At 30.3% G+C, this 506,967-nt stretch overlaps 1 protein-coding gene and 1 long non-coding RNA gene across 2 annotated transcripts; both read left to right on the plus strand.

Annotated features, from left to right (window-relative positions):
• The first annotated feature begins 98,986 nt into the window (after positions 1-98,986).
• On the plus strand, positions 98,987-439,914 carry Dop2R (dopamine D2-like receptor). The gene is made up of 7 exons (XM_075377078.1): positions 98,987-99,077; positions 342,534-342,786; positions 394,974-395,168; positions 422,522-422,628; positions 426,081-426,234; positions 436,720-436,993; positions 439,542-439,914. Exons 1-7 carry the CDS (start codon positions 99,019-99,021, stop codon positions 439,754-439,756), a joined length of 1,257 nt encoding a protein of 418 aa, XP_075233193.1. The 5' UTR covers positions 98,987-99,018; the 3' UTR covers positions 439,757-439,914.
• Positions 439,915-454,462: 14,548 nt separating this feature from the next.
• On the plus strand, positions 454,463-463,974 carry LOC142331159 (uncharacterized). The gene is made up of 3 exons (XR_012757903.1): positions 454,463-454,707; positions 461,153-461,256; positions 463,274-463,974. It is a non-coding gene; the product is annotated as an uncharacterized LOC142331159 (long non-coding RNA).
• Positions 463,975-506,967: the final 42,993 nt, after the last annotated feature.

The following is a 506,967-nucleotide window of genomic DNA, read 5'->3' on the forward strand; positions in this document are numbered from 1 at the left end:
ATATATTACTACAACTTTTTTATTTATTTTTTATTAACTTGTAAATAATTATGGAATTTTTATTTTTTTATTAATCAATTTTTTATATCAATTTATTTAATTTTATATATATAATAAATGAATATTTGTTTATCCCGTATGCGTTCCTATGCCTTTCATCCGATTGCGATGACACTGGTGAGTTGTAGGCACGCCCGCGAAGGTTACTGAATTATTTTGAACCCGCCGCTGGGTGGCGGTGGGGTTGAGATATTTCGAAAAACTGTATTTATGGTCAGATTTGGCTCATATTAAGAATATATATTAGTTACGTGAAAATAAATATTTTGCAGAAAATGGACCGGATAGATGGCACTGGGATCAAGATATTTTGAAAAATTATATTTATAATCCTATTTAGCTCATATTCAGAATATGTATTGCATGGAGAAAAATACCTCTGCAAAAAATTGACCCGCTAGATGGCGCTGGCGTTGAGATATTTGGAAAAAAAGCATTTATGGTCCGCGTAGGATAATGAGAAAAATCGAAAGGGGGTAAAGGATAAAGTGGAAAGAGGAAATATAAAAGGGTAAAGGGGAAGGAAAAGAGGAAAGAGGAAAATTGAAAGAGGAAAAGGGAAAGGGGAAAATTTGGAAAGTAGTAGGGAAATAGGGAACAGGTAAACAGAGAATCAGGGGAATAGGAAAAAAAAGTAAAAGCGTAAGGTTGAATTTTGTGAAGTCCCATAATGTTCAGTTTTTTAATGTTTTATCAAACTTTCAATTGTGTTAATTTAATCTATATATATATATATATTCAAATCTAGCAATAGCGAAGCATTGCCGGGTCAACTAGTATATTACATATTTTATCTCGTATCAAAGAAGAGTGCTAAACACATAGATTATAACCGGGTATATCTGAATATCTAGTCGTGGAAAAGGTATTGCTTAAATCGTTAGTATGATTAAAGTATAAAAAAAATAATTGACAACAAAATTGTAATACTTTCTTAGAATTGGTTATTTTTATATAGTGGAAAAATAACTACATAATAGATACATGAAAAAAGTTACTCAAGATTTCTTTTTTGCGGTAGGGGTAATTTATGAAATTTTATTTTAAAATTATCATGATACGTTTAAGTAAACGAAAAACGGTTTAAAAAAATCAAAAATTAGTATTATTTACTTTTTTTGTTCCCTCTACCTTGGAAGGGGATAAAATTCTTCCAAGAATTTTTTTTGATATCCCGGGTTCGAATTTCGGTCAAGCATTGCATTTTCACACGCTAAAAAACTTATCCTTCATCTCATTCTCTGAAGCAATACCTAACGATATTCCCGGAGGTAAAAAAAAAAATTATTTTTTTGAATTTTCTACTTTTATTCTGTTTTATTTTAAAATAAAAATTTTTTAAATTTTAATTAACCAAAAATGTTAAATTTTATTTTTTTTTAATTTAAATATTTTAACGATTATGTTTTTTTGAAATATTTTAAACTTTAATTGACTCCGCCATTCTCAATATTGTTCCCAAAGTATTGTTTTAGTGTCACTTGCATTATTACTAAGTTTTTTCTTTTGTTTTTAGTCTTGGAACAACTGTTAGGTATTGCTTCAGAGGATAGAATAAAATATAAAATTTTTTATAGCGTTTTAAAATGCCATGTCTGACGGGAATTTGAACCCCGGACCTCAGTTTGAAAGGCCGAGACGCTACCATTCGCGACATAGAAGCCGACAGTACTACTTTGCCTAAGAAAACATAAAAAAGATAGTTTAAAAAATATGCAATAAATAAAAAGATAGCGTTTCGATTTTTTGGGAAAAGGAGAATTTTGGAGAAATTCTTTTTAATAGTAAGATAAGCATCCACGTATGTACAATGTAAAATGGGTTTATGTTTGCAAAATTTTTAGAAAATTGATCCCAAAACAGTTTCTATCCCTTGGAAATCTTGATTACACATTTTAGTTTTATATTGATTTTATAAATTATAAAACTGCTACAAATTCGTTTCGTTCAGTTCAATTTTTTATCTAAAGTAAGCGTGTAATGTATTTCATTACTTTCATTACTAATTTCTCTCAGTTTCATATATATACATCTAACTGCTACCAGTACTCCAGCACGTAGCTTCATTACTTTGTCTATTTTTATTAATCAGATAAATGGAAAATGAATCAAATGGAATTTTTTGCTACCTTGTTATTTACTTACTTGCAAAATTAAAAAAGCTGATTTCTGGAAAATTTTTATAGATTTACCAAAGTAAAATGTACAAAAATATCTACGTTATAATAAAAAGGATTAATTAAAAATTTAATATAATTTAATTTTTTGCAAAAAAAAAATGTTTCTTTGTCAACTTACTTTGAAATTCTATTTTTAAAGAAATAGGAAAAACATCTGAAGTACAAATGATTTTATTCAGCTTCAGAGCTTTCTCTGAAAGTATCAATGTTATTTATGAGCTAATCCTTATGAATAAGGGTGTAATTTTTCTTTCATCTATCAACGATTCCATTTTTTTTTTTTTTTTAACTTAGTAGTATCAATTGAACTGATATTTCTGCCATGTTATTATACAGAGAGATTCTAAAAGAATCTAATGAACTTTCAAAACATGTTTTGCTGGTGAAAATAAAGAAAAAAGTTCATATAAAGATAGGTTCCGAAATCCTTGCAAGCAAGTGTCGACAGGCAATTATTTCACCCTGATTTCGGCGCCTTCGGTAAAATTAAGTCAGTTGTAATTCTTGTAACCTAAATTAAGAGGTAAATTTAGTGGTTTTACATGAAATATAACCTGAAAATTGAATCTAATCTAAAAAAAAAAAATAGGTCCCAGAACTCTAATTTCAATAGTTGTTGAGAAATCTGGTATAAAAGACAAAAGATTTGGTCAAAAAAATATTATTTTATAGTTTACGTAAAATAATATACAATCTACAATAATAATATGTTATAATAATAATATAATCTTTTCATTTTTCAACAGATTGATTTTAATATGAAATTCTTATGCGTAATTAGTTTCTAGGCTTAATTCATACAGTTTTACTCATGAATAAAGCTTGAATAAAATTCTCTACAACTTTTGTGTTTATTACGTATGTAACAAAGTGTGTTCTTCGATCCTAATGATTTGTCTTTTACCACAGATTTCTTGAAAACTTCTTATAACATGGATAAATACTAAAACTTTTCAGGTCAGATTTCACGTAGAACCAAATTTTTTTTTTAATGAGTCTTGCATTATATACTTTATTTACTAGAAAATAATTCACATCATATATAAAAATAGAGCGATCTGATTATATACGATCTGATCTGAAATATACGCAGACATTTCATTGAAATACAAAGAACAGATTTATTTTTTCTTTCTTTTCTTTTTGTTTCACCCTTCTTGGAAGTTCGTTAGATCAATAATTTTTTTGTGTTTTGTGCCTTTCTTTTAGCCCAGTTTTGTTTCATCCTTTCCGATCTTACTTTCCTTTGTTCTTTGAAAAATTGGATCTTACGTTTAGCTTTGGCTTGGAACCTCGTTGTCTTGTACTTTGTGATTGTTTTGGCGGTTTTATGCAGAAGCATGCTGTCTGTGATTTGGAATGCTATTAGATCTTTTCCTGTTTGGTTGAAACAATATGATTGTGTTTTTTACTGTGGAAATAATCTGAGATTTGTTTGGGTAGTCTGCCCTCATTCTTCGTATATGTTCGTAGAAGTCGATTTTTTTTCTCATTATGTCTGACAATTTTTCTGTTTTTTGGCGTAGGGTTTCGTTTTTGATGTGGATTAGTTTGTTGTTTTGGAATTTGGAGCTTAGGATTTTTCTTTATTTGATCTCCAATCTTTCGATTGGATCGTAGTTGATAATGGATTTCAGTTTAATTATCTTGATGTAATCCTGTATTTTTGCGTTCCAGAATAGACATTTTTTGTTTTAGGTGTTTTTTGTGAGTTGAAAAGTTAGTTCGAGTTTGTTTTTAATAGTTTCCATGGCCTTTTTCTCGAGAACATTCCACCTGATCCGTTCTCCAGATATTTAAATTATTCAATTATTTCTGCAATTTTTTTTAAGGTGCCGTGGTGGGTTATTTATGTTTGTTATTATTTTGGTCTTTTCGAAGGAGATTTTGAGATCTGTTTTCGCTGTTTATTTTTCAAGTTCTAGAACCTATTCATTGGCTTCATCCCATTCTCAGCTAATAGGGCTATGTCGTCTGGGAAGGCTAATCAGTTGATTTTTGTACCTTTGTTTTTTATTTCTAGTCGGATTTCACTTTGGATTTTTTTGATTTCATTCTCCTTTTTTATGGCGGAGTTGAATAGTATTGGAGAACCACCTCCTTGTGGAGGTGAATCCAAGGAGAATCCACATCCTTGTCGTAAACAGGTTTATTTATAAGTTTATTTTTATTTATTTAAAAGCAATTTTTTTTTTTAATCTTAAATTTAAAAAAATTTAATCACACGTGTGTAAAGCTCAAAGAAAATTTATATAAATCTTAGATAATTTATGATAATTTTTATAAAATATTATTCACATATTTTATGTTAGAATGTATAATATTTAATTTTCCCCTATTTAATATTACTGGTTTATTTGTTCCGAGCAGCTATAAAACTTCCCTCTTGTATGTAAAGTACTTTAGGCTAAATAAATTTAAGAGATTTTCGTTGAATTATAATATTTATATGCATTTGATTGAATACGGAAGTAAATTGTGATTACTATATCCTTTCTTGTGTATTGAAAGAAATAATACTAATATTTGTTTTAAATTTTATTAAATCTGTTTTAATTTAATAATCATTTAGAATAATAGAACAAGAGAACTCGTTTTTCAAACTGAAAATAATAATATATATTTTTCTTTTAATCTTTATGCGGAAGGAATTTAAGAAGCATTCTTTTTTATTTGCATATGTTTTTACATTTATATTTTCGTGTTTTTCTAAATGAAAAGAATGCGTATACATCCTTGTTTTTCTAATTGTGTAATCTTTTTAACTGACCGCATTTTATCATATGAGTTTAAACAAAGTAACCACATTGGCTTGAAATTAAATTTTTGTGTTAATGTTTTTGAAGCTTGTAGGCTACATCTCTTTTCATATTGTTCTACTCGTTATGCGTTTACATATCTTATAATTAGTACGGTTATTTTATTTAAAATAAAATATCCAAGATATAAAATGAAGCTAAATTACTTTATTGTAGGTTACATACATATTTCTTTAATTTTAAATGAACTATAATAAATAAGGTTATGGAAACAATAATATTATTAGGTCTTGTCATCTTGTCTGTCCGTAAAAGATAAAAGGTTCCGCAATAGCATGTTACTATTAATCGCACTGAAAACATTAACAAAAATGTTAAATTTTCACTAAGAAAACTGTCTGGTAACTTAGAAACTACCATTGACTGCCGTTAAGAAAGAAACATTAGTTGACCACGACAAAAATTAATTCTAAATACTATTACAGCTTGTTCGGTGGGCCCTATTTCCACGGTATAACTAGGGAAAACAAAAGATTAATGAAGTTACAATAGTAATAATAAATAATTAATTAGTAAAGAAACACATGATGAAATAAAAAAGAAACACATAAAAAATGAATGTTTTAAACGGTGTATAAAAGTAAAAGATAAATAAAACTTGTGAAAATAAATATTAAAAAGGATCGTTTTAGGCAACCCCAATCGAAAGTGTAAAGTTAGCTTAAAAAAAACATTCTAAATTCATTGAAACCTCTAACTTAGATTGTCTACCACGACCCTAATAAAGAAATACCTCAGGTCTACCACGACCCGCTTAATAAAGAAACTTTATTAATCCCTTTGGATAAATAAAGTTTATTTTTTTTAAAATGAGACCATTAAACCAATCAGAAAGATATTCCCTCCTATGATCAAAAAAAGAGGGGTTAATTGGTTTATTGTACAAAAAATGTTTAACCAACGATTTTTAATGAATATAAAATTCTAAAATGCTATTAGATATTGGTTCCCTATCATTATTCTTGAATGAAATTTCGTCATAATTTTTGATAGAGTACCCAATTATTTAATTCTTACGTTTATTACGGACAATTTTTTAAAGCTTGGTTTCTAAATTAAGAAATTAATTTTTTAATCAGTTTCCTGACAACATTGGGCATTGGCCGATTTTGCTTGACTTTTCCACTTATAATGAGCTAAACAATTTTTTATTCTAGTTTAAATCTTTCTTTCAGTTTACTATTACTTCTTTTTATCAAAAATTAATTTAAACATCAGGAAAGCTTTTTTTATAGTATGTGTTTGGAACGTAAATTTATATGGAAGTGAAACTTGGATGGTACGAGCACCAGAGAAGATAATATTAGAAGCATTTGTAAAATGGTGCTAAAGGAAAATGTTAAAACTTAGATGAGTAGATAAAGTGACAAATGCAGAGGTGTTGCGGCAAATTTATAAAGAAAGAAGCACTTGGAAAATGTAGCTAAAAGAAGAGACAGATATATAGGCCATATCTTAAGGTGTCCTGGAATAGTCGCTTTGATATTGGAGGAACAAGTAGAAGGGAAAAATTGTACAGGTAGGCAACGTTTGGAATATGTAAAACAAATTGCTAGGAATGTAGGATGTAGGGAGTGTACAGAAATGAAACAATGGCACTGGATAGGGAACAAAGCTCCTTACGACAAAAGAGCTTATTATGCTTCCATTGCCATTTTTAATAAATTGCCGAACCAGTTAAAAATTCTTCTCACCAATTTATTTGAATTGAAATTAAAGTTTTTTTTTTTTTATAGAAATAATATTATTACTCTATTAATAGGTTTTTAAATAATGCTAATTAAAAAATTATAAAAAAAACTCTTATGCAAGAAGACGGACTTTAATTACGGGGAGCTGCATCAAACCAGTCAAATGACTGAAGACAACAAAAAGTTATTTCTTTAAGTAATCCTAAACTGAAGTTATTAGCTTGGGTCAGTGGCGGGAGTGGTAGCTTCTCGGCCTTTCATTCGAAGGTCCCGTGTTTGAATCCTAGTCAGGGATGGCATTTTCATACGTTAAAAAAATTGTGATTCATCTCATCCTTTAAGGAATATTTTAACGATGGTCCCGGAGGTTAAAAAAATGCAATTATTATTTCTATAAATCAGTTTATAAATGCCAGATTTTTCGAGCAGTTTAGATTTATTTTTAGGTTTATCAAGAATGGAGACTTTTTCTTAGATATGGCCATGGTAATATTAGTTGTGATTTTTTAAATACGTTTTACCTTGCTTCCATATGGAGATAAATATGCACTTAACTTTATTTTATCTGATTCTTCATCTCTGTTATTCTGAGATAAGTTTCTTTTGCTATATTTTTTTAAAATTATTGTTTGTCGATACTCTTCTATTTGCTGCCAATATTTTTTATACTTTTCTTTCTTTCTTTTTCATGTTTAGCCTCCGGTAACTACCGTTTAGATAATTCTTCAGAGGATGAATGAGGATGATATATATGAGTGTGAATGAAGTGTAGTCTTGTATAGTCTCAGTTCGACCATTCCTGAGATGTGTGGTTAATTGAAACTCAACCACCAAAGAACACCGGTATCTACGATCTAGTATTCAAATTCCTGTAAAAATAACTGACATTACTAGGATTTGAACTTTATTGACAATTTACTTTATTAGGCAGAACCGTGACTAATTTGCAGACGATCTGCTACTTCATCAATAGTTACTCTCTGTCTAAGAAAACCATGTCACCTGCACGCTCAATGTTTTCCTCATTTGTGGCGGTAAACGGTTGTCGGCTCCTTCGTCGTGCGTAACACTTGTGCGACCATTTTTGAATTTTCAATCCATTCGTAGACACTCCGTTGCGGCAACACACTGTTCTCGTATTGTACCGAAAGTCTTCGATGAATTTCAGCCCCTGATACACCTTCCGACCACAAAAAAACAGATCACTAAACGTTGCTCTTCTTTGGTGCAAACAGAAAGCGGAGCAGCCATGGTTAACGACAGGGCAGCGAGAATGGAACTAGCCTAGCAGCATCAAACCTGAACAGACATAACAACAATTAAACCACGCATGCGTCATCTACGCAACACAACAGTACTACCAACATAAAGAAAAATATAACTAAATTGCGGATAATAATTGATTTACCCTCCTGTATATAAAAGGATATTATATTTTAAGTGAATGTTATTTTTGTTTCCCCTTATCTCGAAACGTAAAGAAAATTAATTTTCATCTCCCAATCCCACTGTGCGACCGAAAGTAATACCGTACTTTTCTTCGAAAAGTTGGTAATACACCCCTGAATTTTTTTCATATCATTCAACCAGTATTTACATATATGCTAAAAATGATTTTCAATAACACCACCTGGATTGTGAGTTATTTATTACTCACAATACTTACTGTATTGATAATTATACTTAATTTTTTATACCTAAATTTGTATTTAATGTATTTATATGATATCATGTGTCTATCTTTTAAATAATTAATATCGATTTCAATTACATCTATTATTACGCGCCGATCGGAATAATTGATGAAGCTACTAGAGTAGCTTTGACGTTTATTCGTAGGAATATGGAAATGACATTTTTTAACAAATGAAAAATTCCATGCCGACCGGGATTCGAACCCGGGACCATGGATGAAATGCAGAGACGCTACCAATCAGCCAAGGAGATAGATTTTTATTTATTTATAAATTATAAATATTTTCTGTAATTATCAGTTGTGTACATTACTCTTTTTCTTAAAAAAAGTTAAAAATTTACTTTTTAATAAAATTAAAAATATTACAATCAAAGGTTACCTACTTCTCACAACTCTTCCCATTCGTAACCATTGAATGTATATTCAAAATGAAAGTTAGGTTAAGGTATATTTCAAGATATATTTGTTAAGTGAATCAAATGACAGTTTGCTTAGCCAAAACTGCGTAAGACGGTATATATTTATTTTTAATAGAATATATCTATAATGATATTTACTTTTACCTGTCAAACCCACACTTGTTATACTTTATATGTTCATTCTTAGAGCAAGCTATCGATATATTTATACAAATATATATATATATCGATATTTATTGATATAGAATCTAATATACTCTTGAATTTATCACTTAATATTTTGAGATATTATAAATATTAAAATACGTTTTGGCTTCCTAAATAATTAATTTCTCAGTTTTGTTTATAGCTCTACCGTTATTGATTGCATTTAGATACATTTTTGGTTGAATAATTTATTTTATAACTAATCTTTTGTGAAGTGAGGCAATAATTTATTATATGAAACTATTATTTGAATTTTTTTTAATATCATGACAAACATATTTAAATTAATGCACTAGAGTTAATTTTCGAATTAATCGTTAATTTATTTTAAGAAATAAACATTTGAAGTAAGGTGAAAACGATGTAATATTTAAAACAATAAAATATTAACTGATAATATAATGTGTATTTATGTTTTTATTTTAACGATTGAATATATACCGTATTTATAGTAGATAAGAAATACAATTTTAGTTAAATTTTAGCTGTGTCAAAGGAGTTAAGCAGAAACGATCAAATTAGCATTTTATTCGGAAAGTATATTTATAAATACATTCAAATATATCTTCATTTACAGTAAGTATCGTTTATAGTGAAATAAGATATAATGACGTATCGGATATATTGGCCAAAAACTTTCTCGTGTTGGTTTGGTATGCTGTTAAACATAAATACATATACACATTCATATGCTGTTAAACATAAATATATATAGGTATATTGTTTTAATGACATCGGTTGTAGTGACATATCGGTTATTATGACTCATTTTTTCTACTGCAATGCAACATTTTATCGCTTATAATGATGGAAGTGACTCATCATTATCTATATTGTAGCTACACAAATATATTGACGTTTAGAACGAGTCACTTTTCCTTTTTATCTGCGTATGTACTATAGTTCTTGTTTTTTTATTCTCTTCCTGAACGAGATTATTGTAAACTGAAGCAGACACATTCAATTGTTATTAATCTTTTGCTGTGAGCGTATCATATCGTACAGGTACAGTTTTGTATTCTACGTATCCTGTGTAATTCATTTAATAATGGTTTAATTGTGACTACGCGTAAAACATTCATGATAGAGGATAACTCGTACATTATCTTGCGATTAGAGAATGGGGAAACTAATGAAATTGCGCAAGAATTAGGTGTAAATCTTTCGACAATATCGCATTGTTTGTAGATTATCAAGAGGTTGACAGAGGTCTAGAAATACATAAAACTGTAACAGATGACGTAGTGGCTTCAGTACTAGCAACAAAAATAGACGGGGACTTAGGTAATGACAATGACGGTAGCAATGAAGTCGTCAACCCGGCAAACCTTCAAGAAGTTTTAGCGGCAATGAAAACCGTTTGACGTTTTCACAGTTTTGTAGAAATTGTTAATGAAGAAACAAATAGTGTTTGTTTTGATTTAGAACAGAACCTTCGAAAACTGTTTGCAACACGAAATGTTCGAAACAAAACAAAGACGAAAAAAGCGACTTTTTGCGGAAAAAGTAATTTTTACAATTTTTCTCCATCTTCTTTTACTCTACCGTATTTGTATTTAGCATTAATGATTTTGTTTTTTTTATATTATTTTATCACGGAAATAAATTATTATTATTTTACTGTATTACAATACAGTAAAATTAAATTTGTTATTTTTTAAATGCCATATAGATGGCATATTAAAGTAGTACTACTAAGGTATATAAACATCGATTATTGTGTGAGTATCAGTTATAATGTCCTAAAATCGTCTCTTCTTTGAAGGTCACTATAAACGATATTTGCTGTATATATAACCTTTAAACATAAATGATTCAGTTCATTTTTTGCAAAAATTCTAAAAAAAGGCTTCTTGTAAAGAATTTACATGATCACTGTTGAAATGTTATTACAGTTTTTATTCGATGTTGCAAATGTATAAACTCGTTCGTACTGAAACTAGCTGTGAATTGAATTTAAATTAAAACGTCCCCTGATCTTTTGTTAAACTTTAGCTGAAATGGATAATAGTGCTCTTCTACTGGCAGAAAAACTATCCTGCAGTTTTTCCGTAGATCGTCCTTTTACATCATTCATCATTTTCATCATGCCTTAAAACCGTCTTTCACACTTTTGTTTTTGCAGAAGTTTTTTCTTGTTAAATCCATGCTAAAGATGCCAGAACCTTTAGACAAATTCGTTCGTTCTTCTTGTGATCTAAAATAGATTTCTGTAAACCTGTCTAGGAGTTTTATTGCTCCTTTTCGGTTCAAAACTGCATACCCTTCTAGTGTACGGTCATATCGGAACCTCCCTTATAAAATCTAAGACAAAAGATAGATTAGGATGAAAAGTAGGTAATCCTCTTTTCCGAAAATCACTCTCTCATTAGCCGCAATTTGATTCGCTTTTTCTGATAATGAAAACTAAATTATTTTGATAATATTAAATCGTATGTTCTGACATATAATCGCATTTGAAAGTATAAAAATCCCTTTCGGCACGCTGGAAAGTGGAGGTAGATTTCATCGGTGTTAAGTAGGAGATAAAAAAGATTTCCACCTTAAACTTAAGAAAAATTTCTAATTTACTCAATACTACAATGGTTACATGTGAAAAATGTTTCCCATGTTTAGCATATCACAAGCCCCATCTTCTTACAATTCCAGCAATAGTTTTATCATCCCTTGCCGTAAGAGTTGGTCATATCAAAAATTGTTTCCGATAAAAGTTTTAGGTAATGTTTAGAGGACTAACGACCGCTAAACCGGTTCGATACTGTGCCTATTAAGGGAGTTAGATTTTTTTTTGTCTTGCGAATCCTATTTTTTCCACTTCCTGGGTCAATGGTTGGTGATATCAAAAGTCTTTATGTAGATAAGTTTTAGGTCCTTATCCAAATATTAGCAGGAACATAACATTAAACGAATTCGATATTTAACTTAATAAGAAAGTTATGTGATATTTTATTTTCTCGAAAACGTTCCCCCATGGTCCGGTTTTACCCATTAACGAACTTGACCGAGATTTTGGTCGTTATATTTTATGTATCAATTTGAAAGTGATTGGGGCAAAATTACGGCAGTTATCCTGTCCACAAGAAAGTGAAATATATATATATATATATATATATATATATATATATAAATGTATAAAGAAACTTTTGGACTGACGATGGTTTTGGGTTCTAGGGGATGTGAAACGCGAAGATATGTCGAAATTTTCCGGAAGTACTCATTACAATATGTAACTTTCTTATGAAATCTACCTAAAAATCAATGGTAGTGTATATATGAATAAACTGTGGTTTCATTTTTTTAATTATTATAGGGTAGGAAAATTTACCGTTAATTTTTATGAAATTTAGTTTTCATTTTTTTTTAGAATTGTGGATGTGATAGTTCATCATTCATAACGAATATTTATATGTAATATTAATGATCAAACGAAGCAATATTCTATTTTAACAAGACCTTTGGTATTTTATGTGTTTTCCCTCCAAACGCTTTTTTCGATTTTTATGAAATTTAGTTAGTAAATTTCCTTACTATTAAGCAAAATAAAATATTTATAAAAATCGAAAAATAAATTCGTTTTATACATGATGGTATCTAAAATGTATAAATTGACAAAGAAATTGTTTTTTTTTTGCATCTGGCAGATTGAACTTGTGGTCATTCCTCAATTCCTATCGTTATTCATCAATTCAAGACAATGGTTACTATATACTCTTTCACTATTTAGTCTTTATAAATTCTACAATTGTACAGTTTCGTAACTATTAGTACACAACCAAATACTTAATCCTACTTCAAATATTGATAAACTTATTTTTATAGTTTTTTAACTCGAATATTTTATTTTTACAAAAAAGGAAAAAAATTAAAAATATAAAAACATTATTGTCATGGAAATATTTTTTTCAATGGTCATTATTAAGTGATGTTTTTTGGAAACAATATCTCAGACATAACCCACTTGGTTGGTCTAGTGGTTAACGCGTCTTCCCAAATCAGCTGATTTGGAAGTCGAGAGTTACAGCGTTCAAGTCCTAGTAAAGCCAGCTATTTTTACAAGGACTTGAATACTAGATCGTGGATACCGGTGTTCTTTGGTGGTTGGGTTTCAATTAGCCACACATCTCAGGTATGGTCGAACTGAGAATGTACAAGACTGACTACACTTCATTCACACTCATACATATCATTCTCATTCATCCTCTGAAGTATTATCTAAACGGTAGTTACCGGAGGCTAAACAGGAAAAAAGAAAGAAAAGAATATCTCAGACATGGAATTTTTACATACGCTACAAATCATTCATCTCATCCTCTGAAGCAATACCTAACGGTGGTCCCGGAGGATAAACAAAAAAAATTATTTTATTATTATTATTAATATTTACAGATTATTTTGGCATTGGTTAAATCTTTCAAAATGACGTAAGATGGACAACTTCTGTTGTACTTTATTTCAATTTTCCTATTATTAATTCAGTTAATAAAGCGAATTCTACTGTTTGCTGAACAACAAGTTATTGTTATATTGTGTATAGTTAGAAGACAAAGTGCATTTGAGTATAATAACTCATTGATGTAGTCAATATTGGTGCAGCAGGATATGTGGAGTAGAGAATAGAGTGTACGGTAAATAGGATGGTTAGACCTAAATCATATCCGTAGTTTCTGAGGTAAACTACAGTATAATTCAAATGCCCAGAAAATTAAGGTTAATTTAAGCCTAACACAAATGCACTCCATTAACACAAAGTTTATGCTAATTACAATGTTACGAAAGCATTTGAATGGTTGTTACTCAGTACCACCACTCTATAAACCAATCTACCACTGTCTGAAACTCACCTACGAAACAAATATTCTGTTCTATTATCACACATACTCACTCGTAAACTATCGTATTACGTAACCTACTTCCAATGTATTTTGAATTAAACTGAATATAGGTTGCTTAATTCGTTCAAAGAGAAGGTATAATAGTAAAGCTCGTACGTTTCTAAACTAATTGTCTCTTTGTACATAAGTTTTTTTTACTTTTTACTTATCTCATAACAAAATGTAACTTGGACAACAAAAAAACTCTCTTAAAGATTTTTTTTTATAAATCGTCATTTATATTTCTGAGAAAAGTTTACCAGAAATTTTTCTTGAACGAGATGAAAATACCATTTGTTCGAGTACCCCCCGTACTTTTTTCTTCGAATTGGAGTGAAAAAATAAGGATGCACGGCTTACTTGAAACATAGCCTTTAGCCAGGATAATTTAGGTAAAGTAAACGTTTTCTTAGAAGTACCTAAATTCAGTCACATAAATATAGTTACATTAGGCTTTCGTACATCAATACCGGATGACGCTTATACAGAATACATCCGTAATTATTACATCCTGTTCATATTATCGATAGGAACGAAGTTACGGTATTTTTGTAAAACTGATTCTTTCTGGGTAGGTTGCATCCGGTTCTAATGACACTAAAGTTACAGTATCAGTTACCCATCGTCGTCTTGTCTATTCGCCATAGTCATTGTACTGTTTGTATGTGTGGACGGTTATGTGCATTTTATCTTGTACAGTTTAATACGGTGATTTATTTTAATTATGGCATTAAAATGAGTTCAAAAGGACAGACTCTACGATCTTTTACAGTAAATGAAAAACTGCGCGTTATAGAAGAGGCTGAAAAAGTTGGAAATCAAGCGACAGGAAGAAAATTTGACGTAGATGAAAGCTGCATTCGAGACTGGCGTAAGAAGAAACAGCTTCTGGTGAAAGCACTGGTAATAAAATGGCTTTTCGTGGCTTAAAACCAAAATACACAGACAGAAAAAAAATTGTATGATTTTGTTATGGAAAACAGGAAATGCGGTTATCCTGTCACGTAACTATATCTTTTCTGTTAGTGCTGCAGTTGCTATAACAGCATCGCTATAGTACAATTAACCACGCGTTTCAGGAATGGTCGGCCAGAGTCTGCGTAAGAGTATACCTCTTTTGCGTGTCATACATATCAATCTCATCTCATTGGTCCATGGGGTTGTTTATTGTTCACTAGTTGAACAAATTGAAATGTAAACATTAACCAATTCGAGCCAGGCGAAGATTTTTCTTTTTAATCATCAGTTGTATTACTGGATTTATTCCCTCCTGCAATCCTTTCTATGGTGCTTTAATTTTAGGTAGATTTCGTAAAAAAAGCTACCTATTATAATGGGTACCATGATTCGATTTCCGGAAAATTTCGACATATCTTCGCGTTTCACGTTCGCCAGACCCTAAAACCACCGTCAGCTCAAAAGTTTATTTATATATATATTTTACTTTCTTGTGGACACGATAACTGCCGTAATCTTCTGCCAAACACTTTTAAATTGTTCCTTTCTTAACAGAGTTTCATTATCTTACATCTTTATTATTTATTTATTTTTTATTTTTATATATTCCAGTTTTTGTTTTTTTCAAACATCCTTTATTACCAACTTAATCAAATTTTATTGTAGTATATATATATATGACATATCAGTTAGATTCGTCTCTTTATGATATTCTGTCACAGATTTCTTTTTTATCCTTTCATTTTGAGCCTACATCTTATTTTTACGTTCTGATATTTTCAAGGAAAACTTTGAATACTAGACAGTGGATACCGATGTACTTTGATGGTTGGTGTTCAATAAACCACACCTGTCGGGAATGGTTGGTCGGAGTCTACAAGACTACACGTCATTTACATGTCATGCATCTCATTCTCATCTCATTGGTCCGTGAAGGGGGAGTTGCTTATTGTTCATTAGTTGAACAGATTGTTACGTATACATGAGGAAAATACAGAAATATAAAAAATAAATAAAACTTTTGAAATTTATATATCAACTGTAAAAAAATCACAATTTTGGTTTTTCAATAAAACGGAATTATTTTATTATAAAAACTGAAATATAGCTTTAAATTACTGAATTGCCTAACTTGCCCGGCGGCAAAAGTTATGAAATACATTGCCGGCACTTTTCTTTCTCTTCCCTCCGAAATATATTTTAGATTCGAACCATGAAAATTCTGTTTTTTTTTTATTTAGTGAAAAGTATTACTATTTTTTAATAAAATACATTATAAAATAAATTATTTTATAAAGCAAGAAAACTTCGTATTACGTGTAGTAATAAACTACTACATTGTTTTAATATTTATTTTAATTTAAAATTATCTTATTTTTTTATTAATATTAATATTATTTTTCTATTCATATTACTTTCTCTTTGATTTATTATTTTTAAATGGATTGACTTATTTATTTATCTATTACATTGCATGCTGGAAATTACAAGGTACTTAGAAAAATGATTTGGTGAATTGATTGCTTGGCTTGCCACCTGTAGAATCTAAAGTTACTTGCTATGTTATACCTTTAATTTAATTCTACTTTCTACCTCTATTTTTACCAATAAATCATAACACATAAATAATATTTATTTACTTTTATACTGTGATGTTATTTCATAAGAGAAGTCAAAAGTATGGAAATCCCTCTATAATTTTAAAACCCTTCCAGATAGAATACTAGAATACTGTAAATTTCAGGTTAAGATATCGGTCAACTATTTTACCTTTTGACGAGAAATAAAATTTCAAACCCTTCTTGGGGAGTGGCCCCAGGGGTTACAACTCAAATATTTTAAATGGTAACATCCTTTGTGTGATACATCAATTTAAAGGTCTTACAGGACATCTGTATAAACTTTTGATTGAATTCAAGTTCAGTAAGAAAATTAATTGCGCTATGGTAGTGAATGACTACTACGTGCGAGATTTCTGTCAGTACATAGCTTACCTTTTTTATTAAACCATAACTTTTTGTTTTTTAAAAATACCGAGAAAATAACAAAACTAATTTTTATTATGTGAAGTTTGTTAAGATTCTTTCGGCTCTAAATTACAGAAAAAGTTACAATCAAAAGTTATTTTAAATTATAAAATTCTTAATAGAATCTGAGCCAAGTTTAGTAATGTACCTGAAAAATAAAAACGTTTTAAAATATGACTAAGCCGTTTATGTACTATTAAATAAAGATTTCCGATCTCCACAACGGCTCCACCTTTCAATCGGAAGGTCTCGGATTCGAATCCCGGTAGGACATGAAATAATTCCCATTCTATATTCCCATGAACAAGCTTCAAGTTTACGTGATGAATTAAAATTCATTATTCAGTCATTCTACAGTCGATCAAATCAACATATCTAAACTTAAATCTGATTTACGTTTATTACAATATTTCATCAATGTTGTTAGTTTTTACTCCGACTGATTCTTTATTTTTTTCACTGTTTTTTGTTCGACGATCATTTTTATCTTCACTGTTCGTTGAAGTGACGATTGAACAAAAGGAACATACAACCCAAATTTTATTCTATCTTGAGAGCATTCTAGTTAAACATCTCTTACTTTGACGTCATTGGTAAGTTAATTGAGAAGGAATACAGTATGGTATTTGCTATGTTTACATTATGTTCACTAATTAACTATGTAAACCAATCAATCAATCAAGCGATCACTTCTACGCTTCTTTATTACTGTTTTTCAACTTCGTTATAAATAATTGAATATTTTCAATGTTCAAACTGTTTCAATACATTTTAGGAAAAAAGGTTGATATATATATATATATATATATATATATATATATAATATATATTTAATATTCTATATTTATACATCGGTGAACAGTACAGTATAACATTATTTTGGTTAAACAATTTTGTATGTGATTGCCATTATAAGTTATTTTAAATTTAATTGTATGCTTCGCTATTTGCTTCTAATTAATTTTAATAATTGCAAAATGTTTTTTTTATATTTATAAAATCTAGTATTCAGTTATTTGAATAATTGACATTGTTTTTCTTTTTTTTTGGTAAAGTATAATTAGGTAATTATGCATATTATTACCAGTTCATCTCTTCATGATAGTAAAGAACCATCATTTAAAAAGTATTAAATTTTATTTTAACATTGCCCTAATTTTTTTATTTGGAATTTCTTTCTAGCAAGGGTACATTTGATAATAAGCCGAGAGTGTACCAAAATATCAGCGACGAAATTTTTTTTAAACTACTTGTATTTTACGTATTTTTATTTTTATTTAAATCTTACATGAAACTTAGAAAAAAGTGTTAGTTTGACACTTTTTCCCTGTTCCTTTAAAAAAATTCCTAAGGCTTTTATATAATTTTCTAAATCTTTCACGCGCTTTCCAGATAAAGGCATATATAGATTTCTAAGCGCCTTTAAAGTACATGCACTTGTATTAATAAAAATATATCGGTAATATTACGTGAAGTAAGTACAAATCTGTTGAGTTAAATATTAGTTTTTATATTTAAGTAATAAAAATATTATATATATTATATATATTAAGTAAAAAAAATATAACCCTTCCCAACCCGAAGGGTTGGGAAGGGTTATATTTTTTTTGTTAAAGTTGTCTTTTCGGCAGTAGTCTATTCGTGGAGTAAATGATTTACATATTGAAGGAGAAATTTAAACCACAATTTCTGTAAGATTTTTTTATTAATATTCTATCCATTAGCCATGAATATAATCAAATTACTTAAAACTTGTTTTGGCTTATATACATCTCGTAGCCCTGAATATTGACCCTTCAAAATGTGGATTTTAGATGTTAAGTAATGCGATGACGAACATATAGGTGGTAATTTATATATGAGGTATATATATATATCGATGTTGCAATGTGTTGAAAAACGGGGCATTTTTTGACCTTTTTTAATTGTAAATTTTGAATTTTTGTTTTAAAACGAACGTTTTAAAAGTCTCAGATCGAAATGGTCGACCTGAGACTGCAAAAGACTACACTTCATTTACACTCATATATATCATCCTCATATATTCTCAGAAGTAATCCTGATGGTGGTTCCGGAGGCTAAACAGAAAAAAAAAGATCCGAAATGAGAAGCCAATTTTTCATTACTTTCTATAAAGTATTATTAATTTATATTTTTAATATTTTTAAACGATTTTTTTTTTAATTAATTTTTCTGTTAGGGATCACTTCTTTATAATTAATTTTTCTTAAATTTTCCTCACCGAAAGGAAGCATCTAAAATAAAATAAAAATTAATTCTTAATTTGGTAATTTTTATTCGTAAATCTTATTTTGGTAACCATGGCAAACCATAAATTGCTGGGTAAGTCATGCGATACTTAGCCAACGTTTTTTGTTTTGAAATATATTTTCCATATCAGTGAAATAGATGTTATTAGGAATACGATGAATAAATAAAAAACTTGACTTAATAAAGTCAAAATCGAAAAAAATTGGTGTGAATAATTATAAATTAAATAGTTCGACATATATTGGAGGGTTTCTTTTTTGATCATGTTCACGTATACAAAAATATTTTATCTTGAAAATTAATAAAGAAACGTAGATTCCTTAAATTATTTCAATTTAAACAAAAAAAAAATAGTAATACACGTAAAATTAAATTTTATATTTCACCAGAAAAAAATTAATGTGAATTAAGATCCAACCATGCTTGATTTTTTAACGTTATTGTGAATTTTATAGTTATCTAGAGATATTTATCATGATTAATGTAATTGCAATAATATTGACAAACGCTACTGTTAATTAGAGTTAATAGTTAATTATACTCGCTCAATACTCTGAGTGATTCACTTTCCATTCCCAGAAGATACGTAAACTACTGCTAGATATTTATGATGGAAAAGTAAGAATGAATAATTCCTAAATCTTCTAAACTTTTTTATTTTAACTTTTTCCTATTTTGATTTCTACTATTTCTTTTTCTTATAGGTAACTTTATTTTTATTTCGTTGTACGACGTAAAGGAAGTATTGCGATCTTGAAAAATTTCGGTTTTCATATTTCAACGGAAATATTCATTTTAAACATCCCTGAATCCATTTTGACTAGTTACGGCGTGATGTCTATACGTACTTACGTATGTATCTCACATAACTCAAAACCGATTAGCTGTAAGATGTCGAAATTTTGGATTTAGGACTGGTGTAACATCTAGTTGTGCACCTTCCTTTTTGATTGCCCTTGACTGAACCAAAAGTATCCAAAAAAGTCAAAATTCCCAAAAAATTGTATATTGACTTTTTCTTAAATGCAGTAATAAGCCCTAATTGAGATCTTTTTAACGATATATCATAAGTGATACTTATTTTTATTTGTTCCAATGTTATAGCCAAATCAAATTTATAGATAAAATAAATATTTGGATCTTAGAAGGGGGAAGCACATCGGTTCGAATTATACTTACATCTCCTTTTTCTTTTAACTTGTTTTTTTTAATTTAAATATATTGATTTATTAATAACTATTAACCTCTGATAATTTTGAAGAAAATTTTACGATAAATAATAATTCAATAATAACAATTAAAAAAGTCAGAAGTTATTAATGAAATAAAATTTTATGTACTTTTCATTTTAAAAAAATGTGTATATTTAATCTAATAAGTGTACAAGGAAGTCATGAAGTACGCACATCAGATTTTTTTATTTTACGATGCGTGTAATATTAAATTTGTATAACATATTTATCTTTATACCTGCTGTTTTTTGCAGGGTGATAAGTTTTAAGACAAATATTTATATAAAATTTAAGCTTGATTTATATAAGACGTTTTGGTTAATTAGTCTTTTCTCTGGATACGAATTTCCTAGGTAAAACAAATAAATTAATTTGTTTATATAACTTGTTACATTTACATAGCATTTATAAAATAGTAATTTTATGTTACAAATAATGACATTTCCTTCTGTTCTATCCTTCTGCATTAGAACGTATAATGTTTAAGTTGTACCTAAGAAAGTTATTCAAATATTTGTTAAATGTATATTCCGAGTAAAAAATACATATGTATATAAAAATATACGGGGTAAAAATATACATATACATAATGTTTTATATATATTTGGAACACGATAATTTGTGTTTAAAACTCAACGAGTTCCTTAAACTTTATCTGTAAAATTAAATTCGTTACAATTATTATACATGTAATTGTTTAGAATTAATTATTAGTGTCATTACGCGTACATGCAAATGACTTTAATATAATAGGACGATATAATATTAAACGAGTTTACAGAGACTTAAGTGTGCATGTTGACTGTATGAGTTCCTGACTGAGATTAACTAGTCGTTCTCACACTTGACAAAAGACTTGAAAAAATGCAGCTGCACTGTATTCTTTCACACGGTGGATTTTCTTGGAAACCAGCGATAGGCAACACACGTGACTTATGGAATGTAATGCATCATCTATTCTCAGTAATGTAACTTATATTTATATATAATATAAATATATTTCACTTTCATAATCGATTTTACTTTAAACTCTTTATAGAAAAAGTTTATATAAACATCATCCTAAAATGCTTCTTTTGCGAGTTACGGCTGGTGAAATATTTCGCTCGGATTTCAAATACTTCGGTGAAATGAGGTAGTATTGTAATTTATAGGACGTTAATTATGAGGGAAATTAGTGGTTTCTTATGGGTTTTTGACATGAAAAATCAAATAAAATAGGTTTCATAACTCTACCTGCAGTTTTTGAGAAACAAACACCTGCAGTTTCTGGGGTGAAAAATAATAAATTAGGGGTATAAAACCCTGTTATTTATGTTTGACATAAAGTAACCTTGTTAACCTTCAACTGGTGAGGTGACGACAAAATGATGGCGCGCATCCGGTCGCTACGTGATTACCCTCTCCATTAATCACATAATGAAACGTGCTTTGAAGTAGCTGCTTATTTTTTAGTTTGTCACCGAATACCTTCGACAGCACGTGGCACTTACTAACTTCATGGTGGCCCTGAAAAGGGTCATTTTTGTCGTCGGATGGCTTCGACGGTTTGTATTTCATAATTTTGTGGTGGTTCTGAAAAGGGCCGTTTTTGTCGTCAAATGGCTTCGACGCTTCATATTTCATAACCTTGTGGTGGCCTTGAAAAGGGCTGTTTTTTGCGTTAGCTCTGAGAAGAGCTGTTGGGTCCGGAAGCTTATTGCCGGCGAAATCAGGGAGTTGCGGCTCGTCCATTGAAGTCAGACCGGGCTTTACCTCAGCGGCAGTTGGGTCCCCATTACAGCGTGGCAGTGGTGACCTCCAGAGCTCCGCAGTGTCCGGTCGGCGTCGGTCGTCCTTCACCGGCGCAGCCGAGGCGGTTCTCCCTAAGCGATCCCACGCTGGGCCCTCTACTGGTGTCGAGTCCGGCAGCCAGAGCGATTGAAGCCCGGAGAGCTGGAGCTGGAGTGGGAAGGTAATATACGCGTCCAGCGACTCTCTCGGCAGGCTGGTCAGACCTGCTGCTCCGGCGGGTATGCTGGAATTCGCCGGGAAGTCCCACGTTGAGCCGGCCAGGGAACTTCTGTCATCTTCTTCTTTTTCTTGGTCTTCTCCAGATGGTGGTCGACGATGAATTGCGGTCACTCTCGTGGTGAACGCTCTTTTATTGTTTCCTGAGTGGTGGGGCTGCAGCGCAGCTATGGTGGGAGGACTGCGCGGTGGGAGTGTTGCTTGTATCAACGCGTCCGTATACTGTGCTCCCCGCTCGCATGGTTGCTACCGTTATCGCTCGCCGATATTAAATTAAGCATATATTTGGTAACAACCGATTGCCGTGCTCACCATTTATTTAAGTACAATCTCCTTTCGTAAAATGATCAAATAATGCGGATATTGGCTTAAACATTCATTTCTTTGCATCTAGTTTTTTCAATTTTATTAGCAAATCTTATTAACTTTTCCCAGTGTAAACATAAAAGTGAATGATCAAAATTTCAAAGAAGCAATTCTTCGTGAACTGGATGGATGTGAAAGCGAGGATTCGGATATTGATGAACCAATTATGGGTCAAAATAGGGAACAAGGTGCACATGGTAATCAAGAATGGACTAGAGATAGAAATCGAGAGGTGGTTGTTGTAGGAATTGAGGGACAGGTTGTCGATCGGAATGACTGTATTGCCAGCGACATGACAGATTCTGAGGTCGACGTTTCAGCAAGTGGTGAAAATTTAGGAGTTGATAAACGTGGGGAAATAAATGAAAACGTTTATCTGAGTAAATCCAAGTTTAGATGATCTAAAGTAGAACCGAGATTTTATGTGTAAAATATTACACATAATATTTTACGAATTGGTAACATGCGCAATATTCGAAATGAAACTGAAATTGAAGTATGGAATAAACTATTTTCCTATTTCCTATGTTAAAAGATGTTTTAAAAACCTTTATTTACGTAACAATAACTAAAATTAAAAATTTACTTAAAAATGAGGTAAAAAGTAACAAAAAACTAAGGGGGTGTCAAAATGACGTCAACTCACCGTATGTGTCGTGATACGTCACCTGAACAACTGAAGATTAAATTAGTAACAAAAATATAAAACTGTTTCAATAAACTCGTAGAAAATTTCATTCTGACCAATATGGTGAAAGATGAGTTGAATAAAAAAAGTAAGAAAAATTCGAATTTTATTTAGAAAGAGTATATTAGACCAAAGTTAATTATACGTACAAGTTTATAATAAATGTTCAAAAATGAGCCCGCCATTTTCAGCACATGTTTTTGGCACGCTTCTTTTTTTAATTTTTTTTTCCTGTTTAGCCTCCGGTAACTACCGTTTAGATAATACTTCAGAGGATGAATGAGGATGATATGTATGAGTGTAAATGAAGTGTAGTCTGGTACATTGTCAGTTCGACTATTCCTGAGATGTGTGGTTAATTGAAACCCAACCACCAAAGAACACTGGTATCCACGATCTAGTATTAAAGTCCGTGTAAAAATAGCTGGCTTTACTAGGACTTGAACGCTGGAACTCTCGACTTCCAAATCAGTTGATTTGGGAAGATGCGTTCACCACTAGACCAACCCGGTAGGTCTGGCACGCTTCTGTATTGCTTTTGTTGCACTTTTAGTTCTCCAGTGGTGAACTACAATGGTGGTCTTCTCAACAATGTATTTTTGTTTTGCATACAATATTTTTCATCCATCCCCAGACGCAAAAATTTTAATGTGATATATCAGGCAATCTTAGTGGCCAGGAATGTTGACCTCCCCAATCGATCCATTTCTCAGGGAAATGATGATTTAAGAGCGTGGACTTTTTTATCCTTAACAATTTTTCTCTAAATGTAACCCTTCATGAGCTATATGCTTTCATAGGTAAAAAGTAACATTGCAGCTGAAATAATTTATAGACTTTTTCTCTTATGTATACCTTCTATATCTTCTTTAAGTTATTTTTCTTGGATTTATATAAAATTATGATTTAATATCATTTAGCCATCTTTATAAATAAAAATGTAAATTTTCGTTTGTTCAAAATCGTAAATCTCCGAAAGTTCTTCGCCGATTGCTTTGAAATTTTTACACAACGTTGCATTCGAATACGCGCATGTTTTTATATACATACTATTTATATACCTAAGATGTCACACCTGTGATAGGTAAAAACTTGCTTTTTTTTTAATCATCAGATCATTTAGCATCCAAACGTCAAGATTCTTTTTGTAGCCAGCTTTCTCCAAATCATCTAACACTGTTTGGTGATGGATCATAGATCATTGGCGATGTAATTATTGCTTACATGCTGATCTTTCTCGACTTTTCCTAGAATACGCTTCGCTATCTCGTGTCCACAAAGTTCAATATATTTTTAATTATTTATTACTATTAGTATGTGTTTTAATAGAAATTTATAGTGTTTCACGTTTAAAAGTTTAATTTAAAAGTCAATTGAAAAAGAATTGATTTTAAATTAAAATCGATCGTCGTTCTTACAGCTGTATGTTGTATTATATAAAAATATTATAACTTTACTAGCTCCCCGACGCAGCTTCACCGGCGCTATATATCTGCTTGCGATTTCCCTAGCAGTGAACCTTTTTATTTTATGTTTTTTAATCAAGTAACCGGAGGCAAGTGCAGGTAGTCACAGGTACAATAACAGCGTCAGTATCTATATTGGTTGAACCAAAGCGTCGTATACATTCGCACGCATTAATAAAATGGAAATTTAAAAAACCCGGAAATGGTGTTTAAGTATTTATATGAACAGTAATTACAAGCCCAAATCTACTGAATATATCGTTTAGTATAGTCGGTATTGGGAAAATTTGCAATCATTGTTCAAAATTGTTTTTACCTTTCTTCACACAGTCTCAACGTCGAATTTCAAAAATCTAGAAATTAGTTACTCACATGAACATCTAAATAAAATCAAATCAAGTTGTTCTCTTTATTTTTTACCGAGACATTATGAAGAATATGTATACAAATTTTCAACTATTTATCTTCTGTAGGTTTTTCTTGCCATTAATTAAGAATCACTCAGGATATGTTGTCTTTAATTTCAATAAGACCTCTATTGAAAACATTCCTACTGAAAAATATCTTGGGAGCGGTTCGCTGTAAGAAAAAACATGAGTATTTAGCAGCTCGTCACCTAAGGCCCGAATGTGAAGTACAGTACCGTAACGGATTATTTATTATTTACATGTTTTAATAAATAATTTTTCAGTTTTAGAACATTTCCGAATAACCGCGATTTGTTAGATCGAGAGTATGCCTGTTGTATGCATAAGTTAGCCTTCAACCTACTAACAAATACCCGTTTGAATTTTGAAAATTGGACAATTTTTTGCAGAGATATTAAGAACGCCAAATTGCACCTTCCAAAACAGCGCACCCAGGGGTCAATTGATGGGCCACCTAGGGGTTACCAATTGATAATGATGATTGGTCTAGCCTTCCACAAGGGGGCTCGCATTCCTCATCACTCTAGGATCACACGTAGTCCCCACGGAAGCCCATTATCGTTAAACATAATTTTTTTAAGTTTATTTAATGTAAATTTAAATCTATTATTTTTGTAATATTATTCGTTCGATTGATTCAAATTCAGTACACAGTTCATTAATTGAATTCATTAAAGTTTGGACTTCAACCGGTAAATCTCCACTACTATATATATATATACATTTTATTTCGAGATGAAATATATCTAAAAATGTTCTCAGCTATGCCAAGAAACATGGGTAAAACTGTCGTTGCGATTGAGAAATTTTTTTATCCCAAACAAACAAAAATTCTCTTCCTCCTTATATAATAGTATAGATTACCATAATTATATTTACACAATATTTTGGTTAAAATATTCGAATATTTTTAGGAGAGAAATGTAGTTTCTACATGCAAGACAAAGATAAATGTGATAGAAAGGTAAAAATTACAAATAAATAATTAAAAGCGAGACCACAATATACCAGAAATTGCGAAGTTTTTCTATTCAGTAATAAAATTACAGACAGGATGGATTTAAGTAAAGCAGCTAGGAGAGTTTTTGTACAAAAAAGAATTATGCTAACAAGAAATATATGTATATATTATAAAAATATTTGTGTGGCATGTTGCCTAGGCAACACGTTGCCAATTAGAAAGGTAGAAAGGAATCTTCACAGCGTCACTTAATGTAGCGTTATACAGGAAAATTAGGTGGGTTGATAAATACGAAATAAGAGCCTTATTGCTCTTGTTACAACAAATAAAGATAAGATTTATGGCAATATCTTGTTAAGATGCAATTTACATTGGTGATTATAAATTAAAGACATCTAAAATCTTTCTGAGAAAAAACAGCAGACAAAAATAAAGAATGAATTTTGTAAAACAGGTAGCTGAAATACGATACTATTTTGAAATTAAAAAATCAAAACAGAATGTAAAGTAATGAAAAGTTTAATTTGTCAAATCACAGATGATTTTTAAAAAATGCCGTATTGGTGAAAAATAGTTTTTCAATATTTCACAAAAATCTGACAGGAATTTGAACCCAGAATCATCCGGATGAAAAAGGAATAATAGTAACACTCCACTAGAGCGATTAATATGCTAACTGCATTATTTTGAAGATCTACCAAGCGAAATAATGTAATGCAATTAAAAAATTACTGAATGTTACAGTTAAAAATGAGAATCATATGGGAGAAAATGAAATGTAGAAAAATAAGAATACAGTACAACGTATGTATTGTGGAATTTATTTTTTACATTTTTAAAACGATAAACTACGATAAATGTACAGTCTTTTAGCACTAATCCCGTATAACTTAATTGAAATTACAGTACTATAGTAACTGATTTTAGTTCAAAGTACTCTAAAGTACAACTACTATTATTTTTACTTCTCAGTACGAAGTAAAGGAAGTATTGTGATTCAAATTTCACTGGAAATATCTATTTTGACCATCCCTGAATCCATTTTGACTAGTTTCAGCGTGACGTCTTTACGTACGTATGTATCTCGCATAACTCAAAAACGATTAGCCGTAGATGTTTAAATTTTGGATTTACAACTGTTGTAACATCTGGTTGTTCATTTTCCCTTTTGATTGCAATAGCCAGGACCAAAAGTGTTCAAAAATGTGTTCAATATCCCCAAAAAATTGATTTTGAGCTTTATCTTAACTGCAGTAGTCAGCCCTAATGAGAGATTATCAACGATATATCATACGTGGTACTTATTTTCATTGGTTCCAGGGTTATAGCCTAATAAAATTTTAATAAATGAAATATTTTGTTCTTGCAAGGAGAAGGCCCATAGGTTAAAATCCAAGTTCATTTCCCTTTTTATTTTACTTTTTTTTTAATTTAAATATTTTGATATATTAATAATTATTAACTTCTGATTATAAAAAAAAATCCAATAAATAATAATTCAATAACAACAATAAATAAAACAAACAAAAAAAAAAATCAGAAGTTATTTGTGAAAGAAAATTCTATGTACTTTTAAAAATGTGTATATGTAATTTAATAGGCGTACAAGGAAGTCATGTAGTGTCCACATCAGATTTTTACTATTTAAATTATTTTTATATTTTTCTTCATCAATTAAAGGGTTATTAAAATTAAAGTAGCATTGGCACTTATATTCTGTTTCCAAAATGAGGAGCAATCTTTTTCAATTACTTTTATTAAATTTATTTTTTCAATATTTTAAAATAATTTCCTTTTTTTTACAAATAAATTTTTCCTAAATTTTTACCCCAAAAAGTAGCCCTCCCAAAATCAAGCATTTTGTTATTCGAAATTTGGGATTTTTAATGATTAAATCTTATTTTGGTAATCTTCATTGGATCAGCATAGCCGAAATAGTCATACAATACTTTGACAGCTTTATTTGTTTAACGTGAGATAGAGAGTTAAAAAAAAGTTTTTATATTCAACTCTTTAAAGTTCTCCGAAATTCAGTAAATACGCCATTGTTAATTATGAAACAAATAATCAAGGAGGCAGTTTTTATACAAGATTTAATTAAAATTTCGCCATGGTATAAAAATGTACTGCCATGTAAAAGAACAAATATATCTATATAAAGAAAATAAATTAAAAAAGGATATAATTATGAGGAGCTGCATAATTAAAATCAATTTAAAAAAAATATATAACATTAGTAACTCTTGTGTGCAAAGGTATTCATTATATGAATACAATTTATTACAAAGGAAAAAAAAGAAAATCTTTGTTGGTGTGTGTGTGTGTGTGTGTGTGTGTGTGTGTGTGTGTGTGTGTGTGTGTGTGTGTGTGTGTGTGTGTGTGTGTGTGTGTGTGTGTGTGTGTGTGTGTGTGTGTGTGTGTGTGTGATCTTTATAATTCTAGATATTGAAATAAAAAATATTTTACATACTTTTTCTTTTCATATATTTCCCTATCATTTTTTTTTTACCCTTTTACCGTATTTTATAATTTTTGAAAAAAAAAAGGTTGTATTAATTTTAACTTCGTATGATTGCACGTTATTATTAGATTTTTTCAATCTTCCTCTGATATCTGTAGGATTGCTTTAAAGAAAAAAACTCTGTAGTACATAAAAAAAAAATCTGATAAAATCTAATTAATTCAAGTATTATTATCTGTTTTTTAATTATTACTTTTTTATTAACATATTTACTGTAAGATATAACAACGATTTATTTTTTTATTTCAAATGGCTTTTGTTGAAAACATTTTCACCTCATTCATAAAATAAAAAAAAACATATTCAAACGATTTATCATATGTATGAATTTTTTTTATAAGTTAATTTTTAACGGTGTTATGAATAATTTTGAAATTATCCTGTGTAAACTGCTATATTTTATTAAATTTCAGTTAATTCAAGAGTATATGTGGAAAAACTATTTTAATTTTAAATTCATTAAATAATATTATACATAAACAATTTTCGGTTTTTTCTGTATTTTAAATTTTATGCTTTAAAACATTTTTACGTATTAATTATTTTTTTTTTTTAAAGCGATTAGCGTAGATTAAAATTAAGAAAATTTGCCTTTTTTTCCTGGGCGCACAACCAAGTGTTATTATCAGCGCCCGGATACGATATCTACATTTTAAATAAATAAATATTAAAAATTAACATTGGTACAATCAGCTGAAAGATACTACAGAAAATTCAAATAATTGAATGTAAACGGACGACCCTAAGATATCTTAAAACGTAAGATTTCATTATCTCCTAGCATATTTCGCATGTCAGCTCCTAGTTTATACTTGCGACGCAATGCCGCACAACAGACACAAATCCACAAGGATGTGGTGTACAGTTAGTTGACAGTCGCAGAAAACAAAATACTGGTACATAAGTCATCAGATATCCATGAGTGAGCCTAGTGTATCCTATTCGCAAACGGAAAATAATAACCTCCTCTAGACGGTTATTCCTGCATGAAGAGCTCTCGGATGATCCAGTGTCCTTAATTAGTTTAATTTTGATGTTGCATTCCATTCACTTTGCCACTCCTCTCGAACCACCCTCTTCAGAAAACAGACAAGATCATTCAAAACAACGCGATTAGTGAAAGGAGACTGAAAACAAGCCTCTCTTGCTGTACGATCAGCGCGCTAATTTCTTGAAATTCCAATATGGCTGGGAATCAAACAGATGCCCGCAGTTGTATTACGTTGAATCATTTCAGATGACAGACTGTATATTACAGATAACAGGGTGTCTAGAGTACATATCACTGCTCTCAAGTTATTTCAGCCATCGGACCGTTTCCCTGCGTAACGGCGGCTCGGAGGTTCTAAGACTTTACTAAAAGATACCCTCAAGGCAGTGTCCTAAATTCCCTTTTTTGGATCGTAGAATTCGATTCGATGTTGCGTTTAAGGTTGTCATGTGGTTGTCGTATCGTCACTTATGCTGACCACGCGCTGCTACTAATTGAAGAGGATTCGCGTAACGAGATAGAGTTCCAAGCTTCTCGTGCTTGTGAGACATTCCGACTGGAGTCTCCAACTAAGGTGATTTTCAGCTCAAACCGAAATGATGTTGCGCAAGGGCCGATTGGCCGCTACCCGACGAATCCGGGTCCGGATGGTTGGTCTCAGTACATATCACTGTATGTCAGTACATATCTAAGAAGCAGCAGCGGTATGTTGCTAAGAAGTCCGATGAGTTGACTTCGGATAAAGTTCGAGAAATTGAACAACATAGCAATGCCTTGTGGCAGGCCAGATGGGATGAGACAGATGGTGGGCATTATACGCATGATCTCTCTCCAAATTTTGTAGGTTTGCGGGAACGCCTTTTGGGTGCACCCTAATAAATATGTGACGCAATTCCTTTCCGGCCGTGGTGATTTTAGGGAGAGACTGCAGAAATTGGGCCTTGTAGATTCTGGGGTGTGTCCTCAGTGTGGACAATTGGACGACACCTACCATGTTCTTTAAGAGTGCTCGAAATACGAATTAATGCATACGGAGACCATCTGTCGGCTTGATGTTATTAGCGCTGGATCTTCGTGTAAACTGGAGGAGCCAGGCTGACTGGGCAATAGTGGGTAGTTTGTCGTGTACTTAGCAAAGCAAAGGATTGCTGAAGAGATCTAGAGCTCTGGTTGCATTTCTCTTTTATTCTACTTTTGTTAATGTTTTATTTAATAAATTGTTTTTGTTGTCTTGTCCTTGTTTTGTTTTGTTTCAATGCAACTGTGTTGTTATTGTTCCATGTGATATTTTTATGTTTCGTGTTGTGTGTTGAACACACTTTTACCTTCTACGGGTAGGTAGTTCAATTCCTTTGTTAGTAAGGTATTTTCAGTCTTGCTTAAGACTCGGTGAGATGTGTTCTATTTTGAGGTCATTAATTAGTAGAACATCTTTGAGAATGTCACTCGTGGCATTCGCATCGGTGGCATCCTGACCGAAGCGGATTGGAATATGTCAAAAGCTGAGGTTTCGAAGATGACCTCCGGTAAAGCCCATAAGGGCTCTGATTGGAGGGGATGAGGGAGGGTATCTTCCCCTACGGGGTGAGTACATATCACTAATAGCTTTCAAGACACTCATGAAATGTGAACCGACAAGTACATGTCGGAGTGTTGGGTTAATTATATTTAAGATCTGTTAATAGCATACATATTTGCAGCGAAAACGCTGATGATGGTGGGTAGGCCAAACATTTGTATGTTCTATTTGTCAACTACAAAAGTACAACTAAGAGAATTAACGGTTTTAGAGCCGTCCGCATAAACCGTAGTATCAGTATTCACGCTATTTTTATACACAATTGATTTTCGTAATATTACCGGATTTGTGTTCTTCTTATGTTACCGATAAAGATTAAAGTAAAGGTTAACGAGAAAAGGCCGCCAAAGCAGGTAGAACATGGAACAATAACATACTTTTTTTTTAAATGCCCCAAAATTTTTGATTAAATTTTTTTTGTTATTATTATTTTCAGGTTTAGGTGTTTAATTTTTTATGTAAAATTTATTAAAGTATTTTTCTATTGATTTTATATAATATTAATATAGTTCCTTTAATGTAAGTAATTATAGAAATAATAAACAAAATCAGTAATATAAATTAAAATTAAACTCCAGGTTAAAACAATTTGGATTATACTTTAAACAGCTGAATACTAAAATTAATCAAATAATATTAAGTTAAAAATAGATAAAAATCAATAAAACAATTAAAATAAGAGCAATTAAATGAACTTGAAACTTAAATAATAAAGAGAATTTACAACAAACAAAAGATTGTTCAAATAATTAAAAAGCATATAACAGACATCCAATAAAATTATAATGAAAATAGGTGCTAAGAAATGCGGATGAAACTTTATAATAATTTTTATTAAAAGTTATAAAATAATTCTAATTATGGGTACAATTTTTAAACAAAACGTTTAATAATTGTATGAACAGTTTTACTAGTATTATTAACCGATCACTTAACATAAATATTTTAATAAAATAAGAGACGTTTACAAAAAATAAATATTAACAAGCAGCAAGTTTAACGTATTTCTTATAAACTGATACCAGTAGGAATTGTGTGAGCGAACTACACCCAGTAATTGTGTACTTGAAGTAATCTCATATGGATTGCTTTTGCCTAGTTATTTCTACCATTACTGTAACAGAATCGCATACTGTAAAAAGAAATGATAATAATTTTACGTTGTGTTCATACTTTAGGGCTAGAAATGACTACGTATTCGTTTGTATTATAAGGTTTAAATTTAACTACAGACAATTCAAAATTTAGATATTTTATTAGTTTTATTTCAATTCATGAGTATAAAATTATACGTACTATAAATATATGTATAAATATACGGAGTGTTTCTAAAATGGTGGGCTGGCTATACTTTTTCGGATTCTACTATTAAAACTAAACAAAAAATATCCTTAGAAAAATGGCAATTTCTTTTTCGTTCTCCCCCTGTCCACCATTTTGTAATTTTTATATAAAAATGTATATCTCAAGTTCGGATAGATGAATCGCATTAATATTTGGTAAGCGTCTTGTTAATAAAGTTTTAAAATTAGCAAAAATTCAGGATTTAAATACCTTCGCAAATTACAAAATGGCGGCCATGTTAATTTTTCAGTTTTTATATCTCCATAGACGTTACTTTTATCAAAATTTATGCTATTTTCTAAAATATTAAGCCTTTTACTTTTGAACAAAATCACATTTTATTTTTTTAAATCGGTTAAGAAAAATAGTCGAGTTATGGGAAAAAATTTATTTTGTAATTTTGTGTCATAATTATTAGGTCTGTGATTGTGAGAAAATTATTACTCAATTTGTTAATAATTTACAATATTAGAATTATTGGAATTCATGGAGGACGTGAAAACAGTCACATAATTACCACTACCACATCAATTTAATGCCACAACTCGGCTAACCGATTTTCAAAAATAAAAGATCATATGTGATTTATCTGTCTGAACTGGAGATATAAATTTTTATATAAAAATAACAAAATGGCGAACGGGGAAGAACGAAGGAGAAATTGTCATTTTTCCTAAGGATATTCTTTATTTAGTTCAAGTAGAATCCAAAAAAGTATAGCCAGCTCACCATTTTAGTAACATTCTGTATAACAAATAAATCGGAATTTTATATCAATAAAATAAATTTTGTGTGTGTGTGTGTGTGTGTGTGTGTGTGTGTGTGTGTGTGTGTGTGTGTGTGTGTGTGTGTGCGTATGATAATTAACTTAAATGTAATTTATTTTCCTCTTGATTGGATAGAATTGAATATAATGACAAGACATATTTTATTTAAACATATTCTGTTTATTAATCTCTTGGGTTAACCAAACTGTACAAACTTATAAATTAAATTCACTACTTTTCATTTAGAATTCTCTAAGCTTCCTCAGGTGACAGTGCACATTCATGCACACATCAGACAAAATTCTCTTAGATACTGCGAAATTTACTGGTCTACCCATCCTAGATAACAATATTTTATCCCCACCCTTCTATTTATTACAAGTGTGGGGATAAAATATTCTTATCTAGGATGGGTATTCTAAGTGAAACTTAATGAATTTAATTTATAACTTTGTATAGTAGATTGATTAACCCAAGAAATTAATAAAGATAATATTTTTAAGTAAAATATATCTTGTTATATACTTATGAAATATATAATAAAATAAAATAAAAATATAATATATAAAATATATATATATATATATATATATATATATATAGAGAGAGAGAGAGAGGATGATTTTTAATTTCAATTTTAATATGTAATTTGATACGAATGATTTGAAAAAAAAAAATTATACGTAGTAACTGATGATGCGAGTGACTCGTGAAAGCGCTGTTACATGAAGTGGAATAACTAGGTGTCGTACTATTATATTTTATTTATTAATTGTGTACACTTAGGTTGATCGGATTAATATTAATATATATAAATAAAAATAAAATTAATAAATAAAACAAAATAGGATGACACCTATTTATTCCATACTTCATGTAAGAGTGCTTTTGCGAGGTACTCGCATCATCAGTTACTCCGTATAATTTTTTTTTCAAATCATTCCGATCAATTTACTAATGAAAATTGAAATTAATAATTAAAAAATTGAAAATATAGGGCACCGTACATCATACCAGCGCCCACATCAGAACACCACGTGTTCCGGGGAGTCGACGTCTGCACAGTACCTACGTGGGGGGGTAACTCTTTTCCCAATCCTGTGCAGGTAAGCGGGAAAGTTAATCTATGATACCTAATCAAGAAACTGCTGTAATTTTATCGTAGAATTTTTTCCCCTCTTCTTGGACAGTAAATCTTACCTTTCTCACAACAGTAAATCAATTAATAAAATAATTTGTCAGTTTGGTAATGAATTTTCTACAATCTAATTTCATATTCAAACGTTTGTTGGTCAAATATTGTCACTGATGGGCATTAGCCGGAGGTTTTATATGTGGTGAACAGAGGCAATGATAAATGTCAACGCGCCATATTGCCTACAGACATTTTATTTATGACAGCGCATAAGTGGTGGAGGGAGAAGCCTGCGAAATATCTAATACCATTATCTGTGAGACAATACACAACGATTTTGTTGTAGCAGTTTTTATCGGCCTGATTTGATAATTTTTATTTTAATTCATTAATGAACGTATATAAAGATATTAATATCTGGGTTATAATGTTTTAATTTTACTATAAGATTTTTCATATTTAATCCACTTTTTTAAAGCTATGTAGATACTTTTGCAGTAAATCTAAATTTCTTTTTTATTGGAATTATGATTTTCGATATGAAGTACATGAAAGAATGTTTAAATAACTTATGTATGGTTATTATTCCAAAAAACCCGGTTAGGAATTTTATATAAATAAGCCGAAATCTATGGGTTTTTTCAGATTAATAAATAAAAACGATACGAGTGTGGAATGATTCTAAAGAAAACATAAAAATTACTTTCTAATAATGATAAAATACAAAGTACACTTACAAGCAGTAATTTACATTGTTTAACCGTAAAATTTATATTAATTTTGTGTTGTTTTTTTTCTGTTTCAGGTACGTTTCACTTCTATAAAATCTATTTTTATTGATTTAAAATTAAAATTATATACGTAGGTGAGTTTAAAAATAATTATTGTTAGAGTATAAAATCAATTTTTTATTAATTTGTTTATGAATTCCATATCAACTCAAAATATATTTAACATCATCTTTTTCTTAGGAAACCACCGTAGACAAAATGGTAGGGATTAGGTATTGTTTAATTTAAGCTTTATGTTAAAATTCTAACGCAATTAATATATTGAAGTTAAAAGTGAGAATAATATAGAATAATATAAAATTAAAAAAAAAATTACCATATGAAGCATGTATTGTACAGTACTTTTAAAAGTGTACATTTCATATCGAATGTTGTTTTTTGTATAAAAAAATAGTTTAATAGCAATTTAAAATCTATTCACTATAATTATTTTCAGCTGTAACCTTTTTGCGAAATTTCGGATATTACAATGCTGCTGGTGGCATCTGCTGAACGAGATTTTCCATCGCAGTAATCATCCACTAGAAGCACTTTAGTCATCCCCACTGATAATTTGTGGGGCTTAAATAACTGGACCTGATGATAAAGGTATGCCTTGGCTACGCTTTTGCAGAAATAAAACATAAGAAGTTTCATCAACAGCGATAATATCACTAAGGCGAATTTTTTTGTCCTATCAAGTCCTACTCTTTCCTGCGCAGTATCAAAAAAAGGAGTTTATCTTCCTCCTTCATCCAGCCACAAATAGTTCCTTCAGATACACAGAATTCCCGTGACAACTAGCTTCAAACTGGACCGGCATTAAATCCTTACAAAAGGATATTAAAAAAGATATGAGAAACAGAAAATTAAAATTGAGCGAGAAAAAATCTAAACATAAGATAACCGTTTTTTTTTAACCTCTGGGTCCACTGTTAGGTATTGATTCAGAAGATGAGATGAATGATTTGTAGCGTATGTGAAAAATGCCATGTCTGAACGGAATTTGGAACCCGTGACCTCCGGATGAAAGGCCGAGACGCTACCACCTAAACGTTGGAAAAACTATACTGTACGTGATATTGTCACTTATTTTGCTTACTAAATTAATTTAACGTAAAAAAAAACATTAACTTCAAAAACGAAACTTTAATAAAAAAAAGTAAAAAGATTGGCTGCAAATGTAAACGATTCGCAAATTTTACAAAATCTCACATGTGGTAGTTTAATAAGACTGTTGAATATGACACGGTTTTTAATTACGTGGGCACAGTGCATCCTGTATTTTTACCGGATATGAATCACACGTAAAACATTTCTAAAAGGGTAAAATCATTTTATAAAACTTGTACTATATTGAACTCTGTCGTGCGGTAACGTAATTTAAAATGGAAATGCAGGTAAGGGTAAAGGTTAAGTGAACATTAATTTTTGATCTCATTATTTTATGTGTACGTCTTCCTGTTTATAAAATACAACTGCGTGTAATTTCACAGAACTAATTATATTAGCACAGTGGTTCCCAAACTTTTCCGAGTCGCGATGTCCTTTTCCAATTAAAAGTTTTCTATGGTGACCTATCCTAAGTTAAAGTATGACTACTCGTAAGTAAGAGATAAAAATAAATAAGACTTGTGTATCTTCATTATTTTTTTTTACTTTATTAACTTTACATTAATAGTTATAAATGTCGCGGTTCAATTAATTATGAAGCTTTTACAATATTTGGCGGCGCCCGTGGTGAAGAGGCCGCAGCTCCCCGGGGCGCCGCGGCGCACAGTTTGGGAATCAATGTATTAGCATATTTAGTTATTCCTATCAATTTATTACTAAATACGTATACATAATTAAAGTGGGTTTCTGTAAACCTATTAAAAAATAGGATATCTTTTTATATCTGATAACTGTCCTTTTTTTTTGGGGACATCCGTCTTTCTATATTCGTCATATTGAACGGGTTCATATTGAATTTTTATCGTTGTCTTCGTTGAAGACCCAAGTTGTGAAAATGGTGCCATTGGTAACACTCTCATGGGAAAGCTCCACCAATTTTTCAGTTCTAATACAGAACTTTTTACTTTTGTTCGCCTAACTTTTCTTTATAACTATGATGTACTGTTATTCGTAATTAAAATAGTAATGTAAAAAACAATAAATAAAAAAATAAATATTAAGTAAACATAATGGGGAAAATGTTACATATTAAATTAGAAAAATATTGTAATTTTATTGCAGTTTTGCTAAAAAAAGATTAAAGAGAATTTTTTTCGATATAAAAAATTACCACCACATTAGTTAGCATTTGATTTGTGTGTTATTTTCTGCTCTTCCTAGCATTGACACTTTAACATTCGTAGTTGACGCGTTTCGGAGTACTAACATTCTTAAAACTACGTTTACCACTTCTGAAGAAGTTCTCGAGTGCTAAAGGTAGTTTTGAGAATGAAGATACCCCGAAATGCGTCAACTACGAATATTAGAGTGACAGTGCTTGGAAGGGCAAAAAATAACTCTCAAATCAGTTATGATAATCCTAGCGGAAAAAAAAAATATTGTAAAAATTTTAGAACATCTTATATAAATAAGAATACTTAAAAGAAGAAAAAAAATAAATAAATAAAATCAGGGAAAATATGTTTCATAGTAAATTACTAAATGGTTTTTAATTTTATTGTAGTTTTGCTAAAAAAAAATATGATAATAATAAACGAGAAATATTTACTTCCGTGTATATTGTAAAGGAAGTATTGTGATCGAAAAAAATTTCGGTTTTCAGATTTCAATGGAAATATCCAATTTGGTTCCTGAATCCATCTTGATTAGTTTCGGCGTGACGTCTGTACGTATGTATCTCGCATAACTCAAGAACGATTGGCCGTAGGATGTTGAAATTTTGGATTTAGGAATGTTGTAATATCTAGTTGTGCACCTTCCTTTTTGATTAAAATCCTAATCTTACATGATGAATTAATTAGTAATGTGCTGCAAAGTTGAAGTTACTTGGACTGCTTGTAACCACATAATCACTCTAGGTGTTACTGTTGTGTATTTTGTATTAATGAAAAGTTGTATTGCCTATGGAAAACAGAAATGGACATAAGAAAATTGTACGTATAATTTAAAAAAAATAAATTTACTAAATAGCCGTCTATATGATATTAGTAGGTAACAAAAAATGATCTGACCCCATTACTATATGTTTGAAAATTATTTTATATTTAAAATAAATAAATGATAAATTGTAATAAAACCTTATTACTAAGTAAATAATAGTTATATTTATTATGGGGAAAACTTATTACCATATTTCTATTATAAATGTTTGAAAAATATCCAAACTTTATTTTGGTTGTTATCGGGATTGAATCCCGTTAGTAAATAAACTTTTATCACAAATAAAATAATTTCTTTACATAATTCCTTTAGTCCAGTTAAAAAAAAAAACGACAACACAGTTGTAGGACTTTCCCATCACGCGGCTATGATATTTTTATAATATAACATTTTTATGTTTATTTAATTTATTGATTCTAACTCAAGCGAGCGCGCATACCGTATTTAATTCGCACGGGTGTGGCGGTACTAGCGGCGACGGTCGGCAGTAACTACACTAATGTACTTCACAATTTACTTAACACAAATTCCGCTTTTACTCTCGGCAGAACTGGTGTAGCCACGAGACTTAACGCACGAGGTACTAATTCAACCGGGAGATCGGGTTCGAAACCCAGCTAGATCGAGTTACTTTTTATACTTTAATATTACTTATTTATTTAATTCTACCGCTCATCTGTGACGTCAAAACGTAGCAGACAACAGAATATTTTGGAGTGGGGTAAAATTTTGTAAAAAGTTTTCTTTGAAAATATTGTTATTTTTTAATCTTTAACAAATGTGGTTAAGAAAAATATGAACTTAAAGGTGAAATCTCGAAATACTGAGGGTGACCTTGCCCTACAGCTTCACCACCTTGACCTTTTAAGTTGAAAATTTAATGGCATCAATGCCCCATATATAGAAGAAATCGAACTGAGTTTGGCAAAATCGGTCCAGTAGTTCTGGAGATAACCCACCGGGTTGGTCTAGTGGTTAACGTGTGTTCCCAAATCAGCTGATTTGGGAGTCGAGAGTTACAGCGTTCAAATCCTAGTAAAGCCAGTTATTTTTACACGGATTTGAATACTAGATCGTGGATATCGGTGTTCTTTGGTGGTTGGGTTTCAATTAACCACACATCTCAGGAATGGTCGAACTGAGAATGTACAAGACTACACTTCATTTACACTTATACATATCATCCTCATTCATCCTCTGAAGAATTATCTAAACGGTAGTTACCGGAAGCTAAACAGGAAAAAGAAAAGTAGTTCTGGAGATATAAGATGATTTACAGGCCATCACCGAACACACGTACATACTAACATTAACATCCGGAAAATTTCCATCCGATTTTTTGGGTTCCTTAGTTATCAAAATGTTAAGATCCGGTGAAAACCGTAGATGCACAATTTGGATCGATTACCCTTCTAGAGCTATAGTTCTGATATAGAGCTATCTTTCTTTATAGACGTGGGGAAACCCCATTTACGGGTGTTTAGACAGTGTCGTGCTGCTAACAGGTTCCTCAAGATATTATTAGGTGCGTATATGTTCCTGCGCACTACCGACTTAACGTTCACCCCTCGCTATACACTCCTCCTGGAAACCGCTAAAGCAGTATTACTTCAGAAATGGGGAAACGCCCGCTCACATAATCGGACACCGCAATCAAGGATCACCAATACAATCACACACTCAACACAAAGATACAAAACAGAAGCAACACTAAACACTAAAGCACAATTGCGCCCACACACACAGTCGGCCCTCACAGGCAAACACCAAACACACACAACAGTCAAACAAATTATAGCGCTATCTAAACTGGAAATTATAAATCGAAAATGTGTTACAGTTTTAAAATTAATTACATATCAGTGAAATCATTTGGCAGTAAAGTATAATATTTTTCATTAAGAAGAAAACTGATTTAAAATATTTTGTGTTTCTCATGTTATAATTAATTACTTACCAACTAATATTAAAAAAGATTCTTTAATTTATTTATTTTATATTTAATTTTTTCTTTTATGTTACAAAAAGTTCATTTTCATTTTTAAAATTAAAAAATTAATTTATTTTTCCAATTCATCATACTTTTATTATTAATATTCGATCATAAAATTTTTATCAGTACTATAATATTCTTTTGGGCCTAATATTTAGTATTTTAATTACTTAGTATTTTAATTAAAATACAGTTCAACATATTTACTTTGAATACATCTTTTATTTTTTATTTTTTTGGTTTTTCATTTCTTTGGTAAATATTTTCACACTTCTTTTGAATTACACTTAATATATATTTCTTATACATCAGCATTTTCAGATCATTAGTGGAATATTTGAAAAATTAATTTTTCTCTTTACCACTGTTTTGGTTATTCATCTTTTCTTTCATCATACCCCTTAACGTCAATTATTATTTTGCGATTATCTTCTTTTCTTTTTTTTTAACTTCTCTGGAAAAGTAATTTTCATTTCATCTCTTTTTTGTTATAAGCGTTAAACTTTTTTTTTTCATCTCTTCCATTTTATCATTAATTTTTTACCTCCTTTATTCTATCATTTTTCATCCTTCTACAATATTTTCATTACTTTTTATTTTAATATGAAATTCATCTGTAACCTATATAAATTTTTTTTCTATGAATTAGAATTCATTGGAGAGTTCATATCGCCATATGTCACTAAGAATTTTGTATGATTCTTTATACTGGCACTAATTGGTTTCATTTTTTTCTAAAATAATATCAACCGAATATATATATATATATATATATATATATATATTCGTATTTGTATAATGATAGTTATACTTTTGAATTACTCAGGTTCAAGGACTTCTTCAACTAGATTTATAGTTTTAACTGAAGCAATTGGAGTTAAGTTAATTTAAAAAATAAAATTAATGTACTGTAAGTTTTATATATATTGGAAATAACCTAAAATACCTTTATTTTTATTATAATAATTGTTTAATAAAACGTTATATTATTACATTTACAGTCGATGTCAATGTAGATGATACAATTTTTAGTTCATGCTAACTTTGACTTACGCTTTAAAGAAATGATTATTTAATTTTAAATGATAGAAAAAGATTATGATTTTTACTTTCCTGGTTATATACTTATACTGTACAGGTATACAGTACACTGTATAAAGGAAAATATGTGCCGGCATAGTGGTAGCTTCTCAACTTTTCATAAGAAGGTCCCAAATTCGAATCCCGGTCAGGCGTGGCCTATTAACACGCTAACAATCATTTATCTCATCCTCTAAAGCAACACCTAACAGTCGTCCCAGAGGTTAAAAAAAAAGAAAAAAGGGAAGTATGCTAATTGAGATAGTTTGCTTATCAGGATATTTGCAGATCATCTTATCTGATGACAAAAAAAAAACAGAAAAAATCCCTTTCGGCACGCCGGAAGGTAGAGGTAGATTTAACCGGTGCTAAGTAGGGGATAAAAAAGATTTCCACCTTAAAGTTAAGAAAAATTTCAAATGTACTCAATACATTTCCAGATACTTCAGTTGCAGCATTCCCGACACAAACCCCGTCGCAGCGTCGAAGTCCACCGGACTTCGAATCATCGTTCCAACGATGGACCCCACCTCGAGATGCCAGTTACTGCAGTTACGGCAGTACAGTCGCGGCGTTCCTCGTCCCACCACGGGCACTGGAATATCACGTATTCCGGCGTGTCTAACTCCCGACAGTAGGGGCAGAAAGGGTCTTCAGCTCTTGCAGAAGGGACAGATGGGGGGAAAGACCCCCTGGCCGGTCAGGAATTATGTCAACGATAATCCCAGTTCGTCAAACTTCCTCTCGGCCTGTGGCTCAATGTGTGCGATCAAACGATGCGTCCACTTCTCTTTCGTGGATGCATCCCACCTGGCTTCCCAATCCCTGTAGACAGTTGTGTTGGCATCGTTCTTAAACACCCTGATAAATTTGCGCACGAACCGCCACCATCTGCTAAAGTGGCGGCATCCCAGTTACCACCAGCACCGTCTCAGTCGAGACAGAGGCGTATCCCGACGCCACCTTAAGAGCCATACGGCGCTGTACTCTCTCCAACAGTCTTCTGTTACGCCCTACCGCCATAGCTCTCTTCCACACTGGCGCGCCAAAAAGAAGAATTGAGTTTGCCACATGCGCGTACAGCCTCCTCCTCTTCGTGGTACGAGGCCCTCCAACGTTCGATAGTAACTTAGCCAAGTTCTTGACAGTCGGCCCAGCTTTCTCAGTCACCGCCTGTACGTGACGAGTGAATGACCGCCTATGGTCCAACCACACTCCAAGATATTTAGCTGCCTCTCGTGATTGGACTATCATTTCCTCCATCGAAATCGGGAAAGTCAACAGTCGCCGGCTTCCCGCCATTGAGACAAATAGAGATTTATCGCAGGATAGATGGATTTTCTAGTTTAATTTTATCTAATTATTCTGAAATTTCTGTTTAATTTTATCTACATTAAGGTTAACTACAGACTGACTGAAAAATAGATCCTCACAAGATCAACATATACAGTGACGCATATATGCATGATATTTGATAAATTGAAAAAAATTGAATTCTTACCTTTTAGTCCATTATTCCTCTGACATTGTCGGACAATATTCTCCCTAAAACGGAGTTGATCACCATTTCGTTTATTTTTATTTTATTTATTCTGTATTTTGTAATTTAATTTCTTTTTCAGTTTTCTATAAAACTTATACGCTTTAATTGTTATTAATTAGTATTTTTGTCTCAAATATGACGGTAACGAACACTGCGGAGGGTCCAGGGTGTGGAGCTCTCTGGTTATATGGTTATGGCCCCGGAACGGTGAGTTAATTTACAAAAATCTGATCTAATATATGTGTATATGTAATAATATAGTGGTTTCTGTGAATCTGTCACTCTTTCACGGAAAAACTATTCAACTGGTGGCACTGATATTTTGTGTAAACAAAGTTTTTATACCTAGAAAGAACTTCGGACTATTACCGTTACGATATGTTTTACCGGTTCAAAATGGTGATGTGGAAGTCCAGAGTTTCAGCGTTCAAGTCCTAGTAAAGTGAGTTATTTTTAACCGGATTTGAATACTAGATCGTGGATACCGGTGTTCTTTGGTGATTGGGTTTCAATTAATCACACATCTCAGGAATGTCGAACTGAGACTGTACAAGACTGCAGTTCATTTACACTCGTACATATCATCCTCATTCATCCTCTGAAGTATTATCTGAAAGGTAATTACCGGAGGCTAAGCAGGAAAAAAAGAGGTTAAAAATGGTGGCATTTTAATCGTTTGCGGTGAAAAATAGATTATGTTCCTTATCGATATCTAATTTTACTTTGGTCAAATCGTATTTGAAGGTCTTCTGTATTTTAAATTAATTTTTTTACAAAAAAGCATTGTCTTTTTCGGTTATTGATAAAAATAACTTTAAAGGTGAATCCCGGGGTTCGCTCGGGTTGACCTGGTCTCTGACCGGTTAATATATATTTGTTTTTCTTGAATTACTTTTGTTATAATGGGTTGAAATACCTGTATTATAAGATTTCGTATCACTTGGGTTGAAAGAAATTGCCGACATCATTGGTGGAGTTTTAGCGTCTTAGTCTTTCATCCAGAAGAATCCGGTTTCAAATCCCATCAACCGCAGAATTGTTTAAACTGTACAACATTTTTACTCCATATTCCCGCGTACTAGCGCCTGGCTTTCATGTTGAATTAATCCAAAAAAGAACAATTTTTCTGTTACTTGTTTTTGGTTCATTTTACCCATCATAGTTTCACAAATTTTAAATTCATAATTGAATCACATTTCAGATTCAGTATTACAAACAATATATTTCCTTTACTAAATCGTTTAGCTGCCTATTCAAACCATCACCAAGGAAAATTATGTATAACAATTAACTTTATCGGTTTAATTAATTAATTAGAAAAATACAATATTACAAAACCATTCTCAAAGTTTAACATCGTTGTTAAAGTACTCATTCAAATCGGAACAGCACTTTATGAGGTTTATGTAAACGCCATTATAAACATTTAATTGTACATATATAGATAGATAAATATTTATTTAGCTTTTAATTTATAAATTATTAAAAGAGCATTACAAGATTATACATGTAGCAGTTTTTACAACAAGTATATTTAATCATTCTCTCTCCACCTATATAACCTTTTGTGTTAAATTTATCTTTTCTTCTTAAAATAATTTACCGCAGTAATAAATTAAATATAACGTAATTTTACAAGATATAAACTGTGTTTACGTTACGAATTAGAGATTTTAACCTAGCTTATTAAACGAACAGAAAGGAGAACCTTTAAAACAAGTGTTCATCTGCCTTTTGAAATGTCTTATTAAGTTAATTAGAAACCTTGTATTTTCTGTTGATTGTGTTTGTTTAAATACACGAAAGAGCGCGTAAAAGCACGCGTTGAGATAGCATACACTTTCATTACGTATCAAGTCTCTTTGCTATTAATTAATTAATAACGAAATATTGTACCAATTAGAGAGATAAAATATATATTAAATAATTAATTAATTTAATAAAGCTTATATAATATTTTTGTTAAATAATAATATAATATGTTTTTTTTTTAATTTCAGTTTGATGTAGGTTACGTTGTAAAGTAATTTAAAAACAAATACTTACTTCTGAAAAAACCAAATCCTCACTGAGGATTAGGATTCAGCGCCTATTTGATACCCTGGTTGAGAAAAAAAAATTCAAATAATATTTCCTAAATATTTTTTAAAAAAATGTTATTAGTTTAATTCGTTATCCTTCAATTATTCTTTCGAAAAACTGAATCTTCATCGTGTAAATTATAAAAAATTATTTAGCCAGAATAGGATTCCAGCGATTAAAATTAAATAAATTTTTCTATGAGAATTTAATAATTTCTTTAATAATTTTATTAAAATTAGTTTTATTTTTTTATTATTGGTTCAAATCATTTATTAATCTATGAAATTCTTAGTCAATTCTTAATACGGTTTGATGATATATTTCTTAAGCAAATTGTACGTTTATAATTGAAGATAACTTGTTAACGAGTTTGCAGAACTATCAAACATTTTATATATTTTGTCGTTTTCTCCAATCTGTTTTCCAGCCACTTCTAGGTCTGGGTTTGTATGTGTAAAGACAAATGCAATTACTGTCATCGGTCTTACCACGTCTGACGTAGTGTAAGTATAAGTGTATTAGTAAACATGTAGTCTTGAACAGACTCAGGTCAATCACTTCTGAAACGTTTGGTTAATTGAAACCCAACCATCAAGGAATACAGGTATTCATAGTCTAGCAATTAAATCCTTATAAAAGGACTCGAACCTTAGAACTCTTTGATTCGAAAATCAGCTGATTTCGCGATGATGTGTTCATATATATTTTGGAAAGACCTCTCCTTAATTTAATTTAAATTATTTTAATTTAGAAACGTACTTTGCCTTCATTGATTCTAAGAAAACTTTAGGTAGAGTCAAGAGTCGTTTCTGTAGGATATTATGAATAAATGATGTTACACCAATCACCTTAGTGAGGTTATTGCAGACCATAACCCAAACAAGTTCCTTTCAATATGTGGAACAATCCGTGAACATTGGAAAATAGAGTAGAAAAGAGACCAGACTAAAATCTTATAAAACGATGGCCGTACTGTCTTTATTACATAGTTCTGTGACGTGGTTGCCTTATAAGAGTGTGACGTGGTACAAAGTATAAGAGATTAAATCAAGCATTGGAAATCTTGCTTTAAATAAACATTGGTTTCTGAGATCTGTGAAACGTTTTACGAGCTGGATAGGTTCTACAATGATGTTATTCGGAAGGTGTTAAATATATTTAAGATAAAGGATAGAATTTTAAAGAATAAACAAACAAGGTTAGCGCACCTTTAGAGGATTCCGGATGAAAGGTTACCCAAGAAGATATGGAGATACAAACAAACAGGACGAAGAAAGGTAGAAACACCAAAGAAAACATATTGAGGAACTCTTTTTAGATCGGAACAGTCGATTCGCATATGCCCTGAAGGATAAAGAAGATTAATATACAAATCTGAAAGTTTGTGCATGTGTTTGTTTCTTACTCAGTCGCGCAGAAACCACTGCACTGAGATTTCGATGAATCTTTTTTTAATTTTATAGAAAAAATTATTTAAAAAATTAGGGTTCAAATACAGAGATAGAAGAACAATTGCTAACATGTACAGGAACCAAACAGCAACAATAACAATTGAAGAACATAAGAAAGAAGCCCTAATAAGAAAGGGAGTCCGACAAGGATGTTCCCTATCTCCGTTACTTTTTAATCTTTACATGGAACTAGCAGTTAATGATGTTAAAGAACAATTTAGATTCGGAGTAACAGTACAAGGTGAAAAGATAAAGATGCTACGATTTGCTGATGATATAGTAATTCTAGCCGAGAGTAAAAAGGATTTAGAAGAAACAATGAACGGCATAGATGTAGTCCTACGCAAGAACTATCGCATGAAAATAAACAAGAACAAAACAAAAGTAATGAAATGTAGTAGAAATAACAAAGATGGACCGCTGAATGTGAAAATAGGAGGAGAAAAGATTATGGAGGTAGAAGAATTTTGTTATTTGGGAAGTAAAATTACTAAAGATGGACGAAGCAGGAGCGATATAAAATGCCGAATAGCACAAGCTAAACGAGCCTTCAGTAAGAAATGTAATTTGTTTACATCAAAAATGAATTTAAATGTCAGGAAAAGATTTTTGAAAGTGTATGTTTGGAGTGTCGCTTTATATGGAAGTGAAACTTGGACAATCGAAGTATCTGAGAAGAAAAGATTAGAAGCTTTTGAAATGTGGTGCTATAGGAGAATGTTAAAAATCAGATGGGTGGATAAAGTGACAAATGAAGAGGTATTGCGGCAAATAGATGAAGAAAGAAGCATTTGGAAAAATATAGTTAAAAGAAGAGACAGACTTATAGGCCACATACTAAGGCATCCTGGAATAGTCGCCTTAATATTGGAAGGACAGGTAGAAGGGAAAAATTGTGTAGGCAGGCCACGTTTGGAGTATGTAAAACAAATTGTTGGGGATGTAGGATGTAGAGGGTATACTGAAATGAAACGACTAGCACTAGATAGGGAATCTTGGAGAGCTGCATCAAACCAGTCAAATGACTGAAGACAAAAAAAAAAAAAAAAAAAAGAAAAAATATAGTTAAAAAAAACCTGCAAGCTGAACTTAAAGCAGCATCGAGTGCTGCCAAAACTGAAGATCAAATAAAAAAGCGTCAATGAGTTAAAGCAACACATCAAATAGCATGTGAAGTCGTGAGTAGCCGCTAGTATATTGTTACTAAACATTACAAAACAGTATTTTACGTAAATTTACACATTAATTAATCTACAATTATTATGTCCTTCATAGATTTCCTTCTTAAACATCAATTCTTTGATGGTATGACAATCTATATAATGTCAAATTCTAAATCGTTTACCAGAATGTATAAGTTATCAAAATTATTCCTGAGTTAGTTCATGAATCATAACAGTTAACATTGATTCTTACAAAACAGCGTTTTAAAATGTTCTGTTATTGATGTCAAGTGAGTTCTGATCATTCCTATATTAAATACAATTTCAGTTTGATAACGAAAAATGTGATACTTAGTTCACTTTTAAAACAAAGTTCTTTGGTATTAATAGAGACGACATACATTATTTACATCAATGTGTTGTTTTGGTCTCATAGAAATTCTAATGTGAACACCACATTACTTCCTTGTACGCCTATAAATTACGTATATTTATATTTTTTATTATTATTTTTTTTTATTGAATTTTTTCTACAATCATACATAAATAATTATTAATAAATCAATATATTTAAATTAAAAAAAAAGTTAACAAAGAAAAGGAAATGAAGTCGGTTTCTCGTCTTTGTACCTTCCTCTTATAAGATACAAATATTTCGTTAATTAAACTTTTATTGGGATATAACTCTGGAACCAATGAAAATAAGTACCACTTATGATATATCGTTGAAATGCTCTCAATAAGAGCTTATTACTGCAGTTGGTAATGTCCAAAATCCAAATTTTTTGGATTACGTGCTTTTTTGGACACGTTTGGTCTAGTCGATTGCAATCAAAAGGGAAAGAATTGAGTTATGGGAGGTACATACATATATATGTACAGACGTCACGCCAAAACTAGTCAAAATGTATTCATGCATAGTCAAAATGATATTTCAGTTTAAATCTGAAAACCGAAATCTTTCGGGATTGCAATATTTCGTACGAGGAAGTAAAAATCTAACGTGGACACCACATGACTTCCTCGTAAGCCTATTAAATTAGATGTAAACATTTTAAAAAAATGAAAAGTACATAAAATTTTATTTCATTATAAGTTCTGATATTTTTCAATTTTTTTTTATATTGTTATTATTGAATTATTATTTATTATAATTATTTTTTTGCAATCAGAGGTTAATAATTATTAATAAATCAATATATTTAAACTAAAAAAAGTTAAAAAAAAGGAGATTAAGACGGATTTGAACCGATGTGCCACCCCGGATGTTTTTGAAGTGGGTTTTACTCGGGGGTTCGCTGGTTACACCAGCCACGTGCCCACGTGGCTGGTGTCTGACGTTTCCTTTGTTCATAGCATTTGCATTTTAGTCGTTGAGATGGAGCCGTGGACGCTAGACCAACGCCTGTACGCGTATGACAGTTTTGTGTGAAATGACGAATCCGTAACTGCTGTTAAGCGAGATTTCCGCCGTCAGTTTAATATCCATCGTAATGCAAGTGTCCCTTCTCGTAACACAATATTGTGATGGGTAAACAACCTTCGAACAAGTGGTTCAATATTGAAGACAAAAACCACCGGGTCCCTGACGAACTGCTAGCACTCCGGAGAACATCGAACGAGTAAGGGAAGCCATTGTCAGAAACCCACGCCGCTCTATTCAGAGGCATTCAGCAGCGCTTCAAATGAGCAAAAGTACGGTAAGACGAATTCTGCATACAGACCTGCATTTCCATCCTTACAAGATAGCCGTCGTGCAGCAGTTAAACGAGCAAGATTTCACACAGCGATTACAATTTTGTCGACAAATGCTTACCATTTTTGAAGAAAATGAAAGTTTGTTATTGTTAATGAGTGACGAAGCCCATTTTCATCTGAATGGCTTCGTCAACAAACAGAATTGCCGTTATTGGGCTGAAAGAAACCCACATCATCTTCACGAGAGACCACTTCATAGCCCAAAGGTGACTGTCTGGTGTGCAATAGGAAAGGTCGGTGTTATTGGACCATATTTTTTTGAAGAAAATGACGCTGCCGTAACTGTAACAGCTGATCGTTACATTGCGATGTTGAATACGTTTTTCATCCCTGAGTTACCAAACCGGGGAATCGATTTTCAAAATGTGTTTATTCCAGCAGGATGGAGCTACAGCACACACAGCGAGGGCAACGATGGCTGTTCTCCGTAACTTGTTTCCGGAACGGATCGTTTCCAGATTTGGCGACATTCCTTGGCCCCCTCGATCCCCCGACTTGAGTAGTTGTGATATTTTTCTGTGGGGGTTTCTGAAATCGCGTGTGTATGGCAATAAGCCGCGTACATTGGAGGACCTAAAGATCGCAATTCGTCATCACGTCAACCAGATTGATGTAGACATGCTGCAAAGAGTTGAGACCAGTTACCGTGAAAGGCCCAAAATGGACATCACTTGCCGGACATAATTTTTCGTTCAAGAGTAACAAATTCTTTGATTTAACAAGCGTTTCAGTACCAATAAAACTTTTTTAAAGTAAATATTCAATTTTTTTATGATTATTTTAAAAACATCCGGTTCCCGTGAATGACCCTGTATTTCATTACTTAATAAAATATGTACCACATGATAATATATCGTTGAAAGGCTCTCAATGATGGCTTATTACTACAGTTAAGAAAAAGAGATGGACAACTAGATGTTGCAAAATTTCTACGTCCAAAATTTTAACATCCTACGGCAATTCGTTTTTGAGTTGTGCGAGATAAATACGTGTATACGTACGTACAGACGTCACGCCGAAACCAGTCAAAATGTAATCAGGGATGGTCAAAATGGATATTTCCGTTGAAATCTGAAAACCGAAATTTTTCGCGATCACAGTACTTCCTTTACTTCGTAGAAGGAATTAAAAAGGTAAAGTCGTTATTAATTGAACCAATGCCTCTGATTCATTTTCTTTAACATGCTATTGTTTGTTAATTAATTTTATTATTTGCATAAAACTGTTAATCTGAAGAAAAGATAAATATATTGAAGTCAAGTTATTTTGGACATTTCATGAACTCTTTATACAGAGTGTATCACGAAGTTCTCCCCTGGACTTTCATAGCCTATTCTTGTTGTGAAAATAGCGGTACAAGTTAATATGTTATATAAATATACGTTCTAAAATGCTTTGTTTGCGAATTTCAGCTAGTGAAAGATTTCGTTGAGATTTTAGCTACCCTGGTGAAACGAGATCGCAATGAAATTTTTGGACGTTAAATAAATGGCAAAATTAATGATGTTCTTATGTTTTTGACCTGAAAATCGAATAAAATAGGTCTCAGAACCGTCGCATAGTTTTTTTTAGAAAATTGGGGTAAAACAAAGTAGGGGAAAAACCCATTCTTTTTATGGTTGACGTAAAAATCACTTTTTTAAATGTTTTTAACGCATAAAACTTAAAAAAAAACTTGTAGAAAATTTAATTCTGAACAAATTATTGTACTGTAAGTTAAGTAAAACAAAGAAAAGGTAAAAAAAATCTAGTAGGTTCTGGAACATTCAATTTTTCATCTAAAAATAATATATCGAGTAACACTAATTCTGTCCTTTAACTAATGTCCTAAAAATTTCAGTACTACCTGGGATAGTTGAATCCGAGCGAAATATTTTGCCCGCTGTAACTAGCAAATGAAGCATTTTAGGAAAGATTTATATAAACTTTTTCTATTATTTTCACGAGTTGAATAGGTTAAGAAAGTCCCAGAAGAATTTCGAGATACACTGTGTTGTAATATCAGATAACTCTGAAGTTTTTGGATAAGAGATAGGTATAAGTGAATATTTTGTTATTTTCTATACTAAAGAGATTTAGGAAATAATTTTTTTACAACTTGTATACTTTTTGTGAAGTTTTAATTAAGATTATCTGTATAAACTGAAAAAAGTTTGTAAAGTATAGCATGAATTTCTCGTCTATAAATAATAAAAAATTAAAAGAGATAGCGCCAAAAAACAGAAATCAGAATATATATTTTTTAAAGGCGGAAATGAATTTTAAGAAAGGTTTTTCTAAACATATTCATATATTAGTTAAACTTAACAAATTTCCTTAAATAAAGTTTTCTCTATAAGTTTTATAACGCCCCTTTCAATAAAGGCAGAAACAAGAAAAATGATTTTAAAAAAATTTCAGCATTTTAGGTCCGGGTATATATAATTTTAATAATTGTAGACATTTTTGAAAGCTCTATATATGAAGTACAAACTTTTAAAACATTTTTTGAAAATTATCTTAGAAAGGCATTTCAATTTTAAAACGTGGCGATTGATTATTAGAAAAAATTAATTTTTTTGATTATTTACATATGCACTGTAGGTAAAGAATTTTCTTTAATAAATTTTCTCTAAAATGCCTCAGAAGAAAATTAATTTTTTTTTTCGCGATATTCTTCCACTCCTTAAGGAATTTTGAAAAAATTATCAATGCTATATATACGCTATATATGCTATTATATACGTATATAATGACAAACCAGGCTTAGGAGCCTCTATATCGCGTAACCTATAGATGGAAACCGCGCGAAAATTCCGGCCGCGAAAGTGACCGTTTTCACAATTAAATTTTGTTAAAACTATAAAAAGCTAGACAACACCCTACACCGACCCACGAAGAAATCACAATTTCATTTAGTCAGCGTATGCGACTCCCTCCGGAGAACGGGGCGCATTTCTCCCTCCAAATAACTAGGCACTAGGCTCCGATAAGCACATTCCTGCTAGCCCATAGGTGCTGGTTCCGAAAGGACTTCAGCGGATGGACTGAAGGGAATCACGCCGGGATTACTTGGCTCAAAAGCTTAGTCTCTCACGGTCAAAACCAGTAAATAAATTTCACGATGTTCCATACAGATAGGAATGTAAATTACCAAATCCGTCCATAAATAAAACTTTAAATTAATAACCGCCATTAAATAACCGATGAAACCCGCCCGATATTAGAAAGATACAGCAGCAAGGAACATTGTCCAGGCTCTACAATCTGTAAAGAGAAATATTGAAACTCCCGCCATTCTTGCATTCCGTTCCATATATATATATATATATATATATATATATATATATATATTATTGGCTCAAATATATATATATATATATATATATATATATATATTTGAGCCAAAATTGAGGAAAATCGGTTTGGTCAATCCTGAGATATAAAAACAAAAGCAGGTCGAGACACGCACGTAAGGGTATTATTTTTTTGCGTAGATTATTTAGTTCTATCTTAAAATGAAAAAATCGATTCCCCATGTTTGACATTATTCATTATCAGCATTATTTATATATTATCAGCATAGTCTCTCCTTTAATAGCTATATTCGATGAGAAAGTAAAATAAAATGTAATATTAATATTTAGCTATTTAAAGAAATATTTTATTTGACGATAATTTCTGAGACATACTGGTACGTAATTGTCAGATCCTAAAAATAACTAACCTCTAAGTTATACAATTTACATTAGATAACGTGTTTGATAAAATTACGACAGAAATTGTAAGAATCCCATTTACCCTTTTCATTCAATTATATATTTATATCTGACAGCATGTGTACTTATCATTATTATTAAATCGAAAAGTTATATGTATTTTATACAACATTTTTTTGTAATTTTGTATGCAATTTTCCACCGCTTTATTAAATATATTATTATTGTATAACTGAAAATTAATAATAGCATTACCTATAAAATATGACATGGAATAATAAATTCAGTCGTGCAATTTATGGGCGAGCGAGCTACGTTTACATTATGAGGAGAGAACAATTGTCACGTTGTACGTGACTGAGTTACATGATGCTTTTATTTATTAGGAATAAAACGCATCTTGGAACTAGGATGGAAATAAAATAGTGAAAAATTTATCATTTCATTTCCCAGAGTTACCTACCGCACCACGTTTTCATATATATAAAACTATATTTATACGCTTTATTAATTATACACTACTGTTATTAATAAAATTGGCTGTTCATGTTTTATATAAAGATTATATTTGTATAACATTTATATAAAATTATTTATGAGTTAATATAAAATTCCATTTGGAAGTGGTGAATTTATAATTATCACCTTCATTTATTCAAACTCTTAACAAAAAAAAAAAAAATTCTTGAGCAGTTCGTTTGAAAATATGTAATACGAAGTTAGATATTTTTTAACTTGCTTCGCTCAAATTATTTCGACATTAAATTGAGCGTAACTCAAGAAAGACTCAATCAACCTTTATCAAATTTTCACATGCACAGCTTTAGATACAGTACTAAAGGATATTAAAATTTCAGTAAAATTTATATAGTAATTTTGGAGATTTTTGAGCCACAAAAAGTTTATACACAAGTCTATAAATAAATAAATATTTAAGGAAATCCCAATTTAAGTAAATAGTATCTTCGTACACTTCATACTTCAGAACCTAATTAGAATTTATTTTCAACCCCCAGCACTCAAACCATGCGACTGAAAATAATACCGTACTTTTCTTCGAAAAGTGGTAAAAAGGGTGATCCTTGGAAGATCTGACTTGAATATACCAAGGATGTTTTCTTCATGCTGAAGAAAACATTCAGTCGTAGTTGATTAATATGAAAGAAAACAATATTCATAATATATATTCCAATACCTTTAAAACCTTAATGATCAATTTTCAGTTAAATGTAATCAAAATGCTATATCTAGTCTTAAATTAAAAAAAGAACAAAATAAAAATAATTATTTTATTTCTGCATTTTTATTTTTTTTCAAACCTGTTGCCGATTGCCTCTTCTTCGGATAAATGTATAATTTTATAAATCTGAATATTTTTTATTTCAAGAAGCGTTACAGGTGTGTACAAAATTAGTCAATTGGTTTTTACCGACTTTTAAGAACGGTACGGCATTACATTCGATTGCACGGTAGGATTTAGGTGTAAAACTGAATTTTTTATGTTTTGAGGAATGAGGAGTACGAAAATACCATTCCCTTAAATTGTGGTTTCCTTATATCTTTATTTATTTATTCAAATTTTCTATGTATAAAATTTTGTGGTTTAAATATTTCCAGTACTACCCGATCAGTTTCATTGAGATTTAGATATTCTACAATTTAGATATATCTGAAATTGTGCATGTAAAAATTTGATGAAGATTGGTTGAGTCGTTCTTTAGTTAACACTCAATTTAACGTCAACAGCAGACAATGTAACTTCAATTTGATATATTGACTTGTATTTTTTCATACGCGCTTATGCACTGAGTCACAGTGGCGAATAATTTTAAACTTGATGCTTGTGTTTTTTTGGGTCTACTAATAATTTATTATTTTATAAACAAAAAATATATTTTAGTATTAAATAATAAAAAAATTATATCTCTTAGTTTTATATTTTAAATTATGTTTTGAATATTTCTTACGCAAAAATTATACGAAATAAAATAACAAAAAGTCTAAGTGAAAATTTATTTAGGCTTGCCTCGCAGTTTCTGATGGGTATTGAAAACGTCTGATCCGTTGTGCTTTGAAGTATGATCTGTATGTAAGTCTGTTTTTGTTACGCTCATTCGGATAAAGTCGGGGAAGCCGAATTTGTCCGAGCGAGAGAACAGTCAGTTGTACGTGGCAGTGTTTCGTTTGTACATTAAATAGATGCATTTAAATTTGTTGTTCGGTGTGCGTTTAATGATTCGTTTAATTACTATATCTATTTTACAGTTTATAAGTTTATTGCATCTTCGTCCTAATGATGAAAAATATTATTGAAGAATAATTACCAATGCAATTGTAAGTAAATTAATATATATCTAATATATATGGAGTGTGGCAGTATACATATATTTTTTTTAACTCTTATACCTGTCTTTCATTGTATACATTTAGTGAATCACCGTTTTAATACTGAAAAATATTATTGAAGAGTAATTTGTTCATTGCTTCCGTTCAGCTAAATTTTTAAGGTACATTATAATAGAAGAATTTTAGCAAAAATTCTTAGACCGTAGCATATTTTCTTTTAATACCGGCTATTATACTGTACCATGGAGAGTATTTTGAAGTGGACTGAAGGTTTTTATGTAACAAAAAAATGTATAAAAAAGTAACTAATTAAAAATAAAAGAATTTCGGTTATTTTTGGGTATCCCTCTTACGTATGTACAACTATGGGCACTTATGCACGTTAGGTGGTACCATAGTGGCTTACATAAATTACCTGTCCAACAATAAATTGCAAACTTTTGGGTTATTGTTAATATCACTTGATTTAAATATTATGTTACCATTTTTATAACCATTTATAATTAATTATTTATTTCATAAATATAATTTAACCAAACTTAACCACGATCGCTTCGCTTGTTGACATTGACTAATTAACACAGTAATATTTTGAGTATTTAAACAATAAATTTGCCGACCTCCGTGTCACGATTGGTAGCGTCTCGGCCTTTCATTTGGAGGTCCCGGATTTGATTCCCGGTCACGCATGGCATTTTCACACACGTTACAAAATATTTATTTCATCTTCTGAAGCAATACCCAACACTGGTCCCAGAGGTTAAAAAAAAAACAAAAAATCAATAATTATTTATTTTTTAATTAATCAAAACACTACTGTTTAATTAGTCGATGTTATCGAGCGTAGGTTAAGTTTGGTTAATTTAGATCTACAATTATAAGCAGCAAACTTTTAGGTTATTGTTAATATCATCCGATATAAACATTATATAACCACTTTATTTATTTTATAAATTTAATTTAATCAAACTTAACCTACTCTCGCTTTGTTCGCTAACCTTGAAGTATGGGTTATTGGTTTTTAACATCTGAAAATCGGTTTAGATGTGAAAACAGGTGTAGGATCGATCATTTTTAGAGAAAAATCTTTTTCAAACTGCGGTACAACCTAAACTGTACAAGTCCCCAACTATGTAGGTATGTGTGTCGCACTGCTTTTATCCTTTTATCTCAAAATTTACCTAACCGATTTTTTAAAATTTGGCTTATATATTTCTATATATGGGGCATTGATTAAATTCACTTTTTTTTTCAAAATTCGTAGTGTGTGGGGTATATCGCGACAAACCAATACAGATTTTCTTCAGAGGGACTTTAGAAAAAACTTTTCTTTGGCAAAAGTGTTACCTATAATGAACATGTAAATAATTCAAAAATATTTTTTTCATAAAATCAGCCCAAATCCTTTTAAAATTAAAATATGTGTTTTTTGTTCGTTTGCTATATCTCCCTTCGGTTTAAATATTTTTTTTAATTCTTTGAAATGTAATTTAGGTATTTATGGATATTACTGGATTAATTAGTTTTTTCATGAATTAAATTTAAACTGCCTTAACTTAAAGTATTAATTTGCTTTCTCCTGTTTAATACAACAGAAAAATTATTAAAAAATAAACAATACTGTCCAGTTATTTTTCTTCTTTTTTTTTGAAAAAATTATATCTGGGTACTTGATTTATTGATATTTATTCATTTATAATGCATTTAACAAATAATTCCCTAATCAAAATAAAAAATTTGCACGAAAAATTAATTTTAAATATTATAGAACTTTCCTTGAGTAATCCATTATTATTTATTCGGATAACAATTTTTTTAGACAGATTCCTATATCTTTTTTTTTTTTGCTGTAGAAGTTTGTCATTTGATTAATATTAATAACTAGGATTAATATTTCAAAAATTTTAAAAGAAAATTGAGTTAATAGTAATTTTATAATCATCATACAAGAATTATTTAAACTATTTTTAATATGCTCAGCAGATTACTATTCTATAAAAAATTATTGTATTTAATATTTATGGAAATCATAACACTGTGGTCGAGAAATTCACGTTTGAAATTTTCAAATATATTTAACATTTATGCTTCTAACATAAAAAGATAGCAGAATTTTCATTCCTAATGAAGCATATTCTAATATAAAATTTTTAATTGATTTTTTCTTCCCGTAATAAATAACACCTGATTATTTAAGAATCTTAATCTTCTTCGCTATTACTAGATATGGGTGTATAAAAATAAATATATATATATATAAATGAACACATTTGAAAGTTTAATAAAATATTATCAAAAACAAATTACGGAACTTCGCAAAATTTAACCAGTCCCTTTTTTCCCTTTTAACCTTTCTCCTTTTCACCCTTTTCTCTTATCCTCCTTTCCCCTTCCCCTTTCTCCTTTTACTTTCCCCCTACCACCATTTCCTTTTCCAATTTTCATTTTTACCATATTCCTTTTTTTCACCCCAATTTCCCCCTTTTCCTTACCCCCATTTTCTCATATACCCTTTCCTTCCCCCATTTGTCTTTCTCTTACTGCCCTTTCCCTTTTCCATTTTCTTTTCGAGTTTTTCCTTTTCCCCGTTCTCCCTTATTTTATTTTTCCCGTTTTCACCTTCTTCCCTTTTACCTTTTCCGATTTTTCCCTTTCTCCCTTTTTTATCCGCGCGTAAATTGGTCCAGTAGTTTTTTTATCTTTAGCTGACACGTATCTGAAACATTGAAATGGAATCGTAAAATATTTAGTATAGCGTTTGCTGAGTTTACGTCCAACAGATAGCGATGTTTTTAAAAAAAAAACATGTTTATATCTGTCACAAGTGTGATATCTCGGCTAAATAAAAACACGCGCGTATTCGAATGCAACGTTGTGTCAATATTTCAAAGCAATCGGTGAAGAACTTCGGAGATTTAATATTTTGAACAAACGAACATTTACAGTTTTATTTATATAGATGGGAAAAAAATTAAAACCATAGTATTTATTAATAATAAATTCCATCGTTATAATCCCCTTATTTGCTAAAAATACTCCAAGATATACCAGATCTTTTCAAATAACGTATTTATTTTAGTTACTGAATCATGTTTAATTATTTTTTTATTCTTTTTCGAAGAAAAGTTCGGTATTTATTTCGTCGCATGGTTGACTGAGAGTGAAAGTGATTTCTCATTACCTTCTCAGGTATGAGTGTACGAAAATTGCATTCGCTTAAATTTTAGTCTCCTTATATAGTTATTTATTTGTAGGGCTATGTATAAAATTTTTTAGGTAAAAAATCTCCAAAACTACTAGATAAATTTCATTTCAATTTATATATGCTGTAGTAGTGTATCTGAAGTTGTGCATGTGAAAATTTGATGGAGCTTGGTAGAGTTCCCTCTTGAGTTTGCCGTCAAAATCGTTATATGCCCAAAACGCTTCCGTTAGTTAGTTAGTTCTTACATAGCGCCACTGAAACGCTCTATTGAAATAAGAAAATGAATAATAAAATTATAAATGTAATCTACCCAAACTGAACCTACGCTCGCTAACTTAGCTTGCGAGTGAACGGTGAACGAGCGTAGAAGTTTGGTTAGTTTATTTTTATAATTTTATTTATTAATTTTATTATCTTATGTCAATATAGCGTTTCAGTGGCGTCATCTAAGAACTAACTAACTTCAGGAGCGTAATGGGCATATAACGAATTTTGACCGAGTTAGCTCAATTTAATATCGACAACAAACGACATAACCTCAAATTGAGGTTATGTTGAGTTTGTAATCGTGTATTTTTCATATACGCTATTGTAGTGAGTATTGTAACTATGTAGGTGAGTGAGTTTAACCTTTATGCTTGTGTGTAGGGTCTACTAGTTATTTTTAATTATTTAATCAAATTATAATAATCTAATAATAATAACTTAATTTTTATAAACTAAAAATTTGTATTAAAATTAAATTAAAAAATTTATACCTCTTAACTAAAAGAGGTATATATTATATAGTATGTATAGAATACATACTATATATACATACATATAGTAGACTATATATATAGTAGACTATACATACATATAGTATGTATGGTATGTATTCTGTATTCTATACTCTACAGGTAGAATCTACAGTTTTTTGACTCTTTTTTGTGTTTCCTGGGATTACGCAAGAGTTTGATGATAATTCTCTGACATTATTTACCCAGCGATCGCTCACCAGAATATTTAAGCATCCATGGTATAAATTAATATTGTCATTCACCTACCTATTAAAGATTTCTAATTTAACTTATTAATATATATATATATATATATATAAGTATTATGAAGTTCAGATTTTTTCAATGGATATTTCAATATTTGGACTTATTTATGTAAAATAAACTACAAATTTATTTCTACGATGGCCAGCCTTCTTGGTTAAATAGATAGCATCTCAGCGTTTCATGCGGAGGTCCCGAGTTTGAGTCCCGGTTAGGCATGATATCTTATCATACACTACCAATTTTCATCGGGCTAATGACCATAGCCAATGACCTTTAAGTCTGTTCAGGGTATAAAGTTATTGGGTGAAAGGAAAACGCCTATCCTCTTGTATTGTGCTGCTGTGAAGAGTACATTACTGATTATTTATTTTACGTTGACCAATTATACACTATAACAAATATTGTTTTACCTTCAGAGATTTTTGATCTACCAGATTATTGCTATGAAGTTCCTAAAAGAATAAACATGCCCATCCCCAATATTGTGTTAATTTCCCAAGAATTGCAAATATCCAATTATAGACTTATAGTTAAACATCCATAGCTGCAAACATTTAGTCGATATTTCATTGAAAGTATAGCGTTATTTAATTTCGATTTTCTTAATAGAAGAGTAAATTAAAGTTGCGATCCCAAATTCTTTTAACAATTTCTTGGTACAGTACATCCGATTGTTAAACTGTTGTATTATTTATATCGATGAAAAAAGAAACTAAAACTTTAAAACTTATAATAAATGAATTTTTTATTTCATTTATACTTTATGAAATATTTTGTTCTACCTGTTTAAAAAAGAAGATTTTTGATAAATAAAGTTAAAATTATTGTTAGTTTAACCGTGAAATATATTTTTCACAATTACAAATACAATAAATTAGAAAACCCTCAACAGAATTTCATTAAAGGAAAAAAAAAAGATTGTATATAGAAGTGAACTGGTTTGAAAATTTCGGGATAGTTTCCTTAGAAACGGTGCAATACTGTTAGTAGCAATCAAAGTCGAACCTTTCTCATAATAGGTTTACCGATTATTCCTATGTTGACAATACTTCTATTCAACTAAAAGGAACAAATTCTAAAACTTGTAGCCAAAAAAAGTTTCGTTTCCAAGTAAGGTATTATTAGGCCTACTAAATATAAAATATAAACGAATCTTTTTACTACAACATTTTTGTAAATATAGCCTGTGTGATTAAATTAAAATGTCTGTTTCTTTCAATTCTTTCTAGGTAAATACACAGAAAATATCTAGAAGTATTTTTATCGTTATACTCGAAGGATAACTAGCAAAGTATTTTAATGGAGGAATTATTTTAATTTCGCCATTTTTTTTTAAGTGGTAAATCCAAATAATTTGGTTTGTTTAGTAAACTAAACTATATGCAGCTTACGAAATTAGTGCAATATATTTTATTTTGATAAATAAACCATTCAAAAATTATTTGTTCCTGATATCTCTAAATAATTTACTAATATTCTAACATTTCTCTTATTTAGAGGTTTAAACAACTTTTTAATATTAAAATAGCTGGCAAAGTATTAACTAAATATGATTTTTATGAAAATAATGGAAAAAAATTGCTTCTTATTTTGGGTCCGAAATATAACATATGTGCCAAAGTTACTTTAATGTTACTAACCATTTAAGTGATGAATAAAAATGCCCAAACTTGTTTCTTTAAATAATAAAATTTAAAAAAGTAAGAGCCAAAACAAAAAACTAATTATTTATATATATATATATATATATATATATATATATATATATATATATATATATATATATACATTTTAGAGGTGGGAATAGATTTTAGCAAAATTTTTTTCTAAAAATATTCATTATAGATTAAACTTAACAAATTTGCTTAAGTAAAGTTTTTTCTATATCTAACATCCCTTTCAATAAAGAATAAAATAAGAAAAAAATCTCAAAGATTTTTTTACATTTTAGGTTAGGGGGAGTCTCTAATCAGTAATATCTCAGTAGTTCAATATATGAAGTATAAACTTTTGAAACTAATATTTTAAAAAATATTTAAATCAAAGGGAAATAGAGAAAACGAAGAAGAGAGATAAAGCAGAAGAACAAATTTTAAGAAATCTGAGTTGAATTTTTGAAAAAAAAATATATTATTTATATATGCATTGTAATTAACAAATTTTTTTTAATAAAGTTTTCTCTAAAATGTGTTGAAGGAAATCGAAATTGGTTTTATCACGATATATATTCCCCATCATCCTCTAAAGGAATTTAAAAAAAAAAATTAATATGATCAATGCTCTAATCTATATAAAGAGAAATTTGAGCAAAATGTGAAGAAAATCGATTTCGTTTATCCTAAGATATAAAGCCAAAAGCAGTTTGACACACGTTCTTACGTATGCACATACATACATATTTGTGTTCTTTTGGTTTGAATAAACTAGATTGATATCACAACGTAATGATTTCCTAAAAAAAAAGATACTCTATATATGACATAATTATTTTATTTTTCTCGTATTTAGCTATATTCGTCGGTAAAAATCAAATTTTCGTGAAAAAGAACGGCTTACTAATATATTTCAAATGAAGAAATATCAGATATGTTAAGATTTCAATCGTACAAAATTTATATATTTAATTAAAATAACGTTATTTTTCATGTTTCGTTCAAACATCGTCGTTTATACGTAACACCATACAAACAGTAATATAGATAAAAGACGAAGTGATTACAAAAATAGAAAAAAAAATCAATGATACAAAATTCCGTTTACTTAAAGTCTAATTTAGAACATAAATATAACAACATGAAAGTAAAAGAATTTTTTTCAATTACTAATTGTAAAGATTAGATATACACGGACACTCATAAGTTTCCATACATAGAATACATACAAATAAATAAAAATTGGTTTCATAAAAGATATGTTTATTTCAGACACACGTGTATGGAAATATATAATCTATGTGTGGAAACATGGGTCACTATTTAATATATAAATACATAAATAACGCTTATTTCGGAAAATTATGTTGTTTGCGTACTATAAAAATCGAAATAAAATACCATTTTTTACACGATTTCCCAAAAAAGGAGTGTAATGTATTTAAGGTGTATATATATATATATATATATATATATATATATATATATATGTTGGTTCCACCAGCAGCTGAACGGTTAAACCGATTTAGATGTATGGCTCCGCGTTGGAATCCTTATGTTACCGGCTATATTTCATATGTCATAAGCTATATATATTATAGGATATATATATATATATATATATATGTCACAGGCTATATAAATATTTATATATGTTCAAACAAATTTAAAAAAATTGATAAAGATTATACTATTACAAAATTGTTGTTACCATCATGCTCTTTAATTAACCTATATTCAAGTGCAATATTTACCAGTAATGTTTTTTTAAATTTTTAATATTTAGCTCTTGAAATTAAATAGGTGATATTTCGAAAACTATTCTCTCGATTTTTAATAGATGAAATAACAAACAAGAATCAGTCCTTTGTAAATGTAATTTATATAATTTATAAAATCATGATACTACATCTTACAGAACATGATTTATTAAGAAAAGTAAATAATATTACATCACGAAACACGAAGCGATCTCTGTTTAAAGATTTAGTACTCATCCGGCAACAGCATCTGGATTCATTTTCCACCTAAATGAATCTCAATAAAAAAAGTTGTAAACGAATCATTCAGATCGATTAAATAGTTCTTCAATTTTAAACGAACATATATATATGTAATATATGTACGAACATTTTGATTTATGTATAAAAATACATAAATTATATATAAGTGTAAGTTTTAAAACAATTTTTTTTTCATTTAATTTATTATTTAATTATAATGTTTTTACTTTATTAATTTACTTTACTTTTGCTTACTTTAATTTACAACAATTTTATAAATCTTCATAGCATTACAAGTCAAGAAGTTGAAGTGAGTGAAATCAACGACTGCTAAAGCTTAAAATGTAATTTGAAATTCAAATTAAGGGACGGATGGTCTAACATATTCCTCTCTTAAGAGAGGGATTCCGTACACTGTACTGTATATAAATTTGTGTATAAAGCGTGTATTAACGGCTACCATTTGAAGAGAAATCTCAGTCAGCTGAAGCAGTAAAAGCAGCTAACAAATTTATTTAGATTTAACATATCCTTAGATATTTCTCGCTGTTCTTTCGCACGTGCTCTTACCCTTAAACCCTCCCCTCGCACTTACAACCGACATTCACTCACTATCTATCTCATTTTTATGTATCACTATTTCTTTTTATGAATCTTTTTTTTATCTTTATTTCTTATACTTTACTTATCTTAATTTATACTACTTTAAGCTAATTTTAATATATAGAAAGAAACTTTATACAGTCTCTGATCCATCCATGACTGATCTAGTACTTATTATAATGAAAGGGATGTATTTTTACCAGGATTTTTTTTAATATCCTTTTAATAAAAAAACAAAAAAAAAACTAAATCTGTTTTAAATAATTTATATAATGTTTTATTTTTATTAATATATTGGAATTTTTTAATCATAAAATTTGGCGGTTAATATTTTTGTCTGGAAAAATTTGACTGTATTAATTGGAAACCAAATAAAGATTAGTAAAATCATTTGAAGATAAATCTTGTAATGCGTAGACTGTTTCAAAAAGTTTTTGAAAATAAAATATTTTTACACTTTTTAATATGTTTTTTAAGTTGAAATATGTTGTCTTTTTAAGTTGGTCTGGTCATGTATTTACATTATATATTAATTATAATTTTAAATAAAGTACTTTATAAATATTTAAATATCGTAGTTCTGGTTTGCATATGTCGTTTCTATTATACAGAATGTATCACTAAGTTCTCCCGGGACTTCGATAATGTATTCCACTCGTGGAGATAATAAAAAAAGTTCATTATTAAAACGCTAATACAGTATTGTGTATTTTTGATTAACTGTTGTTATTTTATTGGCAACTTTGAAATATAATTTTTAAAATAAATTATTGCACTTTTGTCATTAATAAAAAAGTTATTATCTAAGTAATTTTTATATATATTTTTTTATTTTACAGTTTCCAGTTTTTATTTTAATTTTTTTACAGTAAATTCTATTTTTACAAATTTTTCCCATACCAAAAAAAAAGCAATTTGGTTTTTGTTTACATCAAATAAGTATCTTTTTGACAAATGTAGTAATTTAGTTTTTTGAACATGGCACCGTTTGGTATAACAACTATTATATATAAAAAACAACTTACCGAATTCCAGTTTAATTTCCTCGAGCGCTTTCAGTAATTGAATTTATAGAGCTCATAACAACAATTGAGAAACTATTACAATACGGACATAGTCACTTAGACTTAAACTTTAACTTTAACTTTTGACAAATAATAAAATGAATCTGCTAGAATTTTTCTTGTGGAATTTTATTAAAAATCAGGTTTATGTAACACCTTTGCCTGCTTATCTTTTTGAGCTAAGATTTCGAATTAAAGCCGGAGCTGCAAAGACAGCTGTAGTTGTTGGCTACAGTCTAGAATGAAATCGACTTCAGGTGGGATGTTTGTTGATTACAAATGGAAGCCCTATCGAACCAAAGTGATTGTGGGATGACAGACTTGTATTTTTCTATGAAATGAGACCTCCGCCGAATCTGTATGTTATCTCAATAAATTTCTATATAATTTTAAAGTTGTGAAGTCCTTTTTGAATCAGCTGGTAGTTCCAAGCTCTACACCTTCATGTATGTGGTATGACGCTGTAAATTATGTGAATGGAATCATTTACCACCAGTTCTCGCCAATGAACTGTGCGCCAGTTCTCGTTGTAAGCTGTATCACAGCTCCCAGGCATTCTCGGGAGACAGTCTTCATTTTTTTTTTTTTTTTTTAATTATGAAATAAATAAAAATCTTATGTTATTAAGGTTAGATTTAATGATTTTCTGTTTGTTATTAAAATGTTAATTTCTTGAATGTCAACAATATCTTTGCCAGTTTTATAGAATGACAATTTGTATTTTTTTTTTTTTTAACTCCATAATTATAGTTTATTACAGTAATTATTAATGAATTTAATTTTCATAGAAGCTAATAAATTGTTCTCTTTGTATTGATAGAGAGAAGGAAAACAGGCAATTTATTATAGCTATATTGTAATGACTCCGTGATGTGAGTTAAGAAAAAAAGGAATGAGAAGTCATAATGGAGAAGTGCGCAAAGTAAAAGAGTTAGGCTGAATTGAAATTTTTAATTATCCGGTCTTCTTTCTATCTTTTTGTTTCTTGTTCGTAACGAAATTATCGTAGCTAGAGTTTTTTTTATATATTTCTTTTTTTTTACATTGTCTTTATGTATTTATTATCTTCTCCATCATTTATAATTGTAAGATATAGTACAATTAATTGTTTGCTAACCTACGCTTTAATTCTTTTAAAAACCTTTGTTTAATTATCCTTTCTTTTCAGTTTTTCTATTTAAGCGTGAAATATATTGTTTTGGTGAAAACGTTCGTTGTTGAATTTTTGAGAAATTTATTGCATTTTAGCGTACCTGAATCTATTTCAACCAGTTACATAAACAAAAAAAATATATATATATTGTGTGTTTGTGTGCGCGCGTGTGAGAGAGAGTGCAAAATTAGCTTGAGAATCGAGAAATTGGTTTAGATAAAATCTACAATCTGCATACATATTAATGGAAATATATTAATATGTAGTTTGCATAGAATATTAAAACGGATTTTAATATGCTGTATTTGTAAGGCAGACTTTTAGAATAAGGCGCTCCTCTCATTATCAATTCTTTCCATCCCAGAAAATAGTTTTCTAAATGAATATTCTTATTTAGACTTAAAAATACAAAAATATTCATGTATTTCCTTAACTATTATCATTTATGAAAGCAATTTAGGCTTTGAAATCATGCACTATAAACATTAAAATAGTATTTATTTAGGAAACCAGCTCTTCTTTGGACGCCCCTCTGGTTTTCTTCCATTTTTTTTATAATTCAGTAAAACTTTTGGTTTTATTAGCCTCCATTCGGATCTTCGTGCTTCTTCCACTCTACTTCACTTAACTGTAATTTTATGTTAAATACCACATGACGAATTCTCAAGTACTCTTTTATTTTATGAAAATAAAAGAGTATAAATACAATATTAATATTGTAGTAATAATTATAATTATTATTATAATTTGTTTTATGAAAATCTTACAGTTTACATGAAAATCTCCTCTCCATTAATTCTAGTTTGTGGTAATGATGAAAAGTAAGTTCCAATTTTCTGAACCATACTGTAACACCATAGAGTTTGGTATAACTTGACAATAGGTAATATCTGTTCTTTTCAAATTCATTTTTAACGTTCCAAACAATTTTTTAAATCTATGTCATTTATATACAATATCATACGATTTAAACACAAAGAAGTAGTAAAACGAGTGAATTGTTATGAGTGCTGATCTTAGCATGTCCAGCCCGTTTCTCTCGAACTTTTAACTACAAAACATAACGTTATATATTACTAATGATGTCGTTCGTTACTAATGATATAAAAAACTTAATACCTTTTTATTATTTAGTCATTATTTTATTTATTTTTTTTTTATTATAAGAACTATATACAAACAGCTTAATTATAGTTATTAATCAAAGATGAATTATGAAAAAATAGACATGCAAGTCTTGATTTACATTCAAATTCAGAACTCTTAGAATGAAAGACAGAAGTGCTAAAATTCTGCCACGAAGATCGGTAGAAATAATAATAGGATTAGTTTGAGTAAATTCCTTGGAGTAAAACGATATTCAAAAAAATTATTATAAAAAATTAATGATTATGTATTGCGTAATGATGAGTAGATGTTTTGCTCACACATAATTTCTACGTTTTGGATAAAATGGTTTTTAATTATAGAAAAAAAATATTTTTTATAATCAGTAAAGTAAAATTAAGATAGTTTCTTTTTAATTAAAATTCAATGTACTTATTCGTTTGTTTATATAAAATATAATACATATTTAAAATTTTATGAAATACAGAATGTATCCCGCGACATTAGAGTAATTTACTGTTTGTAAATAAATCTAGAATTTTTCTAACCTTTCTTTGTTTTATTCACCTTATCTTAAAAAAATTTGTTTAGAACTAAACTTTCTATAAGTTTTGTTTAATTTTTTTATGTATTTATAAGTTATTTATATATATATAAGTCAATCATAAAAAAACAGAGTTTTTATCCCTGTCTTTTATATTGGTTTATAACCCATATTTCTCAAAAACTACTGCTGATACGTTTCAGGGACATATTTTATTCCTTTTTTCAGGCCAAATATCATAATATACCACTAATATTTCTCCTTAATTAACGTTATAAAACCTTCAATACGACCTCATTTCACCAAGATAGCTGAAACACGATCGAAATCTTTTATTAGTCGTAATTCACAAACGAAGCATTTTAAGACATATGAATATGTGGCCTTTTCCAATTATTTTTACGAGTAGAATAAGTTATGAATAAGTTTTATATATATATATATATATATATATATATATATAAATTAAGAAAATATACGATTTCCATTTTAAAGACTAGTTGCGTCGGTACAAAATTGTAAGTAATTATTCTTCTGTCTTGTAGACCAGCGTTCTACGACGTAGAACGCTTTCTCTCTTTCTTTCTTTTTTTCTGTTTAGCCTCGGGAACCACGGTAAGATATTACTTCAGAGGATGAATAAGGATGATATGTATGAGTAGAAATGAAGTCTTGTCCAGTCTCAGACCGACCATTTCATTCTTGCTAAGAGGGATTCCTCTGACTGTAGGTACTGTAGTATGTTAGACACACCTGAACATACTATTTTTCGGTGTAATAGGTGAAACGTTGTCCGACAGGGTTTGGGGCTGAGTTATGAATACATGTTAACTGGAAGGAGACAGTGAGAATCGGTTGTGAAGTTGACTACGCAATTACGGATTCTTATGACCAAAGATGGGTATGCAAGGGAGTGGGATGGTGTTTGGTAGGTAGGGACTTGCTGGGATGAAGGCGGCTCGCTGAGGTGGGCCGTGTTTGATGAGCAACCGAAGACACTTATTGATGGGAAAAAAAGACCGTAGTGCCAGCTGGAGCCTCCCACATGGGAGGTCACTGATTAGAGGCGAGGCAACATAAAAAGGATTCCCCCGGCCAGCGGGGAGATCCTCTCTGAAGCACGACGTAGCCGTATCTCATGGAGTCCCCTGGGAGTAAGAGACCAAGGCACTCACTGTGGCTGCGCAATGCTTTGACGCCATACCAGTGGTTAGGGAAATAAGTTTTAAAAAAGTCGACCCTTCCAGAGATGAGTGATTAATTGAAAACACATGTAAGGTTCAAATCCTAGTAAAGGCAGTTACTTTTATACGGATTTGAATACTAAATCGTGGATACCGGTGTTCTTTGGTGGTTGAATTTCAGTTTACCACACATCTTAGGAAAGATCGATCTGAGACTGTACAAGACTACTCTTAATTTACATTCATACATATCATCCTCTTCTGAAGTAATAACTTACGGTGGTTCCGGAGGTTATAAAGAAAAAGAAAAAAGAAAGAAGGTGGACCATTACTGAGATGTCTCGTTAATTGAAATCACACATTAAACCTTACATTATAATTAAAAAAGCTTATGTGTGAAACAGTTAATAATTATTTTTATTTTCAGTTCATTTTCTTATCAAATTATTTTCTTTTGTTTATTCCTAATTGTAATTCAAATAATTTTTTTCTAATTCGTTGTAATTCTTTCTAATCTGTTTTATATGTATTCTATAATTGACGATTAACTCTGTATTTATTTTTCCCCTTTCCTTTTATTCTTCGCATTCTTTGCGGACAATTCGCTAAAATAATATTTGAACAAGATAAATGCAGGGTATGACAATCATTTTAATAATGGTGACCAGAATCTTAAATACCAAGGAATTTTTTTTTTCGAAAAAAAATTTTCATTTTTACATCATTGATAGAAGGATTAAATTTTAATTTTTAATAAAATGTGATGGAAAATTTCTACATTGTAACAAAAATATTTTTAGTTTTGTTTTTGTTTTGTTTTAGTTTTTAGTTTAGTTTTGTTTATTTTTTTACGTTATAGTAGAAATAGGTATTAAATATATTTTAAAATATTCATAAATTCCGAAGTGTTATTTTCCTTATTTTTATTTAATTGAATACTTTCATATACCCGTAAATCAAACATTTACATTTACATTTTACGATTTTATTTTAAATATGTGTTCTACTCTTTGCATTTGTTTTCCCTTCCCCGATACTACCCGTCACATTATTCGATTGATAAAGTAATTTATTAATCACCAATTACAGTAATCCAAAAATAATTTTACAGGGAATTAGAAATGGCATTACTAAAGTTGGGCTCTTTTTTTAATAGATAATAGTACTAAACTTGTTTTTCGTTATAATCTTTATTTTATTGTTATTATTATTCTTTAGAGATAGAATTCCTATAATATGTAAAAAAAAATATAATTAATGTGAAAATTCTATTAAAAAAGGAATTTTATTAAAAAGAATTTTTTTTACAGAGTAGTTCCTAAGTACAAATTAGTACTATGTAAAATATATGTATGTAACGTTAATTAGAGAAAAAGAATGAATTCTGATGTAGAATTTTATTTCTACAGAGGATTACTTTGAATTTACATAAGGATTCTACATTTAACAAAAAAAAAGAAAGAGGGTTACTATTATTTTAAGATTAATTATAGCAGGAATAAAAGTACGTTCAAAAGCACATTTGAATTATTTAGAACAAAGTATATATTTGCATACCTTTTTTTATGAGTTCTCTGTTCATTACGGTTTAAATTTAGGTCTTTCTTTTTACTTTTGATGTGGGTAAAACTTTTTCATGAAGACATTTTTATGTGTTTTCATTAGCTAGTAGTCCTTCGTAATAGTTACATTAGATTTTTATCATGTTAAATTCATGGTATATGTTTCAGGATGAAAGGGAAATAATTTTGGATTCTTGAGATTAGTATAAGGGAAAAAGTTTATACAAACATATGTTCGAAAACGCTTTGTTATCGAGATACGGCTAGTGAAAATTTTCACCCGAATTTCAGTTTTCCCGGTGAAATGTGGTCATAATGAAATTTTTAAGGGGATACATAAGGGATTAATTAAGGAATTTCATATAAGGGATTATTTAAGGGATTTATTATATCTTTTGATCTGAAAAAATGTAATTAAACAGATTTTAGAACTATATCTATTTTAGTTTTTAAGATATAAAACGTAAAACAGAAAGATTCGGTAATGAAAGACACGGTTTTTTTTTTAGGTTTGAAGTAAATAATTTTCTTAAATGAATGATAAATTCGTAAATTTTCTAATCAAAACTTTTAGAGAATTAAATTCTGAGAAAATTAATACAATAAAGTTTATGAAAAACAAAAAACTCAACTTTTATTATTAAAAACAAAACTTGAACAGGAAAAGGTTATGAACAGGTAACAACTAAAAACAGCCGTTTTAATACAATAAATTTACACCTTCGAAAAACTAGGTTGGCAACACTAACTGTATTCCTTGAAATTAATCTGAATACTACTCATTTACTTTTGTCATGAAATTGTGGTTACGTGTTAATAATTAACGTTAGGCCGTTTAGATGTTTTTGACATAATTTTAATGGCGTTTAATTATGTTTGAGAATCAAGTTATAAAGTGATTTTTTGTTGATTGTTCTCTAAGCTATGCTTCCTATATTCTTCCAGTTGAATCTCAGTTTAAAAAAAATTAAATTTAATATGAATTTTTGGTAAGAAAAATTTCGTATATCTTCACTGATGCAGAATATGCTAATATGATTTTTGTGTACAAGAGAAAAGTAATCGTACGTGATTAACTGATCTCTCGCATTTTCAATGATGCTGCCCTCGTCAAGGAACATAAAAATAGCAACAGAAAATGTAAGGAAACATGTTGAAAAGTGCATCGATTCGAACATTTATTGTAAATTAATACAGTATAAACCACACGGAGTATATTTTTAATGTAAATTAAAAGTATTTCAATTTCAAAAATAACTAAATTTATTGTACAAAAAAAAAATTGTTTTAATTTTTTCAAATTCATAGCCCTTTTTTTAATTAAATTTTATTTTTAATAATAAAAATTGACTTCATTTCACCGGGAGAACTGAAATCTGTGCCAAATATTTCGCTGTTGTCAATAACAAAGCGTTTTTGAACATATGATTATACGAATTTTTTTCCATATTTCAAGATCTAGAATCAATTCCTAAATTTCCGTAATTATACAGCACCATAAAAATTATATTTACGTAGTCAGTAATTCTTGTCAAAGATCTTTCTTTATATTTGTTATTTACAGCAGATATTATTAAATAAAATAGAACCCCAATTTACTTCATTTCATCAGAACATCTTGAATGTTATATGTTGTAGTCTCGGAATTTATTGAAATTTATCTATTAAGTTTATAATAATAAAAAATAAAATCAATAGATATAACTCTTAACACTATAATTGCCATAATTTTTTTTCTGCGTCTCTACCTTAAAGTTTAAAGCGATTCTCAATTTTTAACAAATTCAAAAATATAAGAAACATAGGTTACCCACAGCTGTTGTCTTCGCAATTAATGCAGAATTTACTTCCAATATTTACTTCCAATAATTTACTTCCAATATACGGTACTTTTCAAGAAAACGCCCGCAGTCGATCTGTAGTTATTCAGTTATGGTTGTAGTAAGTTAGTTGTTAGATGGAGCTACTGAAAGAAGAAAATAAATAAATTAAAATTATAATCTAACTATTTATTATATAAGGCATAAATATAATCTAGCAAAACTTAACCTACGCTCGCTTTGCTCGCTAACCTTGACTAGTGAGCGAAGCAAGCGTAGGTTAAGTTTGGTTTGATTATACTTTTAGATTTAAAATATATATATATTTATTTATTTATTTATATAAAATTAATATACAGTGCATCTTCAGGTTAGGTTCTTGTTAACTTATACAGTAAATAACTGTACTCAGAAAATACTGTATTTTATTTTACTACTTTATTATGACAGTATCATCGTATTATTTTAACGATATTCCTGTACCAACGTATGTATTTAAAAAGAAAAAAATATGTACTATTTATTTTCTCCTTTCAGTGGCGCCATCTAAACTAACTGACTTAACTACAAATCGGCTGCAGGTGTCTTCTTGAAAAGTGCCCAAAATAGATAGGATATTATGAGCCAATAGTAGTTATGTTTTCTGGAGCAAGTGAAGCGAATAATGGCCTACTCAAAATTATCATTTGTAGAAAGTTTAAAGAATTAATTTTTTTTTTTTCATTTGAGATTACATATAAAATAAAATAGTACAAAAAAATACTTTTAATTATTAAATATTAAAATTAACTATCCTCTCAATTAATTATTTCTATACGTTCAACTTGGACTCTGACAATCTGATTGATAATTCGGTTGGCGTTTCAGTAAACCACAAAGTTCCTGGGATGATAGAGGTTAATCCTTTAGAAAAACCTCTTTTTTGTTTCCTTCTCTGTTTAGCCTCCGGAACCACAGTAAGGTATAAATTCAGAGGATGAATAAGAATGATATGATAAATATAAATGAAGTATAGTTTTGTACTGTCTCGTCGATCATTTCTGAGATGTGTGGTTAATTGAAACCCAACCACCAAAGAATACCGGTATCCACAATCTAGTATTTAAATTCGTATATAAGTAACTTGCTTTTATTAGGATTTGAACATTGGAACTCTCGACTTCAAATCAACTGGTTTGTAATGACAAGTGCACCACTAGACCAACCCGGTGGATTAAAGCTAAAGCTCATTTCACGTGACTCTTTAATTCTTTGTAGAAAAATAATTTTAAAGTAGCATGTAAAGTTTTTTCAACTCTGAATCGTTAATCATTAATGTACTATTTACATCTTGAGTTAAAGTTCTCTATTATTCCGAGAGATTTTGTCTTTGATTGTTTAATCTCCATTTTGGGTTCTTTGGGTGTAGATTAGACCCTAGCAGATATTGAATTAAAAATTCAACACCCGTAGAACCATACATTCATAGCTTACATAGCATACATAGCTTAATAAATGTACAAAATTTAAAATTTTAAAAGACCACCGACGTTAAAAAATGAAGTAAAATAATTAAATAAAATGATAAAAAATAAAATTAAAATATTTAAAAAGTTTTACATTTATGGGTTAAAATCTTCGGTGGAACTTGATAGATAATTCTGTGAATGAACCACGTCGATAGCTACAATATTTACCGAGAAAATCGTGAACATACACCGCACCGGTGAAACACTTAACCCACCTTTTCGTTAAAAATTTCGTTAAAACAAAACTTTGTTATCTAAAGCATTAATTAAAAATTCGATACAATGTGAAATTCACTAAACGTATTATCTTGCGAGATGCTGATCGACGTGAAATTGAGGTTTATGCAAAATAGCTTAAATATTTAATGTATTACATGATTATCAGTAAGTTTATTCATTAGTTTTTTTTTGTTATAAAATTAATATTTCAATTAAAAAAAAAATCGTGTTATTTAAAGCATCTCTTAGTTATATTGTGATTTGCATATTCACCCATTAATATTTCTTTAGATATATTAATGTTTTCCCCAAATATTGGGCCGATCCGGAATCAAATCTATTAAAATAAATTATACATTAACAAAGGAAAGTTTAAAAAATGAAAGCACATTATTGGTCTGCCTTACTGATCGTTTATATATAATGTTTGGTCTTGTATGAAAATAAATATTTGTGAAGGATTCTGTAAATTAATATTTCCTGACTTGTCACATTTTCATAAAACGTATATAAGATTGTATACATTTCGTTAAAATCCATTTTCAATTTTTTTTTAATAAATAGTTTATTGGTATGTGTATTAAATGCAAAAACAATAGTAATGATTAGGAGTTTATAATAAAAATCCAATTCCAGAATTATAAAGGAAAATAGTTAGTTAATTGGTTTTCCATTGTTTTCTTTACTTAGCCAAATATCTACGTAATCAGCATGTCAAGCTCAATGAAATTTTATGAATTTAGTGAAGGTCTTCCCTACAAGTAACATTTTCACATCTTGTACTCCAAGAAAACAACTTTCAGATATTTTATATTCAATACAGCCATAAGAAAGATTGGGACACATAGTGTTAAGTAGTAAATTAATATATGACTTTCTGTAGTGAAAAAATTCATTGTAATGAAATATGGCTTCAATTGAGATGCTAAATAATCTACACAAATAAAAATGTAAATGTTTGTTTGTTCAAAATCTTAATTCTCCGAAAGTTCTTCACCGATCGTTTTGAAATGTTGACACGATACATTCGAATAAGCGTGTGTTTTTATATACCTACTATTTATATACCTAAGATGTCACACCTGTGACAGGTAGAAATATGTTTTTTTTTAAAAAACAGGACTATTTGTTGGAAATAAAAACAACACACGCTCTACTAAATATTTTACGATTCCATTTCAGTGTTTCCGATATGTGTCCGCTATAGACTAAAAAACTAATGGACCGATTTACGCGCGGGATAAAAGGGAGAAAGGGAAAAATCGAAAAAGGTAAGAAGGTAAAATAGAAAGAAAGAGAAAATAGGGAAAATTAAACAGAAAGGGGAAAGTAGAAAACGAAGAGGGGAAAGGTAGGAAAGAGGAAGGGAGAAGGTAAATAAGAGAAAAATAAATGGCGGAAAGAAATTGAAAGGGGGCAAAGGGAAAATGGGGGAAAATATGGTAAATGTATGTGGGAAAGTGGAAAACGGGAAAAGTAAAATGGGGAAAGAGGGAAACATAAATTGAAAAGGAAAGGGTGCAGAGAAACGGGGGAAAAGAGAAAGATTAAATTTTGTCAAGTTCCGTAATGTTAATTTTGTTAATGTTTTATCAAAGGTTCAATTGTGTTCATTTAATCTATATAATTGTAATATATATATATATATATATATATATATACTCCTAAAATCTAGCAATAGCGAAACATTGCCTGGTCTGCTAGTTTGTTAATTGAATCATAACTAAATGAGATCAGATTTAAATACCAAATTATATACTTTTCTATAGAGAAACAATTTGTTGTTATGAAATATTGCTTCATCTGAGTTTGGAAATCTTTACTAATAAAATTTTTATTATTATATTTTAAGGATTTTTGTTTTTAGGTTATAAATTACACTAATATAATTTATATTAATCCTTCACCATTAGAAAGTTTTTTTATGATAAAATTTTATTTTAAAAACATATACGGGGCCATCAATTTTTTGCTCAAAACAAATTCTCATATATTTTTGATTTTTTTATATAATAGAATTAATTATAACAATAATTGTTCTGTTGTACTTACAAAAAAAATTAGACCACATTTAGTCTCTCGCCGGGTGACAAAGAATAATTTTTCCTTTCCTTCTTTATTATTATATATTTTGTTAACTATTATATAGGAACAGAAAATAATCCTTATACGTTTTTTTTAGCTAGTTTACATCCCGTTTATTGTTTTTTTTTCTTTTTACTGGATTAACATCTTTGGAAAAATTAATTTCTATCTAATTTTTTAAGAAAATAATTTGCTTATTAAGAAAATGTTCTAAAATTCTTTTGTCAAAAATATTTGCCTTTCCTAATCCAGTTATAAATTGTTAAATATCTTGTTTATATATTCAATAGAGAAGAGACGAGTTTTATCTTTAAGATAAAAATAAAACTTAATTTCTTTTTCATTATATTTAAAAACTAAATTTGAAAAAAAAAGTATTGAAAGTAGATTTAATATTTTAATAGTAAGGTAAGATATATTTAATAATAAAACTCTTAATAATTTTAATATATATTTAAATTATTAATTTGAGATGAAAGATTCGATAAATTTAGCCCTAAATAAAGTCAATGGAAGTAAAGTCAATAGAATAGTGTTGCATAGCCCAACTGCCCGACAGCGTAATTAAAGTTAGTTTGCTTACAGACCACTATTACAAGAGAGAATGGGGCGTACCTTGTTTCGCAACCCATTCCCATCATGAGACAAAGTATTCGAACTTTAGGAGCAGGCATTACTAATTGCTTATTCAGAAAGTTGTATGCAACCAAAATATATATATTGAATGTCACAGAATTGACCTATGTCATCTTCAGTTTAAATGTTATTTAATAGAATTATATTCCAGTAATTGATTTTTTAAAAATAAAATTGTATAATTTATTTATATACACTATTATCTCGGTTACTCGGCGTTGCCCGGGGGCTTTTTGCACAGTGTAATAAGGCTTTATTTAAATATTTGTATTTCTTGTGTGAATATAAGAGGTGACCGTGTTTAGGCAGGGGGAGCGGTTAATAGATGGCATACCAACGTTTTATTTATCTCATAGCTTTACTGTAAAGTTTGACGGTATACAACGTTTTTTGTTTGTCCGTTCCGAACACAAATAATAAACTTTTGGCGGGCCATCTCTTTAGCAATCTACATATTCTCGTGTGAAAAAACATGGGCTGTCTAAATAAATGCCTGCTACACAAAGTGATTCTCCCTGTGCTTTGTTGATACTGATAGCGAATGCAAGTCGGATGATTAACTGCAATCGTTTATACTGAAAAGGAATATTTGTGTCATAGGTACAACGGAATGTGAGGAATAAATACGTCTTCTCCTATGACATTCCCTGCGATGATTGTGGCTTACATTACGTAGGGCAGCAGATTGTTTACGATGAGTCTTATTCCATTGATTAGTCTTGGAGGGTAAATTTTACGTAATAGAATGGACAAAGCTCCGTTGTTCAGGTGTTTCAGACGTACGGATGTTTTCTTTTTTTGCTTCTGGTGGCATTTAGTAAGGTTTAAAGGATAAGGAGTCAAATGTTGGAATAAAAGATTTCTCATTAAATTATATTTATAAAATAAATAAATATAAATGGTTATATCTGGTTATTGGGTTATTTCTCCAACCTGGTTATTGTTGATATAAATATGTCTTGCTACTTTCTGTTATCTCCAGGTGAAAACCTTGCAAACTTTTTGAGGGAGGACAAACGAAAAAGTACCAATTTTTATTTTTTTTATTTTGAAACATGCATATTCCCACCTAATTCTTATTGGATTTTAAAAATACATCTCTTTTTTGGAATTGTTAATGTGCAAAATTTTCTCACGATCGGAATAAGACTGTAAATCTGTGTATTACCAACATCCCGTCGCGGCTTTGCTCACCCTATATGTTTTATTGCGTTTCCCGTCACAGTCAGGGGATATTAAGTTGGTCATGGCTTGTTTCGCTCTGTCCCTGAGACAGACATCCATGCCGCCGAGAGTTGCCAACATTCCTCGGCGGGCCGCGTCCAGCGGGCCTCCGAGCCGCTGGACGTGGACGTGGACGTTACCTTCCAGCTCCAGCTCCCGCCGGCCAAGCAGCAGACGCCGGCCAAGCATGGAATCGTTCGGGAAATACCGCCTCGGCCGCGCAGGCGAAGGACGACCGACGCCGACCCGACACAACGGGGCTCTGGGGGCCGCCCGGTCTGACTTCAATGGGCGAGCTGCAACTCCTCGACTTCGCCCGAGACCAGCTTCCGGACCCAACAACTCTTCTCAGAGCTAATTCAAAAAACGGCCCTTTTCTGGCCACCATAAGGTTATGAATTATGCCGTCGAAGCCATTCGGCGACAAGATATACATAAACCTGTTTAACGTATGATATTTTGTAAAGTTTCCGTTTCAATGTACAATTATAATCTTGAATAGTTAAAAAAAAACCTGTAGTGATATATTTTCCTGATAAATTAAACTTTATTTTGTTATTAAATACTTTATTACTCAAATTTCAACTATTAATATATATAAATTTATTTCCTCTGGATCTAGCCGAAAATATTGTAATTAAGGATGATTTTTCATATGATTTATCTTTATTTAAAAAAAAATACACATCTTCAGTTTTTATAGTTTTAAGTCTTTTTTAAACAGTTTTTTTACATGTTTTAATTAAATGAATAAGGCTAAAAAATAATTATAATGTATAATTTTATAATTATGAAAAGGATTAAATTTTTAGTAAATCTTTAGCTCTATGTAAATCCTAGAAAAAATTGTCATTTTTTTCCTTTTCATTCAAGATGTTCTAATGCTTATTATTTTTGAATTTTCATATGTGTATAAAAAAACTAAATTTTTATTCTTTCTGTTTATTATAAAGACTAAAATGTTTAGATTTTTCTTAATAATTGAATGAGATAATAAGAAATCTGAGTAAAATTAATACTTTAATGTTAAATTTCGTATTTTGTAATTATTTTTCATCAGTAATTAAAAAAAAAAATATCTTACGTTAATGTGCACGTATGTTATTCGCCTTAAGGAAAATATGTATATGTATACAGTATATATATATATATATATATATATACACACACACACACACACACATATACATTTCCTTTTAAGGATAAAACGTGATAAAGGAAAAGTGTGTTTGATGGAATACTAAAGGGTGGTTGAATATAATGCCAGAGGTTACAGGGTGCTTAACGATCCACGAAATTGAAGTTTGAAACAAGTGAGATATACTATAAATATAAGTAATCTGAAACAAAATTAAATTTAACCTAAAACTTATTTTTAACTAACACGTAAACACGCTTACGCAAGCACACTCGAATGCATTAAATATATCTTAATTAATTTTAAACGTGTATTATATAAAAATGGCGACATTTACTGATGTTTTCGATTCTTTAGTCATTGTATTATAATTTATTAGATGATATTAATTGATATTTAATTTAAAAATTATATATCTTTTATTTTAGATGAAATTAATTGTTTTATTTTTAATTTATTTAATAACTATAAATAAAACGAATAGACAATTAAACGTTAAGTTTCCTATATTAAAGATAAAAACGCAGCCGCTTCTTAATTTACATGGAAGGACTACAAAAAACTGTGATCATCAATATACAAAATACATAATTTATGTAGAAAATATGACGTGTAGTATAGTGGATATTAATATATAAATTATTGATTAGATGTTAATGTTGAACATTAAAAATAAATAAAGTCGAAATAAAATTATGGTGATTACTAATACTTATCTATGCAGTCTAAGGGTCACGCACGACGGTCAATCAAAATCGAATAGGAAGTGTATTAATGCAGAGTTCTATCCTGATGATGGATTGTGTTTTTCCCCAGATTTCTTGGATTATTCCTGTTAATCAGATTATTATGTTATTTCTAGAGTTTTTTTCCGTAATTCTATAACTATATTTTCTTCTTCAGTGCTTTTGTTATTTTTAAATAGTTTTTTTTTTGTCAAAAGTTTGTAACTTTAAGTCTGGTTGTCTTCGTGATTTAAAATATAAAATTTTCTAGTGGTTGGTTGCAGTTGCGTAATTTTTTAAAAAGGTATTCCGAAAAAATTCTGCAATTTCGGTATTATTATGTAACTGTTTTGTTGTTTGTTCTGTTTAAACTCAACATAAATTAATACATCTTCCAGTCTTAGTGGCTGTTTAATAAATTTCAGTCTTTTTTTCTCCAGTTTCTACTCTATACACATTCCTCTATCGTCAAATTAACTAAACCTTAATGTAGTTGAACCTACAACCCCTAATACCTATCTTTAATTCTTCTTGTATCTTGTTATTTTTATTAAGACCTCTTAATTTCGTATTTTATCAACATCTAGTTTTCAACATTTTCCTATAATATAACATTTAGAAGGCCGTTTTTTATTTTTACTCTATTAATTGTTCAAGTTAAACTAAGCACGACTCACCATATACTTTCTTTTCTCAATGAAAGCTTTTCTTCCTTGTGCTAGTCTGATTTTATTCTCTGCTTTATATTTGGTCCTTGCAACTGATCCTTTACAATTTTATTATCTTTATTAATAAAAATACTAGCATGTGGTATAATATGTTTCCTTATTTTAACATTTAATAATTCATTATCCCCCTTTTAATCATAGTTCTTTTTTTAAATTTATTTTCTACGTAAATCTCTTTTCTAATACTGAATAATACTAGGATTATTATTCCTTTTGGCAGAAACAGACTAGTTGTCCGTTTCATAAAAGAAAAAAAGCGATGCGGGTCAGCTGCATGCTCGTCTTATGGCATGGCTTTATTCGTGTACTCTAATTACTCCTACGTAATTCTTGTTCAGACTATATATGAATTAATGAATAAACCTTTATTTTCCTAGTACAAAATGACATAAAAAAAGAATTGCAATATATAATTAGCAAAATAATACCTGCAATGAATAACCTGTGTGCAAGCATGAGCCACTTTATATAATATTTTTAAAAAGGGATTATTAAAATTAAAACTATTTTTTAAAAAAAATAGTAGTACTAACTAAAAGTTCCTACGTAAATAAATAAAAGTTCTTATAAAAAAATATTTTTTTAAGATTAACATCAATTAAAATTTTAAATTATTTTTTTTAGAAAAACGACGAAAGAATTTAAAAAAAAATTGAACATAATAAATACTATAACAAATGAACACCCGCAGCCATGCATTAAAATTCAACATTCTAGATTTAGTAAAATTAAGAAGATATAACAATACGAAGATGATGCAAATAATATTTATATTTTTGTTCACTTTTATGCTTAGTATTTTGTATAAATTGGAGGAGTAAAATGAATATTTATTCATTAAATGAATATAATATTTATTTATAATATCATATTTAATTATTAAATGAATATAAATCTACTTTCTATATATTTCATCCAATTTTCCTTAAAATTTTAATGATTTTGTTCCATTTTTATCATTATAAGATTTAAAAATAATGCAATCTGGATGGCTTTTTTCTTGTACAAAGTACAAGGAAGTATTCTAATCACGAAAAATGTCTGTTTTCATATTTGAAAGGAAATTTGACCATCACTGAATCCATTTTGACTAGTTTCGGCTTGAAGTCTGTATGTACGTATGTACCTCGCATAACTCAAAAACATTTAGCCGTAGGATGTTGAAATTTTAGATTTAGGACTGTTGTAACGTCTAGTTGTCCACCTCTCCTTTTGATTGCAATCGACTGGACCATAAGTGTCCAAAAAAGCCCAATATCCCCAAAAAATTGATTTTGGGATTTTTCTTAACTGCAGTAATAAGCCTTCATTGAGTGCTTTTCAACGATATATCATAAGTAGTACTTCTTTTCATTGGTTCCAGAGTTATAGCCAAATTAAATTTTAATTAATGAAATATTTGGATCTGATAAAGGGATGGCACATCGATTCGAATCAGACTTCATCTCCTTTTTTTTAACTTTTTTTTTTAAATTAAATTATTGATTTAACAAAAAAAAAAAAAAATACTTATAATTTAATAGGTATACAAGGAAGTCATGTGTTGTCAACATCAGATTTTTTAATCTATCATTCTGTATTATACTGACTCTCGAGTTCCCATTCTTTTGAAATCGACCTAGTCTTCATCTATTTAATTTCCCACCAACTTTCTTTTCCACTGTAAATTACGTTACTCTTATTTTTTATTTATTTATGAGTTGTGTTGATAACAAAGAATTAAATATTTTTTTCTTTTTTTTTGAGAAGAGTTTTATTTAACATGAAGGTTTTTTTAATTGAACAAACTTGTGATAAAATTTAAAATAGCTTATATTTTGACAAAGATTATGTGAACATACTGTTGTACGCATGTTGCTCTTTTTTTTGGCACCAGTATATTTAGAACGTAGTTATTTTATATTGTAAATTATGTACTAAAAATCATTCAGCTGTACACAACTGATAACTTTTGAGTAACGAAACGTGAATTTTTCTTATAATATTGTTATAATAAAAATATGTACAACATCAAATCAAGATATCCAGAGTTTAAAATATTTGAATTAAGCTATCCACTTTATTATTTTTACGTTATTATTATTATTATTTATTAAATAAATAAACAAACTCTTTGCGTAGTTATAATGCATTATATAATTTATTTCACACATGTTTTGAAATTCCATGAACAACCTGTTCTAGCACATAATCGGACTAGTAAATTGAGTTCAAGTTTTACGAATAAACTTCTACATTTATCGTCTGTTTTTCCGTATTCCACACATTAACAGAAGTAACAGCGATAATAAATAAACGACTAAATATTTTGTCCCGCTAATCATTTTTACTTCCTTGTACAAAGAAAGGAAGTATTATGATGGCGAAATATTTCGGTTATCAGATATCAACGGATATATCCCTTTTGACTATTCCTGGATCTATTTTGACTAGCTTCGGCGTGACGTCTGTACATACGTAGATATGTACGTATTGAGCATAACTCAAAAATGATTAGCCGTAGGATGTTGAAATTATGGATTTAGGACTATTGTAACATCTCATTGTGCACCTCCTCTTTTGGTTGCAATCGACTGGACCAAAATCCAAAAGATTTGGATTTTGGACTTTTTCTTAATTGCTGTAATAAGCCTTCATTGAGAGCTTTTCAACGATATATCATAAATGGTAGTTATTTTCATTGATTACAGAGTTATAGCCAAATAAATTTTTAAATAATGAAATATTTGTATCTTACAGGGGGAAAGCAAAGTCGCTTTGAATCCGACTTCCTATATTTAAATTTTTTTTTTAATTTAAATATATTGATTTAATAATTATTATCTTATGAGTGTAAAAAACTTTTACAATAAATAATTCAATAAAAAAAAAATCAGAAGTTATTAGTGAAATACTATTATATTTTATGTACTGTTCATTTTAATTCAAATATTTTTACAGAGGTTAATAAATCAATATATTAAAATTAAAAAAAATAGTTAAAAAAAGATATATGTATATGAAGAGGGATTCGAACCTATATGTGCGTGGTTACGTATCCGTCACGTTCTAACTTACACCACATAACTACGTGAGCGACATGAATCAAAATTAATATATAAACTAAAATAAAATTCTGATACGGACACCACAATAAAATGTGGTGCAATGTGGTATCTCATTTTCAAATGAAATAAGTTTAATTGAAGTGCAGCAAAAAATGTGTATATGTGATTTAATAGGCGTACAAGGAAGTCATATGATGTCCACATCAGATTATTTTACTAAGCTTAAGAACACCGTCCGAAAAAAACCAGTACAATATTTTTTTTTTTTTTTTTGTTAAGAGAAACTTCTTGACGGAGGTTCAAATTGGGGATTCAACTGAGAAAAAACGAGTGTCATGAAAAAGTGTCACGCGCCAGTTGGTTCCACCTATATGCCTACCACGTGCTATATATTGATACTAATACGCGTGTTCGGTAAGCGCGCGCGTTCTTTCTCTCTTACAATTTCATATTCCTTATTAATGAAAAAAATTATCATTTGTATACAAATTGTATACGTTATTTCGCACTAATAATTATTCATATAAAATTATTTAAGAAGCTTCGCTTCCGACGTGTACCCACGCACCAACACACTTAGTTAATTTTTTTTACATTGATTTTTACGTCAGATATATATTAATTATATGAAGTGTGTAAATGAACGAACGAAGCAAGTTATTGTTTTATGTTAACATCTCGTTATTTCATCTGTTTATGTGTTTATTATGCAGTAGCAGCCAAAGATTTTCTGATTTTTATGAAGTTTTGCTGTAGAGTTTCTTAGTGTTAAATTAAAAAGACATATATTTGATACGAATTTTCATAATATTTTCCGTCTTAAATTGGAAAATTCTGATTTTCTTTGATAGGTGTGATTTAGAGGGTAGATTCCAATCTCTAGCCCCTCACTCAATACGTGGTCATTCCTTCACTCATTAAATCACCAATTATTAAATGTCTACCTGTTAGAGGCTACGATTTAGATACATCACTAATGAGTGTTACATCTTATTTAAATTTATCGTTTTTGTCTAAACCGTTCTTCCTGTTATTGTACAGCATCGTGATTTTCTTACTACATTATTTAATCCTATATTTTCAAAATTAATTAGATTACAAAATAATAATTTTTAATACAATATAATGGTGGTATATTGTAAGTTTTCTATGACAGTCATCATCAGTCAGTTCCTGAAAGTAGTAGTTGCGATAAGATTATTTTATGGAAGTGCTTATGGTTTCATCGAAAATTATGATCGATAACTGCGTTTTGTACTTTTAATTATCAATTAATTAATTAAATTTCATTGTTGAGGTAATTTTGCTCTATTTACTGGTCAAACGTATTTATATGATAAAGAGACCACATGATAAAACCACGTGGACGCTCTACCATAAAAATGTAAATAAATTTTTTAACCAAATGTAAATTACCTTCACAATGTAAATTTAATTATTAATTAATATATGTGTACAATAATTAATAAATGTTAGTAATTACAATTTATTAACAAAGGATGTTTCCTTTGTGTTACAGAGTGTTCTCTGTACATAAATAAGAACCCTCAAAACAGTTTTAAATTATTTAAATGTAGCCTTATTTAGTTGCTTAATTTGATCTACATTTATTAACTACATATAATCAATGTATTCCTACTGAATACCGTGGGAAGATAAAGATATCTATCTATCTAACCTGATTCAGTTTCACAAACTTACTCAAAATACATTCTTATGTATTAAAATTAATATCCACGTTAAGTTATACTGTCATATAATTAATCATTCAGTAGGTATATAACACCTAGCAACAATTCATTCATTGTAGTTCATTGTATATTTGAAACGTTGCAAATACTGCAACTGATTATAGTACATAGAACATGCTAAACCAGCAGTTTATCAGGGAATCGGCCAAATTTACTAGCTCACCATTTCAAACTCGACACACTTCTCTCTCTTCCTCTCTCTCTCTCTAGTCCTTAGTTAATTACTAGACTGATATATATATATATATATATATATACTGTATGTTACAACCAAACCTATTTCGACCCCCCTCCCATTCCCTTTGTTGTCTCTTCTAACCCGTACTTAACCTCTCACTCTTCTCTCTTCCACTATATTTCCATTGTATACGTAAATTCTCTTCTCTATCTGTCTGTATAAAGTGATGAATTAAGTGTTGGTACGTTATAATAACGACAGTGAATGAGTCTACTTTTAACATCCCATTACAAGTATCTCTAGATTTTACTTAATTTTACGTAAATTCTCTATCGTTCCCTATTTATCGAATGTAATTTTATAATATGTATTGATAAGGTATACTTGTATATGAGTTTGGTACAAGGGTCGTCCACCGGAAAGAGAAATAGGCAAGAAGGTAAAATATGGTATAGATTGTGCATACACGTATGCATGTTGTGTTTTAAACAGTGGTCTATGAAAATAAAAATGAAAAATTTCTGTTACATACATTCAAGTTTTAAAATATATTTTACCCTGATTTCATCTCTCCAAACCAAAACTGAATGGTGATCAGGGTTTTTTAGTAACACAGATTTAAAGCAAATCTATTTTCTTAAAAGAATTATATAGCCTGTAATATAAAATTAGATAAGATTACGTAATATCGGATATTCTTTACTTTTCACCTGTATTTTGCTTCTGGAATGTCCCATTTCAATCTCCAACAGTAATGGAAACAAATATTCAGTTTTCACTTTCCCCTGGTAGTGAGTTTCCATCATTAACATATTCTGGTAAAAGCATTTATCGAGTGGTCCTTTGGCTTTCTCCATATCACAGGTGCACTAAAAGACATATGTCGCAGCTTACCAATTGTAGCTAGCTACTTATAAAACTTAAATTGCTACTTAATAAAGTTACACAAGAATTTCTACAGGTATGAGTTTGCAGATTTTTTACAGTTACAGTGACATTTATTTACAGTTAGGAGTACATTTTTCTTTTTTTTGCGATTTAAAAGTTATTTCGTCATATATACACGGAAAAAAAGTGTTACGATAAATTTTTATACATAAATTACTATGAATACATCTTGACCCGCGTAAGGTTAGATCCGCCTTGTAATGATCCTCTCCGTTCCAAGCCTTGACGGGCTAGGAACGGTGGTGTGGGTGTGGGAAGGTGGTATGTTATACGGGTGATAATGTTATACGGAGGCAGTGTTGAAGGTCATACAGTATTCCTGGGATATTTATATTTCAGGCCATTTATCTCGCAAACTATAGGAAACAGCATAAAAATAACTATATCGTATACTATATGCGTTGGTTAGTTTTTTTTTTTTTTTTTTTGTTAAAGAGGTGGAAGAACCCCATTTACGTACGGGCGCCTAAACAGTGTCGGGCTCGTTAACAGATTCCGTCAGTTATAACCAAGGGCGTATGTATTCCTGCGCACTACTGACTAAATCTCCACCCCTGACTTCCCCCTTCCTGGAACTGCTTATAAAAACATTTCATCAGAAGAAGGGGGAATCGCCTACACACACAGTCATAACAAACCAACAAATGTCCCACACCACACTAACAAACCACCGGAAGCAATACATACAGTACGTCAAATACAAACATCGACAACATCACTAAAGAACACTGCAGAAAACAGGACAAAGCTTTTAACATCCACAATACCCACGCGTTACACACCAACACAGCAGTCAAGACAAAAATCTAAAACATTCACACCACTTTCCAGTTGCCATCATCAGACACACGACCAGAGTTTCCCCGGGCTCAACGCACCCAGGCGACCCCCACACGTACGGGGGATCCGCTAGGTACTCAGCCGAGAACCTGTCCGCCCCCACGCTCTCCGGCGCCATTCTTCTCTGCGGAACTCTTCATATAATTGCAGCTTCTTCATGACCGTCCTGACGAATCTTATGATCTTGGATCTTGAATCTTATGATCTTAGATCGGTTATGATCTTTAAAACAGATCCAAGATTATTTGTGTGACTACATAGCCAATGCAAAACTTTCCCCTCTTTCATTTGTTGGAGTAAAAAATAGGTCATTCCATTTGGAAAAATCGTGTAATCTTGAAATAAGGTCAAGATCAAAGTCAAATAAAAGGCCACAACATAGTGTCCCTATCCAATCTGGATAATTTATATTTAGATAATTTTTTTGGGGTGTTTTGCATAGTTTACGATAAAATTGCTTGGAAGAGATTAAAATGAAACATCCTGATAAAAGGTGCAAGGTTATATTGTGACCATATCTTCCAATGTAAACTTTACTTCTTTTTTCATTGGTGGGATCAAAAATAGGTCATTCCATTTGAAAAAAGTCGTGTTATCCATGAAATAAGGTCAAGGTGAAGTTGAAGGTCACCACGAAATGTCTCCCTCCAATCTGAGCAGTTTTTGTTTGGGCTTTTTTTTTGTTTTGTGCGTATTTTACGAGAAAATCGCGTAGGGTGATTAAAATGAAACAGTCTGCATATATATATATATCTTTTTTCAATATTTCATCTTAATTTCTGAATCCATTTTTAATACAGTCAGCTTTCTCTTTTATAAATGTTGCCAATCTGCTTCTAATGTATTTCTTACTTCAACATTTCAATTGTATATCTAATTTAAAAATCTGCAAATTCCAACTTCTATTATATTTTAATCTGTTGTAATTTTTTTAATTTGTAATTATTATTTTTATTTTTACTTCTTTTTTTATTATTTTTATTTTTATTATGTACACAGTTTTTACTCTTGTTCGTTTACATCCTAATTTACATTCCCCCCTCCCCATCATAACCAGGAATTTATAATTTTACAATTTTTTTCTAAATTTCTATTTTAAGTTATATCAGTATTAATTGTACAATTTGATTTTTGTTTCAATATTCAATCAAATATTGAAACATTGAATATATAAATAATTGTTTCAATATGTATTTAATATTAAATATTATTTTTATTATTAATATGTAATTAATATAATTTTCAATATTATTCTATATTTACATCTAATTAAAAAACGTTTTTTACTAGTTTATTACATACACCAACATTTAAACAAATTATATTAATTTAAAAATAATATTCTCTTTTGAAAAAGAAAAAAATATTATAATTGTAGAATAAATTTAATCAAATAATCTGTTCGGCGTTTGTTTATTTCATCAACCTTTTTTTTATTGTTACTGCTTTATTTGATATTGTTTCATGCCGGATGATAAAAGTCATTAAATGTTTTCAAATTGTTACGGATAGTATAAAAAAAAGAAAATTAACAACGGAAATCGAATCGAAATGAAAACGGTCTCTCGTAACCGGAAACAAGGGTACGTGTTTTTGTTTTATTTGTGGTAGTTTATTTTTAAACGCCATCGGCAATTATTTTATTTTGAATAATTTATTTGGTACTGAGATAGACAAATGTTTGGTTACGGAAGCAATGTATTTTATTATATACAACTAAACTTTCATAGCCTAATAGTAGCTGTGCGTAAAGATTTATATTTTTATATTTCAATCGATTATTTATCTTTTTGCTTTAGTAAAGAATGGAGATTAATGTATTAGTTAATATTATTATTATTACTATTATTATATATTTGTCATAATTTTTATTAATCGATCGAAATTCAATACGTTTCTGTTTATGTATGATTTACCTCTTCATTCAAAATAACACTATTCTTAATATTGATATATTATTTGTTTCCCTCACATTAAATATTAACTCGAAATATGTTCATTAAACCAGTTATGAATTCTCTGAATAGGTATTCCAAACTTTAAAAATTGTTCAACCATTAAACTTAGAAAAAAGTAATAACGTAGTTGTAGGACTTTCCCGTCACTTTGCTAAAGCCGCTTTCCGGGAAAGTACTACAACTGTGGGTTGTTTGTGATGCGCGGCTTAGACACCCAACTTAATTCAAAATATTTATCATTTTATTTAAATATAAAATTTTTTGTTTATTTAATCGATGATTGTAACTAAAATGCGCGCGCATACCGTATTTAATTCGCGCGAATGTAGCAGTACTAGCGGTTACGGTCGGCACTAGCTAACCTAATGTAATTTCACAACTTATTTAGAACAAATTTCGTTAGTATGTCGACAGCTGGAGTAGCCGCAAAGCTTAACGCACAAGGTACCGAGTCAACGAAGCGATCGATTTTGAGTCCCAGCCAGACCTAATTACTTTTTTACACTTTAAATATTGTTAATTTATTCAATTTTACCACTATCTGTGACATCGCAACATACCACACGACTAAAACTGCATTTTTGGGGTGGGGGTACAATTTTGGAAAACGTTTTATATGCAAATATTGTTATTTTTTAATTGTTAAGAAATGTACCTAAGAAAAATCTCGAGATACTGAGGGTGACCTTATTCTACAGCCTCCCCTTGATATTTTAAATTGAAAATTTAATGCCCCATATACAGAAGTAATTTGATCAAGTTTTGCCAAAATCGGTCCAGTAGTTCTGGAGAAATATGGTTATTCAGAGGCCAACGCCGAAAACACACACACGTACATACGACCATTAACAATTGGAAACTTTCCATCCGGTTTTCTGGGTTCCTTAGGTGTCAAAACATCAAGATCCTATGAAAACCACATATTCCCAAATTGGACTGATTACAGTACTTCCCTTCTACAGCTATATCGCCATCTAGACGGAATATTAAAATTAAATTTTGTAAAAGTACCTTTTCTTTCTTTTTCCTGTTTAGCCTCCGGTAACTACCGTTCAGATAATACTTCAGAGGATGATATGTATGAGTGTAGTAAATGATGTGTAAGTCTTGTACATTCTCAGTTCGACCATTCCTGAGATGTGTGATTAATTGAAACCCAACCACCACAGAACACCGGTATCCACGATTTAATATTCAAATCCGTATAAAAATAACAGGCTTTACTAGGACTTGAACGCTGGAACTCTCGACTTCCAAATCAGCTGATTTGGAAGTAAGACGCGTTCACCACTAGACCAACCCGGTGGGTTTGTCCCTGGAAAGAATTACCAACCCTGGAAAGAATTAATTTTTTTCGATATTAAATCAAAACACCCTATGTATTTAGGATGTCCCTATAGGTGGTAACTCAAAAATTGTGTACAGGAATGGTATTATTGTGATACATAATTTAAAAATTTTTACATAAATCTATGTTGCAAATTTAAAAAAAAAGTAACGTTAAAAAATTTACGCTAGAAAAATCCTCAAAAAAATTGAAGTCATTTAATATCTTTCTTTCACCGTTAGTTTCCAAAATATTTTACGTCACACATAAATTAGTGCTCTCGTCCTGATAAGTAGATGCTTTGATACATGAGCATTTTTACTTTCTTGTGTATAGTAAAGAAAATATTGTAATCAGAAAAATTTCGGTTTTCAGATTTCAACGGAAATATCCATTTCGACCATCCCTGAATTCATTTTGACTAGTTTTGGCGTGACGTCTGTATGTACGTACGTATGTATATATCTAGCACAACTCAAAAACGATTAGACGTAGGGTGTTGAAATTTTTGATTTAGGAGTATTGTAATATCTGGTTGTGCACCTCTCATTAATTGCAATTGACTGAACCAAAAATGCCCAACATCCAAAAAAATAATGGATTTTGGATTTTCTCTTAACTACAGTAATAAGCCCTCATTAAGAGCTTTTCAACGATGTACATAAGTGATATGATAAGTACATAAATGATACTTATTTTAATTGGCTCCAGAGTTGTAGCCAAATAAAATTTTAATTAATGAAATATTTGGATCTTATAATGAAAGGCACATCGGTTTGAATCGGACGTCATATATATTTTTTTTAACTTTTTTTTAATTTATATATAATGATTTATTAATAATTATTAACCTGTGATAGTAAAAAAGTTTTGCAATGAATAATAATTCAATATGATAATAAAAATAAAAGTATGAAAAAAATCAAAAGTTATTAGTGAAATAAAATTTTATGTACTTTTCATTTTAATTCAAAAATTTGTACAAAGGTTAGTAATTATTAATAAATCAATATATTTAAATTTAAAAAAAAAGTTAAAAAATATGTATGTATATGATTTCAGATTCGAACCGATGAGTCCATGGTTACGGATCCGACATGTTCTCACTTACACCACATGAGCGAATATTACTGGTTTTATCACTGTATATAATATTTCAGTTTCACACTGATTTAACGATTCTTTTTGTTATTATTTTTATAAAGAAATCTCTCGTATAAAGAAAGAAATGAGACTGAAGAAGCGATTCTAAATTGTACTTAATTGGAACATTAACGTACGTATGAAAACATATGTCCGAAAACGTTCTATTTTCGAGTAACGGCTAGCGAAATATTTCGATCTGATTTATGCTGCCAGGATAAAATGAAGTTACATTAAAATTACTGAGACCCAATTTATGAGTGAATTTTGTAATTTTTGCTTGAAAAATTGAACAAAATATATCTTTAGAGCGTCATCTTTTCTATTTTTAATTTTTTTCAACTACATTTCGAAGAAAAGTACGTTATTACTTTCAGTTATATGGTTTGAGGGGGGGGGGATGAAATTGTTTCTTTTACGTTTTGAGGTATTAAAAGTACGAAATTATAATTCACTTAAATTTTGGTAAATATTTATTTATTTTGTAAATATTTATTTACAAGCCTATGAATAAAATTTTATAGCTCAAAAATCTACAAAACTATAGGATCAGTTTCATTGAATTTTGTCTATTCTATAGAAGCGTACCTGAAATTTTGCATGTGAGAATTTGATGAATATCACATGAATCGTTCTTGAGGTACGCTCAATTTATGGTAGAAAAACATCTGAGTGGGTTAAGTTAAAACCATGGTCGTTATGATGCAGCATCTGTTATCAGTACTGTTGTTAGCAATATTTTTTGGCGTATTCACATAGCAATACTTACTCTGTGACGGTCATGATGACTAGTTATGTGTTTGAGCAGGGCAATAGTAAATAATAAAATAACGAAAAGTCAGTCTTCCTTTTCTTTTTCTTTTTTTTTTTATTAAATCTTCTTTGAGAACTTATGATTAATTTTAAATTTAATTTATTTTCTATCAATAAGCTTTTACCAATCATTATTTCTTATTATTATTTTTTTTAAATCCTAAAAACTAATAAATTTCTAAATAAACGAAAATACATTTTCGCTAGATCTTTTTAACCCACCGGGTCGGTCTAGTGTTGAACGCGTCTTCGCATATCAGCTGATTTGGAAGTCGAGAGTTCCGGCGGTCTGTTTCCAAAATTAAAGTTTATTATTATTATTGCTTATTTAATTGTATTTTGTTGTAGTTTTACTACATAGTTTGTAAAAAATATATTTAGTTTCTGTGAGGTAATTGAGATAGATTGATTATGTTGTTTTAAGCAGTGTTGATATGTATTCTTTTTATTTGTCGATAAATATTCGTCCTGTTTGCCCAGTTTAATAATTGAGGATTTTTTCTGGTATCTCAGCATCTACTTTGCTATATTTGTACGTACCTTGTTAGTAATTCTGAAAGCAATATAATAACCTTAAATTACCTTTTTAGGTTGATATTCGAGTATGTTGCCCTTATTTGTTTTTTTCATTTTTGTATTTTATTAATTTTTTAATTTAGTTGCCAGTTTATGTAATACAGTCTTTTTAACTTATTTTTCACTTAATATTAAATGAAAAGTGCTTTTGTTTTCGTTACTTTTGATCTTGCCTATCATCTATCTGGTCTTCATTTCTTATTATTAGCAATCAGTATGCTTTAAAATAAATATAACGTAATGCAAAAAAAAAAAAAATATCATTATAAATTTAATCCGAGTGTTATATGAATACGAAAATTTTTCTTTGATTATTATTAGACTTTTCTATTTTATTATTTTTAAAAGTAAAACTTGTTTTATAATAATACATTTTTTTTTTTTTTAATAAAAAAGCATGTTGTTAAATTTGCATATGCAAATAACGTATCTGTACAGTACATATTTGTTATTGCATGCAGATTTTGTGTAAAATATTTAAAAAAAAAAAAACAAGAAAAGAGAATAATAACAAAACCCAACCTGACCTGTTGCAATATGTTTCATTTAATAAACAACTTAAGCTAATTTAAATGCAAAATAAATAAATTTATTTTATCTACCTAAATTTAATGTGTAATACGTTGTTATTACATTGTTATTTATTATTGTTATTATTATATACGAGTTGCGTGTTTAAAATTTCTAATAATACTTGTATACCTGCAGTGAATAGCGCACATTTCCATTTAGGTTAAACAATTTTAATATATTTTTAAAGAAAATGTTATTAGTTAGAATGCATTAGAAAAAACTTAAATTAGAAAAGTAACTGGAATAAATGTTTTAAATAGTTTATACAACCTATAAAATATATTTCTTTTTATTATTATTTATTTCAATATTTAATTTTTTATCTTCTAAATTAAATTTCTAAGGAACTTGTCATTCCTGAACATGTTATTTTCCAGTGCTCGAGGTGGCAGAAAGATCATGGCCGCTCCGTTGCAATTACGGGGCAGATTACGGTAAATGACATAATAAACATCATGTTGAAAAGCCTGTACCACTTTGAAACAGTCAGACGATTCATGGCAGTGGTCCTGTAAACCAAAGTCCGGGAAGAGAGAAACTGATGAATGCTTCCAGATGGATCTTCTACACAGTACCACAATACAAAGCCCTCAGATTGAGGCGGAAGAACATGACCGGAGGGTCAGAGAGACAGCTCTCTGCGGAGCCGTCGTTGATCCAGGCTTGTGTGAATGGGCGTCGGTGATGAAGAACGGAGACTCTGGATTAGTGATGGGATGAATCGTGACGAGTCGTTCCTTCGATTCGATTCTTTATACTGAACGAAAGAATCAAGATTTGGTTTGCGGAGAAAACCGATTCTGTTTACGATTCTCAACAATGAATTGAATAGGCGATAGGAAACCAAGTCTTTCTCAGTTACGATTCGATTCATAGCAATCTTTCTTAAGGAGTCGAATAAGAGTTGAAAAGAGAAGAATCGAGGAGATTTAGTGGGTATGCATTAGTTGAGTCGAACAGCAGTATGAGGAGAGATGAACCGCTAAACATGGGTGAAGAAAAGAAAGAGAGCATGCGCATTAGAGTTTAAATTACTGGTAGTGTTGGGAAGGAGAAGAATCATTGAATCGGACGAACGATTCTTTTTTACCAATCCTTTCTGAGAATCGAATCGAAAGAATCGATTCCTGAAAAATAATCGTTTATCCCACCACTACTTTGGATTCCTCTGGATTCCTCACGTCCCCACCTCCCGGGGACGTGCAATGCTTAATTGTAAACCTGACCCCGGAAGTGGCGGATCGGTGAGATATGAAATTTGATTGGCGGGGCGCAGGCACATATACCCTCTCTTAATAACATCTAGCGGAACCTGTTAGCGAGTCCGATACTCCACTCCGCCCGTAAATGAGGTTCCTCACGCTCATCGTAAACAAAAAAAAAAGAGCTAAATTTTATATTCTTTGAAAGAAGAGTATTTTTTGGTGTAGTTGAGAAAAAATTCGACTTATGAAAGAACATAATAGAATGACGTTGCTAACGTCACGCCTAATAAACTTAAATTTATTTAATTTAAATATATTTGTTGAATTATTATTATTATTTTTTTTAAATTACGCGTTTTTCATTGAAATCTTTAAAACTAAATCATACTGCTTAGATGTTGTATATAATAAAATTTCAGTGTTCGTTTTGATAAAATTAAAAAAAAAAAGTGATTAAAACTAAAGTAACTGATTATGCTTTATGCAAAGAAAACATTTTTCTACATTTTTTAATAGAAAGCTATTATTTTCATATAGAAGCGCAGTAATTCTGTATAGGTTGTCTGAAGTAGTGGTTGACATTAATAATTGCACAGTGAAGAGAATAGTGTATTATGATAGGACTTCGTAGGAACCAAAATGCCAGTCAACACAACAAGCAATCCATCCTCACTTTACCTGTTAACTGAGTTTTCTGAACATTTACGAATAATATGTATATTTTTTACATTTATTTAATCTTAAGGTAAGATATGAAAACCTCTGGAAATCTTTTTAACTCACAATAAGTTTCTTATTGTTTTTATATTCTGTTGTTTAATTTGTTCTCTATAATTATTTTTTGTATTCAATTATTTTTTACATAATCCACTGGGTCGGTGTAGTGGTGAACTCGTCATCACTAATCAGCTGATTTTGAAGTCTTCTAAGGTTAAAATCGTACTTTTATATCGATGTTCCTGGGTGGTTGAGTTTCAATTAATTACACATCTCAAGAATGGTAGACCTGATACTGTACAAGATTACACTTCACTTATACAAATCATCCTCATTCATCATATGGAAGTAATACCTTACGGTGGTTTCGGAGGCTAAAAAGAAAAAAGAAAACTTATTTTGTACAAATTTTAATAAATAAGATTGATGAATTCCAACTGAAATATATGAATTACATTGTAGTATTCTACGTACCACAAGAACTAACCAGAATTAATTTCTCTGAAAGTAATGATGTGATGGACTGAGTAAAGGTGTCACTTGTTTATTAAAAAACACCTATACCTCCTTATGTTTCGCATGCCGGTGTACAATAGCCTGTATGACACATTAAAGAAAAAAAAGCCTGTAATTCAAAAAAAAGAAGGCAGTATGAAATGGGATCATTCCCTTTTTTGTAAGCATGATGTGAGATGCTTTTTATCTTTATTCGCTTTAGATGCTTTTTGACGGCCTTATCGGTTTCAAGAGTGACTTGTACCATGTAACATCGCTTCTAAACCTTTTAGTTGTTGTACCTAACACACCTAACAGTAAATGAGTTTATCCTTTCCTAAATAAATGCCTATTGTTATAATCTTATGTATGAAAAATATTGAAACAGTATAAGATGTTAATTTGAAAAAAAATTACCATTCCTGTAATTATATGCTGTAACTTAAATGTATCTTAAACATTAATTTTTTTCCTTTCTTATATTTCTTTAAGACTCTTTTTTTCCAATAATTAAAGAGATCGAACAAAATCTAACTAAAGTTCTTATCTATGCACGAAATTTCCCCTTAATATATAGAGATGGGGAAGAAAATGAAGAATCCTTTGATAATATCTAATGAGCATATAAATACTGTGAGCGCGTGCACACACACACACACACACTTGGGGTATTGGGCAAATGTAAGGGATTGATTCCAAATATCAAAATAAACAAAAAACTACATGTGACAAACACCCTTTTCGCTTAATATTCCCTCTGTATTTTGTGTTTCATACTTCTTTGTACGAAGTAAAGAAAGTATTGTGATCGCGAATAATTTCGATTTTAAGATTTCAAATGAAATATCCATTTTGACCATTCCTGAATCCATTTTGATAGTTTCGGCGTGACGTCTGTAAGTATGTCGCATAGCTAAAATATGATTAGCTGTAGAATGTTAAAATGTTTAATTTAGGACTGTTGTACAATTTAATTGTGCACCTTCCTTTTTGATTGCAATCGACTCTACCAAAAATGTTCTAAAAGCCCAAAATCCAAAAATTTTGATTTTGGACTTTCTCTTAACATCATTAATAAATCCTCTTTGAGAGATTTTCAACGATATATCGTAAGTGGCAGTTATTTTCGTTAGTTCCAGAGTTATAGTCAAATAAAATTTTAATTAATAAAGTATTTGGATCTTACAAGGGGAAGACACATTGGTTCAAATCCCGACATCATTTCTTTATTTTTTTTATTTTAATTAAAATATAGATTTTTTAATAATTATTAAGCTGTGATTGTAAAAAATGTTTTACAATAAATAATAATTCAATAATAACAATAAAAAAATCAGAAATTCTTATTGAAATAAAATTTTATGTACTTTTAATTTAAAAAAAAAAGTTTATATGTAATTTAATAGGCGTACAAGGATGTCATGTGGTGTCCACATCAGATCTTGTAAATAAAAGTTTATATGTTAAGAACTGACTGAGTTATTTTAATGAAATGCACATATACTATAAAAAAATCTACAAAATAAACAAATTTGAAAATTTTAACTTTCCAAATTCCAAAATGCTCGCCATTTTAATCTATTAATTCATTAATAGCTCCGAAAATATTTGTTTTATTGAATTATGTTTTATTAGATGAAATATGTTAATCTTTTTTTCTAAAAAAAATGACGCTTTTCTTGTTCAAATCATTGATGAACAGCTGAGATTTGACTAGAAATTTTAAACGGGATCCCAAAAATTATACTGAAAATAAACACAAAAATGTCAATCAAATTTACTCTACTAGTCGACGTGTGTCAGCTAATACCATTCCGGACAAAAAAATATATGTATATATTCAATTTAAGTAGAATTATTTACCAAAATTTGAAATTATCTTCGTAAACTCCTATATATAGAACATTCTAACACTTACATCCATAAATATACACAATTTTATTACTAAGATTTTAATTATATTTGGACTCGAGCATTTTAAAAATAAATTTAAACATTTTCTTTAGCGTTGATTTATCTTCTTGTTTTGTACAACTGTCAGAATTATAGGTTTTCATTAAAAAGGATTTACAGCGGGTAAATTTTCCAAACAATACGTTTATTTTTAGGTGACACCAATATTTCTTTAATAAAATGTCATGATGTTTTTTTTAAAAATCTGACTTCAGTTACAGTTATGTTATATGAACTTCTATATGATCTTCTAATTAATTATTTTCCTCTGAATTTTCAATGTAGAAACTATATATGTATTGTTTATTATAGATATTTTGGAACTGACCATCTGTGATTGACATGCAGAATGATTGATCGATTAATAAAAAAAAGTGAAGGAGTGATGAAAAGAAATGAATTAAATAAGAAAAGAAAACCTTTAGAAAAAATGTAGACAGGCAGAAAGAAAGATAAAAACAGTATTGTGTATACGTATAACACAATAGATTGTATGTTACATACATTTTGTTAATCTGTGTGAGTTGAACTGATTGATTGTCAATTGTTTCAGGTCAATGGCTCTTGGAGTCTTCCACCGTTTGTCTGCGACTTTTACATTGCAATGGACGTTACATGTAGCACATCATCTATATTTAATTTAGTAGCCATCAGCATTGATCGGTAAGTGAAATGTAATGTATAAATTTGTGTAATTAAATCCAAATAACATGATAGCATTTTGTAATAACTTTGTTATTTATACGAAGTGTGTTTTGAATTAATTGGACTGTAAAATAATATTTTTTTTTTTTAATAATCAGAAAATATATTGTAATAGATGTGGAAAATACGAGTATGTGGAGTAATGAATCGTTCTTAGTTTCTTACTACAACTATCTTTTTATAAATTTATTAAAATACGGAGTGTACTGCCTTCACGCTATTTGGATGACATTGTAAAAGAGTTGAAATATATTGTTTTTAATCCTAGATATTCTGCACATTTTAACATGATAAATCACCCTCACCCTCACAGCTAATAGTGCGTCATTTGGCTGTGCGTGTATATATGTCTCCATACAATATATCTTCTACGTTCGATGCTTTAAGCAAAGTAATATAAAAATCATTACCAGATAAAAAAGGATTTTTTTAATTTCTTCCGTTTTTTATATGTAGAACTACACACAAATAAAACAGTATTGTTGTATAATTATTATTATTATGAATAACCTGATGTTTAATTATTAAAAAAAAACTATATACCTTCTTGTCATCTCATAAATAATAATATATACGTACAATAATTATATAATTTTTTTTATCTTATATTTAAGAAAAGGAATTTTTGTTTATTATAGAAGATACAAATTTGATTAAAATGAAAAAAAAACTAGAAATTGTGTAAAAATTAAAATCTAATTCATTAGTTGATGTATAAAATTAAAAAAAAAGCTGGTTTCCGTGGCTGAGTGTGTAGTATCTCGGCATTTCATATGGAGGTCACTGGTTCGATTCCTGGTCAGCCTTGGCATCTTTACAAGCGCTACCAACTTCCACCGGGCTAATGGAGTTAGGTGTTGATGTCCACTCTTTCTTAAAGAAAAAAAACGAGAAATGAGTTGTATAACTCCATCAACATTCTTTTTTTAGAAACAAAATTAAATGAAATAATAAAAGTACCAGGTGATTCAAAATGACCTTCATAACTTTAAAAGCATAAAAAATTTATTTAGATAACTTACAAATTCATTTGAGGCCTTATTTCATAGAAACTCATCAAAGTTTTCACCCAATATTCACTTTGGTTTGGTATGGCTTCCATTTTTTATGCGACATACATACCACCTGAATTCGATTTTATTCCAGACTGTAACCGGAAAGTCGGGCGTTATCTCTGAAGCTGCAGCGTTGATTCGAAATCTCATTCAACAAGATCAGAAGGCGAGGGAGGGCAATAAACCCGATCTTTAGTGAAACTCTACAAGAAAAAATCTAGCGGGGTGCTTTAGGGAGTACGTTCCGCACCAATAAACGTATACATTTTTAACAACACCGGTAACAACGCTGATGGCCAAATTCGGTACTAATTAACTACGTGATTCAAAAATTGATGTGTTTTGCTATGAGATGATACCTCAACCGAATCTGGAAGTTATCTAAATAAATTTTTATATGCTTTTAAAATTCGTTTGAAAGTCCTTTTTGAATCACCCGGTATTTAAGTATGAAAGTAATGAATTACTTAAAAATATTATTTTGCACTGAGAAAATACTTTTTGACTCTGGGATCGCTGGTTGTCAAGGATAACAAAAGAAAACCAGTTACCAAAATTTTTTTTCTATTACGATATATTACCAAATTTAGATTATCGTTTATCATTATTTTCATTAAATTTCTTAATTTGTTTTATTTGTAAACAAATTAATCAATTATTTTATTTGGATCGGGTTTAATTTCAATAACGATCAAAAAACGGTACAAGTATTGGTAGTGAAGGAGTGCTAATGATAGCATTTTATTATACGGGTCAGAAATTTGGGAAATTAGAAAAAGAGATGAGATAACGTTGTTGGCTATAGAGATGAATGTGTTGCGCTGGAGTTGCGGAGTTTCTAGAATGCATTGCGTGAGAAATGAAGATATCTGAAGAAGAATTGGGGCAACCGGTACAATGATTGATGTTTTGGAGGGAAGAAGACTACAATGGTACGGGCATGTTCGGAGAGTATGGTCGAGTACAGTTGGCCTACGAGGATGTTGGAATGGACTCCAGAAGAGAGGAGGAAACGGGGACAAATTTGTGGGTTTCTGGAGTAATGGCGGCGATGAAGAGAAGGAAATTGGAGAAGCAAAGTTGGCGGGATAGAGGAGTTAGGCAGTTGGGATGTGAGAGACGGCCTTTATAGCTAAACCGTTCGCCTAGAAGAAGATCAGAAACAAATTTAAATATAATCAACCCTAAAATTAAACACGGGAAGAATATTGTAACTTATCAATAAAAAAAAAAAAAATTACGTGTGATTTTTACTGAAATAAAGTAAAGTAAATTAGTTTCATTGTAAAAGGAGAAATAAAATTAAAAAAATCCTATGCCTTTTATTAAAGTATTCTTTAGTTCAGGAATGACCTAAGAATAAAAAAAAATGCTTAATATTTTTGGAATTGTAACGAAATATTCATTTTAAATTGACATAAATCAAACACTCTTGGAAACGGTACCTTCCGCTCATATCTGCTTGGAAGTAGAAGAGCAGAGGATCCTCTTTGCTCATACTGCCAAGAACTTGACACTCCTGAACATCTCATTTTTCAGTGCTGGAGGTGGGAGAAGGAACGTCGCCTCTGCGTTGCAGTCACGAGGCAGATGGCAGATTATGGTAAATGACATAACAGACACCATATTGAAAAGCCAGTACCACTTTGAAACAGTTGCAGGATTCGTGGCTGTGGTCCTGCAAACCAAAGTAAGTGTGGAGAGGAATTGATGGATGCTTCCAGTTGGATCTTCTACAGAGTACCACAATACAAAGTCCTTAGATTGAGGCGGAAGAATATGACCGGAGGGTCGGAGGGTGAAAAACAGCTGTTTGCGGAGCTGTCGTTCGTCCACGCTTGCTTAGATGGGCGTAGGTGATAAAGCATGAAGACTCTGGATCCCTCTGGCCCAAAGGCATCTCCCGGGTACGTGCACTGCTTAATTATGAACCAGATCCCGGGAGGGGTGAATCGGTGAGATACGAGGTTTGGTCGGTAGTACGCAGGCACATATAGGCTCCGTTAATAACATCTAGCGGAACCTATTAGCGAGTCTGACACTCCGCCCGTAAATGGGATTCCTCAAAATCATCGGAAAAAAATTTATTTCCAAATTTTTCGGTAATAGAAAGGCTTTTTATTTTAAAACAATTAATTTACTAAAAACAATCTTCCAGATAATGGTAGTTTAAATTTTGTTTAATAAAATTCCCATTAGTATGCCTCATACCAGATTAATTTAACAAAAATTTTATGGTAAATTGGTTATTTTCATACAATTTATTTGGGTAAAATTGTTACTATGATAATAATTACTATTTTCTTTTCTGCTAAGATTACCATTGGATTAATGTTTAAAACAATTCTGTATATATGTGGTAGTAGTTCGTATTCACGTTTAAAAAATCTCCGTAAAATTGGAATCTCAAATCAATGTTCACGATTAATTTTAAAACAGAATGGGCATTGTTTAGAAAAATATAACGAGCAACTAATTAAAATTGTACAGAACCCTTGATTAAATCAGGATCCTTTGTGAAAAAGAATTTAATTGCAGAATACCATGTTTATGTGAGCTGTTAACAATAATAGATTCATTTTTCTGTTTTAAATTGCTATTAGAGACATGTTTATTAAAAAAAAAAAAAAAATTATTTATTTCTTTAATTCTTGAAGTTTAATTATGCATTGTCAATAATAAATTTTTCTTCTACAAAGAAAAATCTTTTTTTCAAATTAATTAAACTTCTCTGCAATTTTTTTTCAATAACGAACTTGAAGGTATTTAATTTTAAATAATATATTCCTTTTTTCTAGATTTTAAACTTCTTTTTTGACATTTTAAATAATTAATTATTTTACAACAAAGGAAATATTAGATAGATTAATCTCTTTTTTCTAGGGAGAAAAAAGTCTTTTTTTCGTACTCCGTACTGTGTTCAGGGTGGTTAGGTTGGCGGATAAATGAAAAAGAAGCGAATTCAGTTAAGATTTGTAATTGTTAATTAAAAACTAATTTAGTAGTTAATTTTTTCATACAAATTTAAAGAACTAAAACAGTCGTTCTGGATTTAACAAAAAAAAAAATTAAAAGGGTTTTAACATATTTAGTAGAATTCTATAATTAGTAGTAGTAAATTTGATATATCGAATTTGTTTACAAAGTATATGTTTGTAGAATTTTAGTCTGCATTGTATCTTAATTTATGCTATTTCTAATATTTGCTACGTAATTCACTTTATTTTTAACCTGCTGTGCTTTTTCGTTGGGTTAATGCAGATAAAACGACGCCATTTTGTAATTTTTGAAGGTATTTAAGTCCTGATTTATGCTAATTTTAAAACTTTATTACCAAAACGCTTACCAAATACTAATGTGATTAGTCTATCCGAACCTGAGATATAAATTTTTATATAAAAATAACAAATATTGGACACCGGGAGAACAAATGAGAAATTACTATTTTTCCTAAGAATATTTTTTGTTTAGTTTTACATATAGAATCCGAAAATGTATAGTCAGTCCGCCACTTTAGAAACACTCTGTACACACACACACACACACACACACACACACACACACACACACACACACACACACACACACATATATATATATATATATATATATATATATATAGTTTTTTTTTTATATGAATTAGATAAGATAGAATGGTCGAAATGTTTTACAACTTAATTTGAAACATGCACTTTATTCTTTCATGACGTTTATTTTGTTAAAAGTTTAAGAAAATTGGTGTTAAAAAGTTTGCTATGATGAAAGGTCATCCTCTTAAAACTGCACCACTATCAAGCTTTCAACGTAACAACCGGTAATCCGTAAAGTTTTACAAGTTAATACTACGTAATTATGTTGTTACCAGAAACTCTTAACTTAATCATGTTTAAGTTTTTTACCCTTTTTTCTGCAGTTAACAAGATTATTCGTTGTCTAGATGAAAATAAAATTCAAATGCTTTAATTTAATGTAGTAACTTATTGTATTTTCATACTATTATTTTTAACTTTAATTGTTGAATTAATTATTCAATTTAATTACGTTTATTAACCGTTTAAAAAAGTCAGTTCCGTATTTTATTTATTATATTATTATTTATTTATTTTATTTTTATTTTTAAAAGTACTACAAATTAAACATTGAAAATATATTGGGGTAATAAAAGTTAAAAAAAAAAATAATAATAATTATTAATAACGTTGTTCATTTTTAGGCAAAGGTGATAATTTTAGAAAATTCTAAATTCTCAATTATATATGTTTTAAATTCAGATAAATTTCATGTTCGTTATGTATTTCCCATTGTGTTAGTGAAGTTGGTAGAAAGATCCATTCTTTTTTCTTTTTTTTAACAGACTTAAAAAAATGCGGGGATTCAGATTTGACCCATTTTAGTCTTTGTTTTCAACCCTATTATTTTTTTAATGTTTGTTTAAGTTTTAATATTCACCTAATGGATTGATTTCAACGAATTTTTTTTGTATAATTTTATAAAGAGCTCACCGGGTTGTCTAGTATTTAACTCGTCAACGTAAATCAGTCGTTTAACAGCAGATCTTCGAAGTCGAAAGTTCTGGGATTTAAATCCAAGTAAAGTTTATTGCTTTTGTACGGATTTAAATAATACAGTGGATCTGTAATACAGTGGATCAGTGAGTCTGTACAAGACTAGCCCTCATTTACATGTCAATCATATCATCATCTCATTGGGCCGTGGAGATTTCTCATTGTTCACTAGTTGAACAGATTGCAACGTATAAATTAAGAAAAAAAATTCTTGCAATAAAAGTTACTTAGGTGGTTAATTATAAGTGTATTTTTTAATAGGTTAAGTATAAGATTTTTTTGCTGAACCTTGTCTGCATAAACGATTTGAAATATTTTTCTTTTTACCACCTGTCGAAGAAACGTACGTTATTACTTTTAGTTCTATGCGAGATTTGGAGTGAAATTGAAGTTTCTTTCCGTTTTCAGGTATGAGGAGTACAAAAAAACCATTCTCTTAAAATGTAATTTCGTTTGCATGCCTACGTATGAAATTTGTGGCTCAAAAATCTCCCAAACTATTTGATTAGTTTCATTGAAATTTATATATAATGTAATAGTGTATCTGAAGTTGTGTCTGTGACAATTTGATTAAGGTTGGTGGAATCATTCTTAAGTTATTGTCAATCTAATGTCGACAACAAACACCGAGTTTATCTCGACTGTGTTGTGGTGTATTTTTCATACGCGTTTATGCAGTGAGTGGATTGAGACATACGCTCATGGGTATGGTCTACTCGTTAATCGAACGTATGTAATGTATTGTACTCTAAAAATCATTGCGTTTCTGATTGCGAAATAGTGAGCGTTGGAAGTAATAAATCGGTCTTTTCATGCAGAACTGCACAAGAGTTTTTTTATCTTCATTATTTTTCATGAGAAAAATTTATCTTCATTATTTTTCATGAGAAAAATTTATCTTCATTATTTTTCATGAAAAAAAGTATTTTAATAATGTGCTAGAGAGCCTACTCGAGCTGGATAGCAGTTTTTTACTTCATTCCTTATTTTACAAATGTTCTTACCTTACGTTTTGTTTAATAAAAGGATGTTCATAAGAGCAGCAGTTCTTGTTAGATGAATCCATATTTTAAATAAAAAATCTGAAGAATTATTAAAATTTGCTAAAAAAAATTTATTTTTTTCAACAAATAACAAAAACACAGCAAAACCTAATAAAAAAAAGGTTTTTTTAACTTTTTCAATTCGGCATTAAAAAAACAATTAGTATTTTTACTTTTTATTACAGTGTTTTTGAACTGGGGTTTACGAATATATTTTTTTATGTAAATTGAAGTATTTCTCTTCTACAATTAAACCGATTTTTTACCAATTACTATTTTTCCATTTTGTAAAAGAGTACTTGCGGTTCCTGTTAGTCGCTAAGTTTTTATTTCCTTGTACGAAGTAAAAGAAATATTGTGATCGCAAAAAAATTCAGTTTTCAGATCTCAACAAAAATATCCATTTTGAACATCCCTAAATCCATTTTGACTAGTTTCGGCTTGCCGTCTGTACGTATGTATGTACGTACTAGCATAACTCAAAAACGATTAGCCGTAAGATGTTGAAATTTTGGGTTTAGGACTATTATAACATCTAGTTGTGCACCTCCCCTTTTGATTGCAATCGACTGAACCAAAAATGTCCAAAAAAGTTTGGATTTTGGACTATTTTTAACTGCAGTATTAAGCCCTCATTGATAGCTTTTAACGATATATCATAAGTGGTACTAATTTTCACTGGTTTAGAGTTATAGCCAAATTAAATTTTAATTAATGATATATTTCGATCTTACAAGGGGAACGCTCATCGGTTCAAATCCGACTTCATCCTTTTTTTTTCATTTAAATATATTAATTTATTAATAATTATTAACCTCTGATTGTAAAAAAATGTTTACAATAAATATTAATTCAATAATAACAATAAAAAAAAATTATGAATAAATATTAGATGCTATTAGTTAAATAAAATTTTATGTATTTTTCATTTAAAAAAAAAAATGGTATATGTAAGGCGTACACAGGAAGTTATGTGGTGTCCACATCAATTTTTTTTACAAAAATTCAAAATAATTTGAGTGGAAAGGGTGAAATAAAAAGGTAATACTTATTCTTGCATTTCAGCGAAGCTTTTCTCGGCACGGTAATAGTTATATCATTTCTCTGCTTTCTTGTTCTTACATTTATCATGATTTCTCTTTTCTTATATTTCTTACAAACGTCTTGTTTTTCATAGTTTTTTTCATTGTTTAAACAGACTCTATCATAAATTTATTAATATTTTTTTTTAAATAAAAATTATACGAAAAAATAAAATTAACTTTAATAAAATAATAAAGCATACTTCAAAATAAGCTGACAAAAAAGTTGTTATACTTCCCTGGCATTGGTTATTTATTGTTAAACAGTGGAAAAATAATTATATGAAAAAAGTTTAAAAAATATAAAAAATCTATATATTTTTTACTTTTTTCTACTCCAGGATCACTTTTCAAAATTGCGTTTCATTTACCAAGATTTTACGTTATTTGATTACGTTAACTATGTTAATAGAAAGAAAAAAAATTCCACTGATAAATGTATTGTTATTAAAAAGTTACCTAAGATTTTTATTTTTTTGTGGTTGGGGTGAATTATGATGAGATTTTATGGTAATATTATTATTAAAAAATTAAACAAACCAAAAAAAGTTGAAAAAAATTCCAAATATTGATATTTATAAACTTTGATCGGCGCCAAAGTATTTTTTATTTTTTTTTTGGGGGGGTAATTTTCACTACTATTAAGCTATCAGTGCCGGCCTTTGTGGCGCGAGTGGTAGCGTCTCGGCCTTTCATCCGGAGGTCCCAGCTTCAAATCCCGGTCAGGTATGGCATTTTCACACCTACAATGTCATCCATCTCATCTTCTGAAGCAATACGGTTAAACAAACAAAAAACCTAGAGAGATATAAAAAAAAATCGGTTAAAAAATGTAGTAAATAAAAAGATAGCTTTTTCGATTTTTGGAAAAGGGGAGAATGTTGGGACAATTTTTTTTTTAAATGTTAAGTTAAGCATATACGAATGTACTGAACTTAATGTTAAGTGGGGTTATGTTTGTAAAACTTTGAAAATATTAACCCAGAGAAACTATCTACTTCTCCTTTGGAGATATTGACCTCAAACTTTTACCAACAATTTGTCCCATATACACAAGTCGCTGTACCACATTTTATCAAAATCGGTTTATCCAGTCAAAAGTTATTAAGGTTTAAATAAGTGAACACAAGTAAGTACGTACATTACCCCCACTGTTTTTTTTTTGAGATCCCTGAGTCATAAAACGGGGGAAAATGCAAATAAAAAGCTTTATCCCATTTTTTTTCTGATTATTATATTTTCCTTCTTAAATCTAGAGCTATGATGAGCTAGGAAAGTAACTGTACTGGTTTTTTTTTTGTTTTCATTAAATTACGACTCTTTGTTGTCTGTACTAGATTAAATCCTATTAATAATTGTTATAATGACTCCTTCTTCTAAACTCAAAATTTAAAGAAAAGTTGAAAAAAAGTATTTTTTTTTTTTTAGAGCCGTTTTATTTTAAAATCATGTTTTGCTTTAGAAAAAAAAAACTAGAACTTTTCTAAAATGTGAAACTGGCCGTAATTTAGAACACTTTTTTAATTAAAACTTTTCCTATTACACTTGAATATATTATAAATTATCATCTGATAATTAACTATTTACTAATCATACTAGGTGTTACTTAACTTTGCTGTTCAATTAATGTGGTTTATCCGTGTTAATACACAGTGAATACATAATGTTTAGCTGTGAATAACAAATGACATTTGGTTGCTAAGCAACTATTGAACCTTTTATACGTCGTTATTAAACTGCGTTATTAATAATTTTGGGGTTTTTTTTTTAATATGTTATCTTCTATTTTTATTATTTATTTTCAGTTTAGATTCTCTAATTATATTGATAAGAAGATCAAAAAATATTTTCTAAGATTTCTACTTAAGACTTATTTAAAATTAATTATAATTTCAGTAATAATAAAAATGAATCACTTAAATTGATAATTAAGCCGTTTTTTGGGCCAGTCATTTGACTGGTTTGATGCAGCTCTCCAAGATTCCCTATCTAGTGCTAGTCGTTTCATTTCGGTATACCCCCTACAACCTACATCCCTAACAATTTGTTTTACATTTCCAAACGTGGCCTGCCTACACAATTTTTTCCTTCTACTTGTCCTTCCAATATTAAAGCAACTATTTCAGGATGCCTTAATATGTGGCCTATAAGTCTGTCTCTTCTTTTAACTATATTTTTCCAAATGTTTCTTCCTTCATCTATTTGCCGCAAACCTCTTTATTTGTCACTTTATCCACCCATCTGATCTTTAACATTCTCCTATAGCACCATATTTCAAAAGCTTCTAATCTTTTCCTCTCAGATACTCCGATTATCCAAGTTTCACTTCCATATAAAGCGACACTCCAAACATATACTTTCAAAACTCTTTGTCTGACATTTAAATTAAGCCTAACAAAATTATTTATAAACCAATTATTATTAATTATAAAAATTCAAATTTGTAGTAAAACCCTGTTAGATAAAATACTAATATAATGTGGGATTTTCTTTTAATTCTAATATTGAATAAGATTACATAAAAATATACAGAATGTATCATGAACTACTCCCGAGATTTTTATAACCTATTCTACTCGTTAAAAGAATGGAATAAGTTCACATAAACATATGTTCTAAAATGCTTCGTTTGCGAATTAACGACTAGTGGAAGTTTTCGTTCAGATTTGAGCTCCCCCGATGAAATATGATCGTACCGAAAATTTAGTTAACAAGCAGAATTGGCGATTTATTATGGTTTTTGACCAGAAAAATGGAATAATATAGATCCAAGAACCGTATCATCAGTAGCGTTTGTGAAATCTGTCGTGAAAGATAAAAAACCCTGTTTTTTATTTTATATTTTAACTTTGTTAAATGGATAATTAACACATAGAACTTGTAGGAAATTTAATTTTGAACAAAATGGTGTAAGAACAGAATGATTTAAACACAATGATCTCTATATAACTGGGTAAAAGATCCATACGGCGTAAAATACAATTAACTGTTCAATATTGAAGCGCACTCCAACGCCGCAGAATGAGCGGCTGGGAACTAAATAAAACCATTGAACGCTTGCGCGACTATAATCATTGTGGTAGGGATGTTTATTTTACTCAAGTCAGATAACCAACAGAGATTCACTGGGTTGGACTACTGGTGAACGCGTCTTCCAATATCAGCTGATTTGGTAATCAAGAGTTCCAGCATTCAAGTCCTAGTAAAGGCAGTTACTTTTATACGGATTTGAATACTAGATCGTGGATACCGGTGTTCTTTGGTGGTTGGATTTCAATTAACCACACATCTCGGTAATGGTTGAACTGAGACTGTAGAAAACTACACTTCATACTTATCATTTTCTGAAGTAATACCTGAACGGTGATTCGCGGAGGCTAAACAGAAAAAAGAAAGAAAACATAACCAAAAGAACGGTCATTTTCGCAACACAAGCAAAAATTTACGGACAGTTGTAGGAAATTTATATAGAGTTCAGAAATATAGTTATATAAAGATCAGTGTTAAAAATACAAAATCAAACATCGGTTTCAAACGTGGTTTCATCCCTACTCTTACACTTATCTCTGCGCATGCGTTGTTTCATTTTATTTAGTTCTGCCATTCATTTAATGGCGCTAGTTTATGCTACAAATTTTATCAATTTCAATACATGCGATCATCCCCTACGCAGTTATTCAGTGAACAGTGGTTAAACACTAATACAGTATTGCGTATTTTTGATCAGCTGTTGTTATTTTATTGTCAACTGTAAAATAATTATATTTCAAATTTCTTGTATTCTGTGATTAATTGTAAAATTATTAATTAATTTTTATTTTACATTTTTTGTGTAATTTCCAGTTTTTTTTTTTTAATTTTTAACAGTATATTTTGTTTTTACAATTTTTTCTCATCACTCAAAACGAGTTTTATTCTCGTTTACATTAAATAAGTAGTCACAAATGTATTAATGCACTGTTTCAAAATAAAATTCTTTTTTTCTAACATTTCTTGGTTCTATTAAACTTATCTTATACCATTTTGTTCAGATTTAAATTCTCTTCAAGTGTTACGTATTTAATACCCATTAAACAAAGCTATTGTACGTCAAACATAAGGAACAAGGTTTTGTATCCCAATTTATTTGTTTTCACCTCAGATTTATCAAAAACAACTACAGATACGGTTTTGCGATCTATTTTATTCGATTTTCAGGTCAAAAATCATAAGAAACCACTAAAACTTATAGAAATTGTTTATGACGTTTATTAAAGGATAGAATTATTCCTTAATTAACGTCCTAAAAAGTTTCAATACAACCTCATTTCACCGGGGTAGCTGAAATCCGAGCGAATTCTTTTACTAGCCATAGCTCGTAACGAAGCATTTTAGGACATATGTTTATCTGAAGTTTTTCCATTATTTTCACGAGTGTAAAAGGTTATGAAAGTGACACTTTTTTGACTTTTGTTTTAATAAATTTTTATTTTATGATTTATATTATTATAAATCATTTAACTTATAAGTTTTATTATTTTAGAGTTGTTTTCCTCTTTTATTAATAAAAATTCCGGGCAATGATAACGCACAGGCGTTTTTCGCCTACAAACAAAAAAAAATAAAAATAAAAAAAAAATTTATGAAAGTCACGGGTGAACTTCATGATACAATCTATATATATATGTATCACACAATGTTGCATTCGAATACGCGCGTTTTTATATACCTAAGATGTCACACCTGTGACAGGTAAAAACATGCTTTTTTTGAAAAACAACGCTTCTGTTGGACGTAAAAGCAACACACGATATACTAAATATTTTACGATTCAATTTCAATGTTTCCGATATGTGTGTCCTCTATAGACTAAAAAACTAGTGGACCGATTTACGCGCGGGTAAAAAGGGAAAAATTGAAATAGGTATAAGGTGAAAATGGGAAAAAGAAAAAAAGGGGAAAACGGTAAAAGGAAATGTAAAGGGGAAAGGGCAAAAAGAAAAAGGTAATGGGGGATAGAGGGAAGATGAAGGAGAAAAGGAAATAAGGGAAAGATAAAAGGTGGAATGTAAAGGGAAGGGGTGGAAAAGGGAAAACAGGGGAAGGGGAATGGGAAAAGGAAAAAGGGTAAAATAGGAAAAAGGAAAAGTGAAAAGGAAAGATGGAAAGGAAAAACGGGAACGGAGAAAGGGTAAAAGGGAAAGATTAAATTTTGTGAAGCTCCGTAATGTTCATTTTGTTAATATTTTATCAAACTTTCAATTATTTTCATTTAATCTATACATATATACTCAAATCTAGCAATAGCATTGCCGGGTCTGCTAGTATATATATATATATATATATATATTGCTGAATTTAAAATCAAGTGGCATAAGAAATATGCTACATTAGTTGTAGGTATTTCGATATATATTAAAAACTATAAATTTTTAAATCTTTTTTCAAAATTTTCGTTTTTTAAATTTATATAATGAACCGATTTCTATAAAATTGAAAATTATAATATCAAAAAAAAGTGAATTTTTTGTATCGATGGGTTTGTTGGTATCGATTTATATGTTTACTAATCTATTTAAGGTATTTCACTTGAACGACGTAACCTATTTAATAGAAAATTAAATAATGAACTTGTTAATTGCACATAAAATTTATATTATTGAAACGTAACATCACTTTTTTTTTACTTGAAAAGTTTACAGTTAGACCCACCCTTCTTGATAAAATAATAAAAAAATAGGGTTTTTAATTTTTGGCACATTAAAATGTTATTTATGATAAAATTGACCTAAAAAAAAATATTGGAACTGAATTTTCCTATTTGTAAAATTTAGATGCATTTCAGGAGAATTTATGTTACATTATTATTACATTTTTGTAGAAAAGTTTACGCTACTTTCGTTTACATAATTTTGAATTTCAAACAGGTTTATTTATCTCATATTGTGGGAATTTTTTTTAGTGGTTTGCGTGCAATGGATAAGATTTATTTACATGCGTGCTGTAAAAGAATTTAGTCGAGGAAACATCAAATAAATAAAATTTTGAACAATTTTATATGAACATTTTCTTTTTTAATTTTGAGGGAGAATTTCCTTTCTACTAACAAATACAGTCTGATATCTGTAGGAACATATTGTATTTTAACCGGTGTGTACATTTATGTAGTATTCATTTTTATTCTTTTGTCTATCCCGAAAAACGAAATATTTTTCCTGTGTTACAGCGAATCATTTTTTTTTTTTTTCACTTTACTAAAATAGATGACTCGAAGGTACTTTGTTAATTATATTTATTAAGCGAAAAATAATTTTGGAAAATTTACGTCCTTATGTTCTCAGCAATTTCAATATACAAGCGTCTGTTTCTATCGGGCTCCTAACCGCTAAAGAAGCTTACAATCAATCTACCTACGTGGAGCATCTGATCGATTACGACTGTACGTGCTTTGTGAAACTTCGGTTAAAAGCAGTGTGGCGGAGTGAATGATTGGCCTTTGTCGACGATTAACTGCGACACATTAACTAGTAGTTCTGTGGACAGTAAACCTTCCTCATTTACAAATGAATTTAACTAATTTAGCTCTACATACAATTAATCAATAAAATGATAATTATAATAAAATACAAAATTCTTAGTAGATTTTGGATGATTTAGCTAATGCCAAAAATAGTTTATTCAAGGACAACAAATAACACAGGCTTATGATTGTAGAGAAAGAGCTTTTAATAAATCACCGTGATTATTTTGGACAATACATATGTAAATATAATTTTTAAATATGAAATAGGGAAGGAAAATGATGAAAAATAAGTTTAACAAAGTAAGATGGAGTATTTAACAATACCGTGTGTTTCGAAATGAATATCGAAAATTCGAAATGAATATTAAAGTTATGTGATTTTTCCTAAATTTTAATTGTTCAGAGTGTACATCCCAACCCCGTAGTGAAAGATACCCTTGTGGCGATTCCTGTCGCCACATCACCCTTCCGAGCCCTGATGGGCTTTACCGGAGGTCGTCTTCAGACCCTGTAACATCCAATTACATCTCACAGTCATCAGTCAAGCCTCAGTAGAGGTACCACCGATCCGAATGCCTCGGCAGACATTTATATCAATAAAAATTATTATCTCAGCTTACGCCTTCATTTTAGGCTTCTTTCATTCATCTTCACTCTTCTTTTCCTACAATATCACCCACTGAATTAGTTAACCGAATCCGCGGAAGCGCGAACAACGCGCCTAGTACAATTTTAATACCAGTGTGTACACAATTATAAATAGAAGAGTTCATCCCATACTTTAATCAACAAGTATGGAGTAATTGATGCGACAGCTGCTTCGCTCAGTATGGGATCTCGCTTCGCTCAGAAAAATATACTACATTTTCATGTAAATCATCAGAGCTAGAAATTGTTATATTTTACAATCTACAGTTTGGGTTACGTCAGATTAGTCTATGAGATTTTCATTACTTTTGATGATTCGTTTACATATGTCACTTAACTACCATGTAAAACTTTTCATGAAATTCACCTTGAGATGATTATATGTTAATCGGTAAAAATTGTTTTTCTGCTTTCATTTTCTTGTTTTTATCTAAATGCAGATTTATTTATTTACTTATTTTTTTTTTTTTTACTTTTCTTGTGAAGGGCTTTATTTCATATGGATGGTGGTTTTTTGTTAAGCTACATATATTTTAAATTATATAAACTTAAATAAGATCTTAAAATAATCATTAAAAATAAAATAATAATGTTTTAATTCTTTAAGTTTTAATAAGCCGATGCTAAATTAAAAATTTGTAAAAGATTGTTGTCAGATTAATTTTTTTTTAATATCGATTTTGATATTTTTATCAGAGAAAAAACATTAGCCAATAACAATTATACTCCCTGACACTGAAATAATTTATAAACTTAGCTCCTATTCTTCTGCGTTCTTTTGCGAGTCCTACGCAATTTACTCCACCTTGAGAGTTATTGAGACCCGTAGCGACGGCAGCTTCCTGGTATTACCGCCTCTATGAGTGTACTTGAGAACTTGAGCTGCAAACGATCTGAATCCATCATCCAAATAATTTATGATACCCTCTCAAGAATAAATAAAACTGTGGTACTGGTACGGGTTCCTGTCCACTGTGGTATCCTCTGTAACGAACGGGCTGATGAGGCTGCCAAGAGAGCAGCAGTAAATGGCCTCCGAGTAGATTTAACATGTAAGAGCGACTTCATGAAAACAGTCCGTGTTAAACTGTTTGTAAGTGGAATAATTTCTGACCGTTAAGTTCTTCCGCGGCCTTACACAGCATCCAGGAGAAAATTTTCGAAAAAACTTTTATCTCAAGCAACAGAAGAGAACCAAGTCATCCTAACTCGGCTGAGAATTGGGGCTTACCCACTTATTTGGCTATCCTTAGCAGAACTTTGAGGCGTACAATTTAAAATGGTCCGTTCACCGTCTGCTCATAGATTGCCCAGTCTTCGGATCTATTCGAAAAAAATTTAAACCTGGGTTCAGATGTGAAGTGTTTACTAAACCGGAAGGAAAACACAAAAAGATTATTACGGTTTCTCTCTGATAGTGGGATAAAGAACGTAATTTATCAGTTTTGCTTAGCTTGTGTTTATTGTTTTTTGGTGTTTATTATTTACGATCATGTAGTTACATTTAAGTCTCTAATGACTATAATTGTTGATGTAACTATGAATAATAATATAAATTTTAATTGAAAATACTAACGAATTTTTTGAATTCAGTAAAATGTAGGTTTTTACAATTTTATTAACTCAGCAAAAATTTATTTTTGTGGTCTATCAGTAATTTGCTTTACTACAAGGGTCATTCGGAAAGATCTTGGCGTGACAAAAAGCACAAGATTTTTCAGAATGTTTTAGTGTTATCTTACAATAAATATGGTTATCTTGCAATTAATATATGTTTTGTTAAAGTCTTAATCAAATACTAAAGCCTTTACCAAAAGTATAATCCCCTCTTCACCAAATAGATCGATTCCAACTTGTTTTTGTTGTCATTATTATATTTTATTGAATTATTGAAACATAGGTGATATATAACCTTTAATATTTTTACGTGAAAATTAACAGGATATTTGTTTAAATTTTAAATAAAAATAAAAAATAATAAAATAGGCTCATAGATGTACACATTTCATAGTGACCTATACGCTATTGGTACCTAATTTTGCTGTCCGATTTTCGTTTTTTTCCCATTTTCGTTTCTTTCAGTTTGATTTTTATTCATAAAAACTGATTTCCATGCCGCCTAATTGAGATTAAATAAAAAAAATCTGATGTGAACATCACATGACACTTCCGTGTACGCCTATTAAATACATATACACATTTTTTGCTGCACTTTATTTAAAATTATTTAATTTGGAATTGAGATACAATCCTAAAATTCTTTAATAAAGTGGACAGTTACACAACTGCGTTGTGGTGGAGACCACATTGCATCAAATTTTTTTGTGGGTTCGTATCAGCATTTTATATTATTAGTTTATATATTAATTTTTTTCTCGTCGCTGAAGTCGTTACGTGCTGTGAGAACGTGTCGGATTCGTAACCATGGACCCGTTGGATCGAATTCGACTTCATATACATATATATTTTTTTAACTTCTTTTTTTTAATTTAAATATATTGATTTATTAATAATTACTAACCTTGTAAAATTTTTGAATTAAAATGAAAAGAACATAAAAATTTTATTTCACTAACAACTTTTGATTTTTTAATTTTTTTTTTTTCTATTGTTATTGACTTTTATTTATGTAACTTTTTTTTACAATTTGTTAGTGATATGTATTAGAGTGTCTTGGTGGGGAGTATTTTACGTTCCGCGCGGCTAGTAACTAGTGCGGGCGAGACGGCCGTACTAGAAGATGCATTAAACGTTCGGTGATATACTGTTATAAAAACTATCTGTTTAAAACTGTCCGTCTAACTATTACTAAAACTATAATACCTTAAACGTATTTCTCTTTTTTTTTTAATTATCGCATCTTACGATTCATGATTAATATTGTTAAACTCATTAAACATTCTATGTATCATATATTAAATTTAAACGTGTTAAGTTTTGAAGAATCTTTATAATAAATTTTAAACTTATTAAACGATATTTGAACGTAAGTGGAAACTTATTTTCACCTGTTAATTCAACAAACACAATCAGAGGATAATAAATTATTAATAAACCAATATATTTAATAAAGAAAAAAAAAATAATATAAAAATATATATATATATATATATATATATATATATATATATATATATGAAGTCCGATTCGAACCGATGTGCCTTCCCCTTGTAAGATACAAATATTTCATATATTAAAATTTATTTTACTATAATAGAACCAGTGAAGTGAATATAAGTATCACGTATGATATATCGTTGAAAAGCTCTCAGTGAGAGCTTATTACTGCAATTAAGAAAAATTCCAAAATCCAATTTTTTTGGATTTTGGGCATTTTTGACACTTTTGGTCCAGTAGATTGCAATCAAATGGGGAGGTGCACAATTAGATGTTACAACAGCTCTAAATCCAAAATTTCAACATTCTACGGCTAATCGTTTTTGAGTTATGCGAGATCCGTACGTATGTACGTACAGACGTCACGCCGAAACTAGTCAAAATGGATTCAGGGGTGGTCGAAATGATTATTTCCGTTGAAATTGGACAAATTCGTACAAGGAAGTAATAAAAAGTTTAAAATAAGTTTTTTTTTATAATTCCTACTTCTAATTCTGTGTTAATAAGTCAAAAAAATATTAATTTTGCTGTTTCAGTTCTTTTTAAAATTTCCTTTTTTTTAATTTCAAAAATCTTCAAATTAAAGAGTATTATTACGTTTACGGTGGGATATTTTTTTCTCCACCTTATGAAAACGTTAAATTAACTATTTCTTATACGTTTTGGTTCTTTCCTTTTTTCTCCAGTATGTTTTCATTCTTCCGGATTTGGTTTCCTATTGCTGTTTTGGTATTTGTCAACATTTTGATTTCGGTCTCTCCGGGAATCTTAAATTTCATGTTTTAATATTTTCATAGTCTGTTTCTGTTTTTAATGCTTCTGTTATGCTTAATACTATAAGATATTCTTAATACAGTTCGAATTATTTGTTCTTTGTTTTTCTTGAATTAGGAATTCAACGATTTATTTATTTTGTGAATCTGTTATTATTCATTCTATAGGTAAATCTTTTTCTCATGGAGTTTTTTTATTATTATTTTTTTAATTTACTTTATTCTAAAATTTAAGGGGCATAAAATAAGAATTAATTTATTTATTATCCTAATGATTTTATTTCTACTTCCGAGAAATATAATTATAATAAAAATAATAATAGTAATTCTAATAATAATAGTAATATATTTATACACACATACAGTATGTATCTTGCAGATATTTTCCATAATTAATCCCACTAATTGGTTACAGGATATTTGAAATTCAGAGGTTTATACCATATTGGAAGAGTACAGTCTGTTTTTATGTAAATTTACAATATCCTACTAAAAGTAGATTTAGCTGGTTGACCTGTAATTGAAAATACCTTCCGGTAACTCTGATTAATCAAAACCTCAAATTATTCTATTTCTGATTTATATGTTTTAGTTCTGATAAATCGGTCCAATCATATATTGGTAGTTAATATATTCTTCTATTAAGTTTTTAATTATCAATTTTGACTACTTATTCAATTTACTTAGATTTACGTGTTATAAAAGCAATTTTTTATCAGAATTTCCTATTGCGTACTATGAAATTATAAAACGAGAACAGAATCACTAAAAACGTTGATATTAGCTGAACTTATACATTTTTAAGCGAAACCGTCATTACATGTTTAGTTGAGAGTTTTAAATTTTAAAGATCGATCAGTCATTAAAATGACAGTAATAATAATAATAATAATAATTATTATTAGTATTATTATTATTACATCTGCAATAAAATTAATCCAATCCAATTATTTAACCATCCAATCAAAATAAATTTCTAGGGAATTATATGAACAGGTAGAAAGAGCATCAGAACAGTATAAACCCTAATATGTTGCACTGATAAAATATATACGAGTATACATACATCTAATATATATATATATATATATATATATATGTCGCAGGGAAATGATGAAAACAGAGATTTGATCAGATCCCTAAGGTACATGATCAATTCACGGAAGATGTTAAAACTACAACTCTGTGGGTTAATTCCCTAAGAAAGTAAGTTATTTTGAACAAGCGGCATGATAAAAAACTTCGTTAATCAGACGAGGTTAGCGAGCGAAACAAGCGTACTTTATGTTTGAATTAGATTATGCTAACTTCGTCTAATTAACGTTAAATATTCAACTTATATTATATTTTAACTATTTAGTTGGCCAGTAATATCCTGACTTATATAATTTTAACATCTTCCGTGAATTGATCATCTACCTCTGGGATTTGATCAAATCTCCGTTTTAATCATCCCCCTGCGATATATATATATATATATATAATATAAAGAATTAATCGATGGGGAAAATATTATTTATGCAGAAACTTCGGCTCCTTGGAATTCCGATGTGCCAAACATTGTAGCGGTAAATTTTAAAAAAATTAAAGACAGTGGCTGTAAACAAGGTAAAATAAAATTTCATCGTCTTGTAAAATATATTTATTATTTTGTAAATTTATTGTATATTGAGTCGAGAAAAACTGCGAAATAATCTGTTTTATTGTGAAATATTTTGGTGGTTGGAATTCCATCCACCAAATGATTCGGTTTCTTCCTAGTTAAAAACCGCAGAATCAGTAATTTATTTAAATTGAAATATATAGACATGAACAAGAAAAAAGGTCGTGGTATTATTGGTTCTTTGGTGAAGAAAGCTGTAGATTTATTACCAGTTGAAGCACAACTAGTATTTTAAAATGTAATGAAAAAAATTTATTCTCACAATATTTTTGTATTTGATGATGAAATAAAATGAAAATGTGTTTTAACCACTCGTTTAACAGTTTTGATTACTTTTAAATTTATTTTAAAATCGGGAATCATTACTTTCAGCAAAAGCAGATGATGGGTGATGGAGGTGTTAGATTGTTTATTTTGTTTATTTTTTAAATGGTTAATGACACTATGATCGTGTAAATTTTATTATGATCTTTGGTCATCACTACTTTCAGCGAAATCTAGAGTTTAAACAATTGTATTATAAATTGACAGATTCGCCATATACGTTTTCAGACTATAAAAACAAATATCCCTTGTACGTGATTGATTGTTCGCGACAGTATGAATCAATAAAAATGGGTGTTATTGATTTGAAAATTAATATTGAAGTTGAAGAGAATTTTAAACCAAATACAATCTGATATTGTTTATTAATAAATGAAAATGTATTAGCTTACTCGCTGTTAACCGGCAAAGTAATTAAACAACCTTCATAAGTAGAAATTTTAATTATTTTTTATTTGCTTTCGCTGAAAGTAATGATATCCGATTTTAAAATTAATCTAAAAGTGATTAAAACTGTTAAGCGAGTGGTAAAAAACACATTTTCATTTTATTTCATCATCAATTTCAAAAAAATGTTGTGAAAAGGGCGTATCTCGAGAACGGCTGAACTTAGACGAATGAAACTAGTGGCAATCGATTCAAAAAAATTGGCATTTGCCCTTTGGTTAACCCTTTCAAAATCGTGTTAGAATTGGCCTAGGACGCACTGTTTTCGAGTTATACTAGATCAATCTTCTTTAATATATTTGAATAAGTTACTCAATTTCTGGATCAATATTTTAATGGGTCGATCCCGCTTTTGCTGAAAGTAATGATGTCCTATTTTATAATTAATTGATTAATTAAAGTGATTAAAACTGTTAACCGACTGGTAAAAAACAGATTTTCATTTTAATTAAGCACCAATTTCAAAAAATGTTGTGAAAAGGGTGTATCTTGATAACGGGTGGACTTGGGCGGATGAAATTACCGCCCATCGAGTCAAAAAATTGCAAAATACCCTTCGGTTTTGAACTTTCTAAATCGCGTTAGAATTGGGCTAGGACGCACGGTTTTCGAGTTACGCCCTATTTTAAAAAATTTTTAATTTTTTTGATATTTGTAGTAAATAGTCGCTTTGTTTGAATTCAACTGGAAAGTGGCGGTCGATCTCGTGAAAAGAGGCCTGAGGTTCTCGACCAATCAGCGCATGTGAAAAAGATGTTTATATTCAGCTGTAATTGCCCCCCACCACTTTACAGCTGAATGTAAAAAAATCATACTAGCAAAGATATAAAAAATGTAATTTAATAGAACGTAATAATATTAAAATGCCTATCTTACAAAACAAAATTTATAAAAAAAAAATACAAATAATACACGTGTAATGACACGCTTATAATAAATTATAATATGAAAACAAGTTTAAATTTAATATTATATTTTATTATCATATAATTAGAATAGGACAGAGTAGCATACACTTTAATATCAACACATCACTTTATATTTAAATGATCTGGAAATATTAATGTGGTATTTAATAATTAAAGGTCCGATGTTTATTCATATAAACGAGGTCATGATTTTAAATGGACTTTTATTCAAAATCGGTAAAAAGCTTTAATAATTAAAGAAAAGTTAATCATTTTATTTTTATGTAAAACATCTCTTTTTCAAACCGAATGAATTATCCGCTATTAAAGGGTTGTAAATGGGTAAAATCTCGACGTTACAAAATAGTTTATTTCATTATATTTTTGGACTATCTAATTAGGTAGATTTCATAAGAAAGCTATTGTAATGGGCACCGTAATTCGACTTCTGGAAAATTTCAACATATCTTTGCGTTTCACATCCCCCAGACCCCAAAACTACCGTCAGTGCAACGGTTTATATATATATATTTTTTTTTATTTATTTTTTTTTCACTTTCTTGTGAACCCGATAACTGCCGTAACTTTGCGCCAATCACTTTCAAATTGTTCCTTAAAAATTACTCGTCGAAAATCTCGGTTAAGTTCGTTAACGGTGAAAATCGGACCATGGAAACGGAGGGTTTTTTCGAAAAAAAACAAAATATCGCTATAACTTTCTTATTAAGTAAAATAATGAATTCGTTTAAAGTTCTTTCTGATTTTGTGATAAGAGCGTAAAACTTACGTAAGTAAAGTTTTTTTATATCACCAAGCATTGGCCCAGTGGATGGAAAAAGTTGGGTTTTGAAGACAAAAAAAAAACATCTTCCTTAATAGGTAAAGTATTGAATCGGTTTAAAGTGGTCGTTAGTCCTCTAAACATTACATAAAACGTTTTTCTGAAACAAGTTTATATATGACCAACCCTTACGGTAAGAGATGAAGAAAACAAAAAAAAAACTGTACAAATAAAATATCGCTATAAGTTACTTATTAAATAAAATATCGAATTTGTTTATAGTTCCTACTATTCTTTGGATAAGGACATAAAACTTATGTAAGTAAAGCTTTTTTATATCAACAACCATTGGTCCAGGGGGTGGAAAAAATGGTGTTTTCAAGACAAAAAACGTCATACATCCATTAATATGCACAGTATGAAATCGGTTTAAAGTGGTCGTTATTCCTCAAAATATTACCCAAATCGTTTGTCTGAAACAAATTTTGATATGACCAACCCTTACGACGGCAAGGGATGATTAAAATTGACTATAATAATTTTAACTGGACCACACAAAGAAGACGCACTTCACCATATTAACGTTATCGCAGTACTGGCAAGCTGTATGCTTCTGTTTCCAATACTATAGAAGATTTACATAACACATTCATTCGATATTTTCAGTTAATAATATTTACGATATTTACAGCTGCGAATTTACACTACCATCTTTATCTGCTTCCAGCATAATTTCTGCCATATTTGTCTTAACCGTTGTTGGTATACATTGTCATCAAATAAAAACAGAGCCACAGTTTTAGGAACCAATTACCGGAGATGACTGGAAAACCTTTTTGCACCAGCCTTACCGATTTTTTTTATCAGTATCCTGATAATTTATCAATTGACGCACGAATAGGAAACCATGATAAACTTTAAATGCTTATGGTAATGAAACCAGACTCGAACGTAAACTCGATCGAGTAAAATACATATGCTTCTTAAAACATTCTTCTCCCTATGAGAAAACACTTTCACTACCTCAATTTGCTCCAAGTTAGGTCAATCACTTCTCATATCTGGTCGGTCTTTCAAGACTTTTTTAATTCTATTATTTTTGATATTGTTAAATTAACTTGTGGATTACAATTGTGGAAATATTTTTCAACCAAAATAATCCTTGTCTATATCGTATGGCTTATCAAAAATTTTTTTTTTTTCTTCAGTCATTTGACTGGGTTGATGCAGCTCTCCAAGATTCCCTATCTAGTGCTAGTCGTTTCATTTCAGTATACCCTCTACATCCTACATCCCTAACAATTTGTTTTACATATTCCAAACGTGGCTTGCCTACACAATTTTTTCCTTCTACCTGTCCTTCCAATATTAAAGCGACTATTCCAGGATGCCTTAGTATGTGGCCTATAAGTCTGTCTCTTCTTTTAACTATATTTTTCCAAATGCTTCTTTCTTCATCTATTTGTCGCAATACCTCTTCATTTGTCACTTTATCCACCCATCTGATTTTTAACATTCTCCTATAGCACCACATTTCGAAAGCTTCTAATCTTTTCTTCTCAGATACTCCGATTGTCCAAGTTTCACTTCCATATAAAGCGACACTCCAGACATATACTTTCAAAAATCTTTTCCTGACATTTAAATTAATTTTTGACGTAAACAAATTATATTTCTTACTGAAGGCTCGTTTCGCTTGTGCTATTCGGCATTTTATATCGCTCCTGCTTCGTCCATCTTTAGTAATTCTACTTCCCAAATAACAAAATTCTTCTACCTCCATAATCTTTTCTCCTCCTATTTTCACATTCAGTGGTCCATCTTTGTTATTTCTACTACATTTCATTACTTTTGTTTTGTTCTTGTTTATCAAAATTTAGGATTGCAATAATATCAGCAGGCAAGAATAGCTTTATGATTAGACCATCAATATTTATACATCATCCTGCAAACAAAGGTCAAGGAACAATGCCAGCACCACATCAGATCCTATAAACCCCTTAGGGGTTAATACATAACCGTGTTTAATATCCGTATATATTCCATAATCCTCAGACGAGTTGTAAACAACTGTAAAATTATAGTAATACATATTACCCGACGCTTCTAACATTCTAGAATCTATTTAATATTTGGTAAATCCATAAAATAACGCTTATTGATTGGTATAAACTAACTTAAAAAAGGTTTACTACCATATTTTCTAAAAAGTAGGATTCATGAATTTTAAAATTATGCTGGTGGATTTATTTTTCTTATAATTATCAGAATATTGGATTAATTAAATTATTTTTAACTTTATCCTTTTAAAATTTATTTTTAGCCTCGTAATCTTTAAAATTTTAGCTATTCGTTTAAACATATCTTTACTTTTGTGTTAGTTTTAAGCAGATTGTATTTAAAACTTTTTTTTTAAAGTCAGTTTATTACCATATTCTTTTCAGAGCTGTTGAATTTTTAAATTTATTAACTTTTTTTTCTTGTTAAGAAAGGTTTTATTTTTTTCTTGAGTGGCACAACCATTTTCATATTTATATTTTAAAAGAATGTTTTATTAAAGTTTATCTAGTTAAAAGTTTTTTTTTTTAATTTGAAAGGGTACAGTATTAAAAAATCCGTAGTATTTTTTTCTTTTAATCATAAATTAAATTGAATATTATCTTTAATTTTAATTGATCTTCTAATTTTTCATTAGTAACCATGATGTATAAATAATATGAATTCTGATTTCTTTTCAAATAAATGGAGATTTCAGTGCCATTAATTGTGGGGTAATTTTTTCAAAAAACCAAATTTTATTTCTCAACACTTGTAACTACTTTTCAATATACTTTTTCTTCCACTTTTTTAGTCGAATCTTATAGAAGCATTAGCTACTCATTAGTTTATTTACAAATAAAGGAATTTTAGAAAAGGATAAAAGCAAGTAGGTCAACGTAAAACCTCTAGTCATACGAAAATCTATTTTGCTTACATCTTGTTTTATTTCTCTTATATTCTATCCCAACTAATTTTTTTCATTATCATTGTTACAAATTTGATTTGATATTCTATTATGTTGTAGTTGTTCATTAATATTACGAAACTGTTCTCATATAACTCAACATAATATTGGGCTTACGTCAAAATAAAATTTATTTACCATTTTAAATCAATTTTCCCCTGCATCAAAAATCTATAAATCTATTTTTTTTATTTATCGCACATTTTTTATCTGAATTCTCTTTTCTTCTTATGAATTATAATAGTGCAACTGGCCCAAAAAAATACTTTGGGGGCAATATTGGGATGTGGGAGAGCCGATAAAAGATAAAAAAATATTTATTTTTTGAATCTTTAATTAAAAATGTTTTCAATATATTAAACATTTAATAATAATATGACAATCGAATTTCATCATAATTCACCCCACCACTAAAAAAGAAATCTTAGGGAACTTTTTATTTATTTTATGTTTTGAGCGGAATTATTTTTAGTTTCTTCTATTTAACATAGTAAACATAGAAATATCAAAACAATTTCTTAGAAGGTGATTTTAGGTAGGTGAGCTGAAAAACTTAATAAATACCGATTTTTTTTTGATTTTTTGGTTTATTTTTAAATATTTAATAAAATTTTACCATAAACGATTATCATAAATAACCCCCATCCAAAAAAGGAATCTAAGGTAATTTTTTTCATGTATCATTTTAACTATATAAGAATAAATAACAACTGCTAGGAAAATACTTTTTTTTTTAAATGTATTAGGGGTTATAATATAATATTTTATACTTTATCCGTCATTTGTAGTCTAAACCAGAAACAAAAAAATATAATTTTTAAAAATGTCCATTTTAAACCACAAAATCGTGTAAATTTATGGGGCTTTATTATAGTAATATTCTAAATATTGTTACAATAAAATAAATATAATATATAGAAAAAAAATCCCTTTCGTCGGAAGGCGGTAAAAGATTTCACCGGTGCTAAGTAGGGAATAAAAATATTTCCACTTTACAGTTCAGAAAAACTTCAAATTTACTCAATACGAAAATGATTGCATATGAAGAAAGTTTCACATGTTTAGCATACAACAAGCCCCTTTTTTCACAATTCCAGCAATATTTTGGTCATCTCTTTCCGTAAGGGTTGGTCATATCAAAAATTGTTTCAGGCAAAGGTTTTAGGTAATGTTAAGTGGACTAATGACCACTTTAAACCGATTCGATACTGTGCCTATTATGATGTTTATGTCTTCCAAACCCAATTTTTTCCACCCCCTTTTTCAATGGTTGGTGATATCAAAAAACTTTTCTTACTTAAGTTTTAGGCTCTTATCCAAAGAATAGTAGGAACTTTAAACGAATTCGATATGTTACTTAATAAGAAAGTTACAGCGATATATTTTTTCGAAGAAGCCCCCTTTTTATCCACATGGTCCGATTTTCCCCATTAACGAACTCGACCGAGATTTCGTGTTGTTATGTTTTATGTATCAACTTGAAATTTATTGGCGCAAAATTACGGCAGTTATCGTGTCCACAAGAAAGTGAAATATACACATAAACTTTTGAACTGACGGTAGTTTTTGGTTCTGGAGGGTGTGAAACGCGAAGCTGTGTCATAATTTTTCGGAAGTTGAATCATATTACCCGTTACAATAGGTAGCTTTCTTATGAAATCTACCTAATAACGCAAAATATTCAGATGACAACTAAATCTCTACGTAGGTGATGAAAATAAATACAAATACACCCATAAAATATTTGGATCTCAAACATACTTTTTTCATAAATCTTCAGGTAAAATATTTTTTTACAATATTGCAATTATTACTTATATATTACGTATTATATGTAATTATATATTATTATGTAATATTACATATTACGAAGCGTCGTGTCGTTTGTTAACACAAACAAATGATACGACGTTTCGCTTCAAATGTGAAGCTTTATCAATGGTTTTTGACCTGAAAAATTGAATAAAATAGATTCCAGAAAGGTATCTGCAGTGATGTTTGAGTAATTTTGGGTGAAAACCAATAAAATGGGGTGGGTATAAACCCTGTTTTTGATGTTTGACGTACAATAACTTTGTTGAATGAGTAATAAACGCATAAAACTTTAAATAAAACCTGTAGAGAATCTAATTATCGACAAAATGGTGTAAGATAAGTTGAGTAAAACAAAAAAAAAGATTAGAAAAACTCGAATTTTATTTAGCGTGCGTGTGTGTAATTATCTATAGATAAATATAGATATATCTGTATAATGATAAATATAATATATTATCTGTAATGTTGATAACATAATATATCTACTGATAATATCAGTTTAAATTAGAAGAGATAAAAATTTTCAGAAAAAGAATTGTAATTACATACATGTTTGTAAAAAAAAATAATCCATATACAGGAAAAGGAAAGCTCGTTTAATTTCAAATTAAAGGTCAGTGTACGTAAGGTGTTCTATAATTTTCATGATAATTGACGTCTATTATGTAAAAGTCTCTAATGGTTACAAACAGCAGGTTGATGAACAGAAACAAATAGAATAATATTTAAGTAAAAAAATAAGAAATAAAATTACTATGGAATTTAATTACTATGGAATTAAATTTAACATAATCTCTCATGTAATTCCTTCTCTTATTTTCTAAATTTATTCCCTGTTCATCCAAAATATATATATATATATATATAAATAATTTCAACCATTTTTTTTTTTATTGTTGTCTAATACTTCCTTATTTTCTTTCGTTTGTTCTTACTCTGTTTTTTTTTTTTTTTTTTTCAGTTACTCACAATATATATATATATATATATATATATATATATATAAAGTTTTTGTACGGTCAATTGAATACAATTTCTACTTTCATTTATTTAGACGATGGGACTTAATCCTATAATTCGTTTCTTCTGCTACATTTCATGGCATTTAATTTTATCAATAAAATTACCTTCCATAAAATATAAAAATAGTATTTCACTTTTTTTATTTAATATATTTTTTAAGTGCTAAAAAAAAAATAAATCCTAACATTTATCGGCGTAAAAAATCTTTTTATTTATTTTCATGGCCGATATTATATTTAGTCTGCTTTTCTAACTTCAGTTTCTCATATATATATATATATATATATATATATATATATATATATATAAAACTTATTTGTGAATTTTTAATACAGTTATGCATATAATAATTAATAAATATTATTTTTTTAAATTATTATTTATAACTTCTGAGTTCAAAGAACCTTCTGTTCTTTTTTTTAAGTAATAGATAAAAACCATAATTTTGAAAAATGTTATAAATGCAGTTTTTTTAGAAATTCTATGTAGAGAAAAAATTTAAATTGTAAAAAGAAAACGTTTAAAAATCTTTGACAAAACACCTAAAACATTTAGATTATTAAAAAATCAGGGAATTTTGACAATAAAAGATAAGAAAACTATTATTATTACTTTTGATATATTAAATGAAGTATTTATCCATATAAAAAAACTATAAATGATCGTTTGTTCAAAATCGTAAACCTCCGAAAGTTCTTCTCCGATTCCTTTGAAATTTTGACAACGTTGCATTCGAATACGCGCGTGTATTTATATACCTAAGATATCACACCAGTGATAGGTAAAATCACTTTTTTTTAAAAAAAACATCGCTATCTGTTGGACGTAAACGGAACATATGCTATATTAAATATTTCACGATTCCATTTCATTGTTTCCGATATGAGTGTCTGCTACAGACTAAAAATACTGGTCCGATTTACGCGCAGGGAAAAAGGGAGAAAGGGAAAAATTGAAAAAGTAAAAGGGAAGAAGGGGAAAATGTAAAAAAGAAAAAAGGGAAAACGGGGAAAAGGAAAAACGGGAAAATGAAATGGAAAGGGGAAAAAATAAAAAAGGTAGTGAAAAAAAGGAAAAATAAGAGGGAAATAAGGGAAAGATAAATGGAGAATAAAGTGGAAGGGGGGTGTAAAAGGGGAAAGGGGTAAAGGGAAAGGTTAAATTTTTTGAAGTTCCGTAATGTTAATTTTCTTAATGTTTTATCTAACTTTCATTTGTGACTCAGGATTAATTAAAGGAAACGTTGATTTTTTCAGGAAATTTAAGACATTTGAATTAATAATAAACGTTCATCTTGCGAAAAGCAAAAAATCAATCAAAGTAATGGTTGATAACACAATCATATTCGGTTTATCTTATCTTAGAATTATTACTTTAATTATTTATAATCCTGATTCATCCTCAAAAAATTGTTTAATGCACAGAAATATCAACTGAAGTATTAAATAATCAGTCAGATCGCCATTTCAAAATATAAGAAGTATATAGACCGATAATTTTAAGTAGAATTAATTAAATATTGAGATCAGGTGATAATCGTTTAATTTAACTTCCAGATAAAAAAATTCGATGACACCGATCTCAAAAAAAAAAGAATAAAAAAACAGAAGTTACAGTAATTAATTGTTTACTCTTGGAAAAAGTTGATTGCTCGTCAGGATTTCAACTAAGTTCGGCTGAACTAAAACATACGGCCAATGTTTAACAGTGTACGATATACATTAAGAGACTGTTCATCTCCTTTTGTTTCTGACCACTATGCTTACTTAGTTAATTAGTTTCCTACTTACGCTTGTTTGTGTGTGTTTGTGTAGTTTGTTGCAAGTTAGTTTGACAGCGTTGGTTTGGTAGTTTATTTCTTCTTATATTAATTTATGAAGAAAAGGATTAAGACTGACATTATATACCGTACTAGAATTAATTATCATGCTAATTATTATTGGATAGTTTAAGACACACGTTTATGATGAATGTTCGTTATTTTATCCGTTAAAAACAAAAAAAAAAGTTGGTTTTCTTGTGAACTAGCAGAATAGGCATAATAATATTTTGTTCAAGTAACATTAAGTACTCGATAAAAGTACTCGATTTTACCGTTTTTGTTAGATCAGTGTCACCATTGTCATTGAATTCGTTTTTTTAATTTTCTCAGGTTCATTCACTTAGAATTTTTTTTCTGTTTGAACCCAAGAATCAATTTTCATTTAACGCTGTCGTTCTGTTCTATCATTTCACCCATTATCTTTTATTTTACTGATGTTTTTCTCATTTTTTTCATTTATTTGTACCATTTTCTTTAGTAAAACTTCTTCGTTTGTAATCACATGTCCGAATTATTGCACTATTAACTTGCTATTTTCTAACCCATATGATTTTCAACTGTAGTGAGAAAAACAGTTATTACTACTTCTTTTCAAAATACTCCTTTTATTAATCAGAATGCATTTAAATCCTTACGTTTTTAACCCCAATACATATTTTTCATTAACTTAAACTTCAAAATAGAAAGATAACATAAAAAGAAAAAACTGTTTCATCAGTCTTCTTTCAAATTAACAAACAATTATTTCTATTTAAAGGTATTTTGACAGAATTTCAAGTTTTAATAATTATATGATTAAGTAGTAATTACGAAGATATAGTTGTTGTACGTTATGTAATAATTTCCTTTGTATTATTTTAAAAAGTAAGAATGTTATCTACTGTTACAAGGATTTTTCAGCCAGTTAGGATACTATTATAATAATAATGCAAGTCTCAGGTCCTTTAGTATTATTGTTATTATTATTTAACACCAGTATAATAATAATAATCTTTATTCCACAAAATAAACAGATTACGAATGAAAATAAAATTATTTACAGTTATAAATTCTTAATACATAAGCTTAGTAGACATACAACCAAACAATATAAAATAATAAAAGTAAACAATTATTACATAATCTTGTAGAACTAGGTACCTCCTATACTAATAACTGTATTGGAGATTACCATCAATTATTTTTCAATGAGCAAAATAATAAACTAACCATTTATTGAATAATGGTCAAGTGTGGATTTCCAAGTGGATATAAAAAATAACTACACGATACAAGTCTTGCAGTACTAAAATTTCAGGTAGAAAAGATTATATATACATATATACAGATTAAATAAATCAGAACCATAAATACAATACAAGAATACAGTGATAAAAATGAAAAAAATTAATCCTAGATAAAAAATTTAAAGAAAAATAATGATAACAAAAATAAAAATATATTTAATACCTACTAATTGATCTGTAACCCGCCGTTTAAACCCCCATCATTATTGTGTAACTAATCTTAATTTTTTATTTCAGTTACTTCCAGTTTGTACTATGTTACGTATTTCGTTGATGAAACGTTTATTGTGTCTTTCTTATATATACAAAGCCGAAATTGTATCTGTTTCATTATTCTCACGTCACGCGAGAACCAAAGGACCGATTGCTTTCAAATTTGCAAGATTCATTTGTGTTATCCCAGGGAAGGTTTTAAGCCATAAACCGAAACCCTGCCTCTTTGGAGGTGAAGTAAAGGTATTAATTAAAGAAAGAAAAGATTAATCCTTTTATTTCGTTATTATATTTCCGTCACCTTGGCAACAGAAATAAGTTATACATTTTTTATCAAACATGTGTTTTACTTTAGTAACCATAATTACTAACCTCCGGGACCACCGTTAGGTATTACTTCAGAGGATGTTGCGATGAATGATAATTTTTTTAGCGTGTGAAAATGCCATGCCTGACTAGGATCCGAACCCGGGACTTCCGAATGAAAGGCCGAGACGCTACCACTCGCGCCACGGAGGACGGCGTCTTTTGTAATTTAGTTTGTTTTCACGTTTCTATAAAGCCTGAATACTTTTTAATTGTTATTTATTAGTATTATTCTCACAACCATGAGGGTAACGAATATTGCGGGGGTCCAGGGGGTGAAGCCCGATGGCTAGTTAATATATATTATTATCTCCCAAGACTTTTTTTTTAACAAAAAAGATTATTATACTGAATTAATGCATTATTAATTAAAATTTTTTTTTTCTTCTTGACAAATTGTCATTTTTATTTAGAAGTTAAAAATAAAATGTTTAGAATTGGATATTAGAATTTTTTATTAATTCCATTGAAAAAAAGTTAATAATAATCTTCCTAATAATATTGTTATTTTAATAGAAAAATTAAAACGATTTGAATAAATATTGTTCAAAAAAATTTATTGTGAAATAAAATATTAAAATCAAATAAAAAAAATATATATACGAACAGAGTAAGATGTCAAAGATACGACACGTAGCTCGTAGATTGACACATTCAAAACATTTCATGTATAAAAGGTTTTCTTATAGATTGATTCATTAGAAACTTTTTTAGGACACTTTCTATTGATGAAAATAAAGAAGAAAGTTATATAAACTACATAGATTCGAAAACGCTTCGTTAGCGAGTGACGGCTGGCAAAAGAATTCATCCTGATTTTCTGAGCCTTCGATAAATTAAGCAAATTTGCAATTCTTAGGGCCTAAATTAATTGGAGAAAATGTAGTGCTTTTATTGAAAATCTAACCTTAAAAATTGAAAAAAATAAAATCGGTCCCAGAACTGTATTTTTAATAATTTTTTTTTTTTTGAGAAATCTCGGATAAAAATTTTTGAAAAAGATTAAGATCTCTTAATAAAGTAAAGAATATTTAACAGATAATTTCAAAATTAGAAGATATGGCAAAGTATTGAATAAAAATTATGAATCTAAAAAAAATGAAAATAATAATGATAGAAGACAAAAAGCCAGTAAATATATCTTCAAAAAAAAAACTGCCCACTTAAATTGTATAGACCCTTAGGTATCATGTTAAAAATAAATTGCAAAAGGTAAGCCAAGAAAAGCAATGGCTAAAGAAGATAATAAGTAAAAATTGAGATCTTTATTAAGAGATTAAGATTAAGATTTGATTATTGTCGAAAAATATACAATTATATTTGTCGAAAAAATTTTAACATTTAAATGGTTAACAAATTCATAAAATTTTAAAACAAAACGTGTAGAAAATTTGATTTTGAGTAAACTGGTATAAATTATGTCCTTAGAAACAAAATACAAACGTTAAAATTTCGTAGTATATTAAAAACAAACCATATCAAAATGTGGCAGATTTTATAAAATAAAATCTCCAACATTTCTAAAAAGAATACGTAAATATTTTAGAAAAATAACAAACACAAACAAATAAACCAACCTATGTAAAATTAAACAAAGTACGGAAAATATCCTGCATTACACTGAATACAGCATTCTGGCATATGGAATTGAAAAATTAACTATAAGGAAACTAACAATAAAAATAGTAGAATTTAATATTTGATATTAAAGGAGAATGTTGAAAATTAGATTGTTGATAAAATAAGAAACAAGGAAAATTTGAGAAGAAAGAAAAATATTTGTTGCGGAAAAAAGTAATAGATTGATAAAAGCTCATACAATTTAGGAGCAGCATGTGGAGTAATTTAGTAATTAAGGGATGTGTTAAAGGTAAAACCTATTAAAGAAAGAGAAAAATTACAATACATGAAGCAGAGAAAACAGGATGTCTTCACCATGATTACCTATCCTGAGGCAGATCTCTTGCACTATGTTCATTCTACTTTCTCATCTATTCTTAATTAAAGTTTTAAAATCCTAATAGCTTCCATTTCCGTTTAGATACTCTATAATTGTTATTCTTTTCTGCACCTTTCATTGATCTTTATTTCCTGTTTTAACTAACCCTTTTACTATCATATTATGTTCTAGTAAATAAACTTTTCGATTCCGAATTGCTCTCATTAAGTTTTTCTCGTTTACTCTATTCATTAATTCTTATTTTTCATTCACTTTACCCATTTAATCTTCTATTATTCTTCCATGTCCTTTTTTTTTCAAATGCCTCCAGTTTTCCTTCTTTCATATCTATACAACATACACTCTAACTTACAATATTTTTAACATGATATCTAAGTGTCTATGCAATTTAAGTGGTCAGTTTTTTGAACATATATTTACTGGCTTATTGGCTTCTATGATTATTATTTTCATTTCTTTTTTAGATTCATAAATTATATTAAACAAACAAAATTATATTAAATAATATTTGGTGGTATAAAGCATCCTTGCTTTTATTCTCTTCATAAGTCAAATGATTTTAAACATCTTTTATTTTCATAAAATAAAATAATGTCTCGGTTTAGGTACAGTTTTCTGGTTTAAGGACAATTCTTAATATGATTTAATGGTATTTATTATTTTCATTAATTTATCATATTTGATATTATCAAATGCTATTTCCATAAATAAAAAAGCTGGTAAATACTGCGTGCCTTTCTCAGCGACACCTGTTCAGTCATACATAACCTTGCACAGCTTTTTCATTGCAAAGTCTTTGTAATTTAATCATTGAAACTCCAATATTTATTTTCATAATAAACGTTTAAATATAATTAACAAAAAAAAGGTTTTCCGAAGTTATTGAAATTTTGGGGATCCCAATTTTTTATTTTTTATTTTTATTAATTGTAATGGTTATCAAAATACGATTTAGGCATCAAATATTCCAAATTTGAAATAATTGTTTTTTATTTTGGGGGCTTTTACTCTGTGGAAGACAGATCTATCTAATCTAAAAATATTTTAAAAATAAACTATAACTTTTATAATAGTAATTGATTCTTATTTTGGATCAGAGGTATAGTACACCTCGGACCCAAAATATGCATACGTCATACTTTTAGCGATTTTTTTCATCTCGAAGTAGCTCACCTTTTGAATTGTCTTAATCTCTTGGATTGCTACCTCCTCTTTATATACTGGACAGTTTCTAGATTTTGCTGAACGATTCCCGACACAATTGACGCAGACACGTGGATCCCTTCACGAGTCATCCGAATGACGCGTATCACCACAAACAAATCTGTTTCCTTGTGCAATTTGTCGCTGTATATCCAAATCTCTGACATCTCAAGCATCGCAATGGAGTCGGGATAAACAGAGAGGTACGTTTAATCTATGAAAGCCGGTCTTAATCTTTTCTGGGCACTTTGACTTGTTAAATGTCAATACATGCGACGCGAAGGATAGAACTTCTCCATTGGTGGAGGTGTTCAATCCTCGATACGTTTTAACTCATTCAGTAATTGTTGTTCATTCAGTTCCTCGACGATTTCTACATTTGTATAGTTTAGAAGGTCCCTCCACACAACTATCCTCTTCGAGGTATTTAGAGTCCAGTATGGTGAAACTTTAATGTCTAACAGTCCAATCTTCTTTCTTCAGCAGCCGTGACGATTGTAAATCGTTGATAGTTTCAACGAACAATCCTACTTCAATACAACCATTCTTATATCGTATACCGGTCCTCCAGCAGCTTTCGTGATGCCCCGGGTTATCACAAAAGGACTTATCTTGATAAAATCTTCTCCACTACTCTTGATAACCTAATATTTTGGTATCACTACGCTGCTTTTTGGTCGAAACTTGATCCGATCTGTTTTCTCAATATTCGTGAATTCTACACTCTTCCTCCTTTTCGCCTGTGAAGATATAGGCGTTCCAAGAAGAGGGGTTTTGCGTAAAGCCTTATGCCACAGAAGGTGTGCAGGTATTCTTAACCTATAGTGTCGTCGGCCAATATGTCATAAGGTGCGAGCGGAGAGACGGTTGGGCGTGCCTCAGATCATAGATCCTATCTGGTTTCCCCCATTCAGTCGCCTCCCACAAATTTAACTCGTGCTGGGATGTCAGTTATTGCTTGACCCAGGATACCGATATCCCAGGGCTTGCACATAGCAGTAAGAGCTCCGATATCCTTACCGATAGGACAATCCGTGACAAGGGCCTAAGCGACTGACTCATGCTGAGTGGAGCAAGACTTCGGCAGAGCTAAGCTCAGAGCAGCCCACCCACAACCCGGCTGCAATGCCGGCACGAGGGATGGCCACTCCTCGTCTGCAGTCTGCACACCGCACAGTTTCGGCAAACAGATGACAGACAAGCCTCGTACCCCCGCTGCAAAAATTAGCAATAATAATGATAATATTTGCAGCGGTAGTGCAAAAATTAATTTTTAATAAATTACCAACTTCAATAATTTTGCCTTGAAAAATTATTATTATAAATTTATGGGTTTTGAAAAATGTAAAACCCGTGTAATTATAATTTAATTAATAAATTGTAAATTAAATTATTATTGTTATTATTATATAAATTATATATTATTGTTAAAGAAAGATTAATTATTCAAAAAGGGAATCATTTTATTCAATTCTTCAATTAGAAATATAAAGAATTAAGTAAAACTGGAAATGTTGGCACAAGATAATGTTTGTAGAAATAAAAAACAAAACTACTACCGTTATTTTTTTTATCATTTTTTATAAAATAAGTTGAGCTTTAAGACAGAAAAGAGATTCAGAATATTATAAAATTTAAATTATTTTAATTTTTTCCTAAAACTAGAAAGATCTGGTCACTTGTTGCAAACACTGGTAAAAATCCCTGGAATTCTGGTAATGTATATTTTTTTAATATATTTTTTTATTTATGAATACAATGTAATTATTTTATCTTTTTCTTTGCTAATGAATTAATGAATTACGTTTGGCTCAACTATGGATCGCATTAAAAAACAACTTAATTTGAATTTTGTTCTCTTTTCTCCAAGTGCTCTTTCATTCTTTAACTTCTTCTCTAATTCTTTTTCGCCTTTCTATTCTTTTTAAGATCCGTATAATGTTTTTCTTACGATTTTTTATTTTTTAACTCTGGAACCAATGAAGATAAGTACCACGTTTGATAAATCGTTGGAAAACTCTGAATAAGAGCTTATTACTGCAGTTAACAAAAAGTCCAAAATCCATTTTTTGGGGGATTTTGGGCTTTTTTGGACACTTGTAATCCAATCGATTTTAATTGAAAAGAGAGGTGCACAACTAGATGTTACAACAGTCCTAAATCTAAAATTTCAACATTCTACGGCTAATCGTTTTTGAGTTATGCAAGACACATACGTACGTTCAGACATCACACTGAAACTAGTCAAAATTGATTCAGGGATGGTCAAAATGGATATTTCCGTTGGAATCTAAAAATCAAAATTTTTCGCGATCGCAATACTTCCTTTAGTTAGTATAAGGAAGTAAAGAGATTATATTTTTTTTCATCACATAATATTACATTAGCTTTAGCAGCTATATTTTGGATCCAAAATAAGAAGCATTTGTTATATTACTTTCATAAAACTCGTAGTTAATTTCACAAAATTTATAATTAAACGGCGTAGCTGGGAAAGTCATAAAGTTATTTGCCAGCTTTTCCTCTTTAATATAAACATCGTATTTTTTCAGTAATATTCATGAAACTACTTGTTTTGATATTATCTTTTAACATTATGACTGTGATGTTAATTTTTTTTATTTTAGATTTATTACTTTTTATTATGTTCTTTTCATAATACTTATTACTTATAGGTTTTTGTTATTTTTTTTTTCATATCTTTTAAATTAATATCTTGATAGCTGAAGTGGAAGTGATTTCGTTGATAAGAAGTGAATATATAAGTATTTTTTTCCGTAATTGTGAAGTTGTGGAACAAATATCCAGATGATGTTCGTGCTAGTTCTGTTAATTCTTTTAAATTCTGTTAGACAATATTATGTGTACAATTGTACCTAACTAACTATTATTATTCTATATAGCACATTTTTTTTTTACTAGTTTTGAAAGACTTATTTACCGGTAATTTTTTTTTTTTGTGGATATTCTTAGCAATTTATATATTTTATGTGTATGAGATACTTTACTTTATCAAACATTATGTTATAGTTTTTTTTAATAATAATAATAATAATAATAATTAATTTTTTTTGTCTTCCATCATTTGACTGATTTGATGCAAGTCTCCAAGATTTCCTATCTAGTACCAATCGTTTCATTTCTTTATACGCCCTACATCCTACATCTCTAACAATTTTTTTTCTATATTCCAATCATTGCCTGCCTGCAAAATGTTTACCATCTACATGTCCCTCTAGTATTAAAGCGACTATTCCAGGATGCCTTAATATGTGGCTATAAGTCTGACCCTTTTTTTTAACTATATTTTTCCAAATGCTTCTTTCTTCATCTATTTGCCGCAACACCTCTTTATTTGTCACTTTATCCAACCATCTTATTTTTAACATACTCCTATAGCACCATATTTCAAAAGCTTCCAATCTTTTCTTCTCAGGCACTCCGATCGTCCAAGTTTCACTTCCATATAAAGCTATGCTCCAAAAATATAGTTTCAAAAATGTTTTCTGAAGATTAAATTAATTTTTGATGTAAGAAAATTATATTTCTGACTGAAAGCTCGTTTCGTCTGTGCTACCCGGCATTTTATATCGCTCCTGCTTCTTTCATCTTTAGTAACTCTACTTTCAAAATAACAAAATTCATCTACCTCCGTTATCTATTCTCTTCCTATTTTTTATATTCACTGGTCTATCTACATTATTTCTACTACGTTTCATTACTTTCATTTTGTTCTTGCTTATTTTCATGTGGTAGTTATTGCGTAGGACTTCATTCATGCCATTCATTCTTTCTTCAAAATCTTTTTTACTCTCGGCAAGAGTTACTATATATTAGCAATTCATAGCATCTTTATCTTTTCACCTTGCACTGTTACTTCGGATCTAAATAGTTCTTTAAAATCATTAACTGCTAGTTCCACGTAAAGGTTAAAAAGTAACGGAGATAGGGAACATCCTTGTCGAACTCCGTTTTCTATTATGTCTTCTTTCTTATGATCTTCGATTATTACTGTTGCAGTTTGATTTCCTTGAATTCTAATTTTTTTTTTAAAATACTGAACATTTTATTTCAGTTTACTTTTCGAATGCTTTTACTAATTCTATAAGTGCCAAGTATGTTGGTTTGTTTTTCTTTAATCTTCCTTCTAATATTAATCCGAGTGCTAAAATTCCTTCCGTTGTTCCTATACTTGGTCTTCTGTACAATCCTTGGTCTTTGTACAAATTGGTCTTTCTGTACAATTTGGAAACCAAATTGGTATTCTAATACTTCTTCCACCCTCCTCACAATTCTTCTGTACAGAGTGCTAGTTAAGATTTTTGATGCATAAATAGTTAAGCCAGTTGTTCTGTATTCTTCACATTTATCTGCTCTTGCTTTCTTTGGTATCATAACAATAACACTGTTTTTGAAGTCTCACGGAACTTCCTCGTTTTCGTAAATATTACACACACCAGTTTTTATATTCTATCTATCGTTTCCTCACCTGCACTGCGCAGTAATTCTGCAGGTATCCCGTCTTTCCCAGGAGCCTGTGTGTCATTCAGATCTTTTAATACACTCTTAAATTCAGATCTAAGTATTGTATCTCCGTTTTTATTCTCTTCGACTTACTCTTTTTCTTCTACAACACCAGTTTCTAATTCATTTCCTTCGTATAAGGTTTCAATATTTTTACCTACCTATCAACCTTCTCTTTCGTATTATAAATCGGTTTAACATCTTTATTTAACACATTATTAAATTTTAACTTATGTACCACAAAATTCTCCTTACCTTTCCTGAATCTTCCGTTTATTTTACCAACAATCATTACTCTTTCCACTTCTGAACACTTTTCTTTCGTTAATTTTCACTTCCTGTTTATAGTATTTCTTAATTGTCGATAGTTCCTTTTACCTGCTTCATCAATAGCATTCTTATAGTTTCTACTTTCATCTATCAGCTACAATATATCCGTTAATATCCAAGGTTTTCTACTAGTTCTCTTTGTTCCGTCTACGTTCGCTACTGATAGTTTAAGAATTTCCTTTTTAACCTTCTCCCATTCTTCTTCTATATTTTCTGCCTTACCTTTTTTACTCAGACCTCTCGCGATGTCCTCCTCAAAAATCTTCTTTACCTTCTCTTCCTCAGGCTTCTCTAAATTCCACCGATTCATATGACACCTTTTCTTTAGGTTTTTAAATCCGAATCAACATTTCATTATCACTAAATTATGGTCGCCATAAATGTTTGCTCCAGGATAGGTTTTGCAGTCGACGAGTTGATTTCTAAATCTTTGTTTAACCATGATATAACTTATTTGATACCTTGCAGTATCACCTGGCTTTTTTCCCTGTGTATATTCTTGTATTATGATTTTTAAACTGAGTGTTGGCAATTACTAAATTATACTTCGTGCAAAACTCAATGATTCTATCGCTGTGCATTTTGAAATACTCTACTCTCTTTCCCATCTTCTTGTTCATTACGAAACCAACTCCTGCCTGCTCTTTATTTGAAGCTGAGTTAATCATTCTAAAATCACCTGGCCAAAAGTCGCTTTCCTCTTCCCACCGAACCTCGCTAATTCTTACTACTACTACTAATACTACTATTACTATTCCTCGCTAACTCCTTACCTACTACGTGGTAGGTAATAGTTAATAGATCATTTAACTATGTATTAAATGATAGGTTAAAAAATAAACCTACTATCATTTAATGTAATGATAGGTTTTCATTTACCCTATCCATTTCTCTCTTTAAATTTTCTAACCTATCAACCTTTATTAGACTTCTAAAATTCTACGTTCCGACTCGTATAATGTTATTTTTTAATTTTCTGGTGATCCTTTCCTTAGTAGTCCCCATCCGGAAATCCGAACGGGGGACTAGTTTACCTCCGGAATATTTTACCAAGGAAGGCGTCTCCATCTTTATTACATGAAAATGCAGAGAGCTACATTTTCTTGGAAAAAAACAGCTGTAGTTTTTCATTGCTTTCAGCTGCGCACTACTCGGGGATTGAGCGATGTTGATATGTCTGTTTAGGCCCTCCTGTTCTATGCCCTTAATAACTACTGAAAGAGATGCTGCTCTCTTTCAGGAATCATTCCTTAATCTGGTTCTCTACAATACCTCTCCAATATGATTGCACCTTCGGTTCAGCTACTCTTTATCACTGAGCACTCAAGCCCCCTCACCATCGGCAAAGTCTCATGATTCATAGAAGAAGAAGAATTATTATTATTAATTATTTTTAATAATAGTAATAATTATTATTATTACAGCTAAATTAAGAGAGGGGTTAAAATAAATAGGAATCTTGTGATGAGGTAGCAATGGCAATGATTTTAAAACTCATAGAGGTTACATTTAAGAAATCGGTATTTAATTTTACTACTCCGGACTGATTAATATTAAAACATTATCGATTTATATGAGGCTCACTTTATAAAAAAAAACATTATTTAATGCTCTTGGAACTTTAAAACTGATATAAAATTAATTTTTGACAAATTTGTTTTTTTACTTAATCGTTTAATGACTATGATTTACCCTATCAGATGTCTACCCATAAAATTGGGAGATCTATCGTTGATATTACCGTAAAATTGGGAAAATATGTATAAAATTGAAATTAATATCGTTGATATACTTGAGTTATTCATTTGAGAGATATACTGTTGCATAAAACCAAATGACTAATGTACATTAAAAAACTCAGTTATATTTTTCTTTAAACAATTTTAGTTGAGTATCAATTTTGACAAAAGTTGAATATTTCAATTTCACATATATGCACATACAAAAGCTTACTATATTTTTCTCAAGCTCTGACTTATGGAAACCAACATTTCCGACTTGAAGTTTTAACAATTTATAAACTTTGAAGTTATACTGCTTTTCCTTTTTAGACAAGTTAGAACAATTTCCTTTGTAGAGAAGATTGATTGTATGCCAGTGCCTTTTTCTACTTATAGACGTCAGATCCTCCCTGGAGGTTAGGGAAAATAAAGTGTTAACATTTAAAAAGTCCCTCTTGTATATAGAATCATTGTTACATTTCCTGAACTTTTTTTTTCTTCTGTTACTGTATTATTAATGAAATCATTATAATTTTTTTTCATTTACCTTTTTTTGTAATTTAAAATAGTAGTTTTAAATGTTAAATAATTTTTAATTTATTTAGATTTAGCATTTTAAACTTGTTTTGGGGTTCTTTAATTTTTAATGGAAAATTTTAAAATCTACTAAAACACGATTAGTTAATACCTAATTACTATCTACAATTTAACTGTTTTTTTTTTTTTTTTGCCTATTTCATATGTTGTATAGCTTAAATTCACTTATAATTTTGACGTATAACATAAACTTTTAACCAATAATGTATTTATTAGCATTCGGATTTTATATTTTCATCGATTCCAGTTATTTAATTTATGATACTTAAACGAGGATACGATAAATCAAACCATAATTTTATCAAGTATTTAGTGGGCTTTAGCAAAAAAATGTAATGAAGTTTATAATAGAAAATTTTAGTTTATATTGATAAGAGATAACACTATTGCGTTATAGAATGTACAACATGATTATAGTTTATTATTGAAGGTTTATAACCTTTACTTAGGGTTATTTACTATATAACATATGAGATTGGCTGAATAAATGGGCTGTAAAATTAAACCAACAAAAGTATCTACTTACCAACTTTACATTTAATAAAGAAACACGTATTTATAATCAATACAAAGATTCCCTTATCTAACTCAGTTAAAGACATACACATTTAATAAGTTTTTTTTCATACAAACGGAAGCAATTAAACTTCGAATATCAAAACTGTTACGGAATAATCTAAATGGTAGTTGAAATACTAATTACTTTTATAGGAATAATCATTAAACCCGTTTGAATATAGGTTTGCTACAATTGTAACTATTTCAAATCTACCAACATTGAAATTACTACTTGAGTATTTTCGATCAAACATATTTCATCATAAATTAATCCTAGTATGTACATCTAAATAGTATTCACAGATATATGAACACTCCCACAAATATTGCTAGTTCCACGTATTTGTTGATTGCGGTGTGAAGAAAGAGGAGATAGACAAGATAAACACGTTTGTAGTGTGTTACCAACATTGTCACTATTCATTCGTACTACAAAAATTAGTCAAATTTTATTAAAAATATACAGCAGTACATGTTAGCCATTGTACATTTTATTTTATTATAAAGACAGCTTTACTAAGACATTATCAACACAAAAACACTAGGTCATTACTTCAGTGATTTTTACTCCATTCCTTCCAAATTTATTCATCTTTAATATTGCCAGATAAAAAATAAATTAATATTTTATTTTAATCGGTACATAATAATCAGTTATTTATACATAAATAATAGCCGGCCCGTTTAGCCAGAACCTGGACCCACAGTACCGTCCTTTTTTCCTGTTTAGCCTCCGTCAAATCCCCCGTCATTCCCTGTTTCGTCGTCAAATATTACTGCAGAGGATGTGAATGTGAACTGTAGTCTTGTAGTCTCAGGTCGACCATTTCTGAAATGTGTAGTTAATTGAAACCCAACGATCTGGTAATTAAATCCGTAAAAACCTAACTGCCTTTAGTAGGATTTGAACGCTGGAAATCTCGACTTCAAAATCAACTGATTTGCGAGAAGACGCGTTCACCACTAGACCAACAAGGTGGGTGGGTCACCTCAGCATCCAGGTTGGCCCAAGCGAACCCAGAGCCAACTTTACGACTCCTTGGGGGCCTTTCGAGGGCACGGGGCCTATTCGTTTATGACGTACGCTTCTCGGTCCTTAAATCATAATATTTCGTGGACCAAAATTTAATTGTATTGATTGCCTCGTCCGGCTTAAGCATTATTTTGATAATAATGCTAATGTCTAAGGCCACGTAATTCTATACAAGTGCTGTCTTTCGGCTTCCCATATGGAACAGTCGAACCTAACATGTGTTGGAGAATCCACCAGCAGGCAATAGGGATACCTATCCTCTTCTACTCGTCTCCTCCAATGTAGGTATGTCTTGAAACAGCCATGGACCGTAAGGAATTGCGAGAACCAAAAGCTCAGTTTCCCAGTCTTCCTCCCAAACCACGGCTTGATATCCCTTATTAACTCGTAATCTTCCCTTTCAGAGGCAATCTACGTTACCATTCGGTCAGCATTCTATTGTATGTGATATCCCTATTGCAGCCTTCATAAATCCCTGTTCTCATTTTTGCCAGCAATGATGCGCGAGGCATCCTAGCGATGACTTGTAATGCATCGATCAATATAGGTCATCGGTATCCTTAACACCATCTTACGTTGTAATGTTCCAGCAATTGTCTGTTTCTGGCTGACTGCAATGCTCTTCCCCACGCCGGTACGGCGTACAACAAAAAAGTCACTTGAATATATAACTCTCTCTTCTTAGAGCGAGGCACTCCGACATTACGGAGTCAAGTCGGTTTGTTCATCAGCGTTTTAGTTTTATATTAAATAAGGAGATTTCCTATAAAACGGGTAAGACGGGTAAATGCCCTTCTCCTACCCAAACAGACCCCGAGATATAAGGCCTAGTCCTACGTCTATACCTCTTTATCTTCTACCTTGATGCTCACTGGTTGTTTCCTTCTACTCTCGGTCATTAGAATATCCTGAGTTTTCCGCTATGAAAGTCATAATCCGGCCGCGCCCAACCAGATCTCAATCTGACTGATGACTTCTTCGGCTTTACTACTGAACCACCTTCGCCTCCGATTTCGCCGACACAACCAATGCCAGTTCGTCGCCGAAGGCATACATATTGACACCTTCTGGGAGGGCCATTCTCATTAGTCCATCAAACGCGATGTTCCATAATAGGGCACCTAATATAGATCCCCGAGGAACTCCACAGGTCATCCTGAAACGTAGGCCATCCGCAACTTGTTATATTAACCATCGGTCACTGAAGTACTCCTGCATCATGCGTCTCAAATATAGACTAATGTTCCAATCATCCAGTGATTTAAGTATGAATTCCCGTTTCACGGAATTGAAAGCATTCAAGATATCTGAGAGGACCACTAACGGTATCTTTCTAGTCTTCCTTCTCTCCTGGGCTGCGATATCCACTCTTTCCATTAAGGCTGTCAGCATCTACTGTGGATTGCCTGGGTCGGAATTGCCGCTCATTAAACCCTCTCGCCTTTTTTAGTACATCTTAATAAATTTGTATCGGAAACTCTTCTCAAACATTTTTTTTTAATTCAATAATTTCCAAATAGTGAAATTTTGAAATGTCGGTGCTTTTTTTGTAATTTTTTATTAGTTAAATAAAAGTGTATTTAATTTTTATTTTATTTTATACTTTTTAGTCTCAGTTAGACTAAAAATATCTACTACTGTCACAATTAGACAATATATAATTACGAAACTTCTCGGATACAATCTCAGGAAAATGTTTTAATTTGACACTTTTAAACATATTGTAAGAGTATAAATTATTACGTACCTCTACATAATTGTATACCATTCTAGATGAATTTCTTCTGAAATATAATGATGTAGCAAAATGAATAATCGATTAAAACACATTTGTGCTTAAATCTCACTGACACTGCTTGACAGATGTCCACATACCAAACCCTCTTCACATTGTACTTTCTTGCGTAGCAGAAAGTACAGCTGACTGGCACTTTGCATCGAAGTCTTTCTTTCATATGCATGCGCGGTTGTTTGGATTTCCGTTATTTACAAACAACATATTTCCTATGAAAATAGAATTTTTTATAAAATTTTTTGTTATGCCAATACATTGACATCAACAACAAGCACGTGTGCAAAATTTTATCTTTCTATCTCATGTGGAAGTAGATGAAATATTACTGACAAAAATCTGATCATCGTTGACATGTGACCATGCATCGTGCAGTGCACATAGCAAATTAAATAAAAGCGTATAATAAAAAAGATATGTATTCGTGTGATGTCTTACAGTTGTATGGTAAGACGATAATTAAAATTACATTTTTTTTTTTTTTTAGTAAACAATAAAAAAAATATATATATATATATACACCATACGATAAAGAATGCTAATCAAAAACTTAATATATACAATTTAACTTAAATATATTCATGTTGCTGTTTCAAGTCAAGATAAAATGAAAGTTATTTTTTTGGAACCTAGAAGGTTTCTCTTTTTAAACTCTTAAAAAATGTCCTCCCTTAAAAGAAGTTGATCGGAGAGGAGTTCCAATAATAATTTTCATTACTCTTAACTGGTTAATTGTCAATAAGCTCATGTGGTACAATTTTACTAAATGGCAGATTTTGCCGGCCAGACATTGCATTTTCACACGCTACAAATATTATCATTCATCTCATCCTCTGAAGTAATACCTAATGGTGGTACCGTAGGTTAAAAAAAAAGAAAGAAATCAGAGAGCAAAATACACCTCCGCTACTGAATACACCAAGGAAAGTGTGAAATTCTTAATTTGCAGTACTCCCTCTCTCTTAGTTGTTTCTAATGTTTTTTTTTTAAAGTATTGACTCAGAATTTACTTTGACAGCTGTAGTTTCCAGATGTTTCATTTAGGTCAAATAAAGAACGAAAATTACGCCAAAACATTTAAGAGAAATATTGTATTATCACGAAATGTATTTTTTTTAAATAAAATAACGTTTATTTTATTAATACTTTTACAGTTGCACTTGTCACTTTTCATTTTATTTATAAAAAAAAAACAAATTCAATTTAGAACAACTGTGTTTTTTTTTCATTTATTTGTTGTTACCTATAACAAAACTCTTTACAAAATATTTTTTATCGTTTTCAACATTTTTATGTTTTTCTTATTTAAGAATATTTAATTTTACTTCCCCGGTTATAGCACTATTGCTGCTATATAGCAGATAATGCTATAAAGGGAAAGTAAGAAGATCGATTTAAAATTTCTATGTCCAAATGTTTTTTTCCAATTTCGACCTTTCGCAATCCTATGAATCCATAAAGCATAAAAGAACCATAGAAATTATCGAATGATATACGTACGTGTATTTTTTTTAAATATTTTATGTTTGTTATATTTTTTTTAACCTCCAGCACTGTTAGCTATTTCTTCAGAGGATGAGATGAATGATTTTTAGCGTGTGTAAAAATGCCATGTCTGACCGGGATTCAAACCCGGGACCTCCGGATGAAAGGCTAACAGTCGCAACACGGAGGCCTACTTGATTGATATCTCTAGACTGGGTCTACGTAAATTCTTCGAAAATTATTCATAAAATTTCTATATACGGAACATAAAGGTATTAATTTTCCCTAAAAATAAAAAAAATGAGGGGTACTTTTCACTATTTTGATTTTTTTATATATTGTTCAGTGGTCGTGGAAAATTGAGCTTTACACGATGAAAGTATTTAAATTTTTTTTAAATTTCAATATTTTAAGACATTCAGGATTAGTGGTGGGAGGGGATATTTAATATTATTTGTTAATAGTTTTCATGTCATCTTGAATGCCCATCCACTATAAATTTTTAACTTTGGTACAAATATTTAGCTGTATATATACCCAGTTTTGACCTATCTTCGACCCAATCGAAAAAGGGACATCATGAAACTCATTTTTTTATTAAATTTTTGTTTTATTCCCCCCCCCCCGAGTATTTCCTGGAAGGTGTTGGACAAACTTAAGGGACTGATTTAGAATATAAAAATAAACAAGAAAATCTATGTAGAAAAATTGCCCTACCAGGCTTCATTTTCCCTCTTGTCCTCTATTTTGTGATTTTTCAATAACACTTTATAATTTTTTAAACAGGAATGAAATATTTTAATGAGATTTGGAATATGTGTATCCAACAACATCTTCTACAAAATAAATACGTTTGAAAAAAATTTTACCTTTGAAAATTCTAAACTGGCTGTCATTTAATGTATTAATGATTAACAGTTCCATAAATATTAGTTTTATTGAGTAAATTTTTATGGCATACATTTTTAAGCCTTTATATATATATATATATATATATATAAATATATATATATAAAGGCTTGTATAATTTATATATATATATATATATATATATATATATATATATAGTGTATCCCACAAAGAGTATACGATTTTTATTTACTCGCCCATTTCCCCATAAATTCCGTTCAAACTTTACAGACCTTTTAACGAAGGTTCTAAAAATGTCAATTGAAAATTTCAACCTTCTAGAATTTATAGAAACAAAATGGCAGTTTTCAAATAAAATCATCAATTGTAGATAAAACACATTGTTATTCATTATAAAATAGATGGTAAAAGTTATTAAAAGCACATAATTAGAACTGGAATAATTAATAATAGTTAGATAATTAATTATTCATAATTATATATAATAATTATTAACCTTGTTTTATTCAATATCAACAGCTGTTTAACAATATATCATCTGTTTTTTAATAATTTTTACCTGCTGTTTTGTAATAAATAAAAAACGTGGTTTAACTGAAATTTATATTTTTATTTGAAAGTCGCCATTTTTTGTTTTTATAAATCCTAGAAGGTTGAAATTTTCACAAAATATTCTTAGAGCCTTTGTTGAAAGGCCTGTAAAGTTTCAGAATCGGTTGGGGAAAGCGCGAGTGATACTGAATCAAAACCTTGTACTTCGTGGAACACGTTGTATAAATATATATAAACAATATATATATATATATATATATATTACAGGCCAAAACTGGGATATATTGAGCAAGGGGACATTATAGTACCTATTATGTATTTTGTTCTGTTGTTTTCCTTGACAGAATATTCCAGGAAATGTTGACCAAATTTAAAGGATAAATGAATAAATACAAATAAACGAGTTTGAAAATTTTACCTTTGAATATTCCAAGACAGTGGAGATTTAAATTTTGTAAACATTTAAAAATGTTAGTTTTATTGAATAATTTTTTATTAGATAAATTAAAACATCATAAGCCTTTTACTGTGAAAAATGTAAACCTGATTTATTCAAATCCTTTGATAAAAGTGCTACAATATGACTGAAATTTTTAAATGAAGCTATTATTAAAATTTTCATACTGTATAATTTTCAGTTTGCACTCCTACAGAAAAGAGGATAAGATAATACCCGATCTAACATTTTTTAGTTTTCTTCTAATATCATTAAACCGCCGGTCTCTGTGGCGCGAGTGGTAGCGTCTCGGCCTTAAATCCGGAGGTCCGGGGTTCGAATCCCGGTCAGGTATGGTATTTTCACACGCTACAAAAATTGTCATTCATCTCATCCTCTTAAGCAATACCTAACTGTGGTCCCGGAGGTTTAAAAAAAAAATCATTAAACCAAACCGAATTTATATTAACGCGGGAGAGTTAATTCACGTGTTTCCTTATAAAGAAAATATATAGGGGGTTATTGATTTTTGCATGAGGTAACATTGCTAGATTCAGAACAACTTGTAAAATATTGCCAGAATCTCTTGGAACACTCGTAGAAATCATATTTCTAATATTATTTACCAATTATTTTATCTAAAATCGTTTACCATTTGTACTTCATAATTTTTTTCATCGTTTGTTTGTATGTAAAATAAAATAAAAATGTTTGTACGCAAAACATTTTAATGTCATTACTATTTAAAAACACAAAGGTGTATTTGAAATAAAGATCTGTCATGTACGACGCCGGGAAAGTTATGCAACCTTTTGCGGCTTTGTATTGGGGTTTGTGAATAAAAAAGTTTTTTTTTTACAGGAATAAATTTTTAAAGATTTATGTTGATGTTTTTTGGTATTCTTGTCTACAATAATCCTTGTTTTTGGTTTTTTTTAAAACAAAAAACCAATATAGTTTGGGTTAGCATTATTTGTTATTCACTCTTGGTAAACGCTATTGGTTGTCTTTGTTAGAAACGCATTGACAAAATTCCAAATGTAAATATGCCAGCTGAAATGAAATTTTTCTGCTTAAAAAAAAAGAAACAAATAACATGTCCTCCTCTTTCAATGTTTCACGTACTATTATAAAAAATGTTTTAAATGTTATTCTCCGAGTTTAAATAATTACAATTTTTTTTTTTTTTGTATTTACCAATATTAACTTTTGTATTATCTAAGTAAAGCGACACTTAACAGCTAACAAATACTGTTATATATGTGTATATATTTTTAGAGTGGAAATATTTGGACTTATCTCAATCCTTTCTTTTCTCACATACTATTTTCTTTTCATGTTTGTATTTCTTTTATCTTTCACAAATTCTTAATACAAACAAAAGCAACAGTTCTACCGTTTATTTTGTTGAAGAAAATAATTGAACTTTATGTTCTTTCGAGAAAGTAGAAAATCAAGAAGTAGGAAAAAAGTATGCAATGGTTTCTACAATTTTTATAAATAAAAATCTATTAATACATTTTTTTATATATGTAATAATAAATTTATAATTAAATAATTTTTTATTTAGTTCTTTCTTTTTTAATTTTTATTTTTCAATAACTTTTCTGTTATTTAAAATCTTTTCTTTTTTTCTAAATTGATTAATCACGTACTTAGTATTGCGTTTAAGTATTTATTACTTTTTCTAAGTATTTATGATAAGAATTTTTGGTGATATACAAATAAATTGATTTTTTTTAATATCGGGATTTTTTCTCAAAAAATTATGTAAATAACGATTTCATATGGTTTTATAAATAATTTTATTAAGCACAGCCCGTTGGTATTTATATAAATTATTTATGTTATAGTTTCCACTTACCAATAATTTTTAATAGGAATGTTCAAGCGCTTTCGGATTATTAATCCATCCTCAGGAACAACGATGTTATATATTATAATTATTTACTTCACGTATCATTATTTATATACTAAATTGAAGTTTTATAAAAATATGAATATAACAATTGATCGTTAAAAGGTAAAATAAAGAAAACTGTATCCGTCATGTTAGTATGAAGGTCTCAATTCTTATGTTTATTATTAAATTAACTTTATAAAAAAATCTCTCTTGATAGTGCGATTCCAAACACATGTACACAACTGATTATCTGGAAGCCGGGTTAACTGTAGGATTCTGTTTGATAGATAGAACTCGTTAGAAGACCTGTGTGTTCTGTTTGTCAGTTTATGCAGCCGATAATTCTCTAACATAATAACCCTCGGACTCAAACAACGCGTCAACTCCTGGATATTTAGTGCCCTGGGATTTTCACTTTTTTCCCCAATTAAAGAGGAATATTCATTTCACTTGGATGATGAACTGAAGGACGCATTGAGGTTATGAACCAGGAAAAGACCGCAAGAATTTTTGATTGACGGATTGAGAAAACTTGTTCATTTTTGGAAGAAATGTGACTAAGTTTAAAAATAAATGTAAGTTTTTGGTGACAAATAAAATTTATTTTTATACCACATTTTTTTCATTTGATTATCTCTTTTCATTTGTGAGCTGTGAGCGACTGTGGTTTACATTTCAGCCCTCTTATACTTTTTCGTTATGTTACTTCGTTTTTATGATCACGGATTTTTACGGTAGCATATCTAGAATGGATTAGAATTGTTAAATTTTAGACGGTTAGATCATATGTACCGTTATATTAATTTGTCTCTTTGTGTGTATGTATGTGTGTGTGAGTTTTTGAGATGAAGACAATGAGAAAGATAAAGAGCTATTGTTTGAGAAAGATAGCGTAAGTGAGAAAGAGGAGAACGACATCTGTTAGAAGGATAAGATCCTTTGAGTGTCTGTGTGAAATGGACTACGGTTGGTAATACCGTACAGTGGGTAAGCTTAACGAAGCGATGTAGTAGTATGCCAGACGGAGGCTTGATACTGAATGAGTTAGTTCACGGGGAATGGTGGACGAGGAAAACGAGGATTTAAGAGGATAGGAATTGCTGGTAAATATGTGGGAAGAGAGGACAGGTTAAAGGAGGAAAAGGATCTTCCCACCTCTCTTCATCATTATTAACTCCTTCGTCACCACGTTGAGTACAACTTTCCCCGACCCTACTTACCCATCCTTTCGCACTGCCAGCCAACCTCCCGCCATATTCCTTGAATTCTCTACTTTCCTTTCACATCCCCCTCACATCTCAAAGCTAGACCTATATTTCGACCCTGGAGTCAGAGACCCCTTTCCAACAACCTTGTGTAGTAACCGGCTCGAAGCAACAGTGTGACTTTACTTCTCTTCTTAAGTCACTCAGTTATTCCCAGTCCTTCTTCTCCTTTTCATGCCCAGTCTTATCCTTTTTGTAACCATTCTTGAACTTGTTTTACTATCAGTATTTTTTTTTTTTTTCACCTAAGATAACTGCTCGATTAATTTGTTTGTTATTTCTTTAATAAATTATTATTATTATTATTATTATTTGAATAATAAAAAAAAACAATATTTTTTTATATTCTAAGCTCTTTTGTATTGGGATATTTATTAATTAAAGTTTATTTGTTCAGAACGAATTCCATGGTGAAAATTTTAAAGATTATTTAAAAAACTAAAAGAACCATACCATAAATGAAAAAGAGGTTTTGTAATTCTAAAAAAATGAATTTTTTAATACGATTCTGAATAAATGGAAATTAATTAATTACTCTTTAATTGTTTTTCTGTAAAAGATGGCTGTAAAATAAAAGCAATAACAATAATTCCAGAAAGTATATCATTCTTATCTTAATTTATGTATTTTTTGTTGTTACTAATTGTTTAAACATTTCCATTACAAAGGTAAAAGATATTAGTTGTTCAACTGATTTTTTTTTTTTACTCACTTTAACCTAGATATTTCTTTGACAGCTCTGGAAAACAGAAAAGTAAAGGATTTAAAAAAAGACTTACAAGAATTTCAAAATAACGCCATAAAACGGTTTTAAGGTTGGTTTAAATATTTTTAATAGCTTGTATAATTCCAAGAAACTTTTCTGCAACAGTTTTTACTTCGTTGTACGAAGTAAAGTATTGTGATCGCGAAAAATTTCGGTTTCCAGATTTCAACAGAAATATCCATTTTGACCATCCCTGAATCCATTTTAACTAGTTTCAGCATAATATCTGTATGTACGTACGTTTGTATAATGTATAGCCGTAGGATTTTGAAATTTTGGATTTTGAAAAGTATTGTAACATCTCCCACTTTGATTGCAATCGATTGAACCAAAAGTGTGCAAAAAATCCAAAATATTTGGATTTTGGACTTTTTCGTAACTGCAGTAATAAGCCCTCATTTCGAGCTTAACAATATGTGGTACTTATTTTCATTAGTTTCAAAGTTATAACCAAATAAAATTTTAATTAATGAAATTTGGATCTTAGGAGAAGGGACATTGGTTCGAATCTGTCTTCATCTCTTTTTTTTAACTTTTTTTAAAATTATATATATTGATTTATTATTAATTATTAACCTCTCATTATAAACAGATAATTACGATGAATAATAATTCAATAACACAAAAAAAAATGAAAAATATCAGAAGTTTTTAATGAAATAAAATTTTATGTTCTTTTCATTTTAAAAGAGTTCATTTAATTTAATAGGCGTACAAGGAAGTTATGTGTTGTCCATATCAGATATTTTTATTACTTCTTATGTAGCATGCATATTGTTGTAGTAAAGTTTGGGTGAGACATAGTTACATTAATATTGCACAGAACAAATAATGAAGTATTTTGAATTCTAAATTTAATAAAGCTATAAGATACATCCCGAGAACGTGGATTATCATAAAAGGGCATTCTTTATCCTAATTCACCATGGTGGATGGATTTGGATGGACTCTCTCTCAATCTCTCTCTTTCTTTCTCACCCTCTCTCACCCCTATCACCTACATGAAGATTGTAAAAACAGGTTACTATATAATCATAGTTGAAGTCGGGTAAAATCCGGCTATTATCCAATTCGACGCGGCCATGGGAGGAGCCTTCCCTTCCATATATCCATTGTTCATACGCCTTAGAATATTTTATAGGCTTAGTGTAATAGTGAATTTTTATCTAACCAATGATCAATCAATTTATCTTTTTGAACTTCTTCCCATTTAAGTCCCTGATAAAACGGTTTATAAGATTAAAAATGAGTAGTAGTTCATTAACGAACTCGACCGAGCTTTTGGGTCGTTATAATTTATGTATTAATTTGAAAATGATTGGGGCAAAATTACGACAGTTATCGTGTCCGCAAGAAAGTGAAATATATATGTATATGTACAAATAAACTTTTGAATTGACGATAGTTTTGGTGTCTGGGTGATGTGAAATGCAAACCTATGTCGAAATTTTCCGGAAGTCGTATCACGATACCCTAAAATAGGTACCTTTCTTATGAAATCTACCTAATATTTCTTTACTTGGAAAAATGTCATGTTTAACTCAACAATAGATACTACAAATAAGTAAAGTTAATCGTCCAACTTACAGCATCATATTGAACCATAAGTTTATAAGTTGCCCCGCTCAGATTTTTCGATCTTAAAGTTAGGGTAACTTAAAAACTACTTAGCTAATCTTCATTCGGTATTTTCATACCCCTCATATCTCAAAATGCAATCAAAGTTCATTTTCACCTTCCCATTCACACCAAGTGACCGTACTTTTATTAGAAAAATCCGTAAAAAAGTATAAAAATTTTAAATTATTAATTTAACTGATTTTTTTTCCTTAAATAAAAATAAATAAAATTGTACTATACCTACCAGTATCATTAAAAATACATCTATAAACAATTGTATTGATTTCGGTTACGTATTTTTATCGTTTCATTGCATTTTATGAATATTTTTTATTTTATTATATGTTGAAGATTAGTTGAGTCGTGCTTGAGTTGCGTGCACAACTACAGAAAAAGAAAGTTAATTTTCATCCACCTGTGATAGAAAATAATACTATTCTTTTATTCGAAAATTCAAAACAATAGTTAAAATTTAAAGAACTGTAAATTATTTAATTTAACTGATCTTTTTCCGTTCGTCGATTAAATAAAAAAAAAAAAAAAAATGCCTACCCCAGTATCATTGTAAATGCGTTTAAAAACAATTTTATTGATTTCCTTTAGTAAGTATTTTTTATCGTTTCATTTCATTTTACGTGTACTTTTTATTTTATTATATTTCCTGTTTTTTATAACCTTTGTATTATTAACAATACAGTAGTAGGTATACTATAACGATTTCAGTCGTTCTTTAGTTAGGTTCATTTACTCTTCTTCTTATATGTAGTTTTAAAAGAATTTTCTGAAATTGGATCTCTGATTTCATGATACCTTTTAGAAGAAATTCATTCGAAAGATGTTTTATCTTTCTTTTTATTTTTTTTTTTTTTTATTGGAAAAAAATGGAATTTCTTCCTAACTTCTTCAATAAAAACAGATTTTTAAAAAAGTCCTTTAATAGAGCTCTACAGATACCTTTCTAACTTTTTATCACTCTACATGTCCTTTTGACTCCATTGATTTTTTTTTTCTTTTATTGAAACTTTTCATTCTACTTTTGAAAAGACTGCATAGTTTTTTTACTTTCTAATATTTACAGAAAATATCATTTATAAAAACAATAAAATGTGTAAAATAACAGAAGTTTATTACTTCATTATCTAATTTTCTGCCTTTTGTGATGTTAGGTTAGTTAATACTAAATTTTGATAATAAACAAATACTGATCAAACATTTTTTTTTAATCACATGGAATGTGATATACTAATTCGTTTTTAAATATACAATAATATTTAAGCATTTTGTTTTTCATTTGAGATAATCATCACATCTGCCCTTAGGCAGGTCCCTTGTACCATGTTCATTTTTTTTTTATTCACAGCTAAAATTTTCAAATCCTGATAATCCTCCTTTCCTTTCAGATGATACGTAAGTGTACTCTTTCCCCCTTTCATTTCTTGATTTTTTTATCATTGCTTTAATGAATCCTCTTCTGGTGATATTATCCAGCCAGTTAACTTCTTTTCTTATTCTGTTCCGATTACGCTTCAATTTCCATACACTCTCCTCATTACTTCTTCATTATTTACTCTGTCCATTCAATCTTTTTCATTCTCCACCATATTCACATTTAAAAGTACTTCCAATCTTCGTTTTTACGTTTACTTAGTTTCCATATTTCACGTTTATAAAGAAATATACTCGTAATACTCTATTTCAATAATTCTTCAACTCCATTTTACTACATATTAATTGTTTCTTGCTGGTAAATTCTTTCCTTTCTATTGCTGATCTTATTTCGTTTTCACTTTTACAATTTCTTGTTAACATGGTATTTAAGTATCTATTCTGTTTTACTTGTCCAATTCTTCTTTTTTTCTACATATTTATTGGTTGTTTGTTTCTCACCTTCGTTTCATTTGTTTTCCTTATAATCTTCATTTTCCAAATTCTGTTTTTTTTTAACTATATTAATTTTATTTAATACTTTCCTTCTTTCGATGATAATGCCTTCATCCTCTTTTACATCATTTTTTATTATATCTTCAACACACACGTGCGTGCGCGTGTGTGCAACACACACACACACACACACACACACACACACATTAAAGGTGAATCACAAAGAATGTAACAAACATTCAAGTTATATTTTACAGGTGAAAATAAATAAGAAAGTTCAAACATAAGTTCAGAAACGCTTCGTTAGCGAGTGGGGCTGGTGAAAGATCTACGGTTGTTGATTTTAAATATTTTCCGTATTTTGATTTTTCATGATTAATTTATTAATCCCTTCGCCTAACTTCTTTGTGTGTGTGTGTGTGTGTGTACGAGTCCATACACCTGATGCATTCACTTTAAACTCATTTAAACTCAAAAACTGATCGGCTAATTTAAATAATTCTTCTAGCATCGATGCAAACATAAATTTAACGAAATAATTTTCTTATTATTCGAGAAAGTATGACTTAAACAGATGTTTAAGCTAAACAGTAAGCGTGCAGTTTTTTATAGCTTAATTTATTGTTCCTAATTTGTACGTTGCAATTTTTTCAGCTAATAAATAATAAGCAACACCTTCCCACCATGGCCTAATGAGATGAGGATGATACGTATGACCTGTAAATGATATTTAGTCTTGTACTGATGGTCTCAGGCTTACCATTCTTAAGACGTGTGGTTAATTGAACCCCAACCAACAAAAAAACACCGGTATCCATTGTCTAATTATTAAATCCGTATAAAAGCAACTAACGTTTACTAAGATTTAAACATGAGAACCTTCGACTTTAAAAGTTAGCTGTTCAAAATCTGATTTAGTTTATAAAAAACATAAATTAATAGACCTTAAGATAATATGAAGATTTTTTTTTTTGTCCTGATGAATTAATTCACCACAGAGATTAAAAAGAAGCTCGTTCGTAGAGATACTGAAACGTGGAAATTTTTTAGTCTATAAAAATGCCATATTTGACCGGGATTGAACCCGGAACCTCCAGGTGATAGACTGATGTGCTACTCCTCCACCGAAATTGGCAGTATCTAAAAAACACTTTTTTCAGTTTTTTATTGCTAAAAATCTGGAATTTTTTCTGAGATATCAGATTTTTAATAGAAAGATTTTTTTATATCACACTTTTCATAAGTAGAAGACTAACGTAAATTTTTGTTACGAGCGCTTTTTATGTACTGTGTAACTATGTCCGTAAATCTTCATTCATACACATATTACTAAGATGCGTTTCATTTTTATTTTCATATTCAAAAAACTAAAGCAAAAATTCCTTTATTTCAATTTATATTCATTATTGCAAACTGTTTGTTTTTTCCTAATACAAAAATAAGCATAAATGTCCAAACATAATTTAATGAAACAAATAGAATTACCAACCATTTTAACCGAACATACTACGGCAATTTAAATAGCATGCATTATTATTATTTTTTTTAATCTGTTCCAAAATCTTTTGAAATATTTACAAATGAACGAATCTCTCTTCATAAAAATGGATTTTAGTAAAATATGTACATTTATTCACTAACATGAACTGAACCAGAAGAAATGTAATAAGAAAAAAATTAAACCCTCTTTTAAATGAGATATAAGTGCTTTTAAATCCCCATTTTAATAAAAACGTTGTGGTTTTTTTTTTATTTCCATTTTCAAGATGCATTAAATCGAGGTTTCAAATGAAAAAATTAAAATTGAATGAAATTTTTTTTTTTACTAAACGTTTTTCTTTTTTGTATGATTTAGTAGCTAGGGATATAATTTATCAAAATATTCTTTAAACTATAAATATTAACAAATAGAAATTTTAAAAATATTATTTTGATGGAATGGAATGGAATGCAAAGTTGGCGGGAGTTTATTACTCCCTACTTTATCGCAGAACCTGGACAGAGTCCCTTGCTGCTGGGTGATTCTATCGGGCGTGTTTTTGAGGTTTATTTTTAGTTAGCGGGTCTAATTTTTTCAAGTTTTCTTTATTATTATTTAGTATTTTAAGACGGATTTAATTGCATTCCAATCCGTTGTTGAACCAGCGTTATCGAACCCATTTCATGGGCCGACCGCGGAAGGCTAGGCTTGTGAAGCCTGTCCTCCCGACGTAATTCCCCTTCAGACCGTCCACTGAAGTCCTTTCGGTGCTAACGCTTAATAGGCTAGCAGGAATACGCCACAACGGGGCACTAGCTATAAGGAAAGAGCAATGCGTCCCCTTTTCCGGAAGAGTCGCAATTGCTGGGTTATTTTATCTTTCTTGTAAGTATTGAAAAGGAGAGGTTGTGTACTCTTCATCCGCTTCTGGTATGGCTGCCCTTCAGGACGCATCTCTGCTGGGCTCTGTTCCGGACTCCAGTCCGTGATTATTTTGATATTTTGGAATTTTAAACGGGGTTTTGTTCTCCTATTGCATGGGAACGGTTTTTCTTTTTTTCAAATTTTCTCATTAGGGATGTATTTTTGTAAACAATTTCAGAGTAAAAAAAGGTTTTTAAAATAATACAATTTCTGTTAAAAATCATTCAATGATTTTTTTTTAAATTTCAGCTGAGGGTTTCTTCTAATATAATACTCGTGCATAAAAACTGGTTACCGGAAAAACAACAGGTAATCATCATGTTGTGTTATGTGTGACACTGGTTGTAACTAATTGGAAAAAAAGAATTGAATAAATAATTGTTTTTGTATTTGTAATTTTTTGCATTTGTAATTGGTTTTGTATTTGGTGAAAACAAATTTAATTTGCACTTTGTATAAATGTGTTGACATATTTTTGTAAAAATTAACTGTTAGTTGTGTAGTATCGCTTTTTATTAACTTTGTACACTTGTTGCAATACTGATGCATTTTCGTATAGCTCCTGCAGAGCACATATAATGTATATTTATGTAGTGATCTGAATAAAATATTTATTTTTACGGTATTTTTCTCTGTACAAGGTACTCTTTGAAGATATTTTTTACGTTATTGTCTATTCTTTGTACTTTTATTTAATAATAAAAAAGAATTCTGCAACATCTGTTACATTATATTTTTCATACGTTTCATATCAAAAAAACTGTCTATTTTATATTTACTTTTTTAATATTTAATTTCTGTATTAGTTTTGAGTACCGTTCCATTCTTCATCAGTTCTTATAGATTCTCTGTTTAACGTAGCACTGTTCATCATGAAATAAATCTTAAAAGTTCAAATATTTTTATCCTTAAAATATTAAAAATATTTATACTTCAAAATTTCAGCAATGATTTCTTTATTATAAATAATTAACATTCTGCCAAGTTCTTTACTTACACAAATATGTACATGATAGATAACGTTGTTCAATGTTTTATTAATATAAAAATAAGGGAAAACGTTGTATTATTATTTTGAATAATTTTTTTTACAGCTGCTTATCTTTGAAATGTGTTTCTCTATATGCAAGTGCGAGCGAGCGTGCGCGTGTGTATGAGTATTCACACATACTCAACCGCTTTCGAAACTACAATAGTCGTAGAAAATACTTCTTTCATATTATTCAAAGAAAAGAAATCCTGAAAGACATCGATTTATTTCTAGAATAAAGATTCAATGTTAAAATTAATAACAGAAGAAAAATGAGATGTAACTGAAAGGAAAATAATGAATTAAACAATAAGATAATGACCATAATAAAGAGTGTATCACGGAGTTCTCCCGGGACATTCATAATCCATTCTACTCGAGAAAATAATGGAAAAATATATATAAACATATATCCTAAAATGCTTCGTTTGCGAGTTACGCTTAGCAAAAGATTTCGCTCAGATATAAGTTACCCCGGAGAAATACGGTCATGCTGAAATTTTTAGAACGTTAATTAAGGGGCAGAATTAGTGATTTCTTATGTATATTGACCTGAAAAATCGAATAAAATAATCCCTAGAACCGTATTAGGTAGATTTCATAAGAAATCTTGTATTGAGTACCATGATTCGCGACACCCGGAAACGTTTGATATATGTTCGCGTTTCACATCCCCCAATCCCAAAATCACCGTCAATATATATATATATATATATATATATATATATATATATATATATATATATGTTTGAGTTTCTTGTGGGCACGATAACTGCTGTAATTTTGTCGCATACACTTTCAAATTTATATATAAAATATAACGACCCAAAATCTCGGACAATTTCGTTAATGGGCAAAATCCGACCATGAAAGTAGAAATGGGGGGCTTTTTCGAAAAAATAAAATATCGCTACAAACTTCTTATTAAGTAAAATACAGAATTCGTTTAAAGTTCTTACTATTCTTTGGATAAGGGCCTAAAATTTACCTAAGCTAAAGTTTTTTGATATCACCAACCATAGGCTCAGATGGTGGTAAAATCAGGTTTCGAAGACAAAAAATCATACCTCCCTTAATAGGCACAGTATCAAATCGGTCGTACAGTAATGTGGTCGTTAGTCCCTTTAAACATTACCTAAAATGTTTGGCGGAAACAATTTTTTATATAACCAACCTTTACGGCAAGGGATGACCAAAATCTTGCTGGAATTGTAAGAAGAAGTGGGCTTGTCGTATGTTAAACATGTGAAACTTTTTTCCCGTGCCACATTTGTCGTATGGCGAAATTTGAAGTTTTTCTTAACTTTAAAGTGAAAATTTTTTGACGTGACAACGTCTTATAAATCGATGAACGCCGGCAGCACGCACGAAAAATTGTCCCGTTCCGCCTGAGCCGAGCCGAGCCGAACCGTCGTGCAATGGAATATACTATCATGTCAAGCAGGTTTTGGCGGGCTTTTCAAAAACAGCAATTTCATGAATTTGATTTATGATTTCAATTTCATCGTTTTAAATTGACACTTTATCAACATTGATTTGATTAAAGTTTATTTCTATAAAAAATTATTCATAATTATTTTTGAACAAATCATTTAATTTAAACTTGCAAAAATTATTAATATTAATTATTATTATTAAATGAAATGAAAAATGGAATATTAACGTGTTTCATTAGCTAATTAAACAGTCACTTCGATTCGATTTGTTTGTTTAAACAAGTAATTTTTTAAACATACAAATCATATTTTCATCTAGCCCAACACCAGTTTCTCAAAAAACATGTGTTTACTTCATAAGGATAACAATTTTTTTTTGCGACATTACAATCAAAGGTCGACGAATATCGCCGGCGCTTCGCGCCCTCGATTCTTTTTTAATTATTTATTCACTTTCTTTAAAAATTTCACATGTAATCTGTCATAAGGACAATGGACAATATTAAAAAAAAAACTGAGTTTTACTTAAAATTGCATTTAAGTCTTACCCTACTAAAGGCACTTGTTTGTGTATCTGTCTGTGTATGCGTTCCTCTTAGCTGAGAACATACTTTCATTATCGAACATGCTGACGGTCAAAAAATCATGTTTTTTCTTAAATGTTTATAAACAATTAGTAAGAAGCAAATAAGAGAACAACACCAGCAAATAAGAGAAAAAAGAAAGAACATGGTTGAACATACTGCCTGTCAAAAAATCATAAAAGTTTTTCTTCAATATTTATAAACAATAAATAATAATTGCAAGATAAATTAATAAATGTTACTATCGTAATTCATTCATTCAATATCGTAGCAGATCTTAAAATAATTATTCTCGATACAAATAAATCGATACTGAAAATACTATGGATTCACCAATACCCTAATAATAATAATAAATAAAACACAATAGAAAATAACAAAAGTATAAATAATGAGGGTTTAAAATCCTCATTATTTATACTTTTCATTATTCAATTACTTTACTTTTATATTTTTTCATTATTTATTCTTTTGAAGCTTAAAAATAATGAGGGCTTGCTTTCATTTAAAATCGTAAACATAATTTTTTTCGACCTTGACAACTAAGCATACATATAGGCAAAACACGTGAGTCAAATCAAATGGTAAACAATAAAGGTCAAAATTAGAAGAAACAATAATGGTCAAAATTAGAAGAATTTTGAATCCTGTATTTCCTCCTTAGCGATTTATTGATTTTGAAGCTAACTTCTCTTTTGTTATGGTGTCAAGGAAGGTTAGTTTCATATTACGATAATTTGTTTCGTAAACTGGATATAATATATAACTAATAAATAAATTAATTCAATTTATATATAAGCTTCCAGCTCTCATATTGAGTGAATTTACATATGGATATTGTAGATCTTAATGAAAATGTTGAGAGTGCAATCTTTAAAAGATGCCTAAACCGATCTAAACCAAATTTAATTGGAAAGATTTACTGCTATTTTTTCGCTTTTCCTTGATAAAGTTTCATCATTCCATTACCATCTGTTTTTTTAAATCATTATTTTTAATAGTTTAATTTAAAATCTGTCAGCGTTAGTTTTAGAAATAATAATAACTTTGATTAAAAAACATAATATGAACATTTTTTTGTAAATAAGAATGATAAATTTATGATTTCGCTATTGTGTATTTTATCCAACTCCTTAAGTTTGCTATAAGGTTCTGTTTATGACGAAGTTTATTGATAATCGTCTAGTATGCCTTCAGCTCTTTGGGGTCGATTTACATTGTAGGTCTTTGCAATACGTTGTCACGCTCAAATCTCGTGCGAAACGTAGTTCTACACAAACCAATGTTTTTTTATCCCCTACTTAGCACCGGTGAAATTTACCTCCGACTTCTGATGTACCAAATGGGATTTTTTTTTATAATTTTGAGAAATATGGGATGAAAACAAATAAATTGGGGCAAAACCTTGTTTTTCATGTTTTACGTACAATAAATTTGTTAAATGGGTAATATAAACGTAAAAACTTTAAGACAAAACTAATAGAAAATTTAATTCCGAACAAAATGTTGTAAGGTAAGTTGAACAAAACAAAGAAAAGATAGAAAAATTCGAATTTTTGTAGTAAATATGTGCCCCACATTACGAGTATTTAAAAAAGAAATTGTAGCCGTGATCTTTTCCTGCAGATGAAACTGTTTTCACCTGCTTCCACCCTTCTGTTTAGACTCTTGTTTGACCTCTAGCGTATAATTGTGAATCCTTGTTACATCTACTGTTGTAAAACATTGAAGAAACCCGGCGAAATCGTTTAAATGTCTAAACATCTTGGAAAAGTTTGCAGTTGAATAAGTTTTTTTTTTTTTTCTCTCAGCTCCCCTGGGCCGGACCGACTTGTTGGTATTACGCCGCCCAGGGGAGTGTCTTTAAACTCAAATAGGCCTCCCCACCTACCGGCTATATACCGGCAAGGCAGGTCGGCCTACCGGTTAGCTCTTTTTGAGAGTTCTTTATCAATATTGCCCCCTTGGGGACCCAAAAGGGCAATACTAATACACCACGCCAGACCCAGTTCGCCGCGACGCGGTACCGGGTCCCTTCAGTATTCAGTGTGCTGTTGCCTGACTGTTACCCGTGGAGTCCTTGGTGGCTCATCAGTGCCAACACACCGCAGCATGCTGGACCTCACCAGCAAGGCTGTCCACCCAGTCTTATTCTAGCCAACACCTTGTCTTCTCTCATCGGAGTATTTCTGTAGAACAACTTGTCTAACAAAACTAGCAAAATTATTCCAGTTTGACTCGCTTCTTAGCGTGTAGTCTATTGTTGTCTCTGGAGTTATACCTGTGAGTGCCTTACTATGTCTAAGTGTGTCCCACCTATTGCACTCAAAAAAGGTGTGCTCAGCATCATCTATCTCGTTGCAGTAGTTGCAAATTGGCTCTTCTCTCTTGCCTATTTTGTGCATGTAGTTATTGAAGGAACCATGTCCTGTAAAAAACTGCGATAGGTGATGATCAACCTCACCAAATCTTCTCGACAACCATGGCTTGATGTTGGGGATGAGGGTTCTCGTCCATCGACCCACAGCTTCCTGCGACCATCTTTCCTGCCAGATATCATAAACGGCATCTCTGACCTCTTGTTCTGGCTTGCCTTGTGCCCTCTCCACCCTCTTTTTTGCGATTAGGTCAATAGGAGGTGTACCCGATAACACGCACAGGGTGGCATAGGACACTGTCCTGTATGCGGACACAACACCTAGGAGCACACACCTGTGCGTCCTCGCCAGTCTCTCTTTGTTGCGCCTGATGGCGATAGAGCGCCACCAGGCTGGAACGGCATACATAAGCGAAGACACGACGGTGGTCGCCAGTAAACGGCGCTTTGAGGCCCGAGGGCCATTCTGCGATGACATAATGATGTTTAGACTTTTTATCATCCTTTCTGCCTTGTTGCATACATTGACTACGTGCTCGGTGTATCTACCGTTTTTCTGGAGGATAACTCCTAAGTACTTGATGTTATTCGCTTCTTCTATAGCATGACCGTTGATGGAAATATTGAACGGTTCTAGCACTCTTCTACCCGTAAAGGCAATACACCGGCATTTTTCCGTAGACAGTTGCAGACCCTTGGACCTCAACCACTCCTGTATAGTGTCGATGGCCGCATACACCCTCTCCCGCACCTCCAAGACCAGTTGAATAAGTTTGCTAGACTATTAACAAACGTGACAACCATCAAGCATAAATTTTTTTGTATCCAAAATATTGTGTAAAGTATCGTGGTCACGATCTTTCGAAATTTTTTTTGATCTCAGCAAGCTCCTTCACCTTCAATTTGGCGGCATGTAATACGGTATTTTGTTTGAATTTTTGTGACAATTTGTGTCGGACGTAGTGGTATTTGGGCGTCCTAAGTGTTTATCATCTTCATTGGATGATACGACCACGCTTAAATTCAGAAGTTCACTTTTTAAGAGTCAAAAACGAAGAGGAATAATCCTTAAAATCTAATCTAACACTTTTTCTATATCTGTCCGCGTTAACCTTTTAAAACAAAATAGTTTATAACAACTCAAATTTAAATTTTATTCATTTTCCAGAAAATCTCTAAACTTTCTTAATTTATTGATCGTTACAAACCAGTAACTATAAAAATGTGAATTTAAAAATTCGCAGCATGCTATCTAAAGGATCATACTTGACAAATATCATAGTCTAGATTTAATTTTCTTATCATTTGGCACCGTTGGTATTAATACAATTGTATAAATTAAAGTTCCACTTATCAACAATTTTAAACTATATTTCTATGTACTTTCGGTGTTGCTACGCCATCATCAGATTTCTTACAAGATGTTAATTGAAAATTTGTATTTCTTATGTATAGTTATACTTAAATTACAATTTTTACGTTCATAATATTCGGTTGTCAAGAAATAAAAGATAATTTATACATCAATAAAACAGTTACGTCATTGACCATAAGATTGACTATTATGAGATAAGTTGTAAACATCGTACGGATATGACGTTACAGTCTTATTGACGTATAAATTATCTTTTATTTCTTGACGAAAGACTATTATGAACATAACAGCTCTAATTTAAATATAATTATACATATGACATGTGATTTTGAATTAATATCTTATGATGATGGAGTAGCAACTCCGAAAGTACTTGGAAATACATTTTAAAATCGTTGGTAAGTGGAACTTTATACAATATCATAGTCATTTATTCCGAGAACTTTCCAAACAGCCCTGATAAGGAGAGCTTTTTATACCGAAAAAAATCTTGTTAGAAATATCTTCTGTAGAATTTTTTAAAAAAACTTTTAAAAATAAGATGGGTTAGTAAAATATGAAAAGAAAACACAAGTAAGAGAAGAGAAAATTTTGTAAACAAACGAATTAGGTAATACGTTAAAATCTTTGGGTTTAGTTAATTTGTTAAAAGAGATATGTTTAGAGAGTAAGAACTATAAACAAAGGATTACAATTGGTAAAACAGATAACTGTTGATATAGCAAATAATTTTACGTTAAAAGATTAACACAAAACAGGAAGGAAAAAAGTAACATCAAACCTGTACAATGATTAATAACTGACTAATGAGAGTAGTTAATTACATTTAATGGATTAGAGAACGGTAAAATACATTATTATAGAATTACGTTTATGATTATTGATTTCCCTTATAGAGTATTTTAAACTTAAATATTGCTTTGTCATTTGATAGGAGATTTTATTTATTTTGTGATTTCAAACGATTTAATTCGTTAATTTTATTTAATTAATGATGAAAACAAAAGTCCTTGTAAAGTTGTATTTATTTATTTTTTATTATAAAGAAATGATAAGTGCTTTTATTATTTGCCTTTTATTATTATTATTTTTTTTATTGTTAACCTTTCTTTCTTTTGAATAAAATTATATTCACCTTATGAATCAGTTACTAGCTAATTATAAAATTAAGGAAATAAAAGTTTTTTTACCCTTTATTTTTTAAATGTTTAATTCTTTATAATTAGATTAATTGTCCTTTAAATTCTATAGAAATGTTCGTTATAAATTATTCTTTTTTATATTAAAAAAAAAGTTTTTTCATTAAGTAAACTTACATGAAAGAGATTATATAATATAATAGATTAGATTAATATACAAATAATTAGCAGTGATTTTAAATTTCAGTTGTATAGAACTGTTTTTTTTTATCATTAATATACATATTTTTATTTTTTTATTTTAAAGTTTAATAAATGGTTAGATACTTAAAAACTTAATAAAAGATGGATTAATGTTTTCTTGTAGCTATTTTACATAAATATATATAAAAATGAATGTTTCTCTGTTTGTATGTCTCTTATGCCTTCCTTATCCGTTCAACCGATAGCGATAAAACGTTGGGGAATGGTTGTCTCATGCCAGGGAAGGTTTCTGAATTAGTTTGGACCCGCTAGGTGGCGCTGGCGTCCAGATATTTCGAAAAATTGTATTTATTGTCCGATTTTCCTCATATTCAGAATACATTTTACTTACATGGAAAGAATTATCTCTGCAAAAAATCAACCCCCTAGATGGTGCTGAGGTTGAGATATTTAGAAAAATCATATTTATAGACCGATTTGGTTCACATTCAGAATATGAATATTAGTTACGTGAAAAGAAATATTTTTGCAAAAACTATACCCGCTAGGTGGGGCCGGTGTCGAGATTTTTTCGAAACAAACAAACAAATATACAAACAGATTTTTTTATTCTATATATATAAAAATACATGCCTTTTATATATATATATATATATATATATATATATATATATATATAAAAGGCATGTTCGTATGTGTGTCATGTGTGTCCGCTAAATGCCAAAAAACTAATGGACCGTTTTACGCGCTGGAAAAAGGGGAAAAGGAAAACAGGCAAAATGTGGAAACGGTGGAAAGAGAAAAGGGGAAAACGGGAAAGGGTAAAATAAGTTGGAAAGGGAAAAGGGGAAGGAGAATAAGTGAAAGGTAAAATTTGTGAAGTTTTTAATTTTTTTTAAATTGTGTTCATTTAAACTCTATCTCCCACTATCTCCCCATTTAAACTCTAAAATATATCCCTTTCGACACGGCGGAAGGTGGAGATAAATTTCACCAGTGCTAAGTAGTGGATAAAAAAAGATTTCCACCTTAAACTTAAGAAAAACTTCAATTTTTTTTGAATATAACAAAGGTTGCATGTGAAAAAAGTTCCACATATTTAGCATACAACAAGTCCCATCTTCTTGCAATTTCAGCAAAAATTTCGTCATCCCTTACCGTAAGTGTTGATCGTATCAAAAATTATTACAAACAAAAGTTTTAGGTAATATTTAGAGGACTAAGGACTACCTTAAACCGATTCGATAATGTGCCTATTAAGGGAGGTATGGTTTTTTTGTCTTCGAAACCCCATTTTCCACTCCCTTGGCCAATGGTTGGTGATATAAAAAAATTTACTTAATAGGAAAGTTAAAGCGATGTTCTTTTTTTTCGAAAAAGCCCTCCTATTTCTACTCCCATGGTCCGATTTTGCCTATTAACGAACTCGACTGAGATTTTGGGTCGTTATATTTTACGTATAAATTTGAAAGTGATTGGTGGAAAATTACGGCAGTTATTGTGTCCACAAGAAAGTGTATGTAATATATATATATTTATAAACGTTTGAACTGACGGTGGTTTTGGGGTCTGGGAGATATAAAACGAGATGTGTTGAAATTTTCCGGAAGTCGAATATGGTACCCATTACAAAAGGTAACTTAATTATGAAATCTATATAAAAACAACTGTTGACCAAAAAGTTAGAAGTATCATTTCAGACAATCTTAAATGAAGGCGTAAAGTTATCAGAACGGTTAAAAATTGAAAATCCCAACTGAGATTGTTTGTCACATCTGATTCCACACCCCTTTTTTAAGGGGTGTTCTTTTTCAAGGAACATATCTTTATGATGAATCTTAATCCGATCAAAACCATGTACCTCCAATGAATAAAATTGAAGGACGGGGATAATAATTTGATGTTCTTTTGGTAAAAAACTTTCATATCCATACGTCTAATCAATAAAATTGATACGCTTTTATCGACTAGACGTACAAATATATGACTTATTTTATAACTTGACGATCGATTTTTATATTTATGGAAATTTTATTTTAATGTACATCAAATTAATATGTGAAGTGAATACTTATATACAAGTTTATCACGTGTTCCTGAAGATGGAAAAAACTTCCAAAAGCGCTAGGATATAAATAATTAATTACATTGGTTGGTAAGCGGAATCTATAATTATATATTTTTATACTATATATACCAACGGGCCATGCTAAATAAAATTATTCTAAAACATTTCTACTCAAGAAGTCATACGCAAGAACTACCGCATGAAAATAAACAAGAACAAAACGAAAGTAATGAAATGTAGTAGAAATAACAAAGATGGACCACTGAATGTGAAAATAGGAGGAGAAAAGATTATGGAGGTAGAAGAATTTTGTTATTTGGGAAGTAAAATAACTAAAAATGGACGAAGCAGGAGCGATATAAAATGCCGAATAGCACAAGCTAAACGAGCCTTCAGTAAGAAATATAATTTGTTTACATCAAAAATTAATTTAAATGTCAGGAAAAGATTTTTGAAAGTGTATGTTTGGAGTGTCGCTTTATATGGAAGTGAAACTTGGACGATCGGAGTATCTGAGAAGAAATATTAGAAGCTTTTGAAATGTGGTGCTATAGGAGAATGTTAAAAATCAAATGAGTGGATAAAGTGACAAATGAAGAGGTGTTGCGGCAAATAGATGAAGAAAGAAGCATTTAGAAAAATATAGCTAAAAGAAGAGACAGACTTATAGGCCACATATTAAGGCATCCTAGAATAGTCGCTTTAATATTGGAGGGAGAGGTAGAAGGAAAAAATTGTGCAGGCAGGCAACGTTTGGAATATGTAAAACAAATTGTAAGATGTAGGGGTATACCGAAATGAAACAACTAGCACTAGATAGGGAATCTTGGAGAGCTGCATCAAACCAGTCAAATGACTGAAGACAAAAAAAAACATTTCATTGACAGGATGGATGGTTGAAACCCGATTCTGGGTCTTAAATTTTATATGTAGATGAAATATGACACCTGTTTTTATCTGTTAGTGTAATGCTGATTTCCAATTGCAACGGTCTTGGTTGTGACTCATTTTTTAGGACAAAAACTTCATAGAGTAAATTACGACGATTCCAATGGAATAATTAGTTTCTTTGTGCATTGGCTCGTTTCAATGTAACTAAGCTATTTTCAAAAATTTATAAATTTTACATTTTTATAGAATAAAAGTTAGTTTTTATAAAATTAATTTAATTTGTAGAATAGTTTTGACGTTTCGGTAGGTAACCAAGTTAGGACCCATTGTCAGAGATGTGCTATAGATATGTGCCTGAACTAGTTTTTATCTGTAGTTAAAAAAAACAGCTGTAGCTGTAGTTGATGTAGTTATTATTAATTATTCAATTTAAATAATTATAAAAGGTAAATTATAACTTATAATTATAATTATAGATAAAAAGACTTGTAAATAATGTACAACAAATTCTTATAAATATATTTAAAAACTGCTACTTTTATTACAAATTTTATTTTCCCATGAACTTTCTTTTTGATTATGTTATTACAAAGTTGTTGATAAAATAAAAACTTGAGTGATGCAAAAAAATGGATGTAAAAATTTTTCTATGTGCGTTGCGAATCGCATAAAGCTAAATTTATGGTTTTTATCATTTCAGTTGATCGAAGTAATCTTTTTCTTATTTCATCTTTGTAAACAAAACAGAGTGTTGTAATTATAAAACTTCCTCACTTATGTCTTATTCACTAAATTTAATTTTAATTTTTTTTTTTTAAGGACCGATATCTCACATTGTGAGATATCGGTCCTTAAAAAGGATATCGGTCATTGTGAAATATCGATATTTTATTTTCTAATTTCAACGGAAATATCCATTTTGACCATTCCTAAATCCATTCATTTTGACTGGTTTCGGCGTGACGTCTGTATGTACGTACGTGTATCTCGCATAACTCAAAAACGATTAGACGTAGGAGGTGGAAATTTTGAATTTAGGACTGCTGTAACTTCTACTTATGTACCTCCCCTTTTGATTGCAATCGACTGGACAAAAAGTTTCCAAAAAAGTCCAAAATCTAAAAAATTGGTTTTTAGACTTTTTTTTAACTGCAATAATAATCCCTTATTGAGAGCTTTTTAATGATATTTCATAAGTGGTACTTATTTTCATTGGTTCCAGAGTTATAACCAAATGAAATTTTAATTGATGAAATAGTTCTTACAAGGGGAAGGCATATCGTTCGAATCCGACTTCATCTCGTTTTTTTTTTTTTTAATTTAAATGTATTGATTTATTAATAATTATTAACGTCTGATTGTTGATTGTAAAAAAATCTTTACAATAAATAATAATCAAAAATAACAAAAACAAAATATGAAAAATATCAGAAGTTATTAATGAAATAAAATTTTACATACTTTTCATTTTAAAAAAAATGTGTATATGTAATTTAATAGGCGTACAAGGAAGTCACGTGGTGTCCACATCAGATTTTTTCTTTAAATTTTTTTATAATTTCTATGTAAATATATGTATTAATTCCTCGTTATTTTCTGATGATTTTTAAATAATTTTTGCGAAAGATGTAGGAGCAGTTGTTTTATTTTCCTAGTGTAAAAGTGTTCAGAAATAAATTTAGGAGAAAACAAGAACCAGCTAGACCGAAGAAGAGATGTATTTAAGAATTGTTATATACTGCAAATTGCTTTCTTTTTTATATTCAATTTTTTTTATATCTTGAAGGTTAAAATAATTCTGATTTATCTTTTGAGAATAATTTGAAATAATTTGTCACCCCTAATATTTTGTAATAGTATTTTTATCCCGATATTTTTGTGAGATCTTTTTTCATTATCTATTTCATAAAATTTAGTTTTATTTTTCTTCTAAATAATCTGCATAAAATTATGATAGATCCTTACAGTATGTAGACATTAGAAAATTGCACAATTACCGGAAAACGATTAAAGGGTGCAAACGTTTTCACTCATCTCGGAAACTAATAAAATACGAAGCTTTAGTACTATCACCCTTATAAAAATAACTCTTAATAGTACAATAACCTTTGCAGAATTAAAAAAAAAAATGAGGAAATCATTTATTAGAAACATTCGTGTGGAGTGTTTTATTATAAGGACATGAATCTTGTACACTTGTAAAAAATAAAATTTAAAAGAATGGTGTTAAATTAGGGTATTAATGCAAAAAAAATATAAAAATTCGACAGTATACCGAATATCTAATAATGAATTATTGTTGAGAATCAAGGAAGAGAAGACGTGTCATAGAATATCGTATAAAAAAAAAGTAATTTAATCGGGGATCTTTAAGATATGAGAGTTTAATATATAGCATTCTTGGAAGGTTTTATAGAAGGATAAAGCCCTAGGGGCAGACCGAGGTTAAAGTACATTGATGAGATTAATAGAAGATAACGGTTACATTACTCTTTTTTAGCCTCCGGATCTACTGTTAGGTATTGGTTCAGAGAATGAAATGGCAATTTTTCAGCGTGTGAAAATGCCATGCGTGACCGGGATTCGAATCAGGACCTCGGAATGAAAGGCTAAGACGCTACCACTTGCTCCACGGAGGCTGGCACTAATCACATCACCTGCAATATATTGAAGAGACTCATTGAGATTTATGAAGCATGGAAAGCGGCTACAATCTTTGATTTGCATACTAAAGAGAAAGAATTTAAGGCGCCTTATTACATGATACATTGTTTTTTTTAATGAAAATTTGCTTATTAATTAATTAAAGAATTAAAATGTGTAACAGTAAAACTTTTTCTATGGCAGGATAATGAAAAATTTGCTATTTAAGTATGAAAATCCGGAGTTATTTTTTATACAAATAACATTATTTCTTTTTCATTATTATGTCAGTGAATTTTTTTTCTTTTTTTAGTAAATATTAGGAAACTTTTAGAATTATGCGATTTATCACGGAGGTCGTTAGAACTTCGTCGGTAAGAGGCGATGAAATAAATGAACTAGGTTTACAGTTCTAAACATGATCTAACCTAACAGTGAAATTAAAATTAGGAAAAAATAAATAAAGACGAAAACATTATACTTCAGTTCAATTAGATTAGTAATAAAGAATACTTTAAAAAAATACCTCGAATTTTGTTAGACAACGTTTTTTTCCATTTGATGAACTGCCGAATATGTCATTTTATTCATTGTTTTTATATATACCTTTACGAATCGCACCGCTTGATAGCAGTACGTTATAGTACTAGGCAGCGTTCAAAAACTTGATAATGTATTTGAAATAATAAAATTTAAAAGAAAATATACTACAGGTTGTTTTAATGGTAAATGCTGTAAGAATAGTAAATGAAAGTACTGAACATGAAACAATTTTTTTAATTCCCATAACTTCTTTAAAAAAAAATAAAAGTATTAATTTACAAGAGATTATACTAATTTTATTAAAACAGGAATAAATAAAACAGAAATAAATTCGATTGGTAGAATCGAATTTAACGAAAAAATCGAGGGTTAAATTTACAAAGTAATAAGTGCAATATTACATCACGGATTTTCGATTCGTAAAGGTCATTATAGCAGTTTTATTAAAAGAGGAAAAATATGGTATGAAGTGAATGATATAACTATCAGCAAAAAAAAAAAAAAAATTGGCCGTGAAATTCAATTTGCTTGTTCTAAGGAAAAAAATGTTAATAATAAATCCATAAGATAACAATCAGTAATTCATAAAAAAAATAAAACAATAATCTAACAAAACGCAGTGATATTAAAAAAAAATTACAATGAAATTGTAAACCGTACGGTAAGAATCTCGCAGTTATTTCTTCTGCTCATAAAACAAAAATTTCTGTAATATTAATAAAACTGTTTTTAACAAAACGATACTGATATCAAATTGGGTAATACAGTACATTTCTATTATTAAAATCTGTTATTAATTTAGAATTTTCTTTAAAAGAATTGCATGTTAAATATATGTAATAGACAATAGATATACAACAATAGATAATAAACAACGTTTAAGCGTTCCATATAATAAGCAAAAAAAATTTGTTACAAAACTCTTACCGGCCCTATTTCATTTATTAAACAAGGAATAATCATAAGAATTGTATTATTTTTGAAAATATGATATGTATTATATATAAATGAAATCGGTTGGTAAGAGTTTTGGAACAAATTTTTATTTTCTTTGCTTATTAAATGGAACGCTTCAACATTGTTTATTATCTATTATTGTATATTATTATTTTTAAAGAAAATTCAAAATTAATAACAGATTTTGATAATAGAAATGTAGTATAGTGATATCATTTTGTTAAAAACAGTTTTATTTATATTATAGAAATTTTTTTTTTTGAGCGGAAGAAATGATATCGGCAAGACCCTTACCGTACGTACGGTTTACAATCTTATTGTAATTATTTTGGATAAAAAGTTTACCTAAATATTTTACCTATATTTTTTTTCGGTTTGGTTAACTACTGACCATGCAAATATCATTTCTTCTGTTTTTTCCACCGATATTCATTTTTCCTTTCAGTGTTTTGATCTTTCTTCCGAGTATTTCATTTTGATGATAAGTTTTCTTTCCTCACCGTTTCAAACACAACTTCCTAAATTTGTTACTTGAATAGCTTTCTCTTTCGTTTCCTGTTCTTGGATCCTTAAGTTCTGCAATTCTTTCTTCATTTGTTGTAGGTAACCATGATTATTCTACTGTTTTCAGAGTTTGATGAATATTTATTTAGTCTCCATTCATTCTGTACACAAAATGACAGAGAAATTTCAGTTTCTTTCTACTTATCGCTTTTACGATTCCTTTGGTTCTTAATAAAGTTCTTGGTTGAATTTCAGTCTGTATCCTTCTGTTTTCTTGAGGTCTAGATTTGTTCTCTGTGTTCTTTTCGCTATTTTCTTTAATGGTTCCAGGTCCGTAAGGTGTAACGTTTCACTTCATATTATACCATCATTCACCGTGGACGTAATGTCTCAGTTTTGTCCTTTTGAGAGCTTTTTTTATTGTAGATATCTTTAGTCAGGGAACATTATTTATCTAATTTGTTTCTTCTTTCTTGTGTTCCCGCTCTATTGGTATTTTTTTGTTTACCCTTGATATTTCAAACTAGATTCCACTTCAAGATTTCCATATTCAGTGCTAATTTAAAATTTTTGGAGTAGTTTTCTTTTGCTTGGCTATTTTTATTTCTGATTTTTCAAAGATGTCTGTAGTACTCCTCTCTCAGACACTTGTTCTAGATCTTGAAACTGTTGATATGCTCCTTCCTCTATTTTTTACCAGCAAAGCCAGGTCATCCGCAAAGGTCAAACATCTGACTTGGGTTCTGCTGTATTTGTCTCTATCCTTATTCCTTTTTCGTTCTTTTCCCAGAAGGTCTTTAGCATTTTGTTCAGAATGTGGTTGGAAATCACGGAAGATTTGTCCCTTGTCTTGATCCTTTTTGATTTCGAAAGGTTAAATGTTCTCTTTATTTAACTTTTTATATTTCTTTGTAAAGGTTAGTTTTAGTTTTATAAATTTGGTTGTTTTATTATCTACATCGTGTCAGCACTTTTATTTACTGGTATTATTAAAAATGAAAATATAAATTGTGATGTAAGAATTGCATTTTTACTGCATTAAACGAAGTAAAGAATGTATTGTGATCCCGAAAGAACTCGGTTTTCAGAATATCAACAGAAATATCCATTTTGACCATCCCGGAATCCATTTTGGCTAGTTTCGGCGTGTGTCTTTACGTACATATGGTCATATTTCGCATAACTCAAAAACCATTAGCCGTAGGATGTTGAAATTTTAGATAACATAAAAAATTTTGTTGTAACATCTCGTTGTGCACCTCCTCTTTTGATTGCAATCGACTGAACCAAAAGTGTCCAAAAAAGCTCAAAATTCAAAAAATACAGAATTTCGGAATTATTCTTAACTGCAGTAGTACGCCCTCATTGAGAGCTTTTCAACGATATTTCAGAGTTGTAGCCAAATGAAATTTTAATTAATAAAATATTTGGATCTATAAGGGGAAGGCCCATCGGTTCGAATGACACCTCATCTCCTTTTTTATTTTTTTAACTTTTTTTAAATTAATTTTTTTAACGTTTTTTTTTTATTAATTAAATATATTGATTTATTAACAATTATTAACCCTAATTGTAAAATTTTTTTCTACAATAAATAGTTATTCAATATAATAACAATAAAAAAAAATATGAAAAAAAAACTGAAGTTATTCGTGAAATAAAATTTTATGTACTTTTAAAAATGTTTGTATGTAATTTAATAGGCATTATTACATAATTTTATACGTAGTAGAGTTGTTGAAACATCTGATTACTTAATACTGTTTGAGAATTATAATTTAAAATCGTATTATTTTTGGAAAAGAAAGGTTAACTATTATAAATGAAAAAGAAAGTGTAATTAAAGTGGTACAAGGGATATATTTAATAAATTCAATTAATAATCAAATATTGCATAAGGATAGCCCACCATAGTATATGATTCAAAGTTATGGGTATCCTTAATTTATTGATGTAAATGAATTGAATATGGGCGAAATACAACAATTTGAATTATCAATAGACCTTAAGATGTTAGAATTTTAAAAAATAAACTTAAAAAATTTGTCGATGATCAGGAAAAATATGATCACAGGTGGTGATATATTGATTTGGGTAATAATATTATATTGTATATTAATTGTAATTGTTATTATTGTATTGTATATTGAAATATTTATAGGAAAACACACCTGTGCCTGATAATCAACCCCACGGTGTTTTATTTGGGAATGGGGAAGTTATATTATAGTAAAATCCTGACGTGTTGTATTCAATAAGACACGTGTGCTTCATATCACTTAATATTTAGAAATTTACCGTATAATTGAATGCAATTCAGCTGCATTCTGTATCAAGTTTACAGAATAATTATTCAGTTCTGAATAGACTCTCGTCGAGTAAAGTTCTATTGCAGTACTCATTCGATGCACTTCATCGTCCTATTTAATTCGTCATTAACATATATGCAAAATGATGTTAAAAGTTAATAATTTACAGTTAATGTATACCAATTGTAGTAGTGTTAATTGTATAAATAAAGTTCATGTTTGATTTATTAATAAATTATTAACCTCTGATATTAAAAATGTTTTACGATAAATTAGAATTCAATAAGTAACTAATGAAACATAATTTTATGTACTTTTCATTTTTTTTTAAATGTGTATATGTAATTTAATAGTCGTACAAGGAAGTCATGTAGTGTCCACATCAGATTTTTTTAGTAGTAATGCAAGAATTTTCTTCTTTAAAAATCAATAGTTTCTGTATAGAGTGGAATAAGCTATTTGTGCGTGTGTATTTTTTATTGTTAATTAATTTTTACTTGAATAAACAAACCAAACCACAACCGTTTTTTTTTTTCAGTGTTTAATTTAATTAAAAATTATTGTTTAATTTCATATAATGGTACTTCACTAAAAATATGGTTTCCTCTTGGGAATCTAATCGATTTTTCCAAACGGTATTAAATATTCTGTGTTGCATAGGCTGATAAAAACTTCTGTCCCATTGATTTATTAAAAACGTTTATTTCTATTTTGTTATAATATATTACAACTTTTGAAATTAAAGGATATCATTATAATAAGTAACTATCATAATAAAATAGATTCCGTGGCTTATCAGTGGTGGAGTGGCAACATCACAATCTTTCATTCAGTGTTTCCGGATTCTAGTCCCGGTCATTTTTACATGTTAAAAAATTAATTATCATCTATCGGCAACTGTTACAGAGCATCAAGCTGTTATTGTTGTTGTAAAAGTGTATAAATAAATAAATATCATTTTTTCATTTTTCATTCCTAAAAATTTATTGAAAGTTTGTTATTTCGAACTTTATTAAACCATATATCTGATTTTTAATAGTTTTTTTATTAATCCAAATTTCAAAATTTCTGTTGTTTCTCTTTTTTGATTTTTATTTATATCATCGTTTTAAGAATTTATTTCTCTGCAATTCCTTATTTTTTTTTTTTTAATTATAACTTTTTTCTTCATGATAAGTTAAATTGGTTTGATTTTGATATTTTCCCTATTTGATTGATCCGCGTAATCTTATTACGTCATGTAGAAGAAAACTCTGTAATTCTGGTTGCTATTAAATTGATCTAAATGTCACTTTTCAGTAATTTCATCACCAGTAATGAATCTATGTCATTATTTTTCTTTTTCTACATTATTCTCTCGTTTAAAAAAAGGAAAGAAAAAACCAGTAGACGGTCGTATCGTTGTTGAATCTTATTTTTCGTCTCTTGTCTAATACTAATACTAGTACTGGCTAAATTTAGTTCCTTTATTGCTTCTTCAACGTGAAAATAAAAAAAAGAAACTAGAATACGGTTTTTCTTATCTCACTCATTTCTATACTGCAACGTGCCTTTCCACCGTTTTCTACTCTTATTATAGCAACCTGATTCTTGTAAAAATTGAGAAAAAACTCTTCTTTTTTCGTGTTTCAATTCCATCTTTCTTATATTCTTAGAAAAAAATGACTTTCATTTCAAATTTTATTTTCGTAAAAATATTCTGAAATATTTTATTTTAAAATACTCCATTTGTTATCTTTCATGTTTCATATAAATAATTAATTTCTGCTTACTAGATATTTGGTATTATATTATAAGAGTTAAAGAAACGGCCCGTAACCGTTTCATGTATTGTAAAAAAAATCCATGCCAATGATACAGAAAGTAGGATGCACTGATATTCTTCTTCCTGTATCATTGGCATAAATCTGTTTAACAATTTAAACGACGTATACATTAGAGTAATTAACAAACTGTGAAATTTAACTGTTCAAACTATCATTATATTATCGCATCGCTAAATATAAATATGAACGACCTGTTATTACAAACGCGAAGCAAAAATATTTATACTCTTCTATCATGTTTTCACTTTTTGTTTTTAAATCGAAATTATATTTTAATATTTTGTTCCTTTAATAAAAATTGATCTATGATCTCTAGAATTAATTAACGTATAATAGATATGTTCATTACGTAAACGAAAAATACTAAAACCTAAAAATAGCATAATGCGCACGTTTACGCGCACGCAAAGTTTGACACATGTGAGGGAGTTAAAAGTATGTACCAAACTACAGAATTATTTCTGCTCTAAAATAACTCGTATATTCTACTTTAATTTTTTTAGACGTTTCACTTTGAAAATTACTCGAGATAAGTTACAATAGATGTATTATACATGTAATTGCCCTCCATTTTATAGAAAAAATAAGTTATTTACTAACACTAAGTGGGAATACCGGTAAGAATCAAAATAACTTTGTCTCTAGCAGAGGTAAAATCATTCTTATTAAGAGAATAAAAAATCAATTGGATCACTATTAATTAATAGTGATTGAAAATAGTTCTTTTTTTTAGTGAAATGATTTTATTTCTCAAAAGTGGATTTTGTAAGAAGAAAGTTAATTTTTTTTAAATTATCTATTTTTTTTAATTTATTTATTTTTTAATTAAATATATATATATATATATATATATATATATATATATTTCACTTTCTTGTGGACACGATAACTGCCGTAATTTTGCGTCAATCACTTTCAAATTGATAAATAAAATATAACCACCCAAAATCTCGGTTGAGATTGTTAATGGTCAAAATCGGACCATAAGGGTGGAAATAGGAGGGGGGGGGGGCTTTTTCGAAAAAACAAAATATGCTATTACTTTCTTATTAATTAAAATATAGAATTCGTTTAAAGTTCCTACTATTCTTTGGACAAGGACCTAAAACTTATCTAAGCAAACTTTTTTGGTATCACCAACCATTGGCCCAAGAAGTTGAAAAAAAGGGGTTTCGAAGACAAAAAAAATCAAACCTCCCTTAATAGGCATAGTATCGAATCAGATTAAAGTAGTCGTTAGCCCGGTAAACATTCCCTAAGACTTCTGTCTGAATCAATTTTTGATATGACCAACTCTTACGGTAATGAACGATCAAAATGTTTTTGGAATTGTAAGAAGATGGGGCTTGTCGTATGCTAAACATGTGAAATTATTTTCACATGCAACAATTGTCGTGTTGAATAAATTTGAAGTTTTTCTTAATTTTAAAGTGGAAATCTTGTTTATCCCTTCATAGCACCGGTGAAATATACCTCCGCCTTCCGGCTTTCCGAAAGGGATTTCTTTTACATTTTTTAACATAAATTTTTAACAGCAAATTTTTTTACTAATTTTTCACATCATCAAAAAATAATTTGAATTTTATCTACATTAAATAAGTTTTTTCTGACAAATGTAGTAATGTACAGTCTCTAAATGAAATTAGAATTTTTCTAAATTTTCATTGTTTTATTCAACTTATTACACTATGTTGTTCAGAATTAAATTCTCTACAAGTTTTGTTTTGAAAGTTTTATGTGATTCTTACCAATTTAACAATGTTGTTTTACGTCAAACATAAAAAAAACAGGTTTTTTTACCTTAATTTATTTGTTTTAACCACACATTTCTCTAAAACTACTCCATGTAATTTTCTCGGACGTATTTTCTTAGATTTATCAAGTCAATAACCACAAGAATAATAATACCACAATAATCACCAATTCTGTTCCTGAAAATTTCAGTAGGACCTCATTTCACCGGTTAGAAGAATCTCCGAGCACTAGCCATAACTCGCAAACGAAGCATTTTAAAACATGACCTGTTACCATTATTTTCACGACTAGAATAGGCTATGAAAGTCCCGGAAAAACTTTCTGATACAATCTGTATATATACTTTATTTGAAAAATTTAAATAAATTCTACAGAGTTTATTTTTGCAAAATCCAATCAGACTCGTGATATTGAACAAAATAAATATTATTTTGTTGATAATTTTATGAATATAAACAAAATAAAATTACACATAATTATTAATACGAATTATGAACGTATATTTATGTAAGTTAGTTTTCTATTGGCATCCTATAATTTAGTAAAACAAAAGTACATTCGGTAGTAAAATCTTTCCTTATCTCTACTACATAAACCAAGGAAAAATGGGAACTGTTGTACATAACAAAATGTTATTTATTTATTCATGCAGCAACACGAAATTAATTCTTTAGAGTTAATAATACTTATTTCCATTATTAAAACACATCATTGTCATAAAGTTTTTATTTTTTTTTAACTAAAAAATATAAAAGAAAATATTATGTTTTGTAGTAACATTATATTAAATTGAAACGTGAAAAAATTACCAGACAAGCAATAATAGTAAAGTATAATGAAAAAAAGATGAAAATAAATGAGTTGAGAATTAGAAAATATGAGGTTATATGAGAAAAAAAGGTTTATTGTGGTAGTATTTGATTAAAGGGTGCCGAGGTATTTTTTTTTTTTTTTTATAAGATTTGTACATTAAGTCTTTGTCAGATTCAACCTCGTAACATTATAATATCCGACCAAAAAAAGAAGAGAAAATAAAAAGAATTATAATAATAGAGAATAAACTGTGTTATAATTAACTTAAGTATAGCATTACAAAGTATATAAATATTTATAACAAAATATGAATTTAAAGTTCTGAATAAATAATAGATATTTCTTTCTTCATAAGGAAATTATAATATGCTTTTCCTCTTTTTCTTTACCCTTTTTCCCTTGTTCTTCTCTTTCTCCACCTAATTTGATTTTACTTCTTGTTTGTCTTCTTTACCTTTTAATCTATCTTATTCTTCTTCCTTTTCGTCTTTTTGAATTCCTCCTTTGCATCACCTTCATATTTTGTTCATCTTCTTCTTCTCCTTATCTCCTCTTTATCTTTTCCTTCTTGTCCTCAATCTCTTTAACTTTTTATATATTCTTTTACATTTTACAATTCCTTTTCTCGTGCTTTACATTATTTATTCCTTATTTTATTTCTTCTAATTCTTTCTCATATCATTCTCTTCCTCCTTTTGTCCACTTCTTCTAAACAGATCAAAAGAGCGGCAGGTATTTATAAATTCATTTTAAAGACTATACTTGTAATTTTGGATACGTATAGAAAAAAAAATATTTAAACTATAATAAAAAGGTTTAAATATTAAAAAAGAAATCTGACAACAAAGTTGTAGAACATTTCCGCGTTCCAGGAAAGTCCTACAACTGTGGATTGTTTATGATGCACGGCTTACACAACTTAATTTAAAATATTTATCATTTTATTTAAATATAATATTTTTTCGTTTATTTATTCAATGATTTTAACTAAATTGCGCGCGCATAGAGTATTCGTATTTATTTCGCGTGGATGTGGCAATAATAGCGGTGACCGTCAGTACCAACTAAAGTAATGTAATTTCACAACTAATATAACACAAATTTCGCTTGTACGGTCGGAAGGCTGGTGTAGCCGCGCGGCTTAACGTACCAGGTACCGAGTCAATCGGGTAGTTGAGTTCAAGACCCAGCCAAACCGAGTAACTTTTTACACTTTAAATATTATTAATTTATTTAATTTTACAGTTAACCTGTGACGTCACAACTTAACAGACGACTACAATAGCATTTTTGGGGGTAGGGGTGCGATTTTCCAAAGTTTTTTTTGCAAATATTGTTTTTTTTTTACTTGTTAACAGATGTGTGCCGAATGTTTCTGTTTTACATTGGATAACATGAAAACTAAGGGAAATACTGTTGTGGAACCTGTTTTATTCGATGTTTCAAGTCAAAAATATGAGAAACTATCAAGTTTACCCTTAATTTACTGAAATTTCACCCGGGGGGGGGGGGACTGAAATTCGCGGGAAATTTTTCGCTAGCCTGTAACTCGATAACAAAGCATTTTCAGGTGTATGTTTGTACGAACCTTTTTCATAATTTCAAGCTATAGAATCGTTTCCAGCAGATTATTCTCCTTTTCTTTTGAATTGCCTGCATATATATACATATATATATAACCCCCCTCCCACGAGAGTGATATATTCCCGGTAAAGTAAGGATTTCAACGTAGGGCCATACGTTCAGCTGCTGAGCTCTTACGACGGAAAATACATACACCTTAAATGCATTACACTCCTGTTTGGGCAGTCGTGAAATAAAATCTTTTTGTCAAAGTTTTTAATGTCAAGTGACCACTTTTAAAATTTTGTTCGTAGGTGGGGATAATTCTTTGACTGCTTTAACGTTTATTGTTCTAGAAATATGTTTTGTCCAATCACTCTATAAAAGAGGTGTTCGTTAAGTAATGGTTTGTTTATTTTTCAACTGTATAACGGTTTCTATTGGGTCTGCAACAATTTCTATAACCCCTGCTTAAAATGAAAAATACTTGTTTTAATATAACGTTTATTATTTTTTGTCTTTATTTATTAATTTTTTTTACATATTTTTGTTTAAATTTAATTTTATCGTAGTATTATTAATAGATCTTTAAAAATTAAATGCCCATCTAGGTTTAGATTTTAAGGAATTTTTTCATCAGTTTTTTGAATGCAGATCTGATTTTTCATCTAATCTAAGGGGGGTTAAATTTTAATCTACTAAATCTTGAAATCCTAGTAAAGTTCAGAAAATACGTCGTCTTTTTTTTCTGTTAGATTAATATAAATAATTTCAATACATTTTCAATTATTATTTTTTTTTTTATTACCATTACTTCTACTCTATCTCACTTGGTGTTATTCATTTTTCTGATAAAAGAGGATTTTACCTTTTATAGTTTAGCCTGATAGATATTCTTCTTTATTTTATTTTCTCCACAACCCTTGTGAGTTATGACTATAAATAAAAATATATGACAAGTTAAAATAGAAGGGAATTTGAGATAACGTACCGTACGTATATTGTGCGGAATAATAAATCATTCAATTTGTTAACAACAGAGGGGTTTTATTTTTTTTATTTATTTTAATTATTAAGATAGACAATTCATTATTGTTTATTTATCACAAAAGTAAATTGCTGTTTTCATGTGTTTTTATTTTTATTTGTTACGTTTAATAAAATTCATATACAATATTTAAATTTCCATGTTCATCTTTAACAATAATAATTCATTCTTTTGTATTTAATCTGTAAACATGAAAGAACTTCCGCTAACTGTCAGCCAAATTACCCTATTTTTTTTAGTGTTAATTTATTGTTTTAATTTTTTTAATTTCTAGGTTTATAGCATTCAATTGGTTTTGTTTGTTTTATCAGGTAGTAAAACAATTTTTCCGTAAACCTTGCTCGATTCTAATCAGTTTATTCTTTTTCAGTTTAAACTTTAGGGTTCAATTAACAGTTTTATTTTATTGAGATAAGACTTAAACAATTTATCAGTTAAATTATTTTTTCAAACTATTCATAATATTAATTTGTAAATCATGAGGAAAAAATCCCTTTCGGCACGCCGGAAGGTAGAGGTAGATTTCACCGGTGCTATGTAGGGAACAAAAAAGATTTCCACCTTGAATTTTAGAAAAATTTCAATTTTACTCAATACGACAATGGTTGCATGTGAAAAACGTTTCACATGTTATCATACGACAAGCCCCGTCTTACAATTCCCGCAATATTTTCGTTATCTCTTGTCGTAAGGGTTGGTCATATCAAAAATTGTTTCAGACAAAAGTTTTAGGTCATGTTTAGCGGACTAACGACTACTTTTAACCGATTCGATACTGTGCCTATTAAGGGATGTATAACTTTTTTATTTGTCTTCGAAACCCCTTTTTTCACCCCCTTGGCCAATGGTTGGTGATATCAAGAAACTTTACGTAAATACGTTTTAGGCCTTTATCCAAAGAATAGTAGGAACTTTAAACAAATTCTATATTTTACTTAATAGGCAAGTTATACCGATATATATTTTTTTTCGTAAAGCCCCCCTGGTCTGATTTTTCCCATTAACATCCACATCCACATTCACATCCCATTAAGCATCCACATATTGTACGGAGTGTATGAATGATGAAGTCTGGTTTTACATTGATAAACATTTTATTTATATATTGGAGAAAATCTTTTGTACAGTCCGTTAATTTTTTTGTTTAAATTGTAAATTATTTTAACACATTTTTTTTAAAAACGCACATTTATACATTTAATTTTTTTTAAAAACATTTCTATTAATTTTTTAATGGTACTCTATACATTATACAAAAATGTTTATACTTAGTAGTAGTGTTTTTTATCAAATGTTTAGTTTATTTTTGGTATAGGTTTTTGAAAAATACTAACCCTTCCCTTAATTATAATACCCGGTGATTCAGAAAGGACTTCACAACTTTAAATGTTTATACAAATTTATTTGGAAACTTACAGATTTGGTTGAGGTCTCGTTTCATGGAAAACTCCGTCAAATTTTGACTACATAGTTCATTAGTACCGAATTTGGCCACCAGCACTGTCATTAGTGTTGTTAAAAATGGAAACTCTTACTGGTGCGGAACGAGCGCTGTGTGTTTTGGTTTCACTATTTGCAGTCAACAATGGCAGTTCAACGTAATTTTCGTAGAGGGTATGGTGCGGAGCCCCCCAGTAGGCGTACAATTCGTCTTTGTACCAAACCTTCGTTGAGACTGGTTGTTCTGTTAAACATACATCACCACGACGCCCACGCGTCCCTGAACTTCTGTGGAACAACCGAGAGAAAGCTTTGCATGTAGTCCGATGAAATTAGCTCGACTTGTATCACGTGAGACTAGCATTCCAGGAACGATTGTTTGGCGCGTATTATGTAAACCACGAAGCACCACCTCCCTACTGCCTAGAATTCCGAGATTTTCTTGATATTCGATCCACACGTCGGTGGATTGGTCATGAAGGTCCAATCGCATGACCGTCTCGCTCCCTATACTTAATCCCGCTACATTTTTTCTTGTGGAGTTTCATTAAAGATCTTGTTTATGTATATGTACCACCTTTTCCTCTTCATCTTCTTGAGATAAGATTTCGAATTAGCGCCGCACCTGCAGAGGTAACTCCCGACATGTTGGCTACAGTCTGGAATGAAATCGACTTCGAGTGGAATGTATGTCTCATTAGAAATGGAAGCCATATCGAGTCAAAGTGAATGAATGTTAAATGACAAACTTTATTTGTTTTTCTATGAAATGAGACCTCAACTGAATCTGTAAGTTATCTAAATAAATTTTTATATGTTTTTATAAATTTTTATAATAGTTAAGTCCTTTTTGAATTACCCGGTCGTATAATATATTCTTTTCAGAAATGATATATTCAGATATTTTTTGTGCGATCAGATAATTTAGCTTTATAATTCAAGGAAGTGAAAAATATATTATATTTTATTATCTGGAAAAATAGTTAAATTCTGTAATCATTTTAAAGAGTGACGCTTGAAAAGCATTATTTTATTGCAGACTTAAACTTTAGCTGACAGGACTTTAAAACGACATTTTTTACGTAATAATTTTCAATGTAGAAATCACAGAATGGCAGCGGGAAATGAATCCTGCATTTGTGTAAAAAAAAATTGTATGAAAACTATAATTATTATGAAGCCGAGAGAATCTTTTCAATATTTTCAATTTTCTCAACATGATCGATTCCATTGGCTCACGCTATCGGTTGAAAATTCTGAAAGTTACGGATTAGTGTACAGTAATAACAATAAAAATTATTCTTATTTCAAGATAAAAATATCGCAGTCAGACGCATTTCTGCAAATGCATTTTGTTCGTTGTCTTTCATTGTGTAGTTGCTTTTAAGTTATTAATATTATTGTATGAAACTAAAAGAAAATCGAAGACAATTTAGCGTAGGTACCTTTTATAACTGAATAATAAAACGTGTATTGTTACGGAAATAGACTTATAAAGTATATATAAAATCAAGCTGCACACTAATAATTAGTAAAATAATGTAATTATTTTAGTATACAACGAAAAATCTTGTCTTTTAAGGTTAAAATACTCCGCTTTTAGTCTGTTTTACTGGTAGTGCAATTTTATTTTTTTCATTAATTTGTTTAAAATCATTTCAAATAAAAAACTTAATGAATAGAAAACGATTGTTGACAGAAATAAATTTTATTTTATTTTATTTTTATTTTTTTGACAGAATTTTATTCATTTGTAGTGTTTTTCCGTTAGGACATGTCCTGTCACGGTTGATGTTTTCATCAAGCTCTATCCTTTGCTAACCTCTTTCGTTTTAGCATATTCACTTTTTTATAATCCTATTTATCATTTGAAATCTCTTCCTTCTTCTTCATTTTCTTCCATTTACCAAGCCTTCTATCGTATCTATTAATAAACACCTGTTCATATAATATCCTAGCCAATTCCTTTTTTTTTTTTATTCAATCACATTTCACATTTTCCTGTTCTCTCCGATTCTCCTTTATTCTTCTTCATTTGTTACATGATCTAGCCGTCTGATATTTATCGTTTAGCACCACATCCATCTGTCAAAAGTCTCAATTCGTTTTCTGTCTGCCTTTCTCATCCTCCAGGTTTCAGTTCTATAAAGCATCACACTTCAAATAAAACAATTCATTAATCTCTTCCTTAACGCGTAGTTTAAGTTTTCACACAACAATCTTCCCTTCTTATTAAATACCTGCTTACTTCTTGATATTCTTGTTTCAATTTCTACTGAGCAAGTCAGGTCATCAGTTATAAAGCTCCCTAAACACCGAAATTTCTTCATCTGATCTAAAACTTAATTTCCTTTCTTAATTTCAATCCTTACCTCTTTTCCACCTAATACCATACATTTTGCTTTCTTTTTGTTTATGATCATACCCTGACTTTTGCAAGTTTTATTTAAGTTATTAAGCATTTCATTTAGTTTACTCGCGAACTCTTCGCTAGTACCGCCATGTCATCTAATTATTTCTTCAGCATTTAATTATTTCTTCCAGATACATACTAAAAAGGTGTTAGTGACATGCAGCATCCCTGCCTCACTCCCCTTTCAATCCCTATTACTTAAGTTTATTTTTTTTAAATATTTACAATGGTTGGTTTAAATGTGATGGCAATTTAACACATAACAAGATAACACCTGTAAATCTATTTCAGCATTCACAAATAGGTGGGAGGTTTTCTTTTATTTGCCCTTAACCTTATGTTTTAACAGTAAAACAATAATGGAATGTACATAATTTAACTTAAAAATAAAAAGAATCGTGAAAAAAATAAGTATTTCCTAGTAATTTAAGAGAAATTTTGCCTGTCTCTTAATTTTGGAGTGTAATTAATTCACGTTAGCGTAAACAGTATAGACGTATCTTACATAACATCGGTGCTACTGTTTTTATAAGGAGCATTATTTTGTTCTAATTGTGATCTAACTAGAAAAAAAAAATTTGAAATAGATATTTAATCAATTTCAAAAAAACGTTTTTTAACTTGCTGAGAAACAGTTTTTTTAATATTACATGAAAATTGATATGGAAAATGTTTACTTTCCTGACATCATAGCGCTAGAAATATGCTGTGCAAGAAGGAAAGTAAGGTAATCAGTAAATTGTGTGTAGTTTTTTCATTTCTTGACGTTTCATGACCTAGAAATTTCAAAGAGCAAAAAAAGGTAGGGGGTAATGTTCGTACGTATGTTCATATCTATTTACATGTGTTGGCGTGTTTGAAACTTAATAACTTTTGACTGGATGAACCGATTTAGATGAAATTTTTTACAGACTCTGATATATTTGTTTGTCCGATGGTGATCCGTGAGGTACGTATACTATAGTGTTCGATTGTCTGTGAGCTGTTTGTTTATGTGATTGGATGTGACTGGCTTTGATGTGATGTGTAGAGTGTGTGGCATGAGGTATCTTTTCTGATTGATGATTGGATGTTGTGGAGTGTGTGGTGAGATTTAGACTGATGTCTGGTATCTTGTGGGTGTGAGGTCCGTGTCTGTTGACTGTGGTGTCTGAATGTGTGTGAGGGCGTATTACTTCATCATATTTTGACGTTAATATTTCCTGGGAGTGGGGTAGATAGTGTTTTGGGGTAAGTATTTCTCAAGATTTTTCACGCATAATCCCACTTTATATTAGGTTCAGTACACGCGTAAATCCTTATCTTACCATTTAAAGAAAAACCAATTTCCCAAAATTCACCCTTCCCCAAAAATCAAAAAGGCTTTCTTTTTATCTATTGCATTTTTTTTTTAACGTCTTCCTAGATATAGTAGTAGTGCAAGCGACCAAAAAAAAAAGTATTTTGATGGCAATATTGAGGTGGGGAAGAAAATCAAAGAATCTACTTTTAGAATGTTTTAAAACTTTTTTTGGTTGTCTAACCAATAAAATTAAAATTTGTAATATTATTAAAAGTTTAAATAATATTAAAAAAAAATTCAGTCCATCTCAAGAAAAAAAAGAAAGAAATCTTAGGTAACTTTCTTTTGGTTGTACATTTTTCAATGTAATTTTTTTTATTTTCTTTCATTTAACATAGTAAACGTATAAAAATCAAAAAGCATTTTTGGAAGGTGATTTTGGAGGTGGAAGAGTAGAAACGATTTTTTAAAATACCGATTTTTTTTTAGTTTTTACATTGTTTTTTGTTTATTAAGCATATAATTATAATTTTACAATAAAAATCCATCATAAATTACCACCATCCTAAAAAAAAATGTTAGGTAACTTCATCCATGTAGGATTATTTTTCCACTATTTAAAAATAAATAACCAATGCCAGGATTGTATTAAAACTTTGTTGTCAGCTTTTTTTTTGGATACTTAAATAACAGATATTACCATGTTCTTAAATAAATAACAGGTTTTTAAGTAATTATCTCTAATATATAAATGCGAAAATTTGTGGTGGGTTACGTCTGTTTGCAACAGCATCACACGAGAAACAACCAACTAATTGCTTTCAAATTTTCAGAATACATCGTGTTATTCCAGGTTTTAAACTACAGATGATCGTAGCTCTAGCGCCCTTGGGGATGAAGTTGTGAAGTTTTTCTCGTCAAAGTTTTGTATGTTGCAGTTTACCATACTTATTATTTCTTATATTTTTCTTTTATTCTTCCTTTTGTTATTCTTCTTCTGTAACATCCTTTTTGAGGTATTTGTAAAATCTGTATACTTTAATTTTTATTTATCAGTACTATTATCACAACAATGACAGTAACGAACATAGCGAGGGTCCAGGGGGCGGGCCCCTCGCTAATAGAAATAATGTTATATAAATAGCATTCACAACAGTGAATGACCTTATCATCCCTGAGCGGATAGTCTGTTTATAAAGTTAAAACGTTTTTGAATTGCATTTCTTAAATAAAAAAATTTCTTCGTATTTATAAGTAGTTGTATTTTGTACAGGATTTCTTTAAATGACTAAAATTTCAATAATACTGTTGAAAAAAACAAGGTTTACTAAAGTATGAAGCTCAGTTTTCTCAGTCTTTTGGTTTGAAAAATCTACCTCTTCAAAAACAAGTTTTTTGTTTCGTGACGCATACTATAGTGAATTATTTACTATATATTATTCACTTTCTTTAAAATGTGTTATTAATACTTTCATACATTTAAATATAGTGTTTTTATGGAACATAAAGTTTCCCTAATTTTCTAATTGATGTTCCCCTTTAAATTATGAAACCACTATCCCCTTTAAATTAATAAATTCCATCAATACTTCTCTTCAAAAAGTAGATTCTATTATAACTTTTACTTTCCCGTCTAAATAGCACGTCAGCAGCGCTATAGTTCTAGAAGGAAAAGTACTGTAATCAGTTCAGTTTGGACATATGCGGTTTTCACCGGATCTTGACGTTTTGACACCAAAGGAACTGACACCAAAAAACGGGATGGAAATTTTTCCGTATGTTAATGTTCGTATGTAAGTGTGTATATTCGGTATTGGCCTATAAATCATTTTATATCTCCAGAACTAAAGGACCGATTTTGATCAATCCTGATCAGATTACTTCTATATTTGTGGGGAATGGATGCCATTAAATTTTCAACTTTATAAAGTTAAACGGGTGAGGCTGTAGTGCAAGTTCACCCACATTATCTCGAAATTTCGCCTAATTAAGGTCATATTTTTCTAAAACACATTTGTTAACAATTGAAAAATAACAATATTTGTAAAAAAAAGTTTTGCAAAATTGCACTCCTACTTCAAAAAATGCGTTCTAGTCGTCTGTAATGTTGTGACGTCATAGATGAGCGGTAGAATTACATAAATGAATAGTATTTAAAGTGTAAAAAAGTAACTAGGTCTGGCTGGGTCTCGAACTTGGTTGACTCGGTACCTGGTGCGGTTAGCCTCGCGGCTACACCAGCTGTCACCGTGCAAGCGAAATTTGTTCTGTGTAAGTTGTGAAATTGCATTAGTTTATCCGACCGTCGCCGCTAGTACCGCCTTACCCGCGCGAATTAAATACAGTATGCGCGCGCGGTTTAGTTAGAATCATTGAATTAAATAAACGAAATAATATTATATTTAAATAAACTGATAAATATTTTAAATTAATGTGTGTGTAAGCCGTGCATCAGAAACAACCCACAGTTGTAGGAACTACAACTGTGTTGTCACCTTTTTTTTAAATTTATTTTATTTTTAAAAAATAAGTGACTTATCTTGTAGCAAAGATTTATAAACATTAACGCACGGAAGAGTTAATATTTTTTTTATTTATTTAATACCGTTCTACATGATTTATGACTTGCCAAATGATGATCTGATTTTTGTATCTTGAATACTCGTTCTGACTAAGGAGAATCCCAAGAAATAATATTATATTTTAGATGGGGATATAAATATGTGTAATTTCATTAATTGTTATCAGACTTAATTAATATTTTTAATATTAAATATATGTTTATAACATTTTTTTAATGTATTTTTAGTTTTTTTTTGTCTTCAGTCATTTGATTGGTTTTTGTGCAGCTCTCCAACATTTCCTATCTAGTGCGAGTCGTTTCATTTCGGTATACCCCCTACATTCTATATCCCTAACAATTTGTTTTACATATTCCACACACACTTTTTTTTTGAGTAATAATAGTATTAGAGTAATAGTAGAGTCGTTTTTTCATAAAAGAGTATTTTTTGTTTTAATTTTCGTTTTTTAAATTTATTTTCCTCACTTTGTTTTATCAAATACTAAATTTACCATAACTGTATATAACATGGTCAACTTCTTTTTTACAAATTATATTTATCATTTGTAAAACATCAAATAGTATTCAAATAAATAGAAATAGTGTTAGTTGAGATTTATTTATTTACATTTTTTTAATAAAATTAATGTATGTTAAAAATATTTAAATTTTAAATAACTCCAGTCTAGCTGTAAAAACCAACTCGTTGTCACCCAATGCTCCAAGTAATGATTATAAAAAACTTTGAAATTAATAGATTCAAGAAAAATTGTCATTTGTTTTATTAAAATCTAACTTTCTGTAATGCTTATTGGAACAATCGTACATACGTAAATAGTTCTTCGAATAAATAATTCCCCTTTATCATCTTTGAAATGAAAATTCTGGATATAACGACTGTAATATTCTGTTAATTCCTGAGGAGTAATTTAATTTTGGTAACATATAAAGGAAAAGAAATATTTTATGTTTATTATTGTGCGTAACTTACTTTTTACTTACCATTCTTTTTAAGTGTTCAACAAAATCCAATCTTCTTTTTTTTTACAAAGTTCATAATTTTTTCTTTTAATTTTAAGATTTTTTTTAACTTCCGGGACCACCGTTAGATATTACTTTAGAAGATGAGATGAATGATAATTTTTGTAGCGTGTGAAAATGTCATGCGTGACCAGATTCTATCCTCTGAAGTAATATCTAATGATGATCCCGGAAGTAAAAAAACCTTAAAAAATTTTAAGATATTTTGATTACTTTTACATTTACGTTTTTTTTAGAAATTTTCCTGTACTTACTGATTTAGACGAAGGCCACCTGTTTTCAGAAGGAAGTATAATGTTTTAAACTAAATAAAAATATATATATTTATATAATAAATAAATCGAAAAGTATAAATTTAATGAACCAAACTTACCCTAAACTCGCTTCGCTCGCTAGTCAAGGTTAGCGAGCGAAGAGAGGGTAGGTTAAGTTTGGTTAGATTATATTTATTAATTATATAAAGAGTTTTTAAAAACATCATTTGTCTTTCTGAAAACAGGCGGCCTCCATTTAATCAGAAAGTACCAATTTTCTTTTCTTTTTAATTATTTCTCCAGTCTCGATTTTTTTATTATCATAGTTTCTTTAGCATATAAGTATTCTGGTTTAATGGTTGTGCTGTAGTGTTTAAATTTACGTTAAAAAAATGGATTTTTTTTTTGTTCTTTTATACATCGTTTACTAATTGATAGGCAAGTTCTATTTTATTACTTTAATTTCTGAGTTAGATCGTTCCCTTCTCCAAGATATTTAAATTTTTCAACTATTTTAATATTACCGTAGTTATTTTCTTTTAGGATTTTCGGTTTATTTTTAATATTCGTTGTACATTTATATTTTCATAGGAAACTTTATAACACCGAATTTTCTGCGATTATTAATTAATTTTACTTTCCCGGCATCATAGTGCAAAAAGGAAATTATGATAATCAGTCAAAAAATGGAGTATGATCCTTTTTTTAATTTTTCGAAGTATCATGACCCAGGGATCACAAAAAACAGAAAGAAAGTAGGGGGAAATGTTCGTACGTAAGTATGTACATATATAATGTAATACACACGTATGTATGTGTACTCGTGTGTTTGAAGTTTAATAACGTTTGACTGGATAAACCGATTTTAATTAAATTTGGCACGTAGACTCGTGTATGTGGGACAATTTGTGGCATTCTTTTGGAATTTCCTTCCCAAAATTTTTCTATTTTTTTTTAACGATACATACTTGTAATATTGTGCAATATCATAAAAAATAAATGCATTTTAATAATTAGATAAAATTATTTTGGAGAAATGAAAATATAATTAAAAATTCACATAATATATTTTTAAATATAACATTTATTATAAAACATAATTACAGTTACTTTTTATAAACACAGTACTTGTTTTACTAAACGATATATATATATATACTACAGAATAAGCTCATTAATAAGTTGAAGTATCAAATAAAACAAATCTTCCACATCGTTATGTCGGTGACGCCATAGAAATTTACATAAATAAGAATCCAAATAACACTATTAGTTTCATGATTGCACCTTTTTTGTATATATAGTTTTTATATTTAATCTTAATTAGACGATATTAATGAGTGTAGGTCATGTTTGGTTAGGTTGTATTGACATACGTACAATTCATCTTATATCGTTAAAAACAAATAGAAAAATTTTGGGAAAAATTCCGAAAGATTACCCAGTTTGTTAGTAAAAATTGAGGTCAATACCTACAGTGGCTGGAGTAGATAGTTTCTTTGGGGTAAATGTTTTCAAAATTTTACCAACATAACCCAACTTTACATTAAGCTCAACACATGCTTCCCCCCCTTCCCGCTCCTCACCAAAATTGAAAAAGTTATATTTTTATTTACTGCTTATTTTTTAACATCCTGACCCATGTACGGGAATGACAACTTCCGCCACCCTCTGCGTTCCTAGCCCTTATCGGCTCTGCCGGAGGTAATCTTCAAAACCTCGGCTTTTGACAAATTCCAGTACGTTTCGGACAGAATGCTACCGATGCGAATGCCACGAATGGCATTCCATCGGTGCACTAATATTTAATGAACACAAAGCAAAGCACATTTTCCGAGTCATAAGAAAGACTAAAAGAACTAACTAAACAAAGGAACTGAACTATTTACTCGTAGGGGTATCATTCAAAGAATACCCGAAGGTAAAAGTGAGTTCAACACACAACACGTAACATAAAAGCAATACATAAAACTATTACACAAAACAATAACAACACAGTAACACTAAAAGAGAACAAAAAAAGGATAGCATGCCCCTGAGCTGTAGTTGTGCTTAATTGCTTGTACGGTAAATAAAGATGAAAAGAAAAAAAAGGTCAAAAACAACAAAAACAGAATGCAAGAGAAATCCAAGCTGGCTCTAAATCCCCTCAGGAATTATTTATTTTGCCAAATACATAAAATTCCCCACTATTGCCCATTCCTCCAGTTTACACGGAGTTCCACGCCAACCCGATAAGATCAAGCCGACAGGTAGTCTCCGTATTCATTAACTCATACTTCGAGCACTCATAAAGAATACGCTAGGTGTTATCCAATTGTCCACACTGAGGACACATCCCAGAATCTACCAGGCCGAATTTCTGCAGTCTGTCCGTAAAAGCACCATGGCCGGAAAAAAAAACTACGTCACATATTTAGGGTATACCCAAGAGGCGTCCAGCAAACCAATAACTTTGGAAACAGATCATGCGTATAACGCCCATCTTCTGTCTCATCCCATTTGGTCTGCCACAAGGAATTGCCACATTCAATTTCTCGAATTTTATCCGTTGTCAACTCACCGGACTTCTTAGCAACATACCGCTGCTGCTTCTCAGACACAATCAAGTCTATCAACAAGTTTTTTTTTTTTATATCTTCCTAGGAATAGTTGTGGTGTAAATAACAAAAAATAAAAAATACTTTGAGTGGCCAAATTATGAATGGGGGAGCCGATAAAAATTTTAAAATGATGATATTTTTGAATTTTTTAAAGCTCTTTTTGGTTTATTTTGCGAATATAATTATTTCTCCACGATGTAAAATAATAATGATAACCAAAGCCAGGAAAGTATAACAATTTTGATGCCAGCTTTTTCTAATACAATACTGTAATAAAAAGAAGTAAGTAAATTCTTTCCGTCATAAATTAAATTGACTGGTTTGACGCTATTTTCCAGCCCTTTTTGTTTTAGGCTAATATCTTAAATTCAATATAATTTATACATCCTTCATCATCAGTTATATAATTTAGATATTGTAATCATTTTTTTTTTAAATCTGCATGTTTATATCAATAACCTACTTCGACTCTTTTCTTCCCAAAATTTCTTTTGTACCCTATTCGTTTTACAACTACTTTATTTCGAATTTTATCACCACTTTATTTATAAAGAACTCATGTCACAATTCTCTAAGCTTTTCCTTTCTTTCCATAATTAACTTATTTATAAGAGCTGTACAGTACAAAAATAATTTTAAGAATTATTCTAATTGTTATATATGTAATTAATACTAGAAAAATTATTTTTGGATGAAAGATCTCCTAGCTTGAACCAGTATATGCTTTTGATATTTTTCTACTTTTTAATTTTACTTCGTAAATAATATTATTATTCCACAATTTCTAGTGAAATATGGTTTTATTATCTTAAAATTAAATAACTTATCTTCTTTTCTCTCGCATATAATTATATTTGTTTTTATTCAATTTTTTATAAAACTGAATTTCTTTCTCAGCGTTCATGCCATTTAGTATTTTTTTTTTTAAATTAGGTATTGCTTTCTGCTAAAAGAATTATATCATTATTGTTCCTTAAAATCTCTTTCAAAAGTTATTCCATTTTTAAATTTACATTTTAATTTTTGTCTAATATATTGTTTTCTAAGAAAAAGTTGAAACGTAATGGGAACATCTGCATATTTATTTCACTTCTTTCAGAATCTGATTTCAGAGTTCATTTTCTATTTTTAAAACTACCACATGATTTTAAAAAAATTCTTTGGGTCTTTTCTGTTGTATGTCCCGTAACCTGTTTTTTTAGTATTTCATGCAAATTTAAATAAAATTATGATCTAATATCATTTAAATCATCATGTTAAATGATTAAATAATGTATATAAATAACTTTGTTATAATTTTCCCGTTGTTTCTTGTATGGCTTAATGATAAGAATAAAACTGCTTAATCTACGTTAAAAAAATAACAACAATAAAATACAAAATTAAAAAAAATAAAGCGATTTGACATTGTTTATTTGTACGCAATGATAATATATCGTTAGTCTATGCAAAAGAAAATTAATGTGCCTACTTAATAATGTTCCGTAATTTGAAGTATTGTTTAGACTAGTTTTAGTTAGTTAAGAGTGTAGAGTATATGTATGGATCAGGAGGGATACGCAAAAACCCGGCCTATGGTACCTCTTTTGTAAGCTCTTGCATCTTTGATATCTCAATCAGTGCCAGTGTATTTTATCTGTACAAATTTTATTAAAAAGAATGATTCACAAAGGACTTAACAATTTTAAAAACATATAAAAATTTATTAATATGACTTACAGGTTCGGTTGAAGTCTCATTTCATAGAAAAACACATCAAATTTCTCACCCAACATTCACTTTGGTTCGATATGGCTTCCATTTGTAATGTGACATTCTGAAGTCGATTTCATTCCAGACTGTAGCCAGTAAATCGGGCGTTATCTCTGCATCTGCGGCGTTAATTCGAAGCCTTAGCCCAACAAGATCAGTAGGCAAAAGTGATACATAAATCCGATGGAGTATCAAGAAAATCTCGGACTTAAAGGCGATAGTGAGGTGGTGCCTCGTCTTGCTGATAGTAATGGCGACCAACTTGCTCATCATTGTCTAACTGCGGAATAAGAAGATTTTGAAGCACGTCCAAATAAATGATACCATTTACGGTTGCCTACTGGAAGAAGAACGGGCCGTACAATTTGTATTTGATTAGGGCACAAAAATCATTGACCTTAGGGCTATCACCAGCGTGCTGAAAAGTTTCATTAGGTGTTTTGCTACCCAATATTCTTCAGTTATGGGTGTTCACCTTGCCATTGAGTGAAACGTTGACGTATTACTAAAAATTAATTGTCTAAAAATACATAGTTGTCTGCAATTCTATCCATCATTTCCAAACAAAACTGCAGCCGTATAACTTTTTCATCATTTGTATATGTGTACCGTGGTTATTTTATATGGTTTCAAGTGAAACCCTTTACGTAATACGCACCAAACAGTCGTTTTTGAAATGCCAGTCTCGCGTGATTTCTTCAAACTACGTGCAAAACGTTCTCCGAGTTGTTCCACAGCAGCTTAAGGAACGCGTGGGCGTCATAGTGATTTTGTATATTTAACAGGACAACCGGTCTCTACAAAGGTTTGGGGCCAAGAGTAAATTATACGCCTACAAGGAGGCTCCCTACCGTACTCTCTACGAAAATTTCGTTAAACTGCAGTTGCTGTTGCGGACTGCAAATCGTAAAACCAAAAAATCAGCAAGCACATTCCGCACAAGTAAATATATCCATTTTTAACAACACTGGTGATAGAACTGATGGCCGAATTTGGTAACAATGAAAAACATAAGTTAAAATTTGATGTGGTTTACTATAAATGAGAACTCAACCAAATCTGTAAGTTATCTAAATAAATTCTTATATGCTTTTTCTTTTTGAATCACCAATATACATGCATTTTATTTATATATGTACGTTTTATTGAGTGTATTTGCTGGAAACTTCTCATGTAGTACTTTTTGTAATGCGATTTACTTGCAAGAATGGCGGGAGAATTATTACTCGTATTTTTTCCTACAAATCGCAGAGCCTGAACAATGTCCCTTGCTGCTGTTTCTTTTTATTATCGGGCGGGTTATTGGATGGTAATAAGTTGTTACTTAGGATTCCTTCTTGGAACCGATTGAAAATACACACTTTGTGAGACAATAAAAAGTTTGTCGAGTATGTTAAATCTGTGAGTTAAATATGTAGTAGCATAGTTTTAAAGGTACTTTATATCCTGCAACAAGTCTGCTTTTGAATGATTTAATTACAAAGTGGTAACTGAAAGTTTGTACTTTGTTAATATTCTACTACTGTATGTTTCTCAGTGAAGTTAAGGTGATATTTCATTAGTTGTCATCTAATAATACACAATAAATTAATTGTTGAAGATGACGCAACTATTTTAACTAAAAATTGTTCTGCTTTACTATAAGTTCAAAGTGTGCGAATTGAAATGTCTTATCTACGGATGATTGAATGTTAAAAACTCGGTGATTATGTGAAAAACACTAAGCAATGCATAAAAATAATGGATAAAAAAGAATGCGGGGCGCATAATATAAAAAACGCATTTTTTTTATATGAAAAAGTTGAAAAACAAGAGGAACGTCTGTATATTTATCTCACTTTTTTCTGAATCACAGTTTAGATAACAGTTACTGTTCGTTTAACTTGTACATGTTTTTTTTTTCTTTTTAATGATTATAAAATAATTTTTTCTTGCAAGATGTTACACGAAATTTTACTTGGCAACAATATATTACACCTCCTTTCTGGTATAACTTGATGCGAGATCATCTGAATGACTTTTTCACCAACCGCTGGATCGATCAACATGGAACCGATCCGATGACAGAGCTTGTTTGCGTTTCTCTTCAACGTCACCCGATCTGATACCATGTGGTTTTTTTCCTTTTGGGTTTTATAATGGCTCTTGTATATGTGTTAAAGCAAGTATCGCTTCAATTTCTCCAGACATGTTGGTTAAAGTATATAGACGAACTTTCCTGTCGATTGGATGTGTGCCGCGTGGCGAAAGTTACTCATATGGAACATTTATAAAAAAAAAAAGCAAGAGTTAATTTTGTTTGTTATTCCATTATGTAACTCCAAGTTAACAGATATTAAATAACTTTTAAAATATTTTAAGATATTAAAAACTCCGATAGTAATTTTTTTTGTGTACTCCCTACGTTGAGTTAATTACAAAAAAAAAAAAAAAAAATAGAAGAGAATAAAAATTTATACAATTTATTAGTTGGATATTATCATCACATAATAACCAGTATTTTGGACGTTGGAGTTCAATTAATGACGGTTAACATGGCAGTACATAAAACCAACTATCAAAATGTAACAAGAAATATCAATTAGTAAACGATGTATAAAAGAACAAAAAAAATCCATTTTTTTAACGTAAATTTAAACACTACAGCGCAACCATTAAACCAGAATACTTATACGCTAAAGAAACTATGATGATAATAAAAAAATCGAGATTGGAGAAATAGTTAAAAAGAAAGGAAAATTGGTACTTTCTGATAAAAGAAAAAATTATGAACTTTGTAAAAAAAAGAAGATTGGGTTTTGTTGAACACTTAAAAAGAATGGAAGATAACAGATTAATAAAAAAGAAATCTTTCTAGATTAAAAACTAAAAATAACTGGTTTCGATAAAGATCTCAAGGAATTAAATATTACGGAAGAATAAATTTTAGACCGAAATAATTTCTGAAATTAAAGAAAACTTTTCAAAAATAATAAATATGAAATTTATCAAACAGATTAAAGAGTAAAAAGAAAAAAAAAATGGTAGGAAAAGAAACAAAATGCAATGTAAAGTTTTTTTTTAATGCGATACATAGATGGCTCAAACAAAATAAAATAAAAAGGTTATACGTATAACGGAAGTAACTGTACAGTATAACAAATGCAGTGGACAGTCTGTCTTCATTTATTGAAGTATATGTAGTAGTTGTAAAGAGCAAAATAATTTTATTTAGATCTGCACTGAACGTTACGAAGTGTGGGTAAATGACCTTACATGAGTGATTCGTGTGTTTTCGGTAACGTTCGTTGTAGTTCATTTACGTTTAACCGTTAAATAACTTATATTAGACTGTCTACAGCCTACAAAGAGAGAGAGTTGTTTGTTTAATATAGTTAAAGTATTTATTCACAACGTGTTCTAGTAATTTCTTTTTTCTTTTTTTATATTTTAAAAGTGATAAAGTGTTTAACAAATTGTTATTCAGATAATAATTTAAGAAGTTAACATTATAAAAAACATGTATTAAAAGTAAGCAGTGTAAACGTTTGTAACATTAAATGAAGTAAAGTAACATCTTGCTGTATGCCAGTTTAACAAGAAGGTTTGCAGTTTATTTTAGTATTTTTTATTTTAATATAATATTGTAATACTTAGTAATCTAACAACCAATAATAAAAATCGTACTTTACCATGTTGTAAATTAATAAATAAATAGGTGATTATCCGTATAAGCATAAATACTTTTCTTTTTTTAAAATTAATGTGTCATTAGGGTTTAACGATATAAATAACATTTTAGCGTATTACTTCATCCAGTTATGATAAATTATTAATTTGATGTGAATTTGAAGAATATTTATTGCATTTAATATGGTTTATAATCATCATCATGCTATTTACACTCTCACAGGTTTTTTGCTTTGCCGTATCCATCTCCATTCTTCTATCCATTCATTCCACCAATTTTTTAATATCCATACAATTTTTTATTTTTTATTTATTTTTTTTTATTCATACAATTTTTTAATATCATTACGGAAGTACACTCAAAACAAAACATTTTTTCTTTTCTTGTTTACCCCTCTAGGACCACCGTTAGGTATTGCTTCAGATGATGAAATGAATGATTTGTAGCGTGTGTGAAAAATGCCATGCCTGACCGGGATTCGAACCCGGGATCTTCGGATGAAAGACCGAGACGCTACCACTCGCGCGACGGTGGCCGGCTAACAAAATATTTTAAAAACGGTTTTTCAAGAAATTCCATCGTATTACAAAATTGTTTCATATTTTTACATAATTTTATTCGTTGTACTTTCCCGGTGAATTTATCTATATATATATATTTTTTTTTTTCCCGGTGAATTTACCTATATTTATATGTATGTATATATATATTTTTTAAGTGGAATGTATGCTGATCATATTAAAAATAGGGTATCGGGTTTGTTGCAAACCCGAGTTAAACTTTAAGGTTTAACGAACTAAAAAAAAATGTTGTATGTAAATGCGGTCATACTGATGTGTCGCACTGTTTTTAATCTTGTATCTCAGAAATGACTGAACCGACTTTTTTCAAACTTGGCTCAAATATTTCTACATATTAGGGGGGCGTTGATTGTTTTAATATTTTTTTCAAAATTTGTTCAAAGGACGGGGGATTTCACGAAAAGAGAAATTTTGATTTTCTTCAGAGGCATTTTAGAAAAAAATCTGACACCCAGAATTTACTCTCCAATTATATTCGTTAAAAAAAAATTAAAAAAAAATTGGAGAGTAAATTTTTTTTTTTTTGAACGAAATATACTTGTATTATTGCGCAATATCATACTTCATTAAAAATGCAGTATTTTAATGATTAGATAAAATTATTTTCGAAAAACGAGAGTATAATTAAAAATTCAAATATATTTTTAAATAAAACCATTAATTATAAAAAATAATTATGATTAGTTTTATAAGCACAATGTAACTCTTATTTTACTAAACGATAATTATACTACAGGATGAAACTCATTAATATGTTGAAATATCAAATTGAACATATTTTCATCATCCTTACGTCAGTGACGCCATAGAAATTCACATAAATAAAATCCAACAAATTATGTTAGCCATTATTAATGGTTGCATCATTGATGAATTTAATTTGTATATTTAACAATAATTTAAATTTTACATTATTGAATTAAACATTTATTCATTTTAGACGAGGTTAGCGAACGTAGTTTATATTTGGTTAGGTTATGTTGATATGCTTTTTATCCGGAGCCATTTTCTCACACGCTACAAATCATTCATCTCATCCTCTGAAGAAATATCTAACCGTGGTCACAGAGGTTAAAAAAAAAAAAAAGTTGATATGATCCACCGGTTTGGTCTAGTGGTGAACGTGTCATCATCTTCGAAGACAAAAGTTCTAAGATTAAATCCTAGTAAAGGCAGTTACTTTTGTACGGAATTAAATACTAGATCGTAAATACCGGTGTCCTTTGGTGGTTGGGTTTCAATTAACTACACGTTTCAGGAATGGTCGACTGAGACTGTACAAGACTACACTTCATTTACACTCATATCATCCTCATTCATCCTCTGAAGTATTATGTGAACGGTAATTACCGGAGGCTAAACAGGAAAGAAAGGTTACATTAATTGATACACATACGATTCATCTTAATCGTTAAAAAAATTTGAAAAAGGTGACAACACTTTAGTAAAGAAAACTTGTTTCCTATAAGGCATACATAAATAATCCAATTGTTTTTTGCAAAAATCAACTCCCCGATCTTAAAATTTAAATAATTATCCTAGTTCTTCCAATCCGATTCCTTCGGTTTAGACAAATTTGGGTACTTACGTATTAACGCCACCGCAGCTACATCTTTATTTAAAAACAAAGTAGTCAGTCAATCGAATTTCGGTGGAAAACGAACAGCCTCTATTAATTTTAATAAATAATTATTTTTCAGTAATTATTGCAACTATTTATTATTTAAATCAAAACACTCCTGTTAAGTAGTCAAGGTTAGCGGGCGAAGCGAGCGTAGGTTAAGTTTGGTTAAATTATATTTATAAAATAAATAAATATAAATAACCATTTATTAAAATTAATAAAGAGACTGTTTTGAATCTATGTTAAAATCTATATCGGCCCATTTTCCACCGAAATCCGATTGACTACTTTGTTTTTAATAAAGCTGTAGCTGCGGTGGCGTTAATACGTAAGTACCCAAATTTGTTATGCTTAACATTTATTTAGAAGAATATTCCTTAATATGTATTTCCCACCTCTTAAAAATATATATTCTTTTTTTTTTTGTTCTAACTCTTTAATCTTTATTATTAATAGCTAGGAATGTCTGTAATAATTTTAAAGCTATTTTTATCATTAACTAAGTGAATAATAGTTTAGCTAAACCTTGACAAAGATCACAAACACTAGGATCAATTTTTTCGTCTCCAATAACCAACCATTGAAGTATTTCAACAAAGAAAAAAATTTATGTGGACACCACATGACTTCTTTGTACATATACACATTTTTTTTTTTTTTTTTTTAATGGAAAGTACGTAAAATTTTATTTCTTTAACTCTGTTTTTTCACATTTTTTTTATTGTTATTATTGAATTATTATTTATAGTAAAAAACTGTTTACAATCAGAGGTTAACAGATATTAATAAGTCAATATATTTCAATTTAAAAATAAGTTAAAAAAAAGGCGTTGAAGTTTGATTTGAACCGGTGTGCCTTCCCTATGTAAGATCCAAATACATCATTAATTAAAATTTTATTATACGTCTGGAACCAATGAAAATTTTTTCAGATTTTTCAAAAAAAGTTTTGCAAATATTTTTATTGTTTAAATTTAACAAATGTGCTAAGAAAAATATGACCTTAATTAGCCGAAATTTCTAGATACTTAAGGTGACCTTTGTTTTAAAGTCTCACCCCTTGACCTTTAAAGTTTAAAATTTAATCCCATTAATGACAACATATAAAAGTAATCTGATCAAGTTTGGTCAAATTCGGTCCAGTAGTTCTGGAGATATAAGGTGATTTATAGACCAACACTGAACACACACTCACTTACATACGAACATTAACATCCGGAAAATTTTCATCCGGTTTTATGAGTTACTTAGGTATAAAAACGTTCAGATCCGGTAAAACAGCATATCCCAAATTGGACCGATTACAATACTTTCCCTTCTAGAGCTGTAGTGCTGTCTAGATGGAAATAGGCGGAAAGTCTATATAAAAGAAAAAAACTTGTATACGATCAAAAATGTAACTAGTACTATCAGCTAAAATATCAATTTAAAAATAGTTAAATTTAAAAGAGAAATAAAATTCTTTTCAGCTAAAACTTAAAAGAGACCATCATTTACTTCCTTGTACGAAGTAAAGGAAGTATTGTGACTGCAAAAAAATTCAGTTTTCAACGGAAATATCCATTTTGACCATCGCTGAATCCATTTTGACTAGTTTCGACGTGACGTCTGTACATAATGTTTCTCGCATAACTCAAAAACAATTAGTGCAGAATGTTGAAATTTTGGATTTAGGACTGTTGTAAAATCTAGTTGTGCACCTTTCCTTTTGATTGTAATCGAATAAACCCAAAGTGTCCATAAAAGTTCAAAATCAAAAAATAAAAATTCGTTTTTGGAATTTTTTGTAACTGCAATAATAAGCCCTTATTGAGAGCTTTTCAACGATATGTTGAAAGTGATATGGTGAAACACCACTTAACGAACTTTGTTAAGTGGTACTTATTTTCATTGGTTCCAGAGTTATAGCGAAATAAAATTTTAATTAATATATATTTGGATCATACAAGGCGAAAGCATATCAATTAAAATCAGACTGATAAGTCTGATTTTAATCGATATGCCTTAAAAAAAACGAGTTAAAAAACAAAAAGGAGATATCCTTTTTGTTTTTTAACTCGTTTTTTTTAATTTAAATATATTGATTTATTATATTAACCTCTGATTGAAAAAATATATATATATTTTTTTCAATCTGAGGTTAATAAATAATTCAATAATAATAATGAAAAAAATATATATATAAAAATATTTCAGAAGTTATTAATGAAATAAAATTTTATGTTCTTTTCATTTAAAAAAAAAATGTATATATGTAATTTAATAAGCGTACAAGTAAGTCATTTGGCTCCACATAAGATTTTTTGCTACAATAAAATGTGAAATTTTAAGTTTGAATCGAAGTTTTTTTAGTTTCAAACTTGTGAGCAAAGGTATAGAAGTAGCAGCAGACGAAACGAAAAATCTTCTCGCAGTTTTTTATCCATTTATAAAATATAAATATTTCAATTTTTTTTTTTGTGGATGGTAGAAGGTTAAATGTTTGTTTTCTAATCTGAAAAAAAAATATAAGATAAAAGCTTTTGACTTTTCAAGTAAACAATTCAATGAAAACTTTTAATAATAAAGTTTTATATTAGGATATATCTTATAATGATTTATTTATGTATTTATATGTGCTTTACTTTACGAATATTTTACTTTTAAGTGTTCCTTTTTAATTTCAATTTATTTAAAGTTTTCTGGTTTGGATTCAGTTGTATATACAAAAAAGTTATATATAGTTATAGTAATTATTGTAAAATTACCTATTGTAAAATTACCTTACATTTTTTTTTTGTATAAATATTTCATAACAAATTAGTTATTTTTTAACAGGTTGGCTGCCGTGAGATACGCAGGCGTGTCACACGTAATTATTACTTAGGCCGTGAGAGTACAGTTGTTTCTCGCGCAGTCTTATAACTAATGCTTTGTTATTTTCATAGGCTTACTGGGACAGCCTTTCTTTCTTTCCTGTTTAGCCTCCGGTAACTACCGTTTAGATAATACTTCAGAGGTTGAATGAGGATGATATGTATATGTATGAGTGTGAATGAAGTGTAGTCTTGTACATTCTCAGTTCGACCATTCCTGAGATGTGTGGTTAATTGAAACCCAACCACCAAAGAACACTGGTATCCACGATTTAGTATTCAAGTTCGTGTAAAAATAGCTGGCTTTACTAGGACTTGAACGCTGGAACTCTCGACTTCCAAATCAGCTGATTTGGGAAGACGCATTCACCACTAGACCAACCCGGTGGGTTACTGGGACAGCCTGCTTTCAACTATGCGGCCTGTAGAGAATAAAATTCTTAATATTTGCACGCAAACGGCATCTCTCGGCGGCAATTGCAGTTAATGCTACGCGCTCATAAACATTGCTTATTTCTAACTGTTTTTCGTGTTAGCGTGTTGGATTTTATGATGTATTTTATGATATTAGGTTGTTTTACATTTAATTTTCTGGTGTAGATTATCATTATAGTAAATAGGTATTTTCAAGAAACTATGTATCTGTATGTCATTTTTTGATAAACGACATAATTTCGTTGTTTTCGCCCGTGCAACAAATAAACGTTAGTGTCAGTTGAATAATATAATTTAGGTTAGGATCTCACACGTGAGTAATAGTTTTTCTTCATCCCTATTTTTATTTAACATTTATACTATGGATTCGCAGCCTGGCCCAAGCGGTATGAAATTGAAATGTAAAGTATGCCCAATTATGACAGATGAACAACTGTTATCTGTACTCAATGACAGTGATGATGAATATCTCTGATGACGAAATGGATGGTACTTCTGATACTACAGAAACACCTGCATCTGTTGAAATTATTTTAGAACCGTCATTTTCAAAAGTTGATGATCTAGAACCAGCTGACATCGATTTGCAAGAGATATAAGCAAACTACCACTACACATTCTGTTTATCGACCAAGAAGAATATAAGTATCATAACGATTATTCAAAAAATCTATAAATTCAACTGCAGTTGAAGTCTACCAGATATTTTTTGATAAAAAAATTTTAGATGTCATTGTTTTAGAAACGAACCGAAATGCTGCGAATTTTATACGGAAATGCAAGAAAAGGACATACAGACTAAATCAGTGGTCAGTTACAAACAATGGTGAAGTGTGGAATTTCTTCGCGATAATATAAAGTACTATCGAGATTGGGCATTGTAAAATATCCAAAAATTTCAAAGTACTGGGAAAAAACTATTTTATATAATAATTCACTTGTTTCTTCTGTTATAGAAATCTATTCCAATTACTTTTATGATTCGTTCACTTCGCTGATAATGGTTTAGCTGAAGAAAGTTAAAAATTTAATGAATATGATGCAAGAACGGTTTGATAATGAATATCTACCAGCGAATTTTGTCGCTGTAGATGAAAGCATAATTCCATTCCAAGAAAGACTGTTTTTCAAACAGTATTTGCCCAATAAAACTCATAAGTATGGAGTGAAAATTTTCAAACTCTGTAATCTAATAGGCTGTACACTACAGATTGCAATTTATGCTGGAAAAACCGCAGAATCGTCAGACTCAGGATTGGCAGAGAGAATAGTTTTACAGCTTGCTGAAAAATATTTAAATAAAAAGCGGGTTATAATAACAGACAATTATTATACTTCCATGCCCCTGGCCCTTTCGTTGTTACAAAAAAAATACTCATTTTCTCGGTACTTTACGAAGTAACAGAAAGGGCTTACCTAAAGATATAATGAATAAAAAAATTCCAATTTGTGGGCAAATGGAAGGATAAGAGAGATGTCTACTTTTTAAGCACAAAACACGATTTGAAGAAGGTTGAAACTGGAAAAGTAAATAGAAGTGGGGAAAGAGTAAGAAATCCAGCTGCAATAATAGAATATAACACCGGTAAACAAGGCATTGACTTGTCGGGTCAGATGGCGAGTTACTTTACTCCATTACGTTGAACAATCAGATGGTACCACAAGGTAGCTTTTGAAGTCCTCTTGAATACATGAGTTGTTAATTCTTGGATAATTTTTAATAAGTTTTCTAATAAAAAAATGCAAATTACAGAATTTAGAGAAGAATTAGTTTTACAAATGTTAAAAATAAATAAACATGGTGAGAAAACAATTAACCCAGAAATGCGTAACCTAGTTCCTACTAGCCCAACTCAGAATACAGTGATATTATATTTTGATATATACATTATAGTGATATATTACAGTGATATAATATGAATATAAACAAAAGGGGTCGTCAGCCGGCTGTCGTGCATTCAAATATACCCCGAACACGCCATAGCCAGACAGGAACTGGATCAACCAATAGGAGAACAGTAAAAGATTAGCCTTACTTAAATTCACTGTTGTGGAAATCAAAACAAGGAGACATTCTGCAAAATTTGATGGAATTAATCCCTGTCGATGTTTCGTTGATGCCTCATGAGTTCGCATAAATGGGAATATCCTTGTGATTCCTTCTTTTCGCTGCTTCCCACAAATTCTCCATTGTGCTTGTATGCGCCCCGGAAATTGGATCTGAAAGTTAACTGAGTGATTAAGATTTTGTTGTGTAAAATTGTAATATTGTAACCTAGTAAATACGCCAACTATCAGAAATTATTTTGCCGTAGGACTAATACACTCCTTTATAAAACTTAACAATGTGTTTTTCATTCAATGGGTAATGCATATATGTTCTCTGAAAATTCTCGTAAACACTCGCTGCTGAGAAAAGTGTCTCTACATTGTATTTTCGCCTTGAAGAAATAAATTTATCTGTTTTCTTGTTCAAACCATTACTGTTTATTATTACTGGGTTAAGGAGTAAAAAGTCCGCACACAATTTCATTACAACATTTTTCCAGTCAGTTACAGCCGCACTATCCATACAACATTCTTCAGTATAAAACTTTAAACTTGTGTATTCCCTACACCGTGCGTACAAGAAGTAAAAAAACTTTTTCCAGTTTCAGCTTGTTGGATTGCAATAACGTACCGCTCCTTAAATGAACAGAATTCCCACAACTCGCCTTTACACAATGCCATTTATCTTTCTTGTCTCCTAGGGAAAGAGACATTTTATGATCGTGTACGTAAAACCTAGGATTATGTAAAATCGTATTTAACTTAAAAAAACAAACAGTATGTTTTTTTTTATCTGGACCTCGCGGATTAGTTAATCAAACTCGTGTTGGATGAAAATAACTAATAGTGACAAGTACAGCAAACCCACGCAGCACACTATTGAAATAATTGACTGCACTGACTGGTACACAACCAGCGATACATCTACGGTAACGAAAGAGAATTAAAAATATAATTACTTCAACAACAGTTATGATGAAGAATAACAATCGAATGTTGTATATTATTACTCAATCCATAATAATTTACCTAACGATATTAGTAATTTAGAAGATGAATATTAAAGATGTGTCCGCTTTTAAAATAAGACCAACTGCAAATATAGTAAATTAAAAAAAAAAAAAAAAACCATTAAAGAATTTTAACTCATTTAACAACAGCAAGCCATTTCTTTTATATATTTGTTTGTGCAGTATTGTTTTCTTGACATATATTTGTCTCAAAGTAGGTACTTTAAATTCTTCAAATAAGCGTGTATCGTGATGTAACCTTGGTCTTTTGTAATCTTGAATTCTTCTCTATTTGTTTTTTCACTTTTTAAATACTTTACAAATCTCTCTCTCTCTCTCTCTCTCTCTCTCTCTCTATATATATATATATATATATATATATATATATATATATAGTTTATCACTTATGATGAACGAATCATTTATTTATAATTTCTTTTTTAATATGTTTCAGGTAAGTGAGCTGAAAATTCAACATTTCGAAAAATAATTCATAATAATGGATTGTGTTTGCTGATATGTAAAGTAAGTCTGTAAAATTCCTTTTGTTTTTTTTAAATGATCAATTATAATTGTTATTTCAGTCCTGGAATTAAGGAAAGTAACATTCCCTGAAATACAGTCATCCTTCCCCTAATCCAAAATCTATAAAAATCTCTATTCTGTTTTTTTTTTTTTTTTTTACAAAATAGTACAATGATTTTGTATTTTCTATGTTGATTTCAGTGTAGCATTGATGATGTAATAGAATAGTTACTCTATTGGTATTCGAAATACATGACTGGTCCTGAGGACAGAGAAAAAAAAAATCGCATTATTATCGCTAAACTGTACTTTTGTCCAGAAAATTTTAAATACCTGCAGTAAAGTAATTCTATCTACCGGTTTGGAAAGAAAAATGAATAATAAACGAGATAGATCTTGATAGAGCAAGATTTTTTTATAATCTTTGGATAGATGTCTCTATTTGATTCTGCCGGTGTAATTAGGAATATTAGGTGCCAAATATAGTTATTACAAGTTATTTAAAACTAATCAGTCAACAAATCATCCGATGTTTGACACGATGTTTTCCAACCCCCATCTTAATCGATATAAGGAAAGCCCCGAGATCTACTGCCCCGCTAGGCATCAGAGCTAAGCGCCTTTTCTTATTTCTAAATATGTAATTATCTCAGTTCTCACTGTTACTCCCGCCTTGGCAGCCCCTCCGTCAAGAGGCTTATGATATTGACTCCCTCGGCAGCCTATCTCCGTAGATGATTCTTTCAGTCTTTTTCGATATCATTAAAAGTATACGAACCCGGTTATCTTACAACAAGTAAATGCAGCCTTTCATCAAACAGTACACCAAGGTACTTCTCAACTTTTACTCGGCTGTTTACACAAGTTTTACAGTAAAAGTGGTGGGCTACGGCACTATGATAATTTTTCTGCGCCCTTTGGAAACATAAACGTTTTCTTGGGTACTGATTTCCCACCCACGCGTACTATTATACAGCAGCAGAACCTACGAGACATCATCGAACTCAATACTTCCGTGTCAAGAACAGAGTTGCAAAAATTCCTCGGCACCTGAAACTGGCTGCGAGAATATATCCCAGACACTGGTAATGGACAGACGCCCAGACTGAGAATTCGAAATATATGAAAAAGAAGCTAGTTGTAGTTGCTGACGAATTAGAGGTAAAGTTATTTCTGACTCCCTCGATGTATGTAAAACCGATATGAAAGAAAGCGGCGTCCTTAGGTCATCGTGTATGATATTGATGGACGTTTATTTTGTGAAAGAGTTAATTTTTTTTTTCATGCGGGATCAGATAACACAAATAGCAGAGGTGGCCTTCAAGGTTGATTGTCAATTGCTATTCATGATGGGTAGGCGCGAGACAGAGCGTTACCATGTTGTCTTCCACGTGAATTCTGAACTATTTTAAGGCGTCCAATCTGAGGGCAGATTGTTTACTGACTTCTCTTCGTGTAAGACCAAAGAATTTGAAGACGTTCAACGTTGCTACAAGTGCAGCCAGTTTCGACACATAGCTGAGCGCTGTAAAATTTGGTGGTAGTGTGCTTCCATTTTAGGGATGAGAAACATAAACGAGAGAAGTATCCAACGTAGTTAACTACAGACGCCTTCGGAAGTACCGTAAGCACTCTGTAAATAGTAAATATTGTGCGTGTTAAAAGAGGGGGATATTATAACGTATTACAATTGAATATCGTTAGATGGTTAAAATTCGGCAATTAAATGGGTAGGGTGCTTACATTGCGCAGATTGAACTTGGCGAGATCGCCGTGCGTAGGTGGTTGGATGTCTTCTTGTTGCAGCATCCTATGTTGTTTACGGGTCATGAACAAAAGATGTTGTTTAGCTCACAGAAGACCACTATGATGCTTCCCAAAGGACGTTTGGTGGCAAGGGGACGAGTCGGCGTATCGATGTCTCGAACACGAAAATATAAGTCCTCACAGGGATAATTATAAGAGGGATCACTTTTTCTAATTTTCCTGACTTCCTGTTCGTCTGAGACCAATACCGACCCGGATCTTCACCGATCCGAGCCTCCGCTTTCTCCTGATACCAAATCCAAAAACCCCAAAACATACCCCCTTCCCCGCAAAAATATTTTCGTCAGGCCAAATCCTTCGGTTTCTAGGTGTTTCACACTATTTCTGGCCTACCCGACAAGTGTCGGGTAGGCCAGAACCCCATCCAGAAATGTATGTATGGGTAGGCCATACATACCCCATCCAGAAAAAAACCTGAACCGCCTAAAAATAAAATGATTTGGCTTGGCAATGGTTTTTTGGGGTTGAGGTAGTTTTTGGGGTTTTTTGGATTTGGGGTCAGGAGATAGCAGAGGGTCGGATCGGTGGTGATCCGGGGTGGTTTTAGTCCGGGACGAACAGGTAGTTAGAAAACAGAGAAAAAGTGAAGCCCCTTATAATTGTCTCCGTGAGGACTTGAATGTTTTTCGTGTTCGAGACATCGTTACGTTTATTCTACTCCTCACAGCCAAACGGTCTTTGAAGAGCATCATGGTGGTCTTCTCCTAGCTAAACGTCGTGTTGCGTTGATGAAATTTTAGGTCGAGTATCCTGCACGCTTGTGTGGCTTGGAATTCAACCTCCGTCCACGATCGTCGCTCGACCAGGAAGCGCCCATCGTCAGCATAAGCCACCATGCGACACCCGCTTAACAACCTCAGCCGCAGAAGTGAATGAAATTCACACCATTTCTGATCTATCCGACACCTGTCCCAAAATACCCCAGCATTGCCTCGGAAATTTAACTAACATTTATTTAAGTTTTATTTAATATCAGAAATATTTCAGGAAGCAATATGATGTTACTACTTGAATGTCGATTTCCTAAGGACGTGCATCTGAATTTGGATATTTTTTTATCATGTGTTTCGTTTATTTATGGCTTTTAGCGTACGCCGTACAGTAATCTTGTTGTGTTAGTTTAGATTTTTACTTTTATTATCCCATTTGATTTTATTTAGCCTTTAGTATGTGGCATAGGCACTTTACATATGTATGCTGTACTTTATGAGGAATATTTTTCACATGTGATATTGCGCGTTTTAATTGTTAATTTTAGTTATTTTGTATTAAAATTATTTACTTTTTAAATTTGAATGTTGGTATTGTTAACTTATATTGTTTATTATTATATCCGGGCGCTAATAACGACTCTTCGTTGTGCCCCCTAACAAAAACAATAAAAATAGGTTATGCATTGTTTACAAAATGCAAGCTTATCATTAAAGAATGGTAAAGATTTAACTAAGATCACGAAAGAGGTATTTTTGAAAATATTTGGAAATTACACAAAAAGTTTGTGTACTAGCAACTGGTCTGTGTATTGTTTCTTAGATTTTTTCATTGTTTACTTTTTTCTTATGAAAGAAAAAGCTTAGTTTGTGGTATGCTAAAGTCAAAAAACTATTTCCACGTGCATTTTGACGTACATTTAAAAAAAAAAAACAGTTATAACATAAAAATAGTATAATGACGCTGGTTCAAACAATTTAAAGAAGGAAAAGGGTCTGTTAAACAGAAATCGCTCCTATAAGGTCATATAATGAGAAAGAAAAGTCAAAAGAAAGTGTTGAACTTATTAGACGATCTCTAAACGAAAATTTTCATAATAAATCTATAGCTCGCCGAGGCCTTACGTTATAAAATTCCACCAAGAAAAATATTCATAAAGTTATAGGTAAAAGTTTTCATTTGTGTGTCTACAAAATTCAACTTCTGCAAAAAGATATTGAACCATTTGCAGTATTACACAAAATCGTTTCCAATTCGCTATTAAAATTTTAGACAAAATTAATGAAAACAATCATTTTAAAATGATGCTAAATTTAAAGTTTAATTACGGATGAACGGATAATCGAAGGTCGCGAACATTAAAATTCATTTATTTTATTATAAAATCATTTGAGATGGATAATTTGACAAACAAAGAAATATAAATGTATTTCTGTTTTTATTTAATTCTTGCATTAAATTCTGATGGCTCTGTATTTAAAAATACAATAACAGTTATTGTTATTTCTTCATAAAATAACTAAGTCTATAATTAGATAAATTAATTTTTGTTTGCAAATCGGTTAGATCAATCTGTCTGAAGCGATGTAATTCGTTAAAACTTAATTCGGGGATGTTTGGCTCGGCTTTAAACCAGTGTACTGAAACTAATCATATTTAATGGTCCAACGGGTAGTTGTTAGTCCCTAGTAGTGTAATAATTTCACAAATTCTCTGTGGAGTGTTAGCTTAGACTCGTGAGATTAGTGGTTGCCCTTCTCGTATAGAGGAAGCTTTTATTTCTAATTTCTGGACGGGGCCTTTGTTTTTCGTGAATTTTTCATTTTTCAACATGATTTTACGGATGGTGGACATCATATTTTTTTCAAGGTAACGCTATCTACCTGATACACGTGCATAAGTATTCTCTACCTGGGTACACACCATGTATTAGATGGCTTTGGGTCAACACTGTCATCAATTTGACCTTTTTCAGGATGACACCGATGTAAATGCCTCTGAACACATTTCCATCAGTGTATTTCCACAATTTACTGTCATCTTCGTATGGCCTCTTCCAACCACGACCACCTATCATAACTTACAACCCTTAATTATCAAATTAACCGATTCGTGGAAGCGCGATCCCCGCGCCTTCCTCTAACACGAAAATTTCACACAAAAACTCTTCATATATCTAACTTTGATTATATTATGCACTCAGATCATTAATTGATTGAGTCTTTAAACACCAAAAATACTACCTTCATTTCAACAAAACAAGTTGACCGCAACAATGAAAATTTTCTCCTACAGTGTAATTTACTCAAAGTTCTCTTGATGTACTCAAAAGTCATGGAACGGATTCACAAAATTTGGGTTTGGGTCGTCTGTTCTATTTGGTTGGTTGTGAATTAGCGGAACGGTTCTGTTTTGCTCGGTGAACCGGATATCTCAAATCAGAGTTGGCATGCCTAAAGCTGATGATGAGCCTCTGATGCCGGGAGGATTGATTTACCTTTCCCTTCGGGCAAATATGTTGAGCGAATGATGGATTTTAGTAGGCATTTGGGAATACCTGTGTGTAAACAGCAGAAATTATTGTTTCATAACCCAGGGTGGTATGTTGATACCAGCTGGATAGTCTGTGGGCTACCAAAGTGAAAACTAATGTTCCTGCATCATATCAGGTTTGATATTACCATTGATTCGAATGATCACACAAGAAGGTTGACTGGTGACTGCAAAATTACAATCTGGTAAATCAAAGGGCATGCGATCACTGGGCTAGAGTTGAGCTCCAAGGACTACATTCCTGTACTCTGTCGTTCGGCTGTCATAAGGAGCTTACAAGGGAGTGTACTGTTTTGAATAACGTTTTTTTTTTTTTTTTTATGTCATTAGTATAAAATAAAACTGAAATAGAATTTACGATTGGATGGATAGATTAAAAGTTTCTCAAGAGAGGTTAGTGAAGGTTTTGTGTTACACTTGTCCTTCCTATTGTTAACGTTTCCTTAATATTGTTGTGGGCGGAGGATACTTGTATGATCGGTTTAAAATTGACTTATAGATTCATTCTATATAAGAAGCATGCATTAAGTCGTAGTCAGAAGTATGAATTGGAAATCTGATGGTTTAAATATTTTTATAGCTAAATTTATACTTTTAATTTCGTTTTCCTGAAGTAACAATAGTTTTTTTTATTTTTTATTGTAAGTAATGTTTTTCAATTGATATAACTATTATGGCTTATCATTTTATCGTTTATTTACATAATTATTAATTTTTTTCATTATCTACTGACGATGATTTTAACAATCGTAAAGGGTTTCTAGATTTAAAATTTAAGTAAAGAATTTTTGTAAACAGTTTTTTTGTAGAACAGTTTTATTCTTCAATTCATTTGAATCCGTTTATCGTGCTTTATCACTTTTATTTTATAGAAAACGTTTGTTTTGTTTCCTTTTTTTAAAGCAAGGATTCTGACTTAATTTATAAATTAGAACTGGGACTGCTTCAGTTGACAATATAAATTTACATGTATTCACTTACTGATTCTTCACAGTTTGTTCCAGATCCGGATAAGCTGGAAACTTTAAAATTGGTAAGAATGTTCCCTAGGGTAATTACTTACTACTAAGAAGGACAATTTTCTTTTCTTTACCACTGTCCTAAATAGGTGAACGATTTATCAATATTGAGTGTTTTTCTCACTAACTATTGAACTAACTGTAATTTTTCAGAAATTCAATGTTTACTGCATTTTTAATAAACAAGATAATCCAATTTCAACTTAAGAAAGAAATCGAATTAAACAACTTTTTAAGTAAATTTGTTAAATTTTAACCGTTATAGAAATAATAAATAGTTACCATTCTACTCCATTGACCACAGAATTTCTTAGTCTTAACTCTGTAAATTACTTAACCGTTATTTTCAGAAGGGTAAAACAGATATTTTTAATGTATTTAAACATTATTGCAATGCCTTTAGAATACTTTATAACTATCGTATAGAGGAATATTTACAAAAGAAATTTCATGAATAACATTACAATCAATACTGTTTCTTGATTTTATATTTCTCAATTTACAATTCTACTATTTTCAATTGGATGAATTTTAATGATATCTGGACACAAATATACGAATTTAGTTGAAAATATAGAATTTTTTTCATGTACCTCTTTACGTTAAAACTGCAAATAAATTTCGTGTAATATTTTTTCTTTGTTTTCAGAAAAACAATTCTCTTTTTTCTTGCACACAGATTTACTTTTATGTATAAAATTCTGTTATAGTAATAATTATAAAAGTAGTAAAATATTAAAAAGAATGATGTCTTCTTCACTCGGATTTTCAATATAAACGTCTGTTTCGTGTAACCTATTTTTTTTTTTTTCTATTTTTCTGCACAGATGTAATTTTCATCGTGTTTCAAGTTTTGACAATGGATATTTCAAATAAAGGTTAAGGATATATATAATCTTACTTCTTTTTAAAAATGTTGTATTTGTTTTTTTTAGATAACGTTTTGAATTTTTCAGGATAATAAATTTTTGTTACAACTTACTGAACTGATCAATACAAAATAAGTTTGTCAGAACTGCGTTCTTCCTCATTTTCAATAAAAAAACTGTTTTAGGCTTCTCAGTTTATGCCCTTTGTATGAAAATTTATTTTAAACAACCATCTTTTTTACCTTAGCAGGAAAAGTTACTATGGTGTCTTTTACCCTTGCCTCGAAAGAAAAAATCTATCTGATTCAAAACGGGACTTCACAGTGGCCAAGTGATGGGAGCTTTTCTGCCTGTTTAACCTTCTAGATAGGCCTTGCGTCGTAAATTTAAATTGCCCAGGAATTTTCCTCAAATCCTGGGCAATAATTATGAATATTCTTTTAACGTTGTACAATTTTAACTATTGAAAATCAGCCGGCCTCCGTGGCGCGAGTGGTAGCGTCTCGGCCTTTTATCCGGAGGTCCCGGGTTCGGATGGTGGTTAGGCATGGCATTTTCACACACGCTACAAATCATTCATCTCATCCTCTAAACCATGACTAACGGTGGACCCGGAGGTTAAACCAAAAAAAACCTATTGAAAATCAATTGTTATGAACAAAATAATTTTAAATTTTATTTTCATATTAATTCCCATTTATAAAAGTTTATATGCACAACTATAAAATTCATAATAAATCAGTAATCCCTGATGATGGAGTAATAATCCGCAAGCGCTTGGATAGTCAATATTCATAACTGTTTGTAAGTGGATACAATATTGTTATATAAATAATAAACAAGTTTTGGACCAGATGTTTTTGTTTCTCCGGAGTGCTAACCTTTTACATAGTTTTTAATAGTGTATTTGGTTTTTTTTTACAATAGTTTTATTTTTTACGTCTTAAAATTTTAGTTTATTATTAAGTTTTTTGTTGTCTTTGTTTTTAATATTTCAGTTTGTTTTGATTTTGTTTTTAAATTTCTACTTTAATTTTTTATTTATTTATTTTTTGTTATTCTATTTGGCTTTGTATTTATACTTCGTGTTTTGTTTTCCGAGCATTTTTATTTCATTCTTAATTGTGGTTTTTAAAAGTTTAGTTTTCTGAAACACATACATTCATCGTGTTCGGGCGATGATAAAGCTTAGACATTTTTCGCCCAGAAAAAAGGCAAATAAAAAACCTTCTAGAAACCTATTTTTTAACTCAGTCCACGCAATTTCTGTATGATATGGAAGAACATCATCCTGTTGGAAAATTAGATTTTCCATATTTTCAATTTGCGGAAATAGAGATCTTTAACATGTCCGACTAAATTATGCTCGTAATAGTCTGCTCATGAGAAAAAAAATGGTCCCAAAATTCGATTATACATGATAACACACCAGACATTCACTTTCGGACAGTTGCGGAGGAAATCTACCAATTTGTATGAATTCTCTGAGTCCCATAATCGATAATTATGGCGATTCATGGCTCTATGAACATGAAATGTTGCTTCATTAGAAAATAAATGAGCTGCAGGTAGTTTTTTATCAGAAGTAAAGTCTAACATGATCTTTACGAATTGAGCTCTTTGTGGCTTATCGTTACATTTAATTGCCCAGAGTAGCTGCAGTTTATAAACGCGAAGTTTTATTCTCTTGCCAATCACATTATAGATAGTACTTTTAGGAATGTTCACTAGTCGATTAAAATTACGAACTGAAATTTGTGGACTTCTTTGGAAACACAGTCGAATTCTTTTTGTGTTTTTGGCACTTGTTTAGGCCTACCCAGTGACTGTCCTTTCACTGTTCACACCACATACGTAAGCTTTTGTCACTTGGAGATTTCTACGATAGACTCGCGTATAATTTCTTTGTCAATAATTTTGTGTTTGCTAACCAATATCACACACTATGCCTTCTCTTACGGCAACGCCACGGTATGAAGCCTGGGCTCATAACAGTTTGGTCTGTGCAACTGTGTAATGCAGCTGTCATCTGACGGAGAATGTGTAATTTAAAATTTAATCGTTGTCGCTTCAAGATTACACATAAAATACTATCGAGTGCTGCAAAATATAACTGTATTCGTTATTGAAACCTCAAAGTTCTTTTACTGGAATGGAGTATTTTATATTTCCATTTACTGTAAGTCTGTTCAGCATCCGTTTTTTTTGTTGCAGAAATTCATTTTTTTTTTAAATCATTTTAAAATATTTTTTTATTAATTTTTTTTAAATTCATTTTTTTTTCTCGGCTTTCGTTTATAATTAATGGCTGGTTTTTACATTGGCAATGATATTTCTGTAGATCAATCATTACGTTAATTAATAACAATTTTTTTTTTTTTTTAAATATAAAATTGAAAACTATTTTTAAAAGAAAAAAATCCCTTTCGGCACACCTGAAGGCGGAGTTAGATTTCACCGGTGCTAAGTAGAGGATAAAAAAGATTTCCACCTTAAAGTTAAGGAAAACTTCAAATTTACTCAATACGACAATGGTTACATGTGAAAAAATTTTCATATGTTTAGCATACAAGTCCCATCTTCTTACAATTCCTGCAATATTTTCGTCATCCCTTGCCGTAAGGGTTGGTCATATAAAAAATTATTTCCGACAAAAGTTTTTGGTAATGTTTAGAGGACTAACGACCACTTTAAATCGATTCGATACCGTACCTATTAAGGGAAATATGATATTTTTTTGTCTACAAAACCCCATTTTTTCCATCCCCGGGGGTCAATGGTTGGTGATGTCAAAAAACGTTACTAATATAAGTTTTAGCTAGGCCCTTATCCAAATAATAGTAAGAACTTTAAACGAATTCGATATTTTATCTAATAAGAAAGTTATAGCGATGTTTTTACGAGCCCCCATTTTCACCCTAATGGTCGGATTTTGCCCATTAACAAACTCAACCGAGATTTTGGGTCGTTATATTTTATAAATATATTTGATATTGATTGACAGAAAATTACGGCAGTTATCGTGTTCACAAGGAAGTGAAATATATATATATATATATATATATAAACTTTTGAGCTGACGGTGGTTTTGAGGTCTGGGGATGTGAAATGCGAAATTATGTTGAAATTTTCCGGTAGTCGAGTCATGGTACTCATTATAATAGGTAGCTTTCTTATTAAATCTACCTAACCGAGTATTTTCTCAAATTTATTTAGTTTTTTTTTAAAAATTAGAAGTTTAATTTTTTCGCTGTTAATTTTTTTTTTTTTTTTAACTAACATTGATTTCTCATAATCGAATTTAAAGAAAAAATAATTTTTTTTTTCAATTTAAGTATTTAAAAAAAATTTTAATTTATCAAAAATATTATAGGGAACAAAATTAAAAATCGTTAACAAGATTAACGATTTTCCTCTATAATCTTTTCTTTTTTTTTTTTTTATTTCCGTGACCACCGTTAAATATTGCTTCAGAGGATGAGATGAATGATTTGAAGCGCGTATGAAAATGCCATGCCTTACAGGGATTCGAACCCGGAACCTTCGGATGAAAGGCCGAGACGCTACCACTCGCGCCACGGAGGCCGGGCTTATTTTACGTGGTCGTTATACTCACTTCTGAGTAATAAAGGTTTTTATGTTCTCCAACTTAGGTTGTGTTTTAACAAAAAAAAAAACTAAGTTTAATTTCAAAAAAATTTTAAACAATTTAATTTTTATATTATTTTTAGTAACCAAGATAATAATATTTCTTTACATTTTTCTAGTTCACAATACGAATAATAGTCATTTCTATGTCATTTGGTACATAATTGATTTTTTTTTTTTTAAGAGTAAAAATTGACTTATTTGTATTTTAAAATGTTGTATTTGCGTAGTGTATATGTGTGACTACTAAATAAATAAAATACGAAATAGATATAACTAATTCGAAGTATTATAGTAACTGATCCTAGTTTAAATAATTTTTATATCTAAGTTAAAATCTGCCACATTTCAATACGTTTTGACTTTAATAAAATTTCGAAATTTTTAAGTTTCTATTTTATTTAGTTTCTGTGAACGTTATTCACACCATATTATTCAGAATCAAATTCTCTACGAGTTATTGTTTTTTAAAACTTTTTATATATTTATTATCCGTTTAACAATGTTATTCTAATCCAAACATAAAATAGTGTGTTTTTCGACTCTTAATTGTTTTTTTATTTTACTCCAGATTTTTCAAAAACTACTCGAAATGCAGTTCTAGGATCTGTTTTGTTTTTCAACTTTTCAGGTCAGGTTTCACGTAATACAACTAAATTTCATCCATTAATTTGGTTTAGAATTTATAGTCTGGCTTAAATATACCGAAGGTGCAGAAATTTTTCGACACTTGTTAACGAAGCGTATCCGAACCTATGTTTATTTTCACTAGTAGAATATGTTCTGAAATTTTGTTACATTCTTTGTGAATTACCTACGTAATAAATTAGCTATAACTTAGTGTTTAAATAATTGTTTTAGACGTTTAATGTTATTCTAATGCGCGCGCAAGTTTAATTGTGTGTGTAATGTTAGATGAAGGGTTAAGTACATTTTTTATAATCTTTTGTTTTTGAATTAGAAGTTGTGTTTTCATTTTAAATGTTGAGATTTCTAAACTGAAGCAAATAACTTTTGTATAATTGTATGTGTGCGTGCGCGCGCTCGTGTATGTGTAAAATTTATATAAAAAGTGATGTTAAAACATTTGATTTATGTTACCATAAACAAATTTAACGCAGTTTCTACATTTTTAAGTTTTGTTCAGTCAGTGCAAAAAAGCGACATGCAATTCTTTCCATATACACTTTGATTTATAATAACAATTCTAAATCATGGATGCTGTTTATCCTTTCGATTTATTATACGTGTTTTGTTGTAAGATAATAATACAGTAGTTGCTTTCCAACTGAGAACATTAAGAAAAATAAGAAATCTATATATACCGTTACATTACGTGTAGTAAATAAAATAAAATTTAAACTGATACGTGTAAACTGTGAAATTTAAGTAATCCTACTTAAAAATTGCTGACTGTATTTTTTTATACGTTTCAAAAAAGTTAACTACCCTTTTATCATATACAAATACAGTTTGATCAATAATAAACATGGTAGAAACTTTATATTAAAAGCCAATCCGTTCGTTTATTTGTAGAGTTTTAAAAGCTTTTCTAACTCATTTAATCAGCCGTTTTCTGTGAATATAAATTAAAATAAAATAGAATAAAACTGTGTATAAGCTTTAAATTTGTTATTTTTGTTTTAGAAGTGAAAAATTTTTTCTCGTTACTCTGAATTTATATATGTATATGAATTAAATCTATTATTTTTTGTATTATAATTTTGTATATTATATTTTAATAATTATTTAGCAAATTATCATTAATTTAACGAATATATATTTCTAATGTGCGTATTGTACCGGGTGATCTAAATATAAGTTTTATTAATTATTAGCAAAATAAAACTTCCTAAACAGTTCTGCGCTAGAGGTTTTATCGTTATGTCTGTCTGCGACAAACATTTCATTATTTTATTTTTTATAATATTTATTCGCAAAAAACATAAAACTTAACCTCAAATTGAGGTTATGTTGTCTGGTGTCGACTTTAAATTGAGCGTAACTGAAGAAAGACTAAACCAATCTTTATTAATTAAATTTTCACATGCACAACTTCAGATACAATGTTATAGCGTATTTAAATTTCAATGAAATTGATTGAATAATTTTATAAATCTTTGAGCCATAAGATTTTATACATGAATGTAATTTTTTATAGTTTTGAGTCATAAAATTTTATACATGAATGATATTTTCATAACAATAAAATGTAAAGAATATTCAATTTCATCCCGCTATTCCACCAAACGACCGTAAAATATATCTCAAATTTAGGTTATATTACGTGTTGTCGAACTTAATTAAAGGTAACTCAGGAACGACTCAACCAATCTTCATCAAAATTTCATATGCAGAACTTCAGTTACAGCATAATAGCATTACTAAATTTCAATGAAACTGATTTTGTAGTTTTGGAGATTTTTGAGCTACAAATTTTATATTCAGACCTATATACATATATGTAAAGAGATTAAATTTTAAGTAAGTGGTATTTTCGTAGTCCTCACACTTCAAAAAGTAAAGAAAATTTATTTTCACCCGCCACTCCCACTATGTAACCGAAATTATAAAGCGTATTTTTCTTCGAAAAGTCGGTAAAAAAATATTTATTGTTAAATGTTAACGTATCAGAAGAAATGTTCAAAGTGTCATCCTTCTGTTCTGATGTATGGTGGTAGCGTTTAACCACTGAATTACAAAATTTTATTTTCAGTCAATATATTTTCCTGATTCATAAAATTAACTACAGTTTTAATCGACAGTTTAACATGGTTCAGATCAAATACCATTTCACTGATGATTTGTTTTGGAAGATATGAAATCTGTATTGAATTAATAAATTTCGCAGAGTTTCTTCAAGGACGGAAGCAATATCAATCAATATTTTTTCACAAAGTCGAAACATTAAAACTGGTTCATGTTTTGTATGATATTATTCTCAATACAAATACAAAATGCAACATTGAATAATAATTATGTTACCTGATTAGAAGATCTAAATTTCCCCCTGTTATAGAATTTAAATATTCATGAAGCGAGAATTGATTTTTAACCGGCGTATGCTATTAAAACTGTGAAACTGGGAACAGTTTAAAACTATTCATTTATAGACTTGAATATAAAGTATTGTTAATTCCTTGCGTAGAATTCTAATTAATGGTAACGATAACATTTCTGGATCTATAAAGCAAAATTTCTGGTTGTTTTATTACGTGAAAAATTCTCGTAGAATGATCAAATTAATTTCTTTTGCAACAAAATTAAACCGTACTGCTTTTGTTTTGATCTTACTTAGTAAAATGCTAAACTTTTCATAATTAATAAATATTTATCATGCTTAAGGATATTCCCTCTTAAATTTAATATTTATTTTGGCTACCTCAAAAAAGTCGGAACGAGTTATCAGATTTAAAAGTGAGCTGTATGGCATAAGTATGAATTAAAAGTATGTCATAAGTATGAATCATATTAACTGATATTTAAAAAATTATAACTTATCTTTGTTTATATTTATCGGTGTACAATCTTTATTCATCATCATTCACTAAAGGCATCATCATTCCCTTGTCGGGTTAGCCACGTCACTCTCATCTCCGCTTCTCTCTTCAAGTCATTACATGAACCAAAACCCATTTCTTCTTTAACATTATTGATGATGGTTGCCTTTCGGTCTACCTCTAGGTTTTTTACCCAAAACCTTTCCCTCAAATATATTCGTCAAGAACTGGTCATGTCGTAGTACATGTCCTATCAATTTCGCTCTTCTTCTTCTTCGTATAACATTTAGCAAGGGACCTCCTTTCACTCACTTCTACTAACACTTGATCATTTCTTTTTCTATCCATTCAGCTTGTTGTTGTTCTCCTCCAAATCCACATTTCCATTGCTTCCAGTCTTCTTTTTGCTTTCCCAAACGTCCATGTTTCATATCCATAAGTCAGAACACTCCAGGTATAAGTTTTAGCGAACTGTTTCATTATTTGCATACTCATATGATTATCAGTAAATTATTTTTATCCTGGAAAGCTCGTTTTGCCAGCGTTATTCTTCTTTTAAAAGAATCTTTCAATCGTTATTAAAAATTTAATTATCCATAGACATAATCTTAAAAATATAAGTATCCAATTCTCTCAGATCTGATAATAAAACTGTTTACGTATAACTCAACATCATAATTCTGTTTACAAGAAAGCCTTATTATACTATATTTTATAAATTACCGAAAAATTATTTTTAAAATTTCCCACCAATTTATTTGAAACACAACAAAGGTTTTCTTTTTTACAGACGCGATTGAATTCTGCCTCTTAATAAACTTTTAAATAACATTAATTAGATTAATCTGAATTTTATGCATATTCGTTCAACGCGTACATAAACATATCCTAAAATAACTTTCAGTTAGGAAGTCTGAATTTAGTTATTTTAATAAAAAATGGTTCACGAAGTATGTAATGAATTTTCTGAACGTATTCTTTGAATACGAATTTTCTGAACTTATTTTTAGTAATTTTTGTGAAAAATTGTGTAAGAGTAAACATTTCGACCGAAAAACACTATTTTATGTTTGGCTTAAAATAACTTTGTTTAAATATATAAAACTAAAAACGTTTAAAATAAACTTGTAGAGAATATGATTCTGAGCAATGTAGTTTAAATAAAGTCCACAAAAAATAAATGCAAACGTAAGAATTTCGAAGTTAATTAAAAACAAAATGGGACAGATTTTAATTACATATTAAACGAAACAAAATTTTCAGTATTACAAAACAAAAAAAATATATATATATTTTAGGAAAGTAGCAAACAAATAAACTGCTGAATACATCCTCCGGCACAGTATTTACACCACTCTGTCTAACGAACAGTGTTTTTGGTGAAGTTTCTTCGTTATTTTCATCAGTAATACATGACCTAAAAGCTTGTTACATTTTTCATGAATCATTTTGTATTTAGAATTTGCACTTATTGACTTAAAAATCATTTAGTTTGCTTATATTATTTTAAATAATTAATATAAACTTTAATCACATAATTTTTATTTAAATATTGTGTATTTTGAGTGGCTGTTTTGATCTACGATTTATACCGATTTTCCTTGATCCATCTAGACGAATTCTAAGGAGGTTCTCTTTTATAAAGAAGCTCCTTAGAAAAAAAATCTTATACAGAATTCAATTCTCAGTAAAATATTATGAATAAAGTATACAGAAACTAAATACAAACATAAGAATTTTGAAGTTTGTTAAAAAACATATGCGGCAAATTTTAACTACGTATTTAACAAGACAAAATGTTCAATATTGCAAAATAAAAGAATTTAATATTTTAGGAAAATAACAAGTAAAATCAAAAAACAGGTTCTTTGCATATTTTTTGGGTAAATTCAATCGAGTTCTTTTTTCGTGGAATAGTAAAGGGTACGTTAGAAAATTTAAGACTCCTTTATTTAAATACAAGAGTGGTGTTTAAATAACAATTGACAGATTGGCACCAACATTTCCGTGCATGGAGGTGGTGGGGGCCTCTGGATCGCCACCGCTGAAGAAGTGTTTGGGACTTCTCGATCCACCCGTTCCCTGGATCTTCGATAAGCAAGTTGTTTGATATCACCTATTGGTATGAGGGTGCTGTAGAGCGGCCTGTCTTCTACATCTTCCAGAGTGCGCTGTATGTAAAGAGCAGAGAATATAAATTCTGCCCAGCAGGAGAACCAAGTATACATGGGGAAGGCCGGGAAGGGACAGCTTGTTTGCGAAGGTGGCAGAAGTTCTCGGATCCGTGTGAGAATCCTGACCCGGTTTTCAGGTGATCCGTGTGGTGAACAACGCGTCCCGGGTTAATGCTTCGAGGCGGGTGCTGGGGCGTGTTGTTTCATAGGAGGAGGTTTTTTAGTGAGTCCCCGTCTCTGATGAGAACCTCACCAGTAGTGCGGGCTGCTGGGCATCTGAGCGCAGATTTTTCCTTCTCCTGCGGAAAAAAGAGTGGCACCATTACGCTCTACGCACTCTTGTAGTTGTAATGATGAAAATTTTTCGATTACGTCAAATTGTTTGATTACGTCAAATTTTCATCATTTGCTGTAACATGGTTCGTATAATGGGTTCAAATTCTTAATTTTTTTCATTTTAATTCCGCATTTGTCGTCACACATACACCTTGCTATTTAGCAAACCTCAATGAAAAATCGTACGTGGACAAATCAGGATTTTTTTTTCTTTTTAACCTCCAGGACCATTGTTAAGTATTACTTCAGTGGATTATGTGAAATGGTAATCTTTGCAGCGTGTGAAAATACCATGCCTGACTGGGATTCGAACCTGCGACCTCCGGATGAAAAATCAAGATATCTAACAATTACTGACGTAATCTATATAATACATTAATGTATATCGATCACAATAAAGGCGTTAATTATTTGTTTTGTTTAAAAAGATATATTATATAAAAGAAAATAAACAAATATGTTAAGTTGATTTTCACTAAATATTTAAAAAACAAACCCGTAAGAGCTGTTTCTGTACACAGTACCTTTTTCAGGTGTTATAAACAGAATACTAAAGCTAAAAATACATAGAACGAAAAATGTAAATACAAAAAACAAAAGAGATAAAATTCACAATGATAAAGAGCAAAGTCACATCTATCTGTAATATATAGAATTATTATTATTTTATTTTCTTAATATGGATTTTCATCACGTAACAACTTTTTCATCTATATTATTAGATACATTATTTAGTTTTATGATTATTCAAATCAAAACAAAACAAATATTAGCGTAAAATATAAGTAAAAATTTTTATTTTCCAATAATAAATATTGAAATATACCAGTTGTCTGTTAAATGTTTTTGCGCAATGTTTCTTAAAATGACAATCCTGCATACGTCAGGTTTGGGAATACAAAGAGTTGAGAAAGATTTGATTTTGTACATATTAAAATACATATACCAAGATCCTTATCGTGTGCAATGAAAACGATGAAAATGTAATTTAAATAAAAAAATAATAACTGCTCTGTAAATTGCAGATTAAAACGTAAAATGTGAAAATATTTTCACTGAAAACTTATTAAGGAAAGCTGCCTGGGAATATTTCTTTAAGACAAGATTGCCCTTGAGCGTTGAATAAAATACAATTTTAATAAATAAACAAAAGTTGAAAAATTATAATAAAGGTTTCTGAAAATGACACAGTTTTATGCTGCCTGTAAAAAGAATTCTGACTGGTTTAGTTCAGTGAAATCTTTACTATAATTTATTAATTAAATTTTTTAATAAAGATATTAGATTATTCTTTTTTATAGAAAGTAATATAATTTTTTGAATAAAATATAGTTTGTTAAATAATGCTCAGTAAATTAACATAACTTTTTCTTGTGTTGTTTCTTAATATGTCTCAGTAATAGCCTATAAAATACTTATATATTTTTAAAAAAAGTAATTTTTTTTGCAACAAAAACAGTTTTAAAATGAAATTTGTAAATCTTTCGAGTGTGGTATTTCAAAGTTAGTAAGCAGAAAACTTTCCGGTAGTTACAATAAACTGTTTATATACTGCTGATGAATTTCAGAAAAGATTTTAAATATATTTTACATGGAAAAAAAAATGTATTCAACTCCAAGTAGTTGAGTCGAAACTCTTGAGTTAGGGTGAAATAAGTAATCCAAACTCTAAAGTACCAGTAAAAATATCAGTTTGTAAAATGTATTGCCTGCATTTTATACGTGCAGGCCTGCATCTTTTATTATAAATTTATATACTTTTATATGTTGATTTTTCGCCAATTAAAAGAATAATTTAATTTTTTTTCTGTTTTCCTTAATTAACTAATAAACTTATGTAAACGTTCGCTGAAATAAACGCTAAATCTTTTTTTTAAATTAAGTTTGTATTATTTTATTAAGTTTTACGAGAATTTTTAAAATTCTAGAATGTTTGTTGCAATTGTAATAGAAGCCAATTTATTTTGCACACCTCCGCGAGGGACAGTCTTGTCATATATATGTAATAGTAGAATATCAGACTATGCGGAATTGTTATTACGCTCAGTTGTCACGAATACGGTTAACCACATATGTGTATTGCTGATGTAATCTAATTGAGCCATATTTACCACAGTCGTTTTACTTTTCACCTGTATATAAGGATATTACTTTTTATTTTACGTTTAAATATTATCTAAATGTTTGAAATGAAACCATTTTATAGGATTTCTGGTACAAATTGTTCATGATTTTCACTTTATGCATTTAAAATCCGCTAAGAACGAGATAAACATAATGGCTTCCTGGAGTTACTCGAATGAATTGTTTTTCATTTGTATTTTCTGATACTCAGTTCAACATAAAATTTTAGTTTGTTTTTTAATTGACCTTTTATACATGAATTAAATGGGTATAATACTGCCATACATAAAAATTAAGATAACTCGGTAATATTTTTTTAAAAACCTGTTTACCTTTAGCTTTTTTGATCAGATGAATCTGAAAATTGTATCTTAACTGTAAAATTTGTTAGTTTAGGATTAATTTTCTCCAGCTCTTCATAACTACATATATTTTATCTAATTCTAAACTTCAGGATCGGGGCAATTTTCTTTGCATTTCAACTTTCTACTTTGCTCTTTATCAACTCTGTCAATTCTTTATAACATAACAGGGAACCCTTTTTTTTAGTGACAAGTATTGTGAGTATATTTTTATTTTCTTATACGTGCTGTTCGAACATAGAATGTATTCATTGATCGGCCATGTATTGTTGCCATCTCGGTAAAAATATTGCGATTACCCGTGTAATTATAGATAATATAAGCCCTCTCAGAACGAAAATACTGTTATTTCCTTGAGTAGAATCCTTTGTATTCTCATTTTCAAGTTTGTGGTTTGATTATACTAGATTAATATTAAGGATTAAATTGATTTGTAACTAAATGTATTCATGATTTGATTATTAATGAGTGGGACATTCCATTACCAACTTGATTTTTTTTTCAAAATCAACTTTTGGATTTTTTTCATGTTTTGTGGTTGCACAATAAGCCAAAAAAAAGCTGACAACACAGTTATAGGACTTTTCCGTCATGAGGCTATTTAAAAATAAAATAAATATAGTAATGACATATTGAAAAATGCCACGTTATAATTACAAGATAATAATATTGGCTTGAGGATAAAACCGCAAATTTCAAATCCGGTATTACTAAAACACCACAGGACGATGGGCACATTGCCTGATCCGGCAGGTCGAGTATTGAGTCAACCGCAGATTTGATGAGGTCACCCATTGGTTGACCCAATTTTTATCTATCCACGGCGTGTTTCGGGTATACTTACATGCCAGGAGGAGAGCCGGCGATCCCTTTTGCATTTCTTATGAAGAGCTCGGTACACCGGAACATGTCGTGTTCGACTGCCGGACTTGGGCTGCTGAACCTCGCTGATTTCAGTTTGGTGACTGGACCCATTACAGTTGACACAATCATAGACTGCATGTTATCAGGGACAGAGAGGTTTCGTGCGATAACTGACTTTGTAACAAGGATACTCCAGCACAAAGTCAGGGAGGATGGGGCGGCGAGAGGTTGAGGGACAGCTCCTTTCGGGGCTGTCGTTTGTATGTGCTTGCACGGATAGGTGTCAGTGACATGTTATTTCACTGGGACTCCCTCATCCCTTCGCGAAAAAGACCGAGACCCGGTGGGAATGCCCTACACAGAGTGCTTTCACTTGAGACGTTGGCGTCAAGACCGAGTCCCGGCTTCTAGGGTGGGATCCAGGAACGACATAGTCGGGCTTGGATACCTCGTCTTAGGGGTTAGAGGCAGGAAATGAAAAACCGGCGGGCTGACCTGTCGGACTAGAGTTATGGCCGGCGGATGGAGAGGCTCGTTTGATTAGACAACTCTTTGGGCTGTGCTTTGCTTTGTTGTAGATCCGGCCCGGGAGTGGTTGGGTAAAAAAAAAAATTGTAAAGATTAATTTATATGCGTAATTAGACCACAGTAGAAGAAACCGCATTAAAAAAACAACCATCATAGTGTTCACAACAACGCTTAAAATTTATAGCATTTTTTGGGGTAGGGGAACGATATTGCAAAAACTTGTTTTTAAAATATTATAATTTTTAATTGTTAAAAAATGTGCCTAAGAAAAACATAACTTAAGTAATATCTCGAGATACTGAGGGTGATTTTGTTGTACAACCTCACCCCCTTGACCTTTTAAGTTGAAAATTTAATGACATCAATGTTCCATATATTGATGTAATCTAACCAAGTTTGGTCAAAATCGGTCCCGTAGTTCTCAAGATATAAGGTGATAAAGAGGTCAACATCGAACACACACACACACACGTTCATACATACGAACATTAACATCCGGAGAATTCGAATCCTGTTTTTTTTTTGGGGGGGGGAGAGGTTTCTTAGTGAACCGCATATCCCCAAATTTGACCGATTACAGTACATTCTCTTCTAGAGCTATAGCTCTGCTATAACAAAAAGTAAAAATTAATATTAAACTGGACCTCATAAGTTCGGAAAACACAATAAGACACAGTATTTAAAAAAATAATTAATTTTAACATTTAATGCTTAAAATTCCTTATATATTACGGATAAAATAACATAAAAATTTCTAAAAATACTTACAAAAATTGTAAAAATACGTATAAATTGAAAATAGAGGGTTTAAACAAAGATGACTATAAAAACCGGGTTTTCTAACATCTTTTTTTAAAAAAATAAGCTAGTCATTTTTTATTTAAAATAATATCAATTACTGTTTCTTTTTTTTTACATAATTCTTTTAAAAAATAATTTTCAGTAATTCAAAATATTATAAATATTTTTAGAAAGTTCAATGACACATTGAGGAGTAAAAATAAATTATAAATAATCTAAAGTTCGGTTGACTAAAAAAATATATTATTTCAATGTACTTTAAGCCTAGATAATTATTTGTTTTTAAAATACAAGTATTTTGTTTGGAAGGACGTTAAAAAAAAAATAAAATAAATTAGAACAATATTTTAGCATTATGGTTTTATAATACATAACTTAAAATTTATTACGACATTGAGTAGGTGCAGTATTTCATTTAATTTATGAGATTTAAAAAAAAAATAAAACAACATTGTGTAGACACATATCCCACGGGATTATTAGTTAAAGCATATATATAAAACAGTATCCGTATGTAGATAGTTCCTTTATTTTTGATACTGTATTATTTAAATTATTTGTTTATTTGATAATTATTTTTAAAAATTGTTACGTTTATAAAATATAAATAATTTTTAATAATGAAACTTCTATAATTCGAAGTAATATTATAAAAATCCATTTAATATCATTAATTTTGATTACAAAACCAAATTATATATTTTATATGAAAATCAAAATTATATTAATTACTTAGCTTTGGATAAAGCGAAGTTCTTTAGTTTCTTTTAATAAGCTTTGGGCAATGTGTCATAGAATTATTCCTCAACTATTACACCAATAATCTACATCAGTTCTACATTTCTTTTTATAACATTCTCCTTAACGTTATTCTGCCATCATTTCCTTGGCCTTCCTATTGATTCCATTCCATTTACAATTTATTACAATATATTTTCATACATCTATCGAGAACGGCATTCCCCTGTTAAAAAATGTTTTAATGTTAAAACGTAGATAATGGTTGGAAAGTTTGTTCAAATTTTAAGAAAAAGTTAAAGATTTTTCCTTTTAGTTACTATTTAATAAATTATACGAATAATTAAAGAGGCAAATGATTATAGAAAAATTATTATTTATTTCATGAAAACGAACTCTACTTTTCAACATTATCCTCGGCTATATATTTTTATATATTTGTAAACGTTCAATGAGCTTTCGATATCAGTAATAAAGAATCGTTCACATTTGTGTCCGATCCATTCTAGTACCGCCTTCTTGATCTGTTCATTGTTGCCGAACTCTGTGCCACGTAAAAATTCTGAGAGAACCAAATAAACAAAAAATGTAATGGCGCCAAATAAGGACTGTAAGGTGAATGTGGCAACACCTCCCGACCAGACTTTTGAATAGCTTCCCGTTTCTTTTCAGCAGCACATGAATGGGCGTTATCATGGCGAAGAATTATTTTTGAGGGAATTTTGAGAAAAATCATTTTGAGAGAAAACCAGAACATTCCCTTCTTGTTGTGGTTTCAAATTGTTTTGTAACATGTCACAATAATAATCACACGTTCTTCCAAATAATCGAAATAAATTTGGTTTTTATAATCCCGGAATACAGTTAGAATCAGTTTACTGGTTGACGCGTAGGCTTTGAGTATTTTCCCGGCGGGTGAACTTAGATGTTTCCATTCTATAGTATATCTTTGGATTTCAGATGAAAATGAATAATATAATCTCATCACGAGTTATAATGCTACCAAAAAAAAAAAAAAAATACATTTCCTTCCGCTAAAAACCGTTGTTTAGGTTCCGCACATTTGCAAATTTCAGTCGATAGCTTTTTGAACTCACCTAGAATACGTTTTGCGCTAAATCAGCTTATCATTGATGATGGAATCGACTCTATCACTATAAATTTCAGAATTTCCAAAATTCTTAATTGTCTATCCTTGAAAAAAGATAATTAATGCGATTTTGCAACGCGTCATACGAAACTTCCACCACCGGTCTTCCATTACGATGGAAATGAAAATCGGTAATACTTCTTTTGCCGATGTAAACTGTTGGATTCTCTTCTAAAAAACTCAATCAATACACTTTTTACCATTTTGTTTTTAACAGTTGTGATGAATTACGGCCGGTTTTACAGATATAGAAACTTTCTTTCTTTTTCCTGTTTAGCCTCCGGTAACTACCGTTTAGATAATACTTCAGAGGATGAATGAGGATGATATGTATGAGTGTGAATGAAGTGTAGTCTTGTACATTCTCAGTTCGACCATACCTGAGATGTGTGGTTAATTGAAACCCAAAGAACACCGGTATCCACGATCTAGCATTCAAGTCCGTGTAAAAATAGCTGGCTTTACTAGGACTTGAACGCTGTAACTCTCGACTTCCAAATCAGCTGATTTGGGAAGACGCGTTAACCACTAGACCAACCCGGTGGGTTTACAGATATAGAAACTGAAAATTTATTACAGCACGCTGTTCTTCCACTGTAAACACTTCAAGTGGAGCTGACATTTTGAAATTAAAAAAATGACTTCCTTGTACGCCTATTAAATTATATGTAAACATTTTTGCGGCACTTCATTAAACCTATTTCATTGGAATGTGAGATACGATCCCTCCAGTTTTTTAATAAAAGTGGACAGTTTAACAATTGCTAAAATATTAGTTTTTATTAACATCAAATATTTATACAATTATTAATTCAACAATCTTACCTGAAATATTAGGTTAGCGTAAAAGCCCATTTATTACTCTTTAAATAATTGTAAGCGTTATATGTATCTAATACTATGTTTTTTTAAATTATTATGATGTAACCATCAACAAAATGAAAACAAAAACGTAATAGGAGAAGGTTTTATAAATTTTATAGTGATATTTACCATCAAGTAGACTGAAACAAAAGCGTAAATAAAAATAATACGATTCTAAATTATAAATTGCAATTAATATTAAATAATTAGGCTCACCACATGACTTCCTTGTACGCCTGTTAAATTACATATACACATTTTTAAAAGTATATAAATTTTATTTCACTAACAACTTCTGATTTTTTTCATATATATTTTTTTTTTCCTTGCTATTATTGAATTATTTGTTGCATTTTTTTTTTTTTTTAGAAAGGTAATAATTATTTATAAATCAATATATTTAAATTAAAATTAAAAAGGAGATGAATTCTGAATTGAACCGGATGTACCTTCCTCTTGCATGATCCAGATATTTCGTTAATTAAAATTTTACTAGGCTACAACTCTGGAACCGATGAAAATAAGTACGTCGTTTATGATATATAGTTGAAAAGCCCTCAATGAATACTTCAATTAAGAAAAAGTGAGCTTTTTTGAACACTTTTGGTTCAGTCGATTACAATCAAAACGGGAGGTATACAACGAGATATTACAACAGTCCTAAATCCAAAATTTCAATATTCTACGGCTAATTGTTTTAGAGTTATGCGAAATACATACGTACGGGTAGACGTCACGCCGAAACTAGTCAAAATGGTTTCAGGGATGGCCAAAATGGATATTTCCATTGAAATCTGAAAACCGAAATTTTTCGCGATCATAATAGTTTCTTTACTTTGTACTAGGAAGTAAAAAGATGGTTGTAAAATAACGAAATTTTTTTTGAACCGTTGTTTACATGTTCAACTTCTTTTTCTTCTGCTTAATTATTGTTAGCATTGATTGTTTTTTATTTAAAATTTAATTTTCTTTTGTTTAAAATTTAACATCAACTGGAAATAACTCGTCAGCTGGACCAGACTTAATGAAACTAAAAACACCAATTTATAGGTCTACAGTATTTTTTACCACGAATAACTAAAAAACTGTCAATTAAAGAAAAAAAATCTGAAATTAAATTTTAATTTTTTGGTAAAGAATACGATTCTGCAATAAAAGATATTGGTCCCTATTTAAAAAAATTAAGTTGACCTTTATTTGACCTTATCAAGGACAACATAGGTTGAGAACTTATTTTCTCCTTGAAATTGAAAAACTTTAAAATATTTTTTCGCTAAAATGTGTAGTTTTTGAGACATAGATGTGTCTCAATTTAAATGAACCACTCCCTATATATGATTACTTCCATTTCCCGTCGCGATCATTTTTTTAGTCAAGTAACCGGAGGTAGGTTAATCCTGCTTCCGCACATACAGTAACAGTGACAGTGGCTGTGTTGGTTGAGCCGCCGAGCTGTGCACCATCGAACACCTTAGTAAATTGAAATTCAAAAAAAATCCGAAAATGGTTTTAAATATTTATCTGAAGAATATTTGCAAGTCTAAATTTACTGAATATTTCGTTTAATGCAGTAGGATATGGGGAAAATTTTCAATCAAACTTTACCTTTCTTCAAGATGAAATTTCATAAAATCTAGAAATTGTTTTTTTTTAAATATTGTCGAACAGATTACACACTCCAAAAGTCAAATTCATAATTTCATTTGTTACCGAGAAAATAAAGCTGTCGTAAATTTCATTGTTACTCCATTTTAATTCTTCAAACTTGGAATCTCAAAGAATTCTTTCTTAGTGTGCCCTTCCGTAAGAAAAACTTGTGTACAAATTTTCATTAATTTATCTTCAGTAGTTTTTGCTGGGCGTTGATTATGAATGACTCAAGACATGTTATTATATATACACACATATATATATATATATATATACTAGCATCTCGTTGCGGCATCGCCCGCGCTGATTATTTGCGTTTCCCGTCGTGATCATGGGATATTTAACCGGTCATGACTCGCTTCGGTTGCCCTTCTTGTCTAGACAGAGGGCTTGTATTCCGCTGTTTTCATTAAATTTATGATTGTTAGAATATTAACGATATATAAGATTAAAGGCTGTTCAATTTATAAAAAAATATCAGTGTATTCAAATTTCTTCACAGAAACTTTTGGCCAGTATAAGACCCGAAACTTTGAGTGACTAACAATGTGGATTTTAAAACCGTAGGCCTCTATGTTAAAAGTATTATATATACTAGCTTACAGTATATTATATACTAGTTTCCCGTACTTCGTACGGTGACCGTGCTCATTCTTTTTTCAATTTTTTGATTATTTTTATTTTATATATTTTTTACTCAGTTAACCGGAGGCAGATGCAGCCAGTCGTATCGTAAACACTGTAACGGTGGCTGTATTGGTTGAGCCGTCGAGCCGTACACCGTCGCACCTGTTAAAAAAAATGTCGAAATTCAAAAAAACCAAAATTGGTTTTTAGATATTTTTCTGAGGAGTATTAGCAAGCCCCAATCTATGAATATATCTTTTAGTATAGACGAAAATGGGGGAAATTTGCATTCCTTCAAATTTATTTTAACCTTTCTGCATCCCTTTCAAGGTCGAATTTAGATATTAGTTTTTAGATATTTATATGAAAATTGCACACACCAAATATATAGTTGATATCTTTATTTGATACCGAGAAATTAAAAAAAAAAATAAAAATTACACTGTTACTCCATTTTAACCCTTTAAACTCGGAATTTCAAAAAATCCTTTCTTAGTGCGCATTTCCATTATAAGAAGAACATGTATACAAATTTTAATTAATTTATATTCAGTAGTTTTTCCTGGACTTTGATGAATCAATCAGCCAGTAAAGACAAGTTGCCTTATAGGTACAGAAGATATATATATATATATTTTATTTATATAATAGTTTCCACTTACCAACAATCTTTAATAGTATGTACAAGCATTTTCGGATTAGTAATCCATCTTCAGGAACATTGATGTGTTATAATTATTTACTTCACACATCATTAATTAAAACTAGCTTGAATTTTAAAAACAAAAATTATAAATATAACAACTGATCATCAGCAGGTGAAATAATGACAATGTTAATGTCAGTATAAAGGTCTCAATTGCTATCAACAGTTGAGATACATACGAATTGAAACCTTTATACTGACATGACGGATAACATTGACATTATTTCACCTGTTGACGATCAATTGTTATATTTATTTTTTTTTTTTAATTCAAGCTAGTATAATTGATGATTTGAGAAGTAAATAATTATAACACATCAGTGTTCCTGAGGATGGATTACTAATCTGAAAGCGCTTGAACATACTATTAAAGATTGTTGATGGGAATCTATTACGTAAATAAATTATATATCAATACCAATGGGCCATGATTAATAAAATTATTATATATATATTTTATTTTACCATATTATATATATCTTTTAACTGTATAAAATTTCAATTCATTAGTGCATAACAAACGAGTGCTATATAGTTAGTAGCAGTAATAATAGTACGCACGCTATGTAATTAAATCATAATTTTGAAAATGCGCTGTGTTCTTCCCAGTAAAATTAAGTTACTGTACCGGAAAACATTGATAATAATATATTTAGCATCCCAGCGACGTGCTTCATTATAACACAATTTAGTAAAAGATAAATAAAGCCAAAATTAATTTCCCTTTTCAGCATGGAAATATCAACAACATTACTGTTATTATCATTATTCAGTATATATAAACTTTTTCATTTATTTAAAAGTGATATATATGTAATCTGCTTATAATTTATTTATTTTTTGAGTTATTTCATCTACTAATTTTGTTTAACGTTCATTATTATTATTTTTTTTTTTTCATTTTGTTGGTAAAAAATGAATTACATTTATAATTAAAAATGTAAATTAATCGAGGTGATTTTTCATTCAGTAAACTTTAATTAGATTGTGTAATTAAAATTAATTAAAAAAATATATAAAATTTACATCCTGTATGAATATAATTCTAATCTAAATATTTTAAGTCTATTTATATATCCCAAAACAAAATATACTGCCTTCTTTCTTTTTCGGTTAAGCCTCCGGAATCACCGTAAGGTATTACTTCAGAGGATGAATAAGGATGAAATGAATGAATGTAAATGAAATGTGGTCTTGTACAATCTCAGGTCGACCATTCCTGAATCCACCGGGTTGATCTACTGGTGAACGCGTCTCCCCAAATCAGAGTAGTCAAGAGTTCCAGCGTTCAAGTCCTAGTAAAGGCAGTTACTTTTGTACGGATTTAAATACTAAATCGTGGATACCGGTGGGGCAAATTTTGGTAAAATTTTGGAGTCGATATCTTCAGGGAGTGGGAGGAGATTTTTGAGGTTCAATTTTGTCAAAATTTTGCAAACATAACTCCACTTTAATTTAAATATAATATTAAAATCAGCTTACCAATAGATAAGTTAATTCCCTCAAACTCATAGCGCTCAAATCTCATAACAATTGTTTTGGTTTCCTTGAAACCTCGTTTTAACAAATGTGGCATTCTTTCAAACCGGACCTACTTACTTTTACTTTAAATCTACAATTTCTAAGCTATGACGATCAGTTATTATGATTATAACAATTTTATCTTGTGAATTTTATATTTTAATTATAAATTATTATAAGATCCTCCTGAAGACGACGGAAGACACGAAAATGTTTGAAGGGATTAACTAATCTATTGGTAACCTGATTTTAATATTATAATTAAATTAAATTATATTTTTCAAGCGGTGTCATGTTTGCAAAACATAACTCCACTTTATAATAAGCTCAGTACCTGGGTTCATGTTTATCTTACTGTTTAAAAAAAAAAAAAATTTGGCCCAAAATTCGACCCTCCCCAAAAATCAAAACACATATTTTTTATTTATTGCATATTTCTTAACCAAATTTTTTTAAATGTCTTCCTAAGCATAGAAGTAGTGAAGTAGTCCCAACAAAATTCTTTGGAGGGTAATATTGGGCTTTAAGGAAGCCGATCAAAGTTTAAAAATATCGATTTTTTTGATTTTTTCAAAACCTTTTTGGGTTTATTTAAACTTTTAATATTATTAAAAGTTAAAATAATAAACTATTAGTAAGAATATTTTAATAAAATTTTATCACAATTCACACCCCTCCATTCGCCCAAATATACATCTTTTAGGGTAGGTACATCACCTAGTGGAATTTTTTTAGTTTATTTTAGCTAGCGCATCACTGTATACGTAGAAAAATCAAAAGGAAATTTTTTGAAGGTGTTTTGGAAGTGGGGAAACAAAAAAATTTGACTTTTGAATTTTTAAAACTCTTTTGTTTTATTTAAAAAAATAATTTTACAATAAAACTTCACCATAAATTACCTCCCTAACCCCGAAAAAGAAATCTTAAGTAACATTTTTCGTTTATCATTATTTTTCTACAGTAACCAATAATAAATAACCAATGCTAGGAAAGTATTACAACTTTGTTGTCAGCTTTTGTCTTTATACAAAATTAAATTTATTGAAAGAATAATTTATCTAATTGAATTTCTAGTTTGATGCAATTAAAAATAGTGGTATTGTAATAATAATACACTACTATCTTAATAATTTCTCTCTCTCTCTACTCTCTCTCTCTCTTGTGTGTGTGTGTGTGTGTGTGTGTGTGTGTGTGTGTGTGTGTGTGTGTGTGTGTGTGTGTGTGTGTGTGAACGCGCGCTCGATTGCTTTTGAGTATAATTAATATCGGTAACATTTATTTACGTAAAATTATCAGATAATAGTTAAGTAGCGATGTAGGTTTTAACATCTATAGACAGAATAATCAAAGGTACAACACCCTAATACTGTTCAGTTCAAAATGAATTCAATTTCTACGTAAGCTGCTGAATTAGAGAATCAAAAGGAATTTGTTCAGAAGAGAAAATCAATTTGGATAAATTTTAGTTTTGATACCAATTTGATAATTTAGTATCGTCAAAGTAACGTCGAATAGAGATTAGGTTTATATAAAGTGTTTTCGTTCTTTTACGCTTTATGTTTGATGCGACGTACAAATAGAAAGAGAGAGCTCGAGAGAGAATGAACGTGCGAGAGTGATGACTGTCCTTTGCGTACATTAAAAGGATTAACATATGTGATCCAAGGCCTGTTACAAACAAGAGGATCTAATCTTCTTATACAAAATCACAAGTCCTCATACTACTTATTGGATGAAGATAAAAGCAAAAGAAAGTGGAACTGATGATTTCATCTTAAATTTTGAGTTACTCATAAGACAAAATATGTGATTGTAAACAATATATAAATAAATTATCAAAATCTGTTTTAACATTAACCTTTTGCATTCAAAAGGTTAATTTAATTTCATTAAATTACGACTTATATCTACCTAATATTTATAATATTGTATATTAATAAAGAAAAAAATTAATACCTTATAAGAAGCTTATAAGGTATAAAAAAAAAGTTAGCACTTAACTGTAAACGTTTCATAAATTAGAATTCTTTAAATCAGTAAATACGGTACGTGTGTCATTGCAGAAATAAATCATTTATTTTTTTTTTTGTAAAATTATTTATGAAAGATAACTTTGATCAAACCTCATGAATAAATCTTTATCGCTCTTTAAATTGAATAGCTTATTCAAAACAAGGAGATAAAATTATTTAACTGAAATAGTAAATCTTTATTGTTTTAATATATCTTAATAAATAAATTATTATTTATTTTTTTTTTTTTTTAGAATGGGTGTTAAATTCCTGTGGTTACTAAATACATATTAACTCCAAGCACTGTATTTTGGTATATTTGTTTGTTGATCCAGACGATACTCCGGAAGTCTCAAGAAATGTAGTAGTGCAGCTTTCATGATTTAGAGCCTTATAGCCGAGGCAGTATCCGTTTTAAAATGGACATATTTGGACTTTTCTATATGATTGCTAATTTTGGCTTTAATGTCTCCAAAATATCATCAGAAATGATTATTTTGTTATGGTCAATGAAAAAGGCGTGCTTAAATTTTTATTAAACTAAAAGTAAAGAAATCGAAAAAATATTGTGTTTTTTTCTCGAAAATCGGATAATTTTAAAACTAGATTATAAAATTATTGTGCAAAAACTGTCAGACCAATTTTGTTGAAATTTATCATGTTGCTTTATCATATCAAAAAGTTCTTCAAGGCAAAATCTGAAGGTCCTATCTATAATATAAGTACCGTTCTCGAAAAGAATTCACAAAAAATCTTGATTTTTTTTTACTTTTTTTACGGTTATTGCTTGCTATTTTTGCATCAATAATAACGTATTTTTCAATTTCCAATCGATGATATTGTATGTAAAATTTAGTAACAAAATGTTTTTCTTTCTCGATCTTTTCTCTAAAATGAACAGTTATCGAGTTATTTAGGGAAATAGAGAAAAAAAGTGGATACTTTTGCGATTTTTTTTTTTACATTTTGTTTAATAAATGTTTAAGCACATCTTTTTCAGCTGGCGCATAACGAAATAATAATTTCTGATGATAATCGGGAGGTGTTAAAAAAAAATTAATGATCATATAGAAAAAGTCCAACCCAAAACAGATACAGTCTGGACTATTGTTCATTTATTGAATTGCCTTAGACATCCATTGATCGCCGAGTTAGGATCTCCTTGTTAATTTAACTCAACAATAGAATGTAGTACTGTTTACAAAGTAATTGTAAATGACTAAACTTATCACAATTTTTCATAAAATTGTTTAATCGCTTCTATAAAAATGGCCCGGATATCTTATTAATTTAAAAGTTTGCTGTAATCGAATGTACTTTTTTAGAAAACAACCGACTTAATTCTGGATTCCAACAAATTGTTTGTAAAATTATTATACTTTAATTACGTATAAATTTTTCTCTAAATAAAATCTACATGAAGGATCATGAATTTCGTTTTCCCAGCATACAATTGCTACATAAAATAGATTTTTTATAATCTAGATAGATTAATTAACTCCACTGATTGACGTCACTTATTTTTAATCATTTTAACGCCGTAAAATTTTTTTTTTTTTTTTTGGGAGAGGAATTTGTGGGTGAAGAACGCTTTGACGTTTTCATTGCTCGGAATAAAATTTTATAGAAAAAAATATATAAATAAAAAGCTAAGAAAGACCAGAACTACATTAAAAATCTAAAAAATGAAGTAAAAACTTACAATTGACATCACAGCTAAAATCTCTTTTTAAAAAAAAAAAACACTTAAAACTAATATCACAGCCGTAAAACTAAAATTAAAAATAAACGTAAAACTAAAAACGTAAAATTTAACAAAACTAAAAAGAATTTAATAAAGTCCAAGAGAGGTGTAAAGGGCCCCAACTCGGATAACAGGAAGACTAAAAAATTAACATAATCTAAACCTAGGTTAAAAACTAAAATATTAAAAAGCTAAAATTTACAACTAATAGCACAGATAAAAATACCACTAAAAAACTTAAAATTAATATCACTAAAAAAATTAAATACATAATTTAAATAAATATATAAAAAACTTAAAATTAAATAAAAATTACATATGTATATAACTAAAATAAATTTAACGAATTCCGATAGGAGTGCATAAGGCTCCTTCTCGGATAACGGAAGAAAAAAAAAATTTTAAATGAACACATAAAATAATAAAAGGAAAAAAAACTATAAAAAGTATGTAAAATACTAATAGTTCTAAAACATAAAAACACCCGATCCAAAACTTCTTTATTATTTCACAGGATTTAACTAATGTTCCTGGGCAATTTAAATTTATGACGCAAGGCCGCATAACAAATGCAATCCACAAGGATGTGGCGCATAGTCAAGCGGCAATTGCATCGTACCCATATATTGCCGTAAGTTATATTTAATGTTTAAATTTTAAGGGAATTTAAATTATACAATGTGTACGAGTCTATTCAAAATTTCATAAAAATCATTTAATCCATTCAAAAGTTATTAAGCTTCAAACAACCAACACACGTGCATATTTACAAATATTACTCCAACTTTTTTTTTTTTGTTTTTTCAGTGATTACCATCTTTACCTTCTTGTAACATAGCTGTACAGTCATGATGCCAGGAAAGAAAAAATTATTAAAATTACATATATAATCGATTTTGATGAAATTTTATACCAGAGACGCTTGTATATGGGATAATTTGTTGGTAAAAATCTATGGTCAATATCCCCAGGGATATTATTCATAGGATAATATTGTCCAGGGATAACGTTCTATCCTCAGAGTAAATAGTTTTTTGGGGATCAATTTTCTCAAAATTTTGCAAACATAACCCCACTTTTGGTTAAGCTTATCAGTACATGCGTGCATGCTTACCTTAGTATTAAAAAAAAAAAATCTTTCCTCAAAATCTCTCTTCTATCTCAGAAATCGAAAAAAGTTATTTTTTATTTAATGCATATTTTTTAACCGAATATTTTTTTATGTCTTCCTAGGCATAGTAGTGATTTTATTGACCCTCAAAAAATACTTAGAGCGCAATGTTGGTGGTGGGGGTGGGAGGAGACGATCAAAGTTTAACAATATCGATTTTTTTTTAATTAAAAAAAAAATTGTTTATTTAAATTTATAATAATATTAAAATAAAATTTAATCATAATTTACCCCCACCACTGAAAAAAAAAATCTGAGATAATTTTATGTTGGATGTACTTTTTTCAGATTAATTTTTTTTGGTTTCTTCCATTTAATGTAGTAAACGAAGAAAAATAAAAAACCGTATTTTTGGAAGGTAAAATTTAAGAGAGAGAACATAAAAAAATTAAAATATACCGATTTTTTTGTAATTTTTAAACTTTTTTTTTGTTATATATAAATATATAATGATAATTTTACAATAAAACTTCATCGTTAATTTACCTCCTCACAAAAAAGTAATCTTAGGTAATTTTTTTTAAGTATAATTATTTTTTCATTATTTAAGAATAAATAACCAATGACAAAAGAGTATTACAAATTTGTTGTCTACAATTCTCTCCAGTACGAAAGAATGGTTCGTTGGTTTGTTGCACTTGCTCACATTTTTATTTTAGCTGCTATTGGCACAGAGAACGGACTACGTGGGCGCCGGGCGAATGCTCGCAGCCGACTGTCTCCCACTCCCTGTGCTCTTTATCTAGAATGAAGTGCTACATGTGTTAAAAAATCACCACTCAAGAAACAGCTAAATTTTACAGCCTAGAAAAAATCCGTCAACTAATTTATGAATTATTTAATTTAATTTCTGAGCGAAGAATATGTTTATTTATATTATATATTTGTATTTTTTTAATTATTATTAATCATTAATTTTATTTATGTAATTTATAATAATTTATTATTTTATTTATACTGTATAAATTGAAATTTATTAGGTAATTAATGGTTATATATTAATAATTTATTATTAAATTCAAATCAAAGATTAACAGTTCTTATTAATATTTAACATTCACCGCCCTCACAGATTACTTGAGTAACTATCTAATCAGAAGAAGAAAGCCGATAAAAATTAAACCAATGACATTCACTCCTCGGTATTTCAGATTACACTTAAATTATTTTTTTATTAAATTATTCAACCCTATTAATAAAAAAAGGATTATTAGTTAATATTTAGCAGTACAAACAAGGATTCCTTTTTTAACGAAGTACGTTACAACGGACTATGGAGAAGACTATAAGATCACAGGGAGCGGGAAAGATTCGGCTGCGCGCAGTCACCCGGCGCACATATGGCCCGCTCTGCGTAATTTGCAGCAGAGTAAGAAGCAGCAGTTAGCCCGGCAACTAACACAACTTCTTACGAACAAATGCAAGACTAATCGAAGAATAAGCCAACTCCCTGTTATCAATATTTCGTTGTACAAGTTTTTGTTATTGTTAGTACGCTAAATTCTTGAACGTTATTTAGTTACAGTTGGCGACAACGTTTAACAAAATCATGTGTAATGAAACACAAACCATGTAATATTTTCTCGGCGGGCCTTAGAACTGTCTTTTTTCTAATTTCATCTAATAATAGCTTCAATTTAAATCACAGTAAATAATGACAATAATGTGTCACTTACAAACGGTAACCGCATAAAAATAAAAGTACTTCGACTTCAAACAACTTAGATAATTTATCATAAGAAAATATACCCCAAAGAATTTTGTTTTTCATAACATTTTTATTTCGGCGCGTATGTAAATACTAAAATATTAGTTAAAATATCTATGTATTTGTATGTAACTCTGCTTCGCTTTAAATTTTGTGTAGTTGCTTGCTTTGTAGGGATTAATTCTGTTATTATTTTTTTTTTACAAATACCTTGTTAGGAAATGAAGACGTATTGAAGGGATGATATCTTTAATATATTGATCAATAAAAAAATTTATATCCATTGAACGTAGGAAAACTTTCTGTTTATTTCTCATACGTTTGTAGATTTCAATTTATTAACTTGAAAGATAAAATTTTTTTCTAAAATATGTGCGGCATTAGACTGGAGAATAATTTTCAATTTTTATTATTATGATAAGAGAATGTTGTAAATGATTAAAATTCATTTTTTTATTTAGTGGAAATTATATGGATTTAAGAAGTATTGAATCAAATTTTATAATACTTTAGTTGAACTACCCTTTGTTCTTCTGAGTACCAGATTTTTTATTTTTTTTATTTCTCAGAACTGCTTTAATTAGTATTTACTTTAATTCTTATTCTAATATAGATTTTACTCAAATTTATCCCCATCAAGTAAATTATTATAAATTATTTCCATAAAAAATTTAAAGGAATTTTTTGAAAGCAGTTAACATTCCCTTTACTTTTTATTATTTGAAATTATTTTTCAAATAATTAAAATTTTATTATTTTTAAATTTTACTATCCTTGGATAGTAAACTGTGAAAAACAGTTTTATCCATTTCAAATGAAAAAGAAACTTTTGTAATAAAATTTTATTTCAAATTTAATTTTCTTTTACTAAATTCATTTCCAGTATGTAAATTAAAACCGATTTTTTTCATCAAAAGGGAAACTTTTTTCCTATTTTTATATACAGCGCTACCTGAAAATAGTAGTAACCTTTCATCAAAGAAACGTTTACCCATTATTAAATATTTCAAGTGAAATAATAAAAATATCATTAAAATTTAAATTGAATAAATTACTGTTCTTTTAAATTAAAATCATTTTAAAAAACTTTATTGAAACAGTTTATTTTATTCATGAATAATAAAATACTTTTTACTTCCCTTTTGTATGAAATTTAAAGAAAATTCTGAAAATAAACCGTATATTTTTGTTGTTTACACACAAATAGTGTCATTTTTTAAACTGTAGCTCTCGCTCCGAAAAAAATTACGTCTACGGAAAAGACAGTACAATAAAAAACATTTTAATGGTTGACGTATTTTTATAAAAACAGAGTGTATGACGAAGTGTTGTTCCCAAAACTTTCATAACATATTCTATTCGTGAAAAAAGTACATGCAAACATATGTCATAAAATGTTTTGTTGCAAGTTACGGCTAGTAAAAGAATTCCTTCGGATTTCAGCTACCCCGGTGAAATGAGGTGATACTGAAATTGTTATGAAGTTAATTAAGGGGCAGAAGTGGTGATTTGATAAGGTTTTTACCTGAAAAATCGACTAAAATAGGTTTAAAAACCTTATTTGCTGTTTTTTTTTTTTTTTTGAGAAATCTGTAGTGAAAACACAGAAATTGAGGTAAAAGCCGTGTTCATTTCTTTTTTTTTGTTTGACGTACAATAACTTGTTACATGGTAATTAACACATTAAACTTAAACAAAACTTGTAGGGAATTTAAATTTGAACTAAATTGTAAAAGATAAGTTGAATAAAACAAAGTAAAATTTGAATTTTATTTAGAAACAGTACACTAGATCAAAGTGAATTGTTTATACCAGTTTATAATAAATGTTAAAAAATGGCCTGCCTTTTTCAACACATTACTAGACATGTTTCTGTACTGCTTTTGCTGCTCTTTCTAGTTCTGCAGGACTGTCCTTAAGTTGCTTAAGCCGTATCCTTAAATTAATTCCTCACGATAATATATTTTCGTTTTCTATAAAACTTTTGCATCCATCCTTAGACACAAAAATGTAAACGTGATAGATCAGGTGACCTTGGTGGCCAGGAATATGATGGACCTTCACGACCGATCCATTTCTTAGGGAATTAATGATGTAAGTGAGTGGAAACGAGACAAGAAAAGTGGGGAAGCGCGCCATTAGACTGGAAGGAAGTATGCTTTGCGTCTCAGAGCTAGAGGAATATCTTCAAGCAGCTGCGACAATTATTCTTGAATAAAGTATGAATAGACATCATTATTTAAGCGTCCAGGTATTATGAACGGTCCAAACATCTGATTGTGAAGAAGGCTGCACCATATATTAACGCTAAATCGGTATCAAAATTTGTTTTCCGCTATTCTATAAGGATTTACTTCCTTATATGATCATCGCTTAAATTGTTGACGCCATCTCGAGTAAAATTTGCTTCGTCAGTGAATAAAACATACTTGTAGAGTTGTCAATTTATATTCCACTAGTTGCAGTACTCAAAGCGAAGCGGACGTCTTTTGGGTGTATATGTTGAACTGGGTGTTTATGATAAGGATAAAACTTGTTTTATTTAAGTGTTCTTCAAACCATGGAATCCGAAACTTCGATCCGCTTAAAAAGACGTTGTCTACTGACGCAGTGCGTTGAACTGCATGGATAATAATTTAATCAATAACAGCGTAGTGTTAGATAGATCATTTGCAGCTGGTAAGAATAGTAGGTTTCCCGAAGATAATGAAAAGTGACGATAATTGTTTTGGAATCTGGAATTCTGCGATTCGGAAAACGCACTTCATAAAAAGTGACGATAATTGTTTTGGAATCTGGAATCCTGCGATTCGGAAAACGTATTTCATATTCCACAGCAGCAGTTTTGTAGCATTCCCATTACTAACACTCAAAATGAATATGTTAAATAATACCATATCATCGTATTACTCCGTTGTAAATAATTGTGGCAAAGCGATCACTTTCAAAGTAAAATTTTGAGAACCCGTTATACTTAATGTGCCTTATAGAATGATTTAAAAAGTAATACACATTATTGCGCATTGTTAATCAGATGTTTTTATTTTATTGCTAACTTAAAAATAATAATTTTTCAAAGTTACAATTTATTGTAACTTAAGTTCAATTTATTGTATTTGTGTCATTAATAAAAAACGTTTTCCAAGTAATTTTTATTTATTAATTTTATTTTACAATTGTTGAATAATTTCCAGTTTTTTATTTTTTCCAAGGAGTTTGTAGCAGTAAATTTCGTTTTATACATATTTATCACATCACCAAAAAAGAATGTGGTTTCTGTTTATATTAAATAAATACTTTTTTGGCAAATTTTGTAATGCACTGTTTCAAAACTTCCAACCAAAAATTCATAACATACTTCTGTTACCATGGTGACATACCATAAATAATGAAGTAAAAGGATTAATCTTTTTTGTCTTTAATGAATTTCTTTAATTCACATCTTCATCCCCAAGAGGGCCAGGGCCTCGTCAACGGCCCTCAAATGGGCCAAACGGTTTCTCACCTACCCTAGGATAGCCCGATTAAATCCTTCAAATTTGAAAGCAATCGATCGATTGGTTCTCCCGTAATGCCAGAACTAATAAAATTTCTACTTTTATATAAAAAGATAACTGAAATCTTGAACATTTTTGGAATTATAGTATTCCCTGGTAATATTTTCCTCTTATTGAAATTTAATTTTAATAAATTCAAGTTAAATGATAAGTTGTGTACTTACCGATGTTATCTATTACCGTTAATAATAATTATATTACCACTTACTGATATGCTATCTGTTATCAGCTGGCGATAACCAAATAATCACGTACAGAGAAGAGGCGCTCCACTATAGTTCTTATTGCCTGCGGCAATAAAGTCGAAACGACAAAACCCGCAATAACAAAATCCATCCGTTAACCATAATCATAAAAATCTAAAAACACATCCACTAAACACTCATCTAACAATCCCTATCGTCCGAACCAAGAAAAGGACGAAAAAACCAATCAAAAGCATTATAATCGTGGGGCAGCACAAACACAAATCGTTACGATACAAGTTTACTTAAATGCTTTTTACTGAAATATATCTATAAATGTTTTTAATCGAGATTTTATTAATTTATTTTTTATTAAATGATTAATTATTTTTTTCCTGAAATGTTGAGCAAAACAAAACTCTGGCGAGATCATTTCTTAATTTACCCTGTAACGTACTATACTAACAGGAAATTAAAACAGAGACTGGTATTCAAGTACGATGGTGTTAAGTAAAACTACATAGTTCAAATATTTAATAAGCCACAGATATTAAATTTCCTTAAATTATTCCACTGTAAATTTAGCATTCTTAAGTTTACTACATAAATTCTAGATTAACTTATACAGTACCATGTTGTGTTATGCCAGTGTCTGTTGTTTACACTACTTCTATGTTATTTTGATATGCAACGAACATTTCAAGGAATTCCAATGCGTTATCTATTCTTTTACCATCCCACAACCAGCGGTTCTCACATTTAATTCTTTTATTTGTAGATGCCCTTTTAATCGTTGTAGAGAAATGCTCATTTTTACTTTCTTATTTCTGTTTTTATCAAATATTACTTCCTAAATTTATCAATTATTTCTTTTCGATTATATAAACAAATAATGTTATAGATTTTCATTAACTAAAATAAATTACTTTATATTCGTTCAAATTTTATTCTAAAGTACTGTTAATCGCACACACACTTATAAATACATATTACATAACTACTATTTAGTTTAATTTATATAGGAATATGTATTCTCCTATTGAATTATTATATTCAATGTTTTTTTATGGGAAACTCATATTTTTAGAATAATGCTTTTACAAAGTGGAGAAATTAATTGTTAAAAAATATAACAATCAAAAAGAAATATTAACACACTGGATCAGTCTAGTGGTAAACTTGTGGTCGTAAATCAGTTGATTTCGAAGTCGCAGTTGTCAGGTCCAAATCCTACTAAAGGTTTTAATTAACTTTTATTCGGATTTGAATACTAGATCGTGGATATCGGTGTTCTTTGGTGGTTGGGTTTCAATTAACTACATATCTGAGGAGTAGTCGATCTGAGTTTGTTCAAGACTACAAACTTACCGGTAAAGTTATATTACACTGATAAGACGTTAATGACTAATTGTTAATGCGACTTTAAAAAAAAAAAAAAAAAAAAATTCCTCTTTTTATTCTTTAACAAAAATTTTAAAATAATTGCACATTAACTTAGCAGTTATCAGATTTAAAAATATATCTAATATAATTACTGAAAATAAAAGATGTATAAACTACACAGTGATTTTTTAGTCCTGTTACCCAATTTTAAATGTAATTTAAGAAAGGGAAATTTAGGTGGAATAAAAAAATGTATTTGTTACTTACAAAAGAGATTTAATAAAAAGTTATTACTTACATAATTGTTAAAGAATATGCTCAAAATGCCCACCCCTTGCGGTTATACACGCACGGACTCTTTTCAGCATATTAGCAGAAAACTGTTTAAGAGTTGCATTGGAAATATTCGTGATTAAGTCTGTAATATTGATTTTAAGTCCATGAATAGTGTGAGGATTGTTTTTGAAGGTCTCGGACTTAATATAGCCCCACAAAAAGTAGTCAGGAGATGTGAAGTCTGGGGACTTTGAAGGCCATTAGCCCTTGCTTATTATTCGATCATCAAAGAACTCTTGCAGAAAATCCACGGTTTCTCGAGACGTGTGGCATGTAGCGCCGTCTTGCTGAAACCAGCAATACCGTTCTTGAGGTTCCAGGAGGGACACAAATTGGCACACAATATTCCTGTATACTTCACCATTTACTGTCTGTTCGAAGAATATGGGTATGACTATACGATGACGAGATATCACTCACCACCCTCCAATTTTTTCAGGATTTGTCTTGTAAAGCGTTAGGATTTTCAACCGCCCAAATTCGACAGATTTAACTGTTCACATAACCATCGAGATGGATCCAAGCTTCATCACTAAAGAACACTGTGTTTAAAAATTCGATTCCGTTATCGTTTACGAGAGACCTAAACCAACGGCAATATTATAATCGCTTGTTTCAATCTGGAGGCTGAAGCTCTTGGACTAATCGTACGCAATACGGATACAATTTCAATTTTTCAGCAGCTTTCTGAACACTCGAATATGACAAACCGACTTGCGTGGAAAGTTTTCGTAAACTTTTCCGTGGAGAATTGAGCAATCTTGTTTTCACATTCTCTAAAACGTCATCTGTCAAGCTAGTTGGTCGACCACTATGTTTTCTGTCGCAAACACTACCTGTCTCTCGAAATCGGTTTGCTAGCCTAGAAACTGACATTTTTTCTGGCGGAGGAACACCAACAAATTTAATTTGAAATTATTATTTTATACTCGCGTACGATTTCGTAGCAAAATATTGTTCAAGAAAGAAAACTCGTTGTTCTATGGTAAAAGACATTCTGTTCGTAACACGACCGGAAATGGCACAAAAGTTTACACAGCTGAAGGAGAATCAACTCACACTGCCGTATCTATACCGGTTGAGTAGCGCAACCAACTTCGTGTCAAAAACAAAATTTCCGTTTTTAGAAAAAAATTACCAGACATTAACAATTGGGTAACAGGACTCAAAAATCACTATATGGGACACTGATAATCTGAATATAATTTTTTCTGGATGTCCATCTCTCCGAAATGCTGTTATTCACCCCGTAATAGGTCATTTAACAAAGATTATTATACTAATTAAATAATTTTAAAATGTATTTTTGTTTTAATAGGAAATGTAAAATTTTATCGATCTTTTTTTACTGGATTTTTTTAATTGGGAAACACAAAAAATATACCTAAATTTAGGCCTGTTTTTAATTATAAAATTATCTTCTGACAAATCTGATAAAAACATATTTATGGGTCAAGGATGTATTAATATGTAATGATTTAATGACTTGTCCAGAACCGCTGCACGAAAAGGCTCGTGAATGTTTGTCTAACGCTATAGACTATTTGAAACGTCAAAAACAATGCAATTTTACACAGATTCTTTGTTTAAAACAAATACAGAATCTTCAGCTCATAAACGATCAACGTTAAAGAAATTACAGATTTTTAACTCATTGTTAACTCTCACTAATTTTATTCTATCAAACTTACTGTAATTTTTTCTATTTTTTGTAATTTTTAAGAAAGAATATTTTTTTTATAACGCAGTAACATAACTCAATTTCTGTTCAATATGTTTTTTTTTAGTTTTTTTTTTAAATTGACAGTATCATGGAGTACGTTAGGACTTCATGGGTAAGAGACGACGATGTCATCGAACTACGTTTACAGTTCTAAACATGACCTAACCTAACAGTGAAATGAAAATGGGGGGAAAAAATAAGCGCAAAAACGTTATATTTTAATTCAGGTAGATTAATAATAAAGAATACTTTCAAAAAATACCTCGAATTTTGTTAGAAAACGTTTTCATGTCATTATGTCATTTTATTCATTTTTTTACGGTGACTCTACGAATCGCGCCGCCAGATAGTAGTACTTGATAGTGCTAGGTAGCGTGCAAACACTTGATAATGTACTTGAAACAATAAAATTTAAAAGAAAATATACTACAGCTTGTTTTAATAGTAAATGCTCATATATAAATAAAAGTACTGAAGATGAAACAGTTATTTTAATTCCTGTCACTTCCTTAAAAAAAAAAAAAAATGTATTAGTTTACAAGAAGGGTTATACTTACAAAGTAATAAGTGCAATATTACATCACGAATTTTCGATTCGTATAGATCATTATACTTGTTTTATTAAAAAAGGAAATTATGGTATGACTTGAATGATATAACTATCAACAATAAAAAAAAAAAAAAATTGGCCGTTAAATGCAGTTTGTTTGTTCTAAGGAATAAATTTTAATAATAAATCCATTAGATAACAATCAGTAATTCATAAAAAAAAAATAATAAAAGAATCTTAAGAAAACGCAATGATATACAAAAAAAAAATTACAATGAAATTGTAAACCGTACGGTAAGAATTAGGCAGATATTTCTTCCGCCCAAAAAACAGAAATTTCTATAATATTAATAAAACTATTTTTAACAAAACGATACTGATATCAAAAACGGTAAGAAACTGCATTTCTATTATTAAAATCTGTTATTAATTTAGAATTTTCTTAAAAAAAAAGAAGTATATGTTAAATATATCTCATAGACAATAAATTTACAATAATATTTTAAGTAATTTTCAAATTATATTTATAAATTCTGATTCTTTTATTATCAAATATCAACAGATTGGATTTTTTTTAAATTTATTATTGTATTTGTTTATAACTACATTAATGTATTTCTGAATATTTCTTGATTCTACTAAAATACATTTATTTTTTATTTATATATTTTCATCTTTTTTAAGTGTGAATATCCATTAAATTTTAGAATAATATTTATAAAAATATAAATAAAAATGGAAATCATCGTTTATTCGAAATGTTAAATCTCCGAAATGTTCTTCACCAATTGCCTTGAAATTTTGATACAGCGTTGCATTCGAATACGCGCTGTTTTTATACACCTGCTATTTATATAGCTAAGATGTCACACCTGGACAGGTGAAAACATGTATTTTATTAAAAACAGCGCTGTCTGTTGAACGTAAATCAAAACACGCTATACTAAATATTTTACGATTCCATTTCAGTATTTCCGAATGTGTGTCCGCTATACACTAGAAAACTACTGGACCGATTTACGCGCAGGAAAAAGGGAAAAAATAAAAATGGGGAAAACGGGAAACGGAATGGAAAGAGGAAATAAGAAAAGGGGAAAGAGTGTAAGGATGAAAGGAGGAGTGGAAAAGGGAAATAGAAAATGGGCAGGGGAAAGAAATAAGGAAATGGGAAAGGGGTGAGGAAAAGAGAAATGGGGAACGGAAAGGGAATGTGGTAAAAATGAAAATAGGAAAAGGAAAACAGTAAAAAGAAGATGTTGAAAGGGTGAAAGGGAGAAAGGGAAAATTAAATTTTGTGAAGATCTGTAATATTCATTTTGTTAATGTTTTATCAAAACATGTTTATTTAATCTATATATTTATTTTCAAATCTGACAATAGCGAAGCATTGCTGGGTCTGCTAGCACATTAGATAAAAATTGTTTAATTTTCCAACTACTCGAATTTGGCCTACTATTATATTCAGGATTCCACAATACGTAAAATCGAAATTCCAATATAATTCAGAAAACAAACCAAATAAATTGTTTTTATTTAAAAAATTTAAAATCACTTGTCACCTTGAAACTCAAACGATATCGCCTTGGATAGTACATGTCGAAAGTGAAACATTAACTTTAAAGTCTACAATAACGCAAATTCTGCATTCGATGAGTTCTGGTCACAACAAGAAAAGAAAACATAAGGAATGTTACATCATACTATGTAATAGACGTAGAATAAAGCGTGTGGCCACTTTGACTGACGATTAATTTATATCGTAAAATGCATAGATAAACATCAAATAACATTCATGTTAAAATAAATATACATTAATTTAAATAGAAGTCTTGCTGCTATACAGATTATAATAATATAAATTATAATCTAATAATATAAATTATAATATAATAATAATAATAATAATATTATAATAATAATAATAATAACTAGAACCATAATTTCCACTCACTATTTATTACATTAAAATTTTTCATTTTAAAATAAATTCACTATTTTTAAAACGTCTCTTTTTATTTACAAATTATATTTTTTATATTATGAATGATACTACACCTCAAATGACGGGCGTATGTATGTGTCGGTTATCGGTAACATTTGTTCACAGGAAGCCGGTCTGTGTGTCACATTGTAATCATTGTTTTTAATACGTTTTTAGTTTTTGACAGATATAGTTCAAAGCAATATACGTATATTTTCTGGAAAAGCAATAAAATTGTGTTTTAAATCATGTTTATTTCATGTCGCTATGTTTATACATATTGATTATTTATTTCTTCGATAAATAATGGAATTTTTGTTTTTATGCAATACTTCTTGACAGGTATCTAATATATGTAAGCATGATTTATTGTAAAATACACGCACACACACAAACATGTAACTCGTTGATAAATTAAAAAAAAATTAAAAATCCACCAAATAAAAGTGATTATATACAATATTCTGCTTTTTTTGTTTGAAAAATAGTATTAAATCAAATATAAAATTTTGTTTAATTTACATCCGGATTTATACCGGATATGAAAAATAAATATCTTAAGTTTAACTTGTAATAATATCTCTTAAATGAGATTTACAGTGATGATTTAAGGTTAGATTCATAGAGAAAAAAGGGCAGTTTTAGTTGCGTGCATTGTCGGAGATTAGTTCCTTATCTTGCCGCTTGACAGCGCCATTAGAAAATATGGAGTCTCCTGAATATGAAGCCTTACATGTTTTGCAGTTTGCTAAATGTGAATCTATTGTTATAGTTCAACGTGCGTTTCATAGAAAGTTTAATTGTAATCCTCAAAATGTCAATAACACTAGTCCATGACGTAACTGGTTGAAACGACCGGATTTCTACGTAAAGGGAAGAATAGAGGGTGACCAAGGGTGTTTGAAAAACACGTTGAACGTCTCAGAGAGTCTTTCCTGTGTAGTCCTAAAGAATTTGTTAAGAAGGCCTACTGCGAATTATTGATGATTGTGTACAATATTCTAAGGAAATGCGTCCATACGGGTTTATAGCTGTTACATACTTTGAAGACTCCGATTATGATGTACGGCCAACTTAGCCATAGACATTTTGAAGCATGAAGATGACTTAATCGGATTGTGTTATTTCTTCTTGATCGATTTGTATTACGTGATGAGTCAACATTTCATCCTTGTGGAAAAATTAAAACGCATAATATTTGTATCTACGTCTCAAATAATCCCCATGAACTCTCTTTTAATGCGAAAGGGACTTCCAAAAATTTAAAAGTTTTCGCTGAAGCAAGCATATCACAATTTTCTTTTTGGAAATTCTGCGAACATGGCTCTCTCCTAGACTACAAGATGATTTTTATTTGGCAACAAGATGGTTGCCTACTCATTACCCTAACTCTGCATTAGACTGGTTAAATGACTTTCTCACACAACCACTGGATCGATCGAAAAATACAATAATTATTTTCCCTGATATACAAAGAAAATCCAACCGTTAACATAATAATAGAAAAAAAAAAATGCTGCTCTTTAATATGGATGGCAACTATACAATCGATAGTTTCAAAATGTATGTGTGCATAATGTATGTTTGTGGGTTTATATTGTAAACACAAATATTGCTTTATGTTCCTAATGAAATGTAATCTGTAATTACGTCATCAAATTTTAAACAGAGAATATTACGCATATTATAAAGTTGTATAGGCCGTCGAACGCTTCAAAAATGAAAAATAAAAGATAACACTAGTTTGGCGAAATGACAATTCTGCTCATGGGATATGTGCGACAATTAGCGATTTGAAAGATTTTAAATTTTTTCTTTATTTTATTAAGTTAAGTACAATAAATAAAATAAGGCGAATAAATGTGTGAAGAGAATAATCGGTGAAGATACATGACAAAAATTTTAAAGACGGTGCCAAAAATTTGAGGAATATATATATATATATATGAACATATATATGTATCTATACAGAGTAAACATACTAGTAAAAAAGTATTTTGCAAGTTCTTAGCGTTAAAATCATCGGGTTGGTCTAGTGGTGAACGCCTCTTCCCAAATCGGCTGGTTTGGAAGTCGAGAGTTCCAGCGTTCAAGTCCTAGTACAGTTATTTTTACACGGATTTGAATACTAAATCGTGAATACCGGTGTTCTTTGGTAGTTGGATTTCAATTAAACATATATCTCAACAATGGTCGAACTGAGACTGTGCAAGACTACACTTCATTTACACTCATACATATCAGCCTCATTCACCCTCTGAAGTATTATCTGAAAGGTAATTACCGGAGGCTAAACAGGAAAAAGAAAGATTCTTAGTGTTAACCGACAGACACCACGAGAGGGGAATGAACATTGATTCCCGTTTATTATTTATGTTTTCTTTTAATGTTTTTTTTTTTTTTTTGCCAAGTAACTGAAGGCAGGTGCAGCCAGTCGCGTTGCACATACAGTATCAGTGTTTTTGTAGGTTGAGCCGCCGCGCCGTACATCGTCACATTTTAAAGATACTTTTCTCGATATTTCTTTTTAAGAAATATCGTAAAAACCCTTTTTGTAGAAAATTTAATTTCAAATACTATAAGTCGTCTCCGAATTTGAGTTGACCAACGATTTAGCCATAGTAAAGTTAAATATCGGCAAGGAACATAATCCGGTTATTACCGCATACCATTAAAACGAGCACCATTTTAAAATGGTGAAACGTCTCGTAACGGTAATAATCCTATTTTCTTACCAGGTATAAAAGATATGTTCATGCAACATTTCAGATCAATCGGTTGAGTAGTTTTTACGTGAAAGAATAACAGACATCAGTTGATATATATATTTATATATATATATATAAAACTGTTGATAAAAAAATCTAATGTGGTCACCACATCACTTCCTTGTACGCCTATTAAATTACATATACACATTTTTTTTTAAATGGAAACTACACAGAATTTTATTTCATTAATAATTTTATTTTTTTCATATATATTTTTTTTATTGTTATTATTGAATTATTGTTTATCGTAAACATTTTTTTTACAATCAGAAGTTAATAATTATTAATATTTAAATTTAAAAAAAACTCAAAAAAAGGAGATGAAATCTGATTCGAACCGATGTGCTCTCTCCCCTTGTAAGATCCAAATTTTCATTTATTATAATTTTACTTGGCTACAACTCTGGAACAAATTTAAATAACTAACACTTTTTATATATCGTTGAAAAGCTCTCAATGAGGGATTACTGCAGTTAAGGAAAAGTCCAAAATCCAAATTTTTATGGATTTTCGGCACTCTTTCCTTGGACACTCTTGGTTCAGACGATTGTAATCAAAAGGAGAGGTACACAACTAAATGTTACAACAGTCCTACATCCAAAATTTCAACATCTGTGGCTAATCGTTTTTGAGTTATGGGAGATACATGCGTCCGAATGCACATACGTACGTACAGACGTCACGTGGAAACTAGTGAAAATGCATTCAGGGATGGTCAAAATGGATATTTCCGTTGAAATACAAAATCTAAATTTTTGCGATCACAATACTTCCTTTATTTTGTACAGGGAAGTAAAAAAAACAATGATTAAAATATATTCTAACTTTGAGGATATAAGATGTAGTTATTATATTGTTATAAGATTAGTACCGGACGAAAAAGAATGAACAATATCATTAAACCGATATATTGATAAATCCCTCCAAAAAATAGAGAAATCTTTTAAAAATACTAAACAAAGAAAAGTTTACATAATAAAATATATGAATAAAATTCTTCAAAAATTCGATATTTTGGTCGAATTAGTCAGCAGTTTACACTGATTTTTTTTTTAATTTTTCATGTTTTTTTTCTTAAATGAAAATTGCAAGAAATTTACGTTATTTTTACAATTTAATCTAATTTATTAGCTTTTGAAATCTTTCCCACGCTTTCTACATTTTTTTTCTTTTACACCAGTACACGTTTAAATAGTTTTAAACCGAAAATAAACTTTAACAATGGAGGCTTTCATTCAGTATATATGATTTATTTAAACGATTTTCTAATAATACAGCGCGATACACTCTAATAAATCAGTTATTTCTTTTTTTTGAAACCACAATTTATTTTTCTTTATTAAAAATTTTTTTTTTTTAAATTGTTAATTTAAAAATATTTCATTATTTTAAATAAGATAAGATATAGGATCGATAATAAAGACGGTTTACTGATAACCCATGTCTCAGCAAATTGTGTTTGTTTTTATTTACTATAAAATTAAGTGGTATTTGAAGAAGGTATTATAATTTAAATAGATGTCATACGTTTTCATACAATTTTTTAATTAAATTTCAATCAGTTACACCTGTTATAAAATGTAATGAATAAAGTTAACACAATCGTTAAACATTTTTTTAAGAGAATGTTGTAAAATATATAAAAGCTTACATACTGGTAGTTAACAACATTTTATATACTGTACATACTTTCTTTGACCTATTATTTAACTTAACAGTCTTAAGTGTGTAAAGGTTTAGTTCTTTAAAGAAATCCATAAAAGAAAAAAGAGGTATTAAATGCACGAATAGGCTTCATAACAACTTAAAGTTAAGTTACATTTTAAAAAATAACATTTCCATAACTTCAGAGAGAAAAGAAAAAGTACTAATTTACTCAACCAAGATTAAACACGCACGTTTAACCCTTTCGTTTATATGTAAAAAATGTAGAAAATACCGACGAATAAAGATGAAATGGTATGTTTTACATTTATGAACTGGTATAGTACATGACTTCAATTAAAATATAAATAAGAAATACTTCTTACAAAGTTAAATTAACAAGAAATATTAATTTATTAATCAAGCTGAATTAAGATCCACCTCCACTAAATTTAATAACGTACAAAGTTAAGAGTAGCTGCAAATTTAACGAAAAAAAAGATGAAGGGTAGAGGGTTGCTGAGGTATGGTAGTCATGCATGAATGAAAACATCAAATCATGTATACCTAATTAAATAAATAATGACATTTAGGATTTATATTTTTTATTGATGTGGTAGAATATATTTATTATTTAGAATATACTTTTGAGTTTGTTTTGTTTTTTTATTAAAATCTTTCGTCACCCAGCAACTAAAAGTATTTATAAAAAAAAATTTGATGTGGACACCACATAACTTCCATATATGTCTATTAAATTACATATAACCATTTTTTTTTTTTTTTTTTTTTTTTTTTTTTTTTTTTTTTAATGAAAATACATAAATTTTTATACATTAATAACTTCTGATAGTTTTTCATATTTTTTTTGTTTTATTTTTATTATTGAATTATTATTTATCGTAATTTTTTTTACAATCAGAGGTTAATAATTATTAATAAATAAATATATTAAAATTAAAAAAAACGTTAAAAATAGGAGATGAAGTCTGATTAGAACCAATGTGCCTTCCTTTTGTATATTTCATTAATTAAAGATTTATTTGACAATAACTCTGGAATCAATAAAAATAAATACCACTTTTCATATATCGTTGAAAACCTCTCATTGAGTGCTTATTACTGTAGTTAATAAAAAATTAATTCCGATTTTGCCCATTAACGAGCTCGACCGAGATTTTGGGTCATTATATTTTATGTATCAATTTGAAAGTGATTGGCGGAAAATTACGGCTGTTATCGTATCCACAAGAAAGTTTTATATATATATATATATATATATATATATTTAAACATTTGAACTGACCAGTGGTGTTTTGGGGTCTGGGGGATGTGAAACGTGATGATATGTCGAAATTTTCCGGGAGTCGAACCATTGTACTCATTACAGTAGGTAGTTTTCTTATGAAATCTACCTAAAAACTTAACATGATTAAGTTTTCTCCCAAGTTGACTACGGCTAAATTTATTGTATTGTTCGGAAAATTTGACGCATTGATCAATGGTTATTTGTAGATTTTTGCTCAGTTATTTAGGTTTGGTTTAGTTTTGTTATATTCTGACTGTAATTGCAAATAACAGTTAGTTAAATTTAAACGCCATCTACTTTGTTAAGTATTCATTTTTTCTGCATTATGGACGTTTTATGTATTTTGAATTTTTCTATACCGTTCCACATCGATTTTTACTGAGGTGCATTTTTATTACTATTACTTTCAAAGAAAAATTATTTTTAAAATATTTTTACATATATAGATTGACCCAAAAAATGAGAACTTTTGAATTCCCTTTTTGCACCTTCCAAACATCATTGATTTTGTAAAACAATTTTATGAAGAAAGCACGCTCCAATGCTCCATGATGACTAAGTGGCTAGGCTACCTTTGCAAGAAGCAGTGCTGCTAACTGTACATGGCTGCCACTACGTATTTCAAAAGTTCCCTTTTTTCTGTGTCACTTTTTATTTTAAATTCTTTACATAAATTTATAGACTAATTTTAAAGGTCTTCCAATATTAAAAAGTTGGAAGCGATTCCAAATATGAAAGTATCATAATTTTACCTGTTTTACTTTTTCTTCTTTTTGTAACACTATTCCAATTATAAATTAGGAAAGTAATGGTGCAGTTCAAACGAATTCTCACATACAATTTTTTATTTAATAATTACTACAACCTTTTCTACTGCGATATAATCACAATATGCTCAAAAAACTCTTTATCCATCCTTAACGTTTTAACGGTTGAGCGGTCGCTATGAAAGAGTTTTCGAACTTATGATTGTATGAACTTTTTTCTTTATTTTACCAGTAGAACATATCCTACTGGGACTCCCTTACTGTTTCGGTCGAACTTCGATGAGGGGTAAAGTAAGACCGTTCCGCATTTGAAGCGTGATCGGATTCCCGGTGGGGGGGGGGGGATCTCTACGAGGTCCCATCATTAGAGGCATGGCGACTAATCAAAGGCTGAGTTCCGGCTGCCTAGGGGCGCAAAGTCTTCTTAATTTACTTAAAAATCAAGAAACATATTCACAAATTTAATAAGCCTCTGATAAAAATTCACCCTATTAGGTAGATTTCTTAAGAAAGCTATTGCAATGGGTTCCATTATTTGACGTCCGGAAAATTTCGACATTTCACTGCCTTTCAAATACCCCAGACCCGAAAACCACCGTCAGCTCAAAAATTTATATATACATATATATATTTCACTTTCTTGTGGACACGATAACTGCCGTAATAATGCGCCAATAAATCAACCGAATATCTCGGTCAAGAACGTTGACCAAAATCGGACCAAGGGGGTGAAAATGGGGTGATTTTTTGAAAAAAAATTGCTATAACCTTTTTATTAAATAAAATATCGAATTTGTTTAAAAGTTCCCTCTAATCTTTATATAAGGGCCTAAAACTAATCTAAGTAAAGTTTTTTGATATTACCAACTATTGACTTTCGAGGGGGGGGGGGGTGTAAAAATGGGATTTTGAAAGCAAAAAAAATCGTACCTCCTTTAATAGATACAATTTTTTTTTTTTGTCTTCAGTCATTTGACTGGTTTGATGCAGCTCTCCAAGATTCCCTATCTAGTGCTAGTCGTTTCATTTCAGTATACCCTCTACATCCTACATCCCTAATATAGATACAATATCGAATCGATTTAAAGTGGTCGTTAATTCTCTAAATATTACCTAAAACGTTTGTCTGAAACAATTTTTGATATGACCAACCCTTATGGCAAAGGATGATAATAAAAAAAAAAAAAATCAGTTATAACTTTCTTATTAAGTTCTAAGTGAACTTATTAAGTGAATTCGTTTAAAGTTCTTAATATTCTTTGAATAAGGGGATAAAGCTTATCTAAGTAAAGGTTTTTGATATAACCACCCATTGGCTCTGGGGATGGAAAAAATGGGGTTTTGAATACAAAAACTCCATACCTACAAGGCATACTACATTCTAGTATAGGCACAGTGTCGAATCGGTTTAAAGTTGTTGTTAGTCCTCTAAACATTACCTAATACTTTTGTCTGAAACAATTTTTGATATGACCAACCCTTACGGCAAGGGATGACCAAAATGTTGCTGGAATTGTAAGACGCGGAGCTTGTCGTATGATAAACATGTGAAACCTTTTTTCACATGCAACCGTTGTCTTATTGAGTAAATTTGAAGTTTTTCTTAACTTTAAGGTGGAAATCTTTTTTATCTCCTACTTAGCACCAATGAAATCTACTTCCGGTTGTCGAAAGGGATTTTTTTCTCTACTCTGGTCCGTTTTGGGGAGCGAGGTCGATGCTTACACCCTATCTATTCGTAAAAATAACAGTAGAATTGAATTAAAGTACTATATTTTAATTGGGTTTTATCTCGATATCATGACCTTATTATCAAATTATTAAATTTATAGCTTATTCTAAAATCATATTAAGTTACATATAAATGTTTTGAAATAAAAATTAAACTACGAGAATATATCTCAAAAACTATTTAAATTATTTTTTTTAAAGTGAATTATTAGGATAATAAATTTATTTGACTTAGTTTATTTAAATTAAGTTACTATATTCCACTTTTTTTTAAATAAATTTACAAAAATATACAACTGTCAACGACAAATGTTACCTTATTTATATTTAAAATATGAAAAAAATTTCTGTATTTATGAAAAGCAAAAATTATTATACGTTAAATTAAATTTTTTATCTTATTTTTAAATTAATATTACAGTCGTTCCTAGTCAGATTTTATGAAAAATGTATATAAACTGAGATAAAAATAATATGAATGAAGGTTATAAAATTGTCTCCGACAACTTTTTTTAATGAACATTACTGTTGAGAATAGTATATTGTTTTTTAAATTCAATATGTTCTTTAGTAAATTATAAATTAAATTTATGTTTTCTATTATATACACTTGTATGTATTCAGTAAACCTTATTTCTTTATTAAATATAAATTTTCAGCAAAAAGTGAAGTCAAGTACAGTTTTTAAAAAGTATATTTTTTTGCCAGTAGATAGAACGGAACCTTCAATTCAATAGTATATATAATAGTCGTATATATAATTGGATTATAAAAACCATAGTTCATCGAAGGAACGAACCCATCCTCAAAGTTCATAAGTTGAGATAGCAGGAGGGTGTTAGTGAAATTAAGGTATTGATGTACGAGTACAATGACTTGAACGAGGTGCTACTAACCATCCAAATAACATTGGTCTCGGCTGCTTTGATTGGGTGTACTGGCTTTGTGACATGGTTTTGTTTTATATATATATATATATTACAGAATAATGTTAAAATTTTCCACTATAAAAGATAATTAAACGCTGATAACTTGTATGAAACGAATTCGATTAAATATATTCAAAAACAATTTTTATCTTTTTTACCTGTTTAAAGTATTTCTAAGAACATGTAATCCGTAAATTTATATTTGATACTGGTCATCTATTTTGCATTGAAAGCATTCTAAGTTTACATTTATCTGCTTTTTATATCTTCTTTATATCGTTCAGTCTTCACCTGGAGATCGGGCTAAAATGTTAATACATATCTGGCACATCCTTTGAAATTAGTTTTACAATAATATCACACCAAAGTTGTTTTCTTCAACAACAAAAAAATTGCTGAAAATTTTAGAGGAAAAAAATTTTTTCAGGCAATCTTAGTATTCTACAGGATACGGAACAACATATCCAGTTGTTCTGAAATTCTGTCCTCATTGTAAACTGGCTTTTAATTGAAACTGGGGAATGACAAACTAAATTAAAATGATGAAATAGTCGCCATTTAAAAGAAAAAAGTATCATCTGGACGGAAAAAGTATGGTGTTCCTTTACTCTACTACAAAGGAAATGACAAAGAGCGGATGTTAAAAGTCATCTGCCCTTCTTCTACACACAAGTACAACTGTCCTAAATTCAAAATTTCAACGTACTACGGCTAATCGTTTTTGAGTTATGGGAGTTACTTACGTACATAAATACATACGTATGTACAGATGTCACGTCGAAATTAGTCAAAATGGATTCAGGAATGGTCAAAATGGATATTTCCGTTGAAATCTGAAAACCGAAATTTTTCGCGATCACAATACTTCCTTTACTTCGAACAAGGAAGTAAAAACGCTAGATGGGTTGCAAGAGAGTCAACAGATTACCGTAAGGAGACAAGACTTCGCATGAGCACAGAGATGAAACAATCAACTGTATTAGCCGGAAGGTTATGCTTTTTTTGCACAGTATTCTAACTTGTGATGAGACATGGAATTGAAATATTGTACCGAAATCAAAAAGACAGAAACACACACGAGTTCATCTTTTTTTTCCCCCTACACTCCCCGACCGGATATCCATTTAAGTATACTCAGTCGGGGAGAGTGTCCTTTTACTCTAAGGGAGTGTCCCCCGCCCACCGGTTGTACACCCGGCACGGCAGGTTAGCTCCCCCGGTCACGGATCTTTAATTTTATTTTATTCGCCTGCCTCTAATCCCCCGCCTCGGAGACGGGGTATGGCTACGCCACCTCCCATCCCCTCAGCAGCGAACCGGGTCTCGGTCATTATGCCTTTGCTTCTAATCAGCGGTACCGCCCCCACTAAGCGCCGAGGCACCCGCAGGAGCGGCACCGCCAACCGGGACTCGGTCTTTTATTTGTCCCACACTCCCCAGGAGTTCCCCCCCTTCACAGGAACCCGCACACCACGGCGTACGGGCCCTCCACGGAGGGACTGTCCTCCCTACCCTAATTTCACAAACCCCTTCTTCTGTCCTCTTCTTCCTTGGTGCGTAAGATTTCCCCGGCAAACCTACGGAACCAATCCCAGTTATCGTCACTATAGACCATCCAATTTAAGAGGTTTTCAGGTGTAAGTCCGTTGTCCGAAATTTCTCTTCTATTTGGAGCCCATCTTGGGCATACAAACACAGTGTGTTCCGCATCATCAGTCTCTGGGCAGTACACACATTGTGGGGTAGGTCTTTTTCCAATTCTAAACAGATAATGGCCGAACGAGCCATGCCCCGTCAACAGTTGTGTCGTATAAAAATCTACATTACCTATTCTATTACTAGTCCACATATTTATGTTGGGGATTAGTCACCTGGTCCAATCCCCAAGTCTACAGTGTGTCCATGTATCCTGCCACTCTTGATCAATTAGCCGTTCAATCTCATCTTTGGACATACCCCTATATCTAAATGTTCTTCGTTTAATTTGTAAATCAATGGGTAGAACCTTCGTTAGTATACACAACGCGTCGTATGACACTGTTCTGTATCCCGCGGCTACACGCAGTAAAGCAAGCCTGTGTACTCCTTTTAATTTTGTTTTGTTTCTCTGAATATTCATTGTATCTCCCCATATCGGGGCCGCATATAAAATTTCTGACGTGGTAGCCGCAGTTATCAGTCTCCTTATTACCATTTTCGGTGTACCATGGTTCTGGAAAAGAGTCCTCAATGCCTTAATCAAAGGGGTGACCTTGTTACAAATCATCTCTACGTGTTTGCTAAATCTTAGGCTTTTATCCAAAAGAACCCGTAAATACTTTGCTTCTTTGACCTCCTTAATTCTCTCTCCTCTAATGTTTATATTGAGGTTTCTAATAGGTCTTGTTAGGGGATATCTGTAGCATGCTTCCTACCAGCCATTCATCAATTATTCGTAACGCCTGATTTGCTTTATCCTCTAGGTTATTAACTTCTCTGTCTTCTACTAGGATAGCAATGTCATCAGCATATCCAACAACAAAAACCCCCTCGGGATAATCTAATCTAAAAATTTTGTCATAAAAAATATTCCACAGTATAGGCCCAAGGACTGATCCTTGTGGAACTCCTCCAAATATCTCAAATATGGATTTTCCTTCTAACGTTTTAACCTCAATGAATCTATGGTAAAGGTATTGATTAATCTGGTTGACTAGATAATCACTTATATTCATGGCTTGTAATGCTGCGATAATGGCTCTCCAAGGAACAGATCCAAAAGCATTTTTTATATCCAACATTATAATAAGTGGGATTTTCCTAGTTCTCCACGTGCCACGTGGAGAACTGGACAGATGAACACGAGTTCATCTGTCGAAAGAAATCCGAACCCAACTATCACCAGGAAAGATCATGATGACAATCTTTTAGGATGTAAAAGGCCCCCGTTTTATGTCGATTTTTTAAAAGATCGGTGATAAACAACACATAGTAATATGACATGCTTATCGAATAAGTGAAGGGTCAGAGTATTGAATGAATCGCCTCAATCTCAACGCAAAGACATCATTCTGCTTCAAGATAACGCCCAGTCTCACACGCTCACGTAACTTGGTAAACCACCGTTAAATTGCATTGGGAAGTAGTACCTCAACCCATAGCGTCCTGGACTTAATGCAATCAGATTTTCACTACTTGGTCTACCCAAGGAGATGCTACGTGGTAAAACGTTTACTGGTAATGGTGTCATCAAAGAAAAACTGCCAAATTAATTCCGGCATCAAGGTAAAGATTTCATTGCAGCAGGAATAAAAATAAGCTGATTCACAGATGAGACTAGTGTATTTATGTCGAAAAGTGAAAAAAGTCACGTTGGTTAAATACACCATTTTAGATTCAGAAAATGTTGTGTATTTAATTAGTGAATGATCCTAGTATTATAAAAATGGTGGATTCTTTAATCCGTTCTCTACAGAACACTAAGATTGTGAGAAAAATTTGTATATAATTATCCGTAATTTTCTTGTGTTTTGTTGAAAAAGCAATTTTGTCTCGTTGATGGTATCACTTGTGTAAGTAAATTGTTTCTTCAGATCTCCAGCTGAGGATCTTTTAAGGATATATTAATAAAAAGATCAGTGTAAGCCAGAATGTGCTTCCGTCCAAAACAGACTACTAATTAAAACATTATATATTGTTAAAAATTCTCGTAAAACGGGTTAATGATTTAATATAGAAAATTATGGACAATAGAAAAGCTACAAAAAAGAAGTGTCTACGGTCGTATTTTTACCGTATAAATAAAAAAAATTAATGGATTGATAAACTTTAAAAGGGAAAGGATTTCAGATAATTATTTGAAAAAAATTCTTTGTTTCAGGTTTATTACTGAAAGAATAGATGTTTTAGTTTGTAAATCACACTTTAACGCAGCTTAGGGTAAATTAATTTAGTATTGAATGGACTAAGTGATGAAAACTATAAGTCGAATTAAAGACTAACCCAGCGGGTTGGTCTACTGGTGAACCCGTCTTCGCAATCAGCTGATTTTGAAGTCAAGAGTTCTAAGGTTCAAATCCCACTAAAGGCAGTTACTTTTATGCGGATTTGAATACTAGATCGGGGATACGGGTGTTCATTGTTGGTTGGCTTTCAATTAACCACACATCTCAGGAGGAATGGTCGACCTGAGACTGTGCAATACTATACTTCATTTACATTCATTCATAACATCCTCATTCATCCTCTGAAGCCTTACATGAAACCTTACATGTTTTCGAAGGCTAAATAGAAAAATAAAGAATAATTAAAGATTAAGGTATTCATACAGGAAGCCAATATTAGAAGCGTGTGGTTGTAGAAAGTACCTTTAAGATATGCTGAAAGAAAAATTATTTACATAGTTTTGTAAATAATATTTAGTTTGATGTTTTTATTGCACGCACATATACTTTATGCGAATTATTGCGTGTCGTGGCAGTCGCCGTTTGACTGATGTGCTAGTAAGAGTTTCTTCAACCACTTTAAAACACAATCACATCGCTTAATGAAAATTATTGATAAACCGTATGATTTATTAACGATTAAAAAAAAGTTGACTACCCAGTTGCAGGACTTTACGTCACACGACTAGCCGCGTTCTGGGAAAGTCCAACAGGTCTGCGTTGTTTCTGATGCACGCTTACACACACATACACATGCAACTTAATTAAAAATATTTATCATTTTATTCAAATATAACATTTTTTTCGTTTATTTAATTCAATGGTTCTAACCAAAGCGCGCGCCCGTACCGTATTTAATTCACGCGAGTGTAGCGGTACTAGCAGCGATGGTCGGCACTAACTAAACTAATGTAATCTTCACAACTTTCCTAGAAAAATGTTTTCTTGTACGGTCGGCAGACTGATGTAGCCGCGATACTTAACGCATCAGTTACCGAGTCAATCGGACAATCGAATTTGAGATCCGGCCAGACCTAGTTACTTTTTTACATCTTAAATATTATTCATTAATTTAATTCTACCTCTCACCTGTGACGTTACAACACAGCAGTCGACTACAAAAGAATTGTTTGGGGTGGTGATGCGAATTTTCAAAAAATATTTTTTCATATGTTGTTATTTTTAAATAGTTAACAAATGTGCTTAAGAAAAATATGACCTTGATTAGGCGAAATCTTCAGATACCGAGGGTGACCTTGCTCTGCAGTCTCAGTCCCTTGACAAAAAACAACTGAAAAAAAAAAACAATTACGACTAATATTCCACTGCAGGAAATTTTTCGTAGGCAATGTCTAAATAAAAACATAATTTAGCTAATATTTTAAGATTATTTTTCATTGGTTGATAACAGAGGTAAGTATTTAAATAAAGTCAAAGTATTTCAAAGTCATCTAAATAGATGACTTTGCTGTCATAATGTTAAACTAATCAAAACTAAATGATACGTCATCTAACTATGATTAAACGGAATAGCAGAATTGTCATATCAAATATTTCGAAAGCTGTTATCATTTTCATCATTTACAAAATAGTTTGTTACTTACACGGCTTAATACTAAGTTTGTTATTAGTTTATATATATATATATATATATATATATATATATATATATATATATATATATATAAAATAACTCTTTAACTTCTTCTTATCACTTACGTTGAGCTTAAGAGATAATGAGCCAAATAGTGGGAGAAATAGAAAGTTTCTAAGAGGAAATTCAAGACATTTGAGTTTATAACTTTTCCATCCGTCGTTATATATATTTAAGAGTTAATATATATACAGCTTGAGTAGGAGAGAGGTGTAATCGTAATAGAGAACGATGTGCTACGACTAACCTTGCTTAAATTCACTTCTCCAGTTTTGTAAATGTCAACTGTTACCTAATTTATGTTTTATATTTACTCTAACTTATAGTTGGTAAAAGTCATCATATTAGATCGAAGTTTGGTATGTTTTGTCGCAGCGTTATTTTATATATTAGATGGTATATCACATAACGTTGTGTTATATGCTAAGTTTCATTTGTTTCTTCCCGCGGGATTCTCCCACAGGATATATTCTTTACGTTATCTCATATTTCATTTCAAATTCCTTCTTACTTTATCCTTTTCTTATATCTTTGTCTTTTTATCTTCAACTTTTTGTTCCTTATTTACTGTAGTTCAGTATTCAAATCATATGTATATATAAATATATATAAGTTTATATTTGAATCTTTCGTTTATTTAACGGGATTAAAATTATCTTTTATTTGTATACATTATTGCTATTGAATACCAAATTTCAAACAAGAGCAATCGACTACATTTTATTATTTTTTTTAACCTAACTGCAAAATAATATTATCATTAATTCCTTATGTTTTTGAAAATACCCAAACAATTTTTTTTTATAAAATCGAGATGATTACATACAAATAAAATTACTTAAATATTTACTTTTACCTATTTTTTAACCAAATATATTTATATACTAGCATCACCATCGCGGCTTCGCCCCCCGTGCTATATGATTTCTTGCATTTTCCGTCGCGGTTAGGGAATAATTTACAAGTTTTCCCGTCTAGCCGATTGGCTCTGCTCTTTGGATCCGCTTATGTTCGTAAACTCATGCTTGTGAGAATAATAATGATAAATAAAAATTAAATCCTATACAATTTTAAAATTATCTGTGTACTGTAATTTCTTTAGAACAACAGTTTGATCAGTACAAGACCCGAGGATACTGTAGTAGTGAATTCCTCGTTGCAAATCAGCTGATTTCGAAGTCGAGAGTTCCAACGTTCAAAACCTAGTAAAGGCTGTTACTTTTATATGGATTTGAATACTAGATCGTGGATACCGGTGTTCTTTGGTGGTTGGGTTTCAATTAACCACACATCTCTAGAATGGTCGATCTGAGACTGTACAAGACTGCACTTCATACATATCATCCTCACTCATCCTCTGAAGTAATACATTACGGTGGTTCCGGAAGCTAAACAGACAAAGAAAGAAAAACTCGAAACCTTGAGTGATCTCAGAATGCTGGTTTCAAAATATTCGGCCTCCATCTGAAAAATATTAGTTTCAGCTGGTTATCCATCCTTTATACGGGTAAAAATATACTTTGCTCGGTTCTTAGCATTACCCGATAAACACCACTAGGAGGTGTTCATGTTTTTTCTTTTCCTTTTTTTTATGTTTTTTTTTTTTTTTGTCAATAAACCGGAGGCAAGTATGGTTGCCAATCTCCATGGCGCGAGTGGTAGCGTCTCGGCCTTTCATCCGGAGGTCCCGGGTTCGAATTCCGGTTAGGCATGGCATTTTCACACGCTGCTTGTCATTCAGTTTGAAGTTTGAAAAAAAGGTCCCGGAAGTTGCCGTTTAAAATCTACACCTAGTAAAGAAAAAAAGGTGCAGCCAGTCGTGTAACAGATACAGTAACAATGTATGCGGACTTTTGTGTTGGTTGAACCGTCACGCTACACCGTCACACTCCTTGAAAATTTAAATTCAAAACACCAGAAAATGGGTAAAATGATTCGACTTCCGGAAAATTTCGACATATCTTCGCGTTTCACGTCCCCCAGACCCCAAAACCACCGTCTGTGGTTGACCTGAAAAATCGAATAAAATAATCCCTAGAACCGTATTAGGTAGATTTCATAAGAAAGCTACCTATTGTAATGGGTACCATGATTCGTGACACCCGGAAATGTTTGATATATGTTCGCGTTTCACATCCCCCAATCCTAAAATCACCGACAGTATATATATATATATATATATATATATATATATATATACATTTCACTTTCTTGTAGACACAATAACTGCCGTAATTTTGCACCAGTCACTTTCAAATTGATACGTACAAATACCGACCCAAAATCTCGGTAGAGTTAATTGAAAAATCGGACCATTGAATGGAAATAAAGGGGCTTCTTCGAAAAAACAAAATATCGCTATAACTTTCTTATTAAGTAAAATATCGAATTCATTTAAAGTTGCTACTATTTTTTTGGTTAGGGCCTAAAACTTATCTAAGTAAATTTTTTTGATATCACCAACCATTGACCCAGGGGGTGGAAAAAATGGGGTTTCGAAGACAAAAAATATCATATCTCCTTTAATAGGTACACTATTAAATTGGTTTAAAGTGGTCCTTAATCCTCTAAATATTACCTAAAACCTTTGTCTGAAACAATTTTTGATATGACCAACCCTTACGGCAAGGGTTGACCAAAATGTTGCAGGAGTTCTAAAAAGATGGAGCTTGTCGCATACTAAACTTGTGAACTTTTTTCACATGCAACCATTTTCGTATTGAGTAAATTTGAAGTTTTTTTTAACTGTTAAGGTGGAAATCTTTTATGTCCCCTACTTAGCACCGGTGAAATCTTCCTCCGCCTTCCGGCGTGCCAAAAGGGATTTTTTTTTTAATTTTAGACAGGGGTTCAGATCTTTTTCTTTCGGAAATAGTTTGTAATTTACAAACAAAGTTTAAGCCTAAATAACCCAGAAATGGTGTTTTGGAGTGTTTTTTATCTGATATATTTTATTTGCTTCTTTTATTAAAAGAGCTCAGTTTCTCTTTTCTGTGTATGAGGTATGGGAAATTCGTTATTCTGTTGTGAAAAAAAGTTATTATTTTGTGATCGAAGTCGCTTTTCAGAAAACATTGTGTAGGAAGAAAAATTGTTGAGTAAAATTTTAACCAATCTTTCTGAATTTTTGACCGAATTTTTCTTTCAGGGTAGTACGAATACATAATAATTATGGTACTTCCAGGAACAAAGCGGTATGATTTTTTTTTAACGTGGATATTTAACACGGAAAATTTAGTATGCCTTGACTATGTACTACGTGTTGTATATTGCAAATACAGAGAACATTATGTAAAGTAGCCTTCCTATAACACCCAAATGTAATGTGTGAGTTTGTGTATGTACAACCAAACGTATGTATATGTACATTTGTACAGTACGTATGTATTATGTATATTTCTGTTTGTTGAAGGTTTGAGTTTAATTATACGTACATTTGCCCCAGAGAATTAACAACCATTCCTAACAGGAGATATTGTGCGTAGCTTAAGGGATCCTTCTGCAGATGTATATTTCCACCACCCGGAAACAGAATAACAAACATTTTACTTCGTACTATATATATATTATGTAAAGTGTATTTTTAAAATGTTAAATCTCAGTCATGTAATTGTTTGTATACCATAAACAATTACGAGACTACGTGTAAAATGTTTTCTACGAAATAAATGGGTAAATATATTATTCATATCAGTATGATTATAAATTTTATATATAACACAGTAGAAGTAACTTTACGAATATAAAATGAATTTCTTCTTTATTTATGTGGACGGAATAAGTTTAACCATCAATAAAAGCTTCATTAGAACAGCATCATAATTTAAAAACTCCGTTTCGCCACGCCGGAAGGCGGAGGTAGATTTCACCGGTGCTAAGTAGGGTGCTAAGTAGTAAAAACCCTCCGGGTTGGTCTAGTGGTGAACGCGTCTTCCCAGATCAGCCGATTTGGAAGTTAAGAGTTTTAGCGTTCAAGTCATCAAGTCACTTACTTTTATACGGATTCGAATACTAGATCGTGGATACCGGTGTTCTTTGGTGGTTGGGTTTCAGTTAACGACACATCTCAGGAATGGTCGAACTGAGACTGTAAAAGACTACACTTTATTTACACTCATATATATCATTCTCATTCATCCTCTGAAATAATATCTGATTTCCGGAGGCTAAACAGGAAAAAGAAAAAAAAGTAGAGCATAAAAAAGATTTTCACCTTACACATAAGAAAAACTTAAAATTCACTCAATTCGACAATAGTTGCATGTGAAAAAAAGTTTCATATATTTAGCATACGACAAGCTCCATCTTAGAATTACAATTGTTACAGACAAAAGTTTTAGGTAATGTTTAGAGGACTAACGACCACTTTAAAATGATTCGACACTGCGCCTATTAAGAGAGGTATGATTTTTTTCTTCGAAACCCATTTTTTCCACCCCTGGGCCATTGGTTGGGGATCGAAAAACTTTACTTACGTAAGTTTTAAGCCTTTATAAAAAAAAATAGTAGAAACTTTAAACAAATTCGATATTGTACGTAATAAAAAAGTTATAGCAATATTTTGTTTTTTTTTCGAAAAAGCCTCCCCATTTCCACCCCCATGGTCCGACGACATTTGCGGACGAGTTATTTTTCAGGAACAATTTGAAAGTGATTGGCGCAAAATTACGGCAGTTATCGTGTCCCCAAGAAGTGAAATAAATAATATATATATATATAAAATATTATATTTATATTAATATAATATTTACAATATATTTATAAAATTTTTTAAATATATATATATATATATATATATTTATAAAATTTTGAGGTGACGATGGTTTTGGGGTCTGGGGGATGTGAAACGGGAAGATATGTCGAAATTGTCCGGAAGTCGAATCATGGTACCCATTACAATAGGTAGCTTTCTAATAAAATCTACCAACAATTGCTTATGTGGGTCTTCTCCAGTAGACGTTCCCATTTCTTAAAAGTTTGAAATATTAATATAAACCACTAGCAGCGTATTAATAAACAGTACTGTTACACACTTTGAATAAATGATTAAAATCAGTACCAATTATTGGCAATATTACTCCAGTATCGTTCGAATCTCTGGAGGGAGTTTTAGTTCCTACTCTGACAGCTATAGTGAAAATTTTCTTTACCTTGTATCCGGGTTCGTAGACAGTAGAGCGTCTACGTAGTAGGGAATCAGTTAAACGCAAAAATAAACGTGAATATCGAACGCGCAGAGATCTCCTCTCGATTCATACTTATACCTTACCTTTGAAATAGCCCCCATCGAGAGAACGACTGGTTCGAACAAATACAGGAAAACATCCAAGTTTTCTGGCCATCCGAATTGTAGCATGCACAATTTATTAAGACTTTAGCTTGGTTAGGTTAGATTAGGATAGGTTTTTTTAAAACTGGGGGCGATTACTGCAGAAGACTTGCTTGTTTTTTCTTTTTTACAAATAATTCACATTAATACAAATAATATATGTGTAGTGATAGTAAACCATTTATGTGTAGATCCTATCCTATTAAATGGCATTTGTATGTGGTAGTCTGTGTGTATGTTCCTCTTAGTTTAGCACCGGAATGTACCGATCACTAGCGGAAAATACCGATTCGTTAAGTACATGTCTCCTGGTAGTCAGGTGTATACCTGTTATATTATTACATATCGATAAACCGTATGTATATCGAAGTTTTGGAAAAATTTATTGCTTTTTAACCGGATCCGAATTTTCGGAAAGGTTTTTTCGATCCCCTAGGTGATACCTCATCCGCTCCGAATGGTACTTGTAGGATGATAGTAGTTTCAAGTGCCCCGCGGGGCCGTACGGAAAATTGGGAGGGGGTGCGATGGGGTGCCACCGTAATATCTCGGTAACCGCTCGTACGATTTTCATGACTCAAACGCTGTATGTATCAACCCACCGGGTAGGTTTAGTGGTGAACGCGTCTTCCCAAATCAGCTGATTTGGAAGCCGAGAGTTCCAGCGTTCAAGTCCTAGTAAAGCCAGTTATTTTTACAAGGATTTGAATGGTAGATCGTGGATACCGGTGTTCTTTGGTGGTTGGGTTTCAATTAACCACACATCTCAGGATTGGTCGAACTGAGAATGTACAAGACTACACTTCATTTACACTCATACATATCATCCTCATTCATCCTCTGAAGTATTATCTAAACGGTAGTTACCGGAGGCTAAACAGGAAAGAAAGAAAGGCTGTATCACCAAATCGAGCGCTAACTGTTTAACGCATTGGGTACATTATTGATCGACCGTATAAACGGATTAACGGATTTTTATGAAATTTTGTACAATAAATTTTGAATATGGGTTATTGATGTTATTTAAATGTGGTTACTATTCGTGTAGGGAGTATGGAAATACGATTACCATCATGAATCTCATATCTCAAAATTTAACTTAAAGTCTAGTAAAACTTTTTTTTTCTGGCATCATAGCTGTAGAGCTGTGCTACGAAAAGAAAAATATGGTATCAGTTAAAAAATGGGGTATGGGTTTGTTTGGCATTTCTCGAGGTTTCGTGACCCAGGAAACCAAAAGAATAAAAAAATAAGGATACATGTCTTGGCGTGTTTGAAGCTTAATAATTCTTGACTGGATATATAATTGTTATATAATATTGGGGTCAATATTTCTTGAGGGTGGTTGGGGGTCAATTTCCTCAAAATTTCTTAAGCATAACTTACTTTATATTAAGCTCAGGAACGGAACGCAAAAGTGGCGGGAGTATCACAAATTCTCCCTTCGAATCGCAGAGCCTGGACAGTGCCCCTTGATGCTGTATGATTCTGTAATCGGGCGTGTTTCAAGGGTTTATTTTAATGTCGGTTATAAGTTTTAAGTTTTGATATATTTTATGGACGGATTTCTGATTAGCGTTCCATATCTGTTTTGGACCAGCGTTCTCAAACCCATTACTGGGTCCGACCGCGGGAGACTAAGCTTTTAAAACCTGTGCTCCCGACATAAGTCCCCTTCAGACCGTCCGCTGAAGTCCTTTCGGTGCTAGCGCTTCATAGGTTAGCAGGAATACGACACAACTGGAACCTAGTTGTTTGGAGGGAGCAATGCGCTCTCTTCTCATTAAGCTCAGAACATGCGTTCATGGTTATCTTACCAATTTCAAAAAACGTTTGTCCTCCAAATTCCCCCTTCCCCCAAAATAGGAAAAGCTGTATATATTTTTATTTATTGTAAACTTTTAACCTAATTTTTTATGTCTTCCTATACGCAACAGTAGTCCATGATCCAAAACAAATACTTTCAGCGTAGGGAAGCTGATCGAGTTTCAAAATAACAATTTTGTGAATTTTTTAAAACTTTTTATGATTTATTTAAATAACAAACTTTTAATAAGGTGATTTTAAGAAGGTGATTTTGGAAGTGGGTAGAAGAAAAAAGTACTTTTTTTTTAAAAAAACCTATTTTAACCTATTTTTTTTTTTTAAATTACGCTATTTTGAATTTTTAACTTTTTTTTGTTTATGTAAACATATAATGATAATTTTATAATAAAAATTCATCGTAAAATACACTTCACCACTAAAAAAGAAATCTTAGGTAATTTTTTTACGTATCATTATTTTTTTACTGTATAAGAAAAAATAACCAATTTTCTTTTGCGCAGGAGGAGAAAACATTGCGCCCTGACGCCCAGCAGCCCACACTACTGGGTGTGTGAAGTTCCCGTCAGTGTCGGGGACTCACTAAAAAAAACTCTCCTATGAAACAACACGCCCCAGTACCTGCCTCGATAGCATTAACCCAAGACGCGTTGTTCACCACATGGGTCACCTGAAAACCGGGTCAGGAGTCTCATGTACCTCATCGGTGGCAGCGACCAGAGGACCCCTGCACCTCCCCATACAAGCTGTCCCTTCCCGGCCTTCCCCATGTATATTGATCCTCCTGTTGGACAGGATCTGTATCCTCTGATCTTTACATACAGCGCACTCCGAGAGATGTAGAAGACAGACTGCTCTACCGCACCATCATACCAATAGGTAGGTGATGCCAAACAACGTTTTATAGAAGATCCAGGGAGCGGGTGGATCGAGAAGTCTCAAACACTTCATCAGTGGTGGCGACCCAGAGGCCTCCACCACCTCCATGCAAGAGTTAACCGCTCACCGTTCCCCAACTGCCATTCACTCCTCCAAGGCCTTTTGCTTAAGAACTTTCCCAAATCATTCCTGAATTTTTTCCACTCGCGCTCGCCCTGCAGCATAATCCGAACTGCTTCCGGTGAGTGACGTCCCTAGTTAATCGGTCGAAACCTTTCCCACCTTGGGCACTCCAAGAAAGTATAGGTCACATTAAGTAGTAGTCTGTTGAAGGCGAGGCTGTTTGTAGCCTGTAAATAGCATAATTTTGCCGCCGGGAAACACTTTTTAAATATTTTTTATTAGTAATATAAAAAACTCAAACTTTTTTATGCTTAAATCAAGCTTTATTACTACTACTTTCAGTAAAATTAAAGATATTCCACCGAATTTTTTATAAATCTCCTTTGTAAATCTATTTAATTAATTTTGTATACTAATTAACAAGCATTACGTCTAGTTTTAGTTGATCAATGATGCAGAAAAGCTTCTAGTAAGTTTTACTGATGTATGGGTATGTTTGTTAATATATATTTGCGCATTTAATCACCGTGTTTTAATATTTTGAATATTTCAGCATCACTGATTTATCAGATTTATTCGAAATGGGCTCATTAAAGATTACACTAGTACCAAACGTTTTGTCGTAATGAAAGTTATGAGTTATTATAATTTTATGTTTCACCCAAAACAAATCACTGTAGTACAGTACTTTAATTACGACTGGTTTCTGTATAGTTATTCATATTCATTTCCCCCTCCCACTGTTTAACCACAATCCCTTCTCACCATGCCACGTACTACACACCATCATATACCACACTCTAGAATTCGTAGTCTCTTGACGCATTAATATTACCTGCTGGCGATGGTAATTAAAATGCAATTTGTAATGGAAAAGCAGTTCATACAAAATGATAAATTATCTCCTTTTAAAATTACCCGTTTGGATTACGTTGAAGTCTAAATTAAATTCGTGATTTACTATAAGGTTTAAAATTAAAAATTGTTAAACCATTTCAGATTTGATTGAAATTTTATTGATTAAATTTAAATCCCTCTCGCTTTTAGAAATAATATCATCCGTTTATGCATTTTATATTAATGAAAATGTCTTTAACTTCATACATACTTTATTCATAGGCACTAGAATCTCTATTATAAATACCTTAAAATATCGTACAATGCTTTTTAAGATATTTTATTATTGTTTTTATTTTTATATTTACTCAAGGTTAGATAATATGACATTTTATTTGCTATGTCAGATTTCAAACAATTTTAAAATTATTTTTTTATTTCCATCTCACCGTATAATTTTTTTTCTCTTTTTTAATAATATTTATTTTTTATCAATTGAAAATTACGTATACAATTTTATTCAACATATTTATCCTTGACACAAGTAGCAAAAGAAACCTTGAACAATACCCGCGATTTCATATTATTATAATAGGTTGATTAATAAAAAAACTAATTAAAAATACAATATTTAACTAAATAAAATTACAGGTTTTTTGTAGCATGATACATAAAAATAAAAATAAATAAAAATTTTAATTGAAAAATTATGTTAAAAAATACATAGAATCAGAATGTAAATTTTTTTAAGTTTACATTGAAATCAAATAAAATACAATAAATTCATAATCTAAAAAAAAAAAGAGAAAATAATAATTTCATTCAAAATTTTATGAAATCCTAAGATATAAGGCCAAAATCAGGAGAAAAGTGGGGAATCCATTTTACAGATGCCGAAGCAGTGTTGGGGGTCCCAAACCTAGCCTGACCTGTTACCGACACTGCTTCGGCTTGTGTAAAATGGATTCCCCACCACTACAAAAAAAAAAAAATTATTTGGATCCTAAAACGTAATGCATTGCAAAAAATCTGATAACCCATTTTTGTCATCATCACCATATTGTTCCCTTTAATTCAAATTTTCTGGCTACATTCCCGGGAAAATAAACATAACCCTTTTCAACCCTCTATCAAAGAAAGAAACCACATTATTTTGGTTTACTAAAAAGGCCCTTATTAAACTCTCGTTGACGTTTTTAATAATATAAAAATAATTAAATTAATAATTGTATTAATTTATAATAATATAAACTACTGATCTATTTTTAAAATTATTCTATTAGTTTATTAAAAGAAGAATTAAATATTTTTCTTTTACTCAGAAACAATATTATTCTATTAACGACGTTTTAAAAGATACTGATAAAAATTTTTATTAAAGATTATTTTTCTGCATCTCCGTTTAATCTGTACATTAATATGTATTCCAATAATTTTCATTAAAACTTTCTGGTTTCTAATTTACATTTAGTAGTTTCACATATTATATTTAATATTTTTTCATGTGTTTTTTTTTTAAATAACTAATATTTTATTTTACATAATTATATACATTTTTTATGCCGTTCTGATTAATGTTTTATCATAGTTTTCCTTGATCTAGCCATGATTCTGGGGTAGTACGTTTACAAGTGTAATACAGTCAATATAATTTATTATTTCGTACCATTAAGAATAAATTATATATTTACCCAATATGATAGATAATTTTAATGTTAAACTTTATGAAAAAAAGAGTAGTGGTAGATGTTTGTTTTTTCGTAAATTTATTCCTGTTTGTGATCATAATTGTAAAAAATTAAAAAAACCAGCTAGACATGAATGAGGGAAATGTTGCAGGAAAAATTGTTTAATCAATTTTATTTTGAGATTATATTCGGTAACGTAATTTTAACAGTTATTATCGTACAACAATACAAACATTATTAAAACCATTCAACAGTTTATTCAGTAACTTAACAATAACATAAATAATTACACGTAAACTGTTGGCATTATTATAAAATTAAACAATATACTATAATAGATCAACTGGTATTATTTGTCTGATACATTACAAAAATTATCCATTTTCAGGATTTAAAGGTGTTATATATAAATTTTCTTATTTTTAATAATATAAGTTTTGATAGCGCAAATCTCTAAAATATTGTCGCGTGTTTGCAGCTCGACCAGGATATTGAGAGACTAACAAAGTAAAAATGTCTTAAATACAGTTTATTACTCTAAAAACATATAAAATAAAATAAATAATAATAACAGTAATAACAACTAATAATAATAATAAAGATATGAGATATAAAATAGTAATTCAAATAAGGACAAGATTTGTTTTAAGACAGTTAAATGATAAAAACCAGAATACAGTCCAGTTTACTAAAAACATTATAACGACCGCTAATATTAATATCTAATATTGCATTAACAACAACATAAGATTAGACAAGTCTAAAGTCATACAGTTCAATTATCAGGAAATGTTATTACATTTTCTGTTTACAATTGATCTACACTACACTTTATAAATGCATTTAATACTGTCACTTTCACTACTGTTTACTAATAACTCACCGAATAACTTCCTGCATTCACCCACTTACCACAATGGAATGCGTGGGACGTACTCTTCACTACTTGTTACTACACCGTTACTGATACTGCCGTCACCGCGACTATGCCAAACACGGCCTCTCAGAAATATTCGCAGCACTTCTTGTTAACTACTCGCACAATTACTACTATTTCCGTTGGTGCTAGTAGTATTTATACCCCTTGGCCAAGGGGTATAAATACTACCCGCCTCATTCCTCAACTACCCGCCTCATTCTGCGGGTACGCAGAACCCGTACCTGCCTCATTCCTTAACTGTTGAAACGTAATAATTTTCATCATCCGCGCCCTTACGTTTTCCCATAAATTCTTATTCTGGTCCGTAACCCTTCTTGTCGGACAACAGCTGTTGGAGGTGCAATTGTCTGTATTACAAAGAACAAATTGTTAGCCAGAGAAAGGAGTCACTTTTAGTTCCTTCTATATTATTCCTTTCATTATAATTTTCTCATACTTTCCTCTTAATTGGAAGAAATTTGTTACCCGGGTCCGTTACACTGGTCCTGTTACAATATGTATTCAAAGTGCTTCCAGTTTACAACTTGATAGCAAATTAATTTAAAGTAATATTTGCTTAAAACTCCTTTTTCTTCTTAGCTCTTCGGGGTGTAAGCAAATTGCCTGTTCAGATTTCAACGTGTCAACAACACTTCCTTGGTCTTCCCACCTCACTTCGACTTGTAGGTTTGTATTTTCATACTTTCTTGTGTAACCGATCATTTAGCCTCCTCTCCAGGTGCGCTAATCATTTTTGTTTATTCTCTAAAATGTTATCCCCTTTACTAATCCCCCCCCTTTACTATTCCCCCTTACTAACAGAAGATTTTGTTCTCGCTCAGAAGGTACGGTCAGGTTTCTACGATTGCGTTTTCTAAATTCACAATTTGTTGCCTTATATAGTTAATTTATCTATTGTTACTCTGTTGGGAAGTCTGTCGCTAAAATAAATCATATATCACTTAAAAAGGCTCGGTATTCGTTTACAGAATTAAAAAAGATGTTTTTTTTCAATTTTCTGCGAAAATTAATTATAAAAAAAAAATAGATTAAATTATCAAATAAATAAAGAAATTAATAAGATTGAATACACTGAAGATCAACGATATGATCCACTACATCGCAATAATAAATAATTCCTTAATTTACGAAATTTATCTGTTTCATTTGAATTAAACAAAGGGTAGAATTAAAAAATATTAAAAGAAGTAACAGCTGACTTAAGTATTCAATTCAAATTATGATTTATTTCCTTCAGAAATTTTAATATACGTATTTCCGTATTTTTATAAATCATGACAATAATTTTTTCTTTAAACTCAAGATGATGGTTTAGGAAATTATTCCCTTAAAAAGAGCAGGGACTCTGTTAAGGGAAGGATCCGTAGGTTTTATTTATTTACTTTTTTTTATTAAAAACTAAAGTAAATACAATTTCATTACAACCCAATCGATTTAGAATAGACATTTTCATTTCATTTTCCTAATGTGTACATTGCAATCTGTTCATCTAGTGAACAATAAGCAAACCCTCCCATGGTCCAGTGAGATGAGGATGATATGTGATATATCACATATGAGGATGTAGGATGTAAAGTATGAGGATGTTACCAGATGAAGTGTAATATTGTACATTTTCAGGACGACCAATCCTGAGGAAGTGAAGTTAATTGAATCCCAAATACCAAAGTACATAATTATCCACTGTCTAATATTCAAATCTGTATAAAATCAACTTTTACTAGAATTTGAATCACAGAATCATCGACTTCGAAAATCAGTTGTTAATCAACCGAATTGCAATGACGAGTTAACCACTAGACCAGCCCAGTGTGCTGAATGGGGATGTATTTATTTTTTAAGCGTGAATTTGTAAATTTAAAGTATTTTTGTAAAAAATATAAGCAATTATTCAAAAATTTACAATTTTTAAAGTATGAATATTTAATTTTGAATTTACTATTTTAGGTAGCTAAACAGATTTTGCCCTCATATCATATCATAGAGTTACTTGTTTGTTGTTCCTATATAAACAGAATATAACACTATAAAAAAGTCCCTTTCGGCACGCCGGAAGGCTAAAGTAGATTCCATCATTGTTAAATAGGGGATAAAAAAGATTTCCACCTTAAAATTAAGAAAAACTTCAAATTTTCTCAATACGACAATGGTTGCATGTGGAAAAAATGTTTACATGTTTAGCATACGACAAGCCTCATCTCCTTATAATTCCAGAAAATGTTTGGTCATCCCTTGCGGTAAGAGTTGGTCATATCAAAAATTGTTTCTGACAAAAGTTTTAAGTAATTTTTAGCGGATTAACGACCACTTTAAACCGATTTGATACTTTGCCTATTAAGGGAGGTATGATTTATTTGTTTTCAAAACCGTATTTTTTTCACACCCTTGGCTAATGGTTGGTGTTATCATAAAAATTTACTTAGATAAGTTTTAGGCCCTTATCCCAAGAATAGTAGGAACTTTAAATAAATTCGATATTTTACTTTATAAGTTATAGCAATATTTTGTTTTTTTCGAAAAGCACACCCCCATGGTCCGATTTTTCCCATTAACAATTTTGACCGAAATTTTGGGTCGTTATATTTTATGTTCAATTTGAAAGTGGTTGGCGGATATTTACGGCAGTTATCGTGTCCACAAGAAAGTGAAATATATAAACTTTTGAGTTGACGGCGATTTTTGGAGTCTGGGGGATGTGAAACGCGAAGATATATCGAAAGTTTCCGGTAGTCGAATCGTGGTATCCATTACAATAGGTAGCTTTCTTATGAAATCAACCTAAAACTACTCGCACATATATACCTAAATATTTCCAAAAACATAATGTTTACTTAACTATTTACATTAGTAATCCTATTTCAGGTAAATAATATCAGTTAACTTACATCAGTGTTTCATTATTAATTCTTTAATATGTTGTCATTTATCTCTCTTTGTATTCATGGTTGGTAGATTATTGAATAGAATTTTTAATACTATTTACAGTTGTTTTACATTGTAACTTTTAAATGGATTTTATATATGAAACACGATTAAAAAAACTAATACATCACGATAACTCATATTACTGCGAGATCTCAACCATTGATGGTCATATTCAAGTGGGAAATGAAAAAGTTAAGTTACACGACAAAGGAGAAAATAATTAACAATCCAATCTACATATAATTTCAGAATGAATAACAAAAAATAATGTATAATCTAACTCATTTATACAAAAAATAATGACACTGAGGTCCATAAAATTATTAAGTTAAATTAATTGTAAACATTATTTTAAAAATTAAAGACTTACGCCCGAGCGTACACACAAACACACACACACACACACATATAGAAAAGAAATCATATTTTTATGTTTTTGAAACAAATATAGTGTCGTAAATGCGAGAAATGGATTTAAAATAAGATAGGATTTCGTGTCACAATTTTTATTTATTTTATTATATCAAGAGTTATCTATTCCGGCTCAGACATCGATATGAAGCCATTTTTCTTCTGTATCTATTACATTAGGTTTAAAACAATATAGTAGCCTTTATCGAACTCCAGCAGCTATTGCCCTTATCTACAAGCCAGATGTAGGATACAGATATTGATATTTTAAGTTACTATTATTTATTTCTTTCTCAACATATTATATATATATATATATATATATATATATATATATATATATATATATATATATCTCGTGTAACATTTAAACTTATGTAACATTCTGTCGGAACAATCTACTTCTGCATTTGAATTGGAAATTGTATTTCTTATGCATTTTGTAAGAATCAAAGTTTTGTGCTTAATGGTAGAGATTTAAGCAAAAATCTTACACCCAGTGTGAATGCAAACCTCTCAATCTTATAGATTTACTTTTAACAATTTATTTTAACGCTAGTCTTTTATCATCTTGAAGAATCCCTTTTCATTTATCGGTAATTTTTCATTCTTTATCTTTTACATATTACATCGTTCATTATAAACGATTTAATTGTTTAAATCTACGAATTAAATTATTGTATTTAACCTTACGAGTTGGCAGTTTTACTTCATTACTATTATTATAATTAACTGATTTGTCACAGTTCAAGTATATCGGTAGTGTACAGTTAAACGTATTATATAATGATGGTTTACGTTCGATCCTCGTCTAAGTACTAATATTTTTCATCATGATTCAGTCATAATGGAAATATGAATAATTGAGTTGGAAGTTGCAGTGACTTTCTACTTTCAACTGGGATTGCCTAAAACGATAAATAATTTTTATACGACAGTGATGCTGTTAAACGAAATGTTCTACCAACCGTCATGGTAGTATGTTGTCAAAAAAAGAGAAATTTTTAGCAACTAATTTTAGTTTTTCGTGATCTATATTACAGTCATAAATTTTTATAAAAATTATAAGAAATTGATAGCAAATATCTGATAAGTAACTATCTACTTATTTTCCGAATTACTGTGCTGTTTAATGTATTAAATATTTGGTTATTTTTTCTTTCGGCTATTCAGCTTTTCTTCAATTCCTCACTTTCACTTATTAATGTACTGAGATATTCAAAGATTTCCGCTTACTGCAGATTGATTTCTCTCCATATGAATTTCTTAATTCCCGTTATATTTTCATAATTTTATTCTTTTTTACATTTATTTTCATGGCTCTCTGTTTCAATCTACTGGCATATCCTTACAACCTGCTGTGATTGACTAGGTGTAAAATTAAAAACAAGTTAAACTTATGTAAATAACTCCTTGGGCTGTTAATCATAGGCTGTATTTGAAGGTATTCGGTTGTTATGTATTTTATGTAAATATATGGATTAACATGGTATTTAATTATTGTTTATTTATTATTATTGAAACATTTAATAACTGACTGGATTAGTTTACTTTCGTAAGTTTAATATAGTAATTAAAGTACAATTAAAGAGAAGAAACAAAACTGAAACTTTGCTTAAATTGGTAATTTGATTACGCATTTTTATGAGTTTAGTATTAAAAAAAAGAACCATAGTTTTTTTAGTACATCTAAACTCTTAATGTCTTGAGCACATTTTTCCTAAACTTTTGTTAGTTGCAGTGGTTAATTTTTCATTATAAAACGTAATTATTCGCTGAGTAAAACGGGAATTGATTTAATGAACCCCGTTAGATAGACTAGTTGATAGAACGTAGTTAAATAGATTAGTTTCTACTATCTACAGTTCAAAAGTAAAGTTGACTGTTACACAACTAACACAGAACCCCGAAACTACTAAATACGATTAATATTCGGAACTCTAATGTTACAATAATACTCGCAGTATACATGTAATACAGTATTTAAAATAGCTCCATTATATAGATCAGAAACCTTTATTCTGTTATATTAGGTGTATAAATAACAATTAACAGTATTTTAAAGTTATAAAAATAACTCTGCATGTTAAATTAGACAGTATTTAAGATATTCAGTGATTATATATATATTTTGAAAGTATTAATTTAGTCGTAGTTTGTTTTATGTAACTATCAAGCTTAAAATGGCATTTAATAATTGCTTATTTATTGTTAAGTAAATATTTAATAACTAACTAGATTGGATGATTTTCTTATAGTTTATTTTATGTTTCCTTGTTTCCAGGAAAAAATTCATAAAAATTAGCCCAAATATTTTTTTTATTATAAATTTTTACATTTCGTATATAACGCTTCGCCTGGGTGTCTCAACAGAATTAGTTATTTATAAAATAGTAGGGAAAGTTTTAATATCGAGTCATAAAATGACCCATCGATATACAAGAAGTTATCACTAAAGACCGTTTCATTGTAAAATAATTTATTCTGAAAACTTTACAAATATTTTTTATTTCTCTTAAACTACATGACTTACATAATCACCTCGTGAATTAAGACATTTATCGTAGTGATACATCAGCTTCAGTATACCCACGTCGTATTCTTTTGCTGCCAGTCCATTAAGCCACTGATTAATAGCATTTTTAAGTTCATCGGCACCTGCCAATTGCTTGCCACTCAAAACTTCTTTCAATTTTCCAAAAAAATGGTAATAAGAAGGAACTAAGTCCGGACTATATGGTGAGTGATTGTAAATTTCCCATCCAAATGTTTTCAGTAAATCACATGTCGGATCCGCAACATGTGGATGTGCATTTTCGTACAGCAGGACGTCGCCGTCGGTCAGCCGCCCACGTAAAATAAGTTGTTTCCCTCCTACCAGTCGAATGTTTTAATCTTTCTTATTACAATTCAGAAAACATAATTTTTTCATAAGAAATATTTTTTTGTCCGCATCTTTTAATGTTTCTTTCTACCTTTGCGGTAATAATTTTATTTTCTACTACTTAAAATACTTATACTGTAAAATAAATAGTTTAACAACACCTGTTTATTAAATCTTCTAGTTATTAGGAATATAATAATGCTTCTTCAAAACTCTGAATTTAATTCAGGTATAATATCTAATATATCAAAATTGTTTTCTTTTTTTTGGTCATGAAACGTTGAGAAATGCAAAAAGTACATACCATACCAATTTTTGACTGATTACCATACTTTCCTTCTTGTAGCACAGCTCTATGATGCTAGGAAACCAAAGATCAGAAATATGTTAACGACTTCAACCTTAAAATAAAATTAATGCTATTTTTTTCTATACATTAAAATCGTTTTATGGTTTTTAATCATTTTTAAACAAATAAGTTAATCTCATTTTTTAATATGTACGTTCTTTTTTCTTGTAATTTATTTTCTTACAATTATATAACAAATTAATAAAAATTTATATTCAGTTATTTTTAATTTCTTTGTCGGCATATTTTATTGATAGAATCATAAATAAAATGTATTCCAGTTTTAACTATAATTATACGTATTAAAGTTAAAAAACTGAATTTATTATATCTTAGGAGAGTAAATTAATCTAACGTAAAAGAATTTTTTTCAAATTTTTTAAAGAAACTTTTACTTCAAAAGCTATTCGTAAGGTTTTATTTAAACCAATTAATCTAGTTCTTTGGTTGAATAAATTTAGAAAATTATTTTCTTTTTTATTTCTCAAACTAATTTCATGAGATTTTAAATATATTTTTCTCTTCTTTTAGTTAAAATAGTCTGTAATATAATTGAATTTCTAAAAAGCACTATTATGCTTTCTTTTCTTAATTTATATTGCAGTATAATGTTTTTATTTTACCTCGAATGAAAATAATAAAAAAATAAGCTATTTATTTAAATTATACTTGAAGAGTGGAACTAAAATAATATTTTCAAGAACTGAGAAAATGTTTTCTGTTTTAAGGAAGTAAATAAGATAAATTGCCAGCCTCTAAAATATTTCCGACACGTTTGGGGGATGAGGAAATATTATGGGTGTGGGTTATAAAACGAGTGGGAATTGTGAAACAGAAGATGATGATTTATTACACTTGCGTCTGAAAATACTGAGATTACTTACGGTAGGAGATGGTTGGGGGGGAGGGATGGGAGAGAGTGTGTGTGTGAAAGAGAGAATGAGTTGAAAGTGATGTTAAAAGGGGAGATGGCGATGTTGTGGTGTTGGCATTTGGAAAAAGATATGGAAGAACGTTATCTGACGATTGAAAATAATAACAATATTGTTTTCTACTGAAGAATTCTTTTCTCGTGTACCTTTCATTCATGTACCTCCTCCAATCTTTTCTTTTTTTAAGGTACTTGAAATACGCAAGAGATTCTCCATCAATCAATTATTATTGGAAAATGAAAAATGAAGCAACGTGTGTTCAGTTCTAAAAAATGTAGAAGAGTATAGAAAGGGTTCGACTGATCCAGATAAAACTTTCAAAACCGGATGAATGACTGTACAAGCACCTTCTTCGTGTAGGATATTCACTAATAACATATCAACCTACATTCTAGACTATTATGCTATACTAACGTCAATAAAGGAAGTCCACTAAAAGTTCTACTTCTCTTTGTTGTGGTGACACCCATCAGTTGCATGCTGTATCTCCTTCATCCCTTCTACACCAACACAAGTCTGAAGCCACACCTTTCTCCCCACCTCTTTTTCATTTAAATCATTTACTATAGATTTCACGATTTATGAACACTGACGGTCAACCAATGAGAAATTTTTACCGCGCAACCTCATTGAACTGCGTAATTGTAATATTACCAACTTGGTAATGTTTAACTCAGCGCTTATATTATAATCACTTGAACATGGTCTCCGAATTAATTGTACTACACATAATCATATTAACAGATAATAAATAAAAATAATTATGTACTTTATAAAAAAATTAATAATCATCCACATTTTAGAAAACTCCTGAGTTTTTCGTCATAGTCGAAATTTTGGAGATTTACTCAGTTTTTGGGATTGATTAATTTGTAATAGATGAGAAGGTAAAGTTATTTTCACATATGAGAATATATTTTAATGTCTAGAAATAAAATTACTCTGGCTTTATTTAGATCAAAGTTGGATGAAAAAGGCACAACCATGTAGCTGTTTGTGAGGTAGATTTTGGGTTGGATGGTTTTTTTTTTTTTAGGGGAGTGTTTTATGAGCAAACACTTAAATGAGTTCGGGCATAGTTGACCGAGCTCTGAAGGGATGAAGGCAGCTGAGACGTGTCCGTAGAGCATGCCGAAAGCTAGTTAATAATTACTGATTATTAATAAAGTAAAAGTTGTTATGTTATATGGATATAACACAAAGAAAACCCCTTTTAATCAATTTTATTCTGAAAACAAAAGTGTCCAAAAAAGCGCAAAATCCAAAAACACTTGGATTTTGAACTTTTTCTTAACTGCAGTAATAAGCCCTCATTGAGAGCGTTTCAACTATGTATCATAAGTGGTACTTATTTTCATTGGTTCCAGAGTTATAGCCAAATAAATCTTTAATTAATGAAATATTTGGATCTTAGAGGAAGGCTCATCGGTTCAAATCAACTTCATCATCTTTTTTTTTAACTTTTTTTTTAAATATATTGATTTATTAATAATTATTAATCTCTCGTTGTAAAAAAAATCCTTACGATGATTAATAATAATTCAGTAACAAAAAAATAAAAAAATATCAGTAGTTTTTAATAAAATAAAATTTTATGTACTTTTCATTTTAAAAAAATATGTAAATTTAATTTAATAGGCGTACAAGGAAGTCATGTGTTGCTCATATCAAATTTTTTTTATCATTACACAAGTTGATTTATCAAATATTTAATTTTAAACATTAGTAATGAAACACAATGTAGCAAAATATCAATTCAAATTAAAATTCAATTATCAATTTATTAATTAAATTTATCTAATTAATTTACGTTAATAAATAAATGATTGGTGTTCGTACAACCTAACCTAACCAAACCGTACATAAATGTTTTATGTGTATTTGTTTAACCCTCAGATAATAAATGAATGCATTAATAATTTAATTATTTTAAAATGGACTCCTGTTATATTCAAACTTAAGTTACTCTTTTGTTACTAAATCAATTAAAATCGTTTATTGATTTAATATCGAATCCATTATGTTTTAGTAAAAGTCTCTTTTATGTATTAATTAATTTTTTTTTTGAATTCATGAAAATGTAGGTAAAAATAATATGTAAGTAGTATTTATAAGTAAAATAATCAATATATTTAAATTTATCAAAAATAAATTAAATAAAATATACTAAAACTTGCCTAAGATTCAACTGGCTTTAATGCCACACTAGCGGTACAAGGAAGAGTGGAGAGCCAGTGGTGGAGGTTTAGTCGGTAGTTGTAGCTATACAGACGCATGCATAACATCTTGCGGCACCTGTTAGCGAGTTCGACACTGCTTAGGCGTCCGTAAATGGGATTCCTTCACCTCTGAAACTAAAATAAAAAAAGAAAAAAAAGAAGATTTTACCGGCTGTAACATGGTATTTCATCTTTACATCCGATAATTCAATCACCAAAGTTAATTGAAATGGTTTCATAATGAAATATGTTCATATATTGTTGATCGTGGTATATAAATTTCTACCGCTCGTTTTCGAATAAATTTAATTGAAGATTGCTGTTTTGGAGAGGTGACACATGTTTATATTCGCGTCTTCTTTCGTCATTACACGTCCTGTCTTTAACACTGCCGGAAGGAAATGTACGTTTCTCCCAAATAAGCAGTTGATTTACGAGGTGAGTCCTTATTAAATACATGTTACAGAAGGTTGACCAATATTGTAACGGCATCGCTCACATCAGTCAATGGCAAATGAAACAAGAGAGCAAAGGAGTGTCCTGTGTGACCTTGAAGAAAAGTATACCAACCGCGTTAAAGAAATTATTTTATAGGAACCACGCCCACTTTCAATAGCAACATATTAATTGGAAGGAAGTGTAAGATGACTTCCCGGAAGTTGTAGAATGTGGGAATTATTTTTTTTACTTCGAGTAATACAGTAATACTTATTTCCCAACTAATATATATATATATATATATATATATATATATATACATACATAATTATATAAATTAAAAAAAGTTTCTTTATTTGATTATGCATACCTTGTAAGTTTTGTTTAAAAATAATGTTCCATTGATGATATCAGAAACAAAACTTTCCATGGGGCCACCAGAAAAATTAATGATTTAAAAATAAAATTTAAGGAATTGATTCAACGAATATAGTTTAACAGAAATTTAATTGGATTGTAACATAAATTCACCCTACATTTTTAATAATATTATTTAGCTTTAAATGCATTAATTAAGATAAAAAGAACGGGACTAGTATATATAATTTTGTAATTACATTTTTATTATTATTTTAAGGAAGGTAGGTTTGATTCCTTGCACGAGTTTAATTTATTTTTATTTTCACACTCATTTAGTTCTTTTCAGATTGACCTTATTATGTGACATGTTATGAATTTCAAATTGGATAACCATAAAAAAAAAAACACAGGATAAAAATGAATCCACGTTATGTTTTTCATCTTTCTTGCCACTGCATTTCTAAATCATCCAATTTCTAAACCGTCTTACAATCTACCTTTTTTTTTCGTAGCACACGTATCAAGTATATACATCAAAACACTCTAAACATGATATTTATTTTGATTTATGTTTACTTTTCTACGTAACACGTTTTTATTTCTAGTAAATTTTATTTCTCTCTCTTTCTTTAACGCCTTTTAATTTATTTTTTTGGTTTGCTTTTTTTTTTCATTACACATTGAAGTAAGAAAACTTCTTGGACTCATTGTAAAGGAATAATTACAAGGAAAAAGCTTAAAACCCTCAAAAGATTTTGGTTTCGCATAAAAGCCTAGGATTTTCATAGTCAGATTACAATTCTGTTACTTTCTATTAAAAAAATTATCAAAATGCGTACTGACAATTCAGCATTTTTAATTAATATTAACGGATTGCCAGTTCCCATAATTTTATTCTACATCTCAGATGAATTAGACGTCGAGAATCATATAGTTGAGATTTGTAAATATTCAAGACGACCATTATGGGCTATTGCGCCAAACTTTTGGAGAAAGAAACTTAAGTGAATGTAAATGAATGTACTCTTTATTAATATAACATAGGCGGACTACAGAAGAATAGTTAATAATTTTTTTTTGGCTTGTTAAACTCATCTAGGGGTTTAACAAGCCCCTATTTTTTAATGTATTTTGTATTTCCCGATGAGACATCGAGAAATTCAAAATGGGAGAGAATCTTGTTTGCACACACTTGTGGTTGACGTATATTTAAGTTAATAAATGAAATTTACTGGACCAAGAATTTTCAAGTTTTGCATGATGGCTTATTTAGAGGTAATAAAAGTAGCTGACAGCACAGTTGTAGGACTTTCCCGGAACGCGGTTTTAGCCGCGTGACGGTAAAGTTCTGAGGGGTTGTTTTTGATGCACGGCTTACACATACATACAACTTAATTCAAAATATTTATCTTTTTATTTAAATTTTTTTTTTCGTTTATTTAATTCATTGATTCTAACTAAAGCAAGCGCACATACAGTATTTAAATCACGCGGATGTGGTGGTACTAGCAACGACGGTCGGCAGTAAATAATCTAATGTAATACCACAACTTCCATAAAACAAATTTTTGCTAGTATAGTCGCGAGGCTTTTAACGCACCAGGTACCGAGTCAACCGGGCGATTGAGTTGGAGACCCAGCCAGACAGAGTTACTTTTTTAACCTTTAAATATTATTCATTCATTTAATTCTACCGCTCATCTGTAACATCACAACTCAGCAGACGATTACAACAGCATTTTTTAGGGTGAGGGTGCGACATTTTAATTTTTTTTTGACAATATTGCTTTTAAGTACTAAAAAATTTGCATAAGAAAAATATGGCCTTAATTAAGCGAAATCTCGAGATACTAAGGGTGATCTTGCTTTACAGCCCCACCCGCTTGGCCTTATAAGTTGAACTTTTAATGGCATTATAGAGAAGTAATCTGACCAAATTTGGTCAAAATCCCTCCAATAGTTCTGGAGATATAAAGTGATTTAGAGACCAACGCCGGAACACACGTACATATGAATATTAACATTCGGAAAATTTCCATCCGGTTTTTTTTGGTTCCTTAGGTGTCAAAACGTCAGTCGGCCTCTGTGGCACTAATGGTAGCATCTCGCCCTTTCATCCGAAAGTCCCGGGTTCGAATCCAGGACAGGCATGGCATTTTCATTCGCTACAAAAAATGTCATTCATCTCATCCTCTGAAGCAATACCTAACATTGGTCCCGGTGGTTAAAAAAAAAAGTGTCAAAAGGTCACGATCCGGTGAAAACCACTTAAGTCTAAATAATCCGATTACAATACTTTCCCTTCTAGAGCTCTAGTCCTGCTATACCGCTATCTAGATGGGAAAGTAATACAAGGCAGACGCATATACATACACACCGAAAGCTATTTTTTTTTTGACCATCTTATGGACTGTATTAAAAAAATAGCTTTATTCTGCATTTTTTTATTTTTCTGCTACTCGTCTTTTATGCTTTGACTTACTCACTTTGCGGAATTTTTTTCCCCTTTTCCAGTTTATTTTCCTGAAAACTCTTTAAACATTTTATTTTATTTCTGAAAGAATTTCGGTTTAAAATATTTTTTTCTTAATATAATTTCTTAAAAATCATTTTCGATTTCTTAAAATTGCTACTTTTAGTTTTTAATTTAGAAAGATAATTAAAAATTATTTTTGTTAATGTGTTGTCTTCAATGCTTTTTAAGTGTACATAAAACCGTAATCTCCTTTTTCTTACAAAGTCCGTAATTTTTTTCAAATCTCTTCACAGAATTCAAAAATATTGAAAGAAGAGTATTTGCTGGTTCAAAAAAAAATTATACCTTAAGTTTTCACAAAAAAATTGGTGAAAAATTCATATCTTGCCGTGATATTCTTCATGATTTAAATTTGAAACCATATCGTGTAACAACTGCAAAAACTCAGAACATACAAACCGAAGCATCTTAATTATTGCAACTGGTTTCTCAAAAACATTGTCAATGGATAGATAGACCCGATGCTGTATTTTGTGTCAAATCTAGCAAGGTTTCATTTATCTTGGAATATTAATTCCCTGAGTGAGAATTTAAAATTCTCACTAGATGTTTGATCGTCCACTTCACGATGAGAAAATCGGTGTATAGTGTGCTGTTTCTGGTAAACGTATAGTGGGGCCAATATTTTTTTTACCGGACTCTCAATACGGAAGCACCGTACAATTTCCGCTCAGTTCCGTACAATTAGGGCCGAATTCTACGTTTGGTTAACAGATCATGAAAAAGAGTATGGATTCTTCCAACAAGATAAAACAAATTATCAGAAACATTAACGATTCACTTGCACGTGTTCAATTTGTCTTTTTCTGAAGAAGGAACTCTCATCAGAAGGCGGTGGCCTTCCCATTCTTCATATTTGTGTAGTTGCAATATTTTTCCTTTGGGATTATAGAGTTTCTTTCTTTTAGCCTTTCGTTTAGCCTCCGGAACCACCGTAAGATATTACTTCACAGGATGAATGAGAATGATATGTGAGAATGTAAATGAAGTGTAGTCTTGTACAGTCTCTGGTCGACCATTCCTGAGGTGTGTTGTTAATTGAAACCCAACCAACAAAGAACACCGGAATTCACGATTCACTACTCAAATCCGTATAAAAGCCTTTACTAGGATTTGAACCTTAGAACTCTCGACTTCGAAATTAGCTGATTGCGATGACCAATTAACCACTAGACCAACCTGGTAGGTTGGAACTATAAAGTTCATAAATGAAATCCCCACTATCGATGAATTGATTTTTTGATGCCGTCGATTTCTTGTTGAATGTTCACCACATTCAACAAGAAATCGACGACATTGATAATAACGTTTTGGGTCATGTGACTCAATATTATTAATTGAACACAAAAGTGCATCGCTGCACAGGACGCTTACTTCGAATATTTTCCGTATAAGTATGATATATGTATATATATATAAACGTTTGCTAATGTAAATAGAAAATTTAATTTATTTTATTACCATATTTTCATTACATTCATATAATGTTATATTTTGCATCTGCGTTTAGTCTATAGTGGTTCATTTTTAAATTGTTTACCTGTAAATAGCACATTAAAGTTATATCTCCTCAATAATTTTTTCTTCATGCAATTTAATACTTATTTTCCTTTAAAGATTTTACCTTCTACTTCCTTTTAATCTAACGTTGAATAGTTGAATATCTTGCTCCATCAGCCTCGATATCATTTTTTTTTCTAATTCTGCCAGAAAGATTCTTTCTTTTTATTTCTTTATATATATATTTACTTATATATAAAACTTCTATATAAACTATATATATATATATATATAAACTTTTAAATATATATATATATTTAAAAGTTTGTTTGTAAATCCTTTTTCTATATTTGATACCTTTCAAGTTTTTTTCTGTAAGAAACTCTCTTAGATTTTTATGCCAGTTTGCTTTCATACTCTATTGGGTTTTTTACTCGTATTTTATCGTTAAAAAATATTGATAACTTCTAGTAAAAATATTTTTTATTTCAATATTTTACTTTTTCTAAATATCTAAATATAATATTTATTTATATTCACTTGGGTTCTAATTTTACTTTCTTTTTTTACGTTTTGAGGTATGAGGAGTACGAAATTATCATCTCTTAAAATGTAATTTTCTTATATATATATATATATATATATATATATATATATATATATATATATATATATATATATATATACCTATGTATAACATTTCTGGTTCGAAAATTTCCAAAACTATTAGACCACGTTTTTTTTTAAATTCAGATACGGAGTAGTAGTCTATCTGAATTTGTGAACGTGAAAATTTGTTGGTTGAGTCATTCTTCAGTTACGCTCAATTTAAGGTCTACAACATACAAAATAATATGAATTTATGATTATGTAAACTTTATTTGTTAACTGAACTCTAACCACCAAATTATACCGGTATCCACTCTCCAGTATTCAAATCCGTAAAAAAAAAAAAAAAGTAACTAACTTTTGCTAGCATTTGCACCTAAGAACCTTCAACTTCAAAAATCAGCTTTTAAATAAGTGATTTGCGAAGACTAGTTTTCCACTAGACCAGCCCGGTGGGCTGACAGAAATATAATAATGAATTAAGTGCATTAAATTATTTTTCTTTAATGATTATCTTTAATTCACAACTTCTCTCCCAAGTGGCCTAAGACCTCGATTTATGACTTAAAACTTTCCCTAAGATAAGGAATAGTTTGCTTGGAATTTCTCCCGCCACCACTCCATTCGATCACCCTAAAGAATAAGATCGAATTTCTATGCCACAAACGGTTACTAAGCCACGAAAAAGTTTAACGACCAGTGTCCTAAATAGCTTCCTAGTGTTACCTAACAGCGTTAGCAGACTAAACGCGGTGACATACACCATCGGCTTACGTGTCCCAACCGCTCACCTGGCATATATTTTTTCTAAAATGGGTAAGTGCACCCCGTCAACTACTAAATTTTGAATAACCTAAAATTAAAGAAATAATGTTCTTGATTTATGGAAATTCCAAACCTTGAAAAAGTATATTTTTTTGTTTATAACAGATTCTACAAAGTTAATGCTTTGTTTTTGTAGAAATATTAATAGTTATCAAGGATAAAAACGCTGTAAGTTTAGTCTTGACATTCTTAATTATTTTCTTAAGAAAATTCTGAATTTTGTCAATTCGTAACTGCACAGTGTTGTCATGTTCATATAAAAATAAAGAAAATTTTATAGATATACTACTATATGCTCTTACAAAAATACACACTCCAATATATCGACAGTTAGGGAGCGAGTACGTGAAAGAGTGAGAGAGTGTGATAGAGTGAGAGAGAGCGAGAGAGAGATAGTACTGCTGACGCATACAAAAGGTTTCCTTTTCACCTTTGTGTGATTATTCTATGTAGTTGTTTTTTTATGTTTTTATAATAAAGTACTAGAGATAAATATACGTTTAAAAAATAAATAATGCTAAAATTATTTTATAAAAATGTATAAAAGAATTAGGATCTTTTTTTATCAATTTTATGTAGAAAGGCTTTGTTACTGTTATTCATAACCGCAGCATCCTCTCTTTGATATCAATTTATTTGTCATTCTTTTTTATACTTTTGTTTGAAGTGTTACTGAAAAAATACAGTAATTAAATCTTTTTTATTATAAATCCATTAAATAATGAGAAAACCCCCATAATAACGTTTGTTTAATTGTAACATACAAATCAAATAAATAGTTAAAATAAAAAAAAAAGTAATAAATTTTATAAAGATTGCCGAATTATAGCATTTACTATTATTTAATAATTTTTATTTCAATAATTAAATTTTTTAAATACGTTTATTTACACTTCACTTTGAAAAACTATTTTTTGGGGAAACTATTTTTACGTTATTTATTAATAACGTAAATTGAGGAAGGTCGGTAAAATCTATCGACATACTGAATAATTTATGTTTATTTTTATAAAAATAAACCTCTGTGGCGTAAGTGGTAGTGTCTCGGCCTTTCATCCGGAGGTCATGGGTTCGAATCCCGGTCAGTACTGCATTTTTCGTACGCTATATCCCACGCTAAGCTTCAAGATTATGTGGCGAAATCAAGAAAAAACGAAAAAAAATTATTTGCGAAGAATTGGCTAACCCAGAATGATATTCCCAAATTAAAAATGTTTATTAATAAATACTTAATCACAGTTTCCAGTATTATTTTACTGAGTTTGATTGAAAGAAGTATTATTTTAATCAATCGTATGCAGGGATTGAGGTACAGCTAAATGATCTTCCTTTTGATCAATTTCTGTACACCGATCCAGCCAATTATGTGTTTCCCATTATTTCAATCTAGCAGAATTTTGAAAAACGCCGTTCACATAAAGATACTGGCGAAAGAAGATTCGAAGAAGAAAAAGACAAGACAACGGAGACCGTTTTCTTCAGTAAACCCAACTTTTTTGAACAGGATCCGATTCTTGTCGCTGGATCGTGAGCCAAGACAATCCATTTAAGAATTGCACAAATTTTGAATACTAGGACTGGCCCAGTTTACAATATTTCAACTTTAAGAGCTTAGAAATCTTTTCAGAGCTAACCTGTTAAAACTATTAAAGAGAATATACCATAAACCAAAAAGATTCAACTTATTAAAAGTCCCTTTACGCCTCCCCCCCCCCTCATGACCGTTTATTAATATTCAAGGTTCTTGTCGTTGTTCAATAGAATAAGTTTGTTAGATTGTCATAACTCTGATACTTATTGTCACTCGAAAGAAACAGACAAATGTTTTTTAATTGTTTGGCATTTTTGTATGAAAATTGCATTTATAAAGTAAGTATGTGTATAAATATAGTAAAGTATATAGTTTATGTATATAAAGTTATGAACTGTATTCTTATATGCTGAATTTTTTATTTTTTTTTTTCAGTCACTTGACTGGTTTCATGCAGCTTTCCAAGATTCCCTCTAACTAGTGCTAATCGTTTCATTTCGGTATACCCCTACGTCCTACATCCCTAACAATTTGTTTTACATATTCCAAACGTTACCTGCCTGCACAAATTTTTCCTTCTACCTGACCCTCCAATACTAAAGCGACTATTCCAGGATGCCTTCTTTTAACTATATTTTTCCAAATGCTTCTTTCTTCATCGATTTACCACAACACCTCTTCATTTGTCACTTTATCCACTCATCTGATTTTTAACATTCTCCTGTAGCACCACATTTCAAAAGCTTCTAATCTTTTCTTCTCAGGTACTCCGATCGTCCAAATTTCACTTCCATATAAAGCGACGCTCCAAACATATATTTTCAAAAATCTTTTCCTGACATTTAAATTAATTTTTGATGTAAACAAGTTGTATTTCTGGCTGAAAGCTCGTTTTGCCTATGCTATTCGGCATTTTATATCGCTCCTGCTTCGTCCATCTTTAGTAATTCTACTTCCCAAATAACAAAATTCTTCTACCTCCATAATCTTTTCTCTTCCTATTTTCAGATTCAGTGGTCCATTTTCATTATTTCTATTACATTTCATTACTTTTGTTTTGTTCTTGTTTATTTTCATGTGGTAGTTCCTACGTAGGACTTCATTCATGCCGTTCATTGTTTCTTCTAAATGGTTTTTATTCTCAGCTAGAATTACTATATCATTAGCAAATCGTAGAATCTTTATCTTTTCACCTTGTACTGTTACTCCTGATCTAAATTATTCGTTATAAGCTGAATATTTACCTAAATCTCATATATTACGCATAAAAAACTTAATATGAAATCATAATCCGCTATTAAACATGCATTTGTAGTTTAGGAAAGATTAAGAAAATACATTTACCCAAAAAATACTGAACTCTACCTATTACCTAAATACTTACCAGTAAGATTATTGTACAGTCATTGGATGTAGAATGGAATCCTCGGATTGGTGTAGAGGAAACCACGCCCCGTCAGATGACTGTCATTGGTTCTACGTTCCATTAGTGACATACAGGGATATTACAATATATAAGTGATAAAGATGAATAGTGATAAATTCAATGTACCGTGAAAGCAACGTAAGCTAAAAAAATGAACAAATGTAAAACCATATTGAACTAAATGAACAAATATAAAACCATAATTTTACATGAACAAATGTAAAACCTATGACCGTTAGACCTTTGGGGAATCACTTCATTTTTACCAAACAGAATCAGCAGATTACTTATCAATAATTTTAAATTGACCAGCTAAAATATATGCTGGAAAAAAATAGTTTTTCATCCTAAAAATAAAATAATCCATATTAGATCTTTTCCTTGAAAAATTTAAATAAGTGATTTGCGAAGACGAGTTTTCCACTAGACCAGCCCGGTGAGCTGACAGAAATATAATAATGAATTAAGTGCATTAAATTATTTTTCTTTAATGATTATCTTTAATTCACAACTTCTCTCCCAAGTGGCCTAAGACCTCGATTTATGACTTAAAACTTTCCCTAAGATAAGGAATAGTTTGCTTGGAATTTCTCCCGCCACCACCCCATTCGGTCACCCTAAAGAATAAGATCGAATTTCTATGCCACAAACGGTTACTAAGCCACGAAAAAGTTTAACGACCAGTGTCCTAAATAGCTTCCTAGTGTTACCTAACAGCGTTAGCAGACTAAACGCGGTGACATACACCATCGGCTTACGTGTCCCAACCGCTCACCTGGCATATATTTTTTCTAAAATGGGTAAGTGCACCCCGTCAACTACTAAATTTTGAATAACCTAAAATTAAAGAAATAATGTTCTTGATTTATGGAAATTCCAAACCTTGAAAAAGTATATTTTTTTGTTTATAACAGATTCTACAAAGTTAATGCTTTGTTTTTGTAGAAATATTAATAGTTATCAAGGATAAAAACGCTGTAAGTTTAGTCTTGACATTCTTAATTATTTTCTTAAGAAAATTCTGAATTTTGTCAATTCGTAACTGCACAGTGTTGTCATGTTCATATAAAAATAAAGAAAATTTTATAGATATACTACTATATGCTCTTACAAAAATACACACTCCAATATATCGACAGTTAGGGAGCGAGTACGTGAAAGAGTGAGAGAGTGTGATAGAGTGAGAAAGAGCGAGAGAGAGATAGTACTGCTGACGCATACAAAAGGTTTCCTTTTCACCTTTGTGTGATTATTCTATGTAGTTGTTTTTTTATGTTTTTATAATAAAGTACTAGAGATAAATATACGTTTAAAAAATAAATAATGCTAAAATTATTTTATAAAAATGTATAAAAGAATTAGGATCTTTTTTTATCAATTTTATGTAGAAAGGCTTTGTTACTGTTATTCATAACCGCAGCATCCTCTCTTTGATATCAATTTATTTGTCATTCTTTTTTATACTTTTGTTTGAAGTGTTACTGAAAAAATACAGTAATTAAATCTTTTTTATTATAAATCCATTAAATAATGAGAAAACCCCCATAATAACGTTTGTATAATTGTAACATACAAATCAAATAAATAGTTAAAATAAAAAAAAAAGGTAATAAATTTTATAAAGATTGCCAAATTATAGCATTTACTATTATTTAATAATTTTATATTTCAATAATTAAATTAAATAAATACGTTTATTTACACTTCACTTTGAAAAACTATTTTTTGGGGTTCTTAATAACGTAAATTGAAGAAGGTCGGTAAAATCTATCGACATACTGAATAATTTATGTTTATTTTTATAAAAATAAACCTCTGTGGCGTAAGTGGTAGTGTCTCGGCCTTTCATCCGGAGGTCATGGGTTCGAATCCCGGTCAGTACTGCATTTTTCGTACGGTATATCCCACGCTAAGCTTCAAGATTATGTGGCGAAATCAAGAAAAAACGAAAAAAAATTATTTGCGAAGAATTGGCTAACCCAGAATCATATTCCCAAATTAAAAATGTTTATTAATAAATACTTAATCACAGTTTCCAGTATTATTTTACTGAGTTTGATTGAAAGAAGTATTATTTTAATCAATCGTATGCAGGGATTGAGATACAGCTAAATGATCTTCCTTTTGATCAATTTCCGTACACCGATCCAGCCAATTATGTGTTTTTTCCCATTATTTCAATCTAGCAGAATTTTGAAAAACGCCGTTCACATAAAGAAAAAAAAAAAAATTAAAAAAAAAAAAATAAAAAAAAAAAATAATAAATAAAACAACGGAGACCGTTTTCTTCAGTAAACCCAACTTTTTTGAACAGGATCCGATTCTTATCGCTGGATCGTGAGCCAAGACAATCCATTTAAGAATTGCACAAATTTTGAATACTAGGACTGGCCCAGTTTACAATATTTCAACTTTAAGAGCTTAGAAATCTTTTCATAGATAACCTGTTAAAACTATTAAAGAGAATATACCATAAACCAAAAAGATTCAACTTATTAAAAGTCCCTTTACGCCCCCCCCCCATGACCATTTATTAATATTCAAGGTTCTTGTCGTTGTTCGATAGAACAAGTTTGTTAGATTGTCATAACTCTGATACTTATTGTCACTCGAAAGAAACAGACAAATGTTTTTTAATTGTTTGGCATTTTTGTATGAAAATTGCATTTATAAAGTAAGTATGTGTATAAATATAGTAAAGTATATAGTTTATGTATATAAAGTTATGATCTGTATTCTTATAAGCTGAATTTTTTTTTTTTTTGTCTTCAGTCACTTGACTGGTTTCATGCAGCTTTCCAAGATTCCCTCTATCTGGTGCTAATCGTTTCATTTCGGTATACCCCTACATACTATATTCTTAACAATTTGTTTTACATATTCCAAACGTTACCTGCCTGCACAAATGTTTCCTTCTACCTGACCCTCCAATACTAAAGCGACTATTCCAGGATGCCTTCTTTTAACTATATTTTTCCAAATGCTTCTTCCTTCATCGATTTACCACAACACCTCTTCATTTGTCACTTTATCCACTCATCTGATTTTTAACATTCTCCTGCAGCACCACATTTCAAAAGCTTCTAATCTTTTCTTCTCAGGTACTCCGATCGTCCAAATTTCACTTCCATATAAAGCGTCGCTCCAAACATATATTTTCAAAAATCTTTTCCTGACATTTAAATTAATTTTTGATGTAAACAAGTTGTATTTCTGGCTGAAAGCTCGTTTTGCCTATGCTATTCGGCATTTTATATCGCTCCTGCTTCGTCCATCTTTAGTAATTCTACTTCCCAAATAACAAAATTCTTCTACCTCCATAATCTTTTCTCTTCCTATTTTCAGATTCAGTGGTCCATTTTCATTATTTCTATTACATTTCATTACTTTCGTTTTGTTCTTGTTTATTTTCATGTGGTAGTTCTTGCGTAGGACTTCATTCATGCCGTTCATTGTTTCTTCTAAATGGTTTTTAATCTCAGCTAGAATTACTATATCATTAGCAAATCGTAGAATCTTTATCTTTTCACCTTGTACTGTTACTCCTGATCTAAATTATTCGTTATAAGCTGAATATTTACCTAAATCTCATATATTACGCATAAAAAACTTAATATGAAATCATAATCCGCTATTAAACATGCATTTGTAGTTTAGGAAAGATTAAGAAAATACATTTACCCAAAAAATACTAAACTCTACCTATTACCTAAATACTTACCAGTAAGATTATTGTACAGTCATTGGATGTAGAATGGAATCCTCGGATTGGTGTAGAGGAAACCACGCCCCGTCAGATGACTGTCATTGGTTCTACGTTCCATTAGTGACATACCGGGATATTACAATATATAAGTGATAAAATGAATAGTGATAAATTCAATGTACCGTGAAAGCAACGTAAGCTAAAAAAATGAACAAAAGTAAAACCTTATTGAACCAAATGAACAAATATAAAACCATAATTTTACATGAACAAATGTAAAACCTATGACCGTTAGACCTTTGGGGAATCACTTCATTTTTACCAAACAGAATCAGCAGATTACTTATCAATAATTTTAAATTGACCAGCTAAAATATATGCTGGAAAAAAAATAGTTTTTCATCCTAAAAATAAAATAATCCATATTAGATCTTTTCCTTGAAAAAAATATCTCTTTCAGGGAAATCTTCGTTCATTCTAAAATTGTGATTATAGAAAACTTTAACCTTAAGTTAATTAAGTTAGATTATTTTTTTCTATTTCTTATTCTTTTCTTTGATTTCGAGCTTCTAGTATCTTGATGTATAAAAAAAAAAAATTTTTAATGGATTAATAAATATTAATATTTAATATAGTTCTGTTTCTTTGAAATGTTTTTTTTTTTGTATCTCTTATTATAATAATATATATATCTACATAGTATAAAAATGAAAGTTATAGTATTTTTATTTTGTTTGTTAATTCATAAAGTCATCATACGGAATTTAATGTCATGTTAGGAAAATTTACGAGAATCTTTATTTATTTTTTTATTAAGCTAAACTCTAACAGGCAACTATACCAGTAACTAAGCAATAGCTAGCTGGGATGGATTTAATGCATGGAAATGGGATTTTTAAAATGAGACATCATTACTGTTGATTATACAGAAAACTACATTATTACATTAAGGGGTTGCAAGATGAGGTATATCATACGATAGAAAGGGTAGGATGATGGATGCGCGAGTTCTCCCTACTACAATTTCACTTCTTTCTCTTTTTATCCAATCCGTTACCCATTTTCAACATTCCGATTTCTCTCTCACTCTATTACCCTCTCTTTCTCTTTCACTCCTCCTCCCTTTCACTCAACCCCTTCAATTCTTTTTTCTTCATACACACACTCCACTCGACATCCACCCAAAAACCAGCCGACTCGCGAGTACCACCCGTCGTATCATTAAACCAACTAGCTTTCTACCCTATAACATTTCATACTCATCTTTCCAAGCTTCAAACCGATTTGACCTCGCCTCCTATCCTTCCTTTTCAGTTGCTGTTAGGGAACGATTTCTGTGTCGCCGACCCAATTCATTACATTACAAATGACATCACATTCTCATCAACACTACTAGTTAAAAAAGAAAAATGAATTTAAAAACCTTTGGATTCATTCTAGAACGTTATTTAAACATTAAATATTATTACCATCTATTTGTATTAAAATTTATCATTAAATTTTTTTATCCCTAAAATTTTTTATTGATTATTTTTTTTATTATATAAAAAAAGTAATATATCGACCTTTATCGTAATAAATCGATTTATAATTAGTCAAAATGGTATCAGAATTAATATCAAACAGTAAAGATCTCCCCAAATCTTTCACTGGACGGGGGGGGGGGAGTTTTGCTCCACTCTTAAAAAAATTAGTTTTTTTGATAATTTATCTACTTGTAAAGGATGCGTTATTTTTAAAGGTTAAAAAATCATATTCGAAAAGTTTTTATTATTTTAAAATATGTTTAGATTCATATAACAGAATTTCTTTACATTATTTTTCACCATAACATTAATTCACGAATATCAATTAAATATACAAGTAGCCATATTTTGAGTAATTTCTTTATTAATCTTTATATGTACAAGTGTTATTGTGAGTGTGTCGTTTGATATATAAAGAAATATTAATTTTAATAATGCATATTAACATAATTAAGTACCAACAGCTTGTAACCATGGCAGTAATAAAATAACAAGTTTTATATTTATGGAAAGAAATAAATATCTTATGGAAACAAATAAAGAGGAAATAAAGTCTGGACTGACCAAGTATGGTTCTCTTTATTTTCCCTCAGAAAAATGTATATATTTTACTTACGCGCTGGGATAACAAGGCAAGATTAAATCAAACTTTTAAACAATTTCTGAAAAAGATTATTTTTTTCAAAATTTTAACTGAACATTCCCTGTCATAGGTTGAATCAGCATTCGGAAAGAATTATTGTACATTTCAACAAGTACAAAAAATTAATTGTTATACTTCACTAAAATTGATTATTGATTCTTATATGTTAGAAAAATAATGATACATGAAAAAAAATCTTAAGATTTATTTTTTGGTAGTGGAAGTGAATTGTGGTGAAATGTTATTATAATATTATTATTAAAATTGAAATAAAATGAAAAAGGTTTTAAAATATCTATATTATTAAAATTTGATCGGTTCCCCCACCCCCAACATTGCCCCCAAAATATTTTGTTTTGGGCTTCTTGCACTACTACTGTGCCTAGAAAAAGATAAAATGAAATTCGGTTCAATAATAAACAATAATTAAAAAGATAGCTTTTATCAATTTTCCGGAAGGAGGAGGACTAAACTTTTGGGGCTAAACGTTTTAAAATTGTAAGATAAGCATGTGTACATGTATTGAATTTAATACAATGGTGGTATTTAATTTAATTTAAGTGTGGTTGTGTTTGCAAAATTTTGAGAATTTGATCCCCGAAAAACTATCTACCCCACCCCCCAGAGATATTGATTCCAAGATTTTATCAAAAAATTGCCCCAAATACATAAATATATGTATCAAAGTTCGTAAAAATCGATTTTTATCTAGTCACAAGTTATTAAACTTCAAATACCTCTACACACTTAAAACCGTTCGTACGTACGTATGGACTCAGTTTTTTTTCGTTTTTTGGGGTTCCTGGGTCATGAAAAGTCGAGAAATGTAAAAAAAACCCATACCCCATATTCTGAGTGATTGCCATACCTTTCTTCTTGCAGTATAGCTCTAGAGCTGTGATGTCAAGAAAATAAAAATATCGTTTGAAAATATATATAATTAATAAAATAATTATTACTAACATATTTTTATCCACAAATCTAAGGCTCTGCATAGTTGAAAAATTTAACCAGAAGTTAAATCTCATTAAACAGTTGGCAGTAAGATTTTCCTATCGACTTCTTAGATGATGTGAGCTATACCAATGTCCTGCCACCCTTAGTCTTCCCAAACATGTAAATAAGATACCCAATACAAATGGGTTGCTTTGAGAGTTATCCTTAATTTGGTAACAAAGATAAGTGCACCTGGTTACGCCATATGAGACCCGTAATTCTACAATTATAAATCCATTCCTTTAAAACGAGCAGTTTTGATTTAATTAATGAATTAAATTTTCGAAATCAATTTATTTTCTTTATAATAATATTACTGTACTCAGGATTAATTCGATATTCTTTTCAGGTAGAAATATCGGGTGATCGGAAAAGTAACATGATCCAATATTCACTTTTAAAAAATTGACAACCAGGTTGTTAATACCTTCCTTGCATTAGTTATTTATTTTTATATAGTGGAAAAATAATTATACATGAAAAAAAGTTACCAAAGATTACTTTTTTGGGGTGGGGATAATTTAATGAAAGTTTCATTGTAAAATTATCATTAAATAAACCAAAATGTTTTTTAAAAATTAAAAAAAATTGATATTTTTTCTTTTCCACCAACAAAACCATCTAAGAAATTTGTTTTATTTGTCTACATTTACTATGTTAAATGAAAGAAACTGAAAATATTTCACTGAAAAATGTACAAACCATAAAAAATTACCTAAGATTTTTTTCTGGTGGGTGTTGGTGAAGTAAGATGAAAATTTGTTGTAATATTATTATTAAAAGTTTAAATAAACCAAAAAATGTTTAAAAAATTTTAAAATCGATATGTTTTTAAATTTTGATTGGTTTTCTCACCCGTAATATTTCTCTCAAAGTATTTGTTAGGGTCACATCCACCTACTAGTATGACTATGGTAGCATAAAAAAATTGTTAAAAAATATGCAATAAATAAAAGATACTTTTTTTAAATTTTGGAGGAAGAGGGTAATTTTGGGACAATTTTTTTTAAATTGTAAGATAAGCATGCACGCATGTACTGAGCTTAATATAAAATGGGATTATGTTTGAAAAATGTAGAAGATTGACCCAAAAAACTACGTACACCAGCCTCTGGAAATATTGACACCAAAATTTTATTTTTCTGTATAAAATTTAATCAAAATCTGTTTATCCCGTAAAAATTTATTAAACTTAAACACCCCAAAACACATACCTACATACGGACGGACGTACGTACGAACATTACCCCCACTTTTTTTTTTTTTTTTTGAATTTCCTGGTCAAGAAACGTTGAAAAACGAAAAAAGATTCTTACCTCAATTTTTATCCGATTACAATACTTCCTTCTTGCAGCATAACTCTAGAACTCTGATACCAGGAAAGTAAAAATACTTGCCTTGTGATATTAATATTCATACAATTTGTCAGTTTTTCAGGGAAGTTGGACTAACGGGTACAGCGAGTTGGTTCCACTGTTAATCATTATTCCCTCACCTAATTTGCAGTCAACATTAAGTTTCTAGCAAATAATTATTATCTTTGTCCCCCATCACATTTTTAGGCTTTTCTTTTTTTGACTTTTGTATTTGGAATTTCTTGAAAGATATTTGCATATCTCGTACATATTCATTACCTCGTTCACATATGATAAATTTATAATCAATAATTGAAAATATTTCTGAAATAATTAATCAAAATTACATTTTTATATTTTCAAAGCAATACAAAAAGAAGTAAAAGAAGGTACACAAAATAAAAGTGTTCAATCATACACAACACAGTTGAGGTAAACGGCAGGCACAATATTAGTTGTTGCCTTTTTACGATTAAAACAATATACACATATGTATGCGTAAAAACGTTATAAGCTATGTAAATTATTATTATTCAGATAATATAGCATTATCTGGGTTGGGTGACTAGACGGCTACCGTTGATAACAAACTCCGGCACATTAAAGATTCTGTGTTGTCGTGGGACTCCTCAAGCAGAAAAATTCGTCGTGAGAAAATGGTCCACTGCCGATTGCGAGTCGGACATACCAGAGTCACACACGAGTACCTCATATCAGCAGGACACGTACCACTATACACATGATGCAACTGCCGCATGACTGTGCGCCCCACATTCTTGTGGATTGCATATGTTTTGCGGCGTTGCGTCGTAAATTTAAATCATATAATCATATAAAAACATTCACGAAATTCTGGGCAATAATAAGGAAGTTTTAGACCGGGTATTGCTAGTTTTACGAAGTGTTAATATGTTTCACACAATTTAAAATTGTGGTATATATAATTTTTTGTTCTAGTGCTGAAGAATTATTTTAACGTGTTTGATTTTCTGTTTATATAATTGTTATTATTTTTATATTTGTTTTTATTCTGTATCCGAGATAAGACCTTTTACATCCCTCATGGACTTCGTTGAATTTATTGATGTTTATTTAAATTTTATATATTTTTTTTATTTTTTCCTTTTAAATAAATTTTACCACATTATTTTCCCACTGTGATATTAGTTATACAGTAGAACTCCGATAATCCGGCACGTTCGGGACCGGCTCGGTGCCGGACTACCGAAAATTCCGGTCTATCGGGCGGTAATTATAAAAACAATTAGGTTAATAATTAAACTACAAACACAGTATGCGAATACATACAACAAAGTTTAATTTACATTTCATATAATATATATGCACGTACTGTAAAACATATTTCACTTAGATTTAAAAAAGTCACGAATGTCTCTTTGTTTTCTTGACTTTTGAAGTTTAGTATAAAATCTATTTCTAATGATATGGAACTCTCCAGTTACATCAAGTCTTCGAATTCCATGCCGAAACTTAAAGTTTCTGAGCCAACCATCAGAATAATTACATTCACTTTCAGCAACTCCTAAATCTTGGCCGAATTTCTTTGCCTTTTCAACAATCATTGGCCCTGTTACCGGCTTTCCTTCAGAACGTACTGCACTAAACCATTTGAACAATACACTATCTAGCTGTTCCAGTTTTGGTTTTTTTAATGTTTGTCTAGAAGCCAATTTTTCAGTTGTTACCGATTGAGAAGCAAACTTCATTAGTTCATCTTTTTGTTTTTTAATGTCATAAATAGTTGATGAGCCAATATTAAACTCATTCATTAAAACATTTCTATTCTCGCCTTTTTCTAGCCGTTTTATGATTTCTAGTTTCTGATTGAGAGTCAGTGTTACCTGTTTTCGTTTCTCTCCTTTTGAACTCGAAGGCTTAGGTTTTGTAAACATGGTCACTGTACAGTTAGAACTAAAATCACTTTTTTTATAAATAGTTTCAAAAGTTACGTTTACTGCGATGTGAAAGGACACAAAACAACAACGCACAAAAAAATGGCGAAGACGCTTCGTGATTGATTAACGGAGCTGCACTGCACCTGAATTTGTTGTGACAGCTGAGACTAGCCGGCCGCTAATTGTTTCCGAACAATACCGAGCGCTTCCGGATGATCCCGAACTACCCCGAAAACTTCCGAATAGCTCTCGAGCGTTTTTATTTGCTTTAAAGACACACTTTTGAAGAAAACCAAAATTTTTACAATTTTCCGGAGCGATGCCGGACTATCGGGCATTCCGGACTGTTAGATGCCGGACTAATGGACTTCTACTGTACATATTTTAGTGATATTATTTTTAAGTTTTTTAGTGATATTTTATATGTGCTATTAGTTGTAAGTTTTAGCGTTCTAATATTTTAGACTTTAACCTAGGTTTAGTTATTTATGTTAATTTTTATCTGAGTTGGGGCCCTTTACACCTCTCTTGGATTTTATTAAACTCTTTTTATTTTTAGTTAAATTTTACGTATTTAGTTTTACGCTTATTTTTAATTTTAGGTTTACGTCTGTGATATTAATTTTAAGTGTTTCTATAAAAAAACGGTTTTTAGCTATGATATTAATTATAAGTTTTTGTTTATTTTTTTAATTTTTAAGGTAGTTATAGTTTTTATTTTATTTTTTTAAATTTTATTCCGGGCGACGATAATGCCAAAGCGTTTTTCGCCCACAAAAAAAAATTAAAAAAACTTTCTGGGTTGCGTGACTTTTCGGACTTTTAATATTTAAATTCCATAGAGAGATTTCTAAAACAATATTTTTAGACAGATTTGCTTTGTTTTACAGAAAAAAATTAAACAATTATTATCAAATTAATTTTTTTATTGTTTTAGACTATGAAAGGGAAAGATTTCTGTTGAAACAGAGTTCATTAAAATCTATCTTAAATTACCTAGAATAGAAATAAGCGTCTTTAAAAACATATTTTTCTTCAGTTGAATTGCAGTTTCTTTTTGTAAGGTAAACTATTTTCGTTTTGGACCTAAATATTATTTTGTGATTTATTAGTAAAATTATATTTCGATTGTTGATCTAGCAGTCTTGAGAAAGACTATTTAAAGCTATTGTCTAGTTAATTTTACAACGTTTGATTCTTATTAGTGTCAGGATTATCAAATTGGTTGTTAAGCACGTAAATTAAAAACCGATAGATAGTTAAACTTATAGTGAAGTACATTTTTATTTCTTCTTCCAGTTTTTCTGTCATTATTGATTTCACTGTACGACCGACTATAGCAAATGGAGGTGTTACATAGATATTTGTCCTATTACCTTAAGAACTAGGAACTAATTTATTCATTCGGTACTTAAAGATCCTAAATAGATGACGTTTTTCTGTTAAGGATTTTAATTCCTGTTGAATTTTTGCGTTCTTGGTACTTTAGGTGAATTTTTCTGGTTTGTTGTATGTGAATTTTATTGAAGATCTTCACTTATCTGGAAGATTTTCGAAAATTGCAACCAAGAATTGATTTTTTGTGTATTTAATTGTAATCTACTCGTGAACACCTAACATAGTACCATGAAAATTTAATTAATCATTACGCAGCTTTGAAAACTCGTGGTAACGATCTTTTGGACCAGAATGTAATATAAATATAAGTAACTGTAATACACCAGTAACCGTAAGACTTATAGAAACTGTGAAACGTTTCAGCACATTTTCCAAAATTACTTTTAGGTTATTTCATTCAGTGTATCACACGTTGTGGTTATGCTAGGAATTAGTTTCGAATTAAACAAAAATAAAGGTTTTTATTATTTTATGTAGCAAAAAAAAAATATATATATAAAGTGAATTGCAATTGCATATTTGTATTCTCATGAAAAAATCTCATAAAAAATTTGAAAAAAAAAAATATATATATATATAAAGTGAATTGCAATTGTATATTTGTATTCTCATAAAAATCTCATAATTTTTTTTTATTCTGTTTTCTTTAAAAAATCCTGTGTAATTTAAAAGCACACACACACACACACACACACACACACACACACACACACACACACACACACACACACACACTTCTATATTAAATTATGAAAAGGGGTTCATATTTCAAAACTGTGAGCAGTAGCTCACAGTTTTGAAATATGTTTTTGTTTCTACATCCTAGTAAGGATGTAGAAACAAATGCGGATCTACATAGTTGCAAAATTAATACTTCATGGTGTATTTGAAAATTTTGTTCGCCAGCTTGAATTCGCCACATTGAATCAAACGGTTTTTTAAACAGGATTTTGATAAAGCAATTTAATTTAACATTTTGGGAGAGAAACGACGGATCAAACTGTTTCTCTTTAGATGATTTCTTTTTCAAGATATAAAAATCTAAGTTACAAAAAAGAAAAAATGGCAGTACTTATAAAATGAGGTAAATTGCTCCGTAGTAAATTTTTTTATTTCGTATTAACTTCAAATTTCATCCAATAACTTTAAATAGTAAATATTGATATTAATGGCCCAATCATTAATAATAACAGCCTTCACAGTAATAAATAACACTAATAGTAATACACAATAATTAATAATTTGCAACGCTACTACAGATTAAATGTCTAAGTGATATTATTTACTTCAGTTCACACAGTATTTAATATTAAAATTTATGTAAATGTTTCTGTTCGGTTTATTTAAATGTATTTAGTGGTTTAAGTGCAGGCAGATACGTCAATTATATGCATTGTCAATGTTTATAAGTTTTGTTCTGTGTACATTATGTTTTAAGTGATCACAAAAAATAATAATCTAGAGCTGTTCAGATTTTTATACGCCCTCACTAAATTACACACCTACTAAGCTCAATAACCGTATCGGCGTCGCGCGTATATAAAACAATTAAATAGCGCAATCTGTGGTTCAGTAAATAGCAATCAAAGTCATACACAAACACTCTTGCACTTTGCACGTAGGAATATTCTCGCTTCTGATAAATTTGGTAGTATGTTACCGTATTCCGAATGCTAAATATTTTGGGTGTTATTATTATTGACTATATTTTATTATTTACGTATTATTAGTAACCATATCACGCAAGATAGTCGCGTTTTTCATTATCAAACGATCGTAATGGTTAAATGGATTTTATAAATAACCCATCTTGAATAATTGTAAAAGAAAATGAATTTATTGTTTTAATGTTAACTTGGAAGAACGAATTTGTTTTATTGACTTTAAAGGAAAATCTATCTGCTTATTGTGTAATAATAGTGTAGCGCCCCCAATAACTTTTGAATTTAGTTTGCGCCCTTACTGACATAAAGGTTGCCGACTTCTGATCTAGAGGAACTAAGAGCACGTATAGATTATCTTGGTATGTATCTGCTGCGTTTTGATAGTTATTTGTAGGTTCCACAATATGCAATATACGGATTTGAATACTACTAGATCGTGGATACCGGTGTTCTTTGGTGGTTGGGTTTCAATTAACCTTACATCTCATGAATGGTCGAACTGAGACTGAATAAGATTACATTTCATTTACACTCATACTTATCATCCTCATTCATCCTCTGAAGTAATACCTGAACAGTAATTCCTGGAGGCTAAACAGGAAAAAGAAAGAAAGGTTCCGCAATATGGAGACGACACTTGTGACGAGACGAGACAGTGGCATTTTAAGAATATGTGTACGATCAGCCAATTTTTGTTGGTGTTTTGTAATAAAAAACATGTTCAAGAAATAATTCTCTATAAATCACTTTTATTACACCCAATTTACAATCTTTAAATAATTAAGAGCTGTGACTTGGATTGGAATATTTTTCATCAATACATAATTTATAATTTGTATCATGTTTGTTGGTATAAGTGCAGATTCGTCAATTATAGATCTTTTCAAGTTGACCCGGCGTGTTGGTCTAGTAGTGAACGTGTCTTCGCAAATCAGCTGATTTCGAAGTCGAGAGTTGCAGCGTTCAAGTCCTAGTGAAGGCAGTTACTTTTATACGGATTTGAATACTAGATCGTGAATACCGGTGTTCTTTGGTGGTTGAGTTTCAGTTAACCACACATCTCAGAAATGGTTGACCTGAGACTGTACAAGACTACAATTTACTTACACTCATACATTTCATCCTCCGGATGATTCCCGGAGGCTAAAGAGGAAAAGGGAAGGAGGAAGTATTTTCACGTTACCTACGAAATTATTTTTTTTTGAAGTTATTAATAGATACCTAAATTTTTTTCCTAACTTTTATAACATAGTTTTTATTAAACGAAATAATAGAATTGTGAGTGATAACAGAAGTGTACTTTAGATATAATAAAATAACTAGGGTCATCCCTGTGCGCGCATCATGCAAAACTTATAAAACACATTTAAATAAAACTTTGTAGATTTATACGTTAAAGGCATGGTCACTATCTCCAATTAGAATTATAACGATATTCCTAATGGGGGTTACGATATTCATTAAAGAAAAAAAAAATCCTTTTACTTCATTGTATTTCTGTCACTATGGTAAAAAAAAATATATATTTCTGAGTTGAGATCTATAACTTTTAAATATTTTTTTTTTTTTTTTGTTTTATGCGATTATTATTATTGTACGTAATTAGCTTAAATTAACATATTTAGCAAACTTTTATTGGTTTTGAATGTTTATTTTGGCTGTCGATATTGTACGGTCAAAGGTTAAAAAATATATGCCTTTAAGAAAGAGAAGTAACCTTTCTTATGATAAAACGTCTGCTAAAAGAATGATGTACTTCGGTCCTCTGAAACAGCTAAGTGCATGATTCTCAGTTAGCTGTTGACCGGGAGCGATACACCCAGACTCGAGCTGCAATAAATTTTTTGCAGTTAAATTCCTCATTTGTTCATAATAATATAATTGTAGAACTACCATGACCACATATGGACAGAAAGTGGCTTTAGCTGTAATGTACAGATTAAGTACGCTGGTCATGGATATATTAGACATATTGGCCGATCATTAGACATATCGTTGACATATTGGTCATATTCGTATTATCATACTCGGAAATGGCAAAGGGAACCAAAAGGGATATGTTCGTCTACAGCAGGAGCGTATCAGAGCTCTTACGTCGAGAACGAAGGAAACGTTGGAGGGAATGAGAAAACGTTTCAGGCTTCAATTTGTAATTGTCACACTATGAGGATAACGAATACGTAAGAGTCCCTTGCTAGACGGGAAGGGCGTGCAAAGCGATCCCTGATCGACTAGTGAAGTAATAATAAAAAAAATAATCGTTAATTAATTTTGCGAAAATTAATCTCGTCTTTGAAAAGATCTTATTTATATTTTTGAAAGAAATACAATTTACTTCTTTTCTAAAAATGCCAAGAAAAGCTTGATTTCTTCTTTTTTCTTTAATTAATTGAACTTTTAACTCAAATAAAAAAGATTTAATAAAGTTAATAGTTTATTGTTCCAATTTTCAATTAAAATCAAAAGATTTTATTTATAAAAGAAAACTTAGAAGTTAGTTGTTATACTGAACGCTTTGTAACTGAACTAAATTAATGTTACTTGAGAGGAATTCTAAATAAGAAATAATAAAACGGTTTAAAAAAAGTAAAAATTAAATTGATTTTATTTTTATTTTACTTTTGTCTTATTAAACTAATCGCTATTCTTATTACAACTGTTTCTTCTTAAATTACTTATTTCTTTAGTCAATAGCAGTACAATCCTCGATTTAAGGTAAAATATTAAATTTTATTTGATTTAAAAATATATTGGTCTACAAATTCATCAACGCACACCTGGATTGGAAGATGTAAAATATAGAAAGTTGGCAACAATGTTCTCCTTAGGTAAAAAACTGCCGATAAAGAAGAGAATCATGTCTCATCACTCACTCTTAGGGATGAAAAAGTGGTAGAAAAAGATTTATTGGATATTACACACTCTCGCATCTATTGGATACGAACCTAAAAATTTAACTGGAATATTTATTTTAATACTAGCTGACCCGGCAATTCTTCGCAATTGCTAGATTTGAGTTTATATATAAATTAAACGAAACAAATGAAATTTTGATAAAGCATTAAAAAAATGCACTACGAGATATCATAAAATTTAAGCTTTACTTTTATTCCTCTTTCTCTCTTCCAATCTTCACCCCTTCCTCTCTTCCCTTTTTTCCTTTTTCAAGTCTTCCATTTTTTTCAAAAATATTCCTTTTCACGTAACTAATATATATTCTGAATATGAGCCAAATCGGACCATAAATACAGTTTTTCAAATATCTCGACCCCAGCGCCACCTAGTGGGTTCATTTTTTGCAAAACTATTTCTGTTCAAGTAACTACTAATATATATATATATATATATATATATATATATATATATATATTAGTTAAAATTAATATTTATAATTAATATACAATAATTAAAATTAAATTTCGGATTTCATTCTGTTTAAACCTTTCACTCTAATACCGAGTTTTTCAAATATGAAGGATTCGATATCCTTAATATTCACCTAGCATCAGACGTGTTTTTTTTTTAAAGTCCGTTGTGAAATAAAGATAACTGAAAAATATGAATAAACTTTATTACTTAAGAATAAAAGCTACATTTATTGGTACTTTTTCGTCCCCCAAACGTTTGCAAATTTTTCACCTAGAAATAACTCAAAATAGTAGGAAATATTGATATTAACAATAACCAGGTTGGAGAAATAACCTACTAACCCGATGTAACAATTTATATTATATATATATATATATATATATATATATATATATATTATTAATTTGTATCTATAATTATGAGCAATAATGCTTGTATTTTTAATATGTAAAACATTTAAATATGGAGAATGTTTAAAATGACCGGTATAAAACAGTGTGTTATCGGGTTATTGAATTATTTCTTCAACCTGATTATTTTTAATATCAATATTTCCTGCTATTTTGAGCTATTTCCAGGTGAAAAACTTGCAAACCTTTGGGATGGAGAAACGAAAAAATTATAGTTTTTTTATATATACACAAAAATTTGTGAATTTTATTATTCATAAAGTTTATTTGTTATTAACTTTTCCCCCATTGACTGATCAACGACAAAACCAATCTAAACATTAATTTTTATATCTACAATTAAATTGTAGTCAATTTGTTTTTTTTAATTTCATTGTAATTAAAATAATTCCGATCGATATTAAGAAAAAACAGAGAAATCATAATTTCATTCTATATTCACCGACTTTGTAAGTAATATGCTTAAGATAAATACAAGTTAAGTATAGATGACTTAAACAGGGTAGTGTTTAAGTTCAGTGTTCTTATCTCACTTTTTTGTTTGCACATAACATGCAAATTGTTATAATTATTAATTATTTTGTTATAAAGAACATTTTCTGTGGGAAGATTAGCCTAGATACAATTTTCACAAATTGTTTGACATATTCAAATGACGTCAGCATACGATATGTATATATTTAGATAGTTAAAAAAAGATTTTTGCTTTATAATTTATAACATTTTTTTCTTACAGAGATTACTTTACTAATAATTATCCTACACAGTCAGGTTGCATTATAATAATCTTAAAAACAAAAATTATATTTTTATAGCTTAAGTCCTATTTTGGTTATTTACAAATTACGTGTTGTGTTTGTGTGTGTGTTTCACGCATAGAATTAAACATTCATTTCTGAACTACTTTCTTAGAATTTTCTCATAACAGGAATAGTCAAAAAAGAGGAAACGTTTAATATTTGTATATATTTTAATTTCTTCTTGCGCTCTGTAAGTACAGAAATATGAATAACACACGTATAGCAAACTTATAATATATTAAATTTATTGCTGATTAATGTTTTTTGTAATTTTTAACAGAATCGATTAATTATACAATCTAAAATATTAATGGTGCGGAATGTGTATTAATTACCAATCTGATCCAATTTGTTGTAGGTTATAGAACAGTTGAAAATTATACAACTTTCTTTATACATAACAAACAAAACTGTTGAGCGATAAAAATCTCTTTTTTTAAATGTTTTAGCCATAGTAAGTCTTTTTTCAATTTAATTTATAACATTCATTAGCCGTAAATTTTCTTGATAACTGTCAGAAAATCGCCGACTCAAAAACTTCGTAATTTTAGATCTTATATATTTAATTTAGTTAAAATTTTTCTTTTATCAAACTTTTCTTTGATAAGTAATGTTATATCTATAACTTTCTTAAGTCAAATAATGTCCCTCCTTCATTACTTAGTATAGATCTTTATCAAAGTTATTTAACATTGATATGATCTACTTACAGTTTTATCAAATGACTGTAAATTTCTTTTAGGAATCGAAAAAATTACATTACTTATCTTCTCTTCTTTCTTTCAGCTTAGTCAGTTATGACATCAACAAAAAATCTGATGTGGACACCACATCCATCCTTGAATGCCTATTAGATTACATATACACATTTTTAAAAGTACATAAAATTGTATTTTAATAATTACTGATGATTTTTTTATAATTCTTTATAGTCATATAAAAAAAAATTAAAAATACTGAATTATACTCGTATATTTACTATAAAGTAAAAAAAAATGAAACTACCTGCGTTCTCAAAATTTCTAATTACAGAAATGTAATGTACGCATTTTATTCCAATTTTTTTTTTATTGTTATTACTGAATTATTGTTTATTATATATTTTTTTTTACAATCAGTGGTTAGTAATTATTAACAAATAAATCAATGTATTTAAATTAAGAAAAACGGAAATGAATTCGGATTTGAACTGATGTGCCTTCCCCCTTGTAAGATACAAATATTTCATTTATTCAAATTTTATTTAGATATAACTCTGCCCATACAGCTATATCGCTACAACTTTCTTATTAAGTAAAATACTGAATTTATTTAAAGTCCCAACTATTCATTGGATAAGCGCCTTAAACTTATCTAAATAATTTTTTTTTTTTTCATATCACCAACCATTGGCCCAGGGAGTGGAAAAAATGAGATTTTGAAGACCAAAAAAAAAAATCATACCTCTCTTATTAAGCACAGTATCGAATCGGTTTAAAGCGGTAGTTAGTCCTCTAAACATTACCTAAAACCTTTTTTTAAACAAACTTTGATATGACCAAACCCTTACAGCAAGGAATGACCAAAATGTTGCTAAAAGTTTAAGAAGATGGGGTTTGTCGTATACTAAATATGTGAAACCTTTTTTCACATCCAACCGTTGTCGTATGGAGTAAATTCGAATTTTTTTTTTTTAACTTAAAGGTGGAAATTTTTTTTCCCCTACTTAGGACCGGAGAAATCTACCTCCGCTTTCTGGCGTGCCGAAACGGATTTTTTTTCTCCAGTTACGTTCTAGTGTGCATTAAATTTCTGTCGCTTTTCATATTTAGAGAATGCGTGTATTTTTTTTTTTTTTTTTACTAATGGTAGTAAACATATAATTCAATATTTTTATAAATGTTTAATAATATAATTTAAATGTTCGTTTTGAAGAAATAAAATGTCTGCAAAAGCGTTTAGCGGATGGCAAATAGTATGTTAGATGATAAAACGGTACGATAATTTATTATAATTTTTTTTTCAGATAATTAAAACATTTTTGAAAATAAATTGACAATGAACAGTTAATCTACAATAGAATATGGTAATTAAAATATAAATTATATTTAAAATTGTTGTAATAAATTTCTCTTAAATAGATTTTTTTTGAAAAGAATAAGTAACAAAAGGGTATTATACAAAAATTGGTAATTATACTTCTTAGAGTTCAAATTTTTAAAACGGCAAAGGCAAGGGTATTTTTCTCCATAATAACCAATTTGCATCACATAAAATTCATTTACCGGTAATTAATGAAATGCGGGTACTCTCAAGCCCCTGAGCTAAAAGACTGAGTCCCGGCGGGGCCGTCCTTCCGGGGGTGTCCTCGATAGAGGCGAAGCACAAAGGACCGAGTCCCAATTGCTAGATGATGGAGGCCGGGAACGGCATAGCCGGACCTGGCATTTCCCTCATCTGGCGACTAGAGGCTAAGGCACCTCATGTAACTGTGTTGATGCTTAATTGGGGGTCTGGTTCCGTGAGGAAGGGGAAAAAGTCACTTAAAATATAAGATATTTACCCATATGTAGGCCATAGTATGTGATTATGCGTGGGATTTTGTTATCAGTTCTGTGAGGTCACGTTAGTAGTGATGATATTTTCGTACGTTATTAATTAGAAGTTCTATAAAAGAGTGACTAGTGGAATGTATGTATTCTTGAAAGAGAGTGTGAATTTTTTATTTTACAAGTAACTGCATTGTTTTTTTCATCATTGACATGTAATAACATTAAGGAGTCTGTAGCTTCACATAAAATTTAAAAAATCAAGTTTATATTTTGTTTTGTGACTTCACCAAATTTATTAATTAACTAACTACCTAATTAAATGGAAGTAGATCATCGTAGAAAAGATAGTAATCAATAACTTTTAAAATCCTTTCATTCCGAAACATTTTTGAAACTTCAACTAAGTGGATAATACAGTGAGAATTGATTTTATCCCGAAAAAAGCACAATATAGTAATGATTAAACTATTTAAATACAATAGATTATTTAACATTTTTACTTTTCTGTCTAGCGTTATAGCTTTGTTGTAGTCGACTGCTATGTTGTGATGTCACAGGTGAGCTGTAGAATTAAATAAATGAATAATATTTAAAGTGTAAAAAAGTAACTCGGTAACTTGTAAAAGTAACTTTACAATCCATCAATTCCAGTCTGGCTGGTCTGGAATTCGATAGCCCGGTTTACTCGGTACCGGGTGCGTTAACCCTCAGCTACACCAGTCTGCCGACCGTACAAGCGAAATTTGTTCTATGTAAGTTGTGAGATTGCATTAAGTTTAGTTAGTGGCGACCGTCGCTGCTAGATGGGAAGAGACTATTGATGGGCGATATACGCACAATCTCTTCCCAAACTTTAGAAGCCAAACTCAGTGCCCTACCGGTCGCGGGGCTTTTAGGGGTAGACTGACTGGGTTCGGCCTGGTGGATTCGAGTCTGTGCCCGCAGTGTAGGGTGCAGGACGATGCCTTTCATGTGGTCTATGAGTACGCCAAATACGATCTGGAGCGCACCACAGTAATTTGTTGACTGGATACCGTCGGAACAACGCTTGACATATATCAAAACTGGAAGGACCGGAATGAATGGTCAGTGGTTGCAGAATTTCTGCACTATTTGGCTACGGAACGGATTGCGGAGGGAAACCTTACATTCTCTCCGCTTGGTCTTGTTCCTGCGTACTTTGTTTTGTTATGATTTTTTGTTAGTGTTTTTGTTTTGTTAGTGTTATAACGGTTTTGGTTGTTTTTTATTAGTTTTATTTTAATGTTTTTGTTTTTGTTTTGGTGTTATCCGTCTTTGTGTTGCATGTGAACACACTTTACCTTTCGGGTAGGTAGGTGTTTCTGTTCCTTCAACGACTATTGTTTTCAGTCATGCTTGAGACTAGAGATGTGTTTTATTATTTTTAGTAATCATTACACCGATGGGAATGTCGCTTGTGGCATTCGCATCGGTGGAATCCTGGGCGACTGAGAGATGTCATATGACGAGATTTATAAGTCGATCTCCGGTAAAGCCCATCAGAGCTAGATACGATGAGCTGGTTGGAGGGTATCTTCCCGTAAGAGGTCAGGATGGTAGTATCATCACACCGCCGCGAATTAAATACAGTATGCGCGCGCGCTTAAGTTAGAATCATTGAATTAAATAAACGAGAATATTATATTTAAATAAAATGGTAAATATTTTTTTAATTAAGTTGTGTGTATAAATGTGTACACTTTTTTTCTTCCTTATTTTAAACACCCCCGAGGGCGACCGGGAATCGTCCTTAGGCATCTCGTCAATCGCCCAGCGGTGTTATAGGTGTAGTCTAGTTCGCCCTAGCTAAGTCCTACATAGGACATACGTCCATCGGGGTCCCCCCACCTCATTGAAACTCCCCGACCACTTGTTGAGGACGGTCAAGCGTCCCCCAGCAGGGGGCTGCTCTTTCCGGCTCTGACCTAGTCGCTTCAGGCCTGTATTCCACAGACCCTTCGCGTTCACGCCCGCCCCCTCATACCGCGAGGGTCCCCCGTGCCATCATCGGGTAAACCCGGACCCACCCTCTTGTGTGTGGGTGAGCCCAGATCCCCTAGGCAAGCGGACTGCCTCCCAGGCTCTGCACAATGCCATGATTCAACCCTTTATCACTTTTTTTAAGTATGTACACTTATATACACCCACAGATCTTATAAGTATTTGTGGATTGTTTCTGATGCACGGCTTACACACAGCTTTTTAAACTGTATTTATTTTAGAAGTTAAATATTTTTAATTACATTTCTCACAAATTATTTTGAAACAATAGCTCACGGGTCCGTTTAATTTGACGTTTTTTTTTTCTTGATGATATCCCCACATAAGATTGACGCTTGTGCGTTAGATATGGAAATGGATTTTTATAGTGTATGAAAAGACCATGTTTGACGAGGATTCGAACCCGAGAACCTGCGGGTGAAAAGCCGAGTCGCTACCACTCCGCCACGGAGATCGGCATTTAATTATTTAATTCTTATTAAAAAAACTTATAATGTTGCGAACGTTATAGAGATTTGAAGGAAAAAAGCAAGAACTGAAAATAATTATTACTTTTACCTCTCTCTTTCTATATATATATATATATATAAAGAGTCTACCTTTTCCGTGACCTTCTCGATATACAAGTGATTGAGTGAGTATGTGAATCGAGTTTCATTACGACCCGGAACGAGATTATTTTGAAAATAGAAAAGTCTAACACTACTTATATATATATATATATATATATACACACACACACACACACGTACATGTATGGTACTAGTATCTGGCTTCTTAGTTGACGAGATTCATTTCCAGATACTTAGACTTTGCTGAAGTATGAATATGAAGCCATATTATTACTGCATGATATGGATTCTATTTTCCCACAGCGCTTGTACATCTACACTTTCACTCGTTCACATACTTTCCATTCAATCAGACCTTTTTTTTTTTTTTTAGTTGTAATTCTGTCAGTAAGAAAAAATTATATGATTTTTCTACATTATTAATTTATTTGTTGTAAATGAAACACGTTTATCAAAAGTCTATTTTAAGGTAGGTCTATTGCATTGGTAGTTTAGAGTAAATATTTGTTAATATTCTTTCAGGGATTGCGATAATAAAAATTAAAAATAAATAAAATTCTAGTTTCCTGGTTATAGCGATACACTCATTTATTACGCCCCCCTCACACACACACACACACACACACACACACACACACACACACACAGTCGGCTATCACAGGCAAACACCAAACGAACACAAATCAAAAAAAATGCGGTACTCATACTCGCCATTCACATACACGCGTGCTCACAGAGCCAACATCATGCGCACTCTCAGGTACTTACTACATACTTACAAAGAACTTACCAGGACGTCCACAGTCTAAGCTTCAAAAGAGAGGACTTACTTACGGGCCCGTGCCAGCGGAGTGACCACGGCTTCAATGCATCCAGTCGACCCCCACAAGGTCAGGGGGGGGCCTCTAGACGCACGACCACAGCCCTGAACGCCGAACAGCAACCATTCGGCTCGTAGTCCTCCTTCGGCCTTCTTCAGCGACACGTAGTTTGTCTACAACTACTTTGGCAAATCTCGCCACTGCGTTCCAGTTCTCTTCTTTTCGACTTCTGCTCGAAGTCTTTTCGGTGTTTTTGCAAATGTCGACGGTTCAAGATCCCCTGAGAAACGATCCTCTTGAAAGCCCAAAAAATGTAGAAATTTCCGGAAGATGATGTAAGTACATGTATTGGCCTGTTTTTTAATTAATATCTTCGATCTGGCTAACATAAGATTTTCATAAATGACTCAAAATACGATTTCTATTTTTGGGCAAGTGATGGCATTAAATTTTTGTTAAAAGTAAAAAAAGAATGTGGGGTTTTGTCCCCTTTTTAATTTTTGAGATTTTTTTTGTATAGAAATCGTAAAAAAATTGAGCTTTAATACGATGAAAGTGTTTATTAAGTTATTTAAAATTCCAAAATTTTAAGTCGATCGAATTAAGGAATGGAGAGATTTTCAACATTATTTCTAAACAATTTTTACCTTGTATATCTTATGAATTCATTGAGAAAAACGTTAAAATTTTGCTACATGTATCCAAACATGATTTTCGATCCCATTTGACAAGTGGTCATACCGAACCAGTTATTTTTTTTTTAGAAAATTTTTATTTTGTTATACCGTGTTAAATAACATTACCAATTTTTTTTTTTTACCTCCAGGACCATCGTTAGCATCGTTAGGTATTGCTTAAGAGGATGAGGTGAATGATTTGTAGCGAGTGTGAAAATGCCATGCCTGACCGGGATTAGAACCCGGGACCATCGGATGAAAGGTCGAGACGCTACCACCCGCACCACGGAGGCCGGAAAATTGAGCTAACTTATTGAAGTAAAACATTACTTCAATAAGTAATATTTTAAGCCCCAAAACCAATCTGGCTGAATGATAACCAAACTTACACATGAACTTTTTTTAAAAAAGGGGGTAACTCCATGAAACCCGATTTAAGAAATAAATTGTTTTAACTTTTTGAAGTCGTGACTGTTAATATATGTATATATATATATATATATATATATATATATATATATATATATATATATATATATATGAGGTAGCTGTTGAGCAAGTAGGTCATCAAATAGGATCCAAATTTTTTTTTCAAATATTTTGATTGTTTTAGCAATTGTACTCTAAATATAGTATAACTTTGATGTTAAAAACTTAATTTGGTCAAGAAGATCAAATCCAACGCAAAATCATTTTGATATTTTTCGCTATTTTGAGTCAAATATGTATCCTATACGCGGTCAGACAAACCAATAAAAACAAATTATGGTGGTTTTTTTTATGGTTCGCTTGATTTTTTTCTTTCTGAAAAATTTTTTCACCAACTCTTTTCTTCCCTTGTCTGTCTTAAAATTCCTTCAATTTTTACTTTATTAGCTAACCTTCTTTTTTCACTAATACTTCTAGCCCTTTTTTTCTGGCTACTTTATTGTATGTGTTTCGTTACAGTAAAGCATTTAAACTCTTTACAAATATCCATAAAATTTAATATTCTTTTTATTTTTTGGGGTCCCTGGGTCATGAAACGTTAAGAAATGGAAAAAACCATACCCCATTTTTTGATTGATTACCATGTTTTCCTTCATGCAGGTAGCTCTAGAGCTATGAATCTAGGAAAGTAAAAGACATACCAACAGAAAGATATGTGGAAACACTCATATGAGGAATCTGATTTTCCACATTTTTATTTTAATGAAATGAATTCCGAACAGTAGTCTTCTAGAATTTGTAGTCTTTTTTCTTGTTAATGAGCACGTACAGCTTATATATTATAGGTTAAATTCAAATTTTACAGCAATTCTCAATTTAGCATCCACCGCAATCTTTTGCGGTTGCAATTAGAAACATGGGAAGAGTAGCAATGTTAATCGGATCTACCTGCCGACTGTCTTCTTGGAAATAATATGGATTCTTTTTATGTAACCATTTAAAAAAGATACAGTGATATTCATATCTTTGTTAAAATATAAATTTATTTCATAATATAAATTAGTTGTTAAAACATGTTTTGATTGTGTGTTTATTACGTGCGCGTGAAAGAAAGGATGATAAAAGTAAGTGAATTTGGTCGAATATAAGTTCAAAACGAGATCGTAAGGAAAATTGAGAAGTGTTTAAAGTTGTTCATATTAGAAGTGAAACAGTGTAGAAAGCAAGGCGATAAAATTTCAAAGTAACTTACTTTGTTAAACGTAGTTATATAGAAGGTTTAGTAATTAACAAAACACGTTTTTCATCCCCCGTTTTCTTGAGCTGGAAAATATTATTACAGGAAAGGAAATTAATTTTGTTTTAACGTTTGATGCTTCTTAATAATATAACAGTCAGTCACAAATTCTCTCATCATTATTATTTCTATATAGTGTAAATTTATATTCATAAATATTTCATACCTACTAATATTTATTTATTTTTTTAAACTTCTTTTTCTGAAAAATTGATAATTTTAAATAAAATATTTTTTTTCTTTATGTTCTACGTTCATAATCAATCTGATTGAATGAAATATTTCTATTATCAATATTTCCCCCTCCCCTATTATTAAATTAAATATTTTTTGTAAAATATATTAATGGTAGTAATGATAAATGGTTTGGGTCTACTTTGCTTTTTCTACATATAATTAGTTCGGATAGTTTGATTGTTCAAAATCTTCATTCAACTGAAGTATTGGGGGGTGGTGATTTAGAAACCAGTCATTACAAAAAAAAAAAATAATACATATATATTGTTACCACATGCCTAATTTAATATCGGCGGACGAACACTGTACAAACTCGATGTGAGCTGGCGCACAGTATACGGACGTGCTCATACAAGCATCACTACCGCCGCGCAAATACCGCGCAGTTCTCCCACCATACCGGCGCTGCGGCCCCACCACTCTCAGACTCCAATAAAAGAGCGTACACGAGAGTGAATTTTCAATTCATCGTCGACCACCAGCTGAAGAAGACTAAGAAGTAGAAGAAGGTGGAAGAAGACAGAAGATGTTCCCTGGTCGGCTCAACGTGGGACCTCCCGGCGAATGCCAACATCCACGCTGGAGGATCAGGCCTGGCCGGTCAGCCGAGGGAGCCGCTGGACGCGGACGCTGTCTTCCCGCTCCAGCTTGCCAGGCTTCAATCGCTCTGGCCGGCGGACTAAGCAGCAGTAGCCGGCCCAGCGTGGGATCGCTCGGGGAGAACCGCCTCGGCCGGGCCGGCGAAGGACGACTGACGCCGACCCGACACTGCGGGGCTGTGGGGACCACCACTGCCTCGGAATGGAATGGAATGCAAAGTTTGCGGGAGTTTATTTCTCCCTACAAATTGCAGAACCTGGACAGAATCCCTTGCTGCTGGATGATTCTAATCGGGCGTGTTTTTTTTTAAAAGGTTTGTTTTAAATGGCTGGTCTAATTTTTCAAGTTTTGTTTATTATTTAGTATTTTAAGGACGGATTTAGTTGCATTCCGATCCGTTGTTAAACCAGCGTTATCGAACCCATTTTATGGGCCGACCGCGGAAGGCTAGGATTATGAAACCTGTCCTCCCGACGTAATTCCCCTTCAGACCATCCACTGAAGTCCTTTCGGTACTAACGCTTCATAGACTAGCAGGAATACGCCACAACGGGGCACTAACTATCAGGAGGGAGCAATGCAACCCCTACTCCGGAGGAGTCGCAATTGCTGGTTTATTTTAATTAACTTGTAAGTGTTAAAGGAGAGGTTGTGTAGAAGTTCTTCATCCACTTCTGTTATGGCTGCCTTTCAGGATGCATCTCTGCTGGGCTCTGTTCCGGACTCCAGTCCGTGATGTTGGGACGAGTAGACGGTCTTCCTTCTTCATCTTCTTCTTCTTCCGATGACCTCTTCCCACTGCCTCGCTGTAGTGGGGATCCAACTGTCGCCGAGGGAAAGCCCGGTCTGACTAAAATGGACGAGCCGCAACTCCCTGATTTCGCCGGAGACCAGCTTCCGGACCCAACAGCTCTTCTCAGAGCTAACGCAATACCTTATGGTAGCCCCTTATTGGGGGCTACCATAAGGTATTGCGTCGTATTGTTCGTAATTATAATGAACTGTCGAAATCAATCGACGACAAAAACGGATCTTTTCAGGGTTACCATAAGGTTAGTAAGTGCCACATGCCGTAGAAGCCATTCGGCGACAATATAAATATATTATATATAATGCTTGAAAATTTACCTAAAAATACCTTAAAAATGTAAATGTAAAATTTTAAAGCAAAGATCTCTAGCATGATATAATTAAGTTCTTTTTGCCTCAGTGTTTAATTTACAATCTGTTCCAATTCACCGGAATCATAAGTAAATTTGAATAAAAAAAAAATGCCATTCAGAGAGGGGTTTTCATTGAAATCAAAAAATTCTATATGTATACATATCTTATACAGTAAAAAATATATATACTAAACATAAATAAATACAAACAAAGATGAGTCCGAAGAACATTGAGAAAATTCAGAATATAAATTGCAGAGAAAACACGAAAAATTAGTCTTATCAATCATACAAAGAATAACTAATCAAACAAAGAAACAGTAAAACAAATCAAAGAACCAACAAAAGTGTAACTGGCGAAATGAAATGCAAGATTTTTGACGATGCAGAACTGTACAGCCAATACAGACGCGGTGTAAAACTTTGGTTGTGGTAATAGCATACATAAAGGAATTTCCGGATAATAAACTATGGATAATTTACATTTCCTTTATTTACCATTAAATTTTCTATGTATTAATTAATACATTAAATCACGATAATTTCATACTTTAGATAAATACACATTTTTACATACTGTCTAGCTAGAACAGGTATAAAATTAGTAGTTGTTTAGTTGACATTTTAAAACAAAGTGAAGTTATAAGTTATTAATTGTTTAACAATACTTAAGCTCAGCTGGTTCATTATTAAATAATAAGAAATAAGAAAATGACAGGATGTTTACAATTATCAAAACACTTGAATCTGAACAAGAACTCGCTAGCGTAGCTGATTCACCTCAAATCTTGGAAAACTTACAGATTTAATATATGAAGTCGCTTTATCCTAATAAAATAAGAAAATAACTAAAGTATGTTAGTTGATTTTAAAACTAATTTAAATAATATCAATAGTTATTTTGGTACACAGTATTTTCCTCAGATATTATGAACAGATTACTAAAGCTAAAAGCACATTACTAACAAAAAGGTAAAGTAAAGATAATTTGCAATTTAGGATTTTTCCACAAACGGGATTTTGATAAATTTTAGCAACCTAAAATCCATTAAAATTATTGAGATTTAAATTAGATATTTTAAAGGTTATTTAATGAATTAAAATTTAAAGAAAACATACATTTATGTTTTAATGAATTAAATTAAAATTTAATCCATTGAAGTATTATTCGTATTAACTTTAAAATAAATTTTACAATCGTTTCTAATTATAAAAAATATAATAAATAATAATAATAGTAGTAATAATAATAATAATGATGATGAAATTAATGTATTATTAGTATTATTTTATTAAATTCAATTAATTATTAGCTGTAACTACAGTTTAAAGTTTAACAGTTTTCTAAAACAAAATCAGTTTTCCATATTTACTTCCACAAAGTTAACTTCAGTTTAAATAGAAACTTCGAAATAAGTAAGTACTTGGTAAACCGTATGCTATAAAGTTTTAAGTAGCAAGTAGTAAACAAGAAGTGGTAAAGCAATAATTGCTTAAGTTTAAACATGTACCTCAAAAAATAAAATTGGTATGAACAATTAAAGTAAAAAGAAATATGAAAAAAATAATGAACTCTAAACATATTGTATAAATTTCTAAAATTATAATAAACTTTGAAAAGTGTAAAAGATTTTCACTTTTAAAAAGGTGTAAAAGGTTATTATTGTAAAAGATTTTCTACCTTTACTTAATTTACGATTTTCTAACACTCTTTAATTTACATTACGAAATATAATGTTTTGTTTACTGCCTTTTACAATTGGTAAATAATAACAAAATTAATAATCTTTATATAATATATATATCTTTATAATATATATATATTAAATTTACATATTTAAATTAACAATATTAAATATTATTATTCACTTAAATATAATCAAAATTCACCAAATAGTAGAATTAAAAAATAATAACATTTTGTTTAACGGTAAAAAGTTTATTAAATTAAAAAAAATAAAAAACATTACGTTATAAATCATGCGTCAGAAATGTTCCGTTTTAATCACCCCAAGCGATTTTCTCGTAAATTACACACAATACAAAAAAATAACCTAAATAGAAGTTACTCAGATTGGAGAGGGACACCTCATGGTGACCATTCATTTGATTTTGAAGTTGACCTTCACCTTAGTTGAAGATTAAAATTATTTTTGACCCCATCAATACATATTACATTGAAATATTGGGGCACATATATGACTTTGGAGCTTTTTTGAAGGTCATATAGCTATACATTTGGTTTAGAAGATAAACACATTCGGTATCCGATTAACATAATTTGCTGGTTCAAGAGAGTATAGATAATTTGCTGATTCAAGCCTACTTTATCCGATAACCGTAACAAAAATATTAATTTAACCATATTATTCCATTAATGATGTGTTACTTGTGTGTATGTATATATATATATATATATATATATATATATATATATACAACTCACTGTATACATATATTTTATGATTTAAATTTAATATCGATCCTCGATATACGATTTCGATATACATATCGATCCTCTATTTGTTTATAGAAGCCAACAAAAAACCTTTTGTAGGCGATAAGTAAACTTAGTATCTGTTTAATTTTTATTTATTTTAAAAGTAGTAATGAAATCGTTAACACAAAGAAAGTAGGAAATGTATTTTTTCTGAATGGGGAATAAATTTAAAAAAAATTTTAGTTCATTTCATATCTTTGTTTTACGATATGTAAAATTTCATATTTAATTTCGTATATAATACCACGATGAGTTTTATTATTTTACTTTACAATGCAAGTATATTTTAACGGCTAATCGTAAAACACAGGCTTACCTAGTTAGTTATTATTGTATGAAATTTTTTAATGGCGAGGATAATGTAAGAATATGGAAATGAATAAGATATCGCCATTCACTATTTCTTTTGGATAGTAGAATTTGATGAAAAAAATATTTAACTTTTGCCACTTTATAACAGTCACCTAATGTGTGTAAAAGGAATGAAATGTGACCCAAACACGACACTATTCTTCCAAAAGCAAAGCTGATAAAAAATAAACCAATGAAAATAAACATTCATTCTTGCAAATCCCAGATTAAACTTAAGTTCACCGCCCCCACAGATTAAGTCATTAACTAACTTATCAGAAAACCGTATCTTCCTGACCAATCACAAAAGTATACAGTTTATCGGACAAAAAAATGAGAACCATCCAGACAACAATTAATTTGGACCAAACGCAAGGGAAATAATTATCCGACTATTTTATCCGTTTAACAAAAAAAAAAGAAAAGTTCAGTTAATTTATTTCAGAATTAACTGAATTTATTTTTGAAGTGAATACTTCTTTAAGCGCGTTGTGTCAGAATTTTTTTATTTCTATGTTTTCGTACACGTAATTTTGTTAATTCTTTTTCGTGTTTATTTCCATCAGACATTTCTGATTGTGAAGAATTGCTCTTTTGCCTTTCTCTATATCGCTGAACACACAATCTTGTTAATTCATTAGAATGTTCATTTTTTTGAGAAAATGTTCTGTCATGCCTTTCTCTATATCGCTGGTTACGTAATCGTCTTAATTCTTTTGAATGTTCATTTTTAGCCATTACTTCGTCACTATATTTTTCATTTTTTTCATTATTACTGTCATTCTCTTCATGTTTTCCTTTTTTGAATATTTTATAAGTCAAATTTCCATCTTCGCTTTCATCGTTAGTACCTCTTTTGCGGTGCTTATTGAACTATAACATCTATCTTCATTTACCTCCACAATTGATCCTAATAAAATATTTTTCTAAATTATTATAGAGGTTGGTCAGAATATATATATATATATATATATATATATATATATATATATATATATATATATATATATACTATAACCTATTATAATATATTACATGCGCAATTCTACATGAATTAAATGTATACAAACGAAATATTTATTACGTATTAATTTGTTAAATCTATAAATACGCGGATTATAAAAGAAAATGTTTGAATCTGCTGAATTTTAGAATGTACAATATACATATTGCTGATCTCGGTTAGTTTTCTTAAAATGCAAGAGATTGCGTTGATTGATGTAAGATTATTTGAATAGAGTTAAAAATTATTAAGTAGGTATTTATTTAATTAAAATAAATTATTACTACTAAAAATAAATATTTTATCAATTCAAACTAACTTTTGATTGTTAAAAATTATTTCATCTCTAAATTATCTAAAACCAACAATTTAAAAACCCTATATTAAACTATTTTAAAATTCGCAGTCACACATTAGCGCCATCTGTTGTATTTTATGAGAATTGACCTATTTATATATGCTTACAGTCTTGCGTTACGTTACGGATTTTGATTACGAGTCAGCGATTTTTCTTCCCATGCTCCCATGTAATTCGTATGTCCAAAAATTTCTGACAACGCGCCTAAAGAAGTTTTCACTTCAAAAAAAAAATATATAAGTTAAATTATCCAATTCCATTACTGATCCCTAAAATTTAAATGTATATACAACACCCACTGTATACGCATATTTTATGATTTCAATTTAAAATTTAAACGATGTATACCTATCGATCTAGTATTTATTTACAGATGCAAACAAGAATCTGTTTGTAGGAAATAACGTAATAGCAGTTTAAATTTTGTGAACTTTTAAAAACCATAGTGATATCGTTACCCGAAAGAGAACAGGAAATATATTTTTTCGTAATTGAAAATTTAATTAAAAAATTTATAATTAATTTCTCATATTAGTTTTAAGATACCTGAATCTCAAATGTTTAAATTTCAAGATAAGTTTTATCTTTTTAATTTTCAATGCAAGTATATTTTAACGAGTAATCGTAAAATATTTGAGTAAAAAATTGTAATTTTTGTATGAAATATTACAATGGCAGAGGCTAATGTAAGAATATAAAAACGAATAGGATACGAAAATTCTATAGATTTTTTTGGATAGTGTTAGTTGATGAAAAAATATTTAACATTTGCCCCTTTAAAACCGTTACCGAACATGTTTAAATAGAATGAAATATGACCCAAACACGATTCTCTTCCTCTCAGAGGAATCGTGACAAAAAACCAATGAAAATATACAATCATCGTTGTATATCGCAGATTACACTTCACTTTCACCGCCTCCAAAGACTAATTCAGTAAGTAACCAATCAGAATACCTTATTTTCCTAACCAGTCACATGTACGAATATGACTGACCAATCAAAATGTCAATACTTCTCACCAATCGCAAGTAACTGACAAATTATTAGGCAGTAAATTCTAAACAGTCATAATCCCAATTTTTAACCAATGATAAGGTATGGATAAAACTATAAAACTGGAAAACCAAATATATTGGCCGATAAAATAGGTACCGCCACTGAATATTGTATACTTTATAACATACACAAGCACAGCTTTATTTACATTTAGCAGACACAAAAAGTGAGAATAATCCAAACTACAATTAATTTTGACCAAACGCAAAAGAGAGAATTATCAAGATTTATTTATCCGATATGCGTAACAAAAATATTTTTTAAATTATCTAATTAAATTTATGATTCATATCATATATATGTATATACAACCAACTGTATACGTATATTTTATGATATGAATATACTATTTTAACTATACCTACAGATCGAGTGTTTTTCTATCGATGCCAACAAGAATATTTTTTTAAGCGATAAATTATCTTACCAGCAGTTTAATTTTTGTGTACTTTTAAAAGCAATAGTGATATTGTTAGCCTAAAGAGAATAGGAAATGTATTTTCTCGCAATTGACAATTAAATTTATACTTCATTTCTAATATTGAAAGGGATAAGTATTTGCAGTTGCTGGATGAAGTTACTTACCCACTAATAGTCCACGCCTTACAAAATCAGTTAGATGACAATGGAAACACGTTATTTAACAATGATATTATTTGCAGATACTTTCTGCAAGATGGAGCACCTGCTTATTGTTCACGTCCAGTTCGACAATGGTTAGACTGAATGTTTCCTGGGTATTAGTTAGAAGAGGAAGAGTTGAGTGGCCAGCAAGATCTGTTGATCTTACTCCACTGGACTTTTTTTGTAATGTCATTTAAAATCGATAGTCTATAAAGAAATTCGTGGTAACATACAAGAGTTGAAAAATAAAATTATAGGAGCATGTAGGGATGTAACTAAAGAAACTTTATTAAAAGTAAGATGTGAATTTCAACAAAGACTATATTATTGTTTACAGGAACATGGGAATCATTTTGAACTAATGATTTAAAAATTGATACTTTTATTTTATTGAGGTAAAAATAATGTGTTTTATTCTTAAGGGCTGTTATTGTTGAAATCCATTATAAAAAAATTAACTTCTAAATGATTTAAGTTTATATTTTGATTAACAATTGTTCATTTATGAATTAGTTTTTATTTAATTATTAAGTTTATCTGGTAATAAATTTGTCTACATGTTACCAGCAAAGATGACCTTATTGGTTTTTCGTATGTTAACTGAACTTATAATGTTGTATTTACGGGCACGTTTTTTCAATGCTAGAGAAATCTAAAACCCACATTTTTAAGATGCTTTGGATCAGTAATACTTTATCCCAACTTAACCTTAAAAAATACATCTTTAATCGTAACTTCAATACCAGTGAACCAATTTTTATTTTATTTGTACCAAATTACTTGTAATTCAAAGAGCATTCCAATTAAGTCTCATTAAAAAAAAAAATAAGTTTCTAACCCTTGAAAATTTAGAAAGGTGTAAGGGCGAAATTTTATGTTGGTAATTTAAAAAATAATTTTCAGAGTTTTAATTCACAAATTATGATTACTTCAAATGGTTTAAGAAGAAATATCACATAATTTTATTTTTATTTTTTTGAATGAAATTTAAAAAGTACTACCCCAAATGGTTTGTCACACCTACTGAACGAAGGGGTGGGCGGATTTTAATTTTCTCTTCGCGAAAATCCATTATTTTTTTTGAGTTTTCAATTAATGTAATTAAATGCCATTAATTAATGGCATTTAAGATTGTCACTGCCATTTAAGATTGTGATTAAGATGTCACTGCCATTTAAGATTTTTGAGCTGGTGTAAATGTAGCGTAGGGGGTGGTTTTCAATCCTTTGTAAATAATTTTAAAAAGGTTCCTCCCGAGAATGGTATATGCCTGTAAACATTCAATGGCATATGCCTGTAAACAGATATAAATGGGACTGATAGCTGTTGAATAATAAATGTGGTAACCTTTCAAAAGATCACCCGGGATACTTTCTCGTAAACTACGCACAATGCAAATAAATGTCCTAAACAAAAATTACTGAGATTAGTGGGGAAAACATCGTTGTGACCTTTTATATGACCTTGAACTTGACATTGATCGTTATTTCAAGGTTAACCCGATCTTTTATTCAAACAGAATGATCTATTTTTTACCCCACCAATGAAAAGAGCAGAAAATTTAATACTGAAATATGTGGCTACAATCTGACTTTAGACCTTTTTCAGGATGTTTCATTTTAATTGCCCCGGGCGATTTTCTCGTAAACTAGGCACAACCGTGTCCCACGAATAAAGAAAGAAACCTTCAGAACATATTGTCTTGTAAAAATACAGATAATTATAGGTCTGGAAACTTTTCATTTTCGTGTTACGGTTAGCGAAAAATTTCGTCAAGATTTTATAAAAAATCTTTTATAAGATTTCTTATAAAAAAAAAACCTACTATAATTTTTGGGACCCTAATTAAAGAGTAATGCTGGTTGTTTCTTATGTAATTTAAACTGCGAAGCAGGAGAAAATATTATTGTTTGTATTTACATTAATTTTCACTTAATTAAATTCCTTACAAATTTTATTACTAAATCTTCCCCACTTATTAGTCATTTAATAAAGCTATTTTACTACAAACCTAAAAAAAAATCTTTTTCGACGCCGAATTTTTGTGTTTTCCGTCGGGTATCTTAAAGCTACTGTAGTTGCAGCTGTAGGACCTGTTTTCCTGATAGGAGGGTAATGCATAAGTAAGACATTTTATGTTGGCTAAATATTTATATAACAATCTTCAGTTCTCAAAATCTCCTATTTATTTTAACACGGAATTTTTTAACTAATTTTTTCCCCCTTTCTTGGGTACCACCTTATGAAAAATTACGATTTTTTAGCCGTTTTGAAAATAAAAGTCCAGAACTCCAATCCGGAATTTGTGTGAGTTAATCCAGTTTGGATATTTACATTTATATATACAGTACAGTAACTGACTTGAATCCAAAATTACCTGAAATAACATACAGAACTTCGTTATTAGAACACATAACCATCTTAGCACAACAGATCTCTTTTTCTGTTTAGCCTCCGGAACCATCGTATGGTATTATTTCAGAGGATGAATGAGGATGATATGGATGAATATAAATGAAGTGTTGTCTTGTTCAGTCTCAGGCCGACCAGGCCAGGTTAATTGAAACCAAACCACCAAAGACTCAGCCCCTGGAGTGGGGATGAAGGTTACGATATTGCTGGATTTGGAATCTTGTCGCTGAGGGTTAGAGGCAGGCATAAAGCAAAAATTCCAACCGGTGGGCTGACCTGCCTTGCCGGATATTCAGCTGGTGGGTGGGAAGGTTCGTTAGTTAAAAAGTTAAATGACATTCCCTTCGACTGCGTTATACTTAACTGTGGGTCCGGCTCAGGGGAAGGGGTTTAAAAAAATCAAAGAACACCGGTATCCACGATATAGTATTCAAATCCGTATAAAAGTAACTGCCTTTACTAGGATTTGAACGTTAGAACTCTTGATTTCGAAATCAGCTGATTTACGATGATAAGTTTAACCACTAGACCAACCCGGTGGGTTAGCACAACAGATCTAAATTTTTGTAACTTAACATTTAAAACAGTTAGTAGGTAGTTGTAGTAAGTAGGAAATAATGTTTGTTGCCTTGGAGTTTTTTTTTACAGCTACGTGTACTTTTACTTAGTTAAATAAACGCGGCGCAGAAGAATGGAGGGCCATTGAGAATCTGGTGACAGATATCTAGAAACAGAAAGCGGAAGATTTCCAGGATTGGAGAAGCAATTGAGATCACACAAAAAAGTGAAGACCGAGTCCGGACATTGGGGCGGAAGCCGGGAACGACATAGACGGGCCCGATCCTCTCATCTCTTGGTTTGAGGCAGGCAATAAACTAAAATGAAAAGACCGCGTTCCGGCTCCCTGGGCAGAGACCTTCGTAACGGTAGTGCCGGGCCGGGATTTACCCCTGTCCGGCCAGTTTGAGGTAGGCAATAAGAGAATAAAAAGATCAAGAACCGGCGGGACGACCTGCCGTGCCGGACGTACTCCCGGCGGGTGGGAAGGCCCGTTAGAGTCGCAAGGACACTTCCCTGGGATAAAAAAATACTTGATTATTTATCCGACCCATTGGAGCAGGGAAAAAGATGTATTAACACGTAAATTTATTAACGAACTGGGGGTTCCGGGTTCGAATCCCTTTCAGGCATGGGATTTTCACACACGCCATATTCATCTCACCCTCTGATGCAATATATAACGGTGGATCCGGAGTTAAACAAAAAAAAAGTATTAACATATTTATTTTTACATTTATTAATAATATGTATTGGAACGTGTTTCTAAAAAGTAGAAAAAATTTTATTTCTGATTACATTTCTTCTTTTGGAAAGACATCCTTCTATTCGCATTATTTTGAACCGCGTTATGGCGGGGTCGTATTTTATATAGAAAGTACTTATATCTTCGTTTAAAAATTGTATATTTTTTAATAACTATATACAAATTGCAATATACGTAGGTTTATGAAATATAAATTATACACAAATCAATGATAGCAAGTTGAACTTTCCTTCACTGTTGTCTGTTTATCTCTGGTGTGCATAGTGTATCGTTTGGACCTAATATAATTATTGAAAATAGGTTTAATTAATGGTTTTTATTTATAGATAAAAGTATATTCTGAAAAAACTAGGTTTTTTTATTTTTAAATACCCATTTACATGAAATTTATGTACTTTACTTTTTAAACTTTAACTATATTAGTTTTTTCCTTTTAACTTTTAAATATTTTATTGTTTAATATATTCAAACAGAGCAAAGGGAAATAATATTGGCTTACTATCGTAGGTATATTCTACGTTCTAGTAAAAATGGATGGGATTATCGTCGTTCAACTGGAATAAAATATTAATAATATCTATGCTTATGTTAAAGATTTACGCGCTAATAACATAGTAAATAATGGTAACGGTTCATTTTTTTCTTTGTAAAGAAAAAGTCAATATCATTCGCTTGAACAGCGTTCTGATGTTACATAAGAAATGTAACTTTTTTTATATGAAAATCCAAGTTTATAAATGAATAAAACTTAAGAAAAAAGGTAGAATGAGATGTAGAAAGGGAGGTTTTTGATTAAACGAGATTTCAAGCAAAAGTAGATGGGGCTGAAAAACGGAAGTAAGAAAGTTAGGTAGAGAGTAAGACACGTGATATATACCGGGTAACATTTCAAATTCAATTATAACACAACTTCGGTTTCAATCTACCGAATTTCTTCTTTTAAAACCATCTATTCCACTACTCTTTCTTACTCTATATTCTCTATTAAATATACGCATGCGCACGCGCGCAATCACTCTCTCCCTCAGTTCAGTCCGACAAAATCCATTCTTGTTCACATTTCATACGACAAGTGTGTAAAGTCACTTACAATATTAATTTACTTCCCTTTTGTTTTCTTCACCATTCTCAAGTGAATCAACTTACCTTGTTTTATCGACTACATTAGCTTAATATGTACTAGCTGAATATGTAATATGACGCATGAATAGTAATAACGATATATACAATAATAACAGTATGTACACAGAGTACATATATAAATACACACACATGTAATACGTACACATTATTAAGAAGCAAATAATATTATTTGCTTCTTATAGCAATTAATTTCCTTCCGTGCAGAAATTATGTATAGTGTAATGACCACAGTAAAAATACATTTTTTTTTTTACTTGTCTGTCATCATAGCTGTAGAGCTGCGCTGCAAGAAGGAAAGTATGGTAATCGGTCAGAAAATTGTGCAAAGGGGTGTCTTTTCATCTGTCGACGTTTCACGACCCAGAGAGCCCAAAAAACAAAAAAAAAGTGGGGAGTAATGTTCGTACATACGTATGTACGCGCGCGCGCGCGCGCGCGCGTGTGTGTGTGTGTGTGTGTGTGTGTGTGTGTGTATGTTTAAAGCTCAGTAACTTTTGACTGGATGAACCAATTTTGATAAAATTTTGTACAGAAACTTGTATCCGTGGGCCAATTTTTTAGTAAAATTTTTGGGGTCTATATCAATCGGGAGGATAGATAGTTTATTTAGGTTCTATTTTCTCACGAATTTGTTAACAAAGACTGAATTTAATTTAAGCTAAGTTCATACGTCCATGTTTATCTTACCATTCTTTTTTTAAATTAGCCCCAAAAATCCCCCTTTCTCAAAAATCGATATAAAACTGTCTTTTTATTTATTGAATATTTTTAATCGATTTTTTTTTATGTCTTCTTAGGCACAGTAGTAATGGAAGTGATCGAAAAATATATTTGGGAGCAGTATTGGGGGTGGAGGAGCCGATCAGAGTTAAAAATATTGATTTTTTAATTTTTTTTTTAATGTTAAAATTTGAAATAAATCATATTCACCCTCATTCCGAAAAAAATATAATCTTAGGTAACTTTTTATTGGTTGTAAATTTTGTAGTGGATTTTTTTCCATTTACTGAATTAAACGTAGAAATTTCAAAAAATCACTTTGGAAGATAGGGAGCAGAAAAAATTAAAATTTTTTTTTTCATTTTTAATTTTTTCCTTTATTTAAACATGTGATATTTTATATTAAACTTCATCATAAACTACTCCCATCGAAAAAAGAAATCTTAGGTAATTTTTTTTTCTTATATCCTTTCTTTTTCCAATCTATAAGAATAAATAACCAATGTCAGGAAAGCATTACAACTTTGTTGTCAACTTTTTTTAAATTATATTTTCATAATTTTACACTCTTATACAAATTCATATTAAATTATTAATATTTTTTGTAAATCTTAAGATTATCGTTATTGGAAAAAAGTTGAATTTCATATCAGTTAAAATCTTATTCATTATAATGAATTACAATTTATTCTTTTTTTATGTATTTAAGAATTAAGAAAAATTGTATGCCTGGATAAAAAGTTTTTCCTGTTTTACTGATTGTGTAAATTCAGAGTTTTATATTTTCGTTAAGAAAACAAAATGTATAGAAGGTATAAAAAATTATAATAAAGTCGATTTAAAAAAAAAAAAGGTGTTATTGTTCTCTAAACCTATAAAGGTGTTATTGTTTTTTGGTGTTTAGAAGCGGCCGCTAGCTAAAAATAACTTAACCTTTAATTTTACTTTTACTTGTATTTTAATTATGGACTTGTCTTCAAAAGAAATTACTTTGTAACAATTTACAAAACCAAAAAAAGGCGGGAAAATTTTTTTTTTGTAAAAGTAAGAAAAAGAAGCTAAGGAGAAATAGCGTATAGAGACCACTACAGAGTGTGAGCTAATTCTGTCTGTTATGGTTTTTTTGCCCTCATTGTTTTCATAAATTACTTTAATTTTTTTTTTGCGTGAAAATACTTAGAATATTAGAAGGAAAACAGATTACGTTGTGTTATAAAACTGGATATTTTATTAAGTAATGATTACAAAAATTGCAGAGAAAATATCTTCTAATACTTTATATGGACATTGCAATTTTTTTTTAATTAACTTATTTACACACAATTTACAAAAGTCGCCCTAACAGATTAATAAAATAACCATCAAAATTGAAACCCTTGAGTTGAGCTTGAGCATACAAAGATTAGTACGAGTTGAATTAAAAACATTCGTTATTTTTTTTTTTTAAGTTAATTAAATATTTTGTTTTAAGTAAATTTAACGAATATTTTTACTTTCTCGTCTAGATTGCGCTAAGGCAAAGTTATAGTTCTAGAAGGAAAAGTAATTGGTCCAATTTGGGCTATGCGGTTTTCCCCGTATCTTGAGGTTTTGACACCTAAGAAACCCAAAAAATTGAATGGAGATTTCCCGGATATTAATATTTGTATGTGCGCGCGCGCGCGTGTGTGTGTTCGATGTGGGTTTCTAAATCACCACTGCTGGACCTATTTTGACCAAACTTGGTCAGATTACTTCTATATATAGGGCATTGATGCCATTTAATTTTCAACTTAAAAGGTCAAAGGGGTGAGGCTGTAGAGTAAGGACACCCTCAGTGTTTCGAGATTTCACCTAATTAAGGTCATATTTTTCTTATACACATTTTTTAACGATTAAAAAACAACAATATCTGCAAAAAACCTTTTTGCAAAATCGCACCCCCATCCCTAAAAAATGCTGTTTTAGTCTTCTTATATGTTGTAACGTCACAGGTGAGCGGTAGAATTAAATAAATGAATAATATTTAAAGTGTAAAAAAGTAACTCGGTTTGGCTGGGTCTCGAGTTCGATCGCCTGGCTGACTTGGTACCCGGTACGTTAAGTCTCGCGGCTACACCAGTCAGCCAGCTATACAAGAAAAATTTGTTCATTGTAAGAAGTGAAAATACATTAGTTTAGTTTGTGCCGACTGCCACCGCTAATACCGACACACCCGCGCGAATTAAATACGGTATGCGCGCGCGCTGTAGTTCGAAACATTGAATTAAATAAACTCGTATTTAAATAAAATGATAAATATTTTTAATTAAGTTGTGTTACGGCGTGCGTGTAGGACATTCCCGGAACGCGGTTTTAGTCGCGTAACGGGTTAGTTCTATCACTGTGTTGTCAGCTTTTTTCTTTTGTTTAAGAATTTTTTTGATGATCGCTTCACCATGAAAAATTTTTACAATAACGATTTCTATAATGGCTCTCAGTTAAGATAGAAATCGTGTTTTTTTTGCCCTGAAATTTTTATTTTTTAATATTTTTACGGTACGAAGGCAGTTTCTAATTTAAATTAATAAAGTGATGGAAAACATCTTGATTTTGTTAAAAATAAACAAAAATAGGGATTTCATTTTTTATATGAAAACACCAACACAATTTCAACAATACCCACCAAAACAATTTTATAAACACATTTTTTTGACATTCTTATGTAAAGTAACTGTATTCTTTCATATTATGAATATCAGTGTTCCGCCTACAAAAATACCTTTCAAAAAATAAATAATAAAATTTTTATTTATATTCTTATGATAATCCATCACAAAAAAAATCAATTTAAATTGAAAACTGTGAATAATATTAAATTTTGAAGTTACTTTACAAATGTCGTTTTGCTGTGACGTCATATAATGAAAATTGTATGTACAAGTAAATTTTTAGTTAATTTTGCACATATAATATGGGTAAATACATTTCAGTTATTTATAAATAACAAATTATTAATATATATTACCGTAGCAGACCAGTATAATCTACACCATGACTAATAATAACGTTAATCTTGTTTAATTATCTAATAATGTTTGTTTTGTTTGTTTCAGGTATATAGCAGTAACACAACCAATAAAATATGCAAAACATAAGAACAACAGACGTGTTTGGTTAACAATAATGTTAGTGTGGGCAATCAGCGCAGCGATAGGTAGCCCTATAGTGCTTGGACTGAATAATACACCAGAAAGATTACCTGATTTGTGTCTTTTCTACAATTCGGATTTTATAATTTATTCGTCGCTTTCATCGTTCTACATACCATGCATCATTATGGTTTTTCTTTATTACAATATTTTTAAGGTAAATTCTTCTTTATCTATACATATATAATCACTGCTATTTTATTTTTTTTATTTTTTTTAGTAATAATAAATATGTTTCTTTAGCAAATAATACAACGCTAAACTTAGTTTACAATTTTTTATTTATTTATTACTTAAAATCGAAAACTTGATTGATAGTCACATCGATTGTTAGACAATATTTAAGGAATGATATACATTTTTCCCGGCGAATATAGCTAGAATAGCTATATTAAAGAGAAAAGTAATGGTGTTAATTTCAACAACGGGTAATATTTTTGCAAATATTTACGTTATAGAATCCGGTTAATTCATATAGACCAAAAAAAGATTTGTGTATATGTACGTGTGTATCGCAGGATTGACCTAACCTTTCTTCAAATTTGGCAAAAAATATTTCTATATATGGGGCGTTGATCATGATATTTGGTTTTTTTTTCAAAATTCGTTAACGGGTGAGGAAAAAAACAAATTCAATTTTCTTCGGTAGCATTTTAGAGAAAATCTTATTAAAGTAATTTTGTTTAAATAAAAATTTATGTTTTTTTTTCTTCAAAAAATCAACTTCCACCTCTTAAAATTGAATTATATGTTTTTTTTTCGGTCCATCTCCCTGTGATTTAATTTCTTTTTTTCTTTTTTTTAATTTATACTGTATATATATATATATATATATATATATATATATATAGTTATATAATATATATATATATATTATATAACTATCTTTTTTAAATTTTAGACCCCGGATCTAAACAGCAAAAAGTTTTTTTTTTTTAAATGTTATTCATTTATTTTAACCTTTATTGAAGGTTGTATTAGATTTAGAGAAAACTTTACTTAAGAAAATTGGTTAGGCGTAACTGTATATAAATATTTTTAAAAAAAGTTTCTTAAAATTTATTCCCCACCTCTAAATAATATATATTCTGTTTTTGTTTTTTCTTCTTTTTTTTGTCTTTTAGTTCTAACTCTTTTAGTTTGTATTATTAACAGTCGAGAAAGACATAAAATACTATGGAAACTTATATACATATTTCATCGTTAGCTTGTATTTGACCTTGCCGTTATTTAAAGGTTAACTCGATTTTTTTTTCAAATGGAATGACCTATTTTTGACCCCACCAATGAAAATATCAGAAAATTTTACATCTTAAACGAGACAATCGCTTACATATATAGGCTATACACACATACACACACACACATATATATATATATATATATATATATATATATATATATATATTTTTGTAAGTAAATAAAAATGTTAACTAACAATAGTTATGAAACAATATAAAATTTTAAGTACAAACTTTAGAAAACATAATATTTTATAAAAATAAAGGAAAAGGAACAGAGAGAACCAAGGACAAATAATACTACATACTGTCCTCGGCCTAGCTTCATAGCAAGCAAGGTAAAGATTATTTTAAAAAGTTATAACTTTAATATTTCTGTGGCTTCGTCTAGAAGATTATCCCTTTCTTCGGAAACGCTAAAGATAAAATTAAACTTGTTGGAAAAGCGAGCATTATAAAAGTTTGTTTTAAAGAAAATAATATCAATTTAGAATACGTAAGACAAACTAAAGTGTAGATTGAAACTAGAACAAAGCGGAATAAAAACTTACATTTTAAATAACATCTATTTTTATAAACTATTATCAAGGTATAAGTGGTTAAAAAAACACTGATGTTCCCATTTTTGAAACCTGTTAACTTGTTTACACCAAAAATCTTTTTATTTGTTCGAGATAGTTAGTGTAATCATGTATAGCAAATATTATATATTATAATGATTACACTAACCAGTTTTGGTGCTATATAAATATAATTAAATATAAATATTATATACATATATATATATATAAAATAAAATGCGGACAGATAAAACAGATAATACGGTATTTTTTATATATTCCTTTTTGATTCTTAGAGTTTGAAAATGAATTTCCAGTTACACTTTGTTTGCAAATGCCACAAAAATCGGCTACAGCACACCATTGCCTTAGCAGATGACAAAACTAGTTTATTGAAAATAAAACTTAATACCGTATTATTATTTTTTTTTTTTTAAATAAAATAATACCTAAAAAATATAATTCCTTAAAATAATAAAAATTTTAGTTTTCAGATTTTAACGGAAATATCCATTTTGACCATCCTTGAATCCATTTTGACTAGTTTCGGGGTGACGTCAGTACATACGTATGTACGTATCTCGTATAACTCAAAAACGATTAGCCATATGATGTTGAAATTTTGGATTTAGGAGTGTTGTAACATCTAGTTATGCACCACTCATATTGATTACAATCGACTGAACCAAAAGTGCCCAAAAAAAGCCCAAAATCCAAAAGAAGATGGATTTTTGACTTTTTCTTAACTGCAGTAATAAGCCCTCATTGAGAACTTTTCAAAAATATATCATAAGTGGTACTTATTTTCATTGGTTCCAGAGTTATAGCCAAATAAAACTTTAATTAATGAAATATTTGGGTCTTACAAGGGAAGGCACATCGGTTCGAATATGACTTCATCTCCTTTTTTTATTTTTTTTTTATTTAAATTTATTTATTTATTAATCTATCTAAATAAAAATGTAAATTTTTATTTGTTCAAAATCTTAAATCTCCGAAAGTTCTTCACCGATTGCTTTGAAATTTTGACACAACGTTGCATTCGAATACGCGCGTGTTTTTATATACCTACTATTTATATACCTAAAATATCACACCTGTGACAGGTAAAAACATGCTTTTTCTTGAAAAACAGCGCTGTCCATTGGACGTAAAAGCAACAGACGCTATACTAAATATTTTACGATTCTATTTCAATGTTTCTAATATATGTGTCCGCTATAGACTAAAAAACTACTGGACCGATATACACGCTGGGAATACGGGAAAAAGGGGAAATAGAGAAAAATCGGAAAAGGTAAAAGGAAAGAAGGGGAAAATGTAAAAAAATGGAATACTGGGAAAAGTAGAAACGGTAAAAGGAAAAAAAGAAAAAGGGAAATTATATGAGGGAATTATAAATTGGGGGAAGTAAATGGAAAGGAGAAAATGAAGGAAAGAAAAAGGTAATATGGTAAAAGGAAAAGGTGAAAAGGGGAAAGAATTTTCTTCAAATTTTGTGAAGTTCCGTAACGTTCATTTTGTCATTTTGTTAATCTTTTATCAAGCTTTCAATTTTGTTCATTTAATCAATCTATATATATATATATATATATATATATATATATATATACTCAAATCTAGCAATAGTGAAGCATTGCCGGGTCTGCTAGTAATTAATAATAAAAATTAAAAAATATCAGAAGTATTAACGAAATAAAATTTTATATGCTTTCCATTTAAAAAACAATGTCTATGTGTAGTTTTATAGGGGTACAAGAAAGTTATGTGATGTCAACATCAGATTTTTTTAAATATTTGTAGTAAAAGAGTTTTTCTAGTGTGAAACAGATCCATATTTAATAAAATCAAACGAATGACAAATTTTATTTATATAAATATTAAAATATGTTTAACCATTCAAATCAGGATGATTTTAGAAAAACTTTAAAAATCATTCCTTGACTGCAATATCCTGTCATTGAATTATTTGAAAAAGACGTAGAATTTGTAATATTACATATTAACAAGTAATACTTAAAATCGGTTCAAAAGAAGGAACAATCTGCATGTATAATCATGAAACAAATTTCAATAATTAACACAACTTTAGTTCTCGTACGTGAAGTGTCTAACACTTAATATTATGATGTCGTAAAATTAACCAAAAATGCCAAGCCCGTAATAATACAATCGTAAATGATTTTCTAGTAACCCAAAGACAGGCTGTTATTGTGAAGGGGGTTGTACATTTTGGTATTTCTAATATCACTTTGATTTTGAATGGATTAATAAATAACATTCCAGAATTAATGTTAAAAAAATTATAATTTATTTTGTTTTGTAAAGTGAACAGTCTTAATATTGTTTGGGTTTGGAAAAAACTGTATACCAGAAAGGTTTATATATAGTACAACCTTTCTGTTGAATTATAATAAATTTAAAATTGTAAAAGTTAACAAACCTGTAAGAAAGAAGGAGATTAGGTGTATTGCAGAAAATTAATTAACAGAAAAAAAATTAAAATTAAATTAAATTAGTTCCTCAGAAATCTGGTAATTTTTTATTCAGTCGCCAAATATTTCTAAAGAAATTTGTTAAGCTGTATTGTTCCTACGACAAGTTAAAGGTAGCATATGTCTGTGTCTGTTTTTAGGAAATAAACCTAATTATACATAAGAACTTGTCGAATTTGAGTGGAAATTTAATAAACAGAATTTCGTAATCAAATTCTACTTAAAACAGAACAAACGAGGTCTGTTCAGAAAATAACCGAACACTTTTGATTACTCACCAACGGAGATATTTAGTGACTTGCAGTTGGCAGCATTGTGTTTTGCACAGCCTCCTTTGTATCCACATGTTCTCGGATTGTTGATATCTTATTTAGTTTTCGTATTATTGTTATTTGAGTGCAACATGTCTAAATGTTAATACGATTTTCGGGAGCAACGATACAACGTAAAGTTTTGCACGAAACTTGGGAAAACTTTCACAGAAACGATTAAACTTTTGAAACAAGCTTACAGAGATGATACTCTAGGTCATACGTAATGTTACAAATGGTTTTCACGATTGAAAAATGGTCGTCTGTCAAATGAAGATGACCCTCGATCAGGAAGGCCTTCGACTTCAACTGATGACACCCGCGGTCAGAAAATCAACATCTCGTGCATTCAAATCGCCGATTGACTGTCAGAGAACTTGCAGAAGAGGTTACCACATCAATTCGATCATGCCGTGACATTTTGACTGAAAAATTGAACATGCAACCAGACGCAGCAAAGTTTGTTCTTCGTTTAATGACCGAACAGCAGAAAGAACATCGAATGTACGTTTATCGGCAACTTCTTAGACAAGAAAAAGACTATGAAACATTCGTGCAAAGGATCATAACGGGAGACGAAGCTGCTGGGTTTACAGCTGTGACATTGAGACAAACGTTGAGTCATCACATCTTCCCAGGAGGGAGAGTCCAGGAACTCTCCCTCCTGGAAATCTTTAGTGTTTTTATACACTAAAAATGTCCAATTACTAACCTCTAACGAGCTGTTATAGTACACCATATCTCATTAGATGTTCGTACTTACTATAGTGTGAAAAGGTATAAGTATTACTACTATAGCTTTCTCACATCTGATAGGATATCTACTGATCTATGAATTGGAGAGGAAAAGGTTATATTTTTATTTTAGGAGAGTATTTTTATTTGAGGTGTCTTTTACCTCTACTCAGGGATACGAAGGGTTGACCTAGTTTCAAACAAAAATTAGGCCAGTTTTTTATGTTGCTGAATCAGTTTTTTACAATCAATAAATTTCTTTCTCCAACTAACTTTTACCTAAAGTTATCTTGTTACTTGAGGAGACCCACACAAAAGTTTCAGATTTTACAATAATTTGATTGCGTTTTATCGAATTATGTAACTTTTTCTTATCTATACCCTTCTTTATACATTCTTATTGTAAAAGATTCAAAGAAGTTCTATTATGATTTGATAAAGTTGTATATATAATTCAGAAATGATTTATGATTTTTTTTTAACATAAAGTGTTTAAATAATATTAACACAATAATTAATGAAATCCACCTTACCAGCACTTTGATATGAACTCAAGAGTATACTGGTAGGGCCGGACAGTCATCAAATGTTTTACAATTTAACTGTGATCTTTTAAATTTTTTATTTTAATGCGATAATTTTATCTCCTGATAATGGCTTTCAAGTACGCCGAAAGATCTTGAATTCATATCAATTTGCTGGTAAAGTGGATTTCATTAATTTTTAATATTATTTATTTAACATATCAGCGGTACCATGTTCGAGAAATTAATTTTATCTTAAATGTTTATTAGAAAAGAGAACTATTTTTAGTAATATAAATTTTGTTAAATTGAATTTTTGAATAAATATTTTTTTTTGTAATATTATATTTTTGAAGAACATGTAATTCTTCAAAAAAAATCCCTTTTGGTATGCCGGAAGGCGGTGGTAGAGTTCACCGATGCTAAGTAGGGGATAAAAAAAATTTCCACCTTAACGTAAAGAAAAACTTCAAATTTATTCAATACGACAATGGTTGCATATGAAAAGTTTCACATGCATACGACAACCCCCATTTCAGCAGCATTTTGGTAATTCCTTGCGGTAAGGGATGGTCGTATCAAAAATTGTTACAGACAAAAGTTTTTTGTTTTAGGTAAAGGACTAACGACCACTTTAAACCGATTCGAGACTGTAGCTATTAAGGGAGGTATGATTTTTTTTATCTTCGAAACTTAATTTTTTTCACTCCGTGGGCCAATGGTTGGTGGTATCAAAAAACTTTACTTAATAAGTTTTAGGCCCTTATCCGAAGAATAGTAAAAACTTTTAACGAATTCGATATTTTACTTAATAAGAAGGTTATAGCGATATTTTGTTTTTTGAAAAAGCCACCCCATTTCCATCGCCATGGTCCGATTTTGGCCGTTAACGAACTTGACCGAGATTTTAGGTTGAGTTATTTTTAGGAACCAATTTGAAAGTGATTGACACAAAATTACGGCAGTTATCGTGTCCACAAGAAAGTAAAATATATATATAAACTTTTGAGCTGACGTTGGTTTTGAGGTCTGGAGGATGTGAAACGCGAAGATATGTCGAAATTTTCCGGAAGTCGAATCATGGTACCCATTACAATAAATAGCTTTCTTATGAAATCTATCTAAAAGACATTTTCAAAAAGATGTGATGCGAAGAGAACTATATAGAACAATCAGTTTATTTCAAATATATGTGTAGAGTTTTGGAGTATCTGAGAAAAATTGTTTTTATTGTATAAACGTTAGTATGATACAAAAAATGATTACGAATTATATAAAAAAAAGATGTAGGAAGACCAGAGAAGAGATGGGAAACAGAAGCAGATCAACGATCTATAACGTGAAGCAAAAGAAGAAGAATGATTTATGCGTCTATATTTTAAGAGTGAGCTGCTACCTGCTGTACAAAAAAAAATCGTAAAAGTAATAATTATTTATGACGTTCAGAAAATAAATTTACGAGGTCAAACAAAAAACAACTATTTTAGCGTTATGTAGCATAATATATTTTTTTCTAGAAGTTCCTATTATTCGCTGGTGATTTTTAATAAATTAATTAACCATCTAAAAACTCTTCATATAGGAATTTCAATGAAATTTTTAGTTTACTGATGGGTTTTTAAATAATCCTGATTAATTAATCAATGTAGCGTTATAATAAGATGACCGGCAAGTAAAATCATTGTGGACCCTTTTTTTTATTTTTCTCTCATCCTGTAGGGAGTGAAAAGCTCTACCAGCCGCCGCCAGGCCCGCTCTGACGGCAAGTGCGGGGCTCTCACCCGCTAAAAAACCTCCCACTCTAGCCACGTAGGGACCAGATATAAATCACATGGTATGCACACAGCCTCTGCGCGGTAACCCGGGCAGTCATGTCACCGAATTAGAATAACCAGGTCGACGTCCCCAGGGGATCATTGGCGGACAACAACTCCGAAGAGCCCCCGCCACCCACAACCCCCCACCATCGGTCGCCCTGCAACAAGTCAACCACAGACTTCCAGCCCGCCTGCCACTCATCATAACATCGGCAGATAGCCGAGAGTGGTCCTCCCTTCAGGCACCCATCGCCCTTCTGATGCTATCCACGTTGAGTTGCAGAGAACGCCTCAATAGGCAGATCTTTCCAGAAAATTTCACTATAGTCGTCTCCATTCCCGTCTATATGTGACGTTCCCCCCACTCACTACTGTACTATCCGTTGGTGCACTACCATTTCCTGCAGTATCCGTTGGTGGCACTCGCTCCTCATCTTGTCGCCACGTACCCCTCACGCTGCGGACACTCCTTTCTCCTGTGACCTTCACCGTTGCATCTAAAGCAAAGCTTGGAACGATCCGGGCCCCCACACCTCGCTGCAACATGTCTACTTTCATGAATCATGAATCATGAATCATGAATCATGTCATGTACTGATCATGAATCGATAAATCCTTACTAGATATTAAATGCTTTCGATATATCATACCAATATAAGTAATTACTTAGTACTGAATTCTCTTCATTCTCTTTTAACGTGTTTTATAGTTAAATGAATCAACAGCGAGGACGTTAGGAGACTAGAAAGGCTCCATGTGTTTGATCTTGTAGATGGCCCGTTATGATGATCCGGTATGACGGCTTTGTGCTCACATTTTTTGTTTCTTGGTTGTTTCAAAGTTACTGTTCTATTTAAAATTGTTATTTATTTTGTTGTTTTAATGTTAATGTTGACTGGACATTCGATTGGACATTCAAAGGCACTATCAAATGTTATATTATTTATGTTATACTATTGTTTTTGTATTACTTGAGGCTTATCATTGGGTGGTCCTCTTTCAAGCGATGGTCAGTCATACGACTTACTTATAACTTCATTGTAGAAGCTGTCTATAAGTAAATAAAGGAATTCAGCAAAAATATATATATATTTTTTTTTTTATTAAGACCTGATTTTTTTTCGTTTCTATGCATATAAATTTAAAAACTAGAAAATATCTGTAAACTATAAACAAAAGTTATTTTAAATCTAAAACTGAACGCTATTTTGATTGTCAGAATTAACATCATTAGATTTTAAGATATCGTATAAAAAAAAAACCTTTAAATTCGTAATTTAAAAACTCTGTGAACACCACATGACTTCCTTGTACGCCTATTAAATTACATATACACAATTTTTTTAAATTAATAATAACTTCTAATTTTTTTTTTCATATTTTTTTTATTGTTATTATTGAATTAAGAGAATATGATAAATACAAAGAGGAAGAAAGTGTTAAAACCAAGGAAAGAATAAAAAGGAAAAAAATGTTGCAAACAAAAAAATGATAAACAGGTCGAAAATTTTAAAACCAAAGAAAAAATTAAAAGATTAAGAGAAGATGATAAATATAAAGAGGAAGAAAACATTAATACAAGGAAAGAATAAAAACATTAAGAAAGATGATGAATATAAAAAGAGAGAAAATGCATGTAAAAAAAAAACTAGAAAACATGTACGCAAATTAAAATCAGAAGAATTATATCAAATCAAAGAACGATTAAATGAATGGCAACAAAAAACAAATAAAAGAAATAATGATCAACTTCGACTTTGGAAGAATATTTTCCGACAATATCAGAGGAATAATGAACTAAAAGATAAGAATTTTTTGGAATTTATTAAAGATCGGACATGTATTCCTCAGTGTATATGTTGTTCTTTAATGTCTATTTTCCGGTCACTCTGTAGTTAACTTTAATGTAGATAAAATTAAACAGAAATTAAACTAGAAAATCCAAAAATAATAATTTAATTTTTTCCATATAATTTTCTATTAATATTAAATAATCGGATGTTGCACCAAATCTATTACATATACACAAAGTAATATATATTATATATATACACAAAGTAATATTTATATATTGTTATTATTGAATAATTATCTATTGTAAAAGTTTTTGTACAATCATAGGTTAATATTTATTAATAAATCAATATATTTAAATTAAAAAAAAAGTTAAAAATAAATAGGAGATGAAGTCTGATTCGAAACGATGTGCCTTCCCATGTAAGATCTCTTAGATTTCTAGTTTTGGACTAAATCTTAATTAAAATTATTGAAATACAACGTTTACCTCCACCCGCCAAAGATAGAAATTTTTAACTCAATCTGTTCTGATTTTAGAGTAATTCAAAGTTGACGTTCTCAAGAAAAAGTGCAAAATCGTAAATTTCCGCTTTTCACACCCTTAATTTTCAAATGAATGACGGTAACTAAAAACTGCTGAATCTAGTTAGCGTAAAAATAATTTCAGTTTCCGGTAATAGCATTATTTTGATTGTATGATTTTTTTTAAACTGAGATACAATAGTTTAAACACAAGTGTCATCTTTCATAACGACCACTATAATCACAGTGTACAGTACAAAAAATACAATGAAAAATATACTTTTATCCTTTGATAATATTTAAATTGTTAACAAATATTTAATTAAGATGGCGTAAAAAAGAAGAAAAAAAAATTAAAGTAAATGTAAATTTAAAATAACTAATTAGAATTCAGTAGAAAATTAGAATAAGTGTAAATAAATGTAATTTTTCTTTAATGCAGATAACTAAACTCGGCTGTATTACGACTTTAAATTGCATCTTATAATACGCAAAACACTAATAATAATTAATACATAGAACATAATATATCTTACAATAAAAATAAAATAACGATTAAAATATTCCCGCTAATAAAATTAAAAACTTTCATATCAAAGAGTTTTTTTTAAATTTTTATAAGGAAGTTTTTAAACCAAAACCAACATTTTCATCTATAATTATAGAATAACCTTTGACAAGAACAAAATTGAATATAGTTTTAGATAAGCAAAAGCGTAAAATTAGCTTAAAAGCAACTAAACTTTGAAAATCTGAGTTTGAAGTTTTAGTGGTTTAGTTTATTATTAATCTAATTTCACGCTTTCGACTCTTACTTCTATAAAATACTTCATTTTTAATTTAAAAGTACAAGAATAGATACTAATTTTACATTCTTTCGTAAATATTTTTTATATTTTTAAGAATTTATAAATACTAATATATCTTTTATTTAAAAAAAAATTAGCTGTTTTTTATCACTATATATACATGTTTTAATTCATACTCCCCTCGAATATTAATGCCACAACTTGTTCTGTACAAATCAATGGCTTTTCGAACGATTTTCTTTATTCATTGTTAATTTACGTGCAACTGCATTATTTCAATTTAAAGACCACGGAACGTTTACTTATTGACTTTCGGCGGCCAGGTATCTCTTATTGCATCGAATATTTTTTGGAACGAGTTCTCGTTCCTACCTATGTGATGCGACATGAATTCGGTGAAGTAGGATCCTCGTGGTGCTTGCAGTTCCTTATTCTTTCAGTGACCCTTTCCCTATTCTGCCATTTCAGTGACCTCCCGTAAGGGTTGAACGGTTTGAATATGAGCACCGCTGTGAGGATCAACGAACAGATGATTCACAGCGGTTGGTTCACTGTGTTATACACAGAAAACGGAACCCTTCCGTTTAATGTGCATAGGTTTGGTACGCACACTAGGAATCCGAGTACAATATGTTCTCATAGAATTTATTAGAATTTTTCATAGATTTAGCAGGGTTTGAATGGATCTATCTACAACTTTCACAACGAAACATTTGCCGTTTTTACGATAAAAGCTGTTGAAAATCCATTATTTTGGGTAGACGCGACCACCATGATTTGTTGCGCTTCAAGAAAAGCGTCTCATCAATTTCGTTGACTCCACTATTCCTCCAATTTTATATTGCCTGTTCTGTTCAATATAATCTACCACACTTCTATAGTGAAACTATTCCAATCGAATACTCTATTTGGACCCGTACCCAATTCACGGTGACACCAAGCAACACTTGATAGTTTGAACGTTGAACTATGTGCATAACGTATGACGGTCACGAAGCAGAGATATTAATTTTTCAGCCTCGTACTGACAAGCCTATTGAGTTTCAACGGTACAATTCTGTACCCGTACAGAACCGTCAGTCTCGTAAAGACGCAAACGTATCCATTGTGAATGTCCTGATTCCCTGTAGAATGCCATACAGTTGGAGGAACTCAATGATATCGGTGTTCGTTAGTCGGCAAATTCCAAACATTCATGTTAAACGTTGGTAGCGAATTTGAACTGCTTTCATGTTAAACGTATAATACCAACCAGCTGCAGTACATTAGATGCAGATATCTAGTTGAATTTTCGTCACTGTGATAATGTAACTTAGCGTATTCTTATCTTATCCAATAAATAATTAAACTATAAAACCCACTTACCGACAAATCTTTTTATGCGTTCAAGCGCTTTCGAAAACGAATTACATCTTCAGGAACTTAAATTTTTTTTATATTATTCTTAAAAAAATCTAAAACCTTTTCGTCACCGTTGAATGAATGAATGAATGAATGTCTTCACAGTTTTTATGATATTGGTGGAGAAATTGATAATGACAGGACGTTAAGTCGACACAATTTTAAACACGTGACGATCACTGTTATATATTTTACACACTTTATATAACAATTCTACTTATGACGACAAAGTTTTAGATTTTAAAAGTAATATAAAAATTTTCAGTTCCTGAAGATAAAATTCGTTTCCGAAATCGCTTGAACATATAAAAAGATTTGTTTGTAAGTGGGTTTTATATTTTAATTATTTATTGCATAATCATACCAACGAGCCTTGTTTGATAAAATTATTATCTTATCCTTTCAATAAATAATCCGTGCCAGCGGTATTCGACAGTATACAGTTTTTTTTAAATCGTTATTTTTTCATATAATTATTATTCTCATGTAATCTATCAGCATTTCTTTTTTTTCTAATTTTATTTGATTTTTTTGTATTTTATAAGGCAAACGTCTTTTTTTATTTTACTTTCCGTGAAATATAATACTTTGCTAACTTGATAAGATCAATATACGTGATATGTATATGAATGAATGCTTACAGATTTGGATAAAATATATATTTATCAGAAACATATTACTTAAGTAAATTGCGCTTTTGTTCAGCAAAGATATTTTTTTGAATTAGATTTAAAATATTTATGTTTTAGTATAATATATATATATATATATATATATATATATATATTTTTATATTTATTTTTATATGACCACCTCATTATAATCTCCTGTCTGGTGTCATTCCAACTGACTTTGAAGTAATATGAAGTCGTCCCTTTATTCTACACATATTGACACAAAATTAAAAAATCGTGTCATCAATGTTGCAACTACTATTAAGAATTGTAGTCCTGATACTGTGAAAAGTATTCAAGAGAAATGGATTATTACAATGAACGTTCCATTTATTAAAATGACGGTCCAGTCTAACAATTATTTTGAATACATGATAATACCTTTAATAATAAATAAATATTCTCGTTATAAATTATTTAAAACTAAAAATTAATATATTTTGTTTAATAAATAAATATATTAATATATATTACATATTAATATATAATATATTTTTTTTTGCCTCTGCAGCTAGGCCCTCCGGGCGTCTCGGAATGGGATTATTAGATGTTCAAAATTGATTACCTCTTTTGTAAAAATATTTCATTTGGAATGATGAAAATTGTTATAAAGAAAGTTAAATGAGAAATTTAACTCTAGAAATTGATACCAACCAATCGGCATTTTCCGCTAGTGATCGGTACATTCCGGTGCCTACTTTATCGTTATAGTTCATTATTTTTTGAGGAAAACCAATCGCATAAATAAAAATATATATATATTGTATATAAATCGATATATATGCGATATACTTATTCATAATAACAAGTATACACCTGACCACCACGAAACCTGTACTAACGAATCGGGATTTTCCGCTAGTGATCGGTACATTTCGGTGCTAAGCTAAGGAGAACGGATACACACACACACACACACACACACACACACACACACACACAAAGACGCACATACAAATTCCCTTCAATAGGGTAGGATATATGTCATAGTAACTCTAGGTAGAATGTCATTGCTAACTCTGATTGGTGTATACTGTATCTCAGTTGATTTATTTGCGACTGGGATAGACAATATAAAATAAATCTGTGTAGATGTTTCTATGGAGAACTTTCTTTTTTTCCAAAGAATGTAGATTAATAATATTTATTCCCTTTCTTATTATTCCGATATTTTTCGTTATTTTCTTTCCCTTCTTTTGTAATTTTTATCATTTTTCTCAAACGAAGCGTTTGAGAAAGAGAGAAGCTCTCTCTCTCATTTTTTTCTTCACAACATTTTTTTTCTTCTTACTATCTTACACTTGTTTTTCTTTTAATATTTCATCGTTAAAAATCTTAATAACATTGTAAATTAATATTATATCAAATTTAAAGAAATTTAGAAGAAATCTAAATTGTAAGGAATTTAATTACAATATTTTTTTTTTTGTTTATTAAAAATTTATAAAATCTGTCTTTCTTCACTGAATTTTTAACCACCGTGTGTATTTTTTAAATCCTTATAGTATATAACTTTTTATTATTATTATCGTTTCTCGACCTCTGGCTCAGGCATCGACCACTGTTCTTTTCGATTGTTTGGTTTGTTAAAGAAGCGTTGATAGAAATAATAATAGTAATAATTCTAATAACACCTTTAGACCAGATAAATCATTGGCTAGATTTTCGCAACATTTTTCAGTTATACATATCTTTGTCTCCGTATTAGGAAGTTCTCAGTAGGCCGTTTACCACCCATTATCAGTGTGTTCTACCTCTTCGTTGAGTGGAGCAGTGGACTTCTCTGCTGACTAAACTGGTTTGGGGCTAGGCAACGGGCTGTGTTTTTGCCAATTGAACTAACTTTCTGGGTTTTCCACAGAACGGCAAAAAGGATCAACGGCTCATGATTTGACCTCCTTCAGCCATTTCTTATAACTATTTCCATTCTTACTTTGTTGATCAAGTTATTACAAACTGCCCTTATATTAGGTAGGTTGTGATGTCAAATTTAATAGATCTGACGTAGGTCAGAAAAGCGATCCCTTTTCTTTCATCTGTGGCTGCAGATTGAATTATTATCTTACAGATATAGATGAAACTATATACCACAAGAAATTTTTAATTTCTTTTTGTTTCTAATTTTTAATTTAGTGCTAAGTTTTAAATTATTTTAGTATTTAGATATAGGTCTGTGTATTACTTTGAAGTGATTTCTTCCTTCAAGAAGCATTGTGGTAGTGACAGTTGTGGCAAACCATTTTATGGCAAGCGGAAGAGATTACCTGTAAAGACCTATATGGTAAAATCTTTTACCCTAAATGTGTTCATGTCGGAACTGATGAATTTTATATATACATGCTAAATGGGTTTAGTAAATATCTTTGTAATGGATGTGCTAAAATCCCTGGAAATGCTGGTGAGGGGGTTGACTTATGACGAAACATCTTTTAATGTTAAGAGTTTTATTGACTTCAGAATCTGTTTCCTTGTTCTTCTCTTACCTCTTTGATCTTTGCGGTTCAAAAATATGTAACTGAGCCTGCTGAAGATTGGGAAGTGTCTCAGTTATTATCAGTATCGATTCCTTTTTGATAGATTGCTGAAAACAATTGAAATTTTTATTGATAAAGTTAAAGTATTAGTGAACTGTGTTAATAATATGAATTCCGAGATTTTTGAACTGCGAAAGGGAAATAAAGTAAAATATGATAGATTGATTGTGGCTCTAATTATTGGAAATCGTTTTTCTCTTAGATCACTGACGGTAGTCAGTGATCTAAGATCTTGCCGTTCTGGCTGCCCATTGAACAGTGTGGGTGATCAATGTAGACTCCCTTGTGCCGGTAGATTTTAAGCTTAATATGTCGATAGCATATAGAAAGATACTTTATGGCCTGTCTAGTTATGACGACGTTGATTTTAAAGTATATGTAAGAAATTTATACTTACAACTATTATTATTAAATTTTTATTTGAAACTACCTGCTTGTTTTTAAATCTACATGTTTGAATATATATTTTTAACTGCCTGTTAATTTTGGTTTATAATTACTTGTATAAATGTTAGGTGTTTTACGTGTTGAATGTTAATTGTTAGCCACTAGATATTAGGTTTTGACGATTTAGATCTTCTGGATTTCATTATTTTTATTCCCCTTGACGCAGGTTCCGTCAGGTAAGGGCGAGACATTAAGGTTTTTCATGAGTGTTCTATCACACTTTTTCTACTCGTTGTTTGGTCTTCCCACCTCCCTGCTAGTAGGTTTGTTCATGGAGGCTGGGATGGATATAAGAGAGGAGAGGAGGCCATCTATAATAAAAAAAATTACGATTACTGTTATTACTGATAAAATTAGATGCATTATTAACATTTTTATTTTTTTTTTTTAGATTAAAAACATTATAGTATAGCTGTAAAACAATTTGAAATGTCTGTAATTTAAGCATTTTGTTACGATATTGTACTCATTCTTGACTTAATTTAATAATATCTCGCATATAATCTCTCTCTCTCTCCCCCTTTCCGTTTCTCTCTATTCATCCTTCCATTTTCGAATTTAATTTAGTTATTTCCCAAAACGCTGTATGAGGTTTAATTATTGTTTACTGAAATTAGTAACGTATAGTATTATTATATTATACATCCGCTTGAGTTGTCTTATTCTGCCTGATTTATTTCATATCCCACTTGGAATCTGTTAAACTCTGAATTACATAATGTTATTGCCTTTTTTTTTAATATTCATAATAAAGTTTGTAAAAATCCTATTTTTCTTCGGATTTTTTGGAACGGATATAGCTTGTTTTAAACGTGATCTTTTTATCAGAATAACTGTAACTTAAGAAAGAATTGACTGTTTTCAAAGTATTTTTTCTTTCAACAATAGAAATTGGTATAAAATTACTTCTTATATATTATTTATTAGCTTTATAGGGTGGTTAAGAACAGCTGATATGATTTTAATACTAAATAATATTGAATGAAACAGATATTTTATCCATCTTTATTTTAAATGAATCTCTATTTATTGTATGAATAAATAGAAAGATGGTATAAATATGTTTTTTTTTTATTCCAAATGAAATGTGACACTACGAATAAACTAAACTATTTGGTTACGCTATATAATCAGTGTGCATTTAAATTAACCGCTGACATCGTTTTATTTATTTAAATAGAAACAGATGATTTACATAACGTTATTAGTGAATATTATATAATATTTTATTAGGTATGAAAATTGTTTGTAAATAACTCACAGAATGTTCAGATTAGTTAAAACAAACCACGCCTACCAAGTATCTACAAAACGATATCTGCGGAATTTACTTTGCCACAAATGTGGCGAAAATGTATGATTAAGATAGAAACGAATAATATATTTTATGATTAATATGCACACAATTGTGATTAATGTACAGCTACATACTTGTATAATGTTAGATTATATAAATATTTAGAACGGAAAATGCAAATCGGTTATTAATAAATCATTCCTACCAGGTATTATAGGATTATTCAGAACCAAGTAATTATTAAAATCATTATAAGACAAAATAAACAACGCATATTGATGTGGTAGCATCAATATGCCACCATAGAGAAATGGTAGCATCTCGGCCTTTTATTCGAAGGTGCCGTGTTTGAATCTCGGTCAGGCATGGCATTTTTCATACACTACAAAATTCCATTTCCACATTCCCGGAAACGGATTAACCTGAGGCTTGCCTCCCATTCCGGACTCATGTTTACATAAATTTCCTTCGTTATTTTCACTAGTAAAATGATTGCTCAGAAATAATTGGTATAGAAATTTCCATAAAATTATATGTGGAATTAATACAACAGACAAAAAACTAAATTTAGAACAGCTTTTTTTTTTAAATTAATTTAAAATGAATAAGTTTTCTGTATGTATCTAGAAAAAAGGGTGCTTGTAATCGGTTATTAACAAACCACGCCCACCACGTACTTCGAAGTGACGTGGTTGGAACACAATCAAATATCAGTATTCTTTTATGCAATAAAATAGAAACAAATGATTATATTTAACGACTAATGATCTAAAATTAGATGAAAAGAAGTTAAATTCAATGATATAAAAAATACTTAAAAGTAGAAGTTGTAACTCAGATATGAAAAAAAATGGTACTGCAAATCTGATAAGACCTCGGTGTATTTTATAAAATGCAACATATAATATTTAATTTTAAAAATAATTAGTTTAGGTACAGTGGCTGAGTCGATTGTCTCCTAACCTAGACACCAAATTTCTCTTACTTGACTTGGATGCAAACTGGTTAACTAAGAATTATAATTTGGTAACTTATTTTATAACAGAATTAATATGTTTTTTTTACTAATGCCTGAAAAAATTACATATTTTACGAATTTCTACAACAGAAGCTATAGTTTAGTTACTACCAAGCCTTTCTTTCCGAGATCAGAATCTCTGAATGATTTAGATTCTGCCTATTAAAATTTAAACTGTTGATTTTTTATATTTTTTTTATTATTTGTTATGACATTTTTTGGTTGAAATTGTATAAAATGTAGATAGAAGAATTGATTATCAAGAAAACACCCCTACAAAGTGTCTTGGTGTATTCTAAATGAAGTCAAGTTCGTTACTAATGTACTTTCGATCATTAAAAGAAGAACAATTAATATATTTGATAAAGCACTTATTTAAAGTTGGACAAAAACACTTGATTTAATAATATTTTTTATAAATAATCAGAAAATAAGCTGTTATCATTAATAATAATTTACCAATAAACCATACCAACGTTGTACTTCAAGATGACCTAAATGAAAAGGTGTGACCGTGAATTTTGGTTTAGTAATACTATAATTGATCTTCTGACGATAAAAAATTCCAAAATGTTCTTACATTTTCCATTATAAAACAATTTATCTAAAATAACTGTTTAAATATTGTATATTATTTTAACATTCAAATGCACATAAAAAATATTTGAATAGCAAAAATCAGAAGAAAGAAAGATCAATTAAGAACATGCCGATTTCCAGCTACCAGCAAGAATGAAATGAGCTACTTTCATGAAGTGCTTCGAAATATGAGTTTTTATAGTTTGATAGTATGTGTACGGTGAGATAGTGAGATAAAGAATAATGTTTTTTTTTATATCTCAATAGTGTGGGGGTTTTTAGTACTCTGGACTTTTGTTAATTATTTTTAACATCCGTTTGTTTAAAACATATCTGTGCTATGAATTTTTAATTGATCTCTACCCAATTTAATTTCCTGCGTTTATGCTTTGTATTTAGTAAATGAAATATTACTTAAAACTGCATCCTTTCCCCACTGTTTTTTTCGGTTTTTTTCATTTTGTTATTTATATGATAAATGAATTAATTTTTAAATTAAAAATAAGTCGATAAGTAAAATTGGAATCTTTTGCCTAATGTATATTGAAATAAGCTTAATTATAATAAGTAAACACTAAATGTTTTGTATTTTCATTAAAAGAAAAAATTATATTTTAACTACATATTTCTATGAAATAACTATTTTAATTCAAAAACATTAAAATATTTATTAAATGAAAAAAAAAAATCATCAATAAACCATTTATTATGTTTGTGTGTAGCCTTGTATAACTTAAAAAAAGGTAAGTAGTAGGAATAATAATAATATCGTAAAATATTAGCTCCTAAAAGTTTGTAAGCATGAACAAATGAAAAATAGTAAGAAGTCAAGGTTGTAAATAATGGAGTTATAATTTGAGTTAGTAATTACTGTCCCAATTGACAACTGTTGCTCATCATAGGCTGTATAGTTGTAACTGTAAGTAGCAAAATCGTATACGTATTACGATAATGGTTATACGCAATGAATAATACATTCTCTCCCTTTTGGTAAGGTACAGACGTTAGTGCGTGTGTATGTCGTCAATTCAGTGTTATTCGGTCCCAGCTGTGCGAAAGACTTCTACAGAACTTTCATGCAGTGTTGATATTAAGGCTACAAACCTTATACAATTCATACTAAGAAGACTTTTAATGACTTAATACATACGATAATGGTTAAGAGCTTTAAGTAGGGTTTAACAAGCATGACTTTTATGACTTATGTTAACAAGTATTAAAATGGATTAAAATAAATGTTTATAATTTAAATAATTAAATTTTGTTAACAGATCTATCTAAATAATAAATAAGTTATTTTTATTATGAAAGAAGAGGAAAATTTAAAAAACTTTTTTATGAAGTTTTTAAAACTTGTTTTAATGATAATTTTTTATAAATAATCCAGTATAACTTTTATAAATTACTTTTTATAGTACTATTTATAAATTATAAAAGTAAATACCATTTCGATATTTATTAGTATGATAATAAGGCTGTAAAAAAAAATGTTTACAATAAACCACGCCTACGTTGTATTTGGAGATGATCTGAATGAAAAAGTGTAACCGTAAATTTCGGTTTAGTAATACAAGAACTGGGATAATTAAATTAGGCTTAATTAAAATTATAATTTTAATATTAGCCCAATTAATTTCAACGTTATACTGCACTTGCAGGTATTCATACCCGGCATTTTTTTACACCTTATAAATGTTGGCGCACCTTCCATTTTTCCGATTTATCCGTGATCGTATCTTCCGTGGAGAATCAATCTTATTAATTTTATGTTTCACCTCACAATAAACAATAAATAATCAACACCACCTGTTGTCTTCCAGCAAATATTTCACCATATTCTCTTCAAGACAAACCCAGATGCGGTAGTATATACAGATGGATCAAAACAGTACGATACCGTTGATGCGCATTTATTGTTAATGACAGAACTTACAGGTTTGGTCTACTCAATCTTACGACATTTCTCCAAGCATAAACTTTCAAAAATATTTTTTTTTTAAATATATAAACCGAAGGGAAATAGAAAAAAAAACATAATATTATCAATTTTAAGAGGTGGCGGTTGACTTTTTGAAAAAAATTGTTATTCATTTTCTTTTCTTAATGAATTAATTCCCTATATAAGGTCGAAAGCTTGTGCGTAGGAAAATAAAATGTAATTTTTGTAGCGTACAAAAAATGCCGTGCCTGATCAGGATTCGAACCCTGGACCTACGGATGATAGGCCGAGACGCTACAATTTCGCGACAGAGATCGACTTTTATGGGAGGCTTTTACAGGTTGTGTGTGTGTGTGTGTGTGTGTGTGTGCGTGTGCGCGCGTCTAAGTATATATACGGGGGTTTGATCAGCGTTTCCTATTTGAGAAGGCAAATAGCCTTTATCTTTTCTAAGAGTTATTCGGTATTTGTGAAAATGTAATATTTTTTGTTCATAAGCGTCTGAAAGTCATTGAGAAATGGTCGTTTTTCATTTTATTGACAAATCAATCCGTGAAAAAATTCGTGATATCCATCCACGGCTTGCTTTAAAATCAACTTTATTTAATGATCTAGCGATTTCACGAGGATATGATTGACACATATCTGTCGTGACAGCATAACCGCATTTCCTTTTTTCCATAATATAATTTTTTTCTATGTCTGTGTATTTTGGTTTTAATCCACGATAAGCCCTTTTATTACCAGTGCCTTTCAGCAGAATTTGTTTCTTCGTACGCCAGTCTCGAATTAAAAGATCATCTACGTCAACTTTTTTCCTGCCGCGCGATTTTCAAGTTTATCTGCCACTTCTATAAAGCGTAATTTTTCATTTCTGTAAAATATCGTAGACGCCTTCCTTTTGTACTCATTTTAGTACCTAATTAAAATAAATGATGATATTAAACTTCAAGATAAAATGATAAAAACACACAACCCTCCACATATACAAACAGTATAATGACTATAGAGATTAGACAAGACGACGATGGATAACTGATACTATAACTGTAGTGTCATTAGAACCGGATGCAGCTTATACCGAATGAATCAGTTTTATAAAAATCCGTAAAATCGTTCCTATCGATAATATTAACAAGATGGTAATAATTTAAAATGTATTCTGTATAAGCGGCATCCGGTATTGATAAACGAAAGCCTAATGTCACTAGATTTATTTGATTGAATTTCGGAACTTCTATGAAAAGGTTTACTTTATATAAATAATACTGACTAAACGCTATGATCCAAGTAAGCCCCACCCCCCTTATGTTTTCTCTCTAATTCCAAGAAAGAAAGTGCCAAGGGTACTCGAATAAATACAGTAATCAGATTAGAAAGGCCGATAAAAATTAATACAATGAACAAGAAATTCCCTTTTCCGTATCTAAGATTACAGTTATCATTTAACGCCCTCGCAGTTCACCACGGTAACAATTAATCTGAATAGAAAAGCCAATAAAAAAAATACCAATGAACAAGACTTGTCCTCTTCTGTATCTCAAATTACAGTAATCAATTAACTCCCTCGCCTGTTACTACAGTAACAAAATAATCTGAATAGGAAAGCCAATAAAAATTAAACCAATGAACAACACATTCCCTCTTCCGTATCTCAGATAAAGTATCATTTAACGCCCGGGAGGTTACTACGTTAACAATATACCGTATTTGTTCGAGTACTCCCCGCCCTCGAATTAGGCCAGTACCACGACCTTCCGGACCCAAAATCTAAATAAAATCGAGTATTTACCGGTTTTTTAAAGTGCAATAGATATGATAAGAAAAAAGAAGTAAATACAAAAACATTCAGAAAGTAAAGCATTTAATTCTTTAATTTAAATTACAATATTAATATTACATTAATAAATAATTTCCGCTGGTGGTAGTTTAGTTCAGAATCAGTAGGCCAGTAAAACAAAAACAAACTATCATGTTTCAAAACGGATTATTTCAATACACCTTTTAATATGGGATTTTATTTTTAATTAATCACGGTCACTCTCAATGTCTGTAGAAGAGTTACTGGTAGAATCTACGTCGCTCAGACAAAGTGATCGTCTTCAATACCATCAAGTTCATTAGATATACCGCATTGTTTAAAACCTTTCCTTACTAATTCCGTGGAAAGACTTTCCCAAGCATCTTTATCCAAACACAAATCTTGTTAAAATCTGGGTGTTTGATTCTTCCTGTATGCGTGAGAAAAAAATTTTCATTAGCTGTCCATTTACTGTAAAGTTGTTTTAATGCAGATTTGAACGGTTTATTAAAACAGACATCTAGTGGTTCCAATAGAGGTCAATCCGACTGGAATTAGTAGTAGGGCTGTCATACGATTTTTTTAAATGTCTTTCAGTATATCTGACGTATACCCCCAATAACGATCCATTACTAGCATACCGCTATTTATTTTATTAAGTAAATTTCCTGATCGCTTTTGCCATACACACCTGATCCGATCTAAAATTAAGGTTTCGTCCATCCAACCTGATTGCTGTGCTCTGATAATAACTCCATTTACCTGTAAGGTAGGAAAAGTTTTTCTTTTTTGAAACATTGTACTACCTCCGTACATTATTTTTTGTTCATAAGCGTCTGAAAGTCGTTAAGAAATGGTCGTTTTTCGTTGTATTGACAAATAACTTGCAAAAAATCGTGTTATCAATTCACGGCTTGCTTTAAAATCAATTTTATTTAATGATTTAGCGATTTCACGAGCATGTGATTGACACATTTCTGTCGTGACAGCATAACCGCATTTCTTTTTTAGATAACAAAGTCATGCAATTTTTTTTCTATGTCTGTGTATTTTGGTTTTAATCCACGAAAAGCCCTTTTATTACTTGTGCGTTTCACCAGAAGTTGTTTCTTCTTACGCCAGTCTCGAATGCAGCTTTCATCTACGTCAAATTTTCTTCCTGCCGCCCGATTTCCATGTTTTTCAGCCTCTTCTATATTGCGCAGTTTTTCATTTCTGTAAAAGATCGTAGACAATGTCCTTTTATACTCATTTTAATGCCGTAATTAAAATAAATCACTGTATTAAACTTTACAAGATAAACTACAGACAAAATGCACACAACCGTTCACATATACAAACAGTACAATGACTACGGCGAATAGACAACACGACGATGGGTAACTGTGTCATTATAACCGGATGCAGCCTATACAGAATGAATCAGTTTTATAAAAATACCGTAACTTCGTTCCTATCGATAATATGAACATGATGTTTGTGATTAAGGATGTATTTTGTATAAGCAGCATCCGGTATTGATAATTGAAATTCTAACGTCACTATATATACGCGATTTAATTTAGATACTTCTAAGAAAACGTTTACTTTACATAAATAATCCTGGCTGAACGCTATGTTTCAAGTAACCCCTCCACCCTTATTTTTTCTCTCCAATTCCAAGAAAAAATGTGCGGGGCGTACTCCAATAAATACGGTTATTAAAAAGCTGTTAAATTTTTAAGTTTATTTCTTTTGAATAACCCATTTTGTCTTGGGCAATTTTTGATGCAATAATCCAATCGATGCAATAATTTATTTCAACTGTATAATATTAGTATGTAATTTATTATAATAGTATAGTTGTAGTATTATAGCTGCATAATAATTTAGGTTCTGATTATACCATGCTGGTTATTAATCATAAATTATGGATGGGAAAATTGTACATACAAGATTATACGTATACCACATTACTACCTGATGTATATTAGATAGTTAATTAGGCTTTCCTCTCCGTTGTCATTGTATTGATTTCCCTTTATGATTTAAATATGATTTTAATTGTGTACTCTGTATACATTTTAAATTACATCTGTAAATTTTGTACAGTCGTTGCAAAGAAAACTTTAACAATTCATTTAGATTGTAAATCGTGTGTAAAGGTATTATTTTCGGTCATAGTCGTGTGTTATTTGACAACACTCACTGTTTATTCAGACTTATAATAATAATAGTTCGGAATTTGTTGTACTGTAAAGAATGAACAGTTTTATAAAGAATGATACTTTTTCTACATATAAACGATTATGTTATGTGTTAATCATTATTATCGTATATATCAAGGATTACCAAAAATATTGTAATAAATATTTAACATAAATTTCTCATTCAACATACATTTTCTGACATATTATTTTTTTTTAATCGAATTGATTATTAGGATAATAAATGTTAATAGGAGCAGAAACTTTAAACATAAAAAAGTATTCTGTTTCGTAATAAAAACACTAAGAGCCATTATTTGTGTTCCTGTATTTTTCAGAAATGTATTGTTCGGCTAGATTTTACTGGGAGGGAACCTAGCTTTCTCATGGTTACTGGATGAACTCATAATAACAAGCATCAATATCAATTAATCGGGCGCAACACTGCCAAATCGTCACGAACATACCCGTACAACTATTACTTGCCAGAAACTTGTAAACTTTTCTCCTACTTACAATGAGAACAGAAACTTGCTTTTCTCATTTTGCGGCAGAATGAGTGAGTAAAAGAGATTTACGTATATTGCAATCCGGTAACTATGTTTCAGACAAGCGTAGGTTTTTCTTCTCTCCTAGCATTCTGAAAAAATAAGGAGTAACTCAAATATGGTAAAATGGAATTTCTTCTTGCAGAAGTAGTAGAATTAAATTTACGACTTAGTAAATAGCTAAATTAACCCTTTTTGTTATTAACACCAGATTCACATAAATTAATTCACCATACAGTTAGTAATATGAAGTTACAGATTTGATTAAAATAGACTGTGATAATAAATACATTCTTTATATATATATATATAGCCTAATCGGTGAGGGAGCTCCGCCCCTAGACCTTCTTCCCCTCCCCCGCTTTGTTCGTTATCTTCATGTTTGAAAGAATAATCCTGATAAATAATAACTAAAATACACTAACTTTACAGATACCTGTAAAATAACCTAAATTACAAAAGACAGAATAGTTGTAATAACAATTGTAATACAGAATTTTGTCGAGTAAAGAATTCACAACTTCACCCCCCCCTCCACCCCACGGGACTAGGACCTCGATCTATGGCTTAAAACCTTCCCTGAGATTACAAGAATATGTCCTGAAAATTTGATACCAGTCGTTTGGTTGGTTTTCACGTGATGTTTTTTCAACGGACAGATAGAACCCGCCCCAAATTTTCCCATTTATATATTGGATATAATGTAGATAAGAACATACATTCCAAATAATCATTTTTTTTCTTATTTACATACAAAAAACGTAATTTACGTAAATTGCAATATGTACTAAATTAATGCAGTTTATGAGTAATAAGTATTTAAAATTTAAAACACTAAAATAAGTCACTTTAAAATTTAAATATCTTAGATTTAATTTAAGAATAGAATATACTCGTATGTAAGTATATATATTATACAAGCACGCACGCACGCTCTCGCTCACACGCGCGCATACATACACACACACACACACACACACACACACATATTTACAATCCGAATATGAAAATGTATTTTCGTTACATTATCTTACCCCCACTTCATATCGTTACTTAATTGCTATGAATTTAGCTACGCTAAACGATTAATAAAATAAGTTATAAAAAAGAGTAAAAAGAAACTATTTTAAAAAATTGTTTAAATAAATATGTATTTGGATTGTTAACGAACAATAATCGGTAGATGTATTGCAACTGGCAAAAAAAAAATATATATATATATATAAACGTAAAAAATAAAAGATAATTTTAAAAAAATTCCCTCAAAACAGAACAATTATTTTTGTCTGTATTTATATTGAACAAAAAAAAAAAGGCAAAGTTGCAGTTCTTATTACTGAAGGTTTTGCCCTTGACAGACTATTATTGATATACGGAACTCGTAAATTTCTCGCCTACGTTCCCCGTTGACCAATTATAACCAAAATTAAATGACATCAATATCCCACATATAGAAACCATCGGGCAAAATTTCATCCAAATTTGTACATATTAAGCAAAACATACATAATATGTATGTTTTGTTATGTCAGGAAAAGATTTTTGAAAGTATATGTTTGGAGTGTCGCTTTATATGGAAGTAAAACTTGGACAATCGGAGTATCTGAGAAGAAAAGATTAAAAGCTTTTCAAATGTGGTGCTATAGAAGAATGTTAAAAATCAGATGGGTGGATAAAGTGACAAATGAAGAGGTATTGCGGCAAATAGATGAAGAAAGAAGCAGGTTTATAGGCCACATACTAAGGCATCCTGGAATAGTCGCTTTAATATTGGATGGACAGGTAGAAGGAAAAAATTGTGTAGGCATGCCACGTTTGGAATATGTAAAACAAATTGTTAGGGATGTAGGATGTAGAGGGTATACTGAAATAAAACGACTAGCACTAGATAGGGAGTCTTGGAGAGCTGCATCAAACCAGTCAAATGACTGAAGACAAAAAAAAAACAACATAATATAACATACGTTATTAAACATACATAGACACATCTTTCCGAAACTTTTCAAAGCTAAAATGACTTGAGTAAATACTTTTTGGTAATTTTATTTTTATTTATTTTCATCATTTCCAATGAAAGGTTAAAAGAGCTTTAAGTACATTACACTATAATTTAAAGCTTATCTTCTACATTCGACTTTTACTGTCCAAAGCAATAAATTTATGTGCAATTTAATATAAAATATACATTTTTTATTTAAATACTAGCAGACCCGGCAATACTTCGCTGTTGCTAGATTTGAGTATTTATATAGATTAAATGAACACATTGAAAGTTTGATAAAACATTAACAAAATCAACATTATGGAACTTCACAAAATTTAACCTTTCTCTTTTCCCCTTTTTTATTTTTCCTCCTTTTCCCTTTCCTCCCTTTACCTTTTTCCCATTTTTATTTTTACCATATTTCCTTTTCCCTTTCCCTTTCCTTATTTCCTTTTTTCCTCCCAATTTATTTTTCCTTCCCCCATTTCCTTTTTACATTTCCTCTTTCTCCTTTTACCGTTCCATTTCCTTTCTATTCCATTCCTTTTCCTTTCCATTTCCTTTTCCCGTTTTTTCTTTTCCGCGTTTTCCCGTTACTTTTCTTTTTCCCATTTTCTCCTTCCATTACACCTTTTTCGATTTTTCCCTATTTTCCTTTTCCGATGTTTCCTTTTCTCCCTTTTTCCTCGCGCGTAAATCGGTCCAGTAGTTTTTTAGTCTATAGCGGACACACATATCGGAAACATTGAAATGGAATCGTAAAATATTTAGTATAGCGTATGTTGCTTTTACGTCCAACAGATAGCGCTGTTTTTTTCAAAAAAGCATGTTTTTACCTGTCACAGGTGTAACAGCTTAGGTATATAATTAGTAGGTATATAAAAACTCGCGCGTATTCAAATGCAACGTTGTGTCAAAACGTCAAAGCAATCTGCGAAGAACTTTCGGAGATTTAAGATTTTGAACAAACGAACACTTAACATTTTTATTTACATCAATGTAGTTCTATTCTGATAACGGTTGATTTTTAAAATTTTTTATTATTATATTAAGATGGTAAAAAAGATTCGAAGATATAAAATAGTTGTATTATTTTAGTAATTTTATTTATTTTTTTATTAACTTTTCTTTATCTTGTGATTATAATTGCTTTTTAAAGCAATTCAAGACCATTTATTTTGGCTAGTTTAATAGTTGTTTAATTCTTTCCATTGAGATGAAATGATACTAAGAATTTGAATAAATTTTTTTTAAGGAAAAAAAATAAAAATAATATTGTGAATAATATAAATATATATATGTATATATGTGTATATTATATGTATGTATATATTAACACACTCAAAATCTGCTGGGTATTTAAAGTAAATATTTTTGTAATGGTTAAAAAAAATATATGCTTTCATTCAGATTCAAATATGAAGTTAAAAGCGTGGACACTACGCTAAAGTGAGTAAGCTACCGTCGTATTGAATTATTGACATCTATTCAGCTGGTGACGTCAAGTATACATTATACCAATCCACTAGAAAGAGAGAAAAAGAGAGCGAAAGGTTTTCACGATATTCTTGAGTTTTTGAGCGAGCATCTAGGGTAGTTTTTTTTAAATCCCACCGAGTTCTTTGTGTAAGCTTCTTTAAGAATAAAACCTCCATTTCTTCTTACTACTAATAAATAAATTTTTATTCTGAAGTCAGGGAAAAGCAGGTATACACTATTCAATGATTAAAATAAAGGAACTTACCCAGAATTTTCCTGGATGGATCAAGGGAAACCAATCTTGATTAGAAAAGCGTTATACTCATAAAATTTACTTAATTATTATAAAATAAAAAGTAGAAGTGATAGTTATAAGAGAAAAAGTAAAAATCCATATTAATAATTTATGATACTAAAATATATCCTGAGCGTGTGTATTACACAAATATTTCATTTAATATGGGGAGATGCATTGTTTGGTCCTGTTTGTTTAAAATTTCCAACTATTACAGAATGTAAAAGGCAAGTTATCGTATCAATAATTACTCATCAAGGAAGTTATGTGGTGTCCAGATCAGATTTTTTTGATATGGTGGCCCACCATTACCACCAATACGTTTCAAGTGAAGAAAGCAAGGCATTTTTACGATTTCAATCAGATAAATTGCTGTGTCTAGTTAGCATACTGTCGAGTTCATTTGTCTCGAGTACCATTAATATTGTACTGTCATAACTGGGCATCTGGAGGGTGGGCACCATCGTTGGAATGATGTTACGCAGTTCCGTGGACTTCGACACTGTGACGGGGTTTGCGTCGGGAATACTGCAACTGAAATATCGGGAAGCAAGGGGCTGAGGGACAGCTCCGTACGGAGCTGCCGTTCGCCCGTGCTTGCACGTGTGGACGGTGGTGATGAAGTGCAGGGACTCTCGAACCCCTGAGCTAAAAGACTGATTCCCGGCGGGGCCGTCCGTTCGAGGGTGTCCCCGTTAAAGGCGAAGCACAAAGGACCGAGTCCCGGTTGCTGGTTGATGGAGACCGGGAAACGGCATAGCCGGGCCTGGCATTTCCCTCGTCTAGCGAGTAGAAGCAAAGGCACCTCCCGGAACCGTGTTCATGCTTAATTCGGGATCTGGTTCCTGGAGGCAGGAGTAAAAAGTACCATTAATACAACCCACCGGGTTGGTCTAGTGATGAACGCATCTTCCCACGAGTTCCAGCGTTCAAGTCCTAGTAAAGGCAATTACTTTTTTATACGGATTTGAATACTAGATCGTGGTTACCGGTGTTCTTTGGTAGTTGAGTTTCAATTAACAATACATCTCAGGAATGGTCGACCTGAGACTGTGCAAGACTTCATTTGCACTTACACTCGTACGTATCATTTTCAATCATCTTCTGAAGCAATACCTGACGGTGATTCCCGGAGGCTAAACAGGAAAAAAAGGAACATTAACAAACATAAAATGAGGTAATGAATACAAATTGGCATAAAAAAAACGACTGAAGAAAAGAGTTTTTACTTAGTTGCTAACAAAACAAATATTTTACAGTCAAAACACTGCTTGTAGATTACACAGTTAGCGCTCGCTACAAAGTATGACGTCAATCGTCTACCTATGAAAATCATCGTAAATCATGTCTCTATTAGATCTCTGATATATATTTACATAAAGAACCATTTATCCGATTTTAATTACTAAAACTGAAATAAAATTTACTCATTTTCCTTAATCTCACTTGCTCACACGTATAGCTTACTTCATACAGAAAGAAATTTAATCAGCAACTCAGATTATCAACTAAAGATTAACTACCTAAAATATGTTCTTTGTTTTAAATTTTAATGCTTAATCTATTAATGAAAAAAGCTATTTTTGATCTGGAAATTTACACCTTAACTTACTCGTAGGCCATTGCCATCAATCAAAAAATTATCATTTCGGTTCAGTAATTCTTAAATATACAGAATATCGGTACAAGAAAGAAACATATAACGTTAATTCTGTTTTATGTATATAAAACTATACAGTATAATAATCTTGTGTGTGTGTGTGTGTGTGTGTGTGTGTGTGTGTGTGTGTGTGTGTGTGTGTGTGTGTGTGTGTGTGTGTGTGTGTGTGTGTGTGTGTGTGTGTGTGTGTGTGTGTGTGTGTGTGTGTGTGTGTGTGTGTGTGTGTGTGTGTGTGTGTGTGTGTGTGTGTGTGTGTGTGTGTGTGTGTGTGTGTGTGTGTGTGTGTGTGTGTGTGTGTGTGTGTGTGTGTGTGTGTGTGTGTGTGTGTGTGTGTGTGTAGGGATTTTCATTAGTACATTTCGTTATATAACTGTTGGTTATTTTACTACTAGATTTATCGAACTTTGTGAAATTTCAATATTTAAGGGTTTTTTCACCGAATGAAGCGGTGTACTGATTTATCTTGTCCTTTCTCATTTCCTCTTTTTGTTTGTTTGTTACATAGTCAAGTTCAAACTCATTTTTTGATTTTAATGAAATTCTGCATTAAGATTCGTTGCTCTTACGAAACGACATATGTGTAACGATTTTTCACTAAATTTTCCGTTTAAAAATGTTGGCTGCATCTCTTTCTTAGATTGAGTGATAAAATGTGTAGTAAAGGGGAAGTTTTTTCGTTAAAAAGCCAGAGAGTGATTTCTGCACTCATTTCATCCACCATTTCTATTTTGGCTCCCAGAGGATAGATTCTTCATTCCTTTACCGCTTAATTTCATATTTAAGCTAAACTAGTCTTTGTAACCGTTTTGCTGCTGTGGATCATTATCATCCTCAGTACACTGTTAATCTTATAATGGTTTTAATTAATTAATGGTTTTAATTAATTTAATCTTATAATGGTTTTTAATAGAATTATTTTTTTTTATTGATTTTTCTTTAAATACATTCTTTAAAAAAATAAAATAAAATGGAAAATATCAACAAAATGAAAAAATATGATTGTGTAATGAAAATTTCTTCTCGACAATCATTAGTGTTATTGATTTTTAATGTTCGTAGAAATAGTGTCTAGGATATTACAATCACTTTAAGATTATTCTGTTTACGGTTAAATCTTCCATAATTAATTACGATAGACAACTCTGATATATACTTAGTTTTAATTTACATTTTATTAATTAAATTTTACTATAGATCTTAATTTGTTAAGTTCAGTAAAATGTTATTAATGTCGTCTACTGTTCAAAAAAATTACCAATATATGCGTAACAACAAATTCTGGTTTATTTTAGTAGCATAAAAATGCGTACTAAGATTTAATAGCATAACAGGTAGTCAAGGATACAAAATAACTTATTATTTCTGTTATATTAACTACATAATAAACAAAAATATTTAGTTTTCTTAAATTACAACTCATTTTATTTTTATCTTTATCCACTTATTATTCATTCATCCTCTCTCTCTCTCTCACACACACGCACGCGCGTACACGCACACACACACACACACACAATTATTGTATTTTTGACTTAGTCGGATTCAAAATGTCCAGAAATTCGAAAACCTTCAGGGATATCATTTTTTTCGCCTACAATTCGTTTCCTTCTGTTATTTATAAAGGGGGAAAAATTTTATCTTTTATTACTTAAATCTGAATTTCGAAGTGGAATGATAGCGTCTTTACCTATCCAGATTTGGATCCCGATCAGCTTTAAGGCCCCTACACACCTTTCAATCCATTCCGATCCGATTCCTAAATGTAGGATGAAAATGGAAAACTATGTAGTGTGTATGTAGATCATCCCAACAAAAAAGTTGGAATCCGATTTAGGAAGGTCGGACGATCTTCTCCATCCGATTAGCCGACTTGAATAGATCCCCTCCACTTTCCTTCCTAGGTCGGATAGTGTGTAGCGCAGGCGGGCGTCGGTTCCGATTAGTAGTTTGTTTTCTTCAATTTAAAGTATTTATAACAATTAATATAAACAACGTGCTAACATTATGTTAGAACACATATATTGTTGGAAATTTACATACTCAAACAAAGAAGCACTGTAACTGCAAAAAAAAAACTTTTTTTAATTATTGAAAAACGTGCACAATAAAAAATGGCACATTTTCTATGAACGGCTTTACCATCCTCAGCAATTCCATAAAACACACAAAACAAATTCGGAAATCATCCGAGTTCAATTGCTTCAACAATATCGAATGAGTAAATTCATTTCTTTCCTTTAGCCAATTTTTTGCTCAAAATTTTCTTCTGGTGGGGGCTTTTGGATGATCAGCAGTGTTGTAAGAGCAACCCTAATTTTTTGATTTTTCGGAAAAAAACGGTGCCATTTCGAGGGTTGGGAGTCAGAGTGTGTACGAACAGTTGAAGTTTGGCGCTGATTCTTAAATAATTAAAATTATAAGTTGATTTTATTATCAACTATTTATTATATTTGGAAACACCTTTTGTATGTATAAATTAAATTGTTAATGTACTTGAAATATTAAATTAATTATTTATATATTATTAAATATTTATTATAATTGAATTATGAACTGAAACTGTTACTGAATGCGATTGTACAACAATAATGAGATTGCCATTCGTAGGCGACTAGCTGCAACTGAACAAGTGTGACGACCGAAAAATGTATATTAAATCACAAGAATGACGATGGACTTGCTTAAATAACGTTGCTGAAGCCGCTGCTTCGTCATAAGCCCAGTGTATCCGAAAGGAGCCGAGTGGTGTCGTTAGAAGTCGAGTGCATCCGAAAGGAGCCGAGTAACGTATAAGTAGCCGCTTAATCGTCACCAGCCGAATGCATACGAAAGGAGCCTAGTGTACTGTAAATATCTGAATGAATCCGACCGAAGCCGAAGATATTTAAATTTAAAAATTCTATTAAATACGTTAAAGCTCCAACATTTAAACTATAATAACAAAATATAAATATGTAAAGAGTATTTAAAAATTAAAGAAACCTAACTCCAAACACAGTGGTACTGATTAATGACGAGATAGGAAGAAAGAAACTGTAAAGTGTGGATTGCGATCTCCTTACTTAAACTAGAGATCGGATCGAATTGGATCGGAAGATGTGTAGGGGGAACCTTTAGACGTTTTTACACAAAACGTTACTTTTATAAGTGACTGTAATTAAGTAATAATTAGCCTGTAGTTGCTTAATTAAAACAAATAAATATATTAATCAACAATTATATTGTATCACTAACATCTGTATGATAATGTAATGTACTGATATGTTATAATATAGTATCCCAGTACAGCAATAGTACTTACTAGCCTAACGTTGTTATAATAATTGTGAACCAAATATTTTGAATCTGATTTTGATATCGATACCTGACATAGGTATCAATAATAATGATAACATTAGTACACTGATAAATCCACAGTATAATATTAGGTGGTAATGGCCACAGTTGTTTGTTGTACAGAAGCCAACGTCTAACATTTACTGAATATTTAGCTGTTTGGGATTAGATCGATTGTTTGGGGATTATTCACCCACCATTCGGTTCATGACTAAAACCAAACAACTAACTGGACTGCAAATTTGGAAAAGGGGAAAGCGATTTATCAGATAACTATGGTCGCAGTGGAATTAGAATTATTAGTAGTGGTATTACAGGTTTAAGTGTAGTTTTAGTGCGGTCTATTTAACTACTAATATAAATAATAATAAACAACCTAAGCTGTTCTTCGTTTTCTACAACAATATTTTACATTCATTTCAGATGACAATGTGCTCTCCATATTTAACTACGATTATTCTTTCCTTAACGTGTTCTATTTGGTTTTCTTCAGTTTTCCAATATGGTGTAGTAGTAATAAATATATCTATATATACAAAATAATATGTCATGAGTCATTCATAATCTACGCCCAGCAAAAACTATTGAAGATAAATTGATTTGTAACATTTTCTTCTTACAGAGTAATTTCACAATAAGAAAGGATTTTATGAAATTAAGAGTTTAATGGTTAAAATGGAGTAACAATGAAATTTACTGTTCTTCGAATTTCTCTGTAACAAATCTAGTTATCAATTTGATTTTTGGTGTCTGTAACCTTCATATGAATATCTAAAAACCAATTTCTAGCTCTTTGAAATTTGATCTTGAAAGGGATAAAGAAAGGTAAAAAAAATTGAAAAATTATTGCAAATTTTCACCATTTCCTAGTACAATAAATGAAGTAGATTTGGACTTGCAAATGCTCTCAGGTAAATATTTAAAAGCCGTTTTGAGGTTTTTTAAATTTCAATTTTTTAACGTGTGCGGCGGTGTATAGTGCTGGGCTCAGACAACAAAGCCACTCCCATTGTTACTGTATGTATGACGCGACTGGTTGTGTCCGGTTACTTGACTAAAATATATTTTTTAAAAATTGACGCAACGGGAAAAGCAAGTAACCATATAAAGTGAGCGAAGCTGCCATAATGATGCTACTATATATATATATATATGACTTCCTTATAAGCCTTTTAAATTACACATTTTTTTTTTAAATGAAAGTACATAAAATTCAACTTATTAACTAAATTAAAACTTAAATTAAATTCAACTTAAATTAATAACTTCCAATATTTAAAAAGATTTTTCTTTATTGTACTTTTTTTACAATCAGTACTTAATAATTATTAACAAATGAATATATTTAAATTAAAATACATATATATAAATATTAAAATAAATATATATATATATATATATATATATATATATATATGTAAATATGTGAAGTCGGATTCGAATCGATGTGCCTTCCCCTTCTAAAATCCAAATATTTCATTAATAAAATTTTATTTGGCTATATCTCTGGAACCAATGATAATTAGTACCACTTGTGACATGTCGTTGAAATTCTCTCAATGAGGGTTTATTACAGTTAAGAAACTCTAAAATCTTGACTTTTTTGGATTTTGGGCTTTTTTTGGAAAATTTTGTTTCAGTCGATTGCAATCAAAAGAGGAGGTGCACAACTAAATGTTACACCAGTCCTAAATCCAAAATTTCTATATCCTACGGCTAATCATTTTTCGGTTATGCGAGATACATAGGCTACGTACAGATGTCACGCCGAATCTAGTCAAAATGGAATTAGAGATGATCAAAATGGGTATTTTCATTGAAATCTGAAAACCTAAATCTTTCGCGATCACAATACTTCTTTTACTTCGTACAGGAAAGTAAAAGTAATTAATAATTATTATTATTTAGTGTTTAGTCCGTATTTTATTTTGAAATCAAATCTATTGTTTTATTTTAATTCAGTTTTGATTAAGTGTTATTTTTAATTGAGTTAAATGTAATAACTTTTCAATAAACGAGAAATAAATAGTTAAAATTAAAATAAATAGACTGCAAAAAAAACTTTGCTGACAAACATTGCTCTTTAATGTAGTTTCATTACTAATATAGGATAATTAAAGAGCGTGCGGGTGACAATTTTGTAAATAGTATAATTTTGTCTTCAAATTTTTTAAATTCATTTAAACATATATACATTTATATAACACATGAATTCACGGTAACGTAAGGATTCCAACGCGGGGTCATATATCTAAATCAATCCAGAACGGTGGAACAAACATACATACACCCTAAATATATTAAACTCCTTTTTGAGCAGTCGTGTAATAAATTATTAGAGTATAAACCGCAGTGAGTATTTTCAAAATAAATTAAAAATATTTTAATTTTTCAAATATTTAAATTTATTGTATTGTTCTTAATTTTTACAAATTCATAAGGTCTTTTTGTTAAGTTTGTTATTAATAAAAGTTGATTTTTTTTTTATAGACTAATCAGTTTTCTCAGAATAAAATTTTCTACATGTTTTGATAATAAAATTTACGCATTTATTAACCATTTAAAAAAGTTACCGTTCTTCAAACCTAAAAAAAAATGTTAAGTATAGCCAGCCCACCATTTTAGAAACATGCTGTATATTTGTTTAAATATATATTTATATAACCATCAACAATTCTGGTAACGTAAGGATTCCAAAGGATATGGGTCATATATCTAAATCGGTTCAGCCGTTTATCTGCTATGGTGGAAAAGATATACATACATATATACGCCGTAAATACATTACACTTCTTTTCGGGCAATCGAGTAACGACGCTAATTTTATGTAATTCTATTATTATATCTAAATTAGAATATTAAAATTTCAAGAAAAATAAATTACTTTTAAAATGTGGAATAGTTATTAGGAAATGTTATTGCCAAAAAAAAAACATTAAAATTAATTTTAATAGTCATTAGGCGGTGAATTTCTTGTTAAGATTTCAACAAATTTATTGTGTCCTTCGAAAAAGAGTGTTACTTTTTGTTATTTCAAAATCTTTTTTTCGGCCTACTTTTTCACCTTCCATTTTTCTTTTCATTTTTGTTTTATACAACTCTTAACTTTTTTCTCTTTACTTCGTATTCCTTTTAAAAAATATTATGTATATCCACAAGGGTAAAGTATAAGTTTTAGTTCTTTGGCAAGTCAACCGTACAGAAAGAAGTAATATGTAAACTTATTGATATCTGTTCAACTTTTTCTAAATATAAATAAATAAATAAATAAAACCTTTTTTACTAAAAGAAAAATACTATATGTATATTTATTAATAAAAACCGAAATGAAAAAAGTTTTTAAAATTAAAATTTTTTAAGTTTTCTTTTCTTTAATACTTTTATTTTTGTTAAAAGATTGTTTTTAACTTTTTTAATTTATTAAAGCAAAGGACATAATGGATGAAGTTAATTTTATTAATAGTAACAGTATAAATTTATCTTTTTTTTATAAAAATATTTTTTAAATTAAATCTTGATTTAATTACTTATAAAATAATAATGATATTTTAGATTGACTTTAATTAGTCATTTCTGCTTATAATAACTTTTTAATAATTTCAAACATCTATTTAGGTTTTTTTTTTATTTTATTTCTTATGGAGGAAATTATATCTGACTCAAATTTTTCTCTTAAACCAAAACTATTTTTTTATAATTTACTTTCTCAGCGATTATTGTTAGAAGAATAGATGTAGTAAAGAGGAAGTACGGTGTTCATGTCAAAAATGGTGTATCGGGATTTTTACAAATCTTTACGTTTTAGGATCCAACTAGTTCATCTAAACTATTGATTCTCAACCTTTTTCGCCCACTTCCCACATTGAGAATCAAACATTTTCTTGCCCCCAAAATTTTTAAACTTACCATCTGTTAAAAATAACAATTTCTGTTTTTAAGATGCGATCTGTTTTTAAGATGAGTTCCATGTTGAGCCGGTTGGTGCTGCACTCGAGCATCTACTAGCGCTGGCCGGCGAGTTAGTCTCGTACGATCATTCGAGAGTCGGATCCCGCTTGGAGCGGTCATGATTTGTTTAATGTAACATTTCATTCTATTGCAAAATAGTTTTATTTTGTAGTCTAAAGTCTAATGTGGCTTATAGTGTTTATTGATAATGTATAATTTTTACTAATGTGTCATTTATTCATCAGTCTAATGGGACTTGTATTTTCGATATTCAAAAAATGTCTAATGTGACAAATTAAAATTTAATGATTCAAAAAGAATATGTTTTAGTTCATTTCATTATCTCAACCATTATTTCAAAATACAGTTCATACTAGCTCTAAAAACTTAACAATGACCAATTGCAATTATTGTTTTTAAACGTGGTATACCCCATTTCCGAGTTAAAACTTACATTTTATATGAGAGAAAATACGCATATTTAATCATATTTGGAAGTATTTTTATTAAAATAGCTTTCAAAAAAATTATAATTGTATCTATATAGTTATATAACAACAATAGTGATAGCATATTCAATATAACAATACAATAATCAAAACAAAGCTTTCAATTGAAAAATTACACTTACATTAATGTGAATGATGAATCTGATGTGCTTTAACGAGTTTGTTAATATCAGGCTCGAATTTACTTAAAAACAGCCGCGTTCGGTAACATGCAGCGGATATCTGTTTTTGGTTACCAACGTTGCTACAAAAAAAACGCCCCCAATTTTCTGTGGGCCTTCTACCACCCACCCCCTGAAATCCTTCAGCGCGCACAAGGGGACATTATCCCCCACTTTTAGAATGAATGATCTAAACAGAAAAACTGTACGTATCTTACTCATACGTGTGTCGCACTGCTTTTGACCTTTTATCTCAGGATTGACTAAACAGTTTTTTTAAAATTTGACTCAAATATTTCTGTTTATGGAATATTGATTTTTTTTTCAAAATTCGTTAAGCGAGTGGGGGATATTGTGAAAAAACCAATTTCGATTTTGTTTGGGAATTTTCGAGGAAACTTTATTGAAGCAAACTTTTTACCTATAACGCATATATAAAATAATCAAAAAAATTTTTTTTTAAATTACCCCCCACGTCTTAAATTTGAATTACATCTTTTAGTCTGTCTCCTTTCGGTTTAAATATTTTTCAAAAAAGGTTTTAAAGTTTATAGTTCATATACAGAGCTATTAACATTTTTTTTTTTCAAATTATACACCCGGACCTAAAATACAGAAAAATATTTTACAATGAAAAAGTTATGCACTTTGCAATGAATATGTTATGCATGTATGTATGTATGAACGTACGTATCCCGCATAACTCACAAAAGTTATGCAACCAAAAGTTATGACTTCGACCTAGCCGGGAAAGTTATGCAATACTTCAGCAACTTTCATAAAAACAAACCAAAGATAATTGCTAATTACTTTAAAGGAGTTTATTCTAATCTACTTGTATCTTTATAACCTGTGTTCTTCTATAACAGTCAGTTGTGAGGTCTAATTTTGAATATTGTGCAGTCATCTGAAATCATTACCGAGAATATACCTCTATTTTGATTGAGAGTGTTCAGGAAAAGTTTCTCTCGTGGCATAAAAGTTTCATTTCCCGCCATATTTGATGAAAGAATGTGTCCGTCAACAATTCGTATTTCCTCTTCTTGCTGATAGACGTCTCTGGGATGCCCTGCATTTTTATCGTCTGCAGCATGGAAAATTTGCCCAAAAATCAGATATTCAAATTCGTATACCTTGTTCCTCATTAAGGAATTGAAGATTATTATTATATAATCGAATGTCTGATCTGTCACCTAATGAGCAATGTAAAGAGGTAATAAAGAGGTAACCAATGCTTACAATGAGGAAATTACTTCTTTCAGTTTATTGAAAATAAATTCAAATGTAAAATTAAGGAGTTAATATGCTCGTAGGTAATATTCCTTGTAATGATTGGTTCCCTGTGTTAATTATGCTGTAGACCAAAGCTAAAATAGTTAACATAACAGATTTTTATAATATGATTTGTGCTTTTTCTCGTCCAATGTGTTCAATAATGGTTATATTTGTTTTCTTTTCTCAAATTATTGTGTTTTTTATTCATAAGTGTTTTTTATTGAATGTATAATACACAAAGGCTTAAATAACTGATCTGTTGTAGTAAATAAATAAATAATTATTATAACAATATAATAATTGTTATAATAATATTATTCATATTAGGCATTTTGCTTAATTAAATCTTATTTCCTTTTTATTATCAAATTCTGTGCACGACTAATGGTCCCTTCAGTATGCCATCCAGTAAGGATATTTGCCGCTTTTGTCATACATATATATATATATAAATAGATAGTTAGATAGATAGATATTACAGTTATGGAGTCGAGTTTAAAAGTTGTTAATGTGTTAATGAACGGCCGCGTTTCTGTTTGGCGCTCATTTTTGTACTAAGTTACCGGCTCTTGTTTTACAGTTTCTGGTGTGAGTTGTGTCAAAATACGTCTTAGGGAACGAACAATAAATGTACGCGAGGGAATTTTTTTCGGATTTTATATGAATGAGAATTATTAACTTTTTTAGAGATGTTTTTAATGTAAATTTTATTCAGTATAGGAATATTAAGATTAATTGCTTATAGGGGGGGGGGGAGGGGTGTTATTTATCAGTCTGTGCTGTAAAGATAATTGCGACAGGAATAATTATTTTATTTAAATTATTACAATGAATTGAACATTAATTATAATAGATTATTATTTACTATCTAATAATAACAGACATAAATAACTCAATTTCTATTATTAAGAATAACTGAATTATTTTGATTGATGGGTAATTATACTTGTAATAAATTATTTATAATAATTTATTTTATTTCAATAATTTTATTTTTTTTATTTTGCTGGGAGTTTTTGTGTACATAAATAGTGTATAGACCAGATTATTTAACTTTGATTAACATTGTAATTATTTATAATTAATTGTATAAATTACTTGTGTGTTTAATTATGATTGTATTTATTATAACAAATACACAATGTCACTATGGTAGTAGCCTACATACCCACGTGGCAACACAGGGCTTTATCCGCACTTAACGTGTGAAAAGATAAGGGTTAACGATCCGTGTACCAAATATGGGTGTGAGTACTGCTATTGAGACTCGTAGCGGTTAAATAGGAACACTCCTATCTATGTTCTCTAGTTGCTCTTTTTTCCATCAGAGTAAAAGTCGTGAGGCAATTTCTGTTAGGGCTGAGGTAAGTCGAGTTGCGATCCCCTGTTTCTTGAGTCCGGCGTAGGCCAGCATGCGGGCTCCTTTATTCAGTTTACTTTACATTTTATCTACTTGACCGTAGTTAACATAGTTTAACTTTAGTTAATTAGTATTTTGTTTTTCTTTTCTACTCATCCCCATACCTAAAAAGGAGAATAATTCCAGTATCAAGAACGTTCGTCTCATCTCTGTGTTAGGTGTGTTGCAGAGGGTATTTGAAATTATGCTCTGCGAGGTCTTCCGATCATAATTTAACTTAAAGTTTTGTGGAGCAGCTTGGATTTTTATTGGGTAGCTCAATGATCTCAAATCTTTTGTACCCTTTTGAAAACCGTAGGTCCAGCAGTAGATGGACAAGGTCAGGTAGATGTAGTATACCTGGACTTCCGGAAAGCTTTTGACAAGGTTCCACATAATCTTCCGTTGAATAAATGGAAAAAATGGGTTTTCCCTCTTCGTTGGTTAGGTGGATCGCTTCTAAACCCACCGGGTTGGTCTAGTGGTGAACGCGTCTTCCCAAATCAGCTGATTTGGAAGCCGAGAGTTCCAGCGTTCAAGTCCTGGTAAAGCCAGTTTTTTTACACGGATTTGAATACTAGATCGTGGATACCGGTGTTCTTTTGTGGTTGGGTTTCAATTAACCACACATCTCAGGATGGTCGTACTGAGAATGTACAAGACTACACTTCATTTACACTCATACATATCATCCTCTGAAGAATTATCTAAACGGTAGTTACCGGAGGCTAAACAGGAAAAAGAAAGAAAAAGGTGGATCGCTTCTACCCTTGCGGACCGCTATTTCAGAGTGCGTTTTGATGGCTCTACGTCTGACGAGTTTCAGGTTGGTTCTGGTGTTTCTCAAGGATCGAACCTTGGTCCACTCCTTTTTTGGCTTTCATTAACGATATTATGAAGCGAGTTGGTTGTTCCATCCTGATGTTTGCTGATGACATCAAGAGCTATCGGAGGATTTCTTCGGATGCAAATCATCTACCGTTGCAGAGAGTGAGACTTGGTTGTGGTCTTTTGAGAATGGTCTTCGTTTGAATCTTGGAAAGACGAAGGCGATGACTTTCACGAGGAAGACGAGTTGGTCCCGCCATGTTTAGTTTATGGGTAACTCTCGCATTAAGCGAGTTCAGGATATGAGGGACTTAGGGGTTCTTTCTGACTCGAAGCTTTCTTTTGTACGCCATTTTGAGGCCATCGCTTCATTGGCAAGAAGAAATTTGGGTATTGTGCGATGGCTTTGTGGTCGTTTCATATTGATAAGCACATGGGTGTTGGTATATAAAACTGTTGCTCGTCCTCATGTTGAGTATTGTACGGTCATTTGGAACGGGGATTGGGGTTTCTCTAATAATTTGATTGAAAGCGTCTAGAGAAAACTGCTCTGGGCGTTGAGATGGAGGTTTCCTGGTTGATTTGATACCACTTCCTACTATGTTCAATGCAGATATTTGAACTTAGAGAAATTGGACGATCGGCGAATGTTTTCGATTTGAAGTTTGTTTGAAGTTTGTTGCAGGTTTCCTCCACGGTAGTTTGCTGGAATGTCAGGAGTTATAACTACGGGTGCCAGTTCAGAACGTCAGGAGTTTAGGCTCTACTTCGTTAGGAGAGTTTCTGAGTGTTCCCCAATTTTATAATGCTTTGGTCTGGCAAATAGGTTCGCTGACTTACTGGATCTTTTTGCTCGTCCTTCTATTGGTGAAATACGTTGAGCTGTAGTTGATTTCATCGTCTAGGTTATATCAGTTTTATTGTATATTTTGCGCTGTCGATTTGTCGAAACTTGTAATTTTATGTTTTATTTTTGATCTAACCATTTGTTATAGGACTGAGTTCTTCAATCACCTCTTCAATGATATAATGCTCCATTTGCTTGTTATTTGTTGTCTGAGTTTTATGTTGGGTGATATATATATTCATTTTTCATACTTATATCAGTGTCTAGATATTATTCATTTATTCATACTTATTTAATCACCTTCTGAATAAGTAATTATTCTTTTATTTAACGTACTGTTTCTACTGGACATATTGGAATATTATGATCGTTTAGACTGTTGTGCAACTTAGCCCCTAAAACCTGTCTTTTCTCATCCACCCCGTAGGTCCTTATGGAGGCTGGGGTGGCTGCAAGAGGTGTGAGAAGGCCAGTTTAAAAACGGTTGTTACTATCATTATTGTTATTATTATTATTAATTAATTTCTAAGAGTCATTTTCTCTAACTTCTAATTACGCTAGTTAATATAATCTTTTTATTCCCGCAACCGTTTTCCATTGCTCGACACCTCGTAGCATGTAAGCTACTGTGTCCTCCGCCGTGATCCGTCTTAAGCCTGCTCGTGCCTTGATCTCGTCCCATCTGGGGCACTCATAAAATGTGTGCTCTCTAGTATCCATTAGTCCACAATAAATACAATTAGGAAATTCCCTTCTCCAAAACCTTGTAGAGGTAGGATCCGAATCCTCCGTAACCAGAAAGGAGCTGGCAGACATAGTAATCAACGTCACCATGCTTCCTCCCCAGCACTGGAATCATCCAACGGGTCCAAGCTCCCGTATTCGCGATATCCCACCTCTCCTGCCACTCCTGATGTAGGAGGGCCGCAAAATCAGGCTGCGGCATTCCCTCATAGGCTCGCTTCAACTGTAGAGCCCTAAGTCGAACTGGCGATACATTTACACTTACATTCCGCTATACCTGCTGCTACGTCAGGCCTATCAAACCGTTAGTAATGATTGCTTTTGCCTATACACACACACTCATACCCGGCAGTAGCAGGAAAACGGGTTGAAAAAAAAAATATATATATATATATCAGGTCAGATTATTTTCCTTCTGTTTTCAGGTTTATTTACTTCTTCCTCGGCTAAGGTTTTGCATTTGCATGCGTATTCGGCTTCGTATAATCTGCGGATCGTACCATTATTGTGTAATGCCTGAAGTTTCCCTCTTTGTTATTTATATATATATATATATATATATATATATATATATATATATATATATGTACTTAGTCATTCCATAAGTTTAGTAATCCTCGTTTTATTGGCTTCTTTATCTACCCACTTGGCTGTATTACGTCTCCAAGCTACTTGAAGTTGTTATCTCCTTTGATTTTACCGTATCTTTTGCTAAGGGTGTTTGGCTGAATTTTTTATAATTTTCACGAATTCTGTTTATCCGAAGGATATTCGTAAAAGTTTATAATATTAATTATTTATTTATTTCAGACTTGTTTCTGATAAATTATTTGATTTATTATTATTTTTTAATATTTTACTTCTTGAAATATTTTTGAATAAATAAAAAAAATCCCAAATTAAAATATCGTGAACGATAAAAACAAAAGCGAGATTCGTTCGATTTCTTTAATTTTTTTATCAGATAAAGAATATATCGATAGAAAGGAAAGGTGTGGAAGGAAGAGATTGCAAAGACGAGAAAGACAATATGAGGGGGAGTTGATAAAAGGGTATGAGGTAGTAATATTGAAGTTGGTTCTTTTAGAAGGCTTCAGTAATGGTAATAACCAAGAAGTAGTACAAAATGCTTGAAGGGTTTTGTCGCATTCCCTCTATTGCCAGGTTTTATTGGTCGCTCTGACTAGAAAATAATAATAAAAAGAAATAAAAAAAGACCGCAAGTCTCGCTTTTACTCATCAGATAGGAGCACTACGATAAAAGAATTCCTTAATATAATTGGCAGAACTGTAATTAAACTGGAAAAGTGGGCAACTCTTAACCATTATTAAATTCCTACTTTCAAAGATATATTTTTTCCCCTTCTTTTTGGCTTTTTAATATCTACCCGTATAAAATTATACTTGACAAATGAAAAAATTGAATTAAAAATTACATAATTTTTTTTTTTTAATTTGAATAATTTTTGAATAGAAATTACACCACCAGTTGAAAACAACTTCTAAGCCCAATTACTGATTTATTACAATCTTGTCCAGTCTTGTTTATATTCCAGAACTAATGCTGTTAATTTAAACCTAACTATCTAATATTACACCATTAATAAAAGGATTCAGTGCAAAAAAAAAAATTAGTTACATTTATTCGGACTTAAATTGGGCTTTGCAACATCACAGAACGTCTATAGTAATAGGTGAATCAATAACGGTATAACGATTCTAATTAAGAATTAGCTGAGATTATATATATATATAAAGTCTGTAAATAATGTAATGAGACCGGTTCAGAAAAACCTTTTATTTACAATTCAATTATACATGGACTATATCACCTTCGAAATAGTTCCCTTGGGAAGCCGCGCAACGCTTCAATCGGTTTTCCCACTCTTCATAGCAGTTTTGAAACCCAGAAACCGGAATATCCTTCTGATGGTCGGTTACATTCTTTTTATGTTTTCTACTCTTCCAAAATGGTCTCCTTTGAGGTTTTTTTTAAAGTCGGGAACAGGAAAAAGTCGCAGGGACACAAGTCAGGTGAATAAGGTGGTTGAGGAACTACAGAAATGTTTTTCTTTATCAAAAACTAATTAATTGAGAGTGCAGTGTGAGAAGGTGCATTGTCATGATGCAGCATCTAATTGATGCTGATGTCAGCAGTAAACGAACCAGTATGCATGCGATGCAACTGCCGCTTACTGTGCGCCACATTCTTGTGAAATGCATACGATGCCTTCCGTCGTGAATTTAAATTTCACAGGAATTTTAGTCAAATCCTAAGCAATGATAAAGAAGTTTCAGACCTGATGTTTTTATTTCTCCAGGATGCTAATAATTTACAATTTTTTAATAGTTTTTCAATTTTTTTGTAATAGTTGTATATTTTTGTGTTTTAACATTTAACAGTTTATGTTTTTTTTTGTCTTTATTTTAATATTTTAGTTTGTTTTAATTTTGTTACTTTCTACTTTAAGTTTTCATTTTATTTTAATTTTTTTTATTATATTGTTTTTGTATGTACGTTTCATGTTTTGTTTTCTCGGTGGTTTTTATCATTTTAATTGTGAATTTTTTTGACTTATTTTTTAAATCATATACATCGTGTTCAGCGATGATAACGCCGAAGCGTTTTTCACCCAAAAAACCAAGTAAAAAAAAAAGCATCCAGTTATCTTTGATGGCTGGTCTCACGCGGGAAACTTTTGTCCGCAGTTTTTCAATAATTTCTAGGTAAACATATTGATCTGTCTTGTAGGCAAAAACTCCTTACGGACAATGCCATTACTATCGAATAAAAAAATTAGCAAGGTTTTGATTTTTGATTTGCTCTTTTTTGCTTTTTTGGGACATGGTGAGTTTGAAGTGTGCCACTTCTTGCTCTGAGGTTTTGTTTCTGGGTCGTACTCAATTATTCAAGATTCATCATCAGTAATAAAAAATCAGGATCAATTCCCCCTAGAAGATCGCGGCACACTTCCATCCTGTTGTTTTTCTGTTCAACAGTGAGGGACCAATTTTGTACAAACATTTTTCATGTCCAATTCTTTTGTCAAAATTTGATGGTCTGTAGTATAGTTCAAATTCAATTGTTCTGCAATCATTCTGACAGTTAATCGCCTGTCGTACCGTATCAAGTCTTCGATTCGCTCAAAATTGTCGCCACTTGTTGAAGGTTTTTATTTTTTTTTGTTAACGTTGGAAGAACCTCAGTTTTTGACGTTAACGGTCTTCCAGAGCGTGGATTATTTGCAACTGATTCCCGGCCATCTGAAAATGCTTTAAACCACCTAAAAACATGGGCTCGTGACAGGGCATCAACTGCAAACGCCCTGTTCAATTTTGAAACGCCCTGTTTCAATAGCATTCTCATCGAGTTTAACACAAGACTTGATTGCACAATGTTGGTCATAATTAGTATCACTAGTTTTTGTAACTCAAAACAAAATATCATTTCACAAAAAATTTGTTTACGTTTCACGTGGCAACATTAGACTAAAAATATTAATACCTAATATAAATCAGCTGTTCATATAACCATATGCTTACTAGTAACTTTACAGTGTTGCCACTTTGGTTGCCAAAAAACTAGTCTCATTACTTTATTTACAAGACCTGGTATATACATATATGTATTACCCTAATTGGTCATCATTCCAACTAAATTTCGTGTGTGTTTTTTATGTACTTAAAAATTCTAGATATATTCAGAAGTTCCTCTAATCAGGTGCCATTTTTTTAAATAATTGATCTTTACAGGGAGATTATTATTTCATAAACTGATAACGTTCATGTCATCGTATCATGATCTCTTAAATTCTTTTTAAACTGTGATATGTTCTTTAACCAACATTCGATATCCTTGCCTATCACTGAATACCGTACAAACATCATATTTTTCAGTTTCTTTAAAAAAATCGCCTTTGGAAACATTAAAAGCTGTTGCTTGAATAAAAGTATACAATGATAGGGTAATGAATAAAACACAATCTGTCAGTTCCAGAAGCAGTTAGTTTGCGCATTCAGAAAGTTTTGTTTCTTTTTACTTTCCCTTCTAGATAGCCTATAGCAGAGCTATACTTCTAAACGGGAAATCATTATAGTCGGTCCAGTTTGGTGGGCATATGCAGTTTTCTCCAGATCTTGACGTTTTGACATCTAAGGAACCCAAAAAACCGGATAGAAATTTTCCGGATGTTAATGTTCGTAAAAACATGTGTTGAACACACACTTTTCAAACATTGTTCAAAAAGATAATCTTTTCCGTTGAAAATTTTTATTAAATTTAGAATGCAGTTATTTTAAATCTCCGTGGCGAAATGGTAGCGTCTCCGTCTTTCATACCGAGGTCCCGGATTCGAATCCCGGTTAAGCATGGCATTGTTCGTACGTTACAAAAATTTATTTCCATAGCCCACGAACAAGCTTCTCCAAGCTTATGTGGTGATTCATCAAGAAGAAGTAAAATAATATATTAAAAAATCTTTAGTAAAAAAAAAATTAACATATAACTAAAAAAAAAAGTCGAAATAACTATTCAAAATGCTTATAATAAAGGAAAATACTGATTGTTCCTTTTTTTCCAAAATTTTAAAATTAGAATTTATATTTAATATTAGCTGACCCGGTAGTGCTTTGCCATTGCTAGATTTGAGTATATAAATAGATTAAATGAACACAACTTTGTGTTTGATAAGACATTACAAAACTGAACATTACGAAACTTCATAAAATTTAACTTTTCGCTTCTTCCCATCTTCCTTTTTCGCATCATTCCTTCTTCCCTTTTCCCCTTTCTCCCTATTTCCCTTTTTCCATTTTTCGTAAAGATATTTCTTTTCACGTAACTAATATATATTCCGAATATGAGCCAAATCTGACCATAAATGCAATTTTTTCAAATATCTCAACCCCAGCGCCATCTAACGGGTTCATTTTTTGCAGAGATATTTATTTCCATGTAAACAAATATTCTGAATATGAGCTCAATCGGATCATAAATACAATTTTTCAAAATATCTCGATCCCAGCGCCACCTGCGGGTGTATTTTTTGCAAAAATATTTCTTTTCAGGTAACTAATATATATATTCTGAATATGAGCCAAATCGGATCATACCTAAATACAATTTTCTGAAATATCTCGACCCCAGCACCACCAAACGGGTCCAAACTAATTCTGAAAGCTTCGCGGGCGTGCGCACAAAAACTCACCAAAGTTTCATTGCAATTTAATGAATGGTGTAGGAACCCGTACGGGACAAACAAACATTCATTTTTATATAAATATACTTTCAGACCACCGGCTATTGCTAGATTTAAGTATATATATATAAAATGAACGCAATTGAAAGTTTGATAAAACATAAAAAAACTGAACATTACGGAATTCACAAAATTTAACCTTTCACTTTATCCCTTTTCTCCATTTCATTTTTCCCTAATTCACTTTTCATTACTTCCCCCTTTCCCATTTCCTCCATTTCCCTTTTCCCTATTCTATTTCTCTCTTTTTACAGTTTTCCCTTTTTCCATATTTCCCTTTTTTCCCCTTTCTATCTTTATCCCGCGCGTAAATCGTTCCAGTAGTTTTTTACTTTATAGCATACACGCATATGAACATTGCCTTTTATATATAGAAGAAAGTCTGTTTTTACTTGTACATTTGTTTGTTTCGTAAATATCTCGACACCGGCGACACTTAGCGGGTATAGTTTTTGAAAAAACTTTTTTCACGTAAGTAATGAGTCAAATCGGACCATAAATACAATTTTTTGTAATATCTCGACCCCCCGCACCACCTAGGGTGGCAGGTCCAAACTAATTCAGAAATCTTTGCGGGCGTACGTAGAACTCACCAAAGTTTCATCGCAGTCAGATGAATGGTATAGGAACACATATGGGACAAACATTCATTTATATATATATATATATAAACTCTTAAAAATTACTCTTGTATATATATATACAAGCATAAAATATACATAAAATAAAAAGCATTTTGATAAAAAATTATTTCACATTGACTGAAATAACCTAATAGATGTAAAGTTTTAATTTATGGTTAAATTTACCACTTTACCACTGTTTACCATTGTCACTAATAGCACTTGTTACCCTTGAATAATACCGAGTTTTATGCACAAGATTCTGGGTTTGAATCCTAGCCAGGTGATTATTTCCACATTCTATAAAATTCACCCACTATAAAAAATTATTATAACTGGGTGTTTCATACTGTAACTTAAATAAATGACAGTAACTATATTAAAATTTTTTTTTCTAGTAATTATATTAAATATCTCCAGTCATTTTTCAGATTTTATTCTAATTCTTTTTTCTTTTCTTTTAAAAAGTTATTCAGTTACGTGACTTGAATTTATCAATTTTTAAATATTTCTCATTCAATTTTAATATATTTTTTTGAATAAAATTATAATTTTATTTTATAAAATAATAAAAAAGTTCTTTAATCATATCGTCATTTATTGTCAACATCTGAGAGACAGTGACTGCTGATGAAGTCTCTATTATACTCAAAATAAAAGATTTTAAATTCTTATATAGAGTACAGCATCTTCATTTCATTTTCCCCTAAGAGAAGATCAATATCCTGATATTTTATTTTTATAAAATTGCTTTCACAATGGAACTTTTACAAGAATATTTTCTTCGCACTTAAAATCATCTCATTTATCAACAGGAATTTCAATTTCATTGACTTACTACTATTTTATGAAAGGTGAGTTCTTTACACGTGACGTGAATTGATGCTAATAAAAAAATAATTTGATTTTACCCTTTTTATAATTTTTTTTTAAATTTTATTATGGATCAAAATTATACACTTTTTTAGTTGCATTTATAATTGTTAGAACAACTTAATTATGAACATTGAACATTCTTGTTCAACAACCAGTCCCCAACATCGATTTAAAACAAACTAACATTAACAAGTGGTATCTACCCAACCTGCTTCTATACACCAGCTGCAGTTTTATTATTTATTTCTTACAAACAAAAGAATCGTGTTTATACAAATAAAAGAATCATTTTAGCTGATCTCTGTAACGGACTGGTAGCACCTCTGCCTTTCATCTGGAGATTATGGGTTTGAGACCCAGCCAGTGATAGTTACAAAAAAAATTAATTTGATTATCACACTCACTAGGCTGGTGTAATGGTTAACTCATTTTCGCAAGTCAGTTTAACAGCTGATTTTTTAAGTTAAAGGTTCTGAGGTGTGAGTTCTAGTAAAGAGTAGTTGCTTTTTTACAGATTTGAAAAGTAGATGTTGGATATCAATGTATTTTGGTCATTGGGGTTCAGTTAACCACACGTCTCAGTATTATTCGGCCTGAGTCTGTACAAAGCTACACTTCATTTATATATCATCCTCATCTCAATGGTCTGTGGGGGGGAGGGAGGATTGCTTATTATTCACTAGTCAAACAAATTGCAAGGAAAATAAATAAATACAACTTCATTATCACCCATTGCCAGCTGTTGCAGGATGCCAGCCAGAATAAACAGAGTAAAGAACATTTATGTTGGATATTCTCTCCTTCAAGTCAGTTACATACATTTAATATCTATTGATTTGTAGATAGCATTCGATGAGTGATTGGGGACCCCAGCGGTGTTGGGGTGGAGCCTGTGGCTTAGGCAAGCTGTCTAGAGCGGGGAGTTAAGGCCGTGTCCCGGTGGTGGGTCGCTTTGGGGATTCACCACTTAAGGCTAGGCATGAAGACCATAGTCCCGATGGGTATCCCCTGGGAGGTCCTCATCAGAGGCACGATAATGGCAGATAATAGTCCCAGTGAGGGGCCCCTTCTGGGTTTCCTCACTTGAGGCAAGACGTAGAAGACCAAGTCCCAGCCACTTGGGTTGTTCTGACATGGACCCTCTAGCAGGCCAGGGAAATCATGAGTGGTTAGAGGTGAGTCACCTTCCAGGACCGCATGATGCTTCATTGTAAGTCCAGTCCTGGGAGTCTGGGGAAAGAAAAAGAAAAAATCTATTTATTGTTCCTAATGGACAGATGGTAGATATTTAAATGTGTAAAAAAAGGTTAATGAATTTTTAATTTTTAAATAATATTATAAACTTGAATTTTCAGAAAATTCTTTCAATGTGCACTGAAAAATGTGTTTATTAATTTTTATAAATGTATCCTATTAAGTTATAGAATTATTGTTTTTACATATTACTATAAACTGCAACCATTTTTTTTTTTACTTAATTAATTTTGTATTTTATGATTCTGTTACGATCAATGTTTCTCATGCTCGTCCTTGATCCTTCCAGACAGATGGTGGAACAGTTTCACAATATAATACAATCTGTGCAAGGTGCATTATTTACGAGTATGTTCTAATATGAATAAATTTTTTTTTTTTTTTAATCTCAGATTAACAGAACCATTAATTGTTTCTTTAAATGAAAACTTTGTATAATTGTAATTTCCTTCATTTTAGTAGCCTGATTTTTATATTAATGGTATCTCATGGCTTTCTTTATATTATACAATTTAATCATTTTTACTTTAAAATTAAAATGTGTTAATATATTTTAATTGTTAATATTCATATTCTCTTTATTATATTATACATTATAATAATAAAAACATTTTTTTGTTTTTATTGTTTCAGGCCCTAAGAAATAGAGCAAGAAAAGCTAAAGCAGCTAGAAAACCTAATCTAGGAGAAATGAAGCCTGGTATTGTAATTGAGAATGTAGCTCAAACAAGACGGTTAGCAGAAACCACTTTAGTAGCATCTGCTTTAGTTCCGACTGCATCAAGCCTTGAAGAAGAAAGACCTACCAATACTGGTTCAGGGAGTCAAGTAAGTACTTTCACAGTACTCATTTCATCACTGTAGTAACATTGTGAATATAGTCTTAAAGTAATTACCACATGCATCTATATTATAATTATTTTAAAAAAAGAATTCTACTACAAAAAAAACCATTAAAATAAATCTTTTGATCTTTAAATTTATTTAGAAAATTCAAGTGAAGTATCAAAAATATTCAAAAGTATATCAAATGTATTCAAGTCAAGATAAGTAAAAAATAAAATAATAAATAAAATTAACACTCAGATGATATGTAAATATTATATCTTATTAAAAATAATAGACTATTTTTAAAAAAGTCTATAATTTACTTAAAATCATACACACGTGCGCGCGCGTGCACACACACACACACACACACAATACTAACAAATATTTTTAATAATATTAAAAAAGTGTGTTTAAAAACAAAAAAGTTATTTTATAGAGTACCATAAGAGCTGATTTCTTATCAATTTTATAATTATTATTTCTTTCCTTTTTTGTTAATTATTTATTAATTTAATTACTTATTTTTAATGTATATTTTTTCCCAACAATTTCTGCAGATGTCTAGAATGGCTATATAATTTAAGATATTAAGTAAAATATAAGTTTTAGTATACCTTTTATCTGGATTTTTTAAATGTTTAATTTTTAAAATTGTTCCTTTTTTATCTCGGATAACAGTTGGTAATGAAATTAGCTTAAAAATATGAGTATTAATTTTTCAGAGAAATTACCACACCTAGAAAAAAAGACAATGGAATACCATTTAATTCCTCATTTTTCCCAATTAAGCCTGGTGTGAGATGGCTTTTGTTCTGAAGAATAGCTATATCAATTTTGGGTGTGGCTTTTTGTTACTCTTCTTGTTGGGTCACTATCAATGTTAGGACACCTACAATGATTTGATTGTTACAAAAGACAAAAGCTAATATCATTTGGAAGCATTGTATTAATTTTGCATCCACCCAAGAAGTAAATTTTTGTAGTTGATTATTGCCCTTATTCCTTTTATTTTGATTAACCTCTTTCTTGATTAACCTAAGTTAACAGGTGACTAGATTTGAAGCAAGAGTGGTAAATTTTCAAACATTACTCATAGCTTTGGTGACCTTCTATACAGAAAGAACTGTTTAATTATGAAAACTACATTAGTATTGCAGTTACTCTCATCACAAAATTGATGTTCTAAAAGATTCTTTCTACTTTATACAGTTCTACTGTTACTGTTTTTTAAGTACTAAATAGGAATCTTAATTTGTAGGAGAACAGTTGATTGTAGGTACTGTAGCCGGATTGCTCTGACAGTAGGTGGCACCTTATGAATGACCTGGTAACTTTGGAAAGGGTTATTTGGAGTTCTATAGTGGTGGCTCTGAAAAGGGCCATTTGTACGTTTGATAAGGTAACCCTGAAAAGGGCTGTTAAGTTCGGTTGCTGGTCTGCATTGATATCGGCTCGGCTTGATGGGTTGAAGTCGGGGACTTACGGCTCATCCATTGGAATCGGATTGAGCTTCCCCTCAATGGCAGTTGGCTCCTCACAACAGCATGGCAGTAGTGGCCCCCAGATCCCCACAGTGTTGGGTCAGCGTTGCTCGTCTTCCAGTGGTTCTTCCTGAATGGTGCCTTTTCCTTTCTTTTTCCTGTTTAGCTTCCAGTAACTACCGTTTAGATAATACTTCAGAGGATGAATGAGGATGATATGTTTGAGTGTGAATGAAGTGTAGTCTTGTACATTCTCAGTTCGACCATACCTGAGATGTGTGGTTTATTGAAACCCAACCACCAAAGAACGGCATCCACGATCTATTCAAGTCCGTGTAAATATAGCTGGCTTTACTAAGACTTGAACGCTGGAACTCTCAACTTCCAAATCAGCAGATTTGAGTAGACGCGTTCACCACTAGACCAACCTGGTGGGTTCCCGAATGGCACCTGTCTGGGTTCATCTTCACCATTCAAGCTAGACCGACCAGGCCTTCTGCTCACATGGGAATGTGCCCCCCCGCCGAGGTGATTTCACTTGGGCCGGATCCTGCTGGTAGGCTCATTGGTCAGGCCGCCGGTCAGAGCGCTTGAAGCCCAGCAGACTGGGGCATTTCCATGCCCAGCGGCTCCCTCTACAGACTGGCCAGGCTGCTGCTCCAGTAGAGATGTATGCATCTGCCGGGAGGTCCCATGTTGGGCCGGCCTGGAGACTTCTTTCTTCTTCCATCTTCTTTTTCTCTTTGTGGAGGTCCAAGAGCAAATGCTTTTGCAGAACAGAACGCAAGTATTACGAAGATACATATTCCCAATACATCACAGAACCTGTCAGATTCAGCAGCAAGCAGCTTGCTGCAGAGGAAAGTACAGGCCTCTTCGCTCTTCTGTCGGGCGACTGCAGGGCTGTTTTTTTCCAATGTCATCGTTATCTTCCAGTGATCTTCATTATCTTCTTTAAGTAGGGTAAGGAATTTTAGGGTGACATAATTTACATAAGTAAAACATTGGCATATGCAAGGGTGCAGCAATCACCTTGTTTTCATCATATACAACATGTGTTCTTGCCTTTTTGCGTCGCTGCTTATATAGTCGTTAGCACAGAGTGGGGCTCGCTCAGCAGCGGAGGACTGGCTTGGTGGGAGAAGTATGTGTTCATGTGTGTATGGAACTGTAACTCCCCGTGACACTGTACCGGTTAGCATCGCACTCACTGGCATGAAGCAAAGCATGTAACAACAGTAACAATACACTTTATTCTTTATACCTTTGACACACTTCATTTTCTTTCAGCATTTTGTATTTTTTAACTACTGTTCTCATCTAGATAAAGTTTGCTTTATGAATATGTCTTATTAAAATCTTTTGCACCATGTCACAATTCTCATTAACATTTCATCAATTGTGAATTTTGTCTCTTCTTCGATTAATTTTTTCTCATTGTATTATTATTTTGCAGGAATTTAAAAATGTGATTAGAGTATTGAAAATAGAGTTATACAATACATAATGCAAATGCAATCCATTCAGTTGTAAGCAGTTTATTTAAATCTAGTGTTTTATTGTTGCAATGTTTTAATTTGAATATTGCTTATTTATCATTCCAAGTCACCAGAATAAAGCAATGTTAATGATCTATTGTTATTATTCTCTTTAATTCGACCTATAAAGGACATGTAAATACATGTCCACATTGTACTTACTGTGTTGGACTTGCCCTAATTGGAAGCTATAGATAAGAGGTTACTTTCCATTAACGATATAAGCTCACAAATTTATAGGTCAGATTGTTAGCAAAATAATTAATTAAGAATTACTGCTATTATCAAAATATTTTAATTCTAATATTTCATTGTCGTAATCATGTCTCATGTGAATGGTAAACAGCAAATCATATTAATTTTTTACAGAGTTTAAGAAATTTAGTTTGTCAGTGAAATTGTAGAAAGTTTAGTTAGTATTAAATTAAAAAAGACCTTCTAGTATTGGTAGTATTGTTAGCACTATTTCCAGGGACATCAGATATCATATTTAAGGAGAGCAAAATGACTGATGACATTCAAGAAGTCTCCTTACTTGTGCATTCTTTTTTTTTGTAATATATTTTGTAGTTTGTCAAGATTTTTACAACTATATTAAGTATGCTAAATATTTATATAGAGCTCCTATTAGACCATTACTTCATGGAGTTTAAGAGTTAGTTGGTACTTTTTTCATCAATAATACTGGCCATCATTTTCAAACTGAAACTTTTATGAAAAATCATTTTATTTATTTATTTTTTTTGGGGGGGAATTCAAATAATTCATTAACATATTGACCATTAATACTCATAAAATTTAATATTAAATGAATATAAACCACCAAAACATAGTAAATAGATAAGTTAAAATTAAAATGGTAAGTTTAGCTTATCTAATTTCTGTATTTTGGTGGTTTATATTTAATTTAATTGATTGTGTGTGTGTGTATATATATATATATAAAACATCCATTAAACACCAAGAAATCTTACTGCAAAATTCCCTAAAAATCTTCACTTTATAAATGCATTTGCTTGAAATTGTGTCACAAATTTGCATACAGCCAAAAGGATCTTAATTCATTTAACTAACATTAAAAAACATATTCATGAAGCAAAGGAAAATTAGGATACATGAGATAATGAAGGAAAAATTTTGATGATCAGCCGTGTTTGGAATTTGATCAGGCATTAATGAATTAATCATTTTGTTATAATGATTTAGCTTAAATGTCTGAAGTTTATACTAATTTTTAGTTTTAGTATTACTAAGTTCAGTATTAATTTTAAAAGTTTTATTTATAATTTTAAACATGCTTTCAATAAACGGAATGTAATATTTATCAGGATTATTTATATTATAATAATGTAACATTAAAAGATATAAATATCATGTTACTTTACTAATGCTAATATAATAATCTTATACTAATATTAAATGAGTTTACTAATTAGTGGTTATATTTTACTGTATGATATAATTATTCCTGTTGAAATATTATTGTGCTGTAATATAATAATTAATAATTAACATAATGTTACAAAGTTAATTTAATTAGTACGTGCATAATTTAAATGTCTGGGTATTTATCTTTACCATTTAATAGTTTCTAGTTAGAAATTGAATGTAGTATCCTTATTAAAATTTTTTTTTTTTCTTATTCTGTATTTTTTTTATTTATTAAAATGAATTTAGAGTTAGATTTCTCAGAACAGTAGCAGGCCTAACACATCAGCAACTTTTTGAATTTTTTTATACAACTTTATAAAGTCTAGAAAATAAAGTTTCTAAACAGTAGAATAATGATATCAAAAAGCTATCTTTTAGTAAATCCTGAAAGGTGCTACAGATGCAGCCAAATGTTTTTGGACATTTTTAATATAAAAGAGCACAGTTTGCTATTGAAAGTTGGTACTAATATTAGGTTAGATTATTTAATAATATTTACTGTACTTTTAAAGAATTAATATAATAAAACAAATTATTTAGACACTGGGAAAGTTTAAGATAAGATGAGATCAACTTGAAATAAAGTTACATTCAAAATAATTTAATGCTGGTTTAAACTGTAAAATAATGCTTTAAAAATTAATTTTATTTAATTAGTATACAAATGGATTTGTTGTATAAAATTTACTTTATATGTAGATACCTTGCAGACAGCCTAATTTTGCCTGTACCCTGAGTAGTAAATAATACCAACCCTAATCTAATTATCAGTCTTTGTGGCAAGTCTTTTTCCTACTGCAAATAGAAATTGCAGTAACCCCTAGAAAAATCTCAGAAACAGTTATCACTCCACCAATCTCCTGTAGGAAGTGAACTGTTTCCTTACCAGAACCTCATGTTCTCTTCTCAAATTTTCAAAGTGGGTCAATGTGGCAATTTATCCAATTCCCACAGTACCCATATATTCTCGTGAAAAGAATAAGAGGTTATGGATAGTGAAAGGAAGAAGGAAGGTGTTAATGAAGAGATAATTATTCTGTAAGGGACAGTGAAGCCCTACAGAAGATAGGGTAATTTGCTAACACATCCAAGACTTTTGTGCTGTCTAACCTTTCCAATATAATACAAGAATACTAAGTACATACACATTTTGGTTATTGAAGTTTAATTAAACACAAGTCTCGGGAAATACCAGTCAATAAAAAATAGTATGACAGCTGAAATATTTAAATGTGCTGACAACTTGCTGTAAAAACTTTAGTTTCGGAAAAAATTGAGTATTATAATAATTAGAGTATTAAAATCATAGAAATGGGAGGATAAGAGAAAGAAACATTTCCAGACCATACATATAATCACCAAAAGGAGTACTTCAGATGCCACAATGTAGACATTCACAGTAGTCATGCAACACCAAAATCATGGGTAGACACAACAAAGCTTTGTGAGCGACTGAAAACACCACTATCCAAGGGCTCTCTGTTAATAATTGTTAATTCCGGCTGTAATAAAGGATTCATTAACAATACTTTACTTATGTATAAGTCAAATAAGAAAGGAGATTATCACAAATCGATGGATTCTGAAAAGTATACAAAATGGTTACAGAAGTGTATTCTCAACTTGCCACCTTGGTCGGTCATTGTTCTAGATAACACATCGTTACACAATTTTCTGTTATAAAAGCAGCAAATTCTAACTCTTTAAAAAGCAATATGATAAAATGGTTTAGCTGAATACCAATTTAATTTTTCTCCTGCTATGACGAAGATTGAATTATATGATATTATAAAATTACACATAGAAAATCAAAAGAAATTTACAATAGATAACATTTTCAAAAATTATGGTCACACAGTTCTTAGGTTGCCACCTTATCACCCTGATTTAAATGCCATTGAAATAATTGGAGTCAAGTGAAAGGGCAAGTAGCTACAAGAAATACAACTTTTAACATGTCAAGTGTTCTTAAGTTAGATGTAGAAGAATTTCGTAAAGTGTTAGAAGTTGAGTAGAGCAATGTCGCAAGCACATTGTCAATGTTGAAAAAAATACATTGAAGATGAACATTTATATGATGTGCACATTGACTATTTTATGATATATGTGAATATATCATCATGTAAATGAGAATAGGACACAAGCTCTTCAGAATCTACCGATGACAGTGACTTCAGAATTTGCAAGTGACAGCAGTAAAGTGAGTGGAAAAAATAACTATTTAAAGTACTTTAAAATAATAATATTAACTGGGATACTAAACTAGATTTAATTAAATAGCATCATATGTATTTTTGGTTATAAATATCATCTATTTTAAACTGATAATGTTTTCAGTCTGCCTAGTACCATGTCAAATGTTTGCTGAATGCTATTCAGCATTCTTTTCTTTGTCTTTTGTGGCAACTTACAGTAGTTATAATAAATTGTTTTACTTCAAAATCCAAAGAGCAGTGTAAGAACATGCACAGGGACTTCTATGGAAAACTTTCACCTATTCCTGAAATTTAGTACAGTACAGAATTATTGAGCTAAACTACAAATCAAGTGTTATAGTGATGAGCATTCAGATTTCTTTTTCAATTTTTCATGGATTCAGTTTCCAGCAAGTGTCTTATATCTTTCATCAGCATTCAGAACAATACTATAATTGGTATATTACTGTAATTAATCATTTAACAAACAAACATCAGTTTTATAAACACATTGTTTTAATAAACAACAAAACAAACAAATTTTTCTTTGAGAATAATATTCACCCTACAGCCAGTACCTTAGTGTGATATATTCATGATATTGTATATTTGGCTTAATGAAATAATCAGTAGGGAAGCCACTTCCCTCCTCTATTTTCCTTAGTAAATGAGAAACAGTTGTATTTCAGAAAGAAATGGAGTAAGAGCTTTACCGCTCAAAATAATTTTAAAAATCAGATTAGGAAGAATAAAATTATCTACATGGCATTTTTAGGGATGGAGAAAGCATTTAATAATATACAGTGCATTTGGAAATTTTCTGTGCACTGGAATTATAGAAGTGTAATGAAAAACTTTCTTAATTATTGCTTTGTATTTTTAATTATGGAAGTGTAATTCAAAACTTTCTTAATCACTGCTTTGTATTTTTATTTCATTATTTTATAGAAACAGATATTACAATAACTGGAATAGTTTATAAAAGGTGTTGACAATGACCTCCTCCAACTTCAGTTCAACTTTGCACATGTTTCAATTTTTTTTTCAAACACTTTAACCAGCTGATGTATTGGAATATGCCATTATTATGGTTTTTAGTTTGTCAATTATCCATGATCTGTTGCAGTACACTGCTTGTTTCACTGCCCTCCACAGAAAGTAATCTGGGGGAGTCAGATCGGGCATTTGTGCAGGCCACAAACCCCTTGAAATGTTTACAAAAGACACTTCATATAAAACGTCATTGACCATTGACCTGTTAGCTGTGTGACCATCTTGTTGGAACCTTCCGTGATTGATTTTTTCCATGATTGTTAAAACAGCACAATAACAATCACTGTTAACTGTATTTTTAAAAAAGATTGGACCCGCAGTGTGCATTCTACTCACACCGACCCAGGTTCCAATTTTCACTGTATAATTCATGAGGGTTAGTTTTCAACCATAGTCATGTATTTTGCAAATTAATTTACCCTCCCAGATGAAATCACGCTTCATCTGTAAAAAAACAATGTCGACGATACCTACAGAGTTTTTGTCAATAAAACATTTAAACCTTGACAATAATTTAGTCTTTTGGCATGATTTGTAGGTTTCAATTCTTGAACACACATTACTTTATAGGGGAAAAGTTTCAGTCCTTTTCTTACAGCTTTATGTGCAGTAGCAAGTTTGATAACTTGCAGCTGTGCTAACTTACGCGTTGACTTTGATGGCCATCTGAAATATCAAGCAGCTTCTGTTCATTTAGTTTAGGTGATCTTGTACTTCAATCAGCATCTTCAACAGAACCAGTTGCCTGAAATTTTTCGATAAGAGTTCAGACTGTATTGCAGTAAGGAGCAGGAATATTTGGAAACTTTTCATAAAACTTATGCTTCCCTAACTCAGTATACTTGTCATCTTCATGAAAGATGGAAAGACATGTTTAATGAGAAAAATGTGTTCCTTTTTTGTGGTCCCTTGGTCATAAACTGCCGAGAAATGGGGGAGTGGTTCATAAAAACCCATACTCCATTTTTGACTGATTACTATACTTTTCTTCTTGCAGCATAGCTCTTATGCTATGATGCCAGGAAAGTAATTAAAAGTAATTAAAAAATTTTATTAACTAATAACAATAATTTAAAGAAACTATTAAAGGAAAGTATGTTTACTGATAATGGTCTAGAAAATACAGTTCAGTATACTGAATAAAATATTGCAGTTCTAATTATAATTACAAATTATGTAGGCTAAAGCAAACATCTTCAGAAACGTTCATAACAACACAAAGAAATAAACAATCTTTCTAATAACGCAAAACATGTGTTAAATAGCAATAATACTTTAATATTAACCCCCAGTATTTTTATGAAAATTAAAATATTCTTAAAATTAGAGATTTTACAATGAATAACTTTGAACATTTTATAATAAAAAAAATGATTTACAGGAAAATAGGAAAGTTAAAATTGAAATTGTCCAGTTTGTTAATTATAATATATTTTTAATTTTACTTAAATTACTCAAACGTCTTTTTATTTTTTACAAAGTATTATTGTCTTGTAGATCTGGCATCATTTACTTTTAGTAATGAATGATTAGTTACAGAAATGAGAAGTATAACTTTACCCAGTAGGGACCTAGCCAGTATTTTGTTTTTTTTTGACACCCCCAGTCAGGAAACAGAGTTCTTGGACAGTTCATAAGCCACACAAGTTTGCACCCACTTAGCTCCTATAAATAAGCAGGTTCTCTGCTAACAACCAGAATCTGTCACCATGGTACATTATGGAAGACCCCGGCTAATCCGTACCATAGCACTAGCATAAGAAAGAAGGAATAAAGAATAAAAAAAAGGGTAGAAATAGAAAGAAGACAATCAACCCACAAAGACCTGTGATCACCATTTGTTAGTTTATTATCTTGTCCAAAACAGAAAACCTCTTGGTTTTAATCTGTGCTTTTACATTTGATCTTATAATTATAAAAAAAGAAAAGATTATACAATTTTTTTGTTCTTTTGTAATCTAAATTACTCACGCTGGTCTCCGTGGCGCAAGTGGTAGCATTTTGGCCTTTCATTCGGAGGTCCTGAGTTTGAACCCTGGTCAGGCACTGCATTTTTCATATGCTACATTTCCATACCCCACACACAAGCTTCAAGTTATGTGGCGATATCAAGCAAAAAAAAAAAAAAATTATTTTTTTTTTTTTTTAATTTAAGTAGTTCCCTTTAAATTAAGTCCAGATGTGACAAAAATCTTTTCCACATGTACAATTTTTCATTATTTCTTTTATTTAAAATAATGATTGATAGGCCCTGAAGATGTTTTTTTAAAAAGTAAAATGAAAAACTAATAATAATAATATATATATATATACATACAAACTTTTCATGAAACAAGTTTTTGTTGTGCATTACAAAAATGAGTGATACAAATTATGAGCAGCGTTGTGCACTCATGTTTTGTGTTGAACTCGGTGAGAATACTACCGAAACCTTTTCAAAATTGAAAAGAGTGTATATAGATTACGCTGTCATGAGCCCAAGTTTTTAAGTGGTTTAAAGCATTTTCAGATGGCTGGGAATCAGTTGCAGACGATCCATGGTCTGGAGGACCATTAACATCAAAAAGTGGCGACATTGTTGACCGAATCAGAGACTTGATATGGTACAACTGGCGATTAACTGTCAGAATGATTGCAGAACAATTGAATTTGAACCATAGCACAGTCCATCAAATTTTGACAAACGAATTGGACATGAAAAAAGTTTGTGCAAAATTGGTCCCAAAAAACCTCACTGTTGAACAGAAAAACAACGGGTGAAGTTTGCCGCAATCTTCTAGGATGAATTGAAACTGATCCTGATTTTCTAAAAAGTATTATTACTGGTGATGAATCTTGGATATTTGAGTACGACCCAGAAACAAAACACCAGAGCAAGAAGTGGCACACTTCAAACTCACCACATCCCAAAAAAGCAAAAATGAGCAAATAAAAAATTAAAACCATGCTAATTTGTTTCTTTGATATTATTGGCATTGTCCATAAGAAGTTTTTCCCTACAGGATAGACTGTAAATCAATATGTTTAACCAAGAAATTCTTGAAACACTATGAAAAAGAATTGCCCATGTGTGACCAGCTATCAAAGACAACTGGATGCTGCATCATAACAATCCACCTTGTCATACTGAACTCTCAGTTAATGAGTTTTTAGCAAAGAAAAACATTTCTATAGTTCCTCAACCACCTTATTCACCTGAATTGAGTCCCTGTGACTTTTTTCTGTTCCCGACTTGAAAAAGCACCTCAAAGGACATCATTTTGGAACAGCAGAAAACATTTTAAAAAATGTAACTGACCATCAGAAGGATATTTCAGTTTCTGAGTTTTAACACTGCTATGAAGAGTGGGAAATCCATTTGAAATGTTGCAGGGCATCCCAAGGAAACTATTTCGAAGATGGAATCCACATATAATTGATTGTAAATAAAAAGTTTTTTTGAACCAGTCTCATTACTTTATTTACAGTCATCATATTTTAATGAAATGGATTTTCATTATTAATTATGGAAATTCACCAAACAGATGTAATAAAAATTATTACTATTATTAATTTATTATTATTGATGTAGCTGTTTAATAACTAATTAATTAATGGATTGAGTATTGCGAATCAAAATCAAAGTACTTAAGAGAAGCAAGCACAAGTATCGTAAACTAGGAGAACCTCTTTGAATAATCTGTCCACTCTCAGGTCTTAACATTAGATATTAGTGAAATATTCGTCAGAGACTAATTGATAATTGAACTAACTTTATCAACACACAAGAGAACTAGCTACGCTTCTACCACGGTATTTATATGGGCGAGCCTTCAAGCTAAGTATCTTATTGAAAGTGACTTGTTCTACAAACGTTTCACCCTTAATGACATTCACGCTTAATGCTGATAGTAATAGTATTAGTACTAATAATAACAGCAGTATTATAACTTATAACTATCTAACAAATATTAATCAAAAGTACTTTGTGTTTATATACACATAAAAGTATATATGTATATAGTATAGTCTATATATCATAGGTCTTTATAATGAAGCCTATTTTTTTTTTTTTTTTGTCTTCAGTCATTTGACTGGTTTGATGCAGCTCTCCAAGATTCCCTATCTAGTGCTAGTCGTTTCATTTCAGTATACCCTCTACATCCTACATCCCCAACAATTTGTTTTACATACTCCAAACGTGGCCTGCCTACACAATTTTTCCCTTCTACCTGTCCTTCCAATATTAAAGCGACTATTCCAGGATGCCTTAGTATGTGGCCTATAAGTCTGTCTCTTCTTTTAACTATATTCTTCCAAATGCTTCTTTCTTCATCTATTTGCCGCAATACCTCTTCATTTGTCACTTTATCCACCCATCTGATTTTTAACATTCTCCTATAGCACCACATTTCAAAAGCTTCTAATCTTTTCTTCTCAGATACTCCGATTGTCCAAGTTTCACTTCCATATAAAGCGACACTCCAAACATACACTTTCAAAAATCTTTTCCTGACATTTAAATTCATTTTTGATGTAAACAAATTATATTTCTTACTGAAGGCTCGTTTAGCTTGTGCTATTCGGCATTTTATATCGCTCCTGCTTCGTCCATCTTTAGTAATTTTACTTCCCAAATAACAAAATTCTTCTACCTCCATAATCTTTTCTCCTCCTATTTTCACATTCAGGGGTCCATCTTTGTTATTTCTACTACATTTCATTACTTTTGTTTTGTTCTTGTTTATTTTCATGCGATAGTTCTTGCGTAGGACTTCATCTATGCCATTCATTGTTTCTTCTAAATCCTTTTTACTCTCGGCTAGAATTACTATATCATCAGCAAATCGTAGCATCTTTATCTTTTCACCTTGTACTGTTACTCCGAATCTAAATTGTTCTTTAATATCATTAACTGCTAGTTCCATGTAAAGATTAAAAAGTAACGGAGATAGGGAACATCCTTGTCGGACTCCCTTTCTTATTAGGGCTTCTTTCTTATGTTCTTCAATTGTTATTGTTGCTGTTTGGTTCCTGTACATGTTAGCAATTGTTCTTCTATCTCTGTATTTGAACCCTAATTTTTTTAAAATGCTGAACATTTTATTCCAATCTACGTTATCGAAAGCCTTTTCTAGGTCTATAAACGCCAAGTATGTTGGTTTGTTTTTCTTTAATCTTCCTTCTACTATTAATCTGAGGCCTAAAATTGCTTCCCTTGTCCCTATACTTTTCCTGAAACCAAATTGGTCTTCTCCTAACACTTCTTCCACTCTCCTCTCAATTCTTCTGTATAAAATTCTAGTTAAGATTTTTGATGCATGACTAGTTAAACTAATTGTTCTGTATTCTTCACATTTATCTGCCCCTGCTTTCTTTGGTATCATAACTATAACACTTTTTTTGAAGTCTGACGGAAATTCCCCTTTTTTATAAATATTACACACCAGTTTGTATAATCTATCAATCGCTTCCTCACCTGCACTGCGCAGTAATTCTACAGGTATTCCGTCTATTCCAGGAGCCTTTCTGCCATTTAAATCTTTTAATGCTCTCTTAAATTCAGATCTCAGTATTGTTTCTCCCATTTCATCCTCCTCAACTTCCTCTTCTTCCTCTATAACACCATTTTCTAATTCATTTCCTCCGTATAACTCTTCAATATATTCCACCCATCTATCGACTTTACCTTTCGTATTATATATTGGTGTACCATCTTTGTTTAACACATTATTAGATTTTAATTTATGTACCCCAAAATTTTCCTTAACTTTCCTGTATGCTCCGTCAATTTTACCAATGTTCATTTCTCTTTCCACTTCTGAACACTTTTCTTTAATCCACTCTTCTTTCGCCAGTTTGCATTTCCTATTTATAGCATTTCTTAATTGCCGATAGTTCCTTTTACTTTCTTCATCATTAGCATTCTTATATTTTCTACGTTCATCCATCAGCTGCAATATATCGTCTGAAACCCAAGGTTTTCTACCAGTTCTCTTTATTCCGCCTAAGTTTGCTTCAGCTGATTTAAGAATTTCCTTTTTAACATTCTCCCATTCTTCTTCTACATTTTCTACCATATCTTTTTTACTCAGACCTCTTGCGATGTCCTCCTCAAAAATCTTCTTTACCTCCTCTTCCTCAAGCTTCTCTAAATTCCACCGATTCATCTGACAACTTTTCTTCAGGTTTTTAAACCCCAATCTACATTTCATTATCACCAAATTATGGTCGCTATCAATGTCTGCTCCAGGGTAAGTTTTGCAGTCAACGAGTTGATTTCTAAATCTTTGCTTAACCATGATATAATCTATCTGATACCTTCCAGTATCGCCTGGCTTTTTCCAAGTGTATATTCTTCTATTATGATTTTTAAATTGGGTGTTGGCAATTACTAAATTATACTTCGTGCAAAATTCTATAAGTCGGTCCCCTCTTTCATTCCTTTTGCCCAGCCCATATTCACCCACTATATTTCCTTCCTTGCCTTTTCCAATGCTTGCATTCCAATCTCCAACTATTATTAAATTTTCATCTCCCTTTACGTGTTTAATTGCTTCATCAATCTCTTCGTATACACACTCTACCTCATCATCATCATGGGCGCTTGTAGGCATATAAACGTTAACAATCGTTGTCGGTTTAGGTTTTGATTTTATCCTTATTACAATGATTCTATCGCTATGCGTTTTGAAGCCTATTAGAAAGTTTAATACATCAACTCCATATACACATTCAAACTCTCTAATGAATAAATATAATAAATAGGCATTTCACCAAGAGTTTGTTGTAATTTATTTGAAGATAGCAGTTATTAAAATAATTAGCAGAATAAAATTTGATTGAATATCAAATTATTTTAAAATCAGACAATTATTGTTCCTGTAATTATCTATAAGAAAAAAGACTGTACTTATTGTTATTATTATTATCCTTTTAGATATCAACTTTTTATAACTTGATTTATCTAATGAATTCAATGTGAAATAGATAAAAACTTTACATAATTGCTGATAGTTGATGAAAAGTAACATAAATACATTAATACTTATTCAGATCATAACATTACTGCACATTATATAGGTAACATCAGGGATTCTACATTACACAGATAACATCAGGAATAGATGTGCTACACCACATATAACAAAAAGGATCAACTCCTACATTTACTTGGAAGGATCAAGGAAAACCATAGAAAACCTTTGATTACAAAGTATAAAGTAAATTGATAAAAAAGATGTATAGAATAAAGATAAAAGAAAATAAGGTAAGGTATAACCACTTTCAGCGCTGAAAATTAGCATTTTGACAACCTTGACTTAGCAAAACACAACAGTTTCAATGATTTAATAAAGAAAATAATGGGAAAAGCAGTTCACACCTCATTTTCCCTAGTCACCTTAGCATGAAATGTTCCTTATCTTGAAAGGATTATTTTGCTAATCTTAGGAGTAAATTATACCTCATGTCAGGACAATCTCAAAAAAATCCCAACAGTATGCAATGTGACTGTTCTCAGTGTTCTTAACTTTGGTGATCTGTGGAAACCAGTTCAACCATCAGCATTTATTCTCACTTTAAATCCTTCAGTTTTCAGGATTCTACTATCTAGCTCTTCCATGTCATGTAGAACTATCGGGTTATAATCAATGCAGTTTACTACTGTCTTAATATTTTTTCTATTCAAAAAGAAATTAATGAATTTTATTTATTATTATATATTATATATATATATATATATATATATATAATTATTTACATCTTAGTAAATATATATTTTTATTTAATAGGTACTTAAAAAATCATTGGTTGTTAAAAGAAGTATATTGTTTTATCACCAGTAACTAACTGTTATAAGTGATTTATTCTAACATTATCTTTAAGGGAATTTTTTAGAGACCTGTAGATTGCATCATAAAACTGATAATATGTATATGTGATGTTATTTTAAGCGTTTTACCTGTATTTTGGACTCATGCTATTAAATTTTATATTTTTGTTGTTTCATATTGTTGTGTTATAAATTTTATCCTATTTTACAAGGTTGTACAAAGATCCAATAATTTTCACTACATTCTTTTATTGAGGATGAATTTGTATCATTCCTTAAAAGACTTAAGTTCAACATCTATATTTTTCTTACTCTACATCCAATGTTTGTTCAGCTCTTATATTACCTTTACTAATATAACCTTATTTCTACTACTCTTTTTCTTTATATATTCTTTTCCTTACTGTTGTTTAAAATTACTTCACAGAGTTAGCAAACACAACTGAATAACATCACTAAAAATGTATATAAGATAGTTTTATAGGGGAAAGGTGATTCTTGATTATTTAATTTTTGAATATACATTGTTATTCATTAGAAAAAAAATTAAAATAATGGAAAATCTATTATTACTATTAAAAATAATTAGAATTTTTTTAGATAGTTTAAATATTACAAGTATGATTAGTTATTATGAATATGCAGTCTTTGTTAAATAATAGTTACTTAAACTTTAAAAAAAGCTTTCAAAGAATTGCATGACTTTTCTGGCTATTAATAATAAAAATTGAAGGAGTTAGAGCCAAAAAAAAAATGCAACATATATGTATATAATATGTTATATAGAACATGGATAGAACAAAAATAAACTTTTATTTTAATTTTAAGAGGTGGCTTGAATTTTTTTTTAAATTGTTATTAATATTTATGTATGAATTTTTTAGGTAAAATTTGCTTTAATCAAGTTTTCTCTAAAATGCCCCTGAATAAAATCAAAATTTGTTTTTTGTGATATCCCACAACCCTCTTAATGAATTTTAAAATAAAATAATACGACCAATGCCCTGTACAAAGAAATATTTGAGCCAAATTTGGAGAAAATCGGTTTAGTCAATAAACAAGTATATAGCCAAAAGCAGTCAACATATATATGTATGCATATACATACAAAGATATTTTTTGGGCTGAATGAACTAATTAGACCTAAAATGTAAAAATTTGAATAAACCTGTTACCCCATTTTTATCACGATCACAAATGGTTAATAACATTAACAATCTCCATTAAACTAAACAGAACATTTTGGATAACTCAACACAGTACTAACAAGGCTTTTAAACAATGTACTACCCTTGCAGTGCCATTTTTAACAAATTACTGTTTCAGTTAAAAGATTTTGTTACCAATTTATTTAGAAAAAACTTAAAACAATTTACCTTTTCTATTAAAAAAAATATATTTGTATCCAGTGGATGAGTAAATTCATATCTCATTTTTTTTTTTGCTACATAAGCTTGAATCTTGTGCATGGGAAACGGAAATGGAATTTTGTAGAATGTGAAAAATGTCATGTCTAACCAGAATTCGAACTTGGGACCACTGGATGAAAGGCCGAGACTGTACCACTCCCCACAGAGATCTTTCATTAAGTCTTCTGAATTTTTATTTACTTTGTAGATTTTTTTTTAATTTTTAACATCTTCATATATTTAAATTATTATTTCATCTATATAAGTAAAAATGTAAATGTTCGTTTGTTCAAAATCTTATATCTCCGTAAGTTCTTCACCGATTGCTTTGAAATTTTGACACAACATTGTATTCGAATATGCGCGTGTTTTTATATATGTACTACTCATATACCTTAGATCTCACAACTGTGATAGTTAAAAACATGCTTTCTTTGAAAAACAGCACTATCTGTTGGATGTAAAAGCAACACACTCTATATTAAATATTTTACGACTCCATTTCAATGTTTCCGATATGTGTATCCGCTGTAGATTAAAAAACTACTGGACTGATTTACGAGCAGGGAAAAAGGGAGAAAGGGAAAAAACAAAAAAGGTAAATGGGAATAAGGGAAAATTTAAAAAGAAAATGGGGGAACAGGGGAAACAAATTTGGAAAGGAGGAAAGAAAGAGGAAGGAGAAAAAGGAAATAATGGAAAGAGAAATGGGGGAAGGAAGAGGGTTGGGGAAAGAAAGAGGAAAACAAGAAAGGAAAAGGGGAAAATAGAAAAGGAAATATGGTAAAAATGAAAACAGGAAAAGGGTAAAGGGAGAAATGGTAAAAGGGAAGAAGAGTAAAAATAGAACAAATAATAAGGGAAAAATGTATAAAAGGAAATGGAAAGGAGAATAAAGAAAATTGAAAAGGGGGAAAGAGGAAGAGGGAAGGGAAATAATAGAAAGAGAAATGGAAAGGGGGAGAAAGGAGGAAATAGGGGAAAGGGAATATGGGAAAAGGAAAATAGGGAAACTATGAAAATGAAAAGGGAAAATGGGAAAGGTTAAATTTTGTGAAGTTTTGTCAAGTTCATTTTGTTAATGTTTTATCAAACTTTCAATTGTGTTCATTTAAGCTATATATATACTCAAACCCAGCAATAGTGAAGCACTGTCAGGTCTGCTAGTGTATTAATATATTTTGAATAATTGACTTTATGTATTTGTATTTTTTTTTATTTTATGAGTAATTCTGTATTTTGTGATACTGCTCTGATCATGGTTCCTCTTGATCCCTAGAATTAATTAGTTCTTTTTTTATCAATTTTCTATATTTATGAATGTATAACCTTTGTTTAACAAAAATTACTTAAGTTTAAAAAATAACAATAACCATCTCTACCAAACTACACAAGGGAACTGTTTGCATATAATTCAATCAAATATGCTATTTAGATAGAAATACAATAGGAGAAATAGTAGGTGTGCAGGAAGACACTTAACCACTTCAATTTTTATTTAATGTATTATGTACCGATCAGAATAAAATATTTATTTATAACTTTAGTACATAATGTATGGGAGTGGTCTATCAGCCACGAGGAGCCTCAAGTAACATTATTTCTTTGTTTAATTTTATGTATATTTAATACTACTCATTTTCCAAATACACAAAAATTTGTTTCTAAAGAATCATTTTATTTGCATCCTTTCATATGAAAAATTATTTATACAATGTTACTAAGGAAGGAAATGGTTTAATTTTGAAAAGATCTTCTGTAAATATATTTTCAGGTATTTAAAAAATAATTTATGTTAATTTAGCGTTAAAGTTTACCTCATATTTCATCATTTTGATTAAATAGTTTTTATTTACCAATGAAAGTAATAATCATTTAGAAATTTCACTTTCAGAAGTTGGCACATCTGCAGTTCTCATGGTCGATATGTTTGTTAATAATGTTTGCTGTAGCCTAACACTTGCTACATTTCCCTATAGTCATTTACGAGTGAGTTGTAAAGTTATAAAATGAATAAAACAAACAACGTTGTCACTGAATGTGAAATTTGAACAGAAGTATATTTTTTTATTTTTTATTTTTTTTGGATGAACTACCAACTGCAATTAATATGCAAATCATTGCTTTGAATGGTTGTACTAAGCCAGATCTCTACATTAAGTGGTTTTTGGTATCCAAACTGACTTCACCCCCAATTTGTTCATTTCAGTGAGGTTTGACTGAAATTTGTACTGATTAATGATAGTAATAAATTAATAATATTTATAACTATTTTAATCTTATTGATTTTACTGTTTATTATCAAGATCTGTATTCAAATTTCTTCACTACACATTTCAGTTGAAGTTTTTTATTTCTAGAGATTTATATCCAATATAAATTATAGTCAATTTATTGATTAATTATTTATAATTGCTAAAACAATTCTCTTCTCTTCTTGAAGTCCAAAATTTTTTAAGTTATTATTTTGTCTGTACATAGGATTTTTATAACCATAAAGTATTTTTTTATTTTTCCATTCGCCTTTGCTCAGAAAGGTTTGATTTTTTCACACATTTAATGAAAACCCACTTCCTAAATAATGTCACACATTTAATATTCCATTTGTAAACAAAGACAAGTATTTATTTTTTTGACACATAACAATTTTATCCATTGAAGAAGAATAATGTAGAGAAGTGGAAGTTCATAGAAAAATGTCTGCAAGTCATACTGCTGTCTAGTTTATAACCTCTTAATTATTTTATTTCAGAGAAGGAGCATAATCTCAGCAATTTTTTCCTCTCCCCACCACTTTCCTTCTCTCTTTGACTCTCCTTCTTTATTCTTCTCTCTCTCTTACTCCTATCTTTTTCCAAACTATATTGGATTTTTCAAAATCTGAAAACAGGTTTATCATTCTATTAACTGAAGCATAGTTATCATATAAAAATAAATAATTTAGAGTAGTAATTTTTAAAGTATTTGTATTTTCCAGAAAAACCCACTGTAGAAATAAACAGAACAGTAGAATTAAAGTTCCAAATATAGACATGTGCTACAAAATTTTAGCAATTCAACTACAATTTAGTATCAACTACAATTAACATATTGAAAAGAATAACAATTATTTAATTTTGTATTAAACAGAACGGAACGCAAAAGTGGCGGGAGTTTCACAAATTGTCACTTCGAATCGCAGAGCCTAGACAGTGTCCCTTGCTGCTGTATGATTCTGTCAATCGGGCGTGTTTCAAGGATTTATTTTAATGTCAGGTCTAAGTTTCAAGTTTTGTTATATTTTATGGACGGATTTGTGAATAGCTTTCCATATCCGTTTGCACCAGCGTTCTCAAACCCATTTTTGGATCTGACTGCGGAAGACTAGGCTTTTAAAACCTGTGCTCCTGATATAATTCCCCTTCAGACCGTCCACTGAAGTCCTTTCGATGCTAACGCTTAATAGGCTAGCAGGAATACGCCACAACGGGGCACTAATTGTTTGGAGGGAGAATATCCCTTCTTGTATTAAAATGGTAAAATGTAAAATTATACTTTTTTTTTCAAACATTAAAAATGGAGTTGAATTTTATCCTGATGTGCTACAGGATATGAAAATAGTGATCTCTTTGATAAAATAGTAACATCTGTTTCTATCTGGAAGATTCTAGATTCAGACCCTGGTCAAGCTTGTCATTTGATTCATTTCAAACTATAAAAATTAATTTCTTAGTCACAAAAAGAGTAATGATAATTTTATGTCACTCTGTTCTAACTAAATAAATATTTCAAAACGTTAGAATAGACCCACGATTAATAAAATTCTGGTTGACCCTAGGACAATCAATGACTTGACGTACCAATGATGAGTTTTTAAAAACCATCAAATCACCATCTGCAGTTTAGAATTGATTTTTCTAGAGGTTTCTGCGACAGTTCTTGATAAAATCATCTGCCACAAGATTTTTTGCAACTTTGTTACCACGTACATAAACAAAATACCACAAACCACAAACATATGAAAATTTAGTTCATTTTGGATACTACAGAAAGTGATAAAATTGTCAATTTGATTGTTAACCTATGAAATGTAAAATTTTCTTATAAGAGTGTGCAACAAAAATCCATTCCACTTGAGCGGCCGCCCAGTAATTCTAATGTACACATTACTTTAGTGAATTTCTGGTTACAATCTACAATCCCAACAAGAGATAGTTATTTATACTTATCATTTCACACATCTCATCTTCCGTGTAAAATACATGCAAAACAATGGTCCAAAGTCATAATAATAATAATGATAATATTAACAAAAACTACAAAAATGTAAGCAAAATCTGTTAGAGTGTAGATAAATATGATCATGATATTTTAAACTGTTTGGTGTCTTGTAGATCAACATCATGTCACAAGAAAAAACAACTAATGCAGTCACTCTACTGCTGAGACTCTTGAGGTTATGCCGCAGTATCCAAAATCAGTTACTTGGATAGAATGACTAATGTTGAGGGTTGTGTTATTTTGCTATATAACTTGTCCCTTTTTGCAGCTGTAGGGCCTCATAGCAGGGAAATACACTTACATTGTTTTCAGTTACCAACTATATTGAACTTGGCTCTAACCACAACTTTCATCATTTTAAAAAATGTATTTTCAAAATTACATATATTTCAAAAATATATTTTTGAGATACTTATAAGATAAATGTCTGAATTTTGTTGGTGATTAAATAGAGAAGCAGAATAAGGAATGTGATCTTATTAAAATCTTGATAAATTATGTCTCTCATCTTTAAAGTTGGCTAAAAAATTTGCCTTCTTTGTGTGTCATCTTATAACCTATTTGAAAAGAATTAGCAGGATACACATTGGTAGGTTCACCACTTCCATACTGACATTTGCATCAGCCGCTTTTAATGCAGTTAATTGCAAATCTGTACTTTTTATTACAATACAGTCAACTGTCGACAATTTGAATCCTAAGGAAACAAGAAATTACTTCAAGTTATGTATGGTTTGAGTTGTAAAGGTTAATTTTTGGACTTTTTCAACTTGAAAGGTTTATAATTTCCAGATACAGAGATGTAAATGAAAAAACTTAGAGATACAGAACTACAGATGTAAAAATCTATAAGTACTGTACTGTATATTAAACAATTATAAAAACAACTTTAAATGTTTATTAATAAATATTATTGTGTGAAAATTAACTTATCTAAAAGTATTTTTAGGTAAATTTAAATAAACAGTAAACACAGTAATGTTACTTTATTGATATATAATGTTATATTGACTTTTAAAAAAGTTTGTAATTTATTTTGCTTTTGGTTACTGGCAGTGTATGAGTCTTCTCATAGAAACAACAACAGAAAATACACTGTCTGGAACTTCATTAGTTTTTTATAAGAAAATGAGCAAACATCTTGAATAGTTTATGGTGTATAAGGTTTCAGTTTATTTAGTAACGGTTTTTCAAGTTATAAAGGTAATCATTTGATCACTTCAACATATAGAGGTATAATTATTAATAAACGTTTTAATATACCAGCAAATAACATACATTTTGATAAAATTTATATTTACAGAGATATAACGGATTGAAAAATAAACATGGCCGCATTTTGTAATTTTCGAAGTTATTTAAATCCTGATTTTTTGCTAATTTTAAAACGTTATTACAAAGACGCTTTTCAAATATTAATATCATTCATCTATCCGAACTTGAGATATAAATTTTTATAAAAAAAAATATCAAAATGGCGGACAGGGGGAGAACGAAGAAGAAAATTTGTTTAGTTTTACAAATGGAATCCGAAAAACTACAACCAGCCCAACATTGTAGAAACACTACATTCTGAATATTAGCAAAATAGGACAATAAATGCAATTTCCGAAATATCTCGACCACAGTGCCATCTAGCGGATCCAAACTAATTCAGAAACCTTCGCGCGCGTGCGCACAACTCACCGAAGTTTCATCGCAATCTGATAAATGGTATAGGAACGCGTACGGGACAAACAAACAAATACTCATTTAAATATGTAAATGAATGTTTGTTTGTTTAATAAGATTTAAACAAGTCTGCTTTAAAAGGAGCTAAAACACCCGACCGCCAATCATTGTTGTTAAAATCACCCAGAGCTGTTGCTCATTTGTTTGTAAATTATTTCCTTTCGTGGTGACTCAAATAAAGGCCTAACCATTTCCCTGTTAAATTCATCACTTTGATTACCATAAGCACAAATCCCTCTGTACCGTTCTGCAATTTCAGTAGAGTTGTAGCCACACTTATTTAAGTACATATGAATTAGGTATATAATGTAAAAAGTTCCTTTAAGTAAATATTTACAAAATAATGTTTTGTGTTTTTTTTTAACTGACGCGAATAACCAAATTATTTATTGATATTTTCTTTAAATTGTAACGTAAAAATAAAATAACTTGTGTAATTTTTTTTAAATAATAGGTATTTATTTACTTGGACTAATGTCATAGTTGTATAATATTTATTTTCAAAGCAATAACTGTTACTTTATAAATTTTTTAGTGTATGAAAAATGAGATTCGAACCCAGAAACTTTCGGATGAAAGGCAAAGACGGTACCACTCCACTACTGAGATCAACAATAATAATAATAATGAATAACTTATAACAAATTTGTAATTAATCTAAAACTAACGGTAGAAAAATTATTTCAGAATATGAATTTAATAAATTTCAGAAGGTTTTCTTTCTAGCTTGCCCGTTGGTAAAAGAAAAACAGTTTAAATATAAAAAAAAAAAGTACTTGGATTACTAATAGGCTATTTTGTTTTATATTTTAATTTAAAATTTGGATAGACCAACAAAAGAACGAACCTATATATGAAAAAACAATGTAAAAGAAACGCAAAGCCAAGAAATAAATGTTTGTTATAACTGGTTCTTTGATATAAATAAGAAAAGATATAAATAAGTTGTAAAGATAATACAACTGGACTTTTAAACTCTATCAAGCACGGAAGTAGATGTGTATTATTTTTATTCACCCTAAATTTTTTGTTAATTTTCTTGAATTTTCTCAAAAATGATTTCTAATATAAGAATTTTATGTAGCGTTACACTAAAGTTATCCAATATTAAAAAGTTACGACGATAAACAAATTAAAAATAATCTTGAAAATCATCTCTATTGACAGTTTATTTTTACTATTTAAAAGATTTCCTCTTGATTTATCAGAAAAATTGATTAAAAGCTACCAGAGGAACTTCTTGTATTACTTAATTATTTAACACTAATACAGAGACTAACACAGATTGCTCCATTCAGTAGATTTTTCAGCTTAATTAAATTACAACTTATGCTAACTAAATTATAGAACTAAAGATTACATACTGGTTTTAATTATTCGTTTGCTATGAGTGAGCGATTGTTGGCACAACTTTACAACATAAAATCAACTATCATTAAATATATCAAAAGTCGGATTCAATCTATTAACAATAGAAAAACTCTTAAGAGGTAAGTTAGAGAATGATGAACCGTATTAGTTCGAATAACGAACAATATGTTGGGTCTAGGTCTATTTGGAAACACAAAGAAACAAACACGCTCTACCACCATCAGTAGTTCCACCAAGTGATTGATAAATTTATAAAAATGTACCAGTGAGGCGGTTTCCCGCCTTACTTTTAAGGAATTGATGTTAAATGTTTCTTTCAAACTCCAAGTCTGATATCCCATAGGACAATATTTTTTGATTTCTTGTAGTATAAGAATCGTAGAAATTTGTTCTGCACAATCTCGATAGAATCCACATACGTTTGTTGGAATGGATTCTAGAATAACAGATCCATATTCCAATATACTTAGCACAAAAGAGTAAAATAATTTTATTACTGGGATGATATCCGTAAATAGTTTTGTACTCCTAATTATAAAACCTAGTAATTTATTGGTAGCATTGATTAGGGAGTCAATCTGTAATGAATAAGTCAATGTGGAGTCAATTAATATTCCAAGGTCTTTCATCACAAATACTCTTTCCAAATTTATATCATTTATATAGTAATTGTAGATCTGATAATTTAATTTCCTGTGAATATTATGTATTTACATTTTTTTATAATTAATTCAAGAGCATTTTTATCACTCCACCTCAAAATTGTATTAAGATTCTACAGGAGCAGAATGCAATCATCATTACAAAGAATCAAGTGATAAATTCTATTTAAAAAAATAAATAATAAAACATTTTTGAAAAAGAATGAACCAACAACAAAAAAAAAAAATTTTCTAATTTCACTGAAAAGGAAAAAGAATTTTTCCATTATCCCAATTTACAATCTCTGGAACTTATTTTTTTTAATCTCTGAAACTTATTTACTTTTTTTCAAAAATAAGTAAATAAATTGCCTATTTTAAGTGAATTACAAGAGTATAAGATACAAATTACAATATTTATTTGAATTAAGGCTGTTAAGGCTTCAGACGTATTCATAGGTGGTTTTTCAGATGGACCACCAACCATTATAGGGGTTTCTTGGGATTTATTATGAATTTCCATGTGTTCCCACAAATAATGGCAATATAAAAGACCACTTCAGTAGAGCACACGTATACTGGAGCTAGAGCTAAATACAGTGGTTATCCCAGTTGCTCAGTGGATATTGTTCGAGACTCACTATGTAGTCATCCACTCATCAACACAATAGTTTCCACCTTGGTTTACAGTGCATTTTGTTAGGTGTCGCAACACCACTGAGTGTATGTGTAAGAAGAAATAGTGTAGAATTTAGTTGTGTAAGGGTATATGTTGTAATTTGTGTATTGTATGTGTATAGTGTAAAGTGTTCTACATTTCAGCATGTAGTGAAAAAGAAAAGCTGCAGAGGCTAGGCCCATGGGGTCGCCTGTTTAAAAAAACATTCATCCAAACTGGACCACTTCATGAAAAATTATGCACAGGCAAACAAAATAAATAAATAAATATACAGATCGAATTAAAAACCCCCTCCTTTTTGAAGTCAGTTAAAAAATTGTTATGATTAAAATCTGTCCATTTGATGAGTTTGATTTTTTTCCGAATGTGTATGTTGCAATCTGTTCAACTAATGAACAAAAAGCAATCCCCAAGGCCAATGAGATAAGGATGATATGTATAACATGTAAATGAGGTATAGTCTTGTACAGGCCAACCAATCCTGAGATGTGTGGTTAATTGAACCCCAGCCATCAAACTACACTGGTACCAACTATCTACTATTCAAATCCTAGTAAAATTAAGTTGCTTTTAATAGGATTTGAACATCAGAAACTTTGATTTGCAATAAAAAGTTAATCACTAGACTAGTCTGGTGGGCAAATTTGATATTAAAAAATAAAAAATAAATTTATTGAATTGATAATGTCCTTTTTAGAATATGGCTAAATAAACAAATGCATGCAAACACTTTATTGATCTTAATATAATATTTAAAATACTTTATTATATTATAATTTGACAAGAGGGCCAATTAATAAATTATTTTTTAACATGCAAATTATATATTAATTTAATTCATATTAACTCAATTTTAATGACATGCTTGCTTGCTTGCTTGTTATCAAAAAAGTACAATCAGTCATGTACATCAGCAAGTAAAATAACATGTTAATAACTTCTTTTTTTTTTGCTTTTTAGTTTAACTTCTAACCCTTTTTTTACTAGCTTTAGTAATGTACTAAGTTTATTTATTGCAATAAAACTGAGATGAATTACATAAAAATGTGAAATCTTAATTGTGAACAAAAATAAAGTTTTATTTAACTATTAAGATTATGGTAATTACACTGGCAACAAGTTTATCTGAATTTATATATTTATAAATTACAGTAGAATCTTACTCAGCAGACTACAAAAAATGGAAAATTAATCCTTGGTGAAGAGCAGAATAGAAAATCTCAGAAATACACCAGGGTCGTTCATAAAATTCTTGGTCTGTCACAAAGATGACATAAGTTTGACCAAACAAGTGATATTGTCACATATGGTTCTTTAGACGGCGGCGTTTTAGTTGCTTGTTTGTGATCATCGAGTAGTAAATGAATTTTGACAGTCTCTGAAAAACTGAGTTCAAGCTATAATAAAGGATTTTGTTTTAAAATGTTTAACCCTAACAAATATATAAAAAGACTTAGGTAAGAGACAATCTTACCTAACTCTTTTTTCCTCTACAGGAAGGAACTCCATTTCTTTCCTGTAACTTAGAATTTCACATCACTTTGTATTTTACTTTACCCAATCAATTTTTGATTCACTTTTTTTACCAAATTCTTGAGTTTTATTTTAAAACTATGAACACTAGATTAACATAAACGATTATTTGTATAGTTCATAATGATACAAAAAGAATAAAATTTGTAGTTAAAACTATTTATCCCCTCACTTATCTTATAATTAAAATAAAACGATATGATTTTTTGTTTTAGGAAGAAGATGAAGAAGGTGAAAGATCACCAGGAAGTGAAGACTGTCATATTATACCTAATGATAAATCAACAGAATTTATTTTAGCAACAGTTGTTGAAGAAAAACAGTAAGTAATATTTAGTAAAATATTATTTTATAATTAAATAAAAATTTAATAATTATAAATAATATATAATATTATAAATTATTATATAATTAAATTATATAATAAAAATTGAAAAATTCAGGGGAAGAATGATTATAGTCCAAGTCCTAAAACTTTTTTTAAAGAATGATCATGATCCAAAAATACAACAGAACAAAGATTAAGATTAAATATTTAAGATTAAGATTAAAATGTACCATTATTGATAAACAGTTTATTGTGTAAACCCATCTGATTTTGTTAGTATATATATATATTTGTTACATATATATATGTGTAATTCTTTTTATGGATGAGATTATTTTAAAATGGGTGGTATTTGATATAACTGAATGGAATTTTAATCCAGAATGTTTGGGATGAAAAGCAGAGAGCCTGCTGTTGAGGTTAGAGAATGATAACTATCTTTTAGCTTATACAGAGTTTTGTTTCATGAATGTGGAGAATTCATAATTAATACACAACTTTATTTATTTAAAAAAAAAGAAACAGTAATATTTAAAAGATACTAGTTGTATCTCCCACCTTGAAAAATCCTGTAAAACCAGCAATAAGGTAACGTATTGCAAGAAGTGTCTGATGCCTTCAAGGAGTCAGTATAAAACCAGTCAGAGTCAGCATTTACTAATCTATTCCAAGTTGCATCATATGTTGTTAAGGATTTTGTAAAATTCAGCCATTAACTACCATTTGTAAGTTGCAACTGATATCTTAAAGAAAAAATTATGTAATCAGAATCACAATATTTTATTTGTGGCTGCACATAATCTTTTGCAGGCCTGTAACTAAAAAGTAATCTGTAATGCACAAGGTTAACATAAAATGAAAATAATTTAGTTGAAAGGAACAATTGTGTTATGTCTTCATGTTTTTTTTGTGTTAGTTTCAAATTTAAAAGGAAAAAATATTAAATTATTTTTTAGAACTAAAAAACACACTGTAATATGCTTGAGTAAAAGTTGAGGTTGAATCTTGACTAATTGAAGGGGTTATATATACATATATATATAGAGCCCCTTACATACACACACACATATATATATACATATAACTGTTGTGCACAGTAAGGACTAACAAGAAGTTGACTGCATATATATATATATAGAGTCAACTCCTGATTATTATCTGTGGTAATAACCAGATGGAGGATGGATAATCCAAAATCATAGTGAAATTGCAGTTGATCCAAAAATAATATTTGAGTAACATGTGTTAAAATGATCTGATACTATACTGCAGTTCAGTATTTACATGCACTATTATATTAAGGTATAACTGTTAATAATAAAAGTAAATACAATACATTACACTACATGTGATATCCAGATGTTTATTTAAATATGTATTACAATGTTCACTCACTAATACTGTACGTTAATAGATTGTAAATGCAATGGGGTATGCACTGCATAATGTAAATACAAACACACTTATTAAAATCTAACAATCTAATCACTTACAAAAAAAAATTAATAAATTGTGGATTTTACTCTCTCAGATTTTTTTTTTTTTAATTAAGTCACAATTGATAGTTTTAATGTCTGAAAACACCTTCTTTTAATTGAATTTTGTAGTTACATAGCACAATAATATCGCACAATAAACCCTATGTATATATGAATCCTATAGTCCTCTTATATCCACAATGAACACCAATGAACAGCATTATCATATTCAAAACAAGCACACATTCAATTAGCAAACAAATGAAGGAGAAAACCTATCATAGACAATGAAAAAACTTAACATTTTTAATTTCTTTATAAGTTCTTAAAACTTTATTTTTTTCTGAGCGGCATCATGATTGAACCACTCCTGGATAATCAGGGGTTGATTATCCACCAAAACACAGTAACAGATAAAACCTAAATAAGCTAATACCAATAGTCAACTTTCACGGGAAACATCAGTCAGTACACAGATTTTATAATTACATGAAAACAATATTAAAAAACTTACAATTTAGAAAACATAAAACACTATTAGTAACCACAAAATTTGTATGAGCAACACAATTCCACTGCCATTACTGAAGAAATAAAATTAAATACTTTTGTGAAAATGGCAGTAGAGTTGTGTTGTTCATACAGATTTTGCGGTTATTAATAGCATTTTATGTCTTCTAAATTTTAGGGTTTTTAATATTTGTTTCATGTAATTAAAGAATTTTTGTACCAATTGATGATATGGAATCCCATGAAAGTTAACTATTTGTATTTTTTACTTATCTTTCTAGATAGCACTATAGTTTTAGAAGAGAAAGTATTGTAATTGGTTCAATTCGGAAAAGTGTGGTTTTCATGAGATCTTGACGTTTTAACACCTAAAGAACTCGGTAAACAACAAAAAAACCAGATGGAAATTTTCCAGATGTTAATATGTACGGGTGTTCAGTGTTGGCCTCTCAATCGCCTTATATCTCCAAAACTACTGGACCAAACTTGGTCAGATTATTTTTATATATGGGGTATTGGGGTATTGATACCATTAAATTGTCAACTTAAAAGATCAAGGGGGTGAAGCTGTAGAGCAAAGACACCCTCAGTTTCCTGAGATTTTACCCAATTAAGGTCATATATTTCTTAGACACATTTGTTAACAATTAAAGAATAACAAATTTGCAAAAAAAGATTTTTTCCAAAATTGCACTCCTACCCAAAAAAATGTTGTTATAGTCATCTGCTATGTTGTGGCATCACAGGTGAGTGGTAAAATTATAAATTAATAATATTTAAAGTGTAAAAAAGTAATTTGAGGTGGTGGGGGTGGACTTGGTACCTGGTGTGTTAAGCCTTGCAGCTATACCAATTGCCGATTGTACAAGTGAAATTTGTTTTATGTAAGTTGTGAAATTACATTAGTTTAATTAGTGCCGAATGTCACCACTAGTACCTCCACACCTGTGCAAATTAAATTCAGTATACGCTCGCGCTTAATTAGAATCATTGAATTAAATAAGCAAACAAAATATTATCTTTTAATAAAATGATAAATATTTTAAATTCATTCGTATCTGTAAGCCGTGTATCAGAAACACCCCACAGTTGTCAGATTTTTTAGGTTTTATCTGTTACTATGTTTTTGGTGGTGATTAAGTTGTTAATAATGAATTTAATTAGGACAGTGGTCAGTGTGTAAATGAATTATTTGAATTTTCAGAAGATACGAGTATATATAAACAATTCAAATGTAGCCTGATGTTTGATTACATCTAATTTATTTCCCATTTTGTTCCATGACTGCTGGCCATTTAATAGGTAAATATGGTTATACAGCCAATCTCACTTGGAGTTACCAAAGTTGCATATTATTCATATAACTAGTATACCTAGATTTATAAAACTGAAATTAATATTTGGGAGATGATTACTATAATGACTAATTATTACTTTATCTTCTTTTTTTTTTGACAGAGTGGTAGTAAATCTTACCTCACCAGCAATTCTTGCAGATCCAAATGGTAATAATGATTCAGGGTATGCACCATCAAATATGGAAGAAACTGCCCTTCATGTAACACCACCCAATAGCCCCCATCGAAAAGCAATAGAGGAAAAGGTTCCTAAGGTATGTTAACTATTAATTAAATATTTAGTTTAATGTACTTAACATTTGTAAATAATTTAAAAGGTGATTTGTATTGTCATAATTATTGTGGTGACACTGGATTCAGGCGTTTAGTTAGGGACAGATACTCTAAAAAGATTTTATATTTTCAATTTGCCACTTTTATTTTCAAGTTGAACAATTTATGTACTTCGTTTGAATACTTCAATGTATCACAACCAATATTTGAGTTATCCTCAGGAAGGGGCAGTTGCATTGGTCTTATACCAAAAACCAGAAGATGTTAAAAGGATTTTCCTTAAACAAGGTTGAACCTTACCTGAGATGGCACTGCATTATGATTTAAGAAAAGCAATTTTTGTAGTATCTACTGTTTGCTGCTGAATGTTTAAAAATAAAAATCTTTTGAAAATTGTTGTTCAGTAATTCATGGTGCTCCCATCATAGATAAAAAAATACTGTCTCAAGAGATTCTAGTTAGAATGGATGTCACCAGATGGAGTTAACCACAGATTTCCCCTTGAGTATGCTTTTTTCTTCATTTAATTTTTATCCTGTGATTAGATCATTTCTGTATCCCCATCTACCCTTTCCCTTACCATCATCCTCTCCTCTCCAGCAGTTTTTTTTTTTTTTGTGTAACCTTGATATTTGTGTAGTTTAATGAAGGCCAGCCTGCCTAATGTCCTTTCCAGTGTCTGTACTAAAAACTCATCCTGTGACTGTTTGTCAACGCCAATAAAAACCCATTCTGAGGTACTCGATAAAGCCTCTAAATTCTTCCTAAAAGAATAGTTGCTATTTTTCAAAATAAAATTTGTAAAAGGAGTAGCTTTTATTTGTTGAAAAATCAACAAAGTAAACCTTGTTCCCAACAAATTTAATGAAAATCTCTGGTGATTAACAACAGGAGCAGATAGAAAAGGTGATAATAAGGCAAACTACGATGAATAGTGGCTACATATGTGTGGTATCAATATACGCTAAATTTGTAATGTATCACTGAGTGTAGTAAACTTTTTTAAAGGTATGTAGTAGACTAGAAAATTAAATGTTTGATTTCTTTTTAAATAAAAATAATATAATATATTAATAGATGTAAGAAAATAATTCTGTGTAAGTTCTTTACAAATAATTATTAATAAAAATATTTTTATTGAATTTTGGAGAAAAGTATAGTATTACTTTTGGCCCCACAGTAGGATTGACAGGTGAACTTGAGTTATCTTTAAATTTTGAGGTATGAGGAGTATGAAAGTCCATTCACTTAAAATGTGATTTCCGTTTAAATATATATATATGTTTATATGTAGACATTTGTAAAAAATCTGTGGCTTGAAAAGATCAATTTCATTGAAATTTATATGTGCTGGATAGTGTAACAGAAGTTGTGCATGTGAAAATTTGACGAAGATTGGTTGAGCTGTTCCTGACTTATGCTCAATGGTTGACAGCAGATAACATAACCTCAATTTGAGGAATTTTTTCAGTTGCATGCTGTGATTGAGGGGTGAAAATGGAATTTCTTTATGTTTTGAGGTACAAAGACAATATTTTGATTAATATCTCTGGACTGGCTCAAAATAAGACTTGATAGCATTAAATTTTGTACAAAATAAAACAGAGGTAAGGTTGTTTCTACCCCTAGAGCATTGCATTTTAGTAGAGGGGAAGAAAGGCACTCAACATTATTCATGAACTTTACTTGAACAATTATCGACAGTATTGTGGCTAGTTACAGTCATGTGTACCTTTTCTTTTTTCGTGATGAAAAATAAATCTTGTAACAATTGTAAAATACAAAGCCTACAAGTAATTTGAATCAAAAGCCTTCTTGATGAAAGGCAGATGACACTACACCACCACAAGGTCAGCAAAGTGGCAACCTTCACTAAAATTTGGAAGTAATTTTTTTTATAATAGCAATAATTTTGGTTTGTTACTACCACAATAACTAGAGGAAAAAATGTAAATGAAACTCCTGATGGTACATGATGAACATTAAGTAAAAAAATGATGTTCAGGAATACATTATTAGTGCAGATAACCAAAAGAACTAAAATAAAAATAAATAAATAAATAATAAAAGTAAAATAAAAAATTTTATTTGATACATCCAGTGTAAGTTTGGGTAAATAAACAAAAAAACAGTTTATATCAGAAAAATCATCATTTATGAGTGAAGCATGTTTATCATTCAATGAGAAATTCACTATCACTAAAAAATAATTTATTTTTATTTTATAATAAAATTAAAATTAAATTGTTTTGTTTTTTAATTTTATTTTTTGTTTATTATTATTTTTTTCACTAAAAGATAATTATAAATAAATTTCAATAAAATATTTTTTCAATATCCTAAAAAAAATTACCCAAAATAGCCAAATTGTTTAGTGAAATCACAATCAATTTTCATAAAATTAAGAGTTGAACATATAAAAGAGCACAGTTAAATACATATACTCACTTCAGTACAAACTTTCTGTGAATAATTAAACCATTCTGTGAATGAATACCAAATCAAGCTGATGTACAAGTCGCTTACAATTTGAGTGCATTAACAAATAAACTAGGTATTTATAGATAGGATGAGAATAATTGATGGTTAGTTTCCCAATAAACTTGTCTTTACAGTGAAGAAAGGTAAAAGAGGTTTAATCAGAGCTAAATACTAATTTCATTTCAATTGATTTGGCATACTGATATTCAACAATATATTTGGCTTCATAAAGAATATAACAAGAAAACAATTTGCTCCTAACTTCCCGTTTTTGTATGGCCGGGAATGCTCTTCATAATTTAATTTTATCTTACATTAGGTCTTTTTGTCTTACCTGAAAACCTACAACTTTATTGTATCAGTTCAATAACAGACTCTTGTAAAATGCCAAATTTTATTCAATAATTACTTGATAATACCTGTATAATGTGAAATGCTACTATTTATAAGAAATGGTACAGTCTAATATATAATAGATTATAAAATTTTTAAATAAGAAAAACAAACATTAAGTTTCAATTTTTAATCTTATTTACCATTTATGCCTTAATAAAAGTCCTGCATATTACGCTTTACAAACTACTATTCCAGGCTACTCCATACAGTGAAAATCGTAGTGCACTTTGCCTCAGATGTTTTACTTATGAGGGAATTTAAAAACAACTGTAATTAAATTTATTTTTTTTTTAATTACTTTAATGAGAAAATCAGTGTTGGCAGAATTTGGTTTTTTCTTACAACATTAAGGAACATCTCCTTAACCATGTGGTATATGTTTTTTCCAGATTTTACTTTATTTCTTTGTACGTGTTTTATTATGTATTTTTTAACATTATATTATTTATAAATAATTTATTGTATGTCATAGACTGTAATCTACGCTGCTTTATATGAAATCAGTATCATTTTAATCTTAATACATACTTGTAATGAAGAATTTTATTTTGTTAATACAGATATTTTTTATCACATTTTATGTGATAAATAAAATGTAAAGTTCAGATGTAATTAGTTTTTTGAGCAAAAAAAAACTTTTGTAATGAATAAAAATTTACAGTAGATCAAAAATCTATTAATTCTACTGTATTGTCATGTAATCTGAGAAAAATCTTATATTTACAGTAAATGATTTTCATTATAAAATATTGAATAAAAAAACATTATATTAAAAAACATCATTTGCACCCTAACTTATTCTAGAAAAATTCTTTTATAGCTTATTGAATTCCTTTAGCATTTTTCACTAAAACAATCCCCGTTTCTCTGATTTTATTTTTTGCCTCAAGGAAGCTCCATAATGATAAAATTCCATTCTTCCATCTTTCTATATTTATTTCCCTCTCATTTTATTGGTGGTATCTTACCCTACAGTCCAGATTATCCAGTGGCTTATTTCTATTCTTATTGACAGCATCCACAAGTTCCCTCTGCTACTGAGATTTAATTACATTTAGTCTTCACATTGCATGTCCCATCTCAGTCTTCTGATTTTAACTATATTTCTTTTCAACCATCTTTCTTCATTTAATTACCTTATTGTCTAGCTTTTCTTTTTTTCCTTTATATTCTTCTATTTCAAGGATTATAACTTTTTTCTTTACAATACCAAATCTTATGTAAAATTTGTCTATAGCAGTCCAGTCCCTAAGTAATCTAACCTCACAAAAAAAACTGACTGAATGATTTTATTCAAATTTTATTTTTTTTGAGTAGAAACTAATGAAGTCATTTTTATAAATTCCCAGGAGTGCATAAAAAAAAGTATGAGAAAAAAATTGTTTTTCTTTCTTTTTCATAAATGAAAAGTATATATAAAAAATAAAGCAGTGTATATACAAATGTACAGTTGTATTTGCAAGTTGTATATGTACAGTTGTATATTTACAAAATAGAGCCTCCTTTTTTGTTTTTATAAGTGCAATATTTTATGAGTAAAATGGTGACTAAATGTAAAACGTTTTCATAAAGAATGAATGAAACAGGATATTACAAAGTTCCGATTTATATGGGAAATTTTTTTGAGTTTAATGTAGCATAAATTCATTAAAAATTGATTCACAGGAATAAAATAATAAATGACTTTTTAAAGTAGAAGAGTTTACTTTCAGTTACAATTATCATTTTATTTTTTATGTGAAACCTTTTTAATTAATACATCTACATGAATTGTCTTAAATTAAAAATCCTTCTGAAATAGCAATGAATTCTATCAGTAGAAAACTAAATTGATCCTTTAAGGTCATTATCATTAACTTGCAGAAAAAGAAATTTTATTTACACATTATACAATGGTTTTTTAGTTTCTAAGGGTGATGCCACTCAAGTAACTGCCATTTTGTTTACAGAAAACAGCACAACACCTACATATGATCAGCAGCAACATCAAATTTAGAAATTTTTGTTACTTTCTTCCAAAATCCAATCTACCCAAAATGTTCATAAAATGTATTAAAAGTGTACATTACTAAAATCAGTTCCAAATCTGAGATCATTACATGATGTTTTTTCCATAATTAATGGTTTTTCAAGTTGTGATGATCGAGGATGCTCAGATATTCTTATCATGCACTTTCACTTTATCATTCTACAAAAAACCCATTCGGTATTTGACACTACAGGCACATATATTTTTCAAGATTTGTTTACAAACTTTTTCAAATAACCTACATTTCAACATTGTTTTCAAATTTCAAAACCTTGTATGTTTGTTTTTGTATTGTTTTACTTCTCAATGTTTATTTTTCACAAATGATTAATCCTAACTTTCCCACATGAAGGTTGATAGTTCAAGGCCTAGCCAAACCAGCTGTAATGCTAATATTTTCTTTACACTGTTTTTGACTATCACTCTGTTATTGTGTTCTAAAATTAATAACACATTCTGGGCTGACCATCCATGGACATAACAGCTACAAGTACACTTACCACATAACCAACATCAATACAGTTGCCAAAAAACCTAAAAAAAGGTTTTACTAGATAACTGAAAACTTCCAGAATATCATATAAATTAATAAAAACTAAATTGTCTGTTCTTTATTACATGAAAAACTCCATATAAAAATTTCTTTCAGATTCCTTAATCTTCAGTTTATATTAACTTTTTTTTTTAAATGCTCATTGCTTATCATCTGCTTCTGATAACTTCTTTACTTCATTCATATAACTATATAACATACTGTCTAAGAGAAAGCATGCTAATCAGGTCAAATTATGAATGTCAGGATTTTTGGAGATCTTGATCACCTTTAAACACAAAATACAACTTCAGGATTGTAAAATTCTAGAAAGATCCATGCATGTTGGTCTGTTTATTGTTTGATATCTCCAGACTTGAGGATCAATTTGGATGAAATTTGACACAATGATTGCTGTATATGGGGCATTGATGTCATTTAATTTTATTGCAAGTGGCCAAGCGGACAGGATGATGTGGATCTCATGGGTCCTGTATCTCTTAATTTTTCTCAAAGAGTAGGTTAATTTTTTCAGATGGTAAAAAGTGTTCAAAAAGTGATGCATGCAGCTTTATAGGAAGATGAATAAGTTACAATAGTTGTTGTTGAAAATGGCCTTCATTAAACGGCCTTCATTGCTTGCTCTTAAACACATGATATAATGTTTGCTGAGGAATTGCAGCAACACATTGTTCAATTTCACTGTGCAATTCAGGAATGGTGTGAGGATGAGTTTTATAAGCAGAATCTTTAAGATATCCCCACAATAAAACGTCAGGAGGGGATAAATCAGGAAACTGAGAGGACCATAACCCCTTCCAAATCACTTGTCGATTAAAACACTGATCCAAGAAAGTTACAGTGTTGTTGGCTGTATGAGCCATGGCATTGTCCAGCTGAAACCACATGTACTCTAGCTGGTCTGCAGGTACAGTGTTTACAGATTATTGCACCATCTGTATGTAGCACTCACTGTTCATTGTGCATGAAAGAATGTCGATGAAGATTCACCTATGTGACATTGCACACCAAACACCCACTTTTTGTCCATTCAGAGGAGACTTGTGCGGCTGATGTGGATTTTCTGTACATCGAATGCGTGAATTCTGTGCATTCACATCCATCAAAACCAATCATTGAGTTCTTCCCATCTGATATTATAAATTACATGAACCAATGACAGAAAGCTACACGTTTTCCAGTATTTGTAGGTAAAAACATTAATTCTGTACGAATGCATCTTTGAACACTTGTACAATGCCATGTGGGCACTACCAACTGAAAGACCAGGCTGGCTAGATAGGCATCACACAAACATCTTGGGACTAACAGAATATGCAGCTTGCACATTGATAAACTTTTCTGGTGTTAACCTTTTCAGTTGACCACTTTTGACTGCATCTGCTACATTCCCTATCTCTTGGAACTTGTACAGCCACTCGATGAAGGAATTGTTGGCTGCATCCACACCATACTTTTCTATGAAGGCATTTTGGGTCTGGGCTTAACTAGCCTATCTAATGTATCGGGAGACAATGAATATTCTCTACTGCATTGAGTAATCCATTTTTCTTGAATTAAACTTGCAACAAAAGAAGCAAACATTTTGCCATGAGGTTGCACCATCTTTTGAAAACTCTGTATAATGCCTTGTAGGAAGCTAAGATGATGCGTTTGGTCTTATTCAAACTCCCACAAATACTCTTTTTTTTATCTATTCTGTAATTAAAGTCGAATTCTTCTACTAATTAGATAATTCCATTGCATTAGTGTATCATTCTGGTTATATGTTTGGGCAATTTCACTTAGGTATGCAGGAAATAAGTCTAACTTTTTTACTTTTCTTCTTCAGTTATCATTTTATCTGATATCTTCATACTGGGTTAACTGATTTTTATATAATTTTGTACAATGATTTCTGAATATGAGTTGTTGATGCTATTTAATTTTAAGTATAACAGGTCAAGAGGGTGGGGAGACACAATCACCATGGATTCTGTATCTTAAAATTTTATTCAAAGATTAGAATAATTTTTTTTACATAATATAATATCTCTATAAGGCTTATATACTTATGATTTGAATTGGTCTTATTGAACCCTAAATTAAAAGGTTAATTTTCTTCTTAAGAAGGAGTCTGCTGAGGATGAAGTACTTAGTAGGTAATTTGCATAACTTTCAAAGTTAAGCAGTTCTTTGCTGGCTTTCTCCTATTAAATTCCTTATTTTAATGTTTTTGCCACAATAAGGAGAATCTCCAAGTCATCTTATTACAATTTTAACTCATATTTATTTATAGATTGGACATTTCTTTTAATTATAAATTTGTATCATCATTATTATTATTATTTAACCTAATTTTAGTTTCAGGCAAAATATTTTCATTTGTTAACATTATCATTCTCAATTCCCTCTCAAGAATATTCTTATGTATGGTAAACATGAAAGATTAAAATAAATAGTGTTAATTAAGATTAAAACAGTGTACAGAATGAGTAAGTATGCTATAATATGCAATATTTAAAAAATTTACAGAAAATTTCATTAATTTTTATTCACTAAACAGTATTAATAAATTTAGAATAACAATTACAGCCAGACACCAATTTGTCAGCTTTCTAAATAATAACAGAAAAATACTTGCTGTGCTCCCTCAGTAAGGAAGATTTTTTATAATTAACCATTTTTACCATATAGGAGGAAATAACAAAAAAAAACTTAATGTTTTACTTTTGAATTACTTTAAGTTATTTTATTTTGAAAAAAAAAATTAACTCAATCCTTGAATAATAAAGTAATTACTATTTGATATGGTTTCAATAGTTACAGAGTTTAGTTTGAAATAAGTAAGATGAAGTATTGTTTTAATGTAAGTCTTATTGAGAAATAGATAAGAACAAAGGTACTTTGTTTAAGAAGTTATAAACTTCAAATTCAATTACAAATGATGAGAATAAGTTATCTCTTTGTATCTTCAGTTATTCATGAGTCTCCCAACCTAGAATCGGAAATCCCATCCTGAATATGTAATGTATACATACATTATGTAAAATAGTACGTATATTTGTTATAGGATAGGACAACGTCCTCTCAAAATCGAATAGGATAAAACTGAACTCATGCATATTCAACTTGTACCTCATTCTCATCCTATTTCTTCCATCCTTCCCTACTTATACATAAACACATGCGCGCGCGCACACACATATACACAATAGTTATAGACATAAAGATTGTATGAGTACATTTTGTTCTTCCTTTTATTAAGAGGAATTACGTTGAGCATCTTTAATGGTGAAATAAATCCTAAAACATGAGAGTGTCAGACATTAGGAAAAAATTAGTAAATCAATTTAAATAAAATTATAAAATATATCTATGTACAGAAAAATTGTTATTTTTAAGTTTTATGAACATTACTTGAAATAGAAATATGATTGAACATTTTCAAAAGAATTTTGCATTTCTGTTACAGTTTAGGTCAAAATTTATTGAAATAATTTTAAATAAACTTACAAGATGCTTTAATATTAAATGAAATTAAGTTAGATTACATAAAATCTTATCTGAAACCTTTGTTGCTCTCAACATTTTCAAAAATTTTTATTTTTTTCAAAATCAAAGATTTTTCTAAAATGATTTTTTAATTTAAATTGGCCTTGTCCTTGTTATGATAATGCAAATCTAAGTTCAATTAAATTAGGTGGTATACCTAGAGCTAAGAAAAAAATTATCTCCTGTAAGGATTATTTGAAAAAGTGAGAAATGGTTTCTTCTTTAAGCCATGTTGAATATAAGCATGTCAACAAAATGCGGTAATATTCAGCATTATGTGTGATACTTCATTCTGTTCATCATAGAAAAGACTGTAAATGCCCATCATTACTCTCAGAGAAAACATAATTTGTTGATGCCTCCTGTGCAGAGGCATCAATAGACGTTACCAAAAGAATAATTTTTTATGTAATAAAGGAACACAAAATTGATGGTAAAATGTTAGCCCTAAAAAAACTCGAAAGCGTGTGAAAATGATTGAAATTTAGGTGATCACTAAGACTGCTATTAGAAATAAAGTTCATTCATTTTATTTTAATGGCAAGCTTTCCTAACTTGAAAGTTTTATTGAAGATAAAGTGATAATTTGGGAAATGATGACAATAGTTTAATAGATTATCAGGTATTGAAAAAATACATTGATGTAAAAAATATTTTTTCTATTTTACATGATGAAATTCTAATATAACATAACATAATATTTTTTCTATGTTACTTGATGAAATTTTAATATAGCATAACATACTGCCTTAAAGTTTTTATTTTGAAAGGTAAATATATCATTTTTTCACAATTTTCTAATTTTTTTTCTACATGTTAATTTTACTTCATTTTTATGTTAAAAGTAAAAAGAAGTGTTTTTTCCTCTGATGGATTACACTAAATTAAATTAGAATCTTCATACTGTTATGTTTTGGTTTGCTGCATGTTTTCTTGAAACAAATTATAGTGACTAATTTGTCTAAAAAAACTTTTAATATTTGGAAAAATTTCAGTCGTTCATGACTTTTATATTAAATGGTATCTCTAATTTTGTAAACAAAATATTCATTACTATTAAAGCATTCATAACTACATGAATTTTGCTGTTAATATTAACAAATTATCTACGGTGCTAATATTTTAATGTACAGATTAAAATAATAGCCGAAATGTACTGTAGCCTGGACCATGACTGAAATAAAACTTTGATTCCATTAGCAACAAACTCTGACTGATTAAATTGAAATAGCTTTAATCTGGATTCTGTAATAACATGTTACTTAATGGAAATTAAACAATATTTTAATTCCCTTAGTGCAAACTCTCTTTTTTCTTAATGTAATTAATTTCATAATTATTTTCATAAATGTTTACATATTAATGAAAGTTGTAGTTATAAATTTATAAATATATTGCAATATGATGTTACCAAATTAATGAAAGCAACTGCAGAGAGTGTTATGATTTTTTCCTTTTATTAATGTTTTCCAGCAAGTAGTAGTTAAAAAAAATGGTTCAACGACATCAGAAATACCACCACCAACAGCTCCGCCTGTTCAGGGTTCTGTCTTAAAAAGAGCATTTTCTTCGAGCGTGCGTACAATGTCAGAAGATGAGTGCACTGGATCAAAAAAAGAAAGAAAAGCATCAGCTGGAGGAAGTCGCTTTACAATATATAAAGTAAATAAAGCTAGCCGGAAAAAACGTGAAAAATCATCTGCTAAGAAAGAAAGAAAAGCAACAAAAACATTAGCAATTGTTCTTGGTAAGTAATCGTATCTCTTCTTTTTATGCAAAATGAATGTTGTAATCAAAATAATGATAGTGTATAGTTATTTAAAAAATAAGACCAACATAATATAAGCTGTGGGTATAGGTAAAGATAAAAATGGATTAAATAATTTCTTGAAATAATGCAGAACAGTAGTGGTTTTAAAAAGAGTATGTTTACAGTTAAAGTACTTTTTTTTTAGCAGCTTGTAACGATGAAAACAACTACGTCATGGTTTAATAGGTGTGATACATGGTGCTGACCAGCCACATAAATTAATGCTTTTGATTTTTTTAACAGGCGTTTGGGTCAGTTCTAGTGTAGCGTTTTTTAATATTATCTGGTAAATTTTAGTGTTTTCAGAACTTTAAAAAAGACTACTTTCATTTAAATGTGTAGGAAACTTAGCACATGGAAGTTACTTGAAGTTATAGTAACACTGAATTGGTTGAACTGTACGTTATCGTTAACTTTTTAAGTACAGTTGTTTATAAAATTATTGTAGAAAGTTATTTTAATTTGTTGAACATTTAAGGATATCAAAATTATATTTATTTGCTTATTAGACTAAGCTAGATTCAGGTTATGCTGACATGCCGGATCATGTTAATGTTTTCAAATTATTGTTGGAATTATATTTCGTAAAATGTTTGTCAGAATTGCGTTACATTTTTATTTATTTGAAAATAATGTTTAACATGTTTTTAGGCATAATATGTATGTTTGTTAGTTCAATATCATTATGCTAATTTTTTAATTTAAGAGAGCTTTCTTATCTTAGATTATGTAAATATGATAGGGTAAGTTAATGTTATTTCATTCATCATTTTTGACAGGTTACATTTCAGTGGTGTATTAAATGTGCGTATCATTTACTGTATTGTTATTTTGTATTTTATTTTCTTCATTGGGCCTTATGGAAATATGACATTGCTCTGTTAATGATCAATGTTGCGAATGTCATTTGTATATATATATATATATATATATATACACGATATCTTTAGGCTGCATAATAAATAAATTTAGTTTATAAAAAACTTTACTCTGAATTACTACTTTTGAGATATCATTACCACAATACTATACATCAGTATTACTGTCCTTAAATCTGTCAATTTTAACTTAAATTTTTTCAGATGCAAAGATTTTTTTAACCATAACCATACCGGCCAACTTTTGATTATTTTTTCTTGTTTTTCATCTGTAAGAGCTCAGTATTTTAATTTTGTTGATAGCAGCTTGGAAAAGCCCATATTTACGCATCCAAACCATATGTATGACGATTTTTATCCAGGATACTTTTTACCTTTTATCAATTCATTTTACCTTAAATTTTTCTGTATGTGATTAGTTGAACACTTATTTGGGATATCTTTTATCAAATAATATCGAAACTTCATTTTTTTAATATTCCCTGGGCTGATTCCAATCTCTTTTTCCTCTCTGGATAGCTTTTATTCCTTTTCTTCCAGATCTTGCTGTTATACAAGTTACTACTGCACTGCAGACAAATATATTTTAAAAAGGTATTCGGGAATGGACATAATTTAACCAGAGAATAATTCCAATAATACTATGAACTTAAGCTATGCCTAAAAAATTTTAATGAATTGAAAAGGTATGAGTGAACTTATCTGGTAAATAAAAAACTTATTTTTTACTAATAATATTAGTAATATCATTAGGGCAGAAGATTTAACTAGTACTATTTGAAATGCATTGATAGACTTCAAAATGTTACCTGTATTGTGGCAGATAAGTCTTTATTCTCTTTGTTATATTAAGCCTTTTGAAAGAATTAAATTAAATCTTTATTATGCTTTAAATAAAGATTTAAAGTATAGAAATAGTTTAATATATGTAATTCATGAAGTAGCATAAATTTCATTATCTGAAAATAAAAATATTATCAAGCCCATTAAATAAGATACTTAAACAATGAATTTATTTTAACAATGTGTATTAAAAAAATAAGTATAAATTATTCCGTAAAAAAATTAAGCAAAGAATAGTGTGGTTACTTTTTAATTACTTGGTGTTGTTAGTGGTTGATGTTTTCTTTACTTTTTTTATTTTATTTAAGGTATATAAAGATAATTTTTAAAACAAATAGTTACAAGATCAGAATTGTTAAAAATTTATACAATATCCATTAAATACATATACCATCTTCATGTTAAATTCTTATCACTATAATTTTTAAATTAGTTTGCCAACAAGGTATCAGTTGATACTTTTAACTGATCTCTAGTATCAGTGTTGTTACAGAAGTTTTGTTTTCTTTTTACAGAAGTAACAAAACTAATTTTTGTTTGAAATTATTACTAATTGTAAATAATTTTTTATCCATATGTATTACTAAATGCCAATATTTTGTTTGTTTATTCTTGTGATCTTCATAGTTTTGTAGAAGTTTTCAATATTAGATTATAATATATAATTAAATAATATATTATTTCAATATTCTAAGATTGTTAATGTTTGTGTACATAGTTGTAAACTTTTATATTGTAATAATTTCTTTTTTCTTCGTTTCTAGGTGTATTTTTGGTTTGTTGGGTACCATTTTTCACTTGTAATATAATGGACGCAATGTGTACAAAGTTAGGTTACCAATGTCAGCCAGGTGTGGCTGCATTTATTTTAACTACATGGCTCGGTTATATGAACAGTTTTGTGAATCCAGTTATTTATACAATATTTAATCCTGAATTCAGAAAAGCTTTTAAAAAACTTATTGCTTTTGGTACATGATCTATGGTTTATCGTACACCTACAGGAACAACCAATGGTGCACTTGGTGGAATGTCTTCTGTTGCATAGTGATTTTCAGTAAACATTAATTTAAAATAAGAAAGTAACATATTTTTTAATTCTTAATTTAAAATTAGTTATAATAAAAATATTAATTAATTATATTTATCATTAATTAATTAAATAATACAGGTATTGAGCTTTAATTGTAACTTTTAGTAATAATCAGTTGTGATGTGGTTATTCCATATTTTATTTAATTATCTGTTGTATTATTACTAAACAATTTTTATGGTACAGGAAGAGTAAATATTTAGCAATTTCTGTAGTGTAAAAAATTTGCTCATCTTGTGTTGATTATATCTTGTATTCTGAAAGAGAGAATACAACATCGTAAAATTTTTGTAATGAAAAATAGGCAAAAATTAAACTGGTACCATATCAAACTTATTAAGCACTTCACCATTCATGTTTGATATGGATCCAAGGAATGGCAGGGAAGTAGACCAACTTGGATAGGTAGACCAACATTGACTCTAATATGTGAAGTGAAGCAGTTAGAGATCATGTTGACATCTACCTCGAGCACATTCAGAGTTTTATGTCCCAGTAAGGAAAAATGGTAATTACATAGAAATATCAATAAAATTAAAGTAAATTAGACCAATTTTCTAGCTATGTGAGGTAGTAAATTAAAAAACTTATTAAAACTGCATTTCTTAACGCTTAAAAATGTATAAAGTGATAAAATTCTAGAAAAAGGAGGTAAAATAATACTAATGATTACGCTCCTATTTAACAGTTTTAAGCAAGTGTAAGGTGAATAGATACAGTTTTCAGAGAATTATTATGCAGTAATATGTGTATTGAGCACTCTCGTTAAATTATTGTATCTAGAAAAAAAATGTTGAGGTGTGAAAATTAAGTTTTTAGAGAAAACCCACTCAAAGTTTAATAGAGATTAAGTTTTTTTTGCTTAAGTGGCATTGTATTGGAAAACCACTTTTAATCAAAAGTAGAGCAGCTTCCTATTAATGTTTTTTCAAATTTTATCTTATTCAAGTTTGAATCAAGGCTATAATTATAAATCGTAATCAATTTGTAAATAATTAATGGTTGCGGGTCACTCACATACTGCTTCCTTACTGACAGTCCCCTTAACTGCTTTTAATGTAGCTGATCACACCATGTATTTTCATTTTAACTGTAAAGATTTTTTTTATAACATATATAAAGGATGTAGTTGGTAAAAGAAATTTATCTGGTTTTAAAATAAAATTTTATCATCTGTACTTATTTTGGGTTGAGCTTTTATACAAATCATTTTATTTCAATTTTATTTAAACTAGACAAGTCTATTTTATTTTTTTTTAATATATGCTATTAATTTATTGCTGAATTCTATGTTGGAGTGCATAAAATTTCAGTGTGATTCCTGGGTTCAAATCCTGATTAATCTTGACATTTTTTATATGCTATAAAATTTTCACAACGTATTCCCATATCCACAAGAAATATCTATAAATCATCTACAGAAATAATAAAAATTGATTAAAAAAGGAATTTATAATAGCAAATATTATTCTTAATAAAAAGCATTTTAAAATTTATGGAATTCTTCTTTAAGTTATATATTATAGATGGAAAAATTATAGAATGACTTATTTAAAAGTGTAGTTGCGAATTTATACATCTTGGAATGGATAGCAGATGATGATACATCCTCAACAAAGTAAGCAACATTATATTTGTTATGGTTATAAAATTTGACTTACGTACACACTATTAAACCATAGTCACATTTTTCTTTATAAATTACTGTCATAGGCCTGTTAAGTTATATGAAAGAATATTATATCATATTTACTATATCCCTTCAGTTACCTTCCAAGGATGTTCTATAAACATCCTATAATGATAAGTTTTAATTAATGATTAAAATTGTAATGTTTATGAATTATTTATGATAATGAGAAGGCACCTTAAAACTAACACACATTAATGTTATGAACTGTGTTTGCTGATTTTCTACTGAAAGGAGATACAAACTTATTATTAATCAATACCTTTTACATTGCTGTGGGAATTCATATAAAATTATTAGTGTTAGTGTTTTAAAAGCCAGCATTTTATAACCCACATGTTATCAACACGAGTCCTTCTAAGATATTATCAGCTATTCTGTTTTTCAAAGATTTCATATTTTCAGCTACAAAAGTTAAAAGTATTATTTTTTTTTTTAGATAACTTTACCTGACTTTATCTAAAAATATATTAATTTCACACCCAGCTGGGTGACATGCATGCATTCATATGTACAATAGAAATAAATGAGTTTTGTTGTGTTAAAAAGTTCAGTTTATTTCCATACACTGTTATCATCGTAAAAATTTATGGAGCATATGAAACTGTCCAAACATCCTTTTTATGTAAAGTCGTTTAAACAGTTCAAACCAGTTCTTTTTATGTTACTCACATTGTAGTTCAATGTTTCAACAGTGCTTTGTTACCACTGCATACATTTAACCATCATTCATCAGAAAATTATTTAAAAAATCACTTTTATTAGTAAATCCTTTTAAGTGTCATAGCTAAATTTTAATTTTAGTAGATTTTAATATTTAAAAATCTTAATTGTGATTTAACATTTAAAATTCACAATTAAATGTTGATTTAACTTATTTTCATCTTTATAAAACATTACATATAATGAATGAGTATGTTAATAATTGTAAACCAAAAATATCTACTCAACTCATTTTACATCTTTTCTTTCCATACTTCTATTCTTTTCTCTCTTTGCTTTCCTGTTAGCATTTTTAAGTCTCTAACTTTTTTCCTGACTACCCATTTTCTTTTACCCAAATCTCCTTGCGAGATTTCTTAAAATTTTTTCTTGATTAATTCCAAATTTTGTAAATTCAGAGTTTCTTTTACTTCTTTAAAAGTTTTACTTTTTATTACAATAACACTTAGTTTTTCTTTCCAGATAAAAGAGGAGAATTTTCTTGGGAATTCATTCCCAAGATCATTAATCTTAACACATTCATTTCTGGCTTTTCATTGATTTGTTTACCCTCCATGCTAAATTATTTTTTTTTGTTTTTAACTCAAGTATTCTAGTTATCAACATTTATATATGTCTTGGAATATAAGATGTTTGAAAAATCTGACCAAGCACTAGCGTGTGGTGCACACTAGAGACGAAAAAGCACTAGATTTATATTGTCTGTGCTGAACACTAGTGCATAATTGAGTGTATTCATAAACATCTTACTTGTTCATGCTGGTAATTTATGTTTACTAATAAGATGTTTGAAAAATCTGACCAAGCACTAGCGTGTGGTGCACACTGGAGACGAAAAAGCATTAGATTTATATTGTCTGTGCTGAACACTTGTGCATAATTGAGTGTATTCATAAACATCTTACTTGTTCATGCTGGTAATTTATGTTAACTAATTTTCTAGTCTTTTAATTAGATAAAATTAACATATTTCTTGGTTTTCAATAATTGGAAATTCAACTTGGAATTCAATAATGTCTCTTACTTTATCTTATTGCTTTTTCATATTAAGAGTGCTTTCGAGGGTTTCCCTCATTGTCAGTTAATAAAAACTTTCTTATTTTAAAATTACACATTACACGTTAAAATTAAAAAAAAAATTGTTGCGTATTATAATATATTTAGTTACATTTTTTATAAAATAAATAAAATGAAAATGAAATATTGCTTATGTCCAGCCACACATACAGTACTGTTCTCTAGTACTGAGGAGGATATGGACAAAAGAATTAATTTTACTAAGTTAATATATATATATATATATATATATATATATATATATATATATATATATACTAATATACTATATATTATATATATATATATATATATATATATATAAAATCAGAAGCACAAAACATTCAGATCACAAATAAATTACTATGTAGATGATAAAAATAAATACAAATACACAGATAAAACTACTTAGATCACAAATATTCAATTTTCATAAATCTCTTCAGGAAAACCAATCATTATAAAATTTTACAATTTACAGTTATATTAAAAAAAAAAGAAAAAAATTAGAAACCAATGACACGACTTTCACTTTAAATGTGAAACTTTATCAAGCGCAACCACAACCTATAAAAAAAATATATGATCCACACTATTGGACTGGTCAGTGCACGATGCAATGGCTTATACCCCCTTACTTCTCCTATTATTCACCTAAAGCAGAAAATTTGACAGCAATTAATAGCATATTATATAACTAAACAGCCATTTCTTTAGAAAGCAATATCATCTAATCTTATATAGTAATCATTTGGTACTTTATTTATAATAGACTAAATATATTATGTTGTAGTACTAGCCCACAATCTACTTAAACCGTTAATTCTGACCTGTCTTTAATAGAATTTTCACATTTGATAATGTGAATCATTTCAAGAAGTAGTATCCTAGTATTATTTACCTCAAAATCCAAAATCTTTACTTCCTCGTAATTAAAACTGTGTTTGCTTTCTTTTTCGTGTTTGGATAATGCTGAAACTTCATTTTTCCAGTATTTATGCACCTCCAAATACTTTTTTAGCTATTGCATGGTTTGCCCTAAGTATTGTCCCTGGCAGTCATTACATTGAATGCTATATACTACGTTAGACTGATTTTGAAAAAAAGTGATTAAAAGTTTTAAACTTTTCTGAGAAATTCTGGATACATGGAATAGTTATATAGTGTTTTACCATTTTCATCATTCACTAACCCTCTCCTGATGTTACAGTTGTTGTTGGTCTTAGAATTACATACTTTGTAAATGCTGTTAACTAATTTTGGGGAATAATTATTTTTTAATAAAAGCTTTTTGTTTCTTTAATTATTTTCCTTCTGTCCATCGGATTAATAAATGTTAGAGCTCTATCTGCTAAATATTTTATCACAGCCTTATGTAGTTTAAATATATGCTCGAAGAAGTCCTCTTAGTGTTCAACTATTGTATATTTTCCCTTTCTGATCAGATACAGTCATATCAAGAAACTCTAAACTTTTCATCACGCTCTGCTTTTGTGAATTTAATATCCTTACAATATTTATTAAATTCATTCAGTGTTTCATCAGTTTGGTTCTCCAGTAAACATAATAAAATATCTACATATCATTTATAGAAAGCCACCTTAACCTTCAATTTAGGATTCACAGAATTCCATCACCAAATTTGCCAAACATGCAGAAATAGACAATCCCACAGCTAACCCATAGCATTGTTTATAAAATTTATCACAGACCGTATTTCACAATCCGTGGGCTGCTCAATTATTTGAAACATTTTAACTTCACAATATAAACTGTACACATTGATGCTATGACTGCAAATGGCATCTACATTTGTGCAAGGCATGTGGGGAGCCAGGGTGCATGCTCATTTTGACAGCCACGCAAAATTTACATAGCTACAGCCAATTTGATCTTACTTTTAAAAAAATAGTCCTCTTATATATACTAGCGTTCCTTCATCTTGGCTTTGCATACATTGGTTATACATTGGTATGCTGCTGTAGCTTGGGATGCATGCCCGCTGGTAAACTGTTGTTGCTGTTGAAGCTTATTCATCAGTGTGTTGTTCAGCATATAGATTTTTTGGTGTTGTTGACCTCTAGTGGTCAAATTTTGGAAAACCAAAAATTGATTTTAGATATCAATGTGAACAACACATTCAAAAATGTGTTTTGATTCAAAAATCAAATTGATATCTCAACTTGCCAAGAAGTGACAAAAATCTAAAAGAAAAACAATTTACCCCCTTTCCACCATTGTAGCTTTGTCTGTGCTGTATGGTTACTTTCATTTCCCATCGCAGTCCGGGGATATTTAACCAGTCAGAGCTTGCTTCACTCAACCTTCCTGTTGAGTGGTGGGTAGAACCTAATCAGAGGTTCTACCCACCATTGGACCCCGCTGTGTTCACTAATCTCATGCATGTGAGAATAATAGTAATAAATAAAAATCAAAGCGTGTTCAATTTTTAAGAAATATCAGTATATTGTAATTTCTTCAAAGCAACATTTTGGTCAATACAGGACCAAAAACTTTTTGGTTGATCTAAAAATGTAGGTTTCTAAACAGTCGGCCTCCATCTTAAAATATTAGTTATAACTGATTTATAAATATTTTGCCTGGTTCTTAGCATTATCCTACAAACACCACCAGGAGGTGTCCGTACTTCATTTAATTTTTTTTAATCATTTAATGACTTTTGTGTTTTTAGTCAAATAACCAGAGGCAGGTACAGCCAGTCTCATCATACATACATTAACAGTGGTTGTGTTGATTGAGCTTCTGCAATGTACAGTATCGTGTCGCTTAAAAATGGAAATTCAAACCCAAAACTGGTTTTTAGATGTTTAGCTGAAGAATATTTGCAAGCCCCAATCTAGTGAATATCTCATTTAGTATAGTCGAAAATGGGAAAAATTTCCAAGCATTGTTCAAATTATTTTTACCTTTCTTCATCCCTTTCAAGGTTGAATTTCAAAAAATTATAAAAATTGGTTTTACATGATTTACAATAGCCTAGCCAGGTTTAAAAAAAATTCAAAATCCATTTAATCCGTTAAACTCAGAACTTCAAAAAGTCAAGAAATTAGTTTTTAAATATTGCATACACCAAAAATCAGGTTGATACCTTCATTTGGTAGGAAAAATTAAAAAAATAGTAAATTTCATTGTTACTCCATTTTAATCCTTTAAACTTTCAAAAATCCTTTCTTAGTGTACACTTACCAGGTGTGCAAATATGAAACCAGAATTTTTGTGTGGAAAATACACGTTTATTATTTGAAAATGATAAAAAATATTTTATTTAAAATTATTGTCCATCGCTAGCTATCCATTTTTCCCATCTCTCTTTTCATACATTTTCATAAGAAGTGAAGCACTGCTCAGCAAGTGCGTGTCCCATCGATGAGTAAATAGTAGTCTGATGCAGCCAAGTCTGGTGAGTAAGCCGCATGTGAAAGTATTTACCAACTGAATACCTCAATCATTTCCTTGACCAATTTTGCTGTGTGTGATGGTGCATTATCATGAAGAAAAATCATTTTGTTGCCTGTTTTGATATTCTGGTCATTCTTCACGCAATGCTTGATTTAAATCGAACATTTGCTTTCAGTAGTGTTTCAGTATTAATGGTTTTGCCAGGTTTTAGCAGCTCATAATAAATCACACCCTTCTGATCCCACCAAACATAGTAGAGCATTGTCTTCTTTCCATAGTGATTTGACCTTGAAATCAGTGTCGATGGCTCACGTGGAGTTATCCATGATCTTTTTCGCTTAGGATTCTCAAAATATATCCACTTTTCATCACCTGTCACTATTCAATGGAGAAATGACTTTCTTTTGTACCTTGCTAGCAGCATTTCACAAAGGGTTTTTCGATTTTTTTGCTGTCTTTCATTCAGTTCATGTGGAACCCATTTTCCCATCTTCTGGATATTTCCCATGGCTTTCAAACATATAGAGACAGCTTCTTGTGTTACATTTAATTGATCCGCGAGTTGTTATTGTGTTTGAGTGTCATCTTTATCCAACAATGCTTGCAATTCACTGTCGTCAAACCTTTTCGGTGGTTTTCCATGTTCTTGTTTCTCACATCTAAATTGCCACTTTTGAATTTTTTAAACCACTCAAAGCACTGTGATTTACCAAGAGCATGCTCACCGTAAGCTTCTACAAGCATTCGATGCAATTCTGTAGCAGTTTTCTTTAATTGGTAACAGAAAATTGATGCTGTCCACAAATTGTAGTTTGTAGGTAGAAAACTCGACATGTTCAATGCTAATTAAAACTATGCTGTTGTATGAAACTTGTATTGTTATGAGTTGAAAATCTTTGTCAGCTGTCAAAGAAAGAAAATGGCGCCAATAATGCAATTTGACGGTAACTACATTGACAGTTAGGGCCATCTATGGGCAAATTCTGGTTTCATATTTACGCATCTGGTACATCATAAGAAAAACAGTAAAACCAGAAATTTTCATCAGTTTATCTTCAGTTTGTCAGGTCAAGTTGCTTTATACTCGTACTGTAGGTACAGATATATACCATGTATCCCACAAAGAGGTATACACTTTTGATTTAGTATCACTCATCCATTCCCCTACAGATTCTATTGAAACTTTAGAGACCTTTTAACAAAGGTTCTAGAAATGTTCTGTGAAAATTTCAACCTTTTAGAATTTGTTAGAAACAAATTTGCGGCATTCAAATTAAAACATCAGTTTCAGATAAACAACATTCTTTATTCATTACAAAATAGCTGGTAAGAAAGATTAAAAACAAATGATGTAGTTAAACAGCCCTCCAGATTGAATAAAGCAAGTTAGTTATTAGCCATGACTAATTATGTAATTGTTTTTAATAATTTTACCGGCTATTTTGTAATGAATAAAAAATGTGGTTTATCTGAATTGGTGGTTTTATTTTAAAGCCACCATTTTGTTCATATAACCTAAAAGGTTTAAATTTTCTCAGAAGGTTTTACAAGTTTCAATAGAATTGGTGGGGGAATAGGCGAGTGATACTAAATCAGAAGCGTATACCTCTTCATGGGTCACACTATATATAATTATATATATATATATATACACACACACTAATTCTAAGAAGAATATTAATCTAACAAATTATTACTGAAATGTTTAATTAATTTTAAAAAAAGCAAAAGCAAAATACCTTCTAACCTGGTTTTGTTTTTAACTTAAGATAAACCAATGAGTAAACATTTCACTACTATTAGAATTTTGTAGCTCCTCAAAATGGTTTTTGTTGTGATTTCGATATATTTGAAAATAATGGGTACTGTTATGATAAAAAACAAAAACAGAAAAAAAAATGTTATACTCTCAGTTGTCAGAGGAAAAATAATGGGGATGAGAATTATAAACGGAAAGAAGTATTTTGACATCAGCAGTGAATGAGTAGAACAGTATATTTCACCAAGGTGTAGCATCAAATTATCCTTTTTTTGTTTTACTTCTGCATCTTAATATTTGAAAAGCTTGTTTAATTTTAAGACAAACGAAAATGGGATAAAGCATAATCAACCGCATGAAATTAGAACTATTTTAAAACAGGTTATTCCACTCATCTCCTGAAGGGTTAAATAAAGTAGTTTAATTATTTATTATAAAATTGTATTATATGATTTCTATAATCAGATGAAAAACTACGCAAAGTTGATAACAATCAGGTAAATGGGGAGGGAAAAAGTAATAAATGCTCTGCTGTTGAATATGAAATTGAGATAACAATTACTTTACTGACCTCTTAGTTTGTGCTTAATAATTAGATGAAAAAATTGTCCTTTAATTCTAAAGTTGCATACAACACAGTAGATGTCAAAATCATAATTTTCATGCTATTTTTTTTTTTTTTCAATTTTGGCCTCTGAAAGACCACGTTCCAGTTTTCATCTTCTTTGCAGTTTTCTCTTTGCCTAATATTCTCTCATTCTTTGAACTTGCTGTTTTTTCTTTATTTTTCTCTTTTATATCTGATTTTCATTTTCTGAGATGTTTTTGTTTTTGTAGATTGATTTTTAACCACTTTGATCCTATTAATTTTAGATGTTCGTTTAGAGAAATAATTAAATATTCATTTTGTAAGGTGATTAGTAATTCTAAAACGTTGTCCAAAGAAAAATAATTTTTGTTTTCTTATTAATGTTATTAAATCTTTTGTGTGTTGGTAAATTTTTTCATATGTCACAGTCTGTAATTGCTGTTTTCATAAATTCACCCTAGAATTTGCCAAGTAATTATTTTTTTTAACTATCCCATTTTTAAATTAAAGTTTAGGTACTCACAGGCATAAAGACATTGTGGTTTTATAACCACATTTTAGTGCCTGATTTTTAGATTTTTGGAAAGGCATTTTTTATTGTAAATATATTTTGTAATTCCATATGCACTTTCAAATTTGGAGATTCTGTTTTTAATCGCAGATTTGTCAAGGCCATTCTTCTGGATTATTTCTTCCAAATGTTTGAGTTCTTCAACCAGCTTAAATTGGTCTATTTATGTTCAAATAAATTTTGGAGAGTTTTTAATATTTGTCATAATTTTAATTATTTCTGTAGAAATCTCTGTACTTGTTTTCACAGGCTATCTTGTTTAAAATGTCAGTTTGAGGTTTTGCTGATTCTAGGTCTTCATAAAGGATCGTTAAGTCATGTGCGAAAGCTAGACAGGTAATTCTGATTCCTGTTTACATCCTAATTTTATTGGCTTTATTTTTTATAGTTCAGTAATTCTGTGTTCCATATTTTAATAATTCTTTCTAAGACAGAATGAAGTAGGATCAGTGATAATCTGTCCTTTTGTCTTTGACCGGTGTATATTGTAGAAGGTTCAGAAAATTCTCCTCTAAATGATAGATTATCAACTGTGTCATGCACTGGATTCAGTAGTAACTCAAACTAAAGATTAAAAAGCGAATTTCATTTTAAAATTTTAATTAAAATAATAAAAATACAAAGCCAGCCACATCATACTGATTAAATTAATGAAATCATGCATAATGTTTATTATATTAATTTTTTTTAATGAAATTTAATTAATTAGTTAATTTTCTGTTCAGAAATATCTACATTTCTCCTGATAATTTACTTAATCATGTACTTACAAAATCCACAGAAAATTATTATTTATATAATTTTAAGTTTGAGATAATATAATTTTGCAATATTTTGTTTAAAAAAAAATTAATAAAAATAATAAATTAATCAAAAAGATGCTATTGAAAATACTAGTAAAGTTTTTAAACTATATACAGTGCAATTTAAAAGTTCAATAATGTTTTTGTATTAAAACAGTTGTTTTAATATTGAAATGTTATTTATATCCTTGTTAAAAGATAACTCACCCTTATATCAGTTGTTTCCTCAAATAAGCTAACACCAACAATTTCTTAAAGATGTTTAGTCAAAACCTGCAATGCAGATAGCGATATCTTGATGAAAACATACCTTATGATTTTATTTTCTACTGATTCTATAATGAATGGATAATTATGAAGCATTATCAGCATTTTGGAGCATTATCAGTTTCTGTCAGGGTATTCTCATAAATATGGAGATAATTTTTTTTTCATGAGATTCCTAGTCGTACATAAATTTGTTTTATTAGATAAGATTTTATGAGAACTGGGAAATAGACTTCACTTGAGAAGCATTTGTGCCATTAGTAGCATTTTGTGCAACTTCCTAGATAGGAACAGAGTCCTTGGATAATTCCACAAGCATAGAGGGTCACCACACTACTGAGCCCCAATAAAGAAGCAGCTGCCCTGCACACTATTAAGAGAGATGCTACCATGATTCCATCCTCAGATGGAAACAGGGCAGCAGCTGACCCAATTCCCATGGCACTTATCCAAGGAAAAAGGAATGGGGAAGTGGACAATGAACTCATAAAGGTACTTTCTGTTTGGGGTAGTTTACCATTTTGGTCAGCGCCCTAATTATCTTCAATATAACTTTTTTCCTTTTTAAATGCTCCAGGAGCAACTGGTACAGTCGTTAAGCACGACCTCGATCGCTCCTAAGCATCATGGCAGCAGACTGCCCCCACCCTGACTTGGCCCCTCATGGAGGCCACCCATCAGGGTCCCCCCTGAATCATTGAAATATTCCAACTTCCTCTTCTGGATAGTCAAAAAGCCCCCCTCCTCAGGAGGGCTGTCCTTCCAAGCCCTATCTACCAGGTTCCAGACATGCATTTTGCGTGTCCTTCACCTTCCTTGCGCCCTCTCAAACTCTGAAGGTCCCCATGCCATCATCAGAAGCACCTCAACTGCCCCACTTTTGTGTGTGGGCAAGCCAAGGTGTCCTAGGCAAGGGGGCTGCCTCCCTGTCCCTTCTCATCACCATGTTTCGTAACACATTTTTTTTTTCATTTACAACCAATAATATCAAATACAATACAATATAACATTAAATAATACAGCTCATCACCTAAATGATACCAGTTACACAATTGCTATACACAGTTTGACCATAGACAATAAAACTGTTATTGATACAGTCAAACCACAATATTTACTAATATATCTAGTTAGTTACAGGTTACAAATACAAAGAAGTGTTACTGAGTACATAACTCCAGTTAATCATGACTAGAAGATGATTTTATACATATTAACATTACTATAAAATCACATATAAATACTAGTACATTAAAATACAAATACATAAGAATCCAGTTACATAGTTACACTACACAGTTTGACCATAGACAATAAAAATGGATATTGGTGCAAGTAAAATACTATACTTACTAATATGCTTAAGTTACAAATTAGTTCTTATGCTACACACCAAAATAATAGACAAAAATCTTAGCAAGGAAAACATGCACATTCCAAACAGTTGTTTCTCTCTCTTTGGTCCCCAGTATGTGTGAGGCCAGTGTTGCAACTTCATTCCAGTGCCTCTGACCTTTTCAAGTCCTAGTAAAGCCAGATATTTTTACATGGATTTGAATACTATATCGTGGATACCGGTGTTCTTTGGTGGTTGGGTTTCAATTAACCACACATCTCAGGAATGGTCGAACTGAGAATGTACAAGACTAAACAGTTCATTTACACTCATACTTTTCATCCTCTGAAGAATTATCTAAACGGTAGTTACCGGAGGCTAAACAGGAAAAAAGAAGAAGAAGTGCCTCTGACCTTGAAGCATGTATCCTACCAACGTGTCAGGGGTTATCCAGCTCAGTCCCTAAAGCCGTCTAACCCTTTCTCAATGTACCTAGGTACCTCAATAGGTTTACCTAGGTAAACTTAATCTGTATAGAATGATTCATTAATATCAATTTTGTTATCAAGTAAGACTTTCTGATACTGTTCTCAATAACCTGTTTTCTTAAAAGAGAATTCATGAATAATTATCACATGGAGTGGAAAAATTGCTTTGTTTCCGAAAAAACTGGTTTTTCTCTATAATACAGTTTTGAACAAATTCAAAATTTAATCGCCATTCATATGAATAGTTCTAATGCCAATTTTCTTAAATCTTTTATCAAGCTGATTGTTAACTTACTGGATATATATTTCAAGGCAAAATGCTTGATCAACTACTTTTGTTAATATACTTGATCAGCTACTTGAAATTTGCTAAATAGTTTATCTTAGTATCATAAATGAGATTAAATTTTATTTCTCTAAGTCATTGAAACATTTTTGGAAACAGGCTTTTGGTGTAGCCTTAACTTCATGTATCGGTTTTTTCTTTTTTTTACCTACCATCGCAAATTGTTGTCTTTTAATGTTCTCTTAATCATTGAGAACTAGAAACAAAAGTAGGGTACCATGTCTGGGGAGTACAGAGGCTAGAGGCTGCAGCTGCAACATCAGTATGGTGATATTTCTTGTGAAATAATCAAATTAATAGTGAAGCTGAAACTTTATTGTGGTAGAAAATCCAAAAATTGTTTGCCCACATTTATGGTTTTTTTTCTTCAGAGTGCCTCATGTAAACTGTGTAAAACTGCTGAGTAATATTGTTTGTTGATGGTATAATCATTTAGTTAGAATTCATAATTGATGATGCCATTGAAATTGGAATTAATAGTAAGGAGAGGGAACCTTAATATTCTAACAAATTCTGCATACTTTTTTTTGGTCTTAGTTCTTCAGAAAATTTTCATTAGGGTGATGAGACTTTTGTTTCAATATTATAACTACACAAACACATTTTTACTTGTTATTGACATGTTTTAGTAATTCTGCATCATTAGCAATATCGGCTAACAGTTGTGTTGTGGTGTTACTTTTGTTAAAAATTCAACACTTTTGTAACAGATGTTGCTGCTACTTGTTTCATGCTCAAAATGTCATTCAAAATTGTTTCATATGAGCTATAAGAGATACAAACTATATGAACTATTTTTTCCCCATTGTTAATATATTAGGATGTCTAATCCTTTTGTTATCTTCAGCATTTTCTTGGTTTTCTTGAAACCATTTGTTTTACTTGTTATAAACTCTTTGTGTTGACGTAACATCTTCATCACACCAAAAATCTTCTCTAACATCTTCACCGCTTCATTGCACTTTAATCCATTTTTAACACAAAATTTAAAGCAAATCCTTCAAGCCCCATCATTTTCAAACAAAATAAATCGCCATTTATAATGAAATATATCCTAATTACTGAATACACATCTAATCTGGCTGAAATTATGGATATATATACTATAGACAGCTTTACCATTATGTCTGAAAAAGACAAACTTTGTCAATAAGACATTGTATGCAAAATTAAAAAATTTATTTTTTTATCACTCCGTATATATATTGTGTCATAAAATTAATCAGTTTTCCATGGGGTGTCTTAGAAATCATTTGATGATTGTAGAAATGCTGAAAAATGTTAAGAAGCTCAAGCTGTTATTCTGTTGTGCTTGATTACCCAAATGATAGGCAGTAGGTTACTTTAAAAATAAAAATGCTGTGCTGTAGAACAGGTTTGCCGATTAAGATTTATTGATTATTCCAAACCAGAAAAGATTATTGATTATTAATTTATGATTGCACTGTGTAATTTATATACGTATCTAAATTATATTTTTACTATGATTTTGTGTTCTTTATATGTGTTGTATGTGAACATATGTGTATATAGAGTATTATCAAATTAGTATAGTGTAAATATTAATATTCTACCAACTTCCCCTTCCACAACTGTTATGTACAAAGTAAAACATATGTAAGGTAACATAAATATATATATCATAAAATGTTCTATATTTGTAATAATGAATCATCAGTAAACTGATATGTACTGTATATATATTTTTGTGGTATCTACTGAATTGTGTGTATATTGTATATTAATATCTATTATACATAGTGTAAAAATATTATAAAATGATTTAAAGGTAAAAGTCTATATAATAATAATAATAATGTAGTAATAAATAATAATATTAATAATAATAAAAATAATGACATAGTGTCAAGAATTTTTTTTTATAAAATCAAAATATTCTTGCATTTTAATTTTGTTAAAGACACTGGGATCAAATTAAAACTCTTTTCTTTATATTTCAAATGCTTAAATACAGAATAAAATATTTTAAAATAAAATTAATAAATAGATTAAAAGTGATAAAAGTTATTTGAAACTTTTGTTAGCCGTACTGTATTGTATAAAAATAATAATGTTGTACGTACTTTCAATCTATATGCTCAGTAGTTTAGAAAAAAAGTTATAATTTTTTACCAGTGATTTTTATTGATTAATAATGTATTCATTTTTTTTTTATAATGTATTATTTTTAAAGGATAAAAGTTGTTTGATATTGTGTGATAATCTTTGGTTATAAATTACAGATTTATATGAATTAGCCATTGATTATTTCAATTGATGTAAAAATAGTAGTCTGTTTTAAGCAGTGGCAGTTCATAGCTAAAATTAGTGGGAATGCTGCTCTAGAAAATTTATTTCTGGGTCTTTTCAAGGCCATGGTTAAAGTTTTCTTAAAATAAAAGAACCAAAAAAAAATTAATCAAATAGAATAGTTGTTTTAAGCACATTGTGCTTAAATTATGGCGGAAACCCTTGGTTTTGTGCCATATTCTGATCACTAATGAAAAAAAAACAACTAAACCACTTTCATATTTCTTCCATACTAAACTAGAAAAGGGAACAAACAAGACACATTCCATAACCACGCGGAGTAAAAAAAAAACTACCTTCCACCAGCACACCAGTCAGCACTACAGGACCAACAGTGCTCTCTCTCCCTTGCAGCCTCACATGCAGCTTCCTATGTGCGCATACACACAACAACCAAATACCACACTGCTGGAACTCTGAAGCGCACAGTTACATATTAATATTTTTGTATCCTTTTCATAAACTGGGGGGTGGCTACTGACATTAAGCTTAAGGATTATGTATTGTACAAGTATAAATAAAGAATTAAAGAAAAAAGACTCATATTAAATGTTATCGATAATATCAAGTGGAAATAGGGGTCTGCAGTTCCACAGTGCCTATACGCAAACCGCCACTGGTTTTAAGACATCTGCATTTATATAATTGATTATGCCAAGTCTCTCTGCTGACATAGCTATTTGTAATTAGTTATACATAGTTTGTATGTTCACCAGATGATATCTTTTGCATACGTGAATAATTTTAGATCATATAAGAGTTTTCTTTATTCTAGAAAGAAATGAAAATGTTAGTGGAAATTATTTTATTTATGGTTGAGATGTAACATTTTTTCTCTATTTTCACTTACCTTATTATTTTCATTTTATTGTGTAAACAAATCTTAATTTTTCAACTGACAACAAATATTCTCGTCTTCTGAATTTTTAATGTATATGTAGCTGATGTTCTCAACATCTGTTGCAAGCTTATTTTGTCCTACCATCTGTCTGCATTAATCTTGCTCAATAATTTTGGGAATGTATTAATTTGGTTCATTGAATTGTATGACTATTTTTGATATGAATTATATCAATATTTTGATATTTTTATTGATTAATCTGAAAAATAAATCTACTTAGTACATATATTTTTTTATGTTGTTTGATTTTCTTGTAGTTTTATACCGAATAGTAATAGGTTGTACTGAAATAATTTTTGCATATGTAAAAATGCCAGTTTTTTTCAATTGCTGGATGTCCCAACTTATACAAAGTAAAGAAATAAAGAATTTTCTAGATTCGGATGATGAATAATTGTCTTTAGTATTATAAAAGTTATTTCGTATTGATAGTGAAAATGAGACTGATGCAAATTTTATTTGATGTTGGCCTTTCTGAAAATTAACATAATTAATTTTCTTAAAATTAACAAATTTTTGAAACTCTATGGAATATGTGAAAAATTAACAAAATTAAGTTTACTCTGCAATAATATGGTTGAAATTGAGGAATTAAAACCCATTAATATCATTAAAAACCTTCATATCATGTAGTGTCTGGTGGTGATTGTTTTACAAAGTACTGGTTCTATATTGAGTATTTACGAAGAAGCCACTTTACATGATAAAATCTCACTCCTAAAAAGATTCTTTGGAATTCCTGGATAGATCCAAAGGTAGAGTAGTCCTCACCAGAACCATAATCCATTGTATGAAAATCACCCATATCTCTTCAAAACCCTATGAAAGAAGAGATAAAAGCAACTGAAATGGATGAATTGTATGAAAAGTACAGTTTATCAGCAGATACTGTGAAACAAGGCAACTCTTTTGTTATTCATCTATGCTATTCCGCAGGAGATTGGGTTTCTTTAAGCAGGATGACAATTAGTGTATTATTGTTCAACTTTTGAAATATATGTTACATTACATTACTTTTTCAACTAATACTAAAAATCACCTCAAGAACAGCTTTAATAAAAAATATAAAGAATTGTTTGGGGTGTGGAAAATAATTGAATGTTAAACTGTTCAGCCAGACGATTAGTTGAGGAGGAATGTAGTGAACGAGTTAAAAACATTTTCCATATCTAGTTTTTATGTATTTATTTTTTATTAACACCTTTTCATTTTTCAGTAGACAGTTATTGCTTCTGGTCACTTAGTATTTATAACTAATATTCCAAAGAAAATTCTGTTTTAAATTCTCCTGGCTAATTTAGTTTTAATTCCCTGGAGTACTATCAGAATGACAGTATTTTATTATTTAAACTACTAACTTATGATTGATCAAATGATGATGGCTCTCTATAACAAACAGAACCTTTTGTAATTAACGCAGTTGGTCTAAATATAAAAATATTTGAACAAAATTTGATATTTTTGGTGATGTAAAAATAGTAAATATTACATAAGTATTAATAATAACTTGCATCAAGCTGGACAGGAAAAAAGTTTTCTCAGTATTTCACTGATTAACCAGTCAATGAAAATTGATTTGCAAGAATATATAATGAATAAGTAAATTGAATATAAATTTTAAAAATAGTAAATTTGCATAAAAATTATTTGATAATTACCTGGTCATAATACATAGTTTAATTATGCATATGGTTGCTAATAACACTAATGGTTATTCTTGATATGTACAGTAGTAATTTTTAATAGATTTTTACAATATATAATATTTGGAGTTACTTTTAGTTTTTAACACTTTGAAATATTATTACTTATTTATTCATTTATTAAAAAAAATCCGTAATAGTGAAATAAAATGATTTTAGAATGTTTTATTAAATACTCAAGTTTTACATATATTTTGATAATTTAGACATGCATAAGCACATAAGAACAAACGAGTATATTATTACTTTATAAATCCAGTATTCTGAAGTAAAATAAATTTAAAAAATCATTCATGCTGTGAACGAATATAAACTCAAAATATAAAGTCATGGTGCATTTTTACATAGAACTACTACCTGTTGAGTTGGAAATAAATTCCGTTGATGTATAGTAAAAAAATATGAGGACATAATCCTTTCATATAATGGGAAAGAGCTAATAATGGATTAATCTAAATGTTTCTCATGATGACGTGAATGAATAATGGAGGAATTTCTTACTGAAGGCCTGTTTATGACTACACAATTAGAAAAAATTACTGTGGAGCTAGTAAAAGGTATAACCAAAACAGAGTGCACTGCTGATTTGTGTAAATGATTCAATGGCCTAAAATGTTTGAATTATTTAAAGATATCTTAATTATTTTTAAGTCGATGTCAAATGTAGAGTAGAGTATGTCAGTTGAACAGATTTGTGGTATGATATTGCATGATGTAAGGCCAGAATTGTTTGACAGAATGAAGAATGATGCTAAATATGGAAGCAATTACATTTTTTCTTCAAAATTAAAAAAAATAATATTTACAAGTATGCAGCATCCAACTCTTTATATCAAAATTAATTATTGATAATGCCTTTCGTTCATAGATTTATTATTACATGTTGTCTTATGAAGTAATTTTGAAACATGTTGAAATACATACCAAAAGTTTGGGTAGGGATCAAGTAAAAAAAAAAATTTGATTTAAGATTGCTTGATTTGTAACTGGTTTTCAGGGATCATTTACGTTGTTAGATAATTATAACAAGGATCGACTCTAAACATTTTTATTTTTCTTAGGACCTTTTGTTGTAGGAAGATTAGGAGAATTGTATTTATCAGTTAGGCATTTCAGTAATCATTAGGCTTATTATGCAGATATTGACAAGGAAAGAAGTTCCACACTACAGGGAGCTGTACCTGTGGAAAAAAGCTAAGTTAATGACATCTCAGCATGAAGAACCTACCAGGGTCAAAAATATATCTTCACAGAACCCAAAATAGGTAAGGGATTATAAGGAAAGAGGATTGGATGGTGAGAAGAATGCTCTATCTGGTGGGTAGATGATTGTAGTTTACAATCTTGCTGAGGGCCCTTATTAATCTAACCAAGAAGATTTTCAGGGAATAATGTTGTGTAAGTTATTTAAATTTAATTACTAAGAATGGAAGGTTATGTTATTTATTATTTTCTCTTGTAATTACATTAAAATAGTTTCCCATTGTAGCCTTTATTAAATTAAAATTTTAAAAGTTAATTAAATATATTTTATATCTTAAGATGATGATAAGCCAAAGCTATAATTAAAATATTATTTGAAATTCAATTTTGTAATCTTTAACCAAAGATAACGTGAAAAAAGTAATAAATCGGTTGTGAAATTACCTAACTATCCAAGAGCCATGGTTAGATAGGTGATTATGATGGATGATTGTTACAGAAGAATTTAAAATGTAGGATTGCTGTTGTTTCTTTTTGTTTTAATTGTATAAAAATTAGAATAAGGAAAGTAGTATAATGAATGTTCATCATTTCCCATAGTACAGTTTTAAAATGAACTTTTATATGTAAATGTTATTTTATTAAAATCAAATATTGTTTATTTATAATATATTTTATGTATTTAACACAGATTTATTATATATGTATTAGTAAATTTATTATATTTCAGTTATGATGTATATTAATGAATACCAGGATTTTTAAAACTAACGAATTAAAAGTGCTGCATAGGAAGTAACTGATTGTAAGAATTTTTTGATCATTAAGTACTTAGCAAATGTAAAGACGCTAAGTACTTTGCTGTGTAAAATTCATTGTTGATGCAGCCTGATATTATTTTAAACCACACTATATTTATCTATATGGTTTTATATTCAAAGATTCATTGAAATCATGCTTATATAAATTATTTCAATTGGATCGATTCATCTCTTTATTACCTTCTATTATAATTAAGTAATGTGTTGCAGATAATCTGATCGGTACTCTCTTTAACATGTTCAGTAATTAAAATTATTGACAATAATGGTCATCTATATTCATTCTCTTCACTAAATGTCTATAAATCATCTTAATATTCCAGTTCATACATATTTGTTTGTTTATTTTGGGCTGGGTATGGTGCTTCTAATAAATAAATGATTGCTCACATTCATTCAGTAATATTTATTTTATGAATATACTGCAGCAGTCTCAATGTACCTTTTATATAATTTTTTGCTGATCTTTTTTTAAATTTGTATGATTTAAGTTTGTGTGTGTGTTTTAATTTTCATAATTATTTAGTGAACAGTAACAAATAATTTCAGTTAATAATTATTCATTTTTGAGGCAAAGTATATTAATTTTTTTACCTTTTTTTTAGTATAACTTAATTTTATAATTTACTGCAAGCAGTAAGTATGATATGATGTTTTTCTCTTTTAAGTAATACCTATGAAAAATTTGGTAGTCCATTTATAAAAGATTATATATAAATACGCTAAAGTAAAATTCCAATTCTTGTACTTCTATTTCAATTCTCCCATAATTAAAATGACCATGTTTGAGAAAATAAATAAACCTCTTTTTTTTCTTTTTTTAACTTCATTTCCTTCTGCACCAAATAAGTAATGAAAATTTTTCTAATACTTTTTTTTCAGTTTAATTTCTGTTTATTATATTAGCAAATATACAATTCAATCAATTAATTGGTTTTCACTAGTTTTATAATTTTAGAAGTTATAGGGAAGTCCCTTTTAATACTGTTTAATATTTCTTAACCTAATGTAATATATTGGATTTATAAATACAAATAACTTCTTGAAGATGTATTTGCAAAACATATGTTGTGATTAACCTGTTATAAACTTGCCAAATTTGTTGTAAACTATCAGTTTCTGTCTATATACGAATACATAATAAAAATTTGAAACATAAGTGTTAGGTTTTTATTGTTTATCTCTTATTTATAACTATTTTTTACTGTGTTGTATAATGAAGGTTCAGTTTGTTTGAAAGTGTTGTGATTAGTTTAAATTTTTTTTCAATTTTATGTATTAATACCTTCATTTCAGCATTCTGTGTCCATACTGTTAAATCAGCTATGATGTTAAGAAAAAGAAAAGTTGTTTCATAAATAACAATTATAATTAAAATAAAAAAATCGAAACCATCACAGGTAGGCAAATTTTAAAACATTATACATGTTGTATACATAATTAAGTATCTATCTTATTATCAGTTTGTAAATTAAATTTACTTGTATCAGTATTGTAAAGTACGTTAAACATTTTATATTATCTAAGTTATTCCTAAATAACAAAGTCTAGAGAATTTTATTTATTACAGTTTTAAAAAAATTTTGACAAAAAGAAGTATAGTCTTGAAATAAATTTTATCACTATTCAACAGTGTTAAAGGTCTTAAATGATATCTTTTTTTCTTTAAAACAGTGATTTATAATTACAGAAGTTTTATGTCCTTATTGCTTATTAAATAAACATTAATGGTTCAAAAATCATTATGAATATTGTTTTATCATGACATTTGTTATGTTCCAATAATTATTCTTGCAAGATTTTTGCTTGTATCTTTTATTTGTTCTTTAAGATGACTATACCTTAAACAGTCTTCAAAAATGTTTTTAACCTTTACATTTTAAAATTCTATACTTTAACCTTTAAAAACTAGTCTTTTTCATTTGTAATGTGGTTTTTTTAACACCCATACATGTTTTTTTTTTAATTGAAGATTATAGCTTACATAAAACTACTTAACATTAGACAATTTATTGTCTTGCCCTTTAATGTAATTTAGCATACATTGAATGTTACACTATAGTATGCATCATTTTAGGTTATATACTTCCTTCTCAGTGTCCTTCTCATTCTTTGTCACTTTCACCTTTGTTTCATTTTTAATAATTTGCTTATATTGCCTTCACTACATAGTTATTTCGCTTCTCCACATCTTCATTATTTTTTTTTTTAATTTATTCTTTTCCGCATTGTTTTTTAATTTCTTTAAAGAGGGAAAATCTACAGAAATTATGGTTATTAACTCATAAAAGCACACTTTTTGTCACCTGGTTTTAGAGATAGTTTTTCAGCTCCTTTTACTGTATTTCAGTACGTTGAAAATGTTTTTCTGATTATTTATTTAATATGGAGGTAACCATTTATTTTTTTTTTAAATTTGTTATTTTGAATCTCTTTAAAAGGAAGAGCTTTTTTGCTTTGAACTATATTGTAAGAACACTACTACATAGTCTACCATAGTTTCTAGTATCTTCCATAGTTTCATAACTTTATGTAAAAAACATTGTAGAAAAAAGCATTTACAAAAAAATCCTGTTTGTTAGAGGAGCATAACAACTGCTTCTTAGTTTTCTATAATGGAACGTTGTACAAATTTAATACTATGTGAAATAATTTTACTTCCTTCATAACTGTTTTCCAGTGCAATTGTTAATTGAAATTATCTACAAGTCATCACAATTATTTAGTTATTTTTTTTAAATGGCTACCATATTAAAACTAATTGATAGAAATAATTTATGATTTATGATTTTTACTCGAATGATAGAATAATTTTTTCCTTAAATAAATAACTTTTTACTGTAGTAAAAATTAATTAAAAATTTACTTCTTTTTCTGTAGAATAAGTACACCTATTTTGAAATCTCTTAAGAGAGTTATGGAATATCAAAATTGGTTTACTAGGATATTCATTGAGAAATGGGATACGTTTTATATGTTGTAATTTTTCCTAATTACTAAAAGTTTTATTCAAATAAATTGACACTTAATAGACAGCCTCACTTTTTTTTAATTTGTAAGATATAACTCTTCAAAGCTAACAATAATCTTTTCTGCTGAATTCTATTGGGAACATTTTGTTTTGTGGCTAATCTGAGAGCATCTTTTATAATCTTGTCTGATGTAATTTTTTGCTGTATAGTTTATGATGTAATATTTAGTGTCTAGGTTAGACGTAGGAAATGCCAGTCAAGATTCTAATTGCAGATAGCAGTCCATTCTATTAGTATTTAAAGGAAAAAATGTTGTGCTTTCGATAAATGTCTACTAAAATATGTTTTTGCATCTGGTTTTTTTTCTTTAAACTGCCTTCTAGCCTGATTAATCTGGATTAAATTTTCCCTATAGTTTATTTATTCTTCATCTTCTACATTACAGTTCATGCGAGGTGGCAAGATGACTGGACTGCCACAGTAGATAACAAACGTCGACATGTCAAAGATACTGTGTTGCCATGGGATTTCTCCCACAGGAAAATTCACCAAGAGGAATCGGTCCTCTGCCAATTGCAGATAAGGACATAAGAGAGCTTCTCATGGTTACCTGATGCCAACAGAAAATGCACCTATATGTATACGATGCAAGTGCCACTTGACTGTCGCCACATCCTCGTGGATTGCATATGTTATATGGCCTAGGCAATAGTAAAGAAGTTTTGGACCAGGTGTTTTCTTTTCTTCGAATGTTAGTATTTTCCATACTTTTTAATAGTGCTAAATTTGTTATTTTATTTCATATTTTAATTTAAGTTTTAATTTTGTTTTTAAATTTCTAGTGTATGTTTTTATTTTGTTGTTGTTTTATTAGATTTTATATTTTTTTTTATATTTTTGTTTTCTGGGCAGTGATAATGTAAAAATGTTTCACCCAAGAAAAAAAAACACTAACATCTTTAAACTTAAGGAAAAAGATTAAGTGTAACCTGTTAGTCATAATTTTTAATTGTGATAATATAATTAATTAGAAAATTATCAGCAATAATAATGTATACATTTACGTTACATAAAACTTTAGTTAAAAGTGTGTTATGTTGGAATGAAATTTTATGAATGATATGGATAAATTAAATAAGAGAAACATAAAACGTAATTTAAATGTTGCATTTATTTACCTTATTGTTACAATGTTCAAAATGACCACCCCAGGCATTATGCACTTTTATGCTTGACTGATCATATTGAGAATCGTCTGACACAAAACGTTGTCAATTGCATTGATTTCTCATTGAATGTTCACCAATGTTGTGGGGATTAGATGCATAAACTCTCTCCTTTAAGTAGCCCCAAAGGAAAAAATTGCAAGTAGACAACTGTGGGGAACGTGAAGGCCACCATCTTCTGCTGACAGCTCGTTGTATGTCTTCAGTTGTTGCACAGTTGTAACGCAGTATGGTTTCAATCTTAATTCATGAAGAATTTTATGACAAGATGTATATTTAACACCAGATTGTTGGGATAACTTGTATAGTGATTTTTTTGGACTGGTAGTAATTCTCCTTTCAATATTGGCAGTGGTCTGTGGAGTTCTAACGGAAGGTTGCTGATTTTGTTTTGCATTTGAAACTGAACCTGTTGTACGCCATTTTTTAACTAATTTGTGTACTCTTCACTGGGATACAGACATTCGGAAATTTTTCTACTAATATTTGACATGATTCTTCAAAGGATTCGAACACATACAAGCCTCAACTATAGCTATCCTCTCCTGGATTGACTAAACCATTTTACACAAACTCAACTGCACTGCAACAAAATGTATACTACACTGACAGGTAACCATCTGAGAAATGGCAGCAACAATCAGTAGTAACATATACATCCACTAGTCGTGCTAGTTGTGTGAGTTCATAAATAGTGTTGGGTAGCGGTTTTACTACGGAGTTCAGTTTTACGTTGCTCACCATGTATTTACCATTCCATTTCTCTTTTATTTTGTTTTGTATTTTTTTGTTTCGTTATATTCCTGCTAAGAAGAAAGAAGAATAATGTCAATGAAGTAAAAACAGTGGTGGACTACTATATATGTATATCCAATAGTTAAAGATCTTCTGTGGGGTAAAATTAGTGACAGTTATGATCTCAGATAAAATTCTCTCTTGAATTATATTTAATAAAGTAGCCACGGTAAGGTCTGGAACTGTTGACTACAAAAGTTTTTTTGCATTGTTTACAAACGCCCTGGAAATCTATTTTTGGGAAAAAACTCTCACATCATTGTTCTGCCAGCGAATGAACATACTCTCATTGATCTCCACAACAATGCCATCTCATGATCTTACAAGACAATTGTTTGTCAATCACTGACATGCATACCTTCCCATATGTACATATTCCAGTCAACTGCAGCAGTTTTTGAGATATTTATCTGTTGGAGATAGAAGATAGTACTTGTTAATTCTTCACATCAACAATAAATGAAGTGCACCACGGTTACATCTAGAAGTCTTGTATATCTTCTAACCATTGTTGATTTATAATTTTGTGGCAAGATCTATCATTACACTTACACTTAATATAGTTAGAAAACTGTAATTTATATGGTAACCATTCTACATTACCTAATTGCTAACAATACAACATGTTCCTGTAATAACATCATGACTACTTCTTTTGTGCTAGGCAAATTGCCACAGGTTTATTACCATTTTATTACAAACTTGAGATCAACTGAATGAAGTATGAAAGCAAAACACCATTATTAAAAAAGCAGGAAATAGATTCATCATCTATAGTTTAGGGAGATAAGATTTTAACAGCTGTCAATAAAGGTTAACATTACAATATAAAACAAAAGTGGGTTGTTGCTGGTTAATGTGAAAGTACCAATATTCCCACTAATAATATAAAAAACAGTAAGCACAGTTACTTTAGCTTAGATTTAGTTAATACCACACTATACGTAAAGTTTACTTCAAAAACATACATGCTAACTTTTTTCCAATTGATTTGAAGATGCCAAAAACTGGGAGTGAATTATAATTTTTTTGGAAATAATCAAAATCCTTCTGAATTTTAAAAACTATGTTTTCCATTTAAAATTTATTTTAGAATCATAAAACAGACTTAATTTAATTGAAAGTTATTTTCTTTGGTAAAATTTCAATCTTCTTTAAAATTGTGAAAACTCTGTTCTCATGTACTTTACTGTATGCTTGCCTTCTGTGAAATTATACTGATATTTTACTAGACGGATTGGCTGTTTTACTTTACCTTTAGACTTAGGTAATTTTTATTTATTTTTTTTTTTTTTATTAAGAAGTTTGGTTGGTTAATTCATAAACTTGATTAAATAAATAATTTTTTTTATTATGTAATGAATTTTGGGCTTTAATTAAAATAAATTTTATTCACTTAACTTATATTAAGAATTGGGTTTTATCAGAGTTGAGGCTTCATAACCCTCTGAATTCTGAGAATTTGACAATTGTTGATGAATAATGCTGAAAATATTAAGAGACTTGTTTAACCAACAATTTACTTTTGAAAAAATAAATGTATTGTAATTTCAGAATCACTAAAACCTCTAATTTGAACATCGCTGATTGTATGAAACATGCTGCTTCTTTAATTATTTTTGTTTATATTTTTGAAGAATAAATTTGTTATACATTGTATAATATTAATTATAATATAATTTCCAAGTTTTAAATAAATTTTCATATCGTAAGGGACTATAAGTTGTACGTACAGTTTTTTGTTTTTTTAATATTATATACTATAATTTCTATTATGCAAATAATATATTAATTTATCAAACATAATTCTAAGCAATACAACCTCAAAAATGATAAAGGTCTTAATTACAATTAATTAAAAAATTACAGTATGTATGGCTGTAGCATAAGATAAACAGCTAAAGTGAATATGCATTTAAAGAAAGAGTTTTTAAAAACATTTCAAACAGGTATAAACGTGAAGATTATGTATAAATACAAATTATTGTATATAGAAATATTTTAAGAAGCAAATTTTTAACAAAAATCTTCACAACAAATATCTAATGCAGATGAAAAAGAACTCTTATCATCTACACAATGAAAAAAGAAACAAGTCCTACTGTAAATGGTCATTTAATCAATAAAATGTACAGAGATGGTTCTAACAGGAAAGAAGAAGAAAACAATCATGGAAATCGTGAAATTAAACTATGAAAAAATATCAAATTGCTTTTAAAGTTCATGAGTATGAACAGTGATTTTAGGAAAATGTATTTGTATTAAGTGAATTGAAGCAGGCAATAGTGACAAAAAACAATTTCAAAATGTTACCATAAAAAATAAATTTAGATTTTTCATAAAAAGTAACAATTCACAACCATGCTAATTTTTTAAATTAAGTATGTTAATCTTGGCAAAATAAAGTACTTTATGAATTTATTTGATTGTTTTATTATTAAACATATGGATACGTATTTCAGAATTTATAAAACTTTGACAGTACATTATTAATTATTTTTAACTATGATAATCGTACATACTTTTTAATTTTTTATTGCACTAATCTTTGATTTAGTGAAATGAGAGTACTTTTAATTAGGCAATGTAGGATATATTTAGTGTTCAGTATTAATCTGTAAATACTGCAGCATGATTTCCAAGTCTCTCAAATAGCTTAATAATGTGATATTAAGTCATATTTAACTAAAAGAAGAACATCACTATTTATGCCTGCAATGTTTTTTTTTATTTTTATACAAATTGTTTAAAATTTTTTTAATTATGTTTATAAAAATATACATAACTTTGCTAAATTATTACTAAAATGAAATGGTTAATAGAAACATTCAAGAACTGTTTACAAAAAATAAAAATAGGTTCAAATAGATTAACAGTCATTTTCATGAAACATTTAAATAATTATGTAAACTGAGATCCTATATAAGGAAAACTTAATTTACTTGTATTATCTAGAGCTAAGTCTAATTAATTTTACGCTATTTATTATCTAGGTTTTTTCATAAATAAGGGAAACACTTTTCTGGTATTGATGGTTTATTTATTAATTATTCTAATATCTACTTAGGATGACAAAATAAATTGTCTAAATAAATACACATAATTATAGTTTATTTATTTTTGTTTTAATGCTGTCAAATGGTAGTTGATTTTGTTTTTGACTTTTTTATTATAATATTTTCTCATTCACAGTTTTACATATTATGGTAATATCTGAATAATGGATTAACTACACTTGGCAAGTTATATGAATGACGTACATAAATCCTTGCTTTTCTGTTTGATTAAGTGGTTTTCTGGTTCCTGGTCTTCATTTGACCTAAAATTACAGTGTTTCTGAAATTTCATAGAGATCACTAAATCTGTAGATTAGCCAGCAATAATAATTTTATATTTGTGTTTATTTGTTTGTATGTTTACCTTGCTTATGCCTTTTTAATTTTATAAAATAAAATGGCACAAAAAGTAAACTAAAAGTAAAACATTGGTTAAAAGTTAAGCATTGCCGGCCTCCGTGATGCAGTGGTAGCACCTTGGCCTTCATCTGAAGGTCCCGGGTTCAAATCCCAGTTAGACATGGCATATTCACACACTACAAAAATTGACATTCATCTCATCCTCTGAAGCAATACCTAATGGTGGTCCCAGAAGTATTAAAGTAAAATCCCTAAATGTAAATGTTTATTTGTTAGTTTAAATGAGAAAATGGAAAATACTTTTTTTTAAATTAGAACTGAATGCTGAGGTCAATATTTTTTTGTAAAATTTAAGAAAATGAATGGTTGATAATATTAGAAAAAAATAAGGATACAATAAAAATTTAATCGAAAGAGGAATTTTTGTCAGAAATATTTTAAAATGATTGGAAAAGTTTCATTACAGAATAGTACTATCAAATGATATTGACAGCAATAAACAGCCGATAAGAGTATGTGTTTGTGTCAGAGGTCCCAAACTGAAGAATGTAGTAGACTGGCTTATCAAACATGTTAGTTTGAACGCTATAATTTCTGAATGATGTTTATGGTGCTTTAGAAAACAACACAATTTGAGGAATGTAAATGTTTAAGGAGAATCACTGACTACAGATGTTCAAAGTGTAGGCTCACTTTGGGCCTACAAATTTTCTGTATTACTTACAGAAAATTTAAAAACTACAAGACTTTTGAGAAAGAATTGAATTTATGGTCGGCAGACATTTTAGGTTTGGAATGAAAAGATAATCAAAGTTAGTTTTACGAAAACATTTTAATGATAAGGGCAGAAAAATTAACTGAATTTTCTTTTAAATTACTGTATTTGGATATCTGGATTTTTAATCGTTTGATCAGTAAGTTTTAGAATGTTAAATGATCTTTGTATTTTGTGTAATGATTGGATTTATAATCGCAAATTTTATTTTATTTATGGTATACTATTTTAAAATGTAAAATTATCTAATTGAAAATATTGCAAAACAAAGATTTATCATCTATTTTTCCATATAAATTTGTTACTATAATTCCTCAACTTCTAATATCATCATTATTTTTGGAACTCCCATTCAGCTTCAAAATTCATACAGTCATTATTCATTTCATTAAAATTTAATTAATTGTAATATATTTTTCTATTTCAATGTCAAAAATATATAATATATTATAGCAATATATATGTATAATATCGTTAGAATAGTGCAAATAATGGCCCAAACATGAGACTTTTTGATATTTTATGTTATTTACTTATAAAATATTACTATTTAATATTAACTAAATCTGTTTACAAAATATCACAGCACTAATATCTGTACACATTTACTAAAAAACCTTCGCATATGCTGGTTAAAACAAAACCTAGAGAGAGAGTAAGATCATATCAATGGGAGCTATTTTTACAAAATTATAAATACTTCAGCGTACTTGTCAAAGGGTTAAATTTGTGGATTGGTCTGTTTTTTGTCAGTGCTAATAGTAGTGTTCATAGTTGGATGTAAAAACTAAAATTAAAAACCATTGAGTTTTGACATTCAGACTCCGTTTTTGCTTTCCATGCCTATGTTCTTAAATATAGTAATACCATATAGTAAAATGACCTAACACAGTATATTTATACAACAGTAGTACAGTTATATTGGATTCCAGGAGATTTTGCAACACATCAAAACAATGACACTCATTATTTGCTGGCAAAAACACTTGCAAATGTTTTTAACATTATCTTAGGAAATTTTGTCTTAAAAATGGATTTTATTATTATCCATGATTTGGTTTGGTGTAAGTTTATTAATGCATTACTGGGTTATCCTTGCTAATACTGAGTCTGTTTATATCTGCTGCAAAGTCTCCTAGTACACATAGTACATTTTTTTTATTGCAACCATTTAGAATATTTTTTACTACATTTGTATATTGTACCCATTTCAATTATACGTAATATATAATATACTCTTTAATAATTTTTCTTACAAGAAATAGTGGTAGAATGGTTTGATATTAAAATAATTATAGTTTGCTGGTTTACTTATAAATACTGATAATATATTTTATTAACAAAATGTTTTAATGCAAGTCATTTTTAATAAATGATCAGAACTGCAGCACAAATCACTGAACAGTTATAATAGTTATTTATCATTGAAGTGATTATTAACAGATGTAATTATTAAGTTGTATTATATTATTTAAATGATTTATAAATTTATTATTATATAGTGATAACTATATAAGTAAATAATATTAAAAATTTTGTCTTAAAACAGGGCTTATTTTTTATTCATATTATAGAAAATCCTTCTTCTTCTTGAATAACTTAATTTTTTAGAAAATTTTTATTATAAATAAAAATTTACTCCCTGTATTAATGGCTTGAAGAACACACACACATATATACTGTGTATATTATATATACGAGATCTGTAAATAAAGTAGACTAGTTTTTTTGGTAGCCAAAGTGGCAACACTGTAAAGTTAGGGCGAATTGAAACTGATCCTGATTTTCTAAAAAAATATTATTACTGGTGATGAATCTTGGATATTTGAGTACGACCCAAAAACAAAACGCCAGAGCAAGGATTAGCACACTTCAGACTCTCTACATACCAAAAAAGCAAAAAATGAGCAAATCAAAACCATGCTAATCTGTTTCTTTGATAGTAATGGCATTACCCATAAGAAGTTTTTGCCTATAGGACAGACTGTAAATCAATATGTTTACCAAGAAATTCTTGAAAGACTGTGGAAAAGAGTTGCTCGCATGAGACCAGCCATCAAAGACTGGATGGACAAGATAATGCATCATGACAATGCACCTTGTCACACTGCACTCTCAATGAATAATTTTTTGGCAAAAAGAAACATTCCTACAGTTCCTCAACCACATTATTCATCTAACTTGAGTCCATGTGACTTTTTCTTGTTCCCGACTTTAAAAAAATACCTCAAAGGACACCAATTTGAAACAGTAGAAAACATAAAATAAAATGTAACCGACTATCTGAAGGATATTCCGGTTTCTGAGTTCCAACACTGATATGAAAAGTGGGAAAACTTTTGAAGCATTGCGTGGCTTCCCTAAGGAACTACTTCAAAGGTGATAGAATCCATGTATAATTGGATATAAAAAGTTTTTCTGAACCAGTCTCATTACTTTATTTGCAGACCTCGTGTGTGTGTGTGTATATATATATATATATAAAAGCCATAATAAGTCAATTTCATCGGATGATGTCGTACGATTTTAAGTTCTTCTTCCGTAAATCTATTAGTGTATTTTTTTTTGTAAATAAAGCCGAAAGTAAGATGTCGATCGCAACAAGTCAACAACATTGCTGGCGTACTCGTACAAGAAGACACAAATACGAAATTTTGTAAATATCTTCTTCATATCCCATAACCTGTAGTCGAGACCGACTCGCAGATCAGTTAATTTCTTACGCGTCAGTTTTGACGTGTAACTTCCATCATTGAAAGTATTTATGAATGATAAGACGTCCATTCTCTTACACGAAATGTTCTAAAGTGACGCGATCCGCTCGGAGACTAGATATTTATTTATTGCCTTTTTTCTCCACTCTCCAACATTCAGAAATTTCACAAAATAACTGATAAAGTTCGTTTTCCCCGATAAGTCTACACGCGTTCGGTTTTTCCCACAACACTTCATAGTATTTTTCGTTCACCATCGATAATCAGTTCACACAAACACATGTACTCGGGTAGTCCATGTCCGCAATAGTTTAATTTTTCACAATTGACAGCGTGATTGAACCTTCGTAAGAATGGGTGACTAGCATCAAAAAGCAGTGTTTGCATACGCGTGGAGCGATCCACCTCATTTCGTTAACCAGTTCAGCAAACGTCAACGACGGTTTATTTCTTATTCTTCGACGGACGATCATTTTATCTGATTAACAACTGTCACACACCACTTATACGATATATCCCTCTCACCCAAACGCCCCTTACAATTGGTTGTTGAGGTATGGTCGAATTAATTCCTTTTTCTAAACAACACCGTTTTATTCGTTGTGTTGTAAAGAGAAGATCAGCAAATATATGTTGGAGTTCCTTTGAATCGTTATTGTTACATTCAACAATACGCAAACCAATATTTTTCAATGCCTATATAAGTTCTTCAACATCAGCGCGATGTGTTGTCACATCCATGACTGAAGAGAGACTGATAACATGAATTATTTTGCACGATTATTAATACCCAAACGTCTACACAAACCATCGACAGTATCGATCTTCAAACCACCGTCGAGGTATTTTTGCAAACGACTGAATTTCATCGTAGGTGGCATTATAATTGAAAATTACTCTAACCGTATTGAACCGATCAACATCTATATTTATATTTAAAGCGTGTGGAAAAGCTTTGGTCACAATCTTAATCAGATGTTTTAAAGTTCTTACATGATATAGTGGGTAATATCTAATCAACCACACCGATGATGATAAATCTACTTCCATCGTAACACTGTGACCCTGTTGATCCATCTTAAACCTTATATAATATATTCACAGTTTATTTTTTACCTGTAACCAACAGTTTTACTTCATCTCGCAACAGATCTGCCCAAAGTGTACTAAGAACTGTTGGAGGGGGGAACGTTTTCGTTGTCGACCAACAACAAGAGTGATTTTGTATATTCAGGTATGCCATCACGATTTATATTATCCAAGTAATTAGTAAACACTGGCATCACTTCTGTTAAATGTTTCCACTCTACAAATATGAAATGAATTCGTGTGCCCATATTATCGTATATATGAACATACCATTTTCCGAAAATTGATTTTAAATCGATACCGATACAAAATTCGTCTTTATCGTTTTTCAACATTAACTGCTTCTTCTTCTTCTTCTCCTTCTCCTCCTCCTCGTGTAGTTCTATATAGCTGTTGTATAGGAAGATAACGCTACCAACTTGTTCCACAAAAACTCATCTAATATTAAATTTTTCGATCCATTCGTAAATATTACTCCCGCTTTAAAATCAAGCCTACCAATGAAGACAAGACAATCGACAGAGTGACCAAGGTAGCTAATATGGTACAAATTTTGTAAGAAAAAGAAAATGAAAAAAAAATTGAAAAGTACTAAAAAAAGACAAAAACAACTCCGTCAGTCATTCAATCTCAGAGTTTTAAACCCCCATTCAGTAACGTTCAACTACTGTTTATTTTTTCAAACAATAGTTTAAAAGCGTAACTGGATGACAGGTCCCAAGGCCTTTACCAAGATTTTATATATGCGTATATACGCACATATCAATTTTTGGTATAAATGGTGAGGGAAACTCGTCTCTGAGAAGTTGGCAACAGTGAGTGAATGTGAGGTGGAAGAAAGGAAATGGATTAAATTTCATTCTCTGTGATCACTTTGCACAGTAAGCATCATGCGTGGATTATATGATGGAGGAGGTTATAAAGAAAGTAGATGTTAAAGTCGGTAACAGACATTTTTAACCGGCTTGTTTCAAATTAAATACAGTTATTTATACATTGTCGATTTAACCGACCACTTGTTCGATAAAACCGGTGATAATCTAACAATAAAAATTAACTTTGATCCAACGTTTTACAAAAAGTTTTATTGTGATTTCGAATGTGGGCAAAACAAAATTGGTCTTATCGGTGATAGAGAAATATTATTTTCTGCTTTCCAAGGTGCGAATGATAAAAGAGTGAAGGAGTTCAAACTTAACGATTCGTTAAATTGGGGTCGGAAGTTGGCGTGGTGGGGGAGGTACTGCGCTCTGATTGTGTATATGATGAGAATGTCTTTTGTTATGTATGTAGTGTGTTTACCGTAAAATCAAATAGAAAAACATTATATATTTATTTTTTTTTTTAAATGTTCCTTCAGTATAAAATTGGTGACCAGGATAAGACGTGAGCGCCTCATGTAGTATACACTAATGTTAGTGTATATTTATAAGGATGGCTTAAAGGTACACGGAAGGCTTTGTTATTTGGTGTAACTATGGTTTGACGTGATCCAAAGGATCATGTAACCGATTGTTACATTCGTGTAACAAGTGTGACTGAAATCTAAATATACTGTAAAATATCCTTCAGTGCAATCAGGCCTGCAGCTCTCGGTGAAATTATTCCAGTTCCTGAGCCACAAGTGAATGTACATTCCGAAAGCAGCGATGAAGAATCAGGCAGTACTGAAGAAGAAAAATATGATTTTGAATTATCTTCCAATAAGCCATATCTTATATCACAAAGAGAAATAAATGACTTTGTCAGGGATTTAAATTTATCAAAAATCAAGCTGAACTGTTAAGATCAAGACTGCAGCATTGGAATTTGTTTCAGAAAAATACAAACATTTTGGGCTTTTGAAGCCGAAAAAAGAACTTCCTCAGTAGCTAATTGATAAAGTTAATTTGGTTTATTGCCCAAATATTAATAAGCATATGTTGCACTTTGAACAAGTTCATAAACCTCAGGACTGGCACCTTTTCATAGATCAGGTATAGTTTAAAAGTGGTTCTGCTACACAATGGAAGGAAATATCCTTCAATACAGATCGATTATGGTATTGAATTGAAAAAGACATACGATATGATGAAGGACGTTCTTGAAAAAATAAATTATAAAAACGATAGCTGGAACATATACGGTGATTTGAAAGTTAGCATGCAGTTAGGCTATACTAAGTACATAAATTTTCTTTGCGAATGGGACAGCCGAGCTAGGGATAAACATTATGTTACCAAAGAGTGGAAGAAACGAGAAAACTTAACTCGAAATGGGAAAAATATTATTCATGAGAGCGCTTAGTTGAACCCATAATATGTTTTTACCCGCTTTACTATTATGATAAATTATTAACTGAAGTAATCTTTCATAGTAGTGTATGTTTCGTGTAATTATCTGATAAATTAGAATAGAAATTAGTTTTGGACCGTGGATGGTTGTCCCCGGTGACGTTGTGTGTGTGTTTCACATACAGGCTAGTGTGACGTTAAAACTCAACGTCAGCGACTGCAGCGGCGATTACAGGTACTAACAACAAAATTTAAAAAAAGCGGTTAAAAATTATACAAATGACAGAAAACTCACCCTTAAATACCGCAAACACTTAACATTGACCATCCCTTTCAAAGATTACATCAGTACCTATCCAATTAAAAGAGGAAAAACGGAAAAAACTAAACCAATGACAAACTAAATTCACCCTTCAATATCGTAGAATAGACATAAAATTGACCGCTTTTGTAGATTACTTCAGTAACTACCCAATCAGAAGAGGAAAGCTGATAAAAATTAAACCAATGACAACACACATTTACCCAACATATGGAACTACAATGCAAAAACTGTATGAACTTTACACTGCAATAGAGAAATCGACAAGGTTGAAAAAAATTAAATGCTCAAAATTGGTCACCTTTGTTCAAAAACATTTTTACCCATTATGCACTGCTTCCTCACTACAATGGCTATAGGGGAAGCCATTATTAACTGCTGAATTTGGACACTTTTTTTTTAGTAATTATTATTTCTGATGTCCTTATATCTGGTTAGATTGATTACCCTCCTGAGTCTCGTACTTATATAAGAATGAAGAAATCAATATATTTAAGACCTTATGAGATATTGAGGTTTGTAGGAGTGAATGCCTGATGTCCTTCTATAGGAACAGCCATTTAAACCTCCTTGAATCCTGAAAATGTTTTACTACTTTTTAAGTGTTTCTGGTTATAAATTATTACAAACTGGCAAATAGAGCAGAAAAATATATTTTAAAAATTGTTTGACTGTTTTAAACATATTTTATTCATGTATTTATAGAAGGACATTTGGTCTTCAATGGGTATGCAATGTAATTAATTGTTCTTTCCAGTACATTTATTTTATTAACATATAAAAAAGATTCAAATATAATATCATTAAAAAAATAAGGAAATATTTAAGTTTGTAATAAGAGTTGCAGAAAACTGTACATCATAATTAAATAAAAAGTCTTCCTATCACACCATGGAACGAAATATATAAATAGTACAATCCCAAAATTAATAACAATAAGAACATAAAACAGATAGCAATCTTACTATTTCATGTGGAATTTTAAAAAACAGTTCCTGTTGTCCATAAGGCATATAAGGTGGACACTTAATACTGAAGTCTTTTTTGACCAGTTTTTCTGCCAACATCTTTGTTGGGTGCCAGTTGTCATTTGAGGCAGATGTATAGCTCCCTGGGTTCGTCGTTCTAGAGAAGACGCATCACTTTTCCTTCTATTAATTTTATCTACCTCTTCATTATCATCTGAGTAAATTTTTTCTCATGTCAGATGTTGACCAAACTCTAATTTGGAAGTTCTGAACTGAGGAATGGTTTTCTTGGGAAATTTTAGTTTAATTTTTACTTCCCTCATCTGCAGCCATGCATTTGCTATCCCTAAATCTATAAAATGCATAATACATCTTTATATCCACTTTCTGGTTTTAGCTTGTGAAGGACAGTAGGCCAGGATCCTATGAGCTAAGTGTACCCCTCCTATATTTTTGTTATAAGAACTTATAACTTTGGTCTGTGAAACATTAATTTACTTATTTTGTTACTTACTTCACCTTTTTACTTCACAGACTAGATTTGCAGATTCACTGGTAGATAAATGCCATTGGATTGTTATCCAGTCATTTTGTTAAAGCCATTACACAATCTTCTCTTACTGTCAGTGCAATAGTACCCCTATCACATTTTTTAAATGCCTAAGAAATAGTAAGATCTGTTATTTCGAGGATTCTATAAATCATAATTGTGCCAGTGCATCTAAAACCCCGAATGTTTAGCTTGTGGGCTAATATGACAGTAGTGAAGAAATGGTCAAAATAAAGAATATGTCCAGGTAATAGCGACTGACAAATGTAGCAAAGCTGATTCACATAATGAAAATCATTGACTATTTTCAAAAGAAAAAGTATTTTTTCCTTGATACACTAAGACATCACAGAAACTCCATTAGGTTTTGCTACAAGGAATTGCATTAGGATTAAGCTACAAGACTTTTCATGTAGATTTGGATAGTAATCCAGATCGTTATCAGAATCTTCATCCCAATCTTCCAGGAGCTCACAAGAACAAGAAAGCTTCTCTGGTTCATTATCATCATCAAAATCTTCAATATTCTCTTTATCTGAATTATCTAATTCATCCAAGATTTTTTGTAGTTCTTCATCAGTCAGTGGAAATAAATAAAAGATAGATAAAAATTTACAGTGATCGAATGTTTCCATAAATAATAATAAATATGAATTTGTTTAAAAAGAAGATAAATGTTAAAAAAATATTTATTATAATGTGGATTACATAAACTAGTAGAGACCAAATGTGCTAGTGTAAGGCACATTCAAAATGTCAACTTCTTGAGCTGAGACCAAAAGTTCTATAAGAACATCTAATTTAAATTAGAATGAAATCAGTATAAACTTAAATAATTGAAAACTATTCAGATGTGTAACAAAGCTTTATTTAACATACTTTAACAACTAAAATGGCAGTACTACAATAAACAATGTACTTACTTTTAGGAATGAAGCAGGTTGTCACCTTACTGGGTGAAGCCATCTTGAATACAACTATGACAACAGTAACAGATTATGCTTCTGGTAAATTCTGAAATTAGGATCAGTTAACAAGCCAGCCTCTGTGGCACGAGTGGTAGCATCTCGGGCTTTCATCCGGAGGTCCCGGGTTCAAATCCCAGTCAGGCATGGCATTTTCACACGCTACATTTTTCATTCATCTCATCCTTTGAAGCAATACATAACAGTAGTGGTTAAAAAAAATAAGAAGAAAAAGGATCAGTTAACAAAATGTTTCCTCCAGCTGGTGCTGCCATCTGTAAAATTCTGTGGCAACTTTGTGCCTTAAAATTTGAATTTTAAATTTGTGTCTTTGTAGAAGTATATTAGGTAATTGCCACTTATTTAATTAGATATCAATTAGGACTTCATGCAGTAAATAAATATGTCCTTATATAAGGCTAATATGTTTGTATTAGCATATTCTCTTAGGTTTCAGGAGATTACAGAAAATCAATAGCTTATTATACTTTATACTCAACAAATCTTTACACAGTCCTTACTAGTAACATTTATGATCTTTCATAATTTCTACAGGCTTTTTTTATTAATCTCAATGCAGGTGAATTAATACAGAATGTAACAAGTTTTTTTTTTCATTTTAATCATTTCATACACCTGAATAGATAACGTTTTTAACATAATCTTTAGCTAATGCTACACAGCTTTTGACTTTCAGAAATTAAACTCTTGGTCCCTTGTCTGAAAAAAAATTATGAACAGAATCATTCTCTTTCTATTTGCAAGGTACTCTGATAGCTGTAAGTATCAGAAGATTGGATATATTTACAATTCAAGTTTTATTTAAGTTTTGCTATTCTTGTTTTAAATAATATGTTAAGAAGTTTGTATATTTCACTAATTAATGAATGAAGTTATTTCTGAACACTGATATTCTGTATTTAACGATACTCATTCTCTTACATATAATTATTCATTTTTATGGTAAACAAACCAAATTTACTTTGAATAAGTATTATTATTTATTTATATCGGAAATTTTTTTATTCTTATTGGAAAAAAGATTGTGTAATTAAGAAAATAAAAATTGTTTGCTTCCCAATTAGTAACAAGAACAGTCAAAATCATTCTAATTTAAAATAAATAATTAATTTTAATTAAGATAAATTTGATTTTGTTTATTATTAATAATTTGTTTTGTTTAATCTTTCCCATTATGGATGTGAAAATTATACAATTAATTCTCTTTAAAATACTGTAATAACATTATTTCTACACTTGCTTAACATTATTTGAAAACTTGTAATTGTATGCTAATGTAGTATGCAAATTGAAACAAATTAAGTTAATGCATATTAAGTCAATTACTTTGATACATATGCAGTAATCTTGAGGCCATGTTCATTTATAGATATTGTTGTTCTCACCATAATATGATATTTATTCTGGGAGTTTTTTTTTAGTTAAGCAAACAGGTGTACTTAGAATTTAGTAAAAATTGTATGGGATTTAGTAAAAAGTATATGTACCTAATCTTTTAACATATTATGTGTTATACAATAACACACAACATATTGTATATGTTATACAATGTTGAATTGTTTCATAATATGTTCCTTTATTATGTATTTGAAGAATATCAAAGTCAGTGTTGTAGTTTTGTGATTTTTGTATATGAGATGGTTAGTAACATATTGCTACTGCTATATGTCTCTACATATAGCTTTTAAGTGTTCATTTATCTTTGAATCTGTATCCTGTTTGACACAATGTAGAGAATTGTGTAGTCAGAGAAATTCAGTTCATATATTCCAGGGGCATTTTATTCATTTGGTGATAGTGTCCTGTGTGCTATGAATACAGTTTTGTTTTTATTCTGAGGACTGCATTGTATGTAGATTTTTTTAGATTTGTAAGCTATTTTCTTGAAGTCTTTGTTTATGTATTTTTTGTTTCATTCATCATTGAATTTATTTTCAGTAGGAATGTGTCAGCAATCATCCTGTTATATCTGTGTGTGGTAGGTTTCTTTTAAAAAAAGATAGTTTATGTGACTTGAGTGTTTTGAATGGGAGTATCTGCCAATATTCTGTACATTGTGAAAGTTTGTTGTTATTGCCAGTTGTTTTTTATAATAGTAAGGGCAATACAATTTAACTGTTTGTTATGCTCACATATTGATATCTGAAGTTTAATTTTTAGTATTTTAGTTATATTTGATAATAGCTTTTCACATTTTCTTGTGTTATCATTGTGCAAAAATGACATAATCATCCATCTGCTAGTGCATTATTTTGGGAACACATTTGAAAGATTTCGTTGGGGATTACACAATTCCAACACCAAGCAAAAACAAACAGAACAAATGTTTCGCTTTGAAATACATAAAGACATTCACATACTTGCTAACAACAAATTTTTTAAACAAAAATTATAGAAAAATGAAGCCTGAGATAAGATTTAGCTGAAAAATACAATTTTATTAAGCAGTTATTCTTTATAACTAATTACGATATTACACAAACCAGCCGACTGGAATTGAGATTAAATCCTGAATTGAAGTGATAAAGAATACTACAAATTTGAAAAAGTTTTTCAAATTTCTTAAAAATTACCAGGGAAATGATGTTTGCTTTCATGAAATACAAAATTCTGACTTCAGTGACCTACATGTTAACAATTAATTAACAGAGGTTAATAAATTTGTTTATAACAGAGGTATTATATGAAAACTTTTTTTTTTATAAACTGATAGGATGGGAATTAATTCTACAGAATTTTACATAGTTACTGTTGATGATTCTGATGTAATAGTGTTTACATTATCTAACCAACAAATGTCTGGAAACTATACATTAAATCCCTTAATATTAATTGCAATCCCTTTTATTAGTTTTGTAATTTATGGAATACATCTGTGAAGAGTCATACAGGTAAGGAAGTTATTAAAACAGATTAATTACTGTTTTTTTTTCTTGTACAGAAATATCAAAATTTCAAAGTACCAACTTGCATATATTTAAGCTTTCAATATTCAATAATGAGCTGCTCCTGAGTAATGATATCCTATTCTCAAACATCAGTAGATTACTAGCATATACTTTCTTGAGAGAACTTCCTAGAAAGAGCTTGGGAGTTTACTTTACCTTGTTTCTTATTTCCTTGGAAATAAGAAGACAGATATTATAAGAGAACAGATTGGAACAAAGATTTTTGTAAAATAAGGAGTTTTATTTTAAAATAGGAATAATTTATGTAACCCACTATGTTGGTCTAGATGTGAACTCGAGAGTTCTAAGGTTTAAATCCTAGTAAAGGACTTTTATATGGATTTGAATACTAAATCGTGGATACTGGTGTTCTTTGCTGGTTAGATTTCAATTAATCACATATCCCAGGAACAGTCAACCTGAGACTGTACAAGGCTACACACACTTCATTTACATTCATACATATTATCCTCTGAAGTAATACCTTACAATGGTTCCAGAGGCTAAACAGAAAAAGTAGTAGGCATAACTTATGTTACAAATTTATTGAGATGAATAAAAGAAAAATTAAATATCAGCTTGATTAACTATATGTAATATTTAGATCAGTTTTAAGATTGTTCTTGCCATTCCTGCCATTGATACTGTTGAAGCTTTTTCTACATATAACTATTATATGATTCATCATACAACTATATGATGTTCTTCCATATTGATATTTAAGATAAAACCAATTTCTTCTGAATAAGTTCTGTATATATATAAATATATATATATATATATATATACAGAAAAAAATTATATATATATAATTTTAACCATATAATTTTTTTGTTAATCATGTGATTAAACAATCAATCATGTATTAATAATATTATTTCTAATTACTAGTTATACAAAAAGTAATTTTATTTATTTTGTTTTCCTAATTGGTATTTACAATCTGCTCATCTAACTGAACAATAAGCAACCCTTCCATGGCTCAATGAGATGAGAATGATATGTAAATGAGTTAAAATCTTGTACAGACTCAAGCCAATCATTCCTGAGACATATGGTTAATTGAACCCCAACTACCAAAGTACAATGTACCCACTGTCTAGTGTTCAAATCTGTGCAAAAGCAACTAGCTTTTCCTAGGATTCAAACCTCAGAACCTTCAATTTTGAAAATCAGCTGTTAAATTATTGATTTGTAATGTCAAGTTAACCACAAGACCAATCTAGTGGGCTTACAATAAATATGAAAAAATGTTTTTTGCAAAAATTAAGATAAAAAAGAAATAAGAGAATGTTAAAAAAGGAGATATGAACAAAATTTTCAATATTTGATTTTAGAGATTAAAAATGTACATGAAAATAAAACCTGTACCTTTTAGAATATGAAAAAAGCCTGTTTTTGAATTACTTCTTGAAGAGAATTTTGAATTTTGAAAATCCCTTTCTGGATATTTAAGAGTTATTTAATTGCTGTACAGATTTTTATCACTCCATTGAATTAAAATTGTTTTAAACATTAAGAAAACTTTTTTTTGCATGAAAGGGAAATTTGGGTCAGAGTAGGTAAATGTTGTTCTATTATCACAATATTAACATGATTATATCCTCTTTTAAGTAGAGGCATAATAAATGCATTGTTTTTTCATCATAAAGAGTTGTTGCTTTACACTATCTATCTCAAGTTTTCTTTTGGCTGGCTGTGATGCGTGTAAAGCATTTGGGTCATAAGAGCAGTAGTCAGTAGGAGTTGTTTTCTCTGAGAACAGTTCCTATGATGAACAAAGTGAAGGTGTCACTTATAGAGTTGAATATCTTGTGCATTTTGGTATGCTTGGAATTCCTATATGTGATAGTATGTTTGACTTAGTGGAAAGCCAACAAACTGCTTCATTCCTTACTTTTCATTCTGGATATGTCATGTGGTTTGTTATTTTGAAAATGGGTTATATCTGTTTTAGGAGTGATTTGATTCTAATGTTAGATAACTTATAACAATTTAGTTATTGGACATAATATATATAAGATGGTAAGCAGTACTTTATTACTACCATCATCCAAATCAATTATCAATTAGTTTGTTAATTATTAATAATAATAGTTTACATAGTATATAAATTATACTTACTAAAAAATTTATGTATTTTTATACCATTTTTTAAAAAAATGTGTCTGCTAAAAAGTATACTTTAAAAGTGTTTCTTTTTTTTATTTGTTGCTCTTTTTTTAATTTTGCTTGAAGGCAGACAAGTTGTTTTATAACAAGTTAGTAATTATACCTTACGTGCTGTTGTACGAGAGTTGCATTGGAGAATAAAACATTCCTTCTCTTATTTTGAAACTATTATAAGTAGATTTACTGATTTGATGATTTGTATTTTGTTATTGCTCCTTTTTATCAAGGCTAATTATAAACTTGAGGAAAATATATATATTTGAAATAAGGAAAATTATTTATTATTAATCTTATTAAATTGTTATATTTATAAATTATATTGGTTAGACAATTTAGGTCAACATTCTTTAATTGCGTGAGAGATTCTCATCTCTGCTTAAATTATATAGTGCAAGTTGTTTTGCTATATTTACACGTGTATGTTCTGTTGTTTGGTTTACTTATATTCATTATGCTATATATAGTGTATGATTATTTACTAATATTAATAATTAAATTTTGGGTTACAAAAATCCTGTTAGATCTATTTTCCATGTGTTACCATTTTTTTTTTTTTTACAGTATCAAGTGACCTTGATATGTAAAAATTAGTTGTTACTACCGTCAAAGGAGTGGCAAACTTCTCTTGTGGTAAAATCAGTGTTAACACCTGTTATGAAATTTATAAATTCATTTATTTTACACTAATCTGTTTTTTTCATAATATTTGGCTCATTTGTTGTAACTCAAAAATTTGACAATTGAAGCAGTTTAGTACAAAAAATAATGTAGGAGAACAATGTACAGGTTAATATTAGCCTCTCCATATGGATGTATGATTGTCTGAGACCAAGTTATATAAACAATCCAACTAATGAAAATACTATGAGTTGGTTGCAAAAGAATGTTACAGCTTCTTGAGACTGTATAAGACTACACTTCATTTACATTCATACATATCTTCCACATTCATTGTATGAAGTAATACCTTACAGTGGTTCTGGAGATAGAGAGAGAGAGAGCTTCTTGATACCATCTTGTGGTCACTATTCTACTGTTATATTCTAATTAACAATTCTAATTTACAGGTGCACTAATTTTATGAATAATATAGATTCCTGCCTGTGGATTCTGTCCTAATAAAGATGCTCATGAAATTCAGAGTCTTCCAGAATGTTTCCATATTAATATTTCATAAAATATGTTTTGCTTTGAACATCATTTTTTTCAAACCTAAAAGCAGTTTTTTTCAAACGTAAACTTTTAAAAATTGTTGAGATTTAGAATGTGATACAGGTAATGTTTTAAAGAAAATTAATGTGTATGTTTTCCATAAGTTTACAAATTTTTTTTTATTATTATAAAATTTAAAACAGCCAATATTTTGCATTTCTATTTTTTCGTAGTACCATAAAAAATATTTTGCTTCTTGGCTATTTAATATCAAAATAATAAAATAGGTTTAGTTAAGAAAAATAATTCCAAAGTTAAGAGAATTACCCTCCGGGTTGGTCTAGTGGTTAATGCGTCTTCCCAAATCAGCTGATTTGGAAGTCGAGAGTTACAGCGTTCAAGTCCTAGTAAAGCCAGTTATTTTTACATGGATTTGAATACTAGATCGTGGATACCGGTGTTCTTTGGTGGTTGGGTTTCAATTAACCACACATCTCAGGAATGGTCGAACTGAGAATGTACAAGACTACACTTCATTTACACTCATACATATCATCCTCATTCATCTTCTGAAAAATGATCTAAATGGTAGTTACCGGAGGCTAAACAGGAAAAAGAAAGAAAGTAAGTTAAGAGAATTAAATAAAAAGTTAAGAATAAGTTTTATATGGAAGAAAAATACAAGATAATTTTAAAAAATTACACACTATTAACAAATTTACACATGTGCAAGCTACCATGGTCACTTAGTATTTACTGACATGTCTTGATTAGCAGCTGTAGCTTCTGTTTTCCCTTGGCTCATTGCATCAATATCAAGTACATTTGTTACATAGTGTATCAACATCAAATACACCAGTAAAAGAGACCTTTTGTTGAAAGAGTACAGAGGAAAACATATAAAGGTGTTTGCTTGATTGTGTTGGTCAAGGTCATATCTGCCACTTTTTTATTGGAAAAAGTGAAAAGTATCTTAAAGGAAATCAAGAGTCATTATCCTCAATGGTAAATCATATTGTTGACAAATTTTTTTTGAGATTGGAACATATCTGCTGTACAAATATTAATATCATACCCCAAGACTTTATTGACCTGTCTGTTTGCAAACTGTATATTTTCCATCTCTTGGTGTTTGTTGTTCCAGCCTGATATCCTCTCTTATGGATGTAAGTGCTAGTAGTTGTTCATATTCTCTTCTAAAATTACATTAAAACGTCATTACATATGATCTTATGAAATTACAGAACATATTTTGCCTTATCTGTGAAGAAAGCATTTACAATTTTTTTTTATTGCTGTGACAACTATGTTCTTACTCTACACTGATGCACAATAAAATATTGAACATTTTGCTATAGATATATTTCATAGCTGCTCAGTTCTGATATAATGATTTTTATTTTTTTTTTTTTTTTTTTTTTTTTTTTTTATTAATACGGGGAAAACTTATGGATGTGATGTATAATTTTATTTTGTTTCCATCTTGATTTTTTTATTCAAGTTTGTCTGTAAAACAAAATATGGGACTCTTTTAGGAACTAATGTGACAGAGTGTTGGAAGTCTTCCAGATGATTATTATCTAGTGTGTATTGCTTGCTTTTAAATCGATTGATCAAAGTTTGATATCTAAACTATAAAACAATTGTTATGTACCGGTCTTATAATTTTGCTTCTGATCAAATATTGTTTTTATTACAGTATTCTTCTATAATTCAATTTATTTTCTGCTTTTTAAATTATCTAGTTATAAAAAAAATTATTTTCAGCTCTAACATTACTGATCTGTAATTTATTTTGTGTTTGACTGTGTATGTAAGTATACAATTTTATCTGGTATATTATATTATCCAATAAACCAGTTAAAATTTTGTTGTTGTTCATTTAATAATCTGATTTACACAATTCTTTAGTATTAAACTTTCAAATAAATATTATTATAGCGTAATAATGATTTAAATAATTGTTTTAATGCAACATAAAATTGGTAAACTTTTTATTTTTTTATGAGTGGGAGATAGTGTGAATTCAGATTAGCTATAATAAATTATAAATACTACATGTTAGGTATATGTATATGTTTATTTTATGTGCTCTGTCAGTACTGTTTCACACACTTTTATAACTTGACCAGTGTAGTACAGTTAGTAAAATATGAAGATAGGTTATTTGATATGCGTGTATTGTAGGCTAGAATTTAGGAGTCAGCGTGGGCAATAGTCTTTAACTCAAGACCCCGCAACTTCAACTTTGATTTTATTACTATTACTGTTCTTATTTTCTTATATAAATCAATTTATCTTTTAAAATTGTCTTTTATTTTTTATATTACTTTTACTGTTTCAAGTTTTGTTTGTAATCTTTTTTTTTGCAATTTGGAATTAGTTTGAAAATATTAGTTTAATATTTTAATTAAAATTTATTTAATGTGTAATTTAAAAATTGTAACCTTTATTGAAAGTTATGTTTCATTATAAAAATCAATAAAATTAATGTATGTTAAAATTAAGCTGTCCATAATACATTTTAAAATGGATACTTTGATATATAAATTAATGTGTATTAAATAAATATGCAGATTACAGTTTGCAAAATTTTAATTCTTGCTTTAATTGCATAAAAATCAGTTTATTATTTTATTAATTATTCTTTTATTTCTTATATCTGGGTCTTATATCTGGGATTATTTTTAAATTTAACAAAATCTGTTTGCTGAAAAATGTGTTTTACAGAAAATTTTACAAATAACTTTTTTAAAGATTTTTAAAACTACCAAAAATTATAATTTATTAATTTAATTTATAATTTTTTTTTTTTTAATTACCAATGGATTGAATAAATTGTTTAATAATATTTAACAATTAAAAAAATCCTAAATAATTTTAATAGAATTTTAAAATAATTATAATCAAAATGAACATTAAAAAAATTAAAATGTAATAAAACCAACTTGAGAGAAACTTTCTAAAAAATGAAAATGTATACTTTTATGACTTAGTAAAAATATGGCCTATCTAAAAACAAAATTTCAAAGGAAATATAAAGAGGAGAAATTTCTTTTTGTTGTTGTTCCTCTTCTTCTTCATGTGTCATGTCTGTTATCAATTACTGGCTACCATCTAGGCAATTACAACTTTGTCCACAGCTAATCAAAATAGAAAGCTGTTTGATCTAAAAAAAAAAATACCAATGAAATGTATCATGATAAAAATGCAGTGAAGTATGATATACAGAGACTGCTTGAAAAATATGAACTAAGGCTTTCTGGGGTATTAGAATATAGCTTACTAAATGGAATGGAATGCAAAGTTGGCAGGAGTCTATTACTCCCTACTTTATCGCAGAACCTGGACAGAGTCCCTTGCTGCTGGATCTTTCTAATCGGGCTTGTTTTTAAAAGGGTTATTTTTTTTTTAATCTCGGATCTAATTTTTCAAGTTTTGTCTATTATTATTTTAGTGAATTTAAGACGGATTTAATTGCATTCCAATCCGTTGTTAAACCAGCGTTATCGAACCCATTTCATGGGCCGACCGCGGAAGGCTAGGCTTATAAAGCCTGTCCTCCCGACGTAATTCCCCTTCAGACCGTCCACTGAAGTCCTTTCGGTGCTAACTCTTTAATAGGCTAGCAGGAATACGCCACAACGGGGCACTAGCTATAAGGAGGGAGCAATGTGTCCCCTTTTCCGGAGGAGTCGCAATTGCTGGGTTATTTTATCTTACTGTAAGTTTAACTTACAGATGGTGATACCTATTCGCGATCGCGGTTTTGGGGCGGCGATTCTGGAAAGAAGTAAACAGTAATTATTCTTTCCACGTAATTATTAACCTTCAGACACGCGTGTGTCTGAGAAGGGGTTGGGGGGACCGCGTGGCCGCAGTGAAGAAACCATTTGTTTTTGTGGTGGCTGTTGGCATCTGCAACAAAAGAAGCAGAACACACACACGAGAAAAAAAAAAAAAAAAAAAATTTAATTTTTACTTTCCTTTCGACTGGCAGGATGAGACGGCACGACGCGTCGTTCCACATCCACGTTTCTCCCGTTTCTGAAACTAGAGAAACAGAACAAAACACACGCGAGAAAAAAAAAAAAAAAAAAAACTATTCACTCGCGACCCCGGAAACGCGTCTGACGCACTATTCCGTTTATGGCTCATGCGATATGGAGGCCCCTAAGCCTGGTTTGTCGATTTTCGGCTACCGCACCGCACCATCACGGTGGTTCGTCCAGTACGGCGTGAGGCCGCTTCCTTACAACTGTCGGAGTTGGGTCCTCTCTGCAGATGTCCCGAAGATGACTGTGTTCGGACACAGCCGCTCTCCCGAACAGTCTGCGCGCCTGCGCCACCCCCACCTCGGACACGGATTGAAATCTCGCATCAGATCGGAGAGTGGCGTTCCTGACGAACCACGGAGCTCCAAAGATCGTCCGCAACGCGATGTTTTGGACGGCCTCGATCTTCTTTTGAAGCGAGGAGCTCAACATTGCCCCCCATGCCGGGTAAGCATATGTTAGAATCGGCAGTACGTACAGCCGAAAAATGAGAAGCTTAGTTGCCAGTGGGTATGGGCTGGCACTGTTCAGCACTGGGTATAGTGAGGCTCTGGCGGCCTTAGCCCTCCGGGTCGCATAATTTACATGTTCGCCGAAGGTAAGCCGCCTGTCCAACACCACCCCCAGGTACTTAACTGTTTTCTCAAAAGGGATTTTCTCCCCTGAGATTTCCAGCTCTCTGGTCGGTTTTCGTGTCTTGCATGTGAACATCACGGCCACCGATTTTTCACCGTTGACCCTGATTCTCCACATGTCGAGCCACGGTTCCACTAAGTCCAGCTGCCTTTGGAGCCTCCGGACCGCGTAATCCACATTTGCGGATTCGTAGAAATATGCCGTGTCGTCTGCGTAAAGGGCCGTTTTGACCCCTTCCGACAGCGGCATATCGTTCACGTACAAAGTGTACAAGAACGGGGAAAGTACTGCTCCTTGGGGAACCCCAGCGGCTATTTCTCTGGTGGAGGAAATCGTTTCCCCTACGCGCACGACAAAATGTCGGTCTAGCAGATATGACCGCATCAGTCTGACATAGCGGTAGGGGATCGCCGATCGCGCTAGCTTATAAAGCAGCCCGCTATGCCAAACTTTGTCAAAGGCCTTGGCCACATCCAGAAAAACGGCTGCAGTCACCCGTTTCCTGTTCAGGCCTCCGACAAGGTCGTCTATTATTTTTACCAGTTGGAGGGTGGTTGAGTGACCCTCCCTGAACCCAAATTGCTCGGGCCGCACTTCTCCCTCCATGTATCGCCTCAGTTTTTCAAGAAAAATCCTCTCGAACAACTTAGACAATACCGGTAACAGGGAGATTGGCCTATAATTCCGTGGGAAAAGTAAACTTTTCCCCGGTTTGGGTAAACATACGACTTTGGCCGTTTTCCAACAATTCGGGAAATATCCAACGTACAAAATGGACGTGAATATCACCGAAATTGTTGTAATCACGGAGGCCGGTATGTTCCGGAATGCACGGGCGCTGATCCCGTCGACACCCGGGGCCTTGTCGGGGCTTGTGGCCTTAATGGCTGCGGAAACTTCCGCTTCAGTGACTTGGTCAATCTCTAGAGGGGCATCCTCCACCTGTGAGAAATAATCTACAAGAAAGGATTCCACCTCGGTTGTGTGCTCGTCGTTCGGGGAGGGAGGGGGGTTTGGAGTGAACTGCTCCTCCAAGGTATCGGCGAATACCTCGGCCCTCTCCGCCTCCGAGTATGCAAGAAAACCTCGCTGCCCCACAACCGGATGGCGAGGCTTCTTCCCTTCTCGCAGTCTCCTGTTCAACCTGAACACCGAGGAGATGTCGTCAGAGACCGAGGCGAGGTATTCGTTCCACGAATCCTCTCGATGGCTTGTCAGCAGTTGTTTTACCCTGTCCGTTTGATTATAAAAGGCCCGCTTATCAGCGGGGGACAGGGTGATTCGATATCTCCTCCTCAGTCGTCGTTTCTCCGTTATGGCTTCGGAGATATGAGGAGGGAGGTCGTTTCGAACAACTGCTCGAGTTTTGGCCGATGAGCTGCCTGCCAGGGCCTCAGTCATTGACGACGTGACGCGCCCGACAGTGTCGTCGATTTCCTCCGGGGTGTTCAGGAGCTCAGGATTTACCGGCCTGTACTCCCGCTGGAGGGTCTCGTAGAACCTTTTCCAGTTGACTGACCTTCGGGGTATAGGCGGGGGATCTCGGCCACCCCCTGCCTGACCTAGTTCCAACAGGACAGGGGAATGGTCCGAGCTGAGGTCTTCTATCGTTTCAATCATGAATGGGAGGGTACCCCCCTTCATGACTGCGATATCCAACACGTCAGGCCTAGATCTGCCTGAGCGATGCACGAACGTGGGCACCTCAGGGCCTACGACGACCAAGCGGCGGGCTCTCGCCCTTTCGTACAGCAATCTGCCATTCGGATTTGTCAGAATGCTGTTCCATGACACGTGTTTGGCATTGAGGTCGCCCATGAGTATCATGGGCCCATCCCAATTTTCCAGCACGGCATCCAGATCTGCGCCGGTTACCGCGTCGTTCGGCTTGCTATAAGCCGAAACCAGCCGATACACCGTGCCCAGATGCTCCACATGCACACACGTTTGCTCCATCACGTTTGTATGAAGAACAACGCGCGTATGCATGTGGCGTCTGTGGACTAAAACCGCAGTTCCACCAGAGGTGCAAGATCCGGGTCGAACTGGCCTATCCGTCCTATATGTAAAATAGTTCCGAAGGGTCAGTTGCTTGGTTGGGTTCAACCACGTCTCAGACAACAGTATCACGTCTATCAGTAGATCCTCGGCCAGACGGCATAGTTCCTCCGTCCGGCCTACTACTGAGTTGGCGTTCCACTGCAAGAGCCTGAGGGTGGGCCTAACCATACCTGGACAGTACAGCCATGAGGCACTCTATTAAGGACTGAATACAGTCCTTGAGAGATTTTGCCTGGAGCAGGCGTGGCAAAACCATCATGATATGTGGCAGGATATCCTTCACTGTCATCTGCGACAGGAAGTCCATGCCAGTGGTCTCCAACGGGGTAGCCGGTTTCGGATTGCCGCTGGAGGTGCCTTTTGGCGCGGCCGCCCTTTTGGTGGGGCGCGGGGTCACAGGGGCCGCGGTGTTTTTAACAGCCTGCTTGGCCTTCCCAGCCGGAGCAGGCTTTGCCTTTCCCGTCGAGGAAGGCTTGGCCTTCTTCGCCGGGGCCGGCTTTGTCGCCGCCTTTTGTTTCACCACCTTCTTGGTGGTCGCCGCCGGTTTTGGCTTGGCGGGTGTTGGGGAGGGTACCTCCCCTTTTTTCACTACCGCCTTGGCCACAGGTGCCGGCACCTCCGGTTTGGGGGCTGATTTTCCCCCACCGGCAACACGGGCCCAGCTGCGGCCGTCAACAGTCGCGGGCTTTTTAATGCCCTTGACCTTATTGACTTGCTCCTTATAATAGGGGCAACCCCGGTAATTAGCCGGATGAGGCCCCTTGCAGTTAACGCATGAGGCTGGTTCCTCACGCGGCTTAACGCATGTGGCAGTGTCGTGGTCCCCACCACACTTGACACATTGCTGGGCCCTCTGGCAGTAATTGGACGAGTGTCCAAATTTCTGGCATCTGTGGCACTGGGGTGGCCCCCCTCGTGACACAAACGCAGTCACTGCGACCTTGCAGTAAAAAATACTGCCAAGGTCATAAATGGTCCGGGCCGAAGGGGTCCTCTTAAGGGCCACTAGGCAGGTCGGGGTTTCCCGACCGTCCCTTGTGAGGAGCTTCTTAACCGAAACCACCTCATAGCCAAGGGAGGTCAGTTCCTCCCTTACTTCCTCCGAGGCAGCCCCATAGGGGATTCCCCGTATAACCACCTTCAGCTCCCTGTCCTTCGGGAGCTGAAAGGAGTGAAAGGCGATTCCCTTCGAGTGCAGAAAACTCTGCACCGCCCGGTAATCCGCCTCGCTGCCCAGCTGCAGCCTTATCGAGAGCCCGGTGCTTTTAGCCACCAGGCGCCCCCCGATCCGCGACTTAATGTCGCGCGCTAATGCTGGCCACTCCTTCGGGCAGTCCAGCATTATTGGCGGGATTTTCTCCCGCCTGACGGTAGCAGGCTGTGATGGGGCCCCATCATCAGCCTGCGGGTTGGCGGCTGCTGCAGCCTTGCTGCAGCCCGCTACGGGCTCCGTCTCCATAGGAGGCGCGGAGTCCCGGCGTTTCTGGCGCTTCCTAGCGCCAGACCCGCTTTCCTCTCCACCGACGGACAGTTCCGGGGTGGGAGAACGGGGCGGGGCAGGCCTTACTTTTCCTTCCATTGAGGAAAAATAAAGAATAAAATTTAAAAATTAAAATTAAACTTAATTAAACACTTCTTAATGTACACTTGCTGCAAAATAAAATCACTGACAAGAAAAATCAAAACAAGATATAACCTGTAGACCTAAATAGGTACAGATTATATCAAACAATTTAAAATAAAATTATTTTAAAATCAGCACAATAGTCCTATAATAATAGGCTATTAACTTAATGTGTTCGTAATGACTACAAGAGTTCACTTTACATTATTATAGAAATTTGAATAGAATAGAAATAAAATTAAGAAAAGGATTATCCTTTTCTTAATGTAACTGGCCTGTAATCCAGGTAGCTGGCCGCCCGGCTGATGTCCTAGCAGACCCTTCTCACATTGTCTGGCGACGCAGGTAGAAGAACTGTTGAACACCTGGCTGGACTGGTTACAACTCACAATCACAGAGCACAATAAGACACAACCTTTCACTACAAGAGCCAAGGATGGAATCAGCTTACTAAAGTATAGCGTAAAAGAATATATTCTAATCCTAACTTTCCTAGAATCTTTCATGTAAAAATAATTTGTGTATCATTGCTGTATTAACAATTGCTTACTACATAATGAAAAGGCTTTAAATTTGTGTAAAAATAACTTATTGTTAAAAACTTTTGCAAAAAAAAATCTGAAAAGTAGTTACAAAGAAATCTCAGAGGAGAGAAGCTTTCTCTACAAAAAAAAATTGATGATAATTAGAATTACTCATTCAACGAGGAGAGTAAGGTTAAAAATATACCTGAAAATTATACATTTGGGCCAAATTTAGAATCTCCTCCATTTTTTGTAGATTAACAAAATAACATTCAGTTACATTAGATCTTCAATATCAATTGCATTTTTTAAATTTATTAAAACTTATAAACGAGTAAGTTTCATATTACATAAAACTAGTTTTCTATAAGGTATTTTTAAGCCAATTATGTAGTTATTGTTGTTTGTAGTTATTGTAGTTGTTGTCAAGTTACTTTCTTTCTTTCTTTGTCCTGTTTAGCCTCCGGTAATTACCGTTCAGATAATACTTCAGAGGATGAATGAGGATGATATGTATGAGTGTAAATGAATTGTAGTCTTGTACAGTCTCAGTTCGACCATTCCTGAGAATTCCATTTACCTATACGGTAGGAAGAGTTTTTCTTTTAAAAACAATGTACGGAGGTAATTTTGATCCATCAGAAGTAATGCAAAGCATAACACTACACCTTTGTTTTTCATTACCACCAGTGCGAATCATAACACCTTTTTCACCATTTTTATTTACTGTTTTGTCACATGGCATTTAAAAATATTCGGGGCTTTGATCAGTGTTTCCTACTTGAGAAGGCAAATAGCCTTTATCTTTTCTAAGAGTTATTATGTATCTGAAAATTTAATATTTTTTGTTCATTAGCGTCTGGAAGCGGTTGAGAAATGGTCGCCTTTCGTCTTATTGACAAATCATTTCGTGCAAAAGATCGTGTTATCCATCCACGGCTTGCTTTAAAATCACCTTAATTCAATGATTTGGCGATTTCACGAGCATATGGTTAACACATTTCTGTCGTGACAGCATAACCGCGTTTCCTTTTTTTCATAATAGGTCATACAATTTTTTTTCTATGTCTGTGTATTTTGGTTTTAAGCCACGAAAAGCTGTTTTATTACTAGTGCCTTTCACCAGAAGTTGTTTCTCCTTACACCAGTCTGGAATGCAGCTTTAATTTACGTCAAATTTTCTTCCTGCCGCCCGATTTCCAATTTTTTCAGCCTCTTCTATAACTCGCAGTTTTTCATTTAATGTAAAAGATCGTAGAGCCTTTCCTTTTGTACTCATTTTAATGCTGTAATTAAAATAATTCACCGTGTTAAACTTTACAAGATAAACTAAACAGATAAAATGCACATAACCGTCCACATATACAAACAGTACAATGACTATGGCGAATAGACAAGACGACTATGGGTAACTGAGACTGTAACTGTAGTGTCATTAGAACCGGATGCAACCTATATAGAATGAATCAGTTTTATAAAAATACCGTAACTTCGTTCCTATCGATAATTTGAACAGGATTTTAATCATTATGGATGTATTCTGTTTAAGCGGCATCCAGTATTGATAAACGAAAGCCTAATTTAACTATATTTATGTGATTGAATTTAGGTATTTCCAAGAAAACATTTGCTTTACATAAATTATCCTGGCTAAAGGTTATGTTTCAAGTAAGCCCCGCACCCTTATTTTTACTCTCCAATTCCAAGAAAAATAGTGCGGGGGGGTACTTGAATAAATACGGTAATTTATATATGGTTAATTTATAATTATTTTAAATGCATTTTTTATTATTATAAATAACAAAAAAATATTTTTTAATGCAAACAAATAAGTAAAATGCCAATTTCTTAATTAAAAAATGTATTATAAAATTGAATATGAAGTCTGCCTGAGAGGTAGGCAAAATAATTGGCAAAGAACTTCTGCTGCAGCCATATGAAACAGGTTCTTGAGAGTTATGAGAAATAGACAGTATTAACGTTAAGCATAGCTTACATTTTCCTGTAACCTTTCATTCTTTGTTATTCAATTGATGTTATTTTTAACAATGGCTGGTACCAGTCCAATTCTATTTTGATGTTAATTAATACAACTACATTCAGGTGCTTAATGTGTTTTTTCTCATTACCATATCCACAGAAGAGACCATTCCTACCATAGTGTAAAAATTATTCTGTTAAATATTCAGTTTATTTTATAAACTATAAAACAGATTCTGGATAAGAAGCAGCTAACCTGTAGAAAATCAAAGTATTTGATTTCTTGTTCAAATTCTATTTTATTAATCTACTATAGAATGTATATTAACAAACTAGTTTCAGTTTAGTAGCTGTGACTATTCCTCCAAGGATGTCTTTGGTCACAACCTTACCAGTATACACTGATGATAATATGACAGTAAAATATTGTACTTCACTGGAACAGTGTAACCCTATTCAAGCCCAAGCAAAATGAATACATATGAATTTCATCCCAATGTAATATCTTCTTTATACTTAATTCTTTATTTACCGTTTTTAATTAATTTTACTCCAGAATAAAATATAAAAACTTTGATTTTCTAAACAGCAACACAATTTTTTTATTATTTGTTTTGTACTTGTACTTCAATTCTTCATTTTATAAAAATCCATTTTAAGTTGATATAATGTTTATAACATATATAATAATAAGTATATTTTTATGTAAGTGAAATTGTACACTGGAAGATGCTCTTAATAGTGGCAAAAGATTTATAAAAATCATCTCAAGCCTTTAGGAGATCATCATTGCTTCTAAAATAGCTCCTTTTCAGCCTGTTTTTCATCTGGGGGAACAGCATAGTCACATTGAACAAGGTCAGGAGTGTGTGGAGTGTGCTGTAATAGTTTTATTTCAATGCTGACCTAACATTCAGAGCAAACTTTGGAGTGGTGCATGGTAAAGAAACCTTGTGTCTGTCCTTGAATTTGGGCTGAGCTCTTAAGAGTTTCTGACAACTTTAGGCAGGCCTTTCCTTAGTATACCACTTACCTGTAATTATCTTTTGAGTTTCCAACACAACTTGCTCTAAAACTACTCTTACACTAAAAAATGGAGACACCATTCTCTTCTTCACTGATCTGGATTTTCAAACAGTAATGGGTGTCTCTTATTCAACCACTCTGTTCTGAGCCTTAGTCAGAATGTTATAATAGTACAGTCAAGTTTCATCACCTGTCATAAAACTGTTCGCTAAGGAATATTTCTCATTTTCAAACTTTTTGGCATTTTGTGGTACCACAAAATACGATGTGCCATCTGATCATCAGCACATCGGCACTCACAAGGTACAGAGCTTTCCAACTTGAAGGTGACTTTACAGAAACAGCAAGCTTCTGCTGCATTAATGCCCAAGGACTCCTCTATTTAGTGATAGGTTAGACACAAGTCAGCTCAAGCATTTTTTACTGTAGCAATGTTTCCTTTAGCCACAGACAAAGATGGTCGACCTGGCCTTGCAATGTCCTCAAGACCAAAATTTCCTCTTTCAAACTCTTAGTATCTCCTAAATATTGTTGTATGATGAGGACAACCCTCTCAAACTACAGGAGTTATTCCCTCTCAACACTTAACCTCTGTGGAAAAATTGCCAGAATTCAGTTTTCGACCATGATGACATCACTATCTCTTTACACAGCTAATGACATTGAGATGTGACTAGAGGGACTACTGTGCAGGTTGATACCTATCTAAACATACACTAACTTGTAACCACCTGTGATGATCCATTCCATCTTATTGCAAAACTTACCTAGTGTCCTTTGTATATTTATATATTTATTTCTTTAATAATTCTTTTTATGATAAATTAATCATTCTGGTTCATTTGTCTATATTCAGTAACAAAATCCTTATAAATAAGGAATATTTAAAAAATATATTTTTACATATTAACTGAATGACAGACTTCAATCTAAATGACTTAATTATGAAGAGAACTTTTTAGATTTCTTCCAGTATGAAGCTTTATACAAGTAATTAATCTAACCAGTTGGAAAGAGTAATTCAACATTGTACATTAAATCAGATAAACATTTCAGATAAGTTTACTTTAAAAAAAAAGAAGACTGTCATAGTAATGAACTCCACAGAGCACATTTTGTTGCATGTGGGAGGGAGTAGGTTTGAATCTTGTTTCTGACTGCTTTTGGTGAACTGGATTTCTGTTGTTTTTAATTTTTTAATTTAGGTACTAGATCAGTGATGCTGATATATTAGTTACAGTCAGCTTTAAGTTCCTTATCTAAAATTTTTCTTTATTTAAATTTAATAAAAATGTTCTCCAGTCATCATAATGTATTAATCTCCTATTGAACACATTAAATTACAATCAGGTATAAAAGACTAGATTGTGCTGATTCATGTTTTTGTTATTAACATTTTCTATTAAGCTAGTATCAGGAAAAATAATCAAATATATTCTTATTATCTAACCACAGTATATGGATATAAAATTACAAGTAACTTACACAAAAAAAATATTAAATAAGCAGACTATCCCTTTAACATAAATAACTTATTCATAGATTTAAGAATTATTGTAATAAAATATTATTCTTTGAAAGTTTAATTCGAAATAGATTGTCTCAGGGATAATTTTTGTTTGGAAAATTAACATATTATTTTTGTGTGATTTAACCAGACATCTACTGTATATTTGAACCTTTACTTCTTTAAAAAATAATTTTTACTTTTATTCAATTGTATTTGATAATAAACTACCATACCATAGATAACACTACTTTCTAGCTCATTTCCTCTCCTCATTTATATTCTGTGATCAATTTACTATTTTCATTCATTCCATGAACACTACAATATCTTTGATTAATTAATAATTATTTAGTGTTTTTGGACTGAAGTACATTTCATTCATCATTTATAAACTGTGTTAAAATTGGTATTATTATAATAAATATTGTTTTAACTACAGTTCAGAAAAGAGGGTATACATTGTCATTATTACCAACCAACTCTAGATTCTACAGTATCTTGTTAGACCATACTGCTAGAATAACATTTACGTGATCCTTTACTTTATTACATTCCTCAGCCTATAATAGACAACTTATTATAGATTCATTTTCACTTGTAAAATGCAACTATGGGATTTTTAAAACTTCAGAAATGTCTGAAAAATTGTGTTAACTGTAAATACATTTAAACACTTGAAATGTTAATAGCTGAAAGAAATTGTGCTTCAAAAATATTACTATTAAGCTGTGGTAGAAAATATCAGAACTATAGCAAAATTACCTTTCTTGATTGGGAAAAAACTGTTACATTTTGTTTCCCATTTTACAGAATTATGTGTCTTTAATTAGAAACATTTTAAACTTTTTTTTATTAAACAAGTGAAATTAAAAAAAAATATTATTTAATAAAAGATTATGATCAGATCATAATGCAGTTGTATAAAGAAAGTTATAAACGTATACAATAATAATTACATTGGGGTTTTTGTAAAAAAAACTATTAATTGTAATAGTTAAGTCATATTTTAATCTTTCATTTCTATTTTAAACTTAAACCTACCACAATACTTTTAGGTATTTTTACAACCACATTATTCACAATCAGTTTCACTAATTCAGTTCAGATCAGTTCATCATAAAAAAATCATAGTTTTGTATAATACGTTCTTTTAAAACATACATTTTAAAACACACAGTATGATTTAATTTAAATAAAATATACACTAATATAACTGTTTTTAAAATCTATCACATATTTTTCCATTTTTTAGATATTGCTCTAATATTGAGAACTAAGTTACTGTGCGAATCTGATCTTGTTTGCCTAAAGTTGTACAGGCATTATCTTTTGTTTAAATTGTTTACTTCTATAAAATTATTAAGGGGTGCTTAATGTTAGAGCTCAGCATTCTGACCCAAGGGATACTGCTTTGAACACTGATAATTAATATAAGTTAATATTTCTTACCTAAAATATGGATTCTCAACTATAAGAATTACTTCATCTTTGCTGATAACAAAAGCTATAGGCAGTCAGGTATAGTAATAGCTAAATTATCAATTTTTATATTAATATGAGTAATTGTGAAATGAGGTAATGTTATCTGTTTCATTTGTACACTTACTCTACAGAGAGTAAGTGGTATTTATGTACCTTCTAGAGAATAACTTTTGGTTAAGGGAGTAATCTTTAATTTTATGTAATTACTATATTTCCATTTATTTTCTTTTTAAGAATGATAATTGATGGTAATAATAATAATAATATTCTTTTTATCTATATAATCAATTATGGAGAAGAGTAAATTAGCCCTATTTTTCAGAAAAAAATATAGTATCTCTTCTTAGGATGATCATTACTACTGGATCTTCTCCCTTCTATACGTTCCTTATATCCTCTTCTTGCCTTTTACCTTTGCCCTTAGATTAGATCAGATTTATAGAGAAGCTTGATCAAGTCCTATGCATCTCCTCCTTAAAGGCATTTTTATATAACTAGTCTGATTTTTTTTAGTTCAGTTTTATAAACTTACCAAGAAACAGAACTTGATCAATGTGCCCAGTAAAGAGATACCTAAAAATAAATTTTAGAGCATCTCATATTCTTAGAGTAGATATGTAAAATTATTTTAGAAGGAAGAGTTAGTTGCTCAAACTTGTTCTGTTTATTGCGCACTCATCCAGATGAAAAATAGTTTCCAAATTGGTCCATTGATGGTTTCGTACTAGATAAGAACAAGAATAGATTAACTCTATTATTAAAGTAATGGCACTTTCAGTATGGAGGATCTAGCAGGATCAGACTTACACCCATGTTCCTGATGGTGGGGAAGAATGATAAGGATTAAGGATAAGGAAAAGCAGGTAGTGGTGAGAAAGAATGATTAACCCTAGGGTAATGGTTGTTTTGCCAAGAGGATCTCCATTGGCTTGTTTGTATAAAATACATAGATATTTTTTACCAAAATGTATGTACTATATGTCAATAGAAAGATAAGTGATTTTTTTTTATTGTTTACATGAGAATTTTTTTATTATTACAGAATGTTAAGTCAGTTTATTGGGGTTATTTTATTTTTTTTGTTATTAAGAATTTGAGTAATAATTATTTTTAAAAAAAATGGAACAGACATCAAAACCATGTAATGCGATGCATGATTATAAAATTCCCACTGACCCTACCGATGCTGTATATTATATATAATGTATATTGGATCTGAAAAGTATAAGACGAGATATCTCGATTTTATTATTAGTGCTATATAACGTGTGTAGAAACTCACATTACCTGCTCTATAAAAGACCATATAACATCATCTAACGTGAAGTAAACATATAGAATATCAGGATTCCCACTGTCCCTTTCTACCCACCGGACAGTAAAATAGTTTTTGTCAATTTTCAGACTGATTTTTTGAGTGTAAAAAAATGTTTCAACATCATAATATCATTACGAAAAGCAGTTGCGTCGACTGTAACAAGATTTATATCAGTCGGATTAATAGGAAAAAAGTTAAGCGCGACAAACAGAAAAAAATATACAGGTTGCATACAATACCTCCTTTTTTGAAGTCTGTTTAAAATATTTTATAAGTTAAAAACTGTTCATTCTTAATAATGAGATGATTTAATTTATTGCCAACAGGTATAAATGTGTTACTCATTTCATGAACTGAACATTTTACGACATGTGACAGATTTTAAAGTATATATACAGGAGGTTCGGCTGATTAATTTTGCACATATTTGCTTAGCATGGGAATGAAAAGAGATATTGGAATGAAATAAAAAATGAATAAAAGTAAAATACCTTAGCTACAAAATGCAGTATTTGTTTTTCAGTATAATTCGCGTTTACACTGATACACTTTTCCCAACGTGTGACAAGTTTTTGCTCACTGAAATATTCTGGCGGTCTTTCTCGGATCCAAGTGACCTCAGCTTCCTTCACCACATCGTCGGTGGTGTAATGATTACCTTTGTGATCCTTCTTGAAATGAGGGAAAAGTGGAAGTCACGCAGAGTCAAATCCGGCGAGTTTGTCGGATGCAGAAAAGGCTCAAATTTCAGGTTGCGGAGAGCCATCAAAAAGTTTGCGCCGTACCCATCGTGCACAGATTTTACGGTAACCCAATTGCTCGACAATATGGCCTACTCGTTCCTTAGATATGCCTAACTGAATAACTATGCGTTTCTGGATGATTCGCCCGTCACTTTGAAGCAAATCGTCCACCTCGTTTCAATGTTTCTCGTCAGTCACAGAAAACGGTCGTCCGCTGCGAGGTGCGTCATTTTACCAGCTTCACATTCGCAAAATTTCAACACCCACATATTCACAGTACTCCTGTCAACAGTTTCACTACCGTAAACCGCTTTTAAACTTTGAAAAATATTCGTAGGATTCATATTTTCTGGTGTTAAAAATTTGATCACTGCGCGCTGTTTTAACCGTGTTGACATATTGGCCGTACTCGACTCCATTTTAACTGCTACTGAAAACAAACTGGTAAACGGATTTCAACGCATTATCGCAGGTTTGTAGAGGAGGATGTTGGGTATCATGTGCTGCCTTGCCCAACTCGATAGTACCTTTTGTCTCCGTATAGCACGCTAGTGTGCAAAATTTATCAGCCGAGCCTCGTATATTGTAAATAATCTCCGTTAAACTAAATTTTGAGTAATTTAAATAAATAAAAAACAGAGAAGCATTTTTGTCTTATGTATTATATAACATGAAACACATAACAAAATTGAAAATAACAAAATCATTACTTTTTATTTTTTATGGAAGAAGTTGATAAAATAAACCTAGACTACTAACATATTGGCAAAAGTCCAATATTAGTAAAAGCTGATAAATTTAAATTAATAATTAGTTTTTATTGTAGGCAACATGTTCTGTTTAATTAATTTCTGAGTAATTCTATGAGAAAATTAGAAGTACATATTTCCTTTAAAAATGGTATTCAGTCATGTTTCTTTTTCTCTGAGATAAATTATTTGATTATATCCAAATGGAATTACTGTAGGTGTTTAGTTGAATTAGTTAATATAAATTTATTTATAGAAAATACAATACAATTACCACGTGTAACATTACATATTGTTTTTTAATTAATTATTGAAATTTACAATTAAATGAAAACAGTATATTATGAATAAACATAAGCCTCTATTCGTCTTGTTTTGAAATAATTGCTAGAGTGATTATAGATTCCGTATTTATTAATTTAATTTCCAGTTTCACAGTATATGTTAAAGTAAATGTAGAACAATTGTGTTTTTTTTTTCATTAGAAATTAATTTTATAAAAAAAGAAAGTTCAGAAATTTTGTTGAGTCATATTAGAAGATATGTGCTAAATTATTATTTGGTAAGAACTTAAAAGCGAACGAATTATTTTTGCAAGCAGATGAATTAATTTTGCAAGACCCTACACAAAGAAATTTTTATTACAAGAATCAAAGTGAAAGTGAGACTTCAAATGCGCTTTCATGAGAGACGTGGAAGCACCTCCTCATTCTCTCTCTCTCTCTGTGAGTGTGTGTGTATGTGTGTGTGCGTGTAAGTATGTGAATGTGTGTCACCCAGTGTCTTGCAAATGTAGGTGATAAATATTTAATGGTATTATTTATCATTTCCTCTGCTGTGATTAAGAGAATGATACATACCTTTGATTAAGGTTTTATACATAAAATCATTATTTTTAAAATTAACTGAATCAAATTTAAAATAAAACAAAAATATTTGTGTTCATTACATTCGGAATTTCTTTTAATGAAGAATATTTTATAGTATGTTTAATTTTTTTTTGAAATTCCAGACACACTTGTTAAACAAATGTAACATGGTACATGATCCTTTGGTTCACGCCAAACCATAGGTATACCAAATAGCAAAGCCATCCGTGTACCTTTCAGCCATCATGTTCTGTTAAATGTATAGAACAATTAGCGCATACTATATGAGGAGCTCGCGTCTTATCCTCATCACCAATTTTACACTGAAAGTACAAATGATATGTTTTTTTATCCATATTTAATATTCCGATAGAGTAGTAACTTAAGTAATCATAGAGGACAGTCAGTGTTAAGTGTAATTTGCGATATTGAAGGGTGAGTGTGTGTAATCATTGGTTCAATTTTTATCTCTTTCCTCTTCTGATTGGGTAGTTACTTAAGTAACCATTGAGGGCGGTCAGTGTAACGTGTATTGTATGATATTGAAGGGTGAATGGGTGTTATCATTTTTTTTAACTTTTATCGGCTTTCCTCTACTGACTGGCTAGTTACTGAAGTAAACTTTGAGGGCTGTCATTGTTAAGTGTATTCTGCAATACTGAAAGGTGAACGTTTGTGGTAATTGGTTCAATTTTTATCGGCTTGCTATTCTTTACTGAAATAAATGATATTTATCATTTATTTCATTGGCTTGATAGTTACTGAAGTAATCTCTTAGGATAGTGAATATTACTTGTAATTAGTGAAATGGAAGAGTGAATGTCTGTTGTTATTTGTTTAATGTTTATCAGCATTCATATACTGATTAGAGAGTTACTGAAGTAATGTGTTTGGCTGGTGAATGTTAATTGTTATCTGTAATGTTGAATGCCTGTTTTCATTGGTTTAATTTTTATCGGATTTCTATGCATATTAGATAGAGTTAATGAAGTAATCTGTGACGGCAGCGAATGTTAAGTGTAATTTGTTATATTTAAGGGTGAATGTGTGTGGTCATTGGATCAATTTTTATCAGCTGTCCTTTTCTGTTTGAGTAGTTACTGAAGTAATCTTTGAGGACGGTCAGTGTTAAGTGTATTCTGTGATATGGAAGTATGAATGTGTGTTTCATTGGTGTAATTTTTATCAGCTTTCCTCTTCTGATTGGGTAGTTACCGAAGTAATCCACATCATTTACACAATTTCAAGGCATTATGACACTGCACTATTAACAAACTTAAGACGACAATAAGACTGAATAAAATTAATTCACTCTTCAATCCAGTGCTTAAAATAACCAACACAGCTATGTTTTCTGCTACATGTTTTGACTTGCACAGACATGATTGATCTTGTCCATGAAGGTTCACTCTTCAGTATGAGATATGATGCCATAATATGTGACTATCATATGATTTAATTTTATGTCCACTATTGTTTATTTATAGCTTACAAATTATGTCAACAAAATTAAACAATAAAAAATGAGCTAATAAAATACAATTTAGCAGCTTAAAATACTAACTGTATCTGGAAAAATGAAAATAATCCTTTAAGTAAAATTTAATAATTTTTCAAAAATGGTGGTGAAGGAGTCATGTGATGTCCACATCAGTTTTTTTATTTTGTAATATATATTTAGGATTGAGCTACCTGCTAATGAATAATAACAATTTTTGGCCTTTACTTGTTCAGGATGCAGTTTAAAAACAAATAGTGATGAAAATTAAAGCAAACAGAGAATTATTGTGTACAACATTGTGAGAGATACTTTTTGAAATTTCAAACATCATCACAATTTCATCTTCTTGCAGTGAGAGACATTCTGATGTTTACACATATTAAATGATTTCAAGGAACAAGAAACAACATTTGAAACAGTGTTATAAGAAAGTATTTTGTTATTTAATTCTGTTGAAGGTTCCTTTTGGGGTAATTAAAAAGATCTGTTTAGAAAATTGGATAGTTCAGCTTATAGTATAATAAATTAAATACTAACTTTATTACCAGCTAGTAACATCCCTATTGTTTTCTTTATTATTGTTTTTTTTAAGTCATGACTGCGTTGGCTCTTAATTAAACAAAATATAACAATAGTGTGTAACTATAGCTGACTGAAAACTTCACCAAGTTCTAACATTATTGATCTACAAGACTTAGTTTATTAATAAGTATGATTATGATCATTGTCTTTTATTTTTACCTCGCATCTTATGTCCTGGACAAGACAGTAAACTACCCAAATTTGAGACAGTCCCCTGTGGAATGGTCATGCCACAACAGCTTCCACACTCTTTACTTTGTTTATTTTCTTGCTTATGTATGATGTAAATTGGACCACATTCTATCCTGTTTTATTCATTGCATGGTGATGATGTTCCTACAAGTACATACCTTAGGAGATGCCAGGGCAATTGATTCTTATTAGGGAAGTAGACAAAAAGCCAAACTAGTAGTGATTGAGGTGTTACCATAGTCAAGCCTCTGTCTCCTTATACAATTTAATCTACATTTTTTTATAATATGCAGAACTATTCTCTCAGGAATTCAAATTTTGTAGAACTATCAGGTTGGAAGAGATGTACTTTTTATTGTATTGTTCAGACTTATAAATTGTTAGATTTCATATACAATAAGTAATAAGTAATTCATGTTAAATTTTTGCTACTTTTTTTTTGTTACTTTTAGCTCTATATTAGAAGCAATTAAAGAGTTTCTTTAGGCAAAAAACAAAGAAGTTATGAGGACTGACAACATACCTACTCAAATATTTATGTGATAGGAATAAGTGTAAAGAATGAGATACTGAGAGAATAGTATTATATGTATATGTTGGTATGAGCAAAAGGTTGAGTTGAAAATTTTGACTTCTTTCCAATAGAGTACTTTTATTGCTTCTGGTGTATTACTATTATAAAAAGGAGCGGTACTTTACTTCCAAGCTACTTCAGCCAAATGAAGCTTATACACTTCCAAAGAAACTATCTGTCCAACTCTTGCTCTCTCTTTCTATCTTTTTTTTATAAAATAGAATCTTTTTTTTCTAAAAAATGGAGACTGAAAACATAACATCATATTAAAACAGGACATCACATAGGAGTAAAACCACAATGTACTTTGTCTTTGAATCATACTTCTCCATTAATTATAAAAAGGACCATTCAGAGCTATCCCCATCAAACTGGATAAAGTAATGGAAAAGGGTGTAGCCTTGGTTTATAAATGAGTCCCTTCTCAAATTGCTTCTGTTGTAGACTGGTTACAATATAGCTGTAAAAGAAGTATCAGTAATTCGTGCTAAATTTTTGATTTACTTTTTTGTTATACTTTTTAAATTTACTATCCTTTATTTTTTTATGAATATAGATCTACATTATATTTTACTGCTTGATAAACAAGTTGATAACTGTTTACATCTATTAAAATGTGTTATTTTAAAATTATCATGATAATTTTAAATAATTAAGAGTACATTAAATTTAAAAGCAATATAATTTGCGTTTAAATATAAAATAAGTACTATTTTAACCAACAGAATACTTATTTTAAAAAATGTACATAATTAATATTTCTTTTAATACTGTATATATAAACAATAATTCATCTTTTGACTGTAAAAAAAATTAATAATTTATACCAATAAATAAATTTACATCCCACATCACTGATAGAATGATTACACATATTATCATTACACACATAATTATTTTTATAAAATTAATATTTAATAAAAAAAACATCATTTGAAATCTGATTTCGTCCATCGACCTTCAGATTTATATAAATACTATATATTTTTTTTTAATCATGATTATTTATTGTGTAGTAATATTAAGATGAAGAAGAAATTTAAATATTACAACCTTGTTGTTGTTTTTGTAGTTGTGTGTGTGTGTGTGTGTGTGTGTACATATTTTTAATCAAGGTCTTGGAAGATACATTATTCTTCTATTCAGAATCGGTTGCAATTTTGTTACAGTTTGTTGTTTTTCTATATGTCTAAAATAAATATATTTAATATATGCCCAAATGTGTAATTCATGCATGATTTAATACTCTAGTTTGAAAGAAAAATTTATTATATTAGTCACCCTGAAAAATTGAATTTATAACTTTTTAGGATTTTTTATCAAATAA

The sequence above is a fragment of the Lycorma delicatula genome, chromosome 10 (genome assembly GCF_047948215.1).
Source record: "Lycorma delicatula isolate Av1 chromosome 10, ASM4794821v1, whole genome shotgun sequence".
Taxonomy (NCBI): domain Eukaryota; kingdom Metazoa; phylum Arthropoda; class Insecta; order Hemiptera; family Fulgoridae; genus Lycorma; species Lycorma delicatula.

What these genes read in the sequence shown, in the direction of transcription:
- Dop2R (XM_075377078.1), top strand. Translation starts at nt 99,019, where the DNA reads ATGGACGTTACATGTAGCACATCATCTATATTTAATTTAGTAGCCATC. An exon ending in GTAGCCATCAGCATTGATCG is followed by an intron (nt 99,078 to 342,533) that starts GTAAGTGAAATG and finishes TGTTTGTTTCAG; the next exon opens with GTATATAGCAGTAACACAAC. An exon ending in TTTATTACAATATTTTTAAG is followed by an intron (nt 342,787 to 394,973) that starts GTAAATTCTTCT and finishes TTATTGTTTCAG; the next exon opens with GCCCTAAGAAATAGAGCAAG.